Source organism: Brachionichthys hirsutus, chromosome 6, assembly GCF_040956055.1.
Source record: "Brachionichthys hirsutus isolate HB-005 chromosome 6, CSIRO-AGI_Bhir_v1, whole genome shotgun sequence".
Classification (NCBI taxonomy): domain Eukaryota; kingdom Metazoa; phylum Chordata; class Actinopteri; order Lophiiformes; family Brachionichthyidae; genus Brachionichthys; species Brachionichthys hirsutus.
In genome coordinates, this window is record NC_090902.1 from 13402603 (window position 1) to 13979318 (window position 576716).

Here is a 576716-nt window from a genome sequence, read left to right on the forward strand (position 1 = left end):
TCAGAAATAAGTTCTCTTGAAAGAGAGGAGTTTTTTTGGGCAGGAACTGTGGGCAAATGAAAAACATCTTTGGCTCTTGCTTGTTTGAACGCACCGCAGTGAAAAAGAAAGACTAATGGGATTGAAGCTGAGAGCCACAAACGGAGCTGGGACGCGAGACATTATTGTTTTAGGTCTTCACATGACAGTGTCAATAATAAGAGAAGAATAAGATTTGCTTGAAGCAAATTACAGCCCCTCAGCACATCTCAAATGAGAATCCCTGCCATCCCTTTCTATTTCTACAGGGCCATTATTTAATAAAAGGACAATATTATAAAAACCCAACAAACAGACTGTGTTCTGACCTCATGCACACGATCATTATCATGGCTCCTCTTCCTCCCCTGCTAATGAATCTGATCATTACCACCGGCCTAAGCTCTGCTCCCCAATAGATGAGGGAAACATTTTAACAATAAAAAAGCTGAATATCCATTACACAACTGCCACTATTAATCTTCTTTAAAGTGCAGCAGAACGATGGCAGCAGTGGCGCTGAAGGTAGAAATGTATCAATCAATTTCCCGGTCTGCCGTCTGCAGAGCAGCCAGTCGATACCTGAAGGATGCTGCACGCCTGACCTGAAAGCCTCGTCTGAATTATTAACTCAGCGAGATGCTGGAGGAAAGGACTCTGGTTTTATATTTTATCCTTCAATTCTCCATGAATTCCTTAATAAAAAAAAAACATTTGTTCACCAGCTTTAAGTTTAAAGAAGTCGATTGTCCCAACGGAACGCTGCAGTTGCAGGTCTCCCATAGCAACCGGCTGACACTTATGACTAATGTTAGCCTGAAAACCCAAATGTTTTGGCTAAAAGATGCTAAAGAAAGTCAGAACTTTACGTGGATCCATCACAACCAGCAGCCGCCTTTGAGTCAGACAGTCATCTGATATGTTAACAGAATACTATTGATTAGCGCGGCTTCAAATAAAGCCCCGGCCTCTGGGCCAGCTTCTTTGTGCATCTTCCTTATGGCCAGACAGGTCCTCCGTATTGATTATGGATGGGTCAGTTCCTCAAACACAGCGTCCCGGTACCAGCCAACAGCCCGGCAGCCTTAATATTTACAGTGTTTTACGGGCTGGCCTGTCTCCACTGGTCCCTGTGCAGCTGACTTGTGGTGACTTAAATGTTCTTATTGAAGGGGAAAAGATGATAAAAATAATAACTTAATAAGCCAGATTTATTGTTTGTTTGATCGTCTCTTCCTCCACGGTGATGTTAAACTCACGCCGGCCTCTTCCGCCTCCTCTGAGTGGGTCGGATGACGCCGCTCGGATGAGAATCACGTTCCGCTTCCAGGTTTGTCACCATGACAGGTAAATTGTCCGTGTTAATGAGGTGAGCAAGGCTCTCCTTGTAACAGCTTCTGCTGCCTGGGCTTCATCAGACAGCATCCGTCTCTAAGCGTCCCCTCAGATCACAGAGGGGGAGCTGGTCCAAGTCGATTTGTCCACCGCTGCAGTCCTGGGAGACTTCATGACACCCACAGCGGGGAGGGACAAATGGTGCGACCATACTGATAGTCTGTGTCCTGCCAAGGGCCGGTCCATCGGCAAAGACACTCTCACACCGATAGAGAGAATCAATCAATCAATCAGAAAATCAACAATCAAATCAGAGCAGCGATGCAAGTTATTAAATATGAATGACCTTTTCCTACTCATGCTGACACACACACCCTTACTGGCGTCGGTGCTGATGCAGCCAATGAGGTGGCTCTTTGTGATGAATGGGTGGGAGGGGGGGGGGGGGGGGGTGGCTTCCCTGGTGGAAGTCTCCCCCCTCCACTCGGATCATTAAGTCAAAAACTGCTGCTTGTCCTCTGAAAGTTTCACATTCATGCTAAATGAATTGGAAACGGATCCCATCCAGCAGCCGGCTAGCCCGCCAGCGGGTCACATCACGGGTTCAGGCCGCGGAAGGGAATTGTCTCCACCCCGGAGGTCTGTCTCCACTCCGGGGGGTTGTCTCCACCCCGGGGGGTTGTCTCCACCCCGGGGGGTTGTCTCCACCCCGGGGGTTTGTCTCCACCCCGGGGGCTTGTCTCCACTCCGGAGGTTTGTCTCCACCCTGGAGGTCTGTCTCCACTCCGGGGGTTTGTCTCCACCCTGGAGGTCTGTCTCCACTCCGGGGGTTTGTCTCCACCCCGGGGGTTTGTCCCCACCCCGGGGGTTTGTCTCCACTCCGGGGGTTTGTCCCCACCCCGGGGGTTTGCCCCCTCCCGGGGGGTTTGTCTCCACCCCGGAGGTCTGTCTCCACCCCGGAGGTTTGTCTCCACTCCGGGGGTTTGTCCCCACCCCGGGGGTTTGTCCCCACCCCGGGGGTTTGTCTCCACTCCGGGGGTTTGTCCCCACCCCGGGGGTTTGCCCCCTCCCGGGGGGTTTGTCTCCACCCCGGAGGTCTGTCTCCACCCCGGAGGTTTGTCTCCACCCCGGAGGTTTGTCCCCACCCCGGGGGTTTGTCCCCACCCCGGAGGTTTGTCTCCACTCCGGGGGTTTGTCTCCACCTGTCTCCATTTGCTTGTTGTATCTTTGACTCAGCAGCGTTACGCCAAAACTACTGAATGGACTTCCAAGAGGCTGGGCCCAGTGTGGATCATAAATTATATTACTACTATTACTATTTTTGTCCTGTTTAACATTGGTAGATATGACTTTTTTTTATTATCTGTAATTTATCAGGGAATAATAAAAATGGATAATAATGGGTAAGATTTAATTTAGGATATTTATGGGTTTGGTTCCTCTGATTTTGTGAAAAAAAGAAATTAAAAAACAAACAATATCAACACAGTTACATGTTTGGCTGCTATAAATCTTGACCTTAACTCGACCATGAATATTTCTACATTCTTGGTCCCCAGAGGTTAATACCAAACATCAATGAGGGTTTCTTACTTTTTGCTTTTGTGGCAGCATCAAGTTGACGTTTGTGTTTCTGTGTGTGTGTTTTCTAATCGACTCATGAGCATACTTCATTACATTAATGACCAAATGTCAGCAACCCAAATTACCGAGTCAGCTGGCTGGGAAAGGAACTGATGCCATTTAGCATCTTGTTCTAATGGTCACAGCTTGTGGAGGTATCTCTACTGGAGAACTTAAAAATGTACCGGTAGTATTAACGGCTCCCTAGTTTCTGTTCTGTTCCTTCTTTTCTCGCAGGTCTCAGTAGGGATGATTTCCTGATCCTTCTTTGTTAGCAATATCAAATCTATTAGGGACGACATTCATCGCCTTCGACCTTCATGTATCGCTGACCCAGCCCCTGAGCAATGGAATTAAAGATACGACTGTTACTCTTGATAATAATTTAGATGGTTTCACCTCTCCATTATCCTGCAGCAACTAAATTCACCTATTGGTGCATCTAAACCATGCACTTGCCTCTTCGACCCGGTCCCAACTAAGCTACTTAAAGAAGTCTTCCCCTCAATTAGAATTGCTTTGCTAAATATAATTCATCTTAGGGTTAGGGTTATTACTTACAGGCTGTGTAATCCAGTCTTTTAATCCTCTTCTCAATAGACAAAGGATCCTGATGTATTAGTTAACGACAGGCCAAATTCGAACCTTCCATTCCTGTTTCAGTCGGGTTTCAGAGCTCATCATAGCACAGAGGCAGCATAAAGTCACCGATGACCTTTAACAGCATCCGATAACGGACTTGTCTCGTTGCTTATTTTACTAGATGTCTAACCCTGACCCATTTCAGTCACGCTCTATTTGTTGCCTTTAGATTTCCACTGCTATGCAGATGAGATAATTGTGCCCATTATGCCAGATGGCTGCCCACTATGAGCCTTAGGTTCTGTCCAAAGGTTTCTGCCTGTTAAAGGGAGCTTTTTTCCCTCCATCTCCAAAGTGCTTGCTTTTGTGGGACAAGTTGGGTTTTGTCTTTCTGGATGTTCCGTCCCCACGGACAGCGATCATCACATACATCCTCCCGACAAACAGCCCCCCCCCCCCGCGCAGGGGCGACTTAGATTTACCTCCGCTGGATGTTTGATCTCCTCCTGAAGCCGCCGCCTCCTCCTCTGCCACGCAAACTTCACCCCCCCCCCCCCCCCCAATCCAACGGTTTGGTGGACTGCAGATGAGACTCTCTCCGGAGGAGGAGGAGGAGGAGGAGGAGGAGGGAGGGGTAAACTTTTGGTCAGAGGAGAAGCATCCAAGGGGCAGCTATACGAGATTCGAGGCAGAGTGGTTTATTGACTGTGCGTGGATAATCGATGAGTGGAAACAGGAACGCGCTCCGGACACCAGACTGTTGATCCGTCCCTGCAGGCTGAAGCTGCGGGGATGCGAGAGAGAGAGAGAGAGACGCGCCACGCACGGCGGCGCGGATCGCCGGCTCCGACCCGGAGGAGTCCAGCGGCAGAGAATGTCCCGACGTGAGCGAGCCTCCAGAGGAGACCAGGGAGAAGACGAGGGAGGATGAAGCGGGGAGGAGAGCCACCGAGCGCGGCAGAGGCGGGTGACAATGACGCCGAGCGGGAGCGGACTGTGCGCCGTCCTGTCCAGCAGCCTCCTCTTCGTGTGCGCCCTGAGCGAAGTTGTGGTTGGATTAAGATGCGCCTCGCTGGGATCCGCGATGAGGGCGCACTTCCCCCTCGGCGCCTCGGCGGGGGCTTTCTACTCCGGGCTCCTCGTGGCCACCGGGCAGGTCCTGCTGGGATCCGCGCTGCTCTTTTGCACCGAGAAGCCCGGCTGCAGGAACTTCTTCCTCTTCGGCGTGGTGGTTTTCCTGCTGGGGGTCCTCACCGCCTTCTCCGGGGCGGTGGTGGACGGGGACGCGGCGTCCCTGGTGGAGAGGAAATACTCCCATTACTGCTTCCACTCTTTCGCCGCCAACTCTGCGTGCGCGCGGCTCCGGGATTACCAGCGGAGCCTCGTCGTCTCCGCCGTGCTCAGCACCTTGGAGTGCGTCCTCGGGCTCGTCAACCTGGCCGTCATCAAGAGGTATAAAGCGGCGCAGGCGTCCCGGAGCCGGCGGCCCCGGAGGCGGCGCGACGCCGCGGTCCTCCTCGCCGAGGAGCGCGGCGGCTCCTCGGCGGACCTCCAGCTGGTGTCCTACATCAACTTGGGTGTTTTCAGCGTGCTGGACGAGGCAGGCGCGGAGGCGCGGCGCGGGGGGCACCCGTCCATCGAGCTGCCGGGCTACGCGCCCACGGAGCTCAACCACAGCTTCCCGTTCTCCTTCACGCTCTCCAGCGAGCTGCCGCCCGCGTACGAGGACATCTTCCCCGCCGAGGCGCGCAGCTCGTAGCCGCTCCGCGTCCCTCCGCTGAGACAATCAATGCCTTTGCGCGTATACTCTTCCTCTTCCTCCTCCTCCTCCTCCTCCTCAAACAGAAAGCAGTAAGTTAAGATGAAAACAGCAGCGGAATCTAATTCATGCCGTTTTCTCCCCTTGTCTGATGCGTCACCGGCGGTCAGAGGAGAGGCGCGGATCCACCCGGGTCCAGGCGGCGCGCACAGAAGCAGGCCCGTAAAACGCAACAGCTTGTTCGAGTTTGTGAATGCTTGCTGTGAACATTTTTACTTGTGAATAAAACGTGTATTTAACCTCACCTGACCCGATGAGGCCGCTGCCAGCGTTTAAAGAATCGTTTGATGACTTGATCGATATAATCTCCTCTTGGCTCAGCCATTTTCAGATTGTGCTGCTTGCTCACCATCATTAAGGTCACTCCCGGTAAAACAGTTCTACTCCATAAGTCTTCAGATTTGTGCAAAATCTAATTGTCGAATAATATGGACAAAAAACAAATACACCCCCCCCCACCAGAGCCTCCGCATCTCACAGGGACACACTGCAGAGAGTTGTCATTTCATTGTCATTAACCTAATTATGCAGTTTGGCAGCATTTCTCATCACACCATTCCGTTTGTTGCCATGGGCAACCATGGCATCAGCATCCTTCCACAGCCAACAGAGTAAATGTGATATTTAGCAGAGTAAATCCTTAAAGTTCATGTTGCTGAAAGGAGCCGCCTGATAAGCGCATATAAAGCTGTTAATGTTCATATGCCTGCTATTAGTGATAAAGAGTGTATATGTGGGGCTCCTGAGGATGAAGAGGGACCATCATGAGTATATGTGGGGCTCCTGAGGATGAAGAGGGACCATCATGAGTATATGTGGGGCTCCTGATGATGAAGAGGGACCATCATGAGTATATGTGGGGCTCCTGATGATGAAGAGGGACCATCATGAGTATATGTGGGGCTCCTGAGGATGAAGAGGGACCATCATGAGTATATGTGGGGCTCCTGATGATGAAGAGGGACCATCATGAGTATATGTGGGGCTCCTGATGATGAAGAGGGACCATCATGAGTATATGTGGGGTTCCTGAGGATGAAGAGGGACCATCATGAGTATATGTGGGGCTCCCGAGGATGAAGAGGGACCATCATGAGTATATGTGGGGCTCCCGAGGATGAAGAGGGACCATCATGAGTATATGTGGGGCTCCTGAGGATGAAGAGGGGCCATCATGAGTATATGTGGGGCTCCTGAGGATGAAGAGGGACCATCATGAGTATATGCGGGGCTCCCGATGATGAAGAGACCCCATCATGAGTATATGTGGGGCTCCTGAGGATGAAGAGGGGCCATCATGAGTATATGTGGGGCTCCCGAGGATGAAGAGGGACCATCATGAGTATATGTGGGGCTCCCGATGATGAAGAGGGACCATCATGAGTATATGTGGGGCTCCTGATGATGAAGAGGGACCATCATGAGTATATGTGGGGCCCCTGAGGATGAAGAGGGACCATCATGAGTATATGTGGGGCTCCTGAGGATGAAGAGGGACCATCATGAGTATATGTGGGGCTCCTGAGGATGAAGAGGGACCATCATGAGTATATGTGGGGCTCCCGAGGATGAAGAGCGACCATCATGAGTATATGTGGAGCTCCCGAGGATGAAGAGCGACCATCATGAGTATATGTGGGGCTCCCGAGGATGAAGAGCGACCATCGTGAGCATGAATGAACCGGCTTTAAATCAGCAGGATAGAAGAGGATGCAAATTTCCTGGTGTAGCAGGCTGCTTAAAAATTACACAGACTGAAGGTAGATCCACTTTGTCTAAAACATACCCTAAAAAAACAAGAACTTTAAACCCCACTCGTGCTTATTTCCCTCGCAGTAAATCAGCTATTAAAAAAAAGATTTGATTCTTTGAAATGTTCCCTTTATCCTAAAATTAAGGCCCTCAAAGGTTCCTCCAGAAGAGAAGGAATAAGTTTCAGAAGAAGTGAACTGGCTCACCGCACTAATCCTCCTTTCATCCGTTCCACTCACTCATTCCGCGTTGGGCCGGGCTTCTCGTGTCCGAGCTGAATTCATGATGGGCCACAGAGGACGTCTCTTTCTTTTAACATTTCACACGAGCAAAAAAAAGTAATTGCAGCTATAACCTGAGATTAACTCAGCTAGGAGGATGCCGCTGTGCTAGAAGTTTCATGGAAGGGCGTTGAAGGAAAGACGGGATGAAAACTGTTATTGAGGGCTGTGCAGAAATCAGCTGCTGAGGCTGTGATCAGCGCAAATCCACCGACAGACAGCCCAACGAGAAAACAAGGCCGTTTCAAACAGATGTTTCCCAGCAGCTCACGGAGGCCAGCGAGGCGGCCGAGCTGGGAAGGTCCCAGACGGTCCGCTTCATTACTGTCATTCTTAAATTAAATTTATAGCGTGGAGGAAATTCATTTTTGCATTTAGGCCCTTTTTCTTTTATTAATCTATAGATGAATCTCCAGTCTGTGATGCTGATCCCACCCAAACCGCCGGATCCACCACTGGATGAACAGCTTCAGCAAATTTAGATGCGTTTACTGACATTTACTTCGTAAAGTAAATGATTTTAACATGGAGAAGTTAGTTTAGAGATTTGGTTCCAAACAAATGATTATCTAAAAGTGTTTTTTTAAAAACTCCATTTACTTTAATAAGACATTTTAAACACAGAATGGACATGATTCTATTAGCACCTCTGATCACATCACTATAAAATCAGCCCCCTTATAAACTTTCATAATATATGTTTGCGTATCCTGACAGTCTGGTTCACGATAAATCGGTTTTCTCAGGGATCACATTCGTTTGGAACATTTTGTTAAAATTCGTGGAGAAGCACAAACGTCCTACTTGTGGCCGACGTCGTACAGAAGAAGGTTGATAATTATTAAATATCAGCAGGAAGTGAGTCTAGTTATTTACTTAAATACTGAGATGTTGTACGGAAGAAAAGAGACGATTAAAATGATCCCCACATTATACTCCTTCAGGATGCCCTCACCTCAACGTATGAATGGATGAAACTATGCAGCAGCGAGTGAACGCAATATTTCTTGCTCAGAATTAAATTCTAGATAACATTTAACGTCTTTTGTTGCAGGCTCCTCTTCTGCTGTGTGTTTAACAAGTGAACTAAACTAACCGGCTGTTTATTCTGATCCATTGTATTGAAGTTTTCTAAAATGAAAACACAACATGACATACCGATACGCTGATCTGAAGGACATTTAAAATAACGCAAATATAATTATTTTTAATGTCATACAAATACATTATTTAAACAGAAAAAAATTATTTGCTTAGTCATGATCATTTCTGTTGAAACTATAAATCACTCAAACTGTCCTTCTGTGTTTATATATATAAATCTAATTCCATGCTTCTGGTGTTGCACCAAAAGCCAAATAAACTAAGGACACCCTGACGCTCCACCAAGAAAGCTCAGCTTCTGCATTTTGTCACTGCAGCTAAAAGAAATAATCCCATCATAATACGCTCTTCAAAATGTGATACCTTTACTATGAAAACCTGCCCCAGAAATCTCCAATCACCTTGTATCAATATTAGATTTGCTATTGGAGAAAACAGTAATTGGGTAACAGTGGTTTTTTTCAGGCTCTATACCACAGTTCAGTTTGTTGTTAGTGCAAGTCTGGATTATTAGAATTCTTCATCTCATAGCAGAATGAATGAACTCTATAAATTTATACATTCGTGATCACCAGATTTGAAATATTCCTTTGTTCCATGTTATATTTTGATGTTTGATGTTATCATGAACTCTTGATCCAAGCTTCATAGTTATTATCCATTAAATTAGAAGCCAAAGTCTCCTTAGTGATGAATAATCCTTCAAGCAATGATGGATCCAGATGATGACGATGATGATGCTCACGACCAACCCCCTAAAAAGTCAACCTCATAATGAACCAGTGATGTATCGGGGTTGCACGCCGCCATTCGCCCAGCGTGGGGCCCCCTAACGATGCTGCCAAGTATAAGCGGCCATGGATAATGGATTCATCAAGCGATGAAGGCTCTCAGAATTTAAAACCCCTGCTGGGTTTGGGTGAAGAAGGGAAGCTCTGCCATTCCAAACCACCGGCCTTCATCGGCGCAGCCTGTAAACGCATCACTTCCTGTTGGACTATACAGAGAAACGTCTGTGGCGACTCATCTTCATGGGAGTTTCGACTTTTCATGTCCCGCCAGACAAACTCGAAACTTCAAACATGTGAAATCTTCACAGGAGAGCGCCGACATTAATAATGTGCATTTTTATCACTTCCTTCAAAACACGATGACCATGTCAAACCTGCTTTTAAATAACAGCCATACGTGTATATTCAAGTAACTCCCTCCACAAATATACGACGTGTGAGTTAGATGAGATCCGTCCTCGCATGCTGCTGCTTCGGAGGTATAATGATGAGTAATGGAACATTTTAAAAAAAAGCATGCACAGGCGTGTCCGGTCGATGTACGGGGGGGCGGGGGGGGTATTATCACCACGCGTGCTCTCTCTGGTCAGAGATCTATTTGTTGCCGAGCAGCCTGCATTAGTGTAATGACAGCCTCTGGTCACCCAACGTAATAAAAGCTGCCGAGTTGCATCTCGAGTTATTCACTCGGAGGAGTTAGAAGCGAGGGTTTCCGCACCAGCGATTATACTGCAGCTGTCTGGGTGAACGATGCTGCGTGGACAGGGAGCGTAACGCGGCTGGGGCGAGCCCGGTGGCGCCGCCACCCAGCAGAGGAGGTCGGTGCTCCTTCAGACGCTCCGCTCATTAACAAGCGTTGTAAGCGTTTAAAGTCGTGCTGCTGAGGGGAGCACAGGCACAGAGCACCCGCAAACATTCTGCGTTGCGTCTTCCTTCATCTGCATCCTTGTCCAAATGCATGTCGAGGACAGAACTGCTGGCGATACTTATGGAAAAAAAAAAAAATCAATAGCCCCTAAAAGCCTTTCATTAGACACTTAGCCATTTGTCTGTGTGAAACCGCCAGAGAAGCTTGTGTCTGGAGGAGCTCCAGTGGCTTTTAAAAGCCAACGCCGGGACTTTCCTGGCAAACACGTGCCTCGCTACCTATAGAGCAGCTTCCAAGCAAATCAACTCGCTTGTGCCAATCCCTGAAGGACTTGACTTCTTCTTTATGCTCTCTGTGAAGTTTAGGTAGAACTTTAAACGTTTCTTCTGCATGAGGAGCATCGTCAGAGCACTCATTATAGCCAAATGCACAATGGCTGAAATGCATTCTGCAAAAAAAAAAAAAGGACTACCGGTAGATCTCTATTTTCCACCATCTGATCACAAATGAAATGGGTTTTATTTGGATTTTTAACACTGAATCTTTCCAGGGAAGCGGGAACCACAACTAGACGCTCCCCCAGGAATGATCTAATACAGATTAAACCCTTAAAAAGGGCAGGGATATTCTGGAATATTAAGAAGGCAAATGTCTCAAATCCACTCATTAAAACGTTTATATCTTTATACATTACGTACAGTGAAAACTGACAAATGATTTAAATAATAAATAGAATATTAGAATCATTTAAAATAAATCCCTGCCCCCCCCCCACTAGCCCTTTCAACCAAATGGCTTGTGGAAACATCAGGTGCATCTCCATGGCAAAACTCTTGATCCACAGCCAAGAGCTGCTTCAAGGACTGATGCCAAACCGGTTTAATCTGGAACAAACTCACCACTTCAGTGGGCTGTCCCTTGCCAGAACAAATAGAAAGGACGGGAGCATATCCGGTCACAATTAGTTCTTTAAAGCAAAAAGGTTTTGCTGGACACTTCTGAGCATTTTTAGCCTCATAACAAAATCATCTCTTTAGATCCCTCTTATTTTCACAATATGTCTCAAACATGAATTCTTGGATGAAGTAGGAGGAATATTTGTCTTTCTGGAATTTCCCCTTTGCCGGACTAGTAAAGGGAATATCTTCATTTTCATGTTGTGCCTCCAAACCAAAAAGGGAACACTCGAGTGAGTTACTGTCTATTCGTGATGCGTCTCACGTTTCCGGCAGTGACAGACAAGCATTAAAATGTGGTTCGATGAAATGCCTCATCACTGGTTAGATTGCGACGATCAGTTTTGACATTGATGAGGGAAATGAACCTCTCTTAATTGATGAGTGAACGGAGAAAGCTGCAGCTCAGTTCCCTCGTGGGGGAGATCTCAGCAGCAACCCTCATTTTTAGGGGAAATCATTGCAGTGGTCTCCGGCGTGGGTCTGTAGACAAACTTTAAAGTTGCGTTATGGTGGGAAACGGTGCGTTTACCTCGAACTGTTTGCACCGCAGCGCCGGGTGAGGGTGGGCGACCACTCGGTCCACTCAGCCTCTCTTTCTTCAGTTGTTGCTTCAGTTCTGACTAGTTTGGATTCTCCATTTTTAGTTGAGGCCTGTTGGCGATGCTCCCTGTCCTTATTCAATGTGAAAATCAGCCTCTGTTGGAACAATAAGACCCCCCCCCCCCTCATACAAAATGAGGTTTGGTTCAGATTGGAGCGTTGACTGTGAAGTTTAAACATCCTCCTTAAGCTGAAGCGCGGCTTTAAAAAAATCCTTTTTTTTTAGTAAAAATTGGAACAAAAATTACTCAAATGACAAAAAAATTGATGTCAGTACATTTCCTTTATCCATCATCTAATTGGTGATTCAAGCAGTTCTCAGGTTTGTTTCTGTGCTGATTTGTTTATTCTGAACTTGAAATTTGACGCCTGGAACCACAAGCTGTGCGACAGGATTAGAACGAGTCACACATGAAAATCCGAAAAAAGTGATGGAATCATGTCACAGCTACTGAGCAGCATGGAGCAGATCCATCACCGGTGAAACACGGCACAGAGCTTTGTGGAAACGGGTTTAGTGGGTTTAGTGGCGTTTGTGTAATCGTAAGAAATCTTGAAAGTTGGCCCGTCTATCATCCTCATAGAAAGTGAAAATAAATTCTCTGGATGAGAGTTTTATCCTTGTTTTCATGGAGGTTCCTCAGTTCTATCAGAAGAACCTTTACCAGACACACACACTGTGTTACATCATTGATTGTACAACTTACCCGCCGACCACAAATCAGAAGTCTGACTGGCCTCCTCCACAGGTCAGTCCGAGCGATCGATGCGAGTCATGGATGACTTGGCAGACCAGTAGCTGAACTTGTCCAGCTCCCAGCTGGATTAATACTTCACGAACGCTGCGGCTATGTCTTTACAATCCTCCGCACCAGGTGACAGTTCCATTTATCTGCAAGCGCCATTTCCTGCAAGGGCTGTTTACATCTTTCGCTAACTCCTGTCTGGATTATTCATCCATTTCTGAACACATAAAACTATGAATTCTATGAATAGAATTGCTGAGCATCACATTTCACACCGGAAACGTCTCACAGTCTCTACCATACTCATCTGACCTTGGACACATTATATAGGGTCCATTGCACATCCTGACATCCAAGACGGAGCAACAATACATAAATCATTATTTACATATTTATCATGAGATTAGAAACCGTCTGCTAGAAAAGCAAATCAGTCTCGATGCAGGCAGTGAAATGTAGAAATGACATGCAAGCAGCAAAGTGTCTTCCCTCCAGGCTTCTAAACCAGAGCAGAAAGTGTGGCGGAGCCGCATTGAATGGAGAAGGGGAACCCTGGCGGTATCTGCAGCCACAGAGCGGGCCGGGCATCAATCGATAGCTCCTGCAGTGGCTGAGGGAGCCAGCGCTCAAGTTGCAATAACCTCTTTGGCCTGCTGCCACATGCCACTTAGCAGACAACCCTCAAAAGAGCAGATGGGTGCAGCCGAGGTAAGGTCGCCTTCACACGACACGCTCCAACCCAAAAGGCGTGACTTCAGCTTTGCTCCCCAGCTGCTCCGCACCTGTAATTAGAAGCTTGGGGGTTTCTGATGGATGAGCAGGCTCGGTGAGCATTTTCTGCACCCGAGAGAAAAGTAAGAATGTGCAAACTGACACGCTCCTCAAAATGTTTACTGCCACAAACAGTGAATGTATAACCCAAACCCATTTGTTTCACCTGTGAGTGCCATTGGGCTCTGGGTGGGTGAGAACTTTAAGACGGAACAACCAGTAAGGTTCTGGTTAAAAAAAAAACCAGAACACTGAGCTGAAGGGAACCACATCACACCATCTATTCACCGTACGCAGCCCCACTGAGGAAAGCAGCAAGTTTTAAGCAAGCTCACCGTGGATAAAGTTCTAACATCAAAGCTTCAACACCGTGGGTTTGAAAATTCATAACATGATTTGCGAGTCAGCGGAGCTTTGAGATGGATTTAGGATGCAGGAGAGAAGACTGGAGCTGATCTGCTCTGCTACAAAACCAAAATGTGTTTGTCTCACATCTGCTGCTCGAGAGACAATGGGATGTGCACAAAAGAAAGATAAAGAGACAGCCACAGCCCTTTATCCATCGAGCCAAAGAAAGTTAGTCCAGCTGTGAATTCACAGCGACAGCACTGAAATCAGACTCCTGTTCCAGACGGAACACATTCTATTCCAGGTACAACGTTCCGGTCAGATCATGGCTTCTCTTGATCCACTCTAGTCTCTTAATGCTGCGCCAAGCTGCTCCGTTGAGGGATCAACAGGACATCTATGTCAGACATGATGGAACACCAAACCATCCGCCGAGGTGAGATAAGAGGCCTTCTGGGCTCAGTTAGTCGAATAAAGTCTTGGATCTGCTGACTGCTAACCACATCCTCTTTTGTTCTGCAAGATAAACTCATGTGATGAGTTCACGAGTCCACTGGGATTTCATTTTGGATGTCTTAGCGCTGGCAAACTGTCAGATGCCAGAGAAGGCAGAGTTTCATCCAGACATGACTGCAGAGAGCGAGGCATGTCCGGTTTGTGAAACACGTGCTGCAGCTTTGCAGAGAACCCAGGAGGATGCCATGGGTCAGAACCCAGAGCATGCAGCACTGGACAAAGTTGCCCCCGTAATCTGCGAGCACCTCGGACGTGCTGGAGGATGTGAATGGGAAGAAGGGCGCTCGCGCTCCATGTAAAAGTATGGCCCAATAATTTAAGAACAAAACGCCACAGAGCCTGCAGGATGAATTTCATGTACCGGGCAGTAAAACACAAATGCTGCTGTATAGAACCTTCTCAAGGATCTGCATGAGCATGAAGAAAACAAGAGGGAAATGGTAAAATGCACAAAAGAAAAATACTAAAGTCGTAAAAACACCTTCAACGTCTGCCATTCATGGCTTCCTCTAAAAAGTAATTGAACTTTTTGTTGACATCATTAATGATTTCACAGCAATAATCCATCTTAAGCACATCATCACTCGACGGGTCTTCCGCTCAGCAGTGAGCACGGCACCAAATGTGTGGCTGCTTTAATGAAGGCATTGGAAGGGCAAGTCCGGCTCCCAGAGGCAAAAATTAATTATTTGCAGATCGAGGGATCAGCTAAATTAAATCCTCCTACCATTACACCATATGTGGCGATGGGCAAGGCGCAATTTCACAGATGTGTTCTTGTCTAGTTTCAGTGGTGCAGGAAACCCGGACCACTCATCCTCTGGGACAGGACAAGTCCCCAGGCAGACGGGCGCCGAGGAGCTGAAACAGCTATTCACCGATATTACAGGAGGGCTGAGCCTGAAAATCAGAATATCAGCTGAGTCACACAGTAAGGAGAGAATAAATTATTTATTTCATTATTCTGAACATAAATAATGCTAGCGAGAGACTTGATTAGAAAATGATTTGGAGGTAAAAAGTAATCCGTCATTTTCCAACATTTCAGACCAGAACTCAGAATATTAAATAAAAAAAACAACACACAACCAATGACCTGCATAGGAACCAACAATATCAGGCAGGAACAAGCAGGCGGACGGCAGCATAATTAAAGGGTACATGTCATTGACAGGAAGCACACATTCAATGGAAACACAAAACCAACGAAGGCTGATGTAACTCTATAACATCACGATGGCAGCAAATCAGTCTACATTCATGACTACATAAAGACGACATGTCCACCGCACCGTCACACGAGGTGGATTTATCAAGAAAGATGCAAAAAAACAACAACAACAAAATAACCCAGTACTCAGAACCATCAGATTTAGGGTAAAGAAAACCTGCAGCGTCTGAGATCCAGACACGACTACCTGTTCTTCTGTCTTGGTGTTAACTCATAGATCGACTGTGCATACAGAAACAAACATCACCTGTCTACAGAGACATTATATGAAAGGTTAGAGTTAGATCTAAAGTGGGCATGGACAAAATGGGGGGAAAAAAAAAACCCAACAGAAAAACACCCCTTCTAGAATCCCATAAAGCCAAAGGAGAACAAATCATCTCGCTGGCTTCCGGAAGCAAATCCTCTGCCAGCATCACGATAAATTACCGCCATAAAAGATACGATCAAACCTGATGTCCCAAAGTACGGAAAGAGTTTCTCAAACTTCACGCAGCTGAAGCCGTGTTGCAAGTTTTCATTTTAGCCCAAACACAAATGATCTTTCAACATTACAGGAAGCGACACCAACAGAAGCCAAAATCCATGTTCGGATGAAAAAAATTGACTGTTTGATTCTAAGTGGCCTTTAGAAATTATAATTTGAGGAGAAACCAAACAGTTGGACAACAGGACCCATCAGGTTTTAGTGGGATATCATGCAGCCGTTTCATTAGACATCAGTTTGCAACTAGTTTTGATGGCATCGACACAAATCCAGTGAAGCATAGCCAACACTGACAGAATAATGAAGAGGGATGCAGATTATTATCCGGCTCATAAACCTCTGTTATCCAGACACTGAGGTCGTTTTCACACCCGACCAAGCGGACTCGGTTTGATCGGGGAGCTGAAAGTCGCAGCAGTGTTGCATTTATCACTTGTTTTGGTTCTGCCATCACTCTCAGAACCGAACGTTCTGAGCAGAATCACGTGGTTGAAAGGGGCGCTGGCCGATTGTACCGAGTAGGAGGGGAAGTCCCTCCCTCCCGGCCCGCAAAAACAACAGCAAACATGGAGCATCATATGAAGTTGGCTGCTTTGGGGATGTGTGTAGTGAAGAGAAGAGAAGGCAGTCCCCGAGGCTGACCGGCTCGCCTGCAGGGATCCATCTCACTGAAACACTGCATTCAAATGTAAATCCTCTCATTTGTCAGACGAGTCTTTCTAATTTCTAATGCTGAAATTATGTTCATTTTGGTTTTGTTGCTGTGTTTCCTGTCGACGTGAGTCACCACAGCAGCTAAACAAAGTGTGAAGGTTGACTTGGATTTATATATATATATAAAGGATTCAGAGAGACACTAGACATAAAACTAAATACACTGCTTTTTCCTTCTCTGGCTTGGCGTCTGCATCTCCCTTGCCTCTGGCAGCCTGGGGCGAGGCGCTGGTTCACCGCTGACAGCTCATCAAAGTGAGTGACAAGTGTTGGGGCGGAACTTATACACACAACTCTCTTTCATGCCCCGAGGTGAGAAGATGCACACTGTCGAGCTTTGACACAGAATCTTTCAAATTGCTCTTTTTCTGGACAAATCTTAGAAAGAGTAATGATGCAAAAAGCGTCAGGCTATAATCAGGACGTCGGAGCTGTTCATCGACATCGTGAAACTCCCGAGTCGGCAGAAACGGCTGGAAGGAAAAGCCCTGCCTCCGATATGAGCCGCTGTAATAAAACACTACAGCGCCGCACTGCTGGAGACGAGGACATTTTTAGGACAGACATTAAAACGAACGAACCTGACTTCAGGACACAGTGGACGTTTAAGGAAACCTTTTGTGATTTTACTTTCGTAATGAAGTCCAATCAATCAGTGAGCTCCTATAATATAAAGGGTGTCCCATAAGGACTGGAGCAGTGAGCTGGTTTGCTCTTTGGGTTCCATACTCTTATTAGCTTGGATGACAGCCAGCTTTACTTTGGGGGGGGGGGGTTTCAGAATAACGAAGGAAAAGATGGAGTGCGAAGTTAGTGAAGTTCAAGTCTGCAGAGGGCTGCCACGCCAAGATTATTATAGCACTCCTGCATCCGAACTGTGCAGGAGCTGAAAAAGGAGAAAGTAAAGGGACTCCTGCTCCTATAGAATACATTTACCAACATCCAAACACAAGGATTGTGTTCCTCTTGTTTTAAAAATAGAGACGATGGGACAACAGAACTGAACGTGTGCTCATCTTTTCATATCCCGCCTCAGTAGGAAGCTGAATATACCATAGAATGCACGGGAGTATTTTAACGTTGGTCTGCGTCTTATCACATTTCCAACACGCTAGCCTCAGAGACGTCGTAACGAACAAACCCAGAGCTGAGAATGCACTGAAATAAAATCAGTTGAATAAAAAAAAAGGAACAGCGTGTCTGGTGTTCTTGATGAGCTGCAGAACTCTGACATTACATGCAGGAGAAAGTCTCTACAAGACATTGAATGCTCGGCTGAATTAACAGACTCTAAGTTGGAAACGGAGAATATAACCCTAAGAACAAACCATAAAATACGTGACATTTCTGGTGCTTTTTTTTGGGATGAATAATAATAATATCAGTGAGATATATGGAGCGTTTTGTCCAAAACGTTCCCGGTGAAGAGAGAACGTAACGGCTAAGCAGCGTATTGGACGCGTTTTCCCACTCATGGTCCCTGTCCAGATCTCTTCTGACAGAAATGTTGGGCAGATAACTCAACTAGAAATCTACAGCTATTTTAACAGCAGAAAGTTTGACCTGTCACAGCGAGGAAAAGCCCAAATGTTACTTATTAGAGAAGTTATTGACTGGTGGAAGTTTAATTTATTACAGGGAGGAGACTCACACAGCTCCTGTTTTCTGAGCTCATTATTGCCCTGCATGCATTTCGAGGAGACAAATACAGGATTAATCTGGAGCTTCACAGATGTTTACTTTGCAGAGGTGATCAAAAGTCTTCATGGAGGATAAACCTGCGCAGCGCGTTGCATGTAATCAAGGTCGCTTACGACCGAGGCATCGAGACTTTCACATTTGGCAGCGTCTGTCTCTCTCTCTGTCTCTCAGCAGCGACGAATAGACATGAGTCAGAGAAGCCAGGAGACTCGTTAGCTTAATGAAAAGCATCCTGAATCTGTGGAGCTAAATGGAATTCACCCAACACTTAATTTCAACACCCGTATTGTCTTTACTGTGACACAACAGAATTCTTTTTAGGAAAACTTTGCCCAGACTTTGAGTAACGGAAACATTCCCTTGCCAAAGTTGGGACTTCATATTCACACTACCCACATCACCATGTTTCACCATGTAATGTCAAAGTGATGGAATTATTCATGTCGCAAAAAATCCCCCAACAAACATCACTGTTGCAGCTTACGCTAGATCTGTCCCCAAGGCCATCTGTTCAGAGGAAAATAAAAATGTTCCCGACAAATAGGTTCCCCTCAGAAAGAATGAAATATTTAAATAGAGTGCTCAAAAATACATCATAAGTGAATCTCAGCGTTCTGTCCGGAAGAAGAGCCTTTCTGAAGCAGCTAATCACGTATTGTTGGTAGATGTGAGGGTACGCACTCTGGTGTGCACCAGTCCGTCTCAGACTGAGGACACCGTGTCCGACCTTTAGCGTGAAGGAGTCCCCCGAAGGAAGGCGTGGCGTCTCGGGCTTCCTACGACTTGCTGTGGCTCTGGTCCATTGTGTTGAAGAAGAGACACACTCCTGCAGTCAGCAGCAGGTGCATGGACTCGTACAGCAGTTTGGGGGAGAAGACGCTCCATATGAAGAGATGGTACCGCAGGACAGTCACCAGGACGATATAGGCTGCAGCCGGCACCGACCTCAGCAGGGCCAAACAATAGCAGCCGTGGCCGACTGCAACCGGACTCCTGAACAGAACAAAGGATTCATTAGAAGCGAGGAAAGACCTGCAGAGAGCAAAGTGTGTGTGGAGTCTGCATTGAAAAGCAGGAAAGACGCGGTGTGGAGCAGCAAAGCAAAAGTTTCTATGTGAAATCAAAGTCATCCTAAGATGCCTCGTGTTTTATGAGACTGCAGATTGATGGCTGATTCAAAGTGGAGGCTGCATTTTCACATTCTGGAGGTTTTACCTTACACATGTACCCGGGAGAAGCGTCTGATCCACTTCTCTCCTCATAACAATGTGGATGGCTAGCAAATTCGGATAAAGACGTTAACGACTCTAACCCCCCCTAATGGGAGGGATTAGGAGATGATGATTTAAAACGCGGATACATGAAAACTTGTGTAAATGTACACTGGACTGTGAAACATATGTATAGAAGCACAAGGATGTTCAATCAAACAGAGTCCCAGCTGAGGTGGAGGAAACTCCAGCCCTGTCCCAAAACAAGAGGAGTAGGAAACATGGGAAGGAGTAGGAGGCATGGGAAGGAGTAGGAAGCATGGTAAGGAGTAGGAAGCATGGGAAGGAGTAGGAAGCATGGGAAGGAGTAGGATGCATGGGAAGGGGTCGGAAGGATGGGAATGAGTAGGAAGCATGGGAAGGAGTAGGCGGCATGGGAAGGAGTAGGAGGCATGGGAAGGAGTAGAAAGGATGGGAAGGAGTAGGAGGCTTGGAAAGGAGCAGGATGCATGGGAAGGGGTCGGAAGGATGGGAATGAGTAGGAGGCTTGGGAATGAGTAGGAAGCATGGGAAGGAGTAGGAAGCATGGGAAGGAGTAGGAGGCTTGGGAATGAGTAGGAAGCATGGGAAGGAGTAGGAGGCTTGGGAAGGAGTAGGAGGCTTGGGAAGGAGTAGGATGCATGGGAAGGAGTAGGAAGGATGGGAAGGAGTAGGAGGCTTGGGAAGGAGTAGGAGGCATGGGAAGGAGTAGGAGGCTTGGGGAGGAGTAGGAGGCTTGGGAAGGAGTAGGAAGGATGGGAAGGAGTAGGAGGCATGGGAAGGAGCCCAGCATGGAGGTGGAATATTAATCAGAGTGCACCTAAAAAACACACATTGTGTGGATTTCTATGAAGAGCGCCTCAAAATTTGATGAATCATCAATAATGCAGTAATTCATGACTGTGGCACTCAGGAAGTCAGAATGTTGCATGTTACAAACTTTAAAACTACACTTGTGTGCAGTTCTTGTATGACAAGTACTATATTATAAAAGTTAGGTTTAACATTATTACTATTATTTTATGATGAGTGACACGACTGGGGGCAGCTTGATGAAGAGAGACTCTGGCCTGAGAGAAAAGTTTACTTTTAGATTTATAAAGCAAACTGTAAATCAAGTTCTCAAATAATATATCTAAATGATCTAGTGTATAGTTACGCTGTAATAAATAGAAGACTCAACCCCAGTGAAAAGAAAGGAAGGAATTACCGGTAACTATTTCAAGATAGATGCTGATGATTCGGATCTGACAGCGCTGCTCCTGTTCAATACACAGGACGTACTCTGCCGAGGCATTACTGGACTTGAGTGGATGATTTTAACCTTTTTTTTTTTATATATCCAGACATGAGCCAGGTAATATGTTAAAGCTGGGATGTCTGTGTAAGTTCTAAGTCATCCAGGTCATGGTAAATCACAAAGGGCAAAAAGGAAGAATTAACGACTTGTTCAAGTTAGATCAAAGACGTTTCGCCTCTCATCCAAGAGGCTTCTTCAGTTCTGAGAGACTCGGCGAGAGTTTATATACTCCTGTTGGAGCAGAAAGCAAAGAAACAAAGAAGGGACCGAAACCACCAAGGCAATCAGACTCCCCACGGGAATTAGCATTTCCTTTATGAATGCTTATGCTCGCACCTAGGTGTGGTTGGGGGCTGTGTATTTTGGGGATATACTGCATTGTGTATTGCTGATATATGGTGCCTTAATCCTCCTCCTCGGTTCAGGGATGGTTTCTCCAGTTTGATAAAAATGTCTTCTTTAACTCCTCTCTCTCACACCACCTGTCCTCCCTGGCTAAAACCAGGGAAGGGGTTAAAACTTGGACTTTGCCTGATTGCATGTAAGGCTCTTATGGCGGTCTTTGTCAAAGCGGTCTTGTCTTAAGATGAAGAGAAATAAACTTCTGTATAATACCTTCTTGACTTGGAGGTAGTCTAAACTTTATGAAATGACCCTTGGTTTACGGAAAAAATAAATTTCTAGCCAGCACCGCCAATCAGAGTAGAGACTAATTATTGGCAAAACCTCGAACATTTTTAATGGAGCTTAAGTTTATTTCTGTACCTTACCTTAAAGACCTACTAAAACAGCCAAATGCAACCTCTCCTGTTGGCTACCAGGATATGCAGCCAGTCTGCAAAAAATCCTGCCAGCGACTTAATTCTCTCAGCGGGGATGTGTGACATCTATGGCAGCTTCTCTAATTCACAGCTTTATAAATACATTAGGTGCTGAGGAAGCGTAGCACAACGTTACCTTGATGCCATTTATCTGGTAGGTGATTAGTGTTAGAGGTTTCCATAACACTCATCGGTTCTTTTATTCCGTTCAGAGGTGTGCAATCAATGAAGGGAGTATTTGTAAAGTTTAGCGTTTAATAAAACATTTCAGGAACAAGTTGGAAATTCAGCGGTGAAGGTTCGACTAACGGTTTTCAGAAGAGCACACTGTAAAATGTAGATTTATACGTATAAAGCATCTGCTGAGGGAGACCCCAACACTGGAAATACACCTTAACACATACACAGGAACATTTATCCCTCAGCCAACGCAGCTTCTTGACTATCAACACGGCGAGAAAAAGTTCAGCCTATTTCTAAAGGCTTCAACGACGAAAACGAAGCAGCGCTGAGTTCCTGTGATTGGCCGGTCTGGAAGGGTCAGAGAAATTAAGAACATTAAAACAATGAAACAAGAGTTTGCTTTGAGCAGAAAGCGGGTGTGTCGAGCGAGGTATTGATCAGAGTCCATTTTCCAGCACTCATCTTGTTGGTGGAGCTGCTGATGGAGCAGAGTGAACTCTAAATGGCCTGCTGCGAACGAAGCCCTTTAAAAGGATCGTCCGTCACGAGGCTCGAGTGCCGGAGAAGCTTCTGCGGAAAACACCACACGATGAATGATAACAGAAAGATAGTCATGGGATGCAACTTCAGGGGACGTCAGTGAGCAAAGGCTAGAGTCCCACAGCGACCTCTAGAGGCCGCACTGCTCACTGCAGAATTCAGTTTGAAAGCCATGGGAAGACCAACAGAGGTAAAGAGGGTCAAACCACTCTCCTCATATATTCTTAACTTTGCCTAGCTCCCTTTACTTATCATTTTTAACCCCTTCATCATCTCCTCTATTTTTTTTTAAAACATGAATTAAAAATCATGGCAGGTCCGCTGGGAGCTGAGGATCCAAATGTTGGATTGAGCAACGGATCCACGTCGTCTTCCCTTTTCTCTGCCATGAGCAGCACACAAAATGTTATGAAGAGCAGAAACTTTAATCCAGAGAATATCCGGACTACTGAAATATTAAACACATCGCAATCAAATGTGAGGACAAAGATTATTAAGGGCATAAATCATGCATGGGTACCGACACCCTCTGCAGTCTAAATTTGTTGCGACCTTTGTGCTAACGAAATTATTATTATTTTTTTTTACGTGATCAATGACTTTTCTTCACAAGGCTGGAGCCTTAGATAAATCACTGCTTGTTTGCCTCTGGCAAGGTAAAAAAACAACAACTTGTTTTACACAAACACCAACCTTTGTCTCCATTAAAAGAGCATTTTAGGTTTTGGCTCCATCAGCAGGGCAGCTGTTGTCCAGCCGCAGACCTCATCACTCAGCGTGTGCTGAGGCCTCACGCTGAGGGGGAGCTGACAGTATTGGCAGCAGCCCCACACACACACACACACACGGCAACCCAGCTACTAGTGTCTCTCAGGTTGCGATCCCACACAGGTTAGGCTATTTACATGCATCTCTCATAACCCTGCAAGCAGGTCTCGTCATTGTGATGAGAAAACCAATTAAGAGTGTGATTCCTGTGCGTCTGTGCCGTCCCTCCCACAGAGGAGATTCCGAATGAACGAGCTCAAAGACAAAACAAAGATCCAAAGGTAACCGGGATAGTGATAACGACAGCGAAGAAGGTTGAAACCAACGTAGATGTGAGTACCGGTAGCTCGCTTTAATTTAAATTCTACCCCTGGTTCCCAGCATTCCATCTGACAGACCCCTAGAACTCAATCAGATGAGTTCAAACAACCCTCCCACTGGCAGCTGTCATCTTCCAGGTGTGGATTGGAAACTGGATGCCACTTCAAACTTTACCGATAAATGAAAGTGTTTGGTTTTTTGGGATTTGTTTTTTGCTCTAACATTACTCATGGCTCTCTGCTCTCATTCTATTCTCATTGTTACACCCATTCTGACAACCGGCACCAGGTGGATGGGCGTCTCTGAAGCCAAGAGAAGCACAACACCAATTGTTAATCCTGTCTGGCGCTTACCTGTCGGTCTCCGAGCTGAGGTAGCACACGAGGTGACACGTCCAGAGCAGGGGCCCAGCGTAAGTGCTCAGGGCCGTTAAAAGGACGGCAGGAGCTTCGACGTAGCTTTCAAGCCCAACGAAGCCGACTGAAATGTCGATGGTGGCAATGTTGCTGGAATTACCCTACAGGAACGAAAAGAAAGTTGATTTTAGGCCTGCCATGGGCACAGGCTTACATCTCAGAGCTGTAAAGAGCTGGCCCTTTGCTTCAGCTTCATTAGTCTGAGCTTCTGGCAGCTTCACAGCGGTTTGTATTTTCTAGTCTGAGGCCGGAGAAGCATGCACGGCTTCCTGTATGAAGCTGGACTCTCGTTAGACACACACAGGATCATGCATGTGCATGACTATGATTCTATTTCTGCCGCGTTTCATCGTGGAACCGATTTACTGTACGGAACAAGTCAAATAAGTCTTCAGCAGAGGTGAAAATATGAACCTTTTCTAAGCTGGTTTTCTTCTTCAGATGTTTCACCTCCTGCTTTAGAGCAACTTGCACTGCTTACAATACAATTAGGATTTATTGACCACAATCTAAAGGGAACTTACTCCCAAAAACATCAGACGTATCACATTACATTTAAAATTTACTGTGACTGCTCTAAAAAAAAAAACCTCAATTGGCAGCGGTGATGGATGACTTCCTCATGATTGCTTTTTTTCCCTTCCCCAATGGAAGGCTAAATGAAAACTAAATTCACCTCCATGGGGTGACGAGCCCCTACAGACGTGGCAACATTTGCACAAACCGGTTCATTTCAGAAAGACAAACACTCTGTGCTACGGACCACCTGGTTTTGGGACAGTGACAAACACAAAGACGACCCACTGAGGTGTCTGACTCATCCGTCACACCAAGCGATCAGATGGAGACAGCCCAAACGTCTCCCGTGAGACCGATGATTCATCATGTGATGTGATTTTACTCTGTGACACCAGCTGTGTCTGCACCTGAAGTTATCTGGACTATCTCCCATAATGCTCTTGTACTTTTCCGAGTTTGGCTGCCATAAAACCAGGACACTGAAAACAGCAGCATTCAGCCAGACCTCCTGACAAAAAAATAATAAAATAATTTACATTATGAAACCGAAACTCTCATGCTATGACTCAATTTGGAAACCAGGGCATACTGATCAGCTGAAACTGAACTTGTCTGGATCAAAGCATCAATGCCTCAAGATGGATGGAATTTCAGAGTTATCTAACAATCTAACCAAATATCTGTCCTGGATGGAGGTGAAACCAAAAGGACCATCATCGAACATCCCCAGGAAAAGAACCAAGTCATTTCATGTACATGGAGGTAGTTTAAAACTACACTAACACATCCTTTGCTCAGAAATGCCTGTAAATCAGACGCGTGCGGCTTTCTAGCCAACAACACTGTCTACTCCTAAGTTGTCCATTTAAGTTACTTTCATACGTAGTCGTATTCCCATTCTAGATGTGCCTCCACACCTGACAGTGAAGTTATATACCTCAACTTATAGCACATGCATCCGCCTCAAAAGCTGCAACAGCGAAACGCCAAACATTTCATCAACAACAAATATAGCAGCAGAAAATGGAGGCTGCGATAAAACAATGTCAGTGTTTGGAGCGTTTCATTCACTTTTTTTCCTTTCAGTTGTTTGACTATGCAAACACCGAAACTACCAAATGAAGGATTCAAGTCTCTTCTTTCATTGGAAAAAAAAAAGTACAGCTCCTACCATTATGGACGTTGAAGAGAGGCAGAATTCAATGCTAGGGTTGGCAGTGAATGTTTGGATTATTAAAATAAAAACGTGTTGATACATTAATGGCATTGATTGAGTTAATAAAAAAAAAAAAGAAGCTATATAAATAAAGTTTTATCATTTTGAAGATATGCTGACTTATACTTCTAAGCTCATTTTCAGGCTATACTGTAAGAGAGGACACGCCAATATTTTTTAAAATGAGTGTTTTGATTTTATCCCCGCTGATGCCATTACAGACTTTAGTTAATAATTAGAGTCTGCTTTCCAACACGCAGCAGGACTTTACAAAATGGGAGTTGAAATGTGATTGCCACTGTTAGTGATGCTCACCTGGAAGTAGAAGAAGGCCTGACCAAACCAGTAATGCATGATGGTGGTTTGGGCTGCATCATAGTGAAGCTTTCTCCAGATGAACCGAGCCATGAAAGTCTGGATCAACAGGCAGCAGCATAACACAGGCAGGTTGTGAGCCCGGAACAACAGCGAAAACAGCAAAACCAAGCCGCTGTAAATCTCCCATAATCCCCTGCTCTTCAATTTGGCATCTGCAGTGATGATCTGGGAGCGCAAGAGATCCTTGGTGCCCGTGAAGAGGATGCCCAAAACAAAGACGTACACAAAGCGTGCCTCCACTGTTCCCCTGAAAGAGAAAGAATACAGAAAGCCTTTTGTCTTTGTAGTAATCAGTATTGATTTTCTTTATTTATAAAAAAAAAAACCCACTTTATAATATTCAAGTAATTGTGGTTACTGAGCCCATCCTTGCATTTCAGCAGGTAAATATCCAGATATAGGATTTGGGACACAAGGATATTTCTCATGAGGACATGAGAAAAGAAAATATTTTTTCATTAACATTTATTTGACAGCTCCACCTGCATTTGAACATGAACATGAACACTCAACAGACTTAAAACCATAATTTCAATAACTCAAATGCAATGGAGCATGAGGTCCCTACAAAATCTCGTCGAAGACAAATACAACAATTAAACAGGCTCACACTGCATTTGGGATATTGACATTCTCCTAATGGAAATTTTGATAAAAGCAATGTTAAAAGGTAAATTCAAAACCATGAGTGCAGCAGTAGCAGCAGATATAAATAATGACAATGTCAACGCTCAAAACAGCACAGATTCCACAGATTTACTGAGCTTATAATTACTTGACTTCATATTCTTGTAAAAGCATTTGCATTCCTGCTGCTCATTCTGCTACCGTACTTTTATTAGTATGCAGTGCATCAACCCGATATTAGAACGCAGCGCAGAGCACAGCTCCACCGAGGCCCACCAGTCAAGAAACAGCACGGCATCATCGAGCAGAGAGTTCCAGGTTTGCCTTCTATCGCCTCATACAATTAAAGTCTGAAAAATGTCTTTGATTGGGAAGAAGACTGTTTTGCTAATTCTTTTTTTATTTGCATATATTCCGTGGTGTTTGATGTCATGCAAAGTCACGATCCAATCAGATTTCACCTTTGTCCCTTCAGCATTTGGTAAAAGAAGAGCGAAAGCACTTACCTGTACTAAAAACATGACAAGACATTTTCACACAACCTTTCAAAAAAATAAAATATATATAATAATTTTGAATTCTAGTCAGGTTTTAAACAAATGTGATCCTCATCTCACAGAATGCCAAATGCTGATTTGACTCACTTAAGGTGAATTTAAGCTTTCTTCCATTTTTGTGAGTGTCTCATAATAATTATATAAAATCAAATTAAAAACAATATAAGACAAAGGCACCACGAGTACACATAAAATTACAGTTAGTAAAGTACACAAAGATTTGATAAAATAACACAAAATGTTTTCCCATATATAAAGCAGCAGAAAAACGACTTGCCCAGTTGAAAAGATACCCCACACATTTTTTGACTTGCCCCTAAAGAAGATTACGAGGGGCAGAGGTCCACTTTGTTCATCTGGGAAATGGGACACCAGCCGCATCATCAATAGGAAAGATGAGACATTTACACTGGCAAACGAAGATAGCAGTCGGGCCACTCACTTACACAGCAGGTTGGCGGCTGATTTTCTGTTTGAAATCGGATCAGATACTCAGTTTGCTCAGGTGAAAATAAAACGAGAATCAATTACACCTTCATGTGCATCTATATTAATCCGATTCTTAAAATCTTGAACATTGTGACTACGCATTATCAGTCTGCAGGGACTGTCTTGACCTCATCGTTTTGACTCTGCATCCGGAAACACTTCATTTGAAGGACTGTCTGAAAGGGCGAGACAATCACTACCCTCAATTGGCAAAGAAACAAGACACGAGACACAAAACAGAGGGGCAGGGGCAAAAATCTACAGGTACCATTTTGTACTTTTCATCCGTTTACATATCAAGAAAATAATCGTGCCTTGTTTGATACGTCCTCATCTGGCAACATTTAATAAAGACAGAGTTTGCTTCTTTATTACATCCCATTTTAAAGCTTTGCGACATTTGCCATTTAATTATTACCCGAGGATAACTTCTTTATCTTTGTCCATGAAAGTTAGAATCAGATTCTAATTTAATCAAATATTTTTTTTTTAATTAAATCTAACCTTAATCCCAACAGAAAATGGCTGCCCTCAGGATTCTTGCAATTTTGAGAAAAATATAATCTATCTGAATTCATCCATCTTGATGATCCACCCATTCTTGTAGACGAGACGACCTCAACCGCCTCGTTTGCGCCACTTTATCCAACTTGCGGGTCACGGGTGGAGCCTATCACAGCTGACTATGGGTGTGAGGTGGGGTACACCCCAGTAGCGTCCCCAATGCATCGCAGGGCCACACAGACAGACAGTCAGCCACATCTTGTTGTGAGGCAACAGCGCTACCCATGACACGGACTCAACTGTGCCACCCTATCCGAATAAATGTAGAAAACAAAGTACTGTAAAATGTATAAAATAAATTAAATAGTTATATTTATCCAGTGATTTGTAGTAAAAAAGTTATTTTCCATTTAACGTTAACATTTTTTTAGATGATATTTTACTCAAAATTTCTGCATTTACACATTTATCATTCAAATACTGAGAAAAGAAGTGCAGTGGGGCCAGCCAGCTGAGCCTCACCATGCGTTGATCAATCACTCGGCTAACTGTGCTACATGCTATGCAGCGAGACCGTATTGTTGTCTGTATTATTACAGACTATTAAAACTGAAGGAAAATCAGGAAAACTTCTATAAACAAGTTATTGATGATTTTGCGCAGAAAGAGCGGCACATAGATTGTATTTATAAGTAAAGGTAAGACCATAATGTTTTTTTTTGTGTGCTACAGTCATTTATCATTTCCATGATAAATGGTTAAACTCTACTGGCTGATAAAGAGCATCAGGTGTCATCAACCTCTACAGGAGATTTTCGATGAGCACACTTTGATTAGAGTGTTTTGCCAGTTCAAAGTGGCATCTGTTCAACATCGGCCTGCATCAAACAGATGCAGTCGACAGATGCATCAAAGTGGCTGCACAGCTCTGGATCCACGTTCGCTTCCAAGTCCAAAGGTTCTGTCTTCAGGACAACGCCCAACCTTCCATCAAGCATCATGAATATCTTTCAAGCAGTAGCAGTGACAGACAAAAAGTTAAAAAAAAGAAATTTCAATGTGGAAAAAATAAATACATTGCGTCTCTTAATCTGAATAGAGTAAAATCTTGGATCACACTGGTGACATAACCTCCTCTATGGAGGTAATGATTTCGCAGGCATTGGTTTTTTGCGCCCTTATACCCATTTTTAACACGTCAAATTGTTTGTATAAAAAAAAAAAATCAACAAAGTCCCGACTTTGACTCCAGACTCATTTTCTGTCACGCTGCCAACAGACAAGCCAAACAACATAGTGGAAAACATCCTCCTGTTGCAGGTAATAATAAATGGCAGAAAACAGTTTGACTGTTCGCTGTGCTGTCTGCATCGCTGCAGTTTGAGAACCATGGGACATCCTCTTCCTACTGCTTTTTAGGTCAAGGGATTTTGTTTTAAAGTACTCCTAATGCCAAAAGGATCCGTTGTCAAGAAAGAACTACCGGTTGTAAATGGTGCCATGTTCTTTCGTCATCAATCGCGGTCACGAGGAACCTAAATCGGCAGGTTGTGCTTTTCCTTCTGGACATCAGAGACTCCTGTTGTATTAATTACCAGAGACCATAATGATTTATAACACAGAAATTCTGGCCAAAACACACATCTTTTCCTTAAGATAACATTATAAAGCATGTGCCAAGGTCCACACAGGAATGCAGGTTAGTCAAGGACAAAAGCACAAGGATGAGGATACAATAGAATATTACAACATATATTTGAGTGCTGGTAATAATATTTACTGATGTTATACACAAAGAATAAAGAACTGGGATGGGCCTTACCACAGATTTTTAAGTGAATTCTGAGTGGCATCAATATTTAACAATTAATAATGCCATTAGCTAATATAGCACTCAGTATTAACCCATTTGGGTTTGACAAAACAAAAAAACCCATATGCGATGAAACAACAACGCCACACTGAATAACCACCTCTCTAACAACAATTTAAGTCAATGCTGAACGTCGCGATGTTTCTGACGTCTGGACTTTCTGCAGCACTGTTGACTTAAACTTCATATCCGCATACACCTGGAATAATAATGACCTGTTCATGGGTGTACGTTAAACTTATTTGTAATGAAACAGGTACTGCTTGGGCCTTTCATTGTGAATGCACAGCAAAACAATGACGAGCAAACTTTCACAACAACGATTCACTGAGCATGAAACGCTTGACGACGTGTGAGGCCCTGCACCCCCACGTGTACCAAAGCACCGAATTATCGCCTTGAACGCTGGGTTTTAATGTGGTCTTATTGGTAACATGTTGTGATCTCATGTTGGTAATGAACAAAAAAAAAGAAACTGATAATTGCTAAACGGAATCCTACATGGATTCAGCTGAAGATGCAGATATTAAATATTTTATCGCTTGTTCATATCAACACTTTTACACAGTGCATCATCTATACATTAAAATATAATGATGAAGGCGCCACAACTATAGACCACAAGACATTATTTTATTCTTGGCTTGGCTTTTACTGCCAAGTCTGGCGTAAGCATCTGGCACTGTGTGTACTAATGCATTGGTATCGATCACAGATCAATCAGAAGATTTTGTTTCATGTTGATGGGGCCAAAAACTAAAAGTGACTTCCATGAATCCAGTTTTTTTTAATACCTAAATTAGTTATTGGGTAAAATATTTAAATATGTTGAATGAAGTTAGCAGGAGAGTTGGAAAGGTTTATAAATGTGTGAATCAGTGCAATTTACTCGCCGATTCATGTTTGTCTTCTTTGAATTAATAGAAAAGTAATTCAGAAAAAAATACCATTGCTACACTCACTCGCATGGCTCACACTCTTTTTGCTTTTTTGCACAAGTTGCTGATTCAATTCAGCAATTTAATAACCCAAATGTTGTGAACAGCAGTTGAATTGCAACAAGGGGCTATTGAAATTGGCAGACATGTTTTCCAGCAGCAACTTCCCGGAGTAACTAATAAATACTGTAGCTTAACACTGTGGTCCGAGGAAGCGCTGACATTTCTGTTGTCCTTTTTAAATCGATTCTACCCAACAGCAAAATGTGACAGCTGCTCAGGAAGCAGAAAGGTCGTCCTCTTATTGAAAGGTCTGTGGTTCGATCTCCGGTCCCTGCAGTCTACAAGTCCAAGTGTCCTTGAGCAAGATGCCGATGGCTGCTCCATCGTTGTGCAATGACTGTGTGAATCGTTGTAGCTCCTGGTGAGCAGGTAGTGTTTTCAGGGACGCCTCTGCGACCACAGTGTGAATGGTGCTTCGTGTTCGGTGCAGCAGATATACGTTTCACTCCGTTACATAACTTGTAACTTGCAGCAGGTCTCCAACCTAACCTCAGTAGCACCATTATTCTGTGAAAACATCAGATCTGTATTTTTTGGATGAATGACTGTTATATTATTTTAATGCAACAACAAACACAGTTAATATTTAATGTAAGCAGGGATTATCGAAACGGTCATTGTGATAGGTCTGTGGTTCCAAGGCTTCTTATTCATCGTGCCAGGTGACCGTTTTCTGGCTATTTCATTGTGCTGCCTGTTTTTTTTCTCCTCACAGCTGACAACTTTAGAACACAGGAGGGCCCACTGGTAACTATTAGACCAATGCAAACGATGTAAACAGTGAATAAATGTTGGTGCGGTTCAAAGCCTGTGCTGTGCTGCAAAATGAGAGGTGAATGCATCTCATTCACCTCCCTTTCAGAAGGCGAATGAGTTTCCTTATGGCTCTTCTCCTAAAAGGCTTATTGGACAAAAATATATATCTATATTTTTCCAACTATCAATAATGCATATGCACTTAAAGACCCAACACAGACTTTAAAAATAAAAATGCATTCTATTATGAAGACAATTAAACTTAGCCTCATTTCCATTTTAGACATTCAGCAAATGCTTTTATTCATAGAAAGGCAAACTGTAAGACTTCATTTCCCTAACCCTTTTAATCAGAAGGAGGAAATCAAAGGAAAAGCATTGGTGGTGTTAAGTTGTGTTCTACATCATAATGGACAAGGTGGAATAAAGAGAACTAAAAACTACTTAAATTGAGGGAAACACTGACTTGTCAATTTACTTCAGTGAAATCAGGCATTTATGAAAACATGTAGAAATGATTAGCAATACACCTTTATTTCCACGTTCGCCTGCTGATCAGTGGTGACCATATCTAAACACCGACTCAAAGGAGGTCCGGGAAATGCTTCCAAACTGACGCTGGAAACATGCCTCCTCTCAGGCTGCAGTCAAATCTGCAAAATCACTACAGGATAATAACTGAACCTGGAGGAGTTGAGCAAGTATTGGTCATTTATTATTAATCCGCATGCTTGATGGAAACCTGTTCCAGCAGAGTGATATGCTCCATAATGCGCGGTTCTTCATTATTCACAATTTCCCTAACACTGGCAGAGATTTAGTTTATCAATATTTTATGCAAAGGAAAAACTAGAAAATCCATGTTTGAATTTGATTTAATGTGAGGACAGCGATGGGTTTGAGGCGCAGAGCTCATTTTTGGCAATGTCTTGGGTGTTTGTTTTAAAAACAAAGGAAGCTGTCAGTCGCTACATGCTTGTGGTTGCATTTTAATGCGTGATTAATCTGGCTATATTCCACAACTATGCATTACAAAAAGGATGGAGAAAGGAAAGATGATGGCATTTAAATGTGTGATACTAAAGCCTGCAAAAATGCACGTTAGAAAAAAATAACTTGGTAGGCATTCACAACATTTCCTGAACTGCAGCACCCAAAAATGGCTTCAGTTATTCCGAAAGGACTTTGCACCAAACGAACCAGAGGAACAGCTTCTCCACTTCTGGGTTGTCATTAAGCTCAAAATCAAGTCCTATAAAAGATCTTTCTACAGAGGAACAACAGGCTGCTCGACGACGTCTGCAATCCCTCATGCGGCATGTTTTTTTTCCGGACCTTGGCATTTTGATTGTTGCCGCTTTGAACCTGCGTTCAGGACTTTGGATTCTTGAGTTTGTCTCTCACGTCGCTTTGTAAGGAAACCATGATCTCCTTTGCTGCACATTGTAATGCAAACCGCAGTGCAAAAGACACAAAAGAGTAGCTCACCAAGCTGTCTGGAGTTCATGTTACCAAGGAAACAAGCATTGGTAAGTGAATAAGAAAAGGTAAGACATTCTATTCCCTTTAACATGTTTGATAAGGCCTCTTATCAATCACCTGCATCAGGTTTTTGAATCCTTTTCACTGACAATGGCAATAAAAACAATTTGGATTCTAATTCTGGCTAAGGCCAGGGGAATCAGCCAAAACAGTGTTTCAGTGCCAGAGGAAAACTTTGAAATTGAGGAGGGCCTTGCCACTCTGTCTGATTCCCAGGGTGTCTGTGGGATAAGACGGAGTATGTCCAAGTCGCAACTGCTGAAAAGCCACTTGGGGAAAGTAAACAATGGTTACAGACAGGACTTCTAATTATAAGAAACCACTAGATCAATATCTGGTCAGCTGCCAGCATCCAGCGTTCCTCATCTTTGAGATTAAATGAAATGCATTCCCTCTGAAAGAGAGGTGTGATTAAGAAAAAAAAAAAAAAAAGGCACATTTTCTTTGAAGCCAGTTGAGAATAATTATTTCTTAAATGTTACCACTGAGATATTGTACAAACACAGATTGGTTTTGGAACAGGGTTATGACATGTATTGCCTCCTGGGTAATACAACTGAAGAGTGTGCGTGTGTGTGTGTGTGAGAGAGAGTCTCTGGAGCAGGGGTTCACAGGTGTTTTGAGACAAGTTTGAATATATTTCCATTTTTAAGTGGGATCCGTATACAGTACATGAATATATTTAACTGGAAACTTGCACAACAGCACTACATGGAAAAATGGGTTACAAACACAGATGAACACAACGAGACGACACGTTAAAAGCCTAAATCTTAAGGCATGTTTGGTAGAACATGTGGAAGAAATGCTGGGATGCAGGGCAGAGTGCAAAAAACCTGGCTATGGTGCATTCAGAAATAGCCTCCTGTTTGATGTTGAGCTACATCATATTGGATTGTATACCTATCTTTACATACCGTGAATGTATCTGTACTTATATATTTTACAGCTCCGATCTTAATCTGTGACCCCTCAATACCTCGAGAATAATGAAGTTAATATTTGCCTGCTGTCTGTTTTGAGGCAATAAGGAGCTTAGTGTGTCTGAGGGGAAGAGAAAAGAAAAGATGGTGACGAACCATTCTGAAAAACGCAACAATACAATTACGCCTTATGCGCAAAGGAGAGGGGGGGGGGGGGCTTAGCTGATAAAACACAGGACCGACCCCAGGGGGGTTGATTTAACAAAGGGTCATTATTCCGCCGTGAACATTTTATTTCTAATTTTTTCTTACTTTAAAAAATAGAACTGCTCAGATGGACAAAATAACCATGAATCAATTTGAGTACGTAGTTGTTGAGAAAAAAAAAACTGATTCAGCAGTTGGGCGTTACAATATTTGTCACAAAGTCTGCAGTATTGTGTCATAATTTCACTAATATAGTTTCTCCTCTCCCACAAATCTATGCCGGATACGACCCAAGACGTTTGTCTCGCTGAATGACGGACTTTGCTGGGCACAGCACAGGCCGAGTCTAAAATAAATTGTTGTGGTGGAACACCGTAACGAGCAACTTGTTGAGGTCTGAAGAAAAGGCTGAAGGTCCTTGGTCACCTGTCAACTTTGTCAGTCATAGAGATGCTTTAAAGAAGCCAGAGACCTCGTGCGGCTTTAGTCAGGTGTCTTTGTACAGGTGAGGGTAAGAGGTTGAGCTTTTAATTAGCTGAGCTCGTGTGAGACTGCCAAGGAGGACAGGAGAGGTTAGTGAAGGCGAGGTACTGGATTTAGATGAAGGGAGGTCATGAAAACCAGACAAAGAACTGTGTGCAGCTCTGCACCCTCATTATTTTCTGACAGAGGCTAGCATCAGCTAAGTCTGCCAAGCTAGTCTGCAGAATGAAATATTACCGCGCTCAGGAGCTGCAAGATTGTCGATCTTCTCTCTTTTTGGACATTGATAACTACAGCTATTAAACAGAGATTGTGCTAAAGGACTAGATGAATAGCATTTAAAGAGGTATCAGTTTTTAAGAATAATAATACATCTTTTAAGGCACACATTAAACAGGATTTTGGATTATTCAGGTTGAGATATTGGGTGCACAGACTACATGCACTGGACACTGAAGGGTTAGGAATCACATGAATTATTTTAACAATTACTGAACAAAGTTAATGTGACTATGAAACTAATATTCTGGATTAAGTTGTGACGTTTTTGAGCTTCTTCCATCAGGACTTACTTGGACAAAGTTTGACCAGAGTGTTGCCAGGGAAACAAGACATTCCCAACAGCTGCCCGGTAGCTGTAGACACCCAGAAGTCCAAGGGCGAGCGCGACCTTGGAGACCAATGAGCACCGTCTTTGGACCAGGAAGTAGATAAGAACCAAACAGGAAGCAGCCAGCAGGGAAAGAACAACTCTGTGTTCAGAACTAGAGACACAGAAACAGACAGAATTTAATTTCTCTAGTGTTCCAAAAGTTTCCTTATTTCCCATTCAAGTGTCATAAGCAGCAAATCATTCAATTATTTAAAGAATCCAAACAGGAACTTCAAGCCTTGGACTAGACATTTACAGAGAAATGGGGGCGATTCTGATGAGACTATTACTGGTACCGTCAGTCATATCCTGCAGCAGTCGTTTAAACGTTAAAGAGGCACAGAATTTGGTTGAGATTTTCAATGCACTGAGCACAAAAAAGGAAATAGGTCCTAAATGTACATATCAAAGTTGGATAGAAGCCATCTATTTAACCGTTACATGGATCAGGCAGAATGAGAATTTGGAAGCGCTAAAAAAAAAATAATGGTGTTGGGCTACCTAGATCTCATTAGCCAAGCAACAGGCAGTGCAGGTGTGAAGAATGGGCAACACTGGGCAGCAAAAATGTCAAAATCCACATCTCTATTTCACAATATGATGCATGTTAAAGAACACATCATAATCCCCCGGGCCGTGCAGCTGACAGAATATTAAGGGATCTGAGCAAGTCACTGCTTTACAGAGAAATCAGTCCGAGCAATCACAAAGGCCATTTTCCTGTCAGTCTCTCAGCCAGATAAACGGTTTCAAAATGTCTGCGTCAGAAGAAAAGCCGTATTGTGTTAAAATGGCCCAAATCGTTCAGGGTCTTGTCATGTTATGTCTATGAGTAAATCTGGTACAGTTATTTACACTAAGAGGAATTATAAACGGAGATCAACCATCATGTCTGTATTGAGCAGCGTACAGAGATAAACTTTTTGACATGTCTGTCTTTTAATTGACACGGCGCCATGTGACTACATCGGCGACAGACTAAATAACAGTTATAGAAACCGTACAATCTCCTTTTTTACCACCGACTTCTCACACCCTCAACTGGAGCCGAGCTGAAAATGAGTTTTATAATGTCCTGTCTCATACATGCTCCCGCATAATAAAGAAAAATGCACCCGGCACTGTAAAAGGACCAGCAGCCATTAGTTCTGACAGCAGCACTGTGTCCATTGCCTTCCACAAGACAAATGTTGGATCGAACAAAGACTAGAAAGATTTTTCAACCCTTAAGTGTCTCAACGGTGGTGGAGTTCAAATGTTTTGGTCTTAACAAGAGAAACAGACATGGAATCCATTTTCTGTGTGAATCCTTTTGCTATCCATACAGTAATTCCAAGCCAACCTGGTTGCTGCTGCCACTCTTTTGCTGCCTATCAGAACCACTCATGCTTGCAAGCCAGTGTGTAGCCCTGGCTAGATAAGAACGAGTAAAAAAAAAAAAAAAAAAGAACGTGTTAAAAAAAAGTCTAGCTGGCAGACTATCTGACTAATAACTGATCTCTGATCACGTTAATGCACCGGGTCACAACATTTAAACTCGAGATGTTTGGACAGAATCTGGTTTAAATTGATTTCAATAGGTGCTGACCGACAGTGGATGATTTAAGGGCAATATGATCATATGGAGCAGAAAAAAGCAGACTGCTAACTAATCACTGTAGGAGAAACAATTATTCTGATTATAATAATAATAATAATAATAATGATGATGATGACCAATGTCATTGTTATAGATATTTAATCTAGAAGGAGTGGTCGAGCTCTTGAAGTTTTAGTAAGAGTCGTTGAAACCGAATCAGATATTTTTCATCTTTGGGCTGGAGGCTCCCATCCCCAGGAGGATGGAGTCCCCTGGCATTCGTTTGGATTGTGGTTGTAAGTTGCTCTTGAAAGTCATGAAAATGAGATTTGAGCTTCCTGAGGAAGGAACACAGAACTGCATTGACAGCTGCTGGTGAAGAGATCTATCGCTCTATATACATACATACGGTAATACCTTTTGAAAAATATGGCTTAAAAATGAAATATATATTCCCCTGAACTTTTTTATGTGTGTGTGTCCAAATGTGTGTGTGGTTAAATAGTATGTTAAAGACAATATATTTTAGAATAACAATTATTGAGTTAATTGTTAATGTGTTTCGCTATTTTTTTCTCATCATTCTTTAAAACTTAATAAGGCAAAACTGATTTTGCCTTATTAAGTAAATTTGACAATATTTATCAATAATGAAAATAGGGAAATCAAACCTGGTAAGCCAATGTCCAAAGTCAGGAAGATGAGCCCACTGTACACCGGTCTGGTTGAGGGGGCGTAGCAGTCGGATGCAGACCAGCGTAAAGGGCGGAGTGGCTAACGCTAGCCACTTCTCTGAGAAACCCTCTGGCTTGGAGTGAGAAGAGGCAAAGGGATGGCAATCTATGGAAGGGAGGATATGCTCCTCTTCATCTCCAGAGTCCTTCTTCTCTCTGAAGTACTTCCGACAAACATCTTGGAAGACTGCAAGGCAGAGGGTGTTGAGCAGAAAGTACCAGGTTTGGTGTTCTTCCTCTATGAAGCTGCTCGCCGCCAAGCTCAGAGTGTGTCCGATGGTGCCAGCCAGCAACAACACATCCAGTTCTGACAGCCACCACTCACTGCCACTGCTCCTCAATGGAGACTATGAAAGAATATTAAAGTGTATTAAGTTCTAGTGCACGAAGCAAAAGTTGAACAAAGCACAACAGCGGGATGTCTGTCTCTGTCAGTCATCTCAAGAACCAGAAATGTATTTTTCTGCAAAAACTGACCAATAGCAGAAACTAATTGATTTGTTTTGGCCCATATCAATGTTCGGTCCATCATGCTTCTGTGACTTTTAAAAAGAAATTGGTGTTTGTCCAAATGCAAACTCTTTGCCAATTATTTTGCTCAGCGGTAAAAGCCCATTCCAATTCAAAGAAAAAATGAAATGAAGTTCAGCAGCAATAATTTAGCCCAACAAAAGGTAAATAGACTTTCTTTACCTTTTTAGTTGTACCTAACCAATTTAGCCATATACGTCTACTTTATTCAAATGGTGCGACATTAAATATTCAACTTTCTGGTACTTATTTTGCAATAAAAAACGAAAATATCACTAAACTGTGGCACTGCAGCTTCCAGGTTGCATGCATTTTAATATCATGCACTACAATTTCCATAATTTTCCTTTCCAAATTTTCATGAACATCTCCCAGATTATATATCCTATATGCTCCTAAATTATCTCAAAAGTTCTTTATCCGGACCATATTTCAAGGTTCAGTCAGTTCAGGAGATTTGACAATTCATTCTGCACTGTAGTCTGAGTTACACACACACACACACACCACCCCCAATCACAGAGAGGAGGATTCACATCAAAACCTGGCACAGAGCAACAGCAGCTATAATTCCTCCTGTGCTGATCCTGGTCAAGTGTCTTTATCTTCCCCTGGAGGTCAAATTTCAAAATCTCAAAATGTATGGCTTAAACAAACAGAAACAATGTGTTATATCAATTTGAGCAAATTAATTTTATAGATTGTGGTAATTTATTTAGCTGATCTCCCTGGCTTCTAGTCTAGTCTAGATACAGGCTAAGATAAAGCAAACTTATTTTCCCCTCTAGCCTTATATTTAATGGACAGATATGAGTAGCATCAATCTTCTCTTCATTGGAAAAATCTATAAATGTCAAACTATTCCTTTATTTATCAAAAAGACAATTTTTATCAAACAAACTGGACGAAGGAAAGGCTATGGCTTTCTGTTACTTGCTAGTAAGAAATATTTTCAAAGCAGCCTCAGAACCAAAATATAAAAACAAAACATCAACCAACCAATGAATCATTCGTAATACTTCTGGAAATACTTTATTCTTGGTCCTAATATGTGTTTATCACATTCTTTTGGCAGGCCAGCGAACCCAATTCCCATCATGAAGATGTGGAATACACATTCTTTCTGGCTCAGCCTCCTCACATGAAGCATCATGTAGATATTCTCACCGACAAACAAAAGGAAATTATTTAGATCAAAAAGGAAACCTTTCAATTCTCAAATTAGCCAATTACAGACCAAATTACTAGTCTTTTTCTGAAGAATTCTTCATTCATTTAAATGTTTATACTCATTCCATTTACTATTTTGTCAAGTTCCTCTTGGAATCATATAATAACTTGTCACATCCTTCACAGACAACTTTTCTACGTGAAGCACAATGACATTTAGATTCTTAAAATTCTGGAGACCTTGTCATATTTTGTTTGAGTGGTGATTTGGCTATTTTGGGGATCGGGTGTGAAAATTTGAGCAATCACTGCTTTATCTTTACAGCTGTTACTGATATCAGTACAAGACAAACAGCTGTAAACTCTTATGTTTTAAAACAGCAAATGCAATTCATCTTTAAACATGACTTAGCAGGAAAAAAAAAGATTTACAATTGAGATTTAAAATAGTCCAGATTGAAGCCTGGTTTTTAATGATTGCTATGAAAATAGGGCTATAAAGCCACATCGACAAACAACAAAACACACGTGCTACTTCATGATTGTTAAAGCGATGAATGATGTTAGTCAGTGCTTTTGTGATTTTTTTTAACAGTGGGGGCCGTCTGGCTTCTGGGACACAACCTGCAGCAGCTTCTCTAACAAATCCATGGTCCCTTTGCTGAGCTGTCGGAATTAACAATAAATCTGGGACATTTTAGAAATAACTCTCACAGTCACTACAGTTACTGTTAAAAATATTATGCATCACGTTTAATTATTGTCGGAATTAAACAATATATCTCTTGTGTCTGTAAAGTTAATGTTCTATCACTGCATTAAAGCTTATCCCTACATTTTAATACATTACCCCCCCCCCCCCCCCCCCCCCCCCGCTCCCTGTCCAATTCTGCAGAGTAATTTAAGTGGCTCATTGGGATCCTCAATGACAAACACGCCACAGTGTGTGCAGCCAGCCAAGAACTCTGGGATTAATATAAATGGTGCTCTAAATCTCAAAGTAAGAGGCAGCCCCTTCAGCCTCTACAAAACCTTTCCAGACCTGCTCTATGTTTCACAATGCAGGAACATTCAGGTGATGTAAAGACTTGGCTAACTATTCCAAATCACTAATTAGAGTTTACAATAGATGAGACCGTGCCCTTTCTCCATAGATTCAGTCAACTTTTTCACAACTAATTTTGTCTCATAGGCAAAAAAAAACATAAGAGCAAAATGTTTTTTTTTAATACATCAGCAAAAATGTTCACGTTACTTTTGTAGGTGTGTGTGGTATGTTTAGGACCATATACTCACCTTCCTGTGTGTGGCGACCAGGAGGAGTCGGCGAGTTAACATAGACACTAGAATGCAAAACATTGCTGAGGAGAAGGCAACCGCAGCAAACACGAGACCCCAGGAGAGGCTGCAGAAGTAACAAGAGCTCTCGGCAGACGTGCACACCAAGACGTGCACCGAGGCGAGCAGCAGACACAGGAGATAGAACGGCAGGGAGAGCAGGGTCGAGAGGACCGGGAGGTCCACCACTGCTTCAGCACTGAGGGCTTCAGGCATGGCCAGCAGTAAGACCAGAAGGAGCTGCAGGCCCGGTCCGAGGGAGAGAATAGAGAGAGATGGGGAGAAAAGGAGCTCAGTTGTTTTTCTTTTCTTTTCAGTTTATACTACAGATAATCCACAGTAAGTGTGGGCAACATATGTAAGCAGTGAAGAGATTACCACGGCAGCTAAGAGCTATACATAAGCACAAAGAGCCTTTCAGGACATGCTTAAAATAATGACTCAAGTTTTCAGTATTAATGATTACAACACTATCGCCATTTATAAAGCTATTAATGCAAATACGCTACGTTAACAATGACAACTTAATCCAGCCTGTTATTGTCTTTAGAAAGAGTGACATTCCACTGCTTACCTGAAACACGAACGTCATGCCTGCAATCATGGAGTACATGTCGTACTTCCCCAGTTGTTTGCTCAACGATGAGCTCATGGCAGCCAGGGCCTCCAGATACTGCTTCAGGACTTTTTTGCCCATGTTGGTAAGCACCTCAGAGGTGTTGCCCTCGAGATAGAGCTTCAGCCAGTTCCCATGAGCCTTTTCTGCCACACGGAAAAGCTCAAAGCCTGCCTCTGTGATGGAAAGAATTTAGGAGGGGGGAAAGTTAACCTTTGTTATTTAACACCAATGATTGTCGTCAGGTACTGAAGGACTTGGCATTACTTTGACGTTAAATGCTGCAGGACATCTTCCTAAACAGTAGCAGCTTAATGTATTCCTGTAGATTTGTCAAAAATGAAGACATTTGCAGCATCTCATTAATAACCTCTATGAACCAGCAAAACATTAATAGTAATATCTTTTGATGCATTGAAACAATTACCTGTAAACTTCACTGCGTAGCTAAACAAGATGCTTTCCAATAATGAAAGTTCAACCTCCATTTACACACTGCATAAAGTATATTGAATACAGATCTCTCTCATCAGTCGGTTGCATTCTTTACTATCATAGATGCTTCAGTGGTTTGAGACTCAACTACGAACTGGATGGATTCGGAACAACGGTTATGAAAAGCTTTGTCTAATTTTAGGAAAGCCCTTTTCAGACCGATGCCTATCCTGCTGCATTTCATTATAAACAATAACGCAACTATCTGTTTCCTTAGCAACGAGTTCCACTAATCCCATGCATGAATGCATCAATTATTTGGATGCATATTGAATATCATGAATAGAAGATCAAATAAATTTCAGAACTTTATTGTTCTGTGTCCTGTGTGCATTTCAAAATGAAAAAAAAAAACCTGCAAAATGAGATTTTGAGCTCGAGATCCAGTTAAAAACTATGAAAAGCTGCCTGTTTCCATTTTACATCTTTGCTACACGAGTCTGTTCAAGGCCAAAGAAACACGGAGGTTTGATTTGTTATATACATCAGTAACACACACACACATACACACTTTAGTAGCATAGGCAAGGGGTGATAAATAGTGACTGTGGCTTTGCCAGACAGTGGGGTTGGTAGAAATATTAGAAGCTTAAGCCACAGGCATGAATCATACAGTATCGACGGCCTTGGCCATCTTTCATCTGTCTAAAAGTACAGAGTTTGGTTAATGGCCCTCTAAGATGCCTGAGGTTGGAATCACAAGAGAAACATAATACGAAGATTGATACAAGGCAGATAGTAAATACATTTTATAGGGAACCCTTTACTAATGCATTTATTGGGTGAAGCTTGTAATTGGGCCGAGAGTAACAGACAGCAAGCCGACACGTGACCCTGGAATTATATCACTCATTCATAAGGAAAGGTATATCTCTGGTGTATCTGTTCCATGTAGGTCACTGTAGATCCTGCATAGCATGAATGTAGATGAAGTGTTGTGTACATACACTACAGAAGATTATATCACAAACTACTCTTTTATAAATTAAGTGTGTTAAAACCACTCCTATATTTAGAGAATATATTTGTACATTTGAACTAAGTAATACCAGTATTTGTTGTACATTAACTCTGTCCTGGGTTTGTTTGAATTTTCTCCACCTCCAAAAACATGCAATTTCGGTGAATTGATCACTTTAAATTGTATATATGTTGAATCCAGCGACACCCTTGTTGAACGACAAGGTGGATAAAGCAGCTGTAGATTGAGGTTGTTTCCTCTCCAATCCAAGAAAATGGATGAGTTTATTGGGTCTCCTCATCACGAGAGGAAACAGTAGTCGTGCCTGTCCAGCGGCAGACTGAGGAAAGCTCACCCAGCAGGCCTGGCTAGCTTGGTTGGTAGAGCATGAGACTCTTAATCTCAGGGTTGTGGGTTCGAGCCCCGCGCTGGGCGCATGAGTTTATCAGCAGAGTGGCGCAGCGGGAGCGTGCTGGGCCCATAACCCAGAGGTCGATGGATCGAAACCATCCTCTGCTAATGTTTTGGGGCAGCCCGATGGCATAGTGGTGAGCGCTGCCACTTGAAAACAAGGTTTGGGGTTCGATTCCCAACTGTCCTGGGTCTGTTTGAATTTTCCCCACCTCCAAAAACATGCACTATAGATGAATTGATCACTTTAAATTGTATATATGTTGGATCCAGCGACACCCTTGTTGAACGACAAGGTGGATAAAGCAGTTGTATATTGAGGTTGTTTCCTCTCCAATCCAAGAAAATGGATGAGTTTATTTGGTCTCCTCATCACGAGAGTAAACAGTAGTCGTGCCTGTCCAGCGGCAGACTGAGGAAAGCTCACCCAGCAGGCCTGGCTAGCTTGGTTGGTAGAGCATGAGACCCTTAATCTCAGGGTTGTGGGTTCGAGCCCCACGTTGGGCGCATGAGTTTATCAGCAGAGTGGCGCAGCGGGAGCGTGCTGGGCCCATAACCCAGAGGTCGATGGATCGAAACCATCCTCTGCTAATGTTTTGGGGCAGCCCGATGGCATCGTGGTGAGCGCTGCCACTTGAAAACAAGGTTTGGGGTTCGATTCCCAACTGTCCTGGGTTTGTTTGAATTTTCTCCACCTCCAAAAACATGCAATTTCGGTGAATTGATCACTTTAAATTGTATATATGTTGAATCCAGCGACACCCTTGTTGAACGACAAGGTGGATAAAGCAGCTGTAGATTGAGGTTGTTTCCTCTCCAATCCAAGAAAATGGATGAGTTTATTGGGTCTCCTCATCACGAGAGGAAACAGTAGTCGTGCCTGTCCAGCGGCAGACTGAGGAAAACTCGCCCAGCGGGCCTGGCTAGCTCAGTTGGTAGAGCATGAGACTCTTAATCTCAGGGTCGTGGGTTCGAGCCCCGTGCTGGGCGCACGAGTTTATCAGCAGAGTGGCGCAGCGGAAGCGTGCTGGGCCCATGACCCAGAGGTCGATGGATCGAAACCATCCTCTGCTAATGTTTTGGGGCAGCCCGATGGCATAGTGGTGAGCGCTGCCACTTGAAAACAAGGTTTGGGGTTCGATTCCCAACTGTCCTGGGTCTGTTTGAATTTTCCCCACCTCCAAAAACATGCACTATAGATGAATTGATCACTTTAAATTGTATATATGTTGGATCCAGCGACACCCTTGTCTAATTAGGGTGATACTCTTTATTTTTTTTTTGACAATTGTATTGAGCACTGATAAAACATGCATGAAAAATAAAACCAACCCCAAAAAATAAAACATTAACATCCATGCTACTTAAATGTATTATTCCAGGTGAATTTACAAACAGTGGCAATTTTTTCACGACAGACAGCATCACCTCAATGATGGGCATATTAAAACCAAAACGTAGGTCTGCTGATCTATTTTTCCACCCAATTCCATTACTATGGAAACCAAGGACAAAAATAAGTTGAAAATGTGTTGCCAGAGTGAGAAGTTATTATGTGAATGGAAGAAAATTATTTAAAATGAAGTTTAGAAAACACAAAATTTGACCTGACAGGGATATTTAGCTTGAGTCAGTTTTCTTTTGGATAATCGGAAACCTAAATCACACACACACAAAAAGTGTTCCCGTCATCACTCAAGTTGTACTGATAAATGGCATAAAATGCTAATGTGTTTTGGCACCAAAATGTCATAATAATAATAATAATAAAAACCCATTAAGAGAGCAGGTTGACCTTTTCCAGTATTAGGGGGGAAAAAAGATGAAAAAAACCCCTGATAAAATAAAAGCTTTATCAATAAAATATAGAAAAAAATCCTACAGCTCAGCTAGCAGACCCGGAAGACTACCTTGTGCTAGGTGGCACTAATTGCTAATGCTCATTTCGCTAAACATGCTCTAAATGACAACGCTGAAATAACAATACAAAGCCGGTAAAACAGTTACAATGTTTACCAAATATCTTTAACCAACAACAAAGGTTCATGACGTCGACGCATCAGTTCGGTTTGTAGCGAAGACGTGGACAGACTGACTGCAATGCTGCCTTTCAAAGAGAAAAGCTGCTAGCATAGGTGGAAAATACTCTCTTACCCCCCTTTCATGTGGCCTTGGGTATTTATTTCAATATGCAACCAAACCAATTATCCTGCTGCATTTCCACCAGCTGCTTTAGTCTACTGCCCCCGTCCACTTTCTCTGCATGAATATTTATGATTGATGCCAAAATGGGTAAGAACAAAAACGTGTTGACATTTTAACTTTTTTTTTTTTTTTTAAGGGGCCGTTTTAGTGAAACAGCCATTTCATATTATTTGTATATATCAAGTAACTTTCTAAACAAGCCAATCACATACTTTACTCTGCCTCCTTTCAGTTGAGAATAAAAGACAAGATAGATTACACCTGACCATTCTGATATTTGCAATGGTAATTCCTGCCCTGGAGTATCCAATGTTTCTGGAAGTGAAGGACAGCAACAGAGGGACACGGACAGGCTGGTCGTTGGCTGAGAAGAGGATAAAACTGCCAACCAGCCCAACCTCGACTTTTACGTAGGGAGTAAATTTCAGCGAGGATATGTGCATGTATTTGCACAAAGTGAGGAGCACATTAATGTTGAAGAGCAGACCACTAACTTGTTGTGGCTCTTCCATGTGGAACCTGACCAGCTGTAAGGCCATTTAAGTGTGGATTTACAAAACTCAGGATACACAATATTCCACAGTTTAACTCTTCAGAGTTTTGGTTTCTGGTGAAGATCATTCGTCATAAATCACCTCACACATAGGTTAATTCATCTGCAGCATATGGTGCTGTAAACTGAAAGGAGCAATCTGAAAGACACTGGAGGAAAATTTCTAATATAAGAATTACCAAAAGAGACCATAAACCCAAATAAAACAAATGATGCGAGGATTTATTTACATCAGTTTTGTTAATTGCTTATTTTTTTTTATATAAAAGGAGTCTAGATAAAATCCATGCTTTCATCCACCCTTGCACTCTTATTTTAAATAAATAATCTGACCAGAGGCTCTTCCAAACCAGCCTTATGCTGCAAAGTATATCTACGGACACCCAACAAAGGTCATTTCAGACATACTGCATGCATCTGGATATATTGTGCTTAACTGAAATTGCAATAATTGAAGAGAAAGCTGAGATGGAGGAAAGTAACTGACATGCTGTGTGTTGTGGAGGCTCCACCAGCTTCAGCCTGTATTTTCACTCTGCACTAAAACTATTCCTTGGACTGCATTGTTTTCTTTCTGTTACCGTCTGCAAGGCCAAGTGTGAGCACTCACCCTGTCACCGGCTGGAAACGATACAGCATAACGATGAGTCTCTGTGTGACTGGGTCCTGGCTTGAAGGGCTTAATGAGTACAGAATTTGGAGTCAGTGAATTTGTAACCCACCTTTCTCATAGTCCGGAATGCTGTCTCTAAGCAGGCAGCTGAGCTGGTGGCCGTTGATATGCAGGAAGCGCAGCTTGTCTCTGAGTGAGGCTTCCTCCAAGACTTCTGGGATCACATGACCCACACTGTTCTGGGATATGGGCAGGCCGAGTCCCAGGGCCAGGGTCGGAGTCAGGTCAACCTGCTCAACAACTCCAGGTGTCTCCATCCCCACTGGCATTCCAGGGCGAAAAACACACAAGCACAGAAGTTTAGGACGTTTAAGGACAATCCGAAGGTGGAAAAGTAACTTAATTTCATCGTTTTTTGGTAGGATGTCTTTATTAAACTGTGTCAAGTGAGGAAGAATCTGATCAAACTGAATCCAAAGTTATAATGCACCATCTTTCGTTTGCAGATTAGTCTCTCGCTTTCAACAATGGACAGAACGTTTAACATCAGTCAGTCATAGCGTAAAGCAAGAGCGAAAATCACATTCTATTACATCAAAAGGGACAGTCTACAGAAAAAAAATATTTACATGATGGACACAGAAATTGATTTATTTTCATTCTGACCGTTGCCCCCCCCCCCCCCCCCCACACACACACAAATATAATATAATCACCAGAGTGTAAATCAAACTCTGTCCAGCGAGGAAGTGTCACTGACTGTGAATCAATTTTATCTGCTGTTGTGCACGTTGGACAGACAAGTGGAGAAGAAGAGGCCATTAGCGAAGGTGGTGATCACAGACCATTCCCCTCTCTGGTATCTGCAGCTATTCCAGGATGGAGCATCCATTCATGCAGTGGCCAGGAGGTTTGAGATGTCTCCCAGCAAGCATGGAGGAGATACCAGGAGACAGGCCAGTACTCCAGGAGAGGTGGAGGGGGCCATAGGAGAACAACAACAACCCAGCAGCAGGACCACTATCTGTTTCGTCCTCCAAAACGACCTCCAGCAGGCCACCGGTGTGCGTGTTTCTGCCCAAACTGTAGGAAACAGACTCCATGAGGGTGGGATGAGGGCCTGTGCATCCCTGATTGACATTTGACAAAAGAGGACCATCTTTGGCAGATTCACCACGAGCACCCCGTTATCTTCACCGATGAGAGCAGATTCGCGCTAAGCACGCGTGACAGATGTGACCGAGTTTAGAGATGCCGTGGAGAATGCTAAGCTGCCTGCAACATTCTCCAGTGTGACCCCTTTGGGCGTGGGTCAGTGATGGTCTGAGGAGGCATATCCTTGGAGAGCTGCATAGACCTCTACATGCTAGCCAAAGGTACTGGTAGTGGTTTGGGGAAATTCAAGTTGGATCAGCCTCTGATTTGAGTTTTCCCCACTTTCCTTTTGGGAATGATTCCAAAACCAGTCCACACTGAGCCAACAATTTATGTTGTATTCCTTTGGTTGTTTTACATCATTTTGTTCTCAATGAATTAACACCATGGAATTAATGAAGATTTTCAACTGGTATATTTCATTCACTGAGACCTGAGACGTGTGATTTAAGTGATCCATTTATGATTTTATTTTTGGAGCTGCGTATATTTAACGCCGACACCTCCTTCTCATCAGAGAAGCTGCAGCATCTCATCAGGACAGTTTAAGTACCATCGCAGGAAGGAGGCGAGGTCGCGATGGAACAAGTGCAACCTTTATTCACAGTTTACTCTCATTTCACTCACAAAGGTGAAATGCTTTGGTGATATCTTATGTGATTATAATTAAAGTGAAATTTAATTTGAATCATTGCACCAAACTGAATCTGATAAAGCAGCACATTAGAAATAACTCACATGTATTAATGAGCGTAGGAACGCAGGGTTGCTGCAATGTGTGATGTCAACATATGGCTTCCTGCAGAGATCTCTCAAAAATAGCAAGAGAGGGAGGGGGATGCTTCCAAAATTGTGTCAAAGTGGTGTTTGCAGGTTGAAATAATGAGCTGGCCTGCTGTATAATATATCCAAAACATTCTGCAAGCTCAAGACTGGGACAAAGCTCAGAGGTGTGAATGAATCTCATCATTTCATACAGTAGGTGCGTTTTCATGGACACATTTAATCGGATTAAAAGCCTGATCGGAATAAAACTGCTGCATGTACACCCAAATTGGATTAGTCTGACCCAATCAAACTCAATCCGATCAAGATTCTATCCCGATCGAGAGGGGTGGTTTATACCGATAGATGATCCAATCAGGGCGCATGAAAACACTTCCTCCGATGTTTCGGTACAAGCCGCCCTCACTGCGCATGTCTGTGACGTCAGCTTTATGCGCTTCTGTTATTAGCTAGCTGAAGCAGAGCGAGCGAAAGACAGAACTGGTCAATATCTGAGACAAACATTTCGCCGGAGATATTAAAGGAGGAAACTAAAAGCGTAAACGGGGAAAACGCACGAAATAATGCTGACGTTTCAAGCAGAAAGGGGCGGAGCCATGTTTTGTTTACAACCGAAGTCACTACAGCTCCTTCTACTATTTCTGGTATATTTGGTATAAATTGCGGATGTTAAAATATTTTTTTCCCGATCGCAAGTGTGATGCATGAACACGCAAGTCCTAATCGGATCAATAATTTTAGGGTCCATGAACACAGTGCATCCGATCACAATTTTACTCCGAACTCTGATCGGATTAAAGACATTTTGTCCATGTAAACGAAGACAATGATACAACAAATGTAGTAAAGACCTTTTTACATTTTCAACAGAGATACTTCGCTGATTTAAACATATACTGTAACTATTCATGATAAAGCCACAAATCTAAGTATGAGGCGTGTTTAAATGTCTTTTTGAATAATGAATGTCTGAAGCTCTCCTTGAAGCTTTAAGCTTGAAGATTAAAGAGGAAATTGCACTGAGGTTGTTTTATTTAAAAACCCATCAAGCAGTAGTATTAATCCCCCAAACTCTATGAAGCAGTAAATAATAGTGATTTCATGAGGTTGTAAATAATATTCTGAAACCATTCTAAAATGAAGTCATCTCTTTGAAAGTCCACTAATTACTAAAAAGATGCATCCTGCTTCTATTGTTCAATTTGGTTTACACCGAGCAGAGCAACTGATTCTGGTGCAACAGAGGTGCCATAACGAAGGTCACACCCTCGCAGAATTCACAGATGAGAAAAATTAAGATGATGATGAAGGCATATGCATTTCACATCTAGCTCACTGACACTGCCGCCATTTTGTATTCTTAATAAAGATTTATGGTGAGCTCGGTGAGTGTCTTCAACGATTAGGGACAATTCACCTCAGGATTTGGTTTAAAATGTTGCTAGTACAGTTACACGCACGTGTACATCATCTATCTGGTGGCTGATGGCTGAACTTTGCACCATCATCACTACTTTCCTTTTGAAGCTGGAATGTTATCACTTATTCATTCTGTGCTATTGCAGGGCTAGTTTTCTGGGGTTTGGCTGTCAAAGAGTTGCTCCTGGCTTCAGAGAGAAAGCAAGAGAAGTCAGGGACACACAAACACTGGGGTGGGCAGTGACTGCATGGTGGGATTAAAGTGGCATCGCTTCTCTCCATCCTCCCAGCAATGTAGCCTAAACGTTCTGCCAGTCTGTGGCAATTGGGCTGTTTTCTCAACGACGTAGCTGAGATACTGAGCCACTAATGAACTCTGATCCACTGCAGCATGTTATATGAAAAACAGCAGGCATTTCTACTAATGATCCGCCTCAAACACAGCTGTACCGACGAGGCCACTGATTTAACCAGCTGATGCCCCAAAACAGAAAAACATTTCCATGTCAACATTTGTAAATCTGAGGTGATAACTGATAATAGAAAGTACAAAAAAAATTCAAGATGTAATTTTTCTGTTCAAATCCTTAGATTAGGTTCTTCAGATTTGAATTAACTCATTCAGTACCATAAACGTCTAAACACATTTTTTCCCCTGACCCAAAAATTCACTGACCAACCCTGACAATGAAATCCACCTCTCTTCAACGGCCAATAGCTGTGGAAGGAAAAATGTTAGAACACACTTTCTTTTCCTCATAAAAGAAGAGACTTTAATCTTTAATTTGGTAGGTTCGGTGTTTGCATAGTCATAATAAAGAATATTCTGTGGAGCTTGGAAAATTGGGATAAATGAGCGAAAACTTGGACATATAGCTGAGCTGAAAATGGCTGGCACTCAATGAGTTAAAATACTATGGGAAGAAGATGTGGCAACAGAATAAAGGATGGCTCAGTAAACATCAACTGTTAGGAGAGCCGAAATACCCACTTGTTCATCATTCACCGTCTCTTTCATCTGAATGAGTTAAATAAAATCACTGAAAGAAAAATGTTAATCTGGGTCATGGAATATAATTTCAAAGCAGTTAATATACCTGAGCCTATGAAGTCTGTGTAATAAACACAGGATGTGTTTTTTGGTGAGAAAGTGAGACAGAGAGCAAGAGAGACATCAAGTGAGAGCCGCAGCTCCAGAAATAGAAAACGAATATGTGGTGTGCAGTGTTGATGCTGTGTAGGGCTAACATGAATAAGCACATTTATGTAAAACCTAGCAAAGTGGAAAACAAGAGACATCCTGCAGACTGAAAGAAATGAAATGAAGATAAGTGGAGGTTCTCTTTCAAGTCACACAACAAATACACTTAGAATTTCTACAGAAACTGGAAAAGATGAGCATTGTGCTATAATGACATTATTATAAAACAATGGGAAAAGTTAAAATGATGCATCTTCTAGAAGAGAACACAGAATGTACCACTTGAGTCTTACTTGTCATTTGTAATCATTTAGAATGTAGAGTAGCATAAAGTTGTGCTGCCACAGCCAGAGACGAAGACGGAGACATAATGAAGACGTCTGTGGCAACAACTCGACCAAAACCAAACGATTTACTGACATTAATGATCTAAAAATAAAAGTCTGTGCAAGGAAAGATCTCAAAATTAAACTTGGCTGAGAAAAAGGCAATTATCACAATCACACTTTCACACTCAGCCACATTCTTCACTGCACAGTAGAGTTTCAATTCTGTCTCTTCTGTGACAAGTTACATGCGAGCATGAACGAAAACGCTTCCCTGCTGATCCTATTGACAAGCTAGTTTGATTCATGAACAAAACACCTTCTCTACCAACAGGGTGGACCGGTGGAATGAAGCACGGTCCGAGCTACAGCAATCCTACACACTACTCAGGGTGCTTTAATGACATCTCTGCTGCAGTCTTTGAACGCCACTAGATGGTTTACCTTTTCTTTTAAAGGTCGGACTTATGAGCACCAGGGGTGTGCTGACTTCTGGCTCCGAGGACCCTCCATGGCCGCCCGTCTCTGACATCCCATGGTCGCCACATAGAACCAGCAGGTAGGGCAAGGATCCCTCCGTGTCCTGAGAGAAGGCCATAACCAAGATTAATGGAAGTCCACTATAGGAGGGGAAACTAAGCCCTGAAATGTGAATAATTCCCACTTGGCATAAAATGGAAAACTTAATCCAATTTGGAAGGCAGGCCAAAAGCATAGCTTGAAGGCTGCAGCAATAATGGATTGTTTCTCACGATATATCTGATATTATGTTGGAGACATTGAAAAGCAACGGAAAATAAAAATGGCATTCATTTCACGGCACAGTTTCTCTTCAGCTCCAGAGCAGAATACAATGCAGGGAAGGCAGAAACAACAGGATGACTGATCAGGCCTGGTTCATGAAGTGATTCAAATAGATTGATAGGAACAGATTAATTAAAAAAAAGAAGGCTTTATGAGTCATAGAAGTGGAGGCTGATTTCAAAACACGACTACAGATGTAAACAAACCAAAGCCAATTCTTACCACACATTCCAATGTTTTCACAAAGACTCCTCGGTACTGTCTTGTATCACACATCATAAACAATCAGGGACCAACAAATTAATTTATTGTTAGAGGCTGGATCTTATATCCTATCTACCTCAAATTAACGATTCAGCGATTAAAGGCTGAGATTAATCTTGCTTTTTGAGTTTCAGAGCCAATACAGCGTTTCCATATCTGGTAATTATTCCGAATAGAGGTCAAACTGTGCCATTACACTGCATTTCCAACTCACTCGGCAAAAAACTACAGTAGTGATTGACAGTTTGGGCACCCCTGGTCAAAATCTCTCTAAACATGAATAAAGCCAAGGGAAACTGAAGAAAAACAAAAAACTCCAAAAGGCATCAAGTAACAGATGAGACAACGTAAAAAATAATAAATGAGCTTTATTTCCATCTTTTAAATGTGTTAAATAATAGAAATAAAAAATGCCCCGTGCCAAAGTCTTGATGCCTATAGTTAATACCTTGTAGCGCCCCCTGTGGAAAGTATCACAGCTTGTAAAGAGTCTTTCAATTCTAGTTGAGGTATGTTCACCCATTCTTCCTTACAAAAGTCTTCCAGTTCTGTGAGATTTCTGGGCTGTCTGTTGCGCACTGCTCTTTTAAGGTCTATCCACAGATTTTCAATTATGTTGAGGTCAGGAGACGGTGAAGGCCATGGTCTAACCTTCAGCCTGCACCTCTTGATGTAATCCATCATGGATTTTGAGGAGCGTTTAGGATCATTATCCATTTGTAGAAAGCCATCGTCTCCCTCACTTCAGTCTTTTCACAGATGCGTTCAAGTTAGCGTCCATGATTTGCTGGAATTTAATTGAATCCATTCTTCCTTCTACCCGTGAAATGTTCCCTGTGCCACCGGCTGCAATACAACCACAAAGCATGATGGATCCCCCTCCATGCTTAACAGTTGGACAGATGTTCCTTTCATTAAATTATGTTCCCTTTCTTTGCCAAATGTACCTTTACTCATTCCGGCCAAAAAGTTATATTTTAACTTCATCAGTCCACAGGACTTGTTTCCAAAATGCCTCAGGCTTGTTTATGTGCAAACTTCAAATGGCGATTTTTGTGGTGAGGACGTAGGAGAGGTTTCCTGCTGATTACTATTCCCTGAAGACCATATTTGTATAGGTATCGCTTTATAGTTGAATAGTGTACCACCACTCCAGTGTCTGCCAGCGCCTCCTGGAGGGATAGTGCAGTCAAACGTGGGCTCTGACTTGCTTTCCTCAGAATCCTGTGAGCTGTTCTTCCTGATATTTTTCTTGACCTTCCAGATCTTGTTTTGGCCTCCACTGTTCCTGTTGCCTGCCATTTCATAATTACAGTCCGAACAGAGGAAATTGGCACCTGACAACGCTTTGCTATCTTCTTATAGCCTTCTCCTGCTTTGCGCGCATCGAATATTTTCAGTTTCAGGGTTGTAGGACGCTGCTTAGAGGAACCCATGGTGCTGGATTGTTGGGGCAAGGTCAGATGAGAGTGGGGATTAAAAAAAAAAACTTTTAAATTTGCACCACCTGGTCTTTGTCTGTTTGATGCCTTTTGGCCTTTTTCTGCTTCCCTTAGCTTCATTATTTACATTTATACAAATGCTGACCACTTTGATGCTTGTTATAGACGGGACTGGACATGAGGGACTTAAAAGGCTGCATCCAAACGTCTCTGTCTCATGCTGAGAAAGAGTCGCTTCTGCCTTCTCTGGGGATAAGCCAGAATGTGCTCCTGTTCTTGAGGATGCAAATACTCGGCTTCAGCCACTGAGGCTCAATTGTTTACATTTTCACTCTATGATCAAGCTGGTAAAAATAGCTGATTCCCATCCAGGGTATTCTTCCTGGCAACTATAATCAAAGATATATATCCCAATTTGTATTTAGTAGGAAAAGAAAAAGCCAAAAAGGACTAAGAATTATGTGGCATTGATCCTTAGTACATTTTGGGTAACTAGTAACCTCAGTCATCTGAAACACAAATGTTGCATAGCAAGCAGCGCAGATAGCTAAGAGTAACCAAAAGCAATAGCAATAAGAACATATTTAGAACGAGACTGGAGGTGTCAGTACTAAATATATTTCTGAGAACTATGAATATTATACAGCTAATAATAATAATATATCTGAACAGAATACAGGAAAAAAACGATGAAAAAGAGATGAGTCTAAACATCTTCATTTCTTCATTTCATGGAACGCAATGGCTCAGATTACATGCTGTGCTGCAGGTCATGTATTAGATGTTTCCTACTTCAAACAGTGAGAAGCAGCACAGCGTTATACTTTGAAATATCCAGGAGAAAATTGAGGCCAAGTGATAACCATTAACATAAATATCTGATGGAGGCATCTTAAAACGAGTGTGTCCGGCACATCAATAACATTTTAATGGACAGTGAGCTATAAGCCACTGAAATCGACTACTTGTACCACGTTGCAATAGAAACTTTCAAGGTCATCGATTGAACATTAGGCTGTTTTTGGACTTTACATTGCTGCAACAGAATCCATCCTGTCTTAAGGTGATCAAGGATGCAGCGGAAACAAAACACTTCCAGCCCGTGTGTGCAGTCAAGCGCCCTCACGCATTAAAAGCATGTGCTGCTCGCAGAACACACAGTAGAGTAGACGCTTTGAGGAATGATGTGGGCTCACACTGCGCTGCATACAGGTGCTGGTCATATAATTAGAATATCAGGAGAAAGTTGATTTACTGGTATTTCTGTAATGCCATTAAAAAAGTAAAACTTGTATATTAAATCCATTCATTACACACACAGACTGATATATGATTATATTGATGATTATAACTGACAACTAATGAAATTCAAAAATTCAGTGTCTCAGAAAACGTGAATATTGTGCAAATGTTCAATATTGAGCTAATTAACACAAAACACCAGCAAAGGCCTTTAAATGGTCTCTCAGTCGAGTTCTGTATTGTACACAATCATGGGGAAGACTGCTGACTTCCCCATGATAATTGGCCAGGAAACTCGTCCAACCTTAACCCCACTGAGAATCTATGGGGTGTTGTAAAGAGGAAGATGCTACATGCCAGACCCAGCAATGCAGAAGAGCTGAAGGCCACTATCGGAGCAACCTGAGCAGTGCCACAGACTGACCGACCGGACTGACCAGCACCGGTATATATATTTAGGTCACGATGGCGCTGTAGAATAACAGCCACAGCCTTCATTAATGTGACTGAAGCTGGACTTCAGAGGTCCCTGGGACCACGTATGAAGCTGCCCACAATGCACAGATGCCACCGTGAGCCTGGAGCGATTTAACAAGACCGAATAAACAACTTTATGGATGCAGTGAAATATCTCCTCGACAAATAGAGAAATGCCCTGTCGTGTGCCTCCTGTAAGGAGGAAACTTGCAAGGATTCTGTTAATTTAATGCCTTTTAAATGATGAAATAGGATGAGAAATTAAGGGATTTCCATATTTTTGTTGACACAATTTGACAAGCTAAAGTCGAGCCACACCAATATGCGATACAAAGAAAATATTCTTGCAGCGCTGTCAGACTGCAAAAAAGAAAACAAGGCAAAAGGACCTGCACACTGATCAAAGACACAATTATTAGAAAGAAGAAAGGCTTAACAGTTGATTAGACTGTGGGGTTGCTACAAAGGATAACATAATAACCGCTGGAAACAATTTAATTTATGTGAATAATTACTGAACCTTCCATAAACTGATGGCACTAAATGCTCTAGATAGCAGCACATTCGTCATTATTTGAAATTTGCATAGTTCATTATTTGATACACAACGACACAAATGATTTGAACAATAACAATAAAATGATATGGAAAGAAACATGCTCACAAGCAACAATTAAATGAAACAGCAGAAAATCACACAGAGCAAATCAGCTGAATGAAACTTGCATTGAAGATGATACTCTGCATTTCCAAGGACAATAAATAGAAAATAAATTAAAACTCTTTTAAGTGACCTTCAGTGTCTTTATACTCTGTAACTTAACACTCAAAGATCCAAAGCAGCTCAGTTTCCCCATTATGTGATCCCCCCCCCCCCCCCCCAATAATCCCATGATGGTTTGATCCTCATAATACAACTCATTAAGCATGAAAACCTGCTAGAATTTGAAATAACTTTGGTACCATTATTACACTGATAAATATTGAAGAAAATGTATCGTGTCCTATAATCTGAACATTCTCTGGAATGTTGCTTGCATCCAGATCTTGCTTTTGTGTGTGGTAGTTCGTATGGGGATTTCACATCCCTCTGGATCCATAACTTTAGATGCAATATGTTGTCACAGGAGAGGTCAGCATAAGAAATTACCTTAGAAATGAGGGCGCTGTGAATCTTCTTCAGGATGTCATCCATCTCCAGAAGTTTGGGCTGAATGAGAGAACTATGAGGTCCACTGATGTGGCCTATATGGTCCAGGCCAAGGTAGTGGAGAATTAAAATATCCCAGTCATTTCTCTTCAGGGTTCTAGCCAAGTGACGCGTCACATTGTTGTCTACCTACATGGAGAAACGGTGCATTCAAGACTATTACTGTACTGCAGGAACGCCAATCTTACCATTTCATTTCAGGTTTACATTATTCAAAAGCATTCCTTCAAACAAATAAAGACCACGAGGAGTCTGACTGAATGATGAACCACTTCAGACCCGCATCACACACACTTTATCATTCAGCTGATAAAGACACTATAGTCCACTGTAGCTAAGTTCAAAGAGGTTTAAAATAGATTATTAACAACCGCCACCTGTAAATAGTAAATCCCTGTTGACCTTGACGGGGGCATTCAGTGTCGTGATGAGAGCAGAAACCAGACAGCCATCTTTTTTTCTTTTTTTTTTTTTACAAGATTTCGTTCTTATTCTTTGAAAATAATTTGTTGATTGGAAACTATCTCTCTCTACAAATGGGAACTTAGATGTGGGTCTAAAATCCCTCCAATACGAAGAGCCTAGATAAGTCCTACTTAAAAGCTGGTTGAAAGCGACATGTTTAAAATAGAAAATAGAAATAAATAGAGGGAAATATACTAGTGGAAAGCAAGCAATTTATAATAGTTAGAATTTGTGCACCAACCATCTGAAATACAACTTTTAAAATTGTCCTACGTGCTGATAAAGAGATTTCAATTCAGTTCATGTTCACGCTGATGGTGAACAAAACCCAAGTGTTAAAATAAAATACAGATTTTGGTGTCATTTATTGAATTTTGTTAAAATAATTATTTTTAAAAGTGCATCTTCACATTTCAGTCGTGCATTCAGCCGACTGCAAGGTTGTTTATGGTTTAAAAAGGCTTGTGAATATTGCTTCCTTTTGGTTGCACACTGATAAGAGCACATTAATAAGCTTGCTCAGTTCTATTCATTGTCCCCCAACAGTGGTGAAAGTAAATCCAAAGAACAGGACCTCTTCTTAATTGGCTCCTTCTGTTGAAAATGTCTGCTGTGCCACCACTATCCAAAATAATCAATTCTCACGAAACTATATGGAGGAATGGGGGGGGGGGGGGCATTGGCTGGGAAACATAAAGATGTGTGTTGTCAGATTGGCCTTGGTGGAAATGTGTGCTCTCCTATACAACATCAAATACAATTTCTCCCAGTACTTCTATGAATATATATATTTTTAACAATATCAGGCAACAGGTCCCATTAATTGTTTATAGATGTTGAACAAAAGACTCCCCCCCCCCCCCCCCCCCCAACAACAACCAGTCCCTTGGCTGTTTGCCTCTTACCTACCTCAGTGTAGTCGGACACAAAGAAGGAGGTTGTGCCGTCGTATTCCATGAAGTGTTTGGGGAAGAGGCGTAGCCAGGTGTCATCTCCATAGAAGACCATCCTGCGCCCAGCTGTTTTCGCTTGCCAAATGAGGTTGTCTTCCAGCATTGCAGGGGAATTCAGGTTCATTACCACATCAATGAACCCTGGGATGCTGCCAGTGGTAAGAGCCTGGGGGGACGGGGGGAGAGCATGTTTATTGTCATTGTCCTGTGAACAACAATTGCCTTTTAATGATGTTATACAACCTTATAGTTTCATCATTATCAATTAGGATTTGTGTACAGTGTTGAGCAAAAACTGTTTTCATGTCGAGAACAATAAAAAAAGGCTAATCAACCCCTCGCCTCCACCTGGCTGATCTAGCATTGGTAGCTGAATCACATTCATAGTACAACAACATAGTACATCACACAAACTGAAACTGCTTCAGGTAGATTGATGGTACTTTATGATGCACAGTTTCTACTGATTTCATCACGGAATATGGAAAAAAAACAAAAAACAAAAAAACACTGGCCTCGATTTGACTTTTGAAGCATTGTCATGGGGGAAATGCAAAGGCCTCGTCTTCATGCACTGGAGGAAACATGAGATTGCGGAAGCTCGGATGAAATGGTGCTATTTAAAGCCCGTGAGCTGCCCCCGCTACACAGATCCTGCTAGGCTGAAATCAGAGGTGAGCAGCCTTTAATACGAGGAGGCTTTGGTGTTGAAAGAACAGCAATAAACTACAACCGACACCCCCGCCCCGCCAAAAAAATCAAAAAACAACAACATCAAAAGCTAGAACTGTCACCTTTCTTTACCCCAAGTCGCATGTTCAATATACTTAATTTATGTCTTAAAATGTGGAAACAAAGTTTTCCTCCATTATGAGAATATCATGAACATATTTAAGCTCAAAAAACGTCCACGTTTCCCATTTGATTCACGCGTATTGTTCCAGCAGGGAAACTGAAGCTTCAATTCCCCGCCTCATTGTGCTAGCCTTGATCCTGAGCTCAATTATTTACAACTTCCTTCCTTGTGATTGCTTTGCCAGTGCCAGTGCAGGCACCTGTTTCAGAAAGAGATGAATGAGATGATGAAAAGCAATCCTCTCCTTTGTGCCTATTCAATCTCACTGCGGTCCTGGTCTATCAATAAACGTAGTCTGACCAGCAAAAGCAGAGGACCAGATGTAAACAGGTCTTTTGCTGTGAAGCAAAAAGAAACGGATAATTCTACTGTAACGAAAGCTCAACTGAAAAGATGCAAGAGCTCTGAACAAGATTTTAATTTTAAATATTAATACATCTCCAGATACCAACTAATACTACTGGACTTTCATCTTGTCCCATGAGGGTTGCCACAGCAAATCAATGTTCTCCACTTCACCCTGTCCTTTGCATCGTCCTCCCCAATACCAGCCACTCTCATGTCCTCCCTCACTGCGTCCATGTCTCTTCTCCTGGGTCGACCTCTAGCCCTGTTCCCTGGCAGCTCCATCCTCAGCATCCTTCTACCGATATAGTCCCCGTCTCTCCTCTGGACATGTCCAAACCATCAAAGTCTGGTCTCTCTGACCTTGTCTCCAAAACGTCTAACCTTCACTGTCCCTCTTATTGTCTCATTTCTAATCCTGTCCAACCTGGTCACTCCCAAGGAGAACCTCAGCATCTTCATCTCCTCCACTTCTAGCTCCGCCTCCTGTCTTTTCCTCAGAGCCACCGTCTCTAAGCCGTCCATCATGGCTGTCCTCACCGCTGTCTTGTAGTCCTTTCCTTTCATCCTCACTGACACTCTCCTACCACAGAGCACACCTGATACTTTCCTCCACCCTTTCCAGCCTGCCTGCACACGATTCTTCGCCTCCTTTCCACATTCTCCAGATACCAACAAACACTGAAATAGATCCCAAAAGAATCAGTGACTCACCTACACACTATTTGCCATCAGCGTGTGTTCAAGCTTACAATGTGCCACTAACTGTCAAATGTAGACTTAGTGGGGGGTGTACAGCTCCTCTTCATCACACTGATCAAAGCAGATGCACCTCGAGTCCTCCAGCCTGGTGGGAATCAGATTTTAACGGCTCCCGTTTCCTAAACGTAGCTACAGTTGACGAGTTCCTACCGTTAGTTTGAAAACATCCACAGATGTCTCGGGTCTTATTACTAGATAAAAACCTGAAAGTGCATCAGTGTAAAAATCCAGCCTTTTAAACAGCCACAATGCATTGCTGATGCATTTATAACTTGCTGAATTTATCACCCAAATCCAGCACCTTAGTCCTGTCCACCGACCGCTGCGCCAGTCGGAGAGCCAGGCTGAACTGGCCTCGTATGAATATACCCGACTGGGAGAAACACCAGCTCCTTCTGTCATCGTGTCATGATTACAAAGCTCAAATAAATTGGAACCATTCCATTTACAGTGGGACAATACCGGGGGAAAGGTTTCCAGCATAGCGGTGCACTGCTTGGCATGTTAATAAATAGCATAGAGACAAGAAGCCGTGTCGGTGAAAAAGACCTCAGTAATATCAGCTGTGGAAGTGCAAAAGAGGCCTGTACCATTCTAAGATACAGGGCGTGTGTGTGTGTGTGTGTGTGTGTGTGTGTGTGTGTGTGAATGAATGGCCTTGCTACTGAGAGATGATGATTTAGGTTAGTTGGCAGTGGCAGCCGTTAACTGGGTGCAATGCAGTAATAGTTGGCAGTAAAAAGAAGGGAAGTTCCTACTGCCACCAACTGGTGCAGCACAAAAGGTCTGGTTAAATCAGGCATGGGCAAACCCAGGCCCGGGGGCCATATGCGGCCCGTTGGTCTTTTTAATCCGGCCCGCCAAACTTGTCCAAATTATATCATTAAATAAAATTGTATTATAATTAAACCTCATTCATTTGACCTTTTCCCTGTAATGCTGCCTGTAAAAGGCCAAATCCTTTAATGCAATAGCTTTCACGTGTCATTTATATTAGTTCACACAAACACTCCATCCATCTGTTCTTGGTCGGGCCCCTCTGTCAAATTTTAGAACCTATTGTGGCCCGCGAGTCAAAAAGTTTGCCCACCCCTGGGTTAAATCATTTAAGCACAGCGCAAGGTTAATGCTCCGAGAATGTCACACTTCTAAATGCCACCGAGCTGCTTTTCTCTCGCTCTAAAAAAAAAAAACAGAGCAATTTACTGCCACAAAGGCTAAGATCTCACGATGTTGGCTTGAACCAAATGTTAAGACACAGGAGGATATTTTATTTTTGTGCTTCCAAGTTGTATACCCTCAAAAATGAATTTATAGCTCCATTAATTACTAATCGGCCCGTGCTTTGGTGGAGAAGTTTGGAAATAAAGCAGAATTTAAAATGGTGTAATCATAGTGATTCACTAAAATCTCCTGAAACTGCTCTGCCCCTAAAATGTGATGAGCAGCCCTGTCTGCGTGTCTTAAAGATGAACCTGTATTCTCTCTCCAAGCATGCAAATCAAAATGGAACACTTGGACAAGCCCTCCTCGCCTTCATGTCCATCTCTGTTCCAGCAGAAACTCTTCCCTGCCTGTGTTTCCAAGTCGGGACCATTTTGTTTCAAATTCTACATCTAATTTTTTTTATTTCACATTGACAGATGTTATGACAGAGCCCTTCTCCTGCCTGTTCTCTCCATCATCACGGCATCCGTCTCTAAATCCTTGGATTACGATGCAACATCCAAGTCAACAAAACTCAGATTATCCCGTCATCCCTCGTCCACGTCAACAGTAACCTGCTCCGTAACGAGACAGCTAACCACAACTCTCCCCTGAAACTGCTCAGGAATCGTCCAGAAATTGACAGATTGTTAACGGCAGCTATTATGGAATCAGTAATTCACACTTTTAAAATCCCGCCATTTCCTAGTTACAGCAGTTTAGCACACACACACACACACACACACACACACACACACAGCGGGGCAAAGAAAGTATTTGTAGTAATTAAGTAATCCCAATTAAAAAGATGAGGTCTGTAATTTTCATCGTAGGTACACTTCAACTGTGAGAGGCAGAATGTGTGTGTGTGTGTGGGGGGGGGGGGGATAAAATAAACATTTTGGTCGATAGTAAAAGTTCGACTCAATAATTTATAGCGTCACCTCGGTTGGCAACGACAGCGGTCAAACGTTTCCTGTAGTTCTTGACCAGGCTTTCACACACTGCAGCCGCCGTGTTGGTCCTCCTACCTGCCAAACCACACTAATCATACATCACTGGAGGATGATTTTTGTCCACACATCTTTATGCAGCAGGATCCTCCAGGGCTGAGGCCTGGCTCCAATCTGTCAGGGTCTTCCCTCTTGCCACTGCTTTTGCACGAGTGCCGCCCTTTCTTCTGCGCCCCGACACTGACAGGATGAATATTCGGCTACTCCTCACAACTTCAGTTAGCTGCCTCCACGCCACCCTCAGCGCTGCCAGAGACAGCATGGAGAACGAACTCCACTTGTTCCGGAAAAAAATCCTTCCCTCTGCAAAATCTTCTCAGCATTATTAACAACACACCGACTCCTCCTGCCCACAATCTTCATGCTGCAGCTCAACAAGCTGTCATGCAAAGGACATATGACATAGATATAATCCCCGCCTGGCTCCACTCCGAAAATACAATCATCAGCGTGACGCATCATCCAAATGTGACAACGCACACCATGTTTTTTAGCATTTGCCAGTTCTGTCTTTCAACCTAATTCGCAGTTGTAGGCAGAAAATGTAGCACTTATTTCAAAATGCTACTCACAGTCCTCTCGGGCGTGAATATTCTTGGCTCTCAGGAATATCGTGAGGGCATTTTTGGTTCAAATCCTCAAAGCTCTAAAGATAAACCTCATATTTATTTTGTCGTCATCAGACACCACAATGAAACTTCAAACTGACACTACGGTCCACCTAAAAGAGCGAACCCCACATACTCAGCATTATATTTGACATTCAAATGCAACATGCATTTTCACATACTAAGCTGTGTGCTGACATTTGCTTTTGTAAAATGCTGCATCCGTCACTCGTGTTCTTAGCAGCTCTCAATGGTTGGTTGTGCTGCAGTTCTGCCCCGCTCAACTGTAGCAAAAGGGTTTTGAACAAAGTTAATGTCATGACTTGTGTTGGTTGATATTTTTATTCATTTATTATTTACTTGAATAAGTTTGATTGTTGATCGATGGAGCAATGTGGTTTTCTTAACCTGATACATTGAAAGGGTTAATGTTATAATAACAGCAATAAGCCATCCATAATATAACGCTTGCATATGTAATGTTTGTAAATTAACTAAATAATAAATACAGTTACTCAGCATGTTAAAGAGAATTTACATTTAACTACATGAAGTTACAGTTACACCGTGTTACGGTTACAATGGGCCCTTTGACGGCAACCATAATGCTAGTGTGGCCCTCGGAGACACCCCTGCTCTACAAAGTACAGTAGAGGCTTGTTATTATGGGTCTGAATCATGTTCAAATTGTGGTAATCAATAAACGTAACTGCGTAAAAAAAACCCACAAACAAATTTGAAAGTTATTCTGAGCTTTTGAAAGGTGTGCGTTTGATTTGCTGACTTCAAACAGGCCGATGGATAATAGTCGGTCCTAAATGCCCAACGTTGGTTTTCATCGCCACGCTTTACCTTAATCCTGGGCATGGTGACAGTCGGGGGTCTGGCCTTTGCCACGAAGCTGATTGAGGATCCCTTTTCCACCATGTGTCTGGTGTAGGGCATGTAAACGCCACCGCTGGGTCCGAACACAAAGTCCTCCCGGAGAGCGTCGACCAACATGATGACCACCCTCTTAAAAAGTGGGTGTGGGGGCGTGGTGAAGTTGGGGGGGCTCCCTGTGAGAAAACACACATTTTCTTTTTTTTTATTATTTCATATTACAGTACATAGATACAACAACACAGAACAAGTGAGGGCAAGGTCACTCCAATATTATGGTACAATTTGTAAAAATGATAAGAAACATATCAGGTACAGTTCAACCCAAAGTCATTCAATAAGGGTCTTTAGGGGTATAACAGTCCCATTTCCCCCAAAGTTTATCCCCCTTCTTCTGCAGAAAACACACATTTGAAGGATTGCAGTCAAACAGCGTGGGCAGATACTCGCATTTAAACAGAAGGCAGCTCTCAGAGCCGGAGAGGAGCTCACCTGTCAGCGGCTCCGCGGGGACGTCTGACAGCTTGCTCTTGGATGACAGAGACGACTTGACAGACACGGGGAAAAACCCCCGGAGGAAGACGGCGACGCCGATCACTTCACATATCAAAAGGGACGAGGCGAAAACAGACGAGCGGACTTTCATTGTTTCGCGTTGACGGACGCTTGAAGTAAGTCGGTGAGACAACTTGCTAGCTCGTAGCCGGACAAGACAAGACGTCAGGGTTCCTATGGAGGAGGTATAGGTCCCATTTCAGGTGGACACGCCGTCAAGCAACATATAATAATGCATCCCTAACTTTACATTATATATTCGTGCATGTATTTAGGAATAACAAGCGTCATCTCTCAAGGCTGCTGGTGGTCACTGGAAGCGCTTCCGCATTAAAAAACACAAACTACGGGTACCACGTAGAACCAAAACACATCAATGCGCCTTTTTCCTGGCAGTGCCCATAATGGTATGTTTGGCTCAGTTAGCAACATAAATATTGGTAGATACAATAATATTATAGCTGATTTAAAAAATCCAAAGTTTTGCAGTACACATTTCAACCTTCTCTATTCATTAAAGACATCAAATTAATGATTCACAATCTGCCACCTCCCGTTGAATCAGAAACCTCTCCAACTCCTGAATTAAGGATGCAGATACAAATGATGCTTTATTATTAAATGCCTATTTGAAATCGGCCTATTTACCTTCACAAAACCACCTCCCGTTTCCATCAGAGGCTGGTTTATTTTTTTAACCTGCCGATTTTTATCCTCCATCTTCCCCTAAACAGACGGATGCAGTGGGGAAATTCTCATCATTGATTTGTACAGATGAGTTTGGGTGGGTGTAATACCTGCAGATGTCTGATGGAAGCATGAGAGAGGCAGTCCTGCCTGTTTCCCGGCTGTGAAGCTGAAGCATAATCCCTTTTCCCCGGTTTGAAGCATTTACTGGCTCCTGGAACTTGGGTGAGATGGGCTCCCTCTGCTCCCTGCTCCTTTTACATCTGCGATGAACTCTTGAAACATCACTGGGATCACTACGGCCTTCTGGTATGGCATGATTGGAAGTAAATAATATATTTAAAAAATAATATTAATTTTAAGCCACATTGCAAATAGAATTTGATTTTAAAATTTCAGGATTGCAGATATCCTTATAGACTGCTGCAACCTGGAAATCCCGGCTGGAGATCACAGCCATGCATGTGAACAGAACAGGCACTATCTATGTCAGTGCCTATATATGAGCAATAATCAGGCCCATCCTGATTTTTCAAGGTCCATGAGCCAAATTCTGGTTCCACCACTGATTTAAACTAGTCAAATCCTCGATTATATATATATATATATATAAGGTTTTTTTGAGATACGACAAATTCTCTACCAGTTGTGGCAGTTGTGGGGTTTTTTCTGGATCGGTCGTGTACAATCATTTCATGAAAGAACAAAAAAGAGCTTGGGCCAACATCTCAGCGCGTGGAACTGTGTGACATGCCATGCCAGAAGGACGCAATCTGCAATCCCAGCTGCCCGGGCTACCCTGCGTGATGCCATCAACCAGCCTAACATGCACTGGTGGGGGGGGGGGAAGCAAGCGCCATCACTGCCACCATTGATGAGAAATTTGTTTTATTGCATCTCATTATTTTTGAGGATGTATCCAGAACAACAAAATTCATGTTGGATCAGCTACAGGCTCCCAATTCTGAGGCTAACCCCAAGCCTACCTGAGGAAAAACGGGGGCCACTCAGACCAGCAGCCTGGCACTGTGGGCTGAGAAAACACAAATCATTGATGCCTTGTGAATGGTTTTCCTCATTAGATGCTAGTTTATGGAATCTGGTGGCTGGAACACAAAGTCTGGCTCTTATCTCTCTGTCATGTTCCTTCATGCAACATTAGGAGTACTGCCGGTTCATTACAACAAGTGAATTTTACATTCAGAAGTTTGTTACTGTAGACCGGTTTATTGCATCTGTAGCCCTTGTGCTCGACCTGGGAGAATCGAATATACTCGATATATCGCAGGTTGTTCCACGTGAGATGTATGACATGATCACATCGCAACCAATCCCCCCCCCACACACACACACACTTTTTGCATTTGCATGCTTTTTGCATTTTCCAATCAACAGAATCCAATTGAAGGGTCTGTTTCAGTCATTATAATCGTGTCATTTTATGCTTCAAAGTGTTGAATTTAACATTTATATATGATTTAGAGGACAAATCAGTACCGTATATATCGTGTATCGCGATAAAGCCTAAAAATATTGCGATAATGGTTTTAGGCCACATTGTGCAGCCCTACCTTGTGCTGCTAAATATTTCTTAAAAAAGATTTTTTAAACCTGTGTACGCGAGTTTGGGGTGCAATAGAACACTGAGAATGTTCTACATAGAATGTCAAATTACCTGCAAAGAAAAAGACCAAACACTAAAGTATTGAGTGACGGTCGACACATTTGAAGTATTCATGCTTGAATTCACTGGAGGCTCCTCTTCACTCTCGATAAAGGTAAAGGAGTCCTTGTCGATAAGATTTGATTTAATTTGACAAATTCAAAGAGTGGCACACTAAGATGGTAAAAGTGATCAATTTAGCCACAATATCTGCTGGTAGAAGTGGACGGCATATTTAAAATATGTTTTTACCAGCGTTGGTTTGTCTGTTAGTAAGATAACTCAAAATGTTATGAACAAAATGTTATTCAGGAAATCTTGGGAATCTTACCAGGTAAGAGATGATTAAATTTTGGTGACGATCCAGAAGAGATCCTGGATTCTGGAACAGTTCGAAAATGTCTCTAACATTGCGGTCAATGGACCTTTTTAAAATGTTGTTCCTCAATATCATCTGGATCGGATACTGTTGCCATCCGGATTTTCCCATTTACTTATAATGGAGGCTTTTTCCATCATATCTTGCATAATCATCCAATTCACAGTCTTAAAGGGATCCAATATGAACTATCATGCAAAATATCTTCCGGATCTGATCCAGAATGAGGTCAGGAAAAAATATCACATTTTAACATTGGAAACTCCATTTAAGGATTCAAAAAGCAGTTAAAATACACAACTGTGTTTCACGTTTACTTTTCATGGCTGGTGTGTAAAGATACCAAGAACAATTTAGAACCTTTTGATGATGATCCAGATCGACATGTAGATGACGCAAGTCTACTTATGAGGGGAATGAGCTGCTTGGTGGAGGTCTGTGCTCTCTGAGTCTTTTTCTAGTTTTGTATGATTTTAAACTGACATTTATGGAGCCGCAGGTTGATGAGTTCTCAGTGGAAGGCTGAATTACAAGTTTGGTCCTGTTTTCGATCTACTGCTGCCATCTGCTGGATGACAAGGGTTTGAGATTTAATAATCCAGGGTCAGCATGCACTAATTTCTTTGTCACTCACTATGGGAGTTATGTGCCAGTCTAGAGTTGGTTTGTTTTAAATGACTGGTTAGTCCCTGCACACAGTCCTATGTTGAACAAGAATGAAATAAATCCTTCAATGACAGAAGCAATGTAATTTTGAATTCTAAAAATTAGGCTTCTGTTTAATCCCTTCACTTTCAGATCTGCGCAATTTAGTGAAAGGCATTTGTTGAACATGCGATAAGTGCGACCGTGTGGTACGGCAGCTGCACGGCGCAGGACAGGAAGGACCTATCCCGGGTGGTGAGGACAGCTCAGGGGAATGTGGGTCACTGTCTGCCTGATTTGGACTCTGTTTACACCTCCAGAGTCCAGAGGAGGGCCAGACGCATCGCCACAGACCCCACCCACCCGGGCCACAGACTGTTTGTGCCGCTTCCATCAGGGAAGCGGTTCAGGACAATAAAAAGCAGCACTACGAGGCTCAGAAACAGCTTCTTCCCCCAAGCTGTGAAAGCAGTCGTTCCCTTGTAGCGATCTGGGACACTTTATGCCGGCCCTGTTGCTGCTGTTGCTATTTTGCACTACTGCCTGTGATTCTCACTCTCTCTGTGTGTATATATATATTGTTTCTTTAAGAGAGAGAATTTAGTTTTTGATTTGACTATGTTATGATGTGTGCCTTAAGCCGTGGGCCTTCTCACGATTTTATTATGTTCGCATAATGACAATAAAGTATCTTGAATCTTGAATCTTGAAAATGGAACATCAGAATAAATGGAGCGTTTCAGATTTTAGCATCCACTGATTCCAAACAACACGCAGTCTTCGTTTCGGTAAATTATCTTCTGACGGGCAGAAAAAGTGAAGCAGCACATTCTCAGAATTTGCAGGAACAATTGTAACTTTATTCCAGACTTGTTGATACGAGTGATAATATGCTAATTGTACTGTGGTCTATTTGTCTTTCCTCTTCAGAATATCGATGAAGACTCCTAAAGGAACCTCCACCTTGCCGATAAGCCTCATCTTCTTTTTACCCTCAGCCTGTTTCTTCAGAAGCTTCATCTTTCGTGTTATGTCACCACCGTACTGTCAAAAAAATAAAATAAAATAGTACTTTCAATATTGTTTTTATTAGATTGAAACTTTTGTACTCAAAACCTTTTGACAAGAAAAACCTCGACTTACACATTTAGCAAGAACGTTTTTTCTGTAGGCCTTAATCCTGAAATGAGAAAATATTGCACATTACACGTTTCATGCAGAGATAGAATGCACAAGGCTTTCTCTGTACGTGCATCATTTTGCTTTTCATGCAAATTTAAAAAAAGTCTTATTTACGTTTCCCTCGCGAGGATCTTACTGCCAATGGCTGCCTGCACGGCGATGTCGAACATCTGCCTTGGTATGGAGTCTTTGAGTTGCTCACACATGGCTTTTCCCTTGCTGTATGCACAATCCCTGTTTAGACATCAGAAACATAATGACAGCATTCTCCATTACTGCCGAGACAAAAGCGTATAAATAATATCTGTTCAGAATACAGTGGCTGAAATTCATCGGGATCCGAGAGATCCATGTCGCCCCTTGGCAAGTAAATAAGGTTCGTTATCTGTTCCAGTGTTTACATCTTTTATTTAGTGATTTTGATCACAGCATCCTCATTGAAATGATCAGAACTTCTACACACACATTACCTTTATGTTCTGTCATAAATAAAATTTGGTTGCCAATACGATTGTATTAAAACAACTCCAAATGAAAATATATAAAGGTTTGTATTTATGGATTTTAAACGGACCCATTTTCCACCAAGGTAGAATATTAAAAGAATAGTTTAGCTTTTAATATCACATTCGCGACTTAAACATGAAACTACAGCTCGGAGGTGATTTTGCATCAACACTGCCGTCAGGGACGCTTCTGCTCAAGATATATTAGAGATTGCGATGGATACTGGTGAGCTCCAACGGCCATCTTATAGCTCGACCCCAGAAGATGTGGAACTGTTCCTTAAATGGACGAGACAGAACAGTAAACGCTGTGAGGCCGTCTTTCTGACCGTCATCCCGAGTCATTCTGTAAAAGCCTCCATCTCAATTATCTACTTCACAACCATCGTGGGCGAAGCGTCTCGAGAACTTGCTGAGCTCCTACGGGCTGTGGTGCAGGTACCTTTTAAACCGATCTATTGGCTGCCCTGTTGTCCTTCACATAGGCAGAGCCTATAAAGTCATGGTCAAAGCCGGTGCTGCTGAATATATTTCACGCATCGCCTGCTCAGAAGAATTACTTCAACGATGAAAAAACATATTTCCTTGAAATTATGTCTTAAATAAAGTCTTAAAAATCTGCCAGTTCATTCCTGGAATGGTGAAGACCACAAATGATCCACAGCAGAGTCTGTAGCCATAAAGCACCGTTGGAAAGTTGCTTGTGAACAGCGACAACATCCAACTTCCACTGGTTGTAGCAGTGAAAACACCGTCTGATGAAAATGGGAACTTCATACCCAACATATTTAAGACAGATTAACGTTAGTACCTGTGTACAACTGTGCTGAGTTCTTCCACAGGATGCCCATTCAACAGAATGTCCATCTTTATCAAATCAGCAGTCTGGTGGCCGGCATCTTCATAGTCGAAGCTTCAAAGGATTAAAAATGACACATCATCATCATCATGAATAAAGTAGAAGTAAAACATTGCATCTTTGATCGATCCACAGGTTTTTACCTTGCATATCCAGAGGATAGAGATTTGAGGAGATCATAGAAATCTACAATGATTTCATTTAAAGGGAAGAGATACTTCATCATCACATGATGATCGTCTATATACACCATGTTCTTCTGAATGGCTCTGCGATTCTAAAGGGAATAAAAAGCAAGGCGAGTATATCAGTTTGGCCCGTGCCACTCTTCCATGTCTCCTAATAAATTAAATCTAACTCGAGGGAGGCTGCCTGGAGCTACATTAAGTCAAATTTTCCTTTTTTTACCATCCAATTATTGTTTTCCAGACAATAATTGGATGCAAAAAGCAAAGATGCACTCTGGTAACTCCTGTCAAACGTCATTATACAGAGATGTGAGACTGTCACGTGGAGTAATCGTCTTTAAGAGCCATTCTGTAGGTAAATTAAATGTGCCAACGTTCAACAGCATAAATGATAGTTTCATTTACTTCATTAGTATTGAGCATCTTTATCTTACCAAGCAGAGACTCATGATCTTGCCAGTGTAACTGTCTGGGGAGAGAATGGTCCCCAGTACCATTGGCTCCAAATACTCTGACACGACTGATCTGTCTGGGAACTGAGCAGGATTCACAATGGTTATCTCCTTACTGCCTTTCTCCTGAGAAGAAAGCAAATAGAATTTAGGCAGACAAACCCAATGAATGTATTTCTAAAACCCTTCATGATTTTAAAGGGATAGAAATCTCGGCTGTTAGATTGGAGCACTAACCACCTGCAGACTGTGAATCGCAAGAGAAATCATGTAATCATGTATACTGATAATGTGCGCTAATAATAATATCTAAATAAATCACGTTGTTGACTAAGGGATGGAATAATATTCTTTCCATGGGAAATCAACTTGAACATGTCGTGCTTTACCTTTGCAACAGGATGCCCCCCCCCCCCCCAAACCTCCCAGCTGCTACATGAACGCACACCAGCAGCAGTGCACAGTCACCATTTGTCATTCATTTCAGCCCGTTTTGAAGTGTTTTTTATGCTGAAATCACAGCGGAATGCCAGCTCGACTGTTAGGCCTGAAGAGGGGCTCTTACTTTGATGAGTTTGGCCGAGGAGAGGATGGCCTTGTAGGGCACGGTTGGCACCGTCACGACAACAGAGGCATTGTACTCCTGCTGCAGCCTCTGATTGAACACCTCCATATGGAGAAGACCCAGGAAGCCGAGCCTGCGGGGGAACAGGAAGGTGGCAGGGATTCAGTCAGGTTTTATGATTGACGCTCACGCTCCTAATCGCAAAGAGCTGATTTGGAGAGCGTTCACCGGCGGGTGGGATGCATTGCTATTCCAGTGTAGTTCAAGTTCCACCATCTGGACTGATATGACCCCGCGATGGTAAATTCTTACTTGGCTGTCCATTTTGGCAACACACAGTATGTCCCAAGGAATGCTGTTTAATTAATTAATTATATCCCGTTTTGTCCAAATTTGTGTCAAATTTGACGAGGAAGAAGATGCTACTTCCTCTACATTCGGCATATTTTAGGAAAAATTGGGGAACATTCGCACAACGATAACCGACATGGAAAAGCGTTCTACTGTGTATATATATATATATATATATTATATCCCACCTCCAGCCTGCTCCCAGGGCTAGACTGCTGTCTTTCTGCACTGTGACACTTGAATCATTCAAGGTTAGCCTCTCAATGGCGCTAGAAAGGCCCTGGTACTCTGACTGGTCCACTGGATATACGCCTGAGGGGTAGAAATCAAATCAGGTCTCATGTTTTTACATGTTTGGAAAGCACTTACTGTACAAACCATTGAATGGGCTTTATGTGAAGGCACAGGTCCAATGCTGTTGTAATATTCATGGATAATGCCCGTGCCTCTATACAGTAGATTATACACAAAGTACAGGTATATAATAGTTATATACTGAGTGGCGACAGTCTGCAGTATAAGATTCTAAATTCAATGTCTCATTATGACCTTATCACACAGTATGAAGCTATAGCAGATAAGAACTCTGCTTACCAGCAAAGACCATGGCTTTAACAGGCCTGAACCCTGGGAGTGGGTCCACCGGCTGGTCCTGCAGGTGCAGCGTGTCACCAATCTGGGCATCCTTCACATCTTTCATTCCTGTTATTATGTACCCCACCTGGCCTGCTAACCTACACATCAGTTGAAGAGAGTTGCATTAATGCAGCAACTCGATTAAGTCTTGCGAGTAAAAAAAAAAGGTACTGGCCCCCTAAATGTAGATAATCGTCACCTTAGGCAGGAATAACTGCAACCAAATGATCCTGGATACGTCACACCATAATAAATTCAATTTATTTGCAAAAGACATGCAGCAATCTGGTGTCAACGTTTGAGGAAACCACTCCAGCTGGAGACATGGCACAATATCTCAACTTACAGCGTCTGCGTCGGATGCTTATCCGGCCGAAGGATCCCCAGCTCGTTGACCTGGTACATTTTGCCAAGATATGCTGAAACAATCCTGTCCCCTTTTCTGACTTGACCTCCAAGCACAGCAATGTTGGCCACCACTCCTCTGTAGTGGTCAAAATCGGAGTCAAATACTAGGGCCTTGAATGGCTCCTCCGTACTCGCCACAGGCCTGAGAATACAGGAATGAGGAAACTTCATCGCCGTGATGTGGCAAGCATGTTTCATCCGACACAGGAAATCAAATGAGCCGTCTTACGGTGGAATTCTGTCCACGACCGCCTGAAGAACCTTTTCAACATTTGTTCCAAGTTTAGCTGAAATCTGAAAAAGATGACACAACTTCAGAGAAAATCATCCTGAAAAATCAGGGCTGAGTGCTACATTTATTGTTTGATGATAAGAAGCGTCGGTTCTTTAAATCATACTTCATTGTATTGCATTCATCGATTATTGATTTCAACGTAATCGCCTCAATGACGCCAGCATTCTGTGGGACGCCTCCAACCTCTTTCACCACCTAATGCAAAGCCGCGTGTTTTCTAGCTGCATTTTATACATTAGTGTTTTAACTTTCATTATATGTCTGATTGAGAATTCTAAATAGAGGGAAATTATAGAAATGACAGAACACAAAATGTAACAAGAAAAAGGCTAAAGTGGGCATCTTATGTGAAACGTAAAGATACAGTTCTGGTTAAAATCTTTCCTTGAACACGATCCAACTGACCCTGATGCATTCTGAACGTGGAATATCAAACACGGTTTCAATCTGTGACTCCACTCTCTCCGGATCAGCATTTTTCAAATCGATCTAAAGGAAATTTAGAAAACAAAAAAGTTAGAATGAAATGAGAAGATAAATATGCAATAAACCCAAACAGGTCTCAGTTTACCTTGTTGATGACGGGGATTATTGCCAGCTCAGCCTCAAACGCCAGGTCGAAGTTGGCCATTGTCTGTGCTTGAACCCCCTTCATTTGACACAACATTAAGAACTACGCATGCAGCTTGTACACAGCTATCACATGTCACTATGAAAAGAAAGAGATGGGGGATCTAATGTTGTACCTGATTGGCATCAACAATCAACAGGACACCTTGGCATGCAGATATTGATCGAGACACTTCATAACTGAAGTCAACGTGACCCTACAGAAAAGCAAAGCGCCAGAAATTCAAAGCAAAGCAGTGGTGCAGCACGTAAACAAAGGCCAGACAGAAAGTAGTGTAAACTGATCTTTGGATTTCATTTTGGACGGTCGTTTTGATGAGAGAGGTGATAACAACAAGTTGAAATCGGAGGCTTCACGGAACAAGTAGGAGCGAATGGTGCATTTCATTATGTTTGAAAGCTTCTTAACACTTACAGGTGTATCGATGAGGTTCAGAAGGTACTGCTGGCCCTGGCTGCTGTAAATCAGTGAGGCTGTCTGGGCCTTCACTGTTATTCCCCTGTCTCGCTCCACCTGAAGCTTGTCCAGCACCTGCTTGTTCTTGTCAGTCTTTGTTATGGCTCCTGTTTGTCAGTAACATACATTGTAAATATAACTGTTTTGTTTTTTTATATATATATAAAATATGTTAAAACCACAATCAAGTCAACAATCAGTTGCATGTACCTTGTCAAAAAGTAATATTTGCAGAAAAATCCAGTCACAAGAAAATGTATACTTCTAAATAACTTTAACATAACATGATAAATATTATTTCCAAAAGGGAAAAAAATATGACGGAAGTCTGGACCAGCTATGTATTGTAAAAACAAATTGGCTGAGGAGCTGCTATGGTGTGAAAGAAACCTATTAGTCCTCCCACGCTATTATTATTATTATTAATAGCCATAATAATAACATAATTAATATGAAATTATTTGCTTACTAGTCGTATCTGTAGTTATAGGGTAGCAGACATATAACTATTACAATTTGCAATGTTTCTATTATGACATCTGTTATTAATGTTGTACATCTGCCTGCCCATCTTCGTTTTTACAACATCTCTCTCTATCCTTAAACTTAGGTGCGACTAGATAACTTTATTTACGACAATATAAATTTCAACTTGCTTTGACGTGACTTTTAATCATTCTATTAAAAGCTGACTTCATGTTTTACCAAAGTCCCTGCCCATCACCGTCGGCCGTCACGTATCGCATCGTCATCCGTCCTAAACCTCTTTGTGATTATGAAAACCTCAGACGCGCAACACGATGCATAAACGTGGCAATACGGGAACGTACCTGTCAACTCCAACAGTCTGTCAGCCAAAGTGCTTTTTCCATGGTCAATGTGAGCAATGATGCAAAAATTCCTGATCCTGTCTGCAGGGAACTTGGACAGTTCAATGGCTTCCTTGAAAGCCAAGGTAAAGACAGAAGAAATTCAAAATCAGCTCCAGTAAAACAACATAAAGCGACATCTGACGAATCAATGACTGTTTCTGAAGGGTCAAAGTACAGAACTATTAATGCAGGAAACGATTTACAGAACAGGAACTTCATTATGACTTTATATACCGTAGCGGGAATAATTCAGACATCTTTCCCAACAGAAGAAGTGCTGTTAAAGCATTTTCTTGTTATTGTCCCGTTACCTGGTCATTCTGCGTGCACATCTCGACGCTGCTGGAGAATATGGGCAAACCTTTCTTAAAGCGATGTCTTAACAACGTGTAGGTCATATTACAGCTATGCGCTTTCCGTTTGTACATTTTTAAGTGTAAAGCGCGTCTTAAAAGAGGCGCTTCAATGCAATGTTTCAAGAGAGAAGACGACATGTTTTCAATCAGCTAACAGCATGAAGGCCGGTGCTATTACAACTATCCAGCGTCGCTGGCATCGAGCCATTATAGGCGAACGCCAAAATCGTGAAGAAATTGTGAAAAGTTACGACAAAAAAATCATAAACATGATTAAAATTTAAAGAAGGACGAGTTAAATATTCTGAGGATGTTCCGGTGGATGAGCTCGCAGGAGGCTGACATCTTGGTTTAAAGTTCACCGCAAAGCATTTTGGGAGATGTTTGTTTTTTGTGTGTGTTAGCAAAGATGATGGAAAGAAGCAAGATAATAATTTACCTTTATATGGCGCAGCGGGAAATCCCCGTCGATGGTTCGCACAAAATCTTAGATTCATAGTTATACCCTCAGGGGTGTCAAACTCAAATACACAGTGGGCCAGAATTTAAAATTAATCAAAGCCACGGGCCAATGTTGAATAAATTAACCTTTAATATGGACCCAAACAAGTTTTGCTTTAACATTGCGTATGGAACAAGCAACGCTTTTGTAACTTAATCATGAAGACATGAAAAATCGAATTTCAAATTAAAAAATTGCATTTTAAATAGAAATTGTATGTTTTTTTTTATTTGCAGCCTTCTGAGGTAAATATGAAAATAAACTTTTTCACAGACTAATACATTTGAAAATAAAATAACAATGAATGAACCAATCATTCAAGCCTTGGAGTAGCAAGAAAAAGTGCATAAAGAAAGCGTTAATTACTGCCCAGTCTGCAACACACTGATCTAACCTGATGTACCCAAGCCAGATACCTGGCATCCTGGGCGGAGTTTGACATTTGTGACAGGGGGGGGGGGGCAAACATTTTATTTAACTGACTTGAGTTCAGTAACGTCACAGCACGCATCGTAATGTCCCGTGTCACATGACTGCTCAATTATGAATTTATCACGAAAACAAACCAAACAGAATTTAGATTTGTGTATTGCTGTAATTCCATGTGTTATACTATACAAAATATTTGTTAATATATACAGTGGCATTGCTAGGGTCTCTTGGGACTCCAAACAAGAAATCCCTGGGGCCCCCAACACACCCGTGCACGCCGCAAAAACTTGTTTTTTGCACATTAAAATGCACAATAAATAGGTAAACAATGTATAAGGTCACATCAAAAGAAAAATAAAGTTGCCACAATATATATAAAACAACAGTGTGAATAAATAACGTCAAATAAAATAAATGGCATTATGGGATTTGTAGTATTAGCGGTGAATTTGCTGTTCTGCACCGGCGGGCCAGCTCTAATATTAATTTTATATTGCCTCGCGGGCCAAATATAATTACACTGCGGGCCAAATTTGGCCCGCGGGCCGGAGGTGACACCCATGCTTTAATATATCGGTAATTTATTACAACCATAACTTGTTGAAGATGATGAATATATTTATTAGATAGAATGTTAGAGTACAAGTACAGTCACACAGTAGCATGTATTACAGTACAAATAACGTCAAACATCCTGTCTAAGAGGAGCATTTCAAAAAAGCCCTTGCGGGCTTGTTTCCGTTGAAAGTCCTTCGTACATAAATTAGCTAAACTAAAAGTTTGCCATCAATCGTATGTTTTCGCGTGGATTTCACAAAGTTCCATTACGCGAACGAACTGCAACGCAATCCAACAACATTGAGTGACAGCGGTTCTCCCAATGAGGTGAGTTGCATTCTGTGATGTCACAGCAATGTGTGGGTGTTCTGTCAGCTCATTGGTCACAGAGGAGTGGGATTACCGTAAATGCTCATATCAATCGCCCTGTTGTTTGCGACACGATGAGGATGATCGGTGTAAGGATGCTGAGGATGGAGCTGCCAGGGAACAGGGATAGAGGTTGACCCAGGAGAAGATGCATGGACGTAGTGAGGGAGGGCATGAGAGTGGATGGTGTTGGGGAGGACGATGCAAAGGACAGGGTGAAGTGGAGAAAGTTGATTTGCTGTGGCGACGCCTGATGGGATGAGCAGAAGGAGAAAGAAGAAGAACAAAAAGAAGATGATGATAATGCAAAAAACACACCCAAAAAAATAAAAATGTCAGAATTAGCATATTCTCTGAGGCAGGTCTAATGAGATGACTGTGGATGGCACCATGTTCAGCATGTTTGGACAGAGCACCTTCTGCAGAGGACTCTTGAGGTCCCTCATATGAAAATAAATCTGTAATGTGAACTGTGCTTCAGGCTTTCTAAAAAATATCGATGCCCTTGGTTCCGCTACAATTGTATCTGATAATATTAGTCAATATAAAGAGGAAGCATTAGAATCCAGTGAAGAGCGGCGGGTCCTCAATGTCCGGTCATAATAACGTTTGAGTCACCAGGTCAGATTACATGGAAGATGTCATAAAAGTGTTTTTTTTTTAATGTCAAAATACGTAAAATTAAAGGATCACACAATAACTACTGAAGTGCGGTGGGCGCACTACATGACACCAATTTAGTATTTTTTCCACTAATATGAGTGAGTCAGATGAAGGGAATAAAAAAAAAACATTGTAGCGTCGTCAAAGCAGTGACGTATTCACCCCCATTGATTACATGTAATGGTTGAAAGGTTATCTAACTGTCCCCCTCTGGTCATCACTGCGCAAAACCGATTAAAAGACAACAGTCTAGAGACAATTTGTCCTTCTATCTAACCTCTGGAAAACACAGTCTATGGCTCCTGTCTGAGTCTGGAACAACACACTTTGAAGTACCGTAATCATAACGATCCTTTCATTAAGGAGATTTCCGGTCACGGATGCACGCAGCTCTGCCATAGAGGACAAGTCTCATCCATCAGTATTGATTTCTGTCAGACGTTGGCCTCTGAGCGGATGAACACGGTCAGCAGTGGATTGAGGAGATGGAGCTCAGAGGAGCGGAGTCTCAGAGGAGCGGCGCACCATTTGAGAGGTGGAAAGATGAGTCCACAAAATGGAACTGCAGCGATCTAGGCATTACAGCTAAGTGCCCCAGGGCTTTTTTGCATTCACTCGTAATAATAGTCCCTTCTAACCTAGAAACATTTGACAGCATCCTCTCCTCCTGACGGGGGACGCTGAGCAGCCTCGCTCACACTCCCTTTATCTGATCTGGGCTGATGTAGATTCTCTACTTCCAGGGAGAAATTGGAAGTCAACTCCACATGAAAAAAGATGTCTGATTTAAAAAAAGGGCACATACTAGATAGGAAGAATTGAAATGATGTGTTTTATTAGAAACTGTGCACCGAATCAAGCAAACATCTTGTGAACAATCATTTTATCTGGAATGTTTAAGATCTGGAAAAAATCCCAATCTGAAATGAAAAAGACCTAAAATAATAATAATAATAATATATCTTACAAAATAACAAAATAAAATACAATTCTAGATTTCAGCTTCATGCAAGATTTCAGTCAACAATGAAATATGAATAAAATTAGGATAAATTATTGACGTGTAGCAAAATTGTATTACCTTATGCAAAGATAACACGTTAGCGTAGCATACATGGGGCTGAGCATGATTTTCATTCTGCAATGCATCAGTGGCTGAGACTGCATCAACACAGGGTCATACAATAGTGCTATAAAGGATAACTTGTTGTTGTTGTTTTGGATTTCAGTGATGAGCGTGATTGACTTGGTTTGTGCATTTGTAGACAAACAACAAACAGATGTGTAAGAATTATATCCGTGCTTTACTTTAATGAAAATACTTTCTGACAGGAGATTGCAGCCATCATGAACGACAGAATCAAACTGCATTTGTTTCCCGTCCATTTAAGACCTGTAATTATTTCCAAATTGCTTTTAGTGATTATGAACTGTGCGCACAAAACAAGCGCTGGATGTGGAAAAATCACAGAGAATTGTTTTGGCAGACGCTGATTACAGCAGCCACAAGGCTCTCGTCTCCGGTACGAATCCTTAATGCCCTCCAGAGTAATAATCAGCGTATGAAATCACGTCTGAGCGTTAACGTGGATGTATAAGCAACATTCTCTTCTCATTTGTCATCTCATAACTTATTTGCACCCATTTGTCAGCAGCTGGGGAACAACATGTCAAAGTCAAATGTAAAGATTATCCTCTGTCGTTTCTGGAGACAAAAACAGAACTAAAAGGGGCATAAATGCTGAACCTGGTCCTACATTTAAAAGCACACCTCCAGCCCAGTATCTGCCTGCGTCCATTGGGAATGCTGCCGCTGTTGGAATGTCAGCCTCGGGCATTTACGTGATCTTCTCAGTCAACCTGATATCTCAAATTACTAAATGCATTTTCCAACATTTCTTTATTTATTTTTTGTCGAACTGTCAAAACTTTAATCCTGATACTTCTATGACTGAATGTGAGCTTTTTCCAATGTGAATTAAAACAATAGCTTCACGTTGGTGCTTGTGTTTCAGCTTTTTACAGCTCAAATATAACGTGTGCATCTTTCATAATTGTGTTGATGTTAGCCCTTTTCTCACGTTTGTCACTTTCCTCCTCACTCTGGTGTTCTCTCTGAGCTTCCGTACTTTCCTGTAATTACAGATGGCACAAGCCTTCCTTTTGTTGCTCTCTCTGAACCTTTTTATCTTGGAGTGAATCATTCCGGAGGTCGTAACCGCAGTCTCGGATTAAAAAAAACTAAAAACCTTTACACTGTAACAATATTATACAAACATGTTTTTGCATTGTCTTGGACAAAAAAAAAGAAGAGTCAGGCCACTTGTAAAGAAAGTTAGAAATATGATATAATCAATCCCTTTCACGCAACCAAAATGATAGATTGTAATATCAAGAGTGGGCATTACTAGTAAAAATGTAACACGTAGAAGTAATTGTAAATAAAACGTTGGTGGTAATGTTAATGTGTTTACTCTTTTTTTTATGTACAGTGGCCACACACTGTAACTGGAAACATACTTTCAAGGAAATATGCACTCTATCGAACTAAATCACACAAAATGTCACCATGAAACCATGAATATAAATATACATACACATTTACAAAAGCCAGGCTTTTCAAAAGTGCTGCAGACGCTGTAGAAAACAGGCGGAGATAGAGGATCACGCTGCAATCCAGGACTTCACTCTGCAAAGGTATGTGTACACAGTCGCTGGAGGTATTTGGTTCATTGTAGTCCCCAAACCAGACTGCAGTGAAGTGGCCTCTAATAAGAGGGGACCATATCCTTTATAATGGGTTCTCTGTTTAAGTAGGTTGCCCAGTAGACCAGGTTGAAGCTGCCAAAGAGAACTGGAAACAAAACCCGTGACATCCTGTCAATTTTGCTGACGCTGTTGAAAGTCTTCTTGCTGTCTGGAGCTTTGCCATCCCCTTTGGTCTTGTTGGGATCAGACGCGCCCCCTTTGGCAATAGTAGGAATTGCGGCGGAATCCTTGGTGATATTTGGTGCGTAGTTGGCCACTGCAACAGCGTAGGCGTTGTTCTTCTTCATGACAGACGACCGCTCTTTTTTCTGTTGAAAGACCACAAGGATTGTGATAATGCACAGTTAACAATAAATCTCTTCACCTTCATCCTCAAGTTAAAAAATGGGTTTAATGGAAGGCCTTCCATTAAGTTCAGATGTATAGTCATGGCAGCGATGACAAACCGGAGTCAATGTAGCTGTTCTGGAGACAGAAACCTGCAGGACTCCAGTCAGGATAAGGATCATGTTAGCTCAGGCCCGTCGACAGGGGCCCATATGGTTTCCTGCTTGCCCCCGGGCCCCAACAAGTCTGTTGACGGCCCTGTGTTAGCTCATTTCAATCGAGGGAAGATGGTTGTCATGAATGATGGGATAGACATTTTATTTATATTCTTAAGTTATATTTTTCTCCGAATTTCTGTGGCACTGGGGACCCGGGGGAAAGATTATTAAAAAAAAAAATTTGAGCGCTCTGTAAGACATTAACAAAACAAGAGATAAGAATGTCATTTCCTTACGTCTTAACTTTAACTTCATTTAAACCATTGCAAACACGAAATATGAGACATTGATGTTTGCAAATTCTGCTTATTCTGAATTGTGTTTTTTTTACTCACAACACAGCTCAATAAAGCCGGGACAGGAGCGACAAGAGACCGGGATGCTCAAAAACACATGATTAGTGCATTCCACATGGAACGAGGTTCACTGTTAACAGGCGGCAGTATCACGAGGAGGCATGAAGCACCGGCCGTTCAACCAGCAAAGATAGCAGATATGAAGGAGCAAAGATTGTCTCTGAGTAAATCGATGGACTTTGAAGATTTCAGCATCTACAGACCATAATAGTAAGAGCTTTATAGAATCTGGACAGACCTTTTAAACGCTCAGGCTGCATTTGGAAAATGCAGCCTGTCCGAACTCTACTGATACCAACAGCAACAGATTCAGAATGAACGTGTCGTATCTTGTTTCTGCACTGTATTCCCCTCACAGGTAGATTTGCTAATCATACCATTGTGTTATTATTAACATTTTATTATTCCACTCAATGCCCAAACGTCTTTTGCGTCGTGCCGTTAGCTGTAACGATCAGCACCTTGTCAGAGCGGCAGGTTTCTCTCATCCTTACCTTGTCGATCACAATGCTCTTTCCATCCCAAGCCCAGCCGCGCTTTGTGAAGTAATTGACGGTGGCAAACTCGATCAGAGCAGAGAAGACGAAGGCGTAGCAGACGGCGATGAACCAGTCCATGGCGGTGGCGTAAGCCACCTTGGGGAGGGAGTTCCTCGCACTTATGCTCAGCGTGGTCATAGTTAGTACGGTGGTTACACCTTCAAATACACAAAAAGATAAGGATACGAGTTTGGTTATTCAAGTTCTGAATCAAAGACAAATTGGAATGGTTTGAAAATGAAGGCATTAACTCCCAGCATCCTTTGCTACGGTACTACGTCCATCCATCCATTTTCTTGTAGGTGATGAGACAATCGTCTCGTCTGCAGCCGCTTTATCTGCCATGCGGGTGACGGGAGTTGCAGAAGCCTATCCCATGCTGACTACAGGCGAGAGGCAGGGTACACCCCGGACGTGTCGCCAGTGCATCGTGGGGCCACACATAGACAGACAACCAGTCACGCACACACACTCACACACTACGATCAATTTTAGAGTGACCAATGATGTCTTATTTTGTTACCTCTGTCTGGGAGGCTGTTTTCACCCCGTCACTTTGTGGACTGGTTTGTCAGCAGGAGCACACAGAAGCAAAGATGGGGAGATAAATTGCCATAAATGTTATGGGACAAGTGGGCGGATCGAGGATTTCTCTAATTCAGGGCCCCCATTTCACCTCGAGGTGCTCAGAACATCCATCAAGATTACAATGAATGCTGATTTCTCCAGTCATTCCTAGTTTGGCTCCACAGCTTTGAGAAAAGACATAATAAAATTAGAAACGCACTCAGAGAGCGCAGACCTCTCTATATTTTTTAACAGATTTTTGAATCCTTAATGGAGTTTTCAATGTTACAATTTAATATTTCTTTCCTGACCTCATTGTGTTTTTCTGTCTGTCCATCTGTTAGCACGATAACTCAAAAAGCTCTGGACGGATCTTGATGAAATCTTCAGGAATTGTTGGGAATGTGACTAAATTTTGGTGATTATCCAGAAGAGATCCTGGATTATGGATTAGTTGGAAATTTTCGGTAACATTGCAGTCAATGGAGTTTCAAAATTTGTTCCTCAATATCTCAGTAGATTATTGACCGATGTTCATCGAATTTGATACAGTCATGTAGGGTGGGGGGCTCTATCTCACCACTCAATTTCACCTGGATTGGATGCAGAATTACGTTAGGAAAAAACATTACATTTTAACATTAAAACTCCATTTATGGATTAAAAAACAGTAAAAAAAAAACAACACATAAACTCTGATTCAATTTTACTTTTCATGGTTGGTTTTTAAAGATAACAAGAACAATTTAGAACCTTTTGATGATGATCCAGATCAACATTTGGATGGTGTAAATCCAATTAGGAGGGGAATGAGCTGCTCGGCGGAGGTCTGCTCTCTGAGTGCTTTTCTAGTTTCCATTGTTTTAACTGAAAGAGCCCCCCAGTGGCAGAAACAGTCACAGATTTTTCTTTGTGTCTATCTTACCACTCTCTTTCTTCCGAAGTCGCTCACCACAGAAACGTTCGTCATTCAATTGTACATTTAAGGTTCCTGTTGGGTGTTTATTTAACCAAATAGCCACTGACCTTCAGTAACGCCGTACCTGATTCGATATGTTTGACCAAATTCTTTATTCTCTTTTCTTTTTTTTGTCTGCACCTCTTTTCTTTCCTTCAAGTGAAACAGTCTGAGGTCACTGTTACTTAGTCTCACTGGTCTAAAAACAAATCCAATAGTGCTGCAGCTTATCGAACTGGATAAAAAAGAAATCCACTCAGGGCTCTAAGAATCGTCTCCTCTTCTCTATCCTGTTTTCTGCTGTAAACACAATTTGTCATCAACATTCAGCCCTGCGTTGCGCTCGATGCCCCGTGCAGACCAAGGCTATTCTAACATGCGTAGAGTGATTTTGTTTTTGTCCACTCGATCATACAGTGTGTGTGAAATCCAACATAACTTGCATTACAGTCATTGCAATGTTCTTAGGATACACTTACCGAACACAGTCCTGGCCGGCACCGATTCTCTGTTCAGCCAGAAAGACACTTGGGAAAGAATAACCGTCATGATGCACGGTAAGTAGGTCTGGATCACAAAGTAGCCAATCTTCCTCTTCAGATGGAAATGAGCTGTCATCACTGTGTATTCACCTGCAGAGACAAGGGTCCCTTTAAAACACTGCAGCTACTCCTGCTACCATTTCACAACTTGGTTGCATAATACGCCTAATTAAAGTATTAATATACTTTGTGGACGAAATGGCCCACCTGCAGCAAATGGAAAATATTAGGTGACTTAAATTTGCTGTGCATGAAGGTTTCTGATGTTTGAAGAGGCTTTTAGGAAAGAAAAACAAGGACTTCTGCGTTTTATTTTCATCAACTTCAACAGGGCCGATTACCTTTTACCATAATCCTAAATTATAAAGAATGTGAAGAAAATACTTTTACTTCAATAATAAATAAATAAAAGTAACATGCACAAACAAATGTAGAAATATTTACTGCTTCACTGCTACTGCAAATGGTATTTAGCCATAATGAGATGCTTGAAATAAAAATAACAGATAAAGCTGTTCTGTTCCTAAAATTAATTAAAAACACCTTTATGATTATTAAACAAAATTCCACCCTACTTTAAGAAGTTACTAAATGCTAAAATGATTTGATTTATGCCATTTGTATACATTTGATAACAATAAATAGCTAGAAATGAAATTTAAAGCTGCCATTGCTGTCTCCTTTAGTCCATTGCCAGAGCAGAGGAGTTGAGTGTCATCTATGAGAGATGATTTCTCTCTCCCAGTGAATTCTAACAATGCGAGTGCAACCCCACACCTTCCTGTGGGCCTCACTCGCATGCAATTTACATCAGTAGATTATATCTTTATGCAACGCCTGCAGAGAATGCAGTTTAAAGATGCAAACGCTGTCACACGTAGATCAGACAGTCAGATAACAGACATATTTGATTAAATAATCCATCCGTAGAATGTAGGCAGCGTGATTTCCTAGCCACCGACTAAAGCCTAATGGTGACAAGGCTGTGAAACAGTGCCGATGCATGCGGGAGCAAACAGGCCTTCCAAATGCACGATATCTCAAAGAGAGGCCAAGATTAGAAGGAAAAGATGTGTTGCCCATGGCAACAGAACAGAGAAACATAGCTCATTTGCTGCGTCTCTGAAATGAAGGCTTTGATACATGCTGCCACTTGGCAAGAGGAAAGTCCTTTTCAGCAGTGGAAAGGAGGGGGGGGGGGGGGTGGTGGTCAATTTCAAGGACTACAGTAATCCCAAAATATTCTGTATTCCTTCTTTTTTGTTGTTGTTGTTGTACCGCCAGCATTCCCAGCAGTAATGTCATGTCTAATGCTCCGTCTTTAAACAAACACACAAACACACACCTGCATGAACTCACACTCTCACTCGAGCACTGGAATGTAAAGGAATTGAATGTTAGTAGCCCATGGAGCACCGTATCTTCTCTAGTTTAATTTACATGCCATCCCGGTGCCGACGTGGTGGAAGAGGGAGGAGGATGCAAGGAAGCAAGGAAAGCACGCGTTCTCTCCAGAGGAGGCAGAGATCACTTCACAGAGATGGACGACAGTAATTATAACAGGGAGACGATAATCACGTCGTGGTTTCCGCATATAGGAGAAAAAGGCTCCTGCTGACCCCACAGGAGAATCTCACTCACAACCAAACATGCCCGCCAGTCATCCACCAGAGGGCGCCAACTTTCACACAACACACAACAGGCTCTGCAGATGGAGGCTCCTTATGTTTAGTCATATCCACGCCAAGTGAAGTAACCGCGATGGGATTACTATTAGGCTGCAGACGGACTCTTTTGCAGGGACATTCCCTCTAGTTTTGAAACCAACGGTGCTCTGCTCATTTACCAATAGCTCTGCACGGAGACAGCAAGACACCCAGCAGTCACCATCGGGGGCTCTTACAGGTTCAGAGTCTTAAGAAAGGACTACCTGACATGTGGCTAAGAGGAGGGGGAGATTAGAACCTTGTAGTCGCAGGACAAACCACTCTGCTTCCTCCCAGAGCCACAGCTCGAGCCTAAACTCCATAGCAACCGACTCGAAGCCCGTCCTGGATGGTTCGCCTCTCACGTGGTCCTCACAACGCTGTTCAGAGATTTATTATGACAATGTAATGTGTTACAGCGTTAGAGGAGACCTTCATACAGCAAAAGGGATGTCCTGGTCTTTTTTAAACAACAACAACAACAACAACAAACCAGGTGAGTGCAAACAAGCTGACTTCCAGCCACAACCATTTCATTGTCTTTGACGTGGCTATAATCAATATTTTATATTGGAGCAGGCCTGCATGCTTGAAGAGGCCACTCGTCGTGACAGAACCCAACAGCAATTCCAAACCCGTTTTGAGGTGGACATTTCCCTACTGAGGTGGGAAAACGACTCGCCAGCTGTTTGCTGCTGCTGACAGCGTTCTACTCTAATGTCAGTATAGTGAAATGGGGTAAACTGCAATGCATTTTGGGAGAAATACATAAATGCAGCATAGGAACACAAAGTTAACTGTAAATCGCAGTTCTTAAGTATTACAACATCATTCTCTAATTGGCAGTAAAAAAAGAAGGAATATGTTCCGTGGATTCAAATTCATTTTACTGTAAAGACGCAGCAATCTACCAAAACGACAGCAACCATTACGGAGACACGTCTACAAGAATGCAATCAGGAACTCTTTGTCTATTTCTAGTCCTGCAAAGTAAATCGAGCTGCTTTAATGTGTAACACTGAGACACGCCCACCAGGACTGCGATCCGTGCACAGCGGTGAAAGTATTCTTCGCAACACGACCGCGTAGCAAACGAACGCGTGGCTGAAGAGCGGACTTTGTTTTTTGCAACGGCGTGTTGGCGTGCTCAGAGGCTTCTGCAAGACGTCCGTTCTGTGAAGCCCGAGAGCACAATCGCTCGTGCCAAATGACCCAGTTTGCAAGTACGCTACACCAAACACTGACACACAAGCAATGAATGATTAATTTCAAGCCAGCCAATCAGATGATGTAGAGTGACTCGTTAAACAAGAGAAGCCAACACTGGCAGGCATTCTTCCTCTACAGAGGCATCCTACTCGCCTTAACCCAGATAGATGCTGAGAAGTCTTACTCAATGCAATGGAGGCGGGGATTCCCTTGACAGTGGAGCGCAGTCACCGGGGACATTCTCCATACCGGCAATGGATACTTATACGTATAGCAATTGAGCATTTGCTGCAGGGTTACGGTTAATAAGTCTGTTTTTCTGTGCTCAATGCATTTTCTGCATCTATTTGAGGAATGGGGAAAAACCCTGTTCTTTGTTTACATTGCTTGCATTCGACTTCAGAGATAATATAACAGTAAATTCTAAACCGCTTTAATTACTTATTTATCAGGATACTCATCTTATTAATGCTGCAGGGATACACATCACACATCTTTTCGGTTAGTTGCTAGCGAAGCAAGACAACAGCTCGAGATATTGATGCTCAAACACTCAAGCGATCCAGAAATAGCTCAAGACCTGAGCAGAGGGAGCTCTGAGAGTAAAAAAAGAAAAAAGAGGACTGACTGCCGGTGCTCAAGGAGGGAAAGACGAATAATCCGCTCCTGCCTTAACTTCACAGTCAAACTGTGGAGGCACTGACCCTGAGGTCAAAGTCCTGGTCCAGGAACAAGCTTATCAATCTATTTCACAATAACCATCTGTAGCGGATACTTTGTGTTCTGTACTGATGTTCCATGTTCACATCTCCACCACAGCTCCATGCTGCCAGGATCCTGCTCTGAAGCACCATCCTCATTTCATTATCCTGAAGCACCATCCTCCTTTCCTTATCCTGAAGCACCATCCTCATTTCATTATCCTGAAGCACCATCCTCCTTTCATTATCCTGAAGCACCATCTTCTTTTCCTTATCCTGAAGCACCATCCTCATTTCCTTATCCTGAAGCACCATCCTCCTTTCCTTATCCTGAAGCACCATCCTCCTTTCATTATCCTGAAGCACCATCCTCCTTTCCTTATCCTGAAGCACCATCCTCCTTTCCTTATCCTGAAGCACCATCCTGCTTTCCTTATCCTGAAGCACCATCCTGCTTTCCTTATCCTGAAGCACCATCCTCCTTTCCTTATCCTGAAGCACCATCCTCCTTTCCTTATCCTGAAGCACCATCCTCCTTTCCTTATCCTGAAGCACCATCCTGCTTTCCTTATCCTGAAGCACCATCCTGCTTTCCTTATCCTGAAGCACCATCCTCCTTTCCTTATCCTGAAGCACCATCCTCCTTTCCTTATCCTGAAGCACCATCCTCCTTTCCTTATCCTGAAGCACCATCCTCCTTTCCTTATCCTGAAGCACCATCCTCCTTTCCTTGTCCTGATGTACCATCCTCTTTTCATTATGAGCTTTTCTCCCCTGCTTGCTATGTGTGTCCATGCACGTGGCGACCTCCTCCCAAGGTATAATATAACTAAACACTGAATGCAAAGACGGGCCCCAGAGATTTTCTTGCTAGCTGGTTTTCTCTCGTCCTGCTTCCCTCGTTGGGTCGTGGCCCGCTCCCGCCGATGCTCATGCATGGCCTGCAGACCTTGCGTTTTGAGATCTCAGAGATTTTTAAAGTGCTTTTTTCATCTTGAAGGAAGTTTTATAAAGATAAATCCTCCATCCTTAAAAAAAACTTGCACTATAAAGATTCATTGACCTTGTTTGAAGGTGAACGGGCCATGGCAACGGTTTCACCGACCCCTGTCTAACAGTGGCCTGCTTAGAGGGATCGTTCCTGCAATACAGCAAGTTACCACAGAGACACAGTCACATCCAGGAAGAAGTAGCACATCGGGGCTGCCGTCTATATGCTGCATACAAATGAGCTCTCCACTCAGACTTTGGCAGTTGGGTCGTTTTCTACAGTGGCTGTTCTCCTCCTCATGTTTGCCTTTTCTAACATTGTTCTTTTGCAAATTCCCAGTGCCTGCCAGGCTGCTGGCTGTGCTGGAAAATCCCGCCACTCTGCCCACTCTGATTCCTTCTCCAACAACCTGCCATCTGTGACTCTGGATCATCTTCATTCCCTTCCTCACCTGCTGGACTGTTCCAGTTCATCATTTCAGATTCAACCTTTTAGATTCTGACCGTTCCATTTGGGCCAAACTAACCTTTAAAGCGTGTCTGCTGTTTTACAAATGAATACAGGTACTGTCCGAGTTATGACCTGCGGGACTCACGCCCACCCGTACTTACGACCGGTACCGGCCCGTGAGACATTTGTTACCGGACCGCACAGAAAGAATAAATAATTTGTATCATCTCCATTGCATTGATTCTAAGAGTCTGACGGTCGCAGCAAGACGGTACCGGGTTCGAATCTGTGTCTGTCTGTATGGAGTTTGCAGCCTATGTGCCCCGTGCCCGTGCGGGTTTTGTCCGGGTTCTCCGGTTTCCTCCCGCCTCCAAAAACATGCAATTTATTCTGACTTACAACCAGGTGGCCGGACCCGATCTCGGCCGTAACTCAGATTGTGCCTGTATTTGCAGTAAATAATGTGGAACTATTCTGTTGAGTATTTACCACAGTAAAGTTCAAGTTCCTGCAAGCTGAAAAAAGCTATGTTTGTAGAAGAAAAACACGTCCATCAATCTAAATAAAGTCAGAGGAGGGTTTCAGTATTGTTATGTAAATACGGTAATAAGACAACACGGACTAAATGTGCAAATATCGCATGTAATTATAGCACACCTACGACATGATTTCACAATCCGCTCACCGCTATCACCATCCCGTGAGAAAAACAGTATATCAAAGGCTTCCTTCATTATGTTTTCCCTCAGCTCAGGAGTATCACTAAAATTAGATCGCTCGGTGAGACGGAAGATTCATGCTTTCAGATCGTCTCAGCTGCAGCAACACATTTCTTCATTGACATGAATGGTGGCCTTGTTCCAGACTATGTCTTCGTCTGCAGGATGTTTTTTTTTATTAAATAATTTTTGTAAGCATCCTCAGCCTGTCTCTGGTTTTTAAATAATGTCTCTATTCAGCTGGTTTGAGGCTCATCATGGCCTTCTCCTACAGCTCTGATCTTACATTGAATACTCCTTCTTCCTCTTCGTATCATGCAGTCAGCTACCGATTTAAAGCGTGACATTATCATGTATCATCCTACGCTGCATTGACTGACAGATTACCAACAACACATCACATCTCACTGCACTAACCTGTCGTCCTCTTTAAACGCTTTTACGTTCACCTTCATTCTGAATGCTGACGCTCCACACAGCCTCCACCTGCTTTGTTTCAGCCGTGCACCCTGGAGGGCATTTTCTAACTTAATTGCCATTTGAAGAATTATTTTAATGGTCCTCATATTTATATTTTATCACTGTGCAAAGTATTTCAGTGTGCTATGATGTTTGGCCACTGCAGGGAACCTTACAGGAGTAGTATCAAGTCAGTCCATTTTTATTTGTTTTGCGTGACAGTTCCAACTTAATTAAACATGAAAAATGGGAAATACAGTCAACAGCAGGTATATGTATTGCTGACAAGAGATTAAAAAAATCAAAAAAATGTTTACCATCCATCCATCCAGTGTCGGGGACTCGGGGTTCACCCTGGACAAGTTTCCAGTTAATTCATCCCATGGATCAAACATACAGATAAATAATTCGCTCTAACGTTTACTCTTCTAGGCAATTTAGTCAAAATGTCACATTTATAATTGTAGAGAGGGGACCCATGAAATAATTGAAATATATTATGAGAATTTTTCACGAGCTAATCGAGAGGTTTCAAGTACTTTTCGACACTCTTCTGCATCTTCTTGAAAGATGTGTCTTTTGGGGCAGGTCCATGTTTTAAAGCTGCAGTCTAGGTGTACTTGAATGAAATGCTACATTTTCAATGTACACCACTTTCAGTATTTTGACCATATACTTTTTAATTTCATGCATCACAGCCCTTTTGAGAGACATTCTTGAGTCTTTGCACCCCGAAATCAGACATGGATCTGCAGCAATCGTTCTGTTCTGGAGCTCCTCTGTTAGTGTCTCAGCTTCTCCGTCCAGACAGATGTGTTCCTGATGTTTACTACTCATTCCATCCAAAGTAATTGCACTGACTTTGACTGTTTGACTGTTCCTTTCAACAACAGCCCAACTGCTGTGCTGCTTTTGGGTCTCTTTGCCTGGCTAAATGCAGATTAACGAAATACAGAAGGAAGCAGATAATTCAAGATGCAAGACTGCCAAATAATCTTTGTTTTGTTGACTTTCCGAAATAAAGAAGAAGCCAGATTAAATGTTTCTATTGGCTTTGTCAAGCCAAACAGGGTTAATAGCAAAGGAATTGGACAACTTTAGCGTTGACTCTACTCAGCAAAGTAACTCCAGTTTTGATTGTGAAAGTGAAGCAGTGATAACACGTTATGGTGATGGCACATAACTATCATAGAATCATCCATGAAAATCATAAAGCATGAAAATCTAACTCATGAATTATGAATGAAACAAATGCTGCAGGAACACAACGCAGCCATTTCAGCAAAACGCCGTCTTATGCTATTATTATAATTGCTACTAAGTTAGCTAATTAAAATGCTAGAAACTGTGCGCTGCCACAGCAAAGCATTGAATGAAGCCTTTCATGGCTTCATCTTGTTTCTGGCCCTTAAATAATATGTATGAATTAAATTTGCAAGACATTGATAATATAAACTGCTTCCATCACTCATCTTCAGGACTGCTCCAATCAGGTATTTTTTGTCTCTTTAGGTGTCATAGGAAAAAATATAAATCCAAATAAGATTTTTTTTTATTCATCTCATTGATCAGTAATGTAGATGAACAGCAATGCGAGAAAAAATAAAGCTAGATATTAACTTTTTATTTAAACCTTCCCTGAAAGTAACCTAAAATTGCAATTATGAATATATTATTTTTGCATTAAGTCAGCTGTGAGACATCCTAGACAGATATACGTTAATTATGTTAATGATAGTACTACATTAATGAATTCTTAAAATGTTGTGCAAGACAGATTATGATAATCTAATCATAAAGTATTACTGAAACAGTCTAAATCATTATAATTAAAGATATTTAAGTTAATCATTAGACAAAATCAAAATGTTCAAGGCTATAGATCGTCGCCACAGTTTTCAGATAAATTACGTATTCACACTGATTTTGTCACTGAAGGGCCGATTTACACAATCACATTTTGATGCTCTCTTTAGCAAAACCATTTCAATGCAACATTTGTTTAATAATATACTGCTTGATAATTTCATTTTCTAGGCTGTAGGGGTCATTACAATATGAATAGAATGGAGCTAGAGGATCCACAAGGTGGATTGCATTCCCTCGAGACATGCATTATTGCACCTTAACAGAAGCTTACCTGTACTCGATTTGATGGTTTCTTGTCCGACCGTTTGCCCAAGTAGGTCATACTGATTCAGGCGGGAGCTTTCTCCTTCAACCACCACAGATTCAGAGGCATTCTTAGTCCAAGCATAAGTCACTTCTGAGATTGTGTAGGCGTCTGAAAAAAAAAGACAAAAGGAAAAACCCATAGGGCGTAAATCTGGGGCAGCTATTGATGATTTGTAGAGAAATAATTCCGGTGACCCAAATGAAAAGCCCACTTCTGCTGAGTTTCTCAAGAAAAGAAGACTGGAAAGAGAAAAAATTCTCTGAAGATAACATTTGTAAAACTTCAGTGACTTTTGCCTCTTTCAAGCACAGCGTACACTGAAAATGAAATTTGATAGTTAATTTGTTAGCAATGCTTGATAAAACAAAACATACTGTATATGTTACTCAATATTTAAATTATAATAATCCTTATTATTGTTGTCGTTATCCTCATTCTCATCATTTTATTCTCATCCTCATTAATAATAATAATAATAATAATAATAGAAATGAAATGTGTTTTGTGATTTAGGGGCGTTCCTGATTCTTTAAGCAGGAAGGTCCTGAGCTGAAGAGCTTGAAATGAAAATGCCCGTTCACCTTTTGTCTTGAAGCAACTAACTGAATCCTGACCGAGGATCTGAGGATGTACCCTGGCTCACGGGGCAGCAGCAGGTTGATGTTATAGCTGGGTGTTAAATCAGAAAGTGCTTTTAAAGTAATTACAAGATTTTTTTTAAATACATGTCAAAAATCAGTGAAGAAATGTTTAAACAGGGCTGTTGTGATGTCCTCTCTTTGTGGTGTTTGTTAAAAGTGCAGTCGCTGCTGTTTTTACTCATGAAGACATGAGACAGCCTGAGGGCTCTGCTGTCAACACAATAAGTTGAAGGAATCTAAATTGACCAAATAAAAGGCATGGATGACCTTCTCAAGATCAGGGCAAGAGTGGAAAGGGTTGATGTCATTGAATAAGAAAAAATATTTGTCATATGTTTTTCAATAAATATTTCTCTATAAAATCTCAGCCCAAGATTTCTAGCTGCAGATTTGACATTTGATGACAAAGAATAAGCCGTAATAGGCTCCGGCAACATCCAAGACCCGCAAAGTGGAAAAGCGGCAAGAAAATGGATGGATGGATGGTAGTGTTTATTGACAGAATAGTACAGGGCTGAGTACAGAGCCTTGGGGAACACCGCATATAAGAGGGTCCACCCAAAATGTGTCGTCACACACTGGGTCTTGTTGCAGAAAGTGTAGAGCAGTATTCCCGATGCCTACCGGTACTTTTTTTGGAGACAATTCAATGGATAGAGAAATCCACTGTGTCAAATGTTAAACTCAGATTCAGCGGGATTAAAATGGGGCATATAATTTAGGGCGAAGCCATTTCATGTCAGACATGATTCAACTTGTCCTACTGGTTTGATACTTAATCCCTTGTTTTCGGACATATGAAAAGAGTAAAAAATAAAATAACATCTTGAAATGTGGAAAACATTATAATAAACTAATGAAGAAAGGATTTAAATGTAGAACATATATGGATGAGTTTAGATTTATTTTCCCAATAGTTTAGAATAAATTTATTTGCATCATATTTCATTCAAACTAAGCCATGCATTTCAACTTCACATGGTTCTTAGACGGTTCACTTGAACAAGAACCAGTGGGGAAAAGAAAGAAAAAAAGAACATAGCACTCTAGTTAAAGATGCCTCAAGCGCTATCATCATCATCAGGGTTACTCACAGCTGCCAAATTTTAGTGGACAGGAATGAAAGTCCATGGGAAAATCCTCCAGATGCATTGGGCACTCAGCATGCACAGTTAACCTGCATCCAATTCACAGAAAATAAGGAGACTTTGCAAATGCATGAAAAGTCAACAGCATCAGGAAAACAAAACAAGACTTAAAAGCCTCATGCAGTCAAGATGCTTCCCATCTGTAACGCCATGAAACAAAAAATAATAATAATTCATTAACTGTAATTAGCAGCGCAAAGTAAACAATGTACAGCAGAGACCAGCAGAACACAACTCTCTACGGCAAGATTGTAGATTGATAAGGAACTGCATTGCATGCAACCTTTCAATGAGAAAACACCACCACTGTCAAAGTAGCTCGTAAATTATAATTGATTTTCTTGAAATGAATGTCAGCAATAAGATTCTCCGTTGCATCAAATAGGAGGCCTGAAGAATACATTTGAAGAAATGGGACTTTATTTTGCTACTGGATACAATTCTATGAAGCTATCACATGCTCGAGGGTGGAACGTGTTCCGAGTCATTCCGCTTTCAGGAATAGTTCAGCATATTGGAATATTTGAACGATATAGCTGAGAAGATTTATATGAAGCCACAACAAACTGGTTCTGTTCAAAGTGCGTGCAATATTTACAAATGAAGAAGATCCATCTTCTCTGACAGACAGAAAAGCAGCTTTTTAATTAACCCTAATTTCTTTTTCAGCAGATAGTTTCCAGATTATTAACAAAACAGGAGTAGTTTCATATATAAGTATACTCCGCAAGAAAAAAAATCAATATTACCGGCAATGTGAAACTATTCCTTTGAAACATGAACAACCATTGACCTTTCCTTCAGATGGACTTCCTGGACATGAATTACCTCATGGTGTACAGCAGAGTCCCATCATCCTTGATCCTCAACAGTTTGTTGGGCATGGTCATGTTATGAGCCACAGACTTTTTCCCGTTGTGGAAGAAGGTGTCCGGAGTCCAGATTTTACTTGCCATCAGGTTGTTGAGGGGCAGAATATTCATCGGACCATGGAATTTCAACCTCTCGTCCTTCCAACTTTGGCGAAAGAAAACATCTATGGTGTACTCCTGAGAGGATTAATGAGAAGATGGATCAAACCGTATTAGTCCCATTTCCAATGAAAAACGTTGAATCCAACAGGACACATCTGACTGCCGTGTTTTAAGCAGCGGTTCACACGCTGTCGCTGTTTGTTAAATTTCCCCCGGTGCGCTTCCCGGCTCTCTGCGCCGGTGTTTTCCTAAGCAAGCCCTGAGACCAAGACAAACTCCTTGACCTACAATCCCCTGCTGCCAAAAGAATCCACACAGGAAAGGAAAGATTTAGGGCAAGAAGCATTTGCACCGAGATTTGTCTGTGCATGCGAGTGTGTGATTATGTAGTGAGAGAAAGAGAGACATACATTTAGCCACCTTGAGTTGTTTCTCTCGTCACAGTTGAAAGGCCTGAGATGGAGAAACTGTCCGCTAGAAAGAAAAACTAATCCGGAGTTTCTCTTGAAGACAAATGGTAATTCTGTTTATTAAAATTACCGTGGGTCTCCACTTTGTAGTCTCTGTTCTGCTCTCTTATTGGTTACCATCGCCGAAGGGGAGGCGAGGGTATTGCAATTGGGTCCGTTTGTTTGTCTGTTTGTCTGTTTGTCTGTTTGTCTGTCCACGCGCATAACTCAAAAACTAGTAACCCAATCGACTTGAAAATTTTACACAAGCAAGGTTCTGTCTGTGGCTCGGTCCTCCCCGAGAATGGCGTTGATCCGGATCTGGATCCAGATTCTAGAATTATTTTTACATCTGGAATTGTGCCTCTGCTGTAAACTGCCACTTTACGAGGGAGGGACACGAATGGCCTGATGGGAAAAAGAGTCCAGAAGGTGTTGTGTAGTACGTTCCGGAGCAGCAAGCTAGAGCAGGTTTGGCCCCTCTGATCCGGAAGCCCTGTTTACTGTTTCACAAGATCCAATAGTCTATTGGAGGCGAGGGTCTGCAATCTCTGATTGTCGTTTTCTAGTTTTAAATAGATTTTATCCAGTAAAGACATTTAGGAAAACAGTCGTTCATATGAGCGACATGCAATGGTTGACACTGAAACGTTTGTGCGTGGAGTTTTCATGTTCTCTGTGTGGGTGGGGTCCCTCTTGTGTGCTCAGTTTTCCTCTCACAGTCAAAAAATATGAAATATAGGTGATTAGGTGACTTCAGGGCCCTGTTTCCACGGTAACATTTTCCAAATGTTCCCGTACACACTGAACTGTGTTTACAGTTCTAAAATGCTGTTTTCCAGATCAACAACACAACACCACAGAATAAGATCAAGTCATGATGGAGCCAATCTGCATTGGTCCAATGCAAGAGCAAAACAAGATAGTTTCTTGTTGTTGTTGTTTGTTGCCTGCCTATACTACTACTACCACTACTACTACTACTACTACAGTACTTTTGGCTTGTCCCTTGAGTGGTCGCCACAGCAAATCAACCTTCTCCACTTAACTCATTTCTAATCCGATCCAACCTGGTCACTCCCAAGGAGATCCTCAGCATCTTCATCTCCTCCACTTCTAGCTCCGTGCTGGGGACCGGCACAAGGGAGAAACTGGCAATGCTACGTTAGCTCCTGCTAACCGGACTGCTGACTGCCTACATATGTGAATAAGGAATGAACCATGTCCGAAGCGGAGCCATGTTTTTTTTTTTTTTTTTTTTTACTTTTACTAAAAGAAAATACTGTTCTCAAGTAAACTTGAAAGTTTGTGATTTTTTTAACCAAAACTATTTCTGTAGCTTCACAGTGAAGAAAATGTTGCAGCATTTCGTTGAACAACTGAGGCAGATGAGAACATAAAAACACTCCACACATCTGGTACTGTCTTCCATGTTAAACACCTCTAGCTTGAGGACTACACCAAGATTCTATCATGAAAAAGGGTATAAATAATATATTTTTTTTCAATAATCCAGGGTCTCAGAGGTTGAGAAAATTCCATAGGAACCACAAGGAGCCATTATATGTTTAGGTTTGAGATATGTTTCAAAAATAAGTTTCCATCGTCTTCGTCTTTATCGGAATGATGACATTTTGCTTTGTTGTGAAGCCCTGGAAATGTTCCCATATTGACTTTCAATCAGCACGGGAGAGAGCGAGTGAGCGGACATTCATTTATGGGTAAAAAACATTATTATCAGATATCACAGTGGTCCATGCAGTTCCTCAGCTGGATTTGTGCACCAGTGGTCATGATTGGTGGCTGTATTCTTTACTGCACATGACATGCCATTTAGTTTGAGTCCAAATTTAAAAACTACTACTGTCACAATCACTTACAGATGAAAGAAACTAGTTTAAAACTGAAAATACGTACCTTGACAAATTTCAGTCAGTATTTTTGCAGCTGGATATATTTTATATTCTGTTTTTAGTATCCCAACTTATTGGGAATCAGGGCTTTATGTTCTAACTGCATCCAAAAATGACAAAGCTTTTCTATCTATAATTTTAAAGCTTGTTTAAGTGATGCTGATTTGAAGGCTCTATATTTATTATGATTATCTCTGACAAGGAGGTTATATATTTTCAACTCTGTCCGTTGGCTGGTTTTATCTGTTTCCAGGATGAGGCAAAACACAACGAACTGATTTCCATAAAACTTGCAGGGGCTTCATTCATTTACATTTATTTGTGTTGCAGAACTCAATAAAAGCTGAACTGAAAACTTTCCTGTTTTAGGTTAAATGCGAAATAAATGCTATTGTTTATGTTTGCAACATATGATCACACCTGTAAATGTAATTTAATGTCATTAAGATTGAAAATAATAATTTCTTTAATTTTACTATCTAAATTTTGTGGTAAAAAAGGATGCTATTGCACCACTTCCCTTTTTCTTTTTTATTATTATTAGTATTAGAAGAGCCAGACAGATGTGCAGGATTCTTCAGGCTGGCAGAAGTACACACTCTAGTACACGCTCCTTCTCCTTCTAATTATTTGTATCGCCATCAGCAGGCCTCTTATGTATCCAATAAAGTCACCACCTCTGCAATCAGCTGATTTGATCCACAGTATCCCAGTAAATCAATCAGGTTAAAGGAGAACCTATCCGCCTGTGCAAGACCTGAATAAATCATATTTTATCAACCCTGTGCCCTATTTTCAGTTCCATAATGTTCAAAATACTCATGAATAAGAAACTGAAGGAGGTGATATTTTGGTTTGCTTATAGGATTTTTAAAATACGTATATATATATTGTGGGATCTGTTTCTTTTCTTTTTATAGTCCTAATCTCATAGGAACGATATTAGCCCCCCCCCCCCCCCCACCCCGATTTACATATCTTTCAGAGGCCACTGCATTGAACTCCAGCATCATAACGATCAAATCAATAGTTCAATCACTTGGAAAAATGGTCTTCAACAATAGATGCTGGTGATGTGATGTGAAGGTGGGCTCCAGAATGCTAAACAGGGAAGCCCAGGGTAAACAAAGGAGTGACTGGAATAACAAGAGGACCTTCAATAATTTAGAAGATGAACATTGTCAGATGAAAGGACACCGTGCTGCAATGTGAAAAATGCCTCCCACTTCATTTGTATAGAGAGATTATGAATGGTGAAGAAATTACAATGGAAGTAGCATAAAGCAAAAAAGCACATTTCCATCTTTACATCTGCATACCTGTCAACCAGTACGTTTTTGCCGTACAAAGTACGGTTTTTATGCATTTTAAGACGTGTACGGCAAATCTGTACGGAAAAACGCAAATTTGAAAATTATGAGTACTGTAGCGTCTGTCAAACGCTGAAATAAGGACGAGATGGGTCTCAGAACAAGCTTTTATTAATCAGTCACTGTCGGACGTAACCCCGCCGCTAACAGAACAGATATCCTCTCACGCCCCCCCCCTCGGGACCATGCTCACAACACCACCCCTTCTCCCTGGATGCCTTCACTGACTCCCTGCAGAGTAGGAATTACGAATACGAACACGAATACGAACTGTTACAGTACCATCCGGTACGCACCGAATATCAAGAAACGTGAAAAACCTGTTTCCCAATCACAAGGCTGCAAAGGTTTGTATTTTTCTGTCCCTGTTTGAAATTTAAATTACAAGCATCATTGATCGATATTTAAGTTCGGTTTACAAAAATAAAAATGCTAACGATTTTTTTTCCCGAAATATCTCTTCTTATTTAAAAATTTAAATTACAAGCATTATTAATGGATATTTTAGTTTAGTTAAAATATCAAATGTTAAACTGTATCCTAATTAATAATGTCCAACTATGTACATAAATAAACGCATTTGAAAAAATAAAATATGGCATAAGATTATTTTGTATTTTGTAAGGAAAAATTCAATGGTTTGTAAGGCCATGGAGCCTTGGAGGTTGACAGGTGTGCATCTGAGTGGGTGAGGGGTGGGGGGGGGGGTGAAATGCTGGATGTTGGTGAGTAATTAACCATACTAAATAGATGTCAATGATCTGCTCTCACCATGTCTGTGTCTGAGACTGGTCCAAAGCTGGTGACGTAGATGTTTGTCTTCACCTCGGTTATCCTGTCTGGAGGAGACACAACAATTAGAAGCATCAAAACACCAACTGGGTCAACACAGAGTCAAAGTGCAGAATGAAGGAGCTAAGCGGCGGGAGGGCACATTGGTTTCTTCTGACCTCTCTCAAAAAGGTGCAGATGGAACTGATATTGCATTCTGTGTGTTAAAAAAAAGATTTATTGAGAAAACATACAGTATTTATGACATCACTTAATTCCTTGTCCAGCCTTTCAAAGTAGGGGAAATTGAATCTGTTCCTCTGAATAAAAGAAATGCATTTATTTGTGTTATATTGAGCTTATTTCCAAACAATGCAAGCTGCACACGACGACATCCCTTTCCTGTGTGCCATATTCTCATATGATCTATTGATCATATTCATAAGACTTCCATTTTTCTGCTGACGTCTCCTCACTCTTGTGGTGGAAAGCTTTCTATGTTTCAGGATTTTTTCCATTTCATATCCTCTTAATTAACTGAAGACAAATTCAATCGTGACTGTTCTCCTTTTGTGGCCAGTATAAAAACGTCTATAGCGAACCAGTATGACATTTAAAAGTAGTATCTCTGTGTGCAAACACCATCATCTGGCCATTCCTCAATGTTAAATCATGTTTTTACAGCATATCAGTTACCAGCCAATAGCAGCTAAAGTTCCTCGCTGTCCCCTTGTTACAAAATACATTCAAAATATCTGAACAATACAGATTTAACTACTGCTCTAAGTGAAAACACTGGATTTAATGAAACATTAGTTGTTGTTGTTTATCAATTCAGATTTTGTACTACTTTGCCAGACGTCTTTCTATGTAGTTACATGTGAGCCAATTCACAGCAACAGAAAGATTACATTAGCGAGCCACAGAGCAAAGAGTGCTACGATTCTAAGCGTGGAAAACTTGCCCTAAATGCTCACACTGATGTGACAGATCAGGAAAAGCGAAGCCTCGCATGGCTCCGATTCATTCGATGACGCGCGAGTGCATCAGGTCCATTTGCTTTCTCCACACTCTTGTCTCTTTCAATAATTACTCGAGCCCGATCTCGTGCTCGTCCGTGTTCCACTCGAGACTGCAAACAACACCTCGCACGGAATCCAAGGAGATCGTTGCTCCTCAGCAAAAGCGCGCTCATGCATTTCCCGCTCCTCTAACAAGTCATATTATGAAAACGCCTGCCTACTTATGTAATGTTAAATCACGAGGAAGCGTCAGGCTGCTGGGTGATAGTTGCAATCCGTTTACCAAGACAAGATGGCCAGGTTCATTTATTGATGTAAGGCAGGCCTTTGTGTGTGTGTGAATCGTTGATCAGGGTTTTGCCACGGCTCTCAGAAGTCTCCATCAGCTTGAAGAGAAACTCTGTAAAGAGCGTGTTTGACCCGAAGACAACCACACGGCGTCTTCCTGTCAAAAGATCCGGTGTTGTGGCTCCTCCTTTAAACAGTCAATTTACAATAAGACGGTAACATTTATATTAGCTAATGTATATTTACACAGAATTTGAGATGTATTTTATTCAATTATTGATATCAGTAATTCCTTTTTCATCAGTAGCATACAACAATAAGAGCTATTTACCGCCGCCAAGGTTATGTTTTTGCCTGTGTCTGTCTGTCTGTCTCAACACATAGCCACTCAGCCAGGCTACTATGTGCTAACAAAAGTGAGAAAATAATTATATCACAATAACAAACGCCACAAGAATAATCAATAAAAAAAGAGGACTGTTGAAAAGCAAATCCAGCCTCCGATGACAGCTCCAGATCATTCTGCAGCGAAATATAGAAGCAGATCTATCCCTGTTTGTAGGATGATGCATCCTCGCAGTGGCGCACCTAGAAAAGCACAGCCCTGGGGAGCCAAATACATGTTTACTACTTTAAAATATCCACAGTGCATTTAATGCCCGAGGAGGCAAGGAAACTTATTTATAGAAACAAGGACAATACTTGAAGTTCATTTATTCAGCAAGAACAGTCACAAACATGTGCTTTATGCTATGATCTGAATGCCTGCGGTGCAGATGGGCTCGCTGAACCGCGTTTCACGGGCCAGACGAAACCCGCCTCCCTGTGAGGGGACAGAGTGTCCCGCTGTGAAACTTCCCAAATGTCAACGGAACTCTTGCCAGTTTGGCAGACAAAGCGCGTCGGCCAATATGATTCTTCTATTGATTAGTGTCATAGGCTTTAGTAGCAGCACTCAAATGATCCATGTTTAGAGCTGCTGGTCGGTCCAACGCAACAGTGATGAGACAAACTCCATTACAGCTTTATAATTGAATGGCTTTAAAAGCTGTTGTCTCACACTGTTTCACTGTCCATCCATCGTCCATCCATCATCTTCCACCACTTATACGAGGCCAGATTGCAGGGGCCACACAGAGACAGGCAACCCCTCACGCACCTAAGGATAATTTGGTGTAACAGATACACCTAAATTGCAAGTTTCTGGAGGTGGAAGTAAACCGGAGAAAACCCAAGCGGACACGGGGAGGACATACAAACTCCGCAGAGAATGGATTCAAAAGCGGTACCTTCTCGTTGTGAGGCAACAGCACTAACCACTACGCCACCATACCGTCCCCACTTCCTCTCAGTGCACCAAAATCCTCACTAAGAGAATCAACCAGTTCAACCTGAATTCGACCAAAGCATGTCATTACATCGCTCACAGCAACAGAAATATTCAGCAATGCACATTTCATTACTAAAGGAAATATAATGAAATATATCTTACATGTAGATTTTCCTACATTCTAGGACTTCCCGTTCTTTTAAAGCTGCAACTCGATGGTTTTCTGGTCCCTTTTATAAAAACCCAGGCGTCATCAAGCAACATTATCATTCATTTGGAGTCGTGATTCAGACCACTCGACAAATGTCAGCCAATATTCACTCGCATTTCTGCTATGTTTTTATGAAAAACAGGATGAAACGAGCAGCGAGACGGAACTAAAATGAGGAGGTGCCGTCTGTAAATACAAAGCAATGAGTTGGATGATGGTAAAAACACCCCATAGGACCACAGAGTGGGGTAGATAATAACCTGGGGGTATGCTACTTTACCCAACATGCCATATCACATATATAGTAGCATTTAACCTTCAATCAAGGTCCATTTATGGAATATTTTTACAGCAGACAGACAGACAAAAACACGAACAGCATAACATTGAACCCAAGTGGCCACAAGAACTACACCCTTAAATTAAAGCTATCGAAAGGGAAGAGGACACAACCGAAATAAAATAATAATCAACAAAGAATAGCACAATTAAAAGACCAAATATTAATAACAATGTTAAATAAACAACTACATAAATTAATGAATACAAGGACAGGAAGTTATGAGGCCACATTCTAGTAATGTTTGTTTAATATGTATTTTTTGTTTGTATGATTTGTTATTATCTGTAAAAGCACTTTGCAAATTTTATTTCTAAAAAAGTGCTATATAAATAAAGTTTATTATTATTATTATTATTATTATTATTATTATTCTACCAATAAGAAAGCCTGTCACATTGTATAAAATCTTATGTTTCTTGTTTAAACTGCTGCATAATCTGTTTAATCCAAAGAGAATCAGTCGGAGGAAATGGGTCTTTCCAAGTGAAGAAAATGAGTCACGTGGCCCAAAAGGCCAGCATGTTGTATTTATTGTGGTATAAAATAAATTGATGTAAAATGCATACCTCGTGCTGTAAACCCAGAAAAAGGTCCATCAGCTCCTCTAGTATTTGAGCGAGAGCCTAGGGAAAATTTTCCGACAAGATCATGTAGTCATTTCCAAAAATGTCTGTACTTCATGGCTTATCCTGCGTCGGGTGAAAGAAACGTCATTGACAAATGGATATTTTTTTTGCCAAAGTGTATTTTTAATTAGTTAATTTCATTTCAGATCTAAAGTGGACAAATTGTAAAGACTGAGGCGGTTGTAAATTCTCCCTCTGATCAACTGTTAGTCTTTCTGTAACGTCAGGATAGAGTTTGTAGACTGTGATGCCATAAAGCTTGGCGTCTAAAAAAATTGGCATCTAAGGATATCAAGTCTATTGACAGATGGGTGCTAACCAGGCGGTTAGTAACCGGGAGGTTAAGGATGATGAATACTGCTTTTAATTTGTCTTCTCCCATCAAAAGCAAACAAAAATACATTTTCTGCATTGAACTAAATAAAGTGGAACCTCGGTTCTCGAACATAATTTGTTCCGTAATGCTATTCAAAAACCGATTTGTTTGAAAACTGAAACTACACTTCCCATAAGAAATAATGGAAACTAGATTAATCCGTTCCTACGCACCAGATAAATGTCCATTTACATGCCTACAGTTATATTGATATGTAACTACGTGTATCTAGTCAACAGATAACACATACAAGTGTACAAAAATAGTACAAAAAACAGCATAATGTATTATTTAGTATGTACAAACCGTTTTGGCTGCGGTGTCGGGAGGTGAAGGGACAGACGGAAGGGGGAGGGGTTATTCCTTTGAAAGGGAGGCCGCCTACATAAAATGACCGGGTAACTGTCCTAGGTTTTATTTCCTTCTCTTTCTCTTTAGCTTAGCTTTCTTTAAGAAAAGTCGAAAGCGTTATTTATCCATGCCGTAGTGTGCAGCAAGATCCCAGACGCGTTGTCACAACTTTCCTCTTTCCTTTGCCGGGCGTCTTCCTGCTGCCTTTGTTCAGATCCACGACTAAGAGCTTAAAAGAATAAGTCCGACAAAACACGCACACAAAAAATAAAAATCTGCACACCGTCTTTCTGCTACGGCAGATCCGCTCAAACCGGTTCACTTCGACTCCACTCGAGCGTTCAAATTCCAAAAATCAGTTTGACGTCCGAGGCATTTTAAACTGCATTTTTATTTGTTGTTGTTTAAGAACCAAGTCGTTCCAGATTTCAGTAAAGGTGGCAGGAAAAAAGGTTGCTGCCTTTAAAAAAAAAAAAAAAACTTGGTATTACTTCACCTGAACTAGATGACTAGTATGAAGTCCACAGCAGGTACAGGATACAAATGGCTGTCATTGCAAATGAAATAGGTCTGATTAGCCATCAAATGTCTCTGCTTGCTTTGCATTTTCTATAAATAAACTCAGGAGAAAAACAGGGCTTAACACCGTGCAACATATTTAATAATAGTATTTAATATTTATAATAGGTTTTATTCTTCCTTGAATATTTCTAGTGGCCCGAAGAGACATGCGGGTTCACATTGAAAACCTCTGGCCGACATTCTTCTTATCCATCTTTACAATTTGATTACCAGCGGATGATGTAAAAGCCTTTCAACTCGCATCGCCTTCTGTAAGAAGACATAGCAGAGTCATGGGGAAAGATTTAAAGTTCAATATAGAACTGCACCATTTTGTGTATTCTGATGCAATCTATGGAATCAGTCCTGTAATCCTGGTTGAAACTGAGTCTGGGGGATTTTATTATGCTATGCTCATTACGCTACATTAAGCAAACACTCTTAGTTCAGTCATGACCCATAACTGTCGTAAACTGTAGCTCTCTACGGAGAGATTATTTTGGATTTATCACGTAGAAGAAGAGTAAAATACAGACACGTGATAAGACAAAAATAGATTTTGGTGATGTGTACTAATGTGTCTCATAAATGCAGTCTATATTTAGGATGCGGACTGATTTTAGGGAGACCCGCTACTTGAACCATGAAGACTGACTCTGGGAGTGACTCTACATCCCTGACTATAATTTATGTATGAATGAACACAGTTTTGTGCAGCTGTGTTGAGACTCTTTTGCAGCCATTATAAGGCAGGATCCATCGAAGCGTTAACATGTTTTCCCACAGATGCCACATACAAATCTAATGTGTCTAAAAAGTGGAAAATTCCATGTGAAGTGAATGTTCTGTCTTTCTGCTAGAGTGTGCACCGTGATGTAGGCCCTGTGCACATTGACGGCTAACGTGTGGCGTGTTGGGGCTTCGGTTTCCACCGCGTACCAAATACATGTTTAACTGTTTTATTCAATCTCTGGTTTTATCAGAGCAATCTCTAAATGCACAATCATTAATTAATGGAATTTATTGGTCAAAAACAATGTAGGTTTGATTCAACCCTAGGGTGCATCAAGCGTGAATGTGTGCAACAAGTTATTTATGGAAGCAGGTTGTGTAATGCGATCATTGAGCTCCTGAAAGTGAGATGAATATCAGTGCAGGAAGACGGCAAATGCTAATGCTTTTCCAATACATCAAATAAGCAGGCAGTGCTATAAGTGGGTCCAGTTGAACCGCCCAAGTGCTGCCAACCTAGAGAAGATCTGTCCCCATATGGCGGCTCTGAGGCTGGGCTGCTCGCCCCAGGAATTAGAATTTCAAATGGACCCAATCCTGAGGGAGGAGCTCAGCTTTGGGGTGAGAGGCCAGCTGGAAATGAGATTCCAAACACGTAGGAAAGCGGTGAGGATGGAGAGGGGAGCGCTGTATCCTGCTGGAGCCCCAGCAGAAGATGTGATTTCCATCAAAACAACAAAAAAGCCCTCTGCAGAAGGTGCATAGCAAAAGATGAAAGACAATTTCATTCTCACATGGCTTAAAATTTGTCAAACCTCTCAGAAGGTCAGGAAACTCACGTTTAAACATAAAAAAGTGATCATTATTGAGTATGTTATGTAAATAGGACATCTGGCAAAGGCGCACAATGTGGAAAGACGTTTCCGAACGTGTCACACAAGCTACCGTGCTAACTACCCAGGCGGCAGCGGACGAGCGGAGAAAGCCCGGGAGTTAAATGCAAGTTGGAGAAAACTGCAGTCTTTTGTCACGAAACCGGTGAAAAACTCCCAAAAGGCAACTGAATCCTCATTTAGAGCTGCACATTTCTTGATTCAGAAAAATGCATTTTTAGCGCAAGTTAGCGCAATTCCCAGACACTTGTATGAAATATCTGTGACAATCTTAGGTCAAAATAGCAAACAGACGCTGCAGGACAGCGTCCCTCTTTTCTGTCCCAATCAGAAACGCCTCTGAAAATGAAATGAAAATTCATAGCGGGCACATGTGCAGCTGCACGCTACCATGGTAACGGGTGGGGTGACTTTTTTAGCACACACTAAAACATTTTTGCAAATTTTCACCGGAACATTGCCACCAACAATAAACTTTTATCAGGTGTACCAAGGCCAGCACAGCAGGCCGGCCCGGCGCTCCAGCCTCCCCATAACCATAAGATCCCAAACGGCCACCACCAAAGCCATGCTCCTTGAACCGCCCCCCACCAACACCATCCCCAACCACCCAACGGCTGAACCTGCGTCACCATCTGACCCAGAGGACCAGCACTGGGGGAACGCAACCACGGGGGCACCAGCCCAGCCCGACACATATCCAGCCTCACGGGGGGGCAGATCAGTTAAACAAGATGGAGGAGGAGGGGCAAGTGTTGAACTATTGAATTGAATTCAAATTATTCATTCATTCTTTTTGTACTGCTCTTCTGCTCTCCGGGGGCACGGGAGTTGCATTTGGTTTAATTTGTATAGCGCCAGATCATAACAAAACGTTATCTAAAGGCACTTTCCAGGTAGAGCAGACAAAGGCCTGCTCTTATAGAACCCAACTTGTCCCACATGAACAAGCCCTTTAAAGATACAGGCAAAAAAAAACAATTTCCCTTTAACAGGCAGAAACCATGAACAGAACCATAGACTCATAGTGGGCTGCCATCTGCATTGAGGGGTTACACTAGCATGCACCAACTTCAAGTAGACGTAGCATGTTAGCAAGGAAGAAAATACAATCCCACCATTCAACGTAATTAGACAGAGAAGTGGCGAAGGTCCATACGTCATGTTCAAGCTTGTGTTCCCACCTTAAATGGCAAACATTAATCAGAGGCTACAGAGTAGATTTCATCTTAGAAAAGAGGAGCAATTAAAAACATTTTTCAAATCAGAGGACTTGTAGTGTCTTAATTAAACAATGTGAGCTGCTTCATCTTCTTCTGTGTTTTAAGGCTTGCTGTGAAGCTACAGAATATTTTGCAGAATTAGAACCTTTTGGCATGGAGGAGGGGGGCGGGCTAGTAGACAATGTTTGGGTTAACTGTTCTAAGTTTCAACAAATTACCATCAACATCACTTAAACCAAACTAACATTAAGACAATGCAGGAGAAGCAAACTGAAAACTGACCCGTTTTACTGCCGTTACTTTCCAGGAAGTGGAGCAAGCGTTTCATAACCTGAATGTTTTGTTCACAGAGTGTGTTTGTCAGTTTATTCTTCAGGGGATTGTTGCCAAAGGTTATGCGTACCACAAAAGTGGATGTTAAGTGAAGTATTCTCACTGCAAGTGACCCATTTAAAACAGAGACACATGCTCTTTCATAATAAATGGAACAAACACTTAGAACTTAGCGTTCTCTAAGAGGTACGTATATGGAATGATCGTTGTGTACGTCTAGTGCCAGCAGGTTTCCTACCTCCAAGGCCAGGCCGTAGACGGTTGTCATATCCGTCCAGCAGGCTGTCCAGGATCCGTGTGAACAGGGTGATGTTGGTTTTAAAGGCATCGGATTTGGCATCGCCGTTCACTGACCTAGTCAACGGAAACAGGGATGGGATTATATTATAAATGTTTAGACTCAAGATTCCGTTTTTCCTTCGGGGCCTTCTTTCTTTTTTTTCTTTTTTTAAATGGTCGTCATTAGCATTGCATTAGCATGTCATTAGCATGTGGCGGCCTTGATACATGCCCAGACAGACAAACACATCGTCCTACATGATTCTCAGCCACAAGTATGAACTAGTTCAAGGCACAACATTTGTCATTAATCTGATCTGGATTCCATTCCACAACTGAATATGCAAATGTAATCAGAGCTACACATTCACAGTAAATAAATCCAGATAGGGTCCTACATTAACGTGGGACATAATCGACGCTGTCGGCAGCCATGGTGCAGCAGACTCAGGTTGTGGCCTTATTCGGCTTTAAGGAGGGCGATAGTATACAATATTAATTATTTTCACTTCTGAGTATGTTTGGAAAACCTTCCTGTGGTTATCATTAGTGAAAAGGTTGGATTTATGTAGCCTATTTGCTGGTGTTACAACCTAATATGTCTTTATTGAGGGATGTGTTCTCCACTATACCAGCTCACACCCATATCAGAACAGGCAACACGCTCAGGCTGTTAGCACTGCATCAGAGCCAGCGTGAAGCACATCTTCATCAAGCCTCTGTTACAATGTCTGATTAAGAACAGGAGCATTTCAGAATAATCCATGCACCTTGGTTAATGCACACCTTTGCAGCTATTTATACATTTTTTTAAATTAGTTTTGCCAAAACATTATGTAAATGACACAGAATTGGGTTAAATTATATTTTATTATGCGTTTTCTTTTCATACTATTTACATTTTTATGTGTTCTCTGTTGTTTAGTAGTTACATATTAATATAACTATAGGCATGTAGATTGCCATTTATCTGGTGCGTAGGATCTTATTATTAATCTAGTCTCCATTATTTCTTATGGGAAATACAGTTTCGGTTTTTGAACAGTATTACGGAACAAATTATGTTCGAGAAACGAGCTTCCACTGTATTTAGTTAGACGCAGAAAAGGGATTTGATTTGCTTTTGATGGGAGAAGACAAATCAAAAGTAATATTCATCATCCTCAATCCGGTTACTAACTGCCCGGTCAGCACCCATCTGTGCTAGATATATATATATATTTCATATATATTTACATGTATGAAATGTAACATGAAAGTGGGATGCACTGCTGACTTCTCTGACTTCATGAAGCCAAAGGCATCGTAGCCATCGGAGACATAATTTTCCTAAATGTACCATCTCGTGTTCTCATTACAGACAGCGATTGGTTTGTAGGCGTTTCCATGTTCACAGACCTTCAGCTCCGGCTGTAAAGGTGTGAAGATCACGTGCTTGTGAGTGGCAACAAAGGGTTACACGTATCGTACATAAAATCTGAATCTGAGCACCGGTGTCTGTGGTTCTGCTTGGTAAGCAAACTGCCAACGCTATTATATAGTATGACTTGGGTACTGCAAAAATGTGTTTTAAAAACTTTCTCAACTGAGGCTTTATTTTGACAAAAAAGCATGGGTATCGCTGATAACACCAAGAATGGCCTCGTGCCAGTAAACCGTGGCAGTGACAGCTAGCATGCACGACACCAGGAACCTGGAACTGAAGCTGCTAAATGGAGCAGCACCAAAATTCAGGTGATTTTTTTCCCCACCTTGGCCTGTGATGAATCTAAGGCCTAAAGGATAGTATGGATGATGAGATTGACAATCTGGCTGTGCCATGTAAGTTTTCAGAATCCATGCATCAGTGGTGACATCGTGGAGCCTCAGGCCTTTATTGTTTTTGAAGAAAGCCTCTCATGTTTCTGACATTGGCCCCTTCTCGTGTGAGAACTAAAATGATCTAAACTGTTAATCTCAACATCAAAAGGACACATTTGTATACCTGAAGACCTCCTCTGATGTACATTTTACTGGGTGGCTGGTATTTGTTTAAAAAGATAAAAGGTGCAAAGCTAATTAGAAATAATCAGACATCAAATATAGAGCTTTTTCTTTTCTTTTCTTTTTACCACCAATTCACTCCTTGTCTGTTGCATTGCTCGGTGGAAAAATAAAAAAATATTTCCAACAAAATTGCATTTCAGCGTTGATTTTAGTTGCAGACATCAGATGGAATAACCGATCTGCAGACTTTGTGACACCACGGTAACCCTGCACGCCACAAGGCCTATAATGCATTGTTTAAGCCTCCAATATAAATTACACTTATATCTTCAGAGACAGTGTAACATTCCAGTTATAGACAATCACCAGCAAGCCCTCCAGGTATATCTTTTTCGGGCTCTCCTCCTGCGCATCGTGCGTCCACAGAGAAACACGACCCTCGGTCCTTCCCCAGAGACGCGCGTCTCTCACCTGATTCTCCAGAGAGCCGTGAGCGCCAGCATGCAGAGAAGTCCAGGAGCGCGCTCTCTGCTCCACATGGCTGCATCAACACCTACACACTGCAGGACAGCCTCTGTAACGAAGGCAGGCTTCGTTTAACCGGTAGAAACGCACGCCAGTGGCTTTAATGTGTGGACGACGCTGTCATTCTATTGTGCACCGCACACATAGGGGGGGGGGGGGGGGGTTCCTTTTGCTATACGCCATTAAAAAAAAAAAAAGCTGCAGAGACAGTAACTGACAGCAATTAGTATTCACTGACGCGTCCCACGCCTCCACTCGCTGATCCTCACTGTTACACCGATTAGGAGCAGCGGCCCTAAATTTAGACGATTGAATAATCATTTCATGCAGGAAACGATATTAATATTAATTAAATGTAAAATAGAGATGACCCCCCCTCCCTCCCTCCCTCTTGATATTCGACAGACTCCTGAGATTAAAGAGAATAATAAACGCTGCAGGTTTTTTTTTTTTTTTTTGGTCCAAGGAGGTAGAAACCACAACGCGCACTCTGTACCTGCCGCAGCTGGAATCGTGGAAGATGCAAGAAAGTTAAAGAGAAATCACCGCCGCTGTTCAGATGAGACTGAATGAGCGCATGAAGTCTATCACGAGAACAAAGATGATAGTCCCAGCCAGCGGCAGGAATGCAGCCGAAAGGCATTGGTTGTCATAGCGTCCCAAAAAAGATGACAATGAAAATGAAAGAAATAAAGCCGAAATAAAAAAATGAAGAGAAAAAAAAAAAAGAAAAGAAAAATAAGAAAGCTGTGGGAGGCGATCCAGGCTTCAGACTGCCCTCTTCATCAAAACACCTCAGCTGGTAGAAGGCTCGATGTGAATCGTGATAAGAAAGGAACACATCTCAGCCCCCCCCCCCCCATCTCCTCACAAAATCTACAAAAGCTGAGGAGGACACGTCCTGGGTCCTAAAGGTAGTTGGGATGCACCGAGCCCCTTCCTGCAACCCTGCAGCCCAGACCTCGGTGTGTGTGTGAGGATGTTAATGAATGTCGCTCCCACTCAAAGCCAATATACAGAGGAAGAGGAATATTGATTATGCAGAGCAGCCAGCCCCTGTCGCATGTTTAATGTAGATTCTATGGTTTGGGTACAGGTTGATCTTTATGTGCCTAATTTGATTTTAAATTAAGTTATTACATTTAAGGTTCAAGGTTACTTTACGTGTACACGGAGGTCGACTTGATTTGCTGTGAGCTGAGATAAAACATCCTATATCCATTTAAACCAGCAAACATACATATAAAACTTATACAACCTTAAAAAGTGCTCAAATAACATTTCATCAGCCACAGTAACCAAGATGTCATAAAGAAGTTTACTAAATATTATTTATCAGTTCATCTGCACCTGCAAGAGTTTTACAGCAATAAGACCCCAGGACACCAACTGTCCTCTTAAATGCTGATTCAGTAATTTGACCAGTGCGTGAGCAGGATGGCTGACACTCATTCTCACTGGGAGACACAACTGATGTAAAGTTAAGGATCAATTAACTCATTGATTGAAACACATCTTTTTAGGGAACCTGTATATCTCAATCTGTACACTGATATGTGAGAAGAATATAATGACTACCTCAAAGCAGTGTGTTGATCAAAAAATATGAAGCAGATTTAATGAATATCGTGTGTGTGAAAGAGAGAGAGAGAGAGTTACAGTTACTGTGTCAGAGATAGCCCACCTTATCAATCAGAGACATCCCTGGATCATCTAATTTTTGTCTAACTTCCTGTTATCCATGAATTCAGAGGCTAAAATCTCACCACCCACCATTACCCCAGAGATAGAGAATCCTTTCTGCATCCAGACGATGCTCGAGATCACCGTTCAAATCGAGCAGATTAATCCTGGCGCTTCTCCAACTCAACTGAGCAAAATCTGCTCACAGACAAATAAAGCCAAAGCAGGCAAAAACATTACCTGATTTCCCGAGGTGTAAAAAAACCCACAAACCATAATTATGTTTCCACTTTGCTTCTGAGAAGTTCCAGAGTTGGCAATGTGTGTCAACGTGTGGGAGCTGCTTCGGCACCACAGAGTTTAAACAGACATGAGCGTTTCACTGAAGGCATGGAGGCGGAGCTCCATCAATACAGAAATACAATACAATACAGTGCTTCAAAAAAGCCATGAGAAAATACGTGTGTGTGTGTGTGTGTAATGTACTATATAAATAATAAGTCAGTCTATGGTGGTTGGCTTCTCAGGGTTGCTGTAATAAAAGATCATCTTAACAGAAGACACGCGTCAGAATTCTCTCTTTGTAATTGGTCATGTTCCTGCGACATGAAAATATATTTTATCCATGACTTTCAGAACATGGAAAATAAATTTGCAGTGACATGGGCCAGCGCCGCAGGGTTAACCCCCACCTAGTCACTGCATGTAATTGCTTTTTGGTAATTTGGGGCTGCTGAGTGAAAACATGGTTTAAGCCTTCCTTATATTTCTTCATAGTGTGTTCAGATGGTGTATGCTTAAATCATTTGAGTTTGTGATGCTTCCACACACGTTCTGTGTGTATTACAGACATGCTCCGGCTGGTGTAAGGAGGACCAGGAGACCGTGAAGGGAGGCCTCCCTTGACTATATGTCGGAGGAGAAGGCCACCCCATTCATCTCCGCCCTGATCCATACTTGTGACAGGTGATCGATGAGGCTGGGTCAGATCAATAACAACAACCCTCAGGTCTGTCATCAAAAGCCCAACAAACAGAGTCAGGTAAGAACCAGCCAGCTGAGGGACAGAGATGCCATGAAGGAGCAGAGGAACGGCGCCTCCTCTTGTGCTCCATTAAACCTTGTTTGTGCGTGTGAACGCTCGGATCTCCTCGAAACTCGGCTTTTCCTGCGCTGCTTGGCCTCCGTGTTACAAACTCTTACAGCACATTGTTTGTTGCAAGATGTTGCATCACGCTGAGCCAACTGCCAGGCCTGAGAGCGACAATGCATATTGATCAGGTCCATGTGGCTAAAGCTAAACAGGTATGGTTCAGACGGGGGGCTGTGTGTGAAGATCATAAAAACCTCTTCAGGACAGGCGGTTAAAATGCTGAAACAAAACACGAGTCAGTCACTGAGTCATCGTCGATAGCGTTAATGAAGGTTTGGGATGCAAATCTGTCGTTCCCTTGGTTATAATAAAGTTCATTGTAGGAATTGACTGATTGATCAGTCACTGGGAGAGGAGCTTAATAATGACCTGTGTGAGTGTGTGGTGGGGGGAGGAGACAATATCTACATCATCATTACGTTCTAACCAGAAATGTTAATCACATATTACAATCAAATGCAACTGAATGAAAAACTTAAAACCACCCGTCTCATTCGAAATCCATGCTAAGTGTCTCTCGCACACACACACACACAGCGCGTCCAGAGCAACAGTGTCTCACGCCACAGCGATCTGAAAATGAAGGTGCAAAAAGGAGGATGGTTTCAATAATTCGGATTTTCTGGCCTCCACCAAAAATGTGTCTTCACCAAAGCGGCTGACCAAAATCTGAGATATGATCCTGATGCGGGAGTTTAGCATCAGGTGGTCGTTGACGTCACTGTGGAAGAATATACCTGATCAAGCCATGCAGCATGTTGATGCCAGTCACGTGTCAGCGTGAGTCGATTCATCAGGCAACGCTGGAATTGTTCAGGCCGTCTTAGGCCCTGTTACCTCGGCAACAAGCCATGCATGGCAGAAGAAAGATGTTGCGAGAGGAAAAAAAAGCCCATTGAGCCCGTTCTGATGCTCTTAAAGTGAAAGGTCGCCCTCGAAGCTCTTTGTCAAACCGTTGGCTCTTATTGCAGCACACAGAATGACATTGCAGGCTAATAAAAAAAAAACAACACAGCCTCCCTCCCATCAGAACTATCATTACATACCATTATAGCGCATTCATCATGATAAAGGATGACTGCTCCGGGCTATTCCTGTCTGGGTAACCCCAATTCAACATGTTAAGTAATATATTTAGAGTATTGCTCTAATATTATACCTGCTGCCGCTAAAAACATGTTGAGTCAATCAAACCATTGGTGAAATATAGGTAAATAAAACAACACACACAATGTAATGATGGATGCATGAGCATAACTGAACAAGTCTTTTTTGTTGAATGTTGGTCAAAACCACATTTACACATTCTAAAAAAAATAGTTGTTTATCCTTTATTCAGTCAGGTCAAATCTCCACTGAAAATACAATTCATTCGTTCAAAAATGATTCCATTGAAAGTTTAGAAGCAATCATGTGAACCACGAAGACTGTTTTCTCAATCTTGTAAAAAAAAAAAAAAAACTTCATTCCTAAAGCATACAGAGTACAGTGGGGAGATTATCCTCCACAGCCAGTAGGGAAGCCTAAAGCACAATTTTATACTGTTGACATTAAAGCAATAAAGGAAGGAGGGTGTATCAGGATTTGTTGTGGAAAAAAAAGAAGACAATTTTAGGATTTGGTCCCTCAATGTGGACATGTCCAGAGGAGAGACAGGGACTATATCGGTAGAAGGATGCTGAGGATGGAGCTGCCAGGGAACAGGGCTAGAGGAGGACGATGCAAAGGACAGGGTGAAGTGGAGAAGGTTAATTTGCTGTGGCGACCCCTGATGGGACAAGAAGAAAGTACAGCATTAATGTACGTGTGAGTGATCAGTTCTATTTAGTAACAATACCTAAATGGTGTTGTCGAGATGAGACACCATCTTGGATGAAGTGACTGCAAACATATACACTGCTGCATGAGAAGATATTTCTCATTGTTGTAATGAAACATGTTTGTACAGACCTTTTCTCACACACAAATAATATCCATCAGCTTCCTCGCCTCTTTAATTTCCGATATCATGCGATATAAAAGGGACAGCTGATGGCTGGACTGAATGTGAGATTGAATGGTTGCTTGTGTTTCCGTGTGTCGGCTCTGAGGCAAACCGGTGACTCGACCTCGCTGTGCGTCTCGCTGAATGTCAGCCGAGATAGGCTCCATGACCCCACAGCCCTCCAATGGATAGGCGGCTAAAGGAAACAGAGGGAGCGAGGTGTCTGTCTGTCCACCTGTTAGTAAGATAACTCAAAAGGTTCGGTGTGGATCTTAATGAAATTTGCAGGAAATGTTGAGAAAGTTTCCAGGAAAAAAAGATTACATTTTGATGATGATCCAGAAGGGATCCTGGATTCTGGATCACTTTGAATTTTTCGTTGATTGTTTTTTGACTGATGTTTTTGTAGAATTTGATACAGTCATGTAGGACTTCTATTTCACCAAGGAATTTAATCTGGATAGGATCCAGAATGGAGTTGGACGGTGTAAATCTAATGATGAGGGGAACGAGCTGCTTGGAGGAGGTCTGTGCTCTCTCAGTGCTTTTCTATTTAGAACATTAACTCTTTCAGTGCCAGCCATTTTCAGCCCCAGTTTTTGCCTATTTTGCCTGATTTTCCAATCCCCACAGAATATTATTTACTACTACTGACTAAGCAAACGCCAGGAAAAGTGTTTTCCTACCTTTTTCCGTTCCGGAGTTATTGGCCGTTGAAAAGAGGCAGATTTCAATGTTAGGGTTGGCAGTGAATGTTTGGGTTATTAAAAAAACGTCTAAAGACGTTAATGGCACTGAAAGAGTTAATAATTTCAATTTATCAGGTTAAGAAAACCACATTACTCCATCAATCAACAAACAAACGTATTCAAGTAAATAATATTCAATAATAAATAAAGATAAATATCATCCAACACAAGTTATGACATTAACTTTGTTCAAAACTCTTTTGTCACAGTTGAGCGGAGCTGAACTGCAGTACAACTAAGATGCAGCAATTTACAAAAACAAATGTCAGCACACAGCTCTCACGGGCCACAAAAAATGACATGGCGGGCCACAATTGGCCCTCGGGCCTTCAGTTTGACACATGCAATTTAAGTAATTAAGTATCCTGACAACAAAAGTGTTAAAATCACAATCAAACAAGTAACAAGGCTTCTCTTTTCCATCCATCAGTACTGTAACGTTCAACTTTTTCACCTTTACTGATGGTTGCACCGTGCAGAGCCTGCTTAATTTCATTGCATCACCGTGTGTAATGACAATAAAGTGCTATTCTATTCTATTCTATTCAACTTATCCAGAGGCTGCTGTTCCACCCAAACGATCACTAGAGGGCGGAGACGAGTCAGCACATGCTGCTTGATATGGCTGCTGCTGAATTAGTGAGCATTCAAAGTACATGAGCAGTAGAGTGCCTTGTTTACTTTCAAATACGAATCTAAACAGTTGAATTCAAACTCAATGTGAACTCCAAACACAAAAATTAGTTAAGATTAAATGAAAGAATTGTACATTTGTTTTTCTCTTCAAAAGAACATCTCAAGCGTATTACATTTCTGGAGTCGGGTACTTTAAGATTGCAAAAATATTAAGAGATATTCTCACATCTTACTTCCTGTATTGTATCTGTGCAGCGTACAGGCCGTTTAATGCAGCAGGATTATATTATTTGTATTCTCCTTTTGGTCAAATTCAACAAAGCCAGAGAAACATCATGTTTTATTTGGAGCTCCACATTATTTGGATTGCTACATGAAACATTTTAAATTCAATACCCTCGTTTCCTGTAGCTTTTCCTGCCACTCCAGAGGGATTCCACACTATCTTTCAAGAGCCAAATTAAAAGAATATCTAATACAGTGAAATTCAACCTGATCAATTTTAAGCAAATACAACCTTTCATAACACTTGGTGCTGCCAAAATGTTTCTGCATTCAATGATTTTGTCACACATTGAATATTGCATTACATGTTGGTTGCTGGCAGGTGTAAATACATAGAATCACTCTATGAAAAAATCGTTAAAGGTCTTTGATAGAAAACCAATGTCATTCCATGTTTGTAACATTTAAAAAAAGTACAATTTATTGAACCTTGAGAATTTTAAAATTTTTTAAATGGCTTGTCTAATGTACAAGGTGTTACATGGACTTGCCCCGCCTCCCATGTCAGACTTTCTTTAAAAAAAAGGGCTCACAGCGGTTCAAGGACCAGAGCCTCCTCTAGAGGGCACTGTGAGGTCCCCACTCAGGAAAACAGCCTTTGGACAAAATGCTCTTTCTGTAAAGGCCAGTGGAACAATCTTCCACTCGCCTTCAAAACTCACCTCAAGCAGTGATTGAAAGTAAACAGTCCTGTAGCCATTAGCTCTTAACCTTTTAGTAATGTACCGTACTGTACTGCGCTGTGTTTTTATTGTAACCCCTTGTTGTGTCTTTCTGTAACCTTCCTAGGGACTGCGGATGTAAATTATCATTTTTGCTAAAATCCGGCATATTATTTACATAGTCCAAATAAACCGACATATGACTCAGCCTCAGGGAATTATTAAGATGTTTGCTAACACCTGCTTCACCGGTGTAACTCTGTGTGTGGTTTTGTTTTTTAAGTTAAAACAGGAAACAATCTGTCACCACACATTTATTCATGTTTCTTACACTGTTTGCCTTGGATGAGGACTAATTAGTTCAAAAATATTTTTCTCAGAACACTGACTGAAACAACTTGGATGACAAACATTTCCAAATTGAATGTACAGTTAGGAAGTACATGTTGTTTCCACTTTTATATGATACAGCAGGCATTTTTTCACCTGCAAACCAGAGAATTGACTGGCCTGCAGTCAACAAACTGTAGTGTTTGATTATCAGATAATTAATTAACATGTTTCCTTTAAATTCTTATATTCTATATTACGATGAGTCCTTTGGTTCTGCACATGCTGTATATCATGTATGTTATTTACATCATTGCTGTGTTTCAGTGGCTAATCTAGTTTCTAAATGCTGCTTTCATTTGTTGGGTCGTGACAGAACAAATGATGATCAGTAACCAGAGACTTGCAGTCTGCTGGGAAGTGTAAGACAAATTAGAATGATTGGCGTTCCATTAGTGATCGAGGGCCCACACATTAATCATCTTAGCCTGTGGCATGATGACAGCGATGCTAAGTGAAGTTTTATTACGCATGAAAATATTCAGATGTACAGGCTGCATAAATAGTATAACTTGTCTTAAAGAAAATTGTTTCCAGACATTTTCACATGTGACACGGAAATTATCAGACAAAAACTTAACATAAGGATGAATATTACAATTACAAACAATTAGCTAAAGCTTCTGTATTTAACAAAGAAAATGTCATGGCTCTTATCAGGAAGGGCGATGGAGGCCATTTTAATCATCTGAAACAGATGATTGCTATGAATCCTAATGGGACGGGTAGATTTACATTGTTAGCAAGTTAATGTCTTAAAATTAAAATGATTACCGGTACTTAGCTCCTTCTCATGCTCCAGTCTCAATCTCTCCAGGATGGAGCTGTGAGATCGACAGACGGATCGGTGCATTTTCAATAAAGCAGTTGAAAACTGGTCTTACCAGATGACCATTGAAAATGTCATAAAAGTCCAGAGTAATTAAGTTTCTGTAAAGTCATCCAGTCACTGGATAAATAGTTTGAAGGGGCGGGGCGGCTTGGTTTGGGTGGTGAAAACATCGAGGCAAACGTTTGAGGCTACATGCCGACGGAGCCTTGAGCTCGCCTTGAAGGTGCCCCCGTCGCCATGGTGACCTTCTCTACTGGACATCACAACATTCATTCATTCATTTACTTGAAGACGAGTCAATCGGTAATCGTTTAGTCTACAGCCGCTTATCCGAATCCGGGTCACGGGAGCATGACATCTGCCCGGAGGTTGGGCACACCCTGGACAAGTCGCCAGATTATCCTAGGGTCACATACAAAGACAAACATCCATTTACTCTCACAGTCATGCCTATACGGTTGTTTAAGAGTGACCAGTTCACCGATTTCTGTTTGTTCCTTCTTCCTTTTTTTGTGCTTGTAGGAAGCTGGAGAACTCGGAGAGAATGGGGGGGGGGGGGGGGGGTAACAGTGCAACCCACTGCACCACCGTGCTGCCCAAAGGCATGCAACCTATACAAAATAATACAGACGGGTCGGCCACTAGATGGTGGTCCAACTCTGCTCTGGAGGCTGATTTCCTGCAGGCATCGACTCTCTTTTGAGAGCAGCTATTTGATCTTGGTAAACTCTATAAACGGATGTGATGACAGCGATTACCCGTAAACGTAATCTTAAAACGAGGCCGAACTTTCCTCAAACCGGCGTCATCTCTCAAGATGTCAGAGCAAGCTGACATCTTGAAAGCATGATGCTTTGTTATAAAACGTAGGACGCGCCTGCCCTACGATGGCGGCTCCACTGATCACATAAACATTTAAAGCAGCAGAATCCCCCCCCCCCCCCCCACACACACACACACACACGGCCATTGAACATCAATCTGTCGCTGACAGGATTCTCATTAGTACTCAGAGGCTGTGTTTTTAACAGATTTCTTTTGTACGCTCGCTCTCTGTCTGTGAGGCAGCAGGAGAGTGAGGCCATCAGGAACCAAGGCAATAATGCAAAAGCAATTTCACACACGGCTGTGTTTTGGAGGGGTGGATCTGTGGTGGGCATCTTGATCTGTCCATCGGCCAGCCTGTGTCTCTCAATGGCAGCATCAGACCTCTGAGTGGTCACTCGGGGAAGCACAGACCTCCGCCGAGCACCTCAGTCCCCCCTATATTGTGATTTACACCAAAAATAATGGCCCTGCATGTATTTTGTCTATATTTTTCGATTCCTTAAACGTGAAAACAAACATTTAGCAATTGGATTCACATTGATGTCATTACTCATTTAGAAGTCGGTCTAAATTTTGTCCACTACCAATTCCACAGCGTCTCGGTAAAGGCCAGTAAAAAAAAACCAGAATCTCCTTTGTGGATGAGAGAGTTATTATTGAAAGGGTCCTAAAACAAAATCTACCCCGATTTCAACTGGATCTGTTTCCTCAGGTATTAAAGACGAAACAAATCCGTTGACCTGCTCCGAGGTGGAATTGACTCAGTTATAAGACGATGCTTGTGAGAAATCTCTATCTCGAATATTAAATGTACAGTCGGCCGAAACACAAACGTACCCCCATTTTTCGAACAATCTCCATAATATTCCCAATCTGGATTAAATTCGGTGGTGAGATAGACGTCCCCACCCTGCATGACTGTGTCAAATTCCACAAATGTCATTCAATAATCAACCGAAATATCTAAAAAAAAAATCACTCTCTTGAAGTAAGCGTCATTTACTGCAATGTTAATGAAACTTTCAAATTGATCCAAAATCCAGGATCTCATCTGGATCATCACCGAAATGTAATCGACTGTTCCTGGTAAGATTCGCACCATGTCCTAAAAACTTCATGAAGATTTGTCTCTAACGTTTTGAATTATGTTACTGACAGACAGACAGACAGACGCTGGTGAAAACATGGCTTCCGTGGAGGATGTAAAAAGGCCATTCGAGCTGGAGACACCCTCTGCACCATAAATGCCTGCATCCGTATGATTCCATAGGACATCTCGAATGCAGATGTGCACAGTGGAGCCGACCTCAACTGAATAACGAAGAGGAGCACCGCACCACGAGGAAGCATTATCTTGTATTATCTGCCACAGAGGCCACTTCAGTAAATAAAAAGGGTTATTTTGTGATGTGCCTCGTCCTCTTTGCACTCATCAAGCAAATGAAACTCAGAATGTCACTTTGTCCAGAAGAAGGACGTGATAACAGGGAGGCAGCACAGCTGTGAGAGGACAAGCTGAAAGCAGCGTGATATTTAGGTACATCAGCAGCATCTCTGATTAACAAAGTGCAACAAGCACACATACACACACACACACACACACACACACACATACAGTCCAGATCAGATCTACTGTGTTCACGGAGATCAACAATGCAAATTCAGTTTGATGGACAGACAAAGCTGTGTGTCCTCTTCTGAGTGAAGCAAACCCATCGCAGCATAAAAATACGAGGACGCTAACTAAACAAACAAAAATAAAAAAAGCAAAAACCACGTGTTTCCTGAAAGTTTATTACCTAAGAAAGACAAAGCAGTGCAGCACTGTGTCAGAGCCAGATGCTTATTGCATTTAATAATATCTGTATTACATATTCTATACTGTTTTACTTATATTTTAGGATATTTTTGTGTGTTCGTTCTGGTAATATACTGCGGCGACCATGAACTGGCTCAATTAGCACGTGATCTTTCTCTCGGGGTTCCTGAAGACTAGAATTCAGCGGGAAGCTCTGTTCACGCAGAATGAAAACGCCGCTCCCCAACAGTTCGGGTTCGTATTGAAACACCTCAAGCAGATTAAAGACAGATCGGCTTGTGCATGTGTCCTTCTTTCTTCTTCTCTCAGTCACGTAATCCACACATATTTAAAGGCGGTAACTGACAGCAGTCAGAACAGTTCATTCATTTTCGCGTAGCAATCACTCCACTTTTTTTTCATTTTATTGCTGTATTAATCTGTTGACCGGTTATTCTTCTTTCTGTCACCTCTAGTTACTGTATTCTAACCCACTTTATCTACTATTTTTCAACACTTTATGGCTGCAAAGACACTTGTAGTCCTACTATTGCATGACTTAACAGCTTGTCATCACTACTTTTTGGCTGCTTTCGTCAATCCTCAATGCCTTGCAAGATAATACTGTACAAGAGAGGACTTCAGAGCTGATCACCTTCTAGTAAACGCTGGATTGAGGACTTTCAGTCCAACCAAATATTTAATTTGGTCATCATTCAAGGATCTGCAGCGTTTCTGGCGTGGAACCATTTATCAGAGAACCATGGTTCTCGCTCTAATAACTTCAATTTGCATCATCTGCTGGCACCAAAGCAGCAAGTCTTCAAAACATATTAAAAGCACACTGCAATCATGAAATATAAATCTAAATCCTGTCATCTTAATACATGTTTGTATTTACACAGCGTTTGGAGCAGTTCGTTTGAGGACAGTGGAACAACACATCCGACGTGTTCCCAGGTGCAGGTTACAAAAATAGGAGAAGAAAACCCCGTGCCTTATCCTGACTTTAGGCCAAAAAGGATCATGATGCAACTGCAGCCGGTGAAGACCTTTCTTCAGATGCAGCACGATGAAGAGGACGGGGGCCTACTCAGCGTGGAGGTGTTCTTTCTTCTGTTGAGTCAGGCCTTTCTAATTCGGAGGATGTGTTCCCATGCTGACTGTTCAAGGACCCTCGGAGGAAACATATTCTGATGTTATTGTAATATATTCCGAGAGACTCCTCCAGGATGTGGAATTGCTTTGTTTAATCTTTGAGTCTGCCAGGACCGATATTTTCCTCGTATTGTTTGGAAATTCCAACAATCCTCGTCTTCTTCATTCTTGACAATCGGAGTAAAGTCTAATCGCCTTTTGCCACCACTGTGTCCTTTGATAAATAAACAACCCAGTAGACCATATTAAAAGCGCCGAAGGACACGGGGAACAAGATCCGTGCATACTTGTCAATTTTACTGGTCCCACCCGTGCCGGCGGCGGTGGGCTGAGAGCACGGCGTCTGCCTCAGCTCCAGTTTGCTCCCCATCATCTGGACGAGCTCCAGCTTGGGCCCCAGCAGATGCTGCAGAGACGAAGAACTGGCGTTCTGCGTGCAAGGCGCCGCTGCCATCACGTCCGGCGTGGAAGCAGCGGCCTGCGGCGTGCTCTTCACCAGATGGGCGGAGGAGGAGGCCACGCTGAGCAGGCTCTCAGACTTGGGACTGCACCGAGAAAGGGTGGAGGAGCTGCCATTGGTGCCGCTGGCAAAGGGCCGCAGCGGTCTCCCTCGCCCCACTCCTGACAGGTTGGTGGTGGACTGGGCTCTTTGGTGATTCCTGGTCTCTTGGTGGGAAATATAATTCAACCGCTTTCTGAGGTTCCCGTTGGCGTCAGGATTCTGAAAGGAATTAGAAACAAGGATGACGTATTGAAGTATCAGAGCTGCACCGATGTAGAAGATTGGTACTCCATTAAATACGCTCGCACGATGGAAGAGTCACTAAGGTGCTGCCCAAAGGTCACTTCAATCAGCAGCAGGTTGACATGTTGGCTATTAGCATTCAATGTTCACATGAATCCTTTGGAGACTGTTTCTCCATTCCACAACCAAAAGAGACAAGAACCTTTCACAGTCTAACAATAACAAACAAGCATCAATGACAAAAGCCATTTTGTTTTCTTGTAAATTTCTAATTTATTTTTCAATATTTGTCCTAACTGGATAAATGAGATTATCATCGAGTGATTTAGAGCACCATTTAGGCCTGAACAGTTTGCTGGGTGACCTGTTTCTACTTATTCCCGTGACCCAGGATTGAATCCAGACCCTTTACATCAGCATCAAGACTCATGTGCTCCTGAGTGTGCACAATACTTGCATTCCACGTGGGCTCATCAATTATTGCATCACCGAAACTAGCAAGCTATGATGATGTCACCATGATGGCCTCGTTTTACTACAATCTTCCTGATGTCACATGAAAGAATATCAGTTCCATAATCATGGAAAGCTACTCCTATCATTAGGGATCATGTTTGTTTTTAATCACCAGTAGGTTATTGGTTATCAACAAAAAATATGATTCTCCATAAAGGCTGGCTCTGTTTCTGATCCAGAGAGAAACATTTGACCTTTCAATATAAAAAAATAATAATCAATGTATCTATTATATATAAGTCCCCAAATATTGACCAGATATGAATTATGATACAGAACTTGATCTGGTTAATTGGTTAATGATCCAGTGGTGCACAGTGGTGAAACATCACAAATCTTACACATCTGGGTACCTTTCCTTTTGATTGCATTGTTTGCACTTCAGTAAACCTTTTTGTAAGAATTGTTTTTATGCTTCAGATTGTGAAAATAGCAATTATTGGTATTGGTTTCAGTGATCCAGTTTCACTTTATACACCATGTGTGTGTCCCCTCATTAAGGCCTTATTGGCCGGAGTAAAGAAGTCACAGAAGCCTTTTTTATATCCTTATTCAGTAAAATATTAAATTATCTGCTCACAATGTGCAACAGACAGATTCAACACTGATAAATATTCAGAGGCACTAAATAATAATAATATTGGATTTCTGGATTTCTGGTCTCAATGTTTCATATAAAGGTTTTTTTTCCAATATGTTTTTTTTTGTCATTAATGCCGAGTCAATTGTGAGAAAACGCTGTTGTTGCTTCTGCTCTTTGGGCCGTGGGCTGAGCGGCATAAACCTTTTCATATCGATCTGATTACAGCCCCCATGGCACAAAAGTGCTTCAACTGGAAGTGTGTGCGATGCAGATGCCACTTACCAAGGCTTTCCTTTATCTCGCACAAGCTTAAGACAAGAACGCAGCTCGCATTCCATCAGGGCGGCAATGGAGTGTCAAAAGAGCTTATCCTTTGCTAGTTGATGCTTTCAAGCAGGGAGCGTGTGATGCTGATTCGCTGTCATTTGAAGGAATAATAACCCACCCCCCACCCCCAAATTTGAAATTGAAAGGCTGTGATGTTACTGTGTGCATCCTGTGTCACAGGAAGTGTGTGTCGTCAGTGGCAGGGTTCGGTAGCCTTTCCTTGGACAGATGAAAGTCTGAGAACCACAAACACCTCGACCCGCTAACCGAAGCCCTCTGGTAGCGCCAACGCAGCTCGCTCTCCAGGAAAAGAGTATTCATTCCCCCCCCCCGGTTCCAAAGCCTTTATGAAACCTATACAGATGTACCCAGACTGTGTTGCCATGACGACCTGCTAATCCACTGCACTGCATTCAGGCTTTGATTACGCCACTGGGATTTGGACAGGACGAGTCAACTTAACGTAGTTAGTGTAAAACATGCACACATGGCTGGGCTATATCAGCTTCGATGACGGGTTAACTCCGGAGCTCTGTATTCAGTGTCATCTTTCACACGGGATGTGAAATTTAAGATATGAACCTCAGTCATCTTTTCAAAGCCGTCTCATCTTCAGCAGTGCTTGTGGAGCGCCATAAATACACTCTTACACAAAAGTGATTTGCAACACAAATGCCAGAGAGATCTGCAACAGCTCCATGGCATGTTCATGAATTCCGATCCAATCCATACGTCAGCTGCGGTGTCGATGCAATATTGTACAGCGCTTGGGAGAAATAGGAGGTTTATTTTAGTATGTAAATTTAGAATGTATCTGCGTGCGACGCGGTTTCCACATTATAATGAGCAATTGTTTCAAAACTTGCAGTTGTTGCTGACGGAGCGAGGAGCTGCAGAACAAAGTTCTGACCTGGACTTAGACAGTCCCAGAATAATTGTTATCACTTTGCACATAGTCAAAATCATTTGCGGGTGGAATATTGCAAATTGTCAATAAATAGTATTTGTACAAGTCTGCAGTATAAATATATGTTCTCATGAATTCTTAAAAGGCATTTTTTGTATTTTCTTTTGAATGTTAATTCAGTGGTGACTTGCAATGGAAGCCTAAACGTACGGTCTGAGATCTGATTGCTGTCATTTCTCTACATTTCTCAGCTCTTGCGATCCTCAGTCATTCAAAGGATAGACACAGTAAAGCACAAAATAATGGAAACTGAAAGGGAGACCGAGATCACCTGCAGCATGTCCTCAGTGTCCTTGACAGGTGTGGTTTGGGGTACTGGGGGACATTTGGCTGGCTTCCTTTTGGCGTGCTCAATCTGCACATTGGTGAAGTAGTTTACAGCTGCAAACTCAATCAGGGCAGAGAAGACGAAGGCGAAGCACACGGCGATGAACCAGTCCATTGCAGTGGCGTACGAGACCTTGGGAAGGGAGTGGCGAGCGCTGATGCTGAGAGTCGTCATCGTCAGCACGGTCGTGATGCCTTCAGTGTCATCAGAAACAGAACAAAATCAAAGCTATGGAGCTGCACCAAAGAGCTGAATCAAGCGTTCTCATATGCATGTTGGAGATCACAGCAATTCCATATTAAACAGATGACACTGTTTAACCACAATAGGGAAAAAAAAGAGGAATTAAGGGCCTATTTAAAAGATTGAAGGGTGATAAAGGCCCAGAAGAACAATAAAAAGACAATAAAAAGGACAATAAAAGGGACAATATCACATAAAAACAAAACTGTAAAAGGGAGTTTTAAGAATTTATTTCAAAAAAGTTGTTGATTATGCAAATCCAACTCCTGGGGCAGAATTTTCTAAAGCCAAGGGGCCCTAATGGCAAAACAGTCACCTTTACACCAAAAGGACTAAGAATCCGAACCAGTGGGCCGGCTCATACTGGGTCAGCATTTCTGTCATCGTTGGAAGCAAGCTTTAAAAAGTGATCAGTAACATCTTGGACTGAATAATTGATTTCTGTTTTTGAGTCATGAAATGGTGTGCTGTCCAACAGTGTACAATGTGCTGTCACACCACACAAACAATCTGCAGTAGCAGCTCTGCTTCTTGTGTCACTGGGTCTAATGGGAAGGTAAATATGTCTGTCGTCTGCATAGCAATGAAATCAAAATCTAATAATTCAAATTTATGAGCAATTCAATTTTATTTTATTTTATCATTGATAACCGATCCAAATGCAAACCAACTCTGATTCCCTTTTACTTTTCATGGTTAGTGTATAAAGATACCAAGAACAGGATCCAGAATGGAGTCAGTAAAAAATATTAAATGTTAACATTAAAGCCCAATTTACGGATTCAAAAATCAGTTAAAACTCTGAATCCAAATCAACTCTAATTCACTTTTACTTTTCATGGTTGATGTATAAAGATATCAAGAACAGTTTAGAACCTTTTGATGATGATCCAGATCCCCATGTGGACGGTGTAGATCCAGTTTGGAGGGGAATGAGCTAGTTGGCGGAGGTCTGTGCTCTCCGAGTGCTTTGCTAGTTTATTTCTGTGTTGTTTGGTGCAGGTAGCAACAAACAATGACAGCAGCTGGTGACAAATGCTGTGCTGTAAGATTAGAACCAGTCAGGGATCTGGCTGGCAACACACAGAGGTTACATTTCCATCCTGCAGTAACAGAAGGTCATAGTAGAAGCCCGTATGGAGCTTTCGTCCTTTAACCAATGGCAATAATGCAATTTAGAGAAAATCCCCTTTATGTTGCAGACCTGGAACAATCTGTGCTGCAAAGTCCTTGCCCAACATAAAGCCATATCCTCTGCGCCAGGACGTGACCACCATATAATCAGTTGTCAATCAGAAGCAGCTGGGTGACATCGATAGGAGCAGCTTGAGCTACAGATGGAGGACGTTAAACTTTAATACAGCAATGAGCTCAACATGCCCACAATTTCAGCACAAACTGAAATAAGATGCTTCAATGTTTTACAATACATTTATGCAACTATTTGCAAACGGCCCTTATGCTAAGCTACATCAAGCATCTCACAACATTAGAGTTAACACAAAGAAATGAGGGTTGCATCAATCTTTTGCGTGTTTAGTAAAAGTATAACTGCTCCAGCATGAACTGTCAGTCCTGCAAACTATTTTCGGGTAAATGTGGATTGGCAAAGAACGACTGGATAAATTGAGCTTGTTTTTTTTACTCTGAAGACAAGAGGCTCCTGCGTGTCTTCTCGACAAACTGATTTTTCCACTCTCATAGTGGGGCAGTGTGGATGATTCACTGAGGAAGGAAGCCGAAACAGACAAAGGCTGCAGGGAGGAAGAGGAGAAATCCAAACGCTCCTGCCTCCTTGCACCAGCCCCATCTACCGCCATACCGACACACATACCCACACCCACGCACGCATTCACATTTAAACACAGCAGTTGACAGCAGAAATCCGTCAACTCAGATGCTTGAGCTTGATGGAGGCAACAGCAGTTGTGCTGCTGTGATGCCTCTGTCATGATGGACAGTTAGAGGCAGGGAAGAGGTTCAGAAGGACTGTCCAACTGCAGGTCAGCACCGCTGGACCGTCCAACACACTGGACACTGCAGGACAGCACCGCTGGACTGTCCAAACACACTGGACACTGCAGGTCAGCACCGCTGGACCGTCCAACACACTGGACACTGCAGGTCAGCACCGCTGGACCGTCCAACACACTGGACACTGCAGGTCAGCACCGCTGGACCGTCCAAACACACTGGACACTGCAGGACAGCACCGCTGGACCGTCCAAACACACTGGACACTGCAGGTCAGCACCACTGGACTGTCCAAACACACTGGACACTGCAGGTCAGCACCGCTGGACAGCAACACATGACACTGACAAACATTTCTCCCGGGGGTCGCACAGTGTTTATCTGCTCAGCAGAAACACACACTGATTGAAATGCACGCTAACTGGATCCATGTCACTGTGGGTGAATACGTTCGTTTGTTGATTGATGGAGTAATGTGGTTTTCTTAACCTGATAAATTGAAATGATTAATGTTCTAAATAGAAAAGCACTCCATCCTAATTGGATTTACACCGTCCACATGGTGATCTGGATCATCATCAAAATTGTTCTTGGTATCTTTATAGAGCAACCATGAAAAATAAAAATGAATCTGAGTTTTTTATTTTTTACTGATTTTTGAATCCAGAAATGGGTTTTAATGCTAAAATTCAATATTTTTTTTCCTGACCTCATTCCAGATCAGATCCAGAAGACATTTTGCATGGTAGTGCAAATCGGACACAGTTTCCCACTATTTAATCTTGTTCATAAGACAGTATTTTGTATCGTCCAGTATTTGATGAGCCAAATATTTTTTTGTGGAACCAAATATTTTTTTGTGGAACCAAATGATTTTCTCTAATGCTCAGAGACGTTCACTCCTACATGTGTTTTAAATGTAACCACAGTGATTGGGCTTTATGTTGATGATGATGATGATGATGATTTTTTATTTTGGTTGTCAGATTGAGACAAAAAAATTAATAAATACAACTTAAACAAAACAAAACTAAACATACATTACAACCAAAAAAGGAATAGGCAGAAGCAAAGCTTTTTGAAGCCTATCCTGCGATATTAAGACAACAACAACAACAGCAGCAGTTCTTTGCATCCCCCATAATCACATGTATGCATCACCTTGTCACTCCAGCCATGATTGCTTTGTTGGCATGAAGGCACCCCATAAATAAACAGAGCCATGAAGACAGTTCCGGATGAGCGATGCAAGAGGACTACGTACCGAAGACTGTACGAGCCGGCACCGATTCTTTATTTATCCAGAAGGACACTTGAGAGAGGATTACTGTCATTATGCAGGGGATGTACGTCTGAATCATGAAGTAGCCCATTTTACGTTTCAAGTGGAAGTAGACCGTCATGACCACATATTCACCTGAGGACCAACAGAAATGAATTAGTTTGATGAAATAAAGTTGCAGGTTGACAGTTAAAGAGATGCACGCTTTTTTTGTACTCTTATATAATTCACTTCACTTCGCTTCACTTTTATTGATTTGTCCCTCGGAGGGCAATTTGTTTTACAGCATATACACACATTTTTCACAACATATAACGGACACTTAAGACACAATTAAGGGACACATAAGGCACAAATTAGAGCAGCATCGTTGCAAAGGTGTTAAATATTGTAATTTAACAAACCCATCTATTCTCACTCAAATAAGCAGAGAGCCTCGATGTTGCAAGTACTACAATCATTTTGAGATGCTTCGTTATCCATGTAAAAGCAAAAGGTCGAGCAAAATTCTGATGTTTACAGTGTTCGATTTAATCAAAAACTACATTCTCAAAACAACATGGACAAAATCTCCAAACCACTCTGCCATTGTTCACAACAGAATAGAATTTCTCACTCATTTCATCAAATTAAAATGTCTCAGTCCATGTCTCAAATAATAAAGTATAGTTATAGCCTATATTTAGCACAATTTCCGAGTGAAAGGATCTCGAAACCGATTGTTGACTTCTCAGTCTAATTTGTTGTTTCTAAAACATGTCAGCATTATTTCAGTGTACAAGTCATCACATGCAAAACTATGACTAGCATACATGAATATCTGGTTACACTGAATAAACTGATCACATTAATTGACAGTCAGGTGAAATTAGAACTTGACTGACAAGGGAGGAGTTTCAGATGACCAATCAAACAGTGTGTTTAGCCACCTGACAGGTGAGTGCTGCCATAGTGACAAAACATCCAAACATTTAGACTTGCAGCGCTTAAGTCAAAAGAACGATGCATTTTTGGGGCACTGGTTGTGACTGTGTGTGTGCGTGTGTGTGTCTGTGTGTGTGTGTGTGTGAATGATTGTCTGTCTGTGTGTGGCCCTGCGATGAACTGGCGGCTTGTCCAGGGTGTGCCCCGCCTCTCGCCCGTTGACTGCTGGGACAGGCTCCAGCACGACCCGGTAACGGACGAAGCGGTCCAGAAGATGAATGAAGGCATGAATGACTATTTATATGAGAATATAATTTTGTTTTGACAAATGAGTGAACGGTTTCTGGAGAGGTGGGAGCTTCTTCAGGTGAATCACGGTGTTGTACTGAACCCCAACCAATGGAGAAAAACCATAATAATACTCAGTACAAGAGAGTAGATTTTTACACTAATGAAAAAAATCTAAGAACACAACAAGTTTATCAAGTCATGCTCAGCAAAATCTGGCTTCAAAACATTCTCCAAAATCGTGTTTTCAGCCTAAAATGTTGAGAGGACATCTGATTCTTACCCGTGATGGATTTAATGGTTTCACTGGAGACCGTCTGGCCAATGAGATCATACTGAACGAGGCTGGAGGACTCGGGGGGGACTTCCACTGAATGCTGAGGCCCTTTGGTCCAAGTATAGATCATCTCAGATTTAGGATAGGCATCTGTGGGAGGAAGCAAAGCAGATGTGAGTCACTTACAGTAAACTGTGAACAGCGTAGTGTGAAAAAACAACCCAGTGCCGCATAGGCTAAAATCAATATCTGTGTGCAAGGTGTCACTCTGATAGAAATAAGTATGTCTTGATATGAATTCACATACCGGTAGCTTTTGCTGGATTAAGTGTGTGTGTGTGTGGATCCAGTCATGAGCCTTGTTGACATCGCCCAACTCGCTGATGTTTCCATAGTTACCCTTACTCTTCTGTTCTTCTGATAGTTTCTACCCCCTCTTTGTAAAGCTTGGACTGAAATGCATGCAAACATTTTCCACAGTTATTTCCTCCGTGAAGGTAAACGATCGGGTCGGTTTGCCTGTCTGCGAGCAGGATTACACGAAGACTACTGCATCACAATGCACTACAGCTCGGAGCGGATCTGGGCAGAATGTAGGATTTTCTTTAAAAACAAGCATTCAAATTTTTACGAAACTTGTTCAGAGGTTTGGGCATACCGAGGAATGTCGATTTTGGTTTTGGCTAAAAGAGCCGGGTTTTTTTGTAACATTGCAAATCTTTCTTTCTTGTTTTCTATTAATCAGACTTAAACTACTACAATTTTGGAGTGTGGATGACTGATATTATTTTTTACTTCCTTGACGACTGCATTATCCACGAATGCAGCCATTTTGCAGCTATTGACAGATTTGCGCTGAACTTTTATCAGATATGGGAACAGGTGATTCATCTGGAAAGACTCACTCAGTGGAATGATGAAAGCTAATATTTCTGAAACAACTAGGTTTATGTTCTGACGCTATAGGAATCTAAATGGTGTGGCATATCTTTTGCAATAAACCAGCGACTAAAAAGTGCAAAACACACTTGTCATTCATTCCAGTATAAGGTATTTTGAATTGGATCTACTTCAGTTTATTCTTTAGAAATGTTTTTTTTTTCTATTAAAGAAAATAGAGAAATAGAGAAAAAAAAAGAAGAAAAAAATGTTTTTTTTCCTACATAATGCACTTTTACCATTGAGAAAATGTGCAGCAACATTCATTTGGAGCCTTGTTTCTGTCAACCTGATGAATTTAAGCCCAAATAGTCACTCTCCTCCAGCAAATAGCTAAAGGGAACAACTGTTAAATGCAACTTTATCTGCTTTGCATCTTCTGATGCTGGCCAGGTAATGTGCAGGATGTTTATCTGGGCTTCATATCGGCTGCCTGTTTCTGCTGGCTTGTCCAGAGATGAGAATCAAACATTTAAGCTGGAGACTGTAAACCAAATAGCTGTAAACACCATCCAGCTGAGAGGAGACTCGGGTGAGTTACGCATTCATTTCTACAGAAGCCCAGAAAGGGAGAAAAAACATTCAATCTTTCATGTTTCATAACTGCTGTGTGTTGGGCAGGGATGAAATGAATTAAAAGGGGAGAATATTTTAAATCAGCCTGAGACAATACCATTGTGTGATGTCGCTCGACGTGTCACTCCTATTCAAACAGTAAATCTATTCTGCCAGAAAAATCAGGCCCTCTCATAAATTGTTTAAGAGATACTGGATGATATGTTCGAATCAAAATGACAACCCCAATGCACTGCTATTTCAGCTCTTAGCGGTCCCATCTGTCTTCTTTCTCTCACATATGCATCATCCAGACATGCCGTCCCCCAGAGTAGTTGACCCGTCTCACTTTTGGATACTTTACATTCGTAAGAGGCCTTTTTATTTCCCTGTTATCGCTTCCTCAGTGAGTTTTTATTCTGGTTGCATCCTGGTGAGGTTGGCCAGCATGCGGACACACAACAAAACTGCAGCTGTCTGTGCCTGCCACTCCCTATTGGGTGGGGGGGTACTCCACATCAGCAGGATACCAACTGTGCTGCCAAAATGAAATGACTCTGGTGTGACATGGAGTGGAACGCGATGCCCGTGCAAACACATCCAGATGGAGAAACAGAACGGAAGACAGAGAGAGAGAGATGATAAAAAATGAAGGCCGGGGCAGAGACAAAATTAGCACAAACACACGCATAGGTCTGTGCTATCCTGAGGCAGAGGAAGGGCTTCTGACCTTTCCTTCGCTTCAGGCCAAATCAGATCCAATGGTTGCTTCCCCCTAACTGGAGGAGCAGCAGCAGAGCAGGATGGCAAAAGGAGGAGGAAGAGGAAGATGACGGCAACTGAGAAATGAGAATTTGTCCTTTGCAAAGTCACCACACTGGATAATTGGAGGCAGATTGGGCGAGCGCAAAGGCAAAACTCCTCGTCGTTCTCCTCTATTCTTTCCTGTTGCAGATAAAATCTTCATCTTGCTGCTATTCCTGCGATAAGATGGAGCTGGAACTCCTTCATTTGAGATAAGTCATTTCCGCTGACCAGTATAGGCCCAGTATAAACACTTGATGCTCAGATAGGGTTTCATTGTTCGTAATGAGAATTCGGCCGCTTTGCGTCTCACAAAGTCTCCCCAGAACTCGTTTAGAGCAGATTCAATTTCAGTTCTGAGCAGAGAAAAGTTGTGCAACGGACGTCTCGCAGCTTTTTCTACATCGTACAATGCGCTGGATGAAACATCTACCTCGCGGCAGGCTCCCCTGACCTTTCTGAACTTTTAGTAATTTTAAAATCCACTGACGTAAAAACACAAAATAAGGTATAAAGTTTGATCAAAATCTATCGTGAAATACAAAATGTTTTGGAGTAACGTGCTGCAGATGGATCACTGGCTGCCAGCAAGCTGCATATGTACGGACTGTTACCATGGCATCACAAATACATTGTGTATGTGTTTTAATAGGACTAAACACAAATAGCGTTCAGTTACATCACTTTGAACAACGGCGTAGTTTTATGCAGCAGTTGTTGTTTTAGTCGCTCAAACAGAGACATGATGTCATATTTCGGCATGAATCTTGCCTCTAGGAAAGAAAACACTGGAGCTAATAAAATAAATGTATTTACGCGTACAGCTAATTTGTGTTACAAATATTTGCATGCCGCTTGTAGCGGCAAGCGATGTAGCATCTCGTCTACAGCCGCTTATCCGCCTTGTGGGTCACGGGTGTTGCCGGAGCCTATCCCAGCTGACTGCAGGCAAAAAGCAGGACACGCCCCTGATGAGACGCCAGCTCATCGAAAGACAAAAAAACACACATGCTCACTTACAGAACCCCCCGGGAGAATAAACGCAGACAGGAGCAGAGCATACACAAACTCTGCACAGATTTGAGATCGAACCCGGAACCTGCTTGCTGTTCTGCAACAGCACTACCCACTTCACCACCATGCAACCCGACTGTGGCAAATGCATATTCAATTCTATTTTGAAATCTTGAATGTCTAATAGTTAATTATGGAACTGAAAATGTTGGCTGAGAGACTTTTGAATAGAATTTACATCATCCTGCATTTAAGGGCTTTGACAATCGCCAGATAATTCTCTGCAGTGTGACGCTGTCTGGGATTTGGACCTTTGTGCTCATTTCTGCTGACTGGTCGCTTTTCTCCATTTGATAAAGATCCTGGTTATAAGATGTGCTCACAAGTCACGGCTGCCACACAACAGCTGTTTGATTGCTAGACATATGTTGTTGACAGGAAGTAAATCACATCATATTTGTGACGTTATCTAAACCAGCCTATTGGTAAACCTGCTATCTTCTTCACAAGCTCGCTACAGACCAATGGGCACGAAGGAGACGCTTTGCAATTACTCACAGCTTCCAAACTTGAGGGGGCATGCATGTCCATCCATGGGGAAGTCCACCAGCTTCATTGGACACTCGGCTCTAATAGTCAGCCTGTTGCAGCACAGACAAAATAGACAATAGACAAAAAATAATAGGCACACACAATAGATATGAATGCATGCATTGAGAAAATGTGCAAGAATCGAGGAGAGTGGGCGAATGTTTGTCGTTCTGTTTCCACTGAAGACAAGTTGAGCTTTAGTTAGCCTTTAGTAATGTGCAGATATTGGTTCTATAATTGACTGTAGTGCAATCGAAACACAGAAAGGTGTACTTCTTCGTCAATATTCATTTGTATAGTTTTCGGGCTCCAACACTGAATGTAACTTTGGCATCACCTGCGCTGCCTCCACACAGCTCTACACCGTTTACACCGTGACACTGGGTTAGATGGCAATACCTCATCGTGTACAGAATGGTGCCATTCTTCATGATGCGGAAAAGCTTGTTGGGCGCCGTCATGTTGTGAGCGACCGACTTCTTGCCATTTCTGAAGAAGGTGTCCGGCGTCCACACTTTGGTCACCATCAGGTTGTTCAGCCTCAAAATCTCTACTGGGCCCTCATACATCAGCCTCCTGTCGACCCACGTCTGGCGAAAGAACACGTCCATCGTGTACTCCTGAAGCGGAAATCAACGCATGCAAGGAAAGCGTATCAGTTTGGATATTTGCCACCCAAATAGAAAGTACAGTATAACGTAAAGCAAACTTTGACGTGTGCGAGGGTGCGTACCATTTCAACGTCTGAGACGGGCCCAAAACTGGTCACATAAATGTCAGTCTTGACCTCGGTCACAGGACCTATGGAGTCAGTAAAAGACAAATTTAACAGTTTAAATCCTTCCAGTGGGTTCGTCCACAGACACCAGTGTTATTCACGCTTGAGTGTCTTTATAGGCCTGCAGTCCATCAAACCCCCCATAAAACATGCAGTAGCTTATTTCGTCTAGAGCCTTTGCATAATGGAAGTGAAAAAATAGCTGAAAAGATGTAAAAACGTAATCCAGTTTAGTTATTTATTTCTTTTTCTCAGTGAATGAATGTGAAGGCAGAGCGCCTCGTTTTAAGTGCAGGGATAAAGCCGTCTATACGCCGCACATCTCTGTCGGCGCTAAACCAAAGACGACTCTTAGAATAAGTCTGGTTATTTTGTCGTTTTCAGGAATGATGTACAGAAAACTTAAATCCCTACTTTTAACACTTGAAATGTTCATTAAGCGTCTGTCCATACATACACGCTGTTACATAACAGCACTCGCTTAAAGGTCCCATATTATGAAAAACTCGCTTTTCCCATGTTTCTACATCTATTATGGAGGTTTGGGTCATTATCAACCCAAAAACAGCTCAATAAACCATCCAGCGAATCCTGCGTAGTTCTGTAATCAAGTACAGAAACGCTTCAGGAAAAGATGGCTCTTACTGTGACATCACAGTAAGAGAACGTACATGAGGTGTGTGTGCGCATGCATGCACATTCATTTTCAGAGGCTTTTCTGACAGAGCTCTTTGAGGCAGAATAGAGGGACGCTGTCCGTCCTGCAGCATCTGTTTGATATTTTGACCAAAGATTGTCACAGATATTTCATATAAGTGCGTTCACTTGTGGAAAAAGGGTAGAATGTGGGACCTTTAAACATGCACGCTTTGGATACCACTTTTCAGGCTGCAGCTTAGAATAAAGTCTCAAACGCCAGAGAAACAATATACCATAAGCAACGTGTTCTAAACGAGTCAACAGAGATGCAGGCCCAGGCCTGGAGAAGAACACAACAGACCATAATATTCCCATTATAAGGTCCCGTGCATGACGTAGTCGGTCTCTGCATGCGTGATGGATGTCTCTAGAGTTTTAGGGGAGTTTTGAAGGCCTAAAGCCTATAAATGCTTATTAGAATTATTCATTGTATTTATTTTATTGTATTGTAATAAAAGTATTTGCTTTACTTTTCCGGTTTGTCAATGATGAATTTAAATGCGCATTAAAAAACCCGTTTTGCCTTACATTAGGACGCTATATAATTAATGAGTAAATTGGTTTTAGTGTCATGTTACCGTTGTTGACCACTTATGGTATCAGTTTTATTATTATTTGTCTACATAAGGAGAATTGTTGATTGCTTGGAATAATTATCTTGGATCAAATGTAATTGACTTTCAAAGTGCATTCATGTGATAAATATTGTTCGTTTTCAGATGGAAAATGTGGGACATTTGGCAGAAATCACATTTCTTTCCTACATACCCCCGAATCCAGGTCGCAGCCTGTTGTCATAACCGTCCAGAAGTCGGTCTAAAATGCGAGTGAAATTCTCCGGATATATCCTGTCATCCCTCTTTGTTTGTCCGGAGATTATCCTCACGCTGAAATAAATTAAAAAAGAAGTAGAACACCATAAATGAAGTGTAAAAAAAAAAAAAAAAAGTAGGGGACGTTGGTCACCGTGGACAGACACGGCGGGACTCACCAAGTCGTCAAACAGAAAAAGTAGAAGACAGTCCGGATAAGAGCGGGGCGCATCGCTGTCACCGGCTCCTTCTTGGCAGAAACCATCTTTGCATGCCATACTTCAAACCTCTTCACATGTTACCACGCCAGATGTCTGTGTCCCGGGGGGGGGGGAATGGGAGCAGAGAGACGCAGCGACGCAGGGAGCGGCGCAGGCGGAGCAGAGCGCGGCGCAGAGCGGGCGCGAGTGGAGCCTCCCTTCCTCTCCTGGGGTCTCTCCGCCGGACGCGCAACACACACCTTCACCCTCAGCCCCGGTCACCTCCAGCCGAGCCCCGGGCTGCTGCTCCCGGTGGTGCCGACATCCAAAGACAGAAACAATCCTCCTTGCTTCTCTGCCTCACGCTCGTCCTCTCCCCCCCTCCTCTGCGCTTTCCCTCGCCCTTCCCCGTCTCTGCTTTCTGCGTCGTTCCTCTCCCAAACACCTGCCCCGGTCAGGACGCGGATTAGACGCGTCTCCGTCACACCTGCCCTGTTCGTCTCCTCAGCACATCTCAGCATCTTTCTGTCAGCATGACCTCATCCTTCCAAAATCACATGCAAAGCAAAAACTTTTTGATTGTTTTTTTGTTTTGTTCTTTTTTTGCTCTTGTTTTTCCAGGTGTGTTTCTGCCCTTTGACACCTGCATCCGTCTGAGTGCGTCACTCCCGCTGCTGCGTGACGCCGCTGCTCCATGTTGAACTACTTTCAGGAATGCATGGTTTGCACATGTATTAAGATTCAAATGGGTCAGTCTTGTCGCAATATGCAATCACACACACGCGCACACGCACACACACACACACACACACGCACACAAAGGCACACAGGTACTGTAGAGTGTAGAGGAACTGGGACACGCTGCATGCTGCTTCCCAGATTTCTCTGCACCTGGGACAAGTACAAGTCCTTCACTGTGTGCGTGTGTGTGTGTGTGTGTGTGTGTGTGTGCGTGTGTGTGTGTGTGTGTGTGTCTCTGAAGGTGAAGTGCAGGAAATCTCACAGGACAAACAAGATGTCTGGGTTCCAGCACACTAGTTTTCCTGATTAGTTTTAAAGTGCATACAGTGAGCGCCCGCGCGCACACACATGCACGCGCACACACACACACACACACACACACACACAGGCCAGGCTGAAGCAGAAAACGTTTAGTGTGAGTGGAAGCTGAGGAAATATCACAACAATACATTCCATGCGAGTTGAAGCCATGCAGTCCGATAGCTCAGCTTCGAATCCCAGCACAGCCGCCCACATCCATCCTCCCACAATGCACCGGACGAGGGCGGCTCAGGCGGGGATGGAGGAACGTGCATGTTGTTTGTGGGGGCAGGCATTCTCTCTCGTGATTTTCCTTCTGGTGCTGCCATCATTTTCTTTTTCAATAGAAATGCTTTTAACATACAGCACAACAAATGTTCTAATGGTATTCGGTCAACGTCAGTAAAATGCCTGAAAGTGTCCCAGGTGTACGTTTGGAAAAAGTCACTCTGCCTTTAGTGCGTCATGTTGACCTTTCCCTGTAAGTCTGCCCTGCGTGTAACAGTACACATGATGTGCTGTTGTGCTAATATCTGAGGACTGAAGACACACAAAGACAGTGAGCGTGAGATCTGAGAGTTGTGTGATTAAATTCTCCTTTTCCTTCTCAAAGGGTGCTTCTCTACGACACACTTTGTCCTGCGATGCATTGAAGCAGGTTCTTCTGCTTTGTAAGCTATATGCCCTGCAGCAGAAATAGCCGCTACGATAACCTAGTTTTACATCACTGTGAGTGTGCCTGTGCATGAGTGTGTGTGTGTGTGTGTGTGGAGTTATGGCCCTGTGACGGTTGCATCGCGTTATAAAGGGTTCAGGTCCATGGCAGTCGAGGGTGGTTCCATTACTTCCTGTAGGCTCTAGGCGGGTTCTAATGAGAGGGAGTCAGCCACTCGCTGATTTTCTTACGCCATCTGTTGTAAGTCCGTGTATTGGGGGGGGCTGGGTGGGAGGTATGGTGGTGGTGAGGGTTGGGGTATTGGGTGCCAGCGGGGCACGGGCCAGCCTGCTGTGCCCCTTTGCGGGTGGCCCCGGGGGCCGTTCTCTGGGTGCCGTTGTAGCTTGGGGTGTTCCGGGGGATCTGCACTGCCCTTTTGGGGTTAGGGGTGATGGGTCTTTCCTCTGATGGAGGTTTGACACATGCCAGGTCCACCACACCAGCACCTATCAAAACTCAATACGAGCGTTAACTCCTCCCACCGGTCACTGAGTCAGTGGAGGTTGCTGGGGGACTATCTGTGGCCTTCACTCTGCTCTGCCTCTTCTTCCTCAGACCTCCCGAGACCTGATGCAGACTCTCCTCTTGAGGCCTTTGCGAATCTCGTGTTTAGGGATAACTATTGGAATTATGGTTGGATAAAAGGGGGATCACAAATAAAGCCACTGCACTTTCTCCTCAGAACACTGTCTATTCCTCACTTTTTGTCTGTCGGTCTTGTTGTCAGGAAATAGTTTTTGTGTAATTCTGCTGGCAAACAAAGCAGCCAGTAAATAAAGGGTCCAACAGAACAGTTTTTTTCCATGCAGCCTAAAAGCATGGACGCACTTCTGCTTAGAGTATGTACACCCAGGCTGCTCCGTACTTGAATGCAGTATTGAGTTTTCTTATCCATGGTATATGCAGCCTGCCCATCTTGAGCAGCATGCTCACAGACCAACTTCAGTCTTCCATCTGCTGAAAACAGGACACAGACACAGCATCTTATGTAAGTTGTTTGGTTTTGGCAGTGCTCACAGCCAAAAAGGCAATCTGTGGAACCATATCATTCCATCAGATGGGCATGGGATGGATGTCAGAAAAACACCTCCTGTCTTGACACGCCCAAACTCCAACATCAGTTTTAACTCTGATTTGGACGCAACTCCTGAGGGAGATATTTCTATTGTGACCAGCTCGTGGCTCAAAAAGTCTGTCTGTTGTTTGGAGTTAGACAGGCCATGCACACGCGCTGAAAAAAGAACTGGCAGCTGCTGCCGGAGAAAAAGTGTTGAAGCTGAAATGTAAATTTTGTAGGCTGAACGACAAAAACCATGCAGTGAATGCGAACAAAAATATTGATGTTGTTTATTTCCCTGCAACAAGCGTGGCCATCCTGTTTCTGAGCTGTTACTGATTAAAGAGAGCCATAATGGCAAGGTAGGGGGGAAAAACAGCTCTTTTGTGCTGCCGGTTACGATTGATGAGGCTCATTGTTGCAGCACGGGAAGCTAATGAGACAGAACCACGAGTCAAGCTGTCTGAAAATCACATCGCCCCAAAAGGCCCAAAGTGGCATCTTCAACACTAAACAAATGCTGAGGGGAAATTAGATTGTGCAGAACTAATACTACATTTCTTTATAGTTCATGCATTTCAGCTCAGATATGTACCTTTTATGCAAGCATTATTATTTATTATTATTTATTTATTTCTTATTTTTTGGCCTCTAGGGGCAGCAGAGCAGCCTGGGAAATAAAACCCAACAACCTTTTAGTGCAAGGATCAATTCCAAAAATATTGTCATGTGAATGCAGAACGTTTAAAAATAAAAACTTTTCCGCAAAATAGTTTTTTTGTTTTTTAAATATTTTTTTTTAAATTAAGAAGTCTACACTCCACACTTAGTCCTCAGAAAGTTCTTGCCCTTGTCGTTAAGCACACGAACCCCAGGCTTTCCATCCACCAAAATAACCAAGCCATAATTTCATCATTTACAATATTACGACCAAGATAGAGATTTCTATCCGCGAATGCTAACCAGATCTGTGGTGTTTTCTTTCAGCGACTGTTCTTTCTCTCTCGCTCTCTACTGTCATCGTTTGTGGCTGGGCTGCTGATGCACTCAGCTCTTTCCGTAGCAGCATCCTTTTATGCACATAAAGGAGGGTATGCTTCTTCAGGGGCATGTTTTCTATTTTTCTACAATTAGTCACAGCTAACTTTATGAAAAACACTAAGGACAGAATGAAATGCCATTTTTTGGAAATGAACAGAGCTGACTAATAATTCATGCCTCTGATCTGAGAATCATTTCTCAAACCGATTTCCTAGTTAATCCGTCCTATGTTAAACTCACATTCATTGAGAGTGCTTTCATTTCTCAAGCCTTGCTCAGCTCGTGGAAAACCTATCTTCAGCAAATGATAAGGCTAGCACAAGACACTGGAGCTGACCATGACCTCTGACCCCTTGTGGAGGCGTGGAGCCAAAAGCAGAATCCATCTTCAAGGTTAAAGCCTGGGAAGTATAAAAAAATAACATCAGATTCCAATCATCTACATCCAGAGGGAAAATATCGATGTATCCTTAACTTCAGGGTTCTGTTTACATCTCACAGCGCACATCATTGTTTCCAGTTCTTATCTTTATCTTTAACTGGGAACAATGGGAATGTGTGCCACCAGTAAAAGCGAATGCATGATATAGGAGCTACAACTACTTGTATAATCATCAAATTCATACTTGCCCTCTGGAGAACTTTAATCGACTAAATGATTGATCTGCTCGAGAGCATTTATTCAGAATACAGAGTTTATATCTTGAGTCGAAAGCAGCACATTTTCCTCTGATCCACTGTTGTCAGCTATTGTGAGATATGAAGTCATTCCAAAGGAGGCATCGTACCTAACCATTATCCACTTGAGAATCTGATTTGGTCATTTAATGCTCTGCAGTGCCCCAGTGGCCTCTCGCCTACCTCACTAAGTCTGCATACCCATTACATGTAAGTGCTCGACAGCACCTGAGTGGCCTGTAATGTACAGACGGTGAAATCTCATCTCCACAGGAAGTTAAGTCTGGGCCGTTGAGCAACTGGAAACGGACCAAAGAGCTGGGTGTATCTTCAGTGTTGAGTGCAGTGAACCAATCAATCAATTCCAAAAGTGGCATAATGCCACTGTGGCTCAGGATATGGGGCAGATGGCCACTTATCGGAAGGCCAGAGCCCCTTGCTCTGCAGTCCACATACTGTATAACCTAGAGCAAGATACTGAAACCTGATTGTTGCCCACTGCTCCTCATGGATGGGCTAGGAAGAATTGTCCTATAGATGCAAGGGCGTTACTGGAGTTCATCCCAGCTGACTGCCAACGAGAGGTGGGGTACACGCCGGATAAAACGGCAGCACATCAAGCAGCAGTTAATGTACATTAGCCATGTATGTGCAAAGCTTTCACAAATGCCATGGTGGCAGGGTTTCTTGTGCTGAAACAACCATGCAAGCAAGAGTCCAAGGATAGATCGCGTCTCAACGCGTTTCAGCCGCTTTGGGTTTATATGATCTATGCTTGAACTTTGACCCTGTCGTGTAATTGCTATAATAGCCATGGAGAATCTTCCTCAGACTGAGCTCAAGGAAGTTTGTCCAGGATGATGATGCTGTTGAGAAAGAACTTTTTTTTTTTTTTTCCAACACATTGACCCCACAAAGGTCAGTGCATGTTTGTGTGTGGGAGGGATGGCTATATAACATGAAAGTCTCTAAATGAATGAGGACAGTGCTGGTCGAAGACTATTAAAGCATTTTGAAAAGTTAAAAGGTTAAAGTAGAAAATATATACAAGTAGCATTTCAGCTACATGATGTTCTTATTTCAAGTATGTCTGAAATAATGAAGGTAAAGTAAAAAGTAGGCTGACAGGACCAATTAATGTTTATTTAAAATATAAATATATATCTTTAATTGGCATCTTCTCAGTTGTACCGTGTTAAAACAAATTCCACTGGCCCTGTTCTGATTAGAAGTAATTGACACACATATAAGTATTTCAGTTCAGCAAAGCTTTACACAACAACATAACTGCTGCTCAAAAAAAACAAAAAATGAAGGAAACATGTAATCATTGCAAGCATAACACCTATTCAGTTAAACTTCAGGGATACCCATCTGTCCGGTTGGAAAGCACAAGTGTTTGTGAATTGGTTTCTCCTGATTGCATTCAAATTAAAGCAACAGAAGTAATGATGAGGCGAAACCCAACAAAAGGAATGGCTTTGCCCACCCAATCAAAAGTGTTATCATTTGTTAAGTCAATGGAAAAGTCAAATAGAATATCCCACTGTCAGGCACAGTGGGTAACCCTGTTACTGCAATGCAAGAAGGTTCAATACATTTCTGTGTGGAGCATGTATTATGTTCTCAAACAAACAATCTTCCACTTCCACAAACAATCAATCAAGGTGAACCGGTTGCTGTAAATTGTCCACAGGTGTGAGTGTGAGCGTGAGTGTGAGCGTGAGAGGTTGTCTGTCTTCTCTGTGGCCCTGCAATGAGCTGGTGTCTCATCCAGGGTTGACCCTGCCACTCGCACATAGTCAGCTGGGATAGGCACGGGCACACCTGCACACCTGCACACCTGCACATCTGTATGTTGGATAAGCGGCTGAAGACAAGACGATTGCAAATCGAAGGAATGAATGTGTCATTCTCAGCTTCTGATTGGATGGGCAGCCAAGAGCCTGCCTCCAAAATCACCCTTGCTGCAATGTGTGGGAAAACCTTTTTCCCAGCCTGTAAATAAGCCCAGCCTGGTGATTGAGCATTGATAAACATTCAGTTACAACCAGAAATGGGAAATTCTTTTCCAATTTCACCAACTGGCTTGTCAACTGAAGTAAAGTGCTCTCTGCAAAGCCAAAATAAAAGTCAGGGAAATAACAGCATTATCGCTTGAAAATATAAAAGCTCCCCTTGGGCTTTAGATGTGTAAAATAGCCAAAAAAAAACACCTCTTCAGACATGTGACTGTACAGGACCCAGCATGCAGTGGGGCGTAGAAATTGTAGGAAGAACACAACACAGGCAGAAATGAGGCATTCACACATTTATAGATCACTTCTGGTGAAGACTGTGAATCTGTTGGGGACATGGCCAGTAGGGAATAGAGACATAGATGTTGGTGGGAGAATGTTTGCCCTGCAGCAAATGGTGTGTCAGTCCACGTGTGAGTGTGAGTGTGTGAGTGTGTGTGTGTGTGTGTGTGTGTTTCTGAGCAAACGAGCATATGCAAGTCTGGTTATGAGTAAATTACGGGACAGAAAACAACCTTAGGTCTGATGATTAAAGTAATGATGGGAGTCAGATTTAAGAGGAGACATGAAAAATACAGGAGGTGATAAATTGCCTCTTTACCAATAGATACGGTGGAAAAATAATCAGATAAACTAATCACACCGATGTGATTTTCCTGTGACAATGAAATGAAAATGAGTTAATCTGTAAATATTCTTCTATTTCTTTGATTTCTGCAGAAAATCACATCCCTAATTATTGTTTAGTTCCCGCAAGCAACATTTTATTCTGTGCTTCCGGTGATGGGAAGACATGTCGGAAATCTGGTATTTTGCAATTGGATTCACATTGATATCATTATTAGTTTAGAAGCTGTAAAAAGAAAATCAACACTTGCTGTAATGGAGGATTCATCTGGATCTAGATCCAGAGCTTTTGAAGATACGACAAAAAGAAAAAGAAGGAAGAACCTCCTCTGTGGAGGTAATCAGAGAGATATTATTGAAAGGGTCCTTAAACAAAATCGTTTTGTTGTGAAAATTTACTCCGATTTCAACTGCATCCATTTCCTTAGGTATTAAAGACAGAATATATCCGTTGACATGATGTGGAATTGACTCAGCTACAACACAACGCTTGTTAGAAATCTCCATCTCTCATATTAAATGCACAGTAGGCTGAAATGCAATTAAAACATTTTGATAATATCCGCAATCCGGATGAAATTCGATAGGCGACCCCACCCTGTGGCAGTGTCAAATTCCATAAACATTGTTCACTCATCAGCTGATATATTGTGGAACACATTTTGAAGCTCCATTGCCTGCAATGCAACCACAATTTTCAAAGTGATCCAGAATCTAAGCTCTCTTCTGAATCATCACCAAATATTTACTCTTAACCATAGGTGTGAATGGGTGCCTGCCTTTCTATGTGGTCATGAGATAAACCGGCGACTTATCCAGAGTGTACCCCGCCCCCCGACCCGATGTCAGCCGGGATAGGCTCCAGGGTGACCTGTGACCTTCAGATTCGGCTGAAGACGAGACATTTACTGATTGTCTCATCGTCAAGAAGATGAATGAATTAATAAAGCTCAACAGCACTTTTGCCATCACACTCCTCACTCGCCCAATTAAAACTAAATGTCCTAGATTTTATTTTTAAGTGGGGCTTCTATTGTTGCACTCAAACATGTGTGTCATTTACACTGACATTGTTTGGAGACGTCAACAAAGGAGCAACCATAGCAGGTCCAACAACTGGCGCAAGCAGAAAGTAATGTTTTGTTTTGTTGGCGTCTTTTTTACACACTAATCACTGTTGTTAAATAAAAAATGGGACAAATTATTTTTGTGTAAGGTGGCATACATTAAAAAAAAAGGATAATGTTTCACTGATTAGATTCGATTTTGGGAGCAGTTGCAGGAGTTGGTTCAAATTTCAAATGGTGAAAATGGGAACGTAATCCATTGAATCCCTCTTTTTCCCTGGCCTGATTTCCCGGGAAGATCTTTCTCCTCTACCAAGGCGGGTGCTGCATAAATAGGCACACTGGAAATAGACCTTCACTCTCCGAGGAGCCTCTCAGGAGAGAGCCTGGACCAATGGCCAGAGTTCTGGCATTAAGATGTAGGCCACTCATTACACACTTCTGAACAGTTTGTGGAATCCCTTTACATTCCGAGGAGCAGGTGGAACAACAGCTTGAATATTTTTAGATTTGCGTCTTTGCCAGCAGTGACAGCAGTCTTCGCATTTCAAGAAACCTGTTCCTCTTGAAGCCAGGAAATTTATTCATGTACAAATGTCTGGTATCGTGTTCAATGATGTCCACTGATGTACTGATTACTGTCTGTCTGTCTGTCTATCCATCTATCTCTCATGTAGCATCAGGGACAAGTTTATTAATGGACCAATCCAAGCCACAAGCAAAGCATTCAGGCTCTCTTATTGATAGAATTTCCAAAGACGTGACAGGGAACGTCAGAGACGGCGTGAGGGCAAATTTGTGGTGACACTGGAGGACGTATGTGATCTACGAGGGGGGGGGGGCACTTACTCTATAAGTGGGCAAAAGGCAGCCTGTTCTGATCAAGATTCAAAACTAGCGACTGGTACCATACATTTATTTGGAAAGTGTTTACTGGAGTAAATCAATCAAAGAGGAAGTAGGCTCGTTTTTTCATAAACTCACAAAGTGTCATATCATGTAGATTTATAAAGAGATTCTATAGATCTAAGTTAACATGTATGCGTTACTTACCAGGTTTACCTCCTGGAACTCAGCTGCTGATGTTCTCTCACCACATCAAACCTGACCACTGATCATGCAGTTCATGCCCACATAGACACACACACACACACACACACACACACACACTCATAATAAAAATACATGCAGACATAGAATCTCATATTCTCAAAACTAAACTTGCATACATAGTCATCCACTTAATTGACAAGATTGTTATGCCTATTTTGTTGTCTCCCTGTATTATTTTATATGCACTGAGGCTGTTCTATATGTTGGCTGATGTTGATTCTACTAATGATGATATATGATGTTTTTTATACAGGCATTTATGTATGACAGACTAGGTTTGAAAGGCCTAGCCGGGGACAGGGATTGAAAATTAGATTCTGGCTATAAATCATACATGCTAAGCATCTCCGTATAAACTTTACACATGTAATGTCTATTGACGTAATGCTAATGTATGATGATGATGAATATATTTATTAGATAGAATGTTAGAGTACAAGTACAGTCACACAGTAGCATGTATTACAGTACAAGTACAGTCACACAGTAGCATGTATTACAGTACAAGTACAGTCAAACAGTAGCATGTATTACAGTACAAGTACAGTCAAACAGTAGCATGTATTACAGTACAAGTACAGTCAAACATCCTGTCTAAGAGGAGCATTTCAAAAAAGCCCTTGCGGGCTTGTTTCCGTTGAAAGTCCTGACTATGGTCCCTGACAAACATTTAAGATAAAGAAAATTAAAAAAACACAGTTATTAAAGAAACAAGAGGCAGTGAACAACTCTGAACAATACAACTATGATGCGAGTAAAGTCAACCATCCAGGTCGAGCTGCATTAAAACACTTAGTCGCTCTTTAGCACCCCGGCGGCGGGAGTTAAAGAAGGAACTGACATCTATCGGGAATTCTTTTACGTTTTTATTTTCATATTGTAAAGCTTTTATTATATATATATATATTTTTTAATGTAATGTAAAAAATCATAAGAAAGTTGGGCTATAACAGTAAATGTAACTGCAAAATAACTTATTAGTTCATTGAGTGGCATGACAGCCCCCCAGCAGACTCACACAGCATTGGCAAGTTCTCAAAGATCCCTTAAAGGTAGAAAAGGAATGGAGAAGTGGATCTATTTCATACGACGCCTGCTCAAGGACGACACGAGCTGGTTAGTGAGAGTGTTTGGTTTAATCTGGTCATGTAGATGGGTTTGGATCAATCTGTCAAAGAACTGAGATTAGAAATATTTGCCAGCATTGAAATGCTCTGGAACATTGAGAAATTACATTTATAAACTAATTTGCAACAATAATAATCAATAACCCAGACACTCGTCAGAATAGAACACAATCACCAACGGTTTTCAATTTTGGTGAATTCTACCAACAGATTCTCTTGAAAACTATTCCAGTGCCTTGTTCTACAGATTATCAACAAATCTAAAACTTTACCAAATCTAAAACTGGATAAATTATCCAGTTTTTTGTGTGGATAATTTATCTACACAAAAAAACAAAATGTGCCAAACTACGCTGTTTTGTAATTTGGTTACAGTGAGCTAGTAAAAAGAGCATGTAAACAAAAACTAAAAATGACCAGCGATTTGACAAAATGACAATATATTTGTGTGCCCGAAAATAAAACAAACCAAATCTTTGGATTTCAATTTGGACACAGCTCTTTGTAGAGCTCTTCTATACGACAGCAGAGATCCTCATGATACAAATAAAATAAACTGCATTTAAGGAAGTTTACAACATACAAAAAAGAAAAAGTCAGTGCAAAAATACCTCGGCATGCTTTGCTGGTTGATCTCTGCTCTGTGGCAGTGATCGGATATGTACCAAACTATTACTGCGTGATTTAAGGTTGATTAAAGGCCCCATATTTTACCCTTTTTCCACAAGTTAACAAAGTTCCCAGACACTGAATGAAATATCTGTGACGGTCTTTGGTCAAAATATTTTTAATAAAGATTTTGCTGTTTTTGGGTTGATAATGACCAAAAACCTCCATAATAGTGTAGAAACATGGGGAAAGTGCGCGTTTCATAATATGGGACCTTTAAGGTGTGGCACAAATACTGTAGGAGTCATTTTATGCCCAGGGCAACGGTACAGGGTAATGCTACAGCTGGCTTATTCTTTTATTGATGCATCCTTTACAAAAAAAAATTATGCGCGTCAGTTCCTCTTTGTAAGACTTCTTGTTTGATCATAGGCCAAGGTCACTGCTGTGATCTCAGATCAGTCATTTAAGGTTTAAGCATTTGTATATCATCATGTAAACTAAAGTTAGGGCAGAGCAGGATCATCGCTGCTCCTTCAGACCGGACAGAATCTAAAGTCCAGATGAGGACCAGCCAACATTTAAACCAGGGGATCTAAAGAACAAGCAAAACACTCTGGAAAAGGACCTGTGGAGAACCAGATCTGCAAATACAGCATATAAAGATCAGTCACTCGGAGCGCTTCCTCAGCAACAGGTCGGCAGCACATACCCTGCACACATTCGACAAGCCGACATTAACAAGACAGCATTATTAGCATTTAACCAGCATTTAAATGTCTCTATTTGTTCAACGATTCGCTCCCATTAGAATTAGAGCACCTAAAACATTTGGCCTCGTCTCGTTGGAGCTCTGCTGGCCGTTTCATTTTGCTTTGGAGACTCAATATCAGGTGATTCCACTGTTCAACTTACTTGCTCGCCCTGAAAGGACATTTTCAGACACTGAGCCATTTTGTTCTTTTAGCTGCATATGAAGTAAATTGTCGCGAGCTACTTTAATGTAAATGCTAATGTAAATGCTACTTTCATTCAGGCAGCTGAGTAGGCGGCCTCGTCCAAGTCTGGATCCCGGGCGCTGTCCTCGCTGAGGGGCGGATGGCAGCTCATGTCAACGCCAGATTCCTGGTCGCTGCCGTTAGAGAGGATGGTCTCAGAAGGCGGGTTGAGGTCGGTTGCTTTGGGGCTGCTGGCGATGACGCCCCCGGTGTAATCCTGAGGGGTGTTGGCCACACTGAGGCCGTTGCCACGAGGCCGCGCCGCCGGACTCTGACCGACGGCAGCTTCTCGCTGGGGGACACTCCTACCCCCCTGCTCCTGCTCCAGGTGAGTAATTTTCTATGACAACACGAGGCCACGATTATCTTTCATAGTCGGCGCCGGACATTTGCTTTTCATGCGACGGGCTCTCTTTCTGTCTGACCTGCTTGTGTGACGCCAGCTGCTCCTCCAGCTGTTGCGTCTCCTCCCGGATGGCGCTCAGATAGTCCTGCGTGGACTGCCGGGGATGCATCCCCCTGTCAAAGCGGTTGTACAACCCTCTCCAAAACCTTCGACGGAGCGAGAGATTTCCACAGTGAAATAAAACTTTTCAGGACAATCTGTTTCGCTTCTTTTTCCATTTCTATACATTTACTGAAAGATTATGGAAATGTGACTTTTTTCTTTCTTTTCTTTGCATTTATGTGACAGAAAATAAACGTGTAGGGCAGCACGGTGGCGCAGTGGGTGGCGCTGTTGTTGTTTGTTTGTGGACAAATGAATGAAAATGTGCGCGTCTGTATACCTGTCCTGTAAATCGTTGGCGTGTGTGTGAGAACCTACTTGAAGCAGTAGGGGGCAGTAGATATTTGCAGCAGGGGCGTCTGGCTGTGGCCGGGGCGGTACAGGGGGTTGATGTAGTCGGCCTTTTTAGTCCAAAGATAAGTCCACAACGAGTGAGTCCTTTCACGCAGCCTGTGTAAACATCAAGCGGGAGGAAGACGAGGAGAGACAAGATGAAGTGCATCACCATTTCTACCAGCCTGCTGGCGACAGTAATTCGTCTCTTAGTGCACTAGAGTTCAGACCATGTGCATCTCACCGCAGCTCCGTCCGCTCCCGCTGGCTGTTGCCGACGAAGTTTCCGTACTGGCAGGAGTAGATGTGGCTGTGAACGGCGATGAGGAGCCTCTCGTTGAACTCGAAGGCGCAGGGGAACTGCTCCGTGAGCTGCCACACGCACTCCAGAAACTGATCGATGACGGGGGCGACCTCTTTAGGGTCTCCAACCCGGTGGTGGCATCTGATGGAAAACGCTTTGAAGGTTAGATCTAAAGCTAAAATCAGACACGCAATGAAAGAGAGACTGTGGAGTCAAACCTGTGAGAGAACTTGTGTCCAAATGAGATCCAGTCTTTCTCGATGAGGACCTAAGAGCAGGGAAAAGCACATTAAGAGTTCTTTACAGAAGTTTAGACATAATGCAGAACATCCTGCAGGAATGAACAAACTTGTTCACCGTCTGCGTGGGGTACATTTATTTTTCCAGGAGGGGGACAGTCTCATATATTACTTTTCCACTTTAGCCATCTGGAAATCCTTAGTTAGCTACAACAAATCCTCCTGAACAAATGAAAGCACCCCGTGGGCCCCACAGGGACTACCACCAGCGGGGGACTGAATACTTGCTTATAACCAGTTATAACACTGGCACAGAGTGACATAGTGCTGCATAAGAGACGCACTGACCATGAGTCCTCTGAGGGTCCGGTAGTAGGGGTCCAGAAGCACGGAGGCCACGGAACACACCTGGGCAGTGCGGTCCCAACCGTCCGAACAGTGAACCAGTACGCTGACGCCTTCGTCTGCAACAGCCTGCGCACGCACACACACACACACACATGATATTATTATTATTATCACTAAACAAAATGTACATTTACAGTGAGCCATTCTGGAATATTCTTGGTTATCCACACAATGATTCCAGATCACTGCCTAAATCAGGCGGATTATTCCTCGTGTCTGAACATATCTGGGGGCCGCTTGTCCTTCATTCATTGATCTTCAAGGATCACGCTGATCTGCAATCAATAACGGAATGTTTGTACCAAGTCCAACAAAACAAAACTAGAACTAGAAAACGACAATCAGAGATTGCAGACCTCGCCTCCAATAGACTATTGGATCTTGTGAGACAGTAAACAGGGCTTCCGGATCAGAGGGGCCAAACCTGCGCTATAGCTTGCTGCTCCGGAACGGGAAAAGATACAACTACAACTGTGACATATATGAAACTAGAATGAACTATGAGTGTGTACACCAAATTTGAAGTCTCTAGCTCCGAAATTGAGGTCAGGATGGACTCCTGAAAAATGCAGATTTTAGAACGAAAATTAGCTCTCAGATCCGGATTGTGATCCAGATCCGGACAAAATTAGTCATGGTCATAGAACTTTAAGGAGTACTTATGTGTGATTTTTTTTTCAGATCCATACCGCCATGCGTTTTGAAGAAATTAAGAAAAATGTCAAAAAGTGCCCTATCTCGCAATATTAAAGAATCCTTTAAAAAATTCTAGAATCTGGATCCAGATCCGGATCAACACCATTCTCGGGCAGGACCGAGCCACGGACAGAACCTTGCTTGTGTAAAAATCTCAAGTCAATTGGTTTACTAGTTTTTGAGTTATGCACGCGGACAGACAAACAAACAGACAAACAGACAAACAGACAAACGGACCCAATTGCAATTACAACCTATGACAGAACAATGGAAACAGTGCAGCGCTGTCTCGTTCACGGAACCTGCTGAGGCTTAGGGAAGTAGATGTGTTGCTGTTATTCATTTGATTCGAGGTGTTTGATAATTTAATAAAGTTTTTTTTTATCATTATTGTTTTGTCATGTTTGCACAACCTCCTTCCTGTCAGGCGACAATCTCATCAAGCCTCATTTACCAACCGTCTGCCCAGGAGCTGTGGATCAACAGCCAGTTCTGAACCAGAACTCCCCGGTTCTCCTTAGCACCCCACCCACGTTTACCTCAATCGAGGCATCCAGCGCAGCAAGAGCCACGATGGCAGCATCTAGATTTATCGTGCAACATATAGCAGTAAAACAGAGCAGGAAGGTCATGGCTGAAAAACACTATGAAATATTTACGACTGAAAAACAACCCGAGCAGAAAAATGCTGACTCTTCAACTGAGGCCAAAGATGTCGGACGTGAAGCATCTGCAGTGAGAAGAATTCTGAGAGTAGACGTTTCAGACGTAGATCTCGTCCACGCTTTGAGGGAATCAGAAAATATTTAGAATTGATGTTTTGCTTTGGAATAAGAATGCTATTTGAAACACCAACGGTTGACTCAGTTGTGCCATGAGGCTGATATTGCACAACACGCTGACGTTCCTGCACCCGCCTCATTCTGTTGGCCAAACAAAGAACATTTTGTCTTGGGAATACCGGCCCGATGCATATTAATTAAGATTCAATGCAGCAGCATCGCTTCACAAGGAAGAAGGCCTTTGCTAAAAACACGTTCTGATCCGACCGCTCATTTGATGTTGCCTGTTAGAAAGAAGGGCTTTTTTTTCCACCACCGTCACCAAGGGCTTGTTCGTGGTGCTGATTGGCTGCAGAATAAAGGGGCCAGACTAAAACTGCTCTACGAATCCCGCCGGGCGATGTAGCTTTGTCCTAAAAACAAACACACACAAGTAGACAAACGCTCTCCAACTGATGATGCCAAAGCAAATTTTGTTACAAACTGACCCCCCCCCCCCTCCATCAGAGAAGGGACAACTTATGTGGCCCTCACAGGGAAAAGTTTGGGGACCCCTGGTCTAAATCACAACCTCCGTGGGGAAGTAGCAAATCCGTTGACATGCTTACAAATATGTAAGCTCCATTGAGTACAATGTTAACGAAGTATTTAAAGGGATCCAGAATCCAGGATCTCTTCTGGATCATCACCAAAATGTAATCACCTGGTTCCTGGCAACATTCCCAACATTTCCTAAAAAATTTCATCAAGCTCCATCTGTCATTTTTGGAGTTTCCTTGCCAATAGCTGGACAGACGGACAGACAGATAAACGCCTGCAAAAAGATGAGCAGCCGGGATGGTAGAAGTCTGTTTGTGACTTCAGCCGCTCAGTTTAATCCATTTCACAATGGAAACATCTTCATCCAGAGAACAGATCACCCCCCCCCCCAGAAGTCTGCAGAAACAGGCCTCGCCATCCTCCCCAGAGGGGGGAATGGGTGGGAAATGCCCAACCCAAAACTGTGGGACTTTGTGTTTGCGTAGGTCTGTGTCAGAATCAGAATCAGCTCATTGGTCAAGTTTGTGTACAAGTACAAGGTACGAGTCCTACCTGTCAAATGAATGCAGGGACAGACAACATCTGTATTACACGCACTAGAACACACACCTAAGCTAACATCGAGCGCTGCAAGCGAAGCAGACAGCAGGGATCAACCTCCAGACTGACCTTAGCAATGAAGACGCCTGCGTCCAAGACGGCTTTGATGTGCTTCAGCCAGCCTGAGCTCTCCAGACCTTCCAGGAAGTCAGCCATGGACGGGGAACGCAGCTCACACACTGAAACCACAACGCAACCGCCGTTACTGGGAGGAGAACGCAGCACGCTAAACTGCAGCTCACATTTCACCGTAAACGCCCATCGATGCGGGTTTAAGCGTGGCGAAGATCTGGGTCGCACTACAGCGCACAACGTTCTCACGGTGCTGTTCATTTGGAAAAGGTCAGCAGCAGGGATCAAAGGATGGAACCGTCTATCAAGCCCAATGTTGATAGAGCTCCAGAACCGTTTCACTGGTTTGTCATGAAATTCATGTTCCCCAGATTATGCAATCTAATCAAAAAAAAGCTTTCCTGATATCCTGCAGTCAACTATCGGGGGAAAAGCTGGCACTCGTGAGCGTCTCCAATAAGAGTCCTGCACATTTCAATGATTGAGGTTCACTTTTTAGGTTTTTGAGTAAAATGCTTCATTGTCATCATTTTGGGCTGCTGAAATATTTAGTGAGTGAGTCGGACTTTAGCTTTCACTGCTAGAATGGCCATTTTGACATGCTGAAATGTGAATGTTGAATAAACGCGAGAATGGAAAGGGTTCAGGTTCGGGCGTCACCCTGATTAGCAAATTCTATGTGTACGGAATCGAAAGTGTGAAGTTTGTAGCGAACGTTTCCATGATATTCTAGTTTTTTGGTTTTTATACTGTACTGTGTGACAGGAATTGAACAGTGATCAATTGTGTAGCTTGACTAGTTAATAGTTATACTTCGGTAAGATGTCTAAAATGATTTTTCTGCCAGCAAGATCTTTGTTAGAATTAGAAACTCGGGATTCATTTTAATGTACTTTTTTTTTTTTACCTGAATTCATCTGCAGGTCAATTTACTTAATGCCAACTTGAAGATGGTTTATGGCCAAAAACATGCAAAAATGATTTTCCCCACAGGCCCCAGCATTTAATGTGATTTTTTTTTTTTTAACCAGAACAAATTCTTTATGCGTTTTGATCTTTTCAAACCGGAGCTCGGAGCTATTTTCAGCCATCTTCAGGGTTCAACATAAATATGTGCAAGTTCAATGGGAGGCAGAGCGACTCTAATCTGCTTCTCAGCAGCCGTTCGTCACATTAACATTCATGCTTCAGCCGCTGCACGGAAGCATCAGCTGACGCGCCGCTCCTTAAAGTGCTGACGGAGCGTATCTACCCGACGCCGCTGCAGCGTGCTGACCCGGAGCAGCCCTCTGCAGGTTCATTCACCTTTTATAAACAGGTGAACTCCAGTCAGAGGAAATAAGGTAAGCAACGCTAATCCAGTCAACCAGAGGTGTTCCAACACTCCGGGGGGGGGGCAGGCTTTAAACACTTTGATTGCCCTGCCAGGGGGCAAAGAGTTATCACAACTGTGAACAACCTTTCAGACTTGCAATCCTCTCATTCTCACGCCCTCGGCCTCTCTCTTTAGGGGATACGGCCCTGAACTGTCCACCCTGGGAAGCCAAAATAGCTCAGAAATAAAAATCCAGATGCACGGTGCGGTCTGCACGAGGGCACACGAAAGCCAGGGGGGGGGAGGGGGCAGCGTTGGGGTCCCACTCTGCTGAATAACATTTGTGACACAATGCTATTTATATAACCGATAAACCCACAATCAGCGACAGAATCGGGTCAGGAAGACGCGGCAATTACCTTCCAGCATTTTTTGCTGGCTGTTTCTCATAACGTGGATGTTCTCGATGCCGACAAACTGGAATTTAATGTTGGCGTAGTTGTCTTCGTTCTCGTAGCCCTTTCCCGCCGCTCGGTTGGCGATCGCGTTCAGCTACGCAGAAAGAGAACGTGAGAGAAGTGCGGCCTCGTCGGACTTCAGACACAACGTTCATCCCCGGGGTCAACAAAACGCAAAGCCGGGACGTTTCCAAGGCATTCGATGAGAGCCCGTCCAGCCGAACCACAACAGAGGCTCACCTTTGGTCTGGTGTCCACCACGTACATGAAGTCGCTGCTGGGATTGGACCTGCAGATGGCCTCCAGCATCTGCTCGTCCTCCAGGCAGCGGGCGCTGAAACCCGACAGCGGCTGGCTGCTGCGGCAGATGGCAGCCTGGGAGGAGGCGAGAGCAGCTTCAAACGCCACCGCTTTGCTCGATTTGACATTTGAGGCGAAGAGTGAAGTATACAAGAGTAATCTGGAGACGACATAATCCTGCAGAGGTTCCCACAAAAGCATCAGGATGTGGAATATCTGCTTCCTTTGTTGAAGAACACCAAAACATGTATGAAGACACAAGTCATTGTGTTTAATTGACGTGCAAAGTTTAGGGAGGCTGGAATGTACGGACGAGATGACCAGCACCGAGGCTCAGCGTGAACATCGGGTTTCCATGGAAACAAAATGTCAAAAAAAAAAGCACAATTTCCCCATTGGAATTGTTGTGAGAGTGGAAGTTTAGCAAAGCCACATTAAATACGAAACGCTTGGAAGACATGTTTCCGGACGGAAATCAGGCGGACGAATCTCCCGAGGAAACGTCAGGGGAATCCGGGGGCGATGAAAACTTTTCCCATTTCCTTGCAATGTTCAATTTAATTGATCGACCACGGAATTTTTCATCTGTGCATCAGTTGCCACACGGAAAAAAGCCAGAGGCCATTGTGTGACTTCAGGCTCGTAGACCAGAACAGGGACTCTTTGTACAGTCTGAGCGACACACACGCGCACACACACACACACACACGCACACACACGCACGCATGCACGCATAAGACCTTCAATCCTGGGAAGATGACCTCGCACACACAATGCAGTGTCCAGTCAAAGATGACTATAATGTGATTATGAATTCTCCGTCTTTTCCAGATTCAGATATGGAAACACGGGAATAGTTGGCATGACGACAGCAAATTATGAGAACCTTTTAAACTCATCAGCGTTTGCTGAGACTTCATCATCGTCATCCCTCTGACACCGACAGGATCAACCCCCACTAAACTAAGATGCAAAAATTAAATAAAAAAAACCTCTGCTTGTGTTTTAAACACAAATTCTCATACAACGCTGTCGCCTGTGTTTATTATCAATCGGAGCAGCTGCTACTTTAGAGCCAGGAAATCTCAATCATTGTTGCTCAATCTGAGAGTTAACCCATAAAAAAAAAAAAAAAAAATAAAGAATTTACATCTAAGAGAAAAAAAAAATGGCCTAAAAAATAATGTTGTTGCTTGATAAAAAAGAAAATCACAAGTGTTTAAGAATGTTTTACTCGCACGTAACCAAAGCAACAAGAACAGGCTGAGCACGTTGGATTATGCAGGACTATAATCCATGCGAGGACTTGTCGGCTGCTAATAGCTCTCTGATACCATCCATTCCAAAGACGAGTCGGGCCATGCCCGAATGAAGCGAGAGCAACATCGTAGACTCAGGAGACTTAGGGCAGAGGAATCCCTGCGTTCGCTGTAATCTGGTTAATCCACATCTCCCAAATCTCATCTACACACCCTACCAACATGTTGGGATTAAAACCGATCCAACAGACCCAGATCCAAGGACCCCCCTATCCAGGACGGATTCATTCCATGTGCAACAGATTCACAGCAACCTGAGAGAGAGAGAGAGGAGACCTGGGTGTCCCGGGAGTAGTAGGACAGGGCGGGGAACCTCCCTCTGCTTCGGAACCTGGCGCTCCCCTCCAGGACTGCGAGCGTGGCCGACTCGGGGACAAACAGGTCCGAAGGGTACGAGTCGCTCACCTGTCACGAAAGCCACAAAACGCAAGTGTCACGCTTTTAGGATCCATCAGCTCCGACGGGCTCGGGGGGGGGGGGGCACAGCCCACTGACTTTGTAGAGGCGGTTGACAGGGGAGAGTCTCCACAGCGCGTTGGGGACACCCATCCTGCTGAACTCAGCCCGGAGGTCCAGGAAGTCCCACTCGCGTCTCCTCTCCGCCTCGTCCACGTTGGGTTGGTAGGAGAAACAATACAGCTCCTCGTACGTCTCTGCAGAGGGACAGGACACGTCTCATCCCCCCCCCCCCCCCGGCCTCACACCCGCCGTGCAGAGGGACAGGGGACAGGAAACAGGAAACACGCGCGGCTGATCAACATGCAAACAGGAGGACACGTCCCACCTGGCTGGGAGAGACGCTGCAGGGACAGGAAGACGCTGTGGCAGTCCCGCTCTCCAGGGAGGACCAAGTTAAGGACCTGGAAGTTCTTGCAGCGAATCCTCATGGGACAGCCCGAGGACGCCGAGGACGCCGCCGACACCGAGAGCTTCTTCTCCACGCTGCACACCAAGCTGTGAAGCACCTGGCGAGAAGCAAAATGGAGACGCTTGATTCTGGTTTTATGAAACAAACACAGCGTGGCGTGTGGACGGACGCTGCCGCGTGGACGGACGCTGGCGCGTGGACGGACGCTGCGGCGTGGACGGACGCTAGCGGCGTGGACGGACGCTGGCGCGTGGACGGACGCTGGCCCGTGGACGGACGCTGGCTGCGTGGACGGACGCTGGCCCGTGGACGGACGCTGCGGCGTGGACGGACGCTGGCTGCGTGGACGGACGCTGTGGCGTGGACGGACGCTGGCGGCGTGGATGGACGCTGCGGCGTGGACGGACGCTGGCGCGTGGACGGACGCTGGCGCGTGGACGGACGCTGGCGGCGTGGATGGACGCTGCTGCGTGGACGGACGCTGGCCCGTGGACGGACGCTGCGGCGTGGACGGACGCTGGCTGCGTGGACGGACGCTGGCTGCGTGGACGGACGCTGTGGCGTGGACGGACGCTGGCGGCGTGGATGGACGCTGCGGCGTGGACGGACGCTGGCTCGTGGACGGACGCTGCGGCGTGGACGGACGCTGGCTGCGTGGACGGACACTGGCACGTGGACGGACGCTGGCCCGTGGACGGACGCTGCGGCGTGGACGGACGCTGGCTGCGTGGACGGACGCTGTGGCGTGGACGGATGCTGGCGGCGTGGATGGACGCTGCGGCGTGGACGGACGCTGGCGGCGTGGATGGACGCTGCGGCGTGGACGGACGCTGGCTGCGTGGACGGACGCTGGCACGTGGACGGACGCTGGCGGCGTGGACGGACGCTGGCTGCGTGGACGGACGCTGCGGCGTGGACGGACGCTGCCGGCGTGGACGGACGCTGGCGTGTGGATGGACGCTGGCGGCGTGGACGGACGGATGGACGCTGGCTCTTGGCACCGTTTCCTGCCACGCCCACTGTGATTGGACAGCGCAGCGATGCCTACCCACGTTTCGCTGCCCGCTCCAGGCCCGCTTTCCACGAAGACGGTGTGCGTGGCTGTGAGGTAGAGGGTCCCCACCATACTTTTTCCGGGGGTGACTCTGTCAAGCAGCCTGACATTCTCCACCTGGATGAGGAAGAGGAAGAGGAAGAGGAAGAGCAGCGTGAGACCGCCTCATCCTCAGTCCATGATCAGCGCGTAAACTGGACCCACGTGGACGTCACGGAACGTGCCCGTTCACAAAAAGTATTGATTTCATGTGACGTGAAATAAAGCTGCGCAGCGCTCGCGTGCGCGTGCGCGTGCGCGTCAGACGCGGTGACACCGCGGAGGTAGACGGGCCGGACCACAGTTTACCTTCGGGAGGCGGATGTGCTCCATCACAGGCCGACACGGGCCGCTGTCACTGCGATCGCTATCAGCAGTACGTGGTAGTACTGCAGTACACCGTGATACTACTGCGGTACACCGCGTATTAGCTCAAATGGAAGGCTTCGTCAGCGACGCGCAGGTAAACGCGGATTGTAGCGTCAGATCCGTCCCGCCCGGAGCTGCGCCGCTGGGTCCTAAAGCCCCCCCTCCGGACAAACTCAGGCCCGGCGTTCAAGCGCCGAAACTCGTATCTGTTAAATTGTCCTTGTTTTCAGTGTCTGAAGTAAATAAATGTGCTCGAATCAAGAAATAAAATGTGTTTCGAACTAATATTTTATATTTAGATATTAATGCGCAGCAATGGAGCAGTGCTAAATCTAGAGAGCTTGGTTCAGGAACTATATTTGGCGAGGTTATTAGAGTTTGTGAGATTCAGATTCACATGTTTACATGTTTTATTGTTTTATTTAAGTTAGTCAGACCCAGTACAGAAAAAGGAAATCTACAAGTACTATACTTCAAAAGTGTTTGTGTATACTGAGCTGCGATTGAGACAGGAAATCACTAGAGGTCTTCGTCCTGGGATTACTTCCTCCTCGTACCCAATAAAACGAGTATAAGTCAAAGTCAGAGTGGGAACTGTCTCCAGGCATCGATTCCTAGACAGCTAATACCTAATATGAAGAGGCTTTGGACCATTACACTCAATAAATAACATCTAAGCCATGTGGCCTCCTGCACAAAATTGAAAACTATTTTCAACTTTTGGCTTGTCAACTTTTTCCAGTGAGCTACGTTGAAATAAATGTTTTCAACAAGTTATCAATGCGTTTGGTGGTGTTTTTTGGGGGGGAAGAGAGGTTGGACATCGCTGCAGGAGCCACCCGTAAGATGTCGGAGGTGGATCCAAGCTGCGTTAGAGGTTTGCACTCTGACTGGACCTGGGGGGGCCACACTGCGGGGCCGTAACACCTATACCTGCCTGATATTTGACTTGACGTTTCTTCTGTGTAGCTTCAGTCCATCATCTTCATCACGGTTGAGGTAAATTGATTTATTTACCCCCCCGAGTTATCTGCAGCCTTGTCTTTTCACTGAACCAAACAAGCTGGTTTTATTTTTGGCAAATAGAAATCTTCCTGTACTGAAGACTGCCGTTTTTAATCTGGAAGTCACTCTGGCCGATATCTGTTCTGCTCTGAACTGCTGTCTTGTTATCAGTAATGGTTCACTCTTCCCGGTGATGCCAGCATTAACTGGAGCGAAGCAGCCTCGGTGTCTGCAAGGCAAACACCACTCAATCTGTTGACCCCCCCCCCATCAACATGTTTGAAGCTCGGTCACTCAGCCATTGGTTGTCCAATGCATTCAATTGGCCACGCAAGAATTAGTGCATGTCAACAGTAGGAAACTGTTAGCCACTGTCTCCTTTTCATCCTCTCCATGGTAACAGGGACTACCTGTATGTGGGGAAAAAAAACTGGCTGGCTTTTCTTTTGTAAAAGTACAAAAGCAGTGGATGAACTCTGTTAGAATAATTTCATCAGCAAGTCACCTTTACATTCCGTGTTTTCTTGGGTGGCGGGACAAAACTGGAGACAGAGAGACACCTGTGTGATTTCCAATTCTATAGGTAGGATGTCCAGGACTCGTTATGAGGGTCAAACTAACATCACATTACAGGAAAACTGTCTAGTCTGTCTAGTCTTTTTTGTTCTTTTACCAGTCAATCTGCTCTGACTGCTTTGACACTGCTCAGGGTTTCTGCCTGTTAAAGGTCCCCTATTCCCCACTGCTGCGCTGTTTGATGGGGGGGGGAATAAAGAATGTCTTGAGATAACTTTTGTGTGATTTTGCACTGTACAAATAATATCACAGGACCTGTAATTTTCAGAGTCCGGGCTTGTCCATTCAGTGCAGGTTTTCATATTCCATCCAAACCAGAAACATTTGATCTGCTTTGTAGATTCTCGTCTGTCTGTGTGTGTGTGTGTGTGTGTCGGCCATATTTAAATTGGCACCTCTTGCCTTTTGCACCACTAAGAAATGTATTTTTGTCATTAGCATTCAGGGTTTCAGAATCAGTCCCTGTATAGCTAAGATTCGACCGGGTCACTTGGCTGTACGGACAAACACGGAGAACTTGCTGTCTTGCCGTTTAATCTCCGGTCTGTGGATTGGAATACGAGCCAGCTGCCCACCTTCCCACGGAGGCTCCACGCTGGTTTGAGCTGGTCTTTGCCACAAACTGGAATCCTCAGCAAAGTCAAACCTTAAGATGTCGCTATGTGGTAATTTATTTATTTACTTTCTTCCTCTAAGAGCTCAAACATGGAACTTCAGTTGCTCTGGAAATCTCTAACTTTTGTACTACTCTGTAGTACTGAGTACTAGTCTCCCGTTGATTTTGTAATGGCCACAGGTCCAATGCCTTCGGGAACATTGAGCAATGGTGTATTCCATTAGAGGGACTTAACCCCACGGCCCTGCAGCCACCCTTCATTGACCAATCAGCACCCATGCTTTTAGCAGCACTCCCGTGGGCTGCACTGGGTAAACACAAGTGTCTGCCTCAGTGTTTGTCAACGCCAGTTGCCTCCCCATTTGTCAGTCGTCAGAAAGCATCGGGGCAGCTGGGACGTATTTGACGGCAGTCGGCATCAGAAATCACTTTCAGCCACGCCGATTCCTTCAGTCTCGAGCTTATTGTTTATTATTTCCTTCACAGAGTTTGACATCCTATAAACTCGAGCATGAAAGGTGAAAATCTAGTCCCACATCCAACTCCCTCGGGGGGGGTCCCCCCCCGCCCTCCTCTTCTTTGGCCTACCCTTCTCCGGGGACGTCACTCCTCCGGCTGCAGTGGGACTGGAGGCTGAGTCTCGTGGAAATGTGAGGGCAGTTCCTGTGAAGGAGCTGAGCATAAAAGCACGGCTCTGCGCAGCGTGCACGCCAGACTACGAGTGAGTGTTGAGCACAGTGCTGGAGGAGACCAGGAAGACCAATGGATGTAGTCTGGTCTGTGTTTCACGTGTAGCTGAGCTGCTGTCGATCAGAAGCGACTGAACTCAGACCAATCATATTCAGACAGGGGCATTCTCAGCAGGTAGGTTCATGCAGCTTCAGCATGGGGCGTTGTACGGGGACTTGGGAAAGGTTACTCATTTAGAGGAGCTGTACATTTAGGATTTTTGGACGTGTGAAAGGATAAATTCAATGTTTTCTTTTCCAGATATGTTCCAGATATGCTGCTATGACTAATATAAAAATGATAAATGTCCTGGATTTCAGACCATTTAACAAAAGATAGTGGTACGTTAATGGTCTCATGTGTAGAGGTCTTTGGGGTGGGGGGGGGGTCATTGGTACTGTGACCTCAAACAAAAGACCCTAACTGGGCATTAACTGTACGGAGGTTTAAATGCTTTGCAGCATTTCCAAAATGTACTTCATAGTTTGTAGGGTTATTATCGTCCACGGAAGAATACATCCATGCACTGGAGAAATGTCTTCTGCTATATTGTACACAGTTTATGTATCAGTTTATGCATTTCAGCGTTCGCTCCATCGCACTGCCTGTGCTGCCGTTCTCTGTGCAACAGATCAGTTGTAGCTGATGCACGTACGACACTCAATAATTGACCAATTAGTTTGGCCAACTATGGATTGGGCTTTTGTTTTCTCATAACAATACATGAATAATGATATTTCTAAATCTGGTGTCAATAATTATCAGATCAGTGAACGTTTCTTTTTCTTTCTTCACTGAGATGAATTTGTCTCGGAGTATTTCATGCATGTTTTTTTCCTCTCACTAGTCCTCCTTTTTTTGGACCTCGCATTACGTAACTGTTTAGTGGTTCAAACTGATTCTGGTTGACTGTTGAAAAACGCAAACACTATTGCTGCAAAGATAAAGACGACTGTAACGATTAGGGGAGAAGTACTGACTGTTTTTTGTCCTCTTTTGAATTGTTGAGATCTTTTTGTTCGTTTGTCTCATTCCATAAATCTTCCCTCTGGCCGAAGGCGTCAACATGCTGGAGAGGATCCTGTCATTCGGTCACTCCTTGTTGCGCAGGAAAGCCATTGACCTGAACGCCCTGGAGGACTCAAAGCTGTGCCGCTGCCTGGGGACTGCTGATCTCATCGCCCTCGGCGTGGGCAGCACGCTGGGCGCCGGCGTCTACGTCCTGGCCGGTGAGGTGGCGAAGGGCGACTCGGGCCCCAGTATCGTCATCTCCTTCCTGATTGCTGCCATTGCTTCCGTCATGGCCGGCCTTTGCTATGCTGAGTTCGGCGCACGCGTTCCCAAGACCGGCTCAGCTTATCTTTACAGCTACGTTACCGTTGGAGAGCTCTGGGCCTTCATCACGGGTTGGAACCTCATCCTCTCCTATGTGATTGGTGAGTTCGTGGCCCTAACCCTTCGGCGCTCTAAATGCGCTCTTGATTCATGCCGTCTGCTCATTGGTTCCTCCACAGGTACCTCTTCGGTCGCTCGGGCTTGGAGCGGCACCTTCGATGATATAATAGGAGGACACATAGAGACGTTTTGTAAAGCCTACTTTCCCATGAACTCTCCCGGCTTGGCTCAGTACCCTGACTTCTTTGCCGTCTTCCTGATACTTCTGCTTTCTGGTAAGGTGCCAAGTAAACGCTGGGATTCATAAAATGCAAGTCGGTGTGTCTGTAGAGAGACAGCAGGGCAGAGAAAATAATAACAAAGACAATGCAGTTGCTGTTAGGGTGAGTGTTGAGTGTTGATATGAATTAATTAAAAGATGACAGAGTGGTTTGAATTTAAATGCCAGCACATGATTGCTGTTTCCTTAAAAAAAGATTGGTTTTTGATCCTTCCTGTTTCTGTCCAACTACAGGCCAATTAGAAAGCATAACCGCAGCAGCTGAGGATGTAGTTTGGTCTGTAAACAACGGCAACTTGGAGAGGACTCCGTACTAATTTGCCAGATTGATGACAGTCCTGTCAAAATGCACTAGATTGAAACGTGCTGAATAAATTATATGGTTTATTACTTGTGACTTTTTTTTTTTAATCATATAAAAACATGCACAATATGTGATGAAGTGTAAAATGTCGTACGGACATTCCCTCGGGACAAAGCATAGTTATTCTGAGCAATAGCATTTCAATTAGCATTGCCTTCAGATGTGAAGCAGCGACATGCTCAGAATGAACACGATCAATGAATAATAAATACATGATCTGAATGGTGTGCATGAAGGCAGCGCGACTGTGGGCTTCGAAGGGGAAGACATTGATTAGATGGTATATTTATGACAGCAGTGCTGGCCTGCCAGCTAAACCTCGTCACACCTCATATGACTGAACTCCGTGGCTTCTCGTAGGACTCCTGTCGGTCGGGGTGAAGGAGTCCGCCTGGGTCAGCAAGATCTTCACTTCAATCAACGTTCTCGTTCTCTTCTTCGTCATCATTTCTGGCTTTGTCAAAGGAGACACCAAGAACTGGCAAATCACCGAAGGAGCCCTCATAAACGTCACCATAGCTGCAAGGTGATGTAAAGCTAATCGACGTCTTCATCAGTTTGACTGTTTGTCCACGACCCGAGCGGCTGATCGAGGCGAGCGTGACATAGATTCTCTCGTTCCTCTGCGTTTCAGGAACTTGTCGGCGACGGCCAACGCGAGCAGCGCTTATGGCGTTGGAGGATTCACGCCTTACGGCTTCAGCGGGACTTTAGCTGGAGCCGCTACTTGCTTTTATGCATTTGTTGGGTTTGACTGCATCGCAACTACAGGTTGGCAACTGACAGGGTGCGATTTGTTCTGATCTCAGTTTAAAGCTGAATGCGGAGGTGCTTTTGCCGGTTTGCGTTTTTCAGGGGAGGAGGTGAGGAACCCCCAGAGAGCCATTCCCATCGGCATCGTGGTGTCGCTGACCGTGTGCTTCCTCGCATACTTTGGCGTGTCGGCCGCCCTCACGCTCATGATGCCCTACTACCTGCTGGATGAGAAGAGCCCTCTGCCCATCGCCTTTGAGTATGTGGGCTGGGATCCTGCTAAATACGTGGTGGCGGCAGGTTCATTATGTGCCCTCTCCACCAGGTAACCGCTGGATGTGCCGACTGCGTCTACATTAAATGCAGATGGAAGCAAGTGAAATCACATAAATGTAATGCTTTCGGGGTTTTTTGCTCGCATTTTTCACGAGTCAAAGTAAAAAAGAAAAAAACATCTGACTTTTATTGCACAAAAATATAATTCCTCTTAGATTTCAAACAAAACCTTTTAAGAGTCACACTGATGAACATGTATTCCTTGCAAAGGCAATCCAGTGCAAGTGAAGCATGTCAATAGATTGAATAAACACACGGGTATGACACAGGTGTGCTTTTTTCTAAGATAAAAAATGACAAAATGTTTATTCTGCAGTCTGGCAGGTGGACGGACGCCTGCAGCGACGGAGAGGCGCTCACCAACGAGAGCGTCAGCATATCCGTCCTTGAAATAAGAATGACATTTTCTGCAAGAGTAAAAGTCACATGTTTTTCTCCAGCTCGTGAAAGATGGGACAAAAAGGGTGTATTTAATAATAGATTTTTGCTTTTCAGTGAAATGTTTTATTCATATTGACTGACTGGCACAAAAACAAATGGGTGTAAATGAGATCTGGTAGGAAATTGACAGCATCCCTGTCTGTGTCTTATTGGATTGATTCCTGCTCTTGATTGGCTAACAGCAGGGGAAGGGCTTGGGTTTCCATCTCTGCTTTGGTTCAGATATCTGCATGTCTCTGCTATTTACTCTTTATCGTGTAAATATTATAAATCGGGTTTCTCTCAAAGTGATATATTGCTGTGATATACGTCTGCCTTTCTTCCCTGACGGCTATCAAAATGGACTCCGTGATTTTGACCAAGCACATAGTTAAAAGCAACGGCGAAGTGTTTGTATTGGATTTTATTCCATTCATTAAAGCTGATTTTAAATGAATGAGAGAAAATGATCCCATCAGATAAATGCTGCCAGGAAAGAAAGGCAGATTAAAGTCGCTCTTTAGTATCTTTACTATGTGGGTGAAGGTGTGTGTGTGTGTGTGTGTGTGTGTGTCTTTGCTGTTCCACGCAGTCTGCTGGGCTCCATTTTCCCCATGCCCCGTGTAATCTATGCTATGGCAGAGGATGGGGTGCTTTTCAAAGTCTTAGCCCGAATCAATCCTAAGACGAAGACCCCACTTGTTGCCACTATGACTTCAGCTGTAGTAGCAGGTGAGATTGCATTGAGATCGCTCCTGCTAATACTTCTCACCCAGTCAGCTGTTAAAAGACAGAAATTCTCTGTGTCTCTTTTCCTCCCTAAATTACCTCGAGCTGTACCCGATCCAGTTTGAGCTCCATACGCAGCACATGGTGGTTCTTTCCCAGTTGTGCAGGTGTCTTGCTTCCGTTCCCCTCGCTGCCCTTAACTTAACGCTGATACCCTCTTCTGTCCAGCCTGTTGGGCGCCATGTTCCCTCTGCCGCGCATTCTGTTTGCCATGGCACGGGACGGTATTCTGTTCAAATGTATGTCCAAAGTGAGTAAACGCCAGTCGCCTGTGGCTGCCACCCTGGCAGCCGGCACCACTGCGGGTAAGATGCCGAGGTCGCGCCCCTAACCAATGGGGGGTTGTGTCGTGGTGGGGTTCACTGTGCACATGTGGAGGTGGCTGCATGTTAAATCGGGTGTTTCCAGAGGGAAGTGGACAAATCATGCTGGGAGGATGCGCTGTTGCAGTTTTTTGTTGTTTTTTTAGCATGGCGTGTTTGTTCTGTGTGTAACTTCAAAACTTTTAAAAGTATCTTCCCACACGTTAACCGTCTGCTGGAGTGGTGCGTTGTGTTATTCAGAAATTGACTGCTTTGCCTTTCCATGGAAATGTATTAATTTTTCAGCAAATTGCATTTTTTTTAAACAAATATATATTTTTGGTTTACAAATTATTATGTTTTTTTTTTGTAGCTTTCCATGGCAACAATTTGGTATTTCACTTGGCCTTTAATAAAAAAAGAGTAAGAGTTGTTTCCAGGACTTACATGAGCAAAACCGAGGCTTCAGGCTGGAAAACGAGCTCGGGTGGAGACGACGGCCTGTGAAAGGACAAAGCACCGTTTTCACATGTCGTATATAATATTAGCAGAGACATTTAGCTTAAAGGGTTTCATTTGAATCTGAACATTGGCCAAAAAAGAAATAATACTTTTTTTTGCCATCCTGTGGCGGTAGTGCATTCCAGTGTGTGAGCGACGCTCTCACCCTGAGCATGCAGTGACACTCTTCATCGCATCATGCTCTTCTCCAGCTCGGGCGTCCTTTTCTCCTGCAGCCACAGAAAGCTCCCTCCGTCTCACACTTCCACAACGATGTTTCATCACCTCCATTCAAAATCCAGATGAAACTTCAGTGCTGCTCAAATATAGGACCCTGATCACAGGCATTTATTTTCTATTTTAGTTCTAGAAATCACAGATAATCTTTGAACCAGACATTGTTGACGATGTCCGTCGGTGTCGGCTTGTATTCATACAATGCTTACGTTGCCCACTGCTAACGCAGCGTAGCTGGTACCGGTGTCGTGTTACACCACAGTGATACAAATATCATCGTCTGATTGCTAGAATTGTTTTGCAGAGGGGTAAATAAACAACACTCTTAAGCATATGAGGGGGTGCACACATACCTGTAAATGCATAAACGGGTCACACGAGAATAATTACACTCTTATTTTCACTTAGCATACAACGCCCCCCCCCCACCCAGAGCGCACCCCGCGATGCGAACTAGCAGAGCTCAGCGGGAGTCCTTCCCTGTTATTCTTGTTCTATTGTGATGCTGTGAGGCGCAGCAGAGTTTGATCTGAGATCAGCTTCCTCCTGTGGTCTGGTGCTGAAATCCAAGGGCGGGAACGCCGCGGCATGTCCAGATCAAACAACCTCCAGAACAGTGACCGCTGCAGCTGTCGGCACGCGCAAACGCTCGCCTCTTTTCCGTCTTTTTGTCGTGGAAACACGACTGCATATGAATGAATTGACACCCTTTTGCGTGCATTTGGCCGAGGAAAGCGTCCTTTCCCTTTATAATTGCAAGACCTTTATTTTTGTGCTGGAATGGAGGCGTTCATTGTGATGTCTATACAGCTCCAGTAATCAGGAACGATCGTGCTTCCGTTTAATCATGTGACCTTTGCTTTGCCTCAGCTGTCATGGCTTTCCTGTTTGACCTGAAAGCGCTGGTTGACATGATGTCCATTGGAACGCTGCTGGCCTACTCGCTGGTTGCTGTGTGCGTGCTGATTCTCAGGTGGGTGACATTTCTAAATAGCTCCATTACATTTGAAAGAAGGCTTTTTTTTTTGGTGCAACCCTGGAAGACGGCATCGCTCTCGGCGCTTCTGGAAACCAGAACGTTGCCTAAAGGTGAAGGTGCTTACTTAAGCTTTCTGCTGCACTTCAGCTGGCTGCACCGAGGTGACCCCCCCCCCCCAGCAAACAAAGGCTCTGTGTTTGCTCCCTGGGCCGAATGCCTAGGCTTTATGAAGCCTTCGCGTCAATCTTTGTAAAGGACGGACATGTATAAGCTATATTTCACTGAAGAGCACGGAAGCATGGCTGTTAAAAGCAGACTCACAACCTCGAGGTGTCCGTGGATCAGGTACCAGCCAGATGGAGTCCCGGAGCGGCGGCCCCGCACCGGAGAGAAGGACTACCTGTCCTCTGAGCGGGGCGGGACGGACTTGACAGAGTCCGAGTCCCACCTCAACATGCTGAAGGACGGCAGCTCCATCCTGCACACTGTCCGACACCCGCCTGCCTCCCCCTCTGAGCATTCCTCCAGAGTCGTCAACGCGTTCATCTGCGTGCTCGGTAAGCAGAGCCGGTGGTGCATCTTTACGTCACCTAGAGTCCAACGTGTGAGAATGAAGTGCGTGTTTTCATATCACAGTGCTGGAAGTGTGCGTGCTCAGCTATCTCACCACGTACCACATCGACTCCATCCTCGATTTGGAGGTGTGGATCCTGGCTTTGCTGTCCGCCGGTCTGCTCGTCTTCCTCGGCTGCGTCGCCATGATCTTCAGGCAGCCTCAGACCAGCAAGAAGGTTTCCTTCATGGTACAGAGCGGCTCCGAGCCCACCGAGATCCCACGTGAAGTCCTGCAGTTGAGAATAATCCATGTTTGTGATGCGTTTGGTGCCCTCGTAGGTTCCTCTTCTGCCCTTTCTACCCATCCTGAGCGTATTTGTCAATATTTACCTCATGGTTCAGCTGAGCGGAGATACGTGGATCCGCTTCTCTGTGTGGATGGCTTTGGGTGAGTCGCTGTACATTTGAACATTAGAAATATTTGACAGACAAGAAATATGAACAAATTACAGGTCAGGTTGAGTATAAGCTTCACAAATTGTTGTGAAAGTTCCACCATTATCTTTTCAACAAAACACATGAAGAACTCGTCAGTGGGAGATTCCCAAAGCACCAATCAAGTGGAGGCAACTGGTGCATTAAAACCAAAAGGAAGCACAGGGAAAGGAAAACTATGATTTTAAGTTTCATGTTTCTATAATAAGCTAATTTAATTAACCATCTCAAACTAATCTTTTTTTTTTGTCCCCTCACATTTTTCCAGGCTTTGTGATCTACTTTGGTTACGGCATGTGGCACAGTGTGGAGCGCCAGCGCCAACTCCAGACTCCCGCAAACATCAGATCCCAGGAAAACAACGAAGGCAGCCGAGAGGCAGACGGAAAATTCCAGGAGCGTTTCATCTGCCCAGAAAAGACCAGCCAGTGTTAAAGTTTAGCAGCTGCAGAGTCCGAAGCGCTGCCTGTTTCTGCAGCTCCTTGTTAGGACGGTCAATTTTCCATATTAGCGGCAAAGTCATTGCAATGGGACCAAATGCTGTAGGACACACTGCCCTTCATGGACAGCATGGAGAATGGAAAGGCAGGTAACACACTGGAAAACGATTCGCGCTCTCCCAACTCTGAAAGCAGTCGGGGCCAAAACTGTTTCACCATGACTTCCTAGTCCTTGATGTGCATTTTTACATTTGAGGTCTGTGTTTTTTTCATGTGAATTCTTGGAAACTTGTGTTAACCAGTAATATTAAATGTCTTATTTTCATAAGTTAAATTAAAGGTAAGGCTGGTTTGTGGTGAAAGCAATCAATGCTCTTTGACATCTGTGAAATGTGCTGAATAAGGACCAGCTTCAGGAGGAAATTAAATCTTGCAATCTAATTGTCAAATACCTAATTTGCATATACCGGTATTCGTTAAATGTTTGTGTTTGTACAACGAGGGCACCAAATTTCGACCAATGCGCTTTAGGGCATAGAGCTTTTTATTATCATGATTTGACTTGCGTTTTATGAAGTCATGCGAGTCTTTGCTGTAGATGTGGAGACAACAACTGTCCTGGTGCAGGTTTACGTCTTTCTTCTGCATCATCTACGAGCTGTTAGTCTGAATAAGGAGATTGTTGTTTTTTTGTAACTGAACACTGTTTATAGATTTCTTTGCAAATATATGAAGTTAATTTCCTGTTTGATATTTTGAGCTCCAGTTTGTTGATGCAGTTGCAGACATCCGGGAATTTGTTGTCTCTCAACCATGACTACCTTTATTCCAAGAACACTGTCCTGTGTCACTCAAAGTAAACCAGAATGTGATCACGTTAACCCTTTAAAGCCAAACATGTCATATTTGATACACTTGGCCTTTCAGGATTTAGAAACTTCTACTTCAGAAGTTTGATTTAGATTTTTCTCCACGAAAAAGCTGATGGATACAAGCCGACACATGAATCTGCATTTTCCATGAAAAATCCTTTAATCCTTTATTGAGATGCACAAAACAACACATTAGGACGGGGCAACAGAAGACAGATGTCAAATATTCATGAAATATCCCAGAGATTTCTCACGTAGGGACAATTACAGATGCAAATAACACCGGACGTGTGTCTCCCTCTTTTATCGAGTTTATTGTCTTATGTTTAATGTTTTACTTCAAAGCTCAATAAAACTTTTGAACATGAAGTATTTATTTACTGGAGAACTCCTGCAGACATCAGCTGGAAGACGTTCTCCTCCACTGAAACCACATCACCAGTGAAGGGTAGCAGATAAAGTTCATAAAAGAAACCATTGTATCAAATGTTCCAGTCGGGCCATGTTTGATTCCATTAAATGCGACTGGAGCAAAGAGGAACGGGTTCATTTTTTTTAATTGTAGATGACGCCACCATGTGGCCTATTGGAAGTAAGCTATGCTGTCTCTCCCACCTTCCACACAGCATCAGAGGGACGCTCCCTTATAAATAAGATAAAAGCAGCATTATTGAATGACTGGCACACAATCAGACACGCCCCTTGGCTCTGATTGGTGGTCTACATTCAGGTGGAGTACCGGCATACTTCCCTGGGGGTCATTGATACCTCACGGAGTGAATTGAAGAAATACTGATTAACCACACAATGTTGGATAGAGAGGTGGATTAACGCTTTTATTTTATTTTTAATTGCAGGAACACTGTGACAGACACTTAACTCCAAAAGTATTACAGATTTGCATGAAACTATTAGAGATATCAGGAACAGCTGATCAAACTTTAGACAAAATCTATGTTGGAATCCGACAAATAATTTAGGGCCAAAGATTCTATTCCATTCTATGGATCGAGCTTATGGGAAAGCAGCATTCTGAAACTGTACACTATTAAAGCAGAAAACTACTATTTTACACTGGTAAACTTGTGACGGGATATTTGCATGATGTTCAGTAACTAAATGGCCACACTGAGTTTTAAAATAGGGCACTGGAAAAATCTATTAGTAACTGCTTGAGTAATAAATTTGGTATTTCCACCGACAACCTAGCAAGGTTCTCTCCTGAGATAAATATGGGACACCAAATGTTGTCTCTGAAGATGGACGAGAGCTTTCCCCGCTGTCGGTGAAGGACTGCCCTGTTCTGAGTGAAAAGAAAAAAACAAGTCTAGTATTCACGTTTTTCTTTTCACAGGAAACACTAGTTTTTTGAATATTATGTGTGTGCACACTTATTAAAGATTCCATCTTCAGTAGCACCATCAGGCACAGGTGTGCTGACGCTACCTTCTCCCTCCTCTTCCTCGAACCCCACGTCCACACCATTAGCAGGCACGTTGGACAATGGTCTGTCTCCCATCAATTCATCCATTACGTCATAAAATTGAAATTTTGAACGGTCAAAACCACTTTTTTGATTGTGACTTTTGGCCTTAGAATATCCGCTCTTCAAACCTTTCCAGCGTTTTTTTATCTGCTCGATGTTTCGCTCGATTCCTTCTTCCATCAGCCGGTCATGGACTTGTTTGTAGAACTCGGAGTTTCTAGCCTTCTACCGTCAAGTCTTTCAACAATTTTAAGGTCTTTTAGGACACCGACCAATTATACCTCCCGCTCGCCATGTCTTTCGCTTGCTCTGCTTAGACTAGCTTCCGGGAATAACAGAATAATAATAATAATAATAATATGCTTTATTTCTATAGCACTTTTCTAGATATAAAATTCACAAAGTGCTTATACAGGCAAAAAGAAATAAGATAAACAAGAACCATACAAACAAAAAAATACATCATAAGCAGCGCGTGTAGCTGACGTCACAGACATGCGCAGTAAGGGCGGCTTGTACCGATACTCCGGAATAAGTGCTTTCATGCGCCCTGATCGGATCACAAATCTGTGTAAACCACCCCTCTCGATCGGGATACAATTGTGATCGGATCGAGCTTGATTGGGTCAGACTAATCCGATTTGGGTGTGTACATGAAGCATTTTTATTCCGATCAGGATTTTAATCAGATTACGTGTCCATGTAAACACACCTAATGATTTTTTTTACTGTCAAAAATTGTGATGACAAAACAATGATCATCACTGCAGTATCTTTATGGAATTGCAGTAACACAGCCTGCCAAGTATCGCATGTATGGTCACCAGCATGTCACAGAACAGAGAACTTTAGAAATAAAAGTATTAGAGAACAATTTAAATATATGCGTAACCAGACGCCACATACGCACTGCAGCTCTTGCCACCAAATGTTAAAAAACATTTTCAAATATGCTTTCAGGAAACATCCTAACTTATCAATAATGGTTAGAACTGGATGTGAAATGTAATAATGTCTTAAAATGAAAAGGACAATTCATCAGATGGTGTTTCAGGAATGTAACTAAAGAGAACCTACAAATCTAAACGCTATTTCCGAATGGAAACTCAACTTTAATACTTTTGAACATGTTTCGACTGATTTATGAATGAAACGATGCATTTGTGTGGAAAATATAGTGAAGAGATGGAACTGGACTCTGCAGTCTCTCGACAAAACCAGTGAATCGCAGGCAGCATCGCGACATGAGGGTCATTAAGGGGTTGCACACAATCAGTGTGTGTGTGTGTGTAGCTGTGAAAGAGGGGATGGCTCTGAGTGTGTAGTCCTGGTGAGTGTGTGTTTGTGTCACACTGAAGAATGGTTTCTCTGTGGTCTCACAGTGGGCCTGTTCTCACCAGGGTCAGCTGCCCACACACACACACAAACATTCATATCCAACCTAAACCAGACTTCCCTCTGAGCAACAATTGAAGAGAATTCCAGAAGAACTTCGTTTTTTCGTGTTCGTCTCTCTCCGTATCGACAAGTTTTCCGGTCTGCAGGGCTGCGAACCGACGACGCTCAGCAGAAAGAGGTTCTCATTCTACTTCTTCATTTGAGGCCATCACACACACGTGCACAAACAAGAATGTGATAAGTATCAGCGCCTGAGAATCAAAGACGACGTAGAGCAAAGCACATTTTCATTATTTAATAGTCAAACATATATTTACAAAAGATTCTTCAGAAATATAATATGCAACATATCAAGGGGACCAAGAGTTTTACAAAAATAAAATGACAAACATTTGACCACAGCTATCGCACCCAGCTACTGCATCTATGAGGTCAACGCGAGGGTCATTAAGGGGTTGCACACAATCAGTGTGCGTGTATGTGTGTGTGTGTGCGTGTATATGTGTAGGTGTGTATGTGTTTATGCGTGGAGGAGCCCCGTCTTCCTGGTCGTCAACTTGATCCTGAAGTTATCAGAGGACGTGAATAATTAGAGTCATTTGCAGTGATTGACAAACTCTAGAATATAAACAGCTGCTGCTCATACAAGCCCTGTACTTGTACACTAGGTCATCAGAGTAGTCAGAATGAAACCTCAGGGTGATCTGGCTCGCTCCGAGCTAATGTGTGTGTGTGTGTGTGTATGTATGTATGTATGTGTGAGTGTGTGTGTGTGTGTGTGTGTGTGTGTGTGTGTGTTTTAGTGTGGAGGAGGCTGAGCCCCGTCTGGCTCCTCATCGTGGAAGGTCAGCTTGACCCTGAAGTTATCAGAGGAAGAGAATAATTAGAATCATTTGTAGTGATTGATAAACTCTAGAATATAAACAGGCTGCTTGACTCTTATTCACCACAAAACATATTCTGTGAGGCGTGAAGATCAACAGCTGCTGCTCATACAGTTACAATAAAGAAAAAGTTCATTCAATTCAGGAACGCCATTCAAAAAGTGAAACGTGGATATTATATTCATTCTTCACACAGACTGGTTTATTTCAAATGTTCATTTCTTTATGTCTAGAATGACCGTGCACACGCAGAACATAAATAGTTACATAGAGCTGTAGCGTAGCAACATTTGACCTCAGGGATCGTCATTCAGAATGACCTTGGGCAACAAAGGTAGAGGTGACTCTGAGCAGCTTCTGCCTGATTGGCTGTCCCTTCACAGTAACTACTTGAGAACTACTTTGTGTTTTCACCTACTTTATGGTCACTAAACTGATTTGTGGTTCAGACCCACTGGGAACAATTTGGGGTTCAGTGTCTTGCCCAAGGACGCTTTGACATGCAGACGGTCAGAGCTGGGATTCGAACCGCCATTGACCCATGAACCATGACACATCTAATCCAAGATAGAAAAGGTTCCTCACCTCCTCAAACTCTCTCCTCCGCCGCTGCCTTCCTCTCAGCCCTCTCCTCCTTCAATCTTTTTTTCTCCTTCTGCTCTGCCTTTAGTCTTTTGTTTTCTTTTATCTGTGGACAGAAATACTGAACATGACCTAAACTCTAAACTTCACTCTACTAATACAATAACTGCTCGTTTAATCCCTGTACTTGTACACTAGGTTATCACAGCAGTCAGAATAAAACCTCAGGGTTAGAGAACAATTATAGTCGAGAACGCAGCTCTTTGAAAGCACGCTTTAATTTTAGCATCAGTTTAACCCACCTGCTGCTCCAGCTCCTCCCTGTGCTTCACGGCCCTCGCCCTGGCTGATCTGGCTCACTCCGAGCTAATGTGTGTGTGTGTGAGTGTGTATGTATGTGTGTGAGAGTGTATGTGAGTATGTGTATGTGTGTGTAGACAGACGTGTGTGCTTGCTTTCCTTCTGCTTCTGTTCTCTTCTATCTGTAGAATGAAATACTGAACATGACCTAAACTCTAAACTTCACTCCACTAATACAATAACTGTGTGTGTGTGTGTGTGTGTGTGTGTGAGTGTATGTGAGTTTTAATGTGTGTGTGTGTGCGTGGAGGAGCCGTCTTCCAGGGCTCGGCCGGTAACTGCTCGAGAACAACATGACCTCAACTCTAAACGTCACTCTACTAACACAATAACTATGTGTGTGAGTGTATGTAGTAGTAGTAGTAGTAGTGATTTATTTCAGTCAGTATCTTAAATGAGAACAAGGAATTTAAAAAAAACAACAACATAACAATGACTGAAAAGGTATTGGCGGAAGTGAAACACTTATTTATGCCAACCCTTATTATATCTTGAATGAAAACACCCAACTTACATAGTAACATACAAAATGAACAGAATATATATAATTCCTATATAAATTTTAACAAAATAAATCTGCATTCGTTATATGCCCATTTCCTTAGTTGAGAATGGTCCATTCAATCATTGTAATATAAAAAACAACCAGCAACAACAGAAAGCAAAAAAACCCAAAAGTGCAAAAACATAAAAATATTTTAAAAACAAAAAACAAAATGAAACAAAACAAAATGAAAAATGTGAGTTTTAATGTGTGTGTGTGTGTGTTTATGCGTGGAGGAGCCCCGTCTTCCTGGTCGTCGGCTTGATCCTGAAGTTATCAGAGGAAGAGAATAATTAGAGTCATTTGTAGTGATTGACAAACTCTAGAATATAAACAGGCTGCTTGACTCTTATTCACCACAAAACATTCTGTGAGGCGTGAAGATCAGCAGCTGCTGCTCATACAGGTACAATAAAGAAACTTTATTGTAACTTTTTGCTGACAACGGGGGGGGCAGGTGTATATATATAGCTATAGCGTAGCAACATTTGACCTCAGGGATCGTCATTCAGAATGACCTTGGGCAACAAAGGTAGAGGTGACTCTGAGCAGCTTCTGCCTGATTGGCTGTCCCTTCACAGTAACTACTTGAACTACTTTGTGTTTTCACCTACTTTATAGTCTCTAAACTGATTTGTGGTTTCGTCCGAGGCTCCCTCCTCCCCCTCCTCCTCCTCAGGGCTGCGTTCCTGTGCGTGCCCTCTCCTCTCTCCCTCTCCTCTCTCCGTCATCACCAGTCTCTGATTGGTCGAGTCACGCGTTTTCAAAATATTTTCGTGTTGCCCGTTGCCTGAATGAGAGACTCTACAAAGAGAGAAGCAGACTGTCAGACATGTGATCCTCTCTGGCCGGCGAACTCAAGCAGCCCAGAGCAACGTACCAAACACACATCCTGATTAGAAACGAAGAGCAGCGCTGATAATTGGGGATTAATGGGTTAACCGAATTTAGCAAACAGGCTTCTCTGCACGTGCAACAAAATAACTGGAGTGGGTTGTGTTCCTAAAACAGATTCAGAACCAAATCCTAAACAGCATCAAACAAGATGGCGTCGTTACAGCATCTCCAGGTGGTTGTAGTTCATTAAGCTCACCGTGCTAGTTTGTGGACTACAGGCGTGCGCGGCAGCTCGAACTCTGCAGCCCGAATCAAACTCGTCGGTGACATTCAAAACACAGATTTAACCCTAAATTGCATTTATAACAAAAACGGAAACAACCAGAAAACAATATCGCCTGTGGACATATTACAGGCAGAATGAACACCACCAGGAGCCACGTACCGTCAGAAACCTCAATCCCGTGACGTCCAAGCTCCACATCCGGCATCGGTGGAGAATCTCCGCTAACACCGGAAGATAACAAGCTGGAGGTCGCCATCTTAGGACCATTAACCAGAGATTCATCACTCCATCACGTCTTTAGCCGATGTTAGATCACCCTCGCTCTGAGGAGGGAGCAGCTCCCCCTCATGGCAGCCAAAGAGAGCGAGCTTCCGGTGCTGAACCGGAAGTGCACATACGAGTGTGGTGCGCCCTCGTGTGGCGTGACGGAATAACATGAGGCTGCAGTCTGTTCGCAGGAGAACTCAAAAGGTTCCAGACGGAGATGAAGAAAGGGGCAACCTTGTCTTGTTAGCCGACCAGCTGGAATAGATTAGAGAGGAAACCATGACACTGCATTGTTTATAAAAATAAAATAAAAAATAAAATCATCTTTCAATACTCTTTGAACTGAACATCAAACAGGATTAGGAAATCCTAACGTCCTGTTTTATTACTACGTATAAACAGGAAGCTTCAGTCTTCCTCCTGCATGATTTCATACTTATTCCTCAACCAGGAACACAATATGAGTTTTAAAATATCTTGTAATTCTTACAATGCCCACGCTTTAGTACATTTGCTGCTTGCCAAGTTTGCTGTTAACCATGAAATGTCTGTCTGTCGGTTTCCTCTCGTGGATGAATGCTCTTACACCACCAGGCATGCAACAGGCATGCACCAGGCATGCAACAGGGATGCAACAGGCATGCAACAAGCATGCAACAGGCATGCAACAGGCATGCAATAGGCATGCATTTCAGTGGTACTTTTATCACATATAATTCTCAGTGTTTGTGCTCTGTGAGCGCTCAAGACATTAAACCTTTGCTCAAATAAAATTTCAGGACCAGAACTGTGTTAAATGCTCGCGTGAAGTTCTCCATCCAATCAGAACTTCCTCTAAAACTAATAATACCAATAACTAGAAAAGCACTCTGAGAGCGCAGACCTCCACCAAGCAGCTCATTCCCCTCAATATTAGTTTTACACCGTCCACATGGTGATCTGGATCATCATCAAAGGGTTCCAGATTATTCTTGGTATCTTTATACACCAACCATGAAAAATAAAAGTTAATTAGAGTTCATGTGCATTTCTTTTAACAGATTTTTGAATCTGTAATTGGAGTTGGAGTGGAATGTCAATGTTTATAATAGTTAATAATTATCACTGTTAAGGTCTAATGATGACTCCAACCTGTTTTAAATGTTTATAATAGTTAATAATTATCACTGTTAAGGTCTAATGATGACTCCAACCTGTTTTAAATGTTTATAATAGTTAATAATTATCACTGTTAAGGTCTAATGATGACTCCAACCTGTTTTAAATGTTTATAATAGTTAATAATTATCACTGTTAAGGTCTAATGATGACTCCAACCTGTTTTAAATGTTTATAATAGTTAATAATTATCATTGTTAAGGTCTAATGATGACTCAACCTGTTTTAAATGTTTATAATAGTTAATAATTATCACTGTTAAGGTCTAATGATGACTCCAACCTGTTTTAAATGTTTATAATAGTTAATAATTATCATTGTTAAGGTCTAATGATGACTCAACCTGTTTTAAATGTTTATAATAGTTAATAATTATCACTGTTAAGGTCTAATGATGACTCCAACCTGTTTTAAATGTTTATAATAGTTAATAATTATCATTGTTAAGGTCTAATGATGACTCCAACCTGTTTTAAATGTTTATAATAGTTAATAATTATCATTGTTAAGGTCTAATGATGACTCCAACAGTGTTGGGCAAGTTACTCAAGATCAGTAATATATTACTTATTACTAGTTACTTGCTGGAAAAAGTAATTACATTACTTTACTCATTACTCCCTGCCAAAAGTAACTAGTTACTTATTACTTTAAGTTACTTTTTTTCTTCTCGCCTGCAATAATTGCATCCTTTCTCCCCTAAAGTCTCACTTTGCATGTTCAACATTACCGGATGTTTCTTCATTGTAACTTCTCATTGTTGGTTTAACTCCAAACCGGTTCCTGAACACACGACATGATGAGTCCTGAGTCAGTCTGGACCCTCATTTGAATTAAGTGAACACAAACACTTTTACTTTGTAGGAATTAATAAATTGCTGACTAAATGAAACCACATCTGGACTCAAACTGATAACGAAACACACTTTTTGAACAATTTCAGTTGTTTATTAAAAAGGGACAGCTATCAGCATTGCTTTCTTCACTGAAGGTAAGGGCCGGATCCGGAGTCGGTTCTGTGGGAATAGAGGATTAAGTATCAACTTTAAAACCAATTTCCCTTGATTCCTAAACGAAAACAAAATATAAAAAATATATCTCTGGGATTGTTTTCATCTAAATTATGCTGCTCCGGCTGCTTCATTGACCCAGAATCCTCAAATGAAACAAAAATGAGTCTTTATCAGGACAACAACCGTCATGCTGATACCTCTGGGTGTGACAACGTGAAGTCAAATCTAACATGCGTGTTGAGTCTGATTGACAAAGCGCACCTTCTGCACCACAGCGGTTGTCGTAATCTGAGCAGCACTACTTGAACTTCATGCACTGAGCATCGCAGCTGCACCTCCGACCTCTTTTGAGGTCGGAGGTGCAGCTTGTCGTGCAGCTTGTTGTTAATGACAAACAACATGAACTGTATCTTTAAAAATGTCATACATTTTTAACTTAATAATTCATGTATGTTTTCCAAAAAATAATTGCATAAAAGTAATATAAGGAAGTGCGTTTTGTGTTTGTTACACGGGTACAAAATGGTAGTAGCAACCAAAGGTAACAAATAGCTTAGTGCTTTAATCTTTTCCTTTGCTGTTGGGAGACATTAAAGCAGGCCCCTGCTTTGATCTAGGCCGAGGTATAAAAGCAAGTGCTTTGTGATGCAGGATTCAGACCTTGAGCAAATGACAGCAGTGAAAGATTGGATGAACAAGAACCCTCAAATGAAGCCACAGCGTGAGACTGAGACCCAGCGGACCTCCGACTCTGACCGCAATCTCTTCAGACAACTGCGGGAGATGGCTGCAGAGAAGCAAGCGCTGGAGTTGAAGCTGAAACAGGAGAGATTGGAGAACCAGGCGCTGCGCATGGCATACCAGAAGCTCGAAGAGGAGCACATCGAACAGCAGGAACAGAATTCGGACACTCTGGAATGGCTGCAGGCGTCCAGGGAAGCAGACCTTCAGAGAGCCAGCAAAGGGATCGATAAACTCCGTGCTGCTCTCAAATCATCAGAAGATGATTGTAACCGGCTCCAGCTGGAGAAATGCGCTCTCTTAGGAGAGGCAGAGGATGCCAGAATTCACCACGAACATGAGAAGGTAGGCATTACAATACTGCCCCCCAGGGGTGGAGTCATTTATTGGTATTTTATTGGTACTGTTAAACTATTGGGACTACCATAAATTGTAGTCCCAATAATTACTTCTGTCCTTCATGGTTTTTTGTTTCATAAATTCCACATTCTTGTCTTTTAATCCGGGTTCTTGTCTTTTATTCCGGGTTCTGGTCTCAATGTGCCGAAGCAGGTTTTAACCCTTCATTGCTCGTTAACGGAGCGAATCAGCTGTTAATACCCGAGTTTTAAGTCTTAGTCCTGGTTTCTCTTCTTGGAGGTCATCACCTCCTCTTCTTCCTCCTCTTCTTCCTCCTCAGTTGGACTTTTTTCCTCGGTAAAGAAGCTCTCCAAAGACTTTTGTTTCTTTTTATTAATTTTCGCGAGTTCAAGGCTGTTTTTTTTCGCAACGTATCAAGACGCAATTGTTACGTTGGAGAAAATCCGGCCGTTTTTCAAAATAAAACACCTTTTAGACGCTAATAATCGATACAACGGAAATTGTATACATTAGTTGTTCTTTCTTTCCGGCCCGGTAACAAATGCCTCACGGACCGGTACCGGGCCGCGGCCCAGTGGTTGGGGACCCCTGCTGTAATACATGCTACTGTGTGACTGTACTTGTAGTAATACATGCTACTGTTTGACTGTACTTGTACTGTAATACATGCTACTGTTTGACTGTACTTGTAGTAATACATGCTACTGTTTGACTGTACTTGTACTGTAATACATGCTACTGTTTGACTGTACTTGTACTGTGATACATACTACTGTTTGACTGTACTTGTACTGTAATACATGCTACTGTTTGACTGTACTTGTACTGTGATACATACTACTGTTTGACTGTACTTGTAGTAATACATACTACTGTTTGACTGTACTTGTACTGTAATACATGCTACTGTTTGACTGTACGTGGACTGTAATACATGCTACTGTTTGACTGTACTTGTAGTAATACATGCTACTGTTTGACTGTACTTGTACTGTAATACATGCTACTGTTTGACTGTACTTGTACTGTGATACATACTACTGTTTGACTGTACTTGTAGTAATACATGCTACTGTTTGACTGTACTTGTACTGTAATACATGCTACTGTTTGACTGTACTTGTAGTAATACATACTACTGTTTGACTGTACTTGTAGTAATACATGCTACTGTTTGACTGTACGTGGACTGTAATACATGCTACTGTTTGACTGTACGTGGACTGTAATACATACTACTGTTTGACTGTACTTGTACTCTAACATTCTATCTCATAGATATATTCATCATATTCTTCATCATCAGGTGAAGCTGGCTCAAGAAGCGACCGTTGCCAAGGCAGCCCTGAAAGAGCTCCAGCTTCGCTCGATGAAGAATCACGAGATGAAGCAGGAACACGAGCATCACGACACGGAGGCCGTGGAAAAGCTGCAGGCGGAGAAGCAAGCAGAGTTTGAGCGGTTCACTACATCGATCGCTAACCTCCGAGCTGCTCTCAAGTCATCGGACGATGAATGTAACCGGCTCCACGAGGAGAGTTGGTGTCTCTTAGAAGAGGCAGAGAATGCCAGAGTGCAGCACGAACATGAGAAGGTAGGCATTACAATACTGCCCCCCAAGGGTGGAGCTGTTTGACTCCTGCCCTCAAAGCATGCACCTCTTTGGCCTCCTTCAAAACGCATCTGTGGAGTAATTTATTGGTATTTTATTGGTATTGTTAAATGTCGATGATTAAGGACTTTCAATGGAAACAAGACGGCAAGGGCTTTTTAGAAACGCTCCTCTTAGACAGGATGTTTGACTGTACTTGTACTGTAGTACATGCTACTGTTTGACTGTACATGGACTGTAATACATGCTACTGTTTGACTGTACGTGTACTGTAGTACATGCTACTGTTTGACTGTACGTGTACTGTAATACATGCTACTGTTTGACTGTACGTGTACTGTAGTACATGCTACTGTTTGACTATACTTGTACTTAACATTCTATCTCATAAATATATTCATCATCAGGTGAAGCTGTCTCAAGAAGTGACCGTCGCCAAGGCAGCGCTGACGGAGCTCCAGCAAGAATTCAGGAGACAGGAGAACCACAACACGGAGGCCGTGGAAAGGCTGCAGGCGGCCAAGGAAGCAGAGTTTCAGAGATACCGCAAATCGATCGCTAAACTCCGTGCTGCTCTCAAATCATCGGACGATGATCTTAACCGGCTCCAGCAGGAGAAATGCTATCTCGTAGAAGAGCCAGAGAAGGGGAAACGTTTTGACGTCCAGGCGCTGCACATGGCGCACCAGAAGCTCAAGCACGAGCACATGAGACAGGAGCAGCAGAATCAGGAGGCTGTGGAAAGGCTGCAGGCGGCCAAGCAAGCAGAGTTTGAGCGATACAGCAGAGGGATGGCTAACCTCCGTGCTGCTCTCAAATCATCGGACAATGACTGTAAGCGGCTCCAGCTGGAGAACCGCTACCTCTTACAAGAGGCAAAGAGCGCAAAAACCAGAGCCTGAATCCAACTATATAGCTTTCTGGATTTATTTCTTATTCATTCCTATTTCTTATTCTATATGTTATTGTTGTGTGTGTGTGTGTCCTTGTGCTGATAAAGGCGCCTATAAATAAATTTTTTGATTATTATTATTATATTTTGTGTGTTTGTTTTCTTGTTTTTTGATAGTTTGAGGAGCAACATCTTTGCATTAAGCCTATAGCTCTGACACTGCTTATTGACAGCTCTGTGAATTCCCCTCTCCACCAATCGCATCGTCTCCATGCTGAACTGATCACTAATCAATAGCCTGTTGGTGTAAATACTCCCTGTTCAGCACAGCGACGTTCTCACAAAGGATTGATCCTGCTATTCATGGATGCTGCAGGTGCTCTTTCCAACATGGAGCCCTTGTTTATCGCTGCTCCCCCTAGCGGTGGACTGAGGGAAAACCTTTTTATATTCCTCTGAAATAGCTGAATAGTTATAGTCAGTGAACAGCCTTGTAGCTAAGAGGAAGGCAGATCTCATATTATCTGCCCTGACCTTTGAATTTTTCAGAATTTAATCTCGGGTTGACCTGCTGGCCCCGGTTTGGCTCCGCCGAAGCTCTTCAGGGCTGCAGGGGGGTTGCAAGTTTCTCAACCCCATCCTTTCAAAGCCCCATGTACACAAATTCACCGCTTGTTTTTACTGTTTTTTTACTTTTCTTTTCTAAGTGTCTAATATTTCACTTTGCATGCTTTTGATACAGACAGCAGTATACCGGTAATTGTCAAAAGAAACCTCAATAAAATGTTGCGTTATTTTTGCAAGAATTACTTTCATCTTGAAAATGTTGTGCTTTTGAGGATCATTATTCAAGAGCTTGGGGATCCGAGTGGAAACCTGTTTTTATAGGAATATTGTATGCAGCATTCCGATCAGGCCATGATTGTTACTCAAGGTAGAAGGGACATTTGGTCAGATGGCTTTTGTTCAGAGCGGGGTCTTTAGGCTCAGCGAGGTCTGCGGCGTTTTGCCCACGTTGTCCTTCAGTTTAACTCCTCGTTGCTGGGCCTGAATAAAAGTGTCCGCTGACCAGCAGGTGAGGGGCCGGAGAAAGGTCCTTCGTATTCGCAGTGGTGACAGGGTGATGGATGATGCAGCTCCTCTGTTCTGCTGCCCCGAGCTTTAGAAACTGATCAAAGGATTTACAGAAGGACCGAGCATCGGTCTCGCTGCCTCACCTCTAGTTCCCAGCACACCATCAACCCAGGAAACCTTGCTGACCCCACAGCCACTCAGTCCAAGTCTCTTTCATGTATAACCCCTCCTTCCTGTTGGCTGTAGGAATCACACTGTCATTTGTCATGGTTTAGTGGTCAGTGGTGAATTACTGGGAGCGCCCTCCAGAAAAAAGAAATGGAAAACAAAAACAAATTTTAAATGTTTATAATAGTTAATAATTATCATTATTAAGGTCTAATGATGACTCCAATGAAAAAAGGACACTTGTGTCAAATGTCACAAGGTGGTGTGTGCAAGCTGCACAGGTGGGGGAGGGGGGTGCAGGTTACCTGTGGTGCGTGGGAGCTGCACAGGTGGGGGGGGGGGGGGGGGGGGGGGCAGGTTACCTGTGTTCACTGTGAGTGATTGTGAGCCATAAGCAAAGCAAATTGGCATCGCAACAGCAGAGTGTCTTCAGTTGGCTGGCCACCTCCTCACAGCATTTTGGAATGTTCCAAATAATAGTTAATAATAGTTAATAATTATCACTGTAATTATTGTAATAAGCTCTAATGATGAAACCAAAAAATACTTGGACACAGCTTTGGGTAAACTTTGTCTTTTTTTTCTGGTTCTCCAAGAGTACCAGGTTGGTGAGTATTTGTACCTAGAAGAGTTTCTCAACACTCCCGATAGGAAGGCCCAGATTATTGTTTGAAGGATTCTACATTCATCATTTGATCGGACGCGAGGATCCGTCATCACAAGGACACGTTTCTACTGGGCGCTTGCTGAAAGCGGAAAACAAAGACACATCCCCAAATCCTCCATGTTTATTGTCTCACCACAGGGAAACACTGATCTCTCAGCAGGATGGCTGCAGCACGCGATGCCTCAGACAAGGCCCGGTGCAGAGAGCAGAGCAAAGGAGCAACGTTTCATCGGCCAGAAATGAAAACGCAAAGGGGAACGTACGATGTTAAAGATATCTGTGTGGTTGGTCATTTCTCATCATCTCAGTTTGTCTTCAGAATTTACAATGTCTAAAAACAGCATTAACGTACTCCACAATAAGATGACAGTAATTCTAAATATCAAATCGACTTTGGTAAATATCGACAGACAAGACTAGCATCGAGCTGCTGGTGCGCTGCGATGAACACGACCGTTTAGTAACCTTCATAAAACATATCAGAGCCCTTTAAACCTCTGCGGCTGTAAAACAACATTCTTCCTATTACCTGACCTTTGACCCAAGACCTTTCTCCACGCAGCCTGAAAAACACCAGCTGCTGTGCTCTGCGTTGATCTTTCGCGTTCAGTCGAGCGTGTTCTGCTTTCCCACACGCATCTCTAATATCTCGGGATGTAACTAAACAGCAGCAACAAAAGAAATGTTTAGAACAAGTTTCCCATCCAGAGGAAATCCACCGACCTACAAACGCATAACGTTTAGAACTGAATAAGTATTACATGAAATTAAAATGTACCAATCCTTGGTGCGTTCTTCTCGGTTGCTAAGTGACGTATTCATAGACAATTTGAGTCATATTATGGGATGGATTTGATTGCTTTTCTCCTCCTGTTTTTCCCAGAGGCCAGCTCTGCATCAGTGGCAGGTAAGCACAGAATAATAATTCGTTACGCTCGCCACATTTTACGTTTGCACATTGCACGTGGAGACACGGAAACACGGCAACTGGATGTATTCTAGATTCAGGGGAGTCCCCACTGACTAGTAATGCTTACTCTACTCTAGGGCTTCTCTCTCGGTGATTCCCAGAGGTAACTTTCGTCTCCCTGTTGCATGTCGTCACCGATCACACTAACATTCACACTAACATTCACACTAACATTCACACTAACATTCACACTAACATTCACTCTAACATTCACTCTAACATTCACTCTAACATTCACTCTAACATTCACACTAACATTCACACGAACATTCACACTGAGATCAAGCGTGGACGCCGTTTCTTTCGTGATTGGCGTCCGTTCTGCAGAGGAGCTGTGCACGCTGGTGATCACTGAGGCCTTTCCAGAAGACTCTGGCCTCTTCAAATGTGTGGCCCTCAACTCCTTTGGCACAGCCTCCTGCTTAGTTTACAACGGTAGATGTGTGTGACAGTTTACTCCACAGCGTATCTGTTATAATGTTAACATAATCCCGTCTCTTTGAAGACCTGCAGGAGCAGCTGGAGATCGAGGCTGCTCGTCAGCAAGAAGCCGTTTCCCTCTGGCAGGCAAAGGAAGAGGAGGCCGTGCACCAACAGGACGTTGACTCCTGCAGCAAGGACAGCGAGGAGTTCCCCTCTGAGCTGCCTGACCCTTTGGCACTCCCCCCCTCTCGAGTGGCCTGACAGCCCTGCTGCAGAGTGAGTGTAAAGAGTCAGTCTGCTACAAGCATGATATAACGCTGACCTGTGGACGCACAAACCTTTTCTTGATGCATGATGGCTCCCAACATGCTCACTTTGTCTTGCACTCATCTCTCTCATGCATGAATGACCTCTGACCTTTAACGTCAGTGGTCCCCAAACTACGGCCCGCCTCCACCCACATTTGGCCCCTGAACAATACCAGAGACCAAAAATAATAATAATGATAAAAAAATATACATTTTTTTAATTTTTTCCCTTTCCATACAACATAAATAGCCGGTGGGGATCAATAATGGTATTCGGTGCATTTAAGAGGGGTCATTAATTCGGTCTTTTGTTTCCTAAAAATGATATTCCCTCCCTTGGGCTCACCACCCATAGGAGGGACCAGAGGGGTCGGGTGCAATGTGAGCTGGGCGGCAGCCGAAGGCGGGGACCTTGGCGGTCCGACCCTCGGCTCCAGAAACTAGCTCTAGGGACGTGGAATGTCACCTCTCTGGCGGGGAAGGAGCCTGAGCTGGTGTGCGAGGTTGAGAAGTTCCGACTGGATATAGTTGGCCTCACCTCGACACACAGCAAGGGCTCCGGAACCACCCTTCTTGAGAGGGGTTGGACTCTCTTCCACTCTGGAGTTGCCACTGGTGAGAGGCGCCGGGCGGGGGTGGCAATACTTATTGCCCCCCGGCTCAGTGCCTGTATGTTGGAGTTTACTCCAATAAATGAGAGGGTAGCTTCCCTCCGCCTTCGGGTGGGGGGACGGAACCTGACTGTTGTTTGTGCCTATGGTCCAAACAGCAGTTCAGAGTATCCACCCTTTTTGGAGTCCCTGGAGGGGGTACTGGAGAGTGCTCCTTCTGGGGATTCCCTCGTTCTATTGGGGGACTTCAACGCCCATGTTGGCAATGAAAGTGAGACCTGGAGGGGTGTGATTGGGAGGAATGGCCCCCCTGATCGGAATCCGAGTGGTGTTTTGTTATTGGACTTCTGTGCTCGTCACAGATTGTCCATAACAAACACCATGTTCAAGCATAAGGGTGTCCATATGTGCACTTGGCACCAGGACACCCTAGGCCGCAGTTCGATGATCGACTTTGTAGTCGTCTCACCGGACTTGCGGCCGCATGTCTTGGACACTCGGGTGAAGAGAGGGGCGGAGCTGTCAACCGACCATCACCTGGTGGTGAGCCAACTCCGATGGTGGGGGAGGATGCCGGACAGACCTGGCAGGCCCAAACGTATTGTGAGGGTCTGTTGGGAACGTCTGGCAGAATCTCCTATCAGAAGGAGTTTTAACTCCCACCTCCGGGAGAACTTCGACCATGTACCGGGGGAGGCAGGGGACATTGAGTCCGAGTGGACTATGTTTCGTGCCTCCATTGTTGAAGCGGCCGATCGGTGCTGTGGCCGTAAGGTGGTCGGTGCCTGTCGTGGCGGCAATCCCAAGACCTCTTGGTGGACACCGGTGGTGAGGGATGCCGTCAAGCTGAAGAAGGAGTCCTACCAGGCCCTTTTGGCCTGTGGGACTCCGGAGGCAGCTGACAGGTACCGACAGACCAAGCGGAGTGCAGCTACCGTGGTTGCTGAGGCAAAAACCCGGGCATGGGAGGAGTTCGGTGAGGCCATGGAAAACGACTTCCGGACGGCTTCGAAGAGGTTCTGGGCCACCATCCGGCATCTCAGGAGGGGGAAGCAGTGCACGGTCAACACTGTGTATGGTGGGGATGGTGCGCTGCTGACCTCGACTCGAGACGTCGTAGATCGGTGGAGGGACTACTTTGAAGACCTCCTCAATCCCACCGACATGCCTTCCAGTGAGGAAGCAGGGCCTGGGGACTCGGGGGTGAGCTCCTCTATCTCTGGGGCCGAGGTTGCCGAGGTAGTCAAAAAGCTTCTCGGTGGCAGGGCCCCGGGGGTGGATGAGATCCGCCCGGAGTCCCTTAAGGCTCTGGATGTTGTAGGGCTGTCATGGTTGACACGACTCTGCAACATTGCATGGACATCGGGGGCAGTGCCTCTGGATTGGCAGACCGGGGTGGTGGTCCCTCTTTATAAGAAGGGGGACCGGAGGGTGTGTTCCAACTACAGAGGGATCACACTCCTCAGCCTCCCTGGTAAGGTCTATTCAGGGGTACTGGAGAGGAGGGTCCGCCGGATAGTCGAACCTCGGATTCAGGAGGAGCAATGTGGTTTTCGTCCTGGCCGTGGAACTGTGGACCAGCTCTACACCCTCGGCAGGGTCCTTGAGGGTGCATGGGAGTTTGCCCAACCAGTCCACATGTGTTTTGTGGATTTGGAGAAGGCATTCGACCGTGTCCCTCGGGGAGTCCTGTGGGGGGTGCTCCGGGAGTATGGGGTGTCGGACCCCCTCATACGGGGTGTCCGCTCCCTATATGACCGGTGCCAGAGCTTGGTCCGCATTGCTGGCAATAAGTCGGACCTATTTCCAGTGCGGGTTGGACTCCGCCAGGGCTGCCCTTTGTCACCGATTCTGTTCGTAACTTTTATGGACAGAATTTCTAGGTGCAGCCAGGGCGTTGAGGGGGTTCGGTTTGGTGACCTCAGGATTGGATCGCTGCTGTTTGCAGACGATGTGATCCTGTTGGCTTCATCAGGCCGTGCCCTCCAGCTCTCACTGGATCGGTTCGCAGCCGCATGTGAAGCGGCCGGGATGAGAATCAGCACCTCCAAATCCGAGGCCATGGTTCTTAGTCGGAAAAGGGTGGAGTGCGCCCTCCAGGTCGGGGAGGAGATCCTGCCCCAAGTGGAGGAGTTCAAGTACCTCGGGGTCTTGTTCACGAGTGAGGGAAAAATGGAGCGAGAGATCGACAGACGGATCGGTGCAGCGTCTGCAGTGATGCGGACTCTGCACAGATCCGTCATGGTGAAGAGAGAGCTGAGCCGAAAGGCGAAGCTCTCGATTTACCGGTCGATCTTCGTTCCTACCCTCACCTATGGTCACGAGCTTTGGGTAGTGACCGAAAGAACGAGATCCCGGGTACAAGCGGCTGAAATGAGCTTCCTCCGTAGGGTGGCTGGGCTCTCCCTTAGAGATAGGGTGAGAAGCTCAGTCATCCGGGAAGAGCTCGGAGTAGAGCCGCTGCTCCTCCGCGTTGAGAGGGGCCAGATGAGGTGGCTCGGACATCTATTCAGGATGCCTCCTGAACGCCTCCCTGGTGAGGTGTTCAGGGCACGTCCCACCGGGAGGAGACCACGGGGAAGACCCAGGACACGCTGGAGAGACTATGTCTCTCGGCTGGCCTGGGAACGCCTCGGGATCCCCCCGGAAGAGCTAGAAGAAGTGGCCGGGGAGAGGGAAGTCTGGGTTTCCCTGCTTAGGCTGCTGCCCCCGCGACCCGGCCCCGGATAAGCGGAAGAAAATGGATGGATGGAAAATGATATTGATAGTAAAGAATATATTAATATTCTGAAGAAAAGCATTCTTCCTTTCGTTTGGGACAATTTTAATGATGATCACATACGACCAGAAAGATAATGTTCCATGACGAACCCGGAAAGGGTTATTTAGTTATTATTTATTTTATTAATAGTGTTATTTATTTCCTGACTTTTTCTTCTGTGAAGAAAGGATTATTTGGTGGCTGTCTGGAAAACAATAAATGTTTAGGCCCCCCTGCAATCGTCACACTTTTCCTGTACAAACTGACCCCGGCCCCCCATCAGAGAAGGGAGACGTTATGTGGCCCTCACAGGAAAATGTTTGGGGACCCCTGTTTAACGTTGTTCTTTTTACTTAACACAGTTAAAGCAGTACTTGATGCCTTTACAGCTTTCAAAGCTGTGCTTCAAAAAGTCCTAAGCACTCACCAGCATGTCCGGAAATCTAGACATTTTGAGAATGATTTCTGAAATGATGACCTCCTAGAAAACCAGAAAAGCAATCAGAGCGCGGACCTCCGTCAAGCAGCTCATTCCCCTTCTAATTGGGTTTACACCGTCCACAAGGTGATCTGGATCATCATCAAAATGTTCCAAATGGTTCTTGGTATCTTTATACACCAGCCATGAAAAATAAAAATTAATCAGTTTGTGTACTTTTTACTGATATTTAAATTCAATGTTAAAATGTAATTGATTCTGGATTAGATCAAGACATTTTGCATATCGGACCCCTTTTAGACTAATTTCTGGTGAGTAAATGGGAAAATCCAGATTATTTGGTTTTTTAAATTACTTTTTTTTTTTATTCAGAGATATCCAGGTTGCTCTCAAAATTTAATGGGATCTAAATTATACCATGACTCATGCTCAGATACACATATATATATATTTATTTATTTCGAATGCAACATTTTTTTATTACATACATACTTATACATACAACACCCACAAAATAAATAATAAAAATCCACCTTCAACACATTTGACTTATTCAAAAAAGAATAGGAAAAAGCCAATGCTTATCAAGTCCTACACACATTCTTCACCATCAACCAGTGCAAAATTCCAATAAATAAACTAAACGGGCAACACAAAAATATTTCGGAGACACGTGACTCGACCGATCAGAGACGTGGTTATGACAAAGGTGCTGCTGTAAACCAATCAGCTGAACCCATGCGACCTTTCCACCACTCGTGTTGCGTTGCCACCCACCCACTGGACAACGTTCATACTGTAACGATCCCAATGGTACAACACCATACTGGAACACGGAGAAGTTTAATATTGACAAAACAGGTAAGAAAATCCATAATCTTCGTCCAAGGCGAGGGCCGTGAGGCACAGGGAGGCTGGAACAGCAGGTGGGTTAAACTGATGCTGAGATTAAAGCGTGCTTTCAAAGAGCCGCGTTCTCCTTATTCTGACTACTGTGATAACCTAGTGTACAAGTACAGGGATTAAACTTGCAGTTATTGTATTAGCAGAGCGAAGTTTAGAGTTTGGGTCGTGTTCAGTATTTCTGTCTACAGATAGAAGAGAACAGAAACAGGAGGGCTGAGGAGAGGGCCGAGAGGAGGGCAGCTGAGGTGAGGGATGACAGGAGGGTCATTGAGGAGAGGGCGAAGATGGCGAAGATGGCCAGGAAGGTTGAGGAGGAACTGGCCAGGGAGGAGAGGAAGGTGAGAAAGCTTTTCTATCTTGGATTAGATGTGTTATGGTTGAGATTCAAATATCCTCCTCTTTTTCTCTCCCCCCGTTGTCAGAGACAAGGAATACTCCACAGGTGTGCGGAGAGGCAGAGGAGGATCGAGGTGAGTTCATAGCGGAGCCACCAAGCTGGTGATGAAACCACAAATCAGTTTAGAGACTATAAAATAGGTGAAAACACAAAGTTGTTCTCAAGTAGTTACTGTGAAGGGACAGCCAATCAGGCAGAAGCTGCTCAGAGTCACCTCTTCCTTTGTTGCCCAAGGTCATTCTGAATGACGATCCCAGAGGTCAAATGTTGCTACACTATAGCTATATACAACTCCTCCTGCCCCCCCCCGTTGTCAGCAAAAAGCCAGGAATGAAAAGCGTGTTAAGATGTTTGAGCAGAGGATAAAGGAGGAGGAAGCGTAGCACAGCTCACAGGGAGAACGCAGCCCCGAGGAGGCGGTACGCAAAGACAACAGTGCAGGTTATCGGTTGTAAAATGTTAGAGTCCGAGACAGAATTATTGAATGTTCACGAGTCTTATGTACAATGAGCTTTACCTCCGACAGAAAACGATTCCATAGCATAACGAGGAAGACGAAAGGAGAGAGCGCAGGGCGAAGGCCGTAAAGCTCAAAGAGCAGAAGCAGCAGGTGGGTTAAACTGATGTTAAAATTAAAGTGTGCTTTCAAAGAGCCGCGTTCTCGACTATAATTGTTCTCTAACCCTGAGGTTTTATTCTGACTACTGTGATAACCTAGTGTACAAGTACAGGGATTAACCCTTATGCGGTGTTAGGGTCCGAACGGACCCGTTCAAGAATATAAAATGCAATTAATGCCGTCAAACATTTTTTAATCGGAACAAGGCTTATAGTATGTGCTCATGGTGGCTATTTAAACACAAAAACACTAATGTTTACCATTTTAGCATATTCTGAATGTCTTCTAGAAAAAAAGTTACATTGGTGGTGTTAGGGTCCGAACGGACCCGGTATAGGAAAATGACTGTATAAACATCAGATTGCTTCATAGAAATGCTATGGCTAGCTCTGTAGATCACATGTGGCTCAATCAAGGTTCATATGTATCTAGACACTTGACTGGACGAGGCATTAGACATGCACAGTACACACATGCACACACTCTTACACACACACATGCACACTCTCTCTCCCTCACACAATCTCTGTCTCACCTGTTCCTGCCAATCTGGTGAGAGAGATCCAGGCTAAAAGCTCACCAGCCAACCCCACACCAACACGCCCCAGACTAGCCAACCCCACACCAACACGCCCCAGACCAGCCACCCCCACATCAACACGCCCTAAACCAGCCACCCCCACACCAACACGCCCTAAACCAGCCACCCCCACATCAACACGCCCTAGACCAGCCGCCCTCACATCAACACGCCCTAAACCAGCCAACCCCACACCAACACGCCCTAAGCCAGCCACCCCCACATCAACACGCCCTAGACCAGCCGCCCTCACATCAACACGCCCTAAACCAGCCACCCCCACACCAACACGCCCTAAACCAGCCAACCCCACACCAACACGCCCTAAACCAGCCACCCTCACACCAACACGCCCTAAACCAGCCAACCCCACACCAACACGCCCTAAACCAGCCACCCTCACATCAACACGCCCTAAACCAGCCACCCTCACATCAACACGCCCTAAACCAGCCGCCCTCACATCAACACGCCCTAAACCAGCCGCCCTCACACCAACACGCCCTAAACCAGCCGCCCTCACACCAACACGCCCTAAACCAGCCGCCCTCACACCAACACGCCCTAAACCAGCCGCCCTCACACCAACACGCCCTAAACCAGCCGCCCTCACACCAACACGCCCTAAACCAGCCGCCCTCACACCAACACGCCCTAAACCAGCCGCCCTCACACCAACACGCCCTAAACCAGCCGCCCTCACACCAACACGCCCTAAACCAGCCGCCCTCACACCAACACGCCCTAAACCAGCCGCCCTCACACCAACACGCCCTAAACCAGCCGCCCTCACACCAACACGCCCTAAACCAGCCGCCCTCACACCAACACGCCCTAAACCAGCCGCCCCCACATCAACACGCCCTAAACCAGCCGCCCCCACATCAACACGCCCTAAACCAGCCGCCCCCACATCAACACGCCCTAAACCAGCCGCCCTCACACCAACACGCCCCAGACCAGCCACCCTCACATCAACACGCCCTAAACCAGCCGCCCCCACATCAACACGCCCTAAACCAGCCGCCCCCACATCAACACGCCCTAAACCAGCCACCCCCACATCAACACGCCCTAAACCAGCCGCCCTCACATCAACACGCCCTAAACCAGCCGCCCCCACATCAACACGCCCTAAACCAGCCACCCCCACATCAACACGCCCTAAACCAGCCACCCCCACATCAACACGCCCTAAACCAGCCACCCTCACATCAACACGCCCTAAACCAGCCGCCCCCACACCAACACGCCCTAAACCAGCCGCCCCCACATCAACACGCCCTAAACCAGCCGCCCTCACATCAACACGCCCTAAACCAGCCACCCCCACATCAACACGCCCTAAACCAGCCGCCCTCACATCAACACGCCCTAAACCAGCCGCCCCCACATCAACACGCCCTAAACCAGCCACCCCCACATCAACACGCCCTAAACCAGCCACCCCCACATCAACACGCCCTAAACCAGCCGCCCCCACATCAACACGCCCCAAACCAGCCACCCCCACATCAACACGCCCTAAACCAGCCGCCCCCACACCAACACGCCCTAAACCAGCCGCCCTCACATCAACACACCCCAGACCAGCCGCCCTCACACCAACACGCCCTAAACCAGCCACCCCCACATCAACACGCCCTAAACCAGCCGCCCCCACACCAACACGCCCTAAACCAGCCGCCCTCACATCAACACGCCCTAAACCAGCCGCCCTCACATCAACACGCCCTAAACCAGCCGCCCCCACATCAACACGCCCTAAACCAGCCAACCCCACATCAACACGCCCTAAACCAGCCGCCCCCACACCAACACGCCCTAAACCAGCCGCCCTCACATCAACACGCCCTAAACCAGCCACCCCCACATCAACACGCCCTAAACCAGCAGGCCCTCCACACCAGGGCGTGCCAAAGACGGTAGGGTACGAAAGAGGTGCCAGTCCTGTCCCTCCACCAAAGACAGAAAAACGAACATCAATTGTGACAAGTGTGAAAAATACATCTGTCTTGAGCACACGCACACAGTAAAGTGCTATGATGCATGTATCCGAACACCCCCCCCCCCACACACACACACACGCAGTCAGTCAGTGTTTGCCCATACAGGGTGAGAAAAAACACTGTTCCATGTTCTAAATAATGTTTTATTGCTTGATCTATTGATTTATTTCCATAATAGTTCTAGAATCCACAAAGCAGTTTTCTCAATAAAATGTCTTCATATATTACCCTGCTATAGTCAGATTGTATAATTATTTACCAATTTTCAGCATGAGTGAATATAATCCTATTTTCGAGTGAAAAAAATAGGTATATTGTGCCTTAGGGCCATATGGGGGCCAAATAATATAATGTTTGATATGGGGACTGTGGTTATGATGAGCTAATAAGTTAGTAATGAAGTACAGAACAAAACTGGATCATAATCCTTATTTTTTGAGGTGGTTGGTACTGAGTTACACCAAATTAAGATAAATAAATTAACACAGCATAAGGGTTAAACTAGCAGTTATTATATTAGTAGAGCGAAGTTTAGGGTTTTGGTCGTTGTCAGTTATTGTTGTATTTTCATTGTTTCAGTGTAGAGTTTTTAAGATGGAGGAGGCCACGAGCGTTTCTCTAGGTAGAGATCCCTTTGTCTCTAGTTTCATCGAAGGGGGTAGGGATCTATGTAAACACCTGAGAACCACCTACTTTCACCGTGTTAATAAAGGGACCGGGAGGTCCCGGGGGAGGGGGCTCTTGGTCGCAGCCGCTGGGCGAACAGGGTCCCTCCTTACCGGTAAAGTATCGAAGTTTGTCTGCCCGATTCATTTTGTGTGCGTTTAATTATTTCTTACACAGTGTGTCAGGGAAAAACGCCGACAGTCGTGTTCAGTATTTCTGCCTGCAGATTGAAGAAAACAGAAACAGGAGGGCCGAGAGGAGGGCAGCTGAGGTGAGGGATGACAGGAGGGTCGCTGAGGAGAGGGCGTAGACGGTCAGGGAGGAGAGGAAGGTGAGGAAGCTTTTCTATCTTGGATTAGATGTGTCATGGTTGAGATTCAAATATCTTCCTCTTTTTCTCTCCTCCCGTTGTCAGAGACAAGAAATACTCCACAGGTGTGCGGAGAGGCAGAGGAGGATCGAGGTGAGTTCACAGCGGAGCCAACAAGCTGGTGATGAAACCACAAATCAGTTTAGAGACTATAAAGTAGGTGAAAACACAAAGTAGTTCTCAAGTAGTTACTGTGAAGGGACAGCCAATCAGGTAGAAGCTGCTCAGAGTCACCTCTACCTATTTATGTACTATATATGATTCTAGTCATAGTTGAGGATTCTCACTCCCTCCTGTTGGTGCCCATGACTGGAGGCGACTGTACAAAGTCGCCTCCAGTCAAGCAAAACGGAATCCGTCACAGGAACGACCACAGTCCTCCGTAGCAGTTCTGCCTTTCATGCTGCAGCCCACTGAACTGCTGAACGTTGTCCTCCCCGGGTCGTCCGGCGTCCCCCCACCTCCAAGTTGTCCGTAGGTGGCGACGCGTCCGGGGTGTGCCCCGCCTCTCACCCATCGTCAGCTGGGATAGGCTCCAGCAACACCCTGGACCCGCGAAGTGGATGAAGCGTCTGTGGACAAAGACGATGGAGGTCGTCTTGTCTTCCAGAAGACGGACGGACGGACGGTTCTTCTCCTTTGGTAGTTTGACCGAAACACACAGCAGACCTCAACCATCCGTGTGTTGTCAGCTCCACAGGGGGCCCTCACCTCCAATCCCGACGCTTCAGGGGAGACGGGGGCCATCCCAGAACACCCCCAGACCCCCCACTGTGGACAGCCAGCGTTCCTCTGCTCAGCTCTCTGTGAGTCACACACACACAAAGCGTTCAGCATCAAACAGGACGTTTCCTCTGCTGCGTGTCCCCTGAGGTCTCCCTCGTGTTCATCTCACGTCTTTCAGGAGCGCTCCATGTCTGGTCTCCAGTCTCCTCCTGTCCCTGCTCGTAGGAACCAGCTCCGAGCTGCAGGTAAAAACATCCTCCAGTTAAAAAGCTCAAATTAACTATTATATTACTGCATAACACACTTGTACACCTACAATAACAATAAACTATGTAAAACTCAACTCTACCTATTTTGATATCAATGTTACACTGATGTGGCAGTACAGGCCGCTGAAGACATGCACACCATTACATGTGTGTTTACCCATCTGTGTTTCCTACGGCTCATACAGTCTGGTCTGTAAACATGAGTCAAAGGTTTCAGACAAAGACAGACATCTCACTCTGAAGGAGATTTCCATTTCTCTGGTGTAGCACTGTGTATTAAATTATCAGTTTGTTCCATCACACATTCATTCCTACCTCGCCGGCCACCTCCTTTTGAATCCGGCTATCGTGGGCGCCTCTCGGATACTCCGTCCCCTCTGAGTGGGAAGGTCCTGTCCATCATCCTTGCCGTCATTATTTCTTTTCTGTAGGCAGAATCAGAAAAAACTTTATTATCCACGTGAGGGGCAATAAAGTTTCACAGCCAGCAGAGACACAGCAATTCAGTCATCGCACAAGCAAAACATAAGAAGTGCACGAGTGGAATAGAAGCTGGTCATAAAAGACTGTTTCTGTCCTTCACAGTAAGGGACCCAAACCAGCAAATAAAAGAGAAGGTTAAAACAGACTCAATAAAACGTCTTCATGAAAGAGGTATTCACACTAAAACTTCTCAACTTCCTGTAAAAGTACATGCTGGTGGGCCTTTGCACAAACAGCATCTGTGTCACGATGGTACCAGGTATTTGTACTGCTGTACAGTTTCTACTGCCCGACCATGAATAAAAACTGAGGATTGGTGGGGGGGGGGGGGGGGGGGGGGGGGGGCTTCCTCCTAAAATCAATGAACATTTCCTTCATCTTACTACAAGAACACAAATGACAACTGAATCTTGATAATCCCAGCGGCTCCTGGGAGTTATGTTTAGGACGGACCCTACTTAAACGAATGTACACGGGCACTGTGTGTGTGTGTGTGTGTGTGTGTGTGTGTGCGTGTGCGCGTAGCGCTGCCTGTGTCGGTGCTGTACTCTAATATGTTGAAGTAACTCAAATCTACTGGATACAGTTACGTTACACTCCTCACTGAAATAAAATCACCGTTTCCGATCAGGCTCGTGGACGCGCACCAGGCGGACGCGGGCGTGGTCGGAGGGGCCAGAATGGCTGCAATAAATTGAGAGAAGAATCGGTGCCCAATAGCGAACCCTCCGGTGTGAAGAACTGCAGCAACTTTCCATCGCCCGCAAAGACGCGCCGACATTAAGACTTTACTCGCATCGACTAAAATAGCAGTCGCGTTAGCTAGCTAGCTAGCTAGCGGCATTTCAGAGTCCTGACGTCGGGCGTTTAATCTAACATTTTAAAAACAAACCATCACTGTGACTAAATACCGCCGGGATGATGGACTAGTGCTATTCCTGCGGAGTACTTAGTTTGCATTTAGATGGATTATAATGGACTCTTTCTCACCTCTCCCGAGTTTGAAGTCTCGCGAGAACGATGTATTCCCGGCGGTCGATCGCGTAACATATTGTTTGATTGACATGCAGGGCAGCCAGTCAGATGACTTTTTTCTGACCTTTAGGTCACCGCACATGTGCAAAAAGGTGCTAAGTGCAGCGAAACTAAAGCTAGTCAGGAGTTTTTTTTTTCTTTTTTTTTTCAACTTTATTAACATAACTCACAGTACAAAACTCACTGCATAGATCTCGCCCTTCGACATTACATCAAACATTCACATCTTCATAAATCAAACATATAAGTAAATCCAACAGTGAGGCATATACAATCACTAATCCAGATCCAAATTAAATGTGCAAAAGGAAGGAAAGGATGAGAAGGAAAATAAATAAACACAAAAATAAACACAAGAATAAAAATAAAAATAAAATATACTGGAAAATACAACAAAGGTTACAAGCAAGGGGTATGGGAAAGGTTAAATTCTGATATAAATGGTTTCAATCTTTTTGCCTAGTCAGGAGTTATCTCCGATTTTAAGCCCTCGCCGTTTTCTTTAATACTAAATAAAGTTTATTACCATTACCTAATCACCAACAAGCGTTATGCGCTACAATCCTTAACATGAAAGAGAGCATGGATGTGGCAACGAAGATCGCCAGATCTCTTCAAAGACGGCACATCTTTTATTTTTTTATTTAGAGGTTTGTTAACATAACGGTGACATACATATATACACGTATACTTGCAAAAGGAAGGAATGAGGAGGAATATAAACAAATACAAAATCAAAATATATTATCAGTATTCCAATGGTGTGATCATTTGTGCAATTCATCCAAAATAGAAGGATCTCTAAAAGATAGAATTATAATATCACTAATATAAGTATATTCGTGCAAAAGGAAGGAAAGAATTAGAAGGAAATGAAAAAATAGCAAAACAAGAATACCGTATACTATCGACGTTCCAATGGTGTCATCATTTGTGATATCACATTGTTTTCTTTTAATAGAGTTACAGTATTCCACATTTATTAGCATTAAATAGTGTTGTCATTGTAACATATTGTGAGACAGAATTTGAAACAAACGAATAATCAGTGAATGATCTTACTTGATCATTAAGTTTATACCAGGTAAACTGTTTAACATTTTTGTTCAACGTTCTCCAGATATCTATTACTTTGTTATTATTGTTACCCCTAGCAAAACAGAAACACAGCTTTACGCTTAACCGACTCTTTCAGACCCCTTGTAATAACAAATATATATATATATATATATACACTGATATATATATATATATATATATATATATATATATCAGTTTTCAAACAGAACATAGAGCACATGAACAAAGATAGGACAGAAGTTTACGGAGGTAGAGTAGAAAAAGCTTAGAAAAAAGAAAAGGGAGGAGTCCCATTTTCTGAAATATTCCACTATGTATAAATTTCACACTCAGATATCAGTCCCTTACTGGATCCTCAGCCACGATGCGCTTGCCTTCTAGGAACCCAAACGGGCCCCTGAAACCCGCAGCCTTGCCTTCCTTCCTAGCCTGGTTGAGTTTGGGCCACAGTGCTTGTCTGGACCTCCAGTCCTCTGGGGTCAGGTCCTCAGCAAAGGGGATCCCTTCTTCCTTGCACACAGGAAAAGCTTTCGTCTGTCTCCAGATGTCATCTCTCATTTTTCTTCTCACAAACATGACGATAATTTGCCGTTTCTTGTTCTCTGTCGGTCGCCCCACACTGTGAACAATGTCGACCTCTTCGTCCATCTTTGTCTTCAGGTTTGGAGAAATTCTTCCCAGAAGCTCCACCAATTCTTCCATCCATTTCCTTTATTATATATGAGGAATCTCTGTTTTAATAAAGTCAACTGGATTCAAAAGTAAAGCTTGAAGATGTTTTACCTCTCAACACCATCGTTACATACAAGTCTACTCGACTCGATTCCAAACAGAAATCTACCGTGACCTGGATAACTGAAAACTTCACGTCAATCTGAAAGTATTTTATTTGGAGGTCTATAAGTCTTATTTAGTGTCTCTTTGCCTGCTTTTTTGACATTTATTTGGGACTCACAGCAATAATTATTACTATTTTGTAATTTCTATTTATTTCTAATGAGACCAAAACAAAATCGAATTTGAAAAAATATATTATATAAGCATTGAAAATTCTGAACAATTTTACTCACAAATTAGAGACATAATTTAGCCTGAGTTTGAACATGGAACCAGAAAGTGAGCGGAGACTCTTCTCATAGCTTCACTTCACACCACCATTGTTAGCTCTTTTGTTGAGCTGTAACTCAAGTTCCTTCTCACTTGATTCTTACCAAAGATGGACTGACTGAGGAATAACTACAGCTGATTCAATTAGATGACAAGGATCAGGATCTGGGTTTGGGAATTCTTTAACGTGCCTTGACAGAGGTTTGCGCTCTCTGAGTATTTCTGCCAGAATGACTAATATTACATCTTCTTCTTTAACGCAAGACAAGGTGACGACTGGCTGTATCTCAGGCCCATAGCATGAATGTCAACCAAGAGGAAGATGAGGTTTACCCACAATGCTTTCGATTAAACACTGACATGAATAATCTTATGGATAAATTCTTCTTTTTGTACACAGGCAGGCAGGCAGTCTCTCCCCCCCCCCCACCAAAAATAAAATAAATCAAATAGCACTTGAAATGTTTCCTGCTACAAAAAACTTTACGTTTACAAGGCTAAAGCAGGTGGGGCGGGGGGGGGGGGGGGGGGGGGTGTATGATGAGAGCCAACCACAGATCTCATAGACCAAGAAGTGATAACTGATGACTTTAAAACAAAGAACAAGGCTCCAATATTTATGAAACTCTGAAACACGTGCTGCAAGAAAGAAAGTGCATGCTAAGGCCACCAATGGAGCGGCCATTGAAATCCAAATAGCGGTCAACAATTCTTAGAGACGGCTGCTGAAAGTAACTGCTGAACAAAGAGTGAACAAATACTGGATGATCCTGGTTTCAAGATTCAAGAGTCAAGTTTCCTATCCGTTTGGATGGCATACAGGCAAAATTGAAACTTTTCTCTCGCTCTCTCAGCACACACAGAAACAACAATGTACAGCAAAATATAAATGAACAAACTCAGTATTTCTCCGCGTATCTCTAACTTCTCTGAGATCCTAAACCGAAGCTTTGCCGCTGGGATGTGGAAATTTAGTAAAGCTCAACACTCAAACACTCCTTTTTAAAAAATAATAGTATTACGACACATTTTATTTATTTATTTAAAGAGCAAGTACAGTACTTGTGCTCATCTCAGTTTTTAGCCACGATGTCCTGTTATGGAGACTTGGCTCTGAGGAAAAGACAGGAGGCGGAGCTAGAAGTGGAGGAGATGAAGATGCTGAGGTTCTCCTTGGGAGTGACCAGGTTGGATAGGATTAGAAATGAGACAATAAGAGGGACAGTGAAGGTTAGACGCTGTGGAGACAAGGTCAGAGAGACCAGATGTTGATGGTTTAGACATGTCCAGAGGAGAGACAGGGATGATGCAAAGGACAGGGTGAAGTGGAGAATATTGGTTTGCTGTGGCGGCTCCTCACAGGACAAGCCGAAGGTATAATACTAGTTGTAGTAGTATATAGCAGTAGTCCTGTAATGGAGACTTGAGATCTTACTTACAAAGATCTGTCTGACAACACTGAATAAATTAATACAGCTCTACAAAGTAATGTTTGGCGGCATCAACAGTGATAGCAGATTTGCATTTTGAATTTACATATTGAGAGTTATATAATCAAATGGGCGTCATACTTTTTTTTTGACAGCCAATATTTAAAACTTTTAACTGATAATCTCTTTACTTCCGGGCATCCATCTATTCCATTTTTCCGTTGTCATTCCCATAGTCACCGGACGGGGGCGGTATTGCTCAAGTCTACCACTGTTATTTCGGCGTTGTGACTGACAGCTCCGCTGGTTTTAGTTCAGGATGCGATTTTTCTTTCTTTTCTTTCTAAGTATTGATCTAAATACCTATTTAACACATTTTGGGAAACCCTAATTATTTAATAAACAAGTGCAACGAGAGAGAGAGAGAAAGAACTTTTGATTTTGGCTTTAAAATTCTTTGGATGGCATGTTAAAAAATGATCTGTCATCATTTCTGGATGTTGGGGCGTTCTTGAGAAGAGCAGGTCTTAAGATGCAAATCAGATGTTTAACTTACCCACAGACTGGCACATGGCCATAGAGCATCCATTCACTATTCATCAGATTGATGCTGAGTGAGAGGAAGAATCTTGCGTTGAAACATTCCAGGATGTAAGTTTTTGTTACGTCCCCATACAGTCAACTTCTAAGATTCACTCTAAATCTGCTGGAACACACCACTTCCAACATTAATAACAGTGAAACCAAATCTGCACAGGAGATGTTGTCCGTTGAACACAGGAACAAATGGCCACTCGGATTTATCGCCAAAACCTTCCCTAGTGAAGACGGGCATGTCAGGAAAGTTGAGGTGAAGATTTTTCGAAAGGGTGAGCAAAAAAGACAATTTGTCAGTGTGTGGTAGAATGAAAGAACTGTTAGTTCATCAGCAGCGATACAGGCGGTGACAAATACTTTTAGTGAAGAGAATCTCTTTTCTGACTCAAGACTTGATTACGTTTAATTTGTAATGCCTTTAATAGATCCACGGCATGGGACTATATTTTCACTGGGGGAAGTCGGCCCTGCAAATTACGCTGACAGGGCTCACAAAGGGATTTTGAATCAAAAGGGACTGCTGTGCCTTAATTAATTATGTTAGTATTCCTTGCAAGTGGTAAAGCAAAAAAAAAAAAAACCCCGTCAGTATTCAATATAATTCATTGCTGTTAACTGCAGGCTTTGGTATCCCCTGCGTATTATAGCTCAAACCTTTCTCGTCTCATCATTTATCATTAAAGTTCATTTCAAATTTAATCCAGAAGAGGATCCAATGAATGAGCAGAGGATGTCGGAAGGTAATCAGAGGATACGTGTCATTTGTTCGAGATACGTGGGAAGAGCGGAGCACAGGAGTGATTTGACAGAAAGCGTTTTACAGTCTGTTTAACAATAAACTAACAAAAAAAGAAAATAGAAGGAAGGAAAAGAGAGACAGAGTAAAAACTAGATCAGACGAGAGGCATCCAAATATATAAAACAACTCATATGATTTTTTTATTTGCTATCTATTAAATTATTTCAACGGATATATCCAAAGAATAGTCAAAGAAACCAGCAGAAATCAAAAGACAACCACGATACTGTATATTGCCATTGAATATAACAACCCAAAGAAGAATTATTGTATCAAACAATCTCAAATATTCAGAATTCATTGGTTCTACAAGACAATGACAGTACCTGTGTGTTAATTTATAACATGACTCACTTTGCGTAAATATGATGGTAGTCATTTTAATATCTTAAAGCCCACAAAAAAAGAACATGGTCTCGTCCGTCCATCCATCCATCCATCCATCCGAAAGAAAGAAGGGGCTCTGGTTCTCACATACTTAATTTGAATGTCAACAGAACAAATCACTGTCATGTATAGGTCTATGCATAAATTAAGAAAGCTGTACAGAGATTATTGTAGTAAATATACATTAAAAATCAGCCTGGCAAAGAGTCGCACCGAACCTTTAAAAGGAGCTCTTAAATAAATCAAAATAAAATAAATAATATTTTTTCTTGGAGGGTCTCCGCCCCTCCTTGTCAGTATTTCAGTATTTATCATTACTTCATGGCTCGACAGAAAACAAATATACTTCCTCAACATAAGACATTTATTCACCTCCATATTAAATTGTGTCTTTTCTTCTTTCTTATCTATATTTATTTGATTATTTGTATTTGTATCTAAATGGGTGGTCATGCAAATAGAAAAAGGCAAGTCCTTTATGCTTCGAGCTTGATGGTTAATGTCGCCTCTTGATTGGGAAAAGTTGCTGATTTAGCGGGTTACCAGGTTAAATCAGCTGGTTTTCATGTTGTCATGGAGATTCACCCTCCATCTCCAGAAGTGACTAGTCCTTTAGTTAGCTAGTTTTAACAACTAGCTGTGCTATTGAAGTTTCACAAGTGCTTTACACATCGCTTAGTTAATCTTGCTGGAATCCATTTCTTTACAAGTCAACCAGTGTAGCCTCTAAGGGTCCAACCTGGTAGCTAGGTAGGTAGCTAACTAGCTAGCTAGCCAGGATTTGTTTTACAACAGGTTGGCTTGCTGCAGGTGGATTGGTATTCCAAAATCATTGCTTGACATCTGCTCATTTAAGCCATCTAAACAGCAGGTAGATAGATATACTGAACTGATGCTACTTTTATTTTTCAGTTCACTAACATTTCTGAGTAGTAACAAGCTGACCAATCAACTGGTGTTCTGGGCACAAAGCTGGCGTGCACAAACTTGTCTCTGTTGACACCTGGTCGATGTTTCAGTATCCTGGATCTTTTCGGGATCTTTTCCAGATCTTTAACATCTATACTTCCATTACCTCTGGAAGATCTCTGCACCAGTCAAGGTTATTATTATATAATAGGAGTCCTTTCCAATCCCCAGAGGTCATGGCTCCACATCTGACAGTTTGTTTCAGTCTGTAACCAGTTTGTAGGTCCAATAATGGGGGGGGAACAATCAGTTTTGTACTCTGAATCCAACTATTTGGAGGCAATCTACACCAAGTGTGCCAAATCATTCTGAATCCAAGGCGTGTAAAGTCATTAAGCAGTCCTGTATTCAAAGGATAGAATGAAGTGGTCCAAAACGAGTCTGCAGGCAGTCCTCCTGGAAACGAAGGCTATTCGCGGTACAGAAACCCAATGAAAACTAGTTGACGACCAGTCTACCTGATGTCCAGAAACAAGGTAAAAGCAATCTATAATCCAGCACCAGTTGAGCGTTCCTTCTACCAGATGTCAGAGCTTAGTTCTCTGCTGGTGAGAGGTACGAAGGTGCTGTTCAGGTGAAGTTCTGGCTTCTTCCCAAGCGTACTGCTCTGAGACACCTAGAAAAAAAAAAACACCACAGCAATGAAAGTCTCCTCAGCACTTCTAGCAAAAGTCTACAAGAATAAAAGGGAAAGGACTACTGCATGCCAACATGTCATATATGACAACTACGCTGCAAGTGACTCTTTCCCTGTCTTTCTGCATTATCTTTAATCCAAACAGACCTCTTGTTCCCCAGTGAACTGCTCTGAGCCCCTGGGGAGAAAAGAGGGTTTTCATTTTTAATATATTTAAACTGGAAACATGCACATAAGCAACAGCAACAGAACAGACATAAGGAAAGGGAAGGACACTTTGTAGATGTTTGATGCGAGAAACTAGCAAATGTCATGCATGCAGGCAAACAGAGAAGCAGCGGTCCAGCCTTTCCCCCCACCTGTCCATTTAACAGTGTCATGGGGATGTTGCAGTAGACGTGGCGTCCTCCAGGGCCCAGGGTGGAGAACTGCACGGTGGAGGGAGGTGGAAGGGGGGGTGACAGGGAGGAAGGCTGTGTGGGAAGCTGTGTGGGAAGCTGGAACTCATAGCTGCGACAGAAGTGTCTCATTTGGGCCGCGGTGTGACCGCCCCCCAGTGGCAAGGTCATCTGGTTGTAGTCAGGGATCTCTGTCGCCAAGGCAACCTGACGTTAGAAAACAAACATTTATTCACCTGAAGTAATAAATCTACATGTTAATCAGACCACTCAAGTTTTTAATAACCAAGTTCTGAAGATATTTTCATGGTTTTATTTCTGGGTAAAAACAAACAATGGCCAAAAAAAAAAAAAAAGAACTCTGGGAAGAGTCGGAAATGAATGAAGCTGGCGCTCTTTTTAATCAAGGACCAAAAGTGAGATAGTCATTCACAAAAGCACCAGAAAACCTGAAGGACATCATATAATAATACAACAAATGGCTAATAAATGGCTCCTGGTTCACTTTGGCCAAGTGACAGGCAGGTATGATTCAGCGTCACATAACAAAGTAGGACATTCAGATAAATGCGCATTAATGACTTTCTTCAATATACCATCATGTCCAGTGTATTTATTGACCCAGAAATGCAGAAGCCGCCTTTTATACTTTATTACCAGTGAGCAGGCTGCTAATGAATCTCAGGGGGGGAAATAAAGAGGCTATAATATGAAACACAGCCACTGTAATGAAAGACAGAGAAAATGCTTGGCAAACCATAGCGTACCGAACAAAAGCACAAGTAGCTGAAAGAAACACGTAAACTGCGCTGTGCAGCGAAAGTAACTCCAGCGACACACACGTTCAAAATGAAAACGTTTAATTTCCTCATGCTCCTTTCCTACGATGATAATAAAACATTTCATGATATAAATTAGACCAAATGTGAATAATCTCTCTCTCTCTCTCTCTCTTGTGTGAGTCTGTATTTTCACAAGTCAGTACCTGATGATGCCCATGCCGAGTGTCAATAGGGGGCGCCAGAGTGGCAGAAGTGGTTGTCATGGCAATTGTCGAGACAGTGGTCTGGAGGTCACCAAAGAGGCCCTGTTCACCGGAGTCCATCACCTGTTAAGGTGTAAACACAGTTATAGAGCTTTCATTGGATGGATTTATAATTAAAGCCTGATTCCAAAAATACTGAACCACTGCGTAAAACACAATTACATTTCAATCAAAAAGGAAGACAATTATTATTATTATAATGAGAATTATTATAGCAGCAAAAGTTTTCAGAGATTGTCCTGTGCTTATGCAGTACAATATTTCACTCACGTATGTGTTTGACAAAGAATAAAACTACCATTGAAAAGAGAAACATTGATAAAACGTAGGACTGATGCATTTGTTTTTCTCATTAATTCTAATTACAGGTATACAATACTACTTTTACATATGTTCTGTATAAATGCTCTGTTTCAGCAAGATCCATTATTGTCATAAAGTACTATTAATGATCCCAGTGATGGCTGATGCAACATTTCTCACATCCTCTAACTGCTCTAAATGTTCCCCAGAACACTAAATATATTTAATCTGCAGGAAAAAACCAGTTTACAATAAGCATTTATTCTTTTTAATTATTATTATATATGACCATTTTGCAAAGCCACATAATTATGGGAATTATTAAGAGTAAGAAAAATTAATTAAAATCACGCATTTATGCAGATTTTCTTGAAAAAATGTAAGTCTCTCAGAGGAGAGCGGATGCGTAATTCACTGCACGTGCATGTATTTGCTAAATGTATCTCTATTTCAGGTGAATTAATAAATTAATCATGTTGTTGTGAACGTGTGTGCCCACATATAAATGTGAAGCTGATATGGAATTTGTGAATGTGCTCATGAACGTCGCGCCCTTCCTGTTGGACGCAGTATACCTGGCGTCTGGACAGCGTCTCCCTCCGTTTAGCGGGCATCTCATAGACCACCTGTTTCCAAAACTTTGAAGACAGCTCATTGCTCTTCGGACCCCGCCACTTAATAATGGATAAAACCTGCAGGAAGCATTCAACATATAATGTATTATTTCTTTAATGTCTTGTTACAATCGATTTCCCCTCTATTGATTTTCCCTCTTTGTACCTTTATTGTGTGTTTCAGTGCTTCCACCTCCTGGTAGTTGATGACGTTCTTCAGGTTGACACACTCGATCATGATCACCTGGACACAGAGAAAAGCGGTTTCGAGTCAGAGAGGCGTTTCCTTTAGCGGACAATGACGGAAGATTCCAGCACATCTCGCCCGCTTCTTGCTGCCCCATTTGCTGCATCGTACCTTGATCTCCCCGGTGACCAGCATGGAGTGGAGGCGAGTCTCTATCTGGAAGATGCTCCACCCTCTTTTGGCGACAAACTCTGGAGTCAAAACGATGATCAGACGTCTGCTCTGGTCAACGCTGCGAGCCAAGTCTTCAATGTATGCTGACACGGACAGACATGGAGGCAAAATGAAAGGGAAGACTGTCAGGATGAGATTTTGAAGGGTGCCACAGATCGGTGTGGCACAGAGGCTACGGTCCATCCGGACCGGAACCTCCCGCCACAAGAACAGCTTCTTCCCCTCGGCTGCAAGACTCATGAACAATTAATTATTCTGTCCCGGACTCCTGAACATTTCATAACCGGTAACTTGCACTGTTCTATTTGCACTGCGTGATTACGCTAGTTTTACTGCTGCTAATACACATCTGTGTATCCGCTCCTGATGCTGCTGTTTTTGTGATGTGTTCTGTACTTATGTTTTTTGTCATTACTGTTAGATGTTGCACGACTCCACCCAGAAACATTCCTCGTCTGTGAACCCTCAATGACAATAAACTACTTCTGATTCTGATGCTGCTGATCTTCATCACAGTCCAATGAGGGTCATCCTCAAACTATGAACAAGGACAGAGGAGTGCTGTGACAGTCATGTTGTTTTAATGTGCTTGATGGAAGTGTGTGTGTGTGTGTGTGTGTGTGTGTGTGGACCTGTGAGCTTGTCAGGTCAGAGCACTGACAGATAACAGTAATAACAGTCATTTTTCGGACAGAGAGGGACCCATCAACCTCTGAAATGATGACAGGCGGTGTGTGTGGTATTGTTGTGTGCGTGTCTGCAATGTGGCTGTTCTTGACCGTATGGCTGGTGTGAACGGGGGAGCTGCACATGAACGCGGCTCATTCCACAGATTCTCCTGGTTTTTAGGCTGAATGGTTAAATGTGAGGCGGGAGGGGGGATATCCTAATTGTATAGAGCGTAGAATCACTGTAGCCTGACATAGTACCGAGAGGTCAGCTGCCAACAGGAGCGACAGACAGGAGCGCGGCGCAGGACGGCCCCTTTTGTTTCGTGCTTATTCTGGTCTAAATATTGCTCTCTCCTCTATTTGACAACTTTCTGTGTTTGGTACAAATGACATTTCCTCTTTGTGGTTTCATCCCTGAGGTTGTTTCTGGGTTCATAAGAAGCTGATAAACTGTTTAAGGGAGCGCAACAGTAAATGTATTGTTTCGTGTGTGTGTTGCTGGACTTACTACTGCTGGGTATCAGATCTCTGTCTGGGATGAACAGCTTGTATCCATAATGTTTCTCTAAAACGTCTGGAAGGATCTCCAAAGCAAATGTTTCCTCGTCGCTGCTCGTCCTGCTGGAGGACAGAAGAACAATCACGGCTCCGGGTTAAAAAATAAAATAAAAAGCATACAAAAACCGTCGTGAAAAGGAGCGCCAGTTAAAAATAAGCATCAACACCCAGAATGCGTGTAATGTGACGTCATTAAACTTCACGCACTCTTTCCCTCCAGGAAGTTGAGACATGGCGTATGACATTCAAATTGCTGCATGCATTCCATTGGGTAATGCTTGTCTCTAAAACCACAGAAATATATTTTTTTATATCTATTTGAGTGCGTTTATTTTTACGCCGAGCTGTGCGAGCTACATCCTGACACCAGCGCCCTGCTTCACACACGGGCTTAACATTTGAATCTTTCAGACTCATTCTCAGAGAGAGCGCGGCTCACAGCATTTCTCATGAGATGAAAGTTGTCAGTTCAAATATTTTCAACGTTCATTTTCATATAGTGTGTTGCCAAAGTCCAATGTATTGCTGTGTTTTTTATTATTATGGCGAGAGAGCTCAGTTTAATTACAACAGCCACGTGTAGCGAGGACTGACCTGCCCAAAGAGTCCAGGTCCACCTTGGTGTAGGACAGATAGGCATCGTACTCCTTGTTATCTGCGGAGAGAGACGGAAGGCGGGTCAATGACCTCTCCGCGGAAAACACTCGGAGCAATTCTCATCCATTTTTAAACGTCTGATCTCTATTTGAAGCTGAAAATGAGAATATTAGATTAATATATATAATTTTTTATTCCCATTTGCATTCCAAAAAATATATATTCTTAATAAATGAGCAAGTTTTCATTTTTGCAGCACATCTTGTAAATTGCATTCTCTATTGTGCAAATTGTACATTTGCACAATAGTGCACCAGGAATTATGCACTTTTTTTCTAATTACAAATAGTTATCATGAATATTTTCTGTTTACCCTCATCTGGTGTTTGACCTCAAAGAGTTTATCAGAGCAAATCTTAGTAACTATGATCCATGTACAGTACATGCATGACAGACAGGATGGTTGACTTTGAACATGCCCTAAGAGTGTTAAATAAATATTGCTAATGTGAAATCTTTTATGTAGGACCTTGTTTTTATTTACAATTTGAGATTGATCCAGTTTTCAGGAAGCACTATTTTTGATACTTATTTCTTACTAAACTGACAGAGCTCATTATGCAGTCAGCCGATTCTAATATTCTATTCCCACGTTTCCTTTCATGTTGTCAATATTTACCTGAATATTGATCATATTTGATAACAATAATAGAAATAAAGACCTCGGAAGCAAAAGCTGGGGAAACGGACATTGATTTTCACTGTCAGTTATGCTTCTGTAATTTGTGTTGTCCCATAAATAGATGAGAGAAATTCAATAATTGCAAAAACTATGGAGCTTAATTGTTTTTTTTTTGCCCGACTTGAATGAAATCTGATGTTTTGTACTTTTTGTAGTTCTCTGCTGTGTCGTGTTTCTACAGGACTGCTGTTGTACAGTTTTAGACTCACCGTCTTCAGTTTCGTCGCTCCCAAAGTGTCTCCTGTAGCAGAGCATGATCTCCAGGTTGTAGCACTTATAAAGAGCGGTAAGGACTCCCAGCAGCAACAGTATGACCCCCAGACCGCCGGCCAGCTCCAGACGATACATATCTGCAGCGACAGGAGGAGAAAAGAGACTGATGAGATTTCCTCCAAAGATCCGCTGCGGGTGAGGCCACATCATGACAGAGCTTTCTCCAGACTGCATCACGGAAGCTCAGCTCTCGTTGGTGCTTTGGCGTTTCATACAAACTGGTTTGCTTTCATCAGAATCTGTGCAAGCGGAGTGTGAAAACATAAATCACCATAGGCCTGATGCATTGATAGCTTCATTTCAGCTTGTATTTGATTGTGTTGTCAGACCAATGCAGAGCCAATGCACCAGGGAATGGAGTTTTCCCATTCTGCAGGTGGCACAGAGGATGTTTGCTACGTAGAAAACTAAAGCGGACGCATATTTAGCAGACGGCTGCTCATGGACGGGAGTTTCTTTTGCACTTTTTGTAATTCTCTCTTTGTTCCCTGGAATGTTTGAATCCTAATCGACTTTAGAGCGGCTTTAGAGCGCATCGCCACCGAGGCTGAACAATCGAGCACTGATCCGGTTAGCTCGCCCCGACCGACGGCCCGCTTTGTGCACAGGGTCTGTTGAAATCACTTTGAGAATGTTCTGACGTTCCACGCGTGGAAAAACGCTCCAAGGAGAACCAAAGAGACCCCCCCCCCCAAAAAAAATAAAAAAAAATAAAAAATCAGCGTCAACACAAAATACTGTATTTCAGGTTGACTGAGAGAGAAGGATGACCTCGCCTCAGCATATTTGACAGACACACACACACACACACACACACAGATCTTGTGTGTGTGTGTGTGTGTGTGTGAATGATCAATGATCAATCATAGGCAATATGAGTGAATGGGAGATTAATGGAAGATGGCTGGTGAATGACACCTGGGAGATATATGATCTATTGTACACACACACACACACCTACACACACACACACGCACACAGCTTCTGAAGAGAGATCGGCGTTATTGATTTTTTTGGCCGATGCAGGGACTCGTAATCTTGTTTCTTAAATTCATGCAGTGCATTGAGGAATTATTAATATTTCAGACACAACACGAGCAAACTTGTCCGATCGTTACTGCTGCGTGTTTGAGGATCCATAGAAGTACTGATATGTAAAACCTGTTTTTTTATCATGCTGCACAATAGTGTCTAAACTATTTTATTTCTCAGTTGTTTTTATTGTTTATAATTAATGCTTAATAACAATCCAAACCTCCATAAACTACCGGTACTATAAAGCCTACCAAGACAAAGCGCAGCATCTAAACTGAGGGAAGGGCTTTCCTGTTTTTCCTTCTCCACATTTGAGCATTAAAAAGCCCGACAGCTGCAGAATATGTGGAGATATATCAATGAAACTATAACAGACTGACGAGAAGTCACTGGATTGACTCGGGGTTGTGCATTGAAATTGGTTAATATTGAATGAATAACCTCTAACTCCCTCTCCCACAATGCATCTGTGTTTGGTACTGAATCAGAAGCTTCCTCGCTCCGCCGGTAGCTGTCGCTCTCACTCTGCCGTACTTGCGGGCCCAGCCGAGTTTTTTCACGCACTCTGTTCAGAGTGGGACGGCAGCAGGGTGGGTTTTAGGGAGGATACGTCGAAGGAGCCGAGGAGGGAAGGGAATAATGACATTTAAGTAATTGTCAAATATTTGCTTTCCAGTGAAGTGAACTCAAATAACTTCCATTAATAATGAGACCCATCTAGAAACCCCCGCTTCTCTCTGTTCCCTTCTCCCCCATGTGCTCCTCTCTGCCCCCCCCCCCCCCCCCCCACACACACACGCTATGTGTCCCTCCACATCTATCTTCCTCAGATATTTTCCGTTAGTAATGCCTCGCTTTCTCTCCTGATATGAGTGCAACAGAATGTATTTCAGCGCTGAATTTCAAGCATGCTTTTAACTTATCGGGCGTTAAAATGAGCATTTCCCGTTAGCGGTGGTGCGAGCGCCTGCATGTGTAGAGCATAAAGACATGATGATGCACTGATTGCAGAACTTCTATCCACTTCTTGCACTTTGTCTACCTTCATGAACACCGACAGACGCCGCCGTGTTGATTCTCGCCGTCGTCGCTGGCTTTCATTCCTTATTTGAGGCTCATTTAACATCTGGTGGCCAACGCAAATTGATCAAAAACAGCATTTAGGATTATGAAATGAAAAACCCTTAAAGCTCATCTCACCAAACAACCGTCTATCACAGTTTGAATCTGACATTTGACGCTGAAACGCCTCAATGAGTCCCCGAAGCTCTCTTTACCGAAGGCGTGAAGAACAAACTCTGGCCTATAGAATCTGAACACCTAGAAGAAGTCTCCCATTCAAAATGCTGGTGGCCTCGTTCAATCCCAACCTGAGCAGAGGTCTGGCCGGCAAGAATGGGAAAAGCAGCTGTGCAGGTGTGTGTGTGTGTGTGTGCACAGGATTCGTTCAACCCATTTGCTTGGAAACGAGTTGCAAGATTTCAGGCTCGCTTTCACCAAGCGGTGTGGATGAGTTCACGCCAGTTCGTTTCACGTTGTGTGGAGCCCAAATGGAACTAACCGAGCGTTTTATTTAACGTTCATCTGTTGGGGTAGACGGACACAAAACAAAAGTTAAAGTATGGTTGAAAACAGCTTGTAATCAGAGCAGCCAAAAACGAAAACGTGCTGCCACACACTGACATACCGAGGGAAGACACAAACTGTGTGATTGCAGTTGAGAAAGACAAACGGTTTAGTTTGACGGATAACAGTGAGAGAAAGGGAGAGCATCCGTTTGTTATAGGAGGAAAAAGGTATCGTCCCTCAGAGAGATGGATGCGTTAGCACTTTTTTACATTTTTGCCCCACCTCCTTCCTTAGTTAGAGCAATCACATTGATTAAATGCTCGCTGAAGGCTTTTCACCTAATAAATAACAGCTTTGCCCATAAATCCAAGACGTATGAAGTCATCCTCAACGTTTAGTTGCAGCTTCCCTGTCCCAAATCAGTCCTCATCACAATAAATCTGGAGTCCTTGCCTTTATAATGAGCGCCTGAGACAGGATTGCGCGGTAAACACCCAACAGAAACCTCTGAGTGGAGCCACCATGTCATCTTAGAGCGTTGGCCAGCGTCTCCAAATCCCTCCCCTCTCCTGTCAACTCCTCCAGCTTGTGTCTTCCTCCGGTTTTCTATTTCTCTTTTTTTTAAGGCTCTTGTGGTGGAAGGCAGCGCTTTCTGCTCTGTCAGTTACGAGTGGACGTGTATGGTGTGTGTCCTGTGGATGTGTGTGTGTGTGTGTCTGTGGAAGTGCACGAATGGAACACGACCTTGGGTCAGTGCAGGATGAGAGCCCACCCTAATCCAATCGCACAAACAGTGCGTGAAATCAAGCTCTGCTAACTTGTTCGAACTTAGGACAACTTGTGCTTTTGTTTGGGTTGCCATGTTGTGTTCAAGTACCCGATCAGGTTTTCTTATTATTTTCATGGCTTCAGGCCAGGAAGTGCTGGAGCGGACTTCTTGCTCGTTGGCCGGGTTAGTGAACTTTAAAGTCAAAGCCGTGGAAGTAGAAGAGATGCAAATTATGCATGGTTTTTATTCAGTTTATTCAAAAGGTAATCGTATATACAGTATATATATTTATACAGTATATATTTTACACATCATTGTTTTTTTCCAGCTCGTAACAAAAATGTTAATCATGAACCCAATTCTTTTTTTGGAGAAAGTTATGCATTCACCTCTTTCTAATATATATATATATATATATATATATATATTTAAATGGTGTTCAGTTATATATTCCGTACCTCCAGGTCGCAACACACATGCTTGTCAGGGAACCTATCAGTGTTGGAATGATTTAAAGAAGTCTTCATTGATTGGGCCAGGAGGAAGACGACACTGACCTCATGGCTTATAGATTTATTTCACAAAATATGCTGGAATCTGGAAAATATATGTATTTTATTTCCCTTTGTCAGCATCGTTTCTTGATTACACATAGAAGAGTCTTAAATCAGGTGATGTTTCGAGTGCTTTGAGTGTTTCTTTGTAACAAAGTCACTCTTTGCTTGAGCATAAAGAGTGAAATAATAGTTAAATATAAGTAAAGTAAAATGTAAAAGTAAAAAATACTAAAAATATAAATATAGGGAGGACATGAGAGTGGCTGGTGTTGGGGAGGACGATGCAAAGGACAGGGTGAAGTGGAGAAAGTTGATTTGCTGTGGCGACCCCTGATGGGACAAGCTGAAAGTACAGTAGTAATAGTAGTAGTAGTAGTAGTCGTAGTCGTAGTAACAGTCGTAGTAATAGTAGTAGTAGTAGTAGTCATAGTAATAGTAGTAGTACTAGTAGTAGTAGTACTACTAGTAGTAGTAGTAGTCGTAGTAATAATAGTAGTAGTAGTAGTAGTAGTAGTAGTTATAGTAATAGTAGTAGTACTAGTAGTAGTAGTAGTAGTCGTAGTAATAGTAGTAGTAGTACTAGTAGTAGTAGTAGTAGTAGTCGTAGTAATACTAGTAGTAGTAGTACTAGTAGTAGTAGTGGTCAGTAAAGCATCTCTGTGACTGTCGAACAGCGTCACACAAATGGAACTTCATTTGCCTGGCCCATGCTTCTAAAATTCGAGAAGTTTCATTAAAAATAGGATCAGCAGCTTCTTATGGAATAAAGAAAAAGGACGAAAAAGTGAGAAAATATTTCAGGACATGAAAACAAAAATGTCCGGATTGTCCCCCTAATCTTGATCTGGCTCAGCGACGGTCCAGCCAACCATCCCAAACACACTGGAACACAGAAACTCCTCTGCTGTATGTGGAGCTAACAAACCAGGGTACGTTCAACACGTACATTGTACTGTGTGTCTTTGTACATAAACACAGTTCCCTGCGTTCATTCTGCTAATTATAGTGTGAAGTAATGACGACTATCCGCTCCCCACCCTGACCCATCTGGATGTGTGTGTGAGTGTGTGCGTGATCCTGCGGGGTTGTGCCTGTGTGTCAGGTTCCCTCGGGTGCTAGTTAAGTATCGTACGATAGATTTGACACCCAAGGCATTCAGCGGGAGTCAAACGAGGAAAAAGAAAGAGCTCTTTTTAGTCCTCCTATCCTTTAGTTCTCCCTTGTTCTCCATTTATATGCCTGATTATCCTTTTCCCACATTCTCTCCTTGTTTTTCCTGCATTGCTTCCACGTCCCGTCGTCCTTACAGCCGCCGGCTCGTCGGATTCTCGCAGTCGCTCCAGGCTTTTTGTCTCCGTGTTCGGGGTTATGGCCTCTGACTCAAACAGGGCAGCTATTTCTGCTCATCAGGAGGAAAGCAAGATTATTCCACAGGCTGCTGCAAGTGTTTTACAAAAGGAGCTCTGGCCTCATGCATTTTTCAGCTGAATACTTTAAGTGGTAACGATGAGATGCCGCTTTTTCAATTTGGCTCCGTCTGTCATGCTCAGCACTCTTTGCTGTTGCCTTTCTGTAGATAAGCTCTTATAGCAGTCCTGTCAAATGGCGTCTTCTCTCATGGGCTTTTGGTTTTTCCATAGATCGGGCCATTTGATTTTTGCGCTCAGATGTTCATGAACAGCTACTTAAATGTTCGATATTAAGTTTGGGAGGAGCTTTTACACACACACACACACACAGCAAAGGAACATTCTCAGGGTTCCTGCTTACAGTAATGGATCTGCATTTTGAGAAATAGAGTTATTTGCCTTCTGGCAAAGAGTTGGATGGAAAGATTATCGTCTGATGTCTTTGATCTGCGAAAGGCATAAGTCCATTGATTGATCTCAATGCAGCATAAAGTTTGTATTAACTAGCATGGCTCTATCTAAAGTTTAAACATGTGGCTACGCTTCTCAATGATTAATCCGATCATGCATACTGAATGCTTGATGCATACGCAAACAATGTTCACTGCCCCATCGTGCATTCTCTGTCCCTTTAAAACAGCTTTTTGCCAAATGCGGTTTTGGTTGATGATGTTGGTAATTATTACATTTCATGTAAATTATCCTCTGTTTTATTTATGTATTGTGTTTTGTGGCCTGATAATACAATGACTTGTTTTTATTTATGTATCTGGAACATTAATTCTACCTAATAGAATTGCAGGAAAGGAATGAAGGGTGGCAGAGTCGTCTTACCTTTCTTCTGCAGGATCGCACTCCCGCTGCGTCTCCCTATGTGGTTCTCCACATAACAGGTGTAGTTTGCCAGGTCTGCATCCTCCACGGCATCGAATATCAAGGAGAGTTCCACCTCTTTCTCTCCCAAATGCTCCCTTAAAACCCTGGAGAAACAGGAAAAGAGAAAATTAAAGTCACTCACAGGCAATTCTATTCAATAAATGGACCCTACAATGAAGGTATATGAACATTTCCTGAGCAGTGGATAGAGTTTTTCCGCTGGTTTATGTATCAGAAAACGACCGGAAGAGAACCAAAAGGAAGGAAAAGACGAGGAATTAAGATTCAGCAGGGTAGAATGTGGCGCAGGTGAAAAACGAGGACATCGGGAGCAAGGAGGCATGTGTGGGAAACATTGGCGACAGCTGGGAAATGCTCCTCTCCTTATGGTGAGGTCATGCTCCTGGAGAAGGCTGCGAGGAAAAAGAGAAGAGGCGGAGCCTGAGCGGATGTTTCGGTCATGGCGCGCACCCTTACGCCTGATTCATGGTCAGATTCCGTCTGAACCTCTCGTATCTGACGTCAGACTTCACTGTGCTGACGTCGCACATTCAGAACAGTCTTCTCAGATGGCCCGGTGGCGTCTAAAGACGGGAAAGGTTTGTGATTCTGAAACAAGCTTCATCAAGACTTAGAAGAGTTTCTATTGTCATTATGCTGACATAACAAAATCGTGTGAAGGCCCACGGCTTAAGGCACACATAGGAACATAAAATGAAAAACAAAATCTCTCCTAAAACAACGATATATATACACATCAGAGAGGTTGAGAATGAGAATCAAGTAAATAGTGCAAAATAGCAGCAGCAGCACAGCGGGACAGGCACAGAGCGTCCATTCCGCGTCCCAGATCACTACGAGGGAACGACTGCTTTCACAGCCCGAGGGAAGAAGCTGTTCCTGAGCCTCGCTGTGCTGCTTCTTATTGTCCTGAACCGCTTCCCTGATGGGAGCGGGACAAACAGTTTGTGGCCCGGGTGGGTGGGGTCTGTGGCGATGCGTCTGGCCCTCCTCTGGACTCTGGAGGTGTAAACAGAGTCCAAATCAGGCAGACGGTGACCCACAATCCCCTGAGCTGTCCTCACCACCCGGGATAGGTCCTTCCTGTCCTGCGCCGTGCAGCTGCCGTACCACACGGTCGCACTGAGACACAGGATGCTCTCTATCGTGGCCCGGTAGAAGTTCTCAAGCAGCACAGAGGAAAGTCCAGCCCGCTTCAGCTTCCTGAGCAAGAAGAGCCGTTGCTGGGCCTTCTTCACCAGGTGTCTGGTTCTGCACATCTAAAATAATGAGACATCCTTTCTAGTGTTGGGAAAGCTGCTTTGAAACACACAATTATGCTAGACGTTGAACTGAAGCAAAGATAGCATCTACAGGGGGGTCGTTGACTTACGAACTACGCGGCTTACGACAGTTCGACTTTACGTCCGCACTCGTCTGTGGTCTTTTGGAGGTGTTTTTACGACATAGCAGGAAGCGAGCGAGCGAATTGAGTGTGCGACAGTTTCTGCCGTCTCACCCACAATGTCTAGCGAGAGGAAATTGTCTCCTACTCCTCCTTGTAAAGAGTTTTCTTAGCTCTCCTTGGCTCTTTTATCTCCCTCAGATCTGTATGATCAATAAAGGCAATGTTTGAGAACATTTCATAAATGGTACAAGTTAGTGAGGAAAATCAGCGCTGAGGTTCGACAACTGTTCGGCTTCTGAAGTGTTTGTTCCAGAAGCTGAACAAAGACAATCCCACAGATCGTCCCTCTAACATTCCTCCCTTTGGGGGGGTAACTTGAAACTCTATGCCCACGTGCATCGGCGTGTCTATTATGAGTTAACGTATAATCAATAAAGCTAAATGTCTTGCAGTCCCTTTGTTGTGTAAGCAGTTTATGGAATCTCCATCTATTATGGAAATCCCCGACAACTTTTACAGCTCCGTGACGCAGCATAATAGACTTATGGTAAATTAACGGGGGCCGACTTAGGGCCAAATCGGCTTCTGACAAAACCGGCAGAACCAAATTTTTAATTCTGTTAAATAAATTTGAACAAAAAGCACAAAAAAAAGATCAAATACACCAGAAAGGTCAGTTTTAAAGGAGAAGGAGAAGGAGAAGGTGGAAGAGAAGAGCGAGAGGAAGAGAGCATTTCCTCAACAGGCGATTGTAGAAGTCAGGAAGAAAGAGAAATGGTGAATAGAAAAAGGTGTAACTGCTCCTGGTTGAATTACAGGTAATTCACTGTTAAGCACTGAGCACTATGTGTTGAGCTTTTCTTTCTAGATGGGTCAGAATCCAAATAATAATAAATGTTCATGCACGACCCAGCAGGGGGTGGGGGGGGGGGCGCGGCATAACGAAAGAGCCTGGAGTCTGTTTGAACCGTTGGAAGCGACGCACCCAGAGCAACCTGCAGCAGTCCAGACACGAGGACTGAAGACAACAGGAGTCGGCGCGTCGTCCTTCAGCTAGGAGCTGACCATGAAAAGGAATCGTGCCTGTCACCTGAGGCTTTCATCCACATGCTTGCATTCAGAGGATTCTGACACACAACCTCCTCTGAGGAAACACATCTTGACCTTTTTCTTGCTGGCAGTTTTCTCTGGTGTTTTTGTACTCGGGCAGAGCAATGGACGTTCTTGACTAAAGGTTCATCGCTTCCCCTCTTCCTTCTTTCCACTTTCCTCCTCAATTCTCGACTAGACTAGAATTCTGCATGCAGTACTAACACTGGGAATTTTAATAAACCGAGAACGTGGAGATGGCAACAACTAATGATTTATACAGCTGCCGATAAAATCTCCTGTTTAGTAAACATGCAACAGTGAGGCTTTGACAGCAGTTGGAGTGGACGGCGATGTGAATACCAAGCGGGGTGCGGGGGGGGGGCATCTCCTCACCACCACACACACGAACCAAAGAAAAACAGAAACTCCCTCTGGGCTCAATAAAAGCCTTCTGATTCTGATTCTGATTCCGATTCGGCCATTAAATAAAAAAATAGTGTTGCAATTGTGAATTCACTTCACAGAACGAACATGAACGATGACGGTAAGACGTCGGTGAAACTCGACCAGCAGCTGCAGCAAAAGCGATGATTTGGCACACATGCACCGAGTTGGGCATGTTTGGACCAATGAAACTTCTGAGAAGGTGCAGCCGCATCTTCGGACGAATCTTTTCAGATGGGAAGCGCAGAGAGAAAATAGGAAGCTTCCTGCCATCCCAGCTACTCACAGCATCCCTGCTTTCTGTGGATGGTGTATTAATAACGATGGGGAGCGCGTCAACAGTCCTCTGACAGACCGCGCGGTAACAAGACAGGGTCATTATAGGCATTCACATAATCAGGGGAGCAGTATTGGATCCTGTGCAAACAGACAGACACACACACACACACACACTGGCCGGTGCAGCAGCAGGCCGGGTGGTGGCCGTTAAACACGGACGGATTAATGAGCATCCCAGCAGGAGTCTCTCTGCTGCCGTGCGGATGTTGAATTTGGAGTACCTGTGACTGGATTAGTCTGGCCTGGGGATGGAGGACTGGACCCAAGGATGAGGAACTCATTAGGCAAAGGTTTATTTCATGCTTGGGGGGTGGGGGGGGGGGGGCGTAATTAGTTTCAGGTTTGAACAGTGAATACTCAGACGTGCCCCTGCCCTCTTTATCGACACTACTTTCCCGGGAGAATCCACCGTCACTCGGAGAATCTGAGTCCAGGCCCCAGCAGGCCGGAGCTGCAGCCCTCCCGCTGAAGTGTCCTCGAGCAAAACATGGGACACCTCCCTGCAGTAGCTGCTCCTCTGTCGCCTACCCCTGCCCTCTGACCTCCCTGTGAGGGGGAGGAGGGCGAGGCGACTCCCTTTATGAGAGACATTAAGCAGGACGGTTTGGGTTAAAGAGATTCGGGCCTCTCAGACTGCTATTAAAGCCTCACTGAGAATGAGAACGTAACGAAGCCGTTGCGGAGGGCATTAACCGGGGCTTTAGATGAGCGATGAGAAAAATGTAGAAGTCATTTATGAAGCTAATCTTTATATGGTGATTTAACCCGTTAATGCCATTTCATGGTTATTCATGAGCGAAGGTCGGTCCATTGGTTGTCAGGGTGACAACAACCCCCCCCCCCCGAGGATTGCCAGCGTGATGAGGTCATAGAAACGTCTATGGGTCACTGCTGAAGTTGATGAAGCTATGTTCCACTGGTGTGTTGTCGGTCTACTGAACTCTTTCATGCAGTCCTGCTCTAATCTCTATACCCCCCCCTGTGAGTACCCTAGCCTTGCTATGAAGGTACATTTGTAATTTAATGAAGTATTAATTTCACTCTATTAACCACTAATCTGTGAGCTTTGAGAGTCTGACAGCAAGTTTTTGGGATGGTTTCCATGGCGATACGTCAGGGGGGGGGGGGGGGGGGTCCCAGTCATATCTGACGCCCTGCAGACAATCAGGTGTTTCCCAGTAGTAGCCCAATGTAATTAGTCCCAATAGGTGACAAAATGGATTCAATTTCACTTTATTATTAGGATTCATAATTCTTCAGGAACTTTGAGAAGGAAACTGTCAGAGCTGTCAACGAGTCGTAAATCATAAGAGAGCAAATGAGATTCCGACAGTGAGAGGAGCGCAGCTGGAGTTGAGCCTATTCAGAATTAACAATATAAAGGTGACGAGCTGTATTGGATAATGCTGAGGTCTCTTGCAGGAGAAGCAACATATAATCTACAAATATAAATATATATGTTTTTTTCAGTCTATATTTCCTGTTGTATTTGTCTCCAGAAAGGCTTAACGGCACAAACTCTCGTCATTAGAGGACATATTTACCTGACTTCACTCTCTTTAATGTGTCCAGCTAGTTCCTCGACAAACTTTTCTCCTTTCATCCAGTAGATGATGGGTCTTCTGTTTTCTCCACTGTAGCCAAAAAAGGCCTTGCAGTCCAGGCTCAGCGGCATCCCTGCAACACAGAACACGGCAGCGTCACAATGCAGACAAAGCACATGCTAATCCAACGGGAGGGTAGCTAAAACAGGCACGAAAGGGAGGGGGGGGGGGGACGCCACAGCAGGGCAAGGCGCAAAACGCAGCGGCGTTAGCGAAGGAGGCTAATGTCAAAGCTGTGGTTGCTGCAGAGAGGAGACTGTAAGCCCGAGAACCCAACAGACGACACCGGTGAGGCGTTGGCCGGCGAGAGAGACGCAGTATTGGAAGCCTTTTTGTACAATCATTCTTTTTTTTTTATCAATAGAAAGTCAATCTGGTTTAAAAACTGTTGCAGGGAAGCAGGAATTAAAGCAGAAAAGATCACGTCACACCATGAAATGTACTTTCCTCTGTCGAGAAGAGCGTAAAATGATCTAGCACATGTGTCAAACCTGTCCAGTGGAGGGCCGAGACACTCCAGGTTTTCCTTCCAACCATCTCTCCAGCAGCTGATCTCACTAGTTCCTTCTCTCAAATCAGAGGTGTTGATGATTACAATCACCTGCTTTAGTAGCCGGCTGGAAGGAAAACCTGGAGTGTCTCGGCCCTCCACCGGACGGGTTTGACACCCCCGATCTACGGTTTTCAGAACTCGTCAGTGAATGGAACCTTTTAAGATTTGGGTGAATAGGTTCACGCGGCATAAACGTTCTCCTGTTGTGAGGTTGGACTAAAGGTTAACATACGATGGCTGTGTGTGTGTGTGTGTGTGTGTGTGTGTGTGTGCGTGGCTGAGATAGACCTCGATCTCCGCACCTTCACCGTTTTGCTGCCTCCATCGAAGGCTCGCCCTCTGCGTCAGCTCATCCACGCGCTTTTTATTTTGTATTTCCTGTCTTATTTTGGGACTCACCCCATGTGCCCTCTCTCTCTTCTGATTGTCTACCCCGCCCTCGCTGTTGTCACCTGCATCTCGCCAGCCCCTCCTCCCATTGCACGAGTCCGTGTTTCCCTACCCGGCGCCGCGTTAATCCGCGAATTTAGTCCCATTTGTCTCTCTCGCCGGTGTCTTCGGACGGCACGCTTTGGACTCATGACTATCTGCGTTCCAAATGTTCCATTCTCAAGACGAATCAAGTATTTTTGTGTCGTGCATTTATGGCCAAATCCTCTCGGTGGATTGCTAGACAGGGATATGCCCTCTGAAGAAATAGTGAAAGACCAACTAATGAACAGCAGTATCTTCCGAGCCAGTCCACCCAGTGCTGGAAGAGCGAAAAGCAACAGGGAACTAGAAAACGACAACCAGAGATTGCAGACCCTCGCCTCCAAAAGACTATTCGTTCTTGTGAGACAGTAAACAGGGCTTCCAGATCAGAGGAGCCAAACCTGCTCTAGCTTGCTGCTCCGGAACGTACTACAAGACTCCTTCTGGACTCTTTTTCCCATCATGCCATTCGTGTCCCTCCCTCTTAAAGTGGCAGTTTACAGCACATGCACAATTCCAGATGTAAAAATAATTCTAGAATCTGGACCCAGATCCGGATCAATGCCATTCTCGGGGAGGATCGAGCCACGGACAGAACCTTGCTTGTGTAAAAATTTCAAGTTGATTGGGTTACTAGTTTTTGAGTTATGCGCTCGGACAGACAAACAAACAAACAAACAGGCAGACAGACAAACAAACAAACAGACAAACGGACCCAATTGCAATACCCTCGCCTCCTCTTCGGCGAGGGTAACTAGAAAGACAATCAGAGATTGCAGACCCTCACCTCCAAAAGACTATTGGATCTTGTGAGACAGTAAACAGGGCTTCCGGATCAGAGGGGCCAAACCTGCTCTAGCTTGCTGCTCCGGAACAGGAAAAGATACAACTTTTATGTTGCACCCCTGAAATGAAATGAACGACTGGACTTACGTTCATCTTCGTTTGGAAACTTTTAATTACAGTCCTTGGTTCAGTAACGTCAAGTCATATTTTTGTCTCCTGCGTACTACAAGACTCCTTCTGGACTCTTTTTCCCATCATGCCATTCGTGTCCCTCCCTCTTAAAGTGACAGTTTACAGCACAGGCACAATTCCAGATGTAAAAATAATTCTAGAATTTGGACCCAGATCCGGATCAATGTCATTCTCGGGGAGGACCGAGCCACGGACAGAACCTTGCTTGTGTAAAGATTTCAAGTCGATTGGGTTACTAGTTTTTGAGTTATGCGCTCGGACAGACAAACAAACAAACAGACAAACAAACAGACAAACGGAACCAATTGCAATACCCTCACCTCCCCTTCGGCGAGGGTAATAATCAACCACACACACACACACACACAGACCCTCCTGTCAGACCTTGAAACCATCAGTCTGTGATTACAGCTATCGGTGGCGATGATGGAGCCGTAATGAGCATTCTAACGAGCACCACCTCGTTAGGCAGTCAATTAGCACGTAATTATGATCGAGCCCAGCATTATCGTAACGATCGCTCTATCAGCACAGTCTAGAACCAACACTGACTGGGTAGCGACCTGCCCGACAAACACGGGAACTGGGTTTTAATACCTGGATTTAGCTTCTAGACTGAAGGGGACCGTCTCAGGTGACGCGAGCGGAGGATGCTGGTGGATCTGTGCGTGTGTTGTTTTGCGTTTCCTCCTCAGTTACTGTGACTATTGGGAGCTGCTTCTGTGTTTGTCTGCCAGAGGTAAGGCAGTCTGCATTAATTAATTAATTAATTCATTCATTCATCCACGAGCTCTGATTGGCTGTATTGTCGTAGCGCAGAGGCAGACAGCCTCCTGTAAACACACACACACACACACTACAGAGCCAGTAGGAAAAAAAAGCCTCTGGATCAGAGTGAAATGAGTTTAACTTGATTTTGTGTCTCCCCCCCTGTGTGTGTGTGTGTGTGTGTGTGTGTTCTCCACAGTAATTGATTAGCACCCTGAGGTTGTGTTTTTGTTCTCAGCATGTTATAGTGATTACAATCATCAACTTTCTCGACTGCTATGTGGCACACCATGTGTGTAGAGTGAGTCTAGTTTGATGTGTGTGTGTGTCCCTCAATCAGCAGAAATGCATCATGCTTTTTAGTGGATAAGGCAGCACAGATTTAACTAGAAGTCAGAAAGGAATTTTGGAGAAATCGTTTTGGTAGACTTTGCATGAACGATGGTTTGGAGCTTTTTACACTTCGATCTCGGCCTCATCTGGAATGAGTTGGCAAACAGGAAACACGCGAGTCAGGCGTCAACGTCCGTCTGAGTCTCTGCAGGCTTCATTCGGACTTGGCTGCACTCTGTAATGCAACTTAGCTTTCGTAACACGTGCATGTGCCACACGTAAGCTGACCTGCGGGATACGAGGGACCAGCATCTGTTCCCGTCTGACAGTAAAGGCTGTGTTGAGTAAACCCTGCTGCCATTGCAAAAAAACAACAAAGCAAAAGCAAAAAAAACAAACTACCATTGCACTGCTCTATCCTTCATTTGTTGGGACCGGCCCAGTAAACTACTGCCCCACGGTTCAAATAAAACACCCAACATGGGCTCCGTTTGAAGTCCTTTCAGGCTGACATGATTCGTTCTCCGCAGACACTCCTTCCACGCTGCAGGATTCCCCATCTCTCCCTTAATCTGTCAGCATCTCTGCTGCCCTGCTTGCAAACCGTTCTAGAATCTTTTGGGTTTTACGGCACATAAATATACGGACGTGGTTTCACCTCGCTGCTCATTGATTATGCCAGGTAAATAAATGTTTTAGAGGAAAACTGAAGATAAACAGACTCTGTTTGTTGTTTTTGGTCTTTGCAAAACTGCCCCCCAACCCTTCTGCATATAAATTGTTTAGTGAAATCACATAGCTCTTTATGCAGCTTTTTTCAAACAACTTACTCAGGGGGGGGGGGGGGGGGGCATGCAGCCCCTTTGCTGCACCTCACCCCTCCCGTCAGCTCCGTCCCTGTGCAGCAGTGGGGGAATAGTAGCAACAGCCCCAGACTGACATCTCTGTGAAAGAGTTGAGTCAGCAGGATTGAGATTACTTTTTTTGATGATGTGCTTTGGTGAGCGGTAAATGCAAGTTTTGAAAAGCAGCTAGCAGCAATTAGCCGTTAAGGTAAAAAAAGAAAAGAAAAAGAAAGAAAGACGAGAATGAACTGAGATTGAGATCGGGGAGCCGACTCGAGGTCCGGGAGCCACTCGTCCTCTGAGCTAAGAGTTACAACAACAGCGTTCCATTCCACGCCTGTGCAGGATCATCGAGAGCCTGAATTCATTGCATCTGTTTTATTAAATCTATAAACCTTCCCTCACAGATTTCACACAGCAGCATCTGAAAGAACTCCCTTCTCTTCAAAGCCCTTTTTATTTTTTTGCTCGAAGGGTAAAATAGCTCAGCTCCACTGTCTGATTTAAAACACGCAGCAGCATCAGAATGTGACGTCTAACATCGACCGGGGCTTGGTCATGGACGGATCAGCACGCTGTGACCCCCGCGTTGCATGGCGGGTCATGGATGGATCAGCATGGTGTGACCCCCGCGTTGCATGGCGGGTCATGGATGGATCAGCATGGTGTGACCCCCGCGTTGCATGGCGGGTCATGGATGGATCAGCACGCTGTGACCCCCGCGTTGCATGGCGGGTCATGGATAGATCAGCACGCTGTGACCCCCGCGTTGCATGGCGGGTCATGGACGGATCAGCACGCTGTGACCCCCGCGTTGCATGGCGGGTCATGGATGGATCAGCACGCTGTGACCCCCGCGTTGCATGGCGGGTCATGGATGGATCAGCACGCTGTGACCCCCGCGTTGCATGGCGGGTCATGGATGGATCAGCACGCTGTGACCCCCGCGTTGCATGGCGGGGTCATGGATGGATCAGCACGCTGTGACCCCCGCGTTGCATGGCGGGTCATGGATGGATCAGCACGCTGTGACCCCCGCGTTGCATGGCGGGGTCATGGATGGATCAGCACGCTGTGACCCCCGCATTGCATGGCGGGTCATGGATGGATCAGCATGGTGTGACCCCCGCGTTGCATGGCGGGTCATGGATGGATCAGCACGCTGTGACCCCCGCATTGCATGGCGGGTCATGGATGGATCAGCATGGTGTGACCCCCGCGTTGCATGGCGGGTCATGGATGGATCAGCACGCTGTGACCCCCGCGTTGCATGGCGGGTCATGGATAGATCAGCACGCTGTGACCCCCGCGTTGCATGGCGGGTCATGCATGAATCAGCACGGCGTGACCCCCGCGTTGCATGGCGGGTCATGGATGGATCAGCACGGCGTGACCCCCGCGTTGCATGGCGGGTCACGGACGGATCAGCACGGCGTGACCCCCGCGTTGCATGGCGGGTCATGGATGGATCAGCACGGCGTGACCCCCGCGTTGCATGGCGGGTCACGGACGGATCAGCACGGCGTGACCCCCGCGTTGCATGGCGGGTCACGGATGGATCAGCACGCTGTGACCCCCGCGTTGCACGGCGGTTGATCTGGTCTTCTAATTGGACGATAAGTCTCCCCAGTTGTAAGACATTTTTAGATGTTTGTGTTCTAGTTAGCTGCTAACTAGCCTCATGCAAAACTCATCAGAACGTCACACGCACTGCTGTCCCACCCATCCACCTCACATTCATGCAGAACAGGGTGAAATAAAAAAGGCTGCAAAAATTATAGCCGAGCAGGGCTTTTGATTGGGAGCAGACTACGGCACCTGTTTGAAAGGAAGTAGGTCAGGTCCACTTTTAAAATATGTACATGTTAAACATTCACAAAACAGCAACAAATAAAATCACTTTGACATTTTTAAATATATATATATATTTGTCCTGTTAAGAAGAAATAAGAAAGAACGATAAGGTAAAGGCTTGGAGGAGAGGAGGAGGACAATCCTCAATGGGAGAAATGAATCACACACACACACACACACGTGCACGCACATACACACACAGAAAGAGAGAGTCTTACATCAGTTAACTTGACAAGTACATGTGACAAGAAAGGACCCAAGTTAATAGATTTTGAATTATAGACTTGTGGACTGTGATTCAGCCTCTTATTAAACCTTGACCTACTTAAATCCAAGATTAGCTTTAAATAAAGCTCATTGAATTGAATTGAATTGTCCCTCTCCCTGGTCTTCCTCTGCTCTCACCGCGTGTTCCGGTGCTGAGACGGATGTGTTTTAATTAGCCGTCTGGATCGAACCGTAGGAAGGGATTCTCGACAGGGTAGTTAAAATACCACAGACAAGACGGAAGGAGTTCACCCAGCACTTAGTCCACTAGGGGGCGTAACTAGTCTCACACACCAGTAGGAGTATATTAGCGCCTGGGTAAATGCGATTTCTTTTCGGTAGAGGTACTAACACAACCTTTCCTGGCTGACATGAAGAGATATCGGAGGTGAAAGGGAGCTGATGAGTCTAATGTCACCGCCGTAGACCATGGAAGGCCCCAGCATGGTTGGGGATTGACTTGAAGGAGGCTGAGTGAGGCTTACCCCCCCTTTACAGTCTCAGAGCTGCTCTTCTCATGCCCATTTGTTGATGCAGAATAGAGCCTAGCTGCTTCTGACAGCGAGCTGCAGCCACGCAAGGCTTGCGTAAGCACATTGTTTAATTGTGGCTGCTGCATGGTTCATGGTTCATGCACTGACCCTTAAATCTTCCTTCTCTGCTGCAGTTTTGCAAATATTCTGTGATTAATGTACACAGCTGGGGGAAAATGTAGAAGTCCAGACAGCCAATGAAAGCCTGCTTTTGATTTGTAAGCACCCATTGAAATGCTTGTAATTTACCAGTGGGTCTCATCTTCAACTTCTTTTGTCACCCGTTGTTCTCAAATACAACGGGAATGATTCAGACATATTTGGCAGCCAGTACAAGCCATGTGGCAAAGGTCGGTTCCAGAATGAGGTCAGGAAAAAATATAACATTTTAACACTAAAACTCCATTTATGGATACACATCAACTACGACTCACATTTACTTTTAGTTAATGATCGACCGATATGTTTTTGTTTATGGCCAGTACCAATTTTTAGTAGTCAAGGAAGTCGATAACCAATATTTGCAGTGAAAGTGAAAATATTGGCGTCAATATGTAAAATAGTAGGAAATTCAACACTTAACTTTGTTTAAACTCCTTTAAGCATAAATTTATTAAACAGCTTTAAAAAAAAAAAATCTCAGACAATAATCAAAAAATCTTTGTTTGAGAATGGAAACAAAGTGCAGGGAGCTCTCAGGCTGAGCAGCATGTCTAATGTAACAAATTTCACTAGTAGCAATAGTAGTAGTAATAGTACTAGTAGTAATAATAGTAGCAATAGTAGTAGTAATAGTACTAGTAGTAATAATAGTAGCAATAGTAGTGGTAGTAGCAGCAAAAGCAGTAGTAGTAATAGTAGTAGCAATAGTAATAGTAGTGGTAGTAATAATAGTAGTAATTGTAGTAGTAGCAGCAATAGTATTAGTAGTAGTAATACTAATAGTAATAGTAGTAATTGTAGTAGTAGCAGCAATAGTATTAGTAGTAGTAATACTAATAGTAATAGTAGTAATAATAGTAGTAACAGTAGTAGTAGTAGTAATATTATTATTAGTAGTAATACTAATAGTAATAGTAGTGGTAGTACTAGTACTAGTACTAGTACTAGTAATAATAGTAGTAGTAGTAGTTTTTTTATAGTAGTAGTACCGTGTATGTGTTGGACAGAAATGAGGTGTTGTCAAGGTAACAGCTGAGTTTGTAGACTTGGTCTCTGAGGGAGCGCAGCTGCACAGGGAAACACAGATGGTGCTCACACACGCACACACGCACACACACACACACACACACACACACATAGCCATACATGCACACGTCCACGTCTCGGGAAGTGGGCAGCTCAGCTGTAACCTGGGAGGCTGTTCACTCCTACATTTGGTCTATTTACAGACCTCCCGCCTCAAACTAATTATTTCTTGTTAATTTGAGATGTTTGTTACGTTTAGGGGAGCCGTTTTCTCTGCAGCGACACCCGTCCTCCAAAATCCCCCTATTACCATACTGCTTTTGTGCTGCATGTCCCTTTAAATCACCTTGCAAGCAATATTCTATCTTTTGAGCCAACAGTATTGAGTTAATAACGTGTGTCTGGTGGAGGTGCGCACCTGAAATGCAAAAGGCATCACAGCTTGTGTATGAGGGTGTTTGTCCAAAGGTGGCAGTTTGGCAAATGTGTGTGTGTGTGTGTGTGTGTGTGTGTGTGCATTGAGAGCTCCAAAAAGGAAGACTTCCTCTCTCACACAAATGTGTGTCTGCGTGGCTCGAGCCAAGTTTCAGTTAGTTTAAAAAACAGCTCGGCGGTTCTGTCCAAAGTGTAGAATTAACGACTTCTGTCTCTTGTGCGATCCACGCTCAATCTAAGTGCTGTTTGTGACACTGAGCCGATGTCAGCTGGTTGTTATTACCCAACTTACGATCAGTGTAATAATCAATGTAATAAATAACAAATGAAAACTGAATTATGCATAATTTACTTTCTAGGAAATTATCAGAAAGTGTCCAAAGGCTCATTTTCATCAGTGAAAAAACATTTTTTCTCTGTGGGTCTGCTTTAGATGCCGTTTATGCAGACACGTTTGACTTTAATTCACATTACAAAAGTCGTGTAATAATCTAGGAACACGGTGTTGCACACACGAATGTATTTTGGTGTAAGTTTTAAAATATTCGAGACTCTTCATGCACATATAAGGACCTGAACATTAAAGCACATCCCACAATAGGACAGGCTGTCACCTCGAGCAGCTGTCCAATAAAAACGCAATCTATTTCTCTCTAGATTATTATTGCAACTGCAATAAAGAAGGACATTAATATAAAAGTGAAAGAAGAAGAAACTGTTGATTATAGTATTATTGCTCCATTATATTATTTTTCTTTCTTTGTTTCGAGCCCATATTAAACATTTCTGAAATCCTCAAATAGCCAAAGCGTAATTTACGATAGTTTGACATTTCTTCTCACTGAGTGACTGAATATTATTTGATAAATATGAGATGGAAGATCACTTTCCAGAATGCTGAGGCTCAATTTCCTGTTTCACCGGAAATGAATCTGCCACCGAGTAAAGAGACATCATTTGATCATTCTGAATGAAATTAATATCTTTCTCTCTTCCTGATTTATTTGTCTCATTTCTGTCTATCTGTATCAAACTTTATACATTCTTCTGCCACATTTGGTGATTCCCACAGAATTAATAATTCTACCCAGAAAGTGATGAAAGGAAATCTGCCCCCCCCCTCTTTGCCCATATTTGGTTATTTCCTGACAGCTCTAATTAACTAAGTCCTTAATGCTTTAACACCTGACATATGATTGGCTTGAGGGATGGCCTCGTTAAGGAGAGTTTTAAATTAACAGATTAAATTAGATTGGAGATTACTGCAGATATGCCTGACAAGGTTAATTAAATGACCATTCATGAGGGGCTTGTTTTAAATGGAACGTCAGCCACAGATTCAGAGCTGATATAGTTTGACTCGTGAGAGTTTCTATCTGCTCCCTGTTTCCCAAAGTAGCTGCTCTATTTGACGCTGTTGGCAGGTAAATTCTAGTATGGTAACTTGATAACCATAAACATTTGAGGCTTTGAAAATCCCAAGGACACCTCTAGGACTCTTTCTAGGACTCTCACCCCCAGGTGTGTTTCCAGGACTCTCACCCCAGGACTCTCTCTAGGACTCTCACCCCAGGACTCTTTCTAGGACTCTCACCCCCAGGTCTGTTTCCAGGACTCTCACCCCAGGACTCTCTCTAGGACTCTCACCCCAGGACTCTTTCTAGGACTCTCACCCCCAGGTCTGTTTCCAGGACTCTCACCCCAGGACTCTCTCTAGGACTCTCACTCCAGGACTCTCACCCCATGACTCTCTCTAGGACTCTCTTTCGATTTCTCACCACAGAACTCTTTCTAGAACTCTCTCTAGGACTCTCACTCCAGGACTCTCTCCAGGACTCTCACCCCAGGACTCTCTATCGGACTCTCACCCCATAACCTTTTCTAGAACTCTCTCTCGGACTCTCACTCCAGGATTCTCTCTAGGACTCTCTCTAGGACTCTCTCTAGGACTCTCACCCCAGGACTATTTTTTATCAAGTTGTAATGAGTCAGAGTTTTTTATTTTTAATGTCTGACATGATAATTAAGCCTTTTTTTTAATTGTATAAAACAAATTTTGATGTATGCCTATGCCTGACTTAGACGTTTGTTTTAGAGCTTTACTGGATTAAAAAACAACTTTTTCGGTTATCTCTTATAAAGTCGCATCCCACCATGCTAACAATAGGAGGACCACGCAAGTCCTGTTGTCAACGCTATCATCAGGTCTTATCCTGTCTTCTTCTGCATCTGCAACAAACTAGTCTGTTTATTGCTCATTATTTGTGTCCCACTTTGGTCTTATTCAGCTTATTTGTTAGACCAATCAGGTGTCTCTCCACTAATTCAACAGCTTCATCCCCATTGCAGATATTATTACACATTATGTGCATTACCTTTGACTCACACATCCGTGGTTTGTGGGTAAATATGTATCTGGCTCTTATATTTGACAAAGTATTGATGCTTTTCCCGAGGCGGGTGTTGGTGCTGCACCTCAACATCCTCAGTTATTTGCAATGCAGCCGTTGACAAATTGCACAGACGCAGCAGCAGCCATGAGACAGGAACCACCATTAACTGCTTCCTCCTCGTTCACTCTTTCTTTTTCATGTTCCATTTTTATTCCATTTAAACAATTTAGTGTTATTCTCTCAGCGGTAACCTCAGTGTGAGTGTTTACCCATTTAGAGCACTGGTGTTAAAGCGATCCCTGACTGTTTTGACAACACAAGAATATACCTCTTCTACTGTTAGTGTTTCCTTAACTCTCCCCGGTTCCTTTATCTCATTCACAGGTTGCCTAATCAATGAAGAGAATGTTGGTCAAGTTTAGACATTTATATAAACAACAATTCAGTTACAAGTTGGTGAGGAAAACCAGTGTAAAGGCTGAACGGAGGAGCTTATTGGCGCTAACAGATCACTGCCGTACTAATCAATAGCAGTGAGCTGGGTGCTGCAGCCGTTTCACGTCACACCCAGAATGCCTTGCGACGTAAACAACATTGGCGGCCCCCCAAATAAAATTGATTTCATATCTTCTAAGAAATCATTATATATTTTTGTCTGTGTATTTACGTAGTAGAGGTATATTCTTGTGTTTTTAGACCGACTTGTCAGTCAGGGATCGCTTTAAGCAATTAGGGCTCTTCAACCAAAAATATTTTTTGTGAGGCGCTAACATCAGCGGTCATTTAACGCTGGTTGGGCGTGGTCCAATGTTTATCAGAACTACTTCTGCTGCAGATTTTTAATAATGCGCAGCCTTGTGCTAGGCTGGGATAAATTGTCCCTGATCAAATGAACCATTTGGGCAAGATGAACACGACTATTGCAGTACGGTAACCTAATCTGCAGCATCATCACTGCAGTAAGGGTTCGTTTTCTGCTACAAGTACTTGTTGTAATGCATAGGTTGCTAAGTTTAAATTATGCTGGAGTTTTCCTCTATTATGTTTCATGAAAAGCTCAAACAGTGAGTTTCACATTGCCCTCTTGGAGTGGCAGGTAAACAAAATATAGCCATAAGATTAGGATGATATCTGGGGACCTACTGGTTTCCAGTGCTCCCCAGCTGCCCCCCAGTTTTTGGTTTTGATGATGCACATAGGGATTCAACACTTCATCTGTCTGGTGGGCATGAATCAGCTCCTTATTTAGTCACTATCCTGATGCATTGTTATTATTTAGAGCATATCAACTAATGTCAAGGCTTTCTAGACAGTGATGGCACCAGTTACCTGCAAAATGAGGCAAGAGTTAAATCAATCCCTTCCCTAAAGCATCAACATAAACACCATGCATTTGTTTTAAACTAATCCAGTGGTAACTTTCCATATTTGGATCGTCTAGATGTTCTAGTTCATGGCTATTGTAACAGCTTGGCTGACTGATACACGCCCCACCAGAGGAGACAAGTGTCTGCACAGAGGACCGCACTCCTGCAGCAGTCCGACCCGGGTAGATCACACGCAATCAGTGAAGCCGAGGAAGACGAATGAAAATCATTAGAGGAACGAACAGATGGTTGAGGCCTTGAGGGCTTTTAGCAGTGAGCTGCATAACGAAAAAAGAATCAGGAATTGAGCGAGCCCACATGAGGTTAGGAGTGCTAATAGTTTTAGTCTCAGTGGTAGTAGTGTGTATGTGTGTGTGTGTGTGTGTGTGTTCATGGCAGATCTGGGTGGCAGGTGATGGCTGACTGGCAGCTTTTACACCAGGGTTTCAAAGTATCCAAGAGACTTTTGCAGCTCAGGGTCGACTAGTTAACAAAATGGACAAAAAGATGGGACGCTTGGAAAATGAAATTGAGTAGCTGAATCCTTTAGATCACCAGATAATTTAAATTACGAGGCTTCAGGCTGTCGGTGATAGTGTAACGTAGCTCAGCTGGGCGCCTGTAGAGACTACGTGTTCATATACAAGTATTTAATTACGTTTAGGTGGAAAAAGATGTTAGCATTTATACACAATTGGATCCCGTTTATTTTAATGATTTTTTTCCACATGACTTCATTACATTACATTTCTCTTTTTAATGACATCCATGTTTTCTAACAACACTCAAGATTTCTTCTTTTTTTAATCCTCAAGTGTGGATAAACTACAGATCAAGAAATAGTTTTTAAAATCCGTAACAGGAAAGTAAGGTATCTAAAATCTGTTTTCTAATCTTCCATGACAAGCAGGACATCATAACCTCAGCCGAGGCGAGGCGGAGGCTATGTAATCGCCATCCGTTAGCGAGATAACTCAAAACGTTCTCGACGGATCTTGATGAAATGTTCAGGAAATGTTGGGAACGTCACCAGGAACATGATTGATTATTTTGGTCATGATCCAGAAGAGATCCTGGATTAAGACCACTTTGAAATTTCAAAGATTTTTCCTTAACATTTCGGTTCATAATTGTTTATGGAATATTACACAGTCATGTAGAGTGGGCATCTCTAGCTCACCACCGAATTTCATCCGGATCGGATCCAGAATGGAGTCAGTAAAAAAGCATTACATTTCTAAGATTGAAATCTGCATATACCAGATATCCAGATACCAAGAACAAGATGATGCTCCACATCACCGTGTGGATGGTGTAAATCTAATTATGAGGGGAATGAGCTGCTTGGCAGAGGTCTGCGCTCTCTGAGTGTGTTTCTAGTTAGATATTGTATTGGCTACAAAAATGTACATTATGGATTCCAAATGAATGACACATCAGTTCTATTCAAGCACCTCGGCACTCAATGACATCAGCCAGCTCTGCAGGTAACATGTCATTCCACCATGTCAAACCAAATGGTTTGTGTGCTCGTTTTTTAGTGCCCTGGTATTAACAGCGGTCCTACGGAGCGCAACTTCACACAACACAAAGGAAATCCATTAGAATGAACCAGGTTGAAGGAACCAATAGGAAATAAGCCTTTTGTTTAACGGAACCTCAAATAGCATTATTGCCCTTCAGACTTGTGCATGAACCTGGTCATGGGGTCATGACGAGTGCAAGAGGCCTCCGGACCTCCATTACACTTCTAAAAGTGATGGAAACTAACTATTCCACTTAAGATCCCCTCAGGATCTCCCCTCTTCACACAGCTGTTCAAAGTGTGAAAATTCTAAGATGGCTAAAGAAGTGTTACCCTAAGAGAAACACACACACACACACGCACACACCTACACACACACACACACACACACACACACTCCAGTGACAGATGGAGTAGCCTGATAACACTGGTTATAAAGACTTCCTCTGCACTCATCACTGGCTTTAATGATATCTGGCTTATTGATATAAATATGTGGGGGGAAAAAATGATTTATTCGAATAGATGAAACATTCTCAGTTCTTTTTCTTTCACCACTTACTCAGTGTGTGGGGATGAAGGGACTGGGGGGGCTATTCCAGTTCACTTTAGGTGGCAAATGGGGCAAAACCATTCGCCAGTTCATTAAAGGTCACATAAACTATGTACAAAAAGTGAGGAAATGTGTATTTTTCTTTGTTTCAGTGCTTCATTTTTATGTATTACTGTTTAAATGGCGCCGCATTTGTAAGGAAGATGCTTTTATAAGCAGCAGAGCCGAGTCTTCTCGGCTGCACCTGTGGAGATTCTCGGCCTGTGCAAACCAGCTTTTCTTTGCTGTTTGGAGCTTCTGGTACCTCCGGGTGCTGACAATCAGGTGGCCGATTGGACCTGGAACATGTTTGTGTGTGTGGTGGTGGGGGGGGGGGGTGTTACTGTATAATCAGTGATGAGTCCAGATTCTGCGTCAGGGACTTGGATCGTGAGGTCAAAGTATGGAGAAGGCTTTGCCGATTCCTTCACTGACAGAGCTTCTGGTGGATGGAGTGATGGTTTGGGGCGACGCCTCCCTCGTGAGGTTTGTTCAATTAACAACCTGTTAAATTGCCAGCATGTCTTGTTTCTTCCGACTTCAGTCATCCAATCCACCAAACTAATAACACAAATCAGGCCTGATTTTCAGCACCTCGGGCTGAAGCTCCAAACAATATGTCATGGGCACAAACCCCACGTCCAGCTCCCCTGCTCGTCCCACAAAGACATGTTTGTTGTTCTATTTATTGAACAAACAACACAAATCGCCGCATCACAGCAAGCGAAGTTTTCTGTCGACAGAATGCAACGCCTCACAAGCAAAGCAGACGTGAAGTTTGGGGTCTCGATGCATGACACGCACGTCAGGCAGCGCCTTCTGAGCAGCGGAACGACCGGCTTCCAACTGTCGTTCAGTCTCCTGCGTAAAAGCAGCAGCTCAATCACAAACCACAGCTCATTCGGCGTCACACACACTCACACACGCCACTTAAGTACATTTTCAAAGAGGATTTACGCTTCATAAAAATCCAATCGTGACACTGCGGGATCCTCATCCCACAGCGAGAAGGCCACTTTGAAGGCGAGAGGAGGAGGAGAGAGAAGACAGCAGGAGGAATAATTAGACAGTGACGGAGCTCACAGCCAACCAAATGATGGCCGGCCTCTTTTCTTTTAGTGCAGCAGAAAAGGTTCTGAAACAGGTCGCCGGGTGCAGCCTGACAAACCAGAACAGTTTTAGTTCATCTGCAGCAGCTTGCCAGCATGCGTGTAGTAATATTTTTAGCTTGAGTGTGTGTGTGTGTGTCGCGGGGGGGGGGGGGCACCTTGGTCTGGCACCGGGTGTGAACCCTTCATGGGAGTCTTTCTACAAGCCACCGTTAACATAAAAAGCTTGGAGATCTACAGTGGAGGATTTTACACGGTGCTTTATTTCAATTCTTAATCCAAACGTATCTGGAAACTGTCCGTTCTGTTCTCGCAGAGAAACTGTCTTTCACTGTCTTTCACCGTCTCCTGGACCGTCAGAGGCTCGACAACCTGTCCCGGAATCGTTCTCTCGTTGGACAGCGTTCTTAACAAGCAACCATACATTAACGGTTTTAAATGCAGGAGAAAAACAAAGAAAGAAAGGATTTTAGACTTCCCTCTGGGTCAGTCAGAAACGGCAAACTATACCTCAGCAGGAAAAAAAAGGTGGAAGGCTCGTCAGACTGGAATGCAGAAGCTATTTTAAATAGAATGATAAAAGCAAGAATCACAACTGACTTAAGTTTCACATAGAAATTAACAACATTGAAACTTTTAAGAGTTGCGTGAAAGAAATGTTCTGTAATCAATGATAAGCTTTGTTTGATCGTTGTTTGGTTTGGTTTTGTTTATTATTTTGCTCCATTATTTATTTGTTTGGTGGGAATCTATTTTCCTTTTTTCTTTTCTTTTTTGTGTTTGTATGAGTGTGATAATTATGTAAATGTGATTTTTTTTGTGTCAATAAATGCGCTTTATAAAAATGAAAATACAAAGAAAACAAATTCCTCTGTAGACATTGACATTTATTTTTTCTAACTTTTATTTTGTCAAGTTCCGTCATATAGAAAAGCTTTTCATCATTCTTAACCAATCAATGAAATATGAATTTAAAAGTTGTTATGGATCACAATGGTGGATAATCTGAGGCACATTATTCCTTTCTGAATTGAATGGCCGAGGTTGACAAATGGCTGCAAACACAACAAGCCTCTCTCAAGTGTTAAATAAATAGAAAGATTTTTGTTGCATTGGTATAATTCTGCATTTCTCCCATCTCAACTTATCTCTCTGTGACGAACGGAAAGCAAAGAAGACATGAGACGTCACCCCTTTAAGAAACAGGAATGAAAAGATGGATCGAGCCCAAACAAAGGGACGGTTAGAGACAAAGGGATCGGTGGCAGGAAGAAAGACGGCTGGGAGGGACGTGAGATAGAGGCAGGGGGGGGGGGTAGATAAATGTGACGGGGCAGGTAGAAGACAGAGACAGACGGAGACAGAGGAAAAGACAGAAAGCTTCCGTATCTTATTCTACCTTTCACAACACACCGCTCAGCAAGCGCCCAATACTGCTCTCTCTCTCTCTCTCTCTCTCTCTGTGTGTGTGTGTGTGTGTGTGTGTGCATGTGAAGAAAGTTTCAAAGACTATTTTCATTCATTTATTCCTTCATTACTAATTAAACTTATTAAAACAAATTATTCAGTCAGTGATTGTCTTTTATTTAACTAAAACTCTCCGACACAAAATCTGCCCTCAAACACGAACACAATACAAATATAGAATATATTAATTGATCAGATGAAAATGTGTCTCAGATCTCGCGGTAGCCTTTATCCGCTGCTTGCGTGTGTGTGTGTGTGTGTGTGTATCATTTCCAAACATACACAAGTTTGTGTGTCTGATTTCCAAGTTGCCATTTAATCTAGTTAATACACACATCCTCTGCATGTTACCCAGACCCGCTCAATTCACTGTGTGTGTGTGTGTGTTTGCATGCTTAAGTCTTCCTGCAGCAGCTCTCCCGGTTTATCCAGGCTGGGACGGGGTTCAGTTTGTTGCTCAAGGACATTTCAAATTCAGGCAGGCTCCAGGCAGGGGATGGAACCAACAAGGGCTGCTCCTTCCAGCCGAGCCACAACCCCTGAGTGTGAGAGTTAATCTTTCACTGCAGCTTGTTGGTTCTATCTCTAGTCTGTAGCCCTTATCAGCAAGAGAATAACGAATCGAATTCTGTGCTGATATTAAACGGTTTCTTTTTATGATAGCGAGAAAAGCAGAACGGGAGGAGAAAAAGGCAATGGAACAAAGGAAAGGACAAGAGCGTCGAACCAGTGATTAAAACACAAAGGAAAGAATAGAAGGATGAAGATGAAGAAAAGAAAGAGGGGAACAAAGAAAACGAACATCACTTCGTTTTCCAGAGTAAATCTCCCCCAGGGTTAAAACAAGACGATAATTAAACATGTGCTGCAGGGCCACGGCGCGACTGTTGGAGAGAGGGTGTCTGCGTGTCTGCAGCCTTTCTTGCTGTAGGTGGGTTTGTGGTCGGGGCCCATTAAAAGGTGTCCCTGGTGCAAAATCAGTGTACAGAGGCCTAAGGGCCTATTTTTTTCTACATCAATCTGGAGTTAATGGAAACACACAGCGCACACTCGCGCACACATCCAAGCACACGTTCTGCCCACAGTGCGAGCGTTGTCGGAGAGGCAGTCGAACAGCAGGACACACACACACACACACACACACACATGTACACGCGCACACTTGAACGCAAACACAGCTGGCGCCAAAGCCAGCCAACCAGCGGCAGACAAGCGCAACACGACACACGCTATTTGTTAGGCAAACAAATGAGATCCCTAATGAGAGCCCTTCAGTTCTCAAATTCCTTCCTCCTTCACCGGCCTCATCCTCGTCCTCTCTACGCACAGTCCCAACTGAAGCGTCGACTTAATCCATTCTGACGAATCAACAAATCAATTGCATTTATTCCGCCAGATCTCATCAGCAGAGGAGGCGGCTCTGTAGACAGTTTGGTACAACCTGCAAATCCCTGCCAGCCACCGAATCCAGCAGACAGATAATAAAGCACCGTCTGCGTCATAGCCGATCCTTTTACTGGGTGTTAAGCTCTTTAAAAAAAAAATAGATTGACTTTCAAGCTATGAACCATCTATAACTCTCAGGTCTAATACTGATGATCGTTTAATTATTCCCCCAGAGCAGGATGATCATCATGTATCAATAATTCAAGGCTTCTTGGACAGCATTCATTTATTTATTGGTATATTTTATTCATCATAGTGATTCCTCGTGTATTTTTATGTGTGCTTTTCATATATTGTGTGTAAACGGTGAGGTGGGTAAAGCACTTTGCCAAACGCCCTCCACCTCAGCCTAAACGTGATCTCTGACCCGACTGGTGGAGAAAGCCCTTCCCTCCGTTTTCCTCCTGATTACCAGTTTGGTGTGTTTCTGTAAACCATCGTCATGGAAGCAGAAGTGCTTCTGAAAAACACTGGCATGTCGGCCAGGTATTGGAAATACTCTTATGTATAAACGTGCATGTTCTGAAGAGCTTGTGCTTTCAAAAAGCTGATTAGCCATATATAAGTATATTAGATCATTTCCCACGGCACAACTGACGATCTCTCGCGGCACACCGGTTGGGAAACACTGCACTAGAACACATCACCTCGATTAAAGCGCCGTAGACGTGAATATTACAAGAATAAACAAGGATGGAGACAGTGTTTAAGAAAAGGACCTAAAGAGCCTCGTCATACAGAAACAAAGCGCTGCTGGTCCTTACCAGGCGTGATTTCTATCGCCGTGTCTCGTCTCTCCGGGGGAAAGAGGACCTTGGGAGGCTGAGCGGTCTGAAGAGCTGATAGGGAGAGAAGGAGAGATAAAAGAGAAGGATGATTGTCAGAAAAAAACCTTTTCATCTTACACCCTAGTACAACCCGAAAATGATCTGTTCATTCATTCAGTTTCTTGAACGCTTGTTCCAAATTCCAGTCGCAGGTGTGTTGCTGGAGCATCTCCCAGCAATCTACGAGTGAGAGGCGTGGCACACCCTGGACAAGCCGCCAGGTCATCGCAGGGCCACACGCAGACAGACAATCACACTCACACCTACCAACAATTTTGCGTAACCAATTCACCTAAATTGCATGTTTTTTGAGGTGGGAGGAAGCCGGAGGACCCGGAGAGACACGGGGAGAACATGAAAGCTCCTCACAGAAAGGTCCCAGAAAGGTCTGGCAGAAATATTCAAATGATGCCATGTTTTTAAAGTTTTCCTGACATTGTGTTCAGCCACATATCCTCATCACTCTGATGTTCCCTCTGCCATTTCCTATGTGTGCCCTGATGCTAAGAGCAGAAAACTCACTGTTCATATCATAGCATACATTCTGTTAAGCTAAGCTAATTGTATGTACAGTGTCTGACGCTGCTTCCACATATAAGGCTACATTCTTACTCCATGGTACAGACTCCATTTTATGACCTTGGATATGATTCCAGTGGGAGTTGAACTCGTGAGCTTCTGTTTGTACTGTAAAGCAGCTACGATGAACTTTACATCCGAGGACCTCCGGCATTACACGGATGTCTGTCAATAACTGTAGTTCAAATGTCTCTCTTGCCTTATTGTTGCTGGACTCTCGACTTGTCGTCCTCCATATGCAACAGGACATTTGAAGGTGTCTGACGCTGATGTGTCCAAGGACAAAACAGAGTTTTCCCTTTCCTGAACGACTGTGTGTGTGTGTGTGTGTGTGTGTGTGACTGTTTCCTCCATTTTTCAAAGTGACACTTTCTACTAAGTTTTCCCCCTCGATAGCCGTGCCAATTCCTCTATCTTTCCATCCTGTCTTTGTTTCTCTGATAAGAGTGATCGCTTGATTTGCATTCTGAAGGGATCGCTGCACCCTGCCGAGATTAATGAGACACCTCTTCAGCCAGACCCGCCCATTTCCTTTCCCTTTCATAAAGTAGACGTCATGATATTCCAGAACAAAGTAAACATCGTCCAAACAAATTCTGCATGAATGTTTAGAGGATATTCAGCAGTTACCTTTATTATCCATCAGTCCAAACTTATAATGCCCTGGATGGAAAACGCCTGATTGAATGTCATCCAACTACCTTGTGGACTTGAGCTGTTTATTCTGATGGCTGAACTCAGATCCATTTGTCTGCAGCTTCCTGATATTTTGGGGACTTGGGTCCAGTGTGTGCTTTAGCGGTAGTGAGGCAGTGCATCTCTCCTACATGTACCTGTGTCCCTGGTTCCACAGCTAACAGAGCTCCATATGGGAATCTGTCTTTTTGATTTACAGAAAGCGACGCTATAATAACACGTGGTCAGAAATAGACACAGATAAGGCATTTCTAGCCTGCAGAGTAACCAAAGATGCATCACCGTGCAAAATGCTCCAACCCAAAAAAGGGAATTGTTGCTATTGAGGTTGAGGTTTTTTATAAAAGAAGAATATTGCTGCACGGTGTTGATGCAGAAATGAGTCCCATATCGATGACTGCATGTGTGCATGGAGAGAGTGCCGTTGAATTAATCTCTGCTTTGATCAATATAATTTTTTGAAAGAAATTATGTAATGATGTTCTGGATCAAGTGAAAACATTATGACTAAACGCTGTGTTACTTGTACGGGTAGACGACAGTTTGATTTACGTCTCAAAGCGCAGTCATTTCCGTATCTGTGCTAATCCTGCTGCGAGGAGCCTCCAGGCCCTGAACAGGAGGCCGACAGAGAGTGACGAGATGTGTAAGGAACCTTGAATTCTGCTGTAGTAGCAAGAGCCCACAACAGGAAACACTTGAAACAAAGTGTGTATATTTCATTACATTCATGGGATATGGCATAATCTATGAGATTATAATGAAAGCCTGACAGCAGAGCCGATACACAAGTACCACGTGGAGCTGATGCTGAGTGTCGTTTTCTACAGATCAGTCAGGCTTTTCAAACATACACAAAATGAAACATCATCAGTTTGTTCATGCAGAATGATCATCAGTAGTGATGCTTCATTTTAATTCAAGTGCAGCTCAAATGCCTGATATCATTTTCAAGACACTATTTTTTTCGTGGGCCTAATATTGTAAAGTAAAAAAAAATAAAAAAAATACTGGCAATAAGTGTTTTTTGCAGTTGTTCCAGGATAAAGCTATTTTGATCAATGAGGTTTAACTTCTGTGACACATTCTTGGGTACTTTTACTTCTCAGTTTGTTTAAAATATATTTCAAATTTAGACTTCAGAAATTAGTATAAACTATATTTAGAGAAAGTCCCATGTTGCACGACTGAGCTGAGCCTGCATCCGGTTCAGGTCTAACGCTGACCGTCTGTTTTTGGAACACATTTCTGTCCCATTTTAAATAACATGTTCTATTGTTAGTTTATTTCATGCTTGAAATTAGAACGCTCAGAATTGATATAATCAGACATTTGATTGACATGCACAATCACAGTATCCTACTAATATGTTTAAATGTTAAAAACAGAACAGTGTTTATGATTTTTATCCATGACATTATCTAAAACAACCTTTCATAAATAGAAAGGTTGATTGCTGTTTATTGATTTATTGCTTAAATTAACTTAAATTAAATTATTGGGATTTGACCACTTCCTGACAAGAACTTTGCATTTCTGCACATCAGGTCAGACAGAAAAATGATCCACAAACAGAATAAACGCAATTGGATGCCAAACCAAATGTGAAATTTTATAACATTTTATATTTCATTTTGAAATCTGTTGACAGTAATATTCACAATAAATGAAACTTCAATGGAGCTGTATGGAACAAAGCAACATGTGTTGACATTCAGAACAATATTTGTTAATTAACCCTGATCGGCGCTGCAGGGTTTTCTGCTGTGACTGGAATCAGTATTTCAAGGATCATGTTCTGTTGACTTTTGCTGCTTTCTAATCAATGGAAGTACCAAACACATAACATGTTATAAGACGAGCGATGTTTTCAAATATGATTTAAAATTTTTATTTGGTGGTATAAAGATGTTAAATGTTGCCACATATAAAATAACATTATCACGGATGCACGCTTTGTCCCATCCTAAACTGGCTTTAAAAGTTTTTCACATTTGACAAAGAAACCTCTGAATACATATTTGAGGTCGAGGAAATGTGTGGTGTAAATTTCCATTAAAAAGATATTTTCAAGATATTATATTGATTCCTGCAGCGTTCACAAGCGACGGGGGGGGTTGAGGTGATTTTCTTATTCTTAATTTTTTTGCATTGTCTATGAGAATGAGCAAAGCTTCTTGGTGAATTACATTAAATGAGCTCAAAGAAAAAAAGAAGTATTTCTGCAGGTGAAATGCATGGCTGGTGTCTTGCCAGAAGAGATCCACAGAGAAGAGATCAGCATGGCGTTATTACCTGTGTGATTTATAGCGAAGATGTCTGGTTTCATAGAACTCCATTTGAAAAACACTGGAAAACACGGTATTTGTTCTGTTTGGCGCTCGCACTCGGTCAGATACTGGATTCTGTGCATCAGAACGATTTGACCTTTAGTGGAAAAATAAAATGTCTGGCGGCGCTTGAATGCAGCGCTGAGGCATTTAGACTTGTATGCCATGCCCTATTCAGACGCATGTATTCCTGTCAGAATCAACGACAACATGACACAATGTTGTTCCCCTCTGATGGTGCAACGGGAAAACAGCATCTTTTAATTGGGTTTATGCAAAACAAATAAGTAGAACGTTTTTCTCATTCAACACTGCCACATTTAAAACTTCTTATCTTATCAACCAGCCCAACAGAATCACTCGGTTATTGCCCTCGACTGCTTATATTTGACACTTTCTCTCCGCTTTTCCTACAACCTGCTTTTCACTCGATTTAACTTGTTTCTATCTCAAGAAAGAACAAAGCCGAGGGATTTTGAAAGCGACAGAAAAGATTGTGGCGTTTATATCTTTGACATTTTAATGCCTGCTTACAATCTCACAAGAAACTTTCCACACGCTATCGGTTGTTAAGCACTCTGCTCTGTTCTCGTGCTTGAAGAGAAGCTTCAGAGAAGTGTGTAAGTGTGTCTCTGCTGTGTGTGTGTGTGTGTCTGCTCAGCGGGTATGTATATTTGATCCATGGAGTGAATACACATCAACAGAATATACCCATAGATACACAACTGCACAAGTGTGTGTGTGCCTGACTCTGCATGTCTGACAGGTTTTGATTCCTTTCCCTGTGCGTATTGCAGTTTGTTGCATCAGCTGTCTCACACACATCATTGGCAGCCAAAGATTGCGTGTGTGTTGTGTACTTGTTCTGCTGTGAGCCGTCAGCATGAGTACCAAACAGTCGACAGAAGACTGCCATCTTTCTCCTGACCTGATTCAACACTGTTTACAACGGAGGCGGCGAGCTGCTGACCTCGACTGGGGATGTTGTCGGGCGGTGGAAAGAATACCTCAAGGATCTCCTCAGTCCTGCTACCATGTCTGCTATGGAGGAAGTAGAGGTAGAGATCTCAGAGGTGGACTCGTCCATCACCCGGGCTCAAGGTGGTTGTCAAGCTCCTCGGTGGCTGGATACCGGGGGGTGGATGAGATTCACCATGAGTATCTTAAGATCTTGGTATCTTGGTTGGCACGTCGCTGTACATTGCATGGCCATCGGGGGGGGGGGGGCAGTGCTTCTGGACTGGCAGACCGGGGTGGTGATTCCCCTTTTCAAGAAGGGGGGGGGGGGGGGGCAGAGGGTTTGTTCGAAAGTCTATTCCAGGGTGCTGGAGAGGAGGATCAGACCAACAGTCTGTCCCGGTCGTGGAACTATACGGATCGACTCTTCACCCTCCATCGGGTGCTCGCGGGTTCGTGGGCGTTCGCCCAACCAGTCCACATGTGTTTTGACGATTTGGAAAAGTCGTTTGATCGTGTTCCTCGTAGTATGTAGTATGTTGTGGGGGGTGCTTCTGGATTACAGGGCCCCGGGCCCTTTGCTGACGGCTGTCCGGTCCCTGTATGAGCGAAGTCAGAGATCGGTTCGCCGGAGGGGGGGCCGGTTTGGGGACCACAGGATTTAATCTCTGCTTTTTTGCTGAGGATTTTGTCCTGTTGGCCTCACTGAGCCTGGACCTCCACCGTGAACTGGGGCGGTTAGCAGCCGAGTGTGAAACGGGTAGGATGAGGATCGGCACCTCCAAATCCGAGGCCACGGTTCTCGACCGGGAAAAGGTGGTCTGCTCTGTCCGGGTCGGTGGGGAGTCTTTGACTCAAGCGGAGGAGTTCAAGCATCTTGGGGTCTTATTTACGAGTGAGGGAAGGATGGAGCGTGAGATGGACAGACGGATCGGTGCAGCAGCTGCAGCAGATGCACATTCCTCACAAAGCCAGAATCTTTCTCCTTCAACTCTTGGCCAAACATGATGGATAAATGAGTCCTCACCTAAAACCAGGACCTTGAGTTTATTCAAGGAGGAGCACTTTTTTGTCCTTTTATTATGACTTTAAATATAATTGTATTTTCAAAATGGATTTTGTTCTCCCTTTATGTGGATTTAAAACTCCATTATTGGAGGGCGCCATTCGGTTTCTTCAGTGACTGTTTAAACGCTTATCAAATTAAACTATAAATAGTTATTGCTATCAGCAGATACTTCCTGAGGATTAGAGTTAGTCGCTATCACGGATCTTTGTGGTTTCCTTATTGTCTAAACAGTATTTGTGGACACTAATGTTTAAGCATTGACCCCCCCGCACCCCGATGGTATTTAATGACAAGAATTATGGATAGTTTCGGTGTCTGCAATGCTTAATCAATAAATAATCCTATCCTCCCAAAAGATGGCTCCTTGTTTTAAATGGTGTCACAAATCATACATGACCCAAATGTAATTCCACCATGTACAAAAAGTGAAATCTGAATCAATCCACACTGCAAAGACGCTGAAACAGACCAATTCTAATCCTAGTAGGGAAGATGCAGATCCAGATTTACAAGATTATTGTCAACGTGACAAAATCTATGAAACATACATGGACTTGTTTTTGATGCAACGAGGTCGCTGTGGAGAGTCATGCGTGTGAGAGCAACGGCTTTTAGTGTCAGCCTGGTGCAGAGGTGGGGGAGGCAATAAAGTAAAACACACAACTTTCATCACGCACACACACACGCAAGTATTGTTGATCATTATCACAGGTACCATCTGCTCCGGAGCAATGGCTCACTGGAGGGACACCCTGATGGTGAAAACAAGTGCTCTCCCTTCGCTCTGCGCAGAGAGCTGAATGATGAACATGAATTAAAAGTGAAGGCCTGCCGGGGGTTTCTCGGCTGCTCAGGGAGAGCAGCAGCAGCACTTGAGTAACTTGGCTGCAGAATGGTGCCTTAAAATGATTTGACAACTTAAAATCTTTTTGTTTTTTTGAGGTCGTTTTTGAGGTTGACCAAAGGATGTCTTTGCTCAGTGAAAGCTGAGGTATTTGAGCGGAAAATAATACGTATTCTAGCCGAAGGAGGAGGATATAAAGAGTTATCATGAGACATTTCACATTTCAAGCTGCTATGAAAGTGAATCTAGCAGATTTGCTGTTTATTTAAGGTCACTGCATGGATGGATCACAATTTTAAAGTCTCAAAATAAGCCGGTTAAAATGAAAGTCTCCTTCGTGCAGGTCAGCGGTCTCTCTACAGTCTACACGGTGCCAGCCGACAAACCACAAGATATGAAACTGTGAGATCCGGAAAGGTGAGACAGAAGAATTCAGGAGGATGAGCAGAGACAGTATCCGGATGTTCTGTCTGTGGGACAATTTAGACTTCTGTGGAGAACGGCGGGCAGCTCGACCACCCATTGAGATTGAGCTAATTATCCGTCGCTAGCTCTCTCTCTCTGGAGGCTCACATTGCGCAAATGGAACAAGAGACAATCAGAGATTGCAGACCCTCGCCTCCAATAGACTATTCGATCTTGTGAGACAGTAAACAGGGCTTCCGGATCAGAGGGGCCAAACCTGCGCTATAGCTTGCTGCTCCAGAACGGGAACAGATACAACTACAACTGTAACATATCTGAAACTAGAATGAAATATGAGTGTGCACACCAAATTTGAAGTCTCTAGCTCCAAAATTGAGGTCAGGGTGTACTCCGGAAAAATGCAGATTTTAGAATGAAAATTAGCTCTTAGATCCGGATCCGGCCGAAATCGGTCATGGTCATAGACCTTTAAGGAGTACTTATGTGTGATTTTTTTCAGATCCATACCGCCAAGCGTTTTGAAGAAATTAAGAAAAATGACAAAAAGTGCCCTATCTCGCAATGTTCAATTCAATTCAATTCAGTTTTATTTATATAGCGCCAGATCACAACATAAAGTCATCTCAAGGCACTTTACAGGATTAGCAGGGAAAGACCTGCAGGGAAACACAGAACCCAACTTGACCCACAAGAGCAACGGAGGCAAGGAAAAACTTCCCTTTAACGGGCAGAAACCTTGGACAGAACCTAGGCTCATGGTGGACGGCCATCTGTCTGGCCGGCTGGGTTGAGAGAGAGAGAGAGAGAGAGAGAGAGAGAGAATGGCAGGTCGGAGACGAGTCAAGGAGATAAATGTTAAAGAATCCTTTAAGAAATTCTAGAATCTGGATCCAGATCCGGATCAACAACCGGGCCACAGAGAGAACCTTGCTTGTCTGAACATTTCAAGTCGATTGAATGGACAGGGAGTTAATGTGTCATTTTTGTATTCAGACGGGAGTATCCGGAGCGCTCTCAAAATGTTATGGGATCTAAGTTAGACCAAAACCCATCTTCAATTTTATTAAAAAATCAAGATCCATCCAGCAGTTTTTCCGTAATTCTGTTAACAAACGAAAAAAACAACAAAGAAACAAACAATAACGTTTGTCAAAAACATAACCTCCTTGGCAGCGGTAAAAATGAAATCAATAATGACCCACGTTGCCACTCGTTGAGCTCAAGTGTGAATCCTTCTCATCAGCACGGAAGTGCACGGCAGAGTTTGCGCAGATCAATGGAGAAGAAGAGTCTTTGAGTTTTTGGTGCTTCACGTGTAACCTTGACCGACAAAGAGCGTAATCACACATTTTAAAAAATTGAGTTGGGGCCAAAGTGATGATTATGATGATAAATGCAATATATGACATTGAGCAAGAGGTGAGGTGAGGTGTGTGTGTGTGTGCGTGTGTGTGTGCGTGTGTGTGTGAGTGAGTGTGTGTAGCTGTGTCTGGTGAGAGGTGATAAGACCTTTAATAATGAGGCTGTTCGCTTTGTCATCAGTCAATGGACTGTCACTGTCTCGGCCGCATTCCATCATTAATACATTTTTAATTTACGCACATGAACGAGGACGGAAAGAGAGAGAGAGAGAGAGAGAGAGAGAGAGAGAGAGTCAATGAACATGGGAAATGACTGAATGCGGTCAAGAGGGCGACGTGGCTTCCCTCACACACACACACAGTCAGTACGGAGGTCATTGTCAGCTATTAAAGCCTTCATTTAGAGACCTCATCATTCACCACACACACACACACACACCCACACACACACACACACACACACACGCACACACACACAGAAAACTAATGAGGATAGATAAGGCTGTCAAAGAACAAGGGAAGCAGATCACCTACACAAACAGGTACGTACATTCATGAATAGAGCAACACACAACCTTACACTTCCTGACCAATGAATTCTGTCCTCTTGTCCCAGCATCAAGCTAACTATGATGCATGCTGGGTAATTATTCACAGCTTTATGCTTTAACGAGAAACATGTATCCAATATCTATTCCATTAAATACTCCTGTGGGTCGATGTTGATATTAATCTGTCATTGTGAAATATGTTTCAGACACGGGAAACAATAGACGCACACACGCACACGCACACGCACACACACACACACACACACACACACACACACACACACACACACACACACACACACACACACACACACTCTTAAAATGTTAAAAATGCTCACACACACTGCCTCGGTAAAGAGTCAGCTCTAGCTGTTTACTGCTGTTGACGTTGGGATTCATTTCATTAAAAGTATGAATTTGTGATGTGTGAGTGTGTGTGTGGTTGTGTGTGTGTGTGTGTGTGTGTGCGTCAACACGCTCATTTCAATCAGTCCATTATGTCTACTCGAATTTACCATTGATTTTTGAAAGAAAACACATTCATGAAGGATGAAATACTTCCTTCCCCCCCCCCCAGAATTAATGAACGTGTTCTTTAACAGGATGAGTCACCAGGTTACAGTTTCCATTCTCGCAGATGGGCTCTGTTCTGGCCACGTCCAAAATTAATAGAAAGCTTTGGGAAAGAAATAAACGCAATCTTTATCAGACAGACAATTTTCTTTTTAGCATCTCAGCAGGACAACCAGCACTGGAGCCGTGTCCACTAGCAGGCTGGGGCCGTGTCCACTAGCAGGCTGGGGCCGTGTCCACTAGCAGGCTGGGGCCGTGTCCACTAGCAGGCTGGAGCCGTGTCCACTAGCAGGCTGGGGCCGTGTCCACTAGCAGGCTGGAGCCGTGTCCACTAGCAGGCTGGAGCCGTGTCCACTAGCAGGCTGGAGCCGTGTCCATTAGCAGGCTGGGGCCGTGTCCACTAGCAGGCTGGGGCCGTGTCCACTAGCAGGCTGGGGCCGTGTCCACTAGCAGGCTGGGGCCGTGTCCACTAGCAGGCTGGGGCCGTGTCCACTAGCAGGCTGGAGCCGTGTCCACTAGCAGGCTGGGGCCGTTCCACCATTCATCCATATCAGGATAATTGCAAAGTTCCTCAAGTGTTTGGAAATAATGCAAAGTTTTTCGTTGGCATTGTTTTGGCTTCTGATGGACGAGGTTGCTGCATTTCATCAGCTCACCTAATAAAACTACATTCATGACACAAATTCCCACCTGCTGTCTCAAAACTTTGAGGGAAATACATTGGACATTGGATTCGCTTCTCGTATCGGCAAATAGCTTTCACAATGAAAAATCTTATTGCCAGGCAGCACGAGGGTGCAGTGGGCAGCGGTGTTGCCTCACCGCAAGTAGATCCGTGGTTCGATTCTTTTCTGTGCGGAGTTTGCATGATTTCCCCGTGTCTCTCCGGATTCTCCAGCTTCCCCTCGCCACTAAAAACAATGCCCCATAGTTGAAGCGGTCGCTCTGCATGTGCCCCCGACCATTAATGCGGTGTCGTCTAATGTCTTTATGCAATCTTCTAATATGCCCTCGCTCATCTCAATACAATTACATAAAACCCCGACACTAAATTCAATGACCTGCCACAGTCATCACCACAAACATAAAAAAAAAATGTCTTCATTTACAATAATTGGCAATTTCAAACACGCTCCAGCAGGAACAGGCAGAAATGTGGTCGGAATTGGTTTTTCTATTAACACAATAATGAAGCACATTACTGATGAACGAGTCTGTGAATTAAGAACGTCCATACTGCAAAAAAAACAAAAACATGTTGAACGTCTTGTACCTGCATTTGGTTAAAGGTACAGGCCATCGTTGCCTGGTTAGACTCCATTAAAATAAATACTTCAGCAAACATGATCGTTCAGTTTAAAAGTTGTGTTTTAAAGTTTTGCGTATCTTGACTGCTCATTATGGACGAGCAGCATAGCCGGGAGGTGTGTGTGTGTGTGTGTGTGTGTGTCTAATGGTGTGAGGAGCGCCTGTTTTATGGACTGCGTCCTGGTGGTGTGGGGCCAGTAGCTGGTTGGAGATTTTGATCAGAAGCAAAAACTCACGTCTGACCCCGAGAAAAGAAGGGTGGAGCTTTATGCTGGGGGCACCCCAAACACTAAACACACTTTTACAGTCACAACTTTATTTACTCAAATGGGACTGTGGGATCTTTAGGGTTTAGTCAGAGTGGTGGCAAAAACTCCACTGTCTCGAACTTAAGATGAATAAAAAGCAAAAAAAAAAAGAAACAAAATTTCAGTTTCACGATAAAGGTATATTCTGAATTAATAAATTCTCAAATATAGTAACACAGTTAATAAAATAAAGTAATACAACCAAATGTGAAACTAAACTAAACTTTGTCTTTGTATTGACCTTGTTTTTAATCCAATTGTACAAAAAAAATAAGAATTTACAACACAACTAAAACTTTTAGTTGATCAGAAGACTTGCACTGTAAGTCTCAGACTGTTATTTGCTGAAACGTCTTTCCCATCAGCTCCATGTTGTTCCATCGTTCAATGAGAAGAAGGTTTTGGATCTCAAACTATCTCCGCCTGTAAACTGAGGTGAACTGATGGAGTCCAAGTATGATAGAAAACTCCTGAAACTCAAAACTTTCCAATATGCAGCTCTGCAAAACTGACAAAACTAATAGGGTTGTTTAAGAGGTCATGACTCAGAGTCAGCCCGCGGGAATCCTAAATAGATAACTCCTATTAATTGGCATTTAAAGTGATTAGTCATGCTTGTGCAAGCTGCCACCTGTATAGCAAATCATGTGGAGTTAAGTGCAGTCCCCTCTAAGCCTGTCTGACCTTTGAGTCTTGAGATATCCTGCCATGCTAGGCTGGTAGAAAAAAAACAGCTAGATAAAGTTTAGATTCTTACAGGAGACATATTATGAAAAACTCACCTTTCCCATGTTTCTACACTATTACGGTGATTTTGGGTCCTTATCAACCCCAAAACAGAGAAATAAACCATCCAGTCAATCCTGTGTAGTTTGTGTATCTGTAATCACCTCCTGAAACGCGTCTGGAAGAAATCACTCAAGATGTGCGTGCACATGCACACACACACAATGAACTTAGTTTTGGGCTGTTTGGCTTATTTGTGCCGGGCATCTGCTAATTGGGACGGGAAGACGGCGGCTTTCAAAGTTCTGGATAAATTGACCATGGATCTAAAAGTGCTCTTCGGTGCTTTGGGGGACCGTGCGATGGCCCGAATCAAGATCGATTTGGGGAGGACCGGCAAAAACTGGATACCATCTTGCGCCAGCAGGTACTGGCTTGGAGGGACTGAAGTCTCGCCTTGGCACACAAAATGAGGAATAACTGAGGACCAGTTGTGTATTTGGATTAAGCTAAATTTTCATTTCGGCCGAATATTGGATCTATTATGTCTCCAGCCCCCCCCCCCCCCCCCCACCCCCCTCCCCCTTTGAGAGAGTTCTGTACCACAACAATCCAAGGACATTTCTCTGACTTTCCACAAACATGAACTCTCACACACATACACATACGCACACACTCACCCCTCATTGGCTCATCTGCTCTGGAAATTTTCCTACTCCGGCCAAAGTGAAGAATGTTGAAAACTCCGCTTACACGTCTGCGTGTGGACGCCTGTAACAGTCACTGCTGTGACATCATATGTGTGCGACCTGCATTTACGTTCAGAAACAGTACGGATGACTTCAAAACTTACTTACGCTTACTTGTTGACTCTATATTCCAAAACCACGTTTAGGAGCAAATTCTGCCTCCTCTTCGGCCCACACGAACGAGCCTGGCGCCATGCGTCATGTTTTGCTAACGGGACGACGCGAGACGGAGCGTTCTGATTGGACAGGGTTTGGGGAACTACGCTGCCGATCGGTTCGGGATGCTTAGGAATGTGTTTAACAACACATTTATGCGGTTACGTGTGGATAGAGTTTTGTTTTTTAAAACGGGGACGTGCGGATACAATTTTTTGAGGGGAAAGATATTCGTTTTTTAACCCCCCCCCCCCCCCGGCTACGTCTGTACATGGCCTCGGCTGGTAAGTAAATTCAATTTGAAGAGCGAGGCATCGTCGACACGTTGGTGTTCTGTTCGGTGACCAGCCGAGAAGACCAGAAGGGCTCTGTTTCACATCAAGCCCCATCAGCCGTCCTTCGGGTACCGGTTCTCAGCACCTAATGGACTTCAAATGAAGACCCCCCCCCGGTAACCGGCAACGAGAAATCAGCTCACTGTTCAGCTCAGCGTTCTGCATTAAGGATGCCGACTTTCACTGCGCTCGGGTGAACAGTCGTGATGATATTGACGTGCGTCGATCATTCCATCCTCCCCACTGGACCCATGACAGCGTTCCGATCAGTCCTAAACTCCTCCCATGGGCTCAGCTCCACCACCGGTCAGACATCTGGACACACCCGAGGGTGAAGCTGCTGCTGCTGCTGCTTAGCAACAGCAGCAGTGACTGTTCCGGGTTCGTCTCCCTCCTCCAGCCCTTTCGGCATCAGGCTTAATGAAGCGCTGACTCACACCCAATACTTTACTGAGTGAGTAATCGGCGTGAAAGACGGCTGTCCCACTACCATAGGGAGTACACACGGTACTTCACCCCCCCGGATGGAGACGACACAGTTCCTTCAGTTCAGAGTTTCTGTTGAAGAGAACACACTGGCCTCCCGGCAGGGTTCAGATCGATTCTCCACATATTTGATCAGGTCTCTGTTTCACGTCAGACTCTTTCGGCTGCCAGCGTTGGGCTCTTGGAGGTCATACTGCGATTATTGATTGATGCTGCCTGGGGTGCAAGATAGATTATATTGGAGATCTATAGAAAGAAGATAAGGGCAACTCAAGATGAGCTGCATTTTTATTTATTTTTTATCAAAATGATATAAGTCCTGAAAGGTCAGATGAGTTTCAGAGTTTTTCCTTCTTTATGCTTGGCATTGTATTTATTTGTTTGTATTCCTTGGCAGACACGTATACAAATACCTGGCTGTGAAAAGCTGAAGTGTTTACCCCGTCCCAAAAATACTACCAATGCGACTTCACGTTGTGCCCCTCCTCTATTCCCAACCTATAACGTGCCAGAGTTTACTTGTAAAAGTGTCACACGAAGTTTGACGTGACTTTACTGGCTGGGGAAGGATGGAAAAAAAACGTTGCCACGGCCGAATATATCGGTGGCACAGAGACAGCCTTTTGAGCTCCTGGCTCACAACCCGTGCGTCTATCGTCTTTGCGGCGAGGCCAAACCTTGCTGGAGCGTGACTGAGCCAAACTCCTCCACAGTCTGTCCAAAGTTAACCACGGCCACGGAGGTAATGGCCACAATCGGCTCCTCTCCTCCTCCTCGCTCCTCATTTACGCCACAAACAGACAACGTCGAGGTTTTTGCTGTTTACCTGCAGACGCTTCAAAATAAACTCTGACTTCAAATAAACCAAATATTGAAATGCTACAGGTATAAAAATAATGAACTGTCTGCCGACATGTTCATTATTTCCAAATCCTGCACCAACACTACATCATGCTCTGCGAGGAGGAGACTTCCTGTCGATTCATAAACTCATTTATTATCTAAGAAAAAACAGAAAGTGTGTTTTGTGTTTCTGATCTTTCGACGGGTTCCTAAGACCCGTCAGTTTTCCGTTTGTCTTTGTCTGTTCTTTTCATCTGTGTGAAATGTATAAGCTGCTGAAGAGTTGGAATTTCCCTCGGGATGAATAAAGTATCTATCTATCCATCCTGAGATATGCTAAGGTGAGGCGTGTGCTCAGACGTGCTGACTCCGCAGGAAAGAACGGCCTCAGAGATCCTGACATCGGGAACTAAAGCACATCCACACACCCGAAGGTGTGTTCCTCCTTTAAAGCAGGAAGTCTATTCTCTGCTGAAGAGGCGCAGCAAAAGATATGGAGATAAGGAGCACGGTGAGAAATGATGTGTGTGTGTGTGTGTGTATGGGGGGGGGGAGGGGAAATTAAGTCTGTGGAACTTGGCTTCTTAACCTGTGACTGTGAGACTTGAAAATCTGCCTGCATGATATAATGATGCCACAAGAGGGCTGACCTTTGAGCCACGGCAACATATGGCACACGACACCTGCCAGTGTGTGTGTGTGGGGGTGTGCGTGTGTGGGGGGGGGAGTGGGTTCTTATCGAAACAGTTTGTGATAGATTACGTTTTTGGTACACAGAGATCATAATCATAAAATCGTCATCAGAATTTCTGTATGTGTGCAAAAGTACATCAAAGGTACCAATTAAGAAGCAATCTGTCAAATAGAGGACGTTGAAAATCAGTGTGTGTGTGTGTGTGTGTGTGTGTCTGAGTTGTCCCAGAGGTATCAAATATTAGCGGACATGCCAAATTGAACATATTGTAGAATGGGGGGGGGGGGGGGGGGGCAATAATGAGTCCATCACCAGGAAACAGATGACAAAGATGTCGAACTCACAAGGAACGAAACACACACACACACACACACACACAAACACACACACACAGACACACACACACAAACACACACACACACACACACACACACACAGACACACACACACAAACACACACACACACACACGCACACAAACACACACACACTAACACACACACATGCACATTTTTTTTGGTCTTTTATTTGTTCTGAAGTTTAAATATTGTTTTTAACTTTCTGTCTTTTTATGTTAACATTCCTCACATCTCTGTTTTATTCGGTTGGATGGAAGACCCTGAAGCGTCCAACGTCCATCCATCCATCCATCCATCCATCCATCCCTCCATCCATGTTCTTGCCTGTTGGATTTATTCAGTATTTAATCGCACTGTCATTATCAAGATATTAATACACTCATATTAACATCATTATTTTACAAGCACATTTTATTGTACAATCATAATCATGTGTGTCTAAATATAAATGCTCTGTGAGAACTGCAGCAGTGTGCAAACTCCAAGCTGATGTCTGATTACAAGACCGGACGTTCTGACCTGCACGACCTCCATCGCCTCGTCTTCAGCCGCTTTACCCACCGTGCAGGTCTCAGGTGTTGCTGGAGCCTATCCCAGCTGGACGTGTCGCCAATTTGGAGTGATCAATTCACCTAAGCTGCATGTTTATGGGAGGAAATCGGAGAACCCGGAGAAAACTCACGCTGGCACGAGGAGAACACACAAACGGGATAAAGGCCGTCATCCTTAGCATCAGGCTGCTGGAAATGGGTTGGAGGCATTAAGCAGCAAGTGAGCACCCCTCCACACCCCGCCCCTCTGCTATGTTGGGTTAGGGTTAGGTTTAAAATCCTTCTCCTCAGGTACGAAGACCCCCCAAAGTCAGGCCTCAACAGAGAGCAGCGAGTCCTGCAACCCGTCGGGGACACGCCGCCCTCAGGCTGAAGGGTCCTGACAGTCCCCAGAAGTAGAGTGGTCTCCTTCAGCCATCAGGCTCTCCTCTTTCCTCCTCTCCCTCTTCTCCTCTACACATTCATGTCACATTTTAACTTATTCCCATGTCCAGTTCTGAAAAATTCCTCAATATAAATCGATTGAAAATCGACTTAAAATAGCTCGCGGATCTGAGTGGATCAGATTGTGATGACCAGACGACTGGATCAGAACCACTGCAGTCCTCGCTGTGTGGACAATGAGGACATTCTGGTCAATGCGCATCAGTCACATTGGGACAAGTTGGCATTCAGAGCTTCTCGTCTATGTAGATATTACTTTACGGCACCTGCCTCAAGATTTTGAATGAATATGCACACAAGTTCACGGAGACAGAACTTTTTGGGTGGTAGCCTGGTATCCTTTGATGCGAAGTTAATCATAATAACAATAATGCGTTGGTTTTATTTTGCGTTTTTCTGGACATTCAACAACGCTTTACATTGTGCATTATTCATTCACTCCATAATAGTGGTGAAGCTACTATTGTAGCCACAGCTGCCCCAGGGCAGACTGACAGGAGCGAGGCCCTCCTGACCACCACCGTCATTCACACAGGCAATGTGGGTGAAGTGTCTTGCGTCAAGAACACAACGTGCCGGAGCCAGGAATCAAACCGCTAACCTCTCGATCACAGGACGACCCGCTCAACCACCTGCGCCACCGTCGCCCCACAGATCCACTAAGTATGTCAGAATTCCACACATTTCCCGTCACTTCATTGCAAGAAGATGGCTCGGACGTTGAAACTGCACTGATCCTGCTTCGCATATACTGTATTTGTCATTTATACATCACAGCAACACGACAAATCTGTTTAATGCAGCAGGTAACGGCGGGCACAGGCTGTGTGTCGTCTTTCATTTAGATGTAAAACGGAGAATCTATCACAAAGGAATATTTTCACTGCTGTTTGTAGCAATTCAGATGTGGTGACAGTCAAAAGGGTCCACGCCTGGTGAAGTGCATGCTGATCCGAAGCTGGCAGTGAGGACAAGGTGAAATTAGAGGTCGTAGCCGGAAAGCTTCATCTCCACAGGAACTCTATGGCGCAGGTGAAAATAAACAATCAAACAATGTTGGGTAAGAAAATCTCTCTTTCATCCAGAATCTAGTTGAGATAGTCACATCTGTTCAGCGGGGTGTGTACACGCACAAAGTACAGTCAGACAAAACAACACACACACATGCTATACTACTACTACTGTACTTTCGGCTTGTCCCCTGAGGGGTCGCCACAGCAAATCAATGTTCTCCACTTCACCCTGTCCTTTGCATTGTCCTCCCCAACACCAGCCACTCTCATGTCCTCCCTCACTACGTCCATGTATCTTCTCCTGGGTCGTCCTCTAGCCCTGTCCTTTGCATCGTCCTCCCCAACACCAGCCACTCTCATGTCCTCCCTCACTACGTCCATGTATCTTCTCCTGGGTCGTCCTCTAGTCCTGTTCCCTGGCAGCTCCATCCTCAGCATCCTTCTACCGATATAGTCCCTGTCTCTCCTCTGGACATGTCCAAACCATCAAAGTCTGGTCTCTCTGACCTTGTCTCCAAAACGTCTAACCTTCACTGTCCCTCTATTTGTCTCATTTCTAATCCTGTCCAACCTGGTCACTCCCAAGGAGAACCTCAGCATATATATATATATATGTATTTTGATGCTGAACATTTAGCTTGTTTGTTAATACACCTAAATCAAAGTCAATGTTGCTGTGTTGATGGGAAATACACACATACATGCGTAAATGCCATATGCTCTCAAAGGGACACTCACACACCTACACACACACGCACACACACACCTACACAAACACTGGTTTAAGGTAATTAACTCATAATAGCCTCAACCATAGTGCCAATTAACATGGCGTGTGTTTGTGTGTGTGCTCATGTGCACATGGGCTATTGTCGTGTCCTAAGTGAGCTTTTATGAAATAAAATATTTGATGTATGTATTCACCACTTGTGGCAAAAGGGGGTTAATAGCAGTAATATGTACTGGTATTTTTGGGGGAGTTAAATTAAATGCATGTTGGAATATAGAAATACATGAAAAGTTTACTTCATTACACCTCAGTCAAGATTAGATGATTTCTTAATTCGACATAAGATTGACTCTGCAAAACGAGTCCTTGTCACAGAGTGATGGAGATGATGATGTTGGCATTGCCAAGTTGTGCAGGAGGGGCCTTCAGTGGGTCTGTGGGCTCGGACCTGCTCTAACATTCCAAGAGTTGAATTCAAAGCACGGGTGCCTCCTGAAAGACTGACTCGCCTTCTTGACCATGCATGAGAAGTTTTCCAAACGAAAGTGCAGCACCAATAGGCTCGCTGAAGGGCTGCGACCAGCCTCTGGATGGGCGCTACACGGGGCTAAAGCTCCCGTGGTAACCTCCTTGCTATCACAAGACGCGACTGCAGTCGTGTGCTTTATTAGATGGACAGCTCATCATTCTAATATATGCACAAATGACTCATTTTATCGAACCTTCCATATGGCAGCTTTTTAACCTTCCGTCAACACACTGGAGGAAGTCCCATCAATCATCTGCACTTGCACTTCCTTCATGTGGGCATATTGGGAAATTAGAGTTGCAACTTTTAATGCAATTGGCCTGCAGGCCTTTTCAATTATTATTATTAAGAGCGTTTGCACTACATAATTTAAGTAGCATATATTGGCCAATAAGGTGAAAGGAGGCGATAAGAAGAAAAGACACGCAAAGAAAGTTAAATGGCCGTTCAGTCAGGCGACGGCGGACGGCAGACATACAGCCAGAAAAAAAAGGCAGGCGTACGCGCACTGTCCAGAGTTCATCAATCAAACAGCAGTGGTTTTTGCAATACTGGCTGAATTTCAAAGCTGTCAGAAGGCGATATGAAAATATACTCGGGGAATGAAATTCAAGAAGGTATCGATGCACTGGTGAATAATTCACAAGAGAAGGAATCTCCAGCTGGTATTAAACCCAAAATAACAAGAAAAGAGCTACACAGACAAGCAGCCCGATACGCAGGCCCGTCGACAGGGGGGGGGCAACCGGGTATGTTGTCCCGGGCCTCTTGAAAGGGAGCTTGTTCAAAGACTCAATCTCAGTGACATTATTAATGACTCTGCAATCAAAAAAATTTGTGAATCGTTAATTGTTAATTTGATGACTTTAATGAAGAACGAAGGCTGAAATATGCACTGCTAAACTAATGTGAGAATTATATTACCCAGCAGACGATTGCAGTCTTTATGAATAGTCAGCTGTTTGTGATCAGTACAATTTGTGTACAATTTAATTTAAATTGGTTGTGAAGTTCTTGTAATGTTTTTATATATTTCAGTTTTTGTCATGAAGAGTAATTTTCACATTTCTGTTTGTGGCTATTTGATTTAAATAAATGGGTAGATGTCGTGGAGGATTATTAGGCATGGGTTGGGGGAGGGGCCCATATGGTTCCTGCTTGTCCCGGGCCCCAGCAAGTCTGTTGACAGCCCTGCTTTAAATGAACTGATGCAAACCCCCCCCCCCCCCCCCCCTACTATCCCACCATCACCATTCCATTGCTGCCTACATCCAGCTTATGTGACTACATGGATATAAATGTTCTATTAGTTTTTAATCTCTTCTATTCCAGATTTAATTATCCGTGCACCATAAAGTTTAGCGACCTTGAGTCGCACAAAGACGCATGAACCACCTTTATTTCCTGACTTATTTCCTCCCGACATATCAGATACTGATCTTGTGTCAATGGCAGGCGCGCTCTCAATGATTCTCAGCAGCCTTTCTTTTAAGAAGGTTCATTTCCTCTGCCAGGTCTCTCTTAAACTGATCGCAGGCCGCCATGCACATTCCATCCGTGGCTTCTGACAGGACGGCTCTGCAGCGGCTTCAAACCACCCAAGACATCATTAGCGCCGGCGATGCCAGCAAGGTGGCAGCAGTCACAGCCTGCTCACCCTGCTGCCACCTTTCTGCACCGCCGCGCCATCAGACTGCGGAGCGGCTCATTGTCTCAGGCTCTGACACTCGTCGTGAAAACCATTTATTTTTTAGAGCTTATTCGGGATATACCGGTTTGTGTAATAGCTGTTTTTAGGAATAGCATGCAGAGATTTTATTTCACATTCCAATACTGTATAATTATGGGGGGGGCAGCAGGGGAGTGGGATCTGAGTATCTACAGATGTAGGGGGGGGGGCATGTCACCCAGTGGAGCAGTGTGGATCACTCATGTCTTTTTATATTTTTGGACAAAAATGGTGCAGAGGAATGTAGATATCAGGCTTTTGTGCTTTGATCAAACTCCATCTGAATTAAAAGAAATACCGAGTCAGTTTGTGAGTCAACAAGCAGTTTGTCAATGAGCTATTCATCAAATGAGCCAATAAATGATCCTTTCAGTGCCTCGGTCAGTTGCGGAGTGAGACATTTCCTCAGCCAGTCCCACTTAGTGAATCTATTTTCATTATTCTACGTGCACGTGTCCTGCTTAGCAGCGCTAATCATGTTAATGTGGTGCATATAAAACAGTCAGGACGACGGCCAAATGCTAATAAATGACCAGTGTCTGAAAATGAACACCAGCACAGACGGCTCCAGGACAAAAACACGAGCAAGAAGGCATCTCTTCTCTCTTCATGGGTCATGGACGGACTGAAAACACCGAACAGTGAACGAGGAAATGAGACCGGCGAGCAGAATGGATTCCACTAAACTCAGAATAGACAGTAATGCATTTTATCCTCTGAAAATCATACAGCTGAAGAGCAGAAAGCAGCCTCTAAATGACACAGAGCAGCTGCGGTGTGTAGCCACCCAAGGCAACACACACATACACACACACACACACACACACACAGACACACACACACAGAGAGAGGCAAATGCACACACTCTTATTTAGTGATGCCACCCAGGGCGAGGCTTCGGCAGAACATCTGTCCAACATTTATCTGCCCCCGATGCAGCCTCTCAGCAAGAGATGAACGAGCTGGACGATGAGGAGAAATAAAGATAAGGAGAAGAGGAGGCAAGTGAGGATGAGAAAAGGCAATCCCGTGCAGAGAAGAGGCCTTCGGATGGGTAAGTGCTCAAGTCAAAAGCACCGCGCGGAGCAAGATCTTCAATCTCAATGCGTTTGGTTCAGTTTAGTGCATATCCTGCTGAAGGACAGCGAAGGTGTCAGACAGGATGTCTCCAGCAGACAGTCTCTGTAGATGGACACGTGCACAGCACAGCGTAGCGTTGCATCTACAAATAAAAAAAAGATCACGGTCATTGTGTCGAATTCACACGCAGGAGCTCAGGGACGCCACCGTCATGCTTCCTTCATACAGATATAGTCATCACGACTCGCTCCGGATCACCCCCACCCTTTTTTTTGTCCACCTACGTTGTACATAGTATGTCTTTTTATTTTATTGTTCGTTTTGCATCAATTGAGTAATTTAATATTAGTTTTATTAGTATTGTTAAATGTTGATGATTTATGTACGAAGGACTTTCAACGGAAACAAGACCGCAAGGGCTTTTTAGAAATGCTCCTCTTAGACAGGATGTTTGACTGTACTTGTACTGTAATACATGCTAATGTGTGACTGTACTTGTACCCTAACATTCTATCTAATATATTCATCATCAGTGGGCGGGGCTTCCGTGTTTGATGGCTGTCACAGCTGCAGAAGTGCACGTTCGCCTCATCTTGTGAACAAGTGAAATGTTTCTGACGCTGCAGCAGGTACGCCGTTTTCTCTTTTAGCGGACATGAAGGGGGATGCGCTCAAGCAACCTTCAGATGTCAGATTCCCACCGCAGGTGTTCTAAAGAACTGAGTCATGGATGAGAGAAAGTCAGGAGGGGACAGAAGAGAAAACCGGGGAGTGCAGGGAAGAGACATTTGGCCTCTCGCCGCTGCTTTCAATGCTAATCTGAAAGCCCAAATAGTTCATCTCCTGCACTGCCAGCTTGGACAGAAGCTTTTTATTATTACCCTGAAAAATGGCCCACAAACGTTCCCAGAGACTTTGCCCTTTTGACTTTTTCCATTTTAGTTTTGCCTCATTTTTATGAGGGAGAGTTTTCAGTGACTCGACTTTAAGGATGAAGGAAGAAACGAAAAAAAACCCCGACTAATGTGATGTGCAGAAATAATTAAGTCTCGTTGTTCCATCTAGCAGCGCCGTCACCGGCCCAGCCACAACACCGAATCGCTCTCTGTCTGGCACCGCTTATTTGGGGGCTTAGAATAAGTTAGTGCTTTTTAAGAATTCTTAGGTTGTTGGGAAAGTGGCTGAAAAGAGAAGACGGTTGTTCTCCAAATGACGCCAAGTTCCCCTGACAACGGCATCAATACTGTGTCACTTTGGTTTTGAAGACCGCCTCCGAGACGTCCCGCTTGTGCAACATTACTGGACACCGCCGGAGCTCCATCCAGGAAGAGGTTAAACCAGGGGTGGGCAAAGTTTTTGACTCACGGGCCACAATGGGCTCTAAAATGTGACAGAGGGGCCAGGAGCAGATCAATGGAGTGTTTGTGTAAATTAATACAAATGACGTGTAAAAGCCATCAACTGTTTTTGCTACAGGTACCAATATAGTATATTAATACAGTATATTTATACAGGTAAAAATATAGTATTAATATACTATATTGCCACAGGCAGCAATATAGGAGAAAAGTAAAATGAATGAGGTTTAATTATAATAACATTTAATTTAATTATATAATTTAGATAAGGGGCGGCCTGGTGGCGCAGTGGTCAGCACTGTTGCCTCACAGCGAGGTGGTCGCGGGTTTGTCTCCGACTTGTGGCCTTTCTGTGAGGAGTTTGCATGTTCTCTCCGGGTTCTCCGGCTTCCTCCCACCTCCAAAGACATGCAGCCTAGGCTGATTGGTGACACTAAATTGCCCGTAGGTGTGAGTGTGTGTGTGGCTGGTTGTATGTCTCTGTGTTGCCCTGCGATGAACTGGCGGCTTGTCCAGGGTGTCCCCTGCCTCTCGCCCATTGACTGCTGGGATTGGCTCCAGCTTGGCCCGCGACCCGATAACGGATTAAGCGGTTGGGACAATGAATGAATGAATGAATGAATTTAGATAAGTTTGGTGGTCCGGATTGAAAAGCCCAAGGAACAGCATGTGGCCCGCGGGCCGTAGGTTGCCCATGTCTGGGCTAGCGTGATGACGCTAGTTTACTGCTGCTAGTACACATCTGTGTAACCACTCCGGCTGCTGTTGATGTCTGTACCTGTATGGTCTTTGTATTTTGTCCTTAATGTTAGATGTAGCACGACTTCACCGAGCAACGTTCCTAGTCTGTGAACCCTCACTGACAATGGCAATAAACCACTTCTGATTCTGATTCTGATTCTGATTCTGATTCTGAAACCCACCATCTGATTGATCTTTGCGGGAGAAACACAAATAGAGCACGTGCTTGAAGATAAAGGGTGACTGTCGTGTGTAACAAACATACTCAGAAAAGCTTGAAACTATAGCTAGTTTGTCATTTTTAAGACACTTAAAGTACTTGATGGAGTACTTTAAAGCCTCACATATTGAAGTATTGTTCTGATGAAATATCTGTGAAGTTGCATTAATTCATTTGTTTGGGTGACTGTCGAGTAGTCCCCCCCCCCCCCCCCCCATCCAGCCATCCAGCGGCCACGGAGCAATATTAGAATCCATTTGAAATGTACATATAATTGGCTGAAAAATGCTAATCGAGCAGCATCATTTTTGGTCACCTGCCAGCTCCAGAGGGAGATTATTTGGCTCTTTGTCATCTTCGCTGGGCTCATTAACTGCCTGCTAGTTTACAGGCGGTTTATCAGAGCGGTTTTAGCCTCAGCCGGTGTGTGACAGAACATAAAAACACAACAATGGCGCAAAATAGATTTAAAGCTTCCGCGACGCTGAGAGGATGGCGAGGGTGAGATGATCCCTTATGTCGATTTATCACCATGGCAACCCTGTGGAAACTCTATTTGTTTGATTTGGTTGATCACAGTGTCTTAAAAATATTACCTTGGACTGCACACGCACGTACAACTGAATCTACTCCGGGAGACTCCGCCTTCTTCCGCGTGTCTTCAGTTCGCCTCGGCGCCTCTCGCGTGTTTGAATTCCGAAAATCTGTTTGACTTCCGAAGCATTTTAAACTCTTCTTTTCAAAAACCGAGTCATTCGGGAACCGAGGTTCCACTGTAGCGTACACCAACACCAAATCAAAAAACCTTCAGCACCACGATGGAGCGCTGCATCTCTTTGTGTAATATAATGATATACATGGTGTGCTGGCGACGTGTCCGGGGTGTACCCCGCATCACAGCCACAGTCAGCTGCGATAGGCTCCGGCAACGCGTAGAACCCGCAAGGAGGAAAAAGCGGCTGTAGATGAGATGGATGAGGTCGTCTCATCAAAAAGAAAATGACGGATTATGATGATGATGATTATGATAATATAATAATTTATTTATGCATCAAAATTACTTTGAATAGGCGAGCGGAGGTATCAGCCAGAGAGGATTGGAGAGTAAACTGAGAGACTGAGCTGTTTCTCCACTTCATCAGGTTAGTTAGGGATATTACAGAGAGGGATGCCCCCATCAGGGCCCCCCCCGAGTCCGAGTCATTTGATTTCAAACCGATATCAATACTGAGTCCCGATCCGATACTTCTGTAAAATTAAGACGAGGGATGAAACGGATCCAGGATGTCCCTTGTTTTTTATTTGAATAATCTTATTTCAACATTTAACTCTTAAACAGAGCACTTCTGTGGCGTAGCTTGAACATTCAAGTAATAAATAAAATACTTTTTTCACTTTGGACTTGGACTAGTAATGCAACAGGAAATATTACATACGAATATTTAAAATAAAATGAAGAGCACCTCAATCACCCGGTTTTTCTCATCCACTTCAGAATACTTCCACAGCGCAGACGTACTCGCGCGACTAGCTTCAAGCTGCTTCCGTGTTTTGCCAGCATTCAACCAATAGAGTCACAGGAAGTGATGTCATGTCGCACGCGCTGCTCTTTCCATCTGTAGGAGACGTCTCACTCTGTGCCACAGCGTAACTCCACATCTGATAAAAACTATCCATATATATCCGAGTCCTGATCGGGAGCTAACGTCCGATTCCGATCAAATCCGCAAGCTCATGATCTGTCTGTTCTCGTGTTTGATGAAGTCATAAAAAGATTTTAATTAAAAATAAAACAAGGGCGAGTGTGAGATGCCACCAATGACATTCATAGAGAAGATCTTTGGCGCGGCTTGAGGAGTTTGATAACTTCTCCTCTCTGACTGTAACCTTTGGGACTGTTTTCTTATTCAGAATAAATAGCCAAATCACGCCAGAGGCGCTGCTAGCTCTTTGCACTGACACTTATTAAAGCAATATATTACTATTCTTAATTTAGCACACTGTGGGTATTTTTTTACATGCATATGACACTCTTTATATTCACGAAGTCTGGGAGGGCGGTTTGTGAAATATCAAATGTCACAGTGCATTTGATGCTCAACACTATTGTGTCTCAAAGCCTTTGCAAGCCTGTATTTTCAATGCGTACCAATGGCTGTAATTAAGCAGTAACTCTCACCATTATGGAGATTGCATGTGTCCCCATGTGGTATATAAAGGTCTCCCTGTCAGCGCTGTACACTCTGGATGGAGTCTGGATGAATGTGCGTGGATGTGGGCAGTAAGAGGTACAGCAGGATTACGTTTTATCATCTTTTTTTTATGGAGCCCTCCATGAAGCAGCCGTTCATTAAAGTCACACTTTTATGCATGCAGCGCTCTAACTGACATCAGTTACCGCTGAGTGCACGACTCACTCATGCTGGATTATAATCTACACTGCAGCCTTGGATGCTTCACTCTGATTGGCCTGTGGATGCACGAGGATGTCTTGTAAAACAGATAAGTATGCCACTAATTATTGTGATGCCACATTTTTTACCTCAACAAAAGTTACCGGCCTTCAAATAGCATCGGAGCAGCTCGTGAAACTAATTATTTATTCAAGACGTGACAAAGATTTGTTTCATTGTCACAGCCATGTCATTAGGCCCAAGCATAGGGCCTATTCATGCCTAGTTATAAGGCTTATTTACAATAATGAGTCTTATGTGGTTCTAGTGGCGCTGAGGAAAAGACAGGAGGCGGAGCTAGAAGTGGAGGAGATGAAGATGCTGAGGTTCTCCTTGGGAGTGACCAGGTTGGATAGGATTAGAAATGAGACAATTAGAGGGACAATGAAGGTTAGACGTTTTGGAGACAAGATCAGAGAGACCAGACTTTGATGCTTTGGACATGTCCAGAGGAGAGACAGGGACTATATCGGTCGAAGGATGCTGAGGATGGAACTGCCAGGGAACAGGGCTAGAGGTCGACCCAGGAGAAGATACATGGACGTAGTGAGGGAGGACATGAGAGTGGCTGGTGTTTGACCTGACAGACGCATTAAATCTGCCTCTCATCACAGTCTGGATATGAATTATGGTCCAGATTGGGTAATCCAGAATGTTTAAATTCAGGACTCAGAAAGTCATCATCATCAATAATAATAATGGCACAGACTTTATAGAATTTTGATCAAAATGTAGCTGATTTGGTAAATCTTCAGGAGAGATGGATCTTCAGGAAAGCCACCATGAGTGAAGTGATTATTATTTTTGTTTCCAGTCACTATTAAAATGATGATGACATCAACGTGACTCCCCGCCGTCGGGCCAGGTGCTCATCATGACATCATGGACAAACGAAGCTGCCTTTGTGACGAGCCCTTTACGTGACATTTTGATATTCTGTTGCTGGAACTAACTTTAACAATCTGTAAATCATTGTTCCAGCATACCTACATCACCCGATGTCTGTCTGCTTCATTCAGACTACGAATTGAGGCACCGAAGAAAACCGTGCGCCGTGAGTCACGCTCCCATCAATCAAATCAAACTGGCTGTGAAGGGAGCGCGATGCGAAATCAAGGACTGACCGAGTTCCATTCCGGCCTGTTTTATTCTACCGACGCCGGGCCCACTCAGCCAACGCCCCTAATCCGGCTGATGATGTCACGGCATTCGTCTCTCCCATGTTGCGGCGTGTGCGGTTCCAGATCTCGCCTCTCAAGAGTTCCACAGGAGAGACGTTCTAGATCCAAGTCACATGACTGGCAATGCTTTGCTTTCACACAGACAACAACTGCAGCACAACGTCGGCAGAGGCTGGCCGGAGAAAGGCCTCGAGAATAAGCAGGTCGGGGCTTTGCAGTTCTGCTGCGCCGAAACAGGGACTAATCAGGCTCTATTAAGCTGATGAAACTGTTTTCATTGTGTCAGCGACAAGCCAAATGAAAACAAGGTGTGCGTGGAGCAATGTCGCGGTGAGGGCCGTGCACCGTGCCCCCGCCGAGCGGAGGCGGTTTGGCTCAGTCGCAGAGATGAAGAAGCGTCTTGGAACTGTAGGGAATTTCCATACCAGATGGAAATCCACAACGTGATTACATGTCGACATGACACCAGGAAAACACGACATTTATTGTGGTATTGCTATGACTGATTTCCGTTGAACGTCTCATTAGTGACATCACACAACACAGATAAACAAGGGCTTAGATTGGCCGGGGCGAGGCCTCACCGTCAGACAAAGACAAAGCAATGAGGTTAAAACACGCCGGCGGGCCGCTGCTGATGAGCGCCGGACGCATGTCGATGAAACAAAGAGTCTCGCGGAAGGTGCAGCTGCAGAGGAAAACGATTTCTCCAGCGTCTGCAACTGTAGCAAAGAAAGACTTGAGAGAGAGAGAGTAGAAGAATAAGAGGAAAAGCAAGGAGGGGTATTTGTAATGGTCTATAATTAATTGGCATCTCATTAATTATGCCCTCATCAAAGCTAATGTCTCACTCTGTGGTCCCAGACAACAGGCGAGGCGAGGGCAGTGTGTGTGTGTGTGTGTGTGCGTGTGTGTGTGTGTGTGTGTGCGCGCAAACACGGAGTTTCTGGAGCTACAGTTAATGAATTGGGTGGTTATCAAGGCAAACGGGCTTCATTACATCCAGAGTAACGACCTGCGACACGCTTCTCATCATCCTCAGCCCGTCTCTCTCCGCTCTGTTGGGCTCTCGTCGTTCTGCTCGTTCTCGGCTGAACGCCGTGCAGCGGTTCTGCTCGTTCTAGGCTGAACGCCGTGCAGCGGTTCTGCTCGTTGCTGGCTGAACGCCATCCAGCGGTTCTGCTCGTTCTCGGCTGGACGCCGTGCAGCGGTTCTGCTCGTTCCTGGCTAGATGCCGTGCAGCGGTTCTGCTCGTTCTCGGCTGGACGCCGTGCAGCGGTTCTGCTCGTTCTCGGCTGGACGCCGTGCAGCGGTTCTGCTCGTTCCTGGCTAGATGCCGTGCAGCGGTTCTGCTCGTTCCTGGCTGAACGCCGTGCAGCGGTTCTGCTCGTTCCTGGCTAGATGCCGTGCAGCGGTTCTGCTCGTTCCTGGCTAGATGCCGTGCAGCGGTTCTGCTCGTTCTCGGCTGGACGCCGTGCAGCGGTTCTGCTCATTCTCGGCTGGACGCCGTGCAGCGGTTCTGCTCGTTTGTGAACATGTTTTCATATGTGACATCAGGGAGGAGAGGCTGGACCGGCTCTTCCTCGTCCTCCTCTTCCCCTTCCATTTTGCTCAGACTCAATCCCAGATGGCGTCGAGTGCGTTTGTCATGAATAATAACACGAATAAAATGCCGCTCCAAAGCGGATTACAAATGCAAGCCGTCAGACTTTACGGGCGTGGCCGCTAGCCAATGCTACGCTATGGAGACGCAGGGCCGTTAAATATGTTAAAGGGATGTTTGCTGGACGCGTGCCTGGCAGACATTTGGTCTGTCTGCTCCTTCAGCTGGTGATGGGAGCCAGATTTCTCTCAGGCGGGGGGGGGGGGGGGGGCAGTCCTTCTCCCAGGAGGCGGGTTCACCTGGGACTCGTCGGCTGCTCATTGCACGGCCGAAAGGAAAGGCAAACAGCCATTCTCACTCACAACAATTCAACTCGACTGCATGTTCCTGTCGGTAGGCGGCCGCAGAACCTGGAGAGAACCCACACAAGCCCCACGCGGGTTCCTGACCCTCAGGCGGATTTGAACCCACGACCACCTGCACCATATGACTATGATCATTTAAAGTCAGCTGAAACATTACTGGAAACGAGCGCAGTGCGCCTCCTGGCAAATATCACCGGGGCCCCGGGTGAAATAAAACACAACTGAAATCTCTCCGTGAATCACGCAGGAAGGCGTGAGGCGGCTGGGAGGGCCCATGTGATGGATTCGTCTGGCTGAAGTGAGAATAACCTTGGCAGGGAGACTCGTCTGTCCTCCCGCTCTTGTTATAACAATACAGATTACTCTCAATCAGATTATATACCGAACAGAAAATATATTCAGGGTCGCTGAAAGGTCAGGCTGACATGCTTTATGATACATTCTGTTACTCTATTCCTCCTCTCATCAGCCAGCCGCACTTATCTGCCGTTCTCAGCTGCTCGCCATTATTCTCTTCCAGCGGTTTCTCCCATCTACGTTCCCTTCATCGTTTTCCTCTCCCAGTTCTGCACTGGATCTGAAGCATAAATACCAGCGCAATGCCAGATACTGATGCTGCGTCACAAACGTCTGTTTCACGGCTCTGGAGCAAAGCACTTAACCTTTAATGACTAGCTGCAGAGGTTCATTAAGCGTCAGCCGAGAGCTGCAGGGAAGCAAATTGCTCTTTAGAGTGAACATGCTGACTCAGCAAAACCTGCGAGAAGGAATTAAAGGAAAGAAAACACTTCACTGATCAGGTAACTGGATTATTTTATACTGCGTCACTTCCAATTATTGTGATAAAAATAAATGATCTGAGTAAGTGCGTGTCATCAGAAGGAGTGTGTGTGTGTGTGTGTGTGTGTGTGTGTGTGGACTACTGCATGATAAATTACGTATGAACACACACATATCCTCATTATTCATTTAAACAAACCAAAGTGAAACATTGACAAAGAAAGATAGCAACCAAATTAGCATCGCATTGCTCATAAAAACTGAAGGCTCTCTCTTTCTACCTGTGTGTAGGTGTTGTGGGCGTGGTTTCATGCACCTGGCGCCAGGCTTGAACAATCAATGATAATTCACGTCCACATCCGGATGCCTGAGGACTCCTCTGCAGTTTTTTTTAAATCAAGAGACTAACTTTCTCACTTCCTCCAATTTCTTAGCATTCTTGCAAAAAATATTTAACAGCCAGCATTTTCACCTGAATTGTCACTTTGAAATTCGAAGGTGATGTTTTGTGATATAAAAACAAACAAACAAACAAAAGAAATGTCTTCTGTCAGTTTGAAAAATTGATAGAACACAATAATATGGATAAAGAAAACATCGTAATTCAAGTAGATAGGACGAGATAAATATGGCCTTGAAAGCAAGCCGCCTGATATTGAAGATAGGAAGGAAGCTAAACAGGAAGAGAAAACATCATGAATGAAAACAGGATAGCTGAGGATGACTTAGGAGGGGGGCAAAGAAAGACCGAACAGATGATGAGGGGATGGGAAAAGAGGAGAAGAAATAGATGAAACAGGAGAGAGGATGCCCTGGCCATCTGTACAGGCCATTGTCGATTTCTGTTTTAAATAAAATCAAAAGGACTTTTGTGTTTGTTAGTTTAACGACCTCGAGATGATGAAACATCTTCAACAACAAATACTTTACATTGTCACCTGGAAATGAGAGCAGAATGAATGAACTAAGGCTACGTTCATTAACTAGTTCCTGTTTAGTAAATGGTAGAAAAGGTTCATGACCCTAAACCCGGTTGCGGTTCTGATACTGACGGATTCCTAACATTGACTTGCTCCTCAGGAATCCCTCGTTAGACCTTCTCCACACCCGACCCTGCGCTGCTGGGTCACCCTGGACCAGTACAGAATCAGGCCTTCACCATCAAGTCTCCAACACACGTGTCTTAATCTAGACCTGCGCAGGTCAGAGAGACACGAGGCAGCAAAGGGCTGGAATCAAACCTGCCCACTGTGGGACACTTCCATTAGTCACACCTTCAGGGGAGACATGCAGCATGTCTGTGCTGCAGGTCTGTAGGTAATGAAGCCTCCTGTGAGTCATGTCTACCTCCTCATGTCACCCGTTCTCTGATGGGAGCACGCTCACAAAATATTTGCCAATGTGTGTATTTAAGCATGCACCGCCTATAAAAGTGTATTGTTGTGAACAGAAAGCAGCAATTTTACGTAAACCGAGGGGTCTGTGTTAACAACATGCTGCGAAATGCATTCACCATTAAATGGAGATTTGATTTGCTCATCTGATCTTACAGAATGTCTCAAGTCCCGACGGTCAGGACTGTAAATGACCGTCCTTCACTGCAGCAGCAAACCTGTTGCTGCATTCTGAAAGACGGACGCCTTGTTGAAATACCACGGAAACCTGTCTTTAGAAAATGCAAGTCTTTATCAGTAAAAATGTATTTTGCCATCAGTAGATTTTATTGTTGTAAACAGTCCATCAAACGTTACGGTCTCCACAGGACACAGACGATCTTGTCATGGACGGAGTTTGTCCAAGTCCAAGCAGTGTGAGCGAAGTTTGTCGCCAACATCCTGCCGGGGTCTGAACGCATTTGCGTAACTGGCCCACATTTTCTTCCGCATCAACTTGCTTTTCGGTTTGTTTCTCCTCTTGTTTTGTCCCGTTTGTTGTTTTCTTGGCTCGCTGCCCCCTGAGAGGTATCGATGTGTGAGAGACAGAAGGGTCTGCGTCTTAAGGGCCCCTAATTCAATTAGATCGACCACTGGGTTCCCAGTGATTGTGTGTTGGAGGGTCGGACATCAACGTTCACATCGATGGTCGTTTTAAACTCGCATTCTGAGCAGTGTGTGTGTGTATGTGCATCTTTGTAGGTGAAAAACATGTGTTTGTGCCCCGTCTACAACACAGATGGACAAATTAAATGCGTGCATGAATGAGTGTGTACATGATGAACCTCTTATTTTCCAGACCAATGGCTGAATTGGGGAAAAAAACTAAAGCAGTCAAGTAGACACACAAACACTTGCACACCATGTGACACAAGTTTCTTTGCCTCTGTAAGGCCACAAGCTGAACCAGAGAAGAATGCAAATATAGAATTACATATATAGAAATGTAAAAAACTATATTTCTTCGTTGCAATGCTGTAAATGATGTTACAATATAGGAATTAAGTGCAGTTTCAATAAACAGCAGTTTGAGTTCCAATTTGCATTTTTGCTTCACTGCTCTCTTTGTGAAAGTTTTTATGTGCAAAAAAAGATAGAAAAGCAATAAACTGTTGGATTGAATTAAATTTAACAATGGATGTGTGTCAAGAAATGTAACAAAACTAATTTCATTGGCATGATTTATCAGTCCACAAACACAGAGTTGAAGCGCAGCTCATTACTACTGCATGGAATTGTCCAAAAACACATCCAAACAATCAAATATCGGACTGACAAATGTTTACATTCCTTTTGAATTTTGTTTCCAATTCTCACAGCAAACCTTTATCAAACCAAAAACACAATGATTTGGCTGTTAGTAGAATTAATTTGCATCGTTATGGAGGCAGTGCTCGAGTCAATTTAAGGACATTTGTCTCAAAAATTAGTCCCATTAATCATAACAAGTGTGAGAACTTTTTTTTTTTTTTTTAAAACAAAAAACAGATCTACTATAATCATTTTAGAATGAAAAATATACCATGGAAAAATTTGTGTTAACCAGTAGGCACAATACTGTTTTGCATATAATCATTATTAGCTTAAAAAAACTGTAGCCAAACAGGAAGTAGGAAGATTTTCTACTTCATTTATATAATACTTATATACTGATTCTCTAACAGTAACCTTTGTTAGGAATGATGTAAAAAGTACATTGTTTTATACTAGCAGGAAGGAAAGGACGGTTAGGTCAATGTCTTAAAGGGGACAGATTATACTCTTTTTCCACAAGTTAACGCAGTTCTCAAACAATATCTGTCAGTCTTGTCAAAATAGCGAACAGATGCTGCAGGATAGCTCTGTCAGAAAAGCCTATGAAACCAAAACTCAGTTCATTGCGTGTACGCAATGTATGTGCATGCATGTGCACGTTCCCCCTTTGTGACATCACAGGGGGAGGGATTTCTGCCAGACGCATTTCAGGAGCTGATTACAGAACTACACAGGATAAACTATTTATTTTGCTGTTTTTGGGTTGATAAGGACCCAAAACCACCATAATAGTGTAGAAACATGGGAAAAGTGAGTTTTTCATAATATGTCCCCTTTAATGAAGAAACCTCTTTGAATCGGCCCAGATTGATGGAGGTTTATCTTGGACTTGTCCTGTAAATGCTGAACGAGGCATCCTCTTTCTGTTAGACGCAGCCTGACTTGGGAGAAGATCCTCAGCAGTGTCTGCACCATCAGATCTGCATCACTGTTGGCTGAGGAAAGCTCCCGGCACCGTGATGCCATGGCCTTTTTTTTTTTTTAGAAAACGGCTTTGCCCTGAGGACAAGCACCAAGAATCGGTGTAGAGACGTAAACCCAGACGACGGATGCTAAAACTGGCTTCATGCATCTTTTAAATGTTGCAGAGACCCAACTTTTAAATAAGTGCATTCTGCCTTGCCAGCAGCCGAAACAACACCGGGATGTTGTGTTGCTAGTCTCTTAGCTTCTGCCGCCATCGCCCCGTCTCACTTTCTCTCCCAGTGACACAGGCATGCAAATGGGAAGCGTGTGTGTGTGTGTGCAGCACAGAGGCACGCCGTCCAGCCCCGTGTCTTTGGAGAACAGAGACAATTTCACAATGAATTAGGAGGTGAGTCTGTAACTGGGTCACAGGTCCTCATCACGCACACAAACACACACACACACAATGCACAGAGTGCACATGAGAAAGGGAGAGACAGAAGAGCAAGACAAAGAATCACTTAATGCGTCCTATGTCCTGGAGGAAAAAGTCTCTCTCTCGCTAAGTAATATTGCATTACCCTTACCTCATTCCCATGAAGTTACAAATATTTTTGCTCTATGGCAAATCCCCTCCCTGTCTTTGTCTCCATCTGTGTTTCTGCCCGTCTACAACACATATGCACAAACACCGCTAAGACAGAAATCATCAGCCGTGTTAAATTTAGCCGGAATGCTGTGTACTTTTTGCTAACACACATTTTACTTTGAAATGCCACTAAAATATGGATGATGCTTTTTTTTTTTTTTTTTTTTTTAAGGGCTATGCGTGGCAAGAGCCGGAGGAAAAGAGGAGGAGGGAAATGGAAGAGAAGAGAGACAGAGAGAGACCTCGGGAAAGGATGGAGTTAGACTGCTAAGGGATATAACATATAAGAAAAAGAATGACCTGATATTAATGGAGGTACATTATTTCAGCCCGGGGTAAATACATGTTAAAGAAAATAGAGATGTCCACAGTCATGCATTATTTGGCATCTCCAGTTCGAGTTCGGTGTAACAGAATGTCAATGCATGTTGGATCATAAAATATCTCCTCATTGAACACTGAGCAGCGTTAGAAATGACATTTCCGCTGCGATCCATTTAACGCACTCATTTCCTTCCCTCCTGTACGGCCAACAAAATACAGCTGGGAGCGCTGCGGCTGGAAATGTTGCACTTAGAATCAGAATTTTGACAGTCATCTCCATTACTGGGTGTACAGATCCATTCTAAATGTCTCTCTGTATAATACACACTTAAGACAATATTACACACACACAGCGTCAGCTACATCAGAAGGCTCTTACTCATGTTTGGACATGCAGGCTTGTAGCAACACACACAGCTGTGGTGCAGTGGGTAGCGCAGTGCTCCTGAGGGCAGCTCAGGGCTGATAGAGCTCTTCACTGGGGGACAGGATTAGAGAGTTCAGTCTGTCTCAGTGTCTATCTCTCTCTCTATCGCCTTTTGCACAACTTCCTTTAATAAAATGGGGGTTAAGAGTTCCCATACAATGAATTATTTAATCTTTTTATAGAACACCATTGTATATTTTGATGACTATGTTGGAAGATCCTGTTGAAACATGGATATGCATTTGATTTATTTACATATTTGTCTAAATATGCAGTACATCCAGGGAGTATGTATGAATAACAGCACAAATAGAGACCTGACTAAAGTAGTGTCATGTAGTGCTTTTTTTTTAACACACTCGGGGTTTGCCATTCCATTGTGCATCTCACGATACCCAACCACCTGTGGGCAGTGTGCAAACTGTATAGATGTATAGCTCAAACAACATCCTGTGACCCTCTGGTCATGTGATGAGGAGAGGTCATAAAAACAATATTTCAAGCGCTACACTCGTATTCCCTGGATCCTCGTTTTCTATCTCTGCTGCATTTATTTCACACAGTCTTTTTTCTGATTCTTTATCTCTTTCTTTTCTAAATGCTCATTAGGCCCGAGCGCCTATACTAGGCGTAAGGGGCTATTGCTTTTGCAACGCAGAAGACGACAAGTTGACGAGCGCAGCTCGTCAACTCTCGACAAAGTTGACGAGCGCAGCTCGTCAACCCTCGACAAAGTTGACGAGCACAGCTCGTCAACCCTCGGCATCCAACACACTCACGCACACACACACCGACACTCAACAGCACACACACACACACCGACACTAAACAACACAAATGCACACACACAGAGATCCACAAACACGAGTTGACGAGCGCAGCGAGTCAACTCGTGTTTGTAACTGTCTTCCGATGGTTGACGAGCGCAGCGAGTCAACCATCGGGCGACCAACACACCCACGCCCACACCCACGACACTCAACAGCACACACACACACACCCCGACACTAAACAACACAGACACACAGACACACACGCACACACACAAACACGAGTTGACGAGCGAAGCTCGTCAACTCGTGTTTGTGTGCCCCCACAGACGCGTAGCCCTCGTCGAGACCATTCCAAAAACGTATTTTGTGTAGAAATCGCATACTCAGAAAAAAAGTTATATTGTTTTTGCAAAAATTCTTTATTAGGCCCGAGCGCCTATTCTAGGCGTAAGGGGCTATTGCTTTTGCAACGCAGAAGACAAGTTGACGAGCGTAGCGAGTCAACCCTCGACAAAGTTGACGAGCGCAGCTCGTCAACCCTCGGCATCCAACTTTGCCATGCTGTTGAGGACGACCAACACACTCACGCACACACACACCGACACTCAACAGCACACACACACACACACCGACACTAAACAACACAAATGCACACACACAGAGATCCACAAACACGAGTTGACGAGCGCAGCGAGTCAACTCGTGTTTGTAACTGTCTTCCGATGGTTGACGAGCGCAGCGAGTCAACCATCGGGCGACCAACACACCCACGCCCACACAAACGACACTCAACAGCACACACACACACACCCAGACACTAAACAACACAGACACGCAGACACACACACACACACACAAACACGAGTTGACGAGCGAAGCTCGTCAACTCGTGTTTGTGTGCCCCCACAGACGCGTAGCCCTCGTCGAGACCATTCCGAAAATGTATTTTGTGTAGAAATCGCACACTCAGAAAAAAAGTTATATTGTTTTTGCAAAAATTCTTTATTCTTCTTTATTCTTTATTTTTCTTCTTTGTTCTGCTGTTTAAACGGCAATTTGACCCCCTGAACATACTCGAAAACTCACCAAACTTTGAACCAAGCTCAGAACCGGCGAAAAATTAATTATTTTATGTGTTTTAAAATTGGGCATGAAAAAGTGGCGCGCTAGCGCCACCTACAAAAATCACAATGCATTGTGCCTATGGGGGGTCCGACGCCAACTTTGTCGGACAGCCACGAAATTCGGTACACACATGCGTCAAGTCAGGGCAAAAAAAAAAAAAAATTATGGCCACGCCCCCAAACACACAGGAAGGCGGCCATATTGGATATAATTTTAAAAACTGCAGAGTCAGCGTTTGCACACACACACACTCCAATCCAAACCAAATTTTAAACACTTATTGACCCTTCCTACCTGGACACTTTAAAAGGGAAACTTTGACAATCAGCCTTACAGCGCCCCCTAGAGAACGATAACAAAAATTGAATGGGAATTAAAAAAACACTTTGCCAGAAATGATTGAAACTTACCAGAAAAGTCCCTCATGTGGTCCCAATCAAAAAACACAATCGTAACCACGTTGTTGTTTTTACGCTGTTGCCATGGCGATGGCAACCCCTCCTATGGGGAGGGGTCCGACGCCAACTTTGTCGGACAGCCACGAAATTCGGTACAGACATGCGTCATGTCAGGGCAAAAAAAAAATGTATTGTGGCCACGCCCCCAGACACACAGGAAGGCGGCCATATTGGATTGAAACTCCTGATGGCAGATGGCCATATAATCCAAATAACGATTTGACTAAACTGTGACCTACTCATGCAGCTCAAATCTAAACACTTGCGAAGCACTCAGGACAAAAGCGGCGTGCGTCGGCGGGTCAGCTCAACGGCCTGTCGGCCGGCGAGGGCCTACAACGCCGCTTGCGGCTTTAATTCTTTTTCTTTTTCTTTTTCTTTTTCTTTTTCTTTTTCTTTTTCTTTGTTCTGCTGTTTAAACGGCAATTTGACCCCCTGAACATGCTCGAAAACTCACCAAACTTTGAACCAAGCTCAGAACCGGCGAAAAATTAATTATTTTATGTGTTTTAAAATTGGGCATGAAAAAGTGGCGCGCTAGCGCCACCTACAAAAATCACAATGCATTGTGCCTATGGGGGGTCCGACGCCAACTTTGTCGGACAGCCACGAAATTCGGTACACACATGCGTCAAGTCAGGGCAAAAAAAAAAAAGTATTATGGCCACGCCCCCAGACACACAGAAAGGCGGCCATATTGGATATAATTTTAAAAACTGCTGAGTCAGCGTTTGCACACACACACACTCCAATCCAAACCAAATTTTAAACAGTTATTGACCCTTCCTACCTGGACACTTTAAAAGGGAAACTTTGACAATCAGCCTTACAGCGCCCCCTAGAGAACGATAACAAAAATTGAATGGGAATTAAAAAAATACTTTGCCAGAAATGATTGAAACTTACCAGAAAAGTCCCTCATGTGGTCCCGATCAAAAAACACAATTGTAACCATGTTGTTGGTTTTACGGTGTTGCCGTGGCGATGGCAACCCCTCCTATGGGGAGGGGTCCGACCCCAACTTTGTCGGCCAGCCACGAAATTCGGTACAGACATGCGTCATGTCAGGGCAAAAAAAAAATGTATTATGGCCACGCCCCCAGACACACAGGAAGGCGGCCATATTGGATTGAAACTCCTGATGGCAGATGGCCATATAATCCAAATAACGATTGGACTAAACTGTGAGCTACCAATGCAGCTCAAATCTAAACACTTGCGAAGCACTCAGGACAAAAGCGGCGTGCGTCGGCGGGTCAGCTCAACGGCCTGTCGGCCGGCGAGGGCCTACAACGCCGCTTGCGGCTTTAATTCATATTCTGTTTGCAGTTTATTTTCTGCGTCCCTCCTCCTCCCTCTTTGTCTTCCTCCTCCTCCGACCGTGAGTTATCCCCGCCGAAACCCGATCAGATCGATTCCACGCAGCAGAACAGATCACTTTGTGTATGTGGGTGTTTATGCATTGCCTCAGAGTGTTTGCTTATGTCTCAACAGGATATTTATGTACCGTTCCCCGCCGCCCAGACAGCAGCAATAACGCATGACCCTGTGCTGTGCGATCCCCAGACCCATCGCGCAGCTTTGCCATCACCTGCAACTTATTACACTCGGAGATCACACAGTAGTAGACAGAAACACAATTCTATCGAAATATTACTTTTGTCTGAATTGTACTAACTAACTTTTAATTACCAGATTTAAACAAATAAAAATACATTCCATAGAATTCACACATTCACACTCAGCTCGTCCACAACTAAGACCATCTCAGGACTTCATTGTAAACACGAGTGATTATCTCAGTAGCAGTGAATCAAAAGCTGCAAGTGTTCAAAAGGTGACAGTAAGAGGCTTTGAAAGAAGTACTTTGAGCGTGTGACATTTAGAAATGTGGGCTTTTCTTCAATCTCTCAGCCAAATCTGGGGCTATTTCCAACACCTCTTTCTCAGCCAAGAGCGATTTATAGGAATCAACATCAGAGCCGGCAGCTGATCTCCAGGATCTGCCGCTGTCTTTACTGTAATCTCCATTTAATGTTGAAAGCACAGCGATAAGAACCTGCTGCCGAGAGACACGGACCTGAACTGCAGGATCGAGGACAGCGCTGCTTAGAGACGGCCTGGCACATGCTGGTACATGCCTGAGGGCTGGCTTCAATTAAAAATAGCTGCGATGCGAGCACGCTGTAAGAAACACGCTGTTTACACGGCCAAGGATGGATGGAGCCTTTACAACAGCAAACCGAAAGCACCAGTCTGCAGGAAATCTGTCCGTTTCACTTTGAGTCACACTTCAAGCACACAAAAGCATCGGCATGCACGTACAAACGTGCATACAACATGTGTACACAAACTTGCTGTAGGCCATTAGCATTGGCCTGGATATCCGAGTAGAAATGGACCACACGCGCACACACACACACACACACACACAGAGCTATTTCTATCCGAAACATACAACACAATTGTTTGTGGTCTTCAGGTATGTTGTATTTGTTTTGTTTTTTGACACGTGAAAAAAGAAATGCATACCAGCATAAAAGGATGTTGTTCCTGTTTATCATGGGACATTACATCACACTGAATAAAGTGTGTGTGTGTGTGTGTGTGTGTGTGTGTGCTAAAGCATCTTCTCATTGCTTGGAGACACGAGCATACATATTGCACATGGCTCATCAAAACACAAGCAGAAATGTGGATACTATTGCAGGCTGCTGCCTTCTCATGCCCCCCCCCCCCCCCCCCACACACACACACACAGAGGAAAGGCAGCCTAATTTTGTTGACAGTAAAAAGCAGATGTTACTGTCGAGTCAAAGCTGTGTTGAAAGCCACTGAAGCTGAAACCATGTGTTCTAATCTGTGAATAAAACTAAAGCAACTGTTCTATCTTCATACTGATGGCATGAGGGCAGTCTTTATTTCTATATTCATGCTGAAATGCGCTTTAGTAATAATAAACTGTTGAATTTGGGCATCGATTAAACTAATGGATGCTTCTGGAGTCACTGAGAGATCTACGGCAAATTGAGAGCAATTGCAGCATACATTCCTGCATCGGTTACCCAAAACAACTGGTATCAATCACATACAATTAATGACATTTGTATAAATATATATATAATAAAGACAAGTGGAAATGATGCCCCAACCAATTAAAATGTGGCATGTTTCACTTTAATTGCTCAGAATAGTTTTACTAGCCAGCTGTCTGTATTGCTTGAACTCATCCCATCACATCCTATTCTCTTGTGGTGTGCCACAGGGCTTAATTTTAGGCGCGCAACTACTTTTTATTTGATGTCAATTTGAATTGATTAAAAAAAAAATCTGTTATTAAAAAGCTAATTGATGTATTCATGTTTAAACCAGACACCTCTTTTTAGATTGTGGTTATATGTGGTAGATCTCAAACACATCACCTGTACTTTAGCTTTGTTTTACCAGAGACCAGATATAGTCACGATCTATTGTTACTATTAATATCATTTAAGGCTACATTAGGCCTCACCTCAATTACACCTGTGACCCCCTTCCAACAGGGGGCCGCAGGCTGAGGTCCCTGGTGCGGGTCGGCTGGCTGTTTTTAGCTACAGATTAGTAACTAGAAGTGACAGCACTTATCCATTATTTAATCATCATTTGAATGCACCGTGTTGCATTTCCGCCAATCCCGTCCCATCTTATTGCCTAGTCAACAAACCATTTGTTCATTCATCCAAACGTGCACAGGTAGAAACAATGTTAATTTCATTAGATATACTTCTTATATAAATAAACACTTTTTTTAAAACCTTATAATGAAATATATAAGCAGGTGTGATGCATTGCTGTGAGACCACGCATTGTGTCCTACCTGTGACCTTGAGTTGGGTCGTCCGCCTCACCAGCCTGGATCCATATTGCAACTCACAGGTGTAATTTCCTCCATCGCCCTCCTCCACCTCAGGAATCGAGATGTGCGTAGCGTTATACGTGACAGAGCTTCTCCACTCAACCCTCTCACACTCCTGATGGGAGACACAGGTTGCCCAGGTTACAGGCTACTTACAGGACATCCCGTGGGGGGCTTGTGCAAACTCTCTGTGTGCATCGTACCTTATACCATGTCATTTGCGGTTGCTTGTACGGCGCCAGATAGTCTTCTATGTCAGGACAGGTGATCGTCTTGCTGTGGGTTATTTCAGCTTTCTCCAGATGACGGATTTTGCTGCTGAAGCATTTTCCCTCATCGCTGCCCTCGACAGTCATCGACATGGACACCTTCATGCAGTACGTCGAGTTCCTGAACACAACACAGCATTTGAAAGATGCATTTATCGCTGTTGTCTTCCTGCGTTATGGAGGGTTTATGTGTTCAGGTGAGGAGAGACAGAAAACGCTCCTAGAACGTCTCAATTTGATTAAATTAAAGACCCACAAAAACCTCAATGTTTTTTGTTTTTTGTGAATAAATCGACAGCTCAGAGACAAAGGAGATGCACAGCCTCTAATACTGTAACGTTACGTAAGTTTAGGTAAGGGAACCCTTAAGTGTCTCCAAAGACTTGAGAGAAAAAGGATCGGTTACAGTCGAGTGGAGTTGCTCATCACGCAAAAGCTGATATTTCAGTTTCTAGAATTACATTCTGTATTTCTGAAGCTAAACCATCAGTACTCATTTTGAAAGTTTCATGAAAAGCATTCAAAGTCAGCCAATTGTGGTGTTTTAAAGAATGAAATTAAAAAAAGTCAATTTAACCCCTTCCAGGTTACTGTAGCAGGAAAAGTGATGTTGTTTCCAACAATTTAATTATCTTATGTCCGTCTGTAGTCTGTACATCTGTCTATGTCACACTTGGCACATGAGTTACTGCGGACCCAAAAGAGTGCATTGATGCATTTGATATAATCAGAATGAAAACATTTAAAACTAGAAAAGCACTCAGAGCACAGACCTCCTCCGAGCAGCTCATTCCCCTCCTAACTGGATTTACACCGTCCACATGGTGATCTGGATCATCTCAAAAGGTTCTAGATTGTTCTTGGTATCTTTATACACCAACCATGAAAAGTAAGTGAATCGGAGTTGATTTTTATTTTTTTAACAGATTTTAAAACCAACAACAACAACAGGTCTATGTTCTCGTGGTACAATAATCCAACTGTAGCTGTTAAGGACAAGCAGAAACAGAATGTTTGGGGAGAAGGGACCCTTTGAAAAGAATTCCGTAAACAGTGTAGAAATATTCAGAATCCGAATTGTCATAAAGTTACTTCAATATTACGCATTCAAAAATTAGCTGCTACATCCCAAGGGGGTTTACAGCCTTACAATAAAGATCATCGAAATATAAATGGCCATAAAATCCTAAGCAATTAAAAATTATATAATACATATAATTAGATTTATAATTATTAAATGTGTTTATCATCACTTTAACGAGGTAGCTGTTAAAGGTGGAGCCATTTTAATTCAGTTATATTGGCCTTTTGCTGCTCAATTAAATCTAGAATAAATAATCCAGATGTTTTTGAATGATTGTTAATTTGCATTGATAATTTAAATCTACAAAGAATTACAAGGCTGAGAGACAAATCTTGTACTGTAGTGTAAAAAAACCCGCAATTTGTGTCTTAAAATGAGATCAGTGAAGAATAAAACCGCTTTAATTAAATAATGCTTCAATAAACTGAACCTGCTTAAATGCACGTTGCCATATTCCATCTCTGACATGAAGTGATCCCCTCCCTGATCAACAATGAACACTAAAATCAAGGTAAAGAGGAATATATAATGCACATCTCACTGTAAGCATGAAGATCCAATGAGGCTGCAATGCAAACACTGTCACAAGCCTGCAGCTCCTGCCGTGCACCTCTTATGGATGCAAAGTGTGTGTGTGGGTGCGTTTTCATATCTGTGAGGAATAGATTTAAGTGCTGCAGTTAGTAAAATGAAGTGAAAGACATTAGGGCATTTACTGTGCAACACACCGTGTGTGTGTGTGTGTGTGTGTGCTGCATCGTTACTTTAGCCGTGCAAAAACGTTGCATATAAAGCGATTTAGTTAACTCGGTGTTGACTGTTTTTCTACCTGGGAGGAAAAAGTGGAACAATGAGAACATGCAGAATATCAAACAGACCTCCACCCTATTACCCCCCCCCGCCCCCCCAGGCACACACACAATGGTAATGGTCATGGCCTTTGTTTAGATCCAGGGAAATATGAAGAATCACTAATTAATGCAGAGGTGGAAAAGCAGAGAATAAAAAGCCTAAAAATAAAAATGTATCCAGCAGATCAGGCCAAGAGCGTTGAACCTTGTTGCAGCCTCAATGTCTGAGCGAGGAATTGTCCTTGAATTCTTGTTTTCCAAAAGTAACTTCCGTCTGTTGTAAATCATATCAATGAAAATAAATCTGCAGGGTAGTCGACATGTGTTGGCAAATAGCCCCTCAGAAATCCTTGCCGGTTTCACTGTCCTGTAATTATCAGTATATATATATATATATATATATATATAATTTTTTACATGCAACCTGTCCAAACCAAATAAATACAGAGACTGTAGGGTTAGATATTTTTCTGCTTTCATGTCAAATACTTCACGAGGGGGTCGACACCATACTCGTGAGTGTTGAGTATCAGGGGACAGATGGGTGGCGACAGGTGGCTCCTCTCAGTCGAAGGCATTGAGATCATTTATTGATCACCTTTACAGTTCACTAACAAACCATACTGTCCTCCTTCACTGTAAAAAAAAGGCATGTTTAGATTTGACGGGGTGATTTGCCTGCTTCTCGCTGTGATTTCCAGATATTCATTCATGTTGCTGACAAGATTGCAACTGCCCCTTCATGTTTTGTCCTCTTAAATACATTGTTGGGGTTTTCATTGTTTTTTTTTTTCTTACTCTACCTCTTGCAATTTTAGTTAAATATTCCTACTATATTACATAACTTCTCAGAATATTAGACCACAAGCTAACGACGTGACAAACACAACAAACATTCATTTGTGACATCGGAGTTGTTCATTGAATTGAAATTCGTAGAAAAAAAAAATCTTGGTGATATTTTCAGCAAATCCCTTCATAAAAAGCCGAAATCCCTTTGAAGATAAAAGCTGCTGGCGCGTCTCCCAACTTCAGACAGCTGTTAACGCGAGTGTCTTTGGAAAAGGAGGAGGAGGAGGGGGATCTTCATGTGACACAGGACTGGATTAAACAGACGGGGAAAGGGCTGCAAGCAAAACAAAACTGAGCATAAAGGCTGAACGGCGTTTCATGCAGTGCTGCCGAGGAGATTCTGCAAGGATGGAAGTGAAGGATCATCCTGATCTTATTAGAGACGCGTTTGCATTTCAGAGCCTCGAGTCATTTCATTCTCATGAGACAGACGCGCAGATGTGATGTTTACTGTGATCACTGACGAGACGTGTTCACGTTATAGATGACTGAATCTGTTCAACCAATTGTTGCTGATACTGGTCGCAGATAAAGTCTCACTGTGGGCTTCAGAATAAAAGCATTAGACTAAAGGCATTACGCGCCAGCCTGTAGGGCTCCCACTAATACTAAAAGGTCCGTTTGCACTTCAGAAGATGAATCGGTTGCTGTATTTATGCCGTTCATACGTCGATATACGAAACTGCAGCCATTAGGTGGCAAATTTAGCATCAAGCCCTGCGCCGTCATTACGCGAAGCAAAGCGCCGTCTAATCTAACACTAGATTAGAGGACATCTCCAGTGTTCCTCCGGTAACAAACCGGTTTTGGCAAACATAAAAATGGCCTCACTAGTAAATGGAGTGTCATTAAAAGCGTCCAGGAGAGTTACCTGCTGCCCCCGCGGAGAGGAATGAGGTGAAAACGGGCATTTCAAGGGTGAATGGGAAGATTTTTCAGCAAAGCTGTTTAATGTCAGCAGCCAGCATTCATTCTTTTGTTATGGGCGGGCTTCTATATAATCAGAGCTTTGCCACACACACACACACACACACACACACACACCTGTGTTCCATTGCTTTTGCGTGCCTTATTTTGTAAAAGTCGCTTTTTTTGAACTTGACAAAAGTCATGAATAAGTCATGAATAAAACATGGCATCTCACTCTTACTGCTGTAATATATATATATATATTGATGTGCTCGCTGTTCTTGTGTGCGTTTATATGCTGCCATGCTGAAACACATATTTCAATGCAACAAGCATGACACAAATAGAGGCAAATGAAAAAGCCTTTACATCCAATCCTGTTGCACAACAAACCCATTTGAATCAAGTCAAACTATCTGAGGCGCTCACACCCGCATACAGACAGCATATGTATTTTGGCTGATCATACCTTGGGCAGTACTCTGTGTATACTCAAAGTTTTACAAAATGCCAACAGGCAGAGCAGCAGCACTCCCACAACTCCGGGCGATCTGCACTGTGCAGATGTGTCCGACAAATTAGACACGATGATCCGAAATGCAAAAAAAGAGCCATAAATTCATCACCAAATCAATTTATGATGCAGAATAACTTCCCCCGACAGTAAATCAAGCGCACCCTCCCTGCTATTACCCTTCCATGATCAGGGCGGGCAGCTGGAGGGTGTGCTGAATTACGGCGTTAATAGAGGGGGATGCAGCCTGGCACAGCAGGCAGCGTATGTCGACTTGGACAGATCCATCGATTAATTTAGCTATCAATCTAACTAACAAGCAGAGAGAGAGCAAGAGAGAGAGAGAGAGAGAGAGAGAGAGAGAGAGAGAGACATCCACGCGTGAACATTAGCACATTCACATCCGTGCATGTGAGAAGATGCGTGCAAGAATGCACGTCTTCACACAAAAGGAGATTAATGGGATGCTAATTCTGCTTGTGCAAACATTTTCTACCAATGACACAAATTAATCATGTTTCTATAAATGTCATTCCTGCGATTCCTGATGAGAACAGCGGAAGTCGAGTTGTGCAGGCATTAAGAGCCCCGCCTCACAGCTAACAGAGCGGACGCCTCCTCTTTGGCTACGTTCACACTGCACGGCTTAATGGTAAATGGACTGCACTTATATAGCGCTTTTCCACCGCTTTGCGGTGCTCAAAGCCAGTGGCGTCGTTAGGCCTATTTTAGGGGGGCTTCAGCCCCCCTAAAATATTCTTAAGCCCCCCTAAATAATTTTGGGTTGTTTTATAAAATAAAATTTTTTTTCTTTTTTTTTTTTGTTCAGTGACCAAAAAATGCCGACATATTCTATTAAAACCGCCAGAATATATGTTTAAAAACATGTAACCTGTCATTATTTACTTAAATCTGATCATTAGTCTCCCCTCACTTCATGACGAAACGTAGAGAACCCGTTCCACCTGTTCCTATAGAGAATGCCCACATCACTGAAAATCCAGTCCACGTTTTCCCTGTGACCGCTAATTGTCGGTCCCTGCAGCGTGTTTGACGCACACAGAGCATAATAGAAGAGCTTTAGGAGAAGAACGTGAACGGATGGATGAAGAATGGATATAAGAATGTTTTTCAAGAAAGTAAGTTTATCACTGCTGGCAGTAACATTTAGTTAGTGTGTGACACTTAAGGGCAAACGCACAGATGCATTAGCCATGGAGCTGTATGGGATAACCACAGCCCTGTGCCACGCCCACAGTCTCCCTGAATCAGGTGCAGAGACCTGCAGAACCTGGAGGAACCTGCAGAACCTGGAGGAACCTGCAGGTTCACGCACTGAATGGAACTCAGACACAGTGAGAAGAGAGTTACTTTTCCCTTGCGTGGATAGGATGGCTGGCGAGCTTGAGTTCAGATTCTGCAGTAGATGCAGAGCTACTAAAAGGCATCCAGCATGCAGGCCTAAATGTGAGAACCTCTTGAGTATCACAACTTAATGAACTCTCAAAACACTCCAGCCTGAAAACAGAGGAGGTTCTGGTGGCCTGAAAACAGAGGCTGGACGTTCTCCCAAAGATATATTGTCTGTGCACAACCTCCTTGATTCAGACATGCTCCCCTCTCTGAAGGTTCTACCCAAGTTGCCCTAACGGTGCCCGTAAGCAGCTGCTCATGTGAACGGTCCTTTAGAGTACTGCGGCGGTTGCATTCCTGGCTGCGTCAAACAACGAGCCAGAAAAGACTTCACAGTCTTGCAGTCATTGAAATAGACGAGCTTCAGAATCACAACAGAGTGATCGACTCTTAGAAACAGACGCGTTCTTTGATGCTTCCATCCATCAAGTAGCTTGTAATTGTAGCCATTTTGTTTCTTGTTAATGCTGTAAACATCCTGTTACTGTCTAAAACTGTTTGTTGTTGTACTGTATTGAAAAACAGACAGAAATAATAATAATGTATAATTTATCAGTCCTTGTTAGCCGTTTGAGGTTTTGTGCTGGTACGCTACATTTGCTCACATCCTGTGCATCTCCTGGGGGCTAAGCCCCCCCTGTCCTTAAAACCTAGTGACGCCCCTGCTCAAAGCGCTTTACATTAGGCCTCGCATTCACCCATTCACACACCAGTGGGCGACTGCTGCCATGCAAGGTGCGGCCAGACCCACTGGGAGCAATTTGGGGTTCAGTGTCTTGCCCAAGGACACTTCGACATGCAATCAAAGCTGGGATTCGAACCACCGACCTTCTGATCACTGGACAACCCACTCTACCAACTGAGCCACAGTGGCTCAATCTGTTTTTGTGAAATCCGATGTTCGTTCACATTTCCATTCATTACATCGAATGCGATTTGGATGTGATCTCCTGTGTGAACGTCATACGACCCGAAAGTGTCCTGCGTGCGCAGAAGAGGACGCCACGGCGTCACACGTCGATGCGCGGTGTTTGCAGAAGCAAATATGGAAGGTTACAATGGAGCATATGCGGCGATCTTAAAACTACATTTACAACTTAACGTTTTTAAGAAGAAGATTTTAAAAGCTGGAGAGCCAGGTTTTTATCCAAAAAAAAAATCAGATCCGTGTCAGATTGTCATGACAGGATCGGATGCAGGTCGCATGGGGGCAAAAAAATACAAATCTGATTTGGGTGACTTCGGGCTGCGGTGTGAACGTAGCCTAAGTTTTTCAACCTTCACCTGCTCACATCTGCAGACTGGGTCGATGCTCCTCCGTGCTCGTGCTGCAGGTTGATTTCTGCCCCTGCACAGCTGCGGAGGCATCGTTAAACTGAACGAGACGCACCTGTTACACATCTCACCTAATCAGCTCCTGCATTTCTGGACCCGCCTCTCTGTCATCCCATATTCCATAGTTCTAGCTTTAATACCTGAGGAAACAGATCCTGATGAAATCGGGGTACATTTTCACAACAAAGCGATTTTGTTTTCTGACCCTTTCAATAAAATCTCTCTCCACAAAGGAGGTTCTGTTTTTGCTGGCCTTTACTAAGACAGTGTGGAATTAGCAGTGGGCCAGAAGAAACTGCCATTACCGAAAGTGATGCTTTTTGTGAATAACTTCTAAACTAATAATGACACCAATGTGAATCCAAGGTTTGTTTTCATGGTGAAGGAATTTAAAAAGATCGATTAAATAAACGTTATTATTGTTGGAAATCACAATATAGGGAGACTGAGCTGCTTTAGGAGTTGGTAAAATATTTTTGAGGACAACTGTAGACTTTAGAATCAGATCATTGTAATATTGTCTGATGGATTTATTTGCTGTTTCTCCAGGACATGAATGAGTGAGCGTGTGAAGGGCAAAAAATCTAGGGGGGTGTAACTTGGTTTACGCATCACGAAACCAGCATGTTTCGTATGGAGTCACCTGGCCAAGGTGAATGTGTGTCACTAGGTGCGTTTACATGGACACATGTAATCAGATTAAAATCCTGATCGGAATTAAAATGCTTCATGTACACACCCAAATCGGATTAGTCTGAACCAATCAAACTCAATCCGATCACAATTCTATCCCGATGGAGAGGGGTGGTTTACACCGATTTGTGATCCGATGAGGGCGCATGAAAACACTTATTCCGAAGTATCGGTACAAGCCGCCCTTACTGCGCATGTCTGTGACGTCGGCTACACGCGCTGCTGCTATTCCCGGAAGCTAGTGTAAGCCGAGCGAGCGAAAGACACGGTGAGCGGGAGGTATAATTGCTCGGTGTCTGCAACAAACACGTCGCTGGGTGTCCTACGATGTGTTATGCATGAACACACAAGTCCTAATCGGATCAATATTTTTAGGGTCCATGAACACAGTGCATCCGATCACAATTTTACTCTGAACTCTGATCGAATTAAAGACATTTTGTCCATGTAAACGCACCTAATGTGTGTGTTATTATTATTATTATTATTATTATTATTATTTACCCAAGGCCTGGCTTTTTCAGGATCTGCCTTTCATTTAGTGTATAACTAATTCACGAGACGTACGTTCGTGCGCTCTTCCAATGCCAGGCCGAGAAATTTGTGTTAATATTAGTGTATTTAAATGTCAAGTTAAATGTTAAAGAGCAATTCAACGGACACTAAGATTATTTTTAATTCAATTAGATTACTTTCTGGAGTCGATACATTTCACAGAATCATTTAGCATCATTTCCTCTGAATATTTATCAACATTCATGGACCTGCAACCCTGTGGGTTTTGTCTTAGTAGGAGCACACACACACACACACGTACGTACAAGGCATCAGCAATCCTTTAAGGCTCGGATTACATCGGCTTTTAAACACCGGTTGAGGTAAAAGCATCAACCACACGAGTACTAGAAAATGTAGAGTACTACTGGTAGACAATAACACATCGGATAATTGCAAGTTGAGTGTTACTACTACTCTAAGGGGTTAAAACGTGCTCACGATGCTTTCATGAGGGAGCATTCAGATCAGCGTCTTCCACACGACGTGGGCGATGGATGCTCCACAGAGCAGCAACCAGCAGACCGGCCCGACTGTCCTCCTCGTCCCTCTTCTCTGTCTCGACACGTTACGCCACAACGCTACCAAATCAGATCAGATTTCAGAGCGAGTGAAAAGCATGTCCTACTTTCTGTTTTTTAAAAGGCTGGCAAGGGCAGCCGGCATTGGCTCAAGTTGGCCCACGCTGCGCTGGTGTGGCGCCGACTCAGCGGCTGCCAAGTCATGGAGGCCTGCCAAAACAACTTCAAATGAGCGCTCTCTCATTCTCTGCTACTATTTTTCTGTCTCCTCCTCTCTTATTCACCCTCTTACTGACACCTCTCTGTCGCTTTCTACCTTCCATACGTCCCTTCCTGCTAATCTGATGAGGAGGAGGGATAAATATTTGGCATGCGCGAGCAAACATCAGTGTCACAATTATGTGTGCGTCCCATAGAGAAGTGGGTTCATCCTCTGATGTGGAGTGGGACAGGTGGCTCAGTTTACTGGAAAGACCTCGGAGGAATAGCTGCTGAGACGGAGAGGAAGAGACGGGGACACACTGCTGGCGCGAAAAACACAAGCAATGACAATTCATCCTTTTTTTTAAAATTTGATTTCATGAAGAATCACAAATTGAGAAACCCCTTCGAGAGTTATCAGATTGGACAATGCAGCCTTATTTTGTCCAGTCAACCAGCAACTCCTCATGGAATCCGGCAAACGTACAACAATGTGTGAACTAAACCGACTAGAGTCCTATAGCTTAATGGTTTACATTTACTGCCCTTCAGCTAAGACATGCTTTTAGTTTTGTTTGTAGAATTAAATCTTGTAATTGTGACACACAGTATGATGCAAGCGTGAGTTTTACCATCCCGTCAAATCATCCTGAACTTATCCAGGTAGGTTATTTGTATTTTATTTTTTGCAACAGCATGACATCCTGTACTTTATGGAGAGAAATGTGTTTATTTTTATGCAATCAAACAAAAAAATTGATCTGCAACCAAAAATTATGATGTTGATAGATAATAATCTTGTTTTGCAAATTATTATTTTTTATTGCAAATCCATTACTTTTGGTTGCACATTTTTTGGGGTAGAAAATCAATGTTTTCGGTTGATTGCATAAAAAGAAACACATTTCTCTCCATAGTGCTTTGCCTGGTGATAATTGTGACCAGGCAGTTCAACTGTGGGTTATTATCCAATTTGCATCTTAATCAGCAATAATATTTTTCACCTCAACATTATTGGAAAAATACATTAATGTTCTATGTGCATTGCATCAGTAGGACAGTCATCATTATTAAACCGCAGCATATGTTCAAAACAAGAGGGTTGCAGGTCAAGGCTGAGAACTGAGTCCCAAAATGACACTCATTTAAAAAGTATCAAAGTAAGCGAATGTCAGGAATCTTGATGCTGTTGGCCATATTCTAAAAGATTTACAGCGGAGAAACTTTGTGTGCCTGCCACAGAGTCTAAAGGTCACCTTGTGTACCTGGATACAAACCGTAAGCCAGGGAGTGCCTGAGCGTCTGTGTGTAAGCGAGGCAGTGGAAGTGTCCAAGTCAAACAGAGGAACTGTCCAAGTCAAGGGCGTTTTTGATGAATGTCATCACCCAAACAGGAGAATTTGAACGAATAATTTTAGTCTTGTGAGGACAGTCTTCTAATTTAACCAGAGCGAGAGAGAGACAGGCTGGCCAGTGTAACCAAACATCTCCCTGCCCACAAACAGCCACTGACCCCATAGAGCCAAGTGTTCTGTCAACAAGCAAGCAAAGGAAACAATCAGAGATTGCAGACCTCGCCTCCAATAGACTATTGGATCTTGTGAGACAGTAAACAGGGCTTCCGGATCAGAGGGGCCAAACCTGCTCTAGCTTGCTGCTCCGGAACGTACTACAAGACTCCTTCTGGACTCTTTTTCCCATCATGCCATTCGTGTCCCTCCCTCTTAAAGTGGCAGTTTACAGCAGAGGCACGATTCCAGATGTAAAAATAATTCTAGAATCTGGATCCAGATCCGGATCAACGCCATTCTCGGGGAGGACCGAGCCACGGACAGAACCGTGCTTGTGTAAAAATTTCAAGTCAATTGGTTTACTAGTTTTTGAGTTATGCGCTCGGACAGACAAACAGACAAACAGACAAACAGACAGACAAACGCACCCAATTGCAATGTCTTCGCTAACGCTTCGGCGAGGGTAACAACCCCACCCCTAATATATATATATAAGCTAATCACCTTGGGTGTATATAAGGTCTTGGCCGGTCACAGCTTGTGTTCCTCCCCTCTGACTTCATTATCCTGCAGAAAGAAAAGGTTCCCTTTTCCTCTCTTGTCTTTAATCTATTTCTTCGATTTCTCATCAGCATCCCTCTGTGTTTTTTTCTCTTTGCCGCACTTCCGCGTCCCTCCTGAAGTCTTTCTTCACCTTCTCTCATTTCCCCTCTCTTTCCCACCTGTCTGCTTTCTGCCCCTCGTGCACATCTCTCTTTCTCGGTACCTCGGGGTCTCCTGGGGAGGAACGTTTACTCCACAAACTTGAAATTTATGTCTGATATTGTCACCAAGTTGTCCACCTGCTCTAATCCCATACGAAACCCTTGAGTCATAGATACGATGTAAAGGCATTCAGAAAAACAACAACAAATCATTACAGTTGAAAAGGTTATTTATAGAGCTGTTACTACAAATAAGAGAATGGTTTTATTGAGTCATCACAGTTTACTGTTTTCTATAAAAGCTAGCAGAGGAGGCTACCAGCTGTTTTATTTCCTCCTATGTACTTAGTTAACTGTCTGCGTAGGGTTAGGCTTGCAACCAGCAACTGTTGAATGTACATGGCCCAAATTATGCTTTTTTTTTTTATTTATTAGCTTGCAGTAAAAAGGTGTTGCATGCTGACACTAAACCAAAAATCAACTCACTGACACTGAAGAGAAAAGAGAATTATGGTTGTGTTTTAGTCCCTATGGGGGGCGTGAAGGAAAGGCATTGAACGCCACATGCTGTCAGCATTCATGTCCGTATTGCAAACTTGAAGCACTTTATTTATACGTCCAGCAGTCACGGTTCAAGAATGTTCTTGCAGTTCTGGAGACACACATGTAACATTTTTAGCTGCTGCATACACCATTAATTTCACCAGCTATTCATGAATGGTGTGAGCAGTATGAGCTCTCATCACAATGTCGTTGTCAGGACAATCATCATCTCATTCAGTGCCATTGACGTTGAAATCTGCCTCTCTTCAACGGCCAATAACCCCAGAACAAAAAATGTTAGGAACACACTGATGAAAGAAGATACTTCAAACTTTCATTTTGCTGGTTTGGCGTTTGCATAGTCAGAGTAAAGAATATTCTGTGGAGCTTGGAAAGTCGGGATCAATGAGAAAAAACCGGGGCACTCAGTATATAGCTGAGTTGACAATGGCTGGTACTCAATGAGTTATGACCCTGCTTAAAGTGATCACTCTCTATAAACAATCTATTTTCCCTTGTCACATAGTTGATATGTAGCCAGTCTAAAATAATAACATCATAAATTGGAAGACGATGCTCCCATCTTTCATCCTGCCCACAAAGAGCCAATTTTGTGGACATATATTTAGATTTTTCTGTGAGGCTGAGAGATGATACAGGAAACTGGGAAAGCAAATGCCACCTGATGGTAAAGCAACCAATCCGAGCTTCTGACTGGGAACATGTTTAGTGATTCCGTGAGGAAAACGTGGTGCATCTGCGAAGGACAAGGACAGTTCTCCTTTCAGTGGGGAACCCGGACATATTCCATGCATGTGCTCAACAACCTCATGCATTAAAGGGGTGGAGTCTTCCCAGGTTCAACACAAAGCCCATCTCCCATTTCTCCCAGTAACAGGAATCTATTCAGGAAGCAGCAAGTAGATGACAGTTTGCTCAGCAATAAAAAACCGAGCCATATTTTTCACCTGCACTTACTATTTCAACAGAGAACAGCTCATCCCATCAAACACACGGGTATTTATGAGGGAAGGCGGCAATAATTTAAGACACTGAAGGATCTGTTCATTATACGCTATATATTTCCCACTGTAAACTAAAATCATCTAAAAGAGATATCTTGAGGATTATGATTAGCATGTAGCACTGAATCCTCTTAAATAAGCAGATTCTCAAAGAGGGGGAGTGTGAATATTACATGCGATTTGCTCACAGAGATGAAGTTAGGGACCAAAACAGGACAAACCTCTTCAATCAAGATAGTCTGGGTCCCTTATAGGTCCTGAAAAGGACCATTACTGGGCGTGAATAAAAATTTATTTTGCTTATGGCCATTACAATTTCTTTCATTCACAATTAAAATAATTTGAGATTTGGAGACTAAGCAGACAGTAAATGGCAGGACACCCTTACGTAGGTTTTTCATAATATAGGCCCTGTGAGGGTCATGTGGCTGCACTGGCTGATTGGCCTACGACTCACACCTGTTTTCTGCCTCTCATCCCAGACACCTGAGGCTGATTACGACCGGCCTTCATAAGCCCTGCTCCGCCCGCTGTTCCTAGTCGGACTATTTTTCATGGATCGCGTCCCTGCGTACAGAACGTCTTTCTGCCGCTCCTCATCCCTGGGATCTGCCTTTGTTAGAGTTTTGTATTTTGAGCCTGCTTATTTGGTTTGTTCTTTTGGCTGTGTCTTTTTGTTTAACAAGATATTTTCGTTGGGCTCCAGCCACCCCGTAACCCGTGCGCAGCTCCGGGATAGTGACTCGACTGATGAACATTCCAGTAAAGCTTGTAGTCACGTTTGTACTGTCTCCGTCCTCTGTTTCTTGGGGTCCTCTCGCACCAGTCCGTAACAGGCCCTTAAATAGCTGAATAAAAACATTTGGCAACCGAGATCTCCACGTGTCTCTATACACGGCGAGAGCTGATTGGATGGCTTTTTACACTTTCATGGATCGAAGCGTGTCGCCAACGGCTGATTGAATCGACTCTGCTCGGGGCTCTATTGTAAGCCCAGATAACTCCTCGGGTTCTTCTTCATTTTCCGAAACTTTTTCTTCTTGTGTTGGTAATTCCTTACTCATCTCCAACACGTCGTTGTCTTTCATGGGGGGGCAGCACATCCGCCTACCGGAGCCTCAATCTGGTCGTCGACACAACCCCCCCCCCCCTCGGAGCTCAGCCAGTCACACGCACGTAGTTACGGCTGCACTTTGAATGTCTTATAGGGGCCCTTGTAATAATTGACCGCTTCAGGCCACAGATTCTTTCAGCAATCGTTGATCGTTTCAGATCTCATCTCAAGAATTTCTCTATCCATCGATAAAATTTCCACAAAACACCGGGATTGATCGACACTGCCTTAATGGCAGGGTAAACAAACTGATCAGGCAATTCAGATTTTGTTCGAAATTCAGATCTCGCGAGATTTCGGTCAACTCGGATTGTCATTGGTTACGGTATTTATTTTGTGTGTTATTGCTGATAATACACAACAGATGTCGAATGGGACGAGAGACGGATGATGCTAAAGGTCATTCAAATCAAGCTGCATCGTGGTTGTGAAACACAACAGAAGGTAAAATATATTATCTCAACCCCCACAAAAAGACCACAATTGATCCGTTTCACCTCGACAACACAATCATGTGACGGACGAGAGCAAAGCTGAGTAAGATCTGAGCGTTGTTAACATGGACCGTTCTATCAAATGAATGAATCTGAAACTCTCCCACTTGGTTTCACTACAGCAGCAGTTCTTTTCTCACTTTGCCACTTTGCACAGTAGATGTGCTTGGCCTTGGCTATAGGTAAGAAAACCGACGCCACGTTAAAAGATTTTTGAGGACACAGCTAACACCCGAGGCTCACATTATACCACAAATAGGCTTTTCTGTCTCTCCTTATGACAGTTTGCGTCTGATGAGCCTCAGAGATCCAGGTTCTTGGCTAGCGGGGTGACACGGGGGGGGGGAGTTGGGGGGAGTCGATTGCTATGCTATGTGGTCGCCTGAAGAAGGGTGACAGTGACGAGCTCAGCGCTTTTCCTGAAAAGTTTTGATATTGTCAAACTCACTGCAAAAATAAGGTGGTGCACCGACAAACGAGTCTTCATGCAGCCCAGTTTGACTCTGAGTGGTTCCGTGCTGCCCCGGAAAAATAACACGACGTGGAAAAGTTTCCTCTTGTCTGTCTGTCTGTTCTCTCACTGGAGCCTGCTCCATCATTCCTTCCTATTCCGTTCCTTTTGCTCCCATTTCCCCAAGACCTACTCCCCCTACCCCCCCTACTTTCCCCTTTTAAACCTTCATATCTCCACCTGACTCTTCACCTCCAGCTCTTTCCCATCTACTGTGTCTCCAATTTTCTACATTGGCTTCTTGCTCCTTTTCCAGTGTCCTCCCCTTCTCCCTGTCCCATTCCTTCTTTATCCCTGTCTGCACTGAATTCTTTTTTTGCCTCCCCTGATCACCCTCCCCATCACCCTCCAGCCCTCTCCTCCCACCTCCTTTTCCTGCCAAAGCCTGACACCTATCCTCCTTAATAAGCTCCCTCTCCATCTATCTCCCTCCCCCTCCCCCCCCCCCCTCTCTCTCTCTCTCTCTCTCTTTCTTTTTCTCTCTCAGCATGACAACCTAATTAGGGCTTGGTGTCTGTCATTGTCTCTGGGTTTCTTATTAACACACACACACACACACACGCACAGCACCAATCCTGTAGCGAGTCACCAGCTGGCTCTTATTGTATTTCCAGCAAAGCAATAAAATATTTATGTATGTATTGCCTTGATGTGAAACATTGCTGTTGATACTACTACTATAAAAATCATTAGAATGAGGTCAGGAAAATTTCTAAAATGTTAACATTGAAAACTTCATTTAAGGCTTCAATAATCAGTTAAAAGTATACATCAACTCTGATTCACTTTTACTTTTCATGGTTGGTGTATGAAGATTCCAAGAACAATCTAGAACCTTTTGGTGATGATCCAGATCAACCATGTGGACGGTGTAAATCTAATTAGTAGGGGAATGAGCTGCTTGGAGGAGGTCTGTGCTCTTCTAGGATATGTACAGCAATACCTCGACATACGAGTGTTCCGAGACACGAGCAAACCTGCGAGCAAAATTTTGCTTTGAGACACGAGTAACTTCCAGATGCTGACGCTAAACGGCCGAGCGCTGCGAGCTCGTTCAGTTCAGGGATTCACCACCTTCCGTTCTCGTCTCCTGCGTGTCTCCCGTTTCCATTATTGACGTGATTCTGGCTGTATCTGTGAGTATTCCTTATACGTGACGGGTCCAAAGAAAGCGAGTGGTAAGAATGTCAGTGAGAAGAAAAGACGCATGATGATGACGATGGAGATGAAGCATGAAATTATCCATCAACATGACCGTAAGTCAGGCATGTCCAAAGTCCAGCCCCCGGGCCAAATGCAGCCCGTGTTCAAATTTCCTCCGGCCCAAAGCCTCTGTCATAAACGTATGAATAACAGTTACACAGACTTCTAGTTCTACGACACCCATTATCCCTCTGCAACACGTTTGTATCAAGCAGAATAATACTGCATCATCATACACTGTCTCAGCTGCTATTTATTTCAAAGGAGGGAAATAGACTGTGGAACAAGTGTCTTTACATCGAGTCAGCTCAGTCCCTTTATGAAGTTTGAGACACTTATGCAGAGACAGAAATAGCCCTGCTTTTTGATACTGCAGTTTGGGTGATGGAATGGACAATATCCAAGGAACTCCACGAACACTGCTGTGTATTTGGGCCCAAATGATTTCAATTTTAAAGTGAGAAAATTGTTCCCCTGTTTATTTAGAACTCATGAAGTTGTTGAGTAAAGCTGTGCATTCCGATTACCTTAGAACGCAAGTGTAGAATCCATTGTCTTCTAATTCAGCTGATCTGAACCAGATGGAATCGTCTTCTTTACTCAGCCTGTGGCCGGAGAAGATGATCGGCTCCTGAAGGACACAAAAAAGACGGTGTTTAATATACAAATAAATAGACAATACAAACTCTTTCTGTCTCTCAGTCTGCAGGTCCTTCTGTCCGTGGTGCTGCAGAACCTGGACCTGTGGCCCTGATGTCCCTATCGCTAGCATTAGCATTTATAGTGCAGCGCTTTAGTCAGTATCTTGTTCAGCAGCCTATATGCTCTCTCTCTACCTCTATATATAAATATATATATAGCCAGTCAGACGGATGGCCGTCCACCAGGTTCTGTCCAAGGTTTCTGCCTGTTAAAAGGGAAGTTTTTCCTTGCCTCTATTGCTCTTGTGGGTCAATTTGGGTTCTGTCTTTCCCTGCTAATCCTGTAAAGTGAGATGACTTTCTGTTGTGATCTGGCGCTATAGAAACAAAATTGAATTGAAACAGATTCTGTGCTTCAACAACCTCCAGGGACGGCCAAAGCCTCGAGACTCTGTTTCTCTGGGGGATGTTGAGTGACTATCACACATCCCTGATCCAACAACACGCTGCATCCTCCTGGACTTGGGGGGGAGGGTCAGAGCCTCTAATCCACTAGTACCAGTATAGATTTCACCGTCCACATCTAGTCCAGTTGTTCCATCACTGGTGCTTGATTTCCTGATGTTCCTGTCAGCAACATCTATTTCAACTGCCCCCCCTTTCTGCTAGTAAACCCAAGCTGCGTGTCCTGGCTCTTCAGTCTGGAACCGGATGTCCCACAGAATCTTAGGCCTGTTGTCCTTGAACGCTTTCTGTAATACTTCTAATGGTGAGGTGGATCTTCTAATCCGTAAACAGCACAATCCTTCCTAGCAACCTGTACAGTTTCTCACTGTTCACCACTTCCTCTATCTGCTGCTGATACAACTCATAGAGGGGCTTGAGAGACATATTACCTCCTCATCCTACGTTGTACATATTATGTATCTTTAATTTATTGTTATTTTGCATCTGTGGAGTAATTTATTTTTATTTTATTGTTATTTTGCATCAATTGAGTAATTTAATATTAGTTCTATTTGTATTGTTAAATGTCGATGATTTATGTACGAAGGACTTTCAACGGAAACAAGACCTCAAGGGCTTTTTTGAAATGCTCCTCTTAGACAGGATGTTTGCCTGTACTTGTACTGTAATACATGCTACTGTTTGACTGTACTTGTACTCTAACATTCTATCGAATAAATATATTCATCATATTCATCCTCGGGGGGCATCTTCCGGATGCATTAAGCATATTACTCTAAATCCTCCTCTTATTAAACCATTTGCTTTCACTAAAACCTACATTAAAATTAAAATGTAAAGTTTCAACATATTGTCAATAAACTGCTCCAATCATGCTACTTTCAGTCAACATATCAGGATGTGTGGGGTGTACAGATGTATGACTTAGAGACGGTGGCTCTGAGGAAAAGACAGGAGGCGGAGCTAGAAATGGAGGAGATGAAGATGCTGCGGTTCTCCTTGGGAGTGACCAGGTTGGACAGGATTAGAAATGAGACAATAAGAGGGACAGTGAAGGTTAGTTTGGGAGGACATACTTTGATGGTTTGGACATGTCCAGAGGAGAGATGGGGACTATATCGGTAGAAGGATGCTGAGGATGGAGCTGCAGGGAACAGGGCTAGAGGACGACCCAGGAGAAGAGACATGGACGTAGTGAGGGAGGACAGGAGAGTGGCTGGCGTTGGGGAGGACGATGCAAAGGACAGGACTAGAGGACGACCCAGGAGAAGATACATGGACGTAGTGAGGGAGGACATGAGAGTGGCTGGTGTTGGGGAGGACGATGAAAAGGACAGGGTGAAGTGGAGAACGTTGATTTGCTGTGGCAACCCCTCAGGGGACAAGCCAAAGGTACAGTAGTAGCGTAGGGTGTACAGGAACCAGAACAGGTGTACTCTATTTCTATAGCTTTATTCATAGGGTATCTGAATTTATACCTCATTATCAGCAATCTTTCCTTTCTCTTCTCTTCCTTTTAGGTTGTTTGCAGCTTCAAACAAACACTTTTTTCTGGGTCAGAATAAACTCAAGGTTCACCCATGGTTTTTTGTTGCTGTGATTGCCCTTTACAGTTAAAGACTTCTCTTTAGTCATTATTCAACGCAGCCCTACCTCTGCGTCTCCTTTGTTCTTGTACCAAATGAGGCGCAGCTTGGCGTTGGTGGCCATGGTGTAATTGGTTCTGATGTAGCTGTAGAACAAGGCACATTTCACCCGGACAGGCTCGCCGGCCAGAACGTGGTACTCCTTCAGATCCACCGACCAGTCTATGCATCCATCCACTGAGGAGAGAACAAAGAGGGACCGGAATCAGGAGAGTATAGCGAGATACTTTAATGACTTGCTTTAAAGGTCGTTTAAAGATTGTTTGTGGATGTGTGTGGATTCAATGTGGAAAGGGTCATGTCTTAACTCGGTGATGTTTGAGTTTGGCATGGTCGATATCGATAGATCTCAAAAGCCTTTGGTGAAGTTTGCAAGAAAATGTTACTATCAAATCAAGCTGCAAGGAAGTTGCTGCCACCGCTGTGATCTGGACTTCAAAAGGATTGACTGGATCTTTTGATCCATGTCATTGCCGAATGAACAAAGGTAAATCACAGGGAAGGTGGCGTCACTCTGAGCTGATCCGAGTCTCACAGATCATCACACGTGTTCCAATCGTTCATTCGTCAAACCACAAACAAACCATCGAAATGAATTCTCGGACTAAATTTGAGTCAAATAAAATTGCAATAAAGAGACCCAAATGTGAGCAAATGCAAGAGCCAGAGAGGGAAAACTCAACCTTTCATTAAAAAACACACTTTTATAAGACTGATTTCAAACATAAACAGAGTCTTTCTAAAACATCCTTGACAGGAGTGATGAAAATGAGATGAGAGACCCAGAGAGAGAGCGAGAGAGAGAGAGAGAGAGAGAGAGAGAGAGACTCTGAGTGACAGACAGGTTGTTTTATGTGGGTTCTTTTGATAATATTGTTATTCACATTCAAGGCAAGTCTATTTTTGAAGAAGCATGTGTGTCTGTGTAATAAAAATATTATATAGTAGCAGTAAAGAGTTTGGACTCGATTTCTAATATGAACGCAGAATATATATGAATCTCATTCATATATATTCACTATTCCGTCCAACTATTCTGCTACCGGTCACACAAAGTCCACCAAGTGGAGGCAAGAGTAAATGAAAGCACATCAGACAATGGCTGCTAACTGAGCATAATGTGGCCACAAGGCATGACCCTTCAAATCATCTTGGACTTTTCCTCCCAGAACTCACAGTGTGCGTTTGAGCATGTATCGGAATGTTGGTCTTCTTAAGCGTGTGTGTGTGTGCGTGTGTGCGTGTGATTGTCACACCTTGAGTGCTTTTCCCTGCACTAACTTCTCCCGTCTTCCAGATCCTCCTTCTGCAATCAGCTAATATTCCGGTCGCCTGTACTCCGAGGCTCACCTGCAGCTAATCTGTCATCAGCATGGACTCTACATAGACTCTACAGAGACTCTACATAGACTCTACAGAGACTCTACAGAGACCCTACAGAGACCCTACAGAGACTCTACATAGACTCTACAGAGACCCTACAGAGACTCTACAGAGACTCTACAGAGACTCTACATAGACTCTACAGAGACTCTACAGAGACTCTACATAGACTCTACAGAGACCCTACAGAGACTCTACATAGACTCTACTCTATAGAGACTCAACATAGACTCTACAGAGACTCTACAGAGACTCTACATAGACTCTACAGAGACTCTACATAGACCCTACAGAGACTCTACAGAGACTCTACAGAGACTCTACAGAGACTCTACATAGACTCTACAGAGACTCTACATAGACTCTACAGAGACCCTACAGAGACTCTACAGAGACCCTACAGAGACTCTACAGAGACTCTACATAGACTCTACATAGACTCTACAGAGACTCTACTCTATAGAGACTCAACATAGACTCTAGAGACTCTACAGAGACTCTACATAGACTCTACAGAGACTCTACATAGACTCTACATAGACTCTACTCTATAGAGACTCTACAGAGACTCTACAGAGACTCTACATAGACTCTACTCTATAGAGACTCTACATAGACCCTACAGAGACTCTACAGAGACTCTACAGAGACTCTACAGAGACTCTACATAGACTCTACAGAGACTCTACAGAGACTCTACATAGACTCTACAGAGACCCTACAGAGACTCTACAGAGACTCTACAGAGACCCTACAGAGACTGTACAGAGACTCTAAAGAGACTCTACAGAGACTCTACATAGACTCTACTCTATAGAGACTCTACATAGACTCTACAGAGACTCTACATAGACTTAGCTCAGACACCACACCCTCGCCAGCTTGCTACGGCTCCGTTCCTTCATTCCAGCACTCTAAATCCTGATCCTGATTCATGTGTACCTGCCCTGCCTGTTGCTGTCTGCCCGTCTGTTCTGATTACCTGGCTTGTGAACTCTGCCTCATTTCTGGAGCTGTCTCATTGCCTGGATTGGTCTTGATTTGTCTGCTGTTTTAGACTAATGACCCGGTTTTGGAGCTCAGTTATAAATAAAGCTCAGTTATTGGATTTCCCTTCTACTGTTGGGCGTTTGGGTTCTTACTCACCTTGGTCCGTGACAATTCTTGTGTTTTTCTACATTTGTCTGCACCTCAACGCTGGAACCCAAAAAGTAAATCAAAAATCTTTTTGTGTGAAGACACGGCTGAAGTCGAGGCTGAGACGTGGACGTTACTTTGGAGTAAGAACCCGAGACTTCGTCGCGTCTGTGTCTGCTCGTGTACGTGTGTGTGTTGTAGGTGTTGATATGTGTGTCAGCTCATTAATTTACAACCACAAAGTAAGGCTGGTCTATCCATTCTCCATTCATACACACACACACACGCACATTCACACATAAATACATTCACATTAATAGAAAAGTATATTAGTTTGGTCTCCTGGATGAATGCAATTGGTGCATTTGACAATATTTACACAGGTCACGCACACACACGCATACACACACACACACCTAACTGGTAAAACAATGACGTAATTTTGTGATACTTGAATATCACTGAAACATTATTATTATCTGCAGTCATACATACATGTTCAGTTTTATGTTACGTGGCAATAAATGTTGTCAGAACGTTTTTTTATTGTACTGAATTATTTTGATTTGACAGTCAGGTATTGATTACATGCAGATACAATGAGGCTACTTAAATATATAAATCACACTAAATAGTTAAACATTATGATCTTCTGGACCTTTGCTTCAAGAACATTTCTCTAACTGTACCTCTTTAAATTTTAGTTGAATACCCCTGAGCTAGAGCATCTAAGCTCCGTTAAATGTCTTTATTTAAGAGCTGGTGAGCTCATAATAGTAGACCGTTGGTACTTTAAAGTACTTGAATGCATCCATCCATCCCCCTCTGTGACATCACAGGGGGAGATATTTCTGCCAGACGCGTTTCAGTAGGTGATCACAGAACGACACAGGATTCACTTGATGGTTTATTTCTCTGTTTTTCGGGTTGATAATGACCCAGAAACATGGGAGTGAGTTTCCCATAATGTGTCTCCTTAAAGATAAAGCTGCGTTACACCAGTCAAACCCGCTGCCTGTTGCATGCATCGTGATGCTGCCATCAGTGTGTGTTTGCCTGAAATGAATCTATGGTACATAATGAAAACATCCGTTTTATAATCTGACCTGGAGGACTGAGAATTCGTCGTTTATGTGGCGTTCAGCAGATTTAGTTCAGGAATTTCACTCAAACAAAAAAAGCCCTTCAGCGTCCCCAGCCTGTCTGCACTTCTCCCACAATCCCCTGCAATGCCACCACAGCTGCTGCCAGAATAATAGCTTGACCTGACTCCCCACACACACACACGTACACACACATTCACACAAACACAAGCTCACATCCATGCAAGTGCACACGAGTAATGACCCCAGCATTCGCACAAAATAAACAAATAAAAGAGGGGGAGAGACGCCGGTGAGGTGAGACTATCACCCCTGCAGGGGGATTTACATCAACACGGGAGGGAAAGAATGGAGAGAAGAGAAACGAGATGAAAATGAGAGGTAGAGTACAAAGCAGCTCAGTTCTCATGTTCAATAGAAATATATAGCCAAAGTCAAGATGAGACATACGCCTGCTCTCTGACCACACCCTTTATGTAGATGATGAATGTGTGTGTGTGTGTGTGTGGAATGACAAGTGCTTTCCTCTGGGTGTACATGCAGCGTTGCAACAACAATAGGCCCGAACACAGGCCTAATTCATAAGCAGCAGAAGCTGAGGGCGGAGTTTAATAGAGTAGTTCTTAATGAGAAGTCACGAGTTCCATTTCTACGGAAGCAGAATATATTGGTCGACTTATTATCCTCATAACCCTGAGAGGGTGGGGTAGAGACGGATGGATGAATGGAGGAAAGAGGGCGGGGCAAGAGACAGACTGAAAGGAATGGAAGCACAGGTGGGGGAGAAAAATAAACACACTGACATTCATCGAGTTTGTTTTCATTGGATAACAATTTAGGAAACAAAGGTAAAACAAATGAGGAGGAGGAGAGAAGCGGAAGAGAGCAGCAAAAAAAATATTGGTTTGTCGTGACACAAAAACTGAATGAGTCAATGCGAAGTTAGACGTGCTGCCTGTGGTGTAATTCCAGTAATGAGAGGACGCAATGACGAATTATCGTTCTCATACCAGAGGGAATGTCAGTGTCCACGGAAGTTTCTATTCCATTTCCCATTAAAAGAAATTCCTGCCCGAAAAATGTTCCTCGTGATAAGAACCGGCAGGTTTTACTGCGAGGAGAAAGAGAGGAAAGGAAATTAGAAATAAGCGGGTTAAAATGCAACAGAAGCTGCCGTCGACAATAAAATAAACACATGGAGTTGAAAAGATTACATTTGTCCTGGGAGAGGACCGAGACGGGGTCATTAGAGACATTAGAGACAGTGAAAGGGTCGACTGGTGAAGAGATGAAATAAAGAACACTGGGATGAGAAACAGAAAAAGCATGTCGCAGAGAGAACTGCATCATTTATCTGCATATATTCATATGTATATTTTGTACAAATGGCTGTTTTGAACTTTTGCATATTAAAGTATTTTTTCACTTGTCTTTGCTGTATGAAGTAACTTCTTTGTTCTAGCATCTCCTCATTTTGATCAGTAATCTTCTAGATTATCTCCGGCTTCATGTTCGAGAAAAAGGGTTGGTATATTTAAAGATTGTTGATGACGGACACTTTGTCCTTGCTGAAATCAGAAAAATAACCCCCCCCCCCCCCCCCCCCCCGTCTGCAGGAGAACAAGGACATTGCTGTTTTTTGTCTTCTTTCAGATTCTCTTTCAGCAATGACCTTGAATCAGGTGCTCCCATTAAAACAAGGTGAACTGTGATGGGGAGATTACGCATTGTTTTATGATGCTATCTTGATCACTGAAGAACTTTTTATTTTAACCCTACAAGTGTAACAGAGTATACACGACAGTGTATATATATATATATCTCGTACCAAAGTAACTCGAGTCAGCGAAACCAACATTTTTGAATTTGAGTGAAATAGGAACCCAATAAAATAAGAGAATAAAGTCGAGGACTCGTGGTTGTAGTCGATGTGGACACGGAGTCCAGCTTCCATCCGCTGCTGAACTTTTGTCTGTGACCTTTCAGAGACACAATCATGACGAGCAGCGGCATCAAGGCTTTATGAATGAAACAGAAGCACCGATGTCGTTGTCATTCTGCCATGACATGGGTTTTAACCTCCTCAGCAATGCCAGTCCTTCTTCACTTCACTTGTTTTATTCTTAGAATTATTCCGTCTTTTGTGTATTGTGGCTAAAATGAGGGACGTTTGCCTGACAGCATTCTGTGATGCTGCGGATTCAAAGAGAGGACAACAAGGGAAAAGGCGCTCCGGACTGCGCCAGAACCATTAAATTGAAAATTGAACTTGAAGTGAACTTCAGGAACTGTGCTGAGCAGAGAAAAGCAAATTTAGATCTCTAATTGTCCTCGCGCCTTTTGTTACTATACTCGTATGTGCATTTGTATGTACGTCACACACACACACACACACACACAGGTGGCTTTCTTCTGTCCTGTCATTAATAAAGTCGGTGCACACCTGTTCTCTGACAGCACCCTGCAGAGTGAGAGGGGGAGGGGCGCGGGCAAAATGTCGATGAAGGCAAGGCTTGAATCATGTTATTGTGACTGAAATAGAATGTTGCCTGGGTTGTATTTTCATTTTTCACCTCACTGTAAACTGAACATGTTTTTTTTTTACCCCTGGGTTCGGCCTCCCAGGCTACAGAGACGCTGCTCTCACCTCAGTTTGCCTACAGACTTTACTCAAGAGTAAAGATATTAACGGCAGCACCGTTAATATTATTTTTGTCTTATAGCGGTGAGCTTTGAAGTGAGTGAATGTTAATAGACAAAAATCACGTTTAATTATAAAAAGACGCAGTTCCTCTGAGGCAGTGTTTCCCAACCAGTGTGCCGTAAGAGATCGTCAGGTGTGCCGTGGGAAAAGATCTAATATCACCTAATGAACCATTGTCCGGTGTCTGTGCTGTAGATCGCTCTTCAGACCTGAGCACGGTGCCGCTCAGTTCCTCTCTGCCGCTAACTCTAGTACAGCAACTTCTCCTTGCACTACAAAATAAGAGCGCACACTTCAAAATAAACGTCACGCAACTGCGCTGCATTTACAGTGTGGCAGATAAAAAAGAACGCATTTAATAAAAAACAGAAAACAAATATTTCCCAAAAAACAGTTCTTCATGCTTTGGCTTTTGCCTACTATAAACTTTGTGAGTGCTTTGGTTCCCCTTTAAGGAGGGTCATCCTCAGTGGCAGTTTGGGAGCAAGACGAGCAAAGTGATGGAGAAGTTTTTGAGAAGAGAAAATGCAAATGCCAAACGGGGCCCTGGACAAAATTCTGACCCAGATGAAGGCCCTAGTATGAGTGGTCGACAAAAGAAAAAAGAAAAGATGTTGAGCTTGAGGCAATACAGCGAAAGCTATCTTTCATTTGGATTCACTTTCACCGGGGATGCAACGGCACCGACTCCGCTGGACTTGGTGTGTGGCGAGAAGCGATCCAATAACTCCATGGTGCCAAGCAAGCTCAAAAGCCGTCTCCAAACGGAACACCCTTCCGTTCAAAACAAGCCCATGAAACTATTTTGTACGCTTACGTACAAACAATGAGAAACGGGGAACTCTTTTTAGTAAAACCTCAAAGGTAATCGAGAGAGCCCTCAAAGCTAGCTACCTTGTTGCTGAACTTGTAGCTAAATCCAAAAAGTCCCACGCTGTGGCAGAAACATTAATACTTCCAGCTTGTAAAGCCATTGTAAACGAGATGCTCGGCCCTGACGCTGCCAAAGATATAGCTAAAGTGGGAGCGGAGCATAAAGTCTTATCGCTCCACACGGAGGTCCGGTGGTGGCAAAGTGCTGGCCCGTGTGTCTGAGCTACAAGAGGAACTTAAAGTTTTTCTGACAAACAAGAGGTCCGATTACTCAAAGCTGCTTGCAAGTGATGAGAGGTGTGCAAAGCTGGCCTACCTGTCTGATATATTTCATCATCTGAATGAACAGAACACACGGATGCAAGGCCGAAATGAAAACCTGCTTACAAGCACTGATAAAAGGTGCAGCTCTGGCAAGAACATGTGCAGAGTGGCAATCTTGACATGTTCCCAACTCACCGAGAAACTGCATGATGGCAACACTGCTGCAATGTGCGAGATGATTTGGACACATTTGAAAACTCTTGAGGAGAAGTTGTCATTTTATTTCTATTCAGCCTCCAGAGAATGCCTTGGCTGGGTTCGGGACCCATACAGCTCACCATCCGGTGCTGGAAAGGACCTGACTTTAAAGGAGCAAGAGGAACTCACTGAACTGAAACAAGACCGTGGTTTAAAGCTGAACTTTGCTGATCTTCCTTTGGATAGTTTATGGTTATCTGTTGCCAAGGAGTCCCCCGTTCATCGAAACAGCCCCAGGTTTCCCACTAAGTATAAATACACGAAAAACTATATTATTAACTATGTGTATTATAATAAAGGTCATCTAATCTAATATGTACTGTGTTAGAGTGTCATTCTGTGTCATTTTGGTTGGTGGTGTGCCACAGGATTTTGTAAATGTAAAAAATCTACCGCGGCTCAAAAAAGGTTGGGAAACACTGCTCTGAGGTATATGATAAAAAAATATTTCCACAGACTTAATTTAATAGCATCCATTAATACTGTTTAGACCTTTGGTCTGTAAAGTGTTGCTCGGATGATGTACAGAAATAAAATAATAAAACGCATGTATAATCTTATGTGTATAATGATTTCACTCCTTCATAAAGTGGACAAAAATGAAAGGATTATACCACAGAGATAAAAGAAATTCCTTACTGTAATATCACAAATACATCCCAGTTCTGTCTGACAGCTGCAGAGAAATTTTTATTTTTACTGCTTTCTTTTTTCTCCCTTCACGAAGCTGCATATCTACAAAGACAGGAAAAAAAGCTCAAATTTTAAGTTTGATACCACCAAATATCTTTTTTTATCATGATTTGAGACCACGAAAAAAAGAAACAGGCATTTTATTGGAAAAGTTTCCTCACCTACTCTCAATAGCGATAAAGAGCCGGCGGTCGACTCTATGTAGATCTGCCGGTGGAATAATGAACTCCTGGCACACTGCAAGCAGCTTCTCTCGCATCTCATCTTTCTTCAATCTCCAGATCTCTTCTCGGCACCTTCCTCTCACTCCGCCTGCTGATGTTCCTCCCTCTTCATCAAGCGTCTTCATCTCTGTTTCTCTCAGCTTCTATCTAGCTATTTATTAATTTATTTTCACTGTGGAAACGCTGAACGGAAGCAGAAGAGCGTCAGTAATATATGTTAATCTGGCAGAAAGCTGCATCACGCATTTTTTTCCTTCTTTCTATGTGAGCTGCCAGTGTCTCTAAAATACAAAAAGAAGACATCCATGACCTAAATCAGACAAAATGTGTTCAGTATTTTTGACACGAGTCGTTCTAATCATTTTACAGAGCAGCAACATGTTGGCGTTGTACCAGCCCGACAGAGGTCCCAGAACTCATTTTCTAAAAAGAGTGTGTGACAGACATAAAAAGATGGAGATGGTGAAAGAGGAAAGGTGCTTGTTGAAGAGAAATCAAAAACTTTGAAGCAGTAGGCGTTGGAACTGAACGTTGCACCTGGATTCAAAGTGAAGAAAGGTTCCTATTGGCAGATGCTCTGGGTTGGTACTGTATTAATGCCAGTCCTTCTGAAGTCAGACGAACTGGAGGGACAGCTGTGCCACCAAACCTGGCAACGCCACTCTCGTCCGGTCACCTTGATCGCCTGCAGTTACCTCTGCGGCCATCCCTAACGCATCAACACAAACCTCTGACAAGGCAGATACCAGTCCCTTTTTTTTAATTACACACAGTTTGAAGCTGCTATGTTTCCATTTTTGCCAAGTTTTTAGCTCTAATTTTCACAATATATCAAATGTTTCATTCTTTTTTACATAAAGTACATTTTTCTGAATGCTGCGACTGGTGATATTAACATTAATACATTTTACGTAAGCTTTTTGTGACAGGTCAAACTTGTGGCTCCCATTTTCATTTTTCATGCAAGTAGTTTAGTGGTTTTGCTGGCGGGAAGTTTGTTCTTTTTAACCTAGCTACATTTTATTGAGTACAGATAAACCCAGTTTTGGTTTGTTTAAGTCTCGGTGGGAATATTTGTACCTTTCTTCCTCATTTTGACTTTGCTTTGTTTACTTGTTCATACTCAGAGATTGTCAAAACTAGCAGAGTTGGTACTTGCACTTTGTATTTAGCAGCTTAAACTATGAGGGGCAATCTGTTGCCTCTAGAGCACATGTCAAACTCAAGGCCCGGGGGCCAAATGTGGCCCTGGCCAAGCGGATTCGGTTCGGTTGGGGAGCTGAAAGTCGCAACATTGTTGCATTCGTCACTTGTTTCGGTTCTGCTTTCACACTGTTTTCTAAAGCGAAGCGAACTTTCTTAGCAGCATCACATGGTTGAAAGGGAGGCTCGTCGATTGGACAAAGTAGGATGCGAAATCCCTCCCTGCTGTTTCTTTCTTCTTCTTTTTTTCTCCATGGTGTTTCTCTGAATGTTTCGAATGCACATGGCTCGTACATTTGGTCCTGCGTTTGGTCCGGTGAGCTTTCATAGCGCATACAAACCGAACCCGGGTTCTCTTGCAAGCGGGTCTCGACCCACGTTTTCAGGCTGACCGGAGTTCGCTTGTTTGATCAGCATCAGAGTTCGGATGAGCTTTCACAAAAGGCCAAACGCTGCTTTGGGCGACCCATCATGAATTTCTTTAGAGGAGTTTTTTTCAATCATTGTCGATCCCAAATTCAGAACAGATTTTGTCTTTTTATTCTTAGACTGCTAAAATAAAGCATGAAAAGCCAACGCGTCTAGCGTTACCAGATGGAAGCGTCATTGCAGGGAAATAATTTATTCTTGTGTTTACCGAGATAAACTTGTTGCATTGTTCTATAAATCACAAGCATTTATTGAGAGTACTGCACAAATGGGCATGGCTGTTTAATGACATGCATGTAACAGATAACAGATGTTTAATAGCTCACATACTCCATCTTGTCTGCATACTTTGTGATGTAATTAGTACTATATGACAAATGATCCAATTTAAGAGCCTGGCTGAGGAAAGGAAGCACTGAGCAAACTACTCGCTGATAAAAGATAGCAATGGTTCAGAAGGATTTCAGCAATAAGGGGCCCTTGACTTTGCTATCCAAAAAAAACATGTGCAGGATAGATGGTCAGAATGTATTGATAAAGCACCAACAATTAAAGGATCCAACATTCAAGTGTAATAAAACCGACATAATGTCGTTTTGAGTTTGATCATTTCTTGCAGCAAATTTAAAATTCCCCTTGAACACTTGTCCTAACCAGATAGATAGTACGCTGTCATCACGTGGGCTGATGCACGTTTACAGCGGATGAATTTGCATTTGGAATATTTCCATGTCCTTGACTTTGTCCGTGTTGTATTTGTAGTTTGCTGTTTGTGAGGCGTTCAAGATGAGCGTGGGTCAACCGGTTTCTCTGTTTCCTCTTGATGGGGCTCATGGTTGAAATTGTTGACTCACATGTGTATGTGCTCACAAAGAAAGACATCACTTTCTATACATGATTTTCATTTGTTGCCTCTTCAGGCTCGTTGTCCTCACTGTGCACATCTTTCCATCGGGTTTTGACAGTTAACCCCGTTTCAAAAACAACATTAATTGAGATGAAAGGAGACTTTTAATGTGGATATTTGCACGTCACAGAAAATGACAAATAATGTTCGTTATATATTTATGTAGCCACTCAAGCCGCCAATGAAAGCTAGAGGAGCCGCGCATTGAGTATGACTGGTTAGCATGTAGCAGCTAAAGAGCCCATTCCCTCAGGAAGTGGTGGAAGCCGAAACAGTCCAATCATAATCTTGTCGACATAAACTGTATTTCCTGATAAGGAAGCAACTGACACAAGTAAAGTTCTATTATTTGAGACATTGAAGTATTTTTAACAAACCGACTAATTTAGCTTAACTGTTTTGCTTTGTTCTGGTAGAATATTGGGGAGAACATTTACACGTTGATTTAGTATCCAGTCAACTCAATAATCCTGACAGATCAGAAAGCAGCAATGCATTGATTTTCCTCGCTGTGGGTCACATCCAAACTCCGAATGAAGCTTCTCTATCTCAGAGGCAGCCTGTTTGTAGCGTCTGTTGTCGGTCTGCCTTCTGCAGGGTGGAACCGTCTTACCGTCTGCTGCTGTGAACTGACTGGTTGCACGCAAACACAATGCAGCGCTGAAATAATTGAAGAAATGCCTGTTTGGAGCGGAATGTTTTCACTCACTTTACCCAAACATGAAATATCCTGGCTTTTATTGATGGAAAGCTTTTGCTGCTAATAAAGGAATTATTATCGTAGGTGGCTGAAGAGCCCCGCCCACTTATTGGACGGTTGCCCCGTCCCCTCAGTTCTGCCTGCGAGATTTCTTCCTGCAACCTTGAACCACAATTTGCTTAGTCTCTGATTGCCAAATTGCACATTTTGACACAAGGACAAGGACGGAGAATGAAAGACGCCATCATGTTGACCTGCGGGAAAATCAAGGAAACAAGCATAGAAGATTATATTCATGCTTGGAATCAAAAATTAAACCAAAAAATACGAGCTAAAGGCTTCTCCCCCTGAGCCGGGATATCATGCCACTGTGAAGAAATGTAAAAGCTCCATCTGTGCTGCAGCCTCATTTAGCAGTGTTTGGTGTGGGCAGTTTTACACCCTTCATGTGTTAATGGCACTTTCATTAGCGGCATCCTCAACTCACATCCTCCTGTATCTCACGCCTACCCTGTCGCAACGTGCTCACACGCCAGCAGGTACGAGACGCTGAGCAGGCATCTGAAGCTCTGAGCATTCGGCTTCTGTCAGTCAGACTGTTTGTGTGTGTGTGTGTGTGTGTGTGTGTGTGTGTGTGTGTTTGTTTTTGTTTGGTGCAGCTCGATCTTTGGAAACATGTTATTGGACATCTAATAGCACTGCTGAAGCGCTGATGACTCGTGTTTTCAAGATAATCTGTCTCTCACATTTGAATTTCATCTTTTCAGTCCCGGTAAAGTCTTTTCAGTCTATTTTTGAATGGACCAGAAACAAATAGGATATGTAAATTTACCTTTGCCATTAACTCTTTGAGTGCCGTTCACGTCTAAATACATTTTTTTGAAACCCAAACACATTCACTGCCAACCCTGACATTGAAATCTGCCTCTCTTCTACATCCATGAGAGTTCTTCAATGTTGCAGACACACAAAAATCAAAACCTGAAACACAATCACTGAAACCTCTGGCTCGTGTACCAACTCTTTAAACCAATTCTCACTCAGTTCTCAATAGCACAGCACACGATGTTCAGACCACGACTCACATAATTCTCTCTAGTTTGCACAATCTTCATGGATAAACCCTCCTACTGTTCACATCGAACACGCTGCCATTCAAATGGCTAAACTCCTACTTACAAGCCTGCCATGCAATTTGCAATCAACCTTCCCAAAAAAAGGTGGCGGGGCAGGAATGTCATCGGCCAGCGTGCCGTCGTTGGACTCCCTGGTCAGCCACCTCCATCACCATGCCACCCTCGGCCCCTACAACACTGCCCATCTCCTCACCTACCTGGACACAATCCGCACCATCATGATCCCGGTGTAACGGAGTTAAAAATGCACTTTCATATTTTCAGTTTATGTTTGTAATTATGTTAAGTATTTGTGTATTTTATCTCAATGCATCATTTTTACTTGACATTGTGTTATTGATTTTTTGTACCCTTTTGCACTCCGCCTTGTTTGTGTATCCTGGCTTTCTGTAGTTCCTCCGGAGCGTTCTAGCTTTTCTGTGTAAACCCATCAGTGCGTTTTTGCATTGCTGTGGGTAAGTTGTGGGAAAAGACACGGCTGTAATTTCATATGATTTTCTTTGTAGATCAAGCTATTTTATGTGAACGTTGTTGGCACATGTTATTTTTCATTATATATTAAATATTATTACGCTGTTTTGCATCATTTTGAGTGTTATAAATGATCTCAACTTTCTGCAGCGGTTTTATATTTTGGTCTGTCCTGAGATGTGTGTTCAAGCCGCCTAGCTTGTATAAACACAATTCTCATTTACATATTTAGGAGCAAAGTACATTCAAAAAGAAAAAAAAGAAACCGAAGGCCATTAATTTTTAATGAATGTCTTCCACAGAGTGAGGTTGTGCATTGCTGGGGAAAATAAATGTTGGAAAACTGTCACCTGAATTGTTCTCCTTGATGCCCTATCCACACACACACACACACACACACACACGCGCGAGTCCGTTACACCCACACCACAGATACATGAAGATGGAAACCTACGTTGTCCCAGATGGAAACGTAGGTTGCCACCGGGCTGCTGTGGGCCGCAATTGGTTGACTGAGCACCCTCAGTTTACAGTTCTTTACCTCCCACCACACTCTACATGCCTCAATCCCGTTGTGGAGTTATATTCTGCATGGAGATGGAAGGTGTATGAAGGCAATCCACAGATCCCACTGCTACAGGCTATGGAGGAGGCATGTGGTGACAAAGCGGCTGAGGCCTGTCAGGGCTGGATTCACCATTCCAGGCGACACTTCCCTCGCTCTTGGGCAGGGAGAACGTTAAATGTGCCGTCGATGAGGTCCTCTGGCCAGACAGGTTGTGTTTTGTTTACTGTATAGGCCTGTTCTGTTCTTTCTACACATCAGTGTTTGCAATAATATGTAGGCAAAACTATTCAGGAGAATAAAGATGTATTTTTGTCACTGCATATTTGTGTGTTTTACTGTATATCTGAGTATGAAAACATTATACTGGGAGATCTTGCAAGAGGAGTCGTGTAACACAGAGTTGCACAGGCATCACTGTAATCTCCTGATCGTCATTCATACTAGTCGTTTCCATTAATGGTCGTGTTCGTGTAAAAAAAATAATATTTGAATTAAAGTACAGTACAAATCAGTTTCATGTACTTCCCGTTTTTTTTATTAACGTCCGAATCCCTAAATTGAGTCTCTTAATTATATTTCATTTTTAGGTGCAATTAGCTGCCCTGATTTGACTTGTTAGTCGGGTATATGGATATAATCCAGGTTCTACGACTCAGACTTTACATCAGTGGCTGCATTTACATGGACAAAATCTCTTTAATCCGATCAGAGTTCAGAGTACAATTGTGATCAGCTGCACTGTGTACATGGACCCTAAAGATATTGATCCGATTAGGACTTGTTCGTGTTCATGCATCACACTTTTGATCGGAATAAATTATTTTAACATGCGCAATTTTTAACAAATACCAGAAATAGTAGAAGAAGGAGCTGTAGTGACTTCGGTTGTAAACAAAACATGGCTCCGCCCCTTTCTGCTTGAAACGTCAGCGTTATTTCGTGCGTTTTCCCCGTTTACGCTTTTACTTTCCTCCTTTAATATCTCCGGCAACATGTTTGTCTCAGATATTGACCAGTTCTGTCTTTCGCTCGCTCTGCTTCCGCTAGCTAATAACAGAAGCGCGTTTAGCTGACGTCACAGACATGCGCAGTGAGGGCGGCTTGTACCGAATCATCGGAATAAGTGTTTTCATGCGCCCTGATCGGATCATCAATCGGTATAGACCACCCCTCTCGATCGGAATAGAATCTTGATCTGATTGAGATTGATTGGGTCAGACTAATCCAATTTAGGTGTGTACATGAAGCATTTTTATTCCAATCAGGCTTTCAATCCAATTAAATGTGTCCATATAAACGCACCTAGTGTCATAAAGGGTTTTAAGTTCCAATGCTCCTCTTCAGCGAGGACGGCACGTGTGTCTCCTCACACACCATTGGGTTTACAAAGGACCATTTCTCAACAAGTTGTTGTTGCAGTATAGAAATATTTAAAACAATTTTTTTTAGAAGTCCACGACAGTACAGAAAAATAAATGCAGCGGTAAATAAAAGTCGTGAAAGCGTGAGAAGAAATCTAGCGACTGAGTGATCAAGCTGTGTGTGTGCGTGCGTGTGTGTGTACATGTAATGGCAAGTATTTCCCTCTGGGCGTAAGTGTGAGCTACGCTATAGCTATTTACATAAGCTGTGTCATTATAGTCCTTATATATATAATTTTTATAATTTTATGTGTGTGTGTGGAGGCAAGTTATCAAATCAGTATCAGTGCTGACACAGAGCAAGTACACTTTGAATAATGTATGTATATGTTGGATCAAATCTGGACATGTTTGGATTCCACAGTGAAGCTGGAGAAAAATGCGGAGCGTCGGATCCTGAGATGCTGCCAGAGTCACCAGAAAGCTGCTTCAGTTATTCTACATGTCTGTTCCTGGACTCTCGTCGGCTTGAGATGCATTCAAAGTGCTCAAGAGTGGAGGAACCGAATCATATAAACACACTGAATCATATAAACACCCTGAATCATATAAACACCCTGAATCATATAAACACCCGGAATCGTATAAACACGCTGAATCATATAAACACCCTGAATCATATAAACACCCTGAATCATATAAACACGCTGAATCATATAAACACCCGGAATCGTATAAACACGCTGAATCATATAAACACGCTGAATCATATAAACACCCTGAATCATATAAACACCCGGAATCGTATAAACACGCTGAATCATATAAACACGCTGAATCATATAAACGTCTGAATCATATAAACATGCTGAATCGTATAAACACGCTGAATCATATAAACACGCTGAATCATATAAACACGCTGAATCATATAAACACCCTGAATCATATAAACACGCTGAATCATATAAACGTCTGAATCATATAAACAACCTGAATCGTATAAACACCCTGAATCATATAAACGTCTGAATCATATAAACACGCTGAATCACGATTCCGAACCCCATCTATTCCCATTATTGTCCACAGTATTGGAAAACCTTCAGAGTACTTGAACAGCATTGTTTGTGTGTGCATGTGTGTGTAGGTGTGTGTGTGTGTGTGCATATTCCAACCATCTCAGTGGCAGAATGGATGAAGCCGAGCTGAACGGTGCCAAATTCAATGGCACAACCCGTGGGATGATACGCACACACACACACACACACACGCACAGACAGGAAATCCAACATAAACATCCATCTTGACTGACACCACCTCCCTTGTGTGTGTCTGGATGTGTGTGTGTGTGCTTAGAGGAAGGCAATTCAGTTTGAAATGGGGGGGCTGGGGACAGCGAGAGCGGCGGGTATTCATGGAGAGGCGGGTCAAAGGTCAAAGTATGAGAAGTTTCGAGTTTCTAGACTTTTACTTTGGGAGCGCCTCATTGACCCCCCGATGTGGGAACCGTCCCACTGGCTGCAGCCGGTGGGAGACGAAACACCATCAGGCCCACCTGAGGTACCTTCAGCAGCAGAGTAGAACAGGGCTGTGCATTCTAGATGTGTATCCAGTCACTAGTGAAATACTCGTGAAATACTAGTGAAATACTCGTGATGACACTGACAGCAGACGTTCACGCTGAAGTACAGACAGAGCTTTGGTATTTCCGTATTATATTGTACGCATCCTCCAACTTTATTACATCATAAACCCGGGAGGCGAGAGCTGACATAAATTACACATTGGGGGGGGACCAAGAAGTGTTTCCATGGTAACCTAACAGAAGAGAACTGTTCTTTAACATGTTTCATATTTCATTTCCTGTTCGTGCTTCTGCAAAATGTACACAGTCCTCGTTTTAAACATTGGCTGCTCTGGTTGAAGTGTATGCTGGACCCAAACTTAAGGGGAGGTGTGCAGACATTTGTCTGATGTTGGGATTGAATTTATTAAATTACAAATTAACAGCTCACAGCTTTCAACTCTCCAAAGTGACGATCCAAAGAGCTTCTCTATGCGGCCCACAAACATTTAGGAAAATGATGCGCTGCTTGAAGTATAAGCGCTTGATTTCTTTTCCTTCTTTAACAAAGAGCCCCGAAGCATATTTTAGTTGAAAGGATGTGTTAATTCCCAAGTTGCCCAGTTAGAGCGGGGATCAAATAAAGACACGCTTCTCTTTAGAAGCTACAAAATATATCAATAAACCATCTCATAGTTCAGCAACAGAGAAACAAGATAGAATCGGACAGCTGAGATTACCGTGGCGCACACGCACACGCACACACACGCGCGCACGCTCCCCTGCAGCCACAGAACACAGAAACGATAAAGCCCCTCACAAGAGGGAAGAGCTGATAAATGGAGGAGAGAATGGTGGGGGGGGGGGGGGGGGGCTGGAGAGAGCAGCAAGAGGAGAACAAATGAACAGAGGAGAAGAGAGAAGAGAAGCAAATCATAAAGCGGAGCAAAAGGGGAGTTCGCTTTTACTCTCCTAATTGGTTTATGAGGAGCAGAAAATCCACGCAGTGCCGTGAAATGCTAAAGGCTGATGGCAAATGTGCACCCCCCCCCAAAAGAATCACCTCATTTTATCAATGTCACACACACACACACACACACACACACACACACACAGGCCTTGCTTTGATTAAACAGCAGAGGTGAGGACAGTGACTGTGTGCATTTGTTTAAAAAGACAAGTTATTCATGTTGTGTCCTCGGATACAATTTTTCTTTATCGTTCCCTCAAAATGTCAACAGGTAGAGCTGCGTATTTTAAACGATCTATTAGTTGATCATTTTTGATTCTTCAGAGAGTGCGTTTTCAGCCAGCCGTGGAATGTGCTCGGATGCAACACGGCGGGACGTTTAGGATTGAATCGCGTGCATTTACAAATCGGACTTATCGCCGTCTATAAATGCAAATTGAAGTGCTGAAATCCAGACAGGTGGCGCCGCCGTGCAGGTGTCATGCATGTAGATTGACAGTTTGCAGCCTTTGCAGCTGAGAGGGGGGGTTCCCCTCGGAGCTCGCTGCTGCCCGACGCATTAATGAAGCCGCGCGACCGCATCCAGTTTACTGTGAGGCGGCGAGATCTGCCGTGAAACATCCAGCGCCTCTCAATCAAAAAACCCACCTTCATCATTCAATTCTTGTTTTCCTGCTGTCCATCAAATGCCCCCCCTGGGCTGCCCATCCTGTCTCCATCACCCAGAGGGCCTCACTCATCCCCCCCCCCCCCCCCACACTCACCCCTTGTCAGTGGATCCCAGTAGTTTCCTGCCTGCATGCGTTTGATTCTCTATCGTCCATACTCTAACCTGCCAGCCGGCCTGCTGACCTGTCCGTCTCGTTGGACGTCTCAGTACTTGAGTCTGTCCTAACAGGCACTACGCCTCACTGCCGCAAATCACACAGAATAGTCGTCCCAACAGTTGGAGGAGGGTTCATGATTTATGCTGTTCATTTCCTTTGTCGGTAAGACAGCTGATGAGCTGGTTCCAGCTGTGGCATGTGGACAGGCAGGCCATGGGGAGCGGGGGGGACAGGTGATTAGATCATACACCGACTATAGCGATCTGTTTGTTAAGATGAGGACGGTCCTCACGTTGTCAAAAAAACCCTTCAAGTTCAAGTCATTAGCATTTATAAATGTACTTGGCCTGTTGGAGGTATTTACTTTCTGAATGTCCTTCTCGTCAAATCTGTCATTTGTTTGTCTACGATGCAACATCTGTCCGTCTGTCCAACTGTCCAGAGACTCGTTTGGCCGCAGTGGACTGGTGAGCTCGAGTGTGAAACCAGTCCTCCCGTTATAATGCAGAATTAAAATCCACCATAAAGGAACGATTGCAACGCGATCATGAACATGAACATTTCCTCTTGTTGCTCTCGCTGCACATCATCAGCTCAAACATTAAGGGAGACATTAGCGACTAGATTGTGTGTGTGTGTGTGTGGACGTGACAATCACGTCATTAAATCCCGTCCCTTCCTCCGTCTCACATTGCTTTGCTCTCATCGTGTCTGTGTCTCGGCGCTGTGTTGACGCTATCGTCGTCGTAATTGTGCTCTTGCCTGTGATTGTGCGCACGCACGTGCATCACGATCCATGCAGTCAGCTTGAATCGCTGCAGGAAGCCCAGTTACTGTGCCCAATTAGAGGCCACACACACTTGTGCGACTCTTACACGTCCACACAAACACACACACTCATACTATTTGTCTAGTAGCTAATGCCACCTTCTCAATCAGCCCCTTGCATTTACATGTCACAGGTCACATGTCCTCCTTCGTTCAGTGTCTCTTATTTGTCCCTCTCATTATTCCTTTCTTGATTTCTACAGACCGCGAGGAGCCAGTTTTCATCCTGGGCTCTCCAAGCTCCTTCCTGAACTCCAGCTGGTTGGCCGAGAGCTGACCAATCAAAGGTCTCACGTGGAGCCAAACGCTGACCTGAGGAAATGTCATCTTTGTTAAGTATAGACACATCTGTGGCTTAATTGCATCGTGCTTCTTATCCTAAGAGCTCTGGGCTTGTGTGTGAAGATAAAGACTTTGGTATTCCGCTACAAAGACACAAAGCGACCAATGAGCATCGAGAAAGCAGAGCGGCTACGGTTCAGGCATGTCCTTCCATCAGGATAATGTAGATGGTGTTTGTGTTCCATGTCTGGCAGGAGGTGGAGACTTTTGTCATGTAATCGTTGAGCACTGAGGCCACGCTTCCCTCGGGGGATAAGCGACATGAAACTGAAGCCGAGCCTTTTTCTACACACTGCATTGGCTTTATCAGAAATGTAGCCAATAAGCTAATGTGTATTTGCTATATAAAAAAAGCTGATGCATTCCTTTGAGGTGTGATGCATCACCAAGCATCACTTGGAGTCACTTGGAAGGGATGAGCAGGAGATTTTATTAAAGCAGCACCTGGAATCATTCCAGGCTTTTAATGTGGCGGCTGTTTGTCCAAATTAGATTCTAATGTGATATTCATTTTTCTTACTCGATGGATGAATAAACAATTAGAGGCACAGCAAAATGAAGCATTGTTCATCTGACTGATTACATTTCAAAGTATGGGCTCTTACGTAACATCTGAGGAAGCCGCATCTCCTGTCCAGTGGGAGCCCACGGCACTTTGCAAGCATCTCCTCTCTTTCCCGCCACATTTCACGCTGTCCTTTCAAATAAAACAAAGCCCATAAAACAGACGGTGAACATAAGAGCACTGCTTTGGTGCAGTACACAAAGCTGCAGCTGTAGAATGCAGCATGGGAGGGGGGCAGTAAGACTCAAGCAACGTATGATATCTATAGGACCAAACAGAACAGACAGGGTGTGCTCTCTTATAAAACGTGTTAAGCACAGAAGGCAGGAGAAACGAATGAGGTATTCAAGCATGTCAGTATATTTTTACAGACCTAAAATAAAAGTCTGACATAAATCTAACCTGTTAGCATGAAACAGTCTTTTAGTTTGAAATTACAGCTCTTGGGTTCCTTTAAGTATGCAATGTCCATCTACGTTGTACATACTATGTGTCTTTTTAATTTTTAATTTACTGTAATATTGCATCTGTGGTGTAATTTATTTTGAACTTATTGTTATTTTATATCTGTGGAGTAATTTATTTTTAATGTATTGTTATTTTGCATCAAGTTAGTAATTTAATATGAGTTTCATTTGTATTGTCGATGTAATGTAATGTCGATGATTTATGTACTAAGGACTTTCAACGGAAAGTTTTTAAAATGCTCTTCTTAGACAGGATGTTTGACTGTATTTGTACTGTAATACATGCTACTGTGTGACTGTACTTGTACTCTAACATTCTATCTAATAAATATATTCATCATCATCAGACAGGGTATGTGTGGGTTTTTTACTCATTAATGTTTATCTCCATGCCAATATCACACAATTTGAATACTTGGATAAAGTAAAGTATCCATCTATCTGTCTGTCTATCTGTCTATCTATCTATCTGTCTGTCTATCTGTCTGTCTGTCTGTCTGTCTATCTATCTATCTATCTATCTATCTATCTATCTATCTATCTGTCTGTCTGTCTGTCTGTCTGTCTGTCTGTCTGTCTGTCTGTCTGTCTGTCTGTCTGTCTGTCTATCTATCTATCTATCTGTCTATCTGTCTATCTGTCTATCTGTCTATCTGTCTATCTATCTGTCTGTCTGTCTGTCTGTCTGTCTGTCTGTCTGTCTGTCTGTCTACCTATCTATCTATCTATCTGTCTATCTATCTATCTGTCTATCTGTCTATCCATCTATCTGTCTATCTGTCTATCTATCTATCTATCTATCTATTTTTGCAGTATTTTATTATAGCAGTAGTTTTCCATGGTTAAAAACCTTTCTGTGTTCATGTAGATTTTATTTTAATGCAAGAAGAGAGCCAAGCTAATGGACTGAATTTTGCCGTCAAATTTCATTTCAGAGCCCTGCTGCTTCAAAATGTATATTTTAACGGCGGTTACATTTGTATATTTTAAAATATCTGGCATGAAGAGTCATGAGCCCTCGACCCGCCCCGAGTGTCTGCGCACGCTCGTATTATAGCAGCAAGTGTGACCAACCATTTGAAACATTTAAATTGGACTCAATCCAGAACCGGCTCTCTGTGAAGATGAGACTTTCACCAGCGGGTTCATATTCACGAGTGTTTCACAGATCCTTTAACCACACAGATGAGCTCATACCCGAGTCTCCGGCTAAACCCTGCATCCTTGTCTCCTCTGGGAAGGACACAGCAGCCCGGAGACAAACTGAGTCGGAGACATCCAGAGTTCCTTCCTCCCAACTGAGAACGCAAAGGGCAACTCTGAAAAACCGAATGTCCTCCAACACCTCGCTTACTCCTTACATCTACTTTTCTTGGACACGTCTCTTCCCGCCCATAGCTTGCCAGAACTGGGAATGTGAGTCTTCCCCTGTCTGTAAATACAGTGGTACCTCTACTTACGAATTTAATCCGTTCTGGGAGTAGCTTCGTAACGTGAAAACTTCGTAAGTAGAGACGCATTTTGAATGTAAATGCACTAATCCGTTCCAAGCCCCGCAAAAGTATTGTAACGGTTCATGTTTTAGGAGTGTTCATTATTCCTACGCTGCAGAGAGTCCGCAAAGGCATCCAGGGAGGAGGGGCGGTGTGTGTGTGTGGGTGCGCGAGGAGGAGGAGGAGAACGGGAGAGCTGCGGGAGCTACGCAGCTCTCCCGTTCTCCTCCTCCTCCTCGCGGCACCCACACACACAGAGAGTTACCCGTCGTGTGCTTATTCCAGCGTCCGACGGACGCTACATTATGATATTTTTTTTAAATATTAATCTACCTGTTAGCTGTTACTTTTTGTCCTCTTTGTTTACTGGTCCTTTGCGGTGTTTTCTGCCTCGCGTTTCTTGAAAAACTGATCCGATGACGTCTGCTTTTGCCGGCTTTTGACAATCCGTTTTCCGGGTGACGCGAGGGGGACACGAATAGCGTGCTGGGATACACGCATACGCAACGGGTTGCCAGGCAGATTTTAGGCGATAGCCAATGGCAGAGCAGCTACGAGCAGCTATTTTTGACTTCGTAGCCTGAAACGCCTCCGTAACGAGAGGCAATATTTTCCCATTCAGATACTTCGTAACCTGAAACTTTCGGATGTAGGGACATTCGTAAGCTGAGGTACTACTGTAGTCGCTCGACAACGTACTGCCAAAGACGCTGCCCATCTAGAACCTGAACAAGAAGGACATGAGTTTGAAAAGATGAAAAAAAAAAACTTTCTCTGGACCGACCAGAAAAGATCTTTCCAATCTTTCATTACAAATAATATATTCGCAAAAAAATACATACATAGAGCACGCTCACGTAATTTCCACATGTCCCCCGTATACTTCCACAACACTTTGGAGGCATTCTTGATCGCAGCACGTGTGTTGCTGCAGTGAAGCATTCTGGGCAACTGGATTATCATCCTGATGGGAATTCACTTCCTCCTTCTGAAATCTTTTATTCTCCGTGCCTCTTTTTGCACCTCAGCGCTGCTTGCAGCACCGATTTAGGCATTTTCTGCAGTTAATGGTGTTCCAGTGGAACCGAGTCAGTACCGAAGCTTGTCAGGGGATGTTTTCCTTGATTTTAAGGTTATCATTTGTTCGTGCAAACAAATGTTATGTAAAAAGAAGGCATCCTATGAATACTGTTCTGCACGGCCAAGGGCTTTGCTAAAGCTACACCTGGGACATGATAGGAAGGGGATTGCGCTCATAAAATTAGGACAGGCTTCGGGTGTCTTCATTCTAACTTATTCTGATGAGAATGACCCAGCTCTTAATTCTGATGAAGACTTTGAAATTCCTTAAAGTTATCTTTTACCCCCCGAAATCTCATGCTTTCCCTCCCGTCAGCTCTTGTTTCATTTGGTCCCTCATCATTCCTCTAATTGGAAAACAAATGGGAAAACCAAGTGGGAATCACGGAATGGGAGATCGACAAAGTGAAACTGACAGGAGAATTGTTAACACTGGGAGAAAAAAAAAAGACAAAAAAATACCCCGATCACGGTGAAGGAAGGTGCTACTATGACAACCGCATGGAATGATAGAGGCGTCCTATGTGTGCTGGTGTCTGTGCATGTATGCAGGGGTTACAGAGGAGCTCTAGGTAACATTGTGAAAAGGACGATTGGCGTTAAATTGGGGTGAAAATAGGCTTAGGTAAAGATAGAGAGACTGAATGAGTGAGAGAGAGAGGGGAATGGTCACCCTTCAATCCACACATGGATTAGGGACTATAGAGACATCGACGGGCTCCAAACCTGTCTTACACTGCTAAACCCAGTGCAAGGACACACACCAGCGACCCAGTGTGTGCCACTCTAAACAGCTACACTGTATATTTAGGAGAGGAAGAAAACACAGCTTGGCTGTCAGCACTCGCACTGTTGTTCTGATTTACCAGCCGGACTGGAAGGATTCAGCAGGCTGAGCTTATTCAGGAGGGCATCGGTGACAGCAGTATTTTTACATGCTACTATTATTGTCCACAACGTCTGCTGACGTACAAAATCTTATACGATTCCTTCTGGAACAGCATCCCAGAGCATCTGCTTACAAGCGGCTGTGGCCTATATGATAAGATGCAGAACATCTGGCATTGAAATAAACGTTTTAAGAAAAAGATCCAAAATGCTTGGTTTCTTTTCCCAAGGAGACCTCTTACTTCTTCTTCTTATTGCCACTGCTTTTACCAAATGTAATCACGTCTATGACGAGGGAACAAAAGGGACGAATCATTTTGCCAATGTCAAAACTCTGAGCGTGACGTGATGAAAAAAAACAAAAAAAAACTGTCTGAGATCTTAATCCTGATATGTGACTTCCATGACTACAAATTTAAAATGCCACAAATGACCTGCCATATGTCACCAAACACAGAGGTCGCTTGTGATATTGGCATCTCGTTCATCTGAGGTCCGATTTGACTCGAGTATTTTCTTACAATGCATCATCAACTTTGCCTTGATGTAAATTTGGTTTCACAGTTTCTCAGTAGACGTGAGTTAATGCAAAACTGGATCTAGGTTTTATTGTGGCGGACTGGCTGTGTTTGCTGCAGCCTCGTCGCCACTGCGATTTGTTGGGCCTTCATCGGAGCTCTCAGCCCCTTTCTACACTGGAACATGCGCAGATGACCGAGAAGAGCCTCCCCATCCACCTGCAGTGTGGGCACAAGGCCTACTACACTGCAGCGTGAAATTGTCTTCTCAGCCAGCCCCCCCCCCCACCCCCCCTGGTGTGTGGTTTGATTGGTCTATAATAACTTGGGCCCGCTGATGGCCTAATAAATGTACTGCAGCAAACTGTGACACTGAAGCGGCGACGAGCCGCCTCAACGGAGGCGTTGCACACGCCATCGCCGTGTGGCGTTTCTTGCAGAATGCGAGGACGCCTGCTGAGACCAGCCAGACATTCCACAGGACCTTTTATTCCATTGGTCCAGAGTCAACCTGACACCAGAGTAGGTTTCTCCATTTATAGTCTTGTTGACCTTTATTTTCATTAATAAGGTCTATTTTTTTTTTATCATGCTGAAACTCAAAGTGTTGTTTTAGATGCTCTTAACAACTTTACAGACTTTGTCGTATCAGCAGTAAAATAACATTCTCACTGTGTCCAAATCCATTCCGGATTGCCTGCTCTTCATTTGATGCTACTTTGACATGCAGAGTATTTTTCTTTCTTTTTTTTTTACTTTGTTATTGTACGGTTGGTTTTCTCTGATGTTTATTTCTGATGATGTATTTAATCCTCATTTCGACAGACTCCCTAAAATATAGCTCACCATTTCATATGTAATAATTTATTTCATTCCAGATCATATTTCATTTGTAAATAGATGTCTTAGTTGGTTAAATCCTAACACAAGCCGTTCCTTTCTCTCGCTCTCTCTTTTATAATCCCCTCCTCTCATTGCTACCCTACATCTTTATTCCGAAACAGGCACCGGTTTCTGAAAAACACAACCTCCTCTCTGTGAAACATTTAGGTCAGTCTTTAGCAGCGGTGCTGCGAACACATCTCCCATGGAAAGCTTTATTCCACACCACTTCAATGCATGAGAATGTCAAAGTAGGGAAATGCATTTATGCTTTTTCATGAAATATTTAGTCGTAAAAGCTTACATGGTGACCGGTTGGAGGCATAGCTGGTCAACTTCTGTCTGGTTAGTCTGCTAATACATTAGCCCTCTGAGAAGGCGGTAACACGAGGGAACCGGTTAAAGCAGGATAATCGGCAGGTCTACACCCAGAAAACAGCAAGAGCTGCAACCCAAAAAACAAAGAGGTTTTTAATTCACATAATTTGATGCACTGAAGATTTAGTGTAGAGCTTTGATGAAAGAGCATGCTAACTGTGGAGGAGGAGGAGGAGAAGAAGAAGAAGAAGAAGAAGAGTGATGGGGCCTTTAATCTAGCACATTTACGGTACCTTAATCTGACACTGACTCTTCCTTGTATTGTCTGCTTCCCTTCCTGCCCGTGTACATAAACCGTCCTCTCCGATTGCCTTTACATGACTTCACATTGGAGATCACTACATTTCATCTGCCTGTGTTCTCACCCTCACTCTCTCAGAATCACAACACTGCAAGAAATAGTCAAATTTAAAGGAATGAAAAAGGAAAAAAACAACAGCATTTCCATGCAGTTGAACGAGAACTGCTGCAAAGTCGTGAACTGTCAGTCTGCTGCACCACAGCGGAGCGTATTAACATTTCTACCTACGGCATTTTAATGGAGCGGACAGGGAGGGATAATTTGATACGGACCGTGTTGCTGTTCATCACTGAGCCTCCCTGTGTGAGCCACTGAGCAGAAGAGGTGTGTGTGTGTGTGTGCCATGGTGCGTATCTGAGATCTATGATGGATAGATGTCAACTGCAGGTCTTCCTCTCATTCTTCCTTTCCTGCTTACTGTGTGTGTGTGTGTGTGTGTGTGTGCATGTGTGTGTCTGACAGAGAGGTCTTAGTGCTGTCCAGACTCCATTAAACGCTTCTTCACTAATATCAAGGCAGTTAATATGTGGCTGCTGGTGCTCAGTTGGTAGAGTGGGTCGTCCGGTGATCAGTGGGTCGGTGGTTCAACTCCCAGCTCTGACTGTCCGCATGTCAACCCCAAATTGTTCCCTGTGCCTGGCATAAGTGCATTGACCTGGTGCAGCAGCAAACATCCGGCACACAATAACGTCATCAAAGATTAGGTTAGATATCATTTGAACAGCTAATAAACACTATATAATTGGACACATTCAGCTACAGCACAATGCTGGACAATGAGACTGTAATGAATGAGTGTCAGAGTTCACAAACGGCACTCCGACTTAGCTTTGCTGTGCAATTAGAACATAAAGGATGTGGTTAACAATCATTCGTTTGTGCATTGATCCTTATTCTTTGTGTGTGTGTCATTTTATATGTTACATTAGCTTGTAAACATTGCTTGATGTGCACAAAGTTGGATATACTGGTGCAGCAGCAGAACGTCTTCCAAAAGCAGTCAGTGTGTTGCTGAAACGCTGCGGCAGAACAGTGTCGCTCGTCTCCTTCAAAGCTAACAGTTAGTTATGTTAGTGGACCGAATGCGTTTCTTTGTTCAACTTCTCTTCTGTTTATCAGTGTATTTCATGTCATTATGTATTGTAGTTTGTGAGTATAATGTTGTATAATGTGTGTGTGGCACATACCCAGGCCCATACACACAAAGTGTGCATGTACCTGGGTATGTGTTTATTATTATGTGTTAGGGATGGGACGAGATCTTGCGAGATCAAAATGCCGCAAGATTTCTCGTCCTTGCGTTAAACGATATTTAGTTTACGTTTTCTTCTTTTACTTGGCCACATTCAGTATATAGTATAACTGAACTGGGACCTGAGTGCAATTTTTGTTCCTGTCATGCGAGTGTTGGAGTGACATTAGAATTTCTTGATTATTGATTATTGATTCTTGATTCTGCTCTATAAAAGAAAATATATCTTGAATACTTTTCATGTAATATTATTCAAATTTATTTAAAATATTGTCTCGTCTCGTGGAATCTGTGTGTCGTTCCACTCCTATTATGTGTGTATTATTGTTTAGTTATATATGTATATTAACCACATCCAAAAAGTGTACAGTAAAGTACAATTACATCTCAAATTGTGAATATTTGCTCAATATTATTCGGAACTGTGGTACTGCATGAGGAAGTCTGGAGTGGCAGATAAGTATATCAGAGTAGTTCAGGACATGTAGGACAGTTGTACAACTGCAGTGAAATGTGTAGTAGGAGTAACAGGAGTTTGGTGTAAAGGTGGGAGGCACCAGGGATCAGCTCTGAGCCCCTTTTTAGAATAGAAAAGAAATATACATATTTTATTGTCATTGTACGTTGTACAACGGGATTAAAATGGCATACAATGCCTGGTAGCAAAGATTCACTCATACATCCACAGAAGACCAAATAGGATAATAAAATTGTTTGCCATGGCAATGGATAGACTATCAGATGAGGAGAGACAGGAAGCTCCTTGGAATATGATGTTTGCAGATGACATTGTGATCTGCAGTGAGAGCAGGTAGAGGAGAATCTAGAGAAGTGGAGGTCTGCTCTAGAAAAGAGAGGAATGAAGGTGAGCAGGAGTGAAACAGAGTACATGTGTGTAAATGAGAAGGTCCCGGGGGAACAGTGAAGCTACAAGGAATAGATGTAAAGAAGGGAGAGGACTTCAGGTACCTCGGGTCAACAGAGCAGAGTGGTGGAGAGAATGTGGAAAGGAGGTGAAGAATCGAGTGCAGGCAGGCTGGAACGGGGGGAGGAAAGTATCAGGTGTGCTCTGTGGTAGGAGAGAGTCAGCGAGGACGCAGGGAAAGGACTACAAGTGGTGAGGACAGCCATGATGGACGGCTTAGAGACAGTGGCTCTGAGAAAAAGACAGGAGGCGGAGCCACAAGTGGTGGAGATGAAGATGCTGAGGTTCTCCTTGGGAGTGACCAGGTTGGACAGGATTAGAAATGAGACAATAAGAGGGACAGTGAAGGTTAGACGTTTTGGAGACAAGGTCAGAGAGACCAGACTTTGATGGTTTGGACATGTCCAGAGGAGAGACAGGGACTATATCGGTAGAAGGATGCTGAGGATGGAGCTTCCAGGGAACAGAGCTAGAGGACGACCCAGGAGAAGATACATGGACGTAGTGAGGGAGGACATGAGAGTGGCTGGTGTTGGGGAGGACGATGCAAAGGACGGGGTGAAGTGGAGAACATTGACCCCTCACGGGACAAGCTGAAAGTACAGTCATAGTAGTAGTCGATGATAAATCCAATTAGGAGGGGATTGAGCAGCTTGGCAGAGGTCCGCCTTCTCTCTGAGTGTTTTTCTAGTTTAAACTGTTTTGTTAAATGGGATCATATTAGGTGGACTTTCACGGACCAAGACATGGACCAAGACGTTGACTTTGCAGCTGAATACCTTTATCATGAAACAGTGACATGATCACTGTGTTCTCCCGCTCACCACGGGTTCCAGGATGTGCGCTCTGTTATCTATAACATGTTACAACATGTTCATGTTCGAGAACACACAAGTAAATATTCTGGTATCTTTTCTGTGGGTCACTTCTGAAAATGTCAAATGTGAAAATTTGACATTTATGATAAACTCTTTTTTTTTCTTTGAGCTCATTCAATAAAATACGGGAATTTGGCCATCATTGTTCCTCCCTCACATCTCTTTCTCACCACCTTCACTCTTCATGACTTCAGGGCACGGACTGTCTCTGGTGATCTGCATGCTGTCCCTCATAATCCCGTAAAGGACTTCACTAACGGCTTCGCCATGAGCATCCATGTCACCATGTGACCACTTTTGTCTAGCCTCTTAGCACAAACATTAGCATGGGCAAGGGTTGCCCATGCTAATGAGAGGTATGGCATTGATTCTCTCAACATCGTTGAACGTGTGAGGTGGACGTGATGGAGGATATGATGGAAGATGTGATGGAGGACGTGATGGAGGACGTGATGGAGGACGTGACGGAGGACGTGACGGAGGACGTGACGGAGGACGTGACGGAGGACGTGACGGAGGACGTGGTGAATCCCAATCCGCCGTCGGCTGTAATTCACTGTTGACTGTACGGATCGGGATCTAATAAGCCCAGAGGGTGTCGGCTCAGCCGGTTATCGTACAGATAATGTCCTCCGAGTCCACGGCTGCCACTGGAATCAAATTAGCATAACTGAAGCACTTAGCATTAGCATCAGTATGGGTGAATGGCTCACTACTCTAACTGCACTACTTTAACATTTATAGAAGTGGTAATGATTGCTCGAGCATCCATTATCCCTTGTCACGCTCTCTTCCGGATGTGTTCCTCGTGCCTCTTCTCTTTCCATCTTCCTGTCCGTTCCCTCCTTCTTTCCCCCGTCCATCTCTGTCCATTTAGCTTTTAATAGCCGTCCTCGCCCGTCGCCTGTCGGTTTTAATTATGCCCATTGATTGACTCTGTGTCGCGCTGCCATTAGATTGTGATTGTGCGTCACTCGCACACAAACACACAGTCGGCAGCGGATTTGTAGCGAAGTGTCATCCGACTTGAAACAAGCAACGCCGGAGGCCGAAGGAAAACGGAGACATGGCCACATGTTAGCAGAGACTTCTCGTACTGCTAAGGACATGTGACCAGTGTTAAGCCTTCATTACTTGACCTGCACTGCTTGCCGTGTCTGTGTGTGTGTGGGGGGGGCAGGTTGAATCAAACCTCAGATTAGAATGACTTGTATCCTAATTGAAGTGTTCTCCTGCTGACGGTTCAACTCTTTATTCTTTCACCAGGTTGCCCGTCCTTTGACCCTCTTTGGATTCGGTGTGAGCCAGGGTTATTATAGTTAACAAAAACTAACAAAAAAACAAAAACTAGAATTGAAAAAACATTTTCGTTAACTAGAACTAAATAAAAACGATAATTAAAAGTGAAAACGAAAACTAACTAAAACGGTATTGTCCGTTCACAAAACTAACTAAAACTAATAAAAATTAAAGACACTAATCTCTTCGTTTTTGTTTTTATCGATTTTGAAATTGATTTATTTTGCTCGGAGTTACGTGTGCTGGCGGCTCCGTCCGGCTGTTCCCGTCACTGCTCGTTGAGAATCGGGTTGGTGACGTCACTAGCGACGGAAGCCGGCAGGAAGCGCCGAGCGCTCCAGCCCCGTGTGGGATGTGTTTATTACGACGGAGAGAAACAAGAAAGCTAACTGCGAGTAGCCCCCCCGTAAGAGAAGCAGCCCCCCGGCTAGCAGTTAGCACCGAGAAGGACACAACAATAAGGGACTGCGTTTAACCTGCACCGACTGGAGCCCCCCCCCCACACACACACTGGGGGGGGCATGGCTCGCTGCATTAATGAGACATGAGAAGAAGACGAGCTGCTTGGAGACAGAGGCCAAGCCCAAAGTGAGGAGCCCCCTGATGGAGCCCCCCTGATGGAGCCCCCCCGATGGAGCCCCCCTCAGCCAGGAGGCCCTGGAGATGGTCTGCATGAACCGTGGATTGGATTAGAGACGGACAATGAGGACACTGAACACCTGGTGAGTGGTTCTAGTCCCAAATACATTAGTCTTGTTGACATTCTATGCTGATATAAAATGTAACAATAATCAGTGTTGTAAACTTTAATTGATATTAAAACCCCATAAAGTCCCAAAAGGAGAGGAAATAAATTATTTGCTCTCTTTTACTCATTCTGATCCAAAACCTAAAATGCCAATCACAAATGTTGGAGCCTCCATCTGCTAAAACCTGAAATGTATAATTGTCACACTGACATCATCGTTATTGTCATGTCATGATTTCATATCTAATATTGGGCTTCATTATAAATATACAATATTAAATGGGTTATCCTGTGGAAACTAATTTAGGGTGCTAACAGTGTAAGAAATTAAATATCATGAAACGAGTAAAGTTATTATCCCTGCTGTAAAAACATGGGTTATTACAGACAGAGTCCTAATTCATAAATAATTATTTAACTGTACTATTCTTTGTTTGTTTTACATTTGTTTGTTCTTTTTGCTCAGAGCTTGACCTGTCAGATGGAGAAACCAACAAGTTCCAGCTGAAGGGTGCTCTCACCCTTCAGCGCACCCTGAACGCTGTCCAAATAGTGACTCGCTGATATCAAGAGCAAGAAAGCTCGTCCACGCTGAGAGCAAATCATCAGCGGCAAATGAAGTATTAAGTCCGAGATTGTAGCACGTTAGCAGCTACGCTGCGGACTGTTACGGTTGGTTGTTTAAAATTACTGAATAAATGTTTTATATGTTATCTTTTGTTGAGTTGTATTATTTTATTATATTTTAATCCTGCATCTGACAAATAACTGAAAGTATAAAAAACTATAACTAATAAAAACTAACAAATCCACTCTAAAACTAACTGAATTAGAGAAAACAAATTCAAAATTAAAGCCGCAAGCGGCGTTGTAGGCCCTCGCCGGCCGACAGGCCGTTGAGCTGACCCGCCGACGCGCGCCGCTTTTGTCCTGAGTGCTTCGCAAGTGTTTAGATTTTAGCTGCATTAGTAGCTCACAGTTTAGTCAAATCGTTATTTGGATTATATGGCCATCTGCCGTCAGGAGTTTCAATCCAATATGGCCGCCTTCCTGTGTGTCTGGGGGCGTGGCCATAAATTTTTTTTTTTTTGCCCTGACTTGACGCATGTCTGTACCGAATTTCGTGGCTGTCCGACAAAGTTGGCGTCGGACCCCTCCCCATAGGAGGGGTTGCCATCGCCATGGCAACAGCGTAAAAACAACAACGTGGTTACGATTGTGTTTTTTGATCGGGACCACGTGAGGGACTTTTCTGGTAAGTTTCAATCATTTCTGGTAAAGTATTTTTTAAATTCCCATTCAATTTTTGTTATCGTTCTCTAGGGGGCGCTGTAAGGCTGATTGTCAAAGTTTCCCTTTTAAAGTGTCCAGGTAGGAAGGGTCAATAAGTGTTTAAAATTTGGTTTGGATTGGAGTGTGTGTGTGTGCAAACGCTGACTCAGCAGTTTTTAAAATTATATCCAATATGGCCGCCTTCCTGTGTGTTTGGGGGCGTGGCCATAATTTTTTTTTTTTTTTGCCCTGACTTGACGCATGTGTGTACCGAATTTCGTGGCTGTCCGACAAAGTTGGCGTCGGACCCCCCATAGGCACAATGCATTGTGATTTTTGTAGGTGGCGCTAGCGCGCCACTTTTTCATTCCCAATTTTGAAACACATAAAATAATTAATTTTTCGCCGGTTCTGAGCTTGGTTCAAAGTTTGGTGAGTTTTCGAGCATGTTCAGGGGGTCAAATTGCCGTTTAAACAGCAGAACAAAGAAGAAAAATAAAGAATAAAGAAGAATTAAAGCCGCAAGCGGCGTTGTAGGCCCTCGCCGGCCGACAGGCCGTTGAGCTGACCCGCCGACGCACGCCGCTTTTGTCCTGAGTGCTTCGCAAGTGTTTAGATTTGAGCTGCATGAGTAGCTCACAGTTTAGTCAAATCGGTATTTGGATTATATGGCCATCTGCCATCAGGAGTTTCAATCCAATATGGCCGCCTTCCTGTGTGTCTGGGGGCGTGGCCATAATAAAAAAAATTTGCCCTGACATGATGCATGTCTGTACCGAATTTCGTGGCTGTCCGACAAAGTTGGCGTCGGACCCTTCCCCATAGGAGGGGTTGCCATCGCCATGGCAACAGCGTAAAAACAACAACGTGGTTACGATTGTGTTTTTTGATCGGGACCACATGAGGGACTTTTCTGGTAAGTTTCAATCATTTCTGGCAAAGTATTTTTTTAATTCCCATTCAATTTTTGTTATTGTTCTCTAGGGGGCGCTGTAAGGCTGATTGTCAAAGTTTCACTTTTAAAATGTCCAGGTAGGAAGGGTCAATAAGTGTTTAAAATCTGGTTTGGATTGGATTGTGTGTGTGTGCAAACGCTGACTCTGCAGTTTTTAAAATTATATCCAATATGGCCGCCTTCCTGTGTGTCTGGGGGCGTGGCCATAATACGTTTTTTTTTTTGCCTTGACTTGACGCATGTGTGTACCGAATTTCGTGGCTGTCCGACAAAGTTGGCGTCGGACCCCCCATAGGCACAATGCATTGTGATTTTTGTAGGTGGCGCTAGCGCGCCACTTTTTCATGCCCAATTTTAAAACACATAAAATAATTAATTTTTCGCCGGTTCTGAGCTTGGTTCAAAGTTTGGTGAGTTTTCGAGCATGTTCAGGGGGTCAAATTGCCGTTTAAACAGCAGAACAAAGAAGAATAAAGAAGAATTAAAGCCGCAAGCGGCGTTGTAGGCCCTCGCCGGCCGACAGGCCGTTGAGCTGACCCGCCGACGCACGCCGCTTTTGTCCTGAGTGCTTCGCAAGTGTTTAGATTTTAGCTGCATTGGTAGCTCACAGTTTAGTCAAATCGTTATTTGGATTATATGGCCATCTGCCATCAGGAGTTTCAATCCAATATGGCCGCCTTCCTGTGTGTCTGGGGGCGTGGCCACAATACATTTTTTTTTTCCCCTGACATGACGCATGTCTGTACCGAATTTCGTGGCTGTCCGACAAAATTGGCGTTGGACCCCTCCCCATAGGAGGGGTTGCCATCGCCATGACAACAGCGTAAAAACAACAACATGGTTACGATTGTGGTTTTTGATCGGGACCACATTAGGGACTTTTCTGGTAAGTTTCAATCATTTCTGGCAAAGTATTTTTTTAATTCCCATTCAATTTTTGTTATTGTTCTCTAGGGGGCGCTGTAAGGCTGATTGTCAAAGTTTCACTTTTAAAATGTCCAGGTAGGAAGGGTCAATAAGTGTTTAAAATCTGGTTTGGATTGGATTGTGTGTGTGTGCAAACGCTGACTCTGCAGTTTTTAAAATTATATCCAATATGGCCGCCTTCCTGTGTGTCTGGGGGCGTGGCCATAATACTTTTTTTTTTTTGCCTTGACTTGACGCATGTGTGTACCGAATTTCGTGGCTGTCCGACAAAGTTGGCGTCGGACCCCCCATAGGCACAATGCATTGTGATTTTTGTAGGTGGCGCTAGCGCGCCACTTTTTCATGCCCAATTTTAAAACACATAAAATAATTAATTTTTCGCCGGTTCTGAGCTTGGTTCAAAGTTTGGTGAGTTTTCGAGCATGTTCAGGGGGTCAAATTGCCGTTTAAACAGCAGAACAAAGAAGAATAAAGAAGAATAAAGAATAAAGAAGAATTAAAGCCGCAAGCGGCGTTGTAGGCCCTCGCCGGCCGACAGGCCGTTGAGCTGACCCGCCGACGCACGCCGCTTTTGTCCTGAGTGCTTCGCAAGTGTTTAGATTTGAGCTGCATGAGTAGCTCACAGTTCAGTCAAATCGTTATTTGGATTATATGGCCATCTGCCATCAGGAGTTTCAATCCAATATGGCCGCCTTCCTGTGTGTCTGGGGGCGTGGCCACAATAAAAAAAAAATTTGCCCTGACATGACGCATGTCTGTACCGAATTTCGTGGCTGTCCGACAAAGTTGGCGTCGGACACCTCCTCATAGGAGGGGTTGCCATCGCCATGGCAACAGCGTAAAAACAACAACGTGGTTACGATTGTGTTTTTTGATCGGGACCACATGAGGGACTTTTCTGGTAAGTTTCAATCATTTCTGGCAAAGTATTTTTTTAATTCCCATTCAATTTTTGTTATTGTTCTCTAGGGGGCGCTGTAAGGCTGATTGTCAAAGTTTCCCTTTTAAAGTGTCCAGGTAGGAAGGGTCAATAAGTGTTTAAAATTTGGTTTGGATTGGAGTGTGTGTGTGTGTGCAAACGCTGACTCTGCAGTTTTTAAAATTATATCCAATATGGCCGCCTTCCTGTGTGTTTGGGGGCGTGGCCATAATTTTTTTTTTTTTTTGCCCTGACTTGACGCATGTGTGTACCGAATTTCGTGGCTGTCCGACAAAGTTGGCGTCGGACCCCCCATAGGCACAATGCATTGTGATTTTTGTAGGTGGCGCTAGCGCGCCACTTTTTCATGCCCAATTTTAAAACACATAAAATAATTAATTTTTCGCCGGTTCTGAGCTTGGTTCAAAGTTTGGTGAGTTTTCGAGCATGTTCAGGGGGTCAAATTGCCGTTTAAACAGCAGAACAAAGAAAAAGAAAAAGAAAAAGAAAAAGAAAAAGAAAAAGAATAAAGAATTTTTGCAAAAACAATATAACTTTTTTTCTGAGTATGCGATTTCTACACAAAATACGTTTTTGGAATGGTCTCGACGAGGGCTACGCGTCTGTGGGGGCACACAAACACGAGTTGACGAGCTTCGCTCGTCAACTCGTGTTTGTGTGTGTGTGTGTGTGTCTGTGTGTCTGTGTTGTTTAGTGTCGGGGTGTGTGTGTGTGTGCTGTTGAGTGTCGTGGGTGTGGGCGTGGGTGTGTTGGTCGCCCGATGGTTGACTCGCTGCGCTCGTCAACCATCGGAAGACAGTTACAAACACAGTTGACTCGCTGCGCTCGTCAACTGTGTTTGTCGATGTCTGTGTGTGTGCGTGTGTGTTGTTGAGTGTCGGTGTGTGTGCTGTTGAGTGTCGGTGTGTGTGTGCGTGAGTGTGTTGGATGCCGAGGGTTGACGAGCTGCGCTCGTCAACTTTGTCGAGGGTTGACGAGCTGCGCTCGTCAACTTTGTCGAGAGTTGACGAGCTGTGCTCGTCAACTTGTCGTCTTCTGCGTTGCAAAAGCAATAGCCCCTTACGCCTAGTATAGGCGCTCGGGCCTAATTAAAGCCGCAAGCGGCGTTGTAGGCCCTCGCCGGCCGACAGGCCGTTGAGCTGACCCGCCGACGCGCGCCGCTTTTGTCCTGAGTGCTTCGCAAGTGTTTAGATTTGGGCTGCATGAGTAGCTCACAGTTTAGTCAAATCGTTATTTGGATTATATGGCCATCTGCCGTCAGGAGTTTCAATCCAATATGGCCGCCTTCCTGTGTGTCTGGGGGCGTGGCCACAATACATTTTTTTTTTGCCCTGACATGACGCATGTCTGTACCGAATTTCGTGGCTGTCCGACAAAGTTGGCGTCGGACCCCTCCCCATAGGAGGGGTTGCCATCGCCATGGCAACAGCGTAAAAACAACATGGTTACGATTGTGTTTTTTGATCGGGACCACATGAGGGACTTTTCTGGTAAGTTTCAATCATTTCTGGCAAAGTATTTTTTTAATTCCCATTCAATTTTTGTTATCGTTCTCTAGGGGGCGCTGTAAGGCTGATTGTCAAAGTTTCCCTTCCTGTGTGTCTGGGGGCGTGGCCATAATACATTTTTTTTTTGCCCTGACATGACGCATGTCTGTACCGAATTTCGTGGCTGGCCGACAAAGTTGGGGTCGGACCCCTCCCCATAGGAGGGGTTGCCATCGCCACGGCAACACCGTAAAACCAACAACATGGTTACGATTGTGGTTTTTGATCGGGACCACATGAGGGACTTTTCTAGTAAGTTTCAATCATTTCTGGCAAAGTATTTTTTGAATTCCCATTCAATTTTTGTTATCGTTCTCTAGGGGGCGCTGTAAGGCTGATTGTCAAAGTTTCCCTTTTAAAGTGTCCAGGTAGGAAGGGTCAATAAGTGTTTAAAATTTGGTTTGGATTGGAGTGTGTGTGTGCAAACGCTGACTCAGCAGTTTTTAAGTTTCAATCCAATATGGCCGCCTTCCTGTGTGTCTGGGGGCGTGGCCATAATACTTTTTTTTTTTTGCCCTGACTTGACACATGTGTGTACCGAATTTCGTGGCTGTCCGACAAAGTTGGCGTCGGACCCCCCATAGGCACAATGCATTGTGATTTTTGTAGGTGGCGCTGACGCGCCACTTTTTCATGCCCAATTTTAAAACACATAAAATAATTAATTTTTCGCCGGTTCTGAGCTTGGTTCAAAGTTTGGTGAGTTTTCGAGCATGTTCAGGGGGTCAAATTGCCGTTTAAACAGCAGAACAAAGAAGAAAAATAAAGAATAAAGAAGAATAAAGAATTTTTGCAAAAACAATATAACTTTTTTTCTGAGTGTGCGATTTCTACACAAAATACATTTTCGGAATGGTCTCGACGAGGGCTACGCGTCTGTGGGGGCACACAAACACGAGTTGACGAGCTTCGCTCGTCAACTCGTGTTTGTGTGTGTGTGTGTGTGTCTGTGTGTCTGTGTTGTTTAGTGTCGGGGTGTGTGTGTGTGTGCTGTTGAGTGTCGTCGGTGTGGGCGTGGGTGTGTTGGTCGCCCGATGGTTGACTCGCTGCGCTCGTCAACCATCGGAAGACAGTTACAAACACGAGTTGACTCGCTGCGCTCGTCAACTCGTGTTTGTGGATCTCTGTGTGTGTGCATTTGTGTTGTTTAGTGTCGGTGTGTGTGTGTGTGCTGTTGAGTGTCGGTGTGTGTGTGCATGGGTGTGTTGGTCGTCCTCAACAGCATGGCAAAGTTGGATGCCGAGGGTTGACGAGCTGCGCTCGTCAACTTTGTCGAGGGTTGACTCGCTACGCTCGTCAACTTGTCTTCTGCGTTGCAAAAGCAATAGCCCCTTACGCCTAGTATAGGCGCTCGGGCCTAATAAAGAATTTTTGCAAAAACAATATAACTTTTTTTCTGAGTGTGCGATTTCTACACAAAATACATTTTCGGAATGGTCTCGACGAGGGCTACGCGTCTGTGGGGGCACACAAACACGAGTTGACGAGCTTCGCTCGTCAACTCGTGTTTGTGTGTGTGTGTGTGTGTCTGTGTGTCTGTGTTGTTTAGTGTCGGGGTGTGTGTGTGTGTGTGCTGTTGAGTGTCGTGGGTGTGTTGGTCGCCCGATGGTTGACTCGCTGCGCTCGTCAACTCGTGTTTGTGGATCTCTGTGTGTGTGCATTTGTGTTGTTTAGTGTCGGTGTGTGTGTGTGTGTGCTGTTGAGTGTCGTGGGTGTGGGCGTGGGTGTGTTGGTCGCCCGATGGTTGACTCGCTGCGCTCGTCAACCATCGGAAGACAGTTACAAACACAGTTGACTCGCTGCGCTCGTCAACTGTGTTTGTCGATGTCTGTGTGTGTGCGTGTGTGTTGTTGAGTGTCGGTGTGTGTGTGTGTGTGCTGTTGAGTGTCGGTGTGTGTGTGCGTGAGTGTGTTGGATGCCGAGGGTTGACGAGCTGCGCTCGTCAACTTTGTCGAGGGTTGACGAGCTGCGCTCGTCAACTTCTCGTCTTCTGCGTTGCAAAAGCAATAGCCCCTTACGCCTAGTATAGGCGCTCGGGCCTAATAAAGAATTTTTGCAAAAACAATATAACTTTTTTTCTGAGTGTGCGATTTCTACACAAAATACATTTTTGGAATGGTCTCGACGAGGGCCACGCGTCTGTGGGGGCACACAAACACGAGTTGACGAGCTTCGCTCGTCAACTCGTGTTTGTGTGTGTGTGTGTGTGTCTGTGTGTCTGTGTTGTTTAGTGTCGGGGTGTGTGTGTGTGTGCTATTGAGTGTCGTGGGTGTGGGCGTGGGTGTGTTGGTCGCCCGATGGTTGACTCGCTGCGCTCGTCAACCATCGGAAGACAGTTACAAACACAGTTGACTCGCTGCGCTCGTCAACTGTGTTTGTCGATGTCTGTGTGTGTGCGTGTGTGTTGTTGAGTGTCGGTGTGTGTGTGTGTGTGCTGTTGAGTGTCGGTGTGTGTGTGCGTGAGTGTGTTGGATGCCGAGGGTTGACGAGCTGCGCTCGTCAACTTTGTCGAGGGTTGACGAGCTGCGCTCGTCAACTTTGTCGAGAGTTGACGAGCTGCGCTCGTCAACTTGTCGTCTTCTGCGTTGCAAAAGCAATAGCCCCTTACGCCTAGAATAGGCGCTCGGGCCTAATTACGCCTAGAATAGGCGCTCGGGCCTAATAAAGAATAAAGAATAAAGAAGAATAAAGAATTTTTGCAAAAACAATATAACTTTTTTTCTGAGTATGCGATTTTTACACAAAATACATTTTCGGAATGGTCTCGACGAAGGCCACGCGTCTGTGGGGGCACACAGACACACACAAACACGAGTTGACTCGCTGCGCTCGTCAACTCGTGTTTGTGTGTGTCTGTATGTGTGTGTTGTTTAGTGTCGGGGTGTGTGTGTGTGCTGTTAAGTGTCGTGGGTGTGGGCGTGGGTGTGTTGGTCGCCCGATGGTTGACTCGCTGCGCTCGTCAACCATCGGAAGACAGTTACAAACACAGTTGACTCGCTGCGCTCGTCAACTGTGTTTGTCGATGTCTGTGTGTGTGCGTGTGTGTTGTTGAGTGTCGGTGTGTGTGTGTGTGTGCTGTTGAGTGTCGGTGTGTGTGTGCGTGAGTGTGTTGGATGCCGAGGGTTGACGAGCTGCGCTCGTCAACTTGTCGTCTTCTGCGTTGCAAAAGCAATAGCCCCTTACGCCTAGTATAGGCGCTCGGGCCTAATAAAGAATAAAGAATAAAGAATTTTTGCAAAAACAATATAACTTTTTTTCTGAGTATGCGATTTTTACACAAAATACATTTTCGGAATGGTCTCGACGAAGGCCACGCGTCTGTGGGGGCACACAGACACACACAAACACGAGTTGACTCGCTGCGCTCGTCAACTCGTGTTTGTGTGTGTCTGTATGTGTGTGTTGTTTAGTGTCGGGGTGTGTGTGTGTGCTGTTAAGTGTCGTGGGTGTGGGCGTGGGTGTGTTGGTCGCCCGATGGTTGACTCGCTGCGCTCGTCAACCATCGGAAGACAGTTTCAAACACAGTTGACTCGCTGCGCTCGTCAACTTGTCGTCTTCTGCGTTGCAAAAGCAATAGCCCCTTACGCCTAGGATAGGCGCTCGGGCCTAATAAAGAATTTTTGCAAAAACAATATAACTTTTTTTCTGAGTATGCGATTTTTACACAAAATACATTTTCGGAATGGTCTCGACGAAGGCCACGCGTCTGTGGGGGCACACAGACACACACAAACACGAGTTGACTCGCTGCGCTCGTCAACTCGTGTTTGTGTGTGTCTGTATGTGTGTGTTGTTTAGTGTCGGGGTGTGTGTGTGTGCTGTTAAGTGTCGTGGGTGTGGGCGTGGGTGTGTTGGTCGCCCGATGGTTGACTCGCTGCGCTCGTCAACCATCGGAAGACAGTTACAAACACAGTTGACTCGCTGCGCTCGTCAACTGTGTTTGTCGATGTCTGTGTGTGTGCGTGTGTGTTGTTGAGTGTCGGTGTGTGTGTGTGTGTGCTGTTGAGTGTCGGTGTGTGTGTGCGTGAGTGTGTTGGATGCCGAGGGTTGACGAGCTGCGCTCGTCAACTTGTCGTCTTCTGCGTTGCAAAAGCAATAGCCCCTTACGCCTAGTATAGGCGCTCGGGCCTAATAAAGAATAAAGAATAAAGAATTTTTGCAAAAACAATATAACTTTTTTTCTGAGTATGCGATTTTTACACAAAATACATTTTCGGAATGGTCTCGACGAAGGCCACGCGTCTGTGGGGGCACACAGACACACACAAACACGAGTTGACTCGCTGCGCTCGTCAACTCGTGTTTGTGTGTGTCTGTATGTGTGTGTTGTTTAGTGTCGGGGTGTGTGTGTGTGCTGTTAAGTGTCGTGGGTGTGGGCGTGGGTGTGTTGGTCGCCCGATGGTTGACTCGCTGCGCTCGTCAACCATCGGAAGACAGTTTCAAACACAGTTGACTCGCTGCGCTCGTCAACTTGTCGTCTTCTGCGTTGCAAAAGCAATAGCCCCTTACGCCTAGGATAGGCGCTCGGGCCTAATAAAGAATTTTTGCAAAAACAATATAACTTTTTTTCTGAGTATGCGATTTTTACACAAAATACATTTTCGGAATGGTCTCGACGAAGGCCACGCGTCTGTGGGGGCACACAGACACACACAAACACGAGTTGACTCGCTGCGCTCGTCAACTCGTGTTTGTGTGTGTCTGTATGTGTGTGTTGTTTAGTGTCGGGGTGTGTGTGTGTGCTGTTAAGTGTCGTGGGTGTGGGCGTGGGTGTGTTGGTCGCCCGATGGTTGACTCGCTGCGCTCGTCAACCATCGGAAGACAGTTACAAACACAGTTGACTCGCTGCGCTCGTCAACTGTGTTTGTCGATGTCTGTGTATGTGCGTGTGTGTTGAGTGTCGGTGTGTGTGTGTGTGCTGTTGAGTGTCGTGGGTGTGGGCGTGGGTGTGTTGGTCGCCCGATGGTTGACTCGCTGCGCTCGTCAACCATCGGAAGACAGTTACAAACACAGTTGACTCGCTGCGCTCGTCAACTGTGTTTGTCGATGTCTGTGTGTGTGCGTGTGTGTTGTTGAGTGTCGGTGTGTGTGTGTGTGTGCTGTTGAGTGTCGGTGTGTGTGTGCGTGAGTGTGTTGGATGCCGAGGGTTGACGAGCTGCGCTCGTCAACTTTGTCGAGAGTTGACGAGCTGCGCTCGTCAACTTGTCGTCTTCTGCGTTGCAAAAGCAATAGCCCCTTACGCCTAGTATAGGCGCTCGGGCCTAACTAACTAAAACTAAACTATAATTAAAAATCCAAAACTATTATAACCCTGGTGTGAGCAGCAACTTGACAACATTCCTCCCTGTGTGCATGACTCATCTGAAGAGAAATACTCAGAGTAGTTATTGACGTATAATTTAACATATATATATATATATATTTATATTTTAGATGCAGGAGGTGACAAGGAACTGCACGCAACATATCCACCTGTCTAGGACATCAATCATTGTCGTCAATCATTTATGACCTTAGAAAAAGTGCTTTGGACCACCTGGGGTTCTATGAAGGTACCTAATTATGAGGGAGTTGGCATTTTCTAGCTATTTATTGTCAGACATGTCCACAAGGAGACAAACACTCATGCAATGATGCATGTGCAAGTCAGTAAAAGTAGAAGCTAAGAGTCAAGGAAATATACTGGAAATGGTTTATGAGGTAATAAATGCATTGTCTGTTCGACATTAAGGATTTACGCAACATGTGGGTGAGAGACTCGACAGGGTGCCATCAAAAAAAACCTTTTCTTCTGTCAATGCTTCCCAGCCTGAACCCAGAGATCTCATCAAACCAGCAACAATCTGATCAGAATGTAAGGAATAAATCACTTTGAAGATGATCAGTCTATTTATGATTGATCTTTAGGTGATCATGCTGAGCAGCACCAAGCAGAAACAGAGAATGGCAGAACGTTTCTCCTGTGGAACCGCCTTGTCTGCTTTAACAAACATTTCTTTTCTTTTTTTTGCAGTCTCTCCATCTATTTCTTTCTTCACCTTTGCTGTACTGCAATGGCCGCGTTACAGATCCTCTGGGAAGTATTCCAAGCTTTTGTTTTTTTGAAGCCTTATTCCAAAATGGATTAAAGTACTTTTCTCCCACCCAATAGCCCATAATGATAATGTGGAAAAAGTTTGTTGTCTGCGTTTATCTCTCTGCCTGGACCTTAACCAGCCTCCCGACATATATTAACTAACTGATTCTCTGGGTCTCATCTCGATTCATAGAAAAAAAAGCTGGTGTGTTGTTTTCAGGATTTCATTGTACACCAGTCAGACCAGTTAGTTATGTTTGAACTGGGTCTTATTTTGATGGCAATGGATCCCACAAAATGAATTTGATTAGCCTTGTTTTTAAGTGGCATTAAGGAGAGTAAACCTTTGGTACATTTGAGCCACCCCCCGCCTGTAAATACACTGCGTTCAAATCGCAACATTACAAACTGGTGTTTGTCCGCCGATGAATGACCACTGGGGTATAACATATTAAAGCATCATTAGTGTGCACAGCTTTGGGTCTGCTTACCAACCCCCTCATTCTCATCGGAGTGATGCATGCTGTATCATGAGGTGGAGTCTTAAAGCTGAGACAATTCCGCATCGGCGCATGTCAAAGGAATTGTTGTGTTGCAGGTTGTGTTTTTGATGCTAAAAAAATACACAGGAAAAATACAAATCTGGATTTTCCCTTTTACTTACATTTTTCTTTTTTTTAATCATATCTTGTCAAATATACATTCAATTCATTCACCAAAAAGCAGAGTCATAAAGGGGTCCAATATGCATTATAATGCAACATGTATTCTGGATCTGATCCAGAATGAGGCCAGAAAAACCCATTTATGTATTCAAAAATCTGTGAAAAATACATATCAACTATGATTGATTTTTACTTTTCACGGTTGGTTGTAGAAAGACACCAAGAACAATCTAGAACATATTTGGTGATGATCCGGATCAACACGTGGACGGTGTAAATCCAGTTCGGAGGGGAATGAGCTGCTTGGGGGAGGTCTGTGCTCTTCGAGTGGTTTTCTTATTGATGAATGGTTTTGGTGGCACTGAACAACATTCCTGATCACCTACTTGGTACCACAAAGAGTCTGTAAAACCTCACTGCTTACTGCACACAGGGAGAGTCTTTTTTTTTTTTTTTTTGTCACTCGGGAGGTTTCGATCCAGGAAGTTGGAATCTGTGAATATCTTTCCAGCTTGAATGGAGTTGACTTCATTACCCATTACAGCAATTTTAATGAGCTAATTTAAATATATTTTTTTAAGCGAACCATGAAATTCTGTAACCTTTTCTTCCTCCCTCTCTTCCCCCTGGTGCTGAGAATCACATAAGTGCTGTTCAGCTGCTGAACATAAAGACATGAAACCTGAAGTCATGTGAGCCAGTAAATATGAGGCTCAATTCTAATGAGACACATAATTGATAATCCCCTAAGGATCATTACAACATTATCAGTATGATTTATTTTGTTTTTTGAGGCTGCTGACATCTTGAAGCCCTGAGATGTGCAAGCATTTCTTAAAAAAGTCTAAAACGACCCGTCGTTCCTTTCATCTCTAGTTTTCTTTTATTGGGTGTTTTGTGACATTCTTACCCTTTTTCTCATTCCATGATCTAATCCGCTCCAACCTTCCGTTGTTCACTCCTTCCTATTTTCCTCTTTATCTGTGTAATTAGGTTCCCCATAGAAAGTCTTTCCATTCCCATGCCCACAGAACTTAATGTCTGCACACACACACACACACACACACACACACACCTGATAGACCCCCACAGCCAGATGCGCACAACGGCAAGGGGCTTTTAGCGAGGGCCTTTAGAGAAGATGAGGATGCACCAAAGTACTTGGATTGAAAATGCCAGAATTCATGAACTGGTGGAGTGCAACAATGAAATGTGACACAAGGGGAGGTCAGGTGACCATGCACCTGGGGGCAGGAAGCAATAGACAGTTGCCCCCTCCGATTCTCCCACTTCCATCTTTTCAGTTTTTACGCTTCACATCTATCTGGCCAGCGAGCTGAAGAACTTAATGCTGAACTCTGCAAGGATAAGGATTTTGAATGCATAAACACACATCGACACACAACCTTCAGTACTCAGGTAGTATCGGTCAAAGGTACTGAGGTCTGGAATGAGATCCCGGGTCCAATAAGAGACTGTACCTCCATCAATACTTTTAAAATCAATCGAAAAAAAGTGGCAGAAAAAAGCCACAGATTTGTCAGCACTAATTTAAATTTTAAACTTAGCTTTTCATGTCCTCTCTACTGTTTCTCTCGCTGGGATGTGTCAGTTGTCCAGTTTTGGAGTGTTTTGTTCATCTTTTTGTATTTTTCATTTGTCATTTTGTCATTTCTTCTGACCTGCAGGGACGGCAGATGGAAACGTAGCCTTTGGCTAATTCTGGCATATTTACATTTAAATGTTCATTAATATGCACTGTCCCTTTTAAATAAATAAAATACATTTATTTATGTGGCTCTTGTGTCACTCGCCTGTAAATTGCTTTTTTGGGGGGCTAGATTTTATTGTTCTGCAAAGCGCACATACTCCCCCCCCCCCCCCCTATTGTATGTCGGGGTGCAATATATGATAGCACAGCCGTGGTGACTTTATGTCCACACTTATGGACAACTGAAAGCACTTCTGAGGCAAAGCATTTATTTCGTTGCCTTCTTTAGAGATGATTCTGAGAATGTTCCTTTTATTGTGGCGGGACTCACACAAAGAAGTCCTATTATAAAGAATTGAGATGTCTGGGGAGCAAACAAACTTTAATGCACTGTGCTGTTCGTTCAGCTCCTTTCGGCATCAATGTTTTTAGTATTTTACACAGATATAAGACAAACATTATAAAACACCCGGCGTTTTATCTATGTAGACTGTGTACAAAGTGACTCAATCGATTGCTCCATTTAGTGACGCAGTTGTCCATGTCTCCACTTCATCATCCATTAATCTGCACATTCATCAATCTATCGCCGACTGCTGCTGTCTTGTGATGTGTCTGTACTTGTATGTTTTTTGTATCTTAGTCATTACTGTTACATGTAGCACGACTTCACCGAGAAACATTCCTAGTCTGTGAACCCTCACTGACAATGGCAATAAACACCTTCTGATTCTGATTCTATAACTGTCCATCCTTCCAGAATAACTCCAGAGATGCCAGATCATCCATCCATCCAATGTTTACCTCGTCAATTTGCTGCCCATCCATCCATCCAGTCACCGAGTCTGGTACAAACCACCAGTCAGTTCAGGTCAGGTGACGGATGAAGAGGAAACCACGACGCACATGTCATCCCTCTCGGACTGCTTTATGGCTGCGCTCATCTTTCTGTCTCTCAGTCCCCACCCGTTTAAACGCTTTACTCGTCTCATCCCACATTTGACTCCAGCCTCTCCCGGGACACACAGCGCTGCAGATGACCAAGATTTCCCGATTTATCAGTCTGGCGCTCCTTCACAGAGCCTCACCAGTTTAAATATATATATATGTTCTTGCTATTGAAGAAGGCCCTTGACATGTCAGTGCATTCTCATGTACAAAGGCGCTGCAAACAGGGCCTGGCAACGGTTATACAACGACTACACTTTGGATGTTAGCAGCACACAAGCATGTAAATCTGCTTGTATAAGTGCTGACACACACACACACACACACCACTGCATTGAAGAAACCCTTGGCTTTCATGTTTCATCTCTGCAACTGTCCATCATGAATCCACCAGAAGATATTAAAGCAGTTTATTTTACTCTGCATGTGTTCAGATGTTCTTGTTTTTTTTATGATTTTTTTTATTCTCACAGCATTTTTTATTCATGTGCAGATCTAACACTCTGCTGAAATCAAATGGCTTCCATACTTTTGATTTTGTTTAATGCGGGCATTCAGCCTTATTTTCTTGGTGAAAGAGGATTAGAGTCTGAAGTTAAATATCTTGATATACCACTTGATTTAAGTTTCAACCCTGACCTACAAGTAAAGCGCTCAGCAAATATATCTTCCTCTACACGTAAGAAAATAGAATTTAAAATAGCACTGATATTTATGAGCAAACAGACAAGAAAAACACATGGACAGAGAGAGAAGCCAGTGAAATGGGTTCTCTCCTTGGTTGTGAGCTTTGTGGAGGTGACCATAAACCGTCACACTCTGAAACACAATTTTCCTAAATTGCTGATCTGGATTTCCTCCTGAGGGCAGCGAGAGTCGCTCAGCGAGGAGACCAGACTTCATACTTGGTGTCTGAGAATCCTTGTCAGGCTACTAGGGATGTAACGGTACACTGAAATTTCATTTCGGTTTGGTTCGGTTTGGTTAATTTTCGGTGCAAAAGACAGAAAAAAATTACTTTAAATGCTTTTATAAAGAAAAAAAAATGCAAACAATTTAATTTGTATAAATAAATAAAAGCGACCCATTTGGGTGATATTTCAAATAAATAGTTTTTAAAACTATTGTGATGTAACAATGTAAAAATCTTAATAAAATTATAAAAAAGTTGCCTGAATATGACAAATGTAACTACTACTACTACTACTAACTATACAAGCTTAAAGTTTCTGGCTAGAAGATTAGCTTATCCACATTTTCTACAGAAAGCACAGATCTGGTTGCCGTGACAACATCTCAGAGGAGAAAACCCGCTTACTAGCAACAGAGCTAGCTGGAATACAGAGCGAATGCTTTGCTAGTTTTTCTATGTGGTCACGCCTGTGAGCTTCCAGCGCGCCTCACCCTCAGTCAACAGTGTCCGACACTAAGAGGCGTCCGTGTGGAAACTCGCCCAGGACTTTATTCGCTTAGATCACGAATGTAATACATTTAATTAGAACAAATTTAGAAAACCAAGAAACCGAAACGGTACGCAAGTGGACCGAACCGAACATGCAGAACCGAAATGGTTCAATACACCACTTGAACCATTACACCCCTACTGGCTACTGACGACAATGTCCTGGGCTCAGGACAGTCTACATCCAGAACACTAGAGATTCTCCTCCCAAGAATAACAGGAGATTTGTTTAGGTTCAAGCTGTCTAGGGAGGCCACACGATGAGGGCCAAGCAGGAAGTCAGACAAAGACATCAAGAAAACGGGCTTCATATGTGACCTGGATGCTGAAATAGAGAGTTCCGTGTTTCCAACAGAGTGGCTTCTATTTCTTTAAAAGCATGGCTCATCTGCCCGAAGCCCAACCAACAAACCACAAAGGATTTAGCTGCGAAAATATATATATAGTAATTTCATTTTATAAAACCCAGGCAGAGTTGCATCGCAGGGAGAAAATGATGTAATCCTAATAACGATGAAAGACACGGGTAAAGAAACATGAATGGATGTAGACACACCTAACATTAAAAACCTTCAACTTAGTACAGTCCTGTTGTATACCAGTCAAAAACACATAGTTCAGGATTCCTCAATCAAGAAAGTTATTTTCATTTTTTTCTGGCTGGATCCAAGCAGTTACTGTTAAAACAAACTAGCGTCACAATTCACTTCTTACAAGATGCCATTACTCCAACACATGCTCAGCCCAAATATTTAAATGTCTCCCTCCTGCAATGATGCATTACTGATCCTTCACAGGCCGACTCAAATATTCTGTCAGTAAATCAAAGGCTTATTTGCCCTCCTCGTTTCTGCGGGCGAGGCTTTAAGACCTCTACGAGATGCGATGTAGAAATAGTCACGCGACGAGAACAGATCTGGCAGATTGCAGAAGGATTGGATGGTAAAACGAGTGCAGCGATACGCCATAAACATAGAGTCAACACAGCCAAACTGTTCACACGCGCTCATAATCCCTGTGAAACTGTTTATACGAGACGCTGGCATGGCGTTCAAAAGCTTTCCACTTAGAAAGCAAAATAGATACTGCAAGCCCCACCCACAAAGTGTATGCTTATTGGCTCCTCTGCTGAAAGAGTGTGCTCTTACATGCCGAGAGTATCACTGGTTGCGTGTGTGCACTCATGTGTGAATGTGTGTGAGTGGGCGGACGTATCCAAGGTGACTTTATAAATGCGTGTCGCTGGATATTCAGCCTCTCCAACCAGACTGGCGCTGATTTCTGCTGCACAAACAAAGCCTGAAGCTTTGCTTATGATCCGCCATATAAATGAATGAATCAATGGCGAGGCTTTTGTCAGGGCAGCATGCTGAGCGCGAAGATAGCACCGTTACTCGTCACCAGGACGATGACGCAAATTGTGCGCACAAAACACTGGCTCGGCCCCCGAACTCACCGCAAGAACGCAGCAAAATCAGAAAATACAGAATACCGACAGCTGTAATAAAGAGCCGACGCTCATCCGCACAAAGAATAGGGAACATTAGAGATGGAGTATAAAAGCAAAATAACACTGCCACAATAAAGATGTTTCACAAGAAAGAGGTGCATGTTTTTGTTCCAGAGCGTCTTTTCACACCATAGTAGTCTCCAGTCAACTCTGAGAATGGCTTAAAGTAGCATGGCATTGCAAAAACCTCCATTTCTTTCCATTCTAATACACAAAACGCAAACTGGTGTTTGAAGTTTTTCCGGTACCCCACTACCACATAGCTGATGCTTATACCAAGCCTGATATTTCATGGTGTCAGATTTATTGGAGGCGCATCTGCTAGTTGTGAACAGAATCAATAAAGCAGCAGCTTTTGTTTGTCGGTTGTGTTGAGTAGCGACCATCCGTCCATCAAAGACTTCTAAAGAACGTTTGTGTCTGCTCATCAAGCACCAAAATTCCACTCCCTCATCCCTGCGAGGCGAAACCAAACACCATGGCGAGAGCGCCATGTAGTCTATAAAACTGTCCATAATATGTCTCCTTTAAGATTTTTCAGCCATGTCTTGCCTTTCATGGTCCAACGGCAACATCTCATAGGGCGAACAGTTTCCTGATAGGGAGGGCTGACACTAGACAGCAGGTAAAGGAAGCACGGATGCTGGAAAAGAAGAGGTGCGACAGAGAGGAAATGAAGCCAAGGGCAGAATATGGATGTGATGCAAGAAGAGAAAAATATGAACGGAGAAATTAAAAGAGAAAACTTAAAGAGCAAGGGTTTTACCTTTAGTGTCGCCATCTTCAGCGGTGTGTGTGTGTGCTGGTTTATGTGCATTACTTTAGAGTCCTGGAAGCAGCAAACAATGTCTGTGGAGTCTTGGGAGTCACCAATATACTGAAAGATTTCTCCAAAAAAAGGGAGTTCATCCGTCCCTGAGGATTAACTCACGACCTCTCCCACTCAGCCAGTCTGTATTTTTAAATGTATTTCCCTCTCATTCCCTTCATGCTTTATTGATCACTCATATGACTCTTTAATCACCTTTCCTTTCCTCCCAGAGGTACAAAGTACATTAAGCATTTAAAGCAGACATGAACCATCGCATATTGTGTGTTTCAACCTGCTATATTTTCTAAGTCAGGCGCTCATTTGGCCTCTGAACCACACCTTAAAAACGTTTATACAAGTCACCACCAAAGCATCACAAACCAGAGAAATATGGTTGACTGAATGCAATCTATGTTTTTTTTGTCTTGTCTGCATTTGTGCTCGAAAATGATAACATGCACAATGTCAGTCATTGTTCGAGTTTCATACATTTTGTTTTTAGTGTGATTGTGACCGTCGCCTGCCCTCTTGGCAGCCTAGCCTATTATGTTTTATTCCGTTTTATTTCCGACATTGCGCCATCGAGGGCGGTGCTACCCCACGTTGAAACATGGAACCAACAAGACGGACAGACCGAAAGTGAGGAGAAAGTGCAGGAGATTGTTTGTGCTCCTTTTTCCTCCCCCTTTCATCCAGTCATAATTCCAAGAGTTGTCCCTAAACACCAGATTTGCAAAGGTCTCAAGAGGAAAGTCTGGATCAGGTCTCAGGAGATCTGAGGAAGAAGAGGCAGAGCAGAGTGAAGGCCACAGATAGTAACCCAGCAACCTCCACCGACTCAGTGACCGGTGGGAGGAGTTAACGCTCGTATTGAGTTTTGATAGGTGCTGGTGTGGTGGACCTGGCATGCGTGAAATCTCCACCAAAGGGAGGAGCCATTACCCCGGCCCAACAAGGGCAGCACAGACCCCCAAGAACACCCCAAGCCGCCACTGTTTCCCCCGAGAATGACCCCCAGGCCCCCACCGGGGCCACCCGCAGGAGAACCTGCCCATGGCCCCGGTCTTCACAGTCTTGAGGCACAGAACATGGGAATGGCATTTCCTCTAAAGTCTTGTCCTTGTTGTACAAATGAGTACCGGCATTCAAGTATAAAGTGTGTGTAACAAGCCTTTGTTTACGGCGCTGCATTCAGATTCCTTTGTGCTAAAAAAAAATACCATTATCTGCACCCACCTGCAGGTGTTAGGTGTAAATCATCTTTTCATCAAGTCGTCTGTATACAAATCAAAGCAGAGTAACAAGATAAATAACCACAGCAGAAATAAATGCACTGACTAGTAGGAATGCTTCACAGATTCTTGCAGTCTGCTAGTCCAGGGGATCCCAATCAATCCGTCCCATTTCATCTGTCCAGCGCTGCAGTTTCCTCGTGAATGCCTGAATTGTATCACTCAGTGACATGATGCTTGTGTTTTCACCTTGCCCATTCCGTTTTTTTAACCCCTCCCCCCCCGTGTGTAGCGTCACCCACTTTGGGAAACCCTGCGCTTGTCAGTTGTTCACTCCTCTGTTGGCTGTATGTTTGTGTGAGTCCCGCTGGATGATGAAGAGCAGGACTCATCACTTCTATGACCTACTCTGACAGCGGTAGTCGTGTTGCACACAACAACCACGGTGAAAAGAAAGCTGAATATGCATTATGTCATTTTCATAGCTGACCATGAATCCAATGTAAGTCGACAGGCCAGAAGGGATTTGATGAAATATTTTAATGAATTGACTATTTCAAGGAATCAAATCAAAATATAACATGAGACTCAGAGAGTTTGATCACACTGAGACTACGGAATGTTTAACATGCTAGTGACATTATTATAAAGATATTATAATGTATAGAATGTCCATATTTAATAACAATAAATACCAATAGAAACCAATGCAACCAGTGCAACCAACCTTTATAGTGAACCACATGGACTGGAGTACCTGCGCTGGCTCTGCATTCTATATCCATGTTGGTAGTAGAATAAAAACATAAATCAATCAATTGTATTCTCTGCAGCATCATAAATAAAGGGAAGTAAATAAAATGAAATCTAATAGGCTCGGTCATAAATCTCAGGTCAATCATTGTTTTTGAAAGCTAATTTGTAGATTACTGTTTAAATCACTGATGATGTTGGTTAGAACATAAAATCTATCATGATATATAATCAATCACTGTTTGATGCACTAATGTGGAGAGAGAGAAACATTTGTCGTGTTGCATCCTGGGAAAGGTTACCCTCCACAATGGAAACAAAAACCTCCAAAGATCATGTTTTGTGTTTGACCTGCGATCCCTGAAAGTACGAGTGTGATACCGACCTGGCCTTCAAGGACCGCTCTGCAGAAGATACAGCCGTGTGTGTGTGTATCTGGAATAAACTAAACAGCATCCTGAGTGTGTGTGTGTGTGTGAGAGAGAGAGAGAGAGAGAGCCGTATATATCTTCCAATTCCTTTCTTGAGAAAAAGTAAGGTGTTTACAAAAATTTATATAAAAAAAACCCAATTATGTATTAATTTATGGAAGCTGGTATGTGAGGTTTGGAGATACGATGTGTTCTGGACAAGATGAACACCATTAAGTGTTTCAAATTTAAAGAAGAAAGGAGCCGAGAGGATATGTGATAACAAGTACGATAATATGCAAACATAAAGCGATACCGTGAAAGTGAGAAAAATATCTTCGTTAATATGCTTTGGTCTTTTATAATCTCAGTTAGCTTCAAAGGCAAATGCCAATTAGCTTTTTCATGTAAAATTAACCCAGTGGGACTAGATAACAGCCCCACACACACACACACACACACACACAGACTTTCCCTGCTCGGCCCCAGTTTAATAATCCCTCTCATCTCACTCCCTCTTTAACTAAGCATCTCTGCAAGGGTTTAGATTCTATTTAATAGATAATAGCTAATAGGCCGTATGTTGATTACTGATCATTACAAAGTTATTACAGTATCATTATGTCTATAGGCCCCTTTAGCGCTTGCGACACAGCATTAGCTCGAGGCAAAACAGGAAGGGATCAGCCAATCTGGTCCTGCCACTTAGCATTAGCACGTTGTGTTCCTGGTCAAAGATGACCGTTCCATGTAAACTGATGATAAAAAAGTGTAGTTATACATGTATTATCATTACTTGTTATGTTAGATATTTCTTCTGTTCTTGTGAACATTACAAGTTTTGAACCTCTATTTGTTATTTATGGCCCGTAGACCTCAACGCTCTGAGAGCATACATCTTGAATTTGAGTTCTAAAAAGCATCATTTCTGGATTAGTTTAACTATAAAACATAATCAGATGAAACATACATAAACATAGTACATTGTTTATCACAGACTACTTAGGGTCAAAGTTACCACGATTTCTTAATTGTTAAAGAAACAAGCTACAAACAGTTGTTAGCCACAGTTTTCTAACATTCTCAATGTGTTGCTATGGAGGTTTACTAACAGAAAAGGGATCTTAAATGAACATCACTTCAAAAACACAATTTAAGTAGAGTACCTACTCGATCATCTGAAGGACAAAGATAAAAAAAAAGACATTGAAATATTCACATACTCTGACACAGTGTTAACAAAACAATTACGGTCGTGCTCAGAATGCTCGAGGTTAGCTATTACTGCTGCAAATGGAAACATCAAATGAGCAGTTCTGTGAGCGCTCTGATACAAACACTTTAATATCATTTTAAATACTTGTGTGACATTATTAAAATGTCAACTTGAGCTACCACACACACACACTCACACACAAACGTGGCATTGTCATATTAATTCTCTTTCTGTCAAACAGCTTTCTGTTCAGGAACAACATGCTGTGACCCATGGAAATGGTTTTTTTTGCTGTATTGTCTCAATTACCAATTTAAATGTATAAAAACAATTGATAAATGAATCCATTGTGTTGCGATCCTGTGGGATTTCCGGTCAGTTAGGTGGGTGTGAAGCTATTGTGGATAGCAACCTTTCAATTGCAGGCAATTCTAACTGCTAACTGCTGCATGTAGGATAGCTGATGCATCTGGTCCGGAGTTGTATAGTCAAACTTTCCCTCTATTAAAGGTCATTTATGATGCCTAGAATGCGAATTAAAGAAACAGTCCATCCCATTTTTGGCTGAAAGTTTGCACCCCTGGGTTTCATTCGAAGCGTGTAGCTGTGATTCTGTAACAGAGCAGAAGCAAAACCACTGGAGGTCAGCAAATATATGATTTTCACGTTGCTAAATTCTTTATTTAAATGTGTAACAGAGGTGCTGACCCAGATGCATGTCTTTTACCGACGGGCTGGAGATGATGCAACTGGAATTGAATGGCCCGAGGCTTTGTTATTAAATTATATGTTTATATAGATATATATTTGAATGGAAAAAAACATTGTTTAGTGATTGTTTATTTGGCATTTATCTTCCGTAATTTGTCCATTCTTTCTACCCTGACCGCGCCATGTGTCTGACCTGCATGACATGGGCTATCTGGGTCACACGTCGGGCAGGAGCCCACGAGTTCCATCTCCCACAGTAGATGCTTTGTTTCTGAATGTTAATAAGAGCATAGACTGTAAATATGAGTTGTAGCTGAGAGGCCAGCTGTTCTGCAGCTCCTGTTACAGCAGCCAGTGAATTACGAGGGTGCTTTTATCTACTTTGGTCTCGATACGGAAGTGGAAAAGCACCTAAAGTCAAAGGCTGCCTGTGTGATCACAGAGAGATGCGCTTCAAATAGTTCTGACAGCTTCTCTACCAAAATCCATCCACCGTTGTTGCCCTTCTAATGGAAGAAATATTTAGAGCATTTTTTAAAATGTGAAAAGAGCAAGAAAATACAGAAACAAGAAGCAGATTAAACCCAAAGAGACTTATTTATTCCAAAATTGAGTGTGTTGGGAAGGAAATACATCAAGACCAGGACACAGAACACATAATGTGTATTACATTAATGCTTAATACATAGTGAGGAAACATATTTGATTACGAAACAGATTCAACTGGTTGCTTTGTATGATCTTGGTCACAATTGGTGGATTAAACTCAGATATTGTAGAAAACGCCAGCTCTCATCTGTGTTTGACATGATTTTCAAACTTAAAGCCAGTGTTCATCGGACCACCACTAGAACTGACTGCTTGTTCACAGCCCCCCAAATAAATACTGAACATGGGAAGTATTTAAAAGTCCGAACAATTCACCTGATGGCTGGTTTTTACCTTAAAGCACAGCTTAAGTGATGCTTATTAGCATTATATTGCATTACAATCTGTTACATGATCGGCGTGTATGTCCTCATAGTTTGAATGTAAAGATGGCATCTTCAGATTCAGCTGAATCCAGGACTGACTCATGGCATCAATGATAGATGAGCCGAATGATTGCTGCGTGTTTGTAACAGAAGGCCTTCTGGTTAGTTGGCTGGATTGTTGCTATCTGCTTGTGTATTATTATTGGCTGAGTTTAATATATATTCCGTCTCCAAAAAAAGCATCCTTAAACTCACTGCTCACTCACACTCACAAAAGAAATAGCCATGCGATCACATCTCACGCATCGGCATTCAGAGATCTCTGCTCATCATAACGAGGAGCTGTGAAATGCAGGGAAACAAAAATGACCAACGCTTTTGTTTGCACACTAAACTAGAAAAAGACAATCAGAGATTGCAGACCCTCGCCTCCAAAAGACTATTGGATCTTGTGAGACAGTAAACGGGGCTTCCGGATCAGAGGGGCCAAACCTGCTCGAGCTTGCTGCTCCGGAACGTACTACAAGACTCCTTCTGGACTCTTTTTCCCATCATGCCATTCGTGTCCCTCCCTCTTAAAGTGGCAGTTTACAGCACAGGCACAATTCCAGATGTAAAAATAATTCTAGAATCTGGATCCAGATCCGGATCAACGTCATTCTCAGGGAGGACCGAGCCACGGACAGAACCTTGCTGGTGTAAAAATTTCAAGTCGATTGGGTTACTAGTTTTTGCGTTATGCGCTCGGACAGACAAACAAGCAAACAAACAAACAGACAGACAAACAGACAAATAAACGCACCCAATTGCAATACCCTCGCCTCCTCTTCGGCGAGGGTAATAAATGGAGTCGCAGCCGGATGAGATGCCCAAGTCTTTGGGAATTCACTGCAAGCACTTTCATCACAAACATGATTGTAGAGGAGTGAATGTGCCATTTAGAACCACTTCGGTTCCACTGAATGCACAAGTCGTATCACCGTGGATCACACCCACGGCTTCCAATGTCAGAGCAAAATACCGGAAAGAAAGACAAACCCTTTCAAGTGATTGCTGCGATTGGTGGAATGTAGCGAGGGATCGCCTGAACAGACACACACACACACAAACTATTTATTTATGTCAGCACGTATTGTCCACAGCACCAACCATGAAAAGTAAAGTTTTCAATGTTAAAATGTTTCTCTGACTTCATTTAGAGCCAATACGGATGAAATTCGGTGGTGAGATAGAGACCCCCAGCCTCCATGACAGTGTCAAATTCCATAAACATCGGTCAATAATCAACCCAGATATTGAGGATCAAATTCTGACGCTTCATTGACTGCAATGTTAATGAAAATTTTAAAGTGATCCAGAATCCAGATTGTCACCAAAATGCAATCATCCCTTCCTGGTAACATACCTAATGGCAGAGCGCTGAGGACTGAGCAGAGTACTGGTATGTGTACCGTCGTGCTGATGAGGAGACGAGCCTGAGCAACACAGCTGACTGGATGAGCTTGTTCCAGGTGTGGCAGGAAGAGCAGCACGAGGAGGGCGGAGCTCCAGCCGGGTTCCTGGCAGGTGTCGGCTTCTAAACCAGCAGCATCCCGAGAGGCCGAACGCAAAGAAGGCCGAGGTGGCTGCATTGTGCTGAAAACGACATCAGATAGATGTCCTTTCCGTTTTAACACCCACAACCTTCTACCCATTTATTTCTACTCTGACTCGGGATCTTTATCACGCTTGTTTCATTTTATTCCATTTTTTTTCTTCCTGTATCTAGTCTTCCGTCTCCTCCCTTCCCAGCGTTTTCCTCATCTCTCTCTCTCTATTTTCTTGTTTCTCTCCCTTTATATAATTCTTCCTTGCACTATATATGTGTATTTTGAGTCAACTCAGTGTGTTTGATGGTAAGCTGTATAGTGGGTGGAGGCGGTGGATTGGGGGGGGGGGGGGGGGTTCTGTGAGAAGATATGGCAGGTTCTATATATAGTGCGCGTGGGCAGGTACTGTATTGACAGCAGAGACACAGTTTTCTACACAAAGCAAAGCAGAGGGAGAGAGACGGATAATGAGGCAAAGAGACTGTGTGTGTGTGTGTGGAAGGTGGATGGGGGGGTTAAAATGAACAATTAAGTATCTGCAACACAAGCGGCTTGTTTATAAGTGACATTCATGGTACAAATAAATCCTGCTTAACATGTATTTAAAGAGCCTTCGTGGGATGAGTGAAAGCTGCCACGCTTGAAGTTAATAACTGTGTAGTTTTCAAACGTGTCAGACGGTGTTGACGGTTCACTCTCTCGTGCATATCCTGTGCACCGCCCACATTACTGAAAACTGTGCAAAATCAGCCGATCACATCCTGTTGTCCTGTTTTCCCTGTCTTCCTGTCCGGCAGCATTTGATGACACCTATTCCATGAGACAATAATAGACGTAATCGTCATGTATGAGTGAACCCAGCAGGACTAAAATCAACTTTCAATGAATAAGTGAAGAGATAAATGTGAAAATCACATTATAAAAATCACATTATAAAAATGACATTTTTGTGGAAGCCTCAGTGTGTGTGTGTGTGTGTGTGTGTTCTCCAGCTTCTCTTCTTTGGAGGAAAAGCAGAAGAGTGTGTAACTGCCCTGGGCTTTAATTGCGTTCCTACTCCTCACTTGAGCGGAGCTCTAAGAGGGAGTCGCCGTAAAGTTGGGCATGAATTCACATGAGACACATTAGACGCTTTAAAACAGCCCAGATTCAAGATGCAATGAGTTGAACTCCCCCTCCCTGGGGCCCAGGGTCTCTCTGCTTCTGTCTTCGGCTAAAATACCAGGAACAGACCTGGCAGAGTGTGTTCTTCTCCTAACTGCCAGTGCTGCAGAGGCCTAGACCTTTCACAGAATGGAAACCAGTCCAGTGAAATGTCCAAAACACAGAAATCAATTCCCACAATGTCACCACTTATATCCGTTAGATAAGGATCTGCTCTGCTCTCTTTCCTTCAGCGTCTGTACGGTTGCTGCTTTCCTCCAATGAGGGACTGTCACAGTTGTTATCCATTCAATAATGTCATTCCCATTGAAGTTATTTCAGGATCAATATTGTAGTCACATTACAGCTATCAACTAATCAATGGCATTAGTTGATAGCTGTAATGCACAAATAGTCCCAAAGCATAAATATCAGCTACTGGCTCAGACCCTTCTGGTGCCACCGATCTGCCTTTGGCACCAGCGACTCAAACCTGCAGAGATCATTATATTAGCAGATGCCTTTGTGTTCTCACCCCGATTAAACAAGATGCTGCTGCGTCCTGGTCTCTGTCAAAGGGAGAGACTTAATAGAGGTTAAGAAAAGTTTCACCTGAGAGGAAGTGACCTCATTCATTCTCAGAGCCGGCGGCAGCCGACACGGGCCCGCAAACAAGCGCCAGTGGCCTTCAGGTAAACCGTGCTTCGAATCCGAACAGACAATAATCCAACCCGTGTCGAATCCATCCGCTCTAAACAGGAAGTAGCTGTGCATCTTACGTTCAGATACGCTCCGCTTGGAACGCAGAGCGAAAAACGCACAAACACAAAGACAACAAAGAAGGTCTGGGTCACGTCGGGTCAGTGCAGGAAGGCGGCGCTAATGGATAAAGACAACAGGTGAGCGTGTAGAGACGGAGGGTGTGTGTCTGTGTGTTGTAGGGTTTTGCATCAGATTAGAGCTATGTGTGAAGCTGACCTCAACCTCACACATGTAACCTCACACATGTGCCGCTACTGTGATGCTAACATGCGGTCAATCTTGTCCATGATAGGGTTAATACTACATTTAGTACTACTTCTTATAAAGTCCAAATGCCCCAGTGAAAGTGACGTATCTTGTCTTCAAACAGTTTTTCTTTCTTTTACACATTTTGTTGAAATATTGAAAATGCAACACTTCCCATAATGCAAAGGTCTTCGTGTTTGATCCTTTCCTAACTGGAGCACATCTTTCAAATGTGTCAAGTTTGTACCTCATCATTTCTGTGCTAATGTGTAACGGTCACATGCAAAAAAGAGCTCTGATGACATCCTCATCCTCATTAACATAATTGATGCCAACCTGGTTTTGGGCATCTGAGGAGGGACGTCAGAGATGAGTGTCATGTATGTCTCTGTGCTTCCTAATGAGGCAAAAAGACACAGAGGACAGAAGAGGACAGCTGTGAGTCACCGAAGAGAGACAGATGAAACATCCAGAGAGAGATCGAGATAGAGATAGAGACAAAAGAGTCTCCACACGCTGTAAAAATTAAGTCCACTAAATGAGTTGATTATATAAATGAGGAAGGGAGGAAATGAAAGCCCCGAAGGAAGGAAGGAGGGACGGATAAAAGAGAGGACGAGAAAGGAGCGGGTAAATTCATTTTGAGGTTTGAAATTAAAACAGCCAAATGATCCGATGAGCCAAACAAACCAAACCCATTTGAGTTAGACACCAGCTAATTCAAGGAGCGATGTAGAAATGGAGCAAGCGGAGGAGGAGGAGGAGGAAGCGAGGACTCGTTAGATGACAAAAACAGCTAAATGCACCGAGGTTCAGGAACAGGCTCGGAGGTTTGCGATGCTAATCACGGCGGCAGAGGTCTGCACAGTCATCTAAAAATACCACATCGGTGCAGCAAGCGAACGGAGTCATGATTAGTTATTCATTTATCGCACGCTCACGCTGGTTCAGGCGCAGGCTCGGCTTTGACCGAGGCACGAGACTGTCAATCCAAGCAAAGCCCCGGACTGAAACGCCCATGATTCAGACAGACCAGGCGGGCTACAGGCTTTATGGAAAGCTTACAAGAATATTTCAACAAAAAAGAGGAAGAATCAGGCCGATTAATGTGAGTGCGACACCTTGAATTGACCCTGAGTTGGTCTGCGTGTAAACCCAAAAACTGGAGTCTGTTACTTGCAGGTTCCACCTTCACATAGCTTTGAGGAAAAAGCAATTTCCTCTTCTTCTTTGGCTCTGGGTATTTTCTTCTTCTTCAACGCACATAACACTAATCTGGAGCCATGGTTGTACGTGTGTATGTACGTGTGCATGTGCATCAGGTGGGACTAGCCAGCATACCCAGGAGCACCTGAGCTGCACCAAGACACACTCCTCTAAACCATCCACTCGCCTGCAGATAAGAGCAACACAAATGCATTTTAATAAGCGCGACTTCCAGAAATAGCCCAGCGTGTGTGAGCATGTGCACGGGATGATTTGAACAGGATACGGTGGCGCGTCAGTGAAACATGTAAGAAAGTAAAAAAGCTGAATGCACTTTAACTATCACAAGTGGCCAAAAGGGCTGCATGTAGGTTACCGTGCTATACACTTATCATGTTTTACTTATAACAGACATATGGATGATGTTGTACACAGATGGGGGTTTGATTCCATTTTATGTGGAGGATAGTTCAGCAGAAAACTGCTGTTGGGCCTTCTGACACTGATGCAAGGTTCAGACACTGGACAGAGAGGAGCGCTGACACCCTGAGGAGAGCAGGGCAGTAGATTCACCCAGCAGTCCCCGTCTGGGGCTAAAAATAACCAGCCATGAAGGAGACATATTGTACACGAAGCAGGGGAGAACTATCCTCCAGAACATGATGTTTGTAGCTATGTATCCATTTTATATAACTGTAATCAGAACACAGCAGCAGACAGATCAATCATAATCAGTGTGGAGCACCACGGAACAACAAAAAGCATGAATGAAGCTGCGGACATTCAGTGAGGAAACGACTGCTCTGAAATCCAAGCTCCAAATCTTGAGCTGTATCTACCGTAAGTCAGAGTGATGGAGGGAACAACCGATAAGAGATGACCGGACCCTTGACTCCGCCTCCCCTTCTTCTACTTCCTGGACGAGGATGCTGCAGTCGGACACGGGACTGCCTGAGCGCCGTCCAGATCTTTATTTTTCTGAAGGCTCAAGTGGTCCCATTTTTCAGTTTGTTTAAATGACTTGATAAAGGAAGATGGTCAAATAAACACTCAACCGTGTAAACAGAGGTGTGTTAGCATCGAGTAAAACGTGACGTCAATTCCATCCTGCAAGGACTTTGTGTGGGTTTCGCTCTTTCAGCACTCAGCTCTTAACTTTGACACTCGCTCCGTTTGGAGGGGGGGGGGGGGGGGGGTTCCACTCTCTGCTTGCATTTTAAATCATTTTAAAGTGAAAACGTGTTTTCTGTCTGCGTGGGCGCTAATAATTTGATAAGGGTAAGAACATCTTGTCTACCTGTGTGGATTTAAAGTGTCGGCACACAGACGTGGATGCCCTCCTCTGTTATTTCCTGGCAGGCAAATACAACTACCGTGAATAAAACATCAGGTATCAGCCATTTGTATATAATGCAACCTGACGGCACGAGCCGGTGGATGCAGGGGGGGTATGATATATAGCGTATTTAAAGTATGTCAGCATGTTAATGTACGTATCTATATCGATGGATAGATGATAGCTAACACAGACAACATGTATGTCTGCTCTAACAGTAGCATATATTAACATTCCAGGCTAATTACTTAATTTCATGAGCCTTTTCAAGTCACTTTGTAACATCATGTAGGCATGTAGCACCGCATTGTGTGAAAATGTAATACATTTTTACATTACTATGTAATAACTTGCCGCATTTTGTAGCAAAATTCTTGAACGCAATATGTAATAACGTTTGCCGCATTTTGTAATAAGTTGTTTCACATTATTACAAAACGCAGATGATACACTTTTTTTAAATTAAGAAAATGTCATAATTTGGTGCATTATGTAATAAACCACCAAACTGGCATCGATGCTGCATTCACACAAATGGAAGTGGAATAAAGTTTTTTCTATTCTGTATTTATTTTTGTGTTTTTTCTGCTTTCTAATCACATAATATTTGTTGTAAACAGTTACATTTGAATAAGATTTGACCAATGAAACATGTTACTAGTTATTAAAACCAATTCTCAGTTATGAGTCATGATATAATCCTTAAAGTCAATGTTGTTCTAACATTATGTTTTTCTCAAATTAACACATCAATTTTGGTTGTTTATTACATTTTGTAAATAAAGCATTTTGTAATAACTGGTGTAACAAGTTATTCAAAAATGTGTCAAATTATTATAAAATACATTTTCACATATGTTATTACAATGTGGTGCTACAAGGTAATATATGAAAATACGGATAGTAATGCATCCATGTAAACACCCAGCAAGGTAGCTATGCTAAACTTCAATCACAGTTAGCTTACATTATTTTTCTTTGTCATATTTTGTAAAAATATTTCAATATTTGTATTGCTGTATAATCTGTGGCATCTACTAGCAAAAAATCAGAGCATGCGAACACTCCTACGTTCACCCTGCGTGAGAAGAACTTTAATAGCGAGTCCTCTGTAACATCAGTAAAGTGAGACATTTAATTAATTACGTATTCACTTTCCTGCATAAAATTCTAATCTCTAAACTCGAGCACAAACAAATCTCTTTACACTGGATTTTTGTTTCAACCCTGCAATTCCAAGTAAATACACATAATAACATAATTACCATGCTAACAAGGCTTAAGTAGATGGTTAAAAGCAAACAGAGCAGGGAATGAAATGTAAACATGACAGTAGAATAACTATTTTCCTTTCTTCAAGTTCGTCAAAGTTGAGCAATAAATATTATTATGAGAGCGGTTGTCTAAAAATGCTGCTTTTATGGGTGGAAATAATTCGTCCTGAGTTTGGAAGATGCGATGGATGTAAACATTTCCGAATTAGGGCAGCCCGCCTCTTTTTCCTTGACAGCTAAAACCGCCTTTAATGAATAAAACATTTGCGAAGATTCGCAGCGTCATCCCTTCGGAGCGTCCTGACCACGAGGAACGCTGCTGCTCTACGCCGACGGACTTTGGTTTTCAATCGCAATATGGGCTTTCTGCGTCATCAACATTTTTCTATTCCACTCCAAATGCTCTCATATGTGTCTGTGCTGATAATACTGGACACTGATGCCCATTTTCAAGATGGTTTTATGTACTATACATAAATACTTTGGCTGGGTCTAATAGTTCCGCTCTAATGCTCCAGGTCCTTAATTAATACATTTAGCTGTAATTGTTTCGTGTTATTTTCTATAATATCTTGGTTTAGAAACAACCTTGGGTCTTTGATGTTTTTACAGAACTCCACTCATTTATTTTTGAAAACTGCTAATGCTCATCCAACGTGTCGGCTGAGCATTAGCAGTAGCCAATTAGCACATTGCTTCAATATTTTAAAAGAGCAGAAAGTCCACGTGGGTTACAAAGTAGATATAAACACATCGACTCTGCAAGTTGGACACGTAAACGCAACTGACCTGCATGTGTAACCAATGTGAAAAGACCACATATCACTCAAGTCCTGTCTACATTTTAATTTGGCAGAACAAGTTTCCAATAGCAGCCGCCACTTATGCTGTCTTCAAGTGCTCTGGGAAAGATGAACCTTACCACTTGCTTATTGGTAATTACGAGTGCGTCCTGTTCATGTGCTTTTGTTGTCGTTTCAAATTGTATTATTATTTTTAAATGGCAGACGCGGACTTTATTTTGGTCTGTTGCGGTAAAACAGTTTTAGACCTATATATTAATCTGCGTATTCAAGAGGATGCATCAAAATGCAAACGGTAAGTTTTTGTTATAATTATCAATAAATTAACATTAGTAAAATAGATCATTTTATATATGTACTCCTTGTACGCTGTCCGCCATTTTGAAAGGTCAAAGGTTATCTCCTCTCGGAAATTCGGGTATCAAGTGCAACCACAGGTCAAGCTTAGCTCTTTCTCAATGGTCTAGCCTCATCCTGCCCACGGGGCGGGGGGGGGGGGGGGGGGGGGGGCAGGACTGTAAGCCTATATTAACCCTCTGAACATCTGCGCTCTGATGACATTAAATATTTAACTCATTAAATTGGGTTGTCTCTGAGTGAACACTGAGTAGGTTGTGTGCTGTTGCGCAGTGTCATAGCAAGATCGACTTTGAATGCTGCTATCCTAGCGTTAGCATCCTGTGAACTGGAGATATTGCCTGTTAAGGCACTGCAGAATTAGTGTGGCCTCCATTTAATCCTGACAAATTGCACCTCGTAAGGCATTATCCTTTGTGGTTGCTGTGGAGTGACATAAAACTGAAGGTCACAGCTTTAAATTTTCGATGGCAGTGAAGGTCATAATTTCAATAGTCTCTCAGAATATGAAAGACACGTTTCCTGCTCATTGTTCTGCTTCTCTGCTCCCAAATGACCTTAGACCTGTATTCCTGCACCGAACAGCAACACTCTCCGAAGTAGGAAGTCTTAACGACACATTTTCACCGACTTCTCTCGCTCCACCCACTGAAAGTTAACTTCCCCTCCATTCATCACAGAGGAGCGCCTGAGTCTCTCTGGACAGAGGGATAGATGGCTCCATAAAGACAGGGAGATTTGTAGCCTGGACCGGAGTGTGTTTGTGTGGGCATGCGGGTTTGATGCGGCGGGACAGAGTTTATGAACCCATAAAGTCCTCAGGGATAAAACTCCTGCATGGAGCTGCGAGGTTAAACGGCAAATAGGAAAAGAAAGAGACAAGCAGAAGAGCTATGAGGTTCATTCTAGACAGGGTGCTCTCTCTCTCTCTCTCCCGCTCAAATGTTTTGGTGTTTGTGTGTGTATTGCATCGTTGTCATCTCATTGATATTTTCCAAAATTATTCTACATCCATCCATCCGGCTGTCCATCCTCTTGTAGATTAGACGGCCGCAATGGTATCATCCACAGCTGCTTCATCCACCTTGCTGACCACGGGTGTTACTGGAGTAGCGTGCTACAGGCGAGAGGTGGGGTACACCCTGGACAAGGCGCCAGCTTATCGCGGGCCCATGAGGCATCCGCAGTAATGTGTGCATTGAATCCAGCTTTCGCTGTGATAAAGGAGCAGAAAGGTCCCCATTTACCAGCGGCGCTACATTCCGACCCTCAAATTTGCTAAAAGGAAAATAATGTACAGTAGTCCATCATTTTCCACGGGGGTTACGGTCCAAAAACAACCCGCAATAACTGAAATCCGCAATGTAGTGATCTTTATTTTTTTTACAATTATTATACATGTACATAAATGTTTTAAGGCTGTAAAACCCCTCACCACACACTTTATACACGTTTAACAGTCAGGCATTAATCTAAATAGATTGTTTCAGTATTATAGAATGAAACCAAAGATCAAAACCTTTTCAGAACTAAACATTTGTTTGAGAAATAAAAATATATAGTACGTACAGTAAACGTTTTCCAGTTAATAATGTTAAGGCGTGCAGGTCGAGGAAAGAGCCGCTTGGAGTGCAGAAGAACAAATATTCTACTCGTGCTGTCTTTAGCCTCTCATGCTGCTTTATTGGATAGCTTAGCACAGCGGAACGGCAGCGGCTACATGTATCAACAGGAAGAAATAAAACTAAAAGGGACGTGACATTTATGCTCCTACAAAATAAAAGCCTCTTTTTACATAGAATAAGAGCGCTATAAAACAAACGCTTAACAAATAAATTCCTTATTTCTAAAAGCTATCATGTTTAATTTTGATGATCAACCTACGAGGTTGAACACATGAGAAATGATTAATAGCGACTCGCACGTATTTCAGAGTTCCTCCGACCGCACCTCTTCGTCCTTGCGCCGCTTCAAGGCGCGTTCAAGTGCAAACAGAAAATCGGAAAAATTGCATTAAAACTCCGCAAAGCAGCGAAGTCGCAGAAAATGAACCGCATATCGAGGGACCACTGTAATCGGAAGTGGCCAAAGTGAGCATCCATGAGAATGGCTGGTCTCAGTCTCAGACGCAGACGTCAGGATGTTGCTCAGGTTGGAGCTGCTGCTCCTCCGCATCAAAATGAGACAGCTGAAGCGGCACGGCATCTGGTCAAGAGTCCCTCCCTTGAGCTTTAACGGCCATATCCAGCTGGGGGGGGGGGGGGGGGGGTAGACCCAGAACTCGCTGCAGGGAATCGCATCTTCCATGGCAACACTTTGGTTTCCCCAGGAGGAGCTGGTAAGTGTCACCACTATGACAATCCAACCCTGGATTAGCCGAAGAAGACGTGTGCGTAGAAAAGGGATTTCCTCCATGTGTTGTAAGTTAGTGAAGGGAGACATATAGAGTTGTGGAAGTTGCGGAGCTAGAAGTGGAGGAGATGAAGATGCTGAGGTTATCCTTGGGAGTGACCAGGTTGGATAGGATTAGAAATGAGATAAAAAGACGGACAATGAAGGTTAGAGGTTTTGGAGACAAGATCAGAGAGACCAGACTTTGATGGTTTGGACATGTCCAGAGGAGAGACAGGGACTATGTCGGTAGAAGGATGCTGAGGATGGAACTGCCAGGGAACAGGGCTAGAGGATGAGCTAGGAGAAGATACATGGACGTAGTGAGGGAGGACATGGTTGCATTAGCCCTTTCCCCACGGATGGTGAGGGCGCACCCCTCCGTCATTACCGCCTGCTGTTCAAAGTCAGTCTCTTTGACCAGAGCACCGGCGCCGGCTCCCGGTAACGGTGATGCATTATTAGCATAACACCTGGCGTACACAACAATAGCGCCGGCGCTACGGTCGTGGATAGGGTGTTAATAATCTAATGTAGCATTGTATTTATTGATATATTTCAGATCTGCTCGTTTTCAAATCAGAGCTCCAAAACAAACACACTGTGATCACAAATGCATTCATTTCAGTGAGGTCGTGACCTTAAAAAACACCATGTTCATTCATTTATTTATTTTTTATTCCATTTCTGGAAGAGTCAAAGGCTTCTTTGAAACATTATAACTCATTAAAAATCTTACTAAATGAAAGTGAAGTGAGCCAGTTTGTGTTTGATCTTCACCAAGAAGCTTCAGTTGGAAAAAAAACTCATTTAAACTGTAGAGACTTTAAGCTGATAGTGTCTAAAACTGTCGATGCAGATTTAATAAGTCAATGAAACAATTAATACATAAAACTTGATAGAAAGAGATAAATAAATAAAATACACCTAATAATTTCTGACCAATCATCAGGTCCTGATTCACTTCATGTTATTCCTAAAACAAATGAAGAAGCAACAAACATATCAGCATCAGCAGCATCTCTGTATTAATGAGTGTTTGATGCTAATTCCAACCAATGCTGCTAATTAACATCACAAAGGTGCAGAAGCTACATAAGATGTGAAAGTGGAAATGTCTTCCTTTAGAATCTAAATCTAAGTTCCTGTTTACTTTTCAAAGGTCACCTCTGGATTTACATTTAGACGATCGCTGTCATTTAATTTAGAGAATTACATTATAATGCAACGATCATATTATTCAATTATGGCTGGCAAAATAAGACTGAATGTTTGTTTTAATCGTCTAAACTGTAATCACTTTCTGCCTGAATAAAATTGGATGGTAGTCAAGCTGGTAGCCTCGCAATTGGAAACGTGTGTGTATAATGAGGCCGTGTTTGTGGGGATCAGTGCAGATGATGATGCAGCTAAAGTCAAATAACCACATAAACAACTATGTATTCATTGCTGTAAATAAAAACAACTGTTATCAGTCATTCTGGAACAACATTGTGATTTTGCGCCACTGTCTGTCCTGCAGTAGAGGAGGTGTGAGGTGACCTTTAAAGTGGTGTCACCCTGCATGTGACTCGTGTATTTACATGTACTTAAATACTGCATTGTCTTTGGAGTACCATGTCAACATATATCCATGGTGTTTAAATATGAATTGCTTCCTGACAATAATTTCTTGTGGCTCTGATTGTTCTGGTCACAGCATAAAAAACAACAACAGAAACACATCAGGTAAATGTGTGCGGAAATTAAGATCCACTCCATAGTCCTCTTTTTACATTCTTCCCACACCCACTTATTCTTGTTTGGTGTTTCTGACTGTGTGCAGCACAATTAAACGCCTCTGCGAGGAAGACTCGACAAACTCGGTGTCTTTACTTTAATCCTCATTTTAATAAGCCTTAAAAAAATGTGAATGAAGAATAGATGTATGTCTTTTTTCATTTTTTTTCATCAATTATCAGTTTGGTCATTTATCTGTGTGCTAAATATATGTGAGCAGTTTATAATCAATGCAAACTGTAGCAGGTAAATAACAAGAAGCGCCTGCACAGAGCTTCATATTAGGGTTTGAGTTATAAAGTTTCCTCATGAATGAATGAAACATGTCAATGTTCAGCTTCCAATCATTGCCAGATATAATTTCATGGAGTGGCCTCTCTCATACCATCTACGTCACTGGTGTGTGCAACTTCATGACTCCATAGAGAAAAGTCAGCATTAAACCTGCTTAAATGAAGCTACTTCAACCTGAACTTACTCCCAGACTACTTCATAAAACCTAATCACAACGCCAAAGTGTTCTTAACAATAATATCAATAACCTTTATTTTGACAGACATGGACTTTTGGCCATTGGTTCCAAATTCAATTTTACTTCATTGCATAACCGTAAAGTGCTTCGAGTGGCGGCACGGTGGCGTAGTGTGTGGCGCGGTCGCCTCCCAGCAAGACGGTTCTGGGATTGATTCCTTTCTGTGCGGAGAATAATGATGCAATGCAAAAAGAAAAACTCAACATAATGGCAACACATTTCAGAGAGGCTGAGAAGCATTAAAATTTTCATGATATAAAATGTGAGCTATGTCGATAAACATTCGCTGCTACTGTCCTGCTCCTCCTGGGCTGATATGAAAAGTGTGTGTGTGTGTGTGTGTGTGTGTTTTCAGAGTAGTCAGTGATTATGGTGGTGGGAAGAATGGCCCATCAAGATTTATAAAAAAAACATTGAAATTAAATTGGACCTGTTACAGCCAGAGCGAAGCACATCAGTCACATGCTGGATTTTAGGATGGATCAAATTATACTGCAGTATCAAATATGAAATCAAACGCCCTTAAAAATATAATTTGGACTACCTGGACAATTGTTGTTGTTTTTTTACTTGTGCTGTTAATATTCTATTTTGCAAATTAACGAAATGCATGCATGCACCATTGCTGTCATGTGATTTCACACCGACTACATAAAAAGAGCAGATTCATCTTTCAACAACATCCTCGGTTCTTGTTTCTTACCCAAAATGAGCTATGCCAGGGGGAAGACCCAGGACTCGCTCGAGAGACGATGTCTCTCGGCTGGCCTGGGACCGCATCGGAAGAGCTGGAAGAAGCGGCCGGCGAGAGGGAAGTTGTATTTCTTTGTCTTAATCTGACAACCAAAATAAAAACTCATCATCATCATCATCATATAAGTGTCTGAGAACTGCATTAACTTGTGTAAAAAGAGTAAAATATGGGACCTATAAATAAAAACATTATAATCTCTGTACCAAATTTGCTCTGCTTTTCTTCATTGATTGGCTATTTTTGAGATCAACTGAGATAAATAAATGCTTTAATCGATTAAAGATACATGGACGTAGTGAGGGAGGACGAGAGTGGCTGGTGTTGGGGAGGACGATGCAAAGGACAGGGTGAAGTGGAGAAGGTTGATTTGCTGTGGCGACCCCTGACGGGACAAGCTGAAAGAGAACGAAGAAGAAACGATGGCAACACTCGCTAAGCAGTAGAGTTAAAGATCTGATTCACAAACGAGGGAACGAAACTGAAGTTCAAAAAAACAAGAACGATTTCAAAGTGATAATCTGCACTTTTATCGCGTAGCAGCTGTGCGTGCAGCTGGAGCTCGCCCTACTGAGGGAAACTCCCCATATGGGTTGCTAACGCAGCACACATTGCTGCACATCGACATGCACGCATGTATCCACAGTGGACACCTGCTAGAGAGATGCATCCCATTTTTATTGTCTGCTAATCATAGCACAGCCAAACGAGTCCACTGTTTGGCCACTGAGCAGCGTCAATGCAATCGAGACAAAACTGCAAATGTTAAAAGGCCTTGAGGGCGGTTCGGCTTTTAGAAACTAGGTTGAGAGCGTTACTCACAATTTGGCCCATGGAGCCCTGAATTACGAAATAATCTGATTTAACATGTCTCAGTCCTGAAATAAAAGAAGATATACAAGCCCTCAATGGATGATGCATCATTTTTCACATCATCAGGCTCAGGAAGAAATGCCCATGATAATATACAGCCACCGTTGCCATGGCATCTGATGCATAGATGTTTGGAGAAAGACAAAGAGGGGCAGACACTTAGTCAAAGTCTTGCCTGAGGGGGTGGGGGGGCGTACCAGTTATGTGTCAGTTTCAGTCGAGCTCTAAAAACACAGCTTCCTGCCAAGCAACATAAAATAGATCGCATTGCTAGTACATCGAAATCAAAGACTCAGAGGCATGAGAGGAACATGGATTAGCATGCTACCCATTAGCTAGTCATGTTTAAAAACATTATGCAGCTAAACAAATAGGTCAGCTGGTGGTTTAAACAATGCACCGTGTCCTCAGGTTGTTCAGAGCAAACAAAGACGAGAGGACATTGTGATCTAGGGTGGCGGCGGCGTGCATTTAAAAGCAGACGTTGAGCGTGATGCGGAGAAGCATGAAGCTGCAGGAGGGCGAAAGCCCCGAAAGACACATCAGAGACAAAACAAAATGTAGTAGCTGCATGTCAAACCAAAAAACGTGCTTACGAGCACACAGAGCGAGACAGACAACCTTACTCACGCACGCACACACTCACACACTACGGACAATTTGGAGTTGTCACTTCACAAAAATGTCATGTTTTTGGAGGCGGGAGGAAGCCGGAGAAAAACCAGACGAACAAGTGGAGAACATGAAAACATCGCACAGATAGGATTCAAACCTGCTACCTTCTTGCTGTGAGGTCACGTAAACATTCAATTAGATCAAAGCATCTAGTGAAATGAGATAAGATGGAAAACGTGGTGGATTCCACCTTCGGTGCGGATAACAAGACATGTTTTGCTAGGAAGACACTAATGATGCTAAAAATAAAACTACTAAAATATCCAGCTTCTGTACAGTTAAGCCCCGAAGTCTGAATTTTTACAAATAAACGGTTTGATTTGAGTCGTGATTCTGGAATGAATGGTCAACAAAAAGCAAAGACAACTCTTTGAAAATGACAAATAAACACCCCGTAGCCATTATTGTTGGCTCAATGAAGTGCAAACTTCATTTGTTCACAGCTTAACTTGATTCAAATGAATCTGGAGCTCTGACTGAATCTCACTTTCAGCCGGCCTCCACAAGTCATGAGAGCAGGTTTAAAGAAGAGGTGGAATCAATTAAAAAAGCAAGCGTCCAAATAACTCACTGCTTATTTATTAAGAAAGTCACTTCAACAGACAGACAGACAGCGGACGGACGGACAAGCAGACAGACAGACAGACAGACAGACAGACATACAGACGGACAGCCCCCCCCCCAACCACACACACGACACCCAGGGCTCTTGCCTCAGTGAACTTGCCGTCTCAGCACAGTTGCCTGACAGCTTTCGGTTGTCAAGACGATGATGAGGTCAGAAGTTTGTGGGCGGAGTTTGATGCTGATTGACAAGGACAGCCCTGACATAATCTCTACCAGTCAACCAGCCCCCACGAGACTGTGTTTGAGCATGTGTGTGTGTGTGTGTGTCCGAGATAAAGGCAGACAATGTTGTAGTGTGTGTGCGTGGATGTCTGTATCTGTGTATGTCCAGCGCATATCTTAGCAAAAAGAGTCAAACTGGAGCGGGTTTTTTTACAGGACCATGTGTGTGTGTGTGTGTGTGTGTGTGTGTGTGTGTGTGTGTGCATGGCCAAGTGTGTACGGATGATATGAAGTAAAAGTGACAAAGAAGAGAGACAGATATATTTGGACAGGAGACTTGCTCAGTCTTATTGTGAGACCTTCCCTTCCCTTCGGATTCACATCGCCAGGCTAAGAAAATCCGTTCAGCTGGTCACAAGGTCCAAATAGTTCCCGTGTGAAAACTGTAAGATGTATCAATAAACATCAAAGCCACGTTCGTGTCGACACTATCAATTAATTACCGAAGCCAGCCAATAACAACCAATCAGACGCTTTTTCTGCTTCAGCGTCAAAACCTGCTGAAGGATCCGTTTCAGCGTAGCGGCACTCAAGATAACAGGAGACGGGGCGGACAGACCCGAGACAATTCGACTCGAGGGAAATGTCTTGTCTTGAGTTGGCAAAGCACTCATCTTCGCTTATTTGCTGAGAGTCATCAGCGCTTCAGCCATCACACCTCATCTAAGAATCGATTTGTCTATTTTCGCAGCGGAACGCGTGGCCTTCAAGGATGCCCCGAGTGGAGTCACTTTGCTTTCTGAGAAACTGTAATATAGAAAGGAAAAGAGGGCGAAATAAACAACAGAGATAAAATAAGAACATGTCTTCCTCCTCACGCTTTTCTCCTCCCAACTCTCTCTTTGTTCAGTGAAACTTTCAATTTATCTCTACAACCTCCGCTGACAGCTTTATTCGCGTGAACTCTATCCCTCCATCCATTTCCTTTCTCTCTCCTCACCCCATCACTCGTTCCTGCTACCTTTTTCTCCCCTGTTTTCCCTCCAGCCTTTCCCTCCCTCTCCAAAACTCTGCTGTGTCTCTTTTTACCCTCGCCGAAGGGGAGGCGAGGGTATTGCAATTGGGTCCGTTTGTCTGTCTGTCTGTCTGCATAACTCAAAAACTAGTAACCCAATCGACTTGAAATTTTTACACAAACAAGGTTCTGTCCGTGGCTCGGTCCTCCCCGAGAATGGCGTTGATCCGGATCCAAATTCTAGAATTATTTTTATTACATCTGTCTTGTAGTACGTTCTGGAGCAGCAAGCTAGAGCAGGTTTGGCTCCTCTGATCCGGAAGCCCTGTTTACTGTCTCACAAGATCCAATAGTCTTTTGGAGGCGAGGGTCTGTAATCTCTGATTGTTGTTTTCTAGTTTTTTTTGTGGCAACGGCAGATTTGTGACAGGCAAAGAAACAGGAACTGCATCTTAAATCACATCTTTCATTGTCCTCCGGAAGATATCACTCCTCAACAGTGCATCATCTTCCTCATCGGGACGGTGCCTTCAAAGACATCTGAACCAACTGATGTCAATATGCTGTCATAGGCCTGTGGCGTAGCCTCCTAGGACACACAGAGCTCCTCTCTCTATCTGGTTATTCATGTCATACATATATGTGTCAGTAATTTCTCTCTCTTCAATGTAGTAGTGTGCTCTCTCTCCCTCTGTTTGTCCCTCTTCCTGTCTCTCAGTCAGCAGGTCCCTCTGCAGAACCTGGACCTGTGGCCCTCAACACTGATGTCCATATCGCTAGCATTAGCATTGCTAGCTTTATATAGCAACTCTTTAGTATCTTGTTCAGCAGCCTCTCTCTCGCTCCCTCTCTCAACCCAGCCGGTCCAGACAGATGAACGTCCACTATAAGCCTTAGGTTCTGTCCAAGGTGTCTGCCTGTTAAAGGGAAGTTTTTCCATGCAGTTCTTTCCCCGCTATTCCTGTAAAGTGCCTTGAGATGACTTTCTGTTATGATCTGGTGCTATAGAAATAAAATTGAATGTCACTTAAAAGTCTAGAATAGAAAAGGAAACATTGATCTAGTCCCATTGAACATGATCAAGACACCCCGTCCTCTCACCGGGGTCCGACTGTTCGCGTGTCTCTGTGGGTTGGTCACGCAATGCTGTGGGTGTTTTTACTTGTTGTGTAGCCGCAGGTTGTGACCTCACAGATGTCTACTTTCACGCGGAATGCTAAAATGTTTACACGGGCAAAACACGAACGCTCAACCCATCTGGCCTCCGCTGCTGCCAGAACAGTAGGAAGATGAAACACGGAGATCAGGAAGCCATGTTTGATGACGAAACCGCTCCTCGGCAGAAGGATAAAAGTTTACTTTTCACGTTGTCCTTCAGGTTTACGTCGCCGGCACTGAGAGAATGTCTGTGATCTAAGCTGGCCCTTTTCTGTCAGTAGAGACTAACGAGGAACATCGTGCATCAAACCATCATTTATGTCAAACCTGATATCTCTCACTCTATCTACAGGTTAGAGTGAGAAAGCACATGAGACAATGAAGGGATTCTGAGACAACACACACACATACTGCTACTCAGTGCCATGGCTCTGATGTTATCCAATTGATCAAATATAATTGAAGCCATATCCTGCCTCGGTCTACAGCTCTCCCTGACATGACGACTTCTTCAAGGAGACAGCAGGAAAAACAAACGCTGTGCTCCTGTTAAAGATGGTTGTACATTATTGAGCCCCTGGGAAAACGGCACAGTCTGTGTCCATTGGGAAAGGACTTGGAAGGGAATAACTACAAGTGTTGAAACAAGCCTCCAAGGATCCAGCGCTTCAGGACGCTCGCAGGACAAGTTAGAGCTCATTGGTTATAGGCTCTTCAGGAAATAGGGGATTATTGGCTGAGATTCATTTTGCATGAAGACATTTGCTACTTTTTACAAAATAAAAAAAGAATGACAATGCCCGAAGACCGACACAAAAACATCCCAGACACTACTCGGCTGAGACTGTGGCTAGCAGGTCGCAGAAAGCGGCGGCAATCTGATCTGCAGGCGTGCCATAGTTCAAGAGTAAAGATTACAAGCGAGGTGTGTAATATACGATTATTGGGAAGAGTCTCTGCTGGGCGTCTTCCTTAGAAATGAGATTATTACCACAGATTACAAGGCTGTCGTTTGGCTTTGGAGGAAACTATTTAAAGTAAAGAAAAGTACAAACAGTTGAAGGAGCTGATCTCCAAATCTCAAGATTCCAGTGATGCATTCATTTCTTCGGGACATTTGCAAGCACACTATTACAATGTCCATCCATCTCCATCTTCAACCGCTTATCCGGGGCCGGGTCGCGGGGACAGCAGCCTAAGCAGGGAAGCCCAGACTTCCCTCTCCCCGGCCACTTCCTCTAGCTCTTCCGGGGGGATCCAGAGGCGTTCCCAGGCCAGCCGAGAGACATAGTCTCTCCAGCGTGTCCTGGGTCTTCCCCTTGGTCTCCTCCCGGTGGGACGTGCCCTGAACACCTCACCAGGGAGGCGTTTAGGAGGCATCCTGAATAGATGCCCGAGCCACCTCATCTGGCTCCTCTCAACGCGGAGGAGCAGCGGCTCTACTCCGAGCTCCTCCCGGATGACTGAGCTTCTCACCCGATCTCTAAGGGAGAGCCCAGCCACCCTACGGAGGAAGCTCATTTCAGCCGCTTGTACCCGCGATCTTGTTCTTTCAGTCACTACCCAAAGCTCGTGGCCATAGGTGAGGGTAGGAACGAAGATTGACCGGTAAATCGAGAGCTTCGCCTTCCAGCTCAGCTCTCTCTTCACCATGACGGATCTGTGCAGAGTCCGCATCACTGCAGACGCTGCACCGATCCGTCTGTCAATCTTCCGCTCCATCCTTCCCTCACACGTGAACAAGATCCCGAGGTACTTGAACTCCTCCACTTGGGGCAGGATCTCCTCCCCGACCTTGATGGTGCACTCCACCCTTTTCTGGCTGAGAACCATGGCACCGGATTTAGAGGTGCTGATTCTCATCCCGGCCGCTTTGCAGGCGGCTGCGAACCGATCCGGTGAGAGCTGGAGGGCACGGCCTGATGAAGCCAACAGGATCACGCCGTCTGCAAAAAGCAGCGACCCAATCCTGAGGTCACCAAACCGAACCCCCTCAATGCCCTGGATGCACCTAGAAATTCTGTCCATAAAGGTTACGAACAGAATCGGTGACAAAGGGCAGCCCTGCGGACCAATCTCTGGCACCGGTCATATAGGGAGCGGACACCCCTTATCAGGGGGTCCGACACCCCATACTCCCGGAGCACCCCCCACAGGACTCCCCGAGGGACACGGTCAAATGCCTTCTCCAAATCCACAAAACACATGGGGACTGGTGGGCAAACTCCCATGCACCCTCAAGGACCCTGCCAAGGGTGTAGCGCTGGTCCACAGTTCCACGGCCAGGACGAAAACCACATTGCTCCTCCTGAATCCGAGGTTTGATTAAGGGACTCCGGGCGGATCTCATCCACCCCTGGGGCCTTGCCACCGAGGAGCTTTTTAACTACCTTGGCAACCTCAGTCCCAGAGATGGAGGAGCCCACCCACGAGTCCCCAGGCCCTGCTTCCTCACTGGAAGGCATGTCGGTGGGATTGAGGAGGTCTTCAAAGTAGTTCCTCCACCGATCTACAACGTCTCGAGTCAAGGTCAGCAGCGCACCATCCCCACCATACACAGTGTAGACTGTGCACTGCTTCCCCCTCCTGAGACGCCGGATGGTGGTCCAGAACATCTTCGAAGCCGTCCGGAAGTCGTTTTCCATGGCCTCACCGAACTCCTCCCATGCCCGGGTTTTTGCCTCAGCAACCGCGGTAGCTGCGCCCCGCTTGGTCTGTCGGTACCTGTCAGCTGCCTCCGCAGTCCCACAGGCCAAAATGGCCTGATAGGACTCATTCTTCAGCTTGACGGCGTCTCTCACCACCGGTGTCCACCAAGAGTTTCGGGAATTGTCGCCACGACAGGCACCGACCACCTTACGGCCACAGCACTGATCGGCTGCTTCAACAATGGAGGCACGAAGCATAGTCCACTCGGACTCAATGTCCCCTGCCTCCCCCGGTACATGGTCAAAGCTCTCCCGGAGGTGGGAGTTAAAACTCCTTCTGACAGGAGATTCTGCCAGACGTTCCCAACAGACCCTCACACTGCAGCTCACACTGCACCCGACCCCTCTGGTCCCTCCTATGGGTGATGAGCCCACTGGAAGAAGGTCCCACGTTGCTTCTTCGGGCTGTGCCCGACCGGGCCCCATGGGTGAAGGCCTGGCCACCAGGCACTCGCCATCGTGCCCCACCCCCAGGCCTGGCTCCAGGAGGGGGCCCCGGTGACCCGCGTCCGGGCGAGGGAAGCCCAGGACCAATTATTGTACTCGTCATTGGGGTTTTTTTGAGCCACCCTTTGTCTGGCCCCTCCCCTAGGACCTGTTTGTCATGGGTGACCCTACCAGGGGCATATAGCCCCCGACAACTGAGCTCCTACGATCATTGGGACACACAAACCCTTCCACCACGGTAAGGTGGAAGCTCAGGGAGGGGACTATTACAATGTACTCCAGCAATATGAGTTCACCGAAGCTGTATCAAAATGCCAATCCAAGAATACTGAACGGTCTGACAGAAGTAGAAATCAATGCCCTACCCCAAAACACCTCAGCGGTGCGTAAACAGAGCGCAGCAAGGAAATGTTGGATGCTGAAGTTCACAGCATCTAAGACTGTGACGTGACCGGAGCTGATGGGCGGCCATTAGTGAGGGCATGATGAGGTCTGGACGGGAGTCGCCCGCAGACGCACAACAGTCACTGCTAGTCATCGTCATACGTGGAGAAACCGACTGTGATGCACAGCAACAAAGAAACTACAGAAATGGGAAGACCGTCAGAACAATGCATTGCTTCCCTTTACAACAGCGCAGTATCAGTAGTAGTATCAGTAGTACTACTACGTCTTAAAGTTTGATCCCTGCACAAGGTGGGGAACGAGAAACCACCTTTCACCCCTCGAAAGGTGGTTTCTACAAAACTGCAGAAAGTGTGAGAGAAAATGTTGAATGATTGACAGTTCATCAAATCAACAAAGAGCATCGCATGTTCAGAATTTAACAACAGACAAACTACAACTTCATTTATTTTATTTTTCTTCATTTTTGTGTCTGCAATTGTGCTCGAAAATGACAAGAACTTTATTTCTTTCATCACAAAAGAAAGTGAAAAACATTTTTTTTATATAAAGAAACCCTTTTGCAAGAAGGATCAGAGAAAATCAGAGTTCAGAGGTGCTCTTATCGTGACAGATATTGTAAACTGTGTGTGAGTTTCGATAAAAGCACATATACATATGTTTTTAGTAAAAGTATACACGCATAAACTGTGACCTCTCTGTTCCCTTACAGGACAACACAAAGCTATAAAAGCTTGAATTCCTCCTCTCCAGTCCAGGAGTGGAAACATCGGGACCGCTGTTATTGTTATGACACGGACACAACGGACTCGAAAAAACAAATATTACATTTTTAAAGTGGTGAACTATTTTACAGAATATTTGAAAGGTTTCAGTGAGAATTTGAATTTGAGTTTTTTCCATTTATTTTTCTAATTATTGTTACGTTCACACAACCACACTCTGTCACATCCAGACACAAATGCATCTCCAATGGAATGGTATCAGCTTGACTATCGGATGATCACAGCACCGGCAGAATGTCATGGATGATCAATATTCACCAATCAATATGTGCACATTCATTTAATTTGTCGACTCAATAAGCTCATTTTATGTTGCAAGATTATTTTCACAATGTTTGCTACGAGGGATGTCGTGATCGGAAATCGAGGCCGATCACGAGCTTGCATACTCGATCGGAATCAGATATATATGGATCGTTATTGTCGTTCCTTTTTATCAGATCTGGAGTTACGCGGTGACACAGAGTGAGACCTCTCTCCTCTCAGAAACGGCAGCACATGCGGCATGCCATCACCTCAAAAGTGCTCTGTTTAAGTTAAATGTTGAAATAAGATGATTAAAATGTTAAATAAGGGACATCCTGGATCCGTTTCTTCACTCTTCTTTTTTTTAATGGTTCAAAATTCAATCAATCAGACTCGGAGACAAAGGAAACCTGTTCAGGACATCCCTATTTTCTACTGCTGTGGATGTCCTCACTACACTCATACTATATAGTCTCTGTTTTAACCAGTTGAGTCCCAGTTCAACAAACAACAACTCCCTCCCTGTACCTAAAACACAGGGGGCAATGACATGTCCAGTTTGTACTACACATATGCAAAACTATTTTTACATCCACAATATTTTCCCATGTATCTTTGCCAGATTTAACAACAGAGTACATCATGTTTCATATTTCTGTCTCAGGCTTAAATTAAAAATTACCAAGATCAAAACAAAGGAGCCGTGAAAACCCAGCCGACAGAACCCGTCCAATTATCTCCAAGTCTGGTCATAAACTGTGAAACTGAATGTTAAATTTCATTGGGCAAAAAAAAAAAACCTCAACTTTCTCCTCAACCTAAGAGGATAACGCCCTTTCTTTCTTTCTATTTCTTTCTTTCTGGAAAGGAAACAGGTTTAGTTTTTACTAACATGCTGTTTGCTGTCTCAGTATTACACAATGGTTTTCACTTCATGACTGCCTCTCATCAATGTCTTTGCAATCATGGAAAAAACTTACTTTGAACACCTTCATGATTCATGTTCAATGACATTTGAAAGGAAGTGTTTTTTTTTTTCTTGTTTTTTTTTTTCTATCTGTTGAATTTCCATCAGGACTGCAGACAACTCATAAAGCTTACAGGTGGTCAAATGTAATTAAATTGGTATCAGGTGATCTGTAACAATATGTTGGCAATGCATGATTGCGCCATAGCTAACTGTGTCTTGCATACGTTTTGATAAGATTAAAGTAAACCAGTTATATAAAGATAGATCCTTAAAGAGAAAGTTGGAATGTTTGGCTGATGGACTGAAGTTTGTCTAGTTTTATTCATGTACAATTGAGTTCAAAGTCCACACTTCCGTTATCTCCCATTATTACACTGTTACTGTTCTATTTGGCTCATCTAACTAATTAAATGCTTGCGTTCTTCTGTTCACACAGTTGTCCTCAAATGCGGCAGAAAAGAACATGGCGCAGCACAGATGTCTTTTGTCTGACTGATTGTATTTGATTACAAAATGACAGCAATCTATTTCATATTCTGTGTCTCTATCATGACGATGAAAATAATGTTTGAATCTAGTCGAAGCTCATTTCGAAGTTTTGTCGTGTGTTTATTTGCAGGGTGCGTTACAGTGATTTCCTCTGTGGATTGGAGCCTCTAAAATTTAAAGATCTGCATGTAATCAATACCTGACTGCCAAATCAAATGAATTCAGTACAATACAAAAACGTTTTGGCAAGATTTATTGTAACATTAAACTGAACATGTATGTATGACTGCAGACATGTATAATGCTCTCTCATTAACTAAATAAAAGTCGGGCTGCATTTCAAAATAAGAGAAAATAAATCAAATGTGAAAATTGTGCATGTTCAAATAAAGTGCTGAATTTCAGAAAATGTCAGATGACATTGCCCAAACTTAATGTTATCACACTCCTGCCTTTGACATGCAAGTTGATCCGATTATGCTTTCATTGCAGTGACCTGTTGGTTCATCAACAGTGTCTCTAATTTTCAGTGTGGGCGCGGCTGCAAGGAGGCCGGCGGAACACAGCGAGGAACACCTGTCTCACATTCCCCCTCCACATGATCCTCCGACTCAGGTCCTGCCCTGCTGCAACCTGGAACCAGATTTTGCTGCAACCTGGAAGCAGATCATGCTGCAACCTGGAACCAGATTTTGCTGCAACCTGGAACCAGATTTTGCTGCAACCTGGAACCAGACTATGTTCCATTGTTTGTTGTATAGCTCAGTGATTTTCAACCTTATTTGAGCTGCAGCACACTTTTTACATTTACAAAATCCTGGGGAAAACCACGAACCAAAATGACACTCTTACACAGTACATATAATATATAGTTAATAATATTGTTTATTAATGCATTTATACTCAGTGTGAAACACAAAATGGATATCCTGGGAGAGTTCCCCAAAAATACCTTGAGATGTTCCCACTCAGCGAGAATGGTGAACGCTGAGTGGGAACATCTCAATGTATTATTTTTCTGTTTTTCTGAAATAAAGAGATCCATTTATTTATTAGAAATATTTTTTCCCAGTTTTTCTGAAATAATTCTGTAGGCCTATTTATGCCGCACGACAGCCACCGGGCTGGTGGCGTCTGTGACGCGATGATACAGCGAGTGGTGTTCCATTTCTTAAAGGGACAGATGCACCTTACAGTACGGTGCACCCTGTTGTTCTCTGGGTGTTGCAGCACCCCGAGAGCACAGGGCGCACCGGACTGTTGTTCTCTGGGTGTTGCAGCACCCCGAGAGCACAGGGCGCACCGGACTGTTGTTCTTTGGGTGTTGCAGCACCCCGAGAGCACAGGGCGCACCGGACTGTTGTTCTCTGGGTGTTGCAGCACCCAGAAGAAAAACAGCGGCACGGGGCACAACAGGCCGGCCCGGAGCCCCATCTTTGATCACTCTGCAGAAGTACAGTTTTAAACTCTGCTCATAGGGTAGACATGCTGCACATTGGTGCGTGGCATGTATGCTAGTCTGAGCTCCTTCCGTTTTTCTCTGCTGGTGATTTTGGGTAATATAAAATGTTCCTGTCTTGTATTCAGGTTAGTGTGCACACTCTCTTTCATCACTTTACACTTTGCAAGTGTCGACTTTGTATTCGCCAACAGAGAATTGTTCCTGGGCTGCCCAATAGGAGGGAGACATACAGGCACATTGGTGCGTTCAAAAGTGCCATGTTCATTCAACCCGTACTGCTTTTCCTTGAGCTTCAGCAGGTACTGAGGAACTTCCCCAAAACCCCTTATCTTAGGGTCTATAGCCTTATTTGCAAGTGTTGGCTTTGCTGTTACCAGCACCTGTTCTTCGGCTGCCTTCAAAAAGTTTTTCTTTTTGTGAATTATCAGAGGTGTGATCTCTGTACGCTTGGGAACAGGTGGTTTCCTGATGGCAAGAGGGTCAAACACTCTTGAATACGATGCCACCTCAGGCAACTTGAACTCCTTTGAGTGTTTCTTCAGGTAATTGGCTGGAGAAGGCATATCCACCTTTATCGGTCCAGTGGTCCTTGTTCCATGGTTCCTGGGCTGCGCAATCAACGGTAGACATACAGGCACATTGGTGCGTTCAAAAGTGCCATGTTCATTCAACCCGTACTGCTTTTCCTTGCGCTTAAGCAGGTACTGAGGGACTTCCCCAAAACCCCTCATCTTAAGGTCTATAGCCGTATTTGCAAGTGTTGGCTTTGCTGTTACCAGAACCTGTTCTTCGGCTGCCTTCAAAAAGTTTTTCTTTTTGTGAATTTTCAGAGGTGTGATCTCTGTACGCTTGGGAACAGGTGGTTTCCTGATGGCAAGAGGGTCAAACACTCTTGAATACGATGCCACCTCAGGCAACTTGAACTCCTTTGAGTGTTTCTTCAGGTAATTGGCTGGATAAGGCATCTCCACCTTTATCGGTCCAGTGGTCCTTGTTCCATGGTTCCTGGGCTGCCCAATAGGAGGGAGACATACAGGCACATTGGTGCGTTCAAAAGTGCCATGTTCATTCAACCCGTACTGCTTTTCCTTGCGCTTAAGCAGGTACTGAGGGACTTCCCCAAAACCCCTTATCTTAGGGTCTATAGCCTTATTTGCAAGTGTTGGCTTTGCTGTTACCAGCACCTGTTCTTCGGCTGCCTTCAAAAAGTTTTTCTTTTTGTGAATTATCAGAGGTGTGATCTCTGTACGCTTGGGAACAGGTGGTTTCCTGATGGCAAGAGGGTCAAACACTCTTGAATACGATGCCACCTCATGCAACTTGAACTCCTTTGAGTGTTTCTTCAGGTAATTGGCTGGAGAAGGCATATCCACCTTTATCGGTCCAGTGGTCCTTGTTCCATGGTTCCTGGGCTGTGCAATCGACACACTGAGCTCCCTAAGTTTTTCTCTAGCGGCGATGATTTCAGAAGTGCCATGTTCATTCAACCCATACTGTTTTTCCTTGCGCTTAAGCAGGTACTGAGGGACTTCCCCAAAACCCCCTATCTTAAGGTCTATAGCTGTATTTGCAGGTGTCGGCTTTACTGTTACAAACACCTGTTTTTGGGCTGCCTTCACAAAGTTCTTCTTTTTGTGAATTATAGCTGTGATCTCTGTACGATTGGGAACAGGTGGCTTCCTGATGGCAAGAGGGTCAAACACTCTTGAAGACGATGCCACTTCAGGCAACTTGAACTCCTTTGAGTGTTTCTTCAGGAAGTTGGCTGGAGAGGGTTTCTCTCCCTTTGATGGTCCCATCGTCCTCATTTCACGTTTTTTCGGCAGACAGACAGTGTTGGGAACACATGGTTTCACCTGAGGTGAAGACAATGCTACCTCAGGTAACTTGCACTCCCCGTGCATTTGTGGGCTTGTGTTGGTCAGCATTTCCTCAATTGCAGAAAAGGCAGGGTCCATCTATGCTTTTAATATTTCCAGTTGTCAACATGCATTAATATAAGGAATGGTGTCCTGCAAAGATCAAAGAATCAAAGCGTCTTTAATCACACTTGAAAGCCTGTGGAATGCAATTTTCTGTTGATGCATGCAGTATCCTCACAGGTAAAGTTGGCTTTGATGTTCCTCCCATAGCACCTGTGTGGCTTTGTTCTTTTGAATCTGTAAATGGGGTTTTCAATGTTAAAACACTTTTCTGGATCTGATCCGGATGACATCTGGTGGTAAGATTGAGGCCCCCACCCTACATGACTGTGTCAAATTCCATAAACATCAGTCAATAAGCAACCGAGATATTTTTTTTGGAGAGCGCCATTTGTTCCTTATTCTTTTCTCTTTCTTCATCTCGATCGTCCTCTCTTTCTTTCCCTTTTTTCTCTCTCTAGCTTTTTCTTTCCATGTGTAACTTGTTTGTAACTCTTGCGTCTGTCTGCACTGATATGCAGAGACCTGATTGGCTGAGTAGTATTACGTGGTACAGCTTTACTCACATGCAATTGGTCTGTGCGCTTCCTTTCACGTCTGTGCGCTTCCTTTCACACTCAAAGGAGTTCACGGACTCGAAAAAACAAATATTACATTTTTAAAGTGGTGAACTATTTTACAGAATATTTGAAAGGTTTCACTGAGAATTTGAATTTGAGTTTTTTCCATTTATTTTTCTAATTATTGTTACGTTCACACAACCACATTCTGTCACATCCAGACACAAATGCATCTCCAATGGAATGGTATCAGCTTGACTATCGGATGATCACAGCACCGGCAGAATGTCATGGATGATCAATATTCACCAATCAATATGTGCACATTCATTTAATTTGTCGACTCAATAAGCTCATTTTATGTTGCAAGATTATTTTCACAATGTTTGCTACGAGGGATGTCGTGATCGGAAATCGAGCCCGATCACGAGCTTGCATACTCGATCGGAATCAGATATATATGGATCGTTATTGTCGTTCCTTTTTATCAGATCTGGAGTTACGCGGTGACACAGAGTGAGACCTCTCTCCTCTCAGAAACGGCAGCACATGCGGCATGCCATCACCTCAAAAGTGCTCTGTTTAAGTTAAATGTTGAAATAAGATGATTAAAATGTTAAATAAGGGACATCCTGGATCCGTTTCTTCACTCTTCTTTTTTTTAATGGTTCAAAATCCAATCAATCAGACTCGGAGACAAAGGAAACCTGTTCAGGACATCCCTATTTTCTACTGCTGTGGATGTCCTCACTACACTCATACTATATAGTCTCTGTTTTAACCAGTTGAGTCCCAGTTCAACAAACAACAACTCCCTCCCTGTACATAAAACACAGGGGGCAATGACATATCCAGTTTGTACTACACATATGCAAAACTATTTTTACATCCACAATATTTTCCCATGTATCTTTGCCAGATTTAACAACAGAGTACATCATGTTTCATATTTCTGTCTCAGGCTTAAATTAAAAATTACCAAGATCAAAACAAAGGAGCCGTGAAAACCCAGCCGACAGAACCCGTCCAATTATCTCCAAGTCTGGTCATAAACTGTGAAACTGAATGTTAAATTTCATTGGGCAAAAAAAAAAAACCTCAACTTTCTCCTCAACCTAAGAGGATAACGCCCTTTCTTTCTTTCTCTTTCTTTCTTTCTGGAAAGGAAACAGGTTCCTACCTGACAAGGATCGTCGTCTTACGAAATACTGTCAAGTCTTCTCTGTGTTATTTGATCCAGTTTTATTGAGTGTTTACAGGGTGAGTCACGATGCAACAGGTGATTAATAACAGACAGAGATGCAGGGGAGAAGAAGCAGCTCTAAACATGTTCTCAGTGTAATCTTTGAGCGTATGTAACCTTAAATAGGGGGGGGGAGGGTGAACTCCAGTCAGTAGCGAGTAGCCGGCTTTTCGATCTCAGTTTGATCTACTCATCTACTGTATCTGCTATAATCAATGGATTTTCATAATCACGAAACTAAAGTAATCGGAAGCGTTGTCTGACTGCGAAAAAAAGAGATTGGAGTCAGTCGAGTCCCAGTCAGTCAATGTGACATTGTATCTGGATAAATCAAACCCAAAGAACATTTGATATATGATTGAGCCATTCATTCATTCATTTATTCATTGAGCCATCAGTACTTTTAAACAGAATTGTTAATGTTCCAGAGATTATATTTTTTGCCATACAAACAAGAGCAGCAGGAAAACATTCTCATTGACCCAGGCCTTTGTTTAGTTTTTACTAACATGCTGTTTGCTGTCTCAGTATTACACAATGGGTTTCACTTCATGACTGCCTCTCATCAATGTCTTTGCAATCATGGAAAAAACTTACTTTGAACACCTTCATGATTCATGTTCAATGACATTTGAAAGGAAGTGTTTTTTTTTTTTCTTGTTTTTTTTCTTCTATCTGTTGAATTTCCATCAGGACTGCAGACAACTCATAAAGCTTACAGGTGGTCAAATGTAATTAAATTGGTATCAGGTGATCTGTAACAATATGTTGGCAATGCATGATTGCGCCATAGCTAACTGTGTCTTGCATACGTTTTGATAAGATTAAAGTAAACCAGTTATATAAAGATAGATCCTTAAAGAGAAAGTTGGAATGTTTGGCTGATGGACTGAAGTTTGTCTAGTTTTATTCATGTACAATTGAGTTCAAAGTCCACACTTCCGTTATCTCCCATTATGACACTTTTACTGTTCTATTTGGCTCATCTAACTAATTAAATCCTTGCGTTCTTCTGTTCACACAGTTGTCCTCAAATGCGGCAGAAAAGAACATGGCGCAGCACAGATGTCTTTTGTCTGACTGATTGTATTTGATTACAAAATGACAGCAATCTATTTCATATTCTGTGTCTCTATCATGACGATGAAAATAATGTTTGAATCTAGTCGAAGCTCATTTCGAAGTTTTGTCGTGTGTTTATTTGCAGGGTGCGTTACAGTGATTTCCTCTGTGGATTGGAGCCTCTAAAATTTAAAGATCTGCATGTAATCAATACCTGACTGCCAAATCAAATGAATTCAGTACAATACAAAAACGTTTTGGCAAGATTTATTGTAACATTAAACTGAACATGTATGTATGACTGCAGACATGTATAATGCTCTCTCATTAACTAAATAAAAGTCGGGCTGCATTTCAAAATAAGAGAAAATAAATCAAATGTGAAAATTGTGCATGTTCAAATAAAGTGCTGAATTTCAGAAAATGTCAGATGACATTGCCCAAACTTAATGTTATCACACTCCTGCCTTTGACATGCAAGTTGATCCGATTATGCTTTCATTGCAGTGACATGTTGGTTCATCAACAGTGTCTCTAATTTTCAGTGTGGGCGCGGCTGCAAGGAGGCCGGCGGAACACAGCGAGGAACACCTGTCGCTCATTCCCCCTCCACATGATCCTCCGACTCAGGTCCTGCCCTGCTGCAACCTGGAACCAGATCATGCTGCAACCTGGAGCCAGATCATGCTGCAACCTGGAGCCAGATCATGCTGCAACCTGGAACCAGATCATGCTGCAACCTGGAAGCAGATTTTGCTGCAACCTGGAACCAGATTTTGCTGCAACCTGGAACCAGATCATGCTGCAACATGGAACCAGACTATGTTCCATTGTTTGTTGTATAGCTCAGTGATTTTCAACCTTATTTGAGCTGCAGCACACTTTTTACATTTACAAAATCCTGGGGAAAACCACTAACCAAAATGACACTCTTACACAGTACATATGATATATAGTTAATATTGTTTATTAATGCATTTATACTCAGTGTGAAACACAAAATGGATATCCTGGGAGAGTTCCCCAAAAATACCTTGAGATGTTCCCACTCAGCGAGAATGGTGAACATCTCAATGTATTATTTTTCTGTTTTTCTGAAATAAAGAGATCCATTTATTTATTAGAAATATTTTTTTCCAGTTTTTCTGAAATAATTCTGTAGGCCTATTTATGCCGCACGACAGCCACCGGGCTGGTGGCGTCTGTGACGCGATGATACAGCGAGTGGTGTTCCATTTCTTAAAGGGACAGATGCGCCTTACAGTACGGTGCACCCTGTTGTTCTCTGGGTGTTGCAGCACCCAGAAGAAAAACAGCGGCACGGGCTAGAACAGGCCGGCCCCGAGCCCCATCGGTCTCTTTGATCACTCTGCAGAAGTACAGTTTCAATCTCTGCTCATAGTGTAGACATGCTGCACATTGGTGTGTGACATGTATGCTAGTCTGAGCTCCTTCAATTTTTCTCTGCTGGTGATTTTGGGTAATATAAAATTTTCCTGTCTTGTATTCAGGTTAGTGTGCACACTCTCTTTCATCACTTTACACTTTGCAAGTGTCGGCTTTGTATTCGCCACCAGACAATTGTTCCTGGGCTGCCCAATAGGAGGGAGACATACAGGCACATTGGTGCGTTCAAAAGTGCCATGTTCATTCAACTCGTACTGCTTTTCCTTGCGCTTAAGCAGGTACTGAGGGACTTCCCCAAAACCCCTTATCTTAGGGTCTATAGCCTGATTTGCAAGTGTTGGCTTTGCTGTTACCAGCACCTGTTCTTCGGCTGCCTTCAAAAAGTTTTTCTTTTTGTGAATTATCAGAGGTGTGATCTCTGTACGCTTGGGAACAGGTGGTTTCCTGATGGCAAGAGGGTCAAACACTCTTGAATACGATGCCACCTCAGGCAACTTGAACTCCTTTGAGTGTTTCTTCAGGTAATTGGCTGGAGAAGGCATATCCACCTTTATCGGTCCAATGGTCCTTGTTCCATGGTTCCTGGGCTGCGCAATCGGCGGTAGACATACAGGCACATTGGTGCGTGGTTCGTGTGTTATTCTGGGAACACTGAACTCCCTAAGTTTTTCTCTGGCGACGATGGTTTCAGACGAGTCATGTTCATTCAACCCGTACTGCTTTTCCTTGCGCTTAAGCAGGTACTGAGGGACTTCCCCAAAACCCCTTATCTTAAGGTCTATAGCCGTATTTGCAAGTGTTGGCTTTGCTGTTACCAGCACCTGTTCTTTGGCTGCCTTCAAAAAGTTTTTCTTTTTGTGAATTATCAGAGGTGTGATCTCTGTACGCTTGGGAACAGGTGGTTTCCTGATGGCAAGAGGGTCAAACACTCTTGAATACGATGCCACCTCAGGCAACTTGAACTCCTTTGAGTGTTTCTTCAGGTAATTGGCTGGAGAAGGCATATCCACCTTTATCGGTCCAGTGGTCCTTGTTTCATGGTTCCTGGGCTGCCCAATAGGAGGGAGACATACAGGCACATTGGTGCGTTCAAAAGTGCCATGTTCATTCAACCCGTACTGCTTTTCCTTGCGCTTAAGCAGGTACTGAGGGACTTCCCCAAAACCCCTTATCTTAAGGTCTATAGCCGTATTTGCAAGTGTTGGCTTTGCTGTTACCAGCACCTGTTCTTCGGCTGCCTTCAAAAAGTTTTTCTTTTTGTGAATTATCAGAGGTGTGATCTCTGTACACTTGGGAACAGGTGGTTTCCTGATGGCAAGAGGGTCAAACACTCTTGAAGACGATGCCACCTCAGGCAACTTGAACTCCTTTGAGTGTTTCTTCAGGAAGTTGGCTGCAGAGGGTTTCTCTCCCTTTGATGGTCCCATCGTCCTCATTTCACATTTTTTCGGCAGACAGACAGTGTTGGGAACACATGGTTTTACCTGAGGTGAAGACAATGCTACCTCAGGTAACTTGCACTCCCCGTGCGTTTGTGGGCTTGTGTTGGTCAGCATTTCCTCAATTGCAGAAAAGGCAGGGTCCATCTATGCTTTTAATATTTCCAGTTGTCAACATGCATTAATATAAGGAATGGTGTCCTGCAAAGATCAAAGAATCAAAGCGTCTTTAATCACACTTGAAAGCATGTGGAATGCAATTTTCTGTTGATGCATGCAGTATCCTCACAGGTAAAGTTGGCTTTGATGTTCCTCCCATAGCACCTGTGTGGCTTTGTTCTTTTGAATCTGTAAATGGGGTTTTCAATGTTAAAACACTTTTCTGGATCTGATCCGGATGACATCTGGTGGTAAGATTGAGGCCCCCACCCTACATGACTGTGTCAAATTCCATAAACATCGGTCAATAAGCAACCGAGATATTGCGGAATACATTTTGAAGCTCCATTGACTGCAATGTTAGTGAAAGTTTCAAACTGCTCCATAATCCAGGATCTCTTCTGGATCATCACCAAAATTGTATCACCTGTTCCTGGTAACATTCCCAACATTTCCTGAAAATGTCATCAAGTTCCATCCAGAACTTTGAGTTATCTTGCTAACGGACAGATGGACAAATGACCACCTCGGCGGAGGTAAAAGAAAAAAAAAGTTCTCTCATTGACTAAATAAAAGTAGGGCTGCGTTTCAAAATAAGAGAAAATAAATAACATTTTAAAATTGTGCATGTTCAAATAAAGTGCTTAATTTCAGAAACATTTAATCAAATGAGCAAATGTTTAATTTCCCTTTTACTGTTTCACAGACTCAACCAAATTTTCAGACAATGTTTTTATGGATACAAAAATAAAAGTTGCTCGTTGGTGAGTCTGGAACGATTCCAGGTTAAATACTCTATTTTTGCTGTCCACTTTTCTTTTTTTGGAGAGCGCCATTTGTTCCTTATTCTTTTCTCTTTCTTCATCTCGATCGTCCTCTCTTTCTTTCCCTTTTTTCTCTCTCTATCTTTTTCTTTCCATGTGTAACTTGTTTCTAACTCTTGTGTCTGTCTGCACTGATGCAGAGACCTGATTGGCTGAGTAGTATCATGTGGTGTAGCTTTACTCACATGCAATTGGTCTGTGCGCTTCCTCGTCTGCTGAACCACTACCGTAAAGACTACAAAAGCGGCGCCAGTTAAATTAGAAGTAAGCCGTCAGGTTTTAAGTCTGGACCCAGACCCGGTTCGCCTGTTGGTGACCCCTGCTCTAAAGTGTATCAGAGTCCGAAAAATATAGGTCTAGTGCTGAAATCATTTTGTGTCCTCCCAAATTGACAGAAAGAAACTTTATGTCATTTTTAAATTATCGGTGATGTGAAATAACGCTGATATCAGAATGAATTTTCTCCCCAGAAGACCAAGCTAAAGTCTTCTCCACAAAAATCGATTACTATGTTTGCCTTCCACCGCAACTCGAAGTAAACGTCCTTAAACCTGCTATTACCACAGCTGAGGGCAGGATTGGCATGCCCGTTTCCATGGAAACACACTTGGAGTCACTCTGTGCTTGGCTCGTGGGGAGGTGAAACTGGCTCGCCATCAATTTGTGACTGGTTGGCCTTTTCGGAGAACAGCACTAGGCCTCCCTGCGGCGACGCTTCTCCCTGCCTCAGATTTTGATTGTGTATCAGGGGTTCAAACAATTTCACACACACAAAAAAACACTGCGGAAAACTGGATAAAATGAACTTAAGAAGCACTTATTAGAGGACAACAGCAGGTAATACACAGTAAAACATTGACATACCAGCACTTTAAGGTAGGAGCATTCTGAGACACAAACCGGCCTGCGATCAATACTTTGCTTTGCGATCCGGGTATAACTTTGAGCTGTGAGCAACGATTCCAGATGCGGACGTTAAATGGCCGAGCGCTGCGAGCCCGCGTCACTCGTTCAGTGGTTTTCGCTCTATTTCTGAATATTCTGAACTTTATAATAAGTGATGGGTCCAAAGAAAGCGAGTGGTAAGGATGGCAGTGAGAAGAAAAGACGCACAATAATGATGACGATGAAGCATGAACCCATCGATCAACGTGACCGTGGTCTCCGTGGAGTAAGTGATTCGTCAGCGGAGAACATCGACGATATGTACAAATCCTCAAACAGAATGATACTATCAAGAACACAAAGCCTTCCAGAGGCAGAACTATGTCTACGTTCATGTAAGAGCACGTGTAAAGTACAATCTCAATAGCAGTAAATATGGCTGCAATCTCCAGGGATCTCCGTTCGTCCTCGGATATTGCTGAAAGTTTTCAACAGACCGTCGCGTGCTGCGCCACGACACACCGTCTCTGACTCGTTTCTCCTCCGGTGGAAATGTCCGGCTGTGCCGCGCGCTCCCTATCGATAGCTGACTGAGATCAATGGCATCGCTGGTAGATTGACGCCGGAGACCTCGCTGTGATGCATGGGCCCCTCGTGCTCGTGAGCGCGCTCATATTCGTGTGGATGTATCCGTGCAGAGGCTAATTCATAATGATGACAGGAAGTATTCCATCATATCTTCTCACTCAGTCATTTCTTACAGGTCTTACCAAACGGCATGGGCGGGGGGGGGGGATGTTGATTGGAATAGATGGTGGAGGGAGAAAACGACAGACAGGGATGGGACGAGGAAGATGAAACACAGATGGAGGATGAGATGAGCGTGCTAATTCAACTCTATCACAACTGTGTCTCCAGGAGTAATGAGCACATTTATGAGGCGCCAGTCGTGGCGCAGCAACAGTTACACCACATCACAATGTGAGTTGAGGTGAGCATACGTTTGTATTTGTGTGACACATTACGTCCAGCACATGCAACGACTACAACGGATTACTGCTGTAGTCTATGAGAAAAAAGTAAAAACATTGCCTTTCGTTCATCTTTTTAAAAGTTAATGAACATCAACACATCAGAATAAGGTTATTTTTTAAATGGCCAGATTCCATTTACTATTGAAACTATTGAAAACATGTGATTATCATATCAAATAATCATTGTGAAAAGGATCCAGTCAGATGTGATGCCTCTTTGCTCCGTTGTCACACTAAACACAATAACATTGAGATTAGGAATGTTGGTGGTGTGACAAAAAGGAGCAAGTCCACATCCCACGAGTTAAATGATTTAATATTATATATATATATATATGAATATATATATATATACAATGAAGATACCTGATAAAATGAGCAGTCATAATGTAGTAATAATAATTAATTCAGCGTGGTTATTGTTATTTATTATAAAATGTTATTTTTTGTGATCATTTATTTTGGTGGTTTGGATGTTTCAAGTGTTAGATTAATTTAAAACAAAAGTGAAGTCATACTTCTCTCCATGCGTTGGATCAAGCAGTCATTTCATAGTGGAGATAAATGAAGTTTTTCTTTTTTAAAGATACCATTAAAATGTTTTATAAGATGACAACTAATTATGAAAATGAATGTTTGCTTGCTGAGGTTTCGATATTTTCAGTGGCGTCTCTGAAGCAGCTCCGCAGCTGAAAAGACAGCTGAAAGGCCTCATTATTTGTCTTTGGCAGAGCACAACAGAAAATAAGATGAGAAAGCCTCAATTAAGCTGCAATAAAAATCAAAGCAGCGGTCATGAAGCTCAGACTCATCTGCATGACTCGAAGTCAGCGGTACTTGAACTCAGGTCACCGAAACAGACACCAGATTCTGTTCCTGGTTGCATTAAAGAAGAAACAGGAGCTCCGATTGTTGTGCTGTCATTTAAAACCTCACAAGAATGAAGCCATTTACTTATGATAGACATGACAGTCACGCACCGGCTTTAGACAAACAACAACACAAATCTGAGTGTAAACAAATCCATGAAGCGCTAACTCAGCAACAAATGATATTTATAATAGGAACTGCTGTTTTCTCAAATGTTTCAATGGTGTACTAATTAAACCTCTGTCACACCTTGTAAATGTATCTATTAAAAATTTAAATTTCCCTCAGGCTGGAAAAAAGCCGTGATTGTGCCATTATTTAAATCAGGAAGCCATGATTCAATGTGCAACGATCGGCCAATATCAATCTTTCCTATACTATCGAAAGTGATCGAGAACGTGGTATAGCAGCGCAACTGACTGACCACTTGGAGGCCAAACAGGCTCCTCGACCCACAGCAGTTTGGTTTTCGGTCAGGGTACTCCTCCGAAATTGCAAATGTGACGAAGTCCCTTGATAGGGTTGTAGAAGCAATTATTTCTAAATCTTAAAAAAGCCTTCAAAACAATCAATTACAGCCTGCTTTTATCCAAATTGTCATCATTTAACATCTCTCCTGAAGCAATATGTTGCTTTGCCTCTTTTCTTCAGGGCAGAGAACAGTGAGTTAAAGTTTCCCAGGTCAAATCCACATTCGTCAATACCCGAATGGGCATCCCTCAGGGCTCCATACTTGGACCACTGCTCTTTAGTCTCTATAAATGACTTGCCTTTGATCTGCTCACGTGTCAGCTGACAATGCAGTTTTTTATGCACCTGCCAAGACACCAGAGCAGGCTGCAGACGGTGTGTCTGCATACATGGCTGAGGTTAGTTGTTGGTTAACTTGGTTTTAAAGATGCTGATTCAGCACTTTGCTCGTGCATTGTTCAGCTCCCCGTGGCAGCTTTTTTATTCATCCTTAAACAAACTCAATTCAGAATTGTTTTTTGTATGTTTTTTGTTTTATCAAAACCTCTGTAGCCTCGTTTGAGCCAATCAGTAATTGCCATTCATTCGTTTCCATTGATAAGTGTGCCGATTGGATAACACGACAGAGGATGACAACGCAACAGAGACACACGGAATGCTTCAGTGCAGACTGTGATAACGTACTGGAAGCACCCAGGATGGCGTGACGTCACCTCCATCACGCCTCCTTCGCTCTTTCCCTTCGGTCTGACGCTTTGTTCAGACGGGCAGCAGAAATACAGCTCACTAGTTTAATAAGAAGAGGGCGTCAGCAAAATATGGAGATAGAAAGACGAAGAGGAGGAAAGATAGAGACCGATGGACAGACAGAAAGAGATAGAGAGATGGAGACGGAGAAGCAGACAGACCTGCCGGCCGAGAGAGCGTACGGTAGAAGGCAAACGTCGACACAGAAGCGATAAGGTGGGGGAGTCGCCCCCTGTTGGCTCGTAGCAGGAATGCAGGTGTAGAGATGTCCCAGCTCTGCTGTGCATCAACCCTCAGCTGTCATTCGAGCTGTGTTTGAGTCCCGGCGGCTCAGGCAGGGAGGGGGGGGGGGGTCAGTCAGGCTGAAACGCACCGTGGATCCGGAGCGGTATCAGTGAGTGGGGGAATGTAAAAAAAGAAAAAGAATCCTCTTCAGCAGCATATTGAGCTGAGAATCGCCAGGCATTTACTCGCCAGTCTCGCATGGCCTCCCCCCAATTGGAACACCGATACAGTCAAATCACACACTCAGGAACACACACACACACACACACACACACCGTCCACTATTTCAACAGCGTGTGAGCAACTAATTATCTTCCAGCCTCTTTCCTCGTCGTCCGTTAGTCATGTTCCAGTCATCTCTCGCTGTCACTCCCTCTCTCTCATTCTGTCTATTCCATGTCAGCAACGACCCCCTAACCCCCCCCCACCCCCACTCGCAGTCGGGCAAACAGCAGATGAGATGGCGCTGCCGTGATTTGCTTCACAGCCATCCGGCCAGCGGGGTCGGTTTGATTTGTACCTCGCTCCGACCCTCTTGCCCGACAATAGAGCACATTTGATTTGTGACCTGCTCCGTCTTGCTGCTGTGGGGCATTTGATTTGCGGTGCTCTCCAGCCCTCCGGCTGCACACGGGGGGGGGGGGTTGAGAGGCGTTACATGTTAACATGTGGCCCAGTGTCCTGCAATAACTTGGAAGAAAAAAAAAAGCTGGATGGAAGGGAGTCAAATGTTTGATAGCAGAATTAAAGGGTGGTAACCCCGCCTTCTGTCTGATTTGCATATTGCATCCCAGCAGCTGACATTTGGATGACAAGCTATAAACATTGTTTGTCGTTGCGCTCAAGTCCACGAATTAGATTTACTCAGATTATAAAAGACAATGGCTCCTAAATGCCATATCTCTCTGTGACTGAGGTGTGTGTGTGTGTGTGTGTGTGTGTGTGTGTGTGTGTGTGTGTGGTCTGTCCATAGCATCTTTCTGCCTCTCATAAGTCTCTGAAAAAAATAAAATAAAATGCCAAGCTCTCCCCTCCCTTCCAACCCTCCACCTCTCCATCTTTCTCGTGCTGTAAACATGCCAGGGGACGCGCATTTATTAGCAGGAAGCTAATATTGCTCTTATTTACCAATACGCACTTTATTCACACTGACCTTTAAAGCGGGGGGGAGGGGATGATCTAAAGAGGAGGCAGCCGAGAGATGAGCGGAGACGGCACCATTTCAGTCGTGTGTGTGTCCGTCTTTCTCTCTCCTTGACATTTTTGCCACAAACACTGACCGTCCTTTTCTAGATGACTCAGCCATTGTAGGAGACGGAGAACAATCTGCCAAGAGGAATCCATAGACTGACTGTTTGGCTAATTACCTCCGTCGAGTCGCGATTATAAAACGAATAAAGTTTACTGAATGAAGCCTTCTCAAGCCGTCCTAACACAGAGACAAATGTCCCAAGCCTTCCTAACAGAGACAAATGTCCCAAGCCTTCCTAACACAGAGAGAAATGTCCCAAGCCTTCCTAACAGAGACAAATGTCCCAAGCCTTCCTACCACAGAGACAAATGTCCCAAGCCTTCCTAACACAGAGACAAATGTCCCAAGCCTTCCTAACACAGAGACAAATGTCCAAAGCCTTCCTAACACAGAGATAAAAATGTCCCAAGCCTTCCTAACACAGAGACAAATGTCCCAAGCCTTCCTAACACAGAGACAAATGTCCAAAGCCTTCCGAACACAGAGATAAAAATGTCCCAAGCCTTCCTACCACAGAGAGAAATGTCCCAAGCCTTCCTAACACAGAGAGAAATGTCCCAAGCCTTCCTAACAGAGACAAATGTCTCAAGCCTTCCTAACACAGAGACAAATGTCCCAAGCCTTCCTAACACAGAGACAAATGTCCAAAGCCTTCCTAACACAGAGATAAAAATGTCCCAAGCCTTCCTACCACAGAGAGAAATGTCCCAAGCCTTCCTACCACAGAGAGAAATGTCCCAAGCCTTCCTAACACAGAGACAAATGTCCCAAGCCTTCCTAACACAGAGACAAATGTCCCAAGCCTTCCTACCACAGAGAGAAATGTCCCAAGCCTTCCTAACAGAGACAAATGTCTCAAGCCTTCCTAACACAGAGACAAATGTCTCAAGCCTTCCTAACACAGAGACAAATGTCCCAAGCCTTCCTACCACAGAGACAAATGTCCCAAGCCTTCCTACCACAGAGAGAAATGTCCCAAGCCTTCCTAACAGAGACAAATGTCCCAAGCCTTCCTAACAGAGACAAATGTCCCAAGCCTTCCTAACACAGAGCCGTTTTTGGCCTCACCTCACCTCTCCTCTCCTCCCCCCTCTAGCCCAGGTAGCGACGCCGATTTTAGAAGGTCTGCAATCTTCAAAAGCAAATGTCGCTTGTAGCTGGCGGGACTTTGTTTCCTGCTCAAGAATGAACAAACAAGTTCAGTCAAATATTGTTGTTTACTCCGATGAGCCTCCGAGTCTGTTTATGTAATTATCATTGCATTTTCCATTTATATTTTTAATGGATAACTCAAGGCCTGTTTATTTAACACCTAAGTGTTTAGGCGTGGCAAATCAGGGCGCACACGTCACCTGTTCCGGAAGCAAGATGTGCAAATCAGTCATATTTGACGCATTGGAGGGGACTGCCTGATGTCCAATTAATTCTTTGTAAAGTATGTGTATCATACGTTGAAGATTCAGCGCCGTGTGACACTTGTGAGACGTTTACCGGACCGCCCCTCCTTTATTTAATAGTGTCTCCGCACCATTCACTTGTGCTTTTTGTCCTCTGTGAGACTCGGGTTGCAGTAGAGAAAATAAGGCTTCATGAGAATGAATAAACACCACAAGTACACATCTAAATACTACTTGATAAGATATACTGTACATCATGTTCTAGTCAAGGTTTTTAGCTTGTATTTTTCTTTCTGCAGCACTGATCTTTATCAAAGATAAATACACATGGTATGAGGATATACATAAGAAAAACGCACGCACAACAAAAAAGCACCACTGTTGGACTCACTATGGTCATGTCTCTCTCACACACACGCACACAAACTCGCACCCTTGACTGTGTGCAGATATGACCATGCTTCCTGAAGGGGTTCGCTTCAAAGTATTCAGTAAAGTTCCCTCGATGATGGGTCTTTCAGAGTACCACGATACACACCGCCTGGTAGTTAGTACTGAGGAGGGAACGCATCATGTCCGAGAGTACCATTCAGTTATTAGTGAGCAAATGCTTTGTACTCAGGATGACAGGAAATACTGAAGTAACTTTGGGAAGTCCTTTATCTCTCTACTTGTCTTACTTAGAGGAGGAAACATGTTAACTGAGGAAGAGGAGCAAACATATTAATTGGGAGTGCGATGAAGATATAAATAAAAGTGAAAAATTATTATATTAAAATTGCCTTTATATATTAATTTGGATATTTGTATGGAATATTATATATTTATATGGATGTTTATGTAGTATGTGTTTATTATATGTTGTATGGATATGATTATAGTATATGTGTATTATATATTTATGTTTCTATACATATTTGCAATGATATTTAAACCAAAATAAGTTATAAAGGAGTAGACGTAAAAAATTAAAGTTTATACTTCTTCCTCTCCTTTGCCAAACATGTGTCCATAATATGTTTTGTTGATACGTTTTTATTTATTTATTGCTTTTATTTTTTATATGCATGTTGATGTAAATGTACTTTATCTTATCTTCTTGCGTGGTCGATTGGCAGCCTGATCAGGGTCTCAAACTCAAATTACCTGGGGGGGCAGGAGTCTGGGCAAACATCCGCAAACGTGATTACTAAGAGTTCTTTAGTTAGTTTAATCTACCAGTGAGGTGATGTAGCAATAGTAACGTATATTACATATAATATACATAAACCATGGGATACAGTTATGGAGCCACTATTTGTTAGTTATTATTAGTGTTATAACCGAGATGGGTCGTCTCCATGTTGGAGCCCGAGTCCGAATCAGGGCGGGGGACGGGAACTAGCTGGACACGGGAAGCGGAGGTGCCCCCCCCCCAGTGAGGAGAGCGCTGAGACCCTGGCGCAGTGTCCTACAGCGGCACGGAGGGAGGCTACGTGTGGCTGCAAGCACACAACGTGGTAAAGTCCCACTCAGACTGGCGGGGGGGGGGGGGTTTGCTCTGATAAAAGTGGCTTCGAGAAAATGTTTAAATATTACCGTCCTTTCAGCATTTTTAACAATCGAAAACTCAAAAGACATTCTTGAGATATTCGTTTATTCATTCATTTATTTTCCAACCGCTTTGTCCGTCATCGGGTCGCGGGCCAAGCTGGAGCCTATGCCAGCAGTCAATGGGTGAGAGGCGGGGTACACTCTGGACAAGCCGCCAGTTCTTCTTTCATTAAATAAAAAATAAATAAACATTAATATAATCCTTGCAGGCGCATTAACGTTAAAATTTCATGTTGTCTTGCGCCCCACAAATTATCATCCTGCGGGCCGCAAATGGCCCGCGGGTCGCGACTTTGAGGCCCCTGCCTTAATCAACATGCTATGCTATCGTTAGGGTCAGCATTATTGCAGGAGCATTTACACTGAAGTAGCAACAGTAGATGAACTTTCAGCTTTTCAAGGAATCCAGCAGCGCCACTTTTCCCTGGAACACGATGTCGTATGAAGTGATGAAGAGCATCCCGTGCCCCTCCTCGTGATGGGAGGCGCGTGAAAGTCTGCTGAGCTGTACTGGGTTTTCCACAGTCAAAGAATGAGGAAAACATGTTTTTTTTTCATGTAGCCAGTCTTTAATGAGCAAAAACTGATTTAATACAGAAACACATTTTGTTCCAGTCACTCCTTTAAATCTCTAAAAACCTCACATTGTTTTTCTTTTCATGATTTCCCATGAAAGGTGTGAGCCGGTGTGTATTTTCCATGGTGCTGCACCACTATGGCTCACATCTGGCACGCTTCCCTCTGATTTTATGTGACCCACCTCTCTGTAATCCAGAAGAAAATACATTCATAAATTAGTAATGAGTAATTTGGAGCCACCCTGAACTGCATCATCGTACAGATTTCCAAGATGATCAAACACACGTCGGTGGTTTCAGACTCGCATTTGCTTTTTGAACCAGAAAGTTTGATATCTGAATCAGGCTTTAACCAAGTTTTATTACCTGGAACAGTTATTTCAGATATATATATATAGTATTTAACATTGAGGTATATCCAAGTATGGGAATGGGCGCAGTAAAAACTCCTTGAATATGACATCTCCGTAGTAATTATTATGTTTCGTTATATTCTGGAATATATGAACACGGTAAGATTTAAATCATGAAAAAAAGAAACCCTCCCTTGAGAGTCTGACTCGCATGCTGCTTCAGAATGTCCATCCAGATGATCCTCCAGGTTTACCTTCGCTGCAGACGATTGGACGAGAGCAGGGAGAACGATGACTCACAAACGAGATGTACACGTGTCTTCCAGTGTGTGTGTGTGTGTGTGTGTGTGTGTAAACCAATTTAAAAACGTTGAAAGCAGTCGGCCTGTGTTGTGCACACAGGAACCATTTGTTCTTCTTCTCCTCTGTTCTCGTTTGATGCGAACAACGTTCCTCTTCTAGATCCGAGCTCGTGTGGGCTCTTTTGTCCACCTCAACCTTGGAACAGAATGTCTGTCCCCATCAGTAAATTGATGTTCTGATTCAGACATCCAAAAAAGGAATTTGCACAAATGTATTCGTAAAGAAAAGTAATTTTAAAAATGCAGGTAAATAATCCTAAAATGTCGCCGTACAGACAAAGCGCATCCTAAGATCTTACCTCCTATTTCATGCCAGTCTCTCGTGCTGGTTCCAAAATGTCTCCACCGGCGTTGGCCTAAAATTCACACATCTGTCCACTTCGCCAGGTTTGCCCCCCCCCCCTCAAAAAAAAATGAAAGCCTGTCACCCCATCAAAATCCTGAAAATTAATTCAACCCCTTTAGCGGTAAGGTCAGGATGATTGAGCGATTAAAATGCAATCACTCAATCATCCGGATCCACCAGTTTGAAGGAAACGAAGAACGGCCGACCTTGAAGCGGCAGCGGCGCCGCTTTCCTCCCACGTTGCTCAGCGTGCGTGTCTGTGTGGGTTGGTGTCCGCAGAAGTGTTGTCGTGCTCGGCGAGTGAGATTGGAGCGAGGGCCAACAGTGTGCTTCACAGAAAACACAATTACACAATTACACACACACACATACACACACACACACACACACACACAGTCTTCCATTTGCGTGCAATTTGGCCGAACGTGAGCAAACGCACTGCGAGCAGGAATATCTGCCAGTTCATCCTATTTCGGATGCCGCTGCACGCTGCACTGGCGCAGTTCAGTGTGTTCACACGCACATTCGTGCACGTGAGGTTGCCATCAGGTAGAAACACCAATAGAAATGCAACCTGTTTAGAAGTGAGGGGGGGGGGGGGGGGGGGCTTCTCGGCTTTGCACCCCGATGGTTTAACATCCAGACATTCATAATCATATATATACATATAAATACACACACACACACACAGATCCAAAAGTATCTGTGTGTGTTTTCAACAGTTGGCTCGCAGCATCAGTGCTGACAAACTTTCATTCTTGGCTCCGGACGTGTTTTAAAACTTGAAAAGGTTCAAGCTGCAAGTTAACAGAGATGTTTGAAGTATTTTTTTTTATGTATTTTTTTCCTCTATATTTTGAAAGAACTTTTCACATCCGTTCTTGGCCGACGGTGAAGTTGTTGTCTTATGTGATAAATGTTCCCCTCGCACCGTGAGAAGAAGAAGACGAGACTCGTTCTGCTTATTTTATCTGCTGCGGCCTGAAAAGCAGACGCATTCCTGCAACACTGTGAAACGCTAATGAAACGCTACTGAAACGCTAATGAAACGCTAATGCTGCTCGTCCTGTTTGGCAGTGGACGATCTCGTCTGCAGCCTCTCTCCGCTGACTGCGGGCGAGAGGCGGGGCACACCTCGGATGTGTCGCCAGCGCATCGTGAGGCCACACAGAGATAGATTTAGAGTAATCACTCATTCATCTTCTAAACTTCTAGGAAATAACGGTAAGCAAATAAGGTTGAGGTTGAAATCGGCATGCCAGCAGGATTGATTTAATTATCTCATCACGTTGTGGGTTTTCCTCTAAATATGTTCCCATCATTAATGTCCCACAACCAAACTGGGATGTCCCTCGTTATTCCTGTAAGGATTATATGTCCACTCGCGTTGATGTCAAGGGAGGCATTTGCTTCGTCTCTAACGGCGTGCCGAGAGAGCGAGAGCGAGGAGATTCACTCTTTTAGCCGCACGCCATTGTTTTTCTCACGCTTATGTTTTGTGAAAACACGACGACTTCCTTCCATAGATGTTTTAATCTTATTACTAACATGTACTTCCACATTCCCATGAAATCACTATGACAACACGGATGGAATTACGGCGACACCGTGAGCGGTTAACAAGGAATTAAATCTCACATCCAATTATCATCAGGAGAGAGGAGGTGAATACTGAAAAAAAGAAAAAGAAGGGGAGGACATTTTTCAATTACAAATGACACACACAAGAGGGGTACCTTTGAGAGACGCAGGCACACACACTTGTAGAACTCTGAAGCATTACAATTCTGTTTGTAACAAATTAACATTGAGTGTGAATCTGGCAGTAGACAAATCATTCTGTCCATTTATGATGTGTGTGTGTGTGTGTGTGTGTGTGTGTGTGTGCAGCCATTACTGCTTTCATGCCACTGTGTGGGTGTGTGTGTGGGCGGGTGTTATCCATGCCAGGATATTGTGAAACAAAGACGTATTGTCTCCACCATGAATTTATTTGCAGCCAATTTATCATCTATGTAGCTGGGTGTGTTTGCACATACAGCAGTCCCTCGGTATAACGCGGTTCATCTTCCTCGCTGCTTCGCGGAGTTTTTTAATGCAATTTCGCATGTTTTTTTTCTGCACTTGAACGCGCATTGAACGTGTTCTGCGTCCTGATTGGCTAAGGGACTGTACTGTGCCACTGTCAATCAATCTCCTTGTGCCTCCTGTACATTACAGAATGCTCAACTAGCCAAATTGACATCAGCAGTGTGACTGAAGTAGAGTACTGTATATTGTACTGTACTGTATACTGTACTGTACAGTATTTGCAATACCCAAAATGCCGACGAAACGTTCTGCGCTGACAAAGGCACCTGTGGTCGCATCCAAAAGGCAGAGGAAGACGCTAACCATCGCACAAAAAGTTGTACTTCTGGACATGCTAAAGGAAGGTAAACGTTACGCGGCTGTAGGGCTCCATACGAAATAAACAAGTCTTCGGTTCGTTACATAAAAAAGGAGGAAAATAACATAAGAACGACAGCAGCAATATGTTTTAACAAGGAAGCAAAAAGGGTTGTAACTGTCCGCAACAAGAACACCGTAAGGACGGAGTCTGCTTTAGCTTTGTGGATCAGTGACTGCAGGAAATAGAACGTTACGCTGGACCAACATCATCCGGACAAAAGCTTTAAAGCAGCACAGCGGAGCGGCGCAAGGATGAAGAGGCGCGGTCGGAGGAACCGTGAAATACTCGCGAGTCGCTATTAATCATTTCTCATGTGTTCAACCTCGTAGGTTGATCATTAAAATTAAATTTGTTATTTCTAAAAGCTATCATGTTTATTTGTTAATCGTTTGTTTTATAGCGCTCTTATTCTCTGTGTAAAAAGAGGCTTTTATTTTGTAGGAGCATAAACGTCACGTCCCTTTTGGGTTTCGTTTCTTCCTGTTGATACATGCAGCCGCTGCCGTTCCGCTGTGCTAAGCTATCCAATAAAGCAGCATGAGAGGCTAAAGACAGCACGAGTAGAATATTTGTTCTTCTGCACTCCAAGCGGCTCTTTCCTCGACCTGCACGCCTTAACATTATTAACAGGAAAACGTTTACTGTACGTACTATATATTTTTATTTCTCAAGCAAATGTTTAGTTCTGAAAACAGGTTTAGTTCTTTGGTTTCAATCTATAATACTGAAACAATCTATTTAGATTAATGTCTGACTGTTAAAAGTGTATAAAGTGTGTGGTGAGGGGTTTTACAGCCTTAAAACATTTATGTACATGTATAATAATAAAAATAAAATAAAGATGACTACATTGCGGATTTTGCTTATTGCGGGTTATTTTTAGAACGTAACCCCCGTGGAAAATGAGGGACTACTGTACATACTTTTGTGCGTGTGTGTGTGGATCCTCATGGACCACTCGGCCTCCCTAAGTGAAATAAAGTCGAGATACAAATTATATATTTGCTCTTTGAGGTCAGCGTTCACTGCCGAGATTGAACAGCTGTTTTCTCGTGTTTGTTGGGAACCCAAATCCCTCGACAGGAAGCACAATCGCCCTTCGGGCCCAGATCTTTTTCATCAGTGTTCTGTTGCTCTCTGAAAGTCATGATCCGGACCAGTGGCCAGAAACTGATGGACTGCAGACCTGCAGACCAGATACAAGGCCGTAGCATATGTGATGAGACTGGGGAAAATAGACAGGCAAATAATTCGGCCTGCTATTGACTTGGATATAAAATTGAATAGATTGGCAAGATTGCAGATTCCTTTGATCAATTAGCCAGATGTGAAGTGGTGTGACAGGTGCGGAGGATGACGCTCAATTTAAAACTCTTTTTAAAGAGTCTAAGGGTGCGACCAGGGACACGGGTTCAGGGCGCCCGATGGCCGTGGACTGGATTCAAGCTCTCAGTTCTTGGCCACATGCCGACTCCCCGACTCGGTTCCATTTCCTGTCACATATCTTCAGCTGTCCTATCAATAAAATGTAAAAAAAAAAAAAACTTATGTTACAAATAGTTATTTTCCAACACTTTAAGCCTGTCATCGTTTATACAACCGGCCTATTTGAAGCGATATTAGATTAGACTATTTGCCCCGTCTATCTGTCCACTGACATCTTGTCACATAAAAAAAAAAAATCTTCTAATTTAATTTTAGCATGCAGAGAACATGCGTGTGTAGCAGAAGCCATGATTACTAGCTTGTCCATTTCCCAGTGCAGACGGATGATGTAGGTTGCAGGGGCGGTTTGAAATACTCTCCTTGCTGCTTTAATGGAACTGTAGAGGTGGAAGTGGTGCAAAGGGACATCACACGCACACAGACACACACAGTTGACATGGCACCTATTTTTAAACCTGGCTCTGCCTGTCTGTTTCTAAAACTGCTGATAAGTTCTGACAACCTCTCTGTGAAATGCAAATTAACAGACCTCGAGAGTCTCGATGAAGCAAATCGATTACTAGCTTTATTCATCTGGTCGCCCAAATTTACAGTGAAATATCGACGATGATTAATTAGAATTGACATATCGAAGGCGGGTTTCATAATAAATTAATTCCAACTCAATTACATTTCCTGTTTTGACACATTTTAAATCATCCGTTAATATATCAATTTAAATGCATTTCGTTTCAGTGAGTCAGACTGAGGATGGGGTAAATAAGGAAAATCAAATAATACAAATGCAAATAAGCCATAAAAACACTTTAAATTAAGAGTATGTAAATTGTATACTAGATTGTGACATTAAGTTTTTTGTATGCAGAATGTTAACATGTCAATGTTAATAATGAAATCAATGTTGATGTTAAGGACTCCTTCATTCTTCTTCCCGATCGCGTTGTCCGTTAACCGGGTCGCGGATCGTGCTGGAGCCTATCCCAGCAGTCATCGGGCGAGAGGCGGGGTACACCCTGGACAAGCCCCCAGTTCATCAGAGGGACACACACAAACAGATAATCATTCACACACTATGGACAATTTAGCATGAAAAGTTCATCCAATTTGCATGTTTTTGGTGGGGGGATGAAGCCGGAGAACCCGGAGAGAACCCACGCAGACATGGGGAGAACATGCAAACAGAAAGGCCACAAGTCGGATTCAAACACGTGACCTTCTTGCCAACATGGTGGTGCAGTGGATAGCGCTGTTGCCTCAGAGCAAGAAGGTCGTGGGTTTCAATTCCCCCTGAGGTCTTTCTATGGCGTTTGCATGTTCTCCCAGAAAACCCTGAGCGATGGGTCACGATGGGTCGCGATGGATCGCTGCGGGTTCTCCGGCCTCCCCTATTCGAAACAACTCAATGTGGATCGGTGACTCTGATGGACCGTATGTGTGAGTGGGTGTTTGTTAAACCCTTGAAACTGTGAAATGTGCAAATGGATTTAAAAAAAGAAAATACTGACTCAACTCGTTTGTATCTCCAAAAAGAGACAAAACTAAATTCCAGATGTTCGCTGACACTGCTGCAGATCTGCTGTACGCTGGCGTGAAAAGTCTTCAACCATAACACAATATGTTAATGAGACAAAAATTAATCCGGGCTGTGTTTACAATAACTGGTCCATCTCTTCATTACCATCAGCAGTGCTTTTAACATTCTTTGTTTAGGAGGAGATAATTAATCTGTGTCGCTCCTCTGAATGTAAAACTGCTTCCATGCTCATTTAAATATTGCTTTTTCAGCCTTTCCACTCGGGTTTCTACCCCCTTCGCTTGCCGCTGCTCACCATCTCCCTCGTCATCTGTATCTTTTGTCCTCTTCACTTCAACAAGATGTGACCACAATCTGCTTCGGGTTTGCCTCATGTTGCCTCGGGGGAACATGAGATAAACAGAGGTATCGGGCAGCCTGTTTGTTCAGTAATGGCATTTCATATCAAAAACATCCAGTGTTAATTTATGGGAGTTTAAGCATCGCCGAGGGACATATTCTTTTTAAATCTGGTTTTAATTGGTAATTTTCTCCCACTCTGAGCAAACTTAACTCAGTTAATTTGTTAAAAAACACTAATGTTGTTTCGCGTGCGGTGGGGTTCAGGTCCCACTAAGGGCCCCACCGGCACAAATCCAATTAAGATACAATAAAACCACTTTAAGCGGCTCCTACCTTATCGTGAATATAGAATGTTTAAATTACATAAGATAAAGTCGCTGCATGATAAATAGCTGCCGTCTGTCTAAATTAAGACTTTCCATTTCAATGTAAGGAAAAGTTTTTATCGATCAACCATTACTGTTAAATGGACAGATTACTTGACCGCCATAAATCAAGTGGCAGTACATATATCAGATTAATTTTCATTGTTATCAGTTTTGGCTGCACCTTAAAGGTCACATATTCTACCCTTTTTCCACAAGTTAACGCAGTTCCCAGACACTTATGTGAAATATCTGTGCCAGTCTTTGGTTAAAATAGCAAATCTATGCTGCAGGACAGCGTCCCTCATTTCTGTCTCAAACCCAGTCTCTTCCTCGCCAACACCAGGTCACTCGTCAACAAAATGTACGAAATACGGCTGAGGATTGTCTCAAAGCGGACCGATAGCTGCGTGCCGATCTTCACCGAGACCTGGCTGGATGCCAACATCCCCGACGCAGCGGTGGAGCTAGCTAGCGGGACGCTCTCTGTTCCGCGCCGACCGGACTGCAGCTTCAGGCAAGGCCAAAGGCGGAGGTTTGGCGCTGTACGTTCACAACTCGTGGTGTTCTGCTACGAACGTTAGCGGAACATTCTGCTCCCCCGACCTGGAATATCTTGCAGTGAAATGCAGACCGTTTAAACTGGCTAGAGAACTCAGCTCCGCTGTAATCGTAGCGGCCTACATACCACGGCGTGCTAATGCTAAGCTAGCGCTGGAGGAGCTGTACTGTCTGGTAAGCAGCCAGATGGACGCTAATCCAGAGGCTGCTGTGATTGTAGCTGGAGACTTTAACCACGTGGAACTGAAAGCTGTGCTCCCCAAATTCCACAAATTCATCACCTTCCCCACCAGAGAACACAACATTCTGGATCAGGCCTACTGCAACATCCCGGGGGCCTACAAGGCTGTAGCAGCCCCCCACCTGGGTATGTCTGATCACATCCCAGTGAACCTGATCCCTGCTTATAAACCGCTGATCTGCAAGACTAAATCCACGATCAGAACCGTCCAGGTTTGGACTGGGGAGGCTTCCTCAGCCCTACAGGACTGTTTTGAGCACACAGACTGAGATGTATTCAAAGAGGATGCAGATTTTGAGGAGTACACACACTTCATCTGTGCTTTCTTACGTCCACTTCTATAATAATAATACATTTTATTTGTATAGCGCTTTTCTTAGGACTCAAAGACGCTTTACAGTGTACATAGTAAAAACAATAAAATGAAACAAAAAATACAAACAATAAAAATGTGAACACGGATATAGAATCAATAAAATTCAAACAGAAAAATAATACATTAATAATAATACATACTTCTGCACTGATGCTGTCCTTCCCACAAAGACGATCACGGTTTTTCCGAACCAGAAACCGTGGGTGGACAGCACAGTGTGGCTTCTTCTCAGAGCCCGGGACGCAGCCTACAGAGCTGGAGACCAGCTGGCCTATAGCAGGGCAGGAAGTGAACTGAGAAGAGGCATTTAGCTAGCAAAGCACAGATACAAACAGCGCATTGAGAAGCACTTTGAGAACAATAACCCACGTGACATGTGGAAAGGCATCAGGGCTGTGACGGACTACAAACGCAGGGAGCAGCACGCCAGCCACGACTCCACCCTGCCTGACACCCTGAACAGATTCTTCTCACGCTTCGACTCTCCGAGCAGCAGAAGGTCTGTGGATCTGCCCCAGCCTGAGGTGCAGCATCAGCCGCTCGTCCTGCAGCTGCACCAGGTCTCCTCTGCCCTGAGGAGGATAAACATCAACAAGGCTGCGGGACCAGATGGCGTGTCAGGCCGGACACTGAAGACGTGTGCTGACCAACTGGCAGGGGTTTTCCTGGACATTTTCAACCTGTCCCTGCAGCTGTCCACCGTCCCTTTCTGCCTTAAGTCCTCCATCATTGTGCCTGTACCCAAGAAATCATCCATCTCCTGCCTCAACGATTACCGCCCTGTTGCTCTGACTCCGGTGGTGATGAAGTGCTTCGAGAGGATCCTCCTTAAACACATCAAGGATGCCGTCCCTGCTGGCTTGGACAGTCTGCAGTTTGCCTACAGGGGGAACTGCTTCACGGAGGACGCCGTCTCGCTGACACTGCACTCGGCCCTGACTCACCTGGAGCAGCCTAACACCTACGTCAGGATGCTGTTTGTGGACTTCAGTTCAGCTTTTAACACCGTCCCGCCGGACATGCTGGCTCTGAAGCCTGGGACTGTCTCCGCCGCTCTGCTCCTGGGTCAGAGACTTCCTCAGCAACCGGCCCCAGGTGGTGAGGATAGGAGACACCACATCCTCCCCTCTGATCCTGAACACTGGGACGCCCCAGGGTTGTGTTCTCAGCCCTGCCCTCTTTACCCTCTTCACCCACGACTGCTCTGCCATTCCCTCCACAAACATGGTTGTGAAGTTTGCGGCCGACACCACTGTGGTGGGTCACATCTCCAACAACGATGAGACCCACTACAGAGAGGAGGTCCAGAACCTGATGCTGTGGTGCTCGAGTAACAGCCTTGTTCTGAACACCAGCAAGACCAAGGAGGTCACAGTGGACTACAGGAGGTCCAGGAAGACTGAACACGCCCCTCTGTGCATACGAGGGGAAGCAGTGGAGCGTGTGGAGAACATTAAATTCCTGGGCATCCACATCTCCTCTGACATCTCCTGGACACTCAACACCAGACACCTGGTGAAGAAGGCCCAGCAACGGCTCTTCTTCCTCAGGAAGCTGAAGCGGGCTGGACTCTCCTCTGTGTTGCATGAAAACCTTTACCGGGCCACGATAGAGAGCATCCTGTGTCTCAGTGCGACCGTGTGGTACGGCAGCTGCACGGCGCAGGACAGGAAGGACCTATCCCGGGTGGTGAGGACATCTCTGGGGAATGTGGGTCACCTTCTGCCTGATTTGGACTCTGTTTACACCTCCAGAGTCCAGAGGAGGGCCAGACGCATCGCCACAGACCCCACCCACCCGGGCCACAAACTGTTTGTCCCGCTCCCATCAGGGAAGCGGTTCAGGACAATAAGCAGCACTGCAAGGCTCAGGAACAGCTTCTTCCCCCGGGCTGTGAAAGCAGTCGTTCCCTTGTAGCGATCTGGGACTCGGAATAGACGCTCTGTGCCTGTCCCGCTGTGCTGCTGCTGCTATTTTGCACTATTGTTTGCTGATTCTCATTATATATCGCTGCTTTAAGAGAGATTTTGGTTTTCGTTTGTGTTCCTATGAGTACCTTAAGCCGTGGGCCTTCACACGATTTTATTATGTTCGCATAATGACAATAAAGTATCTTGAATCTTGAATCGTATCCACTTCTGTCCCTCCTTCATAGAGAAAAGGTTTTGTAGCTAGTCCACCGTTAAATTGGCCGAGGTTATTAAAGCAGCGTCACAATAACCAAGATTTCTGCCAGACACGTTTCACTAGTTGATTACAGAACTATGCAAACTACGCAGGATTGACTGGATGTTTATTTAGCTGTTTTTGGGTTTGTAATGATCCAAACCCACCAAAATAGTAGAGTAGAAACATGGGGAAAGTGAGTTTTTCGTAATATGGCCCCTTTAATACCCTCACTCTGTAGCTGCAGCAGGGAGTAACACTCTATATCCATGCTAATACACATGTCAATGCTAATAAGGGCAAAGGAAACGCAGCCAATGCTCATTACGTGTAGATGATAAGTCGTTGAAAAGCCATGGGCGCTGAAGTCATTGTTTCAGGGGAAGCTATTTGAAGCTTTCTACTCATTATGATAACATAAAATGTGAATTAGAACGCATTCGTTTTTAATAGCACCCTATTAAAATAACTGGTGATGTTTATTTACACTCTGCTGCCTGTAAAACTACAGAAGCAGATGGCGCTATGGCAAGCGGTTCGGGAACTGAGAAGTCATTGGCTGCGTCCCAGTCACATGGTTTTTGCCCCACCCATACACACAACTGACAGACGGTCTTGGTAAGTTCTTCTCAAAGGAAGAATGAAAGGACCGTAATTGCTGGACTATTATGCGCACCTGTGAAAAAGCCGCACCCACTGAATTTTAAAAAAATATTTATTTTGTACAAAAATAAGCCGCACATATTCGTAAACTGCAGGTGTCTACCGATACATTGAAACAAATGATATTTAACGGAACACGGCTCGTAACGATATCCGCAGCAGGTCTCCAAGGTGAACAGCCTCTGGCATGTTAGATCAAGGTAGCTGTAAGGGAAGTCGGCAAATCAGATCCGTAACTTCGGGATAAGGATTGGCTCTAAGGGCTGGGTCGGTCGGGCTGGGGTGCGAAGCGGGGCTGGGCTCGAGCCGCGGCTGGGGGAGCAGTCGCCCCGTCGCCCTCCCCTCTCCGCCCGTCGGAGGCTGCGCGGCGCGCACGCCCGCCTGGCGGGATGTCCCCGTCCCCCGTGCCCCTCATCCTCCGTCCGCGGGAGCGTGGTGCGGCAGGGGTGGGGACACCCGGGAGGTCGAGGGGGCGGGTTCCTTCCCCGCGGGGCGGCGTGTCCGACGCCGCGTAGCGGATGGCGGGCAGGCGGCGGGGACCGGGTACGGCGGTCCGGCGGCGGCGACTCTGGACGCGCGCCGGGCCCTTCTCGCGGATCTCCCCAGCTACGGCGCCCGCCCGGGGGGCGTTGATTTTGTAACGAAAATAAATAAGCTTTAACAAAACACGGCTCGTAACGAAAGTGGGAAAACATACGTAAATTTGCCGCGTCGTTGCATAAACCGCAAGGTTCAAAATATTGGAAAAAAGTAGCGGCTTATACACCGGGAATTACGGTACAGGGTTCACTTGACGCGCACAAATCCAACATCATTGTCAATACAAGTGGGCAGAGACATTTTCCGTGACCCGGATGTCCTTTAAATTGACGCAAACATCATCGTGATAGCCAAAGTCACATTGTTTGCATCTTACTAACTTTAAAGGTTCAGGTGAACATGTTGTAAAAACAAATACTCAACGCCGACTTCTTTAAACTCATAATACCCTGCATGTCTGCTCTCCCATTGGTCCAGACGAGGCCACCGCCCCTTCTCAACTCTCCCCATCACGCACCTGAGGGGAGACAAAATGTGACCTTCCCATTTTCACCTCTTTTCCCTTTCCATGATTTGTATGTCAAAGTAACACCTCACTACGTGTCAAAATGACCTCGGGTTTAGCAGAGTGTGTGTCTCAAAGTGATTTTGTGAATAAACGTGTGTATGTGTGTGTGTGTGGTGTGCATTTTAACACCAGAGGAACACCCACCACCTGAGGCTCCTATCCTGCCACTTTCTTCCTTTCTTTCCATTTGCTTCCTTCATCCAACATCTTCAGACGTTTCTCTTCCTCTCTGCGTCTCCAACTCTCGCTCACATTCTCCTTTCAAACTCTTCCACACCCAAACATCACTCGCTCGCTTCCTTTCTTTCCATTTGAGTCAGAGTCTTTCTATTTTTATTTTTTTTTCTGGCTCATACTCTATTACCAGCAGGGAGTTAAACTCTCTTCACAGTTTTCTGTTCCGTCTGACTTTCTCTCTTCTTTGCTGAAGGCTGCATTTTAACACTGCTATGCTTAACACCCCTTTGTTTATGTGTGTTTGTGTGTGCGTGTGTGTGAGCTAGTATATGAAAGACAGATCATCTGAGGTCTTGTCCACATGCAGCAGGTAATCTTTAACCATGAAGATGTTTTTCTACGATTTGTCCTTTCATCCGCACAAAACCGCAGATTTCTGTCATTAAAAATGATGATTCCTAAAGTGGAGATTTGGGGGACTCTGATTATGAGTCTGTGTGTGGGACATCAATAACCAGAGTTTTAGGTTTCCAAACGGCACTTCCAATTCAGAAACGGCATGGATGCTTTGGCTGTGTTGCCGTTGACAACTGTCCAAGTGTTTGTTTTTTGCAAGCCCAAGTATTGCTTCAAAACTACGTTGAGGAGCAACTCGGCCTCCTTGTCGGTCCAGAGGAACGAGGCTGGCGCCATGTTTCATGTTTTGCGGAAGCGACGACGAGAGACGATGCCTTCTGATTGGATAGGATTTGGGGAACTATATGCCACCGATTGATTTGGCATGCTTAGGAATGTGCTAAACAACGCACGTATGAAGTTAGGTGTGGATTGAGGTTTTTTCTAAGCGGAGGGGGAGGATATTCGGTATTACTACGTGTGTATACTATCCAGTCACGTTGTGTAACTACAGTCTATCCAACGGCTGTGCTCAAGCCACTGTGTGTCAGGTTTCCTCGTGCATCGTGAGTGTTCTCGTGCTTCTTCCTTTCTGAACTCGTCTTTGCAACACCCTGCCGGATTGCTCTTTTAATGACTTCTTGTACCTGTGCAGGGACTTTGTCACACACCTCACCGGATCGCCCTCCTGTCTCTGAACTCAAACTAAACTCGTCTCGATGGTTTCGATGTATAACCCTCTGTTGATGACATTGCATGACATTTCATTTTATAGTAACACGCCGCCTCGCTGCGCTCTGCTACCTCGGTGCAAATGAAAATGAAATTGTAAAAGGTAGGAAAAGCTTTAAATCCATTAAAGACAGTTCCTGTCAAAACTGCTGGGTGATGCTTCGCTGATGGAGAATGACACAGACTTAAGTTGGAAACTGTAGAAAAAGTGCATGCGACAGCAACAAAGATCATCCTTCTGCAGTGTCTATCCATTGGCAGCATCTAATTGTCTGCAGTATTTATTACCCTCGCCGAAGCGGAAGCGAGGGTATTGCAATTGGGTGCGTTTGTCTGTCTGTTTGTCTGTTTGTCTGTTTGTCTGTCTGAGCGCATAACTCAAAAACTAGTAACCCAATCGACTTGGAAATTTTACACAAGCAAGGTTCTGTCCGTGGCTCGGTCCTCCCCGAGAATGGCGTTGATCCGGATCTGGATCCAGATTCTAGAATTATTTTTACATCTGGAATTGTGCCTTTGCTGTAAACTGCCACTTTAAGAGGGAGGGACACGAATGGCATGATGGGAAAAAGAGTCCAGAAGGAGTCTTGTAGTACATTCCGGAGCAGCAAGCTAGAGCAGGTTTGGCTCCTCTGATCCGGAAGCCCTGTTTACTGTCTCACAAGATCGAATAGTCTTTTGGAGGCGAGGGTATGCAATCTCTGATTGTCGTTTTCTAGTCTTCAATATCAAATTCTTAAAGGTCCCAAGAAAAAGGTCCCTTTTTCATCGATGTGACGCTTCACACTGCCGCTGTAGCAGCAGGACTCACACTTGTATGTTTCAGAACTGCTTCCAACACGCTTCAGACTAGTCTGATTTGTATTTTTGAACTCATACAGGAACAAATCTAATTCAGGGCAGTGTGAATAGAAAAATCGTCTCTTCCATCCATCTGACATGGATCCTGGAGGTCAGACTGGAATTCAGGTGGCTCTCTGTACCGTAGTATAACACGCATGTGCTGCAGCCTGCGTGCCGTCGTCGGCATCCAGCATCAGAAGGCGACACAACTTCAGGGGCTGGATGGGTGTGCGGGATGGATGGAGGCTACGGGTATCAGGATTCTGTTCCTCCTAATGTGTGTCTCTCTCTATGTCCGAGCTGGAGCAGGAGTGGCAGCCCTGCGCAGCTGATTCCAATCGAGCCTCGTCTCCTCACCTGCTCCAATAAAGACTGGCTCTTGCCCCACGCTTTGCCGGATCGACAGCTTCTCCCGGAGTTCCTGGCTCCACGTCCCAGCCTGTTCCGGCTTGGGGTGATCTGGGGGCTCATGTTGCCATTGTTGGGAGCGGGATGACTGCCCCTTTCTTAGGTGGAGGTAATAATAATAATATTACATTTTATTTATATGGCGCTTTTCTAGAAACTCAACATGTGTACATAAGATAAAAAAAGCAAATCAATACAGACAATAAAAGAGGAACATGAAAATAAATTAGATAAAATATAAAATTAGACATTAAAAGCAGTGTTGAACGGATGGGTCTTTTAGTTCTTTCTTGAAGGTGTTATGATCAGAACAGGCTCTTAGTGGTTGGGGTAGTGAGTTCCAGAGTGTGGGGTCACGGGACCGGGTGTGGGTGTGGGTGAGGAGGCGTGCAGCGGCGTTTTGGATGTATTGCGATTTATTGAGGGTTTTTGATGGTGTACCATAGAGAATGCTATTGCAGTAGTCGATTCTGGAAATGACGAATCAGTGTTTCAGCAGCGGAAAAAGTGAGTGATGGACGGAGGAGAGCTATGTGCTTGAGATGAAAGAATGCAGTCCGGCTTATTTGTTTAACATGTTGTTGAGATGACAGTGTAGAATCGAGGAGCATGCCAAGATTGTGGATGAGGTTTCACGCATGCCAGGTCCACCACTCCAAACGTATCAAAACTCGATTTGAGAGTTAACCCCGCCCACAGATCTCTGAGTCAGTGGAGGTTGCTGGGTCAGTGTTTGTGGCTCTCACTATGCTCTCCCTCTTTTTCCTCGGATCTCCTGAGAACTTGGTGATCCATACTTTCCTCTAGAGTCTGATGAGAACCTGGTGATCCATACTTTCCTCTAGAGTCTGATGAGAACCTGGTGTATTGGAACAACTCTTGGTGATGGTGGAAGGGATAGAATTAAGGAGCACAAATGAATCCATTGCACTCTCTTCTCAGAACACTGTGTATTTGTCACTTTTTGTTTGTCCATGTTGTATGTTCACTGCGGCGTGCACAGCCCTCTACGGCGGTAAGCAGGTAATAAAACCAATAAAATATGATCAGGCTAGTCTGCCAAGAGGGCAGGTGACGGACAAAAAGAAAAGAGAAGGAAAAAAAAAAAACAGCTGAAGAAACTCCATCTTCTACTACTGTCCTTTCAGCTTGTCCTCCGAGGGGTTTCCACAGTAAATCAACTTTCTCCACTTCACCCTGTCCTTTGCATCGTCCTCCCCAACACCAGCCACTCTCATGTCCTCCCTCACTACGTCCATGTCTCTTCTCCTGGGTCGTCCTCTAGCCCTGTTCCCTGGCAGTTCCATCCTCAGCATCCTTCTACCGATATAGTCCCTGTCTCTCCTCTGGACATGTCCAAACCATCAAAGTCTGGTCTCTCTGACCTTGTCTCCAAAACGTCTAACCTTCACTGTCCCTCTTATTGTCTCATTTCTAATCCTATTCAAGAACTCCGTCTGCTCTTTAGAAATATATGATTTTTAAAGTTACCTTTCAGAACATTTACAGGAAGAACTAACAAAGTGCGTACACCTTAACAGCTACTGATGCATATTGCTGAGCTTTCATCTCTGCTGCCATGGTGGGCTAATTGATCAGATGATTTGGATACTCTTGATCAATAACCAACAGAGTGCAGACATTAGTTCGGTAATACATTTCTCATCAGCTGATCAGCAACGACACGAGTGTAGATGTTTGCCTTTTTGTGAGCCAATAATTAAGGAGATCATAAAATTGATTATTGTTTGGTCTTGAGGTCTGGATAATCAATCACACTTATAGATGACAGCTCTCGCCTTCTTCACAACAGAAGAAACAAGGATTTTCAATTATTTGATTAGTATCTCCCGAAAGGCGCAGCATTTATTAAAATCATCTTAAAAGACTCGTGTTATTTATAATATCTAAGATTTAAATGCACTTCAGCAGGTTTATTCACTCCTTGGCTTCACAGAAGAAGGTGAGCGTTTGAACCTTTGACTGCCTTACCATGCAGGACTTGAGAAGCCTTCATGGGGCACTCTCTTCCCATTTGGTGGCACAAAGACAAATCTGCAAAACAAGTTGAGATTCTCCTAAAACGGTTTGTAGAGTAATCACAGTAACAAAATTAAAAATGAAATGGATGGACCAGTGCACCAAATGTAAACGTTGAGAAGCAGAAGTATCAAGACGCAGGCTTGAAAAGTGTTTATGTAAATTCACACGGGGCGACAATAAGCAGCCACAATCTGTTGTAGCCAGAAAAGGACCAAGAGTAATGAAGGACACAAAGTAACTCTGGACTTTAACATTCTTGCAATTGCATTGCCGCTTGTTGTAATGACAATAAAGACCTATTCTCTTCTAATATTAGGAGAATTCAAAACTCCCATCCAACACACAAAGTTGAAAACAACTTTTAATAACAACCAGGGTGCACAAGGACGCAGCATCATTACAGGGACTGTGTGTGTGCTGTATGTTGTGTATTTAAACAGTGTAGAAGCATTATAAACATCTGGGCCATGTGTAGCTCTTGAACAAATAAAAAGGCATATGAGGAAAAATGAAGGAGGGGGATAGTGGGACGCCATTATTACAGGAAATAAAGTGTTTGTTTGTTTGTTTTATGGACGTAATAACAAAGGGACAGGCGAGAAAAGCAAGAGGGAAACAATCAGAGGCCAATTTACACACACAACTGTGGAACGGCATTATTTTAGTCACTTAAAACTGCAATAAAATTCCTTCTTCTTCGTCTTCCGGCTTGGGATCGTCAGGGATCGCCCTAAATCAACCTTCTAGTCGATTTCATGCTTAATTCCGGGAAGGTCCTATGCCGGATGCCCTTCCTGCTGTAACCCTCTGCATTTATCCGGGCTTGGGACCGGCTCCAGGGAGACGCGGCCCCAACGCTGCATTTTCTCTGAACTGTTTAGAGTTACAACATTTATATTTTCAGTGTTGTGTATGTATTTTACTTTGTACTCTTAGCATTTGTACAGCAAATATGTGCAATTCTAAACAAACTACCACAATACTTGAGTGCAGAAAACTTTCAACCCTTTGACACACTCTTTCTCACACGAACACACACACACACACACTCACTTTCTCTTAAAGGATAAAAGCTCCTTGAAAACTCAATTAGACTGGGGGCCAAACCTACACAAACAACCCACCACTGACACACTGACATACCTTGCAGCCTCTCTCACACTGTCACACACACCTACACACACACACACACGCACACACTCTGGCTTCTATACTCATATAGAAGCCAGTGTTTCAGCTGTCTATCCCGCAGCTATTTCCAGCATTAAATGGACTCTGAGAGTCTCAGAAAAAGCTTGTACGTTGGCATGTACCTAATTACCCTGGCTGTGTGTGTGTCTTACGGGTTAGTGTATACTTCTGATGGTACACAATGATACTGTCTCGGTGCACGGAGAGAATATATTTAACCTGCATAAATAGAAAGACTCAGAACTACAACTTCCAAAGTGACATTCTGCTTTTCCGATTGGTCAGGTTTCAGTGACGGTAGCATCGATTGTTCTCTGATTGGGGATCGCCTGATAACTTTCCTTAAAAAAACATATTTTAGAGGTTAAAAATAAATGTGTTTAAATAAATGATCAGTACTCTCAGAGTGGGATGAGCGTAGCCAAATGACGGCCCTAGCATTGTGTCTCTGGAAGGATCGTGGACATTCGTTGCTCCCATGGGCACAGAAACAATCACAAATCCCTGTTGTGTGATGCATTCCGGGGTTGTTGAGGTATGTGCATGTTTGGGAAGGAAGTCTGTTACCCTGCAGTTAATCTGCAGGCATGAGCGTGTCGTCAAGCTATTCATGTACCTTACTAGGAGATCGCGTAAGTCCCACAATGTTGAACTTTGAGTTTTGCCTAAAGGAGATTTAAAAAGTTTCTCCATGGATCCCGTATGGTGAGAGAAGCGTAAACTGATAATAATAATAATAATGCATTGGTTTTATTTTGCGCTTTACATTGTGCATTATTCATTCACTCCATACTTGGTGGTGGTGAAGCTACTATTGTAGCCACAGCTGCCCCGGGGTAGATACAGCTGCCCTGGGGCAGACTGACAGGAGCGAGGCTGACAATTCATGCTACCGGCCCTCCCGACTGTCACCGACATTCACTCGCTCACTACATTCACACAGGCAGTGTTCCCTCTGGATCATCGGGCGACCCGCTCAACCCGCTCCCGCGCCACCGTAGCCCCGAAGAAGCTACTATTCTCCAGTCAGCGGTTTGTGCTAATCCTTGATGTGAATAAAATGATCAAATCAGTTTAAACATCCCACACCCATAACATTTTATCAGAAACACAGAATGAAAGAATGTGTGCGTGTGTGTAGGTGTGTGTGTGTGTGTGTGCGTGCGTGCGTGTGTGTGTGTGCGTGCGTGTGTGTGTGTTAAAGCCCCCATTCTGGTCATTTCTATGGGTCAGTAGTTATTAACCCCCAGAGAGTCACCTTGACACACTGTCCCACTCACACACACACACACACACACACACACTCAGATACACAACCTGACATGGCAGATTGACCCACTCACACACACACGCACACACAAATCTTTATCAGTCCACTGTGACCCAGTGTTAATCCTAATCCCTAATATTGGATTATCAGACAGTCAGCGTTTATCCCCTCATTCTGAGATTAGCAGTTTGTTTTAAGATTAGTCCATTTAAAGTGCCACTTAAAGGTTATCACATCAGTGGCGGAGGAAAGTCATTTTGATCGTGAGGCGTCCGCACGGTCCATTTCAATAAAACAAGAAAGTGACGACTCATTGCGGAATTAATAGAATTAAACGGAAAGGGGCCCACCGAGAGGCGTCGGAGGACAAGCGAGGCGACGCTCCGTCTGTGTGTGGTGCAGAACGCTGCTTGAGAGGGCGAAGACAGGATGGACTCATCCGTTCATGCATGTGTGTGTGTCTGTTTTGTGTTTCTTCTGCTGTCACTTTTCATCTCGGTCTCTCCTCCCGTCTCTGTCCGTATGTAGATCAATACAGGCTAATTGCTGCTGAGTATCAGGCAGTTGGGCGTCCGCTATTCCCTGGAGTATCTAATGAGGACCATCAAACTCGCTGCCTGTGTGTGTGTGTGTGTGTGTGTGTGAGAGAGAGAAAGACTGTTGATTGGACCAGAAACACCTGTGTGGGCAAGCAGAGACATCAGGACGTGATGAGCTGCAAGGTCGTCCAGCAACAGATGACCTTCAGCCATGTTTACCCTCGCCGAAGGGGAGGCGAGGGTATTGCAATTGGGTTCGTTCGTTTGTCTGTTTGTCTGTTTGTTTGTGTGTCTGTCCGGGCGCATAACTCAAAAACTAGTAACCCAATTGACTTGAAATTTTTACACAAGCAAGGTTCTGTCCGTGGCTCGGTCCTCCCCGAGAATGGCGTTGATCCGGATCTGGATCCAGATTCTAGAATTATTTTTACATCTGGAATTGTGCCTGTGCTGTAAACTGCCACTTTAAGAGGGAGGGACACAAATGGCATGATGGGAAAAAGAGTCCAGAAGGAGTCTTGTAGTACGTTCCGGAGCAGCAAGCTAGAGCAGGTTTGGCCCCGCTGATCCGGAAGCCCTGTTTACTGTCTCACAAGATCCAATAGTCTATTGGAGGCGGGGTCTGCAATCTCTGATTGTCTCTCTAGTTTCTGCTGTCACCGTTTCTACATGGTCTTAACTGGAGGATGAGGTCACGGCTAGAGTTAGTTAACTAGTTAGTTAGTTAGTGGAGCATATCCAAATAAAGTGACACCTCAGCTTTGTTCTGGTTCATTATGTTTTCACCTGCGTTGGTTTGTGTGCCTCTTAGCAAGATAACTCAAGTTCAGTGGTGAGATAGAGGCCCCCACCCGACAGGACTGTTTCAAGTTCCATAAACATTGGTCGATAACCAACTGAGATATTGAGGATATTTGAAGCTCCACTGACTGGAATGTTAACGACAATTTCAAACTGGTCCATACATAATCCAGGATCTCTTCTGCATCGTCACCAAAATGTAATCTTCTGTTCTTGGTGAGATTCAGAACATCCGTCCAGACCTTTTTGAGTTATCTTGATAACAGTCGGACAGACGGAGGTGATAAATGTAAGGCCATTATTTTTTATGTAAATCACAATATAGGGAGACTGAGGTGCTCGGCAGAGGTCTGCGCTCTCCCAGAGCTTTTTTTAGTTTTCTTTAACATTGCTGTGCAGTGTATTTGGAAAGAAAGCCACGTTAAGTGCTGATGCTTAACCAATTTGCATGGAACACTTTGCAGAAGTGGAACATGGGCCGGTCAGCTGCGCTATAAAGGTATTAATAAAGTAAACAATTAACAGGTCATGCTAGTTACCTGCCAGTAAAGAAATAATTTATTATGAATGATCAATTAGTTGTTCCAGGTTGACTATAATTTGCTTGGTTCCACCTTAAAAACAGTCTTTCATAATACCAATAAAATAACGACTTAACAACTTATTTTTTTATTATATTATTTTTTTTATTAAAATAAATTAAAATAATTTTTACATTAAAATAAAATGTCCAGAAAATTGCTAAAGAGTTAGCAATAACAAACCTGCTAGTTTCTTTTTAAAAGTTACGAAACACACTCCGACAAAAGAATGAGAAGTAAATAATGGCCTGTGAAGTAAATATTGTGCTTCCTCCTTCAACCTATCAATAATTCAATTGCACAACCGATGGAGGCTCACGTCTCTCTGCCCGTGATCATCCACAGGAAAGACTGAAAACTGCCCAAAAGCTGAAAACTGCACTGGTGGCTGAGCGGAGGGATGGATAAAGGGGGGGGGGGGGGGGGACATAAACCAGTAGCAGCTGTTCCCAGCCCATTAAAATGTAATTTAGGAGAAGCTCATTACAGAGAAAGACAAAGAGAGTGATGCTGAGATGGAGAAATAAACTGTTTTCTTGTTGGCTACTTCATCACTCTTCCTGACAGAAGCGTCAGTTTATTTCCAGCAGACACTTTGAAAGCGTGAAATCGCCAATCGCTGTCTGTTTCCATGATCCTAATTCGGTTTGAGCAGATCATTTGGCAGAAAAGACATAATGTTCTGATTCGGGTTTGGCACTTGAAAGGACTGAAGACAACAAATACTACTTCCCAGTCAATCCTTGTTGTTCCAGAATGTGGGATTTCTGTCTGTCTGTCTGTCTCTCTGCCAAACAGCATCTGCTCTGAAAGTGAGAACCATCACAGCAGATCTTTGGGCTGAGAGAGCCCCTGCTGATTGGCTGGAGTTTCCACTGGAGCCGAGCGTGTCACTTTACTTTGAAATATTGGCTTGGTCTGATTTTTAAGGTGAGTTTTTTGATTGTGTTTTTTGTCTCGTGTTTCTGAATTCTGCATCAACTTTTCAGCTTTCACTCTTTTTCCAGACAGCTGTGTTTGCATTTGATGGATGAATGAGCCAGTGTTCCATTTCCTGACGGCTGCTGATGCTGCAGTTCTGAGGAAAAACGCAACAAAAAAAACTTGTAAAAAGGTGTTGTTTGTTCTGTTCTTTATTCTTAGACATTTTTCCATCCGTTTCTTTTTTGTTTTTTTTACTTCGCAAGACTGTCTGTGTGTCTGTCTGCATTGTTGCCAGTGGACACATCACTTGGTATCACACTGTAAAAGAAAGTATTCTGAATTACAATGGACTTCAAGTTACCTGACTAGAAAATACAAAATCAATCTAACCGATTTATAATGTATTACTGCTCAATTGTTCTATTTTGCTATCAACCAGTGGTTCGGTAAGAAGCAAACATGTGAGAGCCTCTGTGTGTTTTAAGATGTGTACTTGTTGTACTCGTGTTAAGCTACTTAATGCTAACTCACACAGTGCAATACTAAAACAAAAATGTTCATCAGTTGCTTAGAGGGCTTCGGCCTTTTCTACTTATCCCACGATGCATTGCCGGCCATTTTGAAAGGCTTTGTTAGTATACGCTCATTGATGTTGATCATTTATCCCAACAATAATCTTACATTTTTAAATCTTTAAAAAATAAAACATGATTTTCACGGAGCTGGCCGGCTGATCCAGGTGAGTCGGCTCAGCAGGTAGATGTTTGGTAGCCCCACCTCTACTCCCAGGTGGTAGGCGAGCAGGAGGGGGTCCAGGGATGGGCTGACTATTGACCGAAGCTGGTCCAGGATCAGGCGGTCCAGGGTCTTCATGATGTGGGATGTTGTGATCTTTACTCCACTCAGTCCCGTCGATCTGGTAAGGATCCTCATCCCGAATTACAGCCGTGTTCTCCTTGTATCGCGTAAAAGCCTTCTTGTCTAGTGACTCAGAATACTTCACCACGCTACCAACTCCAATGAAAAGATCATTTCCAGTGAACTCGTCAGAAAAATGACGTGCGTTATGATTAGCGCTATTCCGAGCATGCAGGTCTCTGTAAACAAAGCCTTGCAATATGGCCGACGGCGCTGCATTGTGGGATACTGTTATGAAAAGTACGACACCCCCTATAGTGATATTGTCGATTGCAACAATCAAACTGCGTTTGATGCACAGACAATTGTTGCATGTCACCGAGTCAGAGAGGGAACATGCTAAGATACTGACACAAATAGGTGCAAATATATTCACATAGTGTTTGTTGCAGGGACAATGTCTCATGTAGCGTTGTAACAACTGGAAACAGGCATGCACTATTTAGGTTTTTATGCACTCAAGCAGTGTGTGTACTTAGGCATGAGTGGGGAAAGATGCTTAAGGCAGCACAATACTCAAATAAACCTCAAATATCTGTGTGTGTGTGTGTGGGGGGGGGGGGGTGATGGGTAGTCTATTAACTAGGGCAAAGCAGTCTTGGGGATATTAGTGTTTTTTAATTGAAAAATAGTCTTAAGGGAAAAGCATCTCACATTAACACACACATTACACAAACACACACATGCAGTGCACAGAGACTCAACCCCTACGTTATCCAGATATACACTTAAAATTAAGGGGGCAATTAAAGTGGCCAATATTCATCATTGTAATTTCAGGAATGATGATGAAGGAATGACATATATGTATATATTTATACTGTATTGTTATAACACGACAATAAGTATAGCACTGCAGTAAAGCAGCATGTGCTCTTTGTCTGTTCAACCTGAATTCACCCATTCAGAAGCAGCCAAGCCTCCAACACAATATACTATCTATAGCATGTAGTCTGATCTGGCTGTAAACACAGCAGAGCAATGTTAAGTGTGGAGATGATGATTTCTTATTTTTGAGTCATGTTGTGTGTAACTGAGTTTATGTCATATGTCTCAAGGTACTTGATGCAGGTAAGATTGTGCAGACGCTTATTTTTAGACAGACTCTGGGATGCAGGCCTTCAGGTGTCGCCGAGTGGCTCGGCTCACGGCCGGATGCTGAAGCTGACATTGGCTCTTGACTGGTTTTAGGAGCATCATGAAAACGTCTTGCCATAAAGACTTTAGATGTTCCAAACTGAACACGCACGTCGTTTTGTTCTCTCTCTCTTCACAGGAAAATGCCTCTAACAATCCATGAGAAGTTCGGTGTTCAGCATCATCGTCACACACTTTGATCACAGCTGAGATTTTCTGCAGGTAGCGTCTGGTTTTGAACCGACACCGAGTCCCGACCCGATTCTTCTTTAATAGATAAAAGAAATAAAGACGAGTGAAAAACGGATCCAGGATGTCCCTTATTTTTTATTCTATTCATCTTTTTTCAACATTTAACTCTTAAACAGAGCATTTCTGTGGCACAGCTTGAACATTCAAGTAATAAATAAAATACTTTTTTTCACTTTGGACTTGGACTAGTAGTGCAACAGGAAATATTGAATACAAATATTTAAAATAAAATGAACAGCACCTCAATCGCGCGACTCGCTTCAAGCTGCTTCCCCGTTTAGCCAGCATTCAACCAATAGTTCACAGGAAGTGATGTCGTGCTGCACGTGCTTCCGTTTCTGTTTGAGGAGACGCCTCACTCTGTGCCACAGCGTAACTCCAGATCTGATAAAAAGTAATGACAACAACTATCCATATATATCCGAGTCCTGATCGGGAACTAACGTCCGATTCCAATCGAGGCCGCAAACTCGTGATCGGGTCCGATTTCCGATCACAAGATTGGATCGGGACATCCCTAACTATAATGCAGAGACAGAGACAAGAAAATAGATTTGGTGTTTGTGTGTGTGTGTGTGTGTGTGTGTAGGTGTGTAGGTGTGTGTGGACACAGAGAATACAAGAGCAGGATTCAAGACAGCGAGAAAGATTGCGAACTCTTTCGAGGCAGTGAGATCACATTTCAGCTAATAGTTTTCCAATCTTTCTGTCTCAGATACCAGTTCAGTCAGCTGGGTGTGTGTGTGTGTGTGTGTGTGTGTGTGTGTGTAGGGGCGTGTGTGTGTGTGTCTAGGTGTCTGTGTGTGTGCGTGTGTGTGTGTGTGTGTGTGTGTAGGGGCGTGTGTGTGTGTGTCTAGGTGTCTGTGTGTGCGTGTGCGTGGGTGCGTGTGTGTGTGTGTGTGTGTGTGTAGGGGCGTGTGTGTGTGTGTCTAGGTGTCTGTGTGTGTGTGTGTGTGTGTGTGTGTGCGTGTGTGTGTGTGTGGACACATACAGCAGCCATCTATGTGTAACTCTATTCCACCACAGTGAACATGATAGCTTTTGCTGATACCTCCATTACTGCTGCAATCTCCAATAGTTGTCAACTGTGAAAAGTTATCTGGTAGCTCCGTCTTCACATCTATGTGAGCCGGGTCATCCTCGTCAGCTCACACACTCGTGCACGCCACAGGCGTGCAGAGACACACCACGCCAGACTGCACGCTGGCAAACAGCGGGACGTAGTGGAGACGTGTGCCGTCGAACCAGCAGTCACCCTTTACATTGTGAGCAGATGTGACCCGGCCGGCTTCCTAAACAGGCTTAGCATTAGCGTGAAGACGAGTGAAGCTTGATCTCGCCTCCTCGCGCTTCACTCTGGCTCGCACCCATCACTGAGGCGACGAGGTGTGTCTCAAGGCTGCACGATTATAGCCAAAATGCTAATCGTGATCAAAATTGTGATCACGATTAGGGGGGGGATTATTTTTAGTATCTATCTCCCTTCCTCCGACTTCGCCTTCCCACTCTTTTTTCTTATCCCTCGTTCAATTACAATAGAAGCTGACAGGGAATCTTTACCGCTTAATGAAAAGCAGCAGACTAATATCTCCCGTCACTATCCATTACAACCTCCTTAGCCTAAAGACCTTCGGTGTAAATGAGGATGCATTACCGCGCGACAGCAAGACCAGCCTTCAGTCACCTACAACAACACGTTTCCATGGAAACGTGTTCGTGGAAACAGCATGGAATTCAAAGTATCATATGCAAAAACTACATGCGATTACGGAATTGCACGTAACTTGGTAATGCTAAAATCTAGTTTGCCATAGTTGACTACACAATCCCTAGCTGTTACCTAGCAACAGCCATGAAGCAAGGCAGCGGCGCCGCCATGGGTGAACAATACAGTCACTATTTACAGCCCCGCTCAGGACCTAATGGGAGAGCATATCATTCAGACTAACAAGACTGCCGATTGAAAGTGTCCCCAAGTGAATACACACACACTCTAACACACACACACATTCACGCACACACATGCAATTATATTCACTGGCAATTACAATGTCAATACTCACATCCAAGCATGCGTGGCCACATCAGCCAGCTGAAGATAATGCACACACACACACACTATCCTCTAATTGCCCTTCAGTCAAAATCTTTAACATGTCTTTTAACACACACACACTCACACACACACACACGCACGCACGCACACAGTCCCACTTGTGCATTCTTCCATTCAGACTTTCCATGGAGTTAATCTGCCATTCTCACACGGCCTGCTCTGCTTTATGGACACAAACAGTGAGTTCATCGGTGTCGCATCTTGCTATTTTTTTAATCTGCTTCTTCATCAGAGGCTAAAACATTGGGAAATCCTTCACGCTGCTATTTAACGACTGACCAGCCATCCCTTTCCTACTTCCTGACTGCTTCACTCCTTTTCTTCAGAGTCCTATTTGGGCAATCAAGTTACATCATTACTTCTCTGCTTACAAGTTACTGGATAAAAGTTAGAACACGAAAGAAGAATGGAGGCAGCCAGGAGTAAAACACGGAAACACACACTCGGGACATTATCTCTTCATTTTAGCCTTAATTTGGTCTAATTTACCACAAGTAGAAATAAGATCAATTATGAGCCAATCATTTTATACATCAATGCTCTCTATTTGCTGATGCAGCTCTCTCAGTGCAGAAAACATACATAAATACATGCATGAATTAATAAATAAAAAACAAACAGTATTGCAGCATTATTTTAAATGGGAAGAAAATCAATATTTAATTGTGGTGATTGGAAGTATAGCCATGATAAAGTTTAATTTTAATTTTGAAGTTTAATCAGAGCACTTTAATCCTCTGGGTTTCAGTCTGAGGAATGGACCACCGTGACACAAGCAGGGCGACAACGAGGGAGGCGTAAACTGGGCTCAGATCGAACAATGCGGCACCAAACAAGAGCGGCGTGCGTGCCCAACGGAGTCCTGATGAGAGTCCTGACGAGCCGCCATAAGAGAGAAATCACCTGTGTGGGCAGCCCAAAGGGCCCCCAGCAGAGACACGGATCCGTTCTTGGATCCCTGACCAAGAGGTGCATTAAATAAAGCCTTTTCTCGCTTCAATCATGTCAACTGTGAATTAAATGGGACGGAACCCCGAAGCCGTCCGACCTGACAACACCGTGAGTCTTAAATGAACACGAGCAGCCAATTGGCAGCTTGGAGACGCCCACAGCTGCATACGAGCCAGCTGCAAGATGGAGTATTCTATTCAAGCACCTGCTCCCCTGTACTCCTGTACCCTCGCTGCTCTCCTCCGGTCCCATTGTTCCCTCACTCTATCCCAGTGCTTCTCAATTATTTTCTGTCGCGCCCCCCCTAGGAAGAAAAAACACTCTTGTATCCTTATTAACATACAAAGAAATATGAAAAAGAAAGAAATATAGATTAACTTACAACAAATAATAACTTTATTACCATTTTTTTTCGTCTGCAACCCGAAAATAAGGAAGTCATGTCTTTCTTCTTCTCCCACCGGATTGTTTACAACCGCTCTTCTTCTGCTAATCCTCCCTGCGCGCACTCTGACAATCAGGGCGCCACTGCCAACTACTGGAGTGGATGTGCAATTACACTTTACTCTCGTAAGGCAAAAAAAACATTTTCTCCGCGGTCACAGGCGCCCCCCCTGACATCGCACCATTTGAGAACCACTGCTCTATCCCCACTCACCTTTTCTTCACCTTCCCCTCCCCTCCTCCTCCTTTACCCACTGCAGTTTTTTTCTTCATCTTCTTTGGAATCTAATGAGTTCTCTCAACTTTTCTCCCCTTTCTCCCTTCGCCTCCCCCCTCCTGTCCTCCTGTCCCTGCTCTCCCCTCCTCTGATCTGCTCTCCTGGCTCAGGACCAGTTAAATTACCAGTTCTACAGAATGATGGTGACAGAGCGCAGGCCTTAATTACGCAGCGGCTGACAGCGTGTTACATTTTCTTTGTCTCTTTCTTGTTCCTCCCCCCACCCCCTCCTCTCACACACACACACACACACACACTCACTCATCTATGCATCTTTCTCTCCATTCTCTTTTCTTTTCTTTGACTCTCTTCGTCTCGCTTCCCTTCTTAATAACTGGTTGTAGCTTCCTACTGTTGCTCTCAGCACTGGTTAGTCGGGGTGTAACGGTACACTAACATGTCATTTTGGTTCGGTAAATGTCCGGGACAAAAAGGCAGAAATAAATTACTTAAAATGAATTTTTTTAATGCAAACAATAGAATTTGTATTAAAAAATAAAAGCGACCCATTTGGATGATATTTCAAATAAATTAGACTGAGATTTTAAAACTTTTGTATTGTAACAATTTAAAAATCTTAATAAAATTATAAAAAAAGTTAAAACTGTAAAATTAGCGGCAACAGCCTGAATATAAGTACTACTACTACTACTACTAACTATACAAACTTAAAGTTTTTGCCTCGAAAGATTAACTTATCCACATTTTCTGCAGAAAGCACAAATCTGGTTGCCGTGACAACCTCTTCAACCGAGGAGAAAGCTCCCTCGCTAGCAACAGAGCTAGCTGTAATACAGAGCTAATGCTTTGCTAGTTTTGCTACGTGTGCACGCCTGCGAGCTTCCATCTCGCCGGACACTCTGCCCCTCTGGCTCCTTGAAGGACATCAGCCGCCGCAGGGCTGCGTGGTCTGACCTGATGTTACCTGAGGTAACACCTGAAGTGGCTTATTGCTCTCACGATCGCCAGGAGCTCTCTGCGTGCCACGCAGTAGCGCCTCTCAGCGTTGTTAAAGGTTCTGCTGAAGTACGCCACCGCTTTCTCTCCCTCTGGCCCCACTTGTCTCAGAACTGCTCCCGTACCCACGTCGCTTGCATCTGTGTCCAGCAGGAATGGCAGGCTCGGGTCGGGGGGGGGGGGGGCTGACAGCCTGCTCACAGTCTGGGGCCCAAGCAAAGGCACTAGGTGCGTTTACATGGACACATTTAATCGGATTAAAATCCTGATCGGAATAAAAATGCTTCATGTACACACCCAAATCGGATTAGTCTGACCCAATCAAACTCGATCCGATCGCAATTCTATCCCGATCGAGCGGGGTGGTTTATACCGATTGATGATCCGATCAGGCTGCATGAAAACACTTATTCCGGTGTTTCGGCACAAGCCGTCCTTACTGCGCATGTCTGTGACGTCGGCTACACGCGCTGCTGCGATTCCCGGAAGCTAGTTGAAGCAGAGCGAGCGAAAAGCACGGCGGGCGAAAGACAGAACTGGTCAATATCTGAGACAAACATGTTGCCGGAGACATTAAAGGAGGAAAATAAAAGCCCCGAGCCTTAATGGCATCACTAGGAGGCAGACATGGATTTAAGACCTCGGGATATTTGCACGTTTATCTCTTTGTGAAAACCTCAAAGCATCATAAATCGTATTTATATTTCCATTTAAATGCTGTGTATATGAGTGTGTTTGAATGCATATGCGTGTGTTGCTCCTTGTGGTCAGTGCCTGTTCTGCAGGTGTTTCCAACATTCATTTCCTTTATGCTTATTTGTCCACTCTGAATGTAATCTGTTTACGAGGACATCGATACTCTAATAAATAACCACCTCAGAGAAATTGACTTTGCGTGTTCATATGAAAGTACGTGTGCGGCTGGACACACACACGCCTATATAAAGTGTGTGTGTGTGTGTGTGAAGCCATGAGGCGGAGGTTTCATAATTTATCACGTTATAAAACTTTAATGATGTTCATTGCAAACGAGATTGCGATAAAGACAGAAAGGATGACTTAGCAACTGTAAGATGGGCACAGAGAGCATCTGATGTAAAGTTTGAGCTTTCAGCAGCACGACTCCAAGACAAGAGAGAATAAAACTGAGCGAGAGAAGTTGCTACATCAGGAGAAAAGAGGAAAAAACAGTTTAGAGCACTAATTAATGATTGTGCTGCGCTAGCGGCGTGATTCCAGTGCAGCTGTTACGCATGTGTGCATCTTTCCACACATTAAAGTCGATAAGTAATAGTGGGCCATATATGGTATCGTTCCCCTGGGTTCCAATTCATTACTGTCAAGAACAGAGCGGTGCTCACACACGCACTCACACACACACACACACACACACACACACACAGTGATGTTGAAAAGTCAAGCTTTACCAAGTCAGTTGGTTCCATGAAACAAACAGAACATTCAGGGTCACAATAGTGCACCAGCACAGTTCTGTGAAAGACTCCAGAAACAGTATTTTAGGACTTTGACAGAAAAAAACAAACAAAAGCAAAATGGTTTATATTTGTGAATAAACTCCAGAAACAATATAGTGTTTGTGTATAAAAATAAAATTGAATAGTAATATTTATCCAGTGATTTGAACTAAAAGGTTATTTTCCATTTTGTGTCAACAGTTTTAGATTTTTTTCATTTGAAATCATTGAATTTTCACATTTATCGTTCACATACATACTTATTTATAACAAACTATAAAAAAAAAAACATGTAGGAAGACATCACCCTTTAAAGTCAATGAATAAACATGCATGGAACTCAAAATATATGTCAATAATATTAATGAGAGAAATGCTATGTCTGTCTGGGCTGCCCAGTGGTGCAGTGAGTGGCGCCGTCACCTCACAGCAAGAAGGTTCCTGGTTCAATTCCTTTCTGGGCGAAGTTTGTATGTTATCCCCTGTGTGGGTTCTCTCTGGGTTCTCCGTCTCTTTCCCACCTCCAACAATGCAATTCAGTTGAGTTGATTGCAGTAAACTTGTCCGTGAGTGGTTCTTAATCTTTCATATGCCCTGCAATGAGCTGGCGTCTCATCCGGGGTGTACCCGTAGCCAGCTGGGATAGGCTCCAGCAAACTTGTGACCCGCAAGGTGGCTAAAGCGGCTGAAGAAGATGAAGGTGAATAAATGTTCTGCAACTTTATAGTTTTCCTGGCAGTTAACCAAAGTTTCTAAAAATACTTTTTTAAATTTCTTATACACATGATTTAATTAATTCTGTGATAGATCATGCTGGAGCAAAATACAAATGTGACTGAAGCCAAGGACAATCTTTTTGATAAACTAGATATAATTATTTATACCATTACTGGTACAAGTACAGATGTACTTTTACTTCAGTGTTTCATGACATTTCAACTTCAGATCAATTGAATTCGATTGGGACACCGTTTTACCGTGGTACCTTATTCTGACAGTTTTAGTTGCTTTACAATTTAAAATTTCTGCGCAAAGGAGAGTTTAAAAATGCATTTAGTTTTTAACTCCAGTTTAACGAAAACAAAATAGTGCTTTGCGTTTCCTGAAAAAAAAACCTTTCCTTGTCAGCTGCACAAATGAAAAGACAGGCTAAAATGGAAATGTGGAAAGATGCATCGGTACGAACGCTACAATTACACTCAAATCAATTACATGGGCAAGATTGTTTATTGATATTTAAGAATACAGTATTCAGCTTTTTCATTAGTAAAGTACCCTTACATGAAATAATAATTCACAAACAGCACTAAAACAAATCTCTAATAAAATCAAGGTTTACATTACTTTTGTGACAGTTTTTGTAGTGTGCCAATGTATACAGAGTCAAGGAGGTGTCAGCTTTTATCAATATTTGACTGCACAACCAGAGAATGGATGAATGTTTAATATGACCTTGGAGCCAAAGAAAAGACATCTGGGACAGAAGGGATGGAGAGAGTGAGGGAGGTGTGGTGACAGAAAGGGAGTGAAGGAGACAACTTTGGGATGTGGATTGGAATGAGGGGAAGATGAGTGAAGGAGTGAGGGAGAAAGAGCAAAGCACTGTCAAATCCGCTTACTAGAAAAGTTGTTCAAATCTGCTGAAGAAAAAGTTGAGGGCCCGACTTCCATTTCTGATATCACCCGCCTCACAGAGATAAGTCAACCACCTCAAATGAAAAAGGACCAAATACTTCTTTATTTAACAGGTGAAAAGTACTGAATCACCTGATAGACCATCTTATCTTCATGTTACACCCCCCCCGCCCCTTTTAGTCACCTTCACTGACATCGTTGCCTGGTAGCGAGAGACCAATGAGGACCCTTCCAAAGCGGATTAGAGACACTGAAGGAGGCAAAGACTACGGTATATGAGAGTTTTTATTTCCTTACATAGGTCAGAAACCCACTTCCAACATTCCTTCTTTTCTTTCTTTGAAATAACAAATAAATGAGTCTCGGAATCAAAAGGCTTTTTTACTCGGTCTTGTCTCAGGTTTTTGTTCGAGACCGGTCGAGACCCGACCAGCACTACTGTGTTAAGTGAGAAACGCAGAATTAATATTACAGCCAAACACGCCAGGTATTATTCGAGCCCCCAGGCATTACTAGGGAGGGTCTTATGCAATGGAAACGTTACTCATTACACCAGTAAACGGAATGCAACCAAGCTTGTGTTTCCCCGCCTCATCTCGAGAGCCAGGGAGGACCGTCCTGACTTCTCTTAGTGTTGAGCTCAGACTGTTTAGGATTTAAAAATTACATTTACATAATAATTTGTAGAAGTTAAACCACAAATTTGCATAGATTTGAGATTTGTTCCATTGTGTTGGTTCAAAAACAACATAGCAGAGTCTGTTTTTGTTGTCAAAATTTCAAGTAGATTGGGTTACTCGTTTTTGAGTTATGCACGTGGACAGACAAACAAACAAACAGACAAACAGACAGACAAACGGACCCAATTGCAATACCCTCGCCTCCCCTTCGGCGAGGGTAAATACACACAGTCTTGTGTCCAGGTCGTTTCATGACTTCATGTTTTGTTTTGAAATCTAACTCTTCCTTCCTTCTCTTTTGTGTTTCCTGCCAGTGAGATTGTTTGCCCCGTCCTGCGTTTGTCGTGCCCCATGCGTCAGGTTAGGACCTCTGTTTCCATGCCTTGCTCCACTGACTCAGGTTTTGGATTGATGTTAGTTTCCATACCAGGTTTTCTCTTTTATAGCTCCTTTGTTTTGAATCTACCTCTAATTGTTTTTGTTAATTTGCTGCTTTCATTTCTCTAGTTTTCTAAGTCTTTGAATTTCTTTTTTTCCTCAGCAGAGTGATTTTCAATCGTTTTTAACTTTCCTCTGAAATAATGATTTTTCATCGCACTTAGTAAATAAAGTGTTTCTTTCATACTTTGTCTTGAGAGTTGTGCTTTTGGGTCCAGTCCTAGTTTGGTGGTGAAACCATACACCTGGTAGTAAGAGGTTTGTCCATTACTACCCAGCTGCCACCAATAATAACATTTTGTCCATCCGGGGCATTGTACTGTCCAACGCCACGTCTTTATTTAAAGCCAAGTCTGATTTCCAAATTTGAAAAGCACACAGCGGAACCTGCTGTACGAGATTATCAAGGATGCCCCATGCACAGATTTCTGTCGTGCTCTGGGGGGGGACCCTGGAATTAGGAGAGACGGCACTTCCTTCAGGGCTCATCTCATCTGTTGGATGTGAGACCTGCTGCTTTGGCATCATCAGCTTGGAAAGACCGCCCTGACAAAATGACCCTCTGCTGGACGATGTCAAAGACCCCTTCACTCTCGGGGAAGATGCGTTCATATGTGAACGACATGAACACAGATTCAAATACCTCCATTTCATTGCAAAGCCCGTGGCACAATCTAATGCGTCATCACCCACTGTCTTATCTGCAATGATGCCATCAAAAGCCTTGCGGGAGGCCGTCTTTGCCGTTTGCCACAGTGCTCACGATCCATGATGTGAAATTCCATTAGTTTAGATTCACCTTGAAAAGCTTGCAGACTTTGGTAAAATATGTTTGTTTGAGTTTAGAAAAAAAAAAGTGGCAAAACCAGAGAGTGCTGCAAAAGATATTCTGCACTCAGACAAGTCTGTGTGTACAGCAATGCACAAATATTGCCCTGGGGCGATTGCCTTCACTTTGGCCTGCAGACCACTGAATCCAAGACAACAACCCCATCATATGAGTGTTTCCCAAAAACTGTAACCCTGCACGTTTCCATTTAACACTTCAAGAACAGACTGAGCAACTCGCCGTTCAGAAACATGAAAAAGAAAATGAATTTTAAAAAAAAGTCTGAATTTCATCTCTGATCTCATCAGAAAGCTCGGCTGCAAGAGCAGAGAGTCGTTTTGGATAGAATGAGAAATACCAGCAAACAGCTGATGACTGTGATTGTGTGGCCGAGACAGTGATATTTAGATCGTGTTTCTGTAAACGGCCTGTAATTTCCCTTGTCGGATGATTCATTCCTACTAACTGATAGCTCCTGCCAGCCAAGCAAGGGAATCACATCAATAAGGCAGTTTAAGAAGGCTGTTGTTTTTTTTATAATGTTTCATTATGTTTTTATAGCACTTTCACCTGTCCATGCAACTTAACCTTGCACATGCACACACGTTTACTGCTCTTATCATGCCTTTTATATGCCCAGTCAAAGTCAGGCAGATCCATCCATCCGTTTTCTGATTAAATGAGACAACCAATCGTCTCGTCGACATCCGCTTTATCCACCTTGTGGTTTTCTGGAGACTATCCCAGCTGACTACAAGCAAGAGGCAGTACACGTTCTTTCCAGAGGCGTGGCCAGCAGTACACATTCTTTCCAGAGGCGTGGCCAGCAGTACACATTCTTTCCAGAGGCGTGGCCAGCAGTACACATTCTTTCCAGAGGCGTGGCCAGCAGTACACGTTCTTTGCCACGTCACTTCCACCTGGCTGACTGTGTCGTACCAGGCCCGCTACTTTTTGCACCGAATCTATCTTAGATGTTGTTCAGGCTGCTGTTTGAATCTCCGTTTCTCAAATTGCTTTGCTGAAACCAGGTCAACAATATTAGCATCGTCTGCCATCGGATGCACCTTGCTAGCTGGCTCGAGTACACTCCGACCTTGCCCACAGTATAGGGATGATTGGACGAACAAACGAAAGGATATTAAACTAGAACAAGGAAATGCTGAAATTATGTTACAAGAAAATACTATGAGTGTTTGTTTTGTTTTGTTTACACAGAAGGAAAAGAACAATGGAAATGTTCAACCAATTTTAGCTTTTTGACTTCACTATGAAAATCTACAAGCAACAGTGCATGTCTCAATCAAGCTGTTGATGAAATAGAGATTCAGCCTTTCGATTGATTAACCAATCACCAGCCGAGGTCAGCCCACCGCTCCAGGCGCAGGACAAAACTGTGGCATTTAACCAATTACAGTCAAGTTTCAAGGCAATGAGTAAACTGTTCCACCAAAGCGAATGGACAAACGCTACAGGAAGGTTTTAGAAGTTAAGTCGGTCGACTTGGGAAAAGCAGCCGATTCTGAACAAACTTGTCTTCGAGATAAACACGTTCTAACATTTTTAATTTGTAAAGAAATATGAACAAAATATTTGACCGTTTTGACTTTGAGTCTTAGAGAAATCGCCCCTGTGAAGAATATAACCAGTTGAAGCCTACAGATTTTATTCGACGTTGGTGGTGTCGCCTCCTTGCAGAGATTCTGAAGGTTGGAGGTCATTTTCTATGATATGGCTGAGAAACGGCTGTTAAAACATTAGGTCCATGTTTGAAGCATCAGTTGTGTTGACCTACCCTCCCTGATTCCACAGCAAAAGAGTCACAGAGCACAGGTAACGACACGAGAGCCAGGAGAGACCCCGTCACCAGGGAGAAAACCAATGTCCACGGTTTAAATCCGCTAGCCGGAGAGGAGACACCGTGGTGGCGATGGCCGTCATGTTGCGCTGGTCTCAGATCTGTTGTCTAATGTGGAGGATGGCACAGCGGCAATCGAGTCGTCAATATGAAACTTAACACAGTCACAAATAGAACCATTATTTCCTGCAGTGTGTCAATGATGAGTCGGCAAAGCTATGAAAAGGCACCACGAAGAAAATCTTTATAAATGATCCTGATCCTTTTTACAGTGTTTTTGACCCCGAGTCCGAGTCATTTGAACCGATAGCGAGTCCCGATCCGATACTTCTTTAATACATGAAAAAATAAAGACGAGTAAAAAACCGATCCAGGATGTCTTTTATTTTGTTTATTTAAATCATCTTATTTCAACATTTAGCTCTTAAAAAGAAGACAAATACTTTTTTCCATTTTGTTCAAGTCCAGGTTTTTGGTCCAATCTGCAGGTGACAGTAATTATTTTATTTTTTTTAATGTAAACATCTCTGAAAAATACTGAACGGAATTATTCTCAAATGAAAAAGAAAAAAGATCGCGTAACTGTGAAATGACTTCGCTGAGCCGAACCGTTCAGCCACCCAGGTTGAGCTAAACCGTCTTTCTGCAGCTGCTGTGTTACAATAAGGGCTTAGAAAGACTGAATCTCTCCCATTCACTGCTCCTCTTATCTTCTCTTGCCTTTTTGGCCCTCAGCACTCTGAGCATCGACAAGGAAAGGAAATTCACATCGCTCCTAAAACGACCCCTAAAATCATTCGGGATCTCAAGGATTCTATTCTGTGCTTTTGCATTTGCTCTTATATTGTTGACTTTAAAAAAGGAAAAAGAAAATATATTTATTTAACAATGTAAAGGGAGTAAAAAGAATTTGCTGCCTGATCATCACACAGCAAAGTCGATAACAATCAAGTGTGAAAACAGTGCATCGACGGAAAATGTGCATAAAGAACAGAAGTGAAAAACCTGCTTTATTCAATTTTTCAGACTGCAAAGATTGATGTGGTGTGATGAGGTAGCGCGGAGGTGCGTGTGTGGGTGCGTGCGTGGGAGGGTGCATGTGTGTGCGTAGGTGGGAGGGTGCATGTGTGTGCGTGTGGGTTAGCAGGAAAAATATCCTTTCGTGTGCTTCATGTCTTTGCAGACAGACGCTTGCACAATGCAAATGCATCTCACCCCCATACTTGTGTGTGTCATACACGTAAAGGAACACAGGCATGTTTACCCTGCGTTGCATGCTGGGAGTTCATTTGAATTTAGATCAAATTGAGATTTAATCCTTTTTTGATATCAAGTTTGAGCTGCCTCCGCCAACAATGCATCTGCATTTTCCATTTTAAAAAATTAATCTGGATTGTGCAAACGTTACATAAATTACATACAAATTTAAGTATTTTTGTTTTTTATTTGTCAGAATGTTCCATTAAGACCAATTATTTTCCAAAAATGACAGTGTTCTGACAATTACTTCATGGTGCGGGCTTCAAAGGGTTAAATTTAGGACTGTTTGCTTTCTAACTTTATTTTTGGTTCCGAGTTGGATTAAGATTAAGCTTAGTTTTCATTGTTACACTTTTTACACTGCAAACAACGAATTTACACCCCAGTGCCTTGAGAAATGCAACAAAGACGGATGTGAAGAAGGACGATTGGACAAGATGAAGCAGGAAGGATGCATTAAGTTGGTCTCTCAGAGATGTGCCAACAACAACCTGACAGAGTCTCCACAGACCCAAATGTGTTAATGTGTGTGCGTTCAGGTGCAAATGGATTCCTGGAGGGCGACTTTGTGGCAGAATGTGTGAATGGATCCCAAACTGCGTCGGATTGTATCTGCATAAAGGAGGGTGTGATTCTGTTCAGTGTGTGTGTGTGTGAGCGACTTCCAGGCAGTATTTGCAGCACTGTCATGGTGGCATGGCGACGACCAAGCCTTGGGCGAAATGTAAACACAGTTACTGCGACACCATTAGCTTCACTGGGAGACGATGCGTCTGCAGTCTCTATGATACCTGATAGAACGGGTGCCTTGCTGCTCCTTTTTTCTTTTTTACATATATTATATATATATTACATATGACATTCAGTATACATTCGGTATAATGTGCTAAATTCTCCACTTTGTACTCAGTAAGGATGAAGAAAACACAATAAATCTGGAAGTATCTCATATTTAGCGAGTAAACTGTAGCATGAAGAAGTGTACATTTGTCCTGCGACATCGATGAGCTGAAGCGCCAGCCCTTCAACTCACACTATAAATGATCATCAAACTTTTACGGCCTCATGCACGTCAGTTTTAATGCTGAGTCAGCTCGATACAAACAACACTGCATCTCCATCATTCCAGAGCAGCCGGATAGTTATTGTTGGCCCACGCATTAAAGTTAGATTCCTCTGCGTTTGGACAAACGAATAATGCGCTTTAACCTTAGCGTCTCCTGCATGGTTGCTGGACTTTCACACGACAGCTTTTCATACGAGTCAGAACAGATTGCAGCATGCGATCGATCGGACACTGACATGACCGACAAGCTGCGGCTGCAAATACGAAACGACGAATGAAAGAACTCTGTCAGAGACTCTGCAATGGAATAACCAGTGGTGTGTGAGAAGACCAGAATGTGCACGCTATTATCATTATTCTCAATAATACATTCTCTGCATTCCATTGCATCCCATGCTGTTGGATGCAACATGCAGCTCATGCTGCAGTTTGTCGGCTATGCGTTTAAAGATGGACTTCAGATCAGCTGCCTTTGACGCCACATTTCTTTGTGCTCAGCCGTCCATCAGACGCTGTTTAAAATCTAAGTGTTGGTGTTTGAGCGTAACAAACCCAGCCCCCGGCCTTCTTTCCTGTTTTGCTTCAGGGCGGCTGATGCACAGCAGCCGACCTCTCTGACCTCCCAGTGGAAGCGAGGGATGGGTTTCCCATAGCATCATCTTATCTTAGCATGTCTCCCCCTACCGCGGCGTATCTGTGCATTTACCTGCATGATTGTCACTTGAACAGAGTTTCCTCACCTGCCTCCACCTTCCTCTCTGTGTCTCATCACAATGTATTCATCTTGTGCTAAATCACAGCACAAAAGCGCAGCAGGGAGTCCGGCAATAGGAAATAGTAGTTCCCGTCCATATGGTGTCCAGTTACGCACATGCAAGCAGCGAGAGAGAGCGCGGATCCAACAGCCTGTCTTTGGCTGACTGTTGCAGCCGCCCACATAAATGTCCGCTTGGCTCTGCTCTGATCTCATAATTGCTCTGTGCGCAACTCTCCCACACACACACACACACACACACACACGAAGGAGAGCACACATTTAGGGAGTTCACACACACACAAACGTAAAACCCGGATGTATGCAGCACCCACACACAGTCAGTGTTCAGCAGCGAGTCCAGTAGACATGCAGGTTTTCCTGAGAGCTTATGGGCAGGCATAAATTACAAACACCAAACAGAAGCTCCCACCGGCTGACCCACGCAGCGAGCGTGTTGGGTGGGAGAGAGACGCAGACGTGAGGAGAGAGAGTCAGAGATGGGATTAATAAAGGGTGCAGGGAAACACCCGCCCACTTCACCCAGCTTTAAATAAACAGATGCACGTGAACAATTTTACCGCATTTTGTCTGCGACTTTGGCATAAAGTGTTTTGTATTGCTGTGCCTTTGCAGTTTTTCCAATTCAATAAATTCCTGGCAGCTTCTGCAGATGACCTTTAACCGCCTTTAAAACCAGTTAAACCCAAGCTAGTTTCATTAAATTAAATGACATGCCTTAATAATAACACGTTAGACAAAATTGAGTCACACTAATGCATTCAGTGGGTCCTGATTGAAGGGAAGACTCACACCGACGGGCATGAGAGTCTGCTTCGAACGTCCGTTTGAGCGCCGTGACATCAAAGCGTGGAGGAGGAGCCCAGAGGAAGTCAGTGAGAACGCGCTCGCTGTGTTCATACGCGGTTATATTTACACTGCCGTGTGTGTAACGGCAAAGGATCTCCAAAGGATTTCTACGGCTGCCCTCGAATTCCCTCGATTAACGCAACAGGAATTACATTTTCACTTACAGGCGAGCAAAACTGAGACGGCGCTAAATTACAGGGGAATCAATTTTAATGGGATTGCTATAATTAGATGACCTGAGTTTGCTGAAACGTCGGTAAGTAATTTTCTGTGTTTTTTTCTTAACATTTACAGGACTTATGAAGGGGGGGGGCATGAAAACAGGATCGGAGAGGCCGGAATATCTGGGATCTGTGTGTGTAAACCACGGACGCGGCCATCAAGCACACGGGCAGCATGAAAGAGAAGATGCACGGCTCAGCAGTCCCTCTCACAAACACCGAGACGTCAGGAGGCCAAACAAAGTCAGCTGATCAGACGCAAAAAAAACAATCAATCAATCCGGAGTAACAGAGCAGCAGCGCACAGAAAACAGAACTCAAAAAACTGGAAACAGCCGGCTAACAGCACTCCCGTTTCTGTGAAGGACGAAGGCAATGACAAGAAAAGGTCAGAGAAAAGCAGAAGAACGACAGCCCATCGACTGTGTTTAGAGGGAAGGAAAGAAGAGGACGTGTTTGACGGAGAGGCAAAAGGACAGATGAGAAAAGACTGAGGGACCCGTTACCGTCGCTTTTAGCAGAAGATTCCAGAGAGAGAGGAAAGAGCGAACCAATGAGGACAGCTGGGGAGGAGAGTGGAGCCTGGCGACAGCAAGCCGGTCATCCTACCTGAGTTCCTCTTGGAGATGTACTTGACGCCATCGCAGTCTCCTGAGGCGAGGAAGAGGAGGACGAGAAGCAGCGATAAAGTCTTCATCTCTCTATCCACGACTGGCACCTTTAGAAAACAGGGCAAAGAGAGAGGACTTAGTAGGCGGGGCAGTAGGAGTTTGAAAACGCCACGGGAAGCACAAGCAGACGCATTTTGAGCGTGAATTAGAAATCAATCAAAGGAAAACGCTGAAGCTTATAAAAGTGTTCAAAGAAGAATAAAAACGGTTTAGACCAGATCAGTCCCAAAGTGGGGAACTTGATTTGTGTTGGCTTTTATAAAGATTACAAACAGGTGGCAGGACTTCATTGAATTTTATATTTCTTAATTTTAGGAAGGAAGAAAACCAAATCATCACAGTGAGGTCGCGCTGTTTGTCTTAGACTGAAAGGTCATTGTTGAGGTTGTTTTCGATTATTATTCTTTTTATTTTATCTTTACTTTTTGAAATTCTGGCCCTTCCATCCTCCTGGAAAGTTTCCATTTTCCCACTAGGCTGTGATTTATCTTTTCTTCCTCCCTGTCTCACCTGTTTGCCATTCCCTTGTAATCCCATCATATCCAGTCTGTGTGATTCCTGTGACTTTGTTGTGTGTGTGTGTGTGTGTGTGTGTGTGTGTGTGTGCGTGGACGTGGATGTGTCCGGCCATTTTTCCTAGTGTTCCCTCAGCTCTTGCCTGCCCTTGGTTTTTCTAGGCTTCAATGCATTGCTGTCAATTGATCGACGTGATTTCCTGAACTACACCTCAAGTGTCTCAGCATTGTGTCTGTGCCTCTGTCCCATCTGACCCTGAACTGCTGTAACCATGACAACCAGCATTAATATGCATCATATATGTACATTCCAGACAACCTACCAGAACACAGCCGCTATCACAGCCCAGTGACAAATCATGTGGAATTTTATTTTATTTTATTTTTTGTGTGCTGCCAAAACCTTTTTAAAGGATATAATGTAAGACCCAAAAGGGTCGGAGACATGAATTACAAAATGTTATCAAAGATCTAAAGACTTTAGCCCAAAGACACTCAGAGGGACGTATTCAAGTGAAAGAAGAGGGTACGAGGTGTCTTCATCCTTCTCCAGAACCTATTAGAGTGGAGTCCAAACGCAACAGCTAAGGGCTGTCTGTGTGTCTGTGTGTGTGTGTGTGTGTCTGTGTATGTGTGTGTGTGTGTGTGTGTGTGTGTGTGTGTGCGTGTGTTGGTGTGTGTTCTGTTGTGGGATTGTTGAATAAAGGGTTTGATCTGAAATTGCGACCGGATCATTTCTCATCATGTTGGTTACATCACGTTTGCAGTGCTTTTATCATTTTTTGCCTTTTGATTTCAGCTACAAGCTCTTCTCTTGCTCTCTGAGGCTCTTCCACTTTCTCTCTCAAGCTCTTCTCTTGCTCTCTCAGGCTCTTCCACTTTCTCTCGCTCACATTTAGTCACTCTTCTTTCACGCACACGTTTTCAGTCTCCTCTCTTCCTCCAATACTCATGATCTCACAGAGCTACCCTCGTCACTCACATCACCAAACACTGAGCTCGTCCTTTCTGCACCCCCTCTGTACTGCATGCCTGACATCATGCACACGCACACACACACACACACAAGTTTGTCTTTTTTGTCTCCTTTTTTCCTCTCATGAACACTCGCTCAGAGAGCAGCAGCAGCTTGTCTGATGTTGGATGCACCATGAGTGCAAGCATTTTATGTGGAATGCAGTGGCATGCAGAGAGAGAGAGAGAGAGAGAGAGAGAGAGAGAGCAGAGGGGTAAAAGCAGGACAAGGGTATCTATATAAAACCTCACTGACCTGTAGATTATGTATGTCAAACATAAAGAAATACAAAAAATAATAAAGAATTCAAAAAATGAAATGAAATGCTTTTATTAATCATCATCTGCTGACACACACAATGACATCGAATTTTCACCCTAGAACAACGGGCCCCTTGAAACAAAGGCAACAGGCATCTGCCCTGTCGGTGTCCCGGTCGGCGTCCCTGTCCGTGTCCCGGTCCGTGTCCCGGTCCGTGTCCCGGTCCGTGTCCCGGTCTGTGATGGGAACACTGCAACAGTTTTCTTTGCTTTCTGCGATATTGTCGAGTGAAGGCTACAATCCAGCTGCTAAAGCTGCAACAATTTGTACTCTGGAAAATAACAAGTTAAAAGTTCAAGCAATGAATCTAAACAACGGACAAATTCTAATACCCCCCCCCCCCCCCCACACACACACACACACACACAGATAACAAGCTATTCTTGTGCCAAACAGACCAGTGTTAAGCCATTAGTCTGCTTCAACCACACATCTAATATTAAAGACAGCCTGCAGCCCTGTTCTGTCACCCAAACTGCATGAGTCATGCCATTCTGGCTGCAGAGGCCGTCTGTGTTTTGCATGGAAACATAAGCTGCCTTGTCACACATTATGAAAGATGTAGTATTTGTCCCTCTAATCCCTGCAAGAAGGGTTGCATCGGCCTCAATCTGGAGTCAAGCATCTTGTTGTTGCCTACATGGATGTACACAACAGTTTAGCACATCTCGGTTCTCTCTCTCTCTCTTAGAAGATGTTTCTATGTTTTTTTGACAGCAGCCGATGATGACTGGACAACCTTTGTCCAATTCTCTGGTCAGGAGTTCATTCTCAAGTGTCCTTGAGCAAAACGTGACCATATTTAATACAATCTTCCGCTTTGTGTCTCAGATGTTCAGAGCAAATCCAAGACACGCGGACACTTTGCGGCGATCCGAACTCTTCAGTTGTTACCCTCGCCTCCCCTTCGGCGAGGGTAACAACTGAAGAGTTCCTAGCCCGTCTTCACGTTAGCGTCCTCGTCCTTTGGTGTTTGTGGTGCATTGTTTGCTCGTGCTTTACAGCAAGATGAAAATATTAAACCCACACTGGAACATGAATCAAACCACAATCAAGCATTTGTAAGAATGCTGCGTCAAATAGCTACATGTCAGACTGTACTGAATCACCTATAAAATAAAAAATAAAGGAACTTTCATGTTTTATTTTATTTTATTGTCTACAATACTGTCCATTATCTTTGGATATTACAGGTGGATAACCTACTTTTGAATAAATAAGGACAGTGAAAAGGACGTTATCCAAACATGATTGTTTGCTCAGTGATATTGCCAATTGATTAAATGACAGACAGACTGATAGATAGATAGCTCTTCTACATATTTACATGCATACAATATGCAGTATATATATGCATCCATTCAATATTCCACAAACAAGTACATAACATATAAATACTCATATATTTTTAAATATACGAGTAACATTAATATACAGCTAACATATCAATGCACAACTACCATATAAAAGCACTACCAACAAGTAAATAAACAACAAACGTATGATCCATTACTCCAATTACAAATATAAAGAGCCGCCATAGAAAAAAAAAACTGTTCCTCAAATGTGACCCAAGAAAACACGACGACGTCACTGTCCTTCCAGCCCTCCTGCCTGCAAACCCAAACCCGGATCAGTACCATGATGCTGCAGAAGCGTGGTCTGTCAGATCTCCAGTCTCTCCAGCGCCGCTTATCTAAGAGAGGAGCAGAGCCCTCCGTGGACCCGCTTTGCTACTTCAGGATCTGACAGCTGCATATCTTTTGCAGCCCCATTTGCTTATCCCTGTCAGGACTTTCTATTTACGTTCTTGTTAGGTCTCTCTGACATCACTCCCGGCAGCCTGTTGCCCCCTCAGGACTGAACGCATCACGCCAACCCCTGGAAGGCTTAGGCCTTTTAACGTGCAGTAAAAATGGGAGCTTCTTGTGTGGGATCATTTCCAAAGCCACTTTAACTCAATCCCGAATGATGCTCCTACCTCTGTTGTGGAAAACAACACAGAAGCAGGCAGTGTGTGTGTGTGTGGGCAATGTGTGAAGGAGGTTTCAGCTGATTGTATCACACATCAGGAGTAAAGGCGGGTTTCAAGGTCAGCCGTGTCAAGCTGTTGGCAAAATGAATGAATCTGTGGCCAGTCACTTCCTGGATCTGTTCTGAACGAATCAGAATTCCCTTGTGGACAAGAAGCTGGAATGTATGAGGGGGGGGAAAGTAGACACTCTTTCCACGTGTCCATACAATGTGTGTGTGTGTGTGTGTGTGTCCCCATGTCGCCCACCCAGGCCGGTACCTGGCCATTAGACGCTGTGAATGATTTGTGCCTCACATGCAGTTTGGAGTCCCTGCAGATCCTTTTGGTCCATTCAGCTTGCTGTCCTGTGCTTTAGTCAGCAATCGGCTTTTCAGAGTTCGCCATCTCTGTCGTGGGCCTTCTGGTCTTTAATCGATAATTCTGTTGATCTGGTGTGGAACAGGTACGTTCCAGGATGAAGTAGCACTATCTTTGTGACGTGAGCAAAGTTAAATAAAGTTTAAATACTTGAAGTAAAAGTGGCTGGTTTTAGTTTTAGGTTGTTTTTGTTGTTTACATGTTGAACTTGTTCCACCACATCTGCAATTTAAATCAGAAAACAATTTGTTGAAGGATGAGATGATGAATCACTTCAAAACGACTGTTACTTGTAGAGTGCATGTAAACATGGTGCTCGTGGATATTCATGCTGAGGCGGCGTTAACAGCTGCCTTCCAGTCAACATACATTGAACCACACTCTCATGTGCCCCCCCGCCTTTTTGGTGGAAAAGAGACTGTAAATTATAAATGATCATAAATATTTGCATCTTGCAATGGGGAAGAACTTGTTTATTAGACTCCAGATATCCATTCATTCATCTTGTAGACGAGACAACTGCAATCGTACAGCCTTTATCCGTAACTGACTACACATATATATATATATATATATATATATATAATATATATATATATAAAGTGAGCGTTTCATATATATATATATCGGAGTTTGGTCCATATTCTCAAACTTTTATATATATATATATATAATAATTTCCTTAACGGCATGCCATACTTTTGATATATATATATAATAAGTTCCTGAACGGCATGCCATACTATGGTATTCCGGAGTTCGGTCCATATTCTCAAAGTTTTCATATATATATTCCGGAGTTCGGTCCATATTCTCAGACTTTTCATATATATATTCCGGAGTTCGGTCCATATTCTCAGACTTTTCATATATATATTCCAGAGTTCGGTCCATATTCTCAAAGTTTTCATATATATATTCCGGAGTTCGGTCCATATTCTCAGACTTTTCATATATATATTCCAGAGTTCAGTCCATATTCTCAGACCTCACTTTTGATATATATATATAATAAGTTCCTGAACGGCATGCCATAAATATTATATATATATATATATATATATTTTTAAAAAAAAGCCAAAACCAAAACAAGAACTCTGCCTGCCTGCACATGCACAGACACACACGCACACGCACAGTGGGAGGGGGATATAGAAAGGCAGGTGTGTGTTAACGAATGCAGCGCCACTTGTTCAGTGAATGATCCAATTGATCTCAGCAGATCTCCATTTCCTCTCTTCGACGGCATTCAGAAGCGAGGCGAGGGTCAGACACCGGGTGGTCAGGCAGGTCAGACAGACGGAACACAAGGGGCAGGCGAACAGGCAGGGTCGGTGAACGGGAGGTCTGGTTCAATTGCTGGAAAGTAGGACGCATCACTGACAATCCGGCGGGGAGCAGAGGACTGAGCTGTGTTGAAATAGTGTCCGGACTGATGAGGTCCAGGTGGTGGCAGGAGCACAGGTGATGGGAGTGATGTGATTGGCAGGAGGACTGTGAGGTGAAGACAGGGACAGACAGTGAGGGAATGACCCCGCCCCGCCTCGAGGCGTGACACTTTGATTTGATTCTGGTCTGCCGACAGACACAGCCTGGTAATGCTAGATTAGTATAACTAACATGTACTCGCTCGTAAAGCAGATTGGTTTGCGTATTATGTGCATTCAGTTGACTCTTTACAGAACTGATACTGTAAAAATGGCAACTGGATGTTACACCTGAGCGGCTTGATGTGACCTGCTCTCCAAACATCGCTGTGCAGAAACGGTTAATAATCTCGGCTGTTGAGGAGAGACTCGTGTCGTCTGTCCAATTTTAAGCAACGGAAATGACACCAGACCGGGTCTTCATGGAGACCCTGCAACCTTTTTCTCAAAGGAGAGTCTTGTTGATGTATATAAATATCACTGGGCCTGTGTAGGACCATAAATAATTGGCCACTGCTCTGTACTAACCTTTGATGCCTGGCATTTGAAAATGTGACATTTTTCCACTTTCTGCCCAAAACCAAAAGAGCACGTCGCTGCGTGTGGACCCGGTTTCAGGCCCTCTTGGGCCCAAATTAATCCGTGATCCAGCTTTTTTTTTTTTTTTTTAAATGCAAGTCTGATTCAAACAACAACTAAACCGCTGGCATTCGGTTCCATGTCGTCTGAAGTGATGTTTATCTCACACACATCTGCCAGACAGAATAACTCCATTCACCCACACATGATGCATTTAACTGCGGCGTTTACATGTATAAAGAAGCATTTAAAGTTCTCACTCAGACAATGTGCTCAGTGAGGAGAATCTGGCTATGAATAATTGTGCCCGCCTTATGTAAATATCTCATATCCATATTGTGATTATGCCATCAATCAGCGTCAAGCTGGAATCAAAGTGATACAATACGAGCTGTCAAGGCAGAAACGCAGCCTCTCTCTATCTCCCTCGTCGCTTCAGTCTGTCTTTCCATTTTCCCCTCCCACTCTCTTTCTCTCTATAGAAGAAGGGGAACTCTCTCAGCACAGATCCCAGTATCATGCCAAGGCTGGTCATCCAGCTACCAATTCAGTAAAAAAATATTATTCTGCAGCAGTGTCACGTTTGCTTCTCTTGGTTTGCCTGCAGGAAGGTGGGATGCTTGGAGTGCACTATAATGGCAGAAAGAATGGATGTAATTAAAAAAGACCACTAAAGTCTGCATAGACTCAAGAATATGAGAGCCGTACAATGTCAGGGTGGATGGATATGTCAAACCCAAGATTTGGAACCATGTGAAATGTTTTTAACCCAACCCATGCCTAAACTGAACCAAAGTACAATTCTCAGCTAAAATATCACTAAACAAGCATCATTTTGAAAGTCTAATTGGCTTTTTGGACAGTATTCATTGCTGGCAACCTGAGTAGCTTGACCCATCCTCCAGCATGGTCCTCATACCAGCTGTGATGCAACATCTACAAGAGTCAGATCCTGTTGCCATGGCATCAGATGCTGCTATTGGTACATATTTTGCCGTACTAATTTCCAGAGTACGCCGTACTGCTCAAAAAATACGGGAAAACCGTATTAGTTGGCAGGTCTGATCACCATGTGGACGGTGTAAATCCAATTAACAGGGGAATGAGCTGCTGGGAGGAGGTCTGCGCTCTCTGAGTGCTTTTCTAATTAAAATGTTATTCGAGAAAATATAATTATTGACAAGTATTTTCTAATTTTTGTTTCTATATATGAAGGGAAAGTGAAAGAAACTTACTCCGATTTGTTTCCATCTTAGGAGTTCATTTGTCGATCCAAAGTAGAGGCACAAATGATCAGTAATTATCTCCGTAAAGTAAGACATGACTGAACAGTGCAACCATGAATACCAGCCAAAATCTATCCAGCCAGTCCGGTGTCACCATTTGTGTCTCCAGCATAACCATCGTAAACTATAGGCTATAATTTGAGTCAAGTTAAATGAGGTAAAAGCACTACATAAACTACAGCCTGTCTCCATATGTCACTGAAATGACCTCCGTTAAATCAGCACATTGTGTGTTGTTAAGAATTACAGTATATTTCTATGTGGTTACCTTGCCTTCCTCTTTTTCTATTATCTTTATTTATAGGACAGAAGAGAGGAACAAGCGTGACAAATAAATAAATAAGACACCCCGTTTCCATTCATCACAAGAGGAAATGAAACTATAATCCATTTCAAACCAGGCTGAAGTCAGGGGAAATTACTCATTATTGACTGTGTTTATATGCTGCAAACGTTAGCATAAACCAATACGACATGACAACAGAAAAGTTGTCACATTGTCGCAGTACATCCTGTTTACAACGCTGTAAAAAAACACTATCTGTTCTCATTATGTTGCATTAACCTTAACAAGTGAAGTGATGAACAGAAGCGCCAGTCATCTCTAAAGTGATATCTAACATTACCTTTTTGTCCTTGCATTGAAATCCTTGCCTTTCGTCACCATCGCCTCCTTTTGAAGGCCTTTAAGCAGCCGAGTCTTAATTCCAAGGAAACTGCATGGAGACAGTTTATAAAAAGGTTCTGAGGGTTTTACTCAGGGGTTACAAACTCATTTTCTCCGAGGGCCACATCAGCATTATGGTTTCCTTCAAAGGGCCAGTTGTAATGGTAACACAGTGTAAATGTAACTAAATGTAACTGTAACTTCCTGGAGGGACTGTTTTTTTTACATCCATAGTTTGCATCTATTAAATTTGGATAATAAAGTCTACCATTTTAACTTATTTATAATTTTATTAAGATTTTTAAATTGTTACAATACAAAAGTTTATTTGAAATATCACCCAAATTGGTCGCTTTTATTTATTTATACAAATTCTATTGTTTGCATTAAAAAAAAGCATTTGAAGTAATTTTTTTTCTGCCTTTTTTGTACCAAAAATTAACCGAACCGAGCACCTCAAGAAACTGAACCAAACCGAAATTACACCCCTAGTATTTATCGATAGCATAACTCTCATAGATGAATGCCGTAAAATGAATGAATAAAGACAATTCCTCGTCTCCTTTTTATCTGTCAACAACATGACAAACTAGTTTCAGAAAAGAAAGGAACTCTTTGCATGACAGTTTTCGGAGCTAAATAAGAAAAACAAGGGTTTCACTTTAAAAGGAAAATGCCATTTATTATTTTCCGACTCAGCATATTGTCAAAATGACACAATTGCCATTGTGCAGTAGCTAACATTTGAAGAGCCTCCAAAATTTAGAGCAGTTGTGCTGATGTTTGCTCATTCAATATTTATTTGAGGCATTTTTCAGACAGCTAAGAGAAGAATAGAGAGTGAAATCACAACAGAGGAACATGGCATATCTTGTGAACTGCTGAGTTTGAAGCAAGCAAACAAAAGTGTGCTCTGAAGCATTTCCAGGCAAATGTTTGCAACAGAGCTCACGCTATCTCGCTATTTACTATGCAGGACAGCGGGCTTCATATACAGGACAGTTCCATGGTGGTCATTTTACTATTTCATTTATTTGGATTAATTTAGGATGCAGGCATCATCACTAATACACATGCACAAACATATTACGTGTTGAGCTGCACAAAACCATCGCTAGCTCAGTAGTCAATATTTTTCTTCAGAGCACAAAAATACAATCAATATAGAAATTCTAGTAGAAGGTTTCTTCCATCACCCAACTTCTGTTCTCAAATATTTTAACTTCCACCAAGGGGTTATTTTTTTGATGCCATTTTTCTGTTTCTTTGTTTGTTAGCATGATTACAGAAAAACTGTTTGATGGATCTTTGTGAAAAGAAATCTGACAATGGGTCTTGGTCTAACTTAGATCCCATTGAATTTTGGCTGCGATCCAGATACCCGTCTGGATACACAAAAAAATCTGGAATTTCCCAATTACTTGTATTTCTTTCTTTTTTTTTTAAGCCTCCAGTATATCTTGTAAAATATGCATTTAATTCACTCACCAAAAGTCACAGTCATAAAGGGGTCCGATATGAAGTATCATGCAAAATGTCTTCTGGATCTGATCCAGAATGAGGTCTAGTAGTTTAGCTAATAGTTCTAACATTGAAAACCCCATTTATGAATTCAAAAAATAGTATAATAATACACATCAACTCTGATCCACTTTTACTTTTCATGGTTGGTGTATAAAGATACCAAGAACAATTTAGAACCTTTTGATGATGATCCAGATCACCATGTAGACGGTGTAAATCCAATTAGGAGGGGAATGAGCTGCTTGGGGGAGGTCTGCGCTCTCTGAGTGTTTTCCTGTCCCTGTCTGTCTCTGTGTCTGTGTCTGGCCCTGCAATGAACTGGCGGCTTGTCCAGGGTGTACCCCACCTCTCGCCCATTGCCTGCTGGGACAGGCTCCAGCACAACTGGCGACACGGTATTCGACAAAGCTGTTGATTAAATTGTACACTTAAATCACACATCCCATATATCAATGAATGAACTATTCCAATTGAAAATCATTTTGTAATTCCATACTGTAATTCCCTGAGAACAAAATAATGTAAAAAACAATCAAAGGTCATTAAAGCAGGACTGGTTTCAGAACCATATCCAAAATGAAGGTGGGAAATTTCCTCCCAGACCTGGATCAGGGCATCAGTCAGCTCGCGGACAGTCTGCGGTGTCTTACATGATATCCCAAAGTTGCTCGATTGGCTTCAGGTCTGGGGAACAGGTGGGCTGGTCAATACCATCAGTTGCTACATCTACATGGACAACATTTATTTAATCCGATCAGAGTTCGGAGAAAATTGTGATCGGATGCACTGTGTTCATGGACCCTAAAAATATTGATCTGATTAGGATTTGCGTGTTCATGCATAACACTTTCGACTGGAATTCTTTGGAAATAGTAGTAGAAGAAGCCGTAGCGACTTCCGTTGTATAGTAGTAGAAGAAGCCGTAGCGACTTCCGTTGTAAACAAAACATCGCTGTTTGTCTCAGATATTGACCAGTTCTGTATTTTGCTCGCTCTGCTTCAACTAGCTTCCAGGAGTAGCTGATGTCACACACACAGTAAGGACGGCTTGTACCGAAACATCGGAATAAGTGTTTTCATGCACTCTGATCGGATCATCAATCGGTATAAACCACCCCTCTTGATCGGGATAGAATATTGATCGGATTGAGCTTGATTGGGTCAGACTAATCCGATTTAGGTGTGTACATGAAGCATTTTTATTCCGATCAGGCTTTCAATCCGCGCCTAGTGTCTTCATCATTCAGAAACTGCTGACACACACTTTATCTGTAGTGTCATGTCAATGTACCGTCTCCCAGTGACTGAACAGGAAGGGCTAGGATTTTCCAAGGACCAGTGTATATCGTCACGACAGGCGGAGCCAAAAAAGGCCACCTTCAACTCACTGCTCCCAACAGTTCTGAACGGTGACCTGAAGGAAAGGAAATTCGCATCTGACTCATTTGAGAATGGAGGCAACTGCGCCTGCTGAATTTAATCCTGCACATGTACACGCATGGAAAATTAATTATATGTGGGAAGTACACAATGAACTCAATCCAGAGGTGCTGCATGAATCCAGCTCATGCACAAGGCTTCCATATCAGGTTACGATTATTATGGTGTATGTCTACAGGCACAATGTGACCTTCCTGCTAACGATGAGAGAAAGAAACAGAAAGAAAACACAGAGTGATAGTATTTATCCTAAAGGGCAGAATGTCATCATTATATATAAACCGATGTTCAACACGGCATACACAGAGTGCAGAGAAAGATTTATCTTCAATGAAGTTTGGGCTAAATACATCAAGGGTCCCATTTCATTCATTTAACAGTAAAACAAGTATTTTATTCATCAGCATAGAATAAGTATTTCTGATTGGGTAACTGCTTAAAGACTGATGTACAGTTGTCCTTCATTTTCCGCGGGGGTTACGTTCTAAAAATAACCCGCAATAAGTGAAATCCGCAATGTAGTCATCTTTATTTTATATTTTTATTATTATACATGTACATAAATGTTGTAAGGCTGTAAAACTCCTCACCACACACTTTATACACGTTTAACAGTCAGACATTAATCTAAATAGATTGTTTCAGTATTATAGAATGAAACCAAAGATCAAAACCTTTTCAGAACTAAACATTTGTTTGAGAAATAAAAATATATAGTACGTACAGTAAACATTTTCCTGTTAATAATGTTAAGGCGTGCAGGTCGAGGAAAGAGCCGCTTGGAGTGCAGAAGAACAAATATTCTACTCGTGCTGTCTTTAGCCTCTCATGCTGCTTTATTGGATAGCTTAGCACAGCGGAACGGCAGCGGCTACATGTATCAACAGGAAGAAACGAAACCCAAAAGGGACGTGACGTTATTGCTCCTACAAAATAAAAGCCTCTTTTTACACAGAGAATAAGAGCGCTATAAAACAAACGCTTAACAAATAAACATGATAGCTTTTAGAAATAATGAATTTAATTTTGGACAATCTCCGAATTACGCACATGGAGTCACAAATCGCAGTTGCAGAAGATGACTTGGCGTAGGTCATGGATAAGGATAAGCGGTGCAATGGATGGATGGACACTTCAGAAATGTAGTCACAGTCATGAAATGATGTTTGTTCTGGAATAAACTGAGTAATGTACGCATAATACCACCAAAATCTTAGTCTATGAAAAAATAAAAATTCATTCTTACCCTGCTTGACAAGAACAGTGTCTACAGATTTTGATTTAGATTTCAGGTTGAAATGAGTGCAGCACTGATGATTATTTCCTCGGATTGTTGGTGAAAGATCATACCAACTGAGCAGAAATAAAACCTCCACTGAAATATTTGTGTCCCTTCTCTTTGCTCTTTAGTGAAATATCGATATCCTGTAAAAACTGAGAAATCACCACGGCGATGTGAGCGCTTCCTATAAGTGTTTTAGTCCATTTTGGTCAACTATTGTCTGAGTCCACTCTGTCGGCATGAGGGGGGGCGGGAGGGGGCGTGCCACGTAAAGGTCAATTGAACTCCTTTTGCAGCCTTTTCACTGCTAACGGCTCGCCTGCATTTTTTTCTGTGTCCTATTTATTTCCACCCGCCATTTTCCTTATCAGGATTGTACATAATTCCATTGAATACAGAGTTATCACCAGCTAGCATGCAAACTAAAGATTCAATTAAAGATTGTTAGCTTGGTTGCTTGAGGACAATCATCTCCAAAGTCTATCACCGAGAATTATTCATAACTTTGATTTACGAGCTTTTTATAATCTTAATAAATCACAAAGTGCAAAAACGATGAATCAAATGGACATGTTTGAATTTTCTTGAATACGTTTCACCGCCCATCCAAGAAGCTTCTTTAGTTGTAAACGTCTGGTAGAGGGTCCAGGAGTCATGAGCATCCATAAGGTGAAGGACGGTTGTCCCCCACCCTCAGAGCTGTTATGATGAGCTGCATCCCAGATGTGTGGCTGGTTGTTGTGAATTTTGGGGACAGATTTCTAAAACTGTTTCTTTTATTACCATAAAGAAAAATTAATGACTGATAAAATACCTAGGTGGATATTTTCTGACAAAATAAAGCCATGCGCTGCAGGATATTCAGATTATCATGCTAAACATCAACTCTGATGCATACTTACAGTACAGAGAAGACTGGAGATATTCCTGTTAACATGACCTATGTGAAATATGGCATGTGATCACACATGCTGAACACACAAGCACAGCTGCTGGGAAAGTGCTTAAAAATACTAAACTCACGCATGTAAGATGAAATCTCAAATTGGTTCCTCAAACCAAGTGCATCCTGGAGGGCACGTCATCCTCAAAAGTCCAAATAGATACATGGACTGAAGGTCACCTATAAGTAAACGTGCATCAGAGCAAGCGCGGATGTTCACACAATTAAATGTTGATCTGAGGCCAGTCGTACAAACACACAAACGCTCCCAAAGGTTAAGCACTGGCTGTAATGAGATGCGTAATCAGTTGTGTCAGATAGCTTCCCTGCCAGAAGGAGAGGAGAAGGGAGGAGTGCGTGCCAAGGCAGCACACCTCCTTTTCATCTCCCTCGTCACTTTTCTCATCTTACTTCCTCTCATTTGGTATCTCGTGCTGTTTTGGCTAAAGGAAGCAGGGGGGGGGGGGGGGGGGGGGGGTGGAACATGTTTCACCCGAGGGCAATAGAGCAGAGAGGTGCTCTGCCAGGATATCGTGTCTCCTCTCTCCTCTAGTTTTGGAACATATGGCCAATCTGGATCCAGAAGAGGCAGATGAGGAAAGAGTGATGAAGCTGATCAGGGCATAGTTGACAGACGATGTAAGGAGGTCATGTCTGAACTTGATGCGGTGTGTATGTACAAGGCTTAGCCGGGGAAGGGTTAAACCATCCACATATCATTACAATTACATTACATTTGCAAATGTGGAAAAGAATGAGTTAAATTACCCCAAGTATATTATGTTGAGTTATGATTCTGTAACTGAGGAGTGGAAAGAGACAATTTCCTCGTGGGTAAGACTGCAGAAACCGTTTCACGCCCGACTCGCTCGCTCGCTTTCCGGTATGTCGAAAAACAACAGACGTGTGCGGTCGTATGTCGACGACCCACTTTTATTTGAGTCAAATGTGTGAGATGTAATTTGCAGTTAAATAGTTATCGAGAGCCCCGCGATGCCCTGGTGACACATCCTGGGTGGACGCCGCCTTTCGCCCATAAGCAAGCTGGGATAGGCACCCGTCACCAATAAAGGTGGATGAAGTGGCTGTAGACGAGACGATTGAGGTCATCAGTGGTTGAACGTTTCACACCAAACTACCACTGTCAGTGCAGCAGCAGCAGCTGTGGAATTAACAGGATTGTTCTGTTGTTGTTGTTGTTGTTGTTGTTTGTCTTCTTTTTGATGTGAGACTGTCTGAGATGAGAAGACAGAGTAATCTAGAGCCGTGGAGAGGATCTATATGTGGCTTTCTACAGAACATGTTTGATTATTTAATTACAAAAATGTATGGCACTGAAAATATGCGATAATTCACAAAACTGAAATGCTCTAAAAACAAACCTGACACTTTGAAAGAAAGTGTGAGGAAGAGGGAAGATGTGACGGCAATGGATGGAGGGCAGATTAAGAAGCCCTAGATACACCTAGAAAAGAGTAAAGAGAGATTCTGGAGAGACAGAAGGACAGAAAGGGACAACAGGACAAGAGGATTTGGGTGTTGCATTTTCACAGCGAATGGACAGCAGGAGAGAGAGGACGTACGTATCGATGGCAGGGGAGACGGTGAGAGATTTTTCTGTCAGAGTAATTAGCAGCTGCTGAGTTGGTCTAGAGTCCAGCTTGACACACACACACACACACCATCTGTACCCAATACTGGCAGGCAAATGTGCACATTGTGCACAAAATACAGAGAATCTGATGTTTTTTGGTCTGTGGTTCACTCCTCACTCCTGCTGACAAAAATACTCCATCAGGTCACATGGCATTTACAAGTCTGATAGTGTCATAAAATGAAGTACAAATGCCATGAATACTGCAGAGGGATGAGAGAAGCACGATTACGCTATGAGTACCGTTCAGTCCGTCATTGATTCAGCGCTAACCATCACGACTGATTTTGACCAGCAGCAGGGCGACTTGGCCAAACTGAGGCCGTCACCGTCATCCGACTTTTTAGGGACTAAATTACAATTTTGAATCGTAATCTTTTTTTTGTAGAAGACTCTGCATTGCATATTTTCCTCTTTAAATGGTCACTGCCGTATGGCAACACAATCACACACAAAAAAGGATGAGTGAAAATAGAGGTAGGGCGGCTCGGTGGCGCAGTGGTAAGCGCTGTTGCCTCACAGCAAGGTGGTCGCAGGTTCGTCTCCGGCTTGCGGCCATTCTGTGAGGGGTTTGCGTGTTCTCCCCGTGTCTGCGTGGGTTCCCTCCGGGTTCTCCGGCTTCCTCCCACCACCAAAGACATGCAGCCTAGGCTGATTGGTGACACTAAATTGTCCGTAGGTGTGAGTGTGTGTGTGGCTGGTTGTCTGTCTCTGTGTTGCCCTGCGATGAACTGGCGGCTTGTCCAGGGTGTCCCCTGCCTCTCGCCCATTGACTGCTGGGATTGGCTCCAGCTTGGCCCGCGACCCGATAACGGATTGAGCGGTTGGGACAATGAATGAATGAAAAAAATAGAGGTGGGGAAGCAAGAAAGAGAGAGAGAGAGAATAAAGTAAAGGCCTACATGGGCAGGGATGGCCCACGTTCACACCACCACGGGAACAAATGGGCAAATCAATGACAAGTGAATTCTCCGGGGTTCTCCAGCCTCCTCCCACCTCCAACTTGGGTGAATTGCTCACTCTAAAATGTTCTGCAGTTGTGAGTGTGAGTGTCAGATGCTATCTTAAGTCACCTGATTGGCCAGGCAGCAAACCAATCAAATGTCATCCAGCCAAAATGCTCAATAAATACTGCACATGTATTAATCTCTCGGTTGCTTGGCTTTTTAATATTAGACTTTAGAAAGGGCGGCTTTGGCTATGAGGCAGGGTAATCAGCCACTTATCAGAAGGTCAGTGGTTCAATTCCCAGTATCTCTAAGTGTCATTGAGCAAGATCGTAGCCAGCTGTTCCCCTGGTGTGTTTTATTTTATTTATTTATTTATTTGAGCATCAAACATTGGGCATAAAGTCAAATGAATAAAAAAATAAATAAACAAAAATAAACAAACACATTTTCAGAAACATACATGTTTAAGATGCTCAAAAGGAGTAGGATGAAGTGTGAACTTATAAAATCCTACCCCCCTTCACCAACAGATCATCTGACAACTTTCACATAACGTGTTTTCCCACACGTGTGTGAATGGTTACTACAAATAATGAGCAGGTGGCATTCAAAATGTCATAGAAATAACCTGTCGAGAGAAGAACATAGAAACATAAAAACAATACAAATATAGAAAAACGTGTACATATTTACCTTTGAATAGCTAGATAGGCATCTCTGTGGTCATGGAAAGGGTTATAGCACTTCTCGGTGTGTGTGTGTGTGTGTGTGCGTGTGTGTGGATGAGAAGAGAAACAATATGGCACCATTAAGTCACTTCTAATAACATCACATTGAGCATCACGCCTCCAAGTTCACAATGGTATCTGTGCAAGCCTGCAGTGTGTGTGTGTGTGTGTGTGTGTGTGTGTGTGTGTGTGTGTGCGTGTGTGTGTGGTGCATACACTGTAAGTGCATACAGTATACAGATTAAAGTGACTCTTTTACACAACCATTGCTTGTTTATTGTCGACTGGCTGCTGTCATTCCTGTTCATGTTGTTGCTGGTAGTTTAACTGGTAATGAGGAAACACGCCACATCTGTACTGCACATAGAACAGCTGGGGAACGTGCAGCTCTGTGGAAACATTCTTGCAGAGACAAGGCAAGGTACAATGGTGTACATGAAGAACATGATATTTACAGCGTGAGATTCATGAGGTTCAAAGGCGTGAAAGAAGCGACTTTCCTTCAGCCCTGCACCTGATTCATTCCTTACGAGGGGGTGACACAGAATAAAAGCTTATGTGGGTTATGGGTATTAGATATGATTATCAGAGGGGAGTGATCTCATCAATCAGGAGTTTATTTTCAGATGCATCCTGCAAAAGGTTTTCCATGATAAAACTGTAACCTGAAAGCTGAGGCTGCAAAAATAAATAAAATGTTTATTTGAGTGAGAGAGAGACACAGGGAGAAGGGAAAGTGGGAGAACGCATGACGAATCGTTTAGTCAGCTAAATTCTAACTTCCTCCAGATGTTGCTTAGATGTGCTTCCCAGACTTTGTCGTGTCACAGACTGATTCCAGGGTTTGATTTGAGTTTTGCTTTTAGACCTCACAAAACACAAATCCGACAAAGTGTTTGAAAGCCTTCACAAAATCTTCATCTATTATGTCATTGTGTTAGAGATGAGATGAGATTAGGGTATTTTAAAAGCAAGCAAGACAAAGAATAAACTATATAAAGTTTGTTCTAAAGAAATTGACAGAAGAGACAGAATGTAATTATAAAACACATAAGATTAAAGTATTGTGAGATCAAAATTGTTGCGCAAAATATATTCATAGATATTAGTAGTATGGCACGCCGTTCAGGAACTTATTATATATGTATATAAAAAGTGAAGTTTGAGAATATGGACCGAACTCCAATATATATATACCCAACGCTGATATATATATATATATATGAAAAGCTGATATATATATTTCAAACACCGATTCAATAAGTGTATATATATATATCGGAGTTTGGAATATATATATCAGCGTTCGGAATATATATATTGGCCTTCGGTTCATATTCTCAAACTTCACTTTTTATATATATATATAATAAGTTCCTGAACTGCATGCCATATAGTAGCTATTATGGGGGGGGGGGGGGTGTGGCTTGGCGATATGAATGGGGAGGTAGGTAGAATAAGCTTTGGCTTCAAGCTACTCATTTTCAGACTTTTCTTTTTTTTATTTAAAAAAAAAATGTTTGATGCCTGAGACCAACTCTCACCTCACCGCAGCCAAATACAAGAGATTAGCAAACTATTAACTGTTTCATTCAATCTCATGGCAAAGCTATTTTACCAACAACGTGGTTGCAATAGCAGAAATCTGTTCACGCAGGTGGGCGGCATGGTTGGCGCCTCACAGCGAGAAGGTACTGGGTTTGAATCCCATCTGCGCAGAGTTTGTTCTCCCCCGTGTCAGCGTGGGCTTTGTCCGGGTTCTCCGGTTTCCTCCCACTTCCAAAAACATGCAATTTAGGTGAATCGGCCACCCCAAATTGTCCGCAGTGTGCGGGTCTGTCTCCGTGTGGCCACGCAACACGTTGGCACACATTCGGGGTGAACCCGAACGGACAAAGGAAGTAAATCAGTCATCTAAAATCGGATTGAGTTACATTCAAAAGCAGCGACAAGACGTTGTGCCAGAGCTGCCGAAGCAGGAGGAACATGGAGGATATTCTAATATAGTTTGATGATAAAGAAGACATTTTTTTTATGCAGTGACCTTCACTATGTTCCGTTTGCATTTTACACCTGGTATGAATTTTTCTTTTTATCTAGATAACATTCATATTCCAATATGATTTACAATTTTGTTGTGCAACGGTTTCTGACTCGCTGGTCTGTTCTCCTGAGACATGATGACAACAATAATAATAATGGAGGACAACCAATTGATCCAAACAGGGACATTCCCCCTGTGAAGCTTTTAAGAAAAATCACCTGGAATAAAAGAATCACCTTAACGACCCCCTTAGCGCCCGAATCTGCCGAAAAGGGCACGGAATTGTAAAACAACAGTGTGTGTGTGTGTGAAAAAAACAAAATACATCAAGAAGCAGCCACAGGATTGAGATTTCAAAGTGTGACACCTCCATACGGAAACACCTTATGTCCTCATCCATACGACATCCCAATTCATTATGCATACGACACGTACAACAGCACAGTTACACAAACAAACATCAGTATAGACACACACACACACACACACACAGCATGGACACATGCACAGTTTAGTCGGTGTAATGACCCATTTGGCATTGAGCTGCATCTGTTTAGCAAATGAAGGGTTGTTGGTAATTTCCTGGCGCCTTCACTGTCCTGGTGAACGAACAGTGAAGGCGGGATCCTCTTTAGCGCTCCGAGCTATCGTCCTGTCCTCTTCCACCCCTGAGATGTCATCCCTCTCTTTCCCTTCTATCTGTCTTCCACTAGAAAATAACTCCGCTCGCTCACTCGGCGAAAACAAGGCCATAAAAAGCACAAAAAAGAAGTCATACAAAGCATCTCTGGAAATGAAAAATGATTTTACACACACATGCGCACACACAAACACGCACATAAAAAAGAAAGAAAAATATATATTTTCAGTCAGGTTGCTTTTATTTTCCCTTCTCTTGTTGCTGTTCTGCGACAGTCTGTGCCGCGCTCACATCATCAACCAGAAAGCAGCCTGAGGACAGCGATGGCAGCCTCCTGCAGAGCCAAGAGGCGCCGGAGCTTTCGCTTTCATCAGTTAAAAACATTAAGAAGTAGCGGCCGAGGTCACGATGTGCCGGCGGGCGCTGTTCTAACAAAGTAAAACACTTCAAATCCATTAGTTGGATTGTTTCACATTTGAATTAATCCTTGTGAACGGCACAAGAAATTAAAAAACACTGGATCACAAGTTTGCAAAAAAATATGTATCAGGTTGCCCACTGGAATCTGAAAAGGTTTACGAGAGGACAAAGATCAGGAAAAGAGAAAAGCCATGGCAGAAGAAACAGAAGTAAAACAGAGAAGGAGGCTGAACACTGGAATGATTTGTTACCTTTACATTTTAACTCCTCTGCTGTTGCAGAGTCGTCCCTCGATATAACGCGGTTCATCTTTCACAGATGTTTTTTTTTACAGTGCTTGAACGTGCATTGTGTTCTGCTGTAGCACAGCCACATCAAATCAGGAGAGAATGGACCTTTCAACAGTAAAGATTAACAGTTAACACAACTTATTATTGATACACACGAAACAGAACAGGCTGAATAAATAGAACAGCTACGTGTCTTCAGATATTTGGGGCTAATTTCATGTTTTCATGCTGTTCACTAACGTACGGTACCAAATATCTGTCCTCTCACACAAACTTTGTGAGGGAAGGAAATGACGCGTCGGGTTGAGGGATTTGACTGACAGCTCACGTGTTCAAGAAAGGGATCGGAAACGTTCCAAGCGATTATGAGATAACCAATTAGAGGGCGCGGGGGTGGAAGTCCTTTTGGCTTTAACGTGTGTGGTAAAAGGTTTACAGACTTAAAACAAATATGATAATTGTAAAAAAAATAAAGCTAACTACTTTGCAGATTTCGCCTATTGCGGGTTATTTTTAGAACGTAACCCCCGCGATAAATGAGGGACCACTGTAATTCCATGTCATTCCTTTATCTCCATCTCCAGAGGGAACATATGAGAATAAATGAACGGAATGAAAAGGACTGGCAGCTCCACTCTTCTCATATTTCCAGATAAATTCACTCCACAGATAGAAGTGGTCAAAGTCTGATTTGTCACTTATGTCATTCAGGTGGCTCCAACCAATTCTGATTTGGACTGTTTTCACATGTCCTGGATCAGACCCGGATCTGATTCCTGTTGACAGCAGTGTGAATAGTCCGATCGAGATGTGTGTGGCTCTTCTCCCACTGGCCGCGCTCCATCAGCGCTTTGTCAGCAACGGCTGACAAGCCTGGAGGATTGCAGCAACAATTACAAGACGTGAAGCTGCATAGTTAATATACGAATGGGAAAACAATTCGATCCACTTGGGTGCGACCTTCTTGACTTCAACCTAAAATAGCTGACAGTCACCACAAAACTGAAACCTCGGCAGAAAATGTGAGAAATGACTTCCGTCATCACTATTTCATTCATTTACATTTACAGTCATGATAATATTGGATAAATGATTAAATACAATGAATAAGAGGTCATTTTGCAGATCAGATCACACTGATGGTTCAATAAAAAAGATCAACGTGAACAGTCAAGACAGAAACATCAGATTTTAGAACAAGCCATCAGGAAGTTTAGAATTCATTGTGAGCGTAACCATCATCTCTTCCGAATGAAACATTTATATGTTGCTTTGATAAAGTCTGAGATGCCCTTCAAGCCCCTCTCCACTCATTCTCTGCCTGCTTAAAAGCTCCTTGCAGACAAACTGGCTTCTCTGTGAAATGAATGATGCAAACTGAGGCACATAAATCAGAGAAATGAGACAATTATTAATCAGGCAGCTGTCAAACAAATGTTGAACGAGTCAAGTCATCCAGAAAAGCATCAATGAGTTGGTTTATGTCCACCAATATGGGCATTTATTACTGTGGAAGAATGATCATGCGCTCCTGGTCTAGTTTCTGGATGTGAGTGTGTTTCCCCTGAAACCAGGTGTAGTTTACGTGAATGACGTTAGAATCTAATTGCAAACCGTGTGTCTATGAGCTCAGGCAACTTTAATCTTTGCATTCGTGGCATGTCTCTATTAATCATTACCGTTATTTCATTCAAAAAATCTTGACAAACGTACAAAAAAACCACAGAAAAAAGCATGTATAAAGATATCGTATTTTTGGTGCATTCAATTGAATTAAATGTTGAAAGTGGGTGTCAAATTATTGCATTAATTGTGATTAATTAATTACAGTCATATTTAGAGTGTTTAATTGCATTGATCTAATTTTTCATCTCTAATTTGACTGCTTCTGTATTGCCTTTTCTTTCATAAAATCCTTTTAAGCCAGATGCTGGCCATGGAATAGGCAGTGACACCCGGAAGTGGACACTGATTGGCTGTCAGGAGTTTGTTTATCACCGAAGTTTAACATCAACGCGAAGCATAGAAGTTACAGCTAATGTTAGCAGCTTAGCGAACTAAACTGGAGGAGACACCCCGCTACGAACAAGTCTGCTAGCGACACGCTAACAAATGTACTCGCCAGGTGGCTAGCGATGACCTGCAGGCCCATAAACATGGTGGAAGACGAGGGGTTAACAGCAAACTGCGTCCAGTGACGCGTCAAACAAGCCTCCGTGCAGGAAGACAGTGACGACCAAAATCAGAAAGATGCACGATGGAGAAAAGAAAAACAAATCGATTCTGCAAACACAGCACAACGTAAATGATAGGACTGCATCTGTTGGAATGGAATCTCCCGCTGGGATTAATAAAGTTTTCTGATTCAAGTCAAACAATAATTGACTTTCTAAAGCTACTGTTTGTTATATTAATCTTTTGATCTGCCACAGTAATGTCATAAATATAAATGAAAAAGCCTCAATTGAGGACTTTTCTCTGCAATTTTGAGGTGAGATTGAAAAAGAGATTAATCAAATTAATTAATCGCTCACATGTTTTTAATCTCTTGACAGCAGTAGTTGAAAGGGCCTGGATATTGTAACATTTTACAGCGTGGCCCAGCAGTTTTTTTGGGAACAGGTTTATGCTGCTCGTATTGCCCGACCCTCGTGAACGTAGTTAAACTCCCCCATCAGGTAATCCGCCTCTGAACGACGCCTGTGTGATCCACGCTGAAACCATCACCAGCCTAAATCCCTGAACAGGAATCGACTTGACACATTATGTTTCATTCCAATAATGTTACCCGCAGTGGGAAAAGCCTCTCACACACACACACACACCAAACAAACAACACGATGCCACCATGAATTCTTAATCAAAATTAGTAAAGTTGGATTTAGCACAGGGGTGGGCAAACTTTTTGACTCGCGGGCCACAATAGGTTCTAAAATTTGACAGAGGGGCCGGACCAAGAACAGATGGATGGAGTATTTGTGTGAGTTAATATAAATGACACATGAAAGCTATTGCATTAAAGGATTTGGCCTTTTACAGCTAGCATTACAGGGAAAAGGTCAAATGAATGAGGTTTAATTAGAATACAATTTTATTTAATTATATCATTTGGACAAGTTTGGCGGGCCGGATTAAAAAGACCAACGGGCCGCATATGGCCCCCGGGCCTGGGTTTGCCCATGTCTGATTTAACACAAACTCCCAACCTTCCGAAGCAGACGTTTGAGGGAACTGAGTTTTGCTTGTCCCGGCGCTCTGCATCTGAGCAGAGCAAACACACACACACACAAACTCACTTAATTTTCCCTGATATTCCCCCTGCATCCCTTTTAAAACCTGCTTTTTTGACACTATGAAGCTCCACTGGGACCCTTATGAAATAATGTGCAGCCTTGATTCAATGCCCACACACACACACACACACACACACACACACACTGCACGAAGAAAAGCACTGGCATGCACACCAGTGTTTATCTTGCAAACACACTCTCTCCTGCACATGTACACTCTTTCATACACAAACACACAATGAAATCAGGGTGGAGAGAAATGCATGCATTGTGTGCACGTCACAGTTGCAGAGGGAAGGAAGCTATTTAAATGCTAACTAAGCGCTCTCCCTTTTGGGCCGATGCGATTAGACAGTCGATCTCACAAGCAATGCTTCACAACTGGATTTGCACTTGTAGAACTTAATTACAAGCGTCCTCGCTTCTCTCCGTGTGTTGTATTCATGGGAGTATGTCCACAGAGGGAGGTGGGATTGAAGCTATTACCGTGTGTGTGTGTGTGTGTGTGTGTGTGTGTGTGAGTGTAAGAAAAGCCAATCTATCAGCAGTTTAGTCAAGATGAATGTTTACATAAGCAGGTTTGGGCTCAGTCGCCTGCTCGTTTCCATCGCTCTCCTCCTTCTGCCTTCCTTTAGATGCGTCTCCAACTGCTTCACATTTTGTTCATCTGATTTGGTTCCAGCGAGTAGAAGAAAAAAAGAATCACCACCCAATTAGAAGCAAGCAAAGAAAATACGACTGAATATGAATAGCGCTTTCCTTCGTGCCAGGAACTGTCATCACTCGCAGCCACGGCGATAACCGCGTCCTCCAAACCTGCTTCTTGTTCAATAAAACTTTTTGCAGCGCATTTTTTTTATTTAGTCTGGATCGCTTCTTCATTTCTTTTTTTTAAAATGGACATGTGTCATGAGCTGAATCCTGAATTTTTCACATCACGTGTAACATAAATCCCCGTGAATGTTTGCTCTCTGGACCAAAGCAGGAACGATGCTGGCTCTCTGCTCGCCATTAATAAAGCGGTGGCCGCTACGTGGAGAGGTGACGGAGATAAATGGAGAGAGAGAGAGGAAAGAGACAGTCGGCGGGGTAGAAGAAGCCTGCATTGTTTATTTTCAAAGAGTAACACACACACACACACACACTACCCCCATTTTCTATGGTGAGGGAACTGAAAAAGAAGAGCCCCCCAGAGGACAAAGCGGTTAACCTGTCATTTTACAGCAGTTTTTCATCTCAACCCTCCGCAGCTGAACGAAGCATGTCGAGCATCATGTTCCTTTAAATGAGCCCGACTTCAGAACGACTGTCGCCTGACAGAGGCACCTAAATGTGGGCCGACTGCATCGCTCCCTTTTGCTTGGATGGCGCCGGCGTTGATTTGAGGCCCCTGAAATCGGCTGTGACATGAAATAATCCCCGCTGATTTGCCTTTGGTTTCAGCCCGTCTTTGATCAGAGCCGCGCTGCGACCGCTCTGACTGATGTGGCTCCGACGTACAAGGAGGAGCACGACCTCGCGCGAGGCCTTGCACGGCAAGACGAGCTGCGTTCAGCGCTGGAAGCAGCCTCCGGTGGGGGGGGGCATAACCAGCGACAACATTAGTGATTATTTATTTATTTAAAGCACCAAATGGCCTTAATATATAATAAAGAGAGCCTTTACTAGTGCTCAATGCTAATCAGGCGTGACGGCAATAAATGACTTGAAGCTCCAGTCCCGAACAGACACAAATTAAAGCTTGAATTGCAAACCAACAATGTCTTTCTTTTTTTATTATCTATCTACTCTGTCCTGAAATATGTCAACGACCCTTGTAAACCCTGAGCCTAGGAAGGCCAGCCTCCTCCCATTAGGTCAGCAGACGATGTGGACCCTAGCAGCCGCTGGTTCGGCGTGCAGCGACTTTCACAGGTGCATGCGCTTCCCGTTCACGACAACCGATCACACACAGACTCCAAAGCATGACATGAGCTTTTATTTTATCCGTTCAGTTTTGTATAATTTCAGAGAGATACAGAAGCTTTGTTTCAGTTCCTCCATAGGGCTATATAAAGATCAGTCATCTTGCTTTGATTTATTGTTGCAGCTTCCTGTTTTATGTTGAAGGCTCACTTCTCCTGGTCATTTAGACTTCCTGTCTATTTGGCCTTTTTGTCTCCCCCCCCCCCCGTTTCATCACCCCGTGTTCCGCTTCCTGTAAGTTTTCCTTCCTTTGCTGTCGGTTCTATGTTTCTGCTCTTCGTGTTCTCTTGTCGTTCCCTTTTACTCCCCCCTCTCGTATGATTGTCCCATTGGTGTGACCTGTGTCTCATTATCTCCCCGATCCCTTCGTGTATTAGTCGGCGTGTTTCTTCCCTTCCTTCGCCAGACCGTTGTGGACGCTGCACCTCACACATCTATCGCTTCCCGTTGCTTCGTCGTTTTTTCATGTGTTTCTTTGACTGCGTTGTTGCTTTGACCGGTGGAATTCATGCTTTATTGTTTTGGCTTTTTTATTTTATTTTCTCATGATACATTATTAGATTAAATACTCTGCAGAGTACTGCAGTGTAGAACGTGCAGCATCTCCGCGAGCTAAATATCAGCCTCCATTTCTTTACAAATATTGTGGTTAACAGAACAGAATCAGCAGTTTCACGCCGAATCAGTTTTGCAGGGCGCTGATCTTTGCCATATTACTGCTGCTGCTCTGGCAGGCTGGGAGTGCACTGTTGCTGCTCTGACCACTACGGCTCTATTTGACCAGAATCCGTAGGGATTGGCCTGTCAGACCACGTTAAGCCATCGAGGGATCGGCTACCAACACTGCTGGATGCGCTGAAGGGTGAACGGAATCACGGTGAGGAGGAGGGCTGAGGGGGCAAGAAGAGAGGATGGAGGAAGGGCCATAGATTCCTAAGGCACGAGAGTTCAACAGATCATTACAGGCCTACGTCTTACTCTGTATTTTTACCTTTAGGTTATGTTTTCACCTGCGTTGGACTGTCTGGCTGGCTGTTAGCAAGAAAACGCAAAAGGTTCTGTACGGATCTTAATGACATTTTGAGGACATGTTGGGAATCTTACCAGAAACATTTGATTAAATTTCGGTGATGACTCAGAAGAGATCCTGGATTCTGGAGCACATTGAAATTGTTTGGTAACATTACAGTCAATGGAGCTTTAAAGATTTGTTCCTCAATATCTTTGTTCATTATTGATCAATGATTATGGAATTTGACACAGTCGTGTAGGGGGGCGATCTCTATCCCACCAAATTTCATCTGGATCAGATCCGGAATGCGGATACTGTAGCGTTGTAGTCGAGACCACGCCAACCGAGACCAAGACATTAGCGAGACCAGAGAGCATCGAGACCGAGACGAGGGGGCGCGACGTTTCCAATCGCCTTCATCCGCTCTCTGTATGCAGGGGGCGTGTCCCTCCAGGTGACACCGGGAAGGCAGTGTAGCATTCTGCGTTTCTCACTTATCACAGTAGTGCTGGTCTGGTCTCGAACAAAAATCCAGAGTCCCCCCCAGTCCGAGACGAGACCGAGTAAAAATTCCTTCTAGTCCCAGACCGTTAAAAAGTGGTCCCAAGAACTACAACACTAGGATACTGTCACAATATGGATTTTCCCATTTACTTATAATGGAGGCTTTTTCAAAAATCATATCTTGTAAAATGTGCATTCAAATTCACTCATCACAAATGTAAAAGGAAAAAATATTAAATTTTTACATTGAAACCCCATTTGTGACGGTTGCTATGGTGACCTTTGCTGCAGGTTGATTTCTGCCACCTCCACAGCTGCGGAGACATCGTTAAACTGAACAAGACGCACCTGTTACACGTCTCACCCAATCAGCTCCTGCCTCTTTGGACCCGCCTCTCTGGACAGTTCTCGGCCAGAACACATCCTCTCTATGTCAGGCTTTATTGTGACTAGCCTACAATATGCCTGTGCAATAATCATCAATCAGTCATGCTGTCCAATCAGCATCTTGATAAATCAAACCTGCCAGGTGGACGGATTATCTCGGCAAAGCAGAAGAGCTCAGGAACACGGATTTAATCTAATTATGATATCAATGCGAATCCAATTGCTAAAGATTTGTTCTCATGGTAAAGGAATCTAAACATATTGATAAAATAAATGTATTTGTCATTTTTGATGTAAATGCTTTTTTAGCTTAAAATGTCTTTCTCCTCACCTAAAGGCCTCCATCTTTACTCAGCCCGTCAGATTAGCGTTAGAGCACATCCATCTGATTGCTACTTTCCACTCAATGCTTGAGCCTCTAGTCACCTGAGCAGGTCTCTGAGGATGGACTTAGGCCGAGCATCAGCCAAAATGCTAATGATAGCTAAGTTGTGCATGATGAACAGAACAGGCGCAGCGCAGCGTTGCTCCATATGCCTACATTTAAGCTCTGTTCGAATCCATCTGGCAGATTTGGTGAATTGTAACTGGATTTGTCACAGCTTGAGGAGGATCCGTATTTTTTCCATGCACCAACGGATCCTCCGCCTGCAATCAGCTCATTCCCATCACCTGTGCTCCCATGTTCGCCTGCACCTCATCTCTCACCAGCCCGGACTCTACTTATTCTCTCCTGCCACAAGCCTCAGCCAGATTGTTGCAACCTGTTCCTTCACTCCAGCACTCTGAATTCTGTTTCTCGTGCACCGGCCCTGCCTGCTTCCCGTGCTGCCCAGTTTGTGACCTTCTTGGAACTGTCTCCTTGCCTCGTTTTTGGGATTTCCCTTCTCCTGTCGTGCATTTCGGTTCTTACCTGCATTGGCCCCTGACAGATGAGTAAGACGTGCTGTAGACAGGAAGCACTATGGAACCGCCAAAGTTGGTCTTCATTTTAACTGCATCCTGATTCTAATAATATTGAGTCAAACCTGGAGATTTGTTCTGAATTTCAGAGTAAAAACTGTCATTAAAAGTGTGAAAACAAGGTAATGGCTACTATTTTTTTTATATATATACTTACATTACACCGTTAGCTTACAGGCAATCAACATTTTTAACATGCAGGTTGCTAGCCAGTCGCAGACTTATGAATTTGTGTTTAGCGAGTCTTTGTATAATTTAGCAAGTATAATTGTATAATCTGACAAGTGTTAATAATGTAGTTAAAGAAACAGGAAGAATGACTGAGTCTTTCCGTACTTCCTGCCCTGCCCTTTGTGAACACGCACGCCCATATTAGTGTGCAATAATGCTTGGTTGAGTCCACATTCGCTGAGCTGTGATGTGCTCCTCACAGGCACAGGACCGGCCCTGCACCCATCACTGCTGATGTGCGTTTCTGTTTGATGGGGGGGCAGAATTCCCCCTGAATGTTGCGCTGCTGCTGCTCGCCCACCAGCACCAGCCCACAGACGCATCAATTACTATAATTGATGGCCCGCAGCGTCAGGCTCTGTTTGACCCCAGGAGAAGTCGCCACATGAAAGACACTTTAAAGTTCACGAAGGGACACGTCCACACTTTTGACTTCTGCTCTCACCGTATTTGACAATCATTGCAATAGCGTGATGGTTCATCGCCTCATCCCGGTTCTTTTACTCGACAAGCTGTTTGGTGGAGTTTCTTGGAATCGCTCAAATGCATCCCCCGATTTGCTGCCTGCTAAAGTTCTCAAGCTTGACGATCGACTCTTCAACATATAAATGTAAATCATATGCAGCAACGTGACTGAGTAGCGTACATGAAAGTCTAGTGCTTTAGAGACAGAGGTGTGTAAATGCAGAGCTGTATTTATGTTCCCTAGCAGGAGATGAAATACTTAATATTGCACCAATGCAGAGGTTACTTTGAGTTTCCCTACCCAGGGCATCGACAGAAGGCGCAGCATTGCCCTGGGATCCAGTCCCATTAAAGCATATTGCCTCTTTTGTCAAGCAGCGACATGCCAGAAAGAGGCCTACGACCACAATGGCGTGCACATGGATAGTGCGTTCCAGATGTTGTGAGACGAGTTTTGCTGCGGATGCTGGAATCAAATGTGGAATTAAATGTGTTCCTGGAAGACTCTGTGGGCATCTGAACACTGACAACTGGAAGGTGGGAGGTTTTCTATCCGATGGAAAAAAAAAAGAAATCTACATTTTGATCATCCTTGAAAAACAACGTTTGTGTTGAGGCAGCTCGGAGGTCGTCGTGCGGCAAGCTTCATCCGAACGATCTTCAAAAAACCTCGTGTCAGCAGGCGTCCGGTCTGCTGACGATGAGCAAGACTCTGAATCACGGAATCCTTATCAGCTGCTGGCAGTTAGCTGAGCGAAGTCTGACCTCCATGGGGAGGGGAGCTGACCTAGAGGCGCCACGACAGTCCCGTAGAACATGCATTAGCAGTATTTGTCGTTGTATCAGCATCTACCCTGGAGACGTTTTCACATCCTCCAACACAGCATGCTTCATTCAACGACGAGTAACCATCAAACAGAGCAGCAGTGAATCAAAAGCTGGGTAGACCTTTGATATTTTGTGTCAAAGGAATATTTTGTGAAATAAGGGCATTTCTATGTCCATAAATTATGGATCTGGAGCCAAGAGATGGCTACATTACATTACTTTAAAAAATATGGGACCGCATTCTTCTGTAGAAAGATACCCCTGGAATCCGACTTCCTTTGCATGTTATGTTCAGGACTACGGAATCTCTGAGTCATGTCCGATTCAGATTTTGTCAGGAAACAGTTCCAACTAGAAAAGCACTCAGAGAGCGCAGACCTCTGCCAAGCAGCTCATTCCCCTAGTTCTAGTAGTTGGATTTACACCGTCCACATGGTTATCTGGATCATCATCGAAAGGTTCTAGATTGTTCTTGGTGTCTTTATACACCAACCATGAAAAGTCAAAGTGAATCGGAGTTGAATCCGTAAATTGGGTTTAATGTTAAAATTTATTTATTTTTTCCTGACTCCATTCTGCATCAGAACCAGCAGACATCGGAGCCCTTTAGATTTTTGTTTTTTGAAAAAGCCTCCATTATATGTAAAAGGGAACAGACAAATGCCATCAAAAACATAACCTCCTTAGGCAGAGGCAATAAAGTTTGATTCAAACACGGCATCCTCATAAAATCCAGCTTCAAACCGAATCTGTCATATTTGGAACACAATTTAGAAATAATCTGGCCTTGACGTATTGGTGTGCTTTCAGTGTAGCAGATCGTCAATATGCAATTACCCACCAGCTGAATGTGCCAGCTTCGCTGTGTAGGCGCCATTGAGCAAGTCCTTTAACATGACACAAAAATGCGCATTGATCAAGTTGGCATGTGTGACATTAAATTATCCGAGCGTTTTATACCCAAGTGTACGGATCCCTTCACTCCAATGACATCACTTTGATCAAAGTTGCACTTTGATGCACAATTCATAATTGTGGCACAACTGATCAGAGGTTTCTTTGTGAAACAGAAGACATATAATCCAAACCACAGAACTCCAAAGAAAGCAGGTTGAAAGACGGAAGAAAAGACAAGTGCCATTCCTTTGGCAAACACATATTTTAGTTTTTAGTGGATTCCAATAGGTGTAAGATGAATAATTATATACATGAAAATAAGATCAGTGAGTGTGGTTGATTGTGAAGACATCGAGATGTTAAGCTTCAAATACTTTTTTTTTAAATAGCAGTGAGGGAGCAATTCGTTTATGTTTGTCATTGAACGCCACTAAAGTGAATAAATGTGTTTCTTGGAAGTTTTCAATCTCATCGTATGATCATCTACGGCAACAATCAACATTAGCACATTAGCACCATCACCCAGGACCTCAAGTAGGAGCCGGTCGTCAGCTCCCTCACCAATGAGGCTCAGCAGAGGATGTTCTCCCTACGGCTGCAGCAGAAACTCAGTTCAGTTCAGAGCTTTATTGTCCCTCAAGGGGAAATTTGGTTTGCAGCAGAGGTCAAAAACAATGGTAACACAATCACAAAGTACAGGACGACATGGAACATGAGTCAAAAACAGTAAAAACAGCCTTAAAAAGGTATATCTGTCCTATCTCTCGGATGGAGGCCCTAATGAATAAAGTGCTGCTTAGCAGTGCAGACTAAGAACATTTATTGCACTTGGGAGGAATGAAAATTTTAATCTATTGCTCTTTATCCTGGGGAGTTTGTATCTCCGCGCAGAGCGTAGCCCTAGAAGAACAAACTCCTCCAAGAGAGGGTCATCAAAGCTGGACAGAATCGACCGTGCCTTCCGCAACACCTGCCGGTAATAGATCTCATCCAAGGAAAGCTGCCGTGAGCCAATGATTTTACTCGCTACCTTTACAACGCTGGACAAACTGGTTTTGTTTTCTACTGAGAGATTTCCATACCAAGAAATAATACAGAAGGTTAAAGTGGACTCGATAAAAGATTTATAAAATAAGACCATCAATGTTTTGTCCACATTAAAAATGTTCAGTCTCTGCAGACCCTTTTTGCAGATTGCAGAAGAGTTTTGGTTGTGTTTCAACTTACAATCAATCACCGTTCCCAGGTGCTTGTATGACTCAACTGACTCGACCAGCGAGCCCTTGATTGCAGTTGGTACGGTTGAGTTTGAGGTTTTCCGGAAGTCGATAGCCATGTCTTTAGTTTTGTTAATGTTCAACTTAAGGAAGTGGTTGTCGCACCACTCCACAAAGTCTTCCACAACTGGCCCATGCTCGACTTCACCATCCTGGAGCAGACTGATTAAATCAGTGTCGTCTGCAAACTTTAAAAGATGCCCATTTCCATGGTTGTTCCTGCAGTCATTTGTGTATAAAATAAACAATAATGGGGACAGGACACACCCCTGGGGCGAGCCTGTGGATGACAGCCGCTTCTGGGATAGAGCACCGTTAGCCCTAACGGACTGGGGTCTACATGTCAAAAAGTCTAGTACCCATTTTACCATACCTGCATCTAGATTAAAAATGGACAGTAGTTTACGAGCTAAAATTGAATTGTGTTAGTAGCTGAGGAGAAATCTACAAATAAAAGCCTTACATGAGTTTTAGTACCTTCAAGATGCTTGTACAGGTATTAAGGGAGGCAGTAGCATCATCCACCCCTCTATTAGCCCGATATGCAAATTGCATGGGGTCGAGCAGGCCCTGAACCTTGTCGGTTTAAAATGTCTTTGACCAATCGCTCTAGACTTTTCATCACTATTGAGGTGAGAGCACCGGCCTAAGGTCATTGAGCTCTTTAGGGTGTTTTTTCTTGGCCACGGGCACAACAATAGACTCCTTCCACAGTCTCGGTACATTGTGCTGGATTAGTGATGAATTAAAAAGATAAAAGATAAAAATAAAACATAACTGATCCGCACAAACTTTAAGAAATTTACCTGTGATCATGTCAGGCCCACAGCTGTTCCTTATGTTACATTTATGGAACATGAACCTGACAGCATGGGCACTGATTATAGGCTGGGAGGAGGTAAGACACTCACTCAGCTCTAAAAGCGGGTCACTATGCACATTTTTAAAATCATGTTCATCATTAAAACGTAGATAAAAATCATTCAGTGCATTTTCGAGCTCTGCAATTGAATGAAAACCATCAATGGTGATTGATTTACTACTTTTGTTGACCTGATTTGTCATGGCTTTCATACCATCCCACACTGATTTAAGTTCATCTATTCTCATTTTATATTGTAGCTTAGCCCTCTTTATTTCATATCTAACCTCTTTTTTAGCTTCTGCCTTATCTCCATCATGACCATGTAAAAAGGCGTCATGTTTCTTGTGCAGTGCATCCTTCACTGCTTTATTTAACCAAGGTTTATTATTTGCAAACAGCTTCGACCGTTTTGTAGGGATGATTGTATCTTTTAGATAAAGAATATAAGAACTGCCGACCCAGATGTTGGTGCAGTTCTACACCTCCATCGTTGAGTCTGTCCTCACCTCCACCATCACCGTGTGTTACGCCGGCGCCACCACCAGGGACAGACACAGAATGCAGCGTATCGTACGTACTGCGGAGAAGGTGATTGGTTGTAACTTGCCATGACCTGGAGGCGTGCAGGTCGGATCACAGCCGATGCTTCTCACCCTGGACACAGATGGTTTGACCCTCTCCCCTCAGGCAGGAGGCTAAGGTCCATCTGGACCAGAACCTCCCACCACGAGAACAGCTTCTTCCTCACTGCTATACGACTCATTGTCACGGGCCGAGGCAGGAAAGAACCCAAACGCACGACAGATCCGAAGGGGCAGGCAGAGGGAAGGTCCAAAAAACAGGCAGGGGTCAAAAACCAGGAAATCCAAACAGACCAGCAGACAGATCCCAAGGGGCAGGCAAAGAGGCAGAGTCCAGGAATCAGGCAGGGTCGGTACACGGGAGGTCAGTCTGAGTTGTTGGAAAGTAGGAAACATTACTGACAATCTGGCAGGGGTGTGGTGTGTGAGCAGAGTATATGTAGTGTCCGGACTGATTGCTAATGGGATGCAGTTGATTAAGGGTACACAGGTGATGGGAATGAAGTGATTACAGGAGCACCGGGAGGGGAAGACAGGGAGAGTTAGTGGGGGGATGACGCGGGCCCGCCTCAAGGCGTGACACTCATGAACACTTAATAATTCTGTATCGGGTCCATGAACAATTAATAATTCTACTTCGGACTCATGAACCTTTTACAACGGGTAACTTGTACTGTTCTGATTGCACTGCTTGATTATATTAGTTTTACTGCTGCTGATACACTACTTGCATTCCGTCCAGAACGCCAGAAATCCCTGCCACTAGAGGAAGCTTTCTTTGTTTTCAAAACCAAATCTGCTATCTTTAGTGTATGAACCGTTAAAGATTCAAATCTGACATATTTTTAGTTTTCTTTTATCAATTCTGAATGTGCACGTTGTAGATGATCGTATTTACGTGAACGATTTCCCTGTTTGGTCCTTCCAAGTCCGTCCATCAGTGACCACATGTGTGATCTATGTCCCCCTGAATGTCCTCCGTTATCGGAGCCCCCAGAGCGAGCACGCTGGAAGGGGGCGGAGTTCTCTGCAGCTCAGTCGTTCCGTTTCTCTAACGTGGTCGTTGCTTATCGGCTGATGCTAGTCAGTCTCCTCAGAAGCGTCTCAGTCTGACAGTTCCTCAGCTCTGTTGTTACTAGATATATTTGAGAAGGGGGGGGAGGGGGTGGTGAATGCGGAAATTGCTGAGTCTCATGGTAACATTGCCGTACGTTTGAAATCGAATGTCGTACTTTGTTTAGTTCACGATTCTGCATGACAGCAGTTTTCTGGCTGGCTTGCAGTCCTCCCATCATCAGCTTTGTTTGAACGCTTAAACTGTTTGGGACGTGTAAGTTTGTTCATACGAGCGTTTAGGAAACGATCTACCGACACGGTGCTTCACACGGTCGTCTGGTTAGAATCCGTCCCGTTTTAAACAATGTCGGAACCGTGAGACGTCCTGAACAGGAGAACGCCGTGCGCTCTGACGTCTGAGGATGACTGAGGAGAGACACCAAATGTAAAACTCACAGGAAGCTAATTGTACCTCGATTGCACCTTAGATCAATCAGCTCTTTGATTGATCTTTAATCGCTGTAGAATTAACTGCCCGTGTCCCGAAAGTCTCTCGAGTGGCGACTGATCTCCAGGTTTAGCTATGATGGACTGGATGAAACCTTTCGCACCAGAACTGGGCAGGAATGCCGGCTTCTGTTTCCGGAGCGTGTGTTTTAGTTGTGGCTAACGCTGCAGAATGGGAAACTCCAATGAGGATCTAGCGGTGACCAGCATGGAATGTCGCATGCCAGGTCGACACATCGGTGAACAGATACTGCTTTGAAGTTCATGCTTTCTCTCTGCTGTTTAGCAAACAGTTTGCATTCGTCTCTGAAGTTTTCATTAAGAGGCCGTAAACTAGACTGGAGTAAGAATGATTGATGCAAACAGGCAGAAGCCGTAGCATTTCAAACGTCTGGCGATGCAGCTCCCAGCATCTCTCTCTCTCTCTCTCTCTCTCCTCTTTGACTCTTGTTCATCCTGCTGTCCTCTCAGCCGGTCAGCCCCTCTCGTATATTTCCCGCACTTCATCATCTCCTCCAGGATTTATGAATCTCTCTTGCCTCTCCGTTCTCTCATGTCCTCGTGTCTCTAAATCTATCCTCCCCTCTTAATTCAATACACATCCTTTCCTCTCCTTCAGCCCTTTCGGGAACCCCAGACAGGGATCCTTTCCCCGTTTCGTTGCTTGAATTCTCCCCTTCATTGTCTTCTTTTTGCACGTTGTCCATCAGCTCCTTCAAATTCTGCTTAGAAACAATCAAAAGGTGTCTAACTGGAGAATAAAGCTTTTCACATTTTGTAAATGTGCACATTTCTTCAAATTGTTTCTCACGCGTGGCGCGTCATTTTCTTTCTCTCCTTGTCTTAATCACTCATCTGTAAATCTCTTAGCATCTTCCTCTCAGTCCCCCCCCCCGTTATTTCCACCTTCCTGCTCCATCATCATTTTTCTCTGGCATTTTAAAATAACTAAGTATCTGAATTTACCTGGATAGCCTCAGAGCTATAGCTCCAGCAGTGTTCAGGTGCACACTGGTGACATCACCACAGGATGTCGGTGCAGCAGACCCCACCCACCCACCCAACCAACCAACCAACCAACCAACCAATCAACCAACACCACTAAAAGGTATTGCCGAGTCTCCACTTGAACCATTGAACTGTAAAATACAAATGATTCTTGCAGGAACAGATGTGTTACAAACATTTTATTGCTGCAGAGGGAATGAGGGAATCTTTCAAGACTAAGGCCAGTCCTTCTATTTAATGGACAGATCTATAAGACAAGCAGTTTCATGCTATAAACACACACACACACACACACACACAGGTGCAGTAGCACCCTTTGGGTGCTTAGTCTGCCTCCGTTCAGAGGATTGATGCGCGCCATGTCATTAAACGGCTCAGATAATTAAACGCAACACATCACTCTTCTATGTGTTTGTGTGTCTGTGTGGAGAGAGAGAGAGGGGGAGAGCGAGAGGGAGGGAGAGAGAGAGAGAATGCACCTGCTGGGCTGTCAAGCATTCAGACAAACACTTTCTGTTTGGGACGATTTAAACAAATGGGAAAATTATACAGTGGAAACAAAACTGTTCCCTTTTTAACCCAAAGGTGCTTCACACTGTTTGACTGAAGGGAATTATCAGCCACATGTCCGCTGGCTAAATGTATATATACGCCTATAGACACGATGCAAAGATCGTCCCTGTGTCAGCTCCATGTTAACTGCAGGCGTGACATTTTCCTGGAGCAGTTCTCCACACAGCTGCTCATTTAAAGGTGACCAGGAAGAGAAATAGATTCATGATGAAACCACAAAAAGAAGAAAAACCTCCTCATTGATTCACGTGGCTGCAAACACGCCCACTCACTGCGTAGTGACTCCCTCACTCAGGGAGTCCTCCGGATTTAGCATCTCAGTCAGCACCTCGAGACCCACGAAGCACACACAGACCCATGAAGCACACACAGACCCACTAAACACACACAGACCCACGAAGCACACACACACACGCACGAAGCACACACAGACCCACTAAACACACACAGACCCACGAAGCACACACAGACCCACGAAGCACACACAGACCCACAAAGCACACACAGAGCCACGAAGCACACACAGGGCCATGAAGCGCACACAGACCCACTAAACACACACAGACCCACTAAACACACACAGACCCACGAAGCACACACAGACCCACGAAGCACACACAGACCCACGAAACAGACACAGACCCACGAAACACACACAGACCCACGAAAAACACACAGACCCACGAAGCACACACAGACCCACGAAGCACACACAGACCCACGAAGCACACGCAGACCCACTAAACACACACAGACCCACGAAGCACACACAGACCCACAAAGCACACACAGACCCACAAAGCACACAGACCCACGAAGAACACACAGACCCACGAAGCACACACAGACCCACTAAGCACACACAGACCCACTAAGCGCACAGACCCACGAAGAACACACAGACCCACTAAGCACACAGACCCACGAAGAACACACAGACCCACGAAGCACACACAGACCCACTAAGCGCACAGACCCACGAAGCACACACAGACCCACGAAGCACACACAGACCCACAAAGCACACAGACCCACTAAACACACACAGACCCACGAAGCACACACAGACCCACAAAGCACACAGACCCACGAAGCACACACAGACCCACAAAGCACACACAGACCCACAAAGCACACACAGACCCACGAAGCACACACAGACCCACAAAGCACACACAGACCCGCGAAGCACACACAGACCCACAAAGCACACACAGACCCACAAAGCACACACAGACCCACGAAGCACACACAGACCCACAAAGCACACACAGAGCCACGAAGCACACACAGGGCCATGAAGCGCACACAGACCCACTAAACACACACAGACCCACGAAGCACACACACACACGCACGAAGCACACACAGACCCACAAAGCACACACAGACCCACGAAGCACACACAGAGCCACGAAGCACACACAGACCCACGAAGCACACAGACCCACGAAAAACACACAGACCCACGAAGCACACACAGACCCACGAAGCACACACAGACCCACAAAGCACACACAGACCCACTAAGCACACACAGACCCACAAAGCACACACAGAGCCACGAAGCACACACAGGGCCATGAAGCGCACACAGACCCACGAAGCACACACAGAGCCACGAAGCACACACAGACCCACAAAGCACACACAGAGCCACGAAGCACACACAGGGCCATGAAGCGCACACAGACCCACGAAGCACACACAGAGCCACGAAGCACACACAGACCCACGAAGCACACAGACCCACGAAAAACACACAGACCCACTAAGCACACACAGACCCACGAAGCACACACGCACGCACGAAGCACACACAGACCCACGAAGAACACACAGACCCACGAAGCACACACACATGCACGAAGCACACACAGACCCACGAAGAACACACAGACCCACGAAACACACACAGACCCACGAAACACACACAGACCCACGAAGCACACAAAGACCCACGAAGCACACAAAGACCCACAAAGCACACACAGACCCACGAAGCACACAAAGACCCACAAAGCACACACAGACCCACGAAGCACACACAGACCCACTAAGCACAGACAGACCCACGAAGCTCACACAGACCCACAAAGAACACACACAGACCCACGAAGAACACACAGACCCACGAAGCACACACAGACCCACTAAGCACACAGACCCACGAAGCACACACAGACCCACGAAGCACACACAGACCCACTAAGCACAGACAGACCCACGAAGCTCACACAGACCCACGAAGAACACACAGACCCACGAAGCTCACACAGACCCACGAAGAACACACAGACCCACGAAGAACACACAGACCCACGAAGAACACACAGACCCACTAAGCACACAGACCCATGAAGCACACACAGACCCACGAAGCCCACTAAGCACACAGACCCACGAAGCACACAAAGACCCGAAGCACACACAGACACATGAAACAGACTCTGCAGTGTGAAGCTGTGTGTGTTCAGCCTGGTGTAGCGAGTTGCTGCATTTGAAACAAACTCTCATCCTGTTTGATGAATGAACCATGAGACGTTCATGGACCAAAGTAGTCAAATAGTTCACCCAGAGTAAGTTCAGAAGCTGTTTACGTCGACTTCTCGGATCGACCCGCCCACCACACGCACACACAGGCGCTCATGATCGCGCGCTCTCTCTCTCTCTCGTGCGTAAAAACGCTGTCTTCCTCTTCTCGCATGCACCGCCGACGACAACAGCACTGACAGATGTACATGAGAGAGCGAGAGAAAGAGAGAGAGAGAGAGAGAGGGAGAGCAAAGTAACTGACTGTTACCCTTTACCTTATATTTTGTAGCGAGAATTCCCAGCAGCGATGATAATCCCTCCTCCAGCCTGACGGGACGGCGGGCGGAGACCGGAGGTCGTTTCTTCTCCTCCTCTCCGCTAATGGAGAGACGTCCAGCCTCGTTGGGAGCAATAAAATCCCCTTTCTCTTTTGTCCCTCCTTCTCAAAGATTTCGAAAGGTAAAGGTCCGCTCCTATTACCAGTTACGCATCATCTTCCTCTCTCCTCTTCCTCTCTGCTCTCATTTCCTCAGGCAGTTCGTTCTTTCAGGACGGGATGAGGCCAGAGACATGTCCATGGACCCGCGTCCTCTGCGCGGGCAGCGGAGTTGCTCGATACTTTGCGCAGCCCAAAAATAATTCCGTGAAACACTTGTGCGCAATAATTCCTATCAAATACTACAAACTCACACTGATGATGTCGTGGTAATTGCGACTTTATAATAACGGCGTAACATTATTTTTATTTTTGTTAAATCATAATAATGCGGATGATATTCGTAGCGGGATTCAGACCTTATTGAAACTGAATGAAACGCATTTAAGGGCTAAACTCTGAGGAATGGTCGAACTGAATGATCAGATGATCAATCACATCCCATCTGCAGGTTGGTGTGACCATTATGATGCTTAATCGATGCTTAATTAATCAGTTCGATGCGTTTGCCGGACGATGATCACTACAGCACCGCGCTAACCGAGGGAACCGCGATAACTTTTCAGTCCAAGTTTGCCGGCTGATGAGGTCCAAAGAGAATCAGCCAATCAATGAGGGTCATCAAGTCCACAATTATTCTATAGTACAATGTTATGAGAGGGCAATATAAGGTGGAAGGTTTCGGGTCATCTATCAATGTGTCCTCTTCTCCGTGTCCATCCGGAGACAACGCGCGTTCTCCATTCTTGTCCTCCGTTTCAGCCTCTTTTCTCTGTCATTTACTTTTTCCCCTCTCCAGAATGCGTCCCTCGCAGGTTCGCGCGTTCCACGCTCCCCCCTTTGCCCTCGATGCGATGGTAAATGTTTCTTCTCCTGCAACAACAAAAATCTCTTTTAAAAATCCACTTGAAATGACTTTTGGGAAATACTTGCAGCGCTGGAGCAGCGGGGGAAAGGAAAGCGATGCCTTGAGCTGCTTATGGCGAATTCTCCTCCAAGCCGAAAGGGAGAGGGACAAACAAGAAAGAAGGAGGAGGAGGAGGAGGAGGAGGGGGTAAACTGGACCTCCTCGTTTTCAAACGGTGAGAGGAGAATTGAGTCGAGTCTGCTCCTTTATCAAATACAGAAGCCGCACTTTTGTCCCGGTGGCAAGAAATAAGTGGAGAGACGAGGACAAAAGATCAGAGGCGCTCCTGAAGAAATCCCCTTAGATAGTTCACCACCTGTCCCGGGAAGGACAGATAAGAGACATTAAATCTGTCACTTCGAGCTCAGGCTTTTATCCAAAGTGCCTGAAGAGAGTCCACAAGAGAGCGAAGAGCAGGGGGATGGAGAGGGAGAGAGAGAGAGAGAGAAGGAATGGGAGGGGAGCCAGCGCACACAGAGAGAGCGAGAGCGCACAGAGATACAAGAGAGAGAGGAAGTGAGAGAGAGATAAAAACACAGAGAGGGAGAGGAGAATGAGAGAGAGAGCACACAGAGAGGGGGGAGAGCGGTGCACAGAGAGAGAGAGAGAGAGAGAGAGAGAGAAAATTACCCAACATTTCCACGCATTCATTTCATGTTGTACGTTGTTTGTTGTTTGTTTCCAGAGCCTTGAAAACGGCTGGAGATAAAATAGCAGCAAAATGTACGGAGCTGGAATCAGCTGATCCCACGTGAAGGGCGCTGTTCCTTCAGCACCAACACACACACACACAGAGAGAGAGAGAGAGAGAGAGAGACAGAGAGAACAAGTTATAAGTTTAAGGTTTTTGGTATGCATAATAAACATTTATTCATTATACTTGTATTCCTTGTTTTTATTTTATATTTAAATTGCTCCTGTCAAAATAGTAGAAGATACAGGTAAATAGAAATACAGTTTTTAAACGAAAGAGTCTTGAGAATGTTGTAAAGCGCCGCTTTGTCGCCCCCTTTTGGTGGAGGAGAGAAATAATCTGAGGATGAAAAGGAAGACGGGGAGAGGCTGGAAGTATGGGATGGATAGATCAATCGATGGATGGATGGAATGGTGGGGCCAGAGTTATATTTACTGAGGCCTTACTTTTGACTACTAGTAGCCGTGCTGGTAGACAATAATTTTGAATCAATTTAAATCTGTGGTCCCCAATTATGGCTCCACATTTGTGACAACACCAGACACCAAAAAAAGAAGATGTAGGAGCATACAGAGTAGCGATTGGGCCGAGCATCCCGTAAGTCAGTGCTTCTCAATTATTTTCTGTTACGCCCCCCCCAGGAAGAAAAAAACTCTTGTATCCTTAACATAAAAGGAAATATGAAAAAGAAAGAAATATCGATCAACTTACAACAAAGAATAACATTTTACCATTGTTTTTAGTCTGCAACAGAAAATATTTGAAGTGCATCGTTTGCCTGAATAAAAAAAGTCCTTAAACTCCACATTTTTTGGATCATATTAAATTAATATTATCACATAAAAAACTTATTTTGATAGTTTATAAAAGAAATTGAAGAATGAGGAGCGAATATTTATAGAAACATTGCTTCTTTTTATTTTTTTAGTTCTACAGTTGCAATTTTTTAATCACCTATATACAAGGCACGCATTAACGAGGGGGGGGACCCGGTTGATCCCAAAACAATTTGACTGGCAGGATCAGCTCCTCTGCTATGGTGTGGGGGGGTTGCATTGAGCAGTTTGAAAAGCTCTCTCCTTGATGTCAGGCTTGCAGGTGTGTGATCATACATTAGCTAGTCATCGGTGTACAATGATTATTATTATTATTAGCGACAATCCAATGTCAGCAGCAGACAAAAGTCAAGGCATCACCGCAGGCAGGAGCACTGAGGGACGAATGACTGTCAGGACGTCTCAGTCAACACAGACGTGAGCCTCACGGTGCAGCCAGAGGCGATATCAGATGGTTAATCCCATTTCATCCTATTGGGATTATGAATCAGTTCTAACCCCTCTGTTTAATCTTTTATTTTATTTTTTGCTCCAGATAAATATCAGGGGTAATTTTCACTTCATTTGGGAATGAGAGTTCTACATATCCATGCTCGAGACAAAGGGGTGAATAGATGGAGACGGTCTTTACCCTCTGAGGGAAGCCAGCCGGGGGGGGGGGGGGGGGGGTATTTGTTCCCCTCCCATTAATGTAGCTGGAATTCAACTGAAAAGCTTTTTGTAGGGGAAGATGAGGAGACCCAAGGCCTCACTGGCATCAAGGGAGTGCTCAGTGATGGTTGTCGGCATCTTCAAAGTCGATTCCACTCTCCCACCGCGCGGTTGGTTCTGCATCGTAACATCTGGACCTGGAGGAAGAGAGGATTGCAGCACCGCATTATGGAATAACTTGCTGCATTTTGTAACAAAATTCTTGAACGCAATATGTAATAAAATTTACCACATTTTATAATAAGTTGTTACATGTTGCACCGGTTATTACAAAATGCAGATGTTATAATAATAATGCTTGATTTTATATAGCGCTTTTCTAGGCACCCAAAGACGCTTCACATCGTATGTGCATTATTCATTCACTCCATACTTAGTGGTAAGACATTAGCCACAGCTGCCCTGGGGCTGACTGACAGGAGCGAGGCTGCCAATTTGCGCCATCAGCCCTCCTGATGGCGCAACAGGCAACTCTTTTTTAGAAAAACCACAAAGGTAAACGAGAGAGCCCTCAAAGCTAGCTACCTTGTTGCTGAACTTGTAGCTAAATCAAAAAAGTCCCACACTGTGGCAGAAACATGAATACTGCCAGCTTGTAAAGGTAAACGAGATGCTCGGCCCTGACGCGGCCAAAGAGATAGTTAAAGTGGAAGCGGAGCATAAAGTTGCTGGAAACGACCTGACTTTAAAGGAGCAAGAGGAACTCACTGAACTGAAACAAGACCGTGGTTTAAAGCTGAACTTTGCTGATCTTCCTTTGGACAGTTTCTGGTTATCTGTTGCCAAGGAGTTCCCCATTCTAGCCAACAAAGCTATTTTGACATTGCTCCCGTTTTCAACCACATATCTGTGTGAGCTGAGCTTCTCAAGCTCGACGGCGATAAAAACTAAAAACAGAGAGAGACTGAGAGATGTTGAGGAAGAGCTTCGTGTGTGTCTTTCTGCCATTACTGCCAGGATATCCATTTTGTGTTCATCGAAACAGCCCCAGTTTTCCCACTAAGTATAAATACATTAAAAACTATATTATTAACTATATGTATTATAATAAAGGTCATCTAATCTAATATGTACTGTGTTAGAGTGTCATTCTGTGTCATTTTGGTTGGTGGTGTGCCGCAGGATTTTGTAAATGTAAAAAATGTGCCGCGGCTCAAAAAAGGTTGGGAAACACTACATTATGGCAGTGGTTCTCAAATGGTGGGGCGCGACCCCCAAGGGGGGCGCGGTGCGATGTCAGTGGGGGTGCCTGTGACCGCGGAGAAAATGCTTTTTTTGCCTTACGAGATTAAAGTGTAATCGCACATCCACTCCAGTAGTTGGCAGTGGCGCCCTGATTGTCAGAGTGCACGCAGGGAGTATTAGCAGAAGAAGAGCAGTTGTAAACAAACCTTCAAGAGACAGCGCGGATAAGTATTTAACGGAGTAAAAGAGAGACGGAGATGATAAAACAAAGGAAGGTCAGTCGAAAGCAAAGACGAGGAAATATGACGTAGCGTACGTAGCGCTTGGCTTCACCGTGACCACGGTGGGAGACGAGGGAAGACCTGACTTCCTAATTTTGCTAAAAGCACAAATCTTTTTTCATTGTGGTTTTGTAGGTTAAAGTGTTTTATATTTTGTGCTCCCTAGTTAATGTTGCTGATCAATTTTAATTTATTATTATTTATTGATGTTATTTAATTCAATTTATTATTTAATTGTATAAATTGTAGTTTAAGGATTAAAATGTCAGGCAAATTGACGCACTTCAAATATTGTATAATATACAAAATGGTAATAAAGTTATTCTTTGTAAGTTGATCTATATTTCTTTCTTTCATATTTCTTTGTATGTTAATAAGGATACAAGAATGTTTTGTTTTTGGGGGGGGGCGCAAAATGTTTTTTTCTTCCTAGGGGGGCGTGACAGAAAATAATTGAGAAGCACTCCATTAGCGTGATGACGTACACCTGGCCTGCACTCACATGGGCGCGCCTCCATGTCAGTGCAGAAAGGAGAAACTGATTACCAAACCAGTAACGTCTATGTGACAAAAAAAAAAAAAAAGACAAATGAAGGTGTAAATGGGGTCTTTATCAATCCCGATCAGAAATTGCAATTAATCCAATTTGGTATTTCGAGTGTGAACACCGATGAGCCAGCGCAATGAAGGAGACCTGAAAATGTCTGTCTCTTCCAGCAGGAATGCTCGCCACCAGTTTCACCTGGTCTCATGCAGCTGTGAGGAGAAAGGATCGACATCTCATCAGCAGATTAAATGCCCAGAAGGCAGATTAACGTTTAGGAGGCAAAAACCACATGATGGGGCAAAAAAAATATTATTCACAAAAAAAAATGCTAAAGAGTTCCAAACAAGTTGGTGTAACGTTTGTGGCAAGCCCGCACCATGGAGAAATCATCAGAACACTCTATTTTTTTGGAAAATAAGGTCTTAATGGAATCTTCTGACAAATTTGTCAAAAACAAAAATCAAAAGATACATCATTTAAGTGCTCTAATTTATGTAACTTTTGCAAAATCTGGATTCTTTTTGCAAATATAAACATTTTGCATACGGTTTCGGTGAACGGGGGTTTCACATTAATGCCAAAATCGTTTAGATCTTCACAACGTAACTCCGTCATTAAGTGAGGACCAGCTGTATTTCTGGGATTATTGGGATGTTATATGAATCGCAAGCTACGACATGAGTGTTGTGGGCAGCTGGATGGATTAGAAGCAGTGAAACTGGAAGAGTGTCTGAAAACAGATCTCGCCCTTTTGTCCATGTCTTTTTAACTCCACCTAAAAATAACTACCGGTATGTCTCTATTTGTAGTTGTCAGCATCATTTAATTTATCTTGCTAACATTCCATGCAAAAAAAAAAGTTGACAACATCCTCACATTGTGTTGCTATAGTCCTTCTAACATGGGACTCTCGCTCCGTGAAGCACCGGAGAGGAGAGTGTTCAGGAGGCTCAGGCTTCAAACCTGGCAACATGAGATGGGAACATGTAATGGTTTGGTGGGGTATAAACCATGAGACCATGGCAGGGGTCATCCCACTCTGAGTGCAAGCACCCTGCAGCCATGAAGCGAAACAAGCAAACAAAAGACAAGGCAAGAAAAAGAACAGTAAATGAAGATACAGAGCGACTGAGAGAAGTCGAGGACAATGGAGAAATTGAGAGGTTTCAGCTGAGACGCATTCAGAGGGCACATAATGGAAGAATGATAATAAAGAGGAGGGAAGGCTGATGAGTAAAGAAGGTACAGTGGCAAGAGGTAGAAAAGGCAGGGACAATGTCTTCTACAAACGGTTGCGTGGGGACAGACGTAGGAGGCGAACATGCTGTTTGTACTCTGGATTTTTAAAGGCGAAGGAACTACAAAACGAGATGAAACATTTTTGGATTATGTGTCAGTCATTGAGCGATGGAGATGAAGACTCCTGGGCAGACTAGGAGAAGACATAGGCTACACAGCTGGAACACAGTGGAGACAGATGTTCGCACGTGAGGGAAGGCGGTGGGTGCCGGCTCAGAACTCAGAGCAGGTTGAGACCCAAAAGAAGAACAATCGAATGTTTGAAACGTCTGTTAGTCACCATGCCGTGGCAGAGGAGGTCAATGTGGTGACAAGTGCACACAAATTGCCTTTTGATGTTAAACGTTCTGGCCCAGAAACAATTAAGTAACCGTCCACTATTATTTGACTATGATGCCGCCTTCAGGATCTAAATATACCAATACACAGTGAATAACAAAGGCCACCTGCAAACAACAGTGCGGTTAGATCAGTTATATATACTAACTGTAATACGTTGGTTGACCATGTACCGTATTTTCCGGATTATAAGTCGCGGTTTTTGTCATAGTTTGGTCGGGGGTGCGACTTATAAATCGGAGCGACTTATATATGCTTTTTTTTACAAAATCTGTGAGCGCAGAGACAGTAGCCTACACATTTCTATAACAGGTGTTACAGGGAACTCTGTGACCCGTCAGAATCTGTCGCGGTTTCTGGAGGTTCATATTTATCTGTCACACCTGTTATCTAAAAACACCAATTAGAAGGGCTGATTGAAAATGGCGCCGAAAAGAAAGTCATATTCTGCGGCTTACAAGCTTCAGATAGTGAAATATGGAGCCGAAAACGGCAATCGAGCAGCAGAAAGAAGGTTTGGAGTGAGCGAAAAACTTGTAAGGGACTGGCAAAAAGCGGAGGTTATGCTTACTGAAATGAAGAAAACAAAGAAAGCTAATCGCGGGCGACAAGCTAGGTGGCCGCAGTTGGAGGAACGAGTTCACGCATGGGTGCTTGAACAACGTGCTTCTGGAAGAGGTTTGTCAACGGTGCAGTTGCGTCTCCGCGCCCAAGTGGTTGCCAGGGAAGTGAATATAAACGGCTTTGCGGGAGGACCTTCTTGGTGTTACCGCTTCATGCAGCGCAAACGCCTCTCTATCAGAGCTAGGACGACACTGTCCCAAAAACTGCCAGCGGACTTCCAAGCCAAGGTTGACAGTTTCCGCGCGTTCATTGACAAGCATGTAAGTGATCACAACGTGACACCGGATCATATTATTAACATGGACGAGGTCCCCCTCACTTTTGACATCCCCATGGGCCGAAGTGTTGCAGAGAAAGGGCAAAAAAGTGTGAATATCGTTACAACTGGTCATGAGAGATCACACTTCACAGTGGTGCTGGCATGTTGTGGAGACGGATCAAAACTGCCACCGATGGTCATTTTCAAACGAAAAACCATGCCAAAAATCCAATCCTCCTCAGTTGAAATCGCCGTGAACGAGAAAGGGTGGATTGATCAAGAAATGATGAACTTGTGGCTTACAAAGTGTTATAATAAGCGACCGGATGGTTTCTTTAGAGCACGCAAAGCTCTGCTTGTGATGGATAGCATGAGAGCGCACATCACACCACAGTTAAAAAATAAATTAAAAGTTCTCAACTCCATACCTGCCATCATCCCTGGAGGCTTAACCAAAATACTCCAGCCACTTGATATCTCCGTGAATAGGAGCTTTAAGTCAGTTTTGCGTAACCTGTGGGAGCAGTGGATGACGGATGAAGAGCACAGCTTCACGGCAACCGGGAGAATGCGCCATGCAACTTTCCTGGAAGTCATTGAATGGATCGACAAAGCATGGGCTTCAGTGACAACCGCAACCATCCTGTCGGGATTCAGAAAGGCTGGAATAATTGGAACTGCAACTGACGACGAGTCTGATGTAAGCGACGTAGAAGAGGAAGCGGCGTCTTGTCTACCTGCCGAGTTGGGGGAGTTGTTCAAAAGTGACACCGAGGATGAAGATTTCCTTGGATTTCGTGATTCTGAATAAAACCTGATATTTTGGTAAACGTGTTAGCATGTTCTTTGTGCTATATGTTGTTTGGTGTTGGATTTTATCAAATAAATTTTCCCCAAAAATGCGACTTATACTCCAGTGCGACCTATATATGGTTTTTTCTTCTTAATTATGCATTTTTTGGCTGGTGCGACCTACAATCCGGAGCGACGTATAATCCAAAAAATACGGTAGTTTTTAGCCCCCCCCCCCCCCCCCGCTGTTAAGGCCATTGACTGTATTACAATGAACCATAGGAACATGAGCAGAAGTAAATCTTCTTTTCACGTTTGCGGCAGTGTTTTTTTATTCTATTTGATCCCCACATGGCCGAACTGGAATCACAGAAGCACGTCAGATGCACCGAAGGAACAAGCAGCACCGAGAGTTTTCATTCTCTGGATGTATTTGGTGGAGAACGACCAGCAGCGGCCGGTCAGGCAGACGCCGCCATTAGCATTCCTGAAGCCACGACTGGCAGATATATAGCTGGTCACTGAGTGAGGCTGTCAGCCGCTCTTCAGCCTCGCCTTGATGCTGATGGGAATCGAGTCTCCAGACTTCAGCCTTATCTTTGGCATCAGCAGCTTCTCCGGTGGGCCCAGTCCTGTGCTGCTACCGCACCGCCTGCCCCCCCCACGCCGCCATCCCTCTCGCCTACCTCTGAACAGACTTTATCTCATCTCTCTGTGTTGACATCAGCAGTTTGTCCTGTCCTCCCTGCCTCTATCTCTGTCTTTGGTGCAAAAACCCATTACTGCACTATCAACACACACACGCACACACACACACAAGCAGATGAAGCCACACACCGCCAGACACAAGAAGACATGCATGAAATCTGTCCACATGCAAATGCAGCTAAAGAAATGTGCAACTAGTGTTGATTGCATGAATAAAAACTACGTTGTAACTAAATCTACATGCAATTCCACAGGACGAAAAAGACGGAAGAGGGGAAACAAAATAGTTAAGACCTTTTTTTTTCTTCTTACTTTCACTCAAAATATCGTCAATAAAATAATAAATACAATAAAATCAATAATTTTCTAATGTTTGGCATCCTTTTGAGAGAAAAACAACATTTAGTTTTGACTGAAACAGGAACTGGATGCTTTTCAGTAAACATCATAAAACTAATCAGGTCCGAGACTGAACCTGCAGGCAAAGTGAACACAACCTGAAATCAAAAACAAGCTCTGATATACTTGTTTGATTTTTGGAGACAGTCGACGCCCTTCCTTTGTTCCTCTTCCCCTCCCTCCATCATTTTCACTTCCCTCCATCTCTTCGTCCTTGTCATCACTGAAGCAGTAAGTCATGTTTAGGTGAGCATCAGAGAGAGACAGAGTGTGTGTGTGTGTGTGCGTGCGTGTGTGTGTCCAGATAAGGGGTTATTCTGCGATGCCGCAGTAGCTACAGATAGTGATCTGAGTCACTGATGGGGCTCAAGGCCCCCACATCCGTGCACCAGGGCGTGCACGCTTCCTCCAAACCACTTTAATCCATTTAGGGCGCATGTATTTGAGAGACAGAGGAGTATAGGGTAGGATTTAAGATATACCCTTAACTCATTGTGTGTGTGTGTGTGTGTGTGTGTGTGTGTGCGTGTGTGTGTGTGTGTGTGCGTGTGTGTGTGTGGCTGCTGCCCTGCATGGTTGATTTCATCAAAAGCCCCACAGCCCTCACCGATCAACAAATCTTAATCTTGTCCTTCTGCCGTTTGACTTTCGTCTTTACGGCGCTGCCTCCGCGTCAGCAGTCGGGGCTTCGCTGTGGATCTCTCTATTATAAGACGCACAATTGCTCCTCTGAAAAGGAGGGCAATAGGGCAAATGTTGCTTTGCTTTTCATCTTTAATGCAGGGGCTTACAGTAATAGCCTTCAACTCCTCCTGCGTGCCTCCATTGCTGATTGTTACCACACAATCGTGATTTAATCTTCATCCTCTTTGTGAAAGCAGTGTTTGCTGCTCCAGACACCCAGGAGAGCTTTAGCTTTACGCTAGCTGCTAAATCCTCTGCTGAAGAGTAAGTGAATTACTTTTCCTTTACAGGAGGATCAACTATGGCTTCGGATAAATATAATAAGGTAGAATGAACACAAGCTGTCTACGCTTTGGTTTACTGAGTTCAATGTCAAAGTGTGTGGCGCCTGACAGGCACGTGGCCCGAGGCGATGATCGCGCACGTGGCCCGAGGCGATGATCGTGCACACATCAGAAGTGATGCCACAATTGGGGGGGAAAGAACATTTTTGTTTTAGCACTTCAGAAGAAGGTAAATGGATTGTTTTAAAAGGAAAAGATAGAGCAGCTGGTACAGGCTAGTGGATCTTGTGGTGAGTAGGTGAAGAAGACTAAAGCCCAATGCCACTGCCACTCCTTGCCTCTTAGCCGCCATTTTCTGGGTTGCCTTGCAGTGTGGCTTGTCCCAATTATTTTGGGCATTGAGGGGTAAAGATAAAATGCTTCGTGAAGGGAGGCAACAGGAACGAATGGTGGGGACCTTTCTGGTAAGAGACGTGCAGGAACAAAATATATCTCCACATATAATCCTCCAAAACTGTAAAAGACTGGCCAGAATATCTCATTAACTATTTGAGTGCCATTCACGTCGAAAGACAAGACTCTGCCTCTATTCAACGGCCAATATCTCCAGAATGGAAAATGCTAGGAACACACTTTCTTGTTCTGATGAAAGAAGAGACATTAATCTTTAATTGGCAGGGTCTGTGTTTGCATAGTCATAGTAAAGAATATTCTGTGGGTCTTGGAAAATCAGAAGAAATGTGCGAAAACTGGGGCGCTCAGCATATAGCTGAGCTGAAAATTGCTGGCACTCAATGAGTTAATGTAGAGGCAAAGTAATATTCAATGATTGCAACGTACATTAGAATAATTCCTTTTTAACCAGTATTCTTATTCCGGTTTTGATCAATAAACTGCATTTTATTATACAGTAATTTTATTATCTCCATTATATTATTGTTATTTTAGCATATTATTCTGCTCTATCCTGTAAATAAGGTCACTAGTTTATAACAGTGGTGGCGACAAGCTCGTATTAAATGAGAATACGTACGGTCAGGAGGTAGAAGGGAAGACTGAAGCCAGATTATAATCTGGAGCTCAAGGTCAGATCAAGTCCTGAATCTGTGTGGTTGGGTTTAATATTAAATCAGGTAAGGAAGCCTAAATTTAAGGCTAAAAATTAAAAGGCTCTTTGAGTTTCCACTGACTGACGTTTGTGCTACTTGGAGCCCCGTCAAACACACTCACTGTCGGTAATCCTTCAGAAAAGGCTCAAGGATTGAGTCTCGTGTCACTGCAAGAAAGATGCAAAGACGGTTGCAACCAAATCTGAAGGAATTCAGCATCAAAAAAAACCTGGAAGATAGGTCAGGACAGGATGCTGAGGAAGTGAAGTGGATGTGTGTGTGTGTGTGTGTGTGTGTGTGTGTGTGTTTTTGAACTCGACATATCAGTGTGATTATCTTACTGGCCTTATTTTCCCATGGGACAAAAAAAACATGCAGTATCATGTTAGGGAGTGTAAAAGTTGACCACAGTCCATGAAGGCTGGTAAAGGAGACCTAAAGAAAATATATACAGCATAGGGATTAAAAATAAGAAATAAAAAATCCCAAGAAATAGATTGAATCAGTTTAAATTTAGGGTGAAATATCCTGCCATTGCGTGAGAAGCTTGTTCTGTTGAATAGTCAGGTACAGAAATCCACTTACACATCACCTGTAGTTAAAGTATGTAGTCAGCATCTCCAGGTACATGAGCTCTCTCTCACACACACACACACACACACCAAAAAACTCTCTTAAACACTCTCACTCCATCTCTCGCTCTCTCTCCACGTCTCTTTTCATTGCCAGCTCAGCTGTCCAGCGCGGCGACTTGCCCGTTGTAGCTCTCAGCTGGTTTTGCTTCGTCATCCATTTGCTACTTTTCTGACTTTCCATATTTTTATCAGGCCTCCTGACTGGCCTTAAGCGATCCTTCGTAAGCAGGGCAGGCCAGCGAGGTGAGCGATGCCTGCTTCGCCTGCAGCATGGCTGAAAGGAAAAGAAGAGACTGAATCCCGAAATCTCAGAGCAGGTCGAAAATAAAGGGATTTAGCTCCGATTCATAAGTTAGAGCCACAAATCTCAATGTTTCGGCTTGTTTAGTCGATCAATGACTTTCACCCCCCCAAAGGAAATGTTTCTAAACTTTTTTTTCCCTCTCAGTTACAAGAAAAATGTTAAGTAAAAGACTTGATGACAGCCAAGAAAATAGAATCGCATTGAGCACTCAGCAACAAGCCGTCTGATCCCGATGGCTGTTGAAGTCAGACGTTTCTAGACTTCACTGCTTTCGGTTGTGTTGGAATTTTATGAGCGAAAATTTAAAAAAAAAGTCAGTCATCAAAGAGTTCCAAGAAGCTTACTGTTCTGGTCTCATGAAAAGTCGATGGTAAAAAAAAGAGCTTTGATTAAGTAACCACTGAGAGAGGAAGCTAACTGGATGATAGGAGGCTAAAAGCGATCCGTTTTTACTGAGCTCACAATTAGAGATGATGTATCAGAGCCAAAGTCTGAAAAGGCTGCAGCAGAAAAGATGAGTATTCTGTGTGGGGCAACTGAACAGGGGTAAAATTCCAACACTTTTGAAACGTCCTTTCTTTAGTTCGACTACCGAGTTGTTCGAGAACCGATGTTCCGCCGTACCTCTTAGAAACTTGTGATTTCAGTCTGGTCCTGCCATAGTAGGACCTCATCTTGATGCATTTCCTTCTAGAGTAAAGGCCTTTTGGATATTTCAGATGTTGATAAAAATGATTTTAGGAATTTGATTTTACTTCTATCTGGAGTCCTTCTGTCCTCCAGCTTGTAGCTACATCTTGTTGGGCCTCATTGGAATTTAGTAGCTACGAAAGACTGCTTTGATCAGCGAGTGTAAACCCTAAATGGGAAGCTGGTTTCAGCCAGAAGCTGGTTCAAAGAGTGAATTACTGCAGTGGCCAAATTCAGATAAAGGATTAACGTTGGCCTGAATAAGAACTCGATGACAGCCACAGCCAGGAAGTCAAGCAAAGAGATGTTACTTCAGGACCTCAGACGAGGTCCAGACAGGACCCACGCAGCAGGCTACGCCATGGATCCCTGGGAGAAATGGAGAGTGGTCTGTCTCACGGTCCTATCTGTAGAGGATGTGGAAGATATTTGGCTGTTTGGCTTATTTGTGGTGGGGCATCTGTGGTGGGGCATCTGCTAATTGGGAGTTTCCCTGGTGTACCGGAAAGTCTCCAAGACGGCGGCTTTCAAAGTTCTGGATAAATTGACCATGGATCTAAAAGTGCTCTTCGGTGCTTCGGGGGACCGTGTGGTGGCTCGAATCGAGGACCTGGGAAAAGCTCAGGGATCGATCCTGGGAGGACCGGCGGAAACTGGATACCATCTTGCGCCAGCAGGTAGAACTGTATCGGCAGATCACCGGACGGAGTTCTGGCTTAGAGGGACTGAAGTCTCGCCTTGGCACACAAATCGAGGAATAACTGAGGACCAGTTGTATATTTGGATTAAGCTAAATTTTCATTTCGGCTGAATATTGGCTCTATTATGTCTCCAGTCCCCCCCCCCCCCCCCCCCCCCCTCTGAGAGAGAACCTGGCGTCGTACAGAACTATCTGTCTACCAAAACAATCCAAGGACATTTCTCTCTGACTTTCCACACACATACACACACACACACACCCCTCATTGGCTCATCTGGTCTGGAAACCTTTCTACTGCGCCCCCCCCTCCTCCCCGAAGGACAATTCTCCCGACTTGCCTGGTTCCTACTTTTCATTGAAAAAATGCCTGCGCATGGCCAGTGCATCGTGTCGTTCCTTTCTCCTGCGTGTGTTGTCCTGTGTACCTGATGCTTCCTGCACCTTCTCCAAAAAGAGTTGTTGGCAGCGCGATTTATTTGCTGCAGCCGATGTTCACTCATCGAATTTTGATTCAATGTTGCACTGTACTTGTACTGTGTTGACTGACAATAAAAAGCTTATTTCCGAGCTGCAGGAGTTAAAATAATCTTCAAAGAAATATGCATGAGACGCTCCGTGAACGCGGACATGCCGTAACGCCGCCGTGCCCGGCGCAAAACGCACAGCAATTTATCTGAAGCATGCGCTAATTCATTCTGGGGAAAAATGAGCATGCCCTTGTATTCCATACGTATATAAAATATGCGTATGTTAAATCTGAATGGGAATGATGTTCACCGAAACGTTCCCTCACACACTCACCCTGTGGGCTGTAAGGAGAACACGGTATTAATTTAACACACACACACACACGCGCAGCTTTTCTTATTGCTATATTCCTGGTTGTGCATGTTAATCCAGAGCCTGGGGATGGCACTTATTTGCAGGGCACTAATAGTATGCAGAATTTATGCATTCTTTAAGTAGGAAATGTGAACACGCCTCCTATTGGACCGATGGGCAGCATTTCCTGTACTTGATTTCTGACAATAAATTGCTTTGTTATTTTTCTGTTTATTTCCATTTTGTGAGACAATTCATCACCAATGTGTTTTGGGTCAGCCTCGTCTATAAAGCGTTGTCTTGAAGAGAACTGCACCCTGCGACTGTTTAGCGGGAAATACCTTAAGATATAAATGACACACTTTGTGTTGGAGGCTCCATCGGACCGGACTTAAAAGCAACTAATTGCTGTTGCAAGTGCAAGTTTCTCCGTGGAGTGATATTCATGTTTTCAACCCTCTGCTCTTACTAGAAAGGGCATTAAATCTGACTTTTGTGTGTTGCGATTCAAACGTCAGCACATCTTGACTTCTGGTTTATCCTTCCTTGTTGATTCTAACAGGCCTCCTCCGTGATAGAATTCAGTAAATGAGCTGAACATTTTCTACTCTGACTTGACCGCTCGCAATGCTTCACAACACAAACCAGCATTCACCCATTCATACAAACATTCACACAGCGCTGGCCTTTGTCCCTTGCAAGGTACAATAAGGACAACGGGGGGGCTCAGGACAGGCCCACCAACCTTCTGGTAGTGGATAACAGCTGGTCCTCATCACCCTCTGACTTCCGCCTTCTGAGACTACGGGGAAGCGCCTTTTTTCAATGAACTCTGACGTGCACTGATTCCCTCTCTTGCCCCTCGGTGCTGGACTTCGGATAGAACCCTCCGTGCATTGTGAGACACCCACCATCAATGGCTTCTTCCTATACTAATAAGCTGGCTTCTCAGTAGATGTCTTGCCCTCTGGAGGTATTTGACCGTGGCTAAGCCCAATCAGTCGTCACCGTTGTTCCCATTGCCCTGTGGAACACCCCATGCACATTCCTCCTGTCCTCGCTGGCTTCACTTCAGTTGCCTCACACTTTTCCAGGCTCATGATATCCCAGTGTCCTTGCTGTAGGCAGATCAGTGAATTGGCGTCTCAGTCATTGCCTGTATACGGCTTGAAATCTTGCACGCACTTGAGGCAACCATTTCTTTGTATCCATATAAGCTCTTGGCAATGATCTGGACACAGGGTGCAGGCGTATGCAGAACAGCGGCCGGGACACGCTTCACCTCATGGTCATGTTTACCAGGAGCCTTACATTTGCCTTAGAGCGTTGCTCATGAAGATATCTGTGATGCTACGGCTGTCAGCAGCACACCCTGGGCGTTCCTCCTTTTCCTGCTGTCCGTTTTACCGTCACGCTGCTCAGCCAAGTGCGTTGATGGAACATTGTGTTGTGTGTGGAACCGAGGATTAATTACAATTTAGTTTAAGAATATTTCAATGAAATTATCATTTCACAGACATGTTGGCTGGGGTCAGAGAAGACTTACATCCATCCATCGTCTCGTCTACAGCGTCTTACCCACCGAGGTCACGGCTCTGGTGAATGAGACACACAAACAGACAACCACAGACGATGTCATGTGACCAAGCATGTTTTTGGAGGTGGGGGAGAATCTGGAGAGAACCCACGCAGATAAGGGGAGATCATCCACGCCGTACATACGAACTCCCGTGTTGTTACATGTCGATGATTTATGTACGAAGGACTTTCAACGGAAACAAGACCGTAAGGGCTTTTTTGAAATGCTCCTCTTAGACAGGATGTTTGACTGTACTTGTACTGTAATACATGCTACTGTGTGACTGTACTTGTACTGCTCTAACATTCTATCTAATAAATATATTCATCATCATCATAGGACTCAAACCCAGATCCTTCTAGCTCCGAAACAGCACTACCCACTGCACCGCCGTGAATGGTATGTACAGAATATACAGATTCGTAGTCTGTGTATTAATACAGTGTAAAGGATTCTAGGTTCTCCAGGGTGGCTGCTGCTACAGGACAGACCCAGTGTTCTGAAACCCTTCTGTATCTGGTTCTCTTGGTGTGCAGATAAGTTTGTGTCAAGGGTGAGACGGGTCCGCATTGATGTGTCCTGCCTTCAGTTCCTGCCTTCAATAGGTTGTTGGGGGGAAGGGCGGGCGTGGGGTGTCTGTTCCCGTCCTGTCTGGTAGCCTGACAGTGATGGATGAGCCGAGAACAGACTGGACGTATGCAGTTGGACTTCCTGTTGGCACAGAGAGTCTAACGACTATTGCGCTTTTCTCGGCTCCCGAGTTGATGTTGGGAAATCGTCTCGCAGCCGATGCAGCGTTGTTGTCCACATGTGAACCAACACATCAGCACATGCTTCATGCATAGAGATATAAACACAAGCGCATCCACACATCCAGACTCACACACATGCTCAGTGAACAAATTGTTACATGTAGCATTAAACTGATTGATTCACACACAGACACACAAATGGTCTCTCTCCACTCAAACGCTCGGAGGGATATTTAATTTACTACTGGTAGTCGGGGGGGTTTGATTAAGCCCCTCCTCTTGACTAATAAGAAGCTGCTTTATTTAAATGTCCTTCTATTCAAGCTGCTATTGATTCATTTTCAGAAGGATTTCAGAAAGGCCGCTCACTTGCCACACACTCGGCTTCAGCTCCTGCAGCTTAGACACACTTTGTCTCCTTCTTTATTTATTTTTCCTCCACATCCTTCAAAGCGATTGAACGGCATTTTCTCTGCCACGTCCATCTACGCAAAGTGCTTTAGTAAAATGCCTCAATGCTGTTTTGAAATAATCCTGTCGTCCATAAAGCTCTTGCGTGTTCGTACTATAAGTACATCATACATTTTAAAAGTATTAACATATTTGTTTTAGTCCCAATTACTGGCTTTCGCTTTAGCGCCTGTTGGTAATGAAATATTATGATGTATTTTATGATAAAGACAGATTTACCTCTGCCATGTTTCTATTGAAAATAATAATTTAAAAATCCAGGAATTTAAATTCCACCTTTCTGAACATTGCTAGATTGGACCATTTCCATATTCTCTATTTCTTCCCATGAAGTCAGTCCTGGGTGAAAACAAAATGTTTAAGTAACATTAAGATGGATGGATAAATAATGTGATATGTTACTGCCGTATCTGCAGGTTTGTCTCTAATTAGTGCAGCTTTTGAAGTGTTATGCAGGTTTACATCTGTCTGGGACTAAATATAGCATATTTGCTCTATTACAAATTCTTTGTAATGTGCTACAACGATGAACATTTTCTTCTAAACAAATCTTAACGAATATCTTATCTCAGATTTAATCCGAGAACATCAGCGCTCCCTGCTTGAGGAAACATCAGTAAATGAATCATGCAACCAAAACAGGATCTGGGAAGATAATCAGAAACGGATTGTTTTGTGCCAACTTTGTTAATCTCTGCCTGCAGTGCTGAACCCACGTGGGCTCTGGAAGACTTTGATCACAAGTGAAGACCGAGAAATGAGGAAGAGCAGGCGCTGTGTGGGCCACTGATCGACGGAATCAAAGGACCGGGGAGAGCCGAGAGACACGGAGACTCCAGGCGCGCTTGTCTCAAAGGTGAATTATGAAGTCATTGATTGAGGGTTGGTGGACAGTCTTACAGCAGAACTACATGAGTCTGATCTATCTTTAATTTTACATTGATTAAGTCGCTCCGTTCGGTTATTTTCCCACTTTTCATCTTGTTCTTTGACTTTGAGGTCAAGAGGAGAAAAACATGCCCATTGGAGACATTATCTACCCCCTGTCTTTTCTGGTCTTAGTGACAGTTGGATTTGGCGGGACACTAATTGCATCCCGTTGGAATACGTGGGAGGACCGACGGGAAGGGAGACACGGAGGTGGAGGGAAATGAAGACGTTTCATGCACTCCTTTGCAGACAGACATGCTGAGTTGTATCATGAACTGTGTTTCCTCAACGTTTGTTCAATGTGTTTAATGCAAACTTAAATGCTGCACACTTTAAGGCTAAAGTATCTGATTAATTTGCCTTTACTGTCTTCCTGTTTTCAACATTAACGTGTTCTAAAACTCACCAGCAGCTCTGAGAATATAAAACTACATTTGTCCTGTGCCTGTATTTGTCTCCCTGAATTATATAAAAAAATATATAATACAAACACAACAAAGCTCATATGTACATTACAGTGGCGGGCGGTCAGGGCCTGCAAGGCCTTCTCTGCTTGCCTAACATAACCAGAAATCAAGAATACATGATCATATTTATGATATAATCAATTTAATTTTATGTATATATATATTCTTCACATTCATGTCATATTATATTCCAGTGATGTATTTTTAGGTGAGAGTTTTTATCCAATCAGAATTCAGCTAGCTTGTGTTGCCAGGCGGATTTCATAGTACCAGTGGCAAGTACTATCCGTCCGAGCGCTGCTTGCCGTCTGTGTTGTGTGAGTGAACGGGCTCGTAGAGTTGAGTTGATAGACAGTTGCGATAGCCAATCAGATCACGAGTTGGTGAAACAAGTCCTTCCTGCATGTCTCACGTTACAAGTCAATAACGCGTCCTGTGATCGGCTCTTAGAGTTGATAGACAGTTGCGATAGCCAATCAGATCACGAGTTGGTGAAAGTAAAGCCTTCCTGCCTGTGATTGGATACTCCGTGTGAGAGGGCAGCGCTATGCATATTGCGTCATCAACTAATGCGCACCGGTACGGCGCAACCGTCCGAAAATAAAACCACAACTATTCCTGCGTTTTTAACCCACAATGGCCGAAGGAGGGGAAAGTGTGTATTTGGTTGTGGATATTCTTGAAAGGCCATTTTCAAGACGGACCTTTACAGAGAAGCTAGCTCTCGTGAGCCGACGTCGTCCAACTCCGGAGCTAGCTAACCTGTCCCAGGTGGGGAAAGGATTTATACGCCACTTCCAGGCTTCAAAATTTTGGCTTACAGCGTCCGAGAGTCGCAGCAAATTGTTCTGCTGGGAATGCCTTTTGTTTGCAAGGGATCGATTTAATGTTTGGAGCAACACTGGATTTAGGAACTTTAAGAAAGGAGAATGGATTTTGTTTTCAAATAACTGTTTTGGGAGACAGCTGTTTTGGTGAGTACCAACATTTTATTTATTTAACATGATGACGAAATAAAATCACAGATATACTGTAAATGCAATGTGTGTAAATAATGTGGCGCGCCGGTGCAGCTGTGTGATTGTAGTGGAAGTACAACACGTTGTGTTGCAGTCTTTCTTGTATTAAACTGCAAGTTCGCAATTTAAAGCTTGCCTATATTCTTGGTGGACTTTAAAACGTTTTGGACAAATAATGTTAAATTCCCTTTTATTTATAACTTTGATAGTACCACGTATAGCGATAAGTTTTAATTGCTGATGCAGTTTATTGATTTTTAAATGCTCTGGAAAAAATATCCCGTGTTGTACACGATTGAGGTGATGCAACACCCGGTAGTGCGTAAGTGTGTGTTTGTACATTATTTCTAAAGCCGTGGTGTCATAAATAATGGTATTATGAGGGGTATTTATTCAAGTCGGACTAAGTAGGACTTCACTGAAGGCCTAGGTGTAAAATGCACCGCCCGCCACTGGTACATTATATAATAAATCAATCGTTTTGAAAAGTGAAGGGCATATTGGCGAACATAAAAGCATCCCGGGGGTGCAAAAGTGATTAAACCTAAAGGCAGAATAAACTTGTTCAAAATAAATAAATACATTAATGTTATATGGGGCTCTGCAGCTTCATGACTGAATTTGTACATTTTTAAGGAGGAGCGCTGCCGGTGGGGAGGAAAGCCTGCTGAGAGTGCTGCCACCAAACATGACTCTAGAGAAGCGGAAGCGAGTGGACGGATGGATGGCAAAGGAAACCACCCAGAGCCAGCAAGAGGTTTAAAAGAAATGAAGATTGGGGCACAATTCATAGTTAAATTTAGATTTTATTCCCTGGGACACCTGGCCCGCTAAAATGAAAATCATAGCATTAGCGGATTCATCAGGTGGCCAGAATGTTAAAGGTCCCACATTAAACCCTTTTATCCACAAGTTATCGCAGTTCTCAGGCACTATGAAATATCTATGAGAGTCTTTGGTCAAAATAGCAAACAGATGCTATGAATAAGATGTCCGATCCTGCTCATGTGGCTCCTCTCAACGCGGAGGAGCAGCGGCTCTACTCCGAGCTCCTCCCGGATGACTGAGCTTCTCACCCTATCTCTAAGGGAGAGCCCAGCCCCCCTACGGAGGAAGCTCATTTCAGCCGCTTGTACCCGCGAGCTTGTTCTTTCGGTCACTACCCAAAGCTCGTGACCACAGGTGAGGGTAGGAACGAAGATCGACCGGTAAATGGAGAGCTTCACAACTTTCGGCTCAGCTTCATCATCACCGTGACGGATCTGTGCAGAGTCGCGTTGCTGCAGACGCTGCACCGACCAGCCTGACGATCTCCCGCTTCATAAAGCAGTCTGTTTTTTTGACAATTTTCTTTGGAACATTACCACCAAAAATAAACTTTATGCAGGGCAAATGCTGCAGGTACAGCGAGAACCTGCAGAGCGCACACACAGCGATGCAAAAACCTCTCTGTCTCTTCCTCTAGTTCCTCTGTCCTTGTGTTGTGTCCCGGTTTTGTTGTCTTTTATTACTTCTGTTCTGACCCAGGTTTGTAGAGTGTTTTGTTTATAGACCCTTTTTGGTTGCTTTTCTTTAGTTGGCAGTGACTTCAGACATTCTGTTCATTTAACGCTGCTTAAATTGGGTTTTGTGTCTGTGTTTAACTTGGGCAATAACAATTGAGCAATCCTCACTGCATGCCTTCCCTGTTTAATTCCAGTTTCACTTCTGCTCTCTCTAGCAGTCCTTCATGGGATACATCTCGCTGATCCTCGTATTCTTTTGAAGCACTCCTCTGTGGTTTCTTCTCCTGTCTCTCTTTAGATAGAGCTGCCTTTCTCTTTCATTTTATTAACAAGGACAACATTTGGCCTCTTTAGGTCCATTGATCACAGATCACAGCTCCTTAAAGAGCTCTTTAAAACGTCCTCTGCCAGCATGAAAGCTTTTTTGACAAATCAAGGTGAAATCTCTTGTGAGAGTTCATTATCACTTTCAGAACACGCCAGTGAAGATCAAAACAAAATCTTATCAAAAATCAAATTGTCTTGCTTGTAAATCCAACACGCTGTTTAACCTTGCGGCACCAAACAGATTGTTTGGGTTTCCAGTATTTCATATTACACAAGCAAAGTGCTGCTTAACAAAAAAGTGTAGTGGTACGAGACACTGTCATTTTTACAACGCTGTTCACTCTGTTACACACACTCATCACTATAGAAAGATGCTGCTTAGGCTCTTCGAACTAAATGGTCCAAGATTTTGGGGCTGACACAACTTTGAACAACCTTGTCTTCACTCCCATAATATTCGATGGATGCAGTGCATGTTTTCTTGCTGTGGACAAGGTGATGTCTTGTCTTACAGCTTGGTTTGGCCTGGATTTATAACAAGGAAAAAAATCTAAATACATAACAATTGATCTCTGTTATTATCTCCGCTGAGGCAGATGTTATATAATCACCGGCGTTGGTTTGTTTGTCTGTATGTATGTGAGCAACATAACTATAAATGTTAGGTAGCTATTGATGACACGTTCAGGGAATTATGGGAATATTACCAGGAACAGATGATTTAATGTTGGTGATAATCCAGAAGAGATCCTTGATTATGTATTAAGTGGAAATTGCCGTTAACATTGCAGTCAATGGAGCTTCAAACTTTGTTCCTCAGTATCTCTGGTGATTATTGATTATTATTTATGGAATTTCATAGGGTGTAGTTTGGGGACTTCTGTCTCACCACCAAATTTCATCCGGATCAGATCTGTATTGCAGATACTGACGCAATTTTTCCAGAAATAGGGGTACACATTGCATTTAGCATGATTACAGAAAAACTTCAGGCAGAGGTCACAAACCTAATCTCATTGTGTAGCCACTATGCAAGGACAATAAAGGCTTTCTATTCTATTCTAAACCGGTTAATCTGAATAGGCAGGCAGACAGATCCCAAGGGAGGAGAAGAAGACAGCCTCCACGAGGCCTTCTCCTCAAGTAGCTAAAGAGTAGTTGCAAGGTTGCATGTTGTGTAAGCGAAACAAATGTCTTTACAACATCCACTGCCCACAGCTCCATTGCTAGCGCTTCTCCAGCTTAATGTCGAAGGGTTAGGGTTAGGGTTAGGGTCCAGAGGGTGCAGAGATAGAATGGATTAACACCAAAGTGCAAGACACTACCATCGTCAACATCTACAAACCACCACCCATCAGATTGGTCCCATCATCCCTGCCGGATGTCCCAGGACATATCCTGGGTGAAGGCCAGATGGAGGGACCAGTGGAAGGCGGCAGTACCATCCAGGCTCCACTGATACATTGAGGATCCAACAGATGTTCCTGGACAGGACCTGCCACGCAAGGAGTTTGACGCTTTGGTGCAACAATGCAGAAGTGGGGACTTGCAGACAGTGCCCACTGTGAATGTGGAGATCCATTACAGTCTGTGGACCATGTGCTGATCAGCTGCCCCATATACCGCCCACCAAATGGTGATCAGGGCTTAATTGATTTGAACAGTGACACACTGGACTGGTTTGCTGCAACAGAGCTGAAGGTCTAAGGACATACGACCGAAGAAGCAGAAGATCCCAAGGGGCAGGCAAAGAGACGGAATCCAGTAGTGATGTTACGAGACGTGCCGAGGCTGCGAAGCGTGCGTTGAGTAATAAAGGGGGCGCTTCTGGGAAGCGTGTATCGACGCTTGCTTCGCTTAGGGGAGGAGCCACAAATTATGATGTCCGAAGCCTGCTGTCCAGCTGTACCACGTGATTGCTTCAGGAAGTGGTTGAGATTGTGCCGCGCGGTTTGACAGCTTGGGTCCATTGAAGGAGAGTTGCGGTCAGTTGAGAGTTCGGATAGCATTTACATAGTTTGGAGAGTTTAGGATTTAGGGTTAGAGTTTAGTTTATATTTAGGAAAGTAGGATAGGTGATGGAATAGAACAGAAAGCCTTTATTGTCATTGCATAGTGGATATACAACAAGATTAGGAGCGCAATATAAAATAAAAATAGAACACGAATCGAAAGTGATAAACAGTATATTACTATTAGGATGTCCCCTGTCCTGTACATCATTGTCCAAGTTACACAAGCACAATCTGTGCCCTGTTCCTAGTTCCACAAGCACTCCCCTTGTCCTCTGTCTCTGCGTCTTTTAGACAGACATTACCCTACCTTCAATATTATATTACCATTTCGGGACATTTAAGGTCACAGATTACATTCACAAATGTATTATACACATCTGATAATTTATGTACAGAAATTATTTGGTCATAATTTTCTTGTAATTCATAGTCATTCCCAACAGACACAAATATTTAATGCATCACACATCAAATACAGCTGCCTGTCATTATACACTTGACCAGTAGGTAGTTTCGTGGGCACATGAAGCTTCAAGTAATGAACCCTTGGTTCAATGCCTCATGAGGCTTCATCTCACCACCACTAGAATCTAGGAATCAGGCAGGTTCAAAACACAGGAGAGCAATTTGGACTGCTTGAAGGTAGAAAACATCAGTAACAATCTGGCGTGGGTGTGGTGTCTGAGTTGAGTATATGTAGAGTCAGGGCTGATGAGTAATTAGCTGCAGGTGAACATGGTGACCGGAATGAGCTGATTGCAGGAGGAGGAACTGGACGACATGAGAAGTTAGTGCATGGAAAAGCACTATATTAAGCTGTGATACATACTCACATATCTTGTCACAGTTATAAAGGGGTCCGATATGAACTGTCATGCAAAATATGTTCCGGATCTGATATAGAATGACGTTAGAAAAACAAAATACATTTTAACATGAAACCCAATTTACGGATTCAACTCCGATTCACTTTTACTTTTCATGGTTGGTGTGTAAAGATACCAAGAACAATCTAGAACCTTTTGGTGATGATCCAGATCACCATGTGGACGGTGTAAATCCAATTAGGAGGGGAATGAGCTGCTTGGCGGATGTCTGGGCGCTCCGAGTGCTTTTCTTGTCTTATATTCAAAACAACTGGAAGCAAAAAATGATTATCCAAAGTAAATATGTTTTTATTTTATTTTATTTCCGATCCACCACATAAATCAATGATTAAGATACAATAATTGTTTTGGAAATGCAACAAGCATTTATTATTCTTATATTTCAGCTAAAAAATAGCAGACGTAGCTTTTTGATTTGTAGTGAAACATCAATAATGCAAAAGACATCTGACTTAAATAAATCTGACCCCTTGATTTATGCAAAAAGACTATATTAAAGAAATGTCAAGGGCCTTAACCTTAGTCAATGAACTTAGACATAAAAGATTAAGATAGATAGATAGATAGATGATAGATAGATCATACAGCTATATTAGTGTTTAAGATAAACCAAGAAGAAGAATGCACAGAGAGGAAGGGAAGAGGGAAATCCTGGATATTGGAGGCACAAGAGATCTTTTTATGATTAATTCTCTCCCGATCGCTGCTTCTCTCCCTCATTTAGAAAGGACCTGTTCGCTCCACCATCTCTGACAGACACCCACACCACAACACAAACGCTCATACACACGTACACAATATCACCAAACCCTGTGTACACCCACACTCACAATTCCTGTCTTTCCGTCTTACACACACATGCATAGTCACAAAAACAAAGGCGGAATTGCCCAGAGCGTTAGCAACCCACACTCTTTCCTATTTGAGGATAAGCCTACACACACACAGATCTGAGACAGAGGAAAAAATGTATTTTGTCTTTTGATCCTAAGCTGTTTGATTTTCTCTGCCTCGCTTGCACAGCCACTTAGCGACTGTTCACTTGTGTAACCAGTGTGTGCTGCTTTGTTCTCGTAGTGCCGATTGGTGTTCTGAGACGCTGTTTGTTGTTGCTGTGTACATGCTTTAATGGCCTACATCTGAAATACAACCCAAATTGTTCCTCAGACCTTTCCATAAGGAGATCCACACTGACGTTAGCCTGTTTGACACTGGATCAAAGTCTCTCGAGAAAGATCATACTGGCGAGAGTTACATTTGTGATTAGGTGCAGTGAGTCTGGTGGCTTCTGGCCATACTCTGGTTAAGTTCTTATTCATTTATACTGCTTAAATAAATCTTTGATATCCTACACACGAGCGGCTATTAGCAAAAATACAACTGATAAAGCAATATTTTCTTCTTTGAGCAAGTAACAGTGAGTTATTTGTCATTCAGAGGGTGAAAATAATAGCTCCCATAGTAAACTGTGCAGTTTTCGTGACACTTTAAAATGATAAAACTAACACAAACATTTTATTTTTACTGCTACTTTAAAGCTTCTAGACATCTTATTTCCAGGTTAATAATAAAATCTAATATTTCAGATTATTTATATAATCCAGAGATCTCTGAGAAATGATGATGAATGATGATGAATATATTTATTAGATAGAATGTTAGAGTACAAGTACAGTCACACAGTAGCATGTATTACAGTACAAATAAAGTCAAACATCCTGTCTAAGAGGAGCATTTCAAAAAAGCCCTTGCGGTCTTGTTTCCGTTGAAAGTCCTTCGTACATAAGGACTTTCAAAACTTTCAAACTTCCTGGATCACAGCAAAGCTCCATTTCCACATGATTGAGGAGCAAAAAGAAATGTTTCTGGTCTAACTATGCTCTAAAAAAAATAATTGGCTCAGGGACAGGTTTGGACAGCATCAATATTCTATATAAGCGGAAAAGTCAATTCTGTTAAGATTTAGAAGTTCATAAAAGAACCAGGATCCAAACACAAAGCATGCAAGGAGATAAACGCGTAAGCTTCAATAACAATTCAGTCAATACAAATTGGCAGGCAACAAAACAGGAAGAACAAAAAGCAGCCTGGTGTATTTCTGAAAACAAAAATGAAATACACACACAAACACACATACTAAAGAAGCACAATCTGGTGAGGAACAGAGAAAAGTAAAGGTGCACTCTGGGATTAAAGGAGAAAAAGCAAAAGAAGAGTACGTGGAAGTAAAAACTCAAGGACGCTGAGAGGACACTGGTGAAAGTAACTGAAGCAGCACAAACATGAAATGAGAACAAACGCTGGAAGAGTTCAGGAAAACACGAGACTGAGGGGGAAACATAGAAAAGGAAACATGATCCAAACCACGGCGGAACCTCGCTTCTCGAAACGACTCGGTTTTCGAACAAAAAAAAAGGAGTTTAAAATGTCTCGGAAGTCAAACTGATTTTTTGAATTTCAAGCAAACGACGCGGAGTCTATCCGAGTAGGTTTAGTTTGAGTCAACCTGCCGCAGGAGAAAGACTGCAAATGTTTCGCTTCGTGTGCGTGTGCTTTTTTATTTTTATTTATTCTCATTAGCGCTTAGCCATTGATCGGCTCTTCTTTCTTCCTTAGTACCCTGGAATAGCCTCCCCGGCAATTGCATAGTTGTAAATTTATCGATACCTTACTGCTGTAATAATCTCCGCCGAGGTTATGTAATCGCCGGCATCTGTCTGTAATGTGTTCATCAATATCTCGGTTGATTATTGACCGATGTTTAGGGAATTTAACAGTCATGTAGGGTGAGGACCTCTATTTTACCAGCAAATTTAATCTGGATCGGAGCCAGAATTGAGTCAGCAACAAATATTTAATTTTAATATTAAAAACGTCATTTACAGATTAAAAATCAGTTAAAAATACACATCAACTCTGATTCACCGTTCAGCATTTTACAAAAACAAATGTGTGCACACAGCTCCCGCGGGCCACAAAAGATGACGTGGCCGCATTTTGAGTTTGACAAATATGGCTTAGAAGATATAAAATGAACGGCACTAGAAATGTGTCTGGAGCTCAGGCTTTTCAATATATCATCCATCAATGGCTCTTCTTCCTTCCTACTCTCATTTCAGGAGCTCCTCTTCAAAATGATGTGGTTTATGTAACAGTAGAATTTTAATTTGACGAGCGAGGCGAAGGTTTTACCAGCTCTACATAACATGATCAAATGTGGATTAGTGTGTGTGTGTGTGTGTGTGTGTGTGTGTGTGTGTGTGTGATTGTGCAGGAGACACTTGTGTTTGCCGCAGTATTTACTGCTTAAAAAGCAGGTTTGTTATCAGAAGAGGTTGAAAAGTTCACTAAAAAGATCCAGTGATGTACAGCATATAAGATGCTGAGCAAACCACTGACTAAAGAGCTGCTATATAAAACTATGAAAGCTAAAGCTAGCGATATGGACATCGGTGTTGAAGGCCACAAGCCCAGGGTCTGCAGCGCCACAGACAGAAGGACCTGCAGACAGAGACAGAAAGAGGGACAAACAGAGGGAGAGAGAGCACAAGACTACAGGGAAGAGAGAGAGATTACTGACAAATATATATACAATGTGAATAGCTTGATGGAGAGGGAGGAGCTCAGTGTGTCATAGGAGGTTGCACTAAAAGTCCTGGCCTATGAGAGCATATTGATTATTGTATTGATTAACTCTCTTTGTTAACTCACTCAGTACCAGCGGTTTTCGCTTATTTTACCCTATTTTTGAAGAACCACAGAACATTATGTACTATGATAATGCAGACACAGAATTAAAGTCTCATCTTTCATCAGAAAAACAAAGCGTGTGTCTACCGTTTTCTGTTCTGGAGTTATTGGCATTTGAAGAGAGGCAGAAATCAGCAAAATCACTCGTTTTCAATAAAAACCTGGGAAAAACAACTGAAAGACGCACATTTCAAGCGGATCGATGACTTTGACTAATATATTTGCTTTTTTTAAATATTTGACTAATATTTATTGCTTTGGTGACACATCACACATCTCAACAGTTGTTCACTTCCAAATAACAATTAAAACAACACAGAGAAAGAGCTTTTGATGTTCGAATAACACATTTATTCACTAACAATATATCAACTGTACAACGACTGCTTCTCCATGATCCAGACGGGAAACACTCGCCTGACGAATCCAGGTGAGGCTCGCTAGATCCATCCAAATCCTGACCTGAATCCGGACCCAAACCGTCAGTTTATTCCGTGACGTTGGACAAGTATTCTCATTTTGGACGGGAAGGTTGGATTTATTTGGACGTGTATACTTGTTTCGGTACTGAGTGAGTTAAAGAGGAAAGACTTTCGTCGACTCTTGAGAGTACAGTACTTAGCGGAAAAGGTCAGATGTAAAACTGGCTGCTCTGTGCGTCAATCAAGAGACAAAGTCCATAGTTCGGACGGATGATAGGATGAAGTCTCCTTTTTTAACGCCATCCGATCTACCCATCCTACCTTTGATCGACGTAAGATGTCAGGAGTTAATCTGAAATGGTAAAACAGCTTTTCCTGCTTTGGAGCCAATGGAGGACGGCACTTTGCTGATGGTCCATTTCATTGGATGGGCTCCAGGAAGTGCTTGGATGGCATTTTGCAAATCAAATCCTGCCCTGGGAAATGGGCTCACAGCACACGACAAACCATGCCAGGGACACTGGCGTATACAAACGCCTGCAGTCACATGCACAGGAAAAACAAACACACACTGAGGTATTTGAAGCACTCAGGACTTTAAGCCAAGTACACACGCACTTACACGAACGCATGCGCACACGCAAATATGAATACATAAACCAGGTGTGTAAAAATGTATTTTCATTCATGAAGTATCACAGTCTTTCAGTTAAAATATAAAGAAAGTCGCACGATCATGTTTCTTAAGGGCCGAAGGAAGAGCCGGAGAAAATGTGGGGAGTGAAGAAAACACTGGTGGCAGTAATGATCGGGGCACTAGTGGCAGTAACCTTCAAGCTGGTTGAAAGGCTCCAGCAAATAACCAGGAACAACGTCCGGCCAGCTCCGTCCAGAAGAGCTCAGTCCTGGGGACAGCTAAGATCCTGCGCAGAACCCTCAAGCTCCCAGGACCCGAGCTGGAAGGAGTCTCCATACCGCCCGGGTGGGCGAGACATTTATTATGTAGTTGGATATTCTCAACTGTGATCGTTTGAACTGATTATTTTACATGTTTGATTTTGAGCATTGACCCGCAAAGTGGATAAACCGGCTTAGACGACCTCCATTGTCTCATCTACAAGAAGATGGACGGATGGATAGACAGACAGATGGATGGATGGAAATGATCTGGAAAGTTGCTCTTTGTCACACTTGCGCTAACTTCTCCTGTTTTCCAGATCCTTCCACTGCAATCAGCTCATTCCTGTCACGTGTTTCTGCAATCACCTGCAACTCATCCCTCATCAGTCCTGACTGCTTAAGCTCTGCTCCTGCCACACCCATCTGACAAATTGTTAGTGATGATTCCTACTTTACAGCATTCCAGACTGACCTCCTGTGTTTCGTCCCTGCCCGATTATTGGATTCTGTCTACTTGCCTGCCCCTGCCCTGATTTGTCTCCTGATCTGGACCGACTTTCTGGTATTGGAAAATAAAGCTCTGTTCCCGGATTCACATTCTACTTTTGTGCATTTGGGTTCTTATCTTCCTTGGCCTGTGACACTCTAAATTACAGTTTTTCACAGTTGTCTACACATATTTCCTGAAAGCAGACCTCATGTTGCCAGAACTCTACACAGAAGTCCAAAACACACACACACAAAATGCTAAATGCTCCAAATCCCCTGCAAAATGGATATTTGCCCCCAAAACAATGTTCACTCTCATCAAAATGGTATTTTGTGTTCAAATGACACACACAAACCAGCATATGATTACACACTTTTTAAGAGCCAATTGAAGACTGATGTGCTGATTGGAAAGCACGAAAATCAATGGAACCCACGAGTATGAATGACCATCAGGAGATTACAGTGATGCCTGTGCAACTCTGTGTCACACGACTCCGGTTGCAAGATGTCAGAGTATAATGTTTTCATACTCAGATATACAGTAAAACACACAAATATGCAGTGACAAAAATACACCTTTATTCTCCAAAACAGGTTTGCCTACACATTATAGCAAACACTGAGTAGTGTAGAAAGAACATAGAACAGGCCAGTACAGTAAACAGCACTATACAACGTGTGCCTGTTGTCTTCGGTTCCTATGGCCTCCCTCATGGTCAAACCGTGGTCGACCAAATGGTCACCCAAAGCCCGGATCTCGTCCTCCTCTCCCACGTCCCCCTCCTCTTGCTTCCACTACTCTACCTCTCCGATCGCCTCTCTCTTCAATGTTGCCCTCCATTGCTCTCCAACCCAGGCGTCCATCGCTGTGTCCATCGCTGGCCATTTTGTTGTTGAAGCTCTGATTCCAGATTCTACTGCAGGCTTGGAAATAGGAGTGTTGCCAATTGAATGGCAGCGTGTTCCACGTGAACACTAAGAGGGTTTATCCATGAAGATTGTGCAAACTAGAGATAATTGTGTGTAGTGATGTGAAAAATGTGTGCTGTGCTATTGAGAATTGAGTGAAAAGCAGGAATTGTGCTTGTGGTTCTGCAGAATTGGTTTTTCAATGTTGCCTACACACAAGTTGTGAAAATGTAGCTATCAGATTGGTTTTTGTATTTTGTATTTTGTCATTACTGTTAGATGTAGCACGACTTCACCGAGAAACGTTCCTAGCCAGTGAACACTCACTGACAATGGCAATAAACTACTTCTGATTCTGATTCTGACACTATTGGGCCCTATGCCCCCTGACGGGTCATATTCTGAGTCATGGTTTGACCTTCTGACAATGGAAAAGGAGCAATGTATGTATGAGGTGGATGATGAGTTACAGTTTCATGATGAGAAATGTAGTCATTTTTATCACGTCAGCGCCAGCTCAAAGTTTTTAATGGCTGATGAAGGTGGTTGTAAAGGGCAGATCTCTACTGTATCCACTGTTTATTCCGAAGATAAAATTAGTGTCTGGACTGCCTATTGCTGCTGCAGTTACTGTAATGAAAAGGTGAAACTTAACAGAAACTATTTAATTTTGCCTTTTTATTATATAATTTAAATTAGAAAATATATTTTTGGAATATTGATGGAAACAGAATTAATAAAAAAATAAAGATATACAACTTTTTTGGTTAAACTTCAGAAATGTATCTTGAAGAATAAAGTTGTTGTTTTTTAATTAATGAATTATTTAATAGAACTAGATGATACCAAAAAAAACCTCAAAACTCAAAAACATCAACTGCCGGCTGGCATTATATTTGACACACATATCCAGCCATTCATTCTGAGTAAATCAGCCTCTGATGGCCACTAGATATTACTCATTATGGATACTTCATCACCATTATGCTAAAACCACGAGCGTCTATGCAGCAGCATCTTAGGAGGAAGGATTTAGGGTTTGGGATGTTGTGTATTTATTATCATCAGTCATTTGCCCGTGAGAATGGAATTCCTCCCTAGAATTGGGCTGTAATCATAACTAGTTAGCATATGTGCTCAGTGTTTTTATATTGTCCTGTTAGTGCACAAATACAGTTTGACGTTCTCCTTCACCTTGTGTCACCATCAGTTTATTTCTGCATTCTCTTCTGTACAATTATGTACAGAAGGGAATTAGATGAAAACTCCTCAGTGAGCAAGTAATGTACTTAAAAAAGAATCGTTGTCGTGGAAGGAATAAAGAATGAACCAGGGAGAGGAAAAATCCTGACTTCAGGCACTGAACACTTAAATCATGTCTGCATGTCATTAATATTAAATAGATGAAGAAAAAAGCAGGATCTTTGCAAATATTAAAATTCAGTTTGCAATATGAAAATTCACTGAAACACCCAACCCCACTGATAAGGCAAGATTGTCCATAAATACACAAATGAATATGAAATGAAATTATAACACAAGAACAGAGGAAAAGGTCACACATGGTAATGAATGGCAAAATATTCCTCTGTGGCTGCAGGTAGAATGAAGGTGTATATTTCTTCCTTTTTAAGTGTCCGTAAGAATATTTGTTTGCATTTGGCTGAAACTCAAACTGCCAATTAAAAAGGACAGCAGTGAGCGGGATTAAGGTACAGCCAGCTTCGGTTTGAACAAACACTTAATTTCACTCTGAAAAGACCGTTGGGTTTGACCTTTTAAGTGAACCTGCTCCACTGCCTAAATTAACGTTTATGCGTACAAATCTTCCCCTCACCTTCATGGGGGTATTCATATATCTTCTCGAGCTCAGGTCTTCTACCGGAGTCCTGTTTTGGGTCGCAGCCCCTCGTGCTCGCATCACAGCGTTACTATTTTAATGCAAAACATGATCATTATGTTTGACCTATTTGAGTAGGACTGGTGTCTGACTTTATTACTTTACAAACAAATAAAAAGATTTAGCTTCAAACAAATGGATTGTGTGAGATTGGATTTCAAAATGATATTTGCAATCACCAAAATAAGAACAAATGCATCGAGCCTTTCTGAGCTGAAAGATCTGCGCTTTGGACGGTGTCTCTCTCCATGAAGTGAGCCAGCAGTCTCTGTTGATGCCTTTGTCTGGCATTCAGAGCGGGCTACGACTTGGACTTTGCGCCAACAATAAAACCACTTCTCAAGACAGCAGATACTCGTCCTGCGTTATGTTCGCATTCCCTCAGTGCCTTTTCATCGTGTTACTTTAAAGGGGACATATTATGAAAAACTCACTTTTTCCATTTTTCTACACCAACTGCTGCACCTCCAGCCATCAGTCCGTTATATTGATTAGATTTGCGGACGACACCACCCTCATCGGGCTCATCTCGGACGGTGGTGAGTCTGCCTATAGGAGGGAGGTGGACCGGCTGGTGTCCTGGTGGAGCAGCAAGAACCTGGAGCTGAACAGCCAGAAAACAGTGGAGATGATCGTCGACTTCAGGAGTCACAGCCCCACCGTCCCCCCTCTCCCTCACAGACTCCCCTACCCCCCATCTCCATCGTGGACTCTTTCCGCTTCCTGGGCACCACCATCACCCGGGACCTTAAGTGGGAGCCGACCATCAGCTCCCTCATTAAGAAGCCTCAGCAGAGGATGTTCTTCCTGCAGCAGCAGAGGAAACTCAAGCCGACCCAGATGTTGGTGCAGTTCTGCTTCCAGCCCCTCAAGTGCATGGTGCATTTGACAGTAAAACATGTTGCTCAAAGGCACGTCAGCAATAGAACTTCAGAGGAAACTCTCATAACCCCCTTTTCCTTTTAAGCCCAGTGCCTCAAGCACAAAGGTCACACTCCTGCTTTTCTCGTGTGAAGGTTCCTGCTGTCTCTCTGCCGTGCATACGTTTAAACAGCAGCCGGCACACAAATCATTTCATTCTGAGCTATCTGTGATGTTCAAATGCTCTCCAGTCTCCAAGGTAATCGGTTTCCGCTCAAGATCACACCTACACGCTGTTGCATCATGTGCTGTTGTTCTTTTGGGGATGTTTGCATCTCAGTTATAAGAAGGAGCAGGGCAAACGGAGAAACGTCACATATATAAGACATCAAAAGGTTAAATGGGAGCACCCGTGTGTGTGTGTGCGTGTGCGTGTGCGTGTCAGTATGTACACTAATCCTATTTCCCTTCAGTGGGAATAAAAGGTCTTGCTGGAGACATGGTTATTGTTAGTATGAGATAAGGATGTAATTCACACACACACACACATGCAAGTAGAGCAAAGATGAATGTGTTTTTCCTGTCCAAGAGCATTTGAGAATTAATTTCAAGGGAAGATTTGGGATTTTCTGCCCTTATTTGTCCCTTAACTATGACTCAGCGACAGTTTGACGATCACATACATTTAATTCTTAATAATTGAATTTCAAGCCCAGAACATCCGTTCGATCTCAGCTGAGGAACTAGTTGTCGTGCAGCATGAGCGATATTCAGGATTATTTTCTTTTAACATATAAGAAAAATAGCAAGGCGCAGATTAAACTGTGTGGTGCATGCTGCAAATGTTAGCGGGTCTAGCTAACAGACTTAGTGCTACTTTAAATGCGAGGGTCATTTCATACTGCATTCTGTAGTGGGTTTACAGATTATGATGCAAAACCCTCTAATGGAGACAGAACCGTGGACTCGCCAACAGGGACGCTGGCAGTCAGTCAGGCTGCTGGGAGACATTTAGCATGACAGCTAAATGCTGATCTCTGCATGACTGTGACCAGAATAATTTTCATTCAGTAGCAGTCATTATTAGACAGTAAATATGAACTGACATACTGAAGACAACTAAAGGAGACATGTCTTGTCGCGTATGGAGTAACAAAGGACAGTGAAGATACTTTATAGTCATACAGAACACTAATGCATACATGGGATCGATAGAGGACGTTTAAACTTTATTAAAACAAGCCAAATACTGATGTTCTTGTCAATCTCCCAGTTATTTCAATTCAAGATTCATTTTGCAGAAAGTGCTTTGGCCCACTAATTTTATCCATCCGCATCACAGGTCCCCACTAATATTCGTTAAGAGATAAAATAAATGAATAAACACCTGCATTACACATATAAATCCCAATCAAAGAGGCCAGTTTAGTTTGAGATTTAAACCACTTTACAAAGCAGTGTGTTAAAGGTCCCATATAAAACTCACCTTTCCCATGTTTCTACACTATTATGGTGATTTTGGGTCCTTATCAACCCCAAAACAGCAAAATAAACCATCCAGTCAATCCTTTGTAGTTTGAGTAGGTCTGTAATCACCTCCTGAAACACGTCTGGAAGAAATCCCTCTTGGCTTGATGTCAAGCCGGGCGAACGCGCACATGCGTGCGTTTCTCCCTGTGTCTGCGCTCTCTTCACCGTCATGGTGATGAGAAAGCCGAGCCGAAAGGCGAAGCTCTCCATTTACCGGTCGATCTCCGTTCCTACCCTCACCTGCTTTGGGTAGTGACCAAAAGAACAAGGTTGTGGGTACAAGCTGCCGAAATGAGCTTCCTCCGTAGGCTGGCTGGGCTCTGCCTTCGAGATCGGGTGAGAACTGGCTCGGGCATCTTATTTAGGCATCCGGGGGGGCGCCTCCCTGGATGGATAGATGATTCAAAGCATTTTTTATTCCGAAAACACACACGCCGTATTAGTACAGATCTGTAAGATGTTCGTCTTGGTGTGACAAGTAGATGAGGGAGAAGTGTAAAATAACGCCATCATGATTCAAAATATTTGTTATTATGTCCTGAGATTATCGGCGTCATCGCGCTGTGTGTGTGTGTGTGTGGGGGGGGGGGGGGGGGGGGTAGAGACACTCTCGCCCTGATTGCGTCCACTTTCGCTCTGTCTCCTGCATGAGTCGAAGAAGAAGAGCAGAGTGGATCAAATTTGCAAAAAATGTTTTGTGTGTTATAAAAAGGTCGCCTCACGGTTACCATGGTAACGTGCATGCGCACGTGCTCGCGAGGAACATACTTTTGCTTCCGGGTTTAGATCGTTTCTGGCAGAGCTGTTTGAGACAGAAATGACGGATGCTGTCCTATACTAGTTCCCAACTGGTCACCCTCCTCTATGTTCAATCAGAATCAGAATCAGAAGTAGTTTATTGCCATTGTCAATGAGGGTTCACAGACTAGGAATGTTTCTCGGTGAAGTCGTGCTACATGTAACAGTAATGACTAAATACAGTGGTACTTCTACTTACGAATTTAATCCGTTCTGGGAGTAGCTTCGTAACGTGAAAACTTCGTAAGTGGAGACGCATTTTGAATGTAAATGCACTAATCCGTTCCAAGCCCCGCAAAAGTTCATTATTCCTACGCTGCAGAGAGTCCGCAAAGGCATCCAGGGAGGAGGGGCGGTGTATGTGTGTGGGTGCCGCGAGGAGGAGGAGGGGTGCGGGAGAGCTGCGTAGCTCCCGCAGCTCTCCCGTTCTCCTCCTCGCGGCACCCACACACACAGAGAGTTACCCGTCGTGTGCTTATTCCAGCGTCCGACGGACGCTACATTATGATATTTTTTTTAAATATTAATCTACCTGTTAGCTGTTACTTTTTGTCCTCTTTGTTTACTGGTCCTTTGCGGTGTTTTCTGCCTCGCGTTTCTTGAAAAACTGATCCGATGACGTCTGCTTTTGCCGGCTTTTGACAATCCGTCGGAAATGTGCGAGGCAGACGTCATCATAATGAGCAATAGCCCGACTTGTCAACACTTTTTCCGGGGGACACGAGGGGGACACGAATAGCGTGCTGGGATACGCATACGCAACGGGTTGCCAGGCAGATTTTAGGCGATAGCCAATGGCAGAGCAGCTACGAGCAGCTATTTTTGACTTCGTAGCCTGAAACGCCTTCGTAACGAGAGGCAATATTTTCCCATTCAGAAACTTCGTAACCTGAAAATTTCGGATGTAGGGACATTCGTAAGCTGAGGTACCACTGTACAAAAAACATACAAGTACAGACACATCACAAAACAGCAGCATCAGGAGTGGATACACAGATGTATATTAGCAGCAGTAAAACTAGCGTAATCACGCAGTGCAAAGAGAACAGTGCAAGTTATCAGTTATGAAATGTTCAAGAGTCTGGGACGGAATTATTAAGTGTTCATGAGTCTCACAGCAACAAGGTGACATTCTCATCACTCAACGGAACATCATCAAATATGCTGGAGTATCAGGACAGAAAATCTGGTCGGTAAATACACGCTTTTGTACTGACTAGAAAACATCACTGGTGAGATGTTGATGAAATAAGTTAAAACTGCAGCAAGGGCACAGAGCAAATTGAGAGTGGGAGTGCAGGAGTGAGATAAATGTGTCTTCACAGAGAAACTGAGCTGTTTCAGAGAAGTTTGTGACCCATGACCACAAATTCAGCGGTCTGCTCAAATACTGACACTCGAAAGAATCAAAGTCAGAGAGAGGTGAGACCGCCATCATCAAAACCAGCCGGCATTTCCTGCTATAAACTGAGCTCCAGCACTTTATGAGCTGAAAATTGACTTGGATTAAATGTATAAATCAAGCAACAAGATGCCGCAAAAGATTAACCTGAAAATATTATTTTCGTCCATATCCTCATCCATGTGCAAAGGCACTTCTTTGTTTCTATGTTCAACCTACAGAGCAAGAACATCAACATGGACAAGTCCCAGTTGGTCCAGATACTTAGCAGTCAGTTAGAACTGAAGATGCCTCTTGGATATGTGAAATGTCTTCAACCAACCCTAAGGAAGTCCAGTTGGGACTGAGAACCGACACGGTGATTTTCCACACATTTAGGATGCTATGGCGGGGTAGTCGATAGTACCGTTACCTCACAGCAAGAAGGTACTGGGTTCGAGTCCTACATGCGTGGAGTTTGTGCGTTTTATCTGGGCTCTCCGGTTTCCTCCCTTCTCCAAAAACATGTAATTAAAGTGAATTGGGCACACCAAATTGTGTGTGCAGCAGTGGTTGTTTATCTTTTGCTGGCGATGCTTCTGGGGTGTTCACTGGCAGTCCCTTCCGGGATAGGCTGCAGCAACACCTGTGACCCGCAAAGCGCAGAGCGGCCAAGAAAATGAATGAATAGTTTTACACTTGCTGCGCCACGTTCATTACGTTGTTGTGTTTCAGAGTGGTGTACCATTTTGCCAGAAGAATTGTTAATACCAAAATATCACAAACTAATAAATATGATTCTGCAAGTTAAACCAAAATTGCTTTGTAAGCTCTTCTTGAGTCACCTGCCTTTAAATAAATGTAAAGCCTACTTCCTGTCCATGCAGTAGCCGCCTTGCTTGGACTACAGCTTTCCCTCGGCTAGGCGCACTGGGTTGTGTTGTATTATCCCAGTGGTTAACAATGTCTTAACTTAATATTTTATAGAACATGCTAAACACCTTATGAACATTTTCGAGACTTCTTCAATGGAATGTCTTTAAATCGTAAGGAATAAAGCTCAAAAGCAACGTAGCGCGGACTGTACAAATACACATGGGCTCAGTTTTTGAAAGTCACCCATTGAGCTCTAATTTTTCTTTGGTTTTGGTTGCTGTCCTTTAAATTTGGTGGGATACAAATACATGTACAACATACCCATTGACATGCTGTCTGAATGTATTTCCTGTCTTTGAATTTGCTGCATCTTCCTCTCCCGGTCACCTCCGAGGAACAGTTGGATAACAAACAGCACATTGCTGTACTGCAGGAGAGGACTTCACCCACAGGTAACAAATAAACGACATTTTGTTCCTACTTGTGTGTGAACTCATGCGTAGGTGTCCCTCTAATGTCTGTGTGACAGAAAGAGCCTGTATGTTAGGCCTTTCCTGGTGTGAAATGTGTCTGTTGCTGAATAAGTGAGAACCATTTCTCTAATGGGCACAGAAACGCGCACACACACACACACACACACACACATGCACGCACACACAGGTGAAATTTCTTTAGAAGGCTGATAAGTCTTCAAATCAAACTTTGGGGTAAAATCTCAGTTTGACTTTAGATATTTTTTAAGTAAACAAAATTAATCTTCAGAGAACTGTTCCCAAAGTTACATTATTTCTGATCAGCTGATCTTAGGCTCAGGTGGCTCAATTTCTATCAATGTATCATACAACTTCTTGTACTTGAATTCCCCCCCCCCGATAACTTGACAGTGTGTCAAAGAATCTGAATATTTAAATACACATTAAAAGCAGTCAACGCTTGTGTGGTGTAACAAATGTTTTAATAAAGGTACCAAGACATCTGGTAGTCTCCTCTTCATGATTGCTGTGGAGCCATAAAGTCAAATACGGCTCCCTTGAAACCCCCGTTTTATTTTTCCTTCTTGGTGGTGCTGTTTGTCACAAAGCGATGGTTACAAATACCACAGTAAAATAAAGAGGAATGGTGGTGATGGGTATCTCCAGCTCCCACACGCTATCCCAAAGTCTGGTACACAAAATATGTATAGGTTTATCTTTGATTTCATGTATTCGTGTATTTGCAATTTGCTCAAGGGTGTGTGTGTGTGTGTGGAGCCTTTATCAGTAGGGGCCTGTGTGGGTTATGTTGAGGCTTTGTTAATGCCATTGTCTGTACAGGAAATTGACACCCAGAGACCTCGCCTCCTCTCCTGGCTTTTCCAACTAATTAAAATACTCTCCATCGGGGAATGGATTACTTCAAAGGACACACACACATAAAGATGTATTTTATTCATGTGATGTACACTTGCCTTGTGTGGTGTTTAATAACCTTAATAAAAGACTTAGCCGGGGAGCTCATGTGCTTCAGTCTGGTACTTTATTCTTCCTATTCACAACCATTCATTTCCGCCTTCGCACATTCCTACAGCGCCCCCTAGGTTCAGATCTGCATAACAGAACACAACATTTCCCTTTTCCTTGAAGGAATTACTTCCACACACAGAATAACGAATCATTTTTGTAAGGTAACAGCATTTTGTAACAACAACAAATCTCGACTGCTTAACGATCATAAATGAACAGCAGGGATATGAAATTATAAGTATGAAAGAATTGTCTAACAGGAGGATATGTAGAACAAACAAATAAACAGTAACTTGTTTTTGTATTCACATCCTGTAACCAAGTTCACTTTTTAGAAGAAGCAATACCTCAGTGCATAATCATATTTCCTTATCTAACAAATCCTGTCAGCCAATTTGGTTTATTTCTTGTTCTCTTGCTCTGCCTTGGAACTAGCTCTGGTACATGATGGTGGACATTCTCAGGCACCATAAACTCATCAAAAGTAGCATTGTTGACATTTCCACTATCCATGGCAGTTAGAGCTTCCTTAGGGAAGGATGCTAGCTTGGATGCATTCCATTTCCGTCCATCACTGAGCAGGTAAGTGTTTGGTCCCACTTTCTTGATAACTGTCAGGGGTTCAGTGAATCTGGACGATCCCTTTGGAACATGTTCTGGTCTCCAGACACGCACAGTGTCGTTTATCTGGAACCTCGGTACTCTTGCACCAAACTTTCTGTCTGTGTACTCTTTGCTCTTTTGTTGCTTTTGTTTTACTCTTTCTTCCACTTGTGTGTGTGTTGAACTCCTGGAAGGCCAGACAGTATAGTAGACATCATCTTTTGGAATGCTGATGGAGCTGAAGCGAGGCCAAAGGGAACACGGCAGAACCTGAAAAGTCCCTCGTGGGTGATAAACGCAGTTATATCACGGCTATCTGGGTGAAGCAGCAGTTGGTGATATGCAGAGGCAAGGTCAATAGTAGAAAAGACAGTAGCCCCTCGCAAATTGGTCAGCAGTTCATCCATGTGAGGTAAGGGGTAGCAGTCACAGACAATCGATTTATTTGGCTCCCTCAGGTCAACACACATGCGAAGCTTTCCCCCGCCTCGTCTCTGGGTGACCACGATGGGGGAGACCCACAAAGATGCATCAATTCGCTCAATTATGCCTCTGTCTTGTAGGTCTTTGAGCTCCTCAGTAACAGCTTGTCTTACTGAGAACGGAAGTCTCCTCAATTTCTGCTGAACTGGAATAGCATGTGGCTTCAGTTGTATTTTGTGCACAAAGCCTTTTGCACATCCAACTTCTCGTACAGTCAGTGGCATTGTAACTGGCAATGCATGCTCAGGATCAGGTGAACCATTTGGGTTAGCAGCAGGGATTACTTTGTTACCCTCAATACACATACGCAGAGCAACGAACAGGTTTAACCCCAGTAAAGCAGCACCTGACTCAACAATCACAAATGAGCATTCAGCCGAATGTCCCTCATGAGACACTGTTGCACGTAATTGACCCATTACTGGTATTTTCTCCTTAGAATATGTGCACAGGGTGACAGTAGACGTAGTGAGATCACATGTCGAAAAATACTTCTGGTAAATGCTCACAGGAAGAATAGAAACGGATGAGCCTGTATCAACAATTAGCTCAACATCATGTGAATGTTCATTAGCATCAACATGCACAGTACAGCTTATCTTATCCTGGACAGCATCATTCATGTAAAGTACAGTCAGTTCATTGATCAATACTTCACGCACCTCTTTTTGTCCAGACCGACAAACTTTGGCAAAATGTCCAATTCTTCCACATGAATTGCACTTGACTTTGGCTGCAGGGCAGGATGGCTTGTTAGCCAAGTGGCTAGTAGAACCGCAATGGTAGCATGAGCGATTTTTACCGGCGTTTGAAGTTGTAGCAGGCGCAATCCTCTGAGCCATTTTCTTCTTCCCCCACGGCCGGGTGTCCCGCGGTTGCGAGCGAATGGCTCTCACCTGTGCAGCAGCCATGTTGTCAGAAAGAACGTCCGCGTTACGTAATCCAGTCTCGATCTGCAAAGCTAATGTAGTAGCCTTAGCTAGGTTCAAGTCCGCTTCCAGCAGCAGTCTGTCCCGTATGCGCGTATTGGCAACACGCTCTATCATCTGATCACGAAGCATCTGCTCCTCCATCTCTCCAAACTCACAAGCAGCAGCGAGTTGGCGCAGCGCAGCTAAGAACTCGTTCACCGTCTCATCAGGCCTCTGTGCTCTCTGGCGGAATTTGTGACGTTCTGCAATCACGTTTACTTTGGGAACGAAATGCTTTCTCAGTCCCTCAACAGCCGAAGCATAAGTAGTACCTGTATCCGGCAAAGCGTAAAACAGTCTCTGACCCTCTGTCCCAAGGGCATGGAGAAGAACGGCGCGCCTCCTAGCATCGGGCCAGCTATCCCCCCGTAGCTCCGATGACTAGCATGTAGTTCTCAAACATCTTCAACCACGTCGTAAAAGCGATAGTAGGTTCGCCTGGGCACGGCATGAAAGGTGCAGGTAAAGGTACAGAAACTGCCATCCTTGTCGCCAAAAATGTGGCGTTTAATAACCTTAATAAAAGACTTAGCCGGGGAGCTCATGTGCTTCAGTCTGGTACTTTATTCTTCCTATTCACAACCATTCATTTCCGCCTTCACACATTCCTACAGCGCCCCCTAGGTTCAGATCTGCATAACAGAACACAACACCTTGACACTTAGATATATTTGCAGCTGGTAAGGAAAATATTGCTTGTCATTTTGAGATTAATTGCTGATGGTGCTTATGTAGATTTGTTTAATAAATTATTAATGAACTATCAATGGATAAAATGTATTAAAGACCTGAATGGAAAGATCTTCCCAGTTGTAAATGGCTGTAGACTTGTTCAATGTATATCTGTGGTGCGACGTATCAATGACCCACTAGCAGTTCAGTCAGGAAGAACTTTCACGCCTCTCACACATTCTGTCTAAATGTCATTAAGTGTCTGATCTGGCAGGAGAGACACCAGTTCTTCTAATCAGCTGGTTACATTGATTGGGGGGGGGGGCTGTATTTTGTGGCTAAAGACACTCCCCCTTCAATCACAATACTTCTACAGAGTCTCAGTGTCAAAAGGATTTCTGACAGGCTAATCGTCACATGTGGTTTTCTGTCGTAAGAGGTGTTTTGACTTCATTCACTCCCTCCTGACTGATATCCAGCAGCCTCCCACACAAGCATGAATCTATTTGTTGTTGTAGTAGTAGGCATAGTGGACTACGAGTCCCACAATGCTTTGCACCTACAGGTTGCAGGAGACTTCCGGGGATCTGATTAAAGACGTTACCAACGAGAGTCCACCGTGTCCAGTGTCATCCTCTTTTTTTTTTTTTTTTTTTTTTTTTTTTTTATACCTTGTCTGCATTCGTGCTCCACAGTGACGGACATGACGTCAGTCACTGCTGGAGTTCTATGCAATTTTTATTCTTATAGTGATTGTGACCTTCACCTGCCCTCTTGGCAGCCTAGCCTATTCCTATTTTATTGATTTTATTACCTGCTTACCGCCGTAGAGGGCTGTGCACACCGCAGTGAACATACAACATGAACAAACAAAAAGTGACAAATACACAGTGTTCTGAGAAGAAAGTGCAATGGATTTATTTGTGCCCTGTAGGGAATTTCCATATTAGATGGGATTCCACAACGTGTTTACATGCCGACAGAACAACAGGGACGCACCACGTTTAGTTTGTTATTGTAATGACTGATTTCAAATGAACGCATCACAACAGTGATGTCACACAACACAGATGAACATGGGCTTAGATTGGCTGGGGCAAAGTCCCGCCTTCAGGGGACAGAATGACGTGAGAACGAAGCGGGAAGCGTCTTCATTCCAATGAAGCGCGGGCACGAGAGCTGTGTTGGAATCTCAGCGCTGATATCTGAACTAATTGTACTGATCTGTTAATTATATAAATGTCTTAATCTTAACCCACATTCTCCTCATTGATTACGCACCCACTATGGAGAACAAGAACCGGAAGAGGGTTTGGTAAAACCCTACAGCCCCTTAATTCTACCCCTTCCATCCAATCATCACCAAGAGTTGTCCCAATAGACCAGGTTCACATTCGTCTCTAGAGGAAAGTATGGATCACCAAGTTCTCAGATCTGAGGAAAAAGAGAGAGAGCATAGTGAGAGCCACAAGCACTGACCCAGCAACCTCCACTAACTCAGAGATCTGTGTGCGGGGTTGACTCTCTAAACGAGTTTTAATAGGTGCTGGAGTGGTGGATCTGGCATGCGTGAAACCTCCACCTAAGAACGGGGCAGCCATCCCGGACCCAACAATGGCGACATAAGCCCCCAGATCACCCCAAGCAGCTACAGCAACCCAAGAACGACCACCATGGCCCCACCAGAGCCACACGCAGAAGAACCAGTCCAGGGCCCGGGGGCAACTTACACCAACACAGCCGACGAAACCTAGGCCAGCGGCACGGGGCACAGCGGGCCGGCCTGGCGCCCCACCAGCACCCAACACCACGCCCCCCACAACCACCCGCCCCCCTCCCAGCACCCTCCACCCATCCCACACACCCCCCCACAGTCCCCCAGCCCCCCCCACGGCCCAGCCCCCCCCACCCCCCACTCCCCACCACCGCCCCCCGCCCCCCTCCCCCCCACCGCACCCCTCCCCCCACCACCCAACCCACCGCCGAGCTCGGGCAGCCCCCCAACCCAGCGAACCAGCGTCTGGGGAACGGGAGTAGACAGTCCAGTGTCATCCTTATACAGTTGTCACCAGAGGATGCGTCTGTGCTTGAATGGGATCTTCACTGGATCTTCATCGTATGCCGCTTCTGGGGAGCAGGAAGGAACTGAGAGATCCACCGCACATTCATGCCGTCATCTGCTTGAACTCCATCCGCCTGGCAGAATCTATAACGCCCCATGTGGCCGCACCTCCAGCCTGCATCCATGCGCTCAGAATGCCTTGGCCACGGGCATCGATACATTAACTCACATGTTTTTTCAATGATATCTTGACATCCACTTTTACAGTATTTTTTTCTGCAGGAAAATCTTCATGCCTGTTATCTTAAAGCTATTCTATTTTTTTGCTTCACGGAACAATAGTTAATGATCGGCCGTTTCTTTATCTCAATATCTCGGTGTCTAGAAAAGTATTTTAAAGAGGCATATCGTGAAGACAATGTTAGGCAACATTTGCAGTACAGTTATAAAAAAATGCATTCAAGTTAATGCTTAATGCTCTTGCATTAGCTTTCAGTTTCTACTAACATGAACTTTTCTGTCTCGCATTTTTCTATAGTAGCAGCAAACATTGATCCTTCAACAATGGCTTGACAGTACTGCAAAAAATATTACAGTTATTATGACTGCATGGATTTCCCACAGACAGTTCTTTTTACGGGGCGGCTGTGGCTCAGTTGGTAGCGTGGGTAGTCCACTGGTCGGTAAATCAGTGGTTCAAATCCCAGCTCTGACTGTCCGCGTGTCGAAGTGCTGCCACCTTCCATGGCAGCAGACGCCCGCTGTAGTGTGAATGAGAGGCCTAATGTAAAGCGCTTTGGGCACCGGAAAGGTGGAAAAAGCGCTTTATAAGTGCAGTCCATTTATGAAAGCAACAAGATCAAACTGTCATTAGATTTGTTTTTATTTTTGATGGGTCTCGCCAACATACAGCGATACTTTCTTTATCACATTATCAGGAGTTTCTTCATCTGAGCTCACGGATTTGTCCGAGGTTGTCAGGCACTGCTGGATTCATGCAGCGTCTTGGGGCTCTCGTGCTGCTTTTGGCCCCCCTGCAGTTTAGCTTGGGACTGCATAAAAGCCGGCTGTCATCCGGGATTTCAGTGAAGTGCTGCTCAGGCTTTGGTGCTGAAGCGGCGTTGGATGAGTTTGGAAGAAGACTAAACAATTATTTTCCTCTCCTGCATGTGAAAGGACCAGAGGCGTGCAGCACAGGGCAGACAATGACGAGTCAGCAAGCTGAAAGAAAGTAAGAGCTCGACTGTGTGTTGTAGCTGCTGCTCTGTGATCCTGCCTAGGAGTGGGGTGGCCAATCGTTTGACAACGTCAGCTAGCGTACTCAATGAAAAGGGTTAAACCACCAACCTGAACACACAAACCCTCTCTCTCTCTCTCACCCACGCTGATAGCTACAAGCTAAGTGACTGGATGGAATGCATTGTTTACCTTTGTCTCGCTGTCTGCCACAGAGATCTTTGCCTTACAGTAGCTGAAACATTTCAAGCAAAGTCTCTAAATCACCACTCAATAATCTGCAGAAACTATTTGGGGTGTTGCTGTTAAGAAAAATAAGTCAACCGAGTTTGTGGATTGATCCATAATCCATCCATCCATCTTTTTGTAGACGGGACAACCTGTCTACAGCCGCTTTACCCACCTTGTGGGTCACAAGTGATGCTGGAGCCTATCCCAGCTTAATGCAGGCGAGAGGTGGTGTACACCCTGGACGCATCGCCAGTGTATTGCGGGGCATTTGTGGATTGATAGATGGAAACTGAAAGATTGGACAGGATCTCACATCCTTTGTCGCCGCTTGTTCTCTCTGTACTAAAAACACCATAATGTCCCCAAAATACTTTAAATATTGACTGTTAGAAATAAGTCATATTTAAACGAGAATGGAAAAAGTCATTTTACTACCTTATTCTATTCATATCAGATAGTATGTGGGTCACTTCTGAAAATGTGTTTTAATCAGATCACAAAAAAGCATTCCTGATGACGTAAACGAGCTGAAGGATGTCTTTTTTAGGTTGTTTTTTTTCATATTGGCACACCCCTCGATCCTCCATGCTCAGCCGATCGGCTTAAAAAATAGTCCATACAAAATCCGTTGTTTCAAGTCAGCTTGAGCTTCCTCTAAAACCCGAGTATCTGTATTCTCTATCATTATGCATGCAATGTAAACTGTGCAATGGAAGTTCACCCTCTGCCCTGGAGGTAGACTGGACCCTCTCCAGCCACCAGTCCACACTCCATAGTTTTATCTGGCCTGGGAATTGAACCGGTGACCCTCTGGTTCTCAACCCAAATCTCAACCAACGGATCTCAACCCTGCCAACCTCACTAGGAATCAGTCCCTAATGGTCCCTCTTTTTTTCAGAAAAACAACTATCCTGTTTGTCCCTAAACATCTTCATGTTTTCCAGGTTTATTTCATGTATGTAACATAAATTACTTCACATACAAGGTGCTTGCTCAGCTCCAGTAAATGATTTTCTCCCACCCAGTGCACGAGGTTAAAGGATCTGTCCTTTCACCTTCATCCCCTATGCCAGTTGAACACGACTCGTTTCCTCCCTGTATTTCCGTCTTCTCTGTTGGGTCCTAGTTCTTTCCTGGCCAATGAGCTCTCCTTCCACACGTCTCCAGATTGTTCAGCCTGTTAGATACGCTCCCACGAGAATTGTTCTTTGTGTTTTCTCTTTGTACCTCCTGCTCATCCACTGCTCTCCTGGACTCCAGTGCCAGCTCCCCACTCGCATCTCCCCCCACGCTTCCTGCCTACGCTCACCAGCCTTCAGTCGCCTACATCCTCAGCCAGAATCCACCACTATGTCTGCACCTCCACCCGCCTGTCCTACGCTTTCATCAGCACCCAAACACTCCTCCACGTACTCCTGAATGAAGGGATAAACCCTCCATTTGGATGCAAACAAAAATCACAGTTCTCACATTGTAAGGGCTGGACAGCGTGTCATGAGTTTTGTTTTGCTTTCCGTTCTTTATTTCTTGGAGTGGCCTGTGCCATTGAAAACATGTTGGATGGGAGCCATTTATTGCATCAAAGGTGGTGTAGTGAATGTAAGTTTACAGTTAACGCAAACTGAGTCCTGAACTCCAGGTTATGCAGCACTAAGGCACAGGAAAGCTGCTGACATGCAGCGGGCTAGAAGTCACCAAACATTTATTGGCAGCCAAAATGGAGCCGACATTGGCATTCGTCCAAGGTTGGCTTGTGACCTCATGAATATCCATTGCTCAGACTATATGGTTGTATAGCTGTTGTTTTTCAAAAGAAAGATAATTGATAGAATATTGTAATCTGCCTCTGGTTTTTAGTCGTATCGCTATGAACAATGTGCTTCTATTTTCTCTTGTAGAGCACTGTGGAACAGAAGATCTCTAGACGCTAAACAGGATAATAAAGCAGAATAAAAACATGGATGCAATGAGTGCTCAAGATAGCGGCATGTATTCTTACAGGCTGCATTCTGAATGACCAATTCAAGACTGATTAACTTCTATAAAATGCAATGCAATGCGCGGAAGCATTAGAAATCAAAGTGCCACACTAAGTAGTACATTAAGATGTTTTTGCAAGAACAGAGATGTCATCGGCATAAGCAGATAAAACAATGTTCTCTTTACAAAGGGAGGGTTATAAGGAGAGTGAACAGAACATCCCAGACAGAGCGCAGCCTTGGTGGATGCCGACCAGCTTTGCGCCCGACAACAACTTTTAACACTTTTTGCATTTACTATGGTTCTTTACAGGAGCAGGAAAATATCCAGATGTGCGTGATGTCATCAACAGCTGCCGCCTCAGTGGCTGGATGCCCCACAAGCAAACGACATATAATTTTACCTGCTTTTTCATTCTGACCTGTCACCTCCCCACTCTCACCCCTCTCCCCTGTCACTCCACCTGCTTCACCCATTTCACTCCAAACCTCACCTCACCCACCCAATACTTTGTCTCGGTTGTAGCTGTTTGAAGTATTTATTTATCCTCATCAGAGAAGTGCTGATATCTGATTCTCGTGTGCCTGTAGCCCTCCTTAGATCACTGGTGGGGTAGAAAAATTAACATTTTATCTTAAGGTGATTCAAATGAGGACTTGTTATTAATATCAAATGGTTTATTTTTTTTACGTGTACTCAATCCAAAATATTCCCCTATGGACTGGTGCCCTTAAGCAAGCCCCCCCCCCCCCAACTGCTCGAGGTGTGCTGATTATGGCAGTGCCTTCACCCTTCCCTCTCCGCATGCTAGGGCCCCAATGCATATATGCATGTCTGTGGTTGTTTCAAGGGGCCCGTTGTACTCAGTGTAAACGAAATTCCGTTGTGTGTTTGCAGTGTAACAGTTGTAACAATGACAAAACTAGAAAGACAATCAGAGATTGCAGACCCTCGCCTCCAATAGACTATTCAATCTTGTGAGACAGTAAACAGGGCTTCCGGATCAGAGGGGCCAAACCTGCTCTAGCTTGCTGCTCTGGAACAGGAAAAGATACAACTTTTATGTTGCACCCCTAAAATGAAATGAACGACTGGACTTACGTTCATCTTCGTTTGGAAACTTTTAATTACAGTCCTCGGTTCAGTAACGTCAAGTAATATTTTTGTCTCCTGCGTACTACAACACACCTTCTGGACTCTTTTTCCCATCATGCCATTCGTGTCCCTCCCTCTTAAAGTGACAGTTTACAGCACAGGCACAATTCCAGATGTAAAAATAATTCTAGAATCCAGATCCAGATCCAGATCAACGCCATTCTCGGGGAGGACCGAGCCACGGACAGAACCTTGCTTGTGTAAACATTTCAAGTCGATTGGGTTACTAGTTTTTGAGTTATGCGCTTGGACAGATAAACAAACAAACAGACAAACAAACGGACCCAATTGCAATACCCTCGCCTCCTCTTCGGCGAGGGTAATAAAGGCTTTCATTGGCCGTACATAGAGTACCAAGGGGCCCGCAATATGTCTGGGGTGTATCCCGCCTCTCGCCTGTAGTTTGGGATAGGCTCCAGCAACACCGTGACCCGCAAGGCGGATAAAGTGGCTGTAGACGAGGCGGTTGTTGGTCATCTTGTCCAAAAGAAGATGGATGGGCGGCTTAATCTTCTGTTACTGTAATCTCTCCAGCAGCCACTGAAGGGTTAAAACACGGGTAACAGTAGATCAGTAGCATAAATATTTATTCAGGTTTACCTCCAATTGAATAATGAAATAATATACATTTCTAACAAAAACAACGTTTGACTGATTTTAAAGCACTTTGAAAGTAGTTAGACTCTTCAGAAAGCAGAATCAACCCGAAGTTCTTATTCGCACATTATCTGGTCCGATAACTGTCTGATGTTCTCAGGATGGTCTCGTGTCAGACAGGCGTCAGTGTAACAAGAAAACGTTAAAACGTTCTTCATTGCGTGGTACCTTTCATCTGTAGTTCCTGTTAGCTTCAATGATGCTGGTTTGTGTGTGTGTGTGCATGTTTGTGTTTCTGTATTTCCTGTCTTTGCGTTGGACGTTCTGTGACGAGTACAGACAGAACACACATCTTTCTCCCTCATCTGATCTCTCTCTCCATGTCTCACACACACATGCAACTCAACTCAGGGGTGATTAATCATTTAGTGGTGCTGCTGTCGCACGAGTGAGTGGGTGGATGCAGGCTGCTGTCTGGGTAGGTGTGTGTGTGAGAGAGAGAGAGAGAGAGACAGAGTAAGGGGATATGACAGCTCTGAGTCAGGAACCCTTGCCACTGAGGCCAGATTTATTTTATTCAGGAGTATGTTAGCCGACTGCTTTGTAGCCTGTAATCTGAATCAATGACACACACACACACAAACACACACACACTCACACAAAAGGCTTTTACTGTATATTCCTGTCTATAAGTCATGCTTCTTTTAATAGTGTAGCTGGTCCTGCGACTTATACTCAGGCGAGACATATATATTAAAACATGTACAGTAAACACCAGAAGAGGAGACAGAGCTTCATCTTTCTCTGGAGTTGGATGAATTGTTGAATGCATTCAGTGATATAGAATGAGATCGCAAGTTTGGTAAACTTGCTTATCCATCTTGTGTTTGCTACCTGAAGCATACAAAATAAACTACGTGTGTATGCCACGTGTAGCATACACAACAAGCTTACTAGGTGTCCGGTATGTTAGTGTGCTTTGTTTTCGATTATTATGCATGCTACACGTAGCTGAATACTGGTAACTGTTAATGTGTTTTCATTTTGCTTGTTGTCGAAAATCCATTTCCCCAAAAAGTACGACTTATAATCCGGTTTGACGTATAGTCCGGAAATATATTATTTTTTTCACTGTTTTCTTGCGTGCATCTTTTCCCGTTTTGTGCATGTACGTGTGTGTATGTGTGTGAACTAATAGACCCCAAAGAAACAATGCAATACATAAAATAAATTAATTTTAAGTTTACGAGGACATCTTTGTATTCAAGAGGACCTATTTTTGGCAGACATTAGTTGTTGCTCTGTCAAAGCCAAACAAGCTGCGAGACCCTCTGATAGTATTTAACTGTTTGCTCTAAGAACAATTACGAGCATCTTAACATTGCAAGTGCCAGAGGCATTTTTATTTGTTATGTGGGATGCTGAAAGTTGATTCCCTTATCGAGCGTGGATCGTTGTCGTTATGCATCTTTCCAACAAGGATCATTAAAGTTTCATCCTCCCTCATGTCACACCGCTACAGTAAAAATCAGATTGTAAAACACAGTCAGGACAGCGGCCCTACTGTGACAGTTCCAGCCTCTCCTGTGGGCGGCTCTTGACAGGGAAAGATGTCAAAGGTGTATTTATGGGCTGACAGCCAGCTGGTGAGGTTTAATCTTGTCCTTCCATGTCTTCTCATCATCAAGAAAAGTGAAGCACATGGAGTCTACCCAACCTCCCTCTTAATGTCACCACGAGGACACGCAGGTCGTATTTTATGCTCATGTCGCCACCAGCAGAAACATCTCAAACACAGAAGTTAGTGCTGGCTGCTGCTTTCAGTGCCCCCCCCCCCCCCCACACACACACACACACAGTTCTTAGTTTAATTGCATTAAAAAAAATATTGAACAACAATCCCATGAAAGTAAGTTACTATAATAAAATAAAAATAGCCATATAGTGTGTGCTCACATACAAGAGATAAAAAATGACATCCCACAAATACACAGGTTTATGAAGATACAGAATCTACTAAGTAAATAACCTAACAAATCCCACACCCCCCCCAAAAAAAAAATCCCTGAAGTTTAAAGAAGATTTGAGTGAAAAGTAAAAACAACGGGAGCTCTGAAGCACAATGCTCAGTAATAGCGTATATATCGTTGAATAAACATAAAAGCAGAATTCATGGAAACAATTTACTGATCATTTAATATTATTTTCCCTGTTTTTGTGGGTGACAGAGTCAGATATACTACCCTCTTTTCGTCTAAATACTATTAATTTGCATATATTCTGCTATTAAGTTCGGTTCCTAATCTCCCCATTATGAGCAATAGGAAGAGCAATCCTCAATTCTGCTTAACTGCAGAAAACGGGAGTCATTTAATAAACACACTGTCTATTGTGTTGTGAAGGAAAAGATTTGAACAGAAGTCGCTGTCCTCGTTACCATAAAACTGGACATGTTCATACTTGTTTATACAAATCGCTGCACAGACACAGGAGGGCAGCTGTTTTTCTTAAAGTTTACACCAGGACTGTGATAGGGAATAATCTCAAAACAGATGCACTTGTTTTCTTGCAATTATTGGCTTAAGCCTAAGTAAACTCATTTGTGACTAAAAACCATATGACCTATGGGAAATAAGTAACTACAACTACAGAATGTATTTATCGTTACCTCAAGGATGTTGTCAATGACTGTTGATTCCGGTCTTAAAACGATCTAATCTAGTTGTTGTCCATAACCCTCAAATTAAGTTTGCTTATCTAATGTTATCATAGTCCATGTCTTCCAATTACGGTAAGTCATTTTTTTGGTCACAAGAAACAAAATTACCAATAACATTTATTTATTTATTTATAAACAAATTCACAGAAGATGAAGCCTGAGTTTATCCTCGAGCACCTCACCTGCTCTCGTCCTAGCAAAATGTAATGGATTATTGGGCGGCAGTGGCCCTGGGCTGGGAAGCGGAGAAGTCTACCGCTTCCCCGGGTCGAGTCCCAGCTCTGGCGGAATGTGGAGTGTGGGCTGGTGACTGGAGAGGGGCCAGAGCACTGCCGAGGTGCCCTTGAGCAAGGCACCATCCCCACTATCGGCTCCAGGTGCGGCAATCATGGCGGCGCCTTCACCCTACTCCCTCTCCGTGTGCTAGGGCCCTTTGATGCACGTATTAGTGTGTGGTTGTTTCAAGGGGCCCGTTGTTCCAGGGTGAACATTTGATTTCAATGTGTGTCAGACAGATAACGATTAATAAAGTATTTCATTATATTATAGAATTAAAGTTTGAATGTGAATTGTTGTTGTCAATGTCAGGGTTGGCAGTGACTGTTTGGTTTTCAAAAAACGTCTTTAGACACGAATGGCACTCAAAGAGTTAAATAGTAAACTAGATTCATGCTGATGCTGTGTGCCTGACTGACAATGTGTGTGTGTTTGTGTAAATTGCAACATTAAACGTAATTTTCCATGTATTTTTGGTAGAGAGACGGAAAGCAGCAGCAATAATGACTTGTTTGTTTCTGCTACAGTAGGACTGAATATAAAACAGCATGCATAGAACACATCAAGAAAACTGCATCAAGCCCCCTCCTATGAGCAAACAAATAGTTTGTGCTTTTATTCTGCATTAAAATAACATTATGATTGATGGCTAAATCACTGTTCTAAACTGAAAGCCGGCTGTGTTTGTAGCCCATAAAATGCAATGAAAGAACATAAATACAGTGATTTCCCTCTGTACTCCATATTCACTGGAGAAAACTTATTACCATCCACGGTACCACAAATAAATAAAGTATAGTTAGCATAATATTACTGTGGTGAATGTAATCAAAGGATGATGCAACCTTACAACACACGGCCTGGCGATGCAGAGCTGGAGTCGAACACTGAGCCATGAATCATAACCTTTCAAGGACCTTTGCAATTTAGAGAAAATCAGGAACATATTATCCCAACAAGATGCAGAAAAGGTTTCCCAGTCCTTTGTTACTTCCAGGCTGGTTTACTGCAATTTCTTATTTTCATGTTGCTCCAGCAAATCTCTCAAACATCTTCAGCTGGTCCAGAACTCAAATGTGCCATCATGACCCTCAAGAAGACTGGAGGGAAGAGCTTTCAGTTATCGAGCTCCTTTATTATGGAATCTGCTCCCTGATTTGGTTTGTGAAGCAGACTAAAGACTTTCGTTTATAATAAAGCCGATCGTTACTCATCAAATAGTGCTCAAATAGCCAATATGCTGTCGTAGACTGCTGGGGGGAACCGCCTACGACACAATGAGCACCTCCTTCTGCATCTGTTTATTCACATTCAATGAATACATGTCACAAACCTTTTTTCCTTCCCCTTGTTTCCATGAAACTGCAGAACCTGGGCTTCTGAATATCACTCCCTGCTGCCCATCGTCAGCGCAACTACTGCTAACATTAGCATCTGTAGTTTCAGTATTTCCTGGATAGCAGCTCTGTAATCATTATCTTCATTAGCAGATTTTTCCACATATTATGAAAAAGCTCAATTATGTTCTGTCTGCCCCTGTTCTCTCTGACTTGTCTTTCGGTCTCTCTCCCCCCTGCTCTATGTCATTGTCTCTCTGTCACTCTCTCTCCCCCTCTCAGTGTTTTTGTCTCTCCCTCTGTCATTTCCTGTCTGTCTTTCTATCTCTTTCTCCCCTCAACCAGTCAAGGCAGATGGCCGCCCACAACGAGTCTTGGGTTCTGCTCAAGGTTTCTGCCTGCTAAAAGGACATTTTTCCTTGCCTCGGTTGCAAAAGTAGGACAAGTTAGGTTCTATAAGACCGGGGGCCTCATGTATCAAGTGTGCGTACGTACATTCTCACGTCAAAGTTCAGATGCATCAAGGGTAAAATGACCGTGGAAATGTGCGGTGCCTCACGCCAACTTCATGGCTGGCGTACGCACGTTGCTACAGCTGTTGGCCCTCTGGCGACACTTTGAGATGATGCTGGGAAACTGTTATATTACATATCAGAGAAACATGAACAATGAACACCTATGAACAATTAACGCACCCAGCTGTCTGCAATTGCAGGAGTTGATAGAAAAGCATGCGCAAAGTGGTGCGGAAAACACGGAATATCACATTCCCTACAAAGCAGCTGAGCAGGCCAACATTAAAGCGCAACTTGCAGCGAGAGCCGCTGGTCCAAATGTAATCGGAGCTATTGACTGCACACATATTGCTGTAAGAGCGCCATCACATGGTGAATCTGTGCATATCAATAGGAACTGCGTGATTACGCTAGTTTTACTGCTGCTAATATACATCTGTGTATCCACTCCTGATGCTGCTGTTTTGTGATGTGTTCTGTACTTATGTTTTTTGTATCTTAGTCATTACTGTTACATGTAGCACGACTTCACCGAGAAAAAAATAATAGTCTGTGAACCCTCATTGACAATGGCAATAAACTACTTCTGATTCTGAAACATTTCCATCATAGAATCACAGAATCACTACCAGTCAGTGTTTAAAGTTGATGACTTGCTGTTTGTTGCTGGTTAAAATGCATCTTCAGATCCTTCCAACAAGCCCCTGATTGTCTGTGTGCAAAGAAATCATGTTAATAACCCTGTGCGTAAAGTCTTAATTAATCAGCTTCTTCATCCAGACACAATTAAGTTATCCATCCTTTCACCAGGTTTAATATAATTATTTTAGTGACAAACAAACTAATCAAGAAACCAGCCACCAGTGTCCTGTAAACAAGTAAACTCAAAATGGTGTATTTATATTCCCTTATAACAGTGATGGTACATGGTTTTACTGTCGCAAAGTGTTTCGACTGCACTGGCTATGCATAAATAAGTATTTATATTTTATTATGTCAGAAATAAGTCTGTCACTTTTCTCTGAAGCTATATGATTCAGAGAAAATATAAGGAACCATCTCACTGCTGAGGAATGAGCTAAGGCAGTAATACCATCTGGATATGTGCAGCGGTGCTAAGTGCTAACCCGAGTCTAACCGAGTGGAACGCATTCACACTATATGCTACAATGGACAAAAAACCCAAAAACAATTCTGGAAAAAAGACTGTCAGGGTTGTTTAGGGTTGAACGGCACAAAGGTGACCTCTGCTGGATGACATCATCCACGCCACACCTCCAGCTCCAGTGGAATGACATCCAAGCTTGAGCCATGCAGAGTCCATGTAATCCCCCCCTCCCTGTATCACACTGCTTTGACGTCTATAGGAGAACATCTGGGCAGTGGGCACGAAGGTCCACTCACACTTTATTTCCGTTACCAGTTACTGCAGTGGTATTTAAGTGAATTGCTCTTCTCTCCATTCCCTACGACTCCCCAAGTCCAGCTTCCCTCACCGCTGATGTTCTGATTGTTCTCATACTTTCTTCTTGTTTCAAGCTTCTCAGTCACTCTGTAATTCATTTTTGCTGCTCAGTGTCGGTCTCTTCTTCTGCTGATACCATGATCTGTTCCCCTTCTCGTCATTCTCCTTCCCGATCACCTTGCCCTTTCCTCCTCTCACGTCTTTTCATCTCTTTCATTTCCTCTGTTTCCTTTTCAATATCACTCCTCGTTGCTCTGCATCTGTTTTCTTCTCTGTCTCGATTCTGCATGATTAATTATTTGCTCTGTGTTCCGTAAGCACTCTCTTCTTTAAAAAACATCATCCAATCTTTAATTAACACGTTCAGGCTTATCTCTGCAAAGCTTAGCCTTTCTTTGCTGAAAAAAAAGGAGAGCTGCTCAAATTTAAAAGATAGAGAGTTAAATCTGATTACTGATGATCATCTCACCCAAAATCATTATGCAAGGTTTAATCTGCACATTTAAGGGGGTGTGACTCCCCTTAAATGTGATAATTATATTATTGAGGCACAAACAGTAGGTGCCAATCCATATTAAAGATAAATAGCATCTGTTTTAATTCATTTGGTTCGTGCTAACTGGTTTTTTTTTGTTAACAAATCTTCAAAGGTGTCATTTAATGAAAATCTGTGTAATTTGCAGGATGCTGGATGTGGATGTCATGCACGAAGGATATGTCTGACACCACTGATTAGATTATGATGAAACTTGGAGAAACTTTGCATTTGTGCAGGCTATTTTCTCTTCCTACTGACTAACAGAACATACATACTCCATTTCATCTTGGGTGACCTTCGAGAAAACTATATTTTGGGGAATTTAATGTCAATGACGAGTTTGTTTCGATACCTTAAGGGTAAATTTGGCTCCCAGTCCCATCTGCATTTTCACCTCAGACTTCTCAGAGGAGCACTAACTCTCTTGGATTGTAGCCCTGCAACGTTTGGAACTTTAATCCTCTTTCTATTGCAGTAGAATAACAAACTGCAGATGGAAGAACTGAGGCAGATCACATGTATTTTAGTAACTAACTAGAAAACAAATCAGAGAGTGAAAGACATCCACCAAGTAGATCATTCCCCTCATAATTTTCCTGATCTCATTCTGGATCCAGATCTAGATAAAATTCGGTGGCAAGATACAGGGCCCTACCCTACACGACTGTGTCAAATTCCATAAACATCAGTCAATGATTAACCGAGAAGTTGAGGAAGTTTTAAACATGCAGTTGTGAGACCCCTGCTACAGAAACACGGCCTTGATCACACTGTGTTGGGTAATTTTAGGCCCATCTCCAAACTGTCTTTATTTATCAGGAGAAGACTCAATACTCAGCTGAAGTCTTTTCTGGAAGACCATAATATCCAGGACCCAGTTTTTCAAAAGTAATCCAGTGGGATTTCGGATCACGGATTGGATCAAATCTTGGAAATGGGTTTTTCAAAGTCAAAAGAGGGAATCCGGACAAAATCAGATCACGTAATCCGATGCTGCATTTGATCTGGCTCAAACCTGCCCTTTGCGTTTTTCAAAACTTGGAGCTCTGTTTGGGATCCATTTGATCCAAAAAATAATCTGAGGTTTTTCTTTTTAAGTGACTGATCACAAAATCAATGTTTACTGATGATAAATGCAAATCATTCATCAAGACAGTGACCCTGGATATAAAGAAAATCTATGAAGGATGTCACATCTAATGAGATATGTTAAACAAAAAATAAAAACATCTCACAGCTGGCAGCTGTCAAATAAATGTCACTGTTGCTCACAGCTCTATGATTCCTGTCACGGGCCAAGGCAGGAACAGAACCAAACGCACGACAGATCTGAAGGGGCAGGCAAAGGGAAGGTCCAAAAAACAGGCAGGGGTCACAAACCAGGACGCCCAAACAGACAGATCCCAAGGGGCAGACCAAGAGGCAGAGTCCAGAAATCAGGCAGGGTCGGTACACGGGAGGTCAGTCTGACTTGCTGGAAAGTAGGAAACATTACTGACGATCTGGCAGAGAGCAGAGGACTGAGCTGGGTGTATATAGTGTCCGGACTGATGACATGCAGGTGGTGGCAGGAGCACAGGTGACGGGAATGAACTGATTGGCAGGAGCATGGCAGAGGGGAAGACAGGGAGCGTTAGTAGGGGAATGACACCGGCCCGCCTCAAGGCGTGACAGATTCCACAGTATATTAATTTTAATGACAAAAAAATATATGCCGTAATTCCCGGTGTACAAGCCGCTACTTTTTTCCAATATTTTGAACCTTGCGGTTTATGCAACGACGCGGCAAATTTACGTATATTTTCCCACTTTTGTTACGAGCCGTGTTTCGTTAAAGCCTATTTATTTTCGTTACGAAATTAACGCCCCCCGGGCGGGCGCCGTAGCTGGGGAGATCCGCGAGAAGGGCCCGGCGCGCGTCCAGAATCGCCGCCGCCGGACCGCCGTACCCGGTCCCCGCCGCCTGCCCGCCATCCGCTACGCGGCGTCGGACGCGCCGCCCCGCGGGGAAGGAACCCGCCCCCTCGACCTCCCGGGCGTCCCCACCCCTGCCGCACCACGCTCCCGCGGACGGAGGATGAGGGGCACGGGGGCAAGGGGGACGGGGACACCCCGCCAGGCGGGCGCGCGCGCAGCCTCCGACGGGCGGAGAGGGGAGGGCGACGGGGCAACTGCTCCCCCAGCCGCGGCTCGAGCCCAGCCCCGCTTCGCACCCCAGCCCGACCGACCCAGCCCCTAGAGCCAATCCTTATCCCGAAGTTACGGATCTGATTTGCCGACTTCCCTTGATCTAACATGCCAGAGGCTGTTCACCTTGGAGACCTGCTGCGGATATCGTTACGAGCCGTGTTCCGTTAAATATCATTTGTTTCAATGTACCGGTAGACACCTGCAGTTTACGAATATGTGCGGCTTATTTTTGTACAAAATAAATATTTTTTTAAAATTCAGTGGGTGCGGCTTTTTCACAGGTGCGCATAATAGTTTAGCAATTACGGTACTCGGTCATTCAGTAGACTAATTCAAAGTAATTCCTCACAATTGCATCTCTGATTTCATGTCCAGTGTGTCCTTCATTTGGCAAGAACCCTGGCAGCTGTTGTGGTTCTACATCAGGCTCAGGTCCATCAAAATTGTCATCAAGAGGGACATTACGCCTGGTGGCAATGTTATGTAAGACAATACAGGCAAGGATTATGTTGCATGCCACCTTGGGTTGTACCCGCAAGTAGTTTAAACACGCAGGCCGTTTCTTCAGGACTCCGTTTAGGCGTTCAGTGGCACATCTTGCTCTGCAATGTGAGGAGTTGAAGCGTGCCTGCTCTGGTGTGGTTGCAACTGGAAAAGGGGCCATTAGCCATGGTAGGAGTGGATACGGGCCGTCTCCCAATAGTATGCCATTTGGTCGCTGGGATTGAAACTGTCTGTATAGTGCACTCTCTCTCTTATAATGCATGCATAATGAACAGACCACAAGACAGCTGGTGATTATGAGTTTGGCGTTTCCCACAAGTTGGATGTTGATGCTGTGCCTCCCCTTTCGATTGACATACTCACACTCCCTTTCACAAGTTGCTAGGATAGCACCAATAGTGCTAGGCATGTTCCCCATTTGAAAAAACCTAGACTTAGACTGAGCTGTCTGGTCATCTTTGGGAAAGGTTTCTGTTTCCTAAAATTAAAATAAACAATGGCTGTGTGTGGCCACCGGTATTTTGCCTACCTGTTGTTCTTTGCTAAGCTAATAGGCTACACTGTTGGTTCCATTTAAGGCTCTGGTAAACAGAATTTGGTCATCTTGAAATGTGGTATTTGGATCACAGTGATCCAATCCAATGTTCCTTTAAAAACTGGCATCAAAGTAAGATGGATCAGGTGATCCTGGATAGCAAAACATTTGATTTCCAAATCCGGATCAATCTGATCCAGATTAAAATGTTTAAAAAACTGGGCCCTGGAGACACAGTTGTGATAGAGTTGAATTAGCACGCTCATCTCATCCTCCATCTGTGCTTCATCTTCCTCGTCCCATCCCTGTCTGTCGTTTTCTCCCTCCACCATCTATTCCAATCAACATCCCCCCCGCCCATGCTGTTTGGTAAGACCTGTAAGAAATGACTGAGTGAGAAGATATGATGGAATACTTCCTGTCATCATTATGAATTAGCCTCTGCACGGATACATGCACACGGATACGAGCACGCTCACGAGCACGAATGCACTGTCCCCCATGCATCATCTAACAGCGATGCCATTGATCTCAGTCAGCTATCGATAGGGAGACCGCCGCGTGCTGCGCCACGGCACAGCCGGACATTTCCACCGGAGGGGAAACGAGTCAGAGACGGTGCGTCGTTGTTGCTAAGATAAAGAATTCATGGCTGGATTCAATGCAAACGCATTTGATTCATATGCAACCGGGTTGAGCTGTTTGCCTGTTGGTTGATCAACAACAACAACAAGTTAATCTCCACGGCTTTCATGGAGCGCTCCAGCGATGGACGACCAACTTGCCCTGTAGCTCTTTCCATGACAACACAGGCACAGGTTGGTTCTCTGAAACGGGCGTTTATTGCTCTTCTCTCTCTCTCTTTCCGTCATACGCCATACGCCCGTTTCAGAGAACCAACCTGTGTCTGTGTTGTCATGGAAAGAGCTACGGTGAAAACTCGTTGGCCGCTTGTCAACGAGTAAAAATACAGTTCTCTGGGTGTTCTGCGGTCGATGCTTAGACCCCAGACGATGAAACCAAAAATACAAACAAAAGGATGTCTTCAATAAACCAGACTGTTATGTCTTTCGTTCAAAGACATCCGTGAATTCATGTTTTGTTTGTTTAAAAAGATGGTTAAAGGTGTGAACAGGTTCGTGCTTCGTTGTATATAGTGTATTTAGATCGTGTTAAGAAACCTATGTGTAAAAAGGTCCAGAGTGAGACATCATCTTAAATGTAGATCGGTGTTTCTATTAGCAGAGTGGGCTCTCTTCCCTTACATAGATGATCTATGTCGTGTTTCTGGTCCAGAGACCAACCAGCAGAGACCGAACAGCTGACTGCAAATTTTTCTTCTGTATAACGTTGAAACTTGGACAATGACCGTCTTTGTAAGTATTTGTGTAGAAACATTGAATTATAGATGTAAGATATAAGATGTTAGTATGTTTCTTAAAATAAGTTGTAAACTAATTGGTGTTTTTTCGTTAGCTGTAGTGTTGTATTAGCCTGCTGTGTAAGTTAGAATCAGATGTACGTTTTTATAAATAGTGATTGTATTTTCTTTGTTCAATTGTCAGTTACCGCATGATACAAGAGCTTCATAAAGCAAGAAAAGAAAGCCTTGCGTACGGAGTCTTCTTGTGGGTTATCTGGCTGTCTAGCAAAGACACGTGTTGTGAGGACAGCACACAGACACTTAATAATAATAATGCATTGGTTTTATAGAGCGCTTTTCTGGGAACCCAAAGACGCTTTCATTGTGTATTATTCATTCACTCCATACTTGGTGGTGGTAAGCTTTTAGCCACAGCTGCCCTGAGGCAGACTGATAGCAGCGAGGCTGCCAATTTACACAGTAATTGTACTTTACACGTACTCTTACATGAACGTAGACATAGTTCTGCCTCTGGAAGGCTTTGTGTTCTTGATAGCATCATTCTGTTTGAGGATTTGTACATATCGTCGATATTCTCCGCTGACGAATCACTTACTACACGGAGACCACGGTCACGTTGATCGATGGGTTCATGCTTCATCGTCATCATTATTGTGCGTCTTTTCTTCTCACTGCCATCCTTACCACTCGCTTTCTTTGGACCCATCACTTATTATAAAGAATATTTAGAAATAGAGAGTGAAGCGAGTGAAGCGGGCTTGCATCTGGAATCGTTGCTCGCAGCTCAAAGTTATACCCGGATCGCAAAGCAAAGTATTGATCGCAGGCCGGTTTGTGTCTCAGAATGCTCCTACCTTAAAGTGCTGGTATGTCAAGGTTTTACTGTGTATTACCTGCTGTTGTCCTCTCATTAGTGGTTCGTAAGTTCATTTTATCCAGTTTTCCGTAGTGTCTTTTTGTGTGTGTGAAATTGTTTGAACCCCTGATACACAATCAAAATCTGAGGCAGGGAGAAGCGTCGCCGCAGGGAGGCCTAGTGCTGTTCTCCGAAAAGGCCAACCAGTCACAAATTGATGGCGAGCCAGTTTCACCTCCCCACGAGCCAAGCACAGAATGACTCCAAGTGTGTTTCCATGGAAACGGGCATGCCAATCCGTGCCCTCAGCTGCGGTAATAGCAGGTTTAAGGACGTTTACTCCGAGTTGTAGTGGAAGGCAAACATAGTAATCGATTTTTGTGGAGAAGACTTTAGCTTGGTCTCCTGGGGAGAAAATTCATTCTGATATCATGGTTATTTCGCATCACCGATAATTTAAAAATGACATAAAGTTTATTTCTGTCAAGTTGGAAGGACACAAAACGATTTCAGCACTTTGATACCCTTTAGAGCAGGGGTCACCAACAGGCGGACCGCGATCCGGGTCCGGCTCCAGAAGCCGTCCCAGACAGTTATGACTTAAAACCTGACGGCTCACTTCTAATTTAACCGGCGCCGCTTCTGGAGTCTTGATGGTAGTTGTTCAACAGATGAGGAAACGCACAGACCAATTGCATGTGAGTAAAGCTATACCACGTGATACTACTCAGCCAATCAGGTCTCTGCATATCAGTGCAGACAGATGCAAGATTTAGCCAAGTTACACATGGAAAGAAAAAGATAGAGAGAGAAAAAAGTGAGAGAAAGAGAGGACGATCAAGACGGAGAAAGAGAAAAGAATAAGGAACAAATGGCGCTCTCCAAAAAAAGAAATATTTATTTTCTCTTATTTTGAAATGCAGCCCTACTTTTATTTAGTTAATGAGAGAACATTATTATCTGCAGTCATACATACATGTTCAGTTTTATGTTATGTGGCAATAAATGTTGTCAAAACGTTTTTTTTTTATTTTGTACTGAATTGATTTGATTTATTAATTTTTGCCAAACAAAGTACAGTTTTATGCATTTTAAGACGTGTACGGTGTTGAAGGAAATCTGTACAGAAAAACGCAAATTTGAAAATTATACCATCCGGTATGCACCGAATATCAAGAAACGGCAAATCAAACGAGTTCGCCGCGGTAGCCTCCATTCCGTATTCCTACTGTGCGCATGCGTGTGCCGCCTTGGTATTCCCCATTGCATCATTCCGATCACTGAACAGAGTGGAAGCCTAGTCCAACGTGGTTTTAAACTTTTTTTGGATACAATCAAATCGCGATGTCTGAACCTGAATTAAAACGCCATAAATTAAATGGAAGAGGCAAACATCACAAAGAGTGGGAGCAAATGTCAGGATGAGGGATTGATACAAGCTTCGAATTCGTATTGTGTTGCTTGCAACAAAGACGGGAAAATAGCTGCCTCCGGTTTCTATGATTTAAAGACGCATTTTGATACAAAGAGCCACGCCAAAAACGTAGATGTCTCGAAAACCTATCGATCAATGGATGCTCATTTTGCTCCTTTACATAATTTATTAAGCATGTACTTCGTGTGGATAGAAGAATATAACGAAACAAGTGTAAAATATCAAATGTTAAACTGTATCATAATTAATAATGTCCAACTATGTACATAAATAAACGCATTTGAAAAAAAATATATGGTGTACGATTATTTTGTATTTTGTGAGGAAAAATACAACGGTTTGTAAGGCCATGGAGCCTTGGAGGTTGACAGGTATGAGTCCCTCCCTCGATATAATGCGGTTCATCTTCCGCGACTTCGCTGCTTCGCGGAGTTTTAATGCAATTTTTCAGATTTTTTTTTGCACTTTAACGCGCCTTGAAGGCAAGGACAAAGAGGTGCAGTCGGAGGAACTCTGAAATACGCGCGAGTCGCTATTAATCATTTCTCATGTGTTCAACCTCATAGGTTGATCATGAAAATGAAATTCATTATTTCTAAAAGCTATTATGTTTATAAGGGGTTATGGGGAAGTCCCTCAGTACCTGCTGAAGCGCAAGGAAAAGCAGCATGGGTTGGAACATGGCACTTTTGAGACAATCGCCACCAGAGGAAAACTGCCGGCGATTGCAAAGCCAACACTTGCAAAGCGTAAAGTGATGAAAGAGAGTGTGCACACTAACCTGAATACAAGACAGGAACATTTTATATTACCCAAAATCACCAGCAGAGAAAAACGGAAGGAGCTCAGACTAGCATACATGCCACGCACCAATGTGCAGCATGTCTACCCTATGAGCAGAGATGGAAACTGTACTTCTGCAGAGTGGGGCGGCTCGGTGGCGCAGTGGTAAGCACTGTTGCCTCACAGCGAGATGGTCGCGGGTTCGTCTCCGACTTGTCCGTAGGTGTGAGTGTGTGTGTGGCTGGTTGTATGTCTCTGTGTTGCCCTGCGATAAACTGGCGGCTTGTCCAGGGTGTCCCCTGCCTCTCGCCCATTGACTGCTGGGATTGGCTCCAGCTTGGCCCGCGACCCGATAACGGATTAAGCGGTTGGGACAATAAACTTCTGCAGAGTTATCAAAGAGACCGATGGGGCTCCGGGCTGGTCTGTTGTGCCCCGTTCCGCTGTTGTGCTCTCGGGGTGCTGCAACACCCAGAGAACAATAGGGCGCCACCAACTGTAAGGCACATCTATTACTTTAAGAAATGGAACACCACTCGCTGCGTCACAGACGTCACAAGCCCGGTGGCTGTCGTGCGGCATAAATAGGCCTACAGAATTATTTCAGAAAAACTCAGAAAAATAACCTCTAAAAACCGTAAAAAATATATTTTTAATAAATGGATCTCTTTATTTCAGAAAACAAAATAGCTTGAGATGTTCCCACAAAAAGCAGCATAAAGGTGAAGGAGATTTTGTACAACAAACTGTGGAAGCTGAAAGAATACAACAGTTAAAATAAGTGGCAAGCTGATTAACCAGGCGCAGAATGGTGGGAGTTATCGGCTCGGTTGGGCCCTTTGATGAAAATGTGGAGCAGTGGAACTCGCATACAGAGCGCTTTGGGTATTTTGTCCAAGCTAACGGGATCGAAGACGAAAGGAAAGTACCCACATTTTTGAGTGTGATAGGCCCACAGACATTTTGTTTGCTCCGTAATTTAGTTGAACCAACAACACCAGGTAGTAAAACGTATAAGGAGATCATGGACACTCTTGCAAGCCACTTCTCACCCAAGCCCCTTGTCATAGCCGAGAGATTCAGGTTCCACAAGCGCAATCAAGAAGAAGGAGAATCTGTCACTATGTTCATAGCATGTTTCAGGAAGTTAGCCGAGTACTGTGAGTTTAAAGACGTGTTTAATGACACGTTGAGAGACAGACTAGTATGTGGATTAAGAAATGAAGCAGCGCAAAAAAAGTTGCTAACGGAGAGTGATCTAACCCTGGAGAAAGCCATTAATATCAGTGTATGGAAATGGCATCCAAAGAAGCTCAACAACTAAATGCTACTGGCAGAGTGCATAACATTGCATACAATCAAAGCAATGCACAAGGATCTTGTTTTCGTTGTGGTAAAAAAGGTCATCTTGCATCGACCTGCTGGTGTAAAGAAATGGACTGCCGTCAATGTGGAAAGAGAGGACATGTGGAACGAGCATGTCGAACCATGAACCACACACAGAGGAGATTTTTTACTTGAGAGACGTGGAAAAGGCGCGGGTAACCGCTTAACAAGTGAAGAAGGCGATGCGGAATGACCCCGAACTGTCGATGGTTATGGACTTAGTGATCAGAGGACAATCAAGGTGTGATAGCTCTACACTTAAACCGTTCCTTGATAGGAGGTGGGAGCTTTCTGTTCAATCTGGGTGCTCTGGAGAAGGCGGGTCATCATTCCACAGTCGCTGCGCACAAAAATGTTGGAGCAACTCCATGCAGGTCACAGTGGAATAGTCAAAATGAAAGAGATGGCAAGAAGCTACTTTTGGTGGCCAGGGCTGGACAAACAGATTGAGCACATTGCCAAAAGTTGTTCATCCTGTCACAAGACTCGTAACAATCCTCCTGCAGCCCCACTTCATCCATGGGACTTTCCGTGCCATGTGTGCGCCAATGTACCATGTACATTAAAGAAAGGATTGTTCGAGTATCCGCCTCATCATTCCTACCATCCGTAAAGGTGAAAGACACAACAGTGTGTGTTTTGTAGCAGCCTTCATAAAGTGTGTGTGTGAATTGTGCTGACATTTGCTGCAGACTGTTTAAGAAAGAAAATATTTAAGAGAGGCACCACACACACACTCGCACTCTGTGTGTGTGTGTTTCCTAAATGACCTCTGTGCAGGACTTCCTCCAGTGTCCACTGCATAATTAGATGGAGCTGGGACCATCTGCAACACATCCATCACTGCCACACACACCTCTGCACCCGCAATGAAAAAGGAGAGAGGCCAGAATCCACCTCTAATCAAGTCAACTCAGACACATCTAGTAAATTCATATTTGCCATATTTTATTTTCACAGGTCCTAACTGAGCAGCTCTTACATGCCTGGCAAAATACCTGGAAGAGAATCAATCAATCTATAACATATAGTTACATTAACATGATGAAATGACTTCATATAGTATGTGTTTGTGATGCAGGGTCAGAGCTTCGTTTCCAGAAATCAGTTTCCAGATATTCCTGTAAACATTCCCAGAACAAATGTGTCTGGAATAGTAACAAAAGGAAGTTTTGAACATGTAAAGAATTAATGAGCCACATTCATTGATCTGAGAGATTCATTCCTTGATCTAGATCTGGAGCAGAATTTCTAGAAAAAAAGATCAATAATCGGTTATCAACAGACATTAAAGCATTGACTATGTGGATCAACACAAACTAGCAGATCGAGAGCAACATCATGGTGTTTTATTAGTACCAGAAAATACTTCATGACACCATCCTTATATATTTGTACATTGCAAACCAAACCAATTAGCCATAATGTGAATTCAGTCATTTCTATTAATACACTGTCAAAGGGATTGTTATGTGTCGATGTACACCTAAATGTATTTATTTGTTGTGTCGAGAATTTTTATAAAAGAAAATTATTTTCTTGTTTATTTTTCAACTAGCTAATCTACTATATCAAACTTTAAATTTAACTAATGCAAAGTGCAAAACATACTTGAAAATGAGGTAGAATTTTAGTCGTGAGATGAAGACGACTCCAGGTTACGTTCACACTGCAGGCTGAAGTCACCCAAATCCGATTTATTTTTTTTCCCCTATGCGACCTGTATCCGAGCTTTTCATGACAGTCTGAATGACACAGATCCAATTTTCTTAAATGCAACCCAGGCCAGTTGTATATGTGGTCCTAAATCCGATATGTATCCGATCTTTTGCCGTGCAACTTCAGTCTAGATCTTCAGTTCTAGATCAAAAATGTCGCATTTATCCGACCTACACATCACTGATGCACAACATACGTCACAATTGTGCGACTCACACTGCCTGTGACGGTGCTGTATCCTCTTCTGCTAATGCGGGACACTTTTGGGTCACATGGCATTCATACTGGAGATCACATAAAAGTCGCATTTCATTGGAAATGTGAATTAACTCCCTAAAAAATAAAAAAATAAAAAATCCAAATTGAGCACAAAGTCCTGCAGTCCTAAGAGACACTGTTGAAGTGACTGGATCCCGTGTTAGCAGACACTTTCTAGCCATCACCGACTTACACGTTGTTTTCAACTGACAGGACGGCTGACACAAGCAGACACACACACACACCCCTGCATAAACACGGCGATGCAGCTTGTCACACACTTAAGTCGCACACAGAGGCTGTGACAATGAGCTGAGTGGACACTGTTTATAGGACAGGATGGTGACACGTGTCTAATGAAAGTCAAGAGGATAAGTGAGAGGCAAGAGGACTATAAGTAGAGGTGGTGAGAACAGAGAGGCCGAATGAATGAAAGAGAAAGAAACTGACAGGTGTCAAAGTGTTCACTGAATCGCAGCTGATCAACACGCCACAACCCGTTTCCATCCCAGCAGGTCTACGTTCAGCGAGCGGCGGCGGCACCTCACGTCTCCATCGTAAGGATGACACAACAACACAGGAAACGTCAGTGTCTCCTTCTCGGCCCCAGACGGAGAAGACCGTGCCAAATCCGAGCCTTCACATTTCCAGAAACATAAACAGTGGGCTTTTTCATATTGACGATGCACTTGAGAATGTTTGTACAATGTGTGTTTGTAGGATATACCAAACTGGCCCAGTAGCAAAGATGGGTTAGCGTGATGATGATAGCAGACAAAGCCTCACCACAGTCTCTCCTGCAAGTCAACACAGAAGATTTAAGAGTTAAATCACCAACTCTGATCTGGACTTAATGAACCTTTAATCTGGTGATGAAAATGATATTGGTCTTTGCATTTCCCTTGGCAGTGTCTCTGATGTCCACCATGCTAATGTTTATTTTTTTGACCAGATAGGAGCAAAAGGGTACCTGATTTGGTTCCTGCACTGAAAACGGCTGACCCTGAATGAGTTAAAACTATTTGCTTTCTGAAATAGTATATTTTTATTATTCCCATGATATTAATACTATGGTGAAATGTTTATCAAAAATAAACCGCAAAGGACAAACATCCATACTAAAAGTCTTACTTGTCAGGAGCAAAAATGTATATTGATGTACTATTTAAGGTTTTTTTTATATATTGTTATATATAGTTTGTTGTTTGAATGTGGATCTGACTCAAACCTCTTCTCTCCGAACAACTCAGTATCACTAGTAGGGACGTCCCGATCAGATCACGTGATCTCCCGATCAGGATAAATATGGATAGTTATGTTCATTACTTTTTATCCAGAGTGAGACGTCTCTACTCCACACAAAAACAGCAATGCGTGCGGCATGACATCACTTCCTGTGACACCATTGGTTGCATGCCGTCGAGCTCACTATTATAACCTTTACTCATGAACCAGACTTGATTAACCAGGACTTGAGTAAAAACCATTGATCCTCATTTGAGAATGAAGCCTGAACTTGTTGCATGGATGTTTGCAGAGCTCAGGCGCTGATGAACAGTTGCCCACCGTCCAACAAACTAACTTTAAAATTACAAAGTAGAGAAAAACTTGTCCAGTACAGGTTGAATTAATTTTGAATTAAGAATCTGAAGTAATTCCAACAATCCCTCAATGACTGCTGGGACATGAAAACTGACTGTTTGAAGCCACTGCATTCACCACCACCTCACATCGTACAGTTAACTCTGGGTAACCATGGCAACAATATTCATAAATGCTACTGGCTCCTTCTTTATCCACTTACCGTTGGTCAGTAGCATTAGCGCAATAACACATTCTGTGACCTGTAAAGCATTCAGCAGCGATGGCGAGCGCTAGCCTCAGGACAATCATTGTCGGAGCGTTCACATTCCCAACAACAAACCCAATTATCAGTTTGTATTGATGTCATTGAGACAATATACCAGCAGCAGGCTTTATCAGGCAGCTACTGCATCGGTGTGTGACGTGCTCTATGTTCCTTTGGTGTTGGTGTTGTGATGTATTGTACTGAGGCGATGACCAAACTTCAGGGACACCTGAACATGTTGCAGAGGTGCTGGAAAAATTGCCAGTTGAAGTTTGAAAGCGTCGGAGACTGCCTCAATAATCTGCACTTGTTATTCTTAATCTGTGATTATTCATTTTATTTTAATCTTGTTTTAAAGGTTGCATATTATACTCTTTTTCCACAAGGTATTGCAGTTCCTAAACACTTATATGAAATGTCTGTAAAGGTTTTTGTCAAAATAGCAAACAGATGCTGCAGGACAGCGTCCCTCATTTCTGTCTCAAACAGATGCTGCAGGACAGCGTCCCTCATTTCTGTCTCAAACAGATGCTGCAGGACAGCGTCCCTCATTTCTGTCTCAAACAGATGCTGCAGGACAGCGTCCCTCCTTTCTGTCTCAAACATGCTGCAGGACAGCGTCCCTCCTTTCTGTCTCAATCAGCTCTGTCAGAAAAATTTCTGAAAACAAAACTGAAACTAATTCATTGCGTGCACGAGCGCAGCTGCGTCGCCCTCTGTGACATCACAAGGGGAGGGATTTCTGCCAGGCGCATTTCAGTAGGTGATTACAGAACTATGCAGGATTCACTTGATGGTTTATTTTGCTGTTTTGGGGTTGGTAGTGACCCGAAAGCACCATAATAGTGTAGAAACATGGGAAAGGTGAGTTTTTCATAATATGTCTCCTTTAAGTTTGTTTGTATGTTGTAACTATGTGTTGTATTTTGCTGCCTCTTTGCCAGGACTCCCTTGAAAAAGAGGTTTTTTAATCTCGACGGGATTCTCCCGGTTAAATAAAGGTTCAATTAAAATAAATAAATAAAGCAGCAAGAAGATGGATGGATGGATAAATATATCAAGACTAAAAATGATTGTGGATGGACGGACGGACGATTCCACCAGTCCACTTTTATATCAGGAGATAAAAAGAAGGCGATGCTAGGAGGAAGAAGCACAGAAATAGCCACAGGCTCCATCAATCCAGAGAACAATGCAGCAATCAGGAATAAATCCAACTTCTTCTGGTTGTAAATCTGCTCCACTGATCAAAACTAACCAACACAGCCGACAGAAACCAAGACAAGAAATGTTTGATTTCAATGTTTGTTTTTGTTTTTAGCAATCATTTGAGAAGCACGAAAGCACGTTTGAGACAATATGAGAAGCTCAAAGGCTGACAGTGAGCTCCAAACGGATGTACACCGTTTTCTAATGTGTGATATGAGAATCTATTAAAAATTTTACTTGCATTATTTCAGTAAGGCAACAGAAATGTCTACAAAAACAAACAAGCACTGCCAGAACTCTCTAAGGTTCTGTGTGCTGCCATCACTTAAGAGCTGAATGACTTCCTTAATGACTTGAGGTGCGCTTGATTATGTTGCCCTGCGTGACGGTGTCATTGTTTAGAGGCTTTATATCGACACACCTGGGGTTCTAATACTCAAATGACTAAATACAAACACAATAAAGCAATAAGTTTGTGATAATAAATCTTCAGGAAGTTTCATTGCGCCACAGGAGAAGCAGGAACCGCCGCTGCTTTTGTAATTGATAAACAAATAAAAGTGAAGATAAAATAAGTTAGGCTGCAATATATAAATTGAACAAAAACATATATATTTAGTTTTTTTATTGATTAGTCATACATGCAGATCACTGGTGAATTTATTGGAAACATTTTTGCCTTTGTGTTTTTTTTGTAATGATTTGGAGTCTTTCCTTGCTGAGTGGAAGCTGGAATGATCTTGTGAAGGTAACTAACTTCAGAGTTACCTGTAGTTTACTAAAGTAACAAACAGCAGTACAGCAGCGTTAAGATGAGGCTGAAGGTCCTGCTGCAGGATGAACCCGAACAAGCGACGTTCTGGTTCACTCAGGTATTTTATTCATTACAAAAGGCATTGCTCAATTATTTCATTTCTCTGAGTAGCTCAGTAAATGCACGTCCTCCATGAGAACAAGTCCTCGGTATAATCTGTCGCTCGCTCTGCTTCCCCTCCTCTGCACCCTTGAACTCTTCAGCCTGCGCTCATCTGGGGAAGTGGTCGCATCACCGAAGGACCGGCGTCCCACAAACCGTCCTCCTCCATCACGCAACCTGCTTAACTTGAACCTGGTAACCTTTTGGACCAATTAGTGTCACATCACTTCTGAACCCAGGGGTGTCCCTGTGTGCAACACACACACACACACACACACACACACACGAATATAGACACATGAGGAAAAACATGCCCCCCCCCATCCCCATCTGTTGCTTCTGTCAACTAAATGTCATCTGATGACATCATAAGCCTGTCCACCTTTCCCCTTCACACACACACACACAAACACACACACACACACACACACACTGCCTTTGTTATTTATTTTGACTCCACCTCTCACCTTTCCTCCATCTTTTTCTTCCATCCACCTGTCATTACCCCCCCTTACACTCCTCTCCTCAAGCCCTTCTCTTTTCTACTCCTCCTCAGTTTTATCTCCTCCAAGTTAACTTGTTTATACTGTGCAGGTTTTTTTTTTTGTTTTTTTTTAGCTGTTTTGCTGAAGTGGCACAGAAGGGATATTCACACCCTAACCCCTGTCCTCTCGCCGTGGCAACGCCTCACCTACACACAGACCCACACACAGCTTTGGGTTGAACCTGTATGAGCAAACGGGCTGCTTGGATGTCATCCATAGGCACGCATGCAAAATACTCAGCTACAGCTGTGCATCATTTCAGGATGACTGGAATGTCTTTAGAATCACATCAAATGCCTTCTGGCAAATGTCTATGCGTCCTGGAGGCATATCAGAAATTCTCCAGGCGTCGTTCTCAAGAGTCACTCGGAAGCAGCATGCAGAGAACAGCGTGATAAGATACGAGAACAGCGCAATAAGATAAGAGAACAGCGTGATAAGATAAGAGAACAGCGTGATAAGATAAGAGAACAGCGTGACAAGATAAGAGAATAGCGTGATAAGATAAGAGAATAGCGCAATAAGATAAGAGAACAACATGATAAGATAAGAGAACAGCGTGATAAATAAGAGAACAGCGCGATAAGATAAGAGAACAGCGTGATAATAAGAGAACAACGTGATAAGACAAGAGAACAGCGCAATAAGATAAGAGAACAGCGTGATAAGATAAGAACACAGCACAATAAGATAAGAGGACAGCGCGATAAGATAAGAGAACAGCGTGATAAGATAAGAGAACAGCATGATAAATAAGAGAACAGCGCGATAAGATAAGAGAACAGCGTGATAATAAGAGAACAACGTGATAAGACAAGAGAACAACGCGATAAGATAAGAGAATAGCGTGATAAGATAAGAGAACAGCATGATAAGATAAGAGAACAGCGTGATAAGATAAGAGAACAGCATGATAAGATAAGAGAACAGCGCAATAAGATAAGAAAACAGCGTGATAAGATAAGAGCACAGCACAATAAGATAAGAGAACAGCGCGATAAGATAAGAGAACAGCGTGATAATAAGAGAACAACGCGATAAGATAAGAGAATAGCGCGATAAGATAAGAGAACAGCATAAGATAAGAGAACAGCCTGATAAGATAAGAGAATAGCGCAATAAGATAAGAGAACAACATGATAAGATAAGAGAACAGCGTGATAAGATAAGAGAACAGCACGATAAGATAAGAGAGCAGCGTGATAAGATAAGAGAACAGCGTGATAAGATAAGAGAACAGCACGATAAGATAAGAGAGCAGCGTGATAAGATAAGAGAACAGCGCGATAAGATAAGAGAACAACGCGATAAGATAAAGGAACGTTTGCTAATGTACAGTCTCGTATTCTGCAGACTAAAGAAGCCTATATATTGTGCTGGCCTAGACCGCTATGGTTCTATCCACATCCAGATGTTGCCTTTTTGATCATCTCTAAAATGTTCTTATATTTATTCTTTAAAAAAAAGGCTGCACATTTTGAGCTGGTAAATGTCTAACAGCTCTGTGCACTAGTGAACCTGTGCACAGCTGGACAGAATTGTTTTAAATTCTAGTTTGTTCCTGACTTCTCAAAGCTGGAAACCCGACAAGTTGAGACTCTCAGGTGATTTTTAAGGCGACCAATCCTGGAGCTGGCTCATTAATATTGATCAGCGAGCTGATTTAGAGACACTCTGGCAGCGCCCTGTGTGGTTTCGCGCTGTTACGAACGCATTTATGTCGGACAATCTTCGGACGCCGGACGACACAAAGCTGGTTTGAAATGCAAACACGAGTCTCTTTTTGTCCGTGAAGCAGCTCCTCATACATCACAAATGGGATCTTCATAAAATATTGACACAGAAAGTACTAACAATACATTTTTTAATCGTATTTGAGTATTTCCAGAAATGAGACAAGAAAGTTAAAGTTGCACTTGTTCGAGTTGCCACATTAAAATGCACCCGATCACTTGTAAAGTGAGATTTTCTCAGCTACTTTTTTTTTTTATATATCCCTAAGCGGATCTCCCAGTCTATTCTTTTAAAGACAGTGATGATGGCAAAAGCAATTAGAACCTCTCAGAGCTTTGTTTACATGAAACAGAAAATAAATCCAAGTAGCACACAATGCACCCGCAGTGTGTTTGCCGGATTCAGCCGGCCATCAAGCTGATGTGAATGTGTGATGATGAGTTGTTCTGTTGGTATGGGAACCTCGCCATCAAGGACAAAAACTGCTTGAGGAAAATTGTCCGTGTAGCGTCAAAGGTAGCCGGGGTGAACTTCAGCAGTCTGGATGAAGGTTTTCAGCTTCACCTGCTGAAGAAAGCGAAGTCGATTCGCAGAGACAGAAATCATCCCCTATATGCGGAATATCAGCTGCTTCCATCGGGGGTTCGACTGGCACTCCCCCCGGTTACTAAAAATAGATATAAGTTATCTTTTGTCCCACTCTCCATTAGGGCATTGAATGCAACAGAAAGGAGGACCCTGCCCGTGTATATGTATGCATGTAACCTGTTTGCGCTGTTTTTATCTGTACACTATATACCTGTACAATGATGCTGCTCAACTCTTGTGTCCTATATGTCCCTTGAATGTTGTAAAATGTATGTGTAACTGCTGTGAAACAAATCGCCCTCCGAGGGACGTGTGGCAGTGTGGTTCGGAAATAACATAAGAAGTGTAGTTCAGATACTGGTTCCATGTGAACCCACAGAACCATAGTGGCACCAGGTGATCATGGAGTTGATGATCAAGTCCTGTTTCTCCAGTGGAAGGATACAGGAAACAGACTCACTGAGTAAACCGTCCGTTTGTTCATCCACCTCACAGAGCAGGACTGTTCTGCAAACAGATTGAACATGCCGGACGGCACTGCGAGGGTCACACGCCGATGAAGCTTTGTTCTGGGTTACAGGCCACCGAGGTGCAGAGGAAAACGTGTCGGCATCCGTCTCACACCTGCATCGGCGTGTAAACAAATACGGCTCTGATTAAAATTTAATTATGACTTACAGGGTACGACGAAGCGGACAGGATGTCTCGTTCTCTGCAGGGCAACTCAGTGGGGCGAATGAAACGATGAAAGCTGGCTGTGAAGATGGAGGGATGCAAGAAAATCTCAGAAAAAAAGACAACAAAAACAAAACAGGAGTCAGAAGTCCCGTGGTCGTCATCATTACACACACCCATGAAGAGAATATAGAAACCCTGAACCTGAGAAGATATATTTAGGCCCAATCCCTATTCCTCTTCTCACCCGAGCCCCCTTGTACCGTGTCCCTTACTTTCTGACTTGCCCCTCATACCAGAGTTATGAGACACAGTGGTTGAAATTAGGGATGAGCCGATCACGAGCTTGCGGACTCGATCGGAATCGGACGTTAGCTCCCGATCAGGAATCGGATATATATGGATAGTTTTTACCAGATCTGGAGTTACGCTGTGGCACAGAGTGAGACGTCTCCTCCAGATGGAAACGGCAGCCCGTGCGACATGACATCACTTCCTGTGTCACTATTGGTTGAATGCTGGCTAAAAAGGAAAGCATCTTGAAGCTAGTCTGAGTACGTCTGCGGTGTGGAAGTATTCTAAAGGGGACGACAACAACCTGGCGATTGAGGTGCTGTTAATTTTATTTTCAATATTTGTATTTAATATTTCCAAAGTCCTACGTGGTTAAATATTTTATTCATTACTTGGATGTTCAAAGCTGCACCACAGAAGTGCTCTGTTTAAAAGTTAAATGTTGAAATAAGATGAATAAAATAAAAAACAAGGGACATCCTGGATCCGATTTTCACTCGTCTTTATTTTTTATATATATATTATAGAAGTATCGGATCGGGAGTGAAGTGCAGTTACCATAATTCCATCACATATTCTTTTGCCTCCACATTGATTAGCTGTTCCTATGAATTAATGAATGAATTGTGAAGCTACAGAAGGCAGCCAGCGTCGGGGTTTTTCTCTTCACTGATTTGCCACCGTTCGCCCTCTTCTCTTTACTTCTTGTACTTCACATAACTTCGTACTTGCCAGGATTTATTGTCTTAGATCGGTAAACAGGAGATCACATGTCTCGTTTATCAAAGAGCTCGTTCGTCGTCTCAGAACAGTCAGAGAAGCGCGCTGCCTGAGAAACTGCAAAACGCAACCAGATACAGAAGGAGGTTCATTTCCATCCCTGGGTGGCACGGTGGTGCAGTGGGTAGTGCTGTCGCGATTGAGGTCGTCTCATCGCCAAGAAAGTGGATAGAATTCCATCCCTTTCTCTCTCTCCCATGTCTCATCCCCTCTCTCTCTCCCATGTCTCTCCCCCTCTCTCTCCCATGTCTCTTCTTCTCTCTCTCCCATGTCTCTTCTTCTCTCTCTCCCATGTCTCCTCCTCTCTCTCTCCCATGTCTCGCCCTCTCTCTCCCATTTCTCCCCTCTCTCTCCCATGTCTCCCCCTCTCTCTCCCATGTCTCACCCTCTCTCTCCCATTTCTCCTCCTCTCTCTCCCATGTCTCATCCACTCTCTCTCCCATGTCTCCTCCTCTCTCTCTCCCATGTCTCATGTCACCATCTTTCACTGTCATGAAGAAGGCCGAACTGTCAGAATAATATTTATTTTTACTATTTGACTTGCAGTACTACGTGTTGCGACCCTTTCTTGCTTGATAAGTAGTGTTTCTGTCAGCAGTCTATTTTGTGCTCAGCGGAGGGCAGCACTGTCTCAACCATTAGCTGCTGATCTCAAGCACAACATTACATGTAAAGTTAATGAAGAAGAAGAACTTAGAAAAAGATTGATGTCATTATCCTTCTATTCTGGTGATTCCAGTAAATGCATGCAGGAAACGGCCATTGTTTACGCCACGCATGTTCTTTTGGAACTGTGGGGGTGGGTGGGGGCTGGGTGGAGATTGGAATGTGATGGATTGTGGGTGCTGGTGGGGGGGGGGGGGGGTACGGTGGTTATTGGGGGTCGGGCGGTGCGTGCCAGTATAGGGCCAGCCTGCTGTGCCCCCCAAGGCCAGTGCTGCTGCACTGGTCTTGGTTCGTCGGCAGCATCGGCGATTGTCGCTCTGGGGCCATGGGCTGGTTCTCCTGCGGGTGGCCCCGGTGGGGGCCTGGGGGTCATTCTCGGGGGAAACAGTGGCAGCTTGGGGTGTTCTTGGGGGTCTGTGCTGCCCTTGTTGGGCCGGGGTAATGGCTCTTCCCTTTGGTGGAGATTTCACGCATGCCAGGTCCACCACACCAGCACCTATCAAAACTCAATACGAGCGTTAACTCCTCCCACCGGTCACTGAGTCAGCGGAGGTTGCTGGGTTACTATCTGTGGCCTTCACTCTGCTCTGCTTCTTCTTCCTCAGATCTCCTGAGACCTGATCCAGACTTTCCTCTTGAGACCTTTGCAAATCTGGTGTTTAGGGACAACTCTTGGAATTATGATTGGATGAAAGGGGGAGGAAAAAGAAGCACAAACATCGCCCTCGATGGCGCAATGTCGGAAATAACACGGAATAAAACATAATAGGCTCGGCTGTCAAGAGGGCAGGCGACGGTCACAATCACACTAAAAACAAAATGTATGAAACTCGAACAATGACTGACATCATGTATGTTGTCATTTTCGAGCGCAAATGCAGACAAGTTAGAAAAAAGACCAACACATCTGTTTAAAGGTGCTGCAGACTGTTTTCCTTATCTCCAGGACAAACTGATGTCCTTGTGCAGGTAGTAGAAATTCCCCGGGAGCAAATATCAAGCCTCTCAATAACCGCATCATAGTTGTGATGAAATGTAAATGAAAGATGCAACATTACAGTTAGAGAGACAGAGGAAGAGGAAACGTCCTTCAACCCGATCAGCAGTCCTAACACAGGATGGCTCAATGATGGAGAAAATTTCTGATGAAAGTTACCATTATTCCAGTCGGATGGAGAAAATCATTTTGTAGTAACCAAAATCTTTTCTACATAAAGAGCAGTGCAGTTTTTGCTGCTTTTCAATACGGAGGCGCATCGTCCGAAGACATTTTATTTTAAAGAACAGTCGAGACTGTCCTCAATCCAATGGGATTCGAGTAATATTGGAAAAGTGGGTTTAGCAATGCAGACACAGACGTGACTTCTTTCAGAGAAAGTAAAGAACTACTTTCTCTGTATCGAAGGCAATGGCAAGGTCATGGCCGACTGCCAACTATGAAAATGAAAGACCTGCGGGTGGATGGAAACTATTGGGTAAGGCTTTCCACCAGACCTTGGCCTCGCTTCCCTCTATCCTCAACACTCTGATGCCAACATGAAGAAAACACATTGAACTTTAAAAATGGAGCCAGTTTAAGGATTTAATGCTTCATTCCTTATTTAATAATTGATAGTGTGTATTAACATCATGCATCATAACTGCACATGTATGGTTATAAATATAAGCAAAGATAAACTGTTTACATGTTGCTATGCACGTCGCTGTGGTCAACTTCATCTTCTTGTGCTGAAAGAGAATGTGTTTGATGATCTATCTGTGGACTTTAAATGCTTTATTTTATATGGGGAAAGGAGGAAGAGATAACACCAATACGTTTGATCGACTCCACCCATTTTTGTTGCAAAAGAATGATACACTCGAATTAAAATGTGATTATGAGAATGAGACGTTTCTCTTGTTAGTGTTGGACACACCCACGAGAGGCCCGTCGACATTTAACGCAGCTCTGAGCGACACTTTTCTGGGATCAGAGGTGGAACCGGGTTTTTCCTGGTGTGGCATGACGAGGAGAGGCTGCCATCAATTTAATAAACTCCTGAATAGACTGTTGATCATCTGATGTTTGCAGCTCCATCTAGGAAGCAGGAAAAATGTTACTTACAATCATCAGTGCATAAGCCCCGCCCCCATAAATCTGTAGATTGGCCGGATCAATTACTGGAAATGCGATTTAGAAACAGAAAGACGCTCCTCCGGGACAAAGTGGGGGGCTTTTAGCCGAACTCTTCATCAGCTGTGATGCTTTATATACAACAAGCTCAAGGGTAATGGGAGAACTCTTACACGAGTTCCTCTGTGTTGGTCAGACTACTTCTTTAAAGATTAATATGAGGCAGAGGTGAATCATTTGTGCATTGTAATAAAAACCGCCCAACTCACAAGCAAAGGTCAGAACCAGAAAGTTCTCCATCACGGCGGAAACGATGTCCAAACTGGGAAGGGCTGAGCAAACGTGTTGGTCAGACACCCACATCTCCCCCAGAATAATGATCTGCTCGAGCTGACCAAGATGTGTCGGAAAAAAATATAAATAAGGCTGCTGAAAAATCCTTCATCTTGAGAACAACTTTGATTTTTTATATTTTGTCATCTTGATTTTTTATAATAATAATGCGTTGGTTTTATAGAGCGCTTTTCTTGGCACCCAAAGACGCTGTACATTGTGCATTATTCATTCACTCCATACTTGCACCCTGAATGTGTATATCAAGTCACCTAAAAATAAAATATTCAAATATTTTATGATTAGATTCTTGATTATTATATTAGATTCTTTCGTAATAGACACAAATTTCACAGTGTGCTCAGACGTGTTTGTTTTGTCCTTGCAGAGATAGTTCTTGTGTTCTCTGGTAAAAATAGAACATTGTTACCATGACACATAATCATTGAGTCCATGCAACATGCATCCCGAGACTTCACCATGAAGGTGTTGCCTCTGCTCTTAACTTACTACATTTCTTTTGTGGCTGACTTCACGACTCCAGCAGCAAGCAGTTTCAGATCCTAAGACCTCAGTTCATCATAATTACTGTTTGACACTCCACATGTCCCTTTTCCTGCGTCACGGCGACTCAGCCCGGATCAGGCAGGCTGCTGATTGCCAACGGAGAACCACGGCGTCAGATTCGGAGCTGCTGGCTCTGTTTCCTATTTGTAAAAAATAAAACGATTACAACAGCAATGTCGAATTTGAATGCTAAACCATGCAGAACGGAGAGAAAGATGTCTGCGGCCTGACTTAAAACATGATCAATAGTGGATTCGAACACATTTGCAACGCACGGCTCAGGAATTACAAAATGGCGGACGTCATCTGCAGGATGATTTCAGGAGGTTGGCGTCTGCCCACCCCCGTCAGGAGAGATGACTTTATCAGGTCCGGGTAACAGCTCAAGTGCATCCAGGGAGATTTGGGTTAGCATCAGCTTGGATGTACAAACAGCTGAAGACATACTGGCCACGGATTGGTGCATTAATTTATAGATCCATGCTTCAACTATATCAAAGCAAGCGGGAGATGCTGCTGTGAGGGAAGTGACACGACGCCAACTTCACACAGAGGCCTCAAGGTCACGACTGGCCTCAAGGTCACGACTGGAACCCAGACTCGTATTTCTGTTGAACAGAAATCCATCTGGACAGAAGGAACACAATGCATTTAAGAATAGAGATCACTGGTGTGATTCAGAGGCCGACTTCAGACATCAGGACAGGAAAAGATGTTCTTCAGACACCCACACTGGTGTCTTCAGTTATTTTGCTTCATGGATAGATAGATAGATAGATGGATAGATAGATAGATAGACAGATAGACAGATAGACAGATAGACAGATAGATAGATAGATGGATGAATGGATGATAGATATATAGATAGATGGATGAATGGATGATGGATAGATAGATAGATAGATAGATAGATAGATAGATAGATAGATAGATAGATAGATAGATAGATAGATAGATGGATGAATGGATGATGGATATATAGATAGATAGATAGATAGATAGATAGATGGATGAATGGATGATGGATATATAGATAGATAGATAGATAGATAGATAGATAGATAGATAGATAGACAGATAGACAGATAGATAGATAGATAGATAGATAGATGGATGAATGGATGATAGATATATAGATAGATAGATAGATAGATAGATAGATAGATAGATAGATAGATGGATGAATGGATGATGGATATATAGATAGATAGATAGATAGATAGATAGATAGATAGATAGATAGATAGATAGATAGATAGATAGATAGATAGATAGATAGATAGATAGATAGATAGATAGATAGATAGATAGATAGATAGATGGATAGATAGATAGATGGATGATAGATATATAGATAGATAGATAGATATTTAAAGTGCATCTTCATGCACAGTTCATGTTGCTATCCTGTGTGACAGACAGGCAGACAGACAGACACATGGACGAACATTAGCATGGATTTAAGAATAGAGAGTTTGACCACCTGATTAAAATGATAATCCAAGATTGGCTATTCTCTCATGGAAGAAGTACAGAGCTCTGAAACGCTTAAATGCTCGTCTAATGTTCATCCAGTCACAAAGCAAAGTCTTCAGCTGAGACAATGGGCTGGAGAGGAAATGTCACACTTAACATTCCTGCAATGATTTCATCCATTATTGATATGAAACAGTGATCATAGCTCTAAAGCTACTAACCTCCATCAGCACAGTCTTAAAGGGACAGGCACACTCTGCCCCCCCTTAGGAGACGACATCTCCGCTGTGAATGCACAAGCAGGCCCTCCAGCTCGTAATAAAACAGCCGTTTACCAACAGGTACCCACAAACTAAGTATCAGCGATCCTCCTGAGGGACGCACACGACTCCATTCTGCCGTAATGAAGCTGGAATGTCAAGCAAATGTCGCGAAGCGGAAACATCACAGGACGAGTTGAACTGGAGTTAATTATGAAAACCAACAGCCGTGTGATCGGAGGCGAGGTTCTATTTGAGCGAGGGGAGGTATTGGTCTCAGGAGTCGGGCGAGAGACCCGCAGTCTATTCATATGCATGAGGCTCGCTCTCTCGCTGAAGTTCTAATTCAGTCTCGTGGAAACACCCCCACAAACAGACTCTCATCTCTTTGTCAGCTCAGCTCCTTTTAAAGATTATTACCCCCCCCCCCCCCCCCCCCCCCCCCCGGAGGAGCCTCAGAACTGCTGTACAACATTTAATTATATCAATGATGAAGACATTCGTTTATTCAAAGGGGGTGGGGGGGGGGGGGTGAATTAAATCTCTCATTTGCCATTTCATCACATAATTTTACCAAATATATGGTGTGTCAATAATCTGAAAAGTTTCTGATTCAAAAAATATTTATTCAGCGATTTAAAGAATTTACAAATAACAATAAATAAATCTTACTTCAATGACCCTTTAATGGAACTCTTGGAGAAACTCCCCAGAAGTTTGGCCTAATCCTCCCATCGCCGTGGGAACAAACTTGTTTTTACCGGAGCACATTCTCCATCTCAGAAACAGAGATAGTCATCACAACTCTCTCCGGATCAATCCCCCCTTTTTTTGTCCACCTACGTTGTACATAGTATGTGTCTTTTTAATATATTGTTCGTTTTGCATCTGTGTTGTAATTTATTTTTATTTTATTGTTATTTTTGCATCAATGGAGTAATTTATTGGTATTTTATTGGTATTGTTAAATGTCGATGATTAAGGACTTTCAACGGAAACAAGACGGCAAGGGCTTTTTAGAAATGCTCCTCTTAGACAGGATGTTTGACTGTACTTGTACTGTAATACATGCTACTGTTTGACTGTACTTGTACTGTAATACATGCTACTGTTTGACTGTACTTGTACTGTAGTACATGCTACTGTGTGACTGTACTTGTACTGTAATACATGCTACTGTTTGACTGTACGTGTAGTAATACATGCTACTGTTTGACTGTACTTGTACTGTAATACATGCTACTGTTTGACTGTACGTGTAGTAATACATACTACTGTTTGACTGTACTTGTACTGTAATACATGCTACTGTGTGACTGTACTTGTACTGTAATATATGCTACTGTTTGACTGTACTTGTACTGTAATACCTGCTACTGTGTGACTGTACTTGTACTGTAATACATGCTACTGTTTGACTGTACTTGTACTGTAATACATGCTACTGTGTGACTGTATTTGTACTGTAATACATGCTACTGTGTGACTGTACTTGTACTCTAACATTCTATCTAATAAATATATTCATCATCATCATCATGACCACAGAAAAGTGTGGTTGTAGCTGGATGATGCACAAACTCTAAGCAGGAATGGGAGCTGCCAAAAGAATTCTGGAAGCAAGCAGGAAAAGGGTCTGGAGCAAAAGCGCAAAGGTTTCATCCCACCTATGAGCTGATCGTACCGGAGTTCCAGCAGCTGTTCTGTCAATGATATGTTAGAATCATTTATATATATATTTTCTTTGCACTAACTGTTGAGAGGAACAGCCCCATCTGGTAGGCAGACAAAGTATTATGATGCAACCAGGTCAAGGGGTGGAGCTTTGACCTTTGTCAATAAAAGTGACCCGGAACCGGAAGTCAAGCAGAACAAGATGGCGGCGGGCCATGACGGGTCCGTGTTGCCGGTAGAAAGTTACCTGGAGTCAACCCGTTTCATTACTGGTGCGTTTGCTATTTAATAACACGTTCTCCATCACGATACCACAACACGAAGGTTGTAGTTCAAATCGGGACCAATCAATGGAATGAAATAGTTCATTTATCGTTTCTGTCGCTGTGTCAGTATCATCCATGTTCTCGATCAGGGGCCAGGCTGTGGAGGCGACAGTCTGAGCAGGGTTTTCCAGACACTTCTTCCAGGGGATCCCGAGGGCGTTCCCAGCTCAGCCGAGAGACATAACCTCTCCAGCGTGTCCCGGGTCTTCCTCCAGGCCTCCTCCCGGCGGGACATGCCCGGAACACCTCCCCAGGGAAGCATCCAGGAGGCACTCAGCTGACTCCTCTCGATGTGGAGGAGCAAGCGGCTCTACTCCGAGTTGCTTTGAACTTTTCCAACGGTACAGGAAGTTAATCCAGTGATTGTGGAGTGATCAACTTCGTAAATGTTGCAGTGGATGCACATTTAAATTGTGTTGTAACAAATGAGTTGTGACTTATTCATTTTTTCCTGAGCTTGGAGCAACGTTGGGGTCAGGCCAGAGCGCTAGAATGTGTCGCACCCGAATGGAATGACGAGGTCACAGAAACGCCTTCAGCAGCAGAGGGGCATGTGAACGGGGTCATCTCAGGTGGCGAGAGGTTTAGATATTCATGTGTTCATTCAATCATCTTCTTGAAGAGAAGGCCATTGTTTCATCTCGTCTTCAGCCTTGCAGGTCGCGGGTCCGCTCGGGTTATGGTAAATCAATGAGTTGTGTTGTTTTTATTATTAGCGTTTGTGTTTACCGTTAGTCGTCAATGACCAAGCTGCACGCTGGAGAGAACCTCTGTAAGACATGTATTGCAGTTTTTCTCAGTCGCTCTGGTACTTTTCTCAGATCAGAATGAAGACATTTGTTTATTTGTGCTCATCATAGTAGCGAGTTCTCCTTCCTCTGAGCAAGTTGCAAATGCTTTTGGACACGTATCATTCGCTTTCATACACTTCTCTGCTGTTTTATACATCACCATTTGCTGGTGTCATGTCAGTCAAAATGAACTGAACTTATAGATGCTGAATAGTCGTCCCAATAAAACGAATAGTCCTTGCTTGAGTCATTACATACAAAATTGTTGAACTAGTGATCAAGCAAATGTTATACCTTTCTTTATGCGCTAATGGAAAGGATGAAAACGCGTCTCCAGACAGGAACCTCTGGATGTGCCAGAATGATTTACCGGTGTCCAGTTTGTGCACAGCTCTACCAAACGGCTGTGTCTTACGTCTGTTCTAAATCAGTGACTCTCGTGTATTTTTCTTTTGCACAATGCTGCAGAATTGCAAAGAGCATAAACAGTAAAGATGTGAAGCGTCTGTATTCAGTGTCTTGTACTCACTTCCTGCCCTAAACTACAGCAATGTGTAACTTTACTGTAGTTTTCACGCGGCTGCACAAGTAGCATATAGCGCTGTCTGGAGCGTTTTCTTTTTTGCTTTGTAAAACACTGAGAGAATAAAGTGTCATAATGAAAACATTTCAAAGACTCTTTGGTTCAAAAACGGTGCAAAGGCTTCTCATTTTGATGACGCTGACAGTCTCATTGACCTGAAGACGTGCTTTTGACGAACGGACTCTCCATTTTAACCACGTGACATGTTTTTGCAGGTTGTCCACTAGGTTGCACTAATTGTTTTGAGAAATGCAGGAACTGGACATCGGTAAATCAATGTTAATAGAGATGTGAGCAAAGCGACAGAACAACTGTAATATATTTAAACATTTATATCTTAACATTTGCCCTGCGATGTTCCCGTAGTCAGCTGGGATCGGCTCCGGAAACCCCCGTGACCCGCACAGAGGATAAAGAGTCAACGAGAATGGATGGATTTAAACATTTAAATGTATTATACATTTATCACAGATCAGATTTTGCTCCAGAAAACCTTCCATGGTTATTTAACGGGGAAGGATTGTTCGCCTTAAAAATGTATTTGGGGATTATGAGCATCGGTACAAAGTTCATCATCAGTTAGCATTTATTGTTGACCTAGGACTTATATTATGTATTTCTGAGGATGTTTTCTGAAATGCAATCATAAGCCAAAGCATGCACACACACATGCACACACACATGCACACACACACACACACACACACATGCTTGAGCTGAGGGAAACAAATCACCTTCCTGGCCCTTCACAGGAGGAGACAGCTCCTTGACAGAGGAGCAGAAATTGTTACACAGCAGCTCCCTGACATACACACACACACACACACACACACACACACACACACTACATACATACACATTTTTATACAGCGAGAGAGAGAAAGAGAAAGAGAGAGGCACATACAAGTATATACATACATACATTTATGTACACACACACCCTCACAAGAGCCTCTGGGAGCGAAACTGGCAACAAGCTATCGTGTGTGTGTGTGTGTGTGTGTGTGTGCGTGTGTGTGTGTGTGTGTGTGTGTGTGTATGTGTGTGTATGTGTGCGTGTGTGTGTGTGTGTGTGTGTGTGTGGGTGTGTGTGTGCGCGTGTGTGTGTGTGTGTGTCAGTGTGAGAGGAGCTCGTCTTAATTAGCCGGCTATCCTGATGACAACAGACGAGGGTCATACTGTGCTGCGCTGCGCTGCGTGTGTGTGGGTGTTAACTGCTCTCCTTCGTGACATGTCTTGGAGCTGAAAACACTCCTTAATCACTGCTGAGACCCCCCCCCCACACCCCCCAACCACCGTCACCAGAAATACCCCCGTATGGACTCACAGCTCGCGTCTTGATGGATTGCACCCGGGCCGGGAGGAGCGCCGCTGCTCTCCCCTTTGTCTCTTGTTTGCTGAGCAGATGCTTCACAATGACACGCGGGCAGAACCTGGAACTGCTCCACTTCAAATCAACAGGAAGCCATTTGTGGATTCACCGAGTGATTAAACGCTGCATTGTTGTGATGTGTCTGTCAACAGCAGGAAAATGAGCCTTCCTACAAAACAGCGGAATGAGTGGCAGGTTGGACATCGTGTGTCCCGTCAGTCCGGCCACTGAATCGTTCTGTACAAAGCTCAGGGGAAGCCTGAGGGGGAAGGTCTTCTAATCAATAACTCAAATGCCCATTTGCTGCTATGGGAGCGTTGGAAGTGTTCCAGAGATGTAACGTTACGTAACGTTACCCTTCTTAGTGGTGGCTGCAGGAAACGCACCGTCTTCATATTGGGAAATAGGACGTCGATTGGGATGAAAAGCCAATGAAGATGAAAAGTGCTGTCTCTGGATTTACACGATGTGTTGAAGAGTCGACATTGTTTTTTTTTTTTTTTGTCAGATTTGTTAAACTGGCACATTTCACTGCAGCACAATGGACCGCCATGTGGCGGTGGGTGAGATGGGTGAGCTCCTTCCTCTGTATTTCAGAGCTGGAGTCAGTGTTTCAGTGTCCTAAAGCTCCCAGCTCTGTTACTCCTACTCATCTCCTTTGGTGATATTTGATTGTCGTAGATCCAAACGCTGCAAAACAAATTTGTGCGTTATTGGCGGAGCGACTCTGAAGCAGAATAAAAGCACAGATCATCAGCAGAGCTTCTGAGATCCAGACGTTTGTAACGAATGGAAAGTCTCTATAATGTCGATCACTATTTACAGCGATGCTGGAAGTCAAGATAGTTGCCACCAAGTGTGACAGATCTAAGACACACAATCACCCGCTGTCGCCTGATTTGGACTCCAATAGGTGCGTTTACATGGACACATTTAACCCGGTTAAAATCCTGATCGGAATAAAAATGCTTCATGGACACACCTTAACCGGAATAGTCTGACCCAATCCAGCCTGATCCGGTCACAATTCTATCCCGATCGAGAGGGGCGCTTTATACCGATTTGTAACCCGGTCAGGGCGCATGAAAACACTTATTCCGATGTATCGGTACAAGCCGTCCTTACTGCGCATGTCTGTGACGTCAGCTACACGCGCTGCTGCTATTGCCGGAAGCTAGTTGAAGCAGAGCGAGCGAAAAGCACGGCAGGCGGAAGACAGAACTGGTCAATATCTGAGACAAACATGTTGCCGGAGACATTAAAGGAGGAAACTAAAAGCGCAAACAGGGAAAACGAGCGAAATAACGCTGACGTTTCAGGCAGAAAAGCGCGGAGCGATGATTTGTTCACAGCGGAAGTTGCTACGCTACGCTTCTTCTTCTACCATTTCCGGTGTTTTTGGTCAAACTGCGCATGTCAGAATATTCTGTTCCGATCAAAAGTGTGATGCATGAACACGCAAATCCTAATCGGATCACAATTTTACTCTGAACTCTGATCGGAATAAAGAAATTTTGTCCATGTAAACGCACCTAATGATGCTTTAAATAAACATGATCTCGGTCTGCTGATCCTCTAAATATGGTCTTTCCTGCAGTGGCCAAGAAGTGCAAATCACAGCAGCAAAAGAGGAAAACACAACAAATGAAAAAAGTCACAAAGCACAAGGGCAAAGCAGAGAAGCACACAGGAAATTAGCCAAACAGAAATTTGCAAAACAAATGTAACCACAAAGAATAAATCCCAATGACATTCCCTTCCGTGGGGAAATACAAGGTACCTGCTGCGGACCAAGATTATTGCTGACTGGTTTTATTTAAGTAAGTATAAGTATTCAAGTACAAAAATAGGATATTTTTTGGCCACATAGAGGGGGGGGTCTTCGTATCTTGAACCATCCTGGTTGAAAAAAGTAAAAGTTTGACGAGCCTCAAGCTGAACAAGCTCCCTGTGCTGGCACCCGTCACGGATGCACGGCAACACAAAAGTCTTTGGACAGCAGGACATTCGACTCAAGCTGCCACAAACAAGTAAGAACAGCTTGACCAACACAGTTTTCCATCTTCAGTTTGTCTTCTGTCAATATTTCAAGCTGCTCATTTATGGGCTTCAAAAACATATCTGGAAACAATCCAGATTTAGACATTTGTGCGTTGTTCTTGTTGTTGTTGTTGTTTTCTTTGTGCAGAAGCTGTATTAAGACCGATGCTCCTTCAGCTATCATTATGCAGCTACTTAATGCCATAAAGAGATGCAGGATAAAAAGAAGAGAATGGGGTTGTGAGGCTGCAGCAATGGGCTCGTAATGGCCTATAAACCAGCAGTAAAATACCAACAGGTCAAATAACACACACATTCAGACAAACCATATCTGCCTCAAACCTCCATAGACTGAGCGAACACCTAAAGTGTACCAACATGCAGCTGCAAACTTAAACGAGTGCAACGTATTATAAATGTAATGATATGTTACATGAATGGGTTTCTACCGTCATTAACCCTAAGAGAGAAAGAAATCCTAAATATATAGATGCTTTTTTTCAGTATTAGCTACTATTTGATTTAGGAATGGATTCATCATGATATTTATGGTTTTTTTGTGTGTTTTTTTGTCAGGGAACATACATCAGCATTACAGATATAGACATTACATGTGTAAAGTTTCTGAGGAGATGCTTAGCATATAGGATTTGTAGCCAGAGCTAATTTGCGACCCCTGACCCTGGCTAGGCCATTCAAACTCAGTCTATTTAGCGCACGAGTCTGACAGCTGCAGTTCCCAAGCAGTGTTTGCAATTCCAAGTCAAGCTTCAGTCTCCTTCTGCATGCAATCCAGTCTGTTTAGAACATTGAACCCATCTCCAGGGGACTCAGACCACGTTCTGCATGCATAGCATTGCCTCGGTACTTATTAATTATTTGGTATATAGTTACTTTGAATATTCTATTTACTCTAAAATGAAATCTTGTCCACCCACTGCAAAACAGCACATCACAGTCAGACCCTGATGTTCGGCACAGTTTAATGTAATGGTACAAAGTCTGAGACCAATAAAACACTCTCACTCTGGCACTGTTATGGCAAAGATTCACTCTTAAAGGTCCAGAGTTCTGGAGATATTAGGACCCCATTCACGTGATGAGAGAAAGACCAGTGGCTCCAGATGATATCAATCACTGTTAAACAGTCAATACAGAGTCATATGAAACGCATCCCACAGACAGTGTGAAACCTGGAATTAGAAAGAGAACATATTAAATGTTTTCTAGGGGTGCGAGGCGCAGAAGCGGTTGAGAGGCCCTGCTATAGATACAGGTGAGAAGCGAACCTCGTAGGAACTCTGTTATCCCCCTCAGCTACAAAGATAGCAGCAAACTCACCAGAGAACCATCATAAAAAGTGATCATATGACCACATATAAGGAAATAAAGGTTGCATTGTGCAAACCAAAGTGTTGTAAGTAAACTAGAACAAAAATAACTGACTTTGGTCATTCTGAGTAAATTCATCACATTAGTAAAGTCATTGGTTGTGTATGGTAATAGATACATTTTGTACGTTACATCTTATTTTGGGTCAGTGTATGCTACAAAACATGGTAGTAAACAGGATTTTGAGCTACTAGGTGAAATGGTTTTGTCAAAATGGTGGCCGTGGGGTAAAATGTATGTTATGTTGGGACCGGTTGAGCCTACTTTCCTACTTTGTGCCATTGAGGGCTGTGCACACCACAGTGAAACATGGAACCAACAAGACAGACAGACAAAAAGTGAGGAATAGAAAGTGAGCTGAGGAGGAAGAAGCAGTGGATTTATTAGGCCCGAGCGCCTATCCTAGGCGTAAGGGGCTATTGTTTTTGCAACGCAGAAGACGACAAGTTGACGAGCGCAGCGAGTCAACCATCGGCATTCAATGCCGTTTACGACGACTAACACACTCACGCCCACACACACACACACTCACACACACTAACGCACAAAAACACGAGTTGACTAGCGCAGCGAGTCAAACATCGGCATTCAACCTCCGCCATGGGTAGTACTCATCGAGACATGTCCAAAAATATATAATATGTCTTAGGCGTGGCATGAAAACGCATCGATCGATGACGAGCAAAAAGCCACCTCCACCACCCACAGACGCGTAGCCCATAATCGAAAACTCACCAAATTTTGAACCAAATTTTTTTTATGCGTTTCAAAATTGGGCATGAAAAAGTGGCGCAGCAGCGCCACCTACAAAAATCATAATGCATTGCACCTATGGGGAGGGGTCTGAGGCCAACTTTGTCAGACAGCCACAAAATTCGATATAGACATGCGTCAGATGCTGCTGTTTTTACGGGTTTCTTGTATTATGCTTTTTTTTAACTTCCTTTCCTAGTCTGTGCATCCTTTCACTGTTAAGGGCAGTTAAACTGATTCTGATTCTCAATCACTTTTCTTCTGCAGAAGGTTGAAGCAGAACACAAGTAAAACCACAAATTCACTCCACATTTCCATAGCATTCAGAGTTCATTCATGACACCATTGATGCGTCACTGCCTTTTAGTATTAGTCACAGACATTTCTGGAAATATTTAAAATACTCTTCTCCCTACATTTTACCACTGGTCCTATGCAAAATGAAAATGAATGTAGTGATTTTGGAAGAATTGCAGAGAAAAGTCTTCCCTTGATTCCCCTGATTCATCCTCTTTTAACCCTGAATGTCTTTTTCCGTTTCAAACAAAGCTGTAATCAGTCATCACTGTGTCCAGATTCCAGAACCACACGGGTAACACTGTGGGAACTGAAACGTGAACTCCTCAGACTAAATACACATCATTCTGCCTCATAACTTTCCCTTCAACCTCTTTTTCACCCACATCATGCATAATCTTAGCACAACACCGGCAGTGAAGTAGAACCAGGAACAAATTACCTCTCCCCATCCAGGCTACGGGCGAGACGACAGAAACGAGACACTCGGTTTTGGTTTTCAGACCTGACAGAGAATCTATCCGAACAGTGAAGCGGAAGAAAGGGCTGAATTCCTCCCTTGTCATCGAGCACTAATAAAGCTTATGCTTCTTTGAGCTACAGGTTTGATTACAGAGAGTTATTCTGCCTCCTCGTTCTCATTATGGGTCTCCTGCTTATTTTCTCCTCTTTCCTTCTGCTGCCGATGCTCAGAAAGAAGGGATTAGAGAAGAAAAACGGAAGGGAAGAGCGGCTGAGAGAACATGGTGGGTGGTGATTAGCCTTTATAGAGATGCCACTTTGTTGATTTTCCCTTCCGTTTCATCGTACACTTCATCTAATTAAAATCATCAAACACTCTCTCACACACACACACACACACACACACACACACACACACAGACAATTATAGGCATTTCTCTGTCTGCTAATTAAAGCGTCTGTTTCTTACTCAGCTGTATTGGCCTTAACTGCTCTCCTCTTTCACTGCATCCCTCCATCGCAGCACTCATTGAGACAGGAGCTGGAATATCACCTGTACATCTGGATCATCCTCTCTGTATTCACTTTATTTTCCACAGTCGTGGATTTATTTCATTTGATGGATATGCTGCCATACTTATTTTCACCTCTCCCTCTCATCCCTCCTATGTGCTGCTCGTTTCCCCCCCCCCCCCCCCCCCCCACCCCCCCTGAACCTGTCATCTTCTCCCCCCTTGTTGGTGAAGAGGCTCAGCCATCATAGGTGACCCCGGTGCTCAACAAAGACACTTTGGGGAGCTCGGAGACCAGAATCTCAGGCTGAGCTGCTTAATCCTCTAACAGGCAAGACCTGCTAAATTATCAACAAGAGAAGAAGCAGTTTCCCAGCATGCATTAGAGTAATGTGCCGCCTTGCTTTGGCTCCTAGTTGGGCTCTTGCTGGATATTGCTTGTCTACTATTTGAAGTACTACAGGCACATATTGCTTCTCTCTATCATCGAATTTGTCTAAAATACGAAGGCAGATGAAGCCCAGTCTCATGATTAGGGCATCCAATAGGGCTGTTTTGGCATACCCCCCCCCCCCCCCTCTACCTCTCCTGTGTAATGTACTTCCAGTGGAAACACAGAATCCTCAGTGTGAGAAGTTACTGTACGTACCCAACTTACGGACTTAAGTTGGGTTCTATCTGTCCCTGCTACACCTGTAAAGTGCCTTCAGATAACTTTTTGTTATGATCTGGCACAAAAAAAAACAAGATTTCAATTGAATTGAATCTTTCCCTAAAACTAACCGCTGAGTTTTGATACCATTCCATGCTTTAGCAAGACTTTGTGGGTGAACCTTCAGATGCCAAATGATGCATTTGGATGAGATGTATTTATTTATTTATTTGAAAGGATAAAA

General features: G+C 43.6%; 9 protein-coding genes, 2 long non-coding RNA genes, 3 other non-coding genes and 1 pseudogene across 14 annotated transcripts; 6 read left to right on the top strand and 9 right to left on the bottom strand.

Moving 5' to 3' along the window:
- The first annotated feature begins 4531 nt into the window (after positions 1–4531).
- LOC137895374 (transmembrane protein 271) lies at positions 4532–5317 on the top strand. The gene has a single exon (XM_068740859.1). The coding sequence runs from the start codon at positions 4532–4534 to the stop codon at positions 5315–5317; it is 786 nt and encodes a 261-aa protein (XP_068596960.1).
- Positions 5318–18891: 13574 nt separating this feature from the next.
- pigg (phosphatidylinositol glycan anchor biosynthesis class G (EMM blood group)) lies at positions 18892–64840 on the bottom strand. The gene is made up of 13 exons (XM_068740374.1): positions 64687–64840; positions 64165–64370; positions 58479–58688; positions 57045–57233; positions 52110–52248; positions 46888–47100; positions 41499–41716; positions 40883–41164; positions 37823–38232; positions 35493–35684; positions 25896–26205; positions 23783–23946; positions 18892–19239 (listed from the first exon to the last, which is right to left on the bottom strand). The coding sequence occupies exons 1-13, from the start codon at positions 64838–64840 to the stop codon at positions 19023–19025; spliced, it is 2904 nt and encodes a 967-aa protein (XP_068596475.1). The 3' UTR covers positions 18892–19022.
- trnak-cuu (transfer RNA lysine (anticodon CUU)) lies at positions 43359–43431 on the top strand. Its single transcript has one exon. It is a non-coding gene; the product is annotated as a tRNA-Lys (tRNA).
- On the top strand, positions 43842–43914 carry trnak-cuu (transfer RNA lysine (anticodon CUU)). The gene has a single exon. It is a non-coding gene; the product is annotated as a tRNA-Lys (tRNA).
- On the top strand, positions 44325–44397 carry trnak-cuu (transfer RNA lysine (anticodon CUU)). The gene has a single exon. It is a non-coding gene; the product is annotated as a tRNA-Lys (tRNA).
- A 4152-nt stretch (positions 64841–68992) lies between the features above and the next one.
- guf1 (GTP binding elongation factor GUF1) lies at positions 68993–76018 on the bottom strand. Its single transcript, XM_068740480.1, has 17 exons — positions 75836–76018; positions 75483–75594; positions 74611–74759; positions 74312–74392; positions 74137–74214; positions 73971–74054; positions 73500–73564; positions 73209–73412; positions 72821–72960; positions 72415–72538; positions 71876–72008; positions 71293–71436; positions 70814–70947; positions 70623–70724; positions 69420–69539; positions 69267–69303; positions 68993–69167 (listed from the first exon to the last, which is right to left on the bottom strand). Exons 1-17 carry the CDS (start codon positions 76016–76018, stop codon positions 69033–69035), a joined length of 2025 nt encoding a protein of 674 aa, XP_068596581.1. The 3' UTR covers positions 68993–69032.
- A 5154-nt stretch (positions 76019–81172) lies between these two features.
- Positions 81173–111450, bottom strand: LOC137895093 (gamma-aminobutyric acid receptor subunit alpha-2). The gene is made up of 9 exons (XM_068740579.1): positions 111383–111450; positions 108885–109000; positions 100358–100425; positions 95709–95929; positions 94827–94909; positions 93056–93199; positions 84618–84770; positions 82569–82771; positions 81173–81481 (listed from the first exon to the last, which is right to left on the bottom strand). Exons 1-9 carry the CDS (start codon positions 111448–111450, stop codon positions 81173–81175), a joined length of 1365 nt encoding a protein of 454 aa, XP_068596680.1.
- A 12331-nt stretch (positions 111451–123781) lies between these two features.
- gabra4 (gamma-aminobutyric acid type A receptor subunit alpha4) lies at positions 123782–138505 on the bottom strand. The gene is made up of 9 exons (XM_068740106.1): positions 138420–138505; positions 138197–138315; positions 136685–136752; positions 136351–136571; positions 135919–136001; positions 132055–132198; positions 130542–130694; positions 127004–127254; positions 123782–124315 (listed from the first exon to the last, which is right to left on the bottom strand). The coding sequence occupies exons 1-9, from the start codon at positions 138503–138505 to the stop codon at positions 123782–123784; spliced, it is 1659 nt and encodes a 552-aa protein (XP_068596207.1).
- A 9691-nt stretch (positions 138506–148196) lies between these two features.
- Positions 148197–160699, bottom strand: LOC137894582 (myotubularin-related protein 7-like). Its single transcript, XM_068740016.1, has 14 exons — positions 160676–160699; positions 160322–160444; positions 159190–159370; positions 158901–159058; positions 158682–158810; positions 157027–157161; positions 156748–156880; positions 155011–155120; positions 152264–152389; positions 151895–151944; positions 151617–151817; positions 151358–151489; positions 150957–151083; positions 148197–150871 (listed from the first exon to the last, which is right to left on the bottom strand). The coding sequence occupies exons 1-14, from the start codon at positions 160697–160699 to the stop codon at positions 150566–150568; spliced, it is 1935 nt and encodes a 644-aa protein (XP_068596117.1). The 3' UTR covers positions 148197–150565.
- Positions 160700–164727: 4028 nt separating this feature from the next.
- On the top strand, positions 164728–171502 carry slc7a2 (solute carrier family 7 member 2). Its single transcript, XM_068740140.1, has 11 exons — positions 164728–165097; positions 165176–165331; positions 166061–166226; positions 166335–166471; positions 166556–166778; positions 167802–167941; positions 169909–170011; positions 170363–170574; positions 170654–170820; positions 170912–171020; positions 171336–171502. The coding sequence occupies exons 1-11, from the start codon at positions 164728–164730 to the stop codon at positions 171500–171502; spliced, it is 1950 nt and encodes a 649-aa protein (XP_068596241.1).
- Positions 171503–175593: 4091 nt separating this feature from the next.
- Positions 175594–177343, bottom strand: LOC137895359 (uncharacterized). Its single transcript, XR_011105537.1, has 3 exons — positions 177032–177343; positions 176733–176835; positions 175594–176120 (listed from the first exon to the last, which is right to left on the bottom strand). It is a non-coding gene; the product is annotated as an uncharacterized lncRNA (long non-coding RNA).
- A 301-nt stretch (positions 177344–177644) lies between these two features.
- LOC137895386 (uncharacterized) lies at positions 177645–179063 on the bottom strand. The gene is made up of 3 exons (XR_011105545.1): positions 178916–179063; positions 178248–178437; positions 177645–177900 (listed from the first exon to the last, which is right to left on the bottom strand). It is a non-coding gene; the product is annotated as an uncharacterized lncRNA (long non-coding RNA).
- Positions 179064–207166: 28103 nt separating this feature from the next.
- On the bottom strand, positions 207167–444167 carry il1rapl2 (interleukin 1 receptor accessory protein-like 2). The gene is made up of 17 exons (XM_068740307.1): positions 444080–444167; positions 303459–303628; positions 301224–301327; positions 284598–284784; positions 284356–284509; positions 242902–242976; positions 223951–224083; positions 219082–219227; positions 212845–212985; positions 211891–211951; positions 211208–211356; positions 210005–210150; positions 209813–209890; positions 209608–209724; positions 208670–208792; positions 207646–207891; positions 207167–207265 (listed from the first exon to the last, which is right to left on the bottom strand). The coding sequence occupies exons 1-17, from the start codon at positions 444165–444167 to the stop codon at positions 207167–207169; spliced, it is 2217 nt and encodes a 738-aa protein (XP_068596408.1).
- Positions 444168–543072: 98905 nt separating this feature from the next.
- LOC137894657 (putative nuclease HARBI1) lies at positions 543073–543666 on the bottom strand. Its single transcript, XM_068740107.1, has one exon. It carries the CDS (start codon positions 543664–543666, stop codon positions 543073–543075), a length of 594 nt encoding a protein of 197 aa, XP_068596208.1.
- Positions 543667–555483: 11817 nt separating this feature from the next.
- The window catches only part of LOC137894658 (golgin subfamily A member 6-like protein 22), a 25296-nt pseudogene continuing 4063 nt past the window's right edge, over positions 555484–576716 (top strand).

Bases quoted from the DNA above. Each gene is read 5' to 3' on its own strand.
- LOC137894582 (XM_068740016.1), bottom strand. From the start codon at position 160,699: ATGGAGCACATCCGCCTCCCGAAG. The intron at 156,881-157,026 runs GTGAGCCTCTGT...CTTTCTGCGTAG, and splicing joins TGGTGGACACCAGACCAAAG to CTGAACGCGATCGCCAACCG. The intron at 151,945-152,263 runs GTCAGTGCGTCT...CCCTGCTCTTAG, and splicing joins GGACCCTCAGAGGACTCATG to GTCCTCATCGAGAAAGACTG.
- gabra4 (XM_068740106.1), bottom strand. From the start codon at position 138,505: ATGGTTTCTGCCAAGAAGGAGCCGGTGACAGCGATGCGCCCCGCTCTT. The intron at 138,316-138,419 runs GTGAGTCCCGCC...AATTTATTTCAG, and splicing joins TTTTTCTGTTTGACGACTTG to CGTGAGGATAATCTCCGGAC. The intron at 136,753-138,196 runs GTATGTAGGAAA...CTGACTCCATAG, and splicing joins GCTGCGACCTGGATTCGGGG to GTCCTGTGACCGAGGTCAAG.
- guf1 (XM_068740480.1), bottom strand. From the start codon at position 76,018: ATGTCGTCTTCTCTCTTGAAACATTGCATTGAAGCGCCTCTTTTAAGA. The intron at 74,760-75,482 runs GTACGTTCCCGT...ACTGACAAACAG, and splicing joins CAGACTGTTGGAGTTGACAG to GAGCCATAACAAAGACTGAC. The intron at 71,437-71,875 runs GTAAGAGCCCCT...CTTTCTTCTCAG, and splicing joins CCTCGGCCAAACTCATCAAA to GAGAAAGGCAGTAAGGAGAT.
- pigg (XM_068740374.1), bottom strand. From the start codon at position 64,840: ATGAAAGTCCGCTCGTCTGTTTTCGCCTCGTCCCTTTTGATATGTGAA. The intron at 58,689-64,164 runs GTAAAGCGTGGC...CCGTCCCCCCAG, and splicing joins TCACCATGCCCAGGATTAAG to GCTCTTACCACTGGCAGCAT. The intron at 35,685-37,822 runs GTTTGATTTCCC...CTGTGTCTCTAG, and splicing joins TTTGGACATTGGCTTACCAG to TTCTGAACACAGAGTTGTTC.
- slc7a2 (XM_068740140.1), top strand. From the start codon at position 164,728: ATGCTGGAGAGGATCCTGTCATTCGGTCACTCCTTGTTGCGCAGGAAA. The intron at 166,779-167,801 runs GTAACCGCTGGA...TGTTCCACGCAG, and splicing joins TTATGTGCCCTCTCCACCAG to TCTGCTGGGCTCCATTTTCC. The intron at 170,575-170,653 runs GTAAGCAGAGCC...TTCATATCACAG, and splicing joins CGCGTTCATCTGCGTGCTCG to TGCTGGAAGTGTGCGTGCTC.
- LOC137895374 (XM_068740859.1), top strand. From the start codon at position 4,532: ATGACGCCGAGCGGGAGCGGACTGTGCGCCGTCCTGTCCAGCAGCCTC.
- il1rapl2 (XM_068740307.1), bottom strand. From the start codon at position 444,167: ATGAAGACTTTATCGCTGCTTCTCGTCCTCCTCTTCCTCGCCTCAGGA. The intron at 284,510-284,597 runs GTACGATGCACA...GTCTCCCATCAG, and splicing joins CGCAAATGACATGGTATAAG to GAGTGTGAGAGGGTTGAGTG. The intron at 211,357-211,890 runs GTCAGTCCTCGC...GTCCTCCAGCAG, and splicing joins GACCTGGACTCTTTGGGCAG to GACGAGCAGCGACGAGGAAA.
- LOC137894657 (XM_068740107.1), bottom strand. From the start codon at position 543,666: ATGCCTAGCACTATTGGTGCTATCCTAGCAACTTGTGAAAGGGAGTGT.
- LOC137895093 (XM_068740579.1), bottom strand. From the start codon at position 111,450: ATGTGGAGCAGAGAGCGCGCTCCTGGACTTCTCTGCATGCTGGCGCTC. The intron at 94,910-95,708 runs GTAATTCATGTC...AATTGGATGCAG, and splicing joins ACTCTGCTGTACACCATGAG to GTTAACTGTGCATGCTGAGT. The intron at 81,482-82,568 runs GTAAGGATGAGA...GTCTTTCAACAG, and splicing joins AGAGCATTGTGATCGACAAG to AAAAAAGAGCGGTCGTCTGT.